The 576,716-nt window shown below is 42.0% G+C and overlaps 1 protein-coding gene, 1 long non-coding RNA gene and 1 pseudogene across 4 annotated transcripts; 2 read left to right on the forward strand and 1 right to left on the reverse strand.

Moving 5' to 3' along the window:
- The first annotated feature begins 682 nt into the window (after window positions 1-682).
- EFNA5 (ephrin A5) lies at window positions 683-274,331 on the forward strand. Of its 2 annotated transcripts, XM_041751951.1 has the most exons (5): window positions 683-807; window positions 229,142-229,434; window positions 267,289-267,354; window positions 267,784-267,864; window positions 273,382-274,331. In XM_041751951.1, exons 1-5 carry the CDS (start codon window positions 683-685, stop codon window positions 273,501-273,503), a joined length of 687 nt encoding a protein of 228 aa, XP_041607885.1. In that variant the 3' UTR covers window positions 273,504-274,331. The 2 variants fall into 2 exon arrangements, with proteins under 2 accessions (XP_041607885.1, XP_041607886.1); XM_041751952.1 differs by lacking the exon at window positions 267,784-267,864.
- Window positions 274,332-302,606: 28,275 nt separating this feature from the next.
- LOC121489216 lies at window positions 302,607-325,654 on the reverse strand. 2 transcript variants are annotated; one of them, XR_005987298.1, is made up of 4 exons: window positions 325,542-325,654; window positions 304,192-304,255; window positions 303,594-303,748; window positions 302,607-302,966 (listed from the first exon to the last, which is right to left on the reverse strand). It is a non-coding gene; the product is annotated as an uncharacterized LOC121489216 (long non-coding RNA). The 2 variants fall into 2 exon arrangements; XR_005987297.1 differs by having other exon boundaries at window positions 302,607-302,969.
- A 109,456-nt stretch (window positions 325,655-435,110) lies between these two features.
- Window positions 435,111-435,260, forward strand: LOC121490300 (annotated as a pseudogene).
- Window positions 435,261-576,716: the final 141,456 nt, after the last annotated feature.

Below are 576,716 nucleotides of genomic sequence, written 5' to 3' on the forward strand. Positions count from 1 at the left end.
GCTCCGGCCGCCAAAGTAACTTGCGGCGAAGCGGGGCGCGCGGCGAGGGCCCCGGGCGGCGGCGGCGGCGGCGGAGGCGGCGGCGGCGCAGGCGGCGGAGGAGGAGCCGAGCGCATCCCGCGGCGCCGCCGCTGAGCCGGGCCCGGCGGGCCGGTGCATGTCTCCCCGCGGCCGCGGCGCGCAACTCCCGGTGACCGTGCAGCGCGCGCCGCCGCCCGCCCCAACCCGCCGGCCCGGCGCGCGCCCCCTCCTCCCGGGGTGACCGGCCTGCCGCCGCGCGAGCCCCGGCCCGGCACCCCTTCCCCCGCCCCCGCCCCCGCCCTCGCCCTCGCCCTCGCCGCCGCACACACGCATGCTTCTCTCCATCTTGTGATCCCTCTTTTTTTTTTTAATTTAAAAAAAAATTTTTTTAAATTTTCCTCCGGAACCCTCCAGCGGGGAGCGAGTTAGTCTTCGCGCCCCCCCCCCCCGCGCGCCACCGTCTCCCCAGCTCGGCGTGCGCCTCTTTTCTCTCGCCGCCACTCTTCATTCTTATTTATTCGTATTTATTGGGCTCCTGCCCTCCTCCTCCCCCTGCTGCTGCCGCCGCGGCTCCCCCGCCCTCCCCCTCCTCCCGCCCTCCGGATCCCTGCGCTCTCTCCCGGAGCGGCCGGTCCGGGGGCTCCGCCGCTGGCCGGGCGTGATGTTGCACGTGGAGATGTTGACGCTGGTGTTCCTGGTGCTCTGGATGTGCGCGTTGAGCCAGGACCCGGGCTCCAAGGCCGTCGCCGACCGCTACGCCGTCTACTGGAACAGCAGCAACCCCAGGTAAGGCGGCCGCGGCGCGCAGGGCCGGCTCCTCGGGCCGCCTGGGGACCCGCGCGCCCTGCGAGCTGCGGCGCCGGGACGCGGGGGGCCCCCGGGGCGCCGGCGGGAGGCTCTCGGGGCGCTCCGCTCTTTCTTTGTTCAGCCGCGTCCGAGGGGCCGGGGATCCCCGGGAGCGCCCCCGGGGCGCCGGGGACTCGAGGCTCCTGCGCCGCCTCGCCCTGGGCGAGCCGGCCCGCATCCCGCATCCCGCTCCCGGCTCCCCGCTCCGCGCTCCCCGCTCCCCGCTCCCGGCGTGGCGCCTCCGGGCGTTCCCGCCTGCAGCCTGGGGGGCGCGGCGGCTGCGGGGAGGACCCGCCAAACATCCCCAAAGTTCCTTCCCCCCCCCCTTTATTATTATTTTTTAAAATTTTCTTTCCCGTTGCATTTTTCTTCCCCCTTTCGGCGCGCTCCGAGAGCGCACGGGCTGGGGCAGCGGAAGCTTTCGGCTTTGCAAGCAGCCGAGCTCCGGGGGCTCGGGGCGCCTGGCGGCGGAGGGGGTCCTCGCGCCCCCCCGTGACCCGGCACCTCTCCACCCCCCCCTCCCCACCCCGCGGGCTCGGGGTGCAACAAAGTTTGCTCCAGTGCCGGTTGCGTCATGTGTGCAGAGCGAGCTGCCGGAGTTGGCGGCGGAGGGAGCCCGAGGTGGGCGGCGGCGGGCGGCCGCGGCCAGGCGCGCGGTCACCCCGGCCCCGCGGGGCGGGAGGGGGCGCGGGAGGCCGGAGCTGGGGCGCCCCGGGTCGGGGCTGCTGGAAGGGCAGCGCGCCGGCGAGCCCCCCGCGGGTGCACAGCAGCTCCGAGCGCCCTCCGCGCCCCGCCCGAGGGCAGTCCCGGCCTCCCCGGGCCCGCGGCCAGCTGCCAGGTGCGCGCTGCGTCCGGCGCCTGCCCCGGGGCGCGGGGGGTGGGGGGGGCGCCTGGCCTCGGGGCGCCCTCCGCTGCAGGGAAGTGGGGAGCCGGGGGCCTGGGGCAGGCCGTGCCCTCCCGCCTCGCTCCTGGGCCCCGAGATCCGGGCTTGGGAGGCATCCCCCGCTTGGAGGAGGGAGCCCCTGCAGCCCCCACCCCGCCCTGCTGCTCCGGGAGAGGTGGGCCGCCCGGGCAGCCCAAGCCCGAAACTGCACCGCCTGCCAGAAGGACAGACAGCCCTGAAAGTTTGGATCTTAAAAAAAAAAAAAAAAAAAAAAGTCTCCGGGAGGTGGGTGGTGGGATGATGGGAAGCTATTTCTCCTTTGACATGCCACTTACCACTCTTAGGCAAAGAAAGAGAAGCCATCCTGCCAGAGGAGATGCCTTTTATTAAAGCTGACAAGACAAATAGAGCAAGCTTTCCAGTTGTGATGGTGTTAAAAGCAAGTCTCATTATGTTGGTTGGTTTTATTCCCCCCCTGGGCTTTATTAAACAGCATCTACGAAATAGAGGAATTTCTATTTCTGAACTTTAGCGCCCTGTTAAATAAAACAGCGAAAACCGGTTAGGGGAATGTGGGGCATTTTGTGCTCGGTTTGTCTTCTCTTTCCCACTCCAAACTTCCCAGGGTGATCTTTTTGCTCATGGTTTTCATGTATCTGGATACTTGGGTGTTCCAGTCGTCCTGGGTTAAAACTGAAAGAATCCGCGACACCCCCACGTCCCCCTCCTTCCTAACCTGTCAAGCTAGTCTGAGTTAGTATGAGGACATTTTATCTTAGGTTATCTCTGTTTTATGCTTTTGATACTGTTGTTTGGCTTGAGATTAGCACATTGATTTTTGTCACAGGTCATGTTTTTTAATAGATCTGCCCTGCCTGTAGAAAACTCTGCTCAGGATGCCTTGGTGGCTTTGAACCTGCCCAGACAAAGTTAATCTTCAGAATTTCAAAATACCAAAGGGTATTTTCGAGTCCGTCCTCCAATTCCAGGCTTGTGGAAATACCTTTTTATTTGATCATTATCATTTTGATAACGTTCAAAAGAAAGGATGATGTATCCCTCTCCCAAGAGACCCAGCTCTAACTTTAGTATTCTTAGGGGTTTGTGGGCACGTTTATCATCATACGATGTCTTGGTAAAACTTACTTTAAAAGATAACGTAATTGAAAAGGTAGGGACCGGTAGGCGGATTTATCTCTGAAATGGTGAATAAGATGTGGGTTTTTTTTTTTTTTTTTATTATGTTAGGAAAATTCAGCTTGGACGTAATTTAAAAGGAGGCAATGCAAAATAACTAATTTACAAATAAACACAGTTTATCTCAAAAGATGGTGAAGAAACATTTTAGAGAATTTTCAAGGGTTTACTAATTTTGTAAATTCAATGTTTTACATTTTGTTTTCAATGTAATCATTTTGTACAGTAATCTAAGCATGCCTTCTGATTTTATAGAAGTCTTTTTTTTCTTTTTTTTTTTTAGGACTTGCTAAACTAATAAGATCAGAAGACAGTATTTTGGAAGAAAGTTGAAAACTTTTGTTGCAACTTAAACAGATTAAAAAAAATTTTTTTTCTTAGGAAAGTTCAGTAGACAAGCTGCTAATAAGGGATTCTGTTGCGAAATGAAGTAAATATATTTTAGCTTATACCAAGGGAGTTGAAATTGAAATCGTGTTTAAATACAATTAGAATTAAGTATTACATCTTGATCACAGGGTTTAAGTATCTTATATTGTAACTTGTGTAGTCCTAGGAGTTTATGTTTTCATTGCTGACTCTCCATTATGCCATTAGCATCCATAGATCTAGATGAACAGAAGAAAAAAATATTTATATGCTACCAGATAGAATCTATCGTCCTGGGTATTCGTTTCTGGAAAGTGGATGTTCAATTTTCAAATGCTGATAACTTTTTAGCTGCTAGTATTTACTGGGTGGTGGGCCCCAAACCAACTTTTATGTTTTGAATTGGCACAAATCTCTGAAATAGCAACCGAGAACTATCGATCTGAATAGAAGTATGTGATAAAATTTGCCAAAATGCATCTTCCATATTTTAAGGATTTGGAAAGTTGTCTGGATTTCACCTGAGTAACAGAGTAGAGTGATCCTTTTCATGTTCTGAAGGCTGCTTCTGAACCAGCATGTTACTAAGTAACTTTGAGTAATGAATATCTAAATCAAGGAGAATATAGCTATTTGTCTTTAATTTCTTTTAAGAATGTAAAAAAGCTTTTAAGTTAACTTTTAAAGAGACTTGCAGTAATAAAACTTTACCTTCTCCCATAGCAGCTACGCTTATAAAGATAGAGATGACTCAATATAAGAACATGCCTCTCTCCATCTGAAGCCTCCTATAAACAGTTTGGTGCCTCCACTGAGAATACTCTTTTAGATATTGTGTGTATATGGAAGAATTTCTTGGTTTCTTTTGACCAGTTGCCAAAATGATGCTAGGATAATTAAACGTGTCTCCTACTAGTTGGCATTAATGGGTGGAACAGTAAGATAATACAGTGGCAAATATTATCAGCGTACTTTAAGAATACTGATTCTCCTCACTTAACGCTTTGCTTCTGTTAGGTTCTGAGTATCACCAACTTAAAGTGTTATTCTCTGATGGGGAAAAAAAATCTCTATAATTCACCTGGGGTATACTAAATTTTAACCTAATCATGTTTTCTTTGGACTTTGAAAATTCTTGTAGGGACTTGTAAATTAAACATTTCATCTTCCAGTAGCACGTAATTGACATCATTTAGTTTTGTTAACATGTAATCTTGGAGTTGTGAAAGTGATACGAATTCTAGGTCAGTACTCCTAACCCTTTCTGGCTTACAGATCATATATATGTGCCTAAGTAGAGAGAAGTAGTAACTTTTTTTTTTTTTCCTCTTGGTCATAATCCCTTTGGTGTTTATTTTTTTCCTTTCAAAGTAAATTTGTTTGATTTTTAAAAATCTGAGTCATCAGAGTTTTATTGTATGCATACTAGTATTCCAGCCCTGTGCCTTTTCCACTGACAAATAAATGAAATCGGTTTGATTTAAATCTAAGAATATGTTCTGAGGAAAGATGGAAAATTGATCCTGGGTTTGAATGCATTTTATCACCGGACTTATACAGGATTAACTTTATTTTTGAAATTTTAAATGTTTCGAATACTGTTTGTTAAAAACAAAGTCCTTCAAGTAGAAAGCATTATCTAGAATTTTTTAACTTTATTAACTCTGAGCCTCCATGTAATGTATTAGATGTAATTAGGTGATTTTGTCATTTTGATCTTTATATCAGAATTTATGTAGACATCTGGATAAAAATAAAGCAGTATGACAGGGATTTTTATCTCCTCTCTTTTCCCCTGATCTATCTGTGGGAGACCTGAAGTGAATCCTTCCCCTTCCCCTTCCTCTTTTTGTGTGTGTGTGTGTGTGTGTGTGTGTGTGTGTGTGTGTGTGTGTGTGTTTTCTTTTACTTTACAGGTCCGGATAAGAAAAATATGCTTCTTGTTTTTGGCCACTTTTCCGTAAAAGTTTGAAAAGAAGAGTTAGCTACCGAGGTGTTTGTTCCATCCATTTTATGCGTCATATATTCATAATAAGCTTTCAGAAATAGTCAACTGTCTTTTTTTTTTTTTTTTTTTTTTAAGATGACTGGGACATTAGTGCTATTTGAGGCACACTTGGCTGTACAGTCTAATTTGGCATTTCCAGCATGAGACCAAGGTCAATAAACTCCCTGTGATTAAAAGAATCAGAGGGCGCCTTCAGTTGTTCATTACTGCCTGTTAGTTGATTTTAGTGGTGTTAACTAAGCCATTGGCTCACTGAAGGAATATCTTGTTGCCATGTGTGTTGTGGCTGATAATCAATAGCTGTAGAGGCTTCCACCTTTGAAGGCTGAGGATCAGGTTTGGAAGGAGCACTTACTTATTTGGGGGCAAATTAACCTTGTGAATTTCTTGCCATTTAATCTTGCAAGATGCCTCCTGAGCAGGCCTTGCATTGCATTCTGTCCACTGGCCTGATTTCCTGTTGGATAGGGACAGATAAAGATGAGCTCCTTCTCTCCTCCCCTGTTGCTATGAACCAAGCAAGCTACCAGCTTCATGCTGGGCCCAGAAAATGAATGAATACAATTAGTCCTTCAGGAGTCCTGGCCTTCGCAAGCTTGGGAGAAGAATATGCTAAAAGAATGTACCTTTGAGAAAGAGAAAACATTAAAATACAAAGTGGAACAAAACTGAGAAAATGCCAAGAACAGAATTTTACATATGGGTGGAATTGATCTATTGTTTAGTGTTTTTTTTCCCCCCAATATAAATAAATCATTTGCTTGATAGTTTTTTTTTTTTTTAAAGATGCCACTCAATCAACCCTTTTCATTTTTGTATTTGTTTTGAGTCCCTTCCAGTAGCAGTGAGGATTTTAAAACCTGTGTTTTATTTTTAGTAATGAACCAGTCTATGTCGTCTGATTCTACTTTTTAGAAACAGTACACAAACTGTTAAAAAAAAAAAAAAAAAAGCAGCTCTGGTCCGAATGCTCATGTTGGAAAGGAAGCCCCTGTGTCCCTAAGTACAGTGAGCAGGGCCCTGGCCACTTACCCAGGATATTGAGACAGGATCGGTCTTCCGAACTGAGAAAAAAATTGCCTTTTGATCATTTGTGACGGATCACACCTTCATATTCAGGTGTAAAAACCTCAACGAGGAGTATAAGAAATGAGGTATTAATATTCACTTTTGGTAATTTGTCTTACGATGGTGGCCTTAGACAGCTAAACAGCAGTAAATTACTGTCTCTCTTAAGGGCCTGATTTATATTATTAGTTTTATGTTTTCGTTTGCTTCTGAATCTATATCATGACCTGTTTTGTAGAGAAATTTCTTGTGATTAATTTGAATTTCCAGTGTTTCTGAATGGGATATTACTCACAACCAGGAGATCTGTTTCCCCTACAATTTGTCTGCATTTACGTCGTCAAACTTAAGTCAGTTGTAAACAAGGCACAGGAAGACAATAGCTTAGTCTAAAATTCAAAAAGTGATAATGTGGTTCTTTTTGGACTGTAACTGTTACACATAGTTCGATTATGAATGAAAGAAGTCCCCTGTATGTCCATCTTCTCGATAATCTATACTCCTTGTTGCACTTTGAAGGATTTATTGTGAACTCCTGAGATCTGTGCGCTCTTTTGAAATGGGAAATGTGTGTGGATATAAACGCTTGGTTTTGAGGCTTTGGAGTCTAGTTTTCAAACAGCCATGGATTTCAATAAAAACACGATTTTAAAATAGTGAAAACTCCTACTTAAGTGAGCTAGCTGCTGAGAGACAACAGTGTACCACGGTCATGGTTACCTGAGCTTTCATTCAAGGAGAATTCTATCATTTCCAATAAGGAAAAATAAACCTTTGTCATCTTTAGAAACATCCTTCATACAATTGACAGTTGACAGGTTGAGGAGAATGTTACTGTCAGGTCTTATTTTCCACTCAAGTGAGAAATAAAAATAGTTTTGAGTGATTTTTAGGAAAAAAAAATCTCTTTAAAAATTATTTCACAATGTAGGGGAATGCTTTTCATATTTATTATGTATGTCATAGAATTAATGTGCCATTTGCTTCAGGGAAGGTCAGCAAAGTGCAGTTCAAGGAGAGACTCGGACAGTTAAGTTCCTAGGCTGTTTACTTTAAAAAGTCCAATACAGATGTTGTGTTTGTAACAGGATGTCACTGGACGTTTTCCGACCGATGCTTCAAGGGATATGGAGTACATCGGTATTATTCCTGTTATTACTTATCAAGGGACCCGTTTTCCATGACTGATGACCGTGATTCTGCTGTGACGTGGGGATTTTGGTCATGTGATAGCTGCATGTGTATGCATTGGACACTTCTCTTATTGGCACACAAAGATTAGGCCTTTTAAAAAATTGCTATAATTTTAAATAACTGCACGGTGTAATCTCTAGGTTTTCACGTGGAAACGTGTGAATACACGCTTGGAGATGAGGAAAAAAAAAAAGACTAAGTTTTTGCTCCCCCATTTAGAAAAGCTAGGGTTTTGGCTTCCTGGTACATCAGTGGGTTGTTTTTTTTTTTCCCCCTTCAGAAGCAGCCATCTTGTTTTAAGCGATTTTATTTCTTTCATGAAATTGGTCCGGAAATGAATATGGACGATAGAGAAGGACTAAACCACTTTCTAATAATTTTGGCAGGGCTCTACATTTAAAGCTCTATCAAGTTATTTGTGAGCTCATTAAAAGGCTGTCTTCCATTTAGTTGAAATAAAGGAGGTTTTAGTTTGGTGATAATATATTTTAAACCCAGGCATATTTAAATGTTACATGTTGGGCTGTACCATGTTTACGTATGTATTTTTCTCTTGAAGCTTATAATTTATTATTAATTTCAGAGTAATAATAGCCCCGATGGTCACGCCCCCCCGCCCCCAAATCTTAATTTCCTTTTTCTAATTGTTCTAAGTAGTCCTTTTGATGTCAGCCAACATTTTTTTTTTCCCCTCAATCACTCAGCGGTACCAAGAATCTTTCTCTACGAAGAGGTACTGATAAAAGTATGTAGTTTTAAAAATGAAACATTTTGGGGTGCTTTCAGAAGCATTCTATGAAATTAGAGCCTTTTTGTCCCTGAAATACAGTCTTTCATTCTCTCATTACTAGACTGTTCTTAGGGGTTCTTATGGAAAATTATATTGGAAGTAGATTCATATTTGTTATTAAGAATTATGAGCATGTATCAACTGAGTCTGCTCTTATTTTCCACCACATATTGTATTTTTGGATACATTTGGAAGAACATGTGGCCCAGTAAAGTTTACCAAAAATTTATACTAAACTTCTTGCTACTGCATCTGTTTGATGATGTCTGGGAACATTATTCCCATGAACTGCAGTAAAAACAGAACTTCCTTAAGATTAATTTCAAAGTAACCTGACTCAGTCTGATTAAACTGGGCACAGATTGAAAACTACTTACATCACAGATTGCCTCAGTTCATTAGAAGTAGGATTTTTGGTGATTGCAGATGCAATATAAAGGCGGTAAATAAAATGCATGTTTTTAAGAAATGATAAAACATCTCATAGACTCCTTATTGAAGTCCGGGTAGGAGTTGACAAGTTTTTGTACTGAAGAGCTTTCCTCTGATATCCATCATCCATCCATTTTTTTGTTTTGTTTTGTTTTTTTTGACTGGCTGATGGAAAGACTAGAATAACCAAAGTGTCCAAAGTGGCCTTTTTGGACTAGCAAATACTTTTGTTTTTTTCTCGTTGCTTCCAAGCTGTCAGAGTGTCCATTCTAAGTCTTATTAGTGACTCCTGTGCATAGAAACTATAGTTAACAACTAGCTCTGGCTTCGTATTGTGAAAATACGTATTAGGAAAGTATTTTGTCATGTTAAGATGCAGTTTTATGGTTTGAATAAAATCAAGGCATGGCTTATTTTGGTTGGATAATTACAGTGCAAATTGTGATCTAGATGTGGATGGTGGTAGATGTGATACTTGATGTTTCGTGTTCCATAGACACCACTGGGACGTACGACTTTTCATAATGTTATGGTGGGGTGGGGGGTAGCTTAACCTCTTAGTTAAGGTTTTTATAGGACTTAGTTTCATGGAAACAAATGGGGATGGAAAGAAAAGGAGAACTCATTCTAAGTATGGGGAAATGAAAAGAAAATATGGGGAAACGATCCTTTGTGTTTAACAATTAGGTTAAACAAAGTGGGAGCAAATGAGCCTAGGTCCCCTTCTGTTGTTTCAGGGCAAGAAAAATCCAGACAGATGTGGGAATGTGGAAGCTGTGACCTCTGACCCGCACAGCGTGGCCACTGCCATGGCGCACAGGTGTCCTGAGCCACAGAGTAGCAGGATGCTTTTTTGAAGTGACTGACACTTTGAGATGGAGAACCTGAAACTGATTCTGTAGCTATTTGCAGGTCTCTGAAGTATCAGTCTTTTTAGCTTCACTTTTAGGTTCCTCACCTTACCTTTTATGAAAAATGTTTCTTTGTTTGGCTCAGACAGAGCTTTTGTGACTCCTGGACGGCTTCTGTAGTCCTGCGGCCACTATCAATCTTTGCCTCCCAACAAACGCAGTCATTGGGTTGGGATAACGGAGGAGGCTCAGATGTATGGCTCTGCGGCACCAAAGCGTGTGTCTGCTTTATTTAACTAATATATATATATATTTTAAAGACAGATGAAAGCGGTGGTTTTATTAAAGACTTTTTTCTTTTACTTTCTGTTCTGCGCTCTTGCCAATAGCCCTTGGGTTCAGACAGACCATTAGTGTTTTAGATACTGTGGCATTCAGTGTTTTCTTCATATATTTGTTTACTGTTACTGCTTCAATAAACTTTTATGCCTATTTCGGTAGTTTTCTGGCGAGGGCTCCATTTATTAAAATTTAGTGACCCAGCACTAAGAGGGGTACAGTTCAAATAGTGGTGCTCCTGACAGGGTTTTGTGTCAAACTAGAGAAAATAATAGGGAAATGAAAGCTGCCAAAATGTGTCTCCCAATTACTAATTAATCAGGCGAGAAAGGGCCTCGGTGACAGATCTGGTGTGCGCCCTGACAGCAACTCGGGGGATGCTTTATTTTAAATACTGTATAAAACAAATTAAAGGAGGCCTCAGGGAATGGGGCACCCAGATAGTTGGTTTCACAAGTGCTCATTTAATTCTGTGAGAAGCAGAGCAAAAAGCAAAATTTGAAACTGAATCTTTGTGCTCTTCACTGATCGTATCAAAACCCAGCCCTTCTAAAGAGTATTTCCCTTATTAATAAGCAATGCCTTTATTCTTATTAATATTTTAGCACAGATAACGGTAGTTTTCTTGGCTTTAGTATTGATAGGGCGTTTTATGCCTACTTTATTGTCGATGGAGACTCAGGGAAAGAGTCGAAATGTTTCCATCCTATGCCCATCATCAGTGTTTTGAGAATTACTGTAACCGAGGAACAAACTTTTTTTCTTCCCCTGCAAATGTATGTTTTTGCTCTTCCGGAGGTTCCCTTCTCTTCTGGCAGTGTTCCCACTATGGTTGCTGGGCCCATAATTAAATGCCTGTTATTAGTGTATTTTTTCCATAGCATTTACAACATAAAAAGAAAAGGGTCTTGTATGGAACTCTAGCTGTCAGGGGAACAATGAAAACTAATTACACACTCTGCTATCACCATTGTCAAGTATACTCTTGGGAAAACAAAAACATGACAGAGTGTGTGTTGGGAGGGGCGTGTATGCATATATGGGATATTCCATATGAATATATACATGCAGGGTCAGACATACCTGATGACTTAACTTGAAACTCTGGGTTCCCGGAAACCAAACAAAAAAGCGTAAAAGACAATCTGATTCAGGTAATTGAAAAAGAAACAAAGCAGTTCCTTACTGGGGAGGGAGTCCTAACTTTAGTATCCCTCCCTTATTACATGGACTGAGAGGACCAGCAGTAATTTTGACTCCGAATATCTCATAATTTTGGGTTTTGCTTTGAAATGGTCTTGTTATCCATGCATCTGGAGATGCTATTAATGTATCTGATTATTTCTTACAATTGCCTCTTTTACGAATTGTTACTTCCTATCTTTAGATTTCTGTATTGATATCTGGTAATTTGAGAACTAATTACCTCGTTCGTTTATTATGGAGATTGCTCTATCACAATCTTTCCCCTTTTGATGGCTTTGGCTGTTCCGCTATTTCTGGGCCTGTCCTGTGGATAGGTGGTTTTGAGAAAGGAAATAAAACTAAAAAATGACCTTTCTGAAACCTACAGCAGCTTTGGTGTGAGATTTGGTAAGAAAAGACTTCGAGGCTATTGAATAACATGAGGTTTTGGAATCAATTTTGGATTTCAATCATCCGTGCCATCCCTGTTCTCTGGTACCACGTGGCATTAGGACTTGGCCCTGTATAATGTTTTCCATGACTGTTCTGATTCCTTGGGTGAATTCTCTGTCGTATACTTAAAATCAAAGCCAAATGGGTGAATTTAGGAATTATGTATTGATTTTAACTTATTTTTCCGAAGTTTTCACGTTAAAGCAATAACATAGCTAATATCTAACAGGAACGGTATATTTCTATATTGAATATCTAAAATTTACAATTGATAAAATATCTCTTGAGTGATACGTGCAAGCAGTGGGAGGCACACAGCTGCTTCAGAGATGAAGACAGCATCTGTACCCTGAGGGGACTTGCAGTTTTGTGCAGTTACAACAATTTTATACACAGAGTAGATAGTACTGTAAGAAATGTTCACATATGGATTTATCCAGCAAATATTTATTGAGTGTCCACTGTGCACCAGGTATTGTTCTTATACTAGAGATATCACAGTAAACAGTGTAAACAGCAGCCCTGCATGAAGCATTTGGTTAGCAATTTCTAGATCACTGCTTCTCACAGTCTAATTGCAAGTAGATCCTCTGGAGGTCTTGCCGAAATACAGATTTTAATTCCGTGGATCTGGGGCAGGGCCCTGCTAAGTGAGCATTTCTAACAAGCTCCAGGTGATAGGATACAGTTGGTCTGTGCACCACAGTTTGGGCAGCGAGGTTCTAGATAAGTCAGTGGGGAGAGAGATTACCTCTGGCTCCTCATCAGGGGCTCTTGGTTGTATTTGTGCTGAACTTCCTATATGGTTCTATAATTTCTAAAATGGCACAGTATTTGCACAAGTGAAGGTTATTTGTCTTAAGACCAAGCAGTCTTCATTTTTAGCCACTTTCCCCCAAATCTCAAATAAAATAGCTTTTCATATTGAGCTTTCTGCATCATTAAAAACCCACCATGAAGAAAAGTAATAAGCCAGAGATTTTGTTGTAAGTTTTGCTTAGACAAATTCTACCGGAGTGAAAATATTGCCTTAGTCCAAAAAGTTTTAGGAGGATCCTGTCATAAATGTCTAAGGATATTTATTTGCACACCCTCCCCAAAAGATGTATTTTATGTGGCCATGCCGGAATCACACCTCAGAAACAGATTTTTTTTTTAACACTTTCCAATTTAAATTGGTATGCTTAAATGAACCCAAAATGTTCATTTTATATTCAGCATAGAAGATGACTAATAGTGTCTCTGCTTCCACTGGCTGGGTTTGTTGTGGGTGGCTTTCAGGGGCCTACACTTCCAATGGAGCTATAAAAGACTTGGGGGAAAAGTCATTCCTGCTTTAAAATTTTCTGATTCTGGTGTCCTTTGTGAAAAATCTTTGTTCTTCTATGGTCCAGGTGATAAAAAGTCCATAAATATGCTTCCACTTTTTTCACAGTCTGTATGTCACTTGATTTACAGAATAAATATCATGTGATGCTTGTATTAACAAGTAAAGGATGGAACTAGTTAAATTCAGATTACCCTGCGTACCCTTTTTGTTCTTCACTCGGTGTGTATAAATACGAGATTACTAATCTCCTGAGTGAACTGTAAAGTCTTTGAAAGCATCAGCTGTAGACTTACTTAACCAAAATTACCTCTACGCAATGATTATAAAAAGAACGATGGGACTGTTTGTACTATAAATCAGCCATAGTTTAATAAAAAGAAAAGGGGCGGGGTAAGGATGGTGAGCACTCTTAATTCAAGTATCCTTTTATTTTTATAATAGTTTTTACCAACATTTTTTATAGGTAATTATCAAACAGAAGCAAATCTTTGCATTTTAAAATCCTTGATAAAATGGGTTTAATTAAAACACTGGGTAGCATTTTATAAGAACTATGACTCTTATTAAGAATAGTAAATAAAGACATTACTGTTTTGGGGTTTTTTTTTTTTAAGTAGGTTTATGCTTATGCTCACCGTGCTGTAACATATTAGCATTCTGAGACAGTGACTTTGAGATGACATCTGCTTAGTTTCTAGTTTTATGAGGCTCATTGATACAGGAATTTGAGAATACTCTGTGCCTGTGTGAACTTAGGTGGTTCCTAAGAGCAGAGTATGCTATGTGCTTAGAAGATTATTACATTTAGAAATAGGATATCTTCATTGATAAAAAAAAAAATGAAGTCATTTGCATATCTCTAAAGGATGGTTTTGTTCAGAATGAGCTGATACACCTGAGATTTGTGGTCATCGCCCTGCTTAGGTGAAGTAGAAGATGCTGAATTTTTCTAGTTACTGTGTTTACCCTTCATTTAAAAAAAATGAGGGGGAGGGAAGGAGTAAATACATTAAATAGTTTTTATTTAACTCAAAGTTATTAACAATGATTTGTCATCACATTAATAGGGTTGTAATCAGGTTCTTAGGAATACTGATATGTGTATGTTTATAGACTGTTTCGACTATAAAATAAAAGCGAATTCATGTACTTTTTTGGTTTTGAGTTTTTATAATAGCAGCTGTTGGGGATATGGCCTTAAGTGAGCTTGCGTGGTGCTGTAAAGGCAAGGGCTCAGAGAGTGAGGCACTTAAAAACGTACCATCAGATTAGATTTTGCAGTTGTCTGCATTAACGTTTTGTTCGTCATATTTCAGGTCTGGTTAAGTGTCAGCTCTTGTCGATTCCTGAGTGTGCCACTCATGGTGACTAAGGGGAGCCTCAGTTTCTTCACCCTTTGTGAATAAAGGGGCATAATGAAAATAAGTCCCCCTCAGATTTGTGCAGATGTAAAAGAAAGTATATCTGTGACAGGACTTTCAGAAGGGAGTTCTAAAAAGGCTAGAGCCCGAGGAGGCCACCTCCCTTCGGCCTAGTGCATCTCTCTCTCTACTTCTGTATTTTCTTGTAGGTTGCGTGGAAAACCCAAAGACCTAATTTCAGAGCATCATGGGAAAGGTGACCATGTGAAAGATAGGTTGAGTTGCATTTTATGTTTTAGGCTTTATCTTGGGATTTCTGCAAGGATGACAATGTGCAGAGGGTGACATGCGAGAAGCAAGTTGTTCGGCCTCCTCTTCCCCGGAAAGGGGTTTTGGATCTCCTTTGTAACATTGGTCAAGTTTATTTTTAATGCCTCTCCTCTCTGTGTCTTCTGTGTTGCTTCCTCTTGACTTCTAAAACCCTGATACTCTGCTTTGGACTTTGCAGGTATAATGAGATATCTCCATCTCAAAGGAGAAATTAATGAATACTGACACCCTCTTGGAGAATGCTTGTATTTCCAGTGAGGAGCTTGTTGAAACAAATCAATTCCTGTCTGGGGCTGTTCCTTACAGGCAGCCCGGCTGTCCCTGGGATCCTTGGATTCTTCTGAATCCTGCTGCCAGAAGAACAGGGTTTAGCCTCTTGACGCCTCTGTGCTTAAAAAACTCCTGTTATCGACTGCTTTTAAACTTAGTACATATTAATTATACACACATTGATGTTAGGAACATAAATAGATCATAACAGCATCTCGCTGAGAAAGGAAACAGAATTTGTCAAGGAACACATATTTTAATGCATTGAAACCTGAGTAACCCATTACTGTCAAAGGGCCACTTTTCTGTAGAATTGTCTGGTGATTATTCAAAGCAGGTTTTACTTCATATGTTTATAGTTATTTAGGAGAATGGCAAATGTGTCTGTTACTTGTTTTAAAATTGCAATCATATACTTACACGATTATTTTATAATGTTGTTTTACTCCTGAAGGTATAAACCTCACTTACGGGAAAAAAAAAAAAAAAAACCAACCCCAAATAGTAATTTATAAGGAAAATTATCAATGATCCTATGTGCTGTACCCAGAAATTTAGTGACAGGTGAGGACAGCACTTGGCAAGTAGCCATAAAAGTAAAAATTATTGAATCAAAATTTATTTGAAAGAGCGCTTATAACTGTGCACAACTGATTTCCCTTAAAATTAAGTGCAATGCTCTAATATTTCGAATGGCTGTGCTCACTAGAATGCTAGGCTGACCTTTGTTACTCTTGTGTCATTTCGTAGAAAAGCAGATACCTTTTGTCCTACTAAATTGGAAGTTAAGATTTATCAAGGGAATGAGCTCGCTGTGTGTTTATTTCAAGTGTACAACTCTGTAATTTTATGTTACTTGGATTCAGTGTCTGATGAATGATTAATGGTTACAATCCCTCTCTTGTTCCAGGCCTCCTTTCTTGGCGAAAGGGTACTCAAGAAGTTTAAATTTTGATGACTTACTTATTGACACTTTGTACTATTGAAAAAATAATTCCTTATACTCTTATATACCGGTTCAAAAATAGCAGCCAGAGACCTCCTCTCAGCTAGGCTGACTCGGTATATTCTTCCCAGGAGAGCACGTTGATTGATCAAATTGAGTGTATGGCAATCCAGGAATTCCTTAAGATGTTGAAATGATTCGGTTGAGTCGCATTTTAATTATTTAGTTTTTATTAATACAGTAAATAATGTCGTAAAGATTAGAGCTGAACATACTCCAGTGCGTTTGATGAATTTAAGACAAACGTAACTGAACAAGCCAATCCTACTAGACCTTTGACCTCCTATTTTTTGGAGGAGGGGGTGATTCGAATTCTCTGTTCCCTTTGTTAAAGGCCAAATTGTGTCAGTGTGTTTTATACGCTAAGAATATAGATGATGGTCATGACTTTTTTATTTGAACGGAATAATGAGCTTCATAATTGGGTACAGCAGACCACTATGAATTTCTTTCCTCAGGTATCTGACTGAAATTTTTAGTAACTTTATATGGCCCTAACCATTTCGGTAAAATCTCCCCACTGTCACTTCAGGTTAGTTTTATTACAGTTGACCTTTTTTTTTTTTTTTTTTTAAGTTACGTCCACTAAGCACATGTAAAACTATTTACAGTTGAATAGTCTTATTTTTAATTGAGTGTCTCTACATTTAAGGCAACGTAAACCCACGGGCCAACTCTCCACCCCTCCCACCTGCCATCCTGTAGTAAGCTACTTTTACCGGCGGGAAGACTGACTTCTTTTTTTTCAGTTACTCTCTTCGAGGCCATGGACCTTGTTCCCAGTATTGCCCTGGCAGCACACACGTGTCCTTACTGTCTGTGAACGTCCTTCGGTTCTTACCATCGCACACTCTGGGGTCGCAGGGTCTGGTAATCACCACTTGACTGTGGGACATGCTTGGATTGGTAGTGTACGTGGGATCTGGTTTGGAAGTCAGTCAAGCGGTGTGGACTGACCCCCGGGGGCCCTTAGCATTGCCATTCGGGGCTGCGTAGGCAAATGTTGGCGGTTGATAGGCTCAGGCCCCTGCTCGCAGGATGTACCACGGTCGCCTTAAGTGGATTTGCCCTTCAGCCTGATAAGGGGGTTTTAAGAGCTCAGTAATCGCTGTTGGGAAGACGATTGGTTTCTTTTTCTCCTTATAAATTGCTAATTAGTATTGAAAAAGTTTAACCTGTGTTGTCGAACAGCCTCCCTTATTTTCCCTGAGAGAGTGGCTTGGACAGTAATCTGTTTACCCTGGCCCTACCAACTCCACTGCCCCTTCCCCCTGCGTTAAAATAAAATCTAGAAACCATCCGGGGACCCCTCCACTGTCCAGTGCTGCTTGGAAGGAGCTGGAAGATGGTGGCTCTACACTGGAGTAAATATTGGCTGGGTCTGGGGCTGAAGCCTGCGCAAAGCCTCCCATTCGGCCTTGGTCAGCACCCCAGAGCCCATGTTTTAGGAGGTGGGCGAGGCCTGGGGCCCACCGCTGGGCCCAGGGAGGTGACTACAAAGCCAGCAGGGGCTGCGCTGGGCTCCCGAGAGCTGGACTGGCCTGTCCGTTCCAGAGAAGTTTAAGGTACGTGAGGCTGTTGTCTTGGCAGGTCCGTCATCCCATGTCTGGGGGAAGCCTTCCTGCCAGTGATGCTGTTTTCTCAAGGGCTGATGAAACGTCGCCTGTTGGTGGACTTGAAAGAAAGATAAGGGCTAAGCCTGGATTCCAGAAGGATCCTTCTCCCTCCCTGATACCTGTTCTGATGCTTGTGTCAGCCTTTCCTGCTTTGGCGGTCCCGTCAGATTCCACACCCCCTCGGATCCCCTAGTGCCTCGGTGTCCCCTTGGGTCCGGGAGGGCTGAAGGACATCCATATACCATCTGAAAGGAAAGTTCTGAAGTTCCGAACAGGGGCATGGGTTCTTATTATATGAAAATCTTTTCCTTTTTTTATATGAAAAATTTTTCCTTCCCCCTCCCCCCCCTTTTTTTTTTTTGAAAAAGAAAAACTAAATCGTGTAAATATAAAACAGATTCCCTTGTTTCAAGTGGAGTACTTTGAGTACAAGCTGCCTGGGTTTTTGAACCATTCAATTCAAGAACCCAAACAAACAGCTGGCCGGCTTATGTTTTTAGGGAGAAACCGCCCCAGTACCTATACTAAGTGGAAAAGTAAACATCCTTAAAAAGACATCCTCGTGCGTCCCAGCTACAAAAAGTGACTTTTAGTAAATATACAGTAAGACCGACGGTGTGTTTGAATTGTTACTCATCGTGACTGATGCTGTAAGCACCCCTTCAGCTTAAGTGCCTGGTCTTCTGTGACATTTTTACTTTTTTTTTTTTAAGATTTTATTTATTTATTAGAGACCCAGAGAGAGAGAGAGAGAGAGAGAGAGAGAGAGAGACACAGGCAGAGGGAGAAGCAGGCTCCACACAGGGAGCCCAACGTGGGCCTCGATCCCGGGTCTCCAGGACCACACCCCGGGCTGAAGGCCCTAACCCGCTGGGCCACCCGGGCTGCCCTTCTGTGACATTTGATGTGAACCCATCAGTGCTGAAGGCCCCACGCGGGCAAATGCCAGGACAATTAGAAAAATTCATTAATTGTCAAGGCGGCGATCAAAATGCTCTGCTTCGCTCAGGCTGCTAATAATGAAAAACAAAACAAGTGACGTCACAAAAAAAGCACAGAATGCTGTGGACAGAGAGAGACACATCTGCTTGGGGGCGAAAGGAACTACTTCCTGCAAGAATAACTTGGCCTTTGGATGATGGTTATGCTTTTAATAGAGCTGGGGAGAAGCCCTAGAAGGATGTTCTGGAGATCCATGGCAACAGGAGTGGAAGACCTGCTGGCTGTATCCTTGTCACGGATTTTGGGGGGAAACACAGAAAGCAGTTTATTGGGAATGACGTGTTTCTGGTGAAAGTGTCTGAGGCACAAGAGGGGGGGCTTGCTGCGTTTTTAGGTGTCCCTGTGAGGCGGCGTTTGGCGTCGCAAGGGGTAGGGCCTCTGGTGAACCGCTTTAAGGCGGATGGACTTGCGGGTTCTCATAGGGCCTGACTGCTCTGCACTGCTGTGTATCTTGGGTGCCGTTTAGTTGCTTTGTAAACCGAACTGAATGCTGGAGATGCTCAGGGTGTTCGAGTGAGGCTTGTTGAGAGGTGGGTAGGTGGTAAGGTGGGGGCCGTCAGGGCAGTTTCTACGTTTCCAGACAGAACTTGGGGGTGCTCAGTGGCATGTGAATCGTTTCACTGATGGGCTGAGCGGTTGTTCTCAAGCTGCTTTTTTTAAAGCGAGAAAACGTTATTCATACAAATCATTAGCAGAAACCTATTACGTAAAACAGGAAAAGAGAAAAAGGGAAGAGAAGGAGAAACCACCCAACAAGCGTCATGGGATCTGGGGCTCTGCCCGTTTCTCTTCCCAGGCTTCGGAGAGGCGGGCGAGGATCCCGAGTGGCTTTTGGCTCAGGTTCTCCCACCCCGAGGTGTAGCCCTTTGGGGACCGCGTGGGGATGAGCACGTGGGATGCGCTTTTGCCTTTTTAGGGGCCGCAGAAGCACGTGTGTGCGCCTCTGGAAACGGAAGGCTTTCTGGCTAGCCTGCGTTTACTGAGCACCTACTACGGCCCGTCGCACCCTTCACCCTCAGAGCCGGGCGTCCAGGCCGGACCACGCGGGAGGGTGGTATCCTAACCATCGCCGCTTGGCAGATGAGGAAACCGAGTTTTATGTGCTCTGAGCTTGGCCAGGGAGTGGCCTTTGACTCCTCGGGTGGGCAGCGTGGAGCCCGGCGGTGCTGTTGGGCCAGAGCTTCCCAGGAGGCCCGGGAGGGGTGGGGGGCCCTGCTGCTGGGTGAGCGCCTCCGGAACTGGGAGTAGCCGCGCACACTTTGCCTCCTCCCGGGCAGTCAGCGCAACCCGAAGTCTAACGCCCGCCGACTGGGGTTTGGAGCGAACGGCGAGGCCTCCCATCCCTACGGGTGGGGGGGTGTATGCGAAGAATAATCCGCTGCCAGGCAGTTCCCCGCCAGCTGGGCCTCCTCCTCAGCATTCAGGTACGCCTGATTCCTGAGGGCCGGCCAAGCGAGAGAGCTATTTTTGAAGAATTTCAGAAGAAAATCTGAATATTCCCAGAATAAAAGTTTCCAAGTTTAACAATCATATGGTCAGGAAATTTTCCCCCTATATTTAATCTAAATTTCTGCTCTTTCAGTCAGTTTCAATTTGCATGATAACAATATGGATTCGCTTAAAAATTTTTAAATACGGCTTTGCCTACTTCCCAGTAAACACATTTTCAGCAAGAAATAAGTTTTTTCTTTATTTTATTTTTTTTAAGCATAAGCAGCAGGTATACGAGGGCTTGAATGGACTCCGTGTTCTTCTGTGCTCCAGGTCCTCCCCCCGACCCGTCTCCTCTCCCTTCCCGTTGCTCCCTTCCATCACTGGGATGTGTGCCCTATGGCTCAACGGCCAGGAAGTGATTCCTGAGGAGTTTCAAGGACCAGAGTCTCCTGATGGGATGTGGGAGGATCAGGTTCCCGGCTAATCTCCAGAAGAACAACATGTGTGTGTGTGGGGGGTTGGCACCTCACCCATTATGGGCACCTGCTTTGTTAGATGAGCATGTGCCTGGACAGTGTCAGGGGATTCATCACTCACGCACGGCCCTGTGTGCCTCCTTCTGTGCCAGAAGGATGGTGTCACCCCTTCTTCCACTTTAGTTGCTTGTGTGACTGGTGTTGGTGTGTGGATAATAGTGTGGCTTGTGCACGCTGCCTGCACTTTGTCTCATGTCCTGTGGCCAGCACTAGACCATGCATCCCTGGGGCCAGGGATTGGGTTTACGTGTGGAAATGCTCCATGAGAGCTGGCTCGGGGCGGTCAAGGTTTGAGGCGGGTTCCGGCTACGGTTCCCAGCCCTTCCACTTGCTGGGTGCCGCCCGTGGCCCTGGAGAAGCCTCTTGCCCTCTCCCTGCTTCATCTTCTGGTCTGTACAGGAGGCTAGGGGTGTCCTCAGCCGATTGCCTCGTCCTGACGATTCAATGAGGTGCTGAATTAGGACGGTGCCCGGCACATAGTATGTGCTCAGTAAAATGTTAACTGGTGATCCTTTTGAGTGAGTTTCTGTATTTCTTCATTATCTTATTTTTTTAAGACATTATTTACTTATTTATGAGAGACACAGAGAGAGGCAGAGACACAGGCAGAGGGAGAAGCAGGCCCCACACAGGGAGCCCGACGTGGGACTCGATCCCGGGTCCCCAGGATCACGCCCTGGGCTGAAGGCAGTGCTAAGCCGCTGAGGCACCCGGGCTGCCCTCTTCATTATCTTTTTATGTACAGAGGAATTTTGTGATGATACAGAAGTACGTCAAGGACTGACTTGGGAGTTGGGGTAACCTGGGTTCGGATGCCGACTCTTCCCGCCATCCCTCAGCTTCCACTTGAGCCAGATAGAGAGGATGTGTAATTTGTGTTGATTGAGCAAGAAAGTAAACTTATGTAAAGTGCCTGGTTCATAATATTCCCTCAGTGAAGTCTAGGTATTATTATCATTATTACTGTTGTTCTGATTAATTAATTTGAGAATTAATCATTGGAGTATTAACCTCTCACACGTATTGTCTGCCCATGGGTTTCCTTAATCCATTTCATTTTCTTGCCTGCCTGTTGCGAAATGTTTTGGTAACCTGACTGAACTCGTGTGTTAATTGTGTGAAAATTCTCCTTTCTGGTTTTGTCAGTTTGACAGATGAAGTCATATCTTAAAAAAAAAAGCAAAAGCAAAAAAACAGAAACCTACCAACGGCCGGAGTCAGGTGATGTGGATGTCACTTTTTCCTTTCTGCCGACTAGATGTTTGACCTTAGGCAAATCACCAAAGGCTCTGGGACTCTGCTTTTCATCTTTACAACAAGGTGATTGAATTAGTTGATCTCTTGGGCTAGAGCATCTGATTCGGAAGATCTGAGATGTGTCAAGGCTTTGACATTACTTAACTGTTTGACCTTGGCAAGTTACTTAACCTTGGCCAAGTTGAGTTTCCTCGTCTGTGAAATGAGAGGATTGTTGTCCTTTGGGGAGGTCATTTTCAACTTTTCGTGAATCTTTTTTACTCTCCAAATTCCTTGGTTAAAACATATAATTTATTTCCCATCCTGTCCCCATTTCTTTATCAGCACGGTGGAATTAATACATACATACCTATAACACGTATAAACTTTTGAAGAGAACACACAGGTTATTTTGCTTTTCTACCTTCAAACGTGACTTTAAAGGCACTTTTTAAAAGGCATTTTTAAATGTTTTTTTTTTTCTGTGTTATTTCTAAACATTATTTTAAGGATTCATCTGGAAAACCACACTGAAGTTACAGTGAATCAGTAAGAGAAATAATGTCTGGCATGTATCCAGCTACCCAAACTAGCCCAGCCACTCTCATCCAAGTTGATGAGCCCAATCCTAAAATTTAACACAAGGAGATCTGACTGAATTGTATCTGATTAAACTCCCAATTTAGTCTGGTTCTAAAAATTCAGAGGACTTTAAAAAAAAAAAAGCCTGTTTCATAAGAAGAGCCTAGTATAATTTTTTTTTCACAGCTATAAGATTTACCATAAGTTGATGTACAGAAACTGTTTGGGTTTCATTTGTTTTTCCTTTGCCTTTCGGAGACGATAGGGAGTAGAATAGAGAAGACTTGAGAAAATTGGGTAAACATGTAAGTATTGGAGCACAGCGTACAATTATACAATATAAGTCTTTATCATAAGTTATATAAATACTACTCCACTGTTACAATCCTTTGGGTTTTTGATATAGCTCATCTAATTTTACATATTTATTTTTAAGATTTTATTTATTCATTAGAGAGAGAGAGAGCAAGCGAGCAGTAGCAGGGGGAGGGGCAGAGGGAGAGGGAGAGGGAGAAGCAGACTTCCCACTGAGCAAGGAGCCTGATTTGAGGGGGGGGCCCAGAGCTGGACCCCAGGACCCCAGGATCATGACCTGAGCCGAAGGCAGACACTTCATGTACTGAGCTACCCAGGTGCTCCTGCGTATTTATTTTATATATGATCATTAAAAGTAATATCATCATGGTAGAATGTAATATGAAGTGAATATTTCAAAAATTACTTTAATAATCCCTGTAATCCTAAGTGGACAAGGCACGCTGAATCTTTAAAAATAAGTTTTGGATGCTGTTCACTACACAAGCAAGAATAATTCAGTCAGAAAATCAATTAAGTTTTTAAGTAAATTATTAAATGTGGGATGCCTGGGTGGCTCAGTAGTTGAGCATCTGCTTTCCATTCAGGTGGTGATCCAGGGTCCTGGGATCGAGTCCCATGTCAGGTTCCCTGCATGGAGCCTGCTTCTCCCTCTGCCTGTGTCTCTGCCTCTCTCTCTGTCTTTCATGAATAAAAAAATAAAATCTTTAAAAAAAAGGTAAATTATTAAATGCATTTGTATCCAGATGGTGGTAAATGTAGAGAGAGGTAAATACACAGTAGTAATTACCACCTAACTCACCTGTTGTACGTTCTTGTTGCATCGGACAGACCTGCTTATGGAGGAAAAAATGGTCTGATTTGTTTGGAAACGCCTGACCCACTTTGGGATCTATTTTCTCAGCAGTTTCTAGTCAGGTTATTCTTAATCAGTTTCATGGGTAGATTGGACTGGATTCACCCCATTTCCTGTGTCACTGTGGGTTTCCAATGGACTCCTCACCATCACTGAGCACGAAGATGTGTCCTCTTAGAGGTGAGGTCTTCTTCTCATCCCAGTAGATTGATCTGTGAGCAGCTGCCATTGCTGACAGTGAGAAGTGTGTCTGCTGGGGTGTTTCTGCATTTGCTAATTTGTCGGACATGAACTCAATGTTTTTCACTTTCTTGTTCACTAATAAAATCAGTCTGACTACATTAAGAATCCAACTTTTGTAGAATCTGGCTTTTTTTTTTTCCCCATTAGCTTGTAGTTTTGTAATCTTTGATTTTCAAGGATCAAAATGAGTCTTAAAGTAGATTTATTTTGCCTAGTATTTATTTCCAGTTAACAATGTAGTTGGGCTTGTTGAAATACATTCTCAAAATAAGAGCTTATTGTAATGACACTGTCTATGGGACTGTGATTTTAAACTATGTTTCTTTTTTGTGAATTTTGAGTTACAATGAACCCATGGTGGACATTCCTACCAAGACACAGTTGTGAGATGCTGAAGAAAGTGTATTTGTCGTGCAGTATACTTAACAGTGAAAAGTTTGTCTAGTTCCTAGGTATCCAGAATTGACTAAAGCTAGAAATGCATTGCTGTTAGTTAATATGCAAAACAGATCATTTTATTTCAATACATACATAAACTGCATTTTATCTTCCCTGCTAATTATCTTATCTAGTGTGTCATTTGCTTGTATTTAACACATTGTCATCGGAATAATAACAACACAATGATCATGTTTTGGAAAAGACCTGATTTGTATTACGGGACCTTATTCACATTATAACTATCATATATATATGTTTAACTTAAACATGCTTATTAGCTGCCTACAATGTGCTGGTGGTAATATTCAAAAGTCCCTATTTCAGTGGAATTTATATAATAAAATCACTGTGTTTGGAGGAACTTGGAGAACTTCTGATTTTCAACGTGTATAAGTCACATACACCCAAACCTCCTACATGATGGAGCCTTTTCACTAAGGTTTTCACGTTTCTTTGGAATCGAGGAGATTTCATCGTAAGACTCATGTTCCGTAACAGTACCCACTGGCAGTAAGGAGCAGTAGGTACTTTATTTTTCAGAAGCAGTGGTTTAACTGTTCTCTCAACAGCTCCCTCTTTCAAAATGATACACACAACCTGAGCGAATGTGTGTGACCCCTCCTGTCCCTGTGTTTTAGGGATACCTGGGAGCTCAAGTAGATTTTGTAAAAGGAAGCATTAGCGCCAACTCAACATGTTTAGGGTCCTCTCCCTGTTACCCTGTGGAATCCTTCAGTAACAACCACCTTACCTCATTAAGTCACACCAGAGGCACTGTAATCGCCTTGGTGGCAGAGTTGCACCCGGTTAATCTTGAGTGTACCGTGGTTAGCGTACTGCTGGACACATAGTAGGCACTTTGTAGAGTTTTTATTATTTTTATTTTTTGTAGAGTTTTTATTTCCTTATTTTTATTTATTTTTTAAGATTTATTTATGATAGACATAGGGAGAGAGAGAGAGAGGTAGAGACACAGGAGGAGGGAGAAGCAGGCTCCATGCCGGGAGCCCCACGTGGGACTCGATCCCGGGACTCCAGGATCGCACCCTGGGCCAAAGGCAGGCGCCAAACCGCTGAGCCACCCAGAGATCCCCTGTAGAGTTTTTAAAATATGAAAATGACCATGCCATTGAGCATATCATGTCTGTTTAGATTCTGCTTACCTTCCATTTCATAAAACGGAGCTCCCTTTAGTTAATCCACTTCTTACTAGATGATCTTAAGCCACAGCTAACCCGTGACGACACCTCACAGTAGACGGGTGAATAGAGCCTCATTCCTGGTTTTTCTCAGTGGAGTGTCTGTTCTCAAGAGGTCTCAGCCTCTTGAACATTGGAAGAGATGGATTGATGATGGCAAAGCAGGGAACAGACTTTTGGCCACAGAGTATGGTCTTTGAGTTTGGCTTTCTTAATGCACGAAATCCCCCGTGTTTATGTCGAGAAAACAGTAATTGCTAAATAGCTGATGTGGTCACAGCTTAGGATGCGCCCTTCATGGTGCTTCTTGTACTTGTTTTAGCAATCTTCGCATCAAGAATTGTAGCCTTACACTGAGGTGGGCACTTGACGGGATGAGCACTGGTTGTTGTTATTCTATGTGTTGACCAATCGAACACCAATAAAAAATAAATTAAAAAAAAAAGAATTGTAGCCTTAAAAATGCCTAACACTTTTGAAATATTTGGGAGTTCTGTAAAGATATGGTGACTAATAAGTTTTGTATGTATGTGCAATGTCCATATCATATGAGTAATATAGGAAAATTTTCCCCCAAGTCCTTTTGAAGTGAGATTTGGACAAAAATATTTATTTGGCCTGGTATTTTAGGGCAGAGTCAATAACAGAAGCAGACTGACTCTAAAGCTTGACCCGGTGTATTGTGGGCAAGTTTGGTTAAGATGCACTGAGACCATTTTCACACATCTACAGAGATTTGAGAGAAATGTGGTAGTGTCATTAAGATGTGAATGGGGAATGCTGCGTTGGGGGGCCTTTTAAACAAAATTTCATGAATGGTAGTGTAAATTTAATTTAGTCAGCTGGGGGAAAATGCTTCGGATAAAAGATAAGCAGTTTAGTGCCATGCAAGTTCAAGGTGACTAAGAACATAACTTCAAGGCCTGTGGAGCAGATTTACTCCTCTTTCTCCCCCCTTGTGTGGAGCTTGGCACATAATAGACATTTCATAATTTTATAGTTTTTTTTTCTAGTTGAATTTATCTGATGCTTGCATAGTTGAAAATGTTTGTGGGTCATGATGTCCTGTAACTGACGGTATTTTCGTCTTTCAGAGTAAACGGTTTTTAAAAATCTGTTGAGGAAATTCATTGCTGACCTCTTGAGCCTCTGCTCTGTTAGGTCCTCACGGGGTAATTAGCAAAAATGCTTTCGGATGACCAAATAAACAGTTATTCATGAACAAGTGACCACATTTCTCTGCTTGCTTTGCTTTACAGCAAAAAGTACAGGTTTCTATTTACACATGAAATTTCTTTGGATGACATTGTTTTTTCCCTTTAATGAATGAACCCTTTCCCATAGACTTATGTTTTGTTCACTAATCTGTGTAAATAATTTTGGGAATGAAGCAAAATCGTCTCATCAGACTGTTTCCCTAAATGTTTCTTTTCCTCTCCTTTTATGTATAAGTAAGCACTAAACTTTTTCTGGAGGTTTCTAGGAAATAACAAGTAGCAAGATGATGTTTTCCTGACGAATCTGAGCCCAGGTGACTATTTCTCTCTACTGGAGAATGACAACGATGGATTTAAGAAGTCATCCCCCTTATTGTCTCCAGTACAAAAACCTTCCGCCTGCATCTTTCAGCTTGTATCACACTTCTGAAGGATCCATGGACAAACTGCTGAATTTTTATTAATCAGCTTAACTTAATGAGATGAAAAGACCTTTTCAAAAGAATGAAGAAAGGAGAGACAGATACTGAGAGCTCCTCTAATGCTTTTCCGTGAAAAAAGCATTTTCTTCCCCAGATTTTTAGGGAAGACGTATTCAGTCCTGTTTCCAGGTAATTTGTCTAGCTCGTCTTTTCGAATTTTCACACCCTTGTGGACTTTTCTGTGGCCCTGTGCTGCTTTTACTATTATTATTTTTTAAAGCAAGTAGACAGCTATAAAGGAGAATTAATGAGAGCGGAGGGGGGAAATACCTTTGGGAAAGGAGGCAGGAAAGCTTAAGCTGATAAAACATGACTCTTGTTTGATGGGGGCTCTGTTTGGATAACTTGCCCTCGCCTAAATTCGGCTGTCTTCCTGTCCCCCCTCCCCCCCTTGTCAAGCCTACTTCATAAACGGTAGCAGCTGGAGATCTTTTAGTGGCATTCAGGGATTACTTCCCTTCGGGGGTTTTAATAAGCCCTGATGCTTGAAACACAGTAAAGACGCTTCTGGAGACAATCACCATTCAGGCGGAGGACCGTGGTCGCTTTCAGGGCCCAGATGGTGGTGTCCAGGCGTTACCTCGGGATGCCGGGGGCCCAGAGGATCTCTGCGCTGGGGAGGTGGGGGGCCGTGGTCCTGGGGAGCCGCTGGGGGGACGGGTTCTGGCTCGTCCGGACACGGTACTTCTTCCCGGGATTCCCCAACCCACTGGACCGGCGCTCCTTAAATTGCTGGGTTGGGGTCTGGGACCAGCCAGCGCTGCCACACCACTCAGGTCACATGGCTTAAGGCTCGTGGGAACCTGGGTGGCGGGGGGGGGCAAGGGGGTCGGATGGGGGGACTCCAGGACAGCAAGACAGCAAGACAGCCTCATTCATTAGACATCCTGAGGCCTGAGGCGAGATTTCAAGGGCTGAGCCTGTTGGGCGTCACGTGGGACACAGGGCCTGTGTCTTAGCCTTAGCAGAGAAATACATTATTGTTCCCTAATTCTTTTTGAAAGCTGCCTAGGGGCGCCTGGGGGGCTCAGTGGTTGAGCATCTGCCTTGGGCCCAAGGCGTGATCCTGGGGTCCCGGGATCGAGTCCCACATCGGGTTCCCCATAAGGAGCCTGTTCTCCCCCTGCCTGTGTCTCTGCCTCTCTCTATGTGTCTCTCAGGAATAAATAAATAACGTCTTTATTTTTTAAAAAGTTGCCCAGTAGTTTTCCCATACGGCCTGGTCATTCATCCCAGTATAAGTCTTTTTAAGCCAGTTGGCAAAACCGTATAAAGGTGGCGTCACAACGGATTCTTCAGGATTGTCGCGTGTAGGGTTTTGTTTTCAGGTTGGGGAGGTAGGAGGCCAAAGGACGTTCTAGATGGCACACGGAACTCGGGCTGTCTTCTGGTCTATGATTTCTGAGATTTTCCTTCCTCCTTCTCTCTTCTGTGGAATTCTGGGTTTAACGTGGTCCACGAGAGGACTTCTAGAAAATCTCAGTGCGCCAAGGACAGCTGGGGCCACTCAGCCATCCTCCTTTCCTTTCCTTTCCTTTCCTTTCCCCTTCCCCTTCCCCTTCCCCTTCCCCTTCCCCTTCCCCTTCCCCTTCCCCTTCCCCTTCCCCTTCCCCTTCCCCTTCCCCTTCCCCTTCCCTTTCCCCTTCCCTTTTTCCTTTCCTTTCCTTCTCTTTTCTCTCCCTTTCTTTTCCTTCCCTTTTGCCCTTTCCTCTCCTTTTCCTTTCCTTTTCCTTTTGCCCTTTCCTTTTTCCTTTTTCCTTTCTTTTTTCCTTTCCTTTTTCCTTTCCTTTTTCCTTTCCTTTTCTTTCCTTTCCCCCCACACATTAATTTTCCTTCTCTCTCCATAACGTTCAGGAAAGTAAAAGCACATTCATTCCAGAGAATGTTACGACTGCCCGATGATGTGACATTCTTTAAAAGTCGCGTGGGTTCTAGGCAGAGAAGCCCTGTGTTAGAGGCCTGGGAGTCAGTCTCCTCTCAACGTTCCTTGGCCTTCTTGGTACAGGTGGGTAATTGTCTCCTTAGGTAGGTTTCTGGATACAGGAAGTAAGATTGATTAGGATTTTGCGGAAATATTCGGCAATGACAACAGAAGATGGCTCTCAGAATGCCATCTGGTTAGGCCAGGCCCACTCTCTCTTGTGCAGACGTAACCCAGTGCATGGCTTTCAGTGTCCTCCTCTGACAGTTTCAGCTGGGGAAAGCAAGAGTGGGGGCAGCTTTAGGCTAGTCATTGGGGGTTGAACATGGGCTCAATGTGGAGCTGCAATATTAAGAAACAGCTGTTCTTTGTCTGGGTGGACAGTCATTGATTTTTAAATACTTGGGCCTTCTGATGGCATAAAAACCCATTTGTGCCTCTTTAGATTAAGGTTAATTTTTGTGGTAGTGAGTGCAGATGCAGTGAACAGATGCTGCACACTTGCTTCGGCTTTTATACATCCTCCATACTTTAAAATAAAATTTAATTAAAAATTAAATGCATCGTTAGGTCATAAAAAGAAAAGAAAAAAAAAAAACCATCCCTGCATCGGATGTATCGCATCAGATAAAATCAAGGTCCCGGTAAACATTGCGGTATATACTTCAATAAAGTTCCTAGGCAAAGCTGAACTATCCATCCTGGAGGAATTTTTTTTTTTTTTTTGGTGGTGTTTTTCTACCCATGTAATTCGTAGCCTACCAGGATCTTGTTCAGCTGCCTGAAGCTGTTTTAACCGCAGACAATTACAAGGACTGGAAGTTGTTTATTCGTTTTCTCCAGCGCGATGAAAATCAGTTTTCAAAGTATGTGTGAGCTCTGGCTGATGCCTACATACATTTTATGTATATGTAAATATAAATGTGATGTTTGTGTATGTGCATATTAATAGGTACGTACACCAGGCTGCAAAAATTCACACTCAGAAAGTGTGGGAGTGCTCACTCAGGTGTGCCCACCGGCCCTCGCAGAGCATCTTCTCCTGGGGAAGAAGGGACAGCCAGCTTGTCTCCGAGGCTTGTGATTGACCTTGCATGTGGCAGCCTTCTCATTTGTCTTTCAAAGTATCTGTATAGTGGTTACCTCTGTGGTTAGGAAATCATTTGTAGCTTAGAGTTGTAATGCTGCGAGACAGTCCGCTCACCTGCAGATAATGTTTCATTAGCCTCTTTCAAATTGACAGGGCTGGCTGCTTCCCTGGATTCCTCCGGTGAAGCTGAATGATCGCTCTGTTTGTTTTCTACTTTCTTGTTACAGGTCACTTTCAGTAAGGGTTCTCCCCTCAGGCCTTATTAAAGTCACAACTAGATAAACAAACAAACTACACTTCTGAACCGGGAAGGAGGAGAATGGGACTTGGTACCGTGGAATTCACATTGGTTTTATTTTCCTGATGAACTTGTTTTCGGTGGACAAGTAGCTCGCGTTACAGAAATACCTGCTCATAATTCTGCAGCTCGTGTTGGGGTAGTTCCATTTGAGTTTTTCTCGTAGGCTTGGCTATTAATTAATTAATTGGTGGAGTCTAACCCTTCTTCCCTTAACCTTACATAATAAAATCTTCTCCTATTGCTGGAAGCAGCCTGTATGGTACTGAAGGCCCTCCTTGTTAATGACTGCATCAGTTTTCATCAAGAAGATGAACCATCACTTACTTAACCAGTATTTTTCTACCTCATTCCGGGGCACTCTAATGAGAAAAGTCCATATTAACTCTCCCCCGCCCCCAGTTTCTATTACTAGTCTGTTTGGGATATGCTGGATTAAAGAAATGACATTAAGTCTGAGTCAGTGCCTTTGATATATGAATAATCATGGACAGGTCAATACGGAGAATCTAGTTACATGTGGCATATTCCAAATCGGCTTACTACTTAATAATACGGAATTACTGTTTCTTCTTCTTCTTTTTTTTTTTTTAAGAAAGGATTTATTTATTTATTTATTTATTTATTTATTTATTTATTTATCAGAGAAAGTGCACACAAGCAAGGGGAGAGAAAGAAGCAGAGAGCCCAATGTGGGGGCTCAATCCCAAATCGGCTTACTACTTTAATAATACAGAATTAGTTTCTTCTTCTTTTTATTTTGAAGAATAGTTTTATCTATCTATCTATCTATCTATCTATCTATCTATCTATCTATCTATTTATTTGACAGAGAAAGAGAGAGCGTGCACAAGCAAGGAGAGAGGAAGAAGCAGGGGGCCCAGTGTGGGGGCTCAATCCCAGGACCCTGGGATCACGCTCAGTTGACTCAGCCACCCAGGCAACTCAACTATTTCTTATGATTAGACATATACATTGTTTCTGGTTTTCTCATAATAGAAATGGTACATAAATCACTCCAGAAATTTTTTTGGCTCAAAGCTTCCCTCCTGTTTTGGTTTTTCTCTAAGGTAAAGTAGGATTATTGGGTCAAACAATATAAACATTGTATAATTCTTGGTAATGATGTCACATTGCTTTATAGTTTCCTTATACTCTTAACAGAACTGGGTTTTTTTTTTTTTTAAAGTCTCTCATTTAATAAACAAGCAGGAGCCATTGTCTTAATATACATTTCTTTGATAATCAGTGAGGTGAGATGCTTGTTTATGTATTCATTGTCTATAAAGATACTAATAACTGGTAAAGCTTGCTCTAATTAGCCTGTGCCATTAGAGTAAAAGTATCACTCCTGGCTGCCACGGTGCTGGGTCCAGCCGTTTGCTGGGCGCTTCCTATGGTCACAGTCTGCCTGGCAGTCTCCAAGTAAGAAAACATTTACGTAGCTCTTACTTACTATGCATCAATCTTTTTTTTTTTTTTTTTTTAAGGAGTCTGCCTATGTCAAGTCCTCTCATTTGTACCATGAAGCCGGTTCTGTTATTGCCATCTTCATTTTACAGATGAGGAAACAAAGACTTAGATTAAATGTGTTCATGGAGGCTCTATGGTTAGCATGTGGCGGAACTGGGATTATTAACCCTGGCGGTCAGTTCCACAGACTATATAGTTCTTACCATTTTCCCCACGCAGCATCTGCTCCCACTGTTATTTGGACAACGATCTGTCGTATTATTAAACGTACCGAGCAAATACTGCTGCCCATCCCCTGCCATTTTCAAAGTAGAATTTTCAGTTCTAGAAAGTGTAAATTACAGGCCGTATTTAAAGTCCCAATTTATGCATCTTACTTATGCATGTTATTCTTCCGTATGGAAGGTATGGGCTGGAGCAAAGCGGGAGGGCGTTGTGCTTTCACAGAAACACCTTCCTGACTGAAGGCTGGATTCTTAACACCTGCAGTTACAGTCTGTGCTTCCTCAGTGGTCTGCAGTTCAGCACATATGAGTATCTTGGATAAGATGTGTTGTATAGATTGGACCGTCAGAGCTAATAAGGGCAGTTTCAGGATTAAAAGTAGTTGAAATGCAGAAATGACCTAAAAAAAGTAAGCTGTTAGCTTAGTATTTTTCTCCTTTGGGACTTGAAAATTTTAAACTAGACACACACACACACACACAGGAGTATAATTATACATATCTCTTTATATATCACATATTCTCCTATTTTTCTTCTATTTTGAGGATTATCCACTAAAAATAACTTGTTCATCTGTATTTTTAATTCCATGACTCGTACTTGAAAAGCAAAAAAAAAAAAAAAAAAAAAAAAAAAGAACAAAAACAAAAGCACTTTGCAGCACTGTGAATATTTGGTCTTGAACCTTTCTAATAATATGCTTTCTCCCTCTGAAGCATTATTCATCCCCTGTTAGCATTCTCCCATGAATTGAGAGTTAGGTCTGTGATTTTCTTGACAGATGCTGGAAGCAGGATAGAGTCACAGGACTTGTCTTGTCATTCTAAATATCATAGATTGAAAAGACTTATTTTAACCAGAAATCGTTTTTTTTGGGGGGTGGGGGGTGGATTAAGGATTGGAGAGAATATGGCAGTAATTTTGTTTTTGTCCAGACTTTTGATTCCCCTTGTGAACCATAAAGGTTTTATTTTATTTTATTTTTTTGGTTATGGTTTAACAAAAAGAAAGTGACCAGTAATGAACTTATTTACTGTCGTTGGCTTTACAGAAGAAATTTAAGCCTCCCACATAAAATTTGGGGATAGGATCTTTGCTTAGTTCAGCATTTAGGTATTTGTCGTGGTCATTACTGGCCTGAATAAAATAAAATAAACAAAAGCAGGCGAATTTTAGAAAGATTTATAGTAGGATGTTCTTGTAAAACCAGAAAGTTTAAAATCTGGTTGATTTAAACCAGAAATGCTTGCTTTGCTCTCAAATATTTATAAAATGCTAAATACTTTTCTTTTTTTTTTTTTTTAATTTATTTATGATAGTCATACAGAGAGAAAGAGAGAGAGGCAGAGACACAGGCAGAGGGAGAAGCAGGCTCCATGCACCGGGAGCCTGACGTGGGATTCGATCCCGGGTCTCCAGGATCGCGCCCTGGGCCAAAGGCAGGCGCCAAACCGCTGCGCCACCCAGGGATCCCGCTAAATACTTTTCAAGCTCTCTTCTGATGGCTTACAGATTACTGCCCCCTGTCAGTGTCATCATGCCCACCCCTCTGCCAGAACCTTCTAACCTTCACTGGTGATTATTGTGGGACCACGTTTGCCCACATTTCACTCTTTCCCTTCTAGACAGTCTTCGTGGTGTTTGGCTTTTAAATATTCTAATAGAAGTGGTGCGCAAGATACGTGGCTCCTGCCATCCCTATGAGAGAACATGATGTCACCTTCTCGAACAAGAATTGGATAAGCTTCTACTTTATGTTAGCTGTAATAAATAATGCAGTTTGATATAGAAACATTTCTTGAAACAAATATCTCGAAGTAAACTGATAAATGAATCCTTTACTTCAGATTTTTCCATTTCGTTAACTACTTGAGAATGCCAGAGGACACTTAACACGTCATTTGGTGGAAACTTGTCTTGGCTTTAGCTGAAGTTACTTACAGTTTTAGATTATTAATCTATAAGGGATAAGATAAAGAATGTCTTTGTACTGAATCTGAACATGCTTTACGCTTTGGGCACCATGAAAAATTAAATTCCATCTTTGCCATCTTTGCCAGCAAGCTTGGGTAGGAAAACTGTTCTGTGTTGCATGGGTGGGAAAGGGTTGAGATTGTGACATCTTGGTTCCAGGACTCTTTTATTCCTCCCCTCATTTAATAGTAACATTTACCTGGAATGTGTTTTGAGAGAGTCATCTAGGTCAGAAATGCATATACAAAATATATACACACGTATGTGAAATGTGTTCTTATGGTATTTTTATTACTAGTATTAAGACCACTCGAATCGCTTTTTTTTTTTAAGATTTTATTTATTTATTCATGAGAGACATAGAGAGAGAGAGAGGCAGAGACATAGGCAGAGGGAGAAGCAGGCTCCATGCAGGGAGCCTGATGCGGGACTCGATCCCAGGACTCCAGGATCACACCCTGGGCTGAAGACAGGCGTTAAACCACTGAGCCACCCAGGGATCCCCCTCGAAGTGCTTTTGTATGAAACTATGATTTCAGAATTGTAGTTGAAGCATGCAGTTGTGTAATGTGGTAGTGTACATGACACATTTAAGCAAAAAAAAAAAAAACTTTTTAAAGTCATAGGGAGGAAAAAGAAGAAAAGGGGGAATGATATTTAAATCATTGACATTTTTGATAATTTTTCCAACCAATGTTCCTTACATTTGATGGTCCCCAAGAAGTTCGATTTGCTCACAATCTGGGCAGGCCAGCATGTCCTTGTGGAGCGTTGGCTCACTCACGAGACCACCCATTGTAAGGATGAATGCTTTTACGAACGTGGACTTCACTGTCAGTGTGTCTGCACAGAACTGAATTGATACATCTACATTTCTTAATGAGGAGTTTGGTCTTAAATGTAGTGAACCCTCTCACTGTGAGGCTGTCTGTTACCTAAGGCTCAAAATCTATCATAATTACCATTTCTCTTAAACACCCATCATTAAGGAGTGCACAAAATGCTTGCCTTAAAAGGATACTTTCATGGAGATTGCTTCTTGGGTATGTGTCAGCACAAATGAAATCCCTGGGGTTAAGAAAAAAGAAGCACTTACACGCTGAAAAGTGGTGAAAATCTACAAATTCAAATACTGCCCACTGAAAGGCAGTTAATAAGTTGCGTGTTGGTGCAACCACAGAGGCAGCCAGCTCTGTGCCCCGCTGAACTGTTGGGGACGACTTCTTTCACTTGGTGGTGGGTTGACATGGAAAAGCAGGAACCCATTACGTGAGCAGGATCTTGTTTGGCCTAGACAAGAATATATATCCAACTTTGGGCTAAAAATTATAAGGAGTTGGCTCAAACCGAAAAATAAAATAAAAGCACTCATACATTAAAATAAAAACTCTGCATCATGATTTATTGACTTTGGCCATATCAATTTGCTAAATCATATGGATGTGATTTAAGAAGAATGTTATTTTAAGAAGCTTTGCTCCCCTTTAATTTGACATGACTAAACCTGAAGCCTTCTGGAAACCACAGTTCAAAATGGTTTTTCCCCCTAGAGTTTTCGTCAATTTGCATTTAGAAATGTAATATTAGCTCTCATGTAGACTAAGGATTAATTTTGGAATATTTCTAGATAATGGGAGCCTCATTCCAAAAATGAAGTTGAGTATCATTTGACATGAATTAAGTGCTGTTCTCCTGAATTCCACATATTTTAAGGTTAGCTTCTGATTTATCAACATCCCTACTGGAACCTAGTTTTATGCTTTCCCCTTGTGCTCTTTGCAGAACCCAGTGTGATTATTCTGACCCTTCTAAAGCATGAAAATGTCACATTATATTTTGATAGTTGTCTGATTCTCTTTTTTCCAGATTGAAATTGTCTCTGTCTGTTCAGGTATACACCATTAAAGACTCATTTTACAATTTCATCTGCCAGTGGCGGGTAAGGAACAGTGTCCTCCAGGCGTTAAGATGCTGGCGACGTTGCTGAGTCTTGAGCTTCTCGGGGCAGGCCAGGGAACACACTTGTTTTCTCTGCAGGTTTTGAACATAGAAAAGTTTCTTCTCAGCTGTGCATTTTCAAATTACAATTTAAAGAACAGGATACTGGGGCAGCCCTGGTGGCTCAGCGTTTTAGCACTGCCTTCAGCCCAGGCCTGATCCTGGAGACCCGGGATCAAGTCCCACATCAGGCTCCTGGTGAGGGGCCTGCTTCTCCCTCTGCCTGTGTCTCTGCCTCTCTCTCTCTCTCTCTCTCTCTCTCTCTCTCTCTCTCTGTGTCTCTCATGAATAAATAAATAAAATCTTTAAAACAAAAAAAATTAAAAAACAGGATACTAATAAGGGTTCTTGAAGAGTTTCTGAATTGCAGTTCAGTGATGGTGAGGGTAGTGCTAAGGCAAGGTGATAGACCAGAAGTCTCTACGTCCGTTAATCCCCTGCCAGCTCCCAATTGTACTTCATTGCAGGTACCCTCGGTGGGGAAATAGCACTCCAGGTCCGAATTCATTCGGGTCTGAATCACTGCACGTGCAAACAGTGTGTCTTTTCTCCTAAAAATCTTCCTATCTGCAACTGTTTACCTTCCTCTGGCGGATAAAAGATGCCAGGGACCTCTCGGGGGCTGCCTCTAGTGCCCCAGATACACATCATCTGGTAGGCTCTGTGTCCTTGACGATTCTCGATCAGTTTTTAGGGGAGCGGATACCTCCGTGAGCAGTTCGTTTTGCCCCTTTCCTCACGGTGGACGGTCATCAGGAAGGCTCACTGGCAGGTGGCCCGGCTGCGCCCTCCAGACTGGTCACTCGGTGCGTGCCCCGCGTGCCCTGGCCTCCTATCAGTGGCGGGAGGAACATGGCACGCAGATGTTTAAATTATTTACCATCATAATCGGCCTTTATGTTGCACTGGCTCGCCAGGCCTCTGTTATTCTAGTGCATAATTGATGGTGCTCAGAAGTGGAAAAGTTAGAAAAGCGGAAGTAATGTGCCGCAGCAGAGCGGAGAGGCCGCTGCCCATCACCCAGGACACCTCCCAAGTTCGGGGCTCGTTTGGCATCTGGTCAGGAAATTGTTCCTCTCTCACATTTTCCACGCAGAGGGGAACGGGAAAGGTGGAAAGAGCACATCAGATTTCTGCGGCCTAATTGCACGTTGGGTCTGGTCCTCGAGTGGGGCTGGCCGCTTCCCATGTAATTCAGCACGAAAAGCACATTCGCAATGTTCCTGGAGGAGGAGTGCGCTTCAGCAAAGGGCCCTGAGTCTTGGCCTGTGTAGTATTGGGATTAACAAATGACTTACAAATAATGAAAGCAGGAAGAAATTTGTAAAAAGGAGAGGGCCCATAAAAAAAAAGAACCCTCTTTAGACTGCTGAAGGCCTTTTCCTTGTTAGGCCTCAGCGTGCGTTTATTGGGAAAGCAGGAGATGGAAAATATTCTGAAAGTGCACGTGTAACAAGGAGGGATTTAGTGCAGGTTTCCAGGCGAAGAAAGAGACCTTACGAGACTGAACTCTGGGGTGCATTCTAAAATGTTTATTGTGGCCAAGTTAATTTGCTCATTTTCAAACTTAAGTTAAATACTTTTGGATACATGAATATTTTCAGAAAATATTTTTCAAAGGATGTCTTCGTGACCGTGCTGGAGATTTCCTAGGGCAGGCGAAAAAGTTTGGTACGTGCGGTGTTGTCCTAGGAGTGTGTTCATTGGAGACACACGTTCTAGATTGTCTGCTAAGGGCTTGCTAAGGGGAGGGGAAGGGATGGGCGGAGAACGTGTTTCCTGGATAGAACTTGGTGAAATTTTGTGCGTATTGGAAGGGGAGGGCTGTGGAACGCTTGGTTAACTATGAAAGAATGTGCTCCAGGGAGGGAATAAAGATAAAGAAGAATGAGGAGGGGGGAAAGGACGCTAGAGGGAAGGCTGACCAGGAAGGTAGAGAGTTGTGTGCTTAAAATGAATGAAAAAGTAGATAGTTGATAGGATACTAATGGCGCTCGCAGGTGTAATGAAGAGAGAGAGAGAGAAGATCCAATATTTGCTAGTCTTACTCATGTACTATATCTGTATATTTTTCCTGCTGGAATTTCCCCAAAGTATTAGAATTTTGTGTTTTTTTGCAACTATGCCAAGGTTTCTGTGGATGGGTATGGTTAACAACTAAGGGAGGGGGGAGAAAACATTACACCGAAGAAGGAAGTAGTGGAAGTAGTAGTTCTCAAGAGGGAGAACGGGAAGAGAAGGGGAGGCCCGAGTAAGACGAGAAGAGCTGCAGAAAGATGGGGGAAAAGACAAGGCCCTTGAGAGGAGGGAAGGAAAAGAAGAGAGAAGAGACAGGTGAGAGTGAGTGAGGCAGGTAGTGGTTCCATGCTGTGCCTCAAGTCACCCTCTCTGTCCTCCCCTCCCTCTGCCGTGTGCTGGGTGCTGGTGGGTGAGGGGGCCGGTGGCGCCCACGGCCTCCTGGGAGCTGGTGCAGGGCTCCCTTTCAAGAGGCTGGTTCCTTGCCTCCTTCAGCAGCTGGACCCCCGCCCATTACAGACGAGGGAAGAAAATGAGAGTCATATCTAAGAAGTTTAAAATAAATGCAAAACATCCAAATGCAGTGTATTACTTTGTGAAATCTGATCCTACTGAGCGCTTTGAAAAGCTCTTCTGATAACTGTATTTTTCTTCTCCTTTTTCCTTTCTAGGAGAAAATGAATACTTTGTGTCAATTCTTCTTAAATGGAAGATGGTTAAAATATTTTGTGCAGTAGAGATAATTGAGGAGGACGTAAATAAATATTTGTCTTCATTTTTTATTAGCAAATACACATCTCTGCATCACCAAATTATACTTCGTCTGTAAAAAGTAGATACAAAATAAACATTTGAGAGGAGTTACTTATTGCGTATCTCTCAGTGTCATATAGGAAGAATTGATCTTGCGTTTTCATATAAAATAGTGATTTTTTGGTGTCCAGGAGGACGGTGTTTGCAAGGTGCATGCCTACAATTACACTCTTTTAAAATTTTACTACAGGCAAAATTTATATTTGTGTGCTTATGTACATCTACATGGGTACTTGTATACATGTGTATATATAACACAGAATACAACATATATATAAATTTATATAAATTTAGATGTATAGCTAAATATACATACATGTACTCCATATACATATGGAGAGTAGCATGTATATATATATTTTTATTTTTATTTTTTATATTTTTATTTTATTTTATTATTTTTTTAAATTGGCGTTCAATTTGCCAACATATAGCATAACACCCAATGCTCATCCCATCAAGTGCTCCCCTCAGTGCCTGTGTATATATATATATTTTTTTTGTGTGTGTATATATATTTTTAAATATAGTTCTGTACTCTTCTCTCTGGCCTGTTGTTCTAGAAACAGAGTATTTAGAATTATTTACTAATTATTTATTAATTTTTAAAAATAACTGTAGGTAGAATTTGCTAAATATCCCAGTTTTTGACTGAGTGTAGGCTGACAGTCAAATTTTTTATTTTTATTAAAGCAATAGGTAATACTATGCACATAGTAATTTTCAAAGAGTACAAAAAATAGTTCAGAAAGGTACAGAATGAAAATGATCTTCCTTTTTATCCCTGTTCCTTTTCCTAGAGGCGAATAAAGGAGACTTTAAGAAAATCATCTAGGAGACGTAAACCCCACATTTTCATATAATATTATAGTCCTTTTGCTTTTTTTCCCATATACTCAGAAAATAATTATATGAGATAGCTTGTCCGTCCTTCCTTCCTCACGTCTTTCTTACATGCTGCATTTTTTTAAGTATTGTATAATTAATCAAGAGTGTTGTCGTCATTATCTTTTCCAGACCTCAAAACTACTATCTTCCTTTGTCCTAAGTAAGGACTGCTCTCTTCACAGACCTCAAAAGACTAAGGGACAGCTTGAATGGGGCTCACATCCATTTTACTTTAGCATCATATTTCATCTTTGAGTTACATTGTGATTTTGTTTTCAGTTGCCATTATTCACTGTCAATGTAATATTTAGTATTTATCAAAGGCTCTCTGGGTACAATATGGTGTGGCATTTTCAATAATGTATAGATTAGCTGCTTTTCCAGACCATGAATAGCTTGTAGCCTAAGTAGAAAACAAAAAGAAACAGTTTCAATATTATATATACCTAGTGACAAGTTTTCATCATGAGTGGATTTGGGAAAGTGGAGCAAGAGGTACTGAATTCATACAAAGTATTTATTGAGTCACTTTATGTCTTGAGTTTCATTTTGTATACTAGTGCATTTTTAAAAAAAGATTTTATTTATTTATTCATGAGAGACACAGGCAGAGGGAGAAGCAGGCTCCTCGCAGGGAGCCCGATGTGGAACTCGAACCCGGGACTCCAGGATCACACCCTGAGCTGAAGGCAGAGCTTAACTGCTGAGCCACCCAGGTGCCTCCATACTAGTGCATTTTTGAGACTATGTGTAACGTGAACTTTCTAAAGTACTGCGATGTCCATAACTTAATAAACCTATTAGTTTTAAAATCAAAGTTTCCTCCGAGCTGGTAATACACAGCATTTGATTCATGTAAGACTTCTTACGGGCCATCATGACACACTGGCTTATTTTAGAAATTAGAGTGTAAGCTCTAGAACTAATCACCTGCCACTTACTAATGATGTAGTTTAGGCAAGTTCTTTAATCTCTTGGTGCATCATTTTTTCCCATCTGTAAAACAGGAATGGTAACCGTGCTTACCTCACAGTGTTATTTTACAGAGGACCTTGAGTTAAGGTATGGGAAGTGCTTAGTTTCGTGCATGGCACATCGTAGGAAATTAATAGGCACTGGTTTGTATGGTTCGGGGGATTACTATAGATCCAGCCTAGTTAATCTTGATGCTTTTTTGTGATGTTTTCTCATTGAGTAATGACATATATTTTGAAACGAAAGATTGTATGGCTCTGATGGTGAAATAAAGGTATTTCAGGAATTGACAGTGAGCAGTGCTGATGAATAGGACTTAAATTCTCCTCTAGTAAACACAAGTGTTTGCAACTTGTGTAAACACCATTGTGGTAATGGAAATTGAAATTCATCATAATGTAAAATACACGATTCGATAAATGAAACATTGCACTTAAATGTATAAGTGCATTGGTGACAGCTGAGAATTGGTGACTTTTGACACAGAAACAGTGGCTTAATGCTCTTTAATTGCTAATGTGTTCTCATCTTATGTGGCATCTTCAGTTATTTTTGGTGTGTGTTGTAAATGACTGGGCACTATTTAATGAAGCCCTTGCTTGCATTCTGTTGAGGCAGAAGGTAACTCTGATACAGACATTTGCATGCTAAACATTCCCTTGGTGACAATTCCTCAGGTGATAGAGGGGCTAATAACATTTATTATTATATCTGTGTGGAGAAAATGAATGTTCCATCCCCCTTAGTTGGAAAAAGAGATATGAAGGCTTAGATCAATTCATCCGGGTACTCTAATATCCCTCTGTAATACTATTTTTATATTAATTTCACCAAAGTTGAACAACAACAACAACAACAAGCTAGAAATAAGTCACCTAGGTATTACTATGACAAAAAGACTGAAAAGGGGGTCCACATCTATTCTTTAATAGAAAAAAAGCAGCAGTTAGTGCAATAACCGGAATCATTATAGCATATTTGATGATGCTGTATAAAATCTAATATTAGCCTGGAAGAGAGGCATCTCAGCACTGTGTACACATAAGGATGGCGTAGGGATCCCTGGGTGGCGCAGCGGTTTAGCGCCTGCCTTTGGCCCAGGGCGCGATCCTGGAGACCCAGGATCGAATCCCACATCGGGCTCCCGGTGCATGGAGCCTGCTTCTCCCTCTGCCTGTGTCTCTGCCTCTCTCTCTCTCTCTCTGTGACTATCATAAATAAATAAAAATTAAAAAAAAAATTAAAAAAAATTTAAAAAAAAACATAAGGACGGCGTAAGAACTTGTGCACGGCTTTGCCTGGGGAGGCAGGAGGGATGGTTTGGAGGTGAGGCGAGGGGTTACAAGATCCTCTGTTCTTAGTGAAGAACAGGCCTCAGGGCTCCACCAACGATCATTGTCAAGGAAATGCTGTTAAGGAATATTTTTCTCTGAAGTTGAAAAATCAAAACCAAATCTGAATCCCAGTACGTTGGAAGTAATGGTGTAACTGCCTGAGTTTAATAAATGTGTTCTTTGAGGCTGTTGATTATGTATGTAAACACTAGAGAGATGCTTTATCAGGACCTACCACTCAGTGTGGGCTTTTGGGCCAACAAGCCTGCTGTCCAAATTATGGGTGTCTCATTAGCAAATTTATGGACAATATAGTGTGTACTCTTTCTTTTTTTCTTCTTCTTTTTTTTTTTTTTAGGAAAGCAACTTACGAATTTTAATTGGGTGATTCTGCTTTTACTAAAGCTATTAACCATCATTTGTACACAGCAACACATATTAATTGGACCAAGGCTTCTGTTTCGCTCTAGGACCTCTGTGCAGTGAGTTCTTAGTTACATAACACTGCTAATCAATTCATAAGATCTTGCTTCGATAATGAGTGATCATCTGTCATGGTAGACTGAAAACAAGCCTGTGATGCATGAATTCATCAATTGTTTTAAGCTAGCCAAGAAATGGGCTTTCCTTGTGTTTGTAAACTGTGGTATTGAGATAGTCATTGAGGCTATACCTAATCTCCTGTAATCATAATTTAAGGAAACCATCCTAACTGTGTACAACTGAAATGTACCTTTTATTAAAATTTAAAAATCATGGTAACAAGACAGGGATTTCTGAGTTATAATCAATAAGACTAATTTAATTTAGAGGTAGCTGAGGAGAAAGACAAAAATCAAGTACTGTAGTTTGAATTATGGAAAGTGTCACATTTAATTTCACAATTGGTTCTGGTGTGTTTGGGGATTTAGAATAATTTTATACCTTAACATTCAATCTTTATTTTACAGTGAATAAGCTAATTTTAGATGACTGCTCAACCTGTGTCTGCTTGCTATAATGGAATATTAGCTTTGGAATAATCTGGTAATTCATACTTAACACCAATTAATAAGGAATTAAAATTATAATTTTAGATGTGAACAAAGCGCTTCAAATGATCACATTATGTAGTTTATATAAATTAGCATTAGTGACAGGGAAAGAAGAAGGCATGCTGCCTGAAGATGATTTTCTTCACTTGTCTTGGTTCTGCTCTGTTACATATACGTTGGGAAGAAATAGGCTAATTGTGAACTTCATAGTCATGCTAGCTTATCGGTGGCTGTTAGAGATGGAAATGCACACGAGACAGTCTCAAAACAGCTCACCTGTCACATTGGAGCGTGTGTCAGCTAAGCTACCTAAGGTCAGAACAACTGACCAGATTCACTCGATTAAGCCGACTCGTTACTGAGGGGGAGGAAAAAGAGCTCCCTTATTTGTTAGTCCTGAGTAGAGGTTTTTAAAGATTTTATTTATTTATTTGAAGCAGGTAGAGGGAGAAGCGGGACTCCCACTAAGCAGGGACCCTGGCACAGAGCTTGATCCCAGGGTCCTGGGATCATGACCTGAATGGAAGGCAGGCACCTCACCAACGCAGCCATCCAGGTGCCCCTCTGAGTAGAATTTTTAAAATGAGTTTCTGCAGCACAAGTTTGGAAGTTGTTTTGGTGAGAGTTTTTCTTTTCTCAGTTGACAAATCTGTCAGGTGTATTTAGAGGTTCACCTTTTGGGGCCTTCCTTATGCATGCTAGAGCCAAGCACAGAAAGTTTATGGAAACATTAAAATTAACCCAATAAAAATCACTGTAATTACTTTTGAACTGCTTGTCCAGGATTATAATCAATGGTTGGCAAGTGAGTGTTTATGTATAAAGTATAATCTTTGTGAACACTGTATTTTTCCCCTTTAAATAGCGTTGTTCCGAAAGGCAATTTGAAAGGTAAACGACTAACACCTTGCATTGGGTAGCCACCCATTTTGCTGGGAGTGTCGCAGGTGTATAGGAGCACTATAAAGTGAGTTAGGTTGAGATGATTTGTGACGCTGGTGGGGTCATTTTGAAAATGACTGCTCTTTTGAGTTGAAATTTATCCCATGACTTAACTTTCCTACAGGAGAACTATTTCTGCTGCAGAAATTCACCGCCGAGTTGTTGAAATTTGTGGAGAGAATTTTTTTAGTCAACAGAATTCGTAAAACTGGTATGCAGAATTTGGTAAAGAAATACAGTTAGGCTGGGACTTGAGGACCATGTGTCTAGAAGGCAAAGAGAGAGAGAGAGAGAGAGAAATAACTAGTTTCTTAAGCTAAGCTTAAATCAAATACGTGATCTACTTTATAGTGGTAACAATTATGCTGTCAGCACAATTATTATATTAAGCTTTATGCACTGATAGTTAAAACTTAGGAATTTTGTTAAATCTGTAGTCATAGAGTATTTAGTGAAAAAAATGAAAATCATAAAAAAGTGGCATGGCGTGGCGTTGCGTTCCTGGTTATCTGGTTGGGTTGTTTTAAGGAAAACATCTGAAGGGTGTTTCTTATGCAACTGGGAATGCTAAACTTTGACCCAGCTTCTGTCATTATGACTTAGTGTCTGGTCCCTGTCAGCTTCAAGTTCATATTCCCTATTAGAGCATTGGCTACTGTTCTGATTTTATTAAAGGTAAGATGATATGCCCTGACAAAATTATGGTAGCTGTTTGTGGTATTGTAAAATCCAGTTAATGCTGGATGAAGGTCTGTTTCAGGCCTTATCTCTTTAGATATTTCTGGAGCAAAACTTCCATTTTAAGGATGGGAGTTGGATAAAGTTAGGAGAGTTTCCCACTTGTGTGCTGGGAAAAAATTCTATACTTTTTGGTTTCATTTTGCCGATGTTCTTTAAAATTGGAGCGAGATGCATTGGAAACATTACAATCCTCTTCAAAGAAATGAATTTTTAAAATCCGATAAGACTTTACCAAAAACTCCTTCTTTGTCATCTTTGGGTGGCTGGAGAAAGAATTAGCACATCCTTAGGACAATGAAGGATTTCTCTGCCTTTGTAATATATTGCGTTGACAAAATAGTGAAGTGCTCTTTTTTTTTTTTTTTTTTTTTTTTTTTTTTTTTTTTTTGGTAAGTGACTGCCCTCCCTTCAGCAAATGTTTTTGCAAGTAATACGGCAAAATTACAAACGATAAATTATTGTAGTGGTGGCTGTTCACCAGCCTGCCCACCCATTCATGCTGTACAGTACTTCATGGAAAGTTATGTTTAATGTCACTTAATGAGTCCTTAGAATTGGTGTGCTCTCAGACACTTTGATGGGCTGTTAAATTTACAAATGTTCTAGGGCTATAAATTATCATTAAACGTTAGGAGAGAAAGAGGCAAGTTTTTCTATGCATTTCACATGATTTATTTATACCTCTAAACCAGGAAGCTGAAAGTAGGTGAGGATTCGGTGCTTCTGCTCCCATTTGGGAATTTAATCTGAACTTGGTAGCGTTCTGGATCCAAATCAGAGAGACGTTTACGTGAAAGCAAATAAATGTAAACCTTTACTAAGTAGCTTTACATAATGGCTCAAGTTAGGTTCACTGTTGAGCAAATCATAGGACCCAAGAAGTAAGGTTAGCTACTGGTTATTCTGAGGAAACTCATGTTAAATATTACCAGGATCCTTCTTCTCTTCTTCCTCCGTCCTTTCCCATCATCTCCCTGCTCGTTAGCCCCTTCATGGGCAGCCCTACGTGAAGTGAAAGTGAGTAAAACACATCTGTGAGTAAAACACATCTGGCACTACTATGCCGTGGTTAAGAGAAACCCAGCTGCCTTGGGTTTAGAAAGTTCTGGGCATGAATGCTAGCAGGATGGTGCAGTGGTTAGAGAACTGCCTCCATCGAATCAGTTCCAGGCTTGCCTGCTAATCTCTGGGATTCTTAGGTCAGTTACTCAAACTCCATAAACCTCTGTTTCCCAGGAAGGAAAAATAAAATGATAATATTGAGTGTTGTGGTGGGGATTGAATTAGAGAAGGAACGTGAAATGCTTTGCTTAGCGTGGTGCAGTCCTTCGGGTTCACGGCGGCTGCTACGGCTCCAGCCAGCAGGTTCACCTTGTGGGCACCGGGATGGGAAAAACCATGAGGAGCAGCGTGTCTTCTGACTCTAAAAAGTCCCACATGCATACCTCTGCTGTGTCACATGGGTCATTACTTAGTCATTTATCTGCCTGTAAGATGAAGGGTTTTGTTTGTTCGTTCTCAGGCAGCCGTGCCATTCAGTTAAAAATTGAGAGAGACTGGGATTCATTAGAAATTCTGGAAACAATATCAAATCAAGGGAAAGTCAAGTATAAAAGGAGGTTATTATCTCCTGTGTCAGTTCCTCTGTCTCCAACACCAGACTCTCTTCACTAGAAAACCAGCTCATCTACAAATCAAACTCATATTAACTTGTTTTTTTCTCTTACATTAAGATCAACTCAGATCTCCCAAAATAGTACCTGCGACTGTCTCGTCTCCTTCGTCTTTCTTAATCCCCAATTTAATAATGATGACTACAGTTACAGTGTTTTTAGTTTAATCCTCTCTTAACTCTCATAACAAACCAGTGAATTACTTGATGGATAAGAAAACAGCATGGGAAGCAACCTCCCTCGTGGCCAGGCAGGGGTGCAGCTGGCAGGTGTATTTGGACCAAACACGTTCTCTAAACCTCTGTGTTCCTTGCCTTTCTACACATAATTGGTTTTTAAATTTTGTTGACTTCACCTTAGCCAGGCCACGTTGTTGTAGTTGGGTTCTTTAGGTTGGGAAGACTAAAGTAGTAGTAAGTTTGGGCACCAGTGTTGCCTTTGACCTTGAGTCAGGCGCTCGTCCCTAGTGTGATGGATGAGTGACCTCCCCTGGACAGGGCGCAGCCCAACCAGCCCTGCTTCCAGGGACACGGACTCTTGGGAGTGATCCAGGGCTGGAAGCAAAAGCTAGCTGAGCGCTGAACGTCGCTTGAGGTAGATTCTTAATGTCCCTTTGTCTTTACTCCTGCCTCCTGAGACATTTCTGCTAGATTTTTCTAAAGTGATCTTTGGCTAACTTGTCAAGTTATCAAGTGGCTAACTTGTCTGCTTATCTTTCAAACACATGCATCTGATCACACCTTTCCTTTTTGTTGCTGTTGCTTGTGTGTGCGCGGTTAATGGAAGTGAAACTGACATTAGTTTCAGGAGTGCCGTGTAATGATGCAGTATTTTTATATATTGCAGAATAATCACTGAAGTCTGCCTAACATCTATCACCATAAATAGTTTGAAAAATGTCTTTTTCTTGTGATGAGAAATCTGCTCCCTTAGGAGTGCATGAGTGGCTCCATCGGTTAAGTGTCGGATTCTTGGTTTCGGATCAGGTCATGACCTCACGGGTCCTGAGATTCAGCCTCACGTCATGCTCTGCACTCGGGAGCGGGTCTGCTTGAAGATTCTCCCCCTCGACCCTTCCTCCCCTTGGTGCACATGCTCTCTCTCTTAAATCAATAAATAAATCTAAAAAATCTACCGTCTTAGGAACTTCCAAGTATAAAATACTGTGTTATTAACTATAGTCAGCCTGCTGTACATTGTATTCCCAGGACTTATTTATCGTATTACTGAAAGTGCACCTTTTGATCCCTTTTACCCATTTTGCCTGTCCCCGACCCCACCTCTAGCAACTGCCAAGTATCTACGAGCTCTTTTTCTTTTAAAATGCCACGTATGAGTGAGATCACGTGGTATTTATTGTCTTCTGAATTATTCACATAGCATCATGCCCTCTAGGTACATCCGTGTTACTTGAAATGGTAAGCTTTCCTTTTTTATGGCTGAATAATATCTCATCGTATGTGTAGACCCATTCATCCATCTGTGGACACGTGGGTTGTTTCCCTACCTTGGCTACTGTAGAAAAATGCTGCGGTGAACATGGGAGATTGCATTTTTCTTTTGCTTAAAAACCTTTGATTGCTCTTAGAGATGACTCTACCTGCTAGCCCTATCTTCTCGTATCAATGTTTACCATTCCCTCCTCCTCACTCTTTTCTAGACATTCCATGTTACTTTCCTTTCTCTTAAAGTTTCGTACTTTTTCACCCCCTTGCAAACATGGTGATCCAAATCTGGAATGTTCTTACCCTTTTCCACGTGATCGGTTCCTGTTTATTCTTCAGGTCTTAGGCTGTATTAGTTATTCTTGCCTTCATGCCCCTGAAGTTTTACACACAAAACTATTATTGTACTAATTATTTTATATTCTGATTATGTGCCTTTTTCTTTTTTCTTTTTTTGCCTCTAAGTTAAATAGTAGGGACTTTCTGTGTCTTGTTTTTCCCCCACTCTCTTTCCTTAAGCATGGTAGCAGGCACATAGTTCATGCTCCATAAATGTTTATTGGAGAATATATATTTTGAAAGAATTAACTCTTAGAACATAGTGGAATTAGAGACTTTTGCAGAGATGTGTTATGTCACATTATGTTACATTTGCCCAGTTTAGTGAAAAATTCCTTTGACTTTGCTCCTTTGAGAAGGAAAAAAGACTGTGAAGCCATGCTGAAAATACAGAACACATAGTAAGTAAAAAAAAAAAAAAAAAAGTATTTTTTCAGTATATCTTTTAACTAAAAGATACACTTGGGTACCTCTCTCATTTGGGAGACTGTATAGACTTAGGCAATAAAGAACCGATTTTTAACTTTCAGTGTATAACATTCATAAACATGTAGGTGTACGATCAATTTAGAATAAATAACTTGAGAGTATTTGGTAATTTATAGGACCAGTATTGACAGATTGTTGTTGGATTGGTGGTGAAAGGAGATGAAACGTGGCCAGCACAATTAGAAGTGGCCTGAATGGGGATCCTGTTTTTGTTTTTTAGACAATGAGAGATGCCGAGTGGTAAAGATTTTGTCAATATTCTTTATCGTTGCAGATTTGCGCAACTTCACTCATAAATGAAAATCAGATGCAAGGTGACCGCGCTAGAGTTGTTAGATTCCCGGGAAGGGACGCGCGGGAATGAGGCGCTGGCCTCTCCTGGTGGAGCCACTCCTGGGCCTTTGCAGCCCTCAGAGGAGCAGTCACCCGGGGCCCTCGGGCCGTCCTTCTGGAGATCTATTCACAAATAGGAAATTGGAGGAGTCTGAGTTTTGTAGGCAGAGGTAGAAGCGTGGGCCTTGGCTCCTCCTCAACGGTGCCTTTTGTAGAACCGATTAAGTCATTTCTTCTTTCACCCACAGTTTGTAGAATGTGACTGTGTAAGTGTGCATCTTGGGGGGGGGAGACGGCAGATGGGGGAAGTCCAGCTCATTGGCGAATCAATCCTAGAGGAGCCTGATGTCCATTAGAATTCATCTGCTCGTGCGTTAACTTGCTTTTTAAAATTTATTTTTATCTGCCGATGCGGAAGCCAGGGCCACCAGTAGGGAGGCCTGTCAGGTAACACGTTCAGCTCGGTCTCGGTTTCCTCACATCATCGCTCGATGCCATTGGCTCGATCACTCACTCGACACACGTTTATAAAAGTCCCCAATTGGCACAAGGCGTGTTGGGGACACGAAGGGCAATGCAGCTGGGCACCTCTTGAAGGGCGGGTGGGATGGTTGTCATAGCAGATGTCCTCAGAGGTACCTTAATCCTTGTCGTCTCAGTGGACATTCTCCTAGTCCTATGTTTCATTAATTAGGCAGTCAGGCATTTTATAACACTTTTTGTCAGAGACTCAAGTGGCGTGTCATACATTTCCTCTTGCTGTGTGTAGTGGTTTTCTCCAAAATAGCAGACAAAAGTGGTTTTTTTCCCCCTCCTCGCTCTCACTTGGACTGCGAAACTTTGGTGTGCTAAAACTGTCAGGAAGACTGGGCCTATCCTGTCATCGCCAAACCTGACATTTCTGAAGATTATGCCAAATGTATTTTCTGACACATTTCAGTTGATTCAAGCTGAGAGGTACTTCTTATCTTTTGATTTGTCAGTCTGCTGGCCTGAGGAATAGAGCTGCAGTCCCCAGGAATCCTACGACATGCGGAAGCTGAATCACTGTGTTCAAATGCTGTCAATTAGTGTTTGGAAATGGAGGGAAAACAAAACAGAACCAAAAAAAAAAAAAAAAAAACAAACCAGTGCGTGAGAATGTCACAAGTTCATATAATGAATTTTGTTTAAAATGAATTGCACACTCACGCGTTTTCTTACCAATATTAAGTAATTGAAATACATCAAGATTTTATTCGAATAAGCCCTGAAAGCTTTAGGTTTTCCTTCTGTGCTTTTTACTTGTTTAAGAGACAGAGGAAAATTTCTGTGACAGGATTAAATATGAAATCTTTGGATTGCATATGTGTTACACACATAAAGATATTGTACCTAAAATGGGCTTGGCACGTAGTAGGAGCTCAGCAGATCTGTTTAACGAGGGAAGGAAGGATTGTGGGTAGTGTGCTGGGGGCGGGGGATATATATTTATATTTTTCTTCTTGAAATGCATGATTTTTAATCTAAATATTTAATATGTTCACTTATTTTAAATGGATGTTTTTCTGTATGGCAGAAAATTAAACTGTATTTTGTTTTCACTTGTATTTGAATTTTGCCAAGCCCCAGCTGAGCACTTCAGCGCTCATCCTGCGTTACGGCATCTCCTACTCCTACCAGAGACTGCAGGGAAGAAGAATGGTACTAATTTTAGTCATGGTTTTCAGTTCTTCTTCTTTACTCATAAACAAATGCAAACTCTTTGGGACACACTTGCCTTTATTATGAGGGTTTTTTTTTTCCTTTCTGTTTTGCTTTCTTTGCCTTTTGGTGAAGTTTAAAGCTGCAGATCACAGCTGGGCAGGTGGTGGTGTTGGAGGTGACTCTCAACCTGCTTCTCCCATTAGGAAGTAAACTTCCCTAGAGCAGAAAACCCATTTTACCGATTGTAGCCTTTCCCCCAGTTTCTGGTGCAGTGACCAGCATCTGGTTGGTACTGAACAAATGTTAACCTTAACCTCGATGTTTGAAAGAATAGGGGACCATGCTCCAGATCGTGTGTGTGTGTTTGAGAGGGAGAGAGAGAGAGATGGACACTTTCTTACGGGTTGAAATGTAATGGTATAGTAGGATAGGCAGTAGTGGTGTCAGCTGAGTTAGGGTTAATTTTCCCTGTGTTGAAGCTGGAGAGACATAGTGTGCAAAAGCCTTTGGATTTGGCTCTTGATGACCCTTTCATTGAAGTACGTTGGTGGTGGGTCTGGGTTTCCTCCACAGGACCACTGGTGTGCCTTCTGCCCTTGGATGTTAAGATCAGGCAAACGGGTAGACATTGATCCCTTATTTGGCTCCCGGAAGAGAATGAAATTGTTGGGTCTGGCTGTTCTCAGAGTCAGAAGTACCCAAACTCATGCAAATTAACATTTGGGTTTTTAAATTTTATTTATTTTTTACATTTGTTTTTATTTAAGTTTGATTAGGTTTTTAAAATTTAAGTTTTGTTTGTTGAATAAACAGAATTGGCTTCCAAAAGTTGTCCTAGTGGTATTTTCTAAAACCACAGCTTGGAATGAATATGGTGGATCTTTATGTAAAGAAGCCTTTGTTGGTGCGACTAATTGATCAACATTTCAGTTGCTTCTTAATTAGCAAGATACTTTATACTAGCAACTGAAACGTGGCTCTTCTCTATCTTGTTTTTTTTTAGATATATGTGTGTGTGTCTGTGTGTGTGTGTGTGTATATATATATATATATATATATGTATATATGCAAGCCTTGGAGCTTTTTCACTTCTTTATTTTTATTTTTTTAAGAGAGTGTTTGTGGACTTTATTCATCTCTATCTCCTACATTGCATTAGCTTCCAGTTACCCACATGTGGTTTATTCAGCCTTGGGAATTATCTGCAGAAATTTGTCAAATCCCAGGCTGCTCTCTGCTATCCTCATTTGTATGAATTATGTTAGTGTCATCAGTGTGTGCTGCGGTCTAGCAGCCTAAACCAAGCATAGCTGGGAAGGCAAATCAACTCATCCTCTCTATATTATATTCTAAGGCAAAATATTCATCATTTTTTGTCAATCTTTTTCCCTTTGGGATCATTCTACCCGTTATTAACACTGTTGACTGTGAATTATGTGTGCTGTGATTAAAGATAAAAACACCACATAATATGAAATCTTATAATTCACCTTAATTCTCTAAACTTTCTTAGTGAAATTAAATCCTTTGATTTGATCAAAGATGCTGTGTGGAAAGGTTGGCTTGAACTTGGGTTACTGATTTCAATATAATGCTTCTTAAACCCACATATAGTTTCTCTAATTCTCTAACTGCTTACTTAAAATACTTGATCTGGAAGTGGCAAATAATTTGAAGAATGATTTATAAGTGGAAAACTATTTTTTGTTGTTTTGATTATTAACCATCTTTGGGCTTTAACCATGATGTTTCCTATGCTATGTAAAAAAGATAAGGTGGGTCCAGTTTCTGACCTATTTATTCAGTGAAACATAGCCTGTGGCATAATTGGGGGAAGTTAGAAAAGATAGACGGAGACACCCCCCTTTGTGCTGATTATATCTCCAACAGGCTGAGGTTACTGATCATGGGATAGAAGAGTTTTTAGTCAGATTTTAAGAGAAGTCAGCTTTTAGAGTGCAAGACAATTTTGGGGGGTTGATTTTTTTTTTCAGTCTGCTCTCTAGAAACCAGAGAGGAAAGGATGCATAATGGGATGCTGTACTTGTGCATTTCGGCAAAGATCTAATCTTTTTGAATTCATTGCTTGTGAGTTATTATTTCTAATCACACGCTTGATTGACTCCAGCTAAATGACTGTCTGACTGCAAAGGCAGGGGTGTTAAATCCAAAACTGTAAGTGCGCATTTTAACTGAAAATAGGGATCATCATGGAATGCCTTCTCAATCAGTAGTGCCTGACACCCCCCCTCCCTGGAATGTATTTTTAAATAGAAGTTCTCTTGCATCCTCATGTAGGAATAGAGCATCACAGAGCATGATTGAGCTCCAAGAGGGAAGATTGAAACCCTGGAGGGGATATCAAAATGGTGAAAACTAAGACTCCAGTGGCGTCACGAGGAGTGTAGTTAATATGCCCGTTTCTCTGACAGGCGGGTCAGATGCCCCTTCAGACTTGAGATTACCTTGTCATTTTCAAGATTAAAAAACAAAACAAAACAAACAAACAAAAAACAGGGAAGAAATAGAAGTTAATGGTATTTTTTTTTTTTTTTTAAGAAGCAGGACTTGGCTATTTCTCTTAGTGCTTTTTTTGCATTAAAATCCAGTAGATCCCTGATTTTTCTCTTGGTTCACATAGATGTTTATCAACATTAAAATAGTGTGGCTCCTCAATAATTTGTTTTTATTCAAAATACAAGATAAAGTAAAATCCCAAGGGGGGGAAAAAGCAGCAATGAAAGCTGAGCTGTCTTCACATAGGGTTTTGTTTTGTTTTGTATCACTTTTTGAAAAAGTTGTTAGGGAGTTTTTGAACATTTAAGTATATTGTTTATAACATTATAACTTCCCAGTGAGGTTTGTTGATTATATTTCTGGGATTTGTGCCTTTCTTGCTTTAATAGGACACAAATATTCCATAGTTGCCTCTGGATTTTTGAGGGAGATATTTAAGCAATTAGGAGTCTTACGGGAAACTCAGGTGAATGTTTCTGCGTGGCTTTCCCGAAAGCTGAAATAATCATTGATCTTTAATAGAGACAAGGTCCTCATCTAGAGTCAGCTGCAGGTACTCAAAGATTGAGTGTGTGCCTTGCCTTCCCAGTAAGGCCGAATTATAAATGAACGTGTGATAAATGGTCAGAACACCTTTCTGTCTGAGAAAAAGCCAGTGAGGGGCTGGGGTGTTCCACAGATGGCTAGCCTGTTTCATATCAGCTTATTTCAGTGGCCACTTAAAAAATAATTGCAGGTTTTACAATTAGATAATTTCTATGTGACTGAGCGTCTTTAAAGCAATACCTGAGCTTGTGCAACTGCTTCGATGTTAACATGGTCAACATCATGTTAGTGTGTTAAATCTCTGGCATTTTATAGTTTAAAAATAATAACATTTTAATGTTATCTGAACATCACAAAGCTTCCATCTGGAAGACCCTTCCAGCTCTATCTCATGCCGAGGGAGGAGACTGAGGTTGCCGTGAATCTGTTCCAGCAAGAGGCATTATCTGCATAATTAGCGCAGCGACGGTGCTATGGGGGATGTGGATTATGTGTGTAAACTATACAGGGTGTGATAGTTGGGTGTTAATCTTTTTATGAAGGTCATTGGATGGCTAGTAGGAACAGGTGCCAGGACGACTATGAGTTCTCTAAGGATCAAAAGGTTAGATAAACTGCTTTTAGGATTTATGCAGGGTAGTGATTTTCATGTCAGTTTAATTACCCTTATGTTTTACAAGACTGTCAATCAGGGTGCCTTAGGAATCTTAAGGAATTGGAGGCCCTGAAAAAATTTGAGGTCTTTTCTGATTGGCTTTATTTGATAATCATTCTTTTCATGATGACCTTACTTGAAATGAAGAGTTGTGAGGACTACAAGGCCCGCTTTAGTGTCAGAAGAAGATTTAATCAGGACTCTATCATCCAGTGAGAAAAATGCCTTTCATTCTCTTTTCATTTATTTGAAATTGCTTAGTGATTCAGGAATCTCTTATTGGGGTCATTACTTTGATTTTTAACTTAGCAATGTAACTCTTGAAATACTTTATGTAAATGATTTCATTCAGGGTGCACTATGTTTAAAAAGCTATCAATCAGGTGAAAATTGTTTTTAATTTATTTCACTGTAGAAGCATGATCTGTCAGGAAGAAAGAGAAGTTCATACAGCCAGGGTCATGCTGTGTCATCCAATCACCAATTTTCAGTGTTTTCTTCCTTTTTAGGAATCTTGAAACATCTTGAAGATTATGTGTATTTCAATTTGGTGGTAGTAATTACAGTGGCCACATTACAGTAATAACTTGCATGCCTTTTCTTCAACCCCAAAGGCATGAAAATAAAAGAAACTTACATGATATTAAAAAATACCCTCAGCAATTTTTCCAGGCCCGTTATTTTTATAAAACACTTGAGATTTTATTTTTATTAGTGTGAGACACTTAGAGATGAGTAACTAGCAAATAAACTTAGCGATATAATTCAAGTTTATATCGCTCAGTTAATAAAATGAACAAAATCACAGCTTTTTCAAAGGTTTACCTTCATCTTTCTTTCTTTTTATTTTTTTTATCATAAAAGAAAATGGTTAAAGGTCTAGAGTTTCAGGTCTTGTAGGAAAATTATCTTTAGTTGTTTGTTATGCGATTTATCGCTGTTTGTAGATGATGAAGCAAATTTTTGTGTCTTTTACCAAAGCAGTCGAATCTTTCTGAAATTTTATTTGCACACAATTTGTTTTATTCCCTCTTTTTTGCCACTGAGTTTATGTGTCTCGAAAGTTATTTCCTTTTTTTTTTTTTTTTTTTTTTTTTATTCATCTAAGAGGATTCTGGGATCTTATTGCAGATTTTACAGTCTGGTAAACAGAAAATGTATTCTCGTAGTGGCTCTCTTCCGTTCTCAGCAGTTCATTAAGTAGGCTTCCCCTGTATTAATAAAGTGACTGACAGGAATATCACAACCAGGGCCTTTATGTTGGGGAGCTGCTCACAGCTTTGTTCCAGATCCTCCCTGTGTATTGCAGGGAGTCCTTCTCTTTGCACCGATCTCCTGATTAAACAAAGAGCAGGCTCTCCTTGATGACTTTTTAAATACTGAATCTGTGTATTAGAATTACCACAGCTACCAAGTAGGTTTGAGGTCCAATCAAGGTGTAAATCTTTTGGGTGAGCTTTTATTTTTTTTTAAATGATGCTTCAAAGTCTCTTCTGAAAAGAGAATTTTCACTTTCTCAGCCAACTTTTTTTTGCTGACTTGGGCTATTGATGAATGCAGGTTCTGATAACATGCAGGTTTTCCCGGTTTTGAGAGACCGGCATGGCATTTATATAGTAAGAGGGCCTTATTAGACATTCTTCAATGAGTCCTGTGTTTTCGTGATTCTATACGATTTCATTAAGCTATTATAATACAGTTCAGTATACAGGGCATGAAAGTTACAGGTAAACAGGTTTCATGTTTACCAGTAAAAGTTACTTCCTAAGAAACGTCATGATGAAGAGAAATGCAGTTCTAGGCTAATAACCTGAGATAATTTTTATGCAAGTGCTTGTATATAACATATACCATAGCAAAGAAGAGTTTGAAGTTCCCTACCAGGATGATGATATTAATGTCAATTTTATGTTACAATTCTTTGTTAACGTCTGAAGAAAGTAGATATATTTGAAGGATACTTGTTAATCATCCTTAACTCCCCACCTCCTATCCTGGTTAGTGCAGTTACCATGTCAGAATTGTGGCATGGCTGATACGGAAGCAAAGTAACCATTCAGTGTCTTTAAGTGAAATTTAGTGGAGAAGATGATTTGAAATAACCACACCTTCCACGTTCATTTACTCTTTGGTTGCTGCTAATGTGCTTTTTGTTACTAATCAGGTGAAAGATGTAGGTTGAGGCTGCATTGGACGAGCTAGTCAAATTCCTTTCCAAGGCTAAAAATGCCCGTCCCAGCCCTGGCCTGCTCGCTCCCCAATATTTATCTTTGGCACCCGTTGAAAGATTAGTGAGACTACAGCAGCACAATCCCATACCCTCCTTTAAAAAAAAAAAAGAAAGAAAAAAAAGAAGTTGTAAGCTCATGTACGGTGAGCTGTTGTATTTACATATCTGTAGTCAGAACCTGGGATCCTTAAAACCACCCAAGCAGCCAGAGAAAGAACCTTCTGGACGTGTTTGTCCACAAAACAGAATACAGAGAAAACCTAAGAAAAAGAAAAAGAGAGAAAACTTAATATATAATTACATACACAATTTGAGTGCTCGTTGATGTGACCTCAACCTTCCTACGTCGAGGGCGGCCAGGCTTAAGTCACAGCCTGGCCAGGTTGGCCTTCTATGGGATGTTTGCAGATGGGGGTTTCTGCGGCTAAGGCACGATTCTGCGTGGCCGGTGCAGCCTGTGGTTCAGCGCGGGCTGAGCCGTCACCCGGCGTTCTACGTGGCCTTACGGACGGAATCGAACACTGTCAAGCCCCCTCTTCTTCGCGCTACGGCTTTGTGGCATCCCCTTCCGCTGTGGCACCTCCAGCGCGGTGGCTGTGTCGCCAGTGGTGCCCGTGGCCCGGTGGGGTGATAGAGCTGTGTTGCCAGCAGACGTCTTCCCGGCAGCTCACGCTGGGCCTCGAAGCTGTCATTGCCCCACTTTCATGTTGCTACGAGGATGGAAATGAGTTGCGACAGGATATCATTGGGAATCGGCGCGGAGCTAAGTGCCCAGGTCTCCTGATTCTCCATTGAGTCATCACGAGTGTCTCTGAGCAGCGCCGGCGGTATTCTTGGCACGCGAGGCTCAGCGGGAATAACACTAAAATAGCAAAGATCGAAACCTGCGTTGCTGGAAAATTCTCCGCTTGCCGTATGACCTTTTTTTGGTCTTGCACCTTTGAATGTGTGCCTATGTCGCCACTACGGAAGGATCAGGGCTCCCATAAAAAAACAAAGTGTCGGGGAGAAAGATGTGAATAAAATGAGCAGTTGGTGACACAATGGTGTCCCCCCCACCCCCCACGTTCATGGACTTTGTATCAGCAACGGGGGACTTGGAGGCCATAAGCCTTGAAACAGAATCAAAGGATAATTCCAGTTTTCTCAACAGCAGAATTGAAGGCGGGCTTTGAAGGAGAGACTGTGTGTGGGTGCTGACGATGCAACGGTGGCGGGGCAGTTCTGGGGAAGTGGGGTGGCCCCAGATGGGCTGCGCCTGTGAGGACGAGGACCGCAGTCTGTCTGCAGGTGATGCGAGTGCCCCGCCCGCCCTCCCTCTGCGCGGGTGGCCTGGCCCATGTGTGACCCGGGTCACCGGATGGTGTGGCCGAGGCCTGGTGCTCCTCGGGCTCCTGGGGGTGCCTGGCGGGCCGGGGAGCCCGCCTGCTCGGCGCTTCTCCGTCTTGCTCCCCTCATCCGCCTGCAAACCTCCGATAGTGTGACGATCTAATAAAAATGGAAAACTCGGAGTCCTTTATAGACGCATAAAGAAGTGTAATTTCCCTGTGACCTGAATGGCCCTCCCGGTCGCGGCCCCCACCCTGTGAGAGAAGGCAGCTCGGCTCCACTGCTTTGTGTTTCTTTGAACATCTTGCTCTCTGGCTATTTTAAGGACGGAAATAATAGAAGAGAATTTAACTCAGGGCTCTACTTTGAAGGGCAGGTGGGATTCCCGCCTCCCCCCCACCCCCCCCATTGAGCATGTGCCATCTAGCCCAGCCTCTTCAATGAGAGGTGATCTTGTTGATGAATAAAATTAAACGACAATACTGTTTTTCACTTATTCAGACTCCTCCACCTTTTGGTTTTGTCCCTTTGAGAATCGTAAATTGGATTTGTTATCGCGACCTTTCTGGGGGCGCCGCTCCGTCCTCCTGGGCTCGCGGCTGGGCCGAACGGCACTGGGGTGGGAGGCGGAGGGCTGTTGGCTCGGGCCTGGGGCGTGGGGAAGCAGGTGAATCTGAGGACGAGTCGTGCTAACAGCGATCTGTTCACTCCGGCCCAGCGCTGCCAGTGGGCTGGGGGACCCAGGCTCTGCGCCCCACGGGGACTCCGGGGTGACTTGGCCTCCTCCGCTTCGCAGGCATCAGCCTCCGGGCCGCTTGCTGCCTTGTGAGCTGCCTCCTGCGCAGGAATTCATTTGCTCGTTGTGACGTGGATCTATCCCTCCTGCCACTAACGTTTATAACCAAGGGAGAAGGATCAAAGGGGGCCAACCCCCCGGGAAAACGGGAGGAGGGCGGCCTGGGCTGGAACGGCAGACGGTTAGTTTTAATGACTAGTTTTATAGGTAATTTTAGTAATGACAGATTTCGGTGGTTGCTGAAACGAATGGGAATTATTGATAGTAAATTTTCATTGTTTTGGTTTCTTTGTGTGATGTTGAATGCTGGCATACAAACTGTGCGTGGCCATAAACAGTGACAACCAAGTGCATTTTATTAGAAATTTAGAGAGGGCACCCTTTTAATTACACTGTGTAATTTTGGTTGGTCTCTTTCCAATTGCCTTCTTACGTAATTTAACAGCCACTTGATTATTTGAGATTTCTTTCTTTTATAAATTAGTGTAGCTGCATATAGATGTGTATGGAATGTATAAAACCCAGGCTTCACAAGAAGAAATATTACGCTCGGGATGCTCTGGGTGAAGAAGACAGCCAGGGAGTTTTGTAGTGCCCATTTACTGGGCATATCGCAGTCAGAAAGCCTTGCTTAGGGTTAATTTAAAAAGCCTCGAGCCCTCTGAATTCTAGTGAAGTGTTCTGTTGGCTGGCGATTTGGACGTTCACAGATGCTGAAGCCTTGGTTCAGCTTCTGGAACCAGCCGCACTCCAGGGGCCCACTTGTGGGCATTGTGGGTGAGGCCGTGGGGTGCAGGGTGCAGGGTAGGGGTGCAGGGTGGGGCGCAGACTGCAGGGCAGGGGCTCATTCGGTAGGGCAGGGATGCACAGTGCAGGGCAGGGCGCAGAGTGCAGGCAGGGGAGCACAGTGCAGGGCAGGGGCAGAGGGTGCAGGGCAGGGGAGCACGGTGCAAGGCAGGGCCGCACAGCACAGGGCAGGAGTGCACGGTGCAGGGTGGGGCGCAGACTGCAGGGCAGGGGCTCATCCTGTAGGGCAGGGGTGCAGGGTGCAGGGCAGGGGCCCAGAGTGCAGGGCAGGAGCCCACGGTGCAGCGTAGGGGAGCAGAGTGCAGAGCAGCGGAGCATGGTACAGGGCAGGGGCTTAGAGTGCAGGCAGGGGAGCACGATGCAGGGCAGGGGTGCAGAGTGCAGGGCAGGGGCCCAGAGTGCAGGGCAGGAGCCCACGGTGCAGCGTAGGGGAGCAGAGTGCAGGCAGGGGAGCATGGTGCAGGGCAGAGTGAAGAGTGCAGAGCAGCAGAGCATGGTACAGGGCAGGGGCTCAGAGTGCAGGCAGGGGAGCACGATGCAGGGCAGGGGCGCAGAGTGCAGGGCAGTGGAGCACGGTGCAGGGCAAGGGTGCAGGGCAGGGGCGCACGGCATAGGGCAGGGCACAGGCAAGGGAGTACGGTGCGGGGCAGGGGCGCAGGGTGCAGGGCAGGAGCGCACGTCACAGGGCAGGGCGCAGAGTGCAGGGCAGGGGAGCACGGTGCAGGGCAAGGGTGCAGGGCAGGGGTACAGAGTGCAAGCAGGGGAGCACGGCGCAGGGCAGGGGAGCACGGTGCAGGCAGGGCGAGCTGTTCAGGGGCTTGGCTGCATGTCACCCAGCGGGGGGTGGGGGGGCATGCACAGCCAGGAGGTGGAACCCCTCCCTTGGGAACCGGGGCCCCGCGGCCTCCTGGCCCGGTGCGGTGCGGTGCGCGGCCCGGATGGAATACTCGGCAGAGAGCATATTCAGCTGAAGCAGGCGGGCAGAGAGACCTGCGTGTCCAGGACCTGACGTGTGCGAGCGCATGTGCGGAGCGAGGGGGGCAGGGGGAGCAGGGGGGGCGAGGGCCTGGGCGGCACCTCCAGCCACACCTCCAGGCCTGCCCTTGCAAGTGGCGCATGGGCCGGGCCGCGGCCAGAGGCTGGCTGTTTTGCTGTCCGTGGTGGTGAAGCCGGGTGTCCGGGTGTCCAGCCATAGCTCGGGAGGGGCTGCGCGGGGACTGGCCTGGAAGCCCATGTGCTCGGTGGCAAAGCAGAGCCCCGGGCCCGGCCAGCCCACCCGTGCCGGAGCCCTTTGTTTTGGCGAAGGCCCCACTTGTCTCCAGCTCCTGCTACGGGTTAGCACGGGCAGCAGCGGGGCGCACCTCGCCAGCCGCCTTCAGACAAGAACTGGGGTTCGGTTCCCTTTGGTTCTGCTGATGGTGCTGGAGCCTGAGAGCTCAGTGCAATTTGTGAGCAGATGGTAGAGGAGGCTCGGACCCCAGGCCCGACAGCTCCTCTGCATGATCAGGAGGGCGGGACAGAGGCGCCTGCGGAGTCGCGTCCACGGTGACGGTGACGGTGGAGCAGGTCTGGTCCAGGTCCTCTATTTAAACGTGGGTAAGCAAAGTGAGGCCCTCTTTGACCCCGAAGATGCATTCGTGTTTCACTCTCTTCTCTCCCGTGTCCTCAGCCCACCCCCCAGACTGTGTTGAGAGGTGAAGAGCAATAAGATAAACTTTGAATTTCCAGCTGCAGAGATGTAGGCGCAGCCACCCCACAGCATAGTCTCTGGCACGATGAGTATTGACTTAAAATGTGGCACCAGATTTTTTTTTTTTCTGTTTGTAATATGGGTTAGTAAAACCCGAGGGGGAAGAAATCATTGGTTTTAAACATTTGTACATTGAATGGCCAGCAAGTAAAATAGACAGTATTGTCTTAAGCTGGATTTTTTTTTTTTTTAAGATATTGATTAACTGGGCTCAGACTCTACTGCAAATGTTTAGAGACGAGGAGAAATGCATGTCATGCCACCCCTAGCAGATAGCAGGCTAGCCCACCCACTGTTTTATTTAAGTGAGTGAGAGCATGCTTCCTCCCGCAGGTGGGAGCAAGCTGTAGAGCTCCCCCATACTTTACCCTAATGTGTCGAAATCTATGTTACCATAGTGGTCTCGTTCAGAGATGTTTTCATTTGAGCTGTGGCTCTTTTCCGACGTAAACTTCATGCTGGCTTTCGTGCAGTGGGAAGTTTTCAACATTTTATTTTTTTATTTTTATTTTATTTTTTTTACTTTTCAACATTTTAAACATAACCTTCAAATTCAGGCCCAATTGCAGGATGACCATATTGACGGTCCGGTCCCAAATTGGTATCTAATAAGTATAGTTTAATTGGTAACTAATTGGTATAATTGGTAACTAATAAGTATAGTTATAATAGATTTCTTTACCTGTAGGAAAGATGAGAGAAACAAAGAAAAAATATCAGTCCAGCGAGAGTACAGATTTATGAAAGAAGAGGGTAAGAAGTACCGAAATAAGAAACTGACCATGGAAAGAAAAAGCTTAGGGCTTTTCCCAGCATCAGCAAACTCCAGAAGAAACCCTTTCTTATTCATTGATCTGTGAAGTCTATATTTAAAGGGCATTAGAGTGCACCGTGCCTTGTGGGAGGGGAAGAGGTGGGAACTGATATTTTATAGATTATTGTTGTTAAGGCAGTGCTAGTGTTTGGTAGCCGGAGGATGCAGGAATTGGATCTTGATTTTATGGAAGAAGGAAGCTGGGGTTTTGAAGATGCTGTGTCACTTGACAAAGTCATACAGCCGGTGTGTGGTTCCGGTAAAAAAAAAAAAAAAATCCTGGCACACGATCTTACTAGTTATCTCTGTGTGTGTATGAGAGAGATGGATTTGTGTGTCTGTGATCAGGGTAGAGTGAGCGGCAGGGGCTGAAGCCTCAAAGCAATTAAAAACCAAACCAAACAGGAAGATGGATAGATGGATGGATGAGAGGGAGGGAAGGAGGAATGAAAGTCTCCCTTTGTGAATCAAGTGGATTCATTTACTCATTCGCTCACAGGACGAGAAAAGCTGCTTTGAGAGTTTAGACCAACGCTGTGCTAGTGAGTTCTCTATTCCGCATTAAAGCTTTACATGGACGTGAATCATAGGGAGAAAAGTCCATTTTGATGGGTGTTCGTTATGTTACAGGTGATAATATTAGAGTTTGGGGATGTAAAAGGATTTTTTTTTTTTTAAAGTTACGTATGATGTGGCTCGGTTGCATTAGACATTTGCAACGGCTGTTCTGAGTGCGTGGAAGTGTTAGATTTGCTGTATCGGAGTGGCGAGAGCATTGGGCAGAGGGCTTGCTGGTCATGCTGCGTTGATTTGCAGCATGTGGGCTGCGTTGTTTACTATTCCCAAGTGTAGCCGCCTGCTGTTGTCTCTGTTTTTGATCACCTTGTCGCCTCGAAGTGACCTGAGTGATATTATATAGGAAACAGGAGTTTTATTAAAATGGGAGTGATACTCCATCCCCTAGAAAACCATTTTATTCAGTGCCAAGAGAAATAGAAATACTTCCCTTCCCCCTGCTTCCTCTCCGTTGCCCATATTGGCTTTACAAGGAGGGAAGAAAGCCCGTTATTGAGGACAATATTGAAGGGAAGAGAGGTCAGGGCAGGCAGGGGAAAGGGAGGTTCTTGCAAGAACAATACATTCTTTGTGTTATTTTAAATAGTGTGTGACATTAATTCTCAGTTAAGGCCGAAAGTCAAAGCCTCTTGAAATATGTATGGATCAACAGACCACTTTTGCACCCAAAAAAAGGAGAAAGGTGCTGGCAGTGAGCCATCCTGAAATCTTGGGCTGAGAATTTGAAGGTGGAACTGGGCAGGGGGGTGGGGTGCGCAGTGCAAAGGTCACAGCAGCAACAGGATGTACCATTTGCGGACTGGTAGGTCAGCCCTAAATCTCTCTCTACCTCAGGTTTATTGCTCCTGTAGGGTTTCCCTTAGTTATCATGGCTCCTATCTGCTAGTGCAATTTTCTGCTGTATTACTGTATTTAGATAAGAGAGGATTTTTGAAAAATTATCAAATAAAGTTTTCCAGCAGTTTACCTCATTTTCCTGGCAGGTGACTTTTGTCTCTAACAGGCTGAGTTATGGTCTCCAGCCTCATGGACAGGGTGCCGTCAGGAGACCTGATCCTCTTCGTTGGGTCATACACATGCTTTCCTTCCTAATACCCCTAAGAGGCTTTAGGGTAGAAGGAGAAAAATATAAACACAGAAACCACATCCTAACAGCTGTCTCTAGTTAGCTCTGTTTTCCCCCCTAGCTTTTAAATCTTGCAGCGGCACCTAATTTGTCCCACATGGCTCTCCTCCCAGTGGAGCTGCTGTCCCTTTCTTTGCTGCCCTGTTGGAGCAAAAGCAAACAGGGAGAATCAACTTAGTTCTACCAGTGTGGGTTCACTGCCATTGGGTGGCTGGTTTGCAGGTGCCCAAGACTACGAAGGAAACGCCATCTGTAGACTGGGAGAGCCTTATGACAAAGTCTGAAGCCATTTAGGTACCAAAATATCCCCCCAATTAAGCACTCCATGAAACTGGTTGGCCAAATAAATTAGACTGCGAGCCACTGAGTGGGATTTGAGTAGATAAGTGGTGTTGACCTAGGATGACCTACCAGCATCATCGAGAGCGTTGAAAAAAATCCACACGCATGCCCAGCTCCTTCCCCTTATGTTCTGTCTTCTATTTTAACGAGCCTGGGAGTGAGGAGCATAGGCTTAAACAGATTTGTGTTCCAACATGTCTTCATGGGAAGTGGGTTTCAACTTGCACTATTCATTTTTTAAAGTTCTAGATTATCGTGTGTGTGTGATTTATTCATGTCTCCATTCTCTCTCCCATGCTTTTTTTTTTTTTTTTTTTAATACAGTGAGGCCAAAACCAGATGCTTCCAGGGCACGCAGAATACTGAATTAAGTTATTTCCTTCCCTGAAACTAGTGTTCTGTTTCTTCCAGCTCCTGTTTATTTCTTACTGCCGTGGAGAAGCTAAGACATGAAATTCACACAGCCGATGGCTTTTTTCCCGTGACTTTGCAAAAACGATATTAGTCCTGTTTAAAAAAAAAATCAAGTTAGCATTAGTGACAGAGAACAGTCCTTCTTTTATATCGAGCTCTTGAGTAATGACCTCCTCAAGATGTATTGATTATCTGAATTTTATTGCATATATGCAGAATGCTCCTGGCTCGTGTCCTCTGAGATGAGAGAAATACGTGTGCCTCACCTTGGAAAAAAAAGGAGCACCTGAATCAGTCCGTCCGGAATCACTTTGTCCTGATGATTCGGGTGAAGAAGTGATAGTCTTTCGTAGAGTAAGGAATAAACCCATCACCGCTGGCTTTTTAAAGGTCATTGTCTCTTGCAAAGTAGATTAGCTCAGTTTGTCCCAGGAGCAGGAACCGTGCTGCAAGTCGGTAAGACTCTACGTCTGCACTGAATTTCTGCCGTCAGTTTGGTTGCTCTTGTAAGATATCTTGCCTCCTGGTTTTCACCTACGGAGGTGACCGCAGCTGCCCCGGGCAGAGGGGCAGGACCTGAGCGTGTCTCTGCTCTTGGCCAGAGCATTTTGCCAGGCATGGGGAGCATGGCTAAAAACGTGGATGACGAATTTGGTGACTTCATATTTTTGATGTTGTCGAGGCCATCACGTAGATGAGTCACAGCAGCAACTGAGATGACCGACATGACGTGCATTTTATGGAAGTAAGTGGCTACAACGGAAGCCTTCCTGTCGGTCTGCGTGTGGGTAGCACCGAGCGCCCTCCTCCCGGGCATGGCCCATCCGCCTCCGCTGAGTGCAGGTCCTCCTGTAACAGCGGCCCTGGGGTCTCCTGTTGCATAGAAGACCCCGTAAGCCCGTGTGGAAGGAAGGGATGAAAACTGCCGTGGTGTCTTCTGGAAGAATCATAATTAATTCGGCATGCTCTTTCCCTTGGGAGCTAAAAATGGAATTGGTGGGGGTGGGTGGGGTTCCCCTAAAAGCATAGTGACGCTTAGATACACCTGGGCTGCACGCTTCCTTGGGGTAACTGATTCATCTAGGGGATTCGGGCAAGAGAAGTTCCAGCTCCATCTACCCAATCCTTTAAACAGCGTTCCTTGCAAATGGGTCTAAAATGTCACAGGCATTACCGGTCGTGGCCCGGTAGGCTACGGTGAGTTTTCCCAGGTGAACCAGGACCCTCATTAGGAACACCGGTTAGCGAACTCTTTGGTAATATTGGAAGGCACGTGGGAGCCTTTGAGGTCTGTAGGGTTAGCCTGACGTTTTTATTTTTCCCACATGGCTGGGTCTCTAGCCTCCTGCCAAGGTCTAGGGCTTTGTATCCCTCAAGCCCACAGCCTCTGCTCATTGTGCTCTTCCAATTAGTTATTTTTTCTTTATTTCTTTCCTCTTGCTCCCTTTTGATAATTTCTCTTCTCCTCCACCCCTTTGAACCACTGGGAGCCTGCTCTGACTTCCAGAATCCCAAGTCGGTTTTTCTTTCCATTCTCTTTTTATAATCTGGGAGCAGTTTGAGGATCTCCAGTTGAGTCCAGGTAAGAAGTACTATGTAATGAAGCCATGTAATAGGATTAGTCCTATCCCCCCACCTGTGATGTGTTTGGTGAGAAACAGGGCTCACCCCTCTCCTGATAAGGAAGGACATGGGCTTCGTAATGGCTGTGTTCATTCAGTTTACAATGTTCCTTTGTTTTGTTTCTGATGTTTTGGGTTTCAAGACTAGATTCTGACCCCTGCCCCCCAGACAAGAAGCAATTCCACTTTCCCTTCTAAAAGGCTCCAATTTCTGGCTTTGGCCCATAGTCTCTTGGCCTTTTCTCTTTCTCGGATTGGTGATTTGTTAGGACTCTGCAACCATATACATTAACGGGCCGGCTTAGAAGTAAGGAAGTCCCCCAGCCCAGCCCGCTAACCTTACCTCAACAGTATTCGGAATTATGAACATTGAAGAAACAGCCAGGTTTTCAATAGTTAAGTGTCTGTCGATTTTCCAGATTTAACTCCTGTATTAAATACAGACTACGAAAGTTCTCCTCGTATTGAACGTGTCTTTGCTTTGAATTCCGTTAATAATGTGCACGTTTCCTGAGTGATCATAAATTCTCATTCCTTCTTGGCTTCTTTTGAGCGCACATCTCTTTCCCAAGATTAACTGGAGTGTTAAATTCAGAGTAATGCTCATTGTAAGTATTCAGTAAATTAAGGAAATTTAAATACATGCATTAAGGCTAGAAAGGGAAAAATAATTAGTTCCTGGAAAGCTGTGAATGACTCTATCCACACACATAGGTTTTTGAGAAAACATCGAATGCGTTTAGAGAGTGTTTTGGCATGCAGGGTTTATTGTTTCAGGGAGTTATCACCGTGCAGTCCCATCCTCAGGACTCCAGGTGCCCCCCGCACAGTATCGAGGTGTTTTTCCTCGTCATTTCTATAGAGGTATTAACCAAAAGTGAAAGGAGAAAACATGAAAACATAAAGGGTAAAAGAGCTTAGAGTACCTGGCACAGTGTCTGGCAACTAGTTGGGTGCACAGTTCAGGCACTGCCTTGTAGGAAAAAGGGTTTTCCTGCCCATGGGGGGGGGCAGTCTTTGCTTCAACCTTACGGACCCTTCTTTAAGAAGGTGCTTAGTACCTTATCCTCCCAGTCAGCTGAGTTTTTATTATTTTGCAGTCTTCTTGAAACTGAATGATACGGGGTTCTTAACTTTGCTAGTTTTTGTATACGTGATTCATTTGGGTTGATTTTTTTTTTTTTCCCAGAGTGGCATTTATTTCTTCAGTCCTGGGAAGCTGGTGCAGCCCAAAGCAGTGGTGAGCTGACCCTGCTGGTAGGGAATTACCTTGTGCTCCTCCGATGCTGCGCTTTGTGGTTTATGTTATTTTCCTTTGAGATTTGCCCTCTGGCCACTCTGCCACTATCTGAGATAGAGGAGGGATTGCATCGTGAGTTTTCCACTTGCCACGGGGCTACGGACAGAGATTCCCTCCCTTGGAATGGCCCACAAATGCTCCTTCCTTCTAAGGAATGATATATGGTGAATGTATTTCCCATAAAACAATCTGAAGCTCTTTAGAAGTTAATTTTAAATCCAGCCCGAACCTCCTCTGGGGGTAATGAGTTCTCTAACCTGACCATGTGCCGTATTAAAGACTGCTTGCTTTAATGTCTCCGATTTGCCAGGTTGGAAGGTACTAAGAACTTGATCACTGCTTCTCTCAGCTTGCATTCTTGTAGGCAAAGGGATGCTAATCTTGGTAGGTCTTGTGGGGCCTCTCCCTATCTGGATCTCCATCGGATCTCTCCTCTGAAGCTGTCTCCAGCTCTTCAGGTGGTGGGATCCAGATCTGAGATGGAATACCAGGTGCAAACGTGCTTTGGGTTTGCGCTTCAAGAGGAAACGTTTTAGTCATCAAGCTGATTACCTCAGTTTATTGTGGGCCTTTGGGCTACAGCAGTATATTGGGTTGTAATCCGTAGTGAAGAGTCATCAGTGGTCAGCAGTTCCTCTTCTTGGGTTATAACTGACACCTTGTAGCCCACTGATCATCCTCCAAGCGTAATTTATATTCATTTCCCTTAAATGCATGCCATTACAGTTGCCCACATTTCAGCTCTGTGCCACTGTTCTGTCTCTCACGTAGCCCTGTGAAATCTTACGGCAATTCATCTCTTGTCAAGTTGGCGTTCGTTTCCCTTTTGTCACCTTCAAACCTTGGCGCGGACTCACTTCCTCTGGGAAGTGGCCTGTGATTAACCCTGCCTGACACTGATCACTCACACTCATCATTCGGATGACCAGGGCCTTCAGCATCCAAATCCTTCGGTCATACTGGGTTTGGTTGTAATTATTTCTCGAGTCTGTCTACTTCGTATTCCTTTTTTTTACTGAGTTTGGAAGGTTTTCAAGAGATCGGCGAGAGTCCTGAAGGGAAGCTGCTGCTTTGGACGATGCAGAGCCTTTCAGGTTTTTTCCAGGTAGTTCCTGGAGGCAGCTGCCATTGAGCATCTGCAGGGCAGCCCCCAGGAGATGGTTTCTGCAAGTGAGAGCTCTCACCAGAGCCTTCATAGCAAAGTCACTACATTAAGGTTTTTCCTGGAAACCTGCACTGGCGATTGCCCTTCTGTCCTCACCGAATCTCTGTCCTCTTGTCACGTGCTTGAGAGGTAGCTACTTTTCATTAAATACTGGAGAAGTCCTTCTAGGCTGCAGTGCTATTTACAATTACTATGTATTACCAAAAATTTCCTATCAGTTTCTTAAATTCTTTTTTTTTTTTTTTTGAGGTATAGCTTGACTATCAGTTTCTATTTACCTGAAGAACTTCTATTTTATTTTACTTTTTAATGGTTAATACATTCAGGAGGTTCAGAAATCAACGTGATATAAAAAAGATATATAGTGAAAGGTCTTGCCTTCCACTGCTGTCTTCATTCCCCTGTTCCCCACCATCCCCTATAGAAAATCTCTTTTATTAGTTTTTCGAATATTCTATTTTTGTGCAAATACTGCAGGCACATCCAAATATCTATTTTGAAAATCTGCACATTCTTCCTCAATCGTCTTCTATTCTGAGCATATTATATACTCTGTTCTGTACCTTGCTTTTTAAATTGGAGATCTTTCCATATCAGTACATAGAAAGCTTCCTCATTATTCTTTATAACTTCATACCATTTTATTGTGTAGATGTGCTCTAGTTTATTTAGGTGGTCCCCAGTGATGGACCCTTGGGCTGTTTGCAGTATTTTGCTATATAAAGAGTGCTGTAGTGAATAACCTCGTACACACATTGTTTCAAATAGATACCTACTGATTTTTATCCTGTTTCCTTGCCCATCTCCTTGTTAGACCTTGTAACTGTTAAACTGAGTAAGCGTGAGGTTTTTATCTGCTTAATATATCCACAATACTTCCTGACGAGGGGTACAATGTCTTGAACTGTAGGATGCCTCCAATCCAGACTTCTTGTGGTTTCATTTGGGTCTTAATTCTGGCTGCTTTGGGCGTCTTTATTAGCTCAGTGAACTGAGCTAAAAGGCAGTGAATATACCTCAGAAGTCTTCCATAGTCCAGTGTATTTTAAAGAGTTCAACTTTGTGGCATTTTGCCAGACAGAGGGATATTAAAAAAAAAAATTAGATTGTTGGCTACTTTCAAGAAAAATAAACAAAAAATGTTACGTTGCAGTTTAAGAATTGAGGATTTAACTGGATGAGCAACAAATTAGTGTCATTAGTATAATGGTCCGACAAGGTTCGTAATTCTGATTCTAAATTCGGACTGTAAACTTTTCAAGTGGATAATTCTGTTTTATTCTCCAGTGTTTCCTTTTTTTTTTCTCGTATTTCCCATCCCATCTGGTTTTACATAAAGAGTCTGTGGTCCATTATGAATCTTGATTTTTCTATATTTAAAGCATAACTAGTCTTCCCCCAGAATTTAATTTCCTCCATTCATAGATGAATTCAGTTTCCTGCTTATCGTCCATCCTTTTGGAGTGTTTACTATCCCCCACTCAGTTTGGTATCAGAGCCAGTCGTTATGGATAAGATGTTAAAAATAATGGAGAACCCTGCAGGGCAGGATTCCAGGTAAGGAAAATGATTTACCTCCTCTGACTCCTCACCTATAAAAAATATGTATATATAAAAAAACACTGCATCTCTCCTCCTTGCCGTTAAGAGGTGGGTAGTGATGAGGGAAGTGAAGTACCTAGCATGGTGTCTGATGTGTGCTAGGTGCCTCTTAGTGAAAATGCTAGATGTTCCACATTATCTCCTACATATGTTACTTTATGAATTTCTGTTGTCTCTGAGGACTCTTAAGGGTCATTGTAAACGGTTGAATACATTATTTGAATGATCTTTAATGATTTTCTCATTCAAAAATAGGAAAATGACTATAGAAATTGTTTGAGATCCATGTTAGCATGATACAATCATTTGTTCTCTGCAGTTTGTTTAATACTTCTCCATTTTGCTGGCAGTTCATTAGGAATTCTGTTGGGGGATGCACTTCTATCAGCACATTATCAGCAGCTGAAGAATTTTCAGTTTTCTGCTCACTCAGTGGTTGTAAAAATTGAATATATATCGTTTCCCCTTTATCATGTTGAAAATCTCTGGTTCATGGTCTGTTGAAATTCATCTTGTTATATTCAAAATGCATCTCCTGGAAGCAGCAACAATGCACAAGGCTTGAGTACACTTAATTCTCACAGTGTTTTTGTTTCAATTTCTTTTCTGCACTTTTTACTTGGAGATATTTTGTTTTAATCTTCTCTTCCCCTCTTCTCTAGCCAAGTTTTTTGTTTGTGAAAAGTAATATTTTTCCAAGCTATATTCTGTGTGATACAATATGGCTGTGTTTCAAGATGTTCTTCAGCTCTTGCATCCAGCTACTGATTCAGTTCTCTGAAAAAACTAGATGATGTTTGTGGTGATGGGTCAGTGCCAGTGGAAGGAAATAATTTTGCGGAAGATGAATCCATTTCCAAGTAATGTTGGCTGAGTAGAAGCTTACATTGGAATTTGTTAGGTTGTTTGATAGAAACCAAATTTGACCAAGATGAGGCTGTATACGTTATCTGTCTTTGCCTACTCGTGTATACCTTATGCTGTGTGTGCGTGTGTTGTGTATGGGATGTAATTTCATTTTGATAGTTAATTTTAGGTTTTACAGAGATTAAAATAGTGGCTTTTACTTCTCTCCGTGAATTCTTTTTTGGTTGCTGTTTCAAAAAGTATTTTAAATCAAATTTGATTTAAATCAATGAGCTGTTTTCTAAAATAATTTTCATGCACCCGCTGTTCAACTGTATTATCTCATTTAATCATGGCACGTGTCTTGAAAGAAGTATTATTAACCCCAATTTACAGGTGGGGAAATAAGCTCAGAGAAGTTAAGTAACTTACTCAAGGCCACACGCTTGAGTAAGTGCCAGAGCCAGATGTTGGGTCTTGGAGTTCTATGGTTCTGATCCACGTGATGCGATTTTTGATTGATTGATTTTTTTTTTTTTTTTTTTTTTTGTCTTCTTAGTGAATTGCCAGTGAGAGTTCACTTTAGGACTTACTCTTTTGATATTCCCAGAATATAAAGTCTCAATGGTGACAAAAATAGAATCCCCAGTGTTTTCCCCTTGTTTATTTCGGACGGAGAGGATAGAGGAGCGTGGTCAAAACCTGCTAATTCCCTACAACTCCTCTTGCTTGGGAGATGAAGAAATGTCAATTTTATAAGTGGGATAACTTTTTCAAACATTTTTTTTTTAATTTTATTTATTCACGAGAGACACAGGCAGAGGGAGAAGCAGGCTCCATGCAGGGAGCCTGATGTGGGACTCGATCCCGGGTCTCCAGGATCATGCCCGGGGCTGAAGGCGGTGCTAAACCCCTGAGCCACCCGGGCTGCCCTTTTTCAAACATTTTGAGGCCAAAGATAAATTAGCCTTTCTTTCAAATCACCAAAATTATTATTGATTAATAAGAAAGGAAAGACATCTGTACCACTTTTGACTGAGAAAATTACATTCTCTTCTAACCAAACGGTTATGAGTAAAATTGTAGCTTTACATGCTTGAATTTTATTTCTCAATCTTGCTTTGACAAGCAGTAATGGAAAGCAGGAAGTATTTTTTTTCTTTGACAACTTAAGAAAAATAAATATTTGGAGCCTTTTGATTATCACCTGGTGGGAACAGAAGTCTTTTTGCTGATCACCACCCAGCAATGCAAGTGCCTTCTCTTCCAATTTTACTTTTTAAGGTTTACGTATCATTTTCTGTCAGTAGGTGTCATTTATTGAATATGCAAGTTCCAGACACTTTAAAGTACTTATTTACCCTCATTTTAGAAATCAGGGAATGGAAGATTGGAAGGCTTAATTATCTTGTCTGTGGCACACAGCTAGCAGTAGCAAAGCCGGGGGTGAAATCTCAGTTTGTCCAATTTGGAATCTTGTGCTTTTAATCCCGATGCTGTGGTGTTGGCACTGAGTGGGGCGGGTGTGGCTTTGTAGGGCGGCCACCCAGATGTGAACCCTTCTCTAAAAAAGTTTCAAAATTTCTGAGAAATTGTAAAGTTGAGTTCATAGTAAATTATGTTTATCTTTCCCTTTCCCAGCTTCCCCAAAATGAATTATTACTTTTTTTTCCTGTAAAGGATATTTATTGAATAATGGATTTAAAAGGGTGCATGGCAATATAGAGCAGCTTGGCTTCGTGTTAATGGTATTCTAAGCTTTACATGATAGGATGAGGTGGTGTTTAATTATTGGGGTTTGGTATGGAGTTATATTAAACCCACTTTATAACGAGGCCCCAGTCATACAGTGAGTGCCTTTATTAAATTGTACAGAGAAATTCCTTTGTAAAGTATGACTGACTTTACTTTCTCTTAGGAAGACAGATTAATAATTTTTCACTATTAATTAGGTTCCATCTGCTCATCCTGCCTTCCACTCTAAAGGTTATACTTATTTCCACATTCACAAGCCAACCCAACTGTGTAATCGAAGTAAAAAAAAAAAATAATTTAAACCAAAGGTTCAATCTTGGTTTTTATAATGTACTTTCTTGGCTACTCAACAGGGGGACCAATGACTCCACTTCCTTTTTCTTCCCTATTTTCTTTGAGCCCATTTCGTTTCTTCTTGTAATCCAGCCATGTGCCACAAATGACACAAAATTAAGCTCTGATACGAGACTGGGTAATAAGAGAAGTGACCCGCCCGCTCCCTGCCATTTTGGCCAGAGGGCTCCTTAGTGTATCCAGGTCACGAAAATGAGCAATGGAAAAGGCCTGAATGTCATCTGTATGTGGGAATAATGATTCGTATCCCATTCTCTGCTGTTTTCCTCATTTCGGCCTGAGCGCCTCAGCACCTCTCCCTAGCCTGGGCCCTGCCACAGGGCATGTCTGGGGGGGCGAAGGGTGGGGGGGGGAGGATGAGAAAATGGTTGGAAGCAGGCAAGCCCTGACTTTGTAGCTAAAAATATGAATAAATGAAGTTCCATACCACAAATTGAGCAAAATTTGATGATAGGGGATTACTGGAACGTTTTATTAACTTGGGTTTTGCTTTTAAAAATTAACTTTTGAAGAAAGTGGACTCTCTGAGCTTATGTGTAAGGGTTTGGCTTGGGGACGGTGGTGATTACAGCAGCTGGCACAGATAGCCGAACCCCTTGCTGTCACACCCTACCGCCCGGCTCCTGTTTAACTCCCTCTCCTCCTGCCCCGCCTGCCCTCCTGCTTTCCCCCTCTTGGCCCCGTGCCCCTCCCTCTCTGCCCCTCACTGAAGCCCGGGGCAGCTTTGATGACTCATCCAATCACAACATCATTTAGAAGGTAATTGCCCCGCGTCAGCACACACGGGCCTAGAGCGGTGCCTCGCCTGCTGCATCGGGAGCTGATGCAAGGACCCCAGGGCCTTCAGAACCCGTCCTGGGAGGATGGATGGAGCAGGTTGTGTCAACGAGGCAAATCCACCCAAGCCGACAGTATTATCTGCAAGCAAGCAAGATCTCTTTCTCTTCCCCCCAATTCAAGTTTCGTTGTTCAAAGAGCCAGTAATGCGAAGCAACGGGAGCGCGCGTCTTGCTTCGTTTTACCTCTTCCACTCGTCCGGTAGCCGTTTTAGGGGGGCAGGTCTTTCCCACCAGGCAGGATGTAATTCTAGTTTAGCAGCTTTAAGAGAACCTCAATTATAAAGAACTGAAGGAGTTTCAGGTGGAAGGAGGGTGATAGCTGGGTCAGGAGAGGAGTCCCATCTGGGAGGCCGAGGCTAGGTTTGTAACCATGGGCCAGGGAGGGGGGCTCTGCTGTGGTCCTACCCCATCTTTTCCTCCTTTTCTTCTGAGTGAGCATTTTCTTTCCAGTTCTGGTGTCCTCTTCACTTTCATCAGCCACCATCTGTGGCTCTCTATACGAGCTGCACGTTTTGCACCTCCTCGGGGAGAGGGGAGCGAGTGCTGGGACCACACCCTTAGAGGGTCTGATTTGAGTCAGGTGAGGCCTGAGTGGTGGGCAAAGCTCCCCGCCCAGGTGTTTCTAATGTGCAGCCACCTTGAGACCCTCTGCTGTGGGGGTTTAAAAATCTCCCACAAAACCAGGGTGTGCCTTAAAGGACCACGGAGTAGGTGGGATTTTTTTTAAGTCAGAAGCAGCACAGTCTCCCCATCGTGGCCTTGGCACCATCGACCGAATTAGGGTCATCAAGCAGATTTGGCTGGAAGTCTCGTCTCCTTCCCGAGAGGATAGATGTGTTCTCCTGGTGCACAGCCACGGCAGGGCTTGGGCTGGAGCAGCCTGGCCTTGTGTGCACGGCCCGGACCGGTGCCCGGAACGGCCCGCAGGCTAGCTGTGATGAGCATCTGCTCCCAACCAGGCCTTACGTTCAGCTGCTCTCGGAGCTGTTGCAGAACAGGTGCTAACGTACCTCCTTAGCGAGGGATTGGGAGCATGAACGGGATCACGCGCTACAACTTCCAGAAGCCAGCTCCTCCTAGCCCTTTTAGTAGTGCTCGCCACCACTTTTGTGAAACCTTGAGTTTGGCAGATGTTTGCCTCCTTAATGTTTTCCATTGGCTATGCAGAAAAATGAGTCTAAAAATACCTGGTTTTTCCTGTCTCTACCGTGGCTGGGGAGTTCAGACTCGTTTACAGAAAAAAAATGCCAGAGGGCTCCCGAGTTGGTCATTTTGGTGGGGCGGTTAGGCAGGTGGTTCTTTGGTCGCGTGTTTCACTTTGCCTCCCTAGCAGGTGCAGCCCCCCCTGCACCCCCCTCCCCCGCCAGTTCTGCTCACAGGAGCAGATCCATTCACGTGGGAGGGGTGGTATCCCGGCTCTGGGGGCCTCTCCAGCTAACAGGGTGCTTTCTGGATGGGTCCATCTCTGCAGCTCTTGGGTAGTTGTATTCGGATGGGGGTCTGGTGCCCCCTTAACCTCCTAGATGGTTTAAAGCCATCCGCAAGAAGCGTATTGTTGGTCAGCCTCATCTCCTCCTCCTTCAAGACCAATTAATGGGTTTGGGGACTGTCAGCTTTGCAGATCAAAAGAAGGAGAGATTCCTGGAGTATTTAAAGCCTGTGCGTGTTATAACCGTGCAGTGTTGGGGTTAGCTGTGTTCGCATCCGTCAACAGACTCCTTGGTCAGATTTGGGTATCGAACGAGTGCCGCGATTTAGTGGCAGTTTGACCATCGGCGGAACTGAAGTTTCTTCTATTTAGACTATTTTTTAATCGTTGGACATCATTTTGAAAACAGACTTTAGTAGTTCTGTAAAATCGAGAGTGGGAAAAGTAACTGATTAAAAAAAAAAAAGAGTGGAATATATTTTGGGCTGGTCTCCTCTGCCGTTTTTAAAGTTTAATTCTTCATTGACTCACTCATTCCGTAGAGCTTTGTTAAGCGCTGGCCGTGCGTTAAACTTCTTGATCTTGGTCTGGACGTCTCAAACTCAAATGCCAATAGAGGCCAAGTGGGTAATGCAAAGAAGTGATTCTCTGGAAAGAAATGGGGACTGTCCTGATCTGGAGAGGACAGGTCCTACCTCAGGGGCAGCTGCTCCGCAGCTCTGTGGCTGGGCATGAATACTAATCGGTATTGCCAGATGTTACCATATTTTTATGAAAAACCAGTAATCTAGATTTTTAGGTTAATTCAATACTGACTTTCAAGCCTTGACTCAAAAAAGAAAAAAGTCTGTGCCAGCTAAGTAAAGCATGTATGTAGGCTGAGGACTGTTTGTGACCTCCAGTCTTTCTAGCTCTCTCCCTACTCCCCTTTCTGCTTCAAACACATGGAAACTATTTGAACAGGATAGCTTACTTTTAAATATAATCTCAGCCCTGAGAATTGCATGTTAAGTAATTAAAAATCATTGAGACAACAGATGGTAATAAAATATGTACAATGATAGATTCACTCCACACAGACACTCCCCTCTTGACCCACCCACACAACTGTTAAAATTTTTGCATTAAGAACCCAACTGGTTACAAGCGTCTATGATTATTGGTGTGGAAAATGCTCATAAATATGGGCACATAAACTATCCAAATGACTATCTAAAACGAGTTCTGGTCACATTATTTCTCAAAACAATTTCTGAAAGCAGTTGTGGTTGCTGTGAGCAGGGTCCAGCCTTATGGCCCTGGAACCTGTGAGGTTCTTGTCTTATGTCAGCCACTGGAGATCTCCGATCACTGACATTTGACCCAGAACTATAAATTCTCCTCCCTTGGGATGAACCTCTTTGGAAGCATTTCAAGAATGTCATTCTCCTAAGGCTGTGGTTTGGAGAGTAGAGTTTAGAGTTCTAGGAAGGGGCTACTGGTACAAAAAGATGAGGTAGGCCTGTTACTTTTAGTATTTTTATGGAGATCTTTGTAGCCCTCCTTAGTCGTTTACACTTAGCCTCTTAACCGCCTTGGTAAACAGACCTTCTTGTTCAGGTGAGAATACCAAGATAGGGAAGCCTGACTTGTCTCTCTTAAGGTCTCTGTCTCCAAGGAGAGCCCAAGTTAACGTCCTTAAGGCATTTCTGGGCCACCTGGCCTGGGGCTCCCTCCTGTTGGAGCACAGACTGTCACACTGATATGTGTAAAGTGTGCAGAGCTGAGAGCTCGAGGGAGTCAGGCCAGGAAGAATGAATGGCTGTATTCCCAGGTTTTATGTAAATATTGGTCGGTCATATATTTGTGTAAGACAAGGAAATACAGCCATTCGTCATCAAGAGAAGGCAGGAGCGTTGAAGGAATTCCTTTTCTGGCAGGGTTTATTGAGGGAGAAATTTAGGGATCAGGAACCCTAAGCAGAGAGAGAACAACCCAAGTTCAACTTAGCAGGGGGTCAAGTTCTAGCCGACAGATGCCTTACACCTAAGACGATTCTTTACAGAAGAAACCCCTCTCCTCTTTGGGGATCCACATCAATAACCTCAGTGGAACGTGAACAAAGAACATTAAGGGTGATCTCTTCTGTTTTGTTTTAAGATGATGCAGAAATGACAAAGACCTAAGCAGATGGCCACCTCTTTGTTTCAAGTCCCATTTGGAATGTGTTCCACGTACTAGCGTTGTACCTCTTTGCGGAAGAGGTTCCGTGTCGTTCAACTTCAGTTCACAATTTTAAAATATTCACTATGGGAAAGAGTATTTGTTGTCTTTACTGGTGTGTGACTGGGTTTATAATTTTTTCTTTTTCTTTTTTTTTTTTTTTTTGGAGGCTGCCTAACTCACTCGGATATTAGCAGGGCCCTAGATGATGTCTTGCACCTCCTAACCTGCTGTAGGTCTTTCCAGTCGCTTTGCTATTTACAGTCTGAATAGAAGGGGGGGGAACTGGGGATTAAACTCAGATGAGAGCCTCTTCTTTGCGCAGTTTCGGGCTTAGTCTATGAGCAAGTGAAATCTGTTGCTTATATTTAGGGTTGGTGGCTATCTGTAGACTTAATTCATCTGTCCTTGTCACGCACGTCTCATTGGGGTTAATGTGCCCCAACTCATGACCATCTGCAGATTCCTCTTTGAGGGTGCCCTTGCTGCCCCACATTTGCAGCCCCTTGAAACGGCAAGTCTGTAGGCCATCTCAAGGCTAGGTTTCCCTCTCCCAATGCCACCTACTTGGTAGGGGCTTTGGAAAAAACAGTCAATAAATGTCAGTGCCAGGGACTGCTGGAAATCTTTTTTAGAGCAAGTTGAGGACCCTTGGTACCTTTCATAGAAGCCAGAGTGGTGTGCATGCTTTTCACTTTGCACTGCAGCCAGAGCACCTGTTCAGTGAGAGGAATCAGCTAAATTACTAGACGTAATTGATGTTTGTGCAAAACATAGAACATTTGTTTTTCTCTCCTTGTGGTTAATGCTCAGCTTGATAATTTAAATGAGGCTTTTCCCTCTCTCTTCCCATGTCTCGCCACATTCTATTGCACATATTTTTTTCCCTTTAGCCTTTGTCTCTTGGGCACTAACAGTTGTTAAATGTGTCTTATGGAGGGTAATGTATTTAGGAAACAATTTCCATTCAAGATTGTAATGCTACCTGGCCTCTTTCTACAACCCAAGCATTGAAATGTAGATAAGATACAGTTATCTTCCCCAAAATTGAGTCATTTTCAAGTGTATGCACGTAATATATAGTTTTTAATAATCTCTCTGCTCTAGAGCATAAACTGGTCTATGAACAAGGACAGCCTGATGTAACTCGCTCCCCTGTAAACATGGCTTGAGCGGAATCAGCCAATTTCAAGGCAGATTAGTGTCAGTGCAGAGAGACCAGGATAAATAGGTGACAAACATAAGCTGAAGAAAAGAAAAATCACGAGGAGATTCTTTTCCAGGATGCGAGGATGCAGTTGAGGTGACCAGAATGGACCTCCCAGCTCCATATTGTCACCGTGGAGCCACATGCCAAAGGCCTGATGGCTGCCTCGCTGGTTTGTTTTTAATGAAAATAAAGTCTGGTTGTTTTAAAGGCTCATCGCGACCACAGAAGCAGCAAGTGGAATTTGAACATTCTTCCTGGACAGAGTCTGTCTAATTTCTTGCCAGCCCGTATTTTTAAATGAGTTACTGCATGAGCCAAGGAGGAAGGTCACTGTGAGTGTTGAGCTTTATCCTTGCACGTGGTAGGTACCCTCATGGTTTGTCTGGTGCCGAAGACTGTCCCGTGCCTGATGGTCTGTAGCCTGATGCCTGGCCCTGTAGGGCCTGCAGTCATTAGCTGACTGTCTTCTCTCAGCATCTCCTGCTGCCTAGATTGTTTTTCCAGTTGTTTATGCTGTGGCTGCCCCGGAAGAGAGGCACAGTCATCATATCTTGAAGGGGTAGGTGGCAAAGACAAGGAAAAAAATGGAATGACATTGTCTTAGTGGTACAGAGCTTAAACACCGTTAACAGATTCAAGTATAAATGCTTGATTTTCGTACCTCTGAAAACCTTTCGTATTATTTCTGCTACTTTCTCCCCTCCTCTTCCCCCCCCCCCCCCCCCACCAGCATACAACTAGGTCAATAAGTCTTCTGAGAGTCCTGAAATAACTTTCAGGTTTCTTTGGAGGCCAAGAGGCTTCTACTTTGACAACGTCCCTAATTTTCCATCAAAAGAAGGAGGTGAGGACAGGCAGAGAAGAGGAAGACAAGTATGTGGCTTGGCTAAGCGCATTATCAGGCGTTTGCTTGAAACATGTTGATCATTTACAGGGCCATTGAATGCTGTTAGGATTTTACTTAGAAAATTAGTCTGTGTTCCCTGATTTTTCCCTTGCCTTCTACAGTTTTTTAAGACTGAGGTGAAAATAAATGTGATCTGTAAGAGATTCGGTGTAGGCATTTAATCTACATTAACACACAGCTCTGAACATGTTCTGCCAAAAAATAACGTGGTTGATCCTTCCACGTCCATGTACGATTACACTTCATCATCTCTGAGAGGCAGTTAGTAAAGCTCGCAAAATTATTTTTCTGGAAATAGAGACTCTGCAGCGTCCTTTGGCAACGCACCGATTTGCTTAAAAGCTGAAAACTTCTAAACGCAAAGTTGTCTCTAATTCTTAATTTAAATTCTTCCCTTAAAATACCTAATTCTGGAAGGAGTGCTCCTTGGTTCCCTCTCTGAACCGTGAGGCTTCACTTTCTAGAGTAGATGTCCTCCTTTAAGATTGGTGTAGTTCTCTAAACACAAGGCCATTGGAGCTATTTTCCCATCGAATTGGATTGTAAAATTGAAAACCACCTTTAAATCACTCCCTACATTTAAGATGTATACATTAATGGATAATAATTATTTTGAGGAGAGGGGTGGTAAAAATAGTCATCAATTAACCACACTCTGGGAATGCCTGGCATACAGTAGCACTAGGTACGTTCTCGTGGGTCTAGATGCATGGGTAGAGCAGTGTGTCCTACATTTTTACATTCTATTCATGGTTCTGAGCCCTTCCTCGATCTCAGGCTTTTAGCTGTTCTTTCTAAAGACAGGTTTATGAGGCCTGCTATTTCATTTTACTCAATAGCCCTAATTAGGGCTGGAGATGTATTTGTTTACTGTCTTTTGTTTAGTTCTTTATAGGAAATGCTAACTTACTTTTCCTGATTTCTAGGTATGAGGTGCCTTTAAAAGCCATTACTGTGAGCAATTATTTCCATAATTGCAGATCTTTATGTAGTGAGTTTTATTTAGGCAGGCTCTATTCCTAATTAAGCATGATTGAATAAAACTAAAATACCTGAATTTGAGCAATTGCATGAGTCAACCAAAAAATTCAGAAACAAAAGGAAACACTGTAAACATAATATTTTTTTTCAGTCCGATGGCATGAGAAGTCACATTTAAAAAATTGTACCCACTCACTCCAGCATTAGTTGGTTGGGGATTTTGATGTCAGTCTGATTTTTCTCTTTGAGTGATCTGCTTTCCATGGGAGTCTTCATTTCAGCAGTTTTACTTACCATGCTACCAAGCGTTAAACATACCAGTGAACTAATCTGCCCCCTAAATGTAATTTCATTTTATGCCATATAATATCTTTCACTGATTTATCACCATCCAGATGTTCTTCTGGGACTTAACTTCTAGCCACAGATCTGAAATATTTAGGGCTAGTTGGTGCTATCGGCATGATCTCAACTTCCCTCATGGAGAAGAGAATTATCTTTCTCATTTTGGTTTTTGATTTGATTTTAAAGGATTCGCTAATTCAATGAAATCTGTGCCACCCCTCCTCCTCCCCATTGTAGTCCCTTCCACCTGTCTTCGGTGGTGGGTATATTATCAGGTTTGGCGTCATTGTTTGATTCATCCCAGGTTCATTATGAAACTGTCTTGTATTTGCATTTTTCAGGTACAAAAAAGAGGCTATTCACAGATTGTTCCATTTTTACAAATGGCCTGATACTATTTAGAATTATCAGTATCCTAACTCAATGTGGTTAAACTTACTGTTCTTTATTTTGGAAGAATTTATATTTCCAGATCCCAAACTGCTTTCCTACCTACCTTGAATTGGCTTTTGCTGCTATTGGGGCACCTGGGTGGCTCAGTTGGCTAAGTGTCTGCCTTTGGCACAGGTCACGATCCCAGAGTCCCAGGATTGAGCCCAGAGTTGGAGTCCCTGCTCAGCGGGGAGCCTGCTTCTCCCTCTCCCTCTGCACAGGCGCTTGCTCTCTCTCTCTCAAAAGAAAAAAAAAAAAAAAGACAAAATGGGAAGAAATTGAGAGGAATGTAAGAAAAACCATTTTTGCCCTCTGCATGGCACAACAGGAATGGGCCAGCTGCTTGCTTTCCTGTGAGAGAGTCTTTGACTTTCATAGTTTATCGAAGTTAACTTAGAATTTCCATTCAGTAGTTCATATTAGAGGTGAGAAGCAGGAAATTGTACCCACTACCAACTGCCATGGATATTGCATGAAGTTGTTCTTCAGATCCTCTCCTGTTTTAATCCACATTGATCGGAGGATGACGTCCTCCCTAATGAGGGAATATTCTTTATCTCATCTGCTTTTTTGCCGCAGTTAGAATAAGTGAAAGACTTGCTGCTATGATGCCCACTCTGACCACCTTCTCACCATTCCCACCACTTCTGCTCTGCCTCACAATCATCGAGTGCCTCCAACATGTCAGGCTGCTTGTAGTCTTCATGTGGAGCCTCATAGAAACTTGGTTGGCTCATTTGTTCCACAAATATTGAGTACCTGCTCGATATTAGGAAACTCATATAAGGTCCTACAGCTAGCAAGCAAGTGCAATATGAGAATTGCTAAGTTGCCTATGAGCAGTAAGTATTAGTAAATGCTGTCAGTTGGGAAGGAAAACCAATCAGACGTTAATTGGGCCCATTAAGTTTGTTAATGTTTAGTTTTATACTATGAGAGGAGAGACTGGCAATGTTCAGAAGGTGATGAAAGACTCATTATATTTGAAATAAAAGTGTTCGGTCATTGCATTTAAAAGTTACTAATTTTTAAATAACTTAGGGAATATATAAATCGCAGGCAAAGTGGTGCAGCCAGCCTCCTGGACTGTGCCTTGGCTGTGCTCTTTTTTTTCCTGAAAGGTCTGAATTGTAGACAGTGTTGCTCTAAGGACATCGAAAAGGGAGTGGTTCATTTTCAGTGAGCCTGACTCCCTGTTGTTAGAGGCCATGGGTTTAGGAGAGTATGATGATTCCTGGATTCCAGTCACCTCGAAAGTTTGAGGTTGCTTCAGAAAACAACTCAGGCAGTGTTCTTGGCTTACCGCCCAATCCATTGGTCTCTTAAGGACAGCGTTCTGTTTTGCAGTCTTCCCAAGGGGATTTTGATTGCTTCTGTGGGGAAAATCCTAATATTCTCAGAACAGCCTCAAACTCCATAGTATTCTGATGGAACTAATTGGATCCTTTGGGAACATTTGCATGTAGTCGTTCTCTAGAGATGTGTGAGGTGTGTGACTCCTCCTGGACATTGAGGCTGCCTGGATCCGTGGTGGACTCTGTTCTGGAACTGTGCCCAGAGTAGGGCCCTCATCTCTCCTCTGAGGTCTAGATTAAATGTGTAGCTCAGTAGTCATCTGATGTTGGATCTGTGTTTGACCTGCATCTATCTACTGCATCTTCCGGAGTTGGTGGTCAAAAAAATGAAAATACTCAATTTATCTGTGCCTTATTGAATCATCAAATAAAAGACAATACTTCATTCTAATTAGATGAGAGCCGTCTTTTCCTAAATAAAGTCCTTGTTGGTAATAAGCCATTTCCGTGTGTCAGATGAAGTATGGACAGATTTTCCATGGTAGGGCCTACGTCCCACTTACAGATCCCCTTTTTCCCTTGTGTCCATTCCGCCCCTGCTCTGCAGCCCTTACGTGTGACCCATGGTGGCCTTCAGGGAGCAGGTGCTCTGAAGGCACAGTCCTACGGGGTGCCCTCCCCGTTCTTAACAAGCAACAAGCATTCCAAAGTGTTCATTCATTGCGAAGACATCTGAAGAAGCAAGTCCATACTAAAGAGTGAGGAAATTACATCCCTCACATTCCTGTTGCCTTGCCAATGCCCGGTACATAATTTTAGCCAAATTAATGATTGCTACTTCATTTTGAGTTGTTTTGAACTTAGTCAAATGTATTTGGATATTCTCTCGGGCTGTTACGTTTTTGGGGGTGAGGGTCCCTCTTAGGACAAGGAGTATTAATTTGCCTTAAGCTAGTAGCCTTCTCACTTTTTCTCAGAAAATGCTTAGTTATGAGGCCCTTGGATTTTTGCTTACCTCAATTTTATAGGATTAAAATTTTCCTGGGTTCTTTATTAGTAGTTCATATAGGTGAATGTTATATACATGACCTTCATTTTAAACTTTAGAAGATGTCCTGTTGTTCTCCTCTAGGAGGGAATTAAAATTTTTGATCAGGGAAACTTAGGACTCCTGTTGTTTTAACCTTTGAGCCATAAGGAATCCTACTAACTAGATTATAGTTATTTACAGCTGTTTCCTTGAAAAGCTAATCTTCTATTCATCTGTTGTTTGGGATGGAATGTGGAATTTATTGACATTGATCTGGGCAGAGAGTAGAAAAGGAGAGGGACAGAAAGGGAGGAAAAAGAATGAGGTCATTTATTTTTCACTTTTTTGTTTTTTGTGTAAGATATTCTTAAATTCCTTAGAAATTGTGCTTAGTTTCACTCCCAGTTATTCATTCTTGGGGGCTAGATGCAAATAAAAACAACATTTAAACATTAACTCAAAGAATCCTCTGGACAATAATGGGGGAGTCACTTACGTAGTCTCCAATATTATACTCTAGGGCCTGTAGCAGAATTCAGTGAAAAATTACTAGATTGAGCAACACCAAAACATTTTTGGCTTAACCTTCTAAGCTGGTGGAAGATATGTAGGGTACAAGTCTTTAAGTCTTCAGAAGGTGTGGATTCTGTTCTCCAAGCATTTATTGAGTACCGTACTATTAGTAATGTTCTGTTTTACATATGCCAAACTGAACCAGATAATCCCAGTCCCAGATGAATTTAAATTCTTATGCAGATATGTTGAAGCGTTTATAGATGGAACTAGTTTTTAAACATGTGTTCAAACCCACCCATATCTACTGAGTACCTACTGCAGGCCAGGCTGGGTACTAGGTGGATGCTTAAGCATGTCAGGAGCACCTAAGACTAATGAAAACATGAAAATGGACTTGTAAGTAATAGTGTAGGACTCTTTGGGAGCAAAGTCTTCAGTTTCTTTTTCACACTCATCTTCTACTTAGGATACATTTGTACACCTGTACTTAAAATGAGACTTTCTGGCCACCGGGGTTGTCCACGTACGTGCGGAAACAGTGATTCTTTTCCTCCCTTTCTTTGAAGAGCTAAAATCTGAGCCGCTTTCTGTCTCGGACGCCCTTTTTACCTGTTGGCATGGACCTTGAGAGACAAAGGTGATCTAAGGAGAACCCACCCTACGCCGCCACCGACCTCCTTATCTGAATATCGGGCAAAGATGTTTTCAGCTGCTAAAATGATACAAGAGTTCTGGTTCTCATGAGGCCCTGGGACAGCAAGTTTGTCTTTTAAGGTCTAAAAGGATCTGTTTTGCCTGCACGGGGGACCCAGACTCTACTCTCTGTTCCTATTTACACGTGAAGGCGGGCAGCTGCACAAGTGGAACTTGAGTCTAAATCACAGGGTGTTATAACCTAAGAAACTTGAATGTGGCAACTGTTATTGTCTGCAGTAGTGAGCTGTCTGGGGAAATTCAATCCCGGCCATGCGCCCGCAGTGGAGGCTCCAGCAGCACCGGGTCACCAATGTAGATGGCTTTGGAGCTGATTTTAAGCAGTTTTTGTTGGAACTGAAGTATCATTCTGTCCGGCAGCTTAATCAGAGAGTCTAGGTGCTCTCGACTAGTGGAATGTTTTACTGTTCTTGGCTGTGGCTATCCCTAAAGGCACAGTGTGTCTCAGTTGCTCTCTGTTATTCCTTCATATGTCTCAGGGGTAAAGGACCAGGATAATGAATAATCTCTCAGGATCATCTCACAGGGGGAGTGAAACTTCAGCAGGTGGGGAAAGAGGTAGACTAAATTATTTCTAACGTCTCTTTCAGGATGCTCTGTGAAACAGCTGACCTTGTACCCTCTGTTCCAAGGTGAAAAATGTGATGTCCTGGAAGCGATTAATGGAATTTTGGCAGATGAGTGTGCTGGGGAGGAAGGAACTGGGCCCGGGTAGACTGGCTGGCTGCTCTGTTGTTCACAGCCTGAATTGCTCAATTTTAGCTGGATCTTGCTATAACTGTAATAAGATCTATTTTGTACACAAACACACGTCTTAAAAATGTCTTGTTTGAAGTCATTTTCCAGTTTTACCCCAGAGCACAAATTTACAGTAAAAATTATTCTCAATATACTAGCTCAGTGCTGAGATTAGGAAATTCCCTGGGCTTCCCCCCTCCCTTTTTTTCCCCCAGTATGCTGATTTTAAGGTCAAAGATTTCTACTACTTGGAAGGCAACAGATTGACCTAAGCAACCGTACTCTTGGGTGAACACAACTAATGGAATGGTACAACATACGTTTGTGCCTGCTTCTCTGTCTGTCTTTCTCGTTTTTGTGGGAAAAGGTATGAGTTCTGTCTACCTTCATACCTTACGGTTGCTCACCCCAATTTATCATCATTCCAGATAATCACGAGAACAAGATCCCTACGAGGGTAAATAAATAGCGGGAGAAAATGAATTTAAGATCTAGACCCTGTTCTCTTGCAGATGTCCTTAGTTTTTAAATTCAAATACAGAATTCTGTGTCATTATCACACTTCCTTCTAAATGGAACACTCCTCCTGGTGTTCATGTGGTCTTGTCAGAGATTTAACTTGTAGAATTAAGTGTCTTCAATTGCAGTGGCAGTTGGTAACTGAAAGGAGCTCTTTAAATTGTAATTTCTGTGTAGCCATATAGACTTGTCAAGTACCTTCAGAAGTGTGATCATGCGGTCCTCTCACACACCTTTCTGAGGGGCTCAGTTATTCCTCAAGTCCTCATCAAAGGCATATAAAATCGGCCTTGAACGTCCAGGAGACGCTATGGACAACTGTAAACTATTAAGAGATTTATGGATAAAGACTCTTATTATAAATATTCTGAGTTGTGGTTGATTATACCTCCCACCTCTACTATGGTTGGAACACCGTAAACGCCTGGGGAGAATTGGACTGACTGGTGAGTGGGGTCGCTGAACGACACAGAGGTCAGAAGCACAGCTCCCACGGTTAAGGTGGAGCACGTTCACGTCCTCCCAGAAGTGAATCAAGGGCACAGCCTCTTTGGTGGATGAAAGCATTTTAACGGAACAATTCATTTATGTTGCCTATCTTTCTTTGAACTGAAATGGCCAAGTCCTGTTGCTGATTTCTGTTAAGGGCCGGGGGCGGGGGGGGGGGGGGGGGGGGGGGGGGTGGAGACGGGCACTGTTATCTGTGGCTTTTACATTTTTTTTTTCTATTTTGCATAGAATGATTTTATTTAAGCATGATGTCTTGCTTTCTCTTGTTCTTTTTTTTTTTTTTTTTTCGTATTTCGTTTCTTCTTTTTTTAAACACCAGATCCCATAGAATGTAGCATTCTTGGGGCTTGTGTGCTGCACAGGTCTGAAGAGGACACAGTGGAAACAAATAATTCAGCAGCCGACCTGAGGTGGAATGCTGGTTCAGCCAGTAGCTATTTAACCTTGGGCAATAATAATGATTATGGTAATAGCCACTATTTATTACTTATTCTGTGTCAGGCTCTTTGCATACATTTCTATCTAATTCTCTTAGCTGTGAAGGGTTGTACCTTGTTCAGTATCTGTAGTTGCTTAATGGAGGAGCTAGAATGCCAATCCAGCTGTGTTTGTCTCTCAAATGCTTGCTCTTTCTTCTGTATCAAGACTCACTTAAGCATTTTGCGGTGCAATATCCACATAGATAAAATAGCGCCAGTGTTAATACTTCTGGAATTGTTGGGTAGAGAGGTTATGGAGAGTTCATGGCATCCAGGAGGCACACAGGAAGTGGCATTTCTGATCAGAGCCACAGTATGATTTATGTAGCCCCAAGCACTTTTGTTTTCATGGGCCTGTTCCTTCATTTAAAAAAAAAAAAAAAAAGAGAAAGAAAGGAAATTAAAAATTCTATCTTATGACTGTTGGTATAAGGATGAGTGTAATCAAAGCTGGATTTTATTCTTTTTTTTTTTTTTTTAATTTTAAAAGAAATTAAAACATTGTGTGGGCCCTAGGCTTTGGGCCTACTGTGCCCAATTATAAGTCGGCTGGTAGCATCACAGGCTAACCCTCAGCCCCAGAGCCATGGCTTTTTCTTTTGTGGATCCTGTTGCTGTTATGTCCTTTCACTGAAATGTGAATCTACTCCACAAGTGTGTACGGGTGAGTGTGTATATTTGCGGGGAACAAAAATCTGTTATCGTTGGTATTAGCTGGACAGATGTTCTCGACAATGGATGGCTCTTGACTGATTAGTCTGGCATATGCCATTTATCATTTGTTTTTCCTCAGAATTTTCAGACCACTTGTATTCATACTGCGACTTATTTATAGAAGGGTCTGGAGTCATTTTACACTTTTTATTTTCCCCCCCCTCTACTGATCAGAACTGGCAGCTGGTTTTGGCCTCAGGGGGACCCCTCTCTGCTTTCTCTGGATCGAAAGCTCATTTCCAGGGCAGCTTCTTCTTGCCTGGTACCCCTCAAATCCACAACCAAAAACTGATTATCATCAGCATTTCTCAACATTCAGAATGAAACTCATGGTTACTTCAGACTTTATGGATTTGTGCCCAGTCTGCATACACAACCAGTTTGACTCATAACTAGTTTAATGACTTGGTGTTTTGGCTGGCTTAGATCACAAACTTCTCTGGGAGAGGCCTTCTTTTGCATCTTCTCAACACCTAAGGATTTAATAAATTCCTGTTGATTGAAGGAAGGAATGAGTGGCTGGCAAAGAACCAGTCAAGGTTATGTCAGAGGTGCCAATTCGATTGTGTTTTAGACTCAGTCAATTAAAAAAATAAGAAAAACAACAACCCAGCCGTTTGAGTAAGGCCCCTACTCTCTCTCTCCAAAGTTCAGAATTTGAGGGAGACCCTTTTATAATCTTATCAGGACCCAGGCCATGTTCTTTGATCAGTTAAGGGAAAAAATACCAACTGTCAGGCATAACCCAAGATTTTGGGAAGCCTTCCACAGCGATGTTGGAACCCCAGCGCTCCCAAAAGGTTTTATCCCTCCTGTGGATGGCAGACAATATGCTTGCTGATGCAGCCGGTGATATAATTAAACTTTTGACCACATGCATGACTTTAAGCGAAAAAGTGGCTAAAGCTCTGTGTCTAACGTGATTGAAGGGTGGAATCCGATGCTGAGGCTCTCCCGACTAATCTCTCCTTTCAGAGTTCTCTAGAAACAGCCCTTCTGGGGGTCCAGAGTTTACAATAAGACCCTTTTATACTGAAAATGTCAGCAGAGCACTAAGACCAGCTCTTCCCGATACACGAAGGGGTGAGCCTGTCCATTCTTTCCTCTTGACATTCGGTCTAATTCTATCTCAGATAAGTGGGTGTTGGATGTAATCCAGCTGGAGCGGGGCATCCAGAAATTCCCCTGTTGCGATGTGCCCCTGGGATCTAACCCTAATCGTTAAAGCTTCCCTGGGCTCTCTCTCTCTCTCTCTCTCTCTCTCTCTGTCTCTGTCTCTCTGAAAGGGGAACATAGGTCTTCTTTTCTTGGCCGGCAGTAATAGCCGATATTTAGATTTCATGAGAAACGTAAAATGTTCCTAGACCAAACAGCCCAGCCGGGAGACTGACTTCATCTGGGGAGGCAGGTTTCCCGTTTGCCCAGGCTCCTCTCTCCAGCGGGGGCGGGGGGGGGGGCAGGGGGGGTTACCTTCACAACTGACCTGCCTCCAAGTGCCCAGGTGGCCCAGCGCCTTGCGAAGCCCCTGGGGCCCGGGGCCCCTGCAGCACCTCTGCAGTGGCCGCTCTGTGAGTCCTTTTGCAGGTGACAGGTGTTCTGATTTACATTTCACAATCTGCCCTGCCCAGGGGGACAAACTGGTGCAACTGGCCCCTGGATCTTTTTGAGCTAAGAGTGAAACAACACAGACTGAGCCTTCTGGTAAACCCTCTGACTAACCCTTAGGTAGGCGGGCGGGCTGAAACGGGGCTCAGTGCTTGCACCCGGAGGTAACCCCGGGCGTGCCAGCTGGGCCCAAGGGACGTCGATGCATGCGGTGCAGTGACCGTCACATGGTGGCCCAGAGGGAGGCTTTCTCCCACCTGCGGATTGAGCCATGTAGGCGCTCCTCCCCAGAGGGCAAGAGGAAGCCCCGTGTTCACAGGGTTAGACACCGGGAGGGCCGGCCCCTCTGGTCACAGCCCCTTATCTTCATTAACTGGAGCATTTGGAGATTAACAGCCTCGTCAGAGCCTCGACGGAAAACCACTGCTGGGTTTGCCTATCACTCGGGCCCTCTCCAACCTCCCATAGGTAAACAGAGTGTTAGTCGATAAAGTCCCCTCCGCAGCCTTTATTTTTTTCACAGGGGAGCCTGTGATCGGGACAATATCCGAATTCCTTCCTTCTAAGACAAAGAAACGCCGGCGTAGTTCCCGATGGTGTACTTTTAAATTCTTCGGTGTTCGGCATGACTCAAAATTGATTTTTATGAATGAGGCTGCAGATTAACCTTTCTGTAACAGGCTGGAAAAATGATCACTTGAAAACCTACTGCCCCCTAATAGCATTCTTTGTAGCAATCGGAGATAATCTGCTTGTGTGCAGTCACGTTATTAGCTCATTTCCTTAAGCCGTTTCCTAAACTTGTTATCTGATTGCCAGGATGGTCCCACTTATTGGATTGAGGGATGGGTCCTTTACTGCATGTAACTTTTCTCAGTTAAAAAGAATAGGATACTGACCGTAGAAACGGACGTCCCATTAGAGTGCGGTGGTAAGAATTGGAGACCAGAGAACAGTCTTTGAACAACACCCGTCTTAAGCCATGCCGAGCCTTTGGACAACGACGTGTTTGGTCGACAGCAGTCGTTTTGGGGGGGGCGGGCGCAGGTATTTTGGGGGGAGTGTTTAACACGATCATTTCAGTCACTGTTTGCCTGGCATTTCTTCCTGAAGGAAATGAGGCAGTTCGCAGAAAAGAAATTAAATAAATCTCTTCTTTTTATTGCCTTTGAGATTTCCACGAAAACTTTTATTTCTGGGGACCGCTAAGTATATTTGCTGTCGGCAAATGCTGATGTTCTCTGAACTAAATGATTTTGGAGACTCGTAGAAGTAGGTCATGCTAAATAGGTGGAATCCTCCACCTGTGTCTTTTTCCTTTTTGATCTCTCCTTCCCTGATACGTTGAATTTTTACTACAGCTTCGAATATCTTTGGTTTTTCTAGTGGGCCACGAAGTCCTTGAGGGTAGGGACCATGTGCTGTATTGTGCATAGTAGGTCTACATGGAGTGTTTCAAGGTTTTCAGGATCTCCAAGACCGTGGCTCACTTGCATGGAAAATAAAATCCAGCAAAATTTACATTTTCATCAACTTATGAAAATATTAATAGACATAATAAACTCTACCTAACAAGTATCTCTAAGGTTTTATGAACTAATGGGTAAAAAGAAGTCTACCGTGTGCTTAAAAGTTTACTAGGAAATAGTTTTTGCCCTTCGAAAAGTAAAGTCTGTGTCCAGGGAACCTCAGAACAAGTCAGACCTTTGGGGGAGGTATCTAGTTAGATTTTTGCATTTTAAATGCAGCTGAATGTTCTTAAAATTTTTACTGGGGAAAATCTGTTTATAAAATGTGATATTTTGAGGCACCTGGGTGGTTCAGGCTGTAATCCTAGGGTTCTGGGACTGAGTCTTGCATCAGGCTTCCTGCGGGGAATCTGCTTCTCCCTCTGCCTGTGTCTCTGCCTCTTTCTGTGTGTCTCTCATGAATAAATAGTCTTTAAAAAAATATGATATTTTTCCTGATTATTCAAGATCACTTCCTGTCTGCTGGGGGAAGAATTTCTTACAGATGAAGGGCTAGTTTTCACCCCTTGGATCTTTTTGATTAACCACTTGTGATATTTATACCTCCAGAACGGGACCAAAGGAAAATTTCAGTTTTTATTCTTTGTTGCATTTGAGGAATTAATGGGAAAGAACATCATGCATTGTAGGAAATGATTTTTCATGTTAGCATAGCAAAGCAGAGCAAGTGCCCTCTGCTGTGGCTTTTTACCATATTAGACAGGGATGTCCTTCAACGTCTTTGGTGATGATGGGCATAAATCAAATTGAGAACAGTGGTATGTAGTGAATTTAGCACAACTGCATTTTTTAATATGTAAGTAGGCTTAGGTTTTTATCTCCCTTATCTTAAGCCCCGTCAAGATCAAACTCAAGCAAGCATTCACATCCACAATTGAATCTCACCAGCCTTTTTCTTTAAGTTAACATTAGTTCAAACTCTCCCCACTGCTTCTGTCAATAGATCTTTTAAAGGCAGGCATTAGAGTTAAGTTTGCCTTAGTCTTTTTTCCCCCCTTCCACAGCTTCAAGCCCAAGGGCTTCTTTTAATAGGCATTAGTTAAGGCCCAGAATTGAGTAGACATTTGTGAAGGAGACTTGAAGTTTGGAACAGAATTGGCCTTTATAGTTTTTCCATGGGGGGAAAAAAATCTTCTTATGAGAATAAAGGCCGCCTACTAATCTGCTACCATCTGGAGAATGGAGAAGCCAGAGGTTGTTGGCACCAGGTCACATCCCTTATGTAAACTGTCAAATTCTTTTCATATTAATGGCATATTGAGCTTAATCTAAAGGGGTTTGGTATCAGAGCTTATTTATTGATTTTTTCTTTGCAAGGGAGGGGTCTTAGTATTGTTACAATATGAGAAAAAGACACCATCCAAAAAAAAGAGGTTTAGATTCATGAAGGACTTTCCCTCATCCTTACATGTCACTTAGCATTTAGTGATGTTTGATGCCATGATAAAAATCCTGTTTTCCTAAGCAACTTTTTTCCACTAGACCTTATTAAGAAAAGCTTGACTATATATAAAATCAGTAAGAAAGCCAGTTGATAACTATCGTGCTTATCCCCACACCTGACATAAAGTAGTAGGGAGCCTAAGATTCTCTTTTCCTTACGGATGATTTTGTACACATGTGCGTGTGAGTGTAAATATAGATGTGTGTTTTCGTGGTTTAGGGTATAATAGAATAGCCGAGATCATACCGAGTCTAATGAGGCTCCTACTATTGGAGTGCTAAAGAATAAAAATCCCTTACATTTTGATTATGAAACCTTCAGCTTCCTTGGACTCAGGGCCAAACAGATTGCGAATGTCTTGACAGCTCCATTCAAAGCAGAGGCTTATTCCCCAAACTGGTATGGATTGATTTTGTGCATTCTAAAACTGTTCCACTCTCCCCTCTTATAAATAAAAATAGACCCACACACTCACTCTAGACCTTTTGATAGGTAAAGGTTGGAGTCTCTAAACCACAGCATGGAAGCCCAAATAATCATGTTATTCCTGGGGATAGATATCTATGGTACAAGCTACCAAAAAAAAAAAAAAAAAAAAAGTGAATAAAAGCTACTGTTGTATTATATAATGTCCACATAGGGTATTTTGGCACAAACACCTCTAACAGTCAATAGATGTTCATTGAACAAATAAATAAAAGAATGACTACCAACCCTCTTTTTTACCTAGACAATCATTTGGTTGCATCAGGAACATGAAGAAATGAAACCTGCACATTTCAGCAAAGATGATTGAATAAACAAGTGCTGAGGTTTCCAGCTTTTGGAAATTCTTTGTAAATTCTGAAATGAGAGCATTTGTCCTTGGGGCTTGTATTCCACTGGTACTTCTTACGCCCCTGGCTTCATATGTAAACCAGAAAATGAAAACCAGACCAAATGACCCAAAGGAGATGAAGCATGTTTGTTTTGCCCATTATATTTCTCTGCTCACGCCTAGATGCCTTGCCTTCTCTGTCCTCTGTGTTTGAAGTTGAGATCTGGGAACAGACAAGAGATTGAGGTCCCAGGGAGGAGCCAGGTTCAGCCTGAGCTGGTGAACTCGCAGAAACTAAGGGCAGATAACGTGAGCTAAAGATACTCAAGTGTGACATTTGTGCCAGTGGGGAGGAGACCCACTGGGCCTTTGCAAACAGGTTTCTCTTTGGTTGTCTCGGCCGATGGAGCCTAGCCGACGCCTTGGCAGTTTCTCTTAAGTAAGCATCTCCCGTTGAGGACGGTGGGGATGAACTTGCATAGGATTTTCTGTCGAAGACCTGGGTGCTAGGATTTTGAGGGGAATCGTTGTAGGGGGCAGTGAGCTGATAGGACACCACATCTGGGTGATTTTGTAAGAGCCTAACAGCAGAAGCAATGGGAAAAAAATAATTGGGTGGAAAGGAAGGGAAGTAAAAACTTGGGAGGGGCAGCCCGGGTGGCTCAGTGGTTTGGCCCAGGGTGTGACCCTGGAGACCCGGGATCGAGTCCCACGTCGGGCCCCATGCATGGAGAAGCTTCTCCCTCTGCCTGTGTCTCTGCCTCTCTCTCTCTCTCTCTCTCTCTCTCTCTTTCTCTCTCTCTCTCTCTCTCTCTCTGTCTCTCGTGAATAAATAAATAAAATATTAAAAACAAAACTTGGGAGGAACGCGGAAACACCCGTGCCTCTGGTGGTATCACGTCAGAGGAAGAATGGCGATGCAAAACTGATTTTAGTCTGATATTTTGTTGGCAGTAAGTGCTGCCTTCATGTTTGCATTTTAATCCAGCGCCGCCTTGTCATGGGCAATGGATTTAAATAATTACCATTAAGAATGTCCTGATAAACTCTTGCCTTTAAAAGGATTTCCTCAAGTGAAAAAGCCCCGTGGGTGCAAGTGACTTGAGGATCTCTTTATGGTCTCTTTTGTGTCCCCCCCCCCCATCCACCCCCATCCTGCTCCCTAACTTTCTAAACTTCTCACATACAAAACAGCAATCAGGGCTGTATTCATTCTTTTCAGCCGTCCTGGAACGTATGTGACCGCACAGAACCGTGACTGGACAGAGATGACGGCTCAGGGACGGGGCCTTTTGCTCCCTTTGTGAGCCTTGGGGGCTCGCGCGGCCCCCTCCCACCCCTCCGGCTGGTCCAGGGCCCGCGGCCCGGACGGTGTGCGGCGCGGCGGCCAGCAGGGGGGGCCCTTGCCGGCCAAGATGGGGCTCTCCCGCCGGCTTCACTGTCGGCCTGGCCTTTTTAGTCCCTTTGGCTCCGGAATGGACCCCAGAAGCATTTCATGTTGCCCTCCCGGGTCCTGGCCCTCCTGTGTGGCCGAGCCGTCCCCGGCGCGCTCTTTGTCGCTACCGGAGGCTGTGCGTTGCTGTCACTGCTGCCCGGTCCCCTTTGACTTGGAAATCGGAGCGGGGTTTCCTTTCCCTCTCCCTGTGTCTCAGGTCAAGTTGAAGGGCACCGTCACCTGCAGGGAACAGGACGGAGCTTTGCTGTTTTGCATGACCTAGCCGTGCAAGAATGTCCCTGGGAAAGGAAAGACCTGTTTCGCAAGCGGTGGCGGTGGCCGAGCTTTGTTCCCTCTCATCGGGGTGGCAGCCCTCCGGTGCCTGCCGGTGGGCAAGCGACCCACGGTGCGGAAGCTGCCCCGGGAAAATTCCACGGGCTGCTGATTCTCGTTCTGGAGCCTGGCGGTTCCCAGGGAGGCTCAGTGCAGTACCTAGTTCACAGAGCCTGAGCCCATTGGGATGAGCATCTCAAAAAATAATTAATAAAAAAGACAACCCTTGGCAGTTTTTAACCAAACTCTGCGCTGTCTGGTGGTAGGGGGTGAAGTGAGGCAGTGTTTTGTTTCTTGAGCCCTGGATCCAGTGTATTTTTTTTTTAAGATTTTATTTATTTATTCATGTAAGAGAGAGGCAGAGACACAGGCAGAGCAAGCAGGCTCTGTGCAAGGAGCCCGATGTGGGACTTGATCCCAGGTCTCCAAGATTACACCCTGGGCCAAAGGCAGGTGCTCAACTGCTGAGCCACCCGGGGAACCCCCCAGTGTACTTGTTGACTGGACCTCGCTGGGTGATGTGCTCCCCGGACCGCCCCGGGGGAGGCCGCAGCGTGCCTCAGGGCCCGTTGCCACAATGTGCTGCTTCATTACTGAGCCTTCTCTGGAATGCCTGAGCCACCAGGTGCCTGTGGCCTCTGCCCCACGTCGGATTATGAGTGCCCCGGATTATGAGTGCCCCGGCACTGGAGCGCTTCCCACTCTGGCTGGGCCAGACGCAGAGCAGAAGCCCTACAGCAGGTGCTGAGGCCTTGGGTGTCCTTTTGTGCAGAGGCCTATGCCGCCCCCCGCCACTCGCCCACTGCCCCCCGGCCCTATGCCCCGGTCCCCAATTCTTGGATTCGTTCTCAGGCTGCTGCAACTACTGACACACCGTCTTTTGAATTGGGGAATGGGGTGGGGGGGGAAGCCCATGCAACAGCCCCCCCCCCCCCCCCCCCCCAGAGAGGAGTGTGAAATCACTGAGTTCAGATCTTAGCTGCTTTTCAACAAAGTCTGTGTGCAGTTGAGTCTATGCTGGCTTATTTTTTAGCTTAAGCTAGTTATTTAGTGGCATCAAGTTTTCTTTGTCTTCAGGCCCCTTGTGAGTAACTCCGTGGTATTTCGGCTGTATCAGGACAGAGACTCAAAGCTCTTTGGTTATCTGTCGGGTCTTAACTTTTGTTCATATAAATTGACCCGTTTAAGCAAGTTGTTTGCAAAATAGGATTCTGAAATCGGAATTATTTGGAGAAACTTTTTTTTTTTTTTTTTTTTTTTTGGTCCTCTCTTCCTACTCTTTTAACAAAATCATTTCATCCATACCCCTAACCCCTTTTCATTTGAAAAGTCATCTTTGGAAGCTGTCTTTCCCAGAGCCTCATTGTTCATGAATTATATTGCGAATCCATTTGGACACCAACCAGGAACTTGCTATAATTGCTCACATGCAAGTAAAAGCTTTCTCTGTGTATTAATTAGTTGATACAAGGGATTAAGATGATTACATGAAAGGCATTGCTGCTTCCCTCTGACTAGTTAGACCAAGGTAGGTGCCAAGGCATCATTTGATCCCATTTGCTCAGCATGTTCCCTTGATAAAGGCACAGACTTTGAACAGTGAGGTTTCCGTAGGCAGCGGAATATGGGGATCATTTGGATTCACTGTTTCTGTTGATGTGAAATGTGGGATATTAATCAAGGCTAATTACGTGCCCTGAGTTTGGAACAAACTGAAGGCCAGTTCAGGGCATGGTTCTCTGTGTAATTACTGACTTTAAGGTACCAGGGTAATTACTAGAAATTAGAGGTCCTTCCTTTATGGGTCTTGCCTCTCAGAAAGTGGAAACAGTTTCTTTAACCATTCGAGGTAAGCCCTCTGTTCTGAGTTTGCATTAAACAGATATGACCCGCTTTGAAATAGGCCTCCATGATGTTGCATCAAGTTTCTGGAGTTAGAATCTGGGTAATTCTGGCCCCCCTTTTTTTCTCCCTGTCACAGATCTTTTAATGTTTGAATTCAAAGTGAAAATTAGTATATGCTTGGTTAGGGAGGGGAATTTAATAGTTCATTGTCCTTCTCCAGCAGACCATTTCCCCCAGGGTTGTATTCTTTGGAAAACATCATTGGCAATTCTTTCGGTTAATGCATTCAATACCACCCTTTTTCCACAAAAAACAGTAGCGGTTAGTTGCTTCAAGTGTAAGTAAGCCTCTGGGAGAGCAGCTGTCACCTTTCCGTTTTGTTCTGGGTTTTTTTTTGGGGGGGGGGGAGTGGGTTGCGGTTTGGAGATGCTTAGCATCTTGAAGGCCCTTCCTAGAGGGCTGGGACAGCCACCACTGGAGACAGCCCCGAGGAAGTGAGGGGTCATCTCTGGTACCGCAAGCTCCAAAAGCCAGATTCTTGTTCCCGGGGGTCTCTAGCAGCTAGAGCACAGGCAAATGGGCTACCCTCACCGATGTGATGTCCCTGCCTGGGACTTGGAGTCTAGACAGAGGGACACAGGTAGTCCTGGACCCTTACGGGCTTTCTGCCTTGGCACTGGCCTTCAGTGTCTGCCAACTAGGGGCAGGTGTGGCCGTGGGGTCTTGAGTCCAACAGCTCAGCAGGCAGTGTCCAGAGCTGTTAGCTTTCATGGTGGCTTTCTTCGATTTGGGCCCATTTCTGTGCAGTAGAGTTTTTGAGAGAGTCCATTTGCGTATGTGAAATACCACGTCTGCATAAGTCCCCGAGAGCTGACCCCTGCTGGGACTAGAAGAAGCACCGTCGTGATGACTCTGACGTCTGTATGCCCATCTTGGAGTTACTGTGCCAGCTACAGATGGAATCGTACATGCGTACGGGTGTCTGCTGCTGTCAAATGCGTGCATAAACCGTGGATGTCTGTACGCCTCTACGCCCCTGCTTGTTATGAGGGAGAGGACCCGGTCTCTAGGTGGAAAAGAATCAGGATGGGAGACACTGGGGGTGAACGTCCTACTTCTTGGCCACCCCGACATGGTCCTTTATAAGAGCTCCCGGCGCCGGTGGCCATCACCGATCTGCTGCTGAATCTAGAAACTGAGGTCGAACTGTAAAGATAGGAAGGGCTTGCAGTAATTTTACAAAACTGAAGTTCTATTTCATGGTAAAAAGGTAGATCTTATATCAAGTTTTCAAAAACCGGGACGCCTGGGTGTCTCAGAGGTTGAGCATCTGCCTTTGGCTCAGGGCGTGACCCCCCGGGGTCCTGGGATCAAATCCCGCGTCAGGCTCCCTGCGTGGAGCCTGCTTCTCCCTCTGCCTGGGTCTCTGCTTCTCTCTCTTGCCTCTCTCTCTCTCTCTCTCTCATGAATAAATAAAATCTTTTAAAAAAAGTTTTCAAAAACATTTTTCAAGTGATTGAATTCATCACAAGCCTCTAACGAGCACACTCTTGTCTTATTTGTGTTGGTGCCTCTGATGCTTGACGTGTCACCATCGAGGTGTCCCTGTTGGGGCCCCCCGTGCTCAGAGGCACTTGGGCACATTCGTTGACCTGAGTCTGAGGATGGCAACGCGAGGATGGGCAACGCAAGAAGCGGTGACTACACCTCTCCACAGAGCAGCGGTTGGTGCCCTGCGGTTACCTTCTCTCCTCGGTCCCCCCCCCCCCCCCCCCCCACCGCCTTAGGTGTTGTGTCAGACGGTGCTGCTCACGGTCGTGATCTCACCATCCCTGGCCCCCTGCTCTGGACCTCAGCACGGCCCCTCCCTGGGCCTCTCCCACTCCCCTTCCCTGCCTCTCCCATGGGCCGTCCTGTCCCCACCTGTCCCTATGACGTCGCTGCTCGTCTTGGTCTCTTGTGCCTCTCTTCCCCTGTGCTGTCAGCAGGTGGGTGTCCTTGGCATCCGTGGGTGTGTGTGTGTTGGGGGGGGGGGGACTTGCATACCAGTGTTAGAAGCACACTCTTCACTCTAAGCCCCATGCTCCCTTGCCTGAGAGCGTGCACCTGCGGGGCCCAGTGCCACCCAGGGTGGCCTAGAGGTTCCACGGAGACCTCCCCCTGGATGCCCCGTGTGCGTGCTCCCTGGAGCCCGGTTGTTGGCATTTCAGGGTGCGTGGTTCTGTTGCCCTTGCAGATTGAGGAGAGTGTGGCCAGGGCTCTGTGAGGGCGTGCCCACCCTCCAGCCTCCCTTTCTTGGGAGCCTTGAGTGTCTTGGTTTCGGGCCTCCCAGCCTGGGACAGCAGTGGGTGGCTTTGTCTCACGCTCTGTTCAGCTGTCCTGGTGTTCCACAATAGGCAGGTGAGGGCCTGAGTATGTGCACGCACGTGTACCCACACCCACCCCACTTGGAGCAGGAGCCAGCCCGAGGTCACAGACAGAAAAAGCAGAAATGGAAGCCAGGGTTGTTATGTTTTGTACTTTTTCTTTCATCATTCCCTCCAGTTTCCTCCTTATATACTCTTAAAAACAAAAGAAAAGAAAACAGGGACGCCTAGGGGGCTCAGGCGGTTGAGCATCTACCTCTGGCTCAGGGCGTGATCCCAGTGTCCCGGGATCAAGTCCTGCATCGGGCTCCCTGAGTGGAGCCTGCTTCTCCCTCTGCCTGTGTCTCTCCCTCTCTCTCTGTGTGTCTCTCATTAATAAATAAAATCTTTTTTTAAAAAAACAACCACCACAAAACTGGTCACATATTTTTTTTCCTCCCCTGAATTCTTAAAGATTTATTTCATCTTTGGCAATATAAGAAAAGAAGTGGAATTTGGTCTGTGGGGACTTTTTTGTATAGAATATCAGTGACATAGTGGACTGACCAGTGTCCTGCCTTGTATTAAAGGACACACAGCAGGTCATGATACACATAGGACAACCCTTTCTCATCCTGCCCACTTGAAATAACACGTGTCTTGTGTTACGTTCTTTTATTTGTTTTTTATTTTTTTTTATTTTTCTAAGATTTTATTTATTCATGAGAGAGACAGAGAGAGAGAGGCAGAGACACAGGCGGGGGGAGAAGCAGGCTCCATGCAGGGAGCCTGATGTGGGACTCGAACCTGGGACTCCAGGATCACGCCCTGGGCTGAAGGCGTCGCTAAACCCCTGAGCCCCCCAGGGATCCCCTATTCTTTTCAACATTCTGTAAAAATTCAAGTAGCCTTTGAATAAAACTCGGTGGATATTTGAAATGCACCTGTATTTCAAATGTATTACCTGATTTGAAATTTGTATTCCAAATTTCAGATCTTTCAAATTTCAAATATATTACCTGATCAGATTCAAGTGGGAACTTGGCAAAGGGAAACTGTAGTAGGAAGTTGATGGCGGACACTACCTCTCTTCCTGTCCTTATTCCTTATGGATTGGCCAAGATTAGTTCAGGGAATTGCAAAGGATGGCGTTTCGGGCCCTCCAGGTGAGCGTTTATTGCATAGCAGGAATAAGGGATTTGATCAGTGTCCTTTTCCTTGATACTTTCACACTTTGGTCCACATGGGGGAGGAGACCCAGAGCTCAGGCTTTGCGGCCTCTGTTCCCGGGGTTGATGCGGCCGCGGGAGGCCTGGGAGGCCGCAGGAATCGGGGCTCCCTCTTGTCACCAGGAAGGCAGCGCTTAGGTATTTGCTTACAAGGTGTAAAGTATCCTTAACAGAAGCGTCGGGAGGAGAGCTGTGCTGTGTTTTGCTGTATTTTGTGTTTTTCAAGCTAAACTATTTTTACCGTGTTTTATTCCCAGCCGCCTTGAGCAAGCTGGAAACCGTCTCCGCTGACCTCGCCTTTTTCCTTCACGATTGAACTTTCCTGGCAGGAACGGCTTGTCGATAGAGTCCAAGCTAGTTCATTCCCTTTGTGTGCAGAGAATTAGACCCGTGAATGCCACAAATTAATCAAATGTAAGTCTAGAATAGAAGGCTCTCACCCACTAACAGGCCTGTGAAAGCCGCTCTGAATAAGAGGGAGAGGACCCATCAAATATACATGAAAAATAGTGAGTTTATGAAGGCCCAGGGATTGTCGGGCTTGACCAGACCCGCATGCCACCACTTAGGGGGGCAGGGGCGGAGGGTGGGAGTGGGAGGACCACCAGCCCTGAGGTGGGGTTTTCTTTTTTAAATGCTCTTCTTCCATTGAGAGAAGCTTCTGGGAATATCAATGAGCCCCTTGCTGAGGCAGGGTTGGAGGTCAAAGTGCAGGGCCAGCTGCCAGCCTTCCTGAGGGACAATAGCAAAGCCCTTCGGTACATACGACAAAAGGATATTTCCAAACAGTGTTTTTAGACCCTGAATGAGACAGCAGTTAAATTAAAATATGCAGCATCATGTAAAATTAACCTTTTGCCTCCCTCCTCCTTCATAGAGTCGAAAGTTGGTTGGTTCTGCTCTTATTTTTCTGACGTCACTCAGCTCTTTTGAGTTGCAGGACTTTAATCATTCAGCCACTCACATCATAAAAAAAAAATCGCCTTCTTTAAGACTTATGTAGAAGACTGTGATAAAGGGGAAAGTTTCCTTGTGGTACTTTTGTGTTTAATATACTTAGCCAGTGCCTGTGCACATTGGAAAAACCCGTTTTTAGGTGGGCGTAAATTATATATTAGCTATAACACGTGTTCTCGTGCAACTGATGAAAACATAATGTGGCAATGAAGTAATGTGATTGAATCAAATATATACGCATAGGTTATTTTCCAGAGAAACATTGAAAACCAAAAGCTGAACTATGAAAATATTAACTAGAAGTAACCAACTGTTTATGCTGAGATGCTTCAAATCTGGATTTGATATTAATGTAATTTATGTAAACATAAACAGATGAAATGTAAGAAGTCCTAATATTAATGCTAAAAACAAAACGAAAACTTGGCTTTTTAGTCCCATAGCATAGCTACATGTACCATTTTCCTGACTCTATCTTGATAAAATTGAAAGTTACCCATAAAAATACTACTCTGTGGTCTTTCAGTCCATATTTTTTGTTCCTGGTGTGGCTTGAATTTCATATTATGTTTATTTTTTTTTTTTAAATTCTCTTCGTCCTCACCCTGAAACCACAGAAGGTTTTCAGTGGAAGGGAGAGTATTGTATCACACTTCCTGGTCGGTGCCAATTCATTCCAGTGTGGACTTTCTTTGTGGCTTTCTGTTGGAATGATACCATATTATTGGTCTTCATGTTCCCCAGAAGAGTTCAAGTTTTCCATCTTCTAGCACCAAATCCCAGAAAAGGTCACACACAACCTTCCTAATGGCCAAGCACACATGCTGGGGTGGGGTTGGGGGTGGTGTGTGTGGTTTCTTGGGAAGATGACGAGGAGTGGCAAGTGTGGGTTTTTTATGTTCAGTCCTTAATAGTCAACATTTATGAAACTCCTCCAGCCAAAAGTTGATTCTTAGATCAGATGGTGATAGCACATGTGTGCTGGATACTGATTATCATGCACCTTTATCTCATTTATAATGCTAAACCTGAGAAAGGACCTTTGAGGAAACTAGCAGAAGATGAGGATCAGAGCAAGAGGCCCTACAGGGACCTGCTTGAGTCATTACTAGTGATACTGTCAGAAGGCTGAGGTCAGATTGTCATCTGACAGAGAATAGCAGGCCAGAAAACTAATCATGGCAGTTCAAGTAAGAGTATCCCCACTGTGGTTTTAACCATCTTTCTTTAGTAGCAAGACATTCGACCGAGTGCCTACAATATTCCTTTGGGAGTGCAATGCAGTTTAGAGCCTAATGATGGGCATAGGGCAAGTAGACTATCATTCATTAAAAGCAGGACTAATATAATTAATAGCATCAAACATATATCACATGCTGTTGGGACCTAAAGAAAGAGGAAGTCTTCATGCCATGGGGAGGTAGAGGGAGATTTCTTAGTAGAGATGGGTGTGAAATATGAGGATTTTGAAACTGAGAATGGAGGGAAGCTCAGGAGCCAAGACAGAGACAGACAAGAAGGTCTGCCTTTAACCATAATTCGTCAGGCCCATTTGCCTGGAGCATCTTCTGGGGTGGGGGGAGTGGGTTGGGAATTGGGTAAATAGATCCAGCTGCTCAAGGCTGGGAAGAACAGGTCCTGCAAGTGTCCCTCTCCACCCTCTCTTTTCCAGAGATGTAATCCTTTGGGAACACAGTGGTTGAGATGCTCTGACTAGAGCTTGGTGGAGGTAAACAGCGGCCCATTGAGGAAGTGCTTGGACAATAGACTGAGAGTTGTTTGCACCAGGAATGGAGCCGGGGCCTTTGCTGACTCTGGGGCAGGACTGTGACACTTTGAGGATTGCTCTTGAGAAAGAGTAATCTTGTAGGGAGAGACAGACTAGACGTAAAAGGCCAAGGTGGGAGGCTATTGCAGTTGGACAAGATCGAGTCAAGTGAGTCTGGATACAGATTCTTAGTAAGGAGGGGAAAGCAAGTGTCCCTGGACTTGGAAGAGGAGGCACCTGCCCACAGCTGGGGCACAGATGGAGCGGGTGGTGACGGCCACATCTTCAGGATGGACTTGGGGATGGAGGTGTTTGGAGAAAGACTTCATTCACTTCTAGAAAGCTGGGGCAAGGTGTTAGTGTAGAATTAGCCAAAAATACAGGATAAGAGCAGTGTCTCCTAAAAGATTGTGTTGTAAAGAGGATGAACTGTTAATGAGCTCCTGTGTCTCCAAAGGACAGTGACTCTGTCTGTTTCACAGAGCTGGGTCCAGCTTTACGAGAGTGTCTGCGTCCATCTCGTGACCTCATCACATGGTGGCAGAGCCAGAGGGAGATTATTTTCGTATCCCACCCACTTTCTTGTTGGTTTGTGAATCCACTGAAAATGAAGCCTTTCCCCTCACATTTTACAACTCAAACACTCAGCCCAGTAATTTAATGCTGGTTCTTCCAATATAAATATTACATTATGAGTATAATTTCCCATTATTACCACAAGAAATTATCTGGATGCTAAGAATAATTCGGCTTTATAAGGTCACACACCAGTGTTTTCTTTCCAAACCGAAACATTGAAAAATACAAAGGGAAGCTCTTCTTTTCAGTTTTATTTCTTGCACTAGATTGAAAATGTCTTGAGGGAAGCATCAGTCTTCTGCAGTGTGTACTGGACAGAGGTGGTTGTTCCCTGTGGTCTAGGAGTTTGGATTTGGAAAATGTTTCTTTATTCCTTTTTTTTTTTTTTTTTTGAATATTGATGCTCATTTGCTTCCTATAGAATCTGATCACTGCTTTAAGTCTAACTCCAGTTTTTTATTAGTCACGGCACCAGAGTAGAACACACCAATTATGCTGTGTCCTGACACACGGCACGTGCACAGTGACACGCACATGCAGGGACGTACCCAGAGAGATGCACACGCAGACCCACATACACAGCAGACAGCAGAGGCACACACAGCGAGAGACACAGATACACACAGAAAGAGACACATACAGATGTACACACACAGGGACACGCATGCACACATACACACAGACACCTGCACACATGGAGACAGAAACACAGAGACTGAGAGAGAGATGAACACACAGAGATACAGAGAAACAGACACATGAGGAGACAGAGAGACATACACAGAGACACACAGAGGGTGGGAGGAAGGAACTGGACGGAATGATAAATGAAAATCTAAAAAGGCGGGCTTCATTTCGAAGGTATTAATTTGGTAAATTATCCATAATTTATTAGAGCTTGTAAACACGGTGGCCAAATTTTTTGCCTTGTCAGTAATGAATTGCTCCATCATTAATTTTGTCAAGGGATCAAGAAACACCACTGCTGAGCTCAAAGAAAGCTAGCTGCATGTAGTTCGGTCTCAGGTGTGATTGCACGGTGAGCCCACGGCTGTTCCTGACCTGGGGAGCCCTTGCTTGCAGGACGCCCATGGCCGGCGAGCCTTGCTGTGCTGCTCTGGGCCTCCCGCCTCCAGGGTGCGTGCATCCTCCACGGGGAAGGGGACCTGCTGACGTATTAGTAGCATCTGAGTCTGTTCACTTGCTTCCAAGTACGTTTCGAAGCACTAGGTGGCTCTTTTTAAAGCCCGTTGAAAGAAAGATTATGAAAGAGGTCAGAAATTTAGCTGAGGATAATTTAGGAAGAATTGAGTGGAGGACTCGAGAATGTCTGTTGAAGCATGAGCTGGGACTCCTAGCTTCCTGGGAGCTGTGGGGAAGGAGAAACCCGGTCATTTATATAGTTGTCATTTTCTCATGACAGAAAGGTATTTGTCACATGGGGACTGTGTTGGCTAGCAGAGTTTCCGTCGAGTTTTGTGCATGATATTTTATAGCCTGTTTCTTATTAATGACATGCTGAAGACCGAATTTGTGGCTTCGAATTGTAATTCAGAGAAGGCATTGCAGGGAATGGGCAGCTGGAGTTTTCTAGCGTGCTGAGAATGTCTAGTGGTCTTGGCTGGGTCATCGGACCTGAGAAGGGATGACCTGACCTAAACTAGTCTCTGACTAGTTCAGAGAACGCAGAGGGTGAAGGGATAGAGAGGACTCTATCCCTTGTGCTGCATCTGTTGACCACCTCTGACTAGTTCAGAGAACGCAGAGGGTGAAGGGATAGAGAGGACTCTATCCCTTGTGCTGCATCTGTTGACCACCTGGTGCTTCACCTGTTTTTCATGGGAGTAGTTAACTGACACATAAGTCCTCGGGGCCTGGGGGTGGGGGGGCTCAGTGGTTGAGTGTCTGCCTTCGGCCCAGGTCGTGACCCCAGGGTCCCGGGATCAAGTCCCGCGTCAGGCTCCCTGCATGGAACCTGCTTCCCCCTCTGCCTGTGTCTCTGTCTGTCTCTCTGTGTCTCTTGTGAATAAATAAATAAAATCTTAAAAAAAAAAAAAAAGGTGGTTAAGTCCTCATAGGGTTGAAAGCAGTTTTAGCCTCCATTGCTTGGGAAAAGAAGGAAGGAAGGAAGGAGGGAGGGAGAGAGGGAGGGAGAGAGAGAGAGAGAGAGAAAAAAGGAAGGAAGGAAGAAAAGAAAGAAAGAAAGAGAGAGAGAGAGAGAGAAAGAAAAAAGAAAAGAAAAGAACCTAGTCTCTAGAAACCTGAGACAGAGGTAGCTCTCCCATCATCCCTGCAGACCTGGGAGCAAAGCCTCGCAGTGATGGCTAAGTCTGCTGCACACGTAAGGCTCCCATGCCTGAGAGCCTCATTCCAGAAGCTGTCTCAGCAAGCAGCTGTTAAGAGGGGTGAGGGCTGCCCCCACGTTTTACATGGGAGGGGGTTTGGGGAGTCGGGTAAGGGGAGCAGCCCAGGTCCAGTCCAACTCCTGTTGGGACAGATGATGAATCTGATCTTCCAAGAGCCTCAAGCCACACCTCCGTGGCACCCATTGAAGTCGTATCGCATATGAAACTAGAATGTATAAAAGTAGGTAGCTTGACTCCTATTTGTGGCCAGCCAGAAATTGAGCCCCCTTCAAAAATAGCACATGGGAGATGGCTCAAGTAGGTGAGTGGAAAGAAGGACATGGGGGTGATATTAAAAGTGTATTTGAGTGATCAAAATGTAAGAACATCATGTTTTCACTTATGTTTTTATTCAATTTTTTAAAAATTTTATTTGAGAGAGACTGAGAGAGCAGGAGCTGGGGGCACTGAGGGAGAGAGAAAAGCAGGCCCCTCACTGGGCAGGGATCCCCATGTGGGGCTCGACCCCAAGACCCTGGATCATGACCTGAGCTGAAAGCAGATGCTTGACTGACCGAGCCACTCATGCACCCCCACTTATGTTTTAATACAAAGAGCCAAAATCGCCTGCTTTGGACGGTGGCGACTACACACAGTACCTAAAAACAGAAGAAGAAATTTTACCACTTAACCAGTTACCTTGTTTAAGGAATCAGGTAACCATTTCTTCTCTCTGTCCCTCTCTACTCTGTATTATGTGAAAAGCTTTTATGGGCCTGTTATTTTTAACAACATAGCCAATGACTATATTTAAGTTAAAACTTGAAAACCTTTGGAATATTGGCTGGTAAGCATTATGTAAAATTAGAAGTCGAAAGTAATTCATTCTTTTTTCAATGTAAAAGCGATCTTTTAAAAATAAACTTTGGGCGTAAGACACTTGAATCTTCAGTGTTATAGCGTTTGAGAAAATAGAGTATCTGGTTTTATATAACTACTCTAATACTCAGAATACCAAAGTGTTTTCCAGTAACAAGTTTGAGATAGGATCCAATATGAATATATTATCCTCGCAGCGAGCCTGTTCCTTCAGTCAATTTCAGAATGTGTATTAAGCAAAGCAATATATATGCACACTCCTTGTTTCAACGTATATTTGTGTTCTCAGATTTGGGGGGAAAAAGGCATTCAGAAAGAAGTTGTTTTCTTTTTTAAAGCAAATAAACTCCCTGAAGAATAATTGCTCTTCTAGAGGCATCAACGTATATTCCAATATTTATCTTTGCGGAGTGGTACATTTCTATTTTCTTTCAGTAAGTTCACTGCCGACAGGGATGGCTACAGGAGGGCTCCTTCCAGAGATGGAATGAATGACCTTTAAACGGCTTGAGTTGAGACCGTATTTTCCCTTCAGAGAAAATACAAATATTCTTTGGATTTGTGCATATTACTTAAAACTTACTGCGGAGTGAACTTAAACAAATATAATCTTGTCTTTGATCAAATTTAAAGTTACCGTTCGGTCATGAATTACATCGTGGGAGAGAAAAATTACGCGGGGCGAGGCGGGGAGGGGGGGCTTTAGAGAGTGCTCTATACAGACATCATTATTGTCAAGAGGGATGCATTCATTCCGTCATGTTCCTCGGTCGGTGCGCATTATAGGCCGACCACATACGTGAGAGTTACGACCGTTTAAGAAGAGTCATGATAAATGATCAGAAAAGAAGTTCTTAGCAGAAGTCACCTTGAAGAAGGGTTTTGGAGGAAGTGGGATGGAAGCATAACCATGGGAGAGGCGGGGGGCCTCGGCAGCGGGGGGCCAGGGAGTCGGGGCATCCGGCCCAGCCTTGGCCACTCACGATCTCCATGATTCACTGAACCTTTCTCCGAGTCAGCGCCTCCAACCATAAAGTTGTCTCTGACATCTTCCCTTGCCATGCTGGCCGTGGAATTCTCTTCCTGGCCACTGCCAATATTTTGCGTAAACATAAAATTATCAGAGCATCTACAAGAAGAACCTCCCATCTGCCAACTCCCTGTTGTCCTCTTTCTTCAGATACAACCCAGATTCCTCGCCATAACTATTTCCCGTTTAGAAAGTAATTACATCAAGGGAAAAACCATACCTTTAAACATATATGGCTTTCATTGTTGCGGAATAGCTGAGTCTAAATTGGATGATTCTCATTAATGAAAGGAACAAAAAAGTAAGTTAGGCAAGACATAATTAGGTCCTAGCCTTTGACCATTGTGACTTAACCTTCCCTTTGTCCTTATCTGCTAAAGCTTTGGCCTTAGTATGGACAAAGAGCAATTTAAATCTCTTTCCATTCCTATCCTTTTTCTTAGAGCAGCTTCAAATCTCAACCTTTAATAAAGAAAGGGATAATAAAATAGCGCAGGACGTGTAATGGGAATTATATTGACTCTCACAGAAGTTTTGGAAGAGAAATACATCCTCTTCCCTCAGCTCTGTAATAACATAATCATGGCAAGATTTCTACTTTGCTAGACCCAGGACTATTTGGAAATCTTTAATGAATATAATCAGGCGGTAAGCATTTAAAAATGACAATTTCCTGAAAGCCGGGAAATTATTTGCTCAGTGGAAAATGCAAAAGAAAAGGGAAAAAGAAAAAAGGCTGGCAGTTAAGTCTGTTCCCAATGGCATGATCCACATATGATGAAGTCACGAGTGGGGGGTTGAGACCTAGGTATTAGCCTTATCTTAGCATCTTGCAGCGTGAACTTGGTCAAGTCACTTAATCTCTTTAGGACTCACGTTCTTTTAATCACAAAATGATGATAATACCGGACATTTATGTTTACCGTGTGTCACGTGCCCTTCTAAACACCTTACATTTGGTCACCTAATCGCCCTGGCCACACAGCAGACCAGGTACTGACTGTCCTACCGTTTGCAGTTTGCTTCCTCCTCCACTTTGCCAAATATTTCGATGAATAGCTCAAGCCAAGCTTCCTTGACCAGGAATCCACATTAGGAACCAATATGCTCGATTGCCTTGTTATCACATCATTATTTATAAGAAGCCGGATATGTCCATTATTCACAGGTGAACACGTTCCAGCGGGCTGTGTAATTCTAGAGCCAGTGCTTGGGCCAGATTCATGCTGGGATGCCTGCCACTGGATCTCCTTCCTTCCTTCTCTTGCCCCTTCTCATCTGACAGGTATCTGCTGGGCACCTCCCAGGTACCAGTCCCGGTGCTTGAGATGAGGGCTCAAATGTGACCGGTAACAGACATGTGGCTGAAAATGCAGCTGGGGAGGTGGACATTCAGGAGATCATCCCACAAGAGGGGCATAACTTTCTAGGTATGCTGAGATGCCTACAAGAAGGACAGGTGGGTGGTGACAGGGGGATTTGGGACAGGAGTCTTGAGGTTTGGACTCCAGCAGCCATTCGATTTCTTCCTGTGTTACCACCTTGATGAGGCCCGTCTCCCACCCAGTGGATCATGTAGGGCAGATGAGATGTGCTGAGTGGATTTGAATGAGATCAAAATTCTGATCAAAAAATGTCTTCCTGTGGCTTTTCATCAGTGGGATGTGGAGCGATGATGAACTGGCTTCACGAGGGCACTGGTTCAGGTAACTGCCTCTTGCCACAGACCACCAGGTTTGAAAAATAGATTTGCAACTCCTGTGGGCAAGGGAACAGAGTTCCAGGTTGAATGATAGAAAATGTGAATTTTACTTTGCGATCTGTCGCCCCACAAATCACTTGTGTGATCTTTTGATACAAATCTATAGGACTCTGGTGATGATTGAGAAGGGAGGTGTGCGTATGGGTTCATGCAGCACCTGGGATATAGAAAATACTGGTGAAGTTTAGTTTTCCTTGTTACTAGTGGGCTTGGGGAAAGCGGCGTGGATAAGACATTGTGCTTGCCAGGTTTTGACAGACATAGGGTGTTTATCCACAGAAAGGGTAGCTTGTGATCTATGTGGGCCAAAGAGGGACTATTGGGTTGATTCGCCAAACAGGCAGCAAGTGGTGTAGGGGTTCAAGAAGGGAATACCCCAGAGGGGAATAAAGGTGTGGCAAAGAGAGAACACAATTAGTACATCCAGCAGCAAAGACTGAGTGGTTTGACTTCCTGGAATGCTTGATCTTTAGAGGGAGGGTTGACTGGTAAGTTGGATGATGATCTTTAACCTGGGCCCACACATTCACCCTGGACCCCAAAGGAAGCTTTCCTTCCTTTCCCAGCCTCCTGAGTGGAAGATGAAGGAAGAATGGAAAGAAAGCTCTTATTACTCTCTCCTTACAATGGAGCTTTGCACTATGTTAGTATTTTATTAAGAAGCTCCCTTCCATGATTTTAAGCTTGAGATGGAATCGAGGGTTGTCCCGAGATTAGAGGAGTTGTATATATGATAGAGTGCGTGTATCTCACATCTAACTTGAAGCCATTAGCCATTCTTTGCACTCCTTTCTTCTGTCACAGGTTAAAGATTTTATTTATATTTATTTGAAAGAGAGAAAGAGAGTGGGAGCAAGAGAGAGCACAAGCAAGGGGGAGAGGGAGAAGCAGGCTCCCTGCCGAGCCAGGAGCCTGACGTGGGCCTCGACCCCAGGCCCCGGAGCCACCCAGGCGCCCCTTTCACCGATTAATTAAACTCATGTGTGGGGTCAGCATTTACCTTCTACGGTAGAGTGTTTTTTAAAGCTCGGTTTAAGATGATTAGAGGAGAAGTACATGGGTGGGAATTTAAATCGATGACTTTGGGACTCAGTGCCGTAGAAAAAAAAAAATAATGGCCTTAAATACGTGAAAAAATATGAGAAACATCTCCACTCCCCTCTCCTACACACAACGACATACAGCCACAGACACAAAGGCATTAAGAAGACCTGGAACGTGGATAACTGCGCAAACAGGATTACAGAGCTGCACGGTGACCGACCAAACAGATCAATGGCTGATGGGTCTCTGGCTCTCTCCAGCTTGGGAAGGTGCACCAGAGCAAGATAATGAAATTGCCTGTCAGGTAATCTGATTTGAGAATTCCAGTCATCCTGAACTGGTGTGTGGGCTCATCAGCCAAGGGTTTGCCAAGACTCATTATTTTTTAAGCTGTCTCTGCAGGACACGTTAGACGAGGGGTCCTGCGTAGAACAAGAGGTGGGGGACCCAGGAGAGGGCCACGGCGACAGGGAAGGACCGAGGCCTGCACCAGGTTGAGTTCCACGTTTCTTAGATGTTCAGAGCTCAGCTGGGGACGTGCACAGCTGCTGGGCAGAGGGCCCTGTGACCTCGGGACCCCAGGCGGGCAGGAGCTGCTGTTGCAGGATCTAATGGCCAGTGTGTCCCTTCAGAGGCGTGCGTTGTAGGCGTTTGAATCTTGGCTGTGGCTAACGGTAGCAGCGGGGCCTTGGCCCACAGGGGTCACTTTGCGGAGACTCAGTTTTCCTATCCGCAGCATGCAGAGAACGGTGCCTGACTCAGGTTGTTGGTGTTAAGGCTCCTCTCACAGTATTTGGCACTTGAGCATTGGGGAGGTGTAATCAAAAGATTAAATAAATTGAGGGCTGTGTACATCATTGCTGTTTTTCGTTGCCTGTCAATTAGTTTCTTCCCACCACCTTTTTTTTTTTTCCTGAAATGATTATAATTGTTCCCCTCTCTTCCACTTACTGTTTTCTATGAGGATAAGCAGAGAAACCTCACAATTACTTAATATGAGTAGGTTTTTGTTTTATTAGGATCTTACATATATTATGCAAACATTAATTGTTCCCATATCAGTGCCATAGAAAAATCGCCAGTAGTAATGCTTCTTTTATTTTGGGTACAAGACTCGACTAGAATGTCGAAATGGCAGGATCCTTAAAAAGATGCTCAAAGCTTTAATTATTTTTCTTTCTAATTCAAATGAGATGCATGCTTTTAATATACATCTGTTTATATTCTGGAATAATTAATTTCTCCCTTTTGTAGCTTGTTAACCTTGAAATATTTTATAGGGGAAAAGCTAAGATGCCTCAGTGAAAGGGTGATTATTGTCAGTACCACTTTAAACAGTGCTAACAAATTATAGAGTGACCAGCTGGCTTTCTGGACATCAATTGCAGCTTTCCTTCTCTTTGAAATAACTCTTTATTCTGCATGTGGAATTTATTATAAAATTATTCTACCTTTTAAAGGAATTATTTCTGAACTCTAAGGATTAATTTTTTTTACAAAGTATCAGAAGAGAGATTTTCATATCTCAGATAAAATAGCAGTTAAAAATTACCAAGACGGACAGAAAAAAATATAAGAATGTGAAGAACCCTTTAGGTGTAGGATTGTTTTTGCTTTGTTTTGTTTTTTTGTTTGTCTTTTACTAAAACATTTAAATGCTTCCTCACTGACTATAAACAGTTATTCCCACAGAACGATTGTGATGTATATATAATTTAGAAAAAAATTGCATATTTAGCATACTTCGTTTAGTAGAAGGAACGCCATAAGAAATCAACTTCTCATTCTCTGTTATGTATTTAGTGAATTCTGTAGAATCCCCTTCGATATCGAAGATCAATTGATGCTAATAGCAGTGGCCACAACATATAGTATCCTGCAGGATAATTGCTCCGCCGCTAGTTGAAGGCAGTGTGTGTTAGGCCAACAAGAGCTTCTGTTCAAGGTCAGGGTCTCCTCTGAATGTTACAACTATTATACCTTGGGGAGATGTGAAATGGAGATGGTCTTCCCCCTTCAGGGATATAAAATCTAATGGATGGGTTTCTATGGTCTTGACCTTTTGGAGTCAAGACGGTCACCAAGCTTCCTGAGCAGGAGGCAGGAGGCCATTGGTGGAGGAGGGATGAGATCTTTCCCATCTTTCCCTTTCCTGTGTCAAAGCCTCTTCCCTGAGGCTTCAGCAGGGCCGCTGGTGATCACAGACCTGGCAGTTAGTGCTCATCCCCTACAAGCGGTGGCTGTGCCTCCCCACAGAGTCAAGGTCCCTGGGGAAACCAAGTAGATTGGTTAAGTTTTGGACTTAAGTTTTGGACTGTTGAGTTGAATTGGATCAGTGGCAGTTCTTTTCTTTTCCCCATCACGCCCCCTTTTTTGGAGTATCTGTATTGCCTCACGGTCAGGATTTCCTTTCTGGAGGGAAATTCGTATCTAAAACTTAGTTCCGTCGAGGAGAACTGTACTAGTAAAATAACTGGTTATTAATCCTTTCACACCTGGCAAAGTGCCACACCCCACACTAACTCTCTGAGGGAAATTATGACCACCCTGTGTTACAGCTTATAGAAATTGTTGCTAAAAGTGATAGGGCTGGAAGCTGGACCCTGAACAACTTTTCCAAGGCATGGATGGTTCTTCTTCACCTCACCATGCCATGGATGGTTATCTGTAATATTTGGTGCACGTGGTCAGCATGTAACACTGCATCTCCATACACACCACACCTTCTTTATCCATTCATTTATGGATGGACATTTCAGGTTGCCTTCCCTATCTTGGCTGTTGTTCTCTTTGGGTAAATACCTAGTAGTGGAATTATTGGATCAGATGATATTTCTGTTTTTAGTGAGATATGTCAATATTACACAGTTGTAAAAAAAGAATGATCTAAAAAAAAATGAGATCTTGTCATTTGTGACAAGATGGATGGACCTTGAGGTTGTTCTGCTAAATGAAATAAGTCAGACAGGATAAGACTAATACTGTATGATTTCCCTGAGAAGTGGAATATAAAAAACAAATGAACGGGCACAGCCTGTTCTTTTCTGGGTTTTCAAAATCTTCATTCCCTTGGCTTTGTAAAATGGAGAACTTCATGAAAAAAGTTCCATGATAGGGTGAAGCCTATTTATATGAATGGTTTTTGGACTAATATAACTTGAGTTATATTCAGTGGAACAGTAGGAATGAGTAACCTCTGGGAGCCAGAGTCTGGGAGCCAGTGCTCTCAGTTGGGTCTCTTCCTTCCCGGTTATCTTCTCTCTTCTAAGTTACAAACCTTTTCCTCTGCCTCAGTTTCTTCCTCTTACATGGGGATGATAATAGAGCTTCCCTTCTGGGTTTCTTACAGATCAAATGATTTAACACATGCCTAGAATGATGCTTGCCTCATAATCACCCCTCAGTTAATATTGGCAGTTGTTATCATCATTCTTAGTGTTGTTATCGTCCCTCCACTGGCACTTTTGCCCCTCCTGTCACGCCACACAACTGGGAAGTGGTAACTTCCTGGGCATCTTCTCATTTTTCCCAGCAGAAGTTACCAAAGACCATGAGAACACTGTTTGGTGTTTGGGCCACAGCGAGCAGCTAAGATTGCATATCTCTGTCAGAGCCAGAGTAAAAATAGTCATTTTTTAAAATAGTAGATGTATTTTTTTTTAAGTATTTTATTTATTCATGAGAGACACAGAGAAGCAGAGACAGGCAGAGGGAGAGGCAGGCTCCCTGGGGGGAAGCCCAACGTGGAACTCGAACCTGGGACTCCAGGATCATGACCTGAGCCAAATGTAGACACTCACCCAGGCACCCCATAGTAGATGTATTTTGAAATTAATAAAATAGTAGATGTGTTTTAATATTTAATATTAGTATTTAATATTAATAAAAATGTTTGGGTTTCAATTGAAAAATCAATAATAATGGAACAACTTTGTATGGTGACAGATGGTAACCATACTATATATGCACACTATATATATAGATAAAAATATATAACCATATATCTATTTAACAATAGAGAGCATTTTTTGTAATGTGTATAAATGTCTGATCACTGTTGCACACCTAATATTGTGTGTCAGCTCTACCTCAAAAAAATTAAAGATTGTCAAGAAAGTACACTTTTAGCTGAATGTGTTGGTCATGGGAGAGAGTAGTAGAGGTTCTTTCAGCTTTGCAAAATCAAGCAGACCTTCATTCCCCCCCCCTTAGCTTTATTCCCCCTTTATTCCCCCCTTAGCTATATTTTGCTTATAGTTCCTTTTCAGAGTTAAAAGAATTACCACGTCTTAGGAGATTTATCAGTACATGTTTTGTTGCAAATTATGTAGGGAAATTTCATTTTTAAATTTTTTCCTTGGATTTTATTTATTTATTTGGCACAGAGAGAGTACAAGTAGGCAAGGCGGCCGGCAGAGGGAGAAGGAGAAGCAGGCTCCCAGCGGAGCAGAGGGCCGGATGTGGGGCTCGATCCCAAGACCCTGGGGTCATGACCCTAGCGGCAGGCAGATGCTAAACCACCTGAGCCACCCAGATGCCTCTACGTAGGAGAATTTTAAAGAAAACAAACGTTCAGAGACCTCCGTCCTTCCGATGGGATAGCAGAGGCGGGCATGAATCAGTACTGCCCGAGTAAAGTGACCATCACCACCGCCACTTTGATACTTTCGTTTATCGAGTAGACAGTCTGGTGGAGACAAATATGGAGATTTGTAGGGTGTTGTGGAAGTAGACCAGAAGGAGTCCTTGTGTGGACGGGTCCCAAATCTGGAGTCCGAGCCTATGGTCTCTGCTCTTCTCTGCTGCACCTGCCGCTGCTCTAAGGGAGACGCACACCAGGCCTCCGTGTCCTCGCTGACCAAAGGGAAGCAGTGGGACATGTCATGACTGTTGAAGACTGTAGTGAGAATCTAATGAGCTACACGTAAAACCACTCTGCAAATCCTAAAGCATTTGAGAGGCAGCAGGGTGTAATGCTTTGGGGCAGCAGTTGGCAAACTACACCTTACGCATTATTTGTGGCGGAGGGCATGAGTTCCACAAAGCCGGAGATACTTATTCTGTGGCCCTTCAGAAAAAAACCGGCTGACTCTGGTCTAGAGCCTGGGTTCTAGACCGTGTTTGAGTCCTAGCTGTGCCCTCATCTGAACCCTTGGACTGGTGAAGTAACCTTCCATATCTCAATCTTTCCACGTGTAAAAAGACGGTGATGATAGTGCCAGTGCCACAGGATGGCCAAGACTGTGAAATGAGTTCATACACATAATTATACGTATGCAAAGGTCTTAGGGCCTTGCCTGTCACTTATTAAATGCTGTATAAGGTTTACATGATATTATTCTTTTTAAAGATTTATTTATGAGAGAGAGAGAGAGAGAGAGAGGCAGAGACACAGGGGGGAGAAGCAGGCTCCATGCCGGGAGCCTGATGTGGGACTCGATCCTGGGACTCCAGGATCGCACCCTGGGCCAAAGGCAGGCACTAAACTGCTGAGCCACCCAGGGATCCCCTACATGATATTATTAAAGTGCTTTGCTAATACACGGTACTGTTGGATTCAATGACAATTTTTATGGGATTCTATTTCTACAACATCTGATATTTACATTCTAAAGCTTTTAAAATCGCCAGATTGATAGTTACGGAAACTGACTATATTTTCCATCACACCCAGCAGTGGTATCCTAGTATCTAGAATCCTCTAGCCTTCACCCAGAGGGCCAGAATGCTGGTATGGCTCAGAAATATCCTTGAACTGTGGAAGTCACATGACAGATTATTAATGGCATTTGAGGTGGCTTTGGCTGACCCTGGGCTTCCCTTAGGATGGTGGACAACTTGAAATAAAACTGAGAAGTTTGGTATTCTGTTTGTGTTAATGTCTAATGAAATGCATACATTTTATTTCAAAATAGAAGATGGAACAAAAAATTGTAAGTGCCTCCTGATTGAGGTACACCAAGTACATTTTATCATTTGGCTCTTATGCCAGTACTGCAGGGCGTGTGGATTTTTTTTTCCTGTTTGAGAAATGGAGGGAGGACAAATACCCACTATTTGCTTTGACGTGGAGGGACCTGGAGGGTATGATGCTGAGTGAAGTAAGTCAATCGGAGAAGGACAAACATATGGTCTCATTCATTTGGGGAATATAAAAATTAGTGAAAGGGAATAAAGGGAAAGGAGAGAAAATGAGTGAAAATATCAGTGAGGGTGACAAAACATGAGAGACTCCTAACTCTGGGAAATGAACAAGATGTAGTGGAAGGGGAGGTGGGCGGGGGGATGGGGTGACTGGGTGACGGGCACTGAGGGGGGCACTTGGCGGGATGAGCACTGGGTGTTATGCTATATGTTGGCAAATTGAACTCCAATAAAAAAAAAAAAAAAGAAATGGAGGGAGGAATCAAAGCCCAGATGGAATGGCCAATCTGCCTAAAACATAGGTGGTGAGCACGTTAATCTCTCTCCTATACGGCACCATCAGGGAGGAGTAAGCTCCAGTCTCCTGTGTTCAAATCCCAACGCTGCCTCTGAATACGAGAAGAAACTCTTGGATTATCTAAATGGCAACATAGTATTTGTGTCGTTGTACTCAATCGTATTAAAATAGACATTCTGAATTAAGTTTCTGTCTTACACTGATATTTGACATCTCTGAGAGGACTGCTGACAAGAGTTACGTGTAAGGACCAGCCGTTTTGCATCCCTGTCGGAAATCAGAGCGCATCTCAAAACATCTCTGCACTTAGTGGATCCACGGGAGGGTATTTGGCCTGCGATGAGAGTCATTTTAGAGTATTCTTTGCTCACGTCTTTTCTGCTCTGAGAAGACCTGGAACGAGCAGGCCCCCCCTCGAGTGCAGCCTGCCATCCGAAGAACGTGCGTAAGAGACAGACGTCCTGAAGCTGAAAGGTAGACGGATGCCTCTGAAGGGCGGAATTCTGTTCCCAGAGGCCATGAGCTCTAACCAACCGGTTTACACGCGAGAAGGGCACGGTTTCTGCTTGGGTCAGGCAGCCAAGTGGGGAGAATCCTGACAACCTGGGGGCCTAGAAAGTGGCTGCTTGAGCCTCGAGACCAGAGAGAACAGGGCCCAGGTGGCCACGCCTCCATCTGTGGCAGGGACTCTACGGGACCCCCCACTCCTCTTGCAACCATGAGAAACCTGGCACCCATCATCCCATCATGTTTCAGGTGACGTCTGAAAAGATTTCAGTTTGCGTAAGATCCTAAAAGGTGTGGGTGCTCAGTGTGGATGAGCACGAAATCTGATAGTCTACGCTCATGTGTTCACAGGAACCCGAGTTTACTCTTAGGCACTAGAAGCTCATCTCTCACTTTCCATCCTCCCGAGGAGGCTGGAAAGCGTCCACTTATTAGCTTGGAGTTGGGCAATTCTCACCATCCATGTTCTCACCTGTAAAATGGGGATAAGTCTTGACTGGCCTTGTCTTTACGACTTTGTGAGGATCAAATGCAATAATGCCTGTCTTATCTTAGGAGAAGGATTATGGCATGAAACTTTCTCCTGATTAATGACCACGCACGTGGAGATTGCCAAGGTACTCGAAAGCCTCCATCCTTTCAACAATTAACCACTGTTCATTGTTAATCGAGAAGAAAATAAGCATTCCTAAAACTATCGTGTGAACCAGTTACCATTTGGGCTCAATTTTTTTTTTTTTCTTTAAAAGGTATCAGTACCACTATTTTAGGAAACCTGGTTTCTGGCAAGCTTTGAATGAAGTTTTTACTCTCTTCGAGTTTATTTTATAGAAAAGTAACCCTCCCGCAGAAAAGTGTTAGGCACCAGTGTGTGCGTTTTCCCACTCAGTGTGTGAATTATGTCATCTTAATTTAGCCATTGCACACTTGAAGTTTTTTTTTTTTTTTTTAAACTTAGACACATTGTCTCAAGGACTTTTTGGCTAGATCTCTGCCTAATTCCACTTTGTAGTGCCAAACTTGGTGGAGTGTTGGATTTACCACCACAGTCCACTAAAGCTTAACACACTTTTGAATGATCATTTCCTAGAGACGAGTAAATGGGCAGGTGGGCTCACATTTTGCACCTCTGGTGTGTAAAACAAAAGGCTGATTCAACAGATACTCAACATCAGTGTCTTTACCTCTGCTATAGACTCACAGCTCACGTCTGCTGTCCATCTCAGCAATGGGTCATTGATGAGATAGTATCTTACAGTCTGTGGGCATAACAGGAGTCAAAGCAAGTAATCCCCCAACTTCAAGTCCTACCTACTAATCTTTCCAGAAATTTATATTCTGCCAAAAAAAAAAAAAAGTCTGAAGGTGTATCCACAACCTTCATTTTTGATTATTGCCCTTTTGAAAATCATCATCATCTCATGTGAGTTGTGAAGCCAAATTGTAGGAAAAAATATTTTCATTCATAATGGTAGCATTGTGTATGTGATATCTAGCATTTCTTATACCGTCCAACTATGGGAAGAGAAGAGATTGTTTTCAAAGTCCATTGTTTCATAAAGTTTGTTGGTTCTAAACTTCAAAGAATTAAAAGGAAAGGAAATATGGCTAGCTATTGGCCCCAACTAAAATAATGAATTGCATTTTGAGGTTTATGTCTGACTCTAATTTCAGCTATGCTAGCTATGTTTTCTTGGGTAGGTTAGTTTGCTTCTCTATTCCTCATTTTCCTAATTGTAAAATCAAAGTTTAGACCACTTGATTTTTGTGGCTCTTAACCTAGACAACCATCACAGAATTTTATAGAGGCTGTCTTAGGAACTTGCAGCCTACTACATAAATAATTAACCACTTTCTCTGAAATGGAATGCTGTTTTAGGGTCTGATTTTTGTTTGTTTGTTCGAAAAATAGTGATTCCATCTAAGCCAAAGCACTTACTTTAATAGCGGATTCTTTTAAACTATTCTACCAAAATTATATTACCATGAAATTTCTGGAAGGAAAAAAAACCCCCACAATTACATAGTCACATCTTGTAATCATTCACAATTAGTATACATCATCAAAAATGCTCTTTGTCTTTTTTTTATGGCTAAAAATCACAAGAGACTACATGTGAGTATATAATCCATTTAATATCTTTTTTTTTTTAAACATTCTGCAACCAACTCAACCAAAAATATCCTGTAATTGTGTATTTGTTTTCACAGCATGCACGGATTTCATGAGATAGGCTTCCATTTCTTTAACACCATCAATATCTTGCTCTAACATTTCAAACTATAAACGGACAACCTCGAACCATAGGAGCTTTGGTTGCTGGAAGGCTTGGAGGATGCTGTGGGACACCATCCTACCTGTGTCCTGGTTCCAGAGGTTTTAGGGAAGAGCCACATTATTCAAGGACAACAGCAAACCCACCTTCAGCCTCTTTTTAGAAGGTCAGAGCTCTCAGTAAGATGGAGTATGAACTTTCAGCTGTGTCATCCCTGAGAAAATGCCTCGCCCAACCTTCCTCCGGGGCCCTAAAGGAAGCTCTGTATCTTTGCTTTTTCTACCGCATTCCACTCTTCACCAGGCCAGTGTGGTACAATATATCCACGATCCATGTGGGCAGTAGGAGAATGAAGCCACAGTAAGGAATACAAAAAGCCACTTCTTTGGAGCCTTGATTAAAAACAATCCACTTGTAGTTGCTTGGTTGGCAGCTTGAGCCTGTCTCTGTGACTTCTTCTCTACCTCTTGCTTCCATCCATCATTGCAGAGAGCATAGAAGGCGTATATATATATAGTGCCCTGTGCTTGCTTAGGCCTTAGCAAATATCAATTCATCATCAGCTTGACTTTGAAAGGGACCATTCATTGGCATGTTAGAACGTCACAATTTACCCGGTGTTCCCTGGTGCCAAAGCAGTCACATGACCGGATCTGAAAACAAAAAGAATTCCGCAATATGTTCTTGAAGTTATTAATAAAAATAACTGCTGGTTGACAGGAGGAAAGGCATCTGACACATTTAAGATGCATGGCCACAGTATTTTGTTTTTTTAAAAAAATCTTCCTGACATCAGGGATGAGTGCACGTGTGTGTGCGTATGTATGTCATGCGCCAGAAAAATCTCCAACCCTGACAAGCCATCGATGAGGTGTTTTCGGTCGTTGCTAGCTTACTATTTCATTGCTCTGTCATTGAGCCCTTGTAATACTGCAATGAATAAATGCAATCAGAGCAATTGGCTGCCTGAGATCTTTTTTAATGCACTGCTTCGGACGCGGTACATATGCCGTGCAAATAAATACAAAATTAGTGTTCCTGTTGGAAGCGTTCGGGGAGAGTGAGTGATTTGTCTTGCTTATGAGAGGTGCATACATCTCCGCTCGAGGTTGTTCATCAGGCGGCCTCCTCCTGCTTGTGGATTCCAGAGGTGGGATGCGTCGCTTGTCCGCGCGAGTAGACGTGCTGGGCACGAGAGGCTGATCCGTGGGGTGGGCGCCGCGGGAGCAGGAGGGCGGCCGCGCGGTGCCCCCTGCGCCTCGGCCTCTGGGCACTGTCTGCTCCGGGCACAGGAGGCAAGGCCGCCTCCCCCCACTTGTCCTGCTGTGTAGACACGGCCCCTGGGGCGGCTTGGTGGGAACGGGGAGCAGCCCTGCCTCTCTGTGTGGGTCATTCTGCCCCAAATCCACTTGCGCAGAGCTCCGTCCTCCTCCTTCCCCGCCGTTAGCCACACTCCCTGATGCGGCCAGCGGCGTCAGCTAGGAACAAGACGCTGGACGTCGGGGCTGCAGACGTGTCGTTCGATGGGCTTTCAAAGTGCCATGGCCGGGATGGGCTCCGGTTCTGGGCGGCCTGAGGGGAGGCAGGACCCTGGTCTTGCTTGGAGGAAACAAAGGCCTTTCCAGAAGCGTGGCTGGCTCTCGGTTCGAGGGGGGCCCGTGGTGGCCACGGCCCAGCCGAGCAGTGCGGCCTCCCCTGGACGGACACCCACGGGGCTGCCAGCTCTCCACTGGGCCTCTTGCGGACTCCCGTGGCCCCCCCCCCCCGTGATTCCTTTCTCATCAGATCCCAATATGCACCGCGTGTGAGACTGCCAGAAATCCACAGGGGTCTCTGGATCCGTGGCCGCGGCCCACCTCCTGGCCCCACGCGGAGGCCAACCCGGCCGGTGGCGCCTGGGGGGCGATGGGGCCCTGATGGGCCACTGGGACCCCTCTTCCCTCATCGGCCAACAGCAGGGCGATGGGGAATCCTGTGTTCTCACCTGTCACTCGCCGGGTTAGGTGTTGTCCGTCCTGCTCGACGTTGGTGATGTTTTTACAAGTCCCGTGCCTTCCAAGAGGAGGAGAAGTCAAGGATGGAGAAGTAGACGGCGGCACCTGAAAGGGCATCTCGACAGTTTGTGAGTTGAGGGACGGTCAGAGGATGGTAATCTTGTAGGGTTTATCGCATACCTGAGAAAGTTCTTTGGGTTCCTCGTTGTTGCAGATGTTGGCGTGTATTCGGCAGCGGGGGTTTGTTTGCCATGTGTCGTGCTGCACGTTGGAGGGAAGCTGTGAAAAAGACATCCTCTGCTCTCAAGACACCCAGGGAGCAGCACAGCAGATAAATTAATGAGTATTTGGGGCGTGCTCTAACAGGAACATTCCAGTAACGTTGAGGAGGGAGTGGGCCATTCTGTGGGACCAGCAGCCCCTGAGCTGCTCGTATCATTTCACGTTGCTTATGTAGGCTCTGAAGATTGTGTAGAGCTCACGGGGATTTATTATTTCCTTTTCCCAAGGGCTGCTGCTGTGTGACTTGCAGGTCAGAGTTTTGTCTTCGTTTACCGCACGCAGCCCCTGAGAACCAACTTGCCCCTGGTCCGTGGCGAGGCTGTGTGTGTGATGCCCACCAGAGGTCACTCCCCCAAAAGACCATCCTCGGTCGGGCCTGGTTCTCAGGGGCCCGGGGACACCATGATGTAGGGTGACAGCCGTCTGATGCTCCATGCAGGACCCTCTAATAAGAGATTTCTCAGAGCCCTCCGGGGGGTCGAGCCTCAGCATTTTTTCGGGGGCCTCATTCAGCAAATGTGGCATCTCTGCCATCGAGCTGTCATTGAAACTGTCTGATTGAACACCAGCAAGTGCTCTCTAGGAGGGAGATCCTTATTGCCCATTTTCTCTGTTTCCTAAATGATCTTAATTGCTTGGGTAAAGAGGCATCCATTCTAAATCTCCCTCCCACCAGGAGTGATTCACACAGTAACAAGGTTTAGATTACCCCAAATGTCAGGACCCCCACAGTTATAATGGGCTCCCCTCCAGGGCTCACCTGACAAGCTTCCTCTCTCTCAAATACCTGTACTGCCCGGAACTCAGAGCCTCTTGGACTGTACCCTGATTTCCTGCCCTACCTGCCCCTCCCTTATGGGATGGGACCCAGAGCTGCTCTCTGTACCTTTTGATTTTTGTTTTAATTTTCAAAAGGAGTGGGATGCTTATACGGTAAGCACTTTTAATCCCATTTTTCAAAAAACATACTAAGATATATAAGTGATAGTCTCACCAAGGGTGATCCCTAAGATATGATAGTCATCGTTGTAGTTTGTAATTTGGCTTCTGAAAAGTTGGAAATTATAAGGAAAAAGAAACACTTAATTGTGCTTTGGAGTATTCAGCACTTTGTTACTCTCTGCACTTCTGTTCTTCATTTCTTTGAGTCTGTTGTATTCCCAGGTGATATCCTCAGAAAATTTTGCACGCTCTCTCTGTAAAAGTTTATTTGATCATAAGTGAATGTGAAAAAGCTAAATTAAAAAGAACCCCTGAAAATAAAACATTTGCACTACTTGCCCCTGCCAAGATGTTCTTTGTGTGAATTTCTAGGTAAGAAAATAACTTCCCCCTCATTTCCATCAAGCCACGAGAAAGACTTAGGGGTAGAAGAGCATTGTCATATTTGAAAAAGGAAATGATTGACAGTGTCACTTAAATTCAAATATCTCCTTAAAATAAATGTAAAAGGGCCTTTGAAGAAGTTGCTTTGAAAAATCTTTTTTTTTTTTTTTTTTTTAACCTGGAGTCCTCAACTTCTTTTTTTCCCTTCTACTTTGTTCTTTGAGACTGAGAGGTAAAATTTGGCTCTTATCACTGTGGAGGCTCCAGGAGCGTGCATCACATGTGTCAGAAATTGTGGAACTCTGCTAGGCAGCCCTGTCCAGGGAGGGCTTGGATCGAGTAGACTCTGGGGTGCTTCCTGCTGGCCTTTTCCATTTCTTGGGTGCACAGGTGTCTGGATGCTAGGAGGCTGTGTAGCAAGAGTGTGAGATACCTCCCTTGGCCTATGTTAGGTCGTGGCTTCTGTTTTCATTTGCGACCATCCATCTGCTCTCCCGACACTTCAACCTGGCAATTCGGGACAGGCACAGCGAAGTCTCAGATGTGCGGCCTGTTAGGTTGGGAGACAGGCACGTTCACTTCCTCTTAGGTGACGAAAAATACTTCCAAGAACTGACCTACTATTTATTGCAGATGATTAGAAGTGCATTCAGGGTCTAGATGTTGGGAAAGCTGATAGGCATCTCTCTAAATACCTCCTAGAGTTTCTGGATACTTGGTGTTCCGACGTGCCGAGAGGCATGAGTCAGGCCAGCTGATAACCAGGTGAGTGCTTTTCTTCCTCCTTCCAGTACACACATGAGTCATATTTGCCAACAGAAAAGGCAGGGCCTTCTTTATCTCCCACACCCCCAACCCTTACCCCACCCATGCTTTTGCAACTACACAGATGTAAAAACTAAAGCGAGGTGGGTAGCATATGAGCAGACTCTACTTACCGTGCTCGAAAATCAGAGTTCGTCATTTTTATTTTCAAAGGACAGACCCTAAATAACCATCTTTTACTAATTTATCACCAGCTATACTAACTCGTCCTTTCCATGGGGTTTTTTACGTTGCCCGACAGACTAGACAGAGTGCCACTCGTATCAGAGTTGACTTTACATTTTCCATTCTTTTTTTGGTAGTTTTCTTTCTGTAAGGTTTTGGGGGCACTGGGGCGGGGGGGGGCGTGGTTATTTGTTGTTCAAGCCTATAACTTTTCATAAGCAATCTTATGATATTAAAAACTTTTAAGTTAGGATTTAAGAAGACTTGGTTGTGACAGCATTTTTTTTTTCCTTTAAAGTGTGGCCACCATTGTGTGCTCAGCTCCTTGAGCATATGGGAAATCGAAGGTTTGGGTGGAATCAGATTTTAACAGGATGTTAGAATGTTTTCAGAAAGTTCATTTTTCTTTATCTCTTGAGGAATGTTCTTGAGGAATTTTTAGTGTTCAATTTTTTTTTCTATCTCATCTGCTTGAGAACGTGTGGCTTTGAAGGATCCTCTATCCAGTGACAGCAGCAATTAAAAGACAAAAGTATAGTCTCTCTAGCAAACATTTATAATACAAAAAGAATGTAGGTGTCTGCAGATATCAGTAAAACAGATAGAATCATTAAAATGTTGGCTGGTCTGATTGGATAGGTCAGCCATGAAATTCCCCATGTGTAACTCAGTTTCCCAAAGGATAGCTCTTATTTTTTCCTTATTCACTTTTCAAGTACAAAATCTATAGAGTTGGCTTCCGGCTACTTAGAAAATTATTCTTTTCCTCATTACGGTTTTGGGCTTGAGTTTGAGGTTTCCTGCCTTAATTTCTCTGTGTGTGTGTGTGTGTGTGTGTAGACAAATGGTGAGACATAATAACATAGACCTCTCTGTATAATCTATAATCAATACCACTTTTAGCTCAGTATCATATGAGGGAAAATTGACAGTATTTGCTCTAATCCATGGTTTTCTGTGGTTGCTTCATAAATAGTTCATGGAAGTAGTTTTGTGGTCATTTTTATTGCTATTTTTGGAGTTGTGAGCTTTGATTGTATTTTCTCTGATTATAATGTTTATTATTTGTAGCCTATTTGTAAAATTATAATAAATCAAAAATAAAATAAGAATTCATAGATTATTGCTCTTAGTGTTCTGGTGCATTAACATTCAGTATTTTTTTTTCTGTATACGTAGGATGAAAACTGATTTCTGTTGTTCTTCCTATATAGTTGTAATCCTATTGGGAATATAATTTGGCCTTAATTTTTCTCATTTACTATTATAAATATTTTTGCATGTCATTAACATTTTTATACATTTTTTTTTCTTTTTAAGTTTTTTTTTCTTGATAACTTTTAAACAAGTCTTTTCCCATATTCTGCTGATTTCCTTAGGACCGATTTCTAGAATTGGACTCTCTTGCTACAAATCTGTGAACATTTGAAGATTTTGAGTTTATGTTGCCTAATTGCTTTCAATAAAGCTTAAAGCTCTTACAAATTTATAATCCTAAAGCATCTGAGAGTACTGAGTGATCTCCTCATTCGCTTTAATAATTTGTAACAAAAATACGTCCCATATCTTTGATGACCTCACCAAGGAGGAGTGTTTTCTCGTGTATTGTACTTTTGCATTAGTTCCTCGGTGTTTGTATTCTTTGCCACGATGCTTTCATAAACTTAGAGCAAAAAGGTTGTGGATAATCAGCTTTTTATTTGGTGGCATCGTTTCATTTCGATGTCTTTTTTTTCCTTTTTTAATTATGTGAAAGACTAAGCAGGGTTTTTTTTTTTTAATAGCAAAGTGTTACATAAGCAGGTTTTGTCATGCATTCTCAATCTGGTTTTAGATTATACATTAGAATGACTCCTTTTGCTGCTTTTGTCTTGACTGTGTATTTTAGTTGGAGGTATAATTATGTATGTTCGTAAAACTTGAAGAGTAGCGTGCCCTTTGTGTTTTTCTTGTCTGTCTTTTGACTCTTGCCCCCTCCCCCTGACTCTCCTCCAGGATAGATCCTCTCCTCCCTTGAGTCCATCTGTCTGGTCATCTGTCTAACGAGTTAGCATTCTCTCACTCTCCCAGAATCATCCAGAACAAATAGTCCATGGCTAAAGGAAAACTGATGAGCATTTGTGTGTGAAAGGCAGACTTTCCACCTTCACAATCCCTACGTGGAGTCTGCAGCAAGAAGCCATTGGCTAAGGTGTGATTCCAGAAGCCTGGTCGACCTCTAGCTGTGGTACTAGTGCTTCTTTCAGGATCTCTTTTAACCAGAGTTTTCCTCCGATGGTATGTGGACTGGTTTGAATCCTTTGAAGAGCTTTCAGAATCCTGTGATTTCCTTCTTCCCCCTTTAAACCTCACTTTCCTCCCAAACACGGTCTCCACACCTGTGACGGTCATAGAGTAAGTACATTACCAGCAACCAGACCAAGGTTAGTGTTTTCCATGGCTCTCCCTTCCCTTGGGTTCAAAGGAGCAGGGAATCCCTTGTGGATACAGAACTGGGAGTAGCTCCTCACATTCCACTCCCCTCGAAAATGGCCCAGCTCTTCTTAACACTATAAATTAAATCAGCACATGTGGCCTTAAAACAGCCCAGGCATGGAAGGCATGATTATCTTTCTGGGAAAATGATCAGGGCTACATTCAAAGAACCCTGTGTCTCCCAGGCAGCTCTCAAGGACATGTTGGTGTGTCATGACCTTTCCGGGCACGAATGGGATTTTAAAGATTGCCTTCTCATTAGTTGACTGGCATATATTCTGTGTACTGTGCCTTGAAGGTTGTAAGGTTGTGACAGTGGCTTTTGTTCCAATATGGGCAGTTATAATGATATAAACCAGAAATGCAGAAACCATATCCAGCAAGGCAGCCTTAACAAAAGAGAAAAGTTGAGCGTCTCAGGAACCACTACATAAAAATGTACACCTTCTTCCCCCAATCCCTACGCCCAGACTTAGATGTTCATAGGATGTCACGGCAGCTGAGTCAGGACTCAAGGATCACACAAAATTATGAACATGATATCGAGTAACTGTTTAGTTTCTTGAATTCTATTACTGCTCTACATTCCTGGTAATTTTGCATCTCCATTGCCTTACACAGTTCCTACACAAAGTAGACCCTGCTCAGTCTGTTGGAGGAGGGTAGTGAATATGTGCCACTCACCCCATCCTTGCCACCTTAGCTTGTGCCGTGAACTGGCCGGCGTCCAGTGCATCTAAGTCCCATTGCTCTGGAAGGTCATTGCACTTACTGCTGCAGCCATCCTTATGTTCTTTAGTCATGTGATAATCTGATAATCAGATTTTTTGTCTGTGCTCAACAAATAGGATTCTAAACTGTTAGAGAATAAAAACTATGCTTTGTAGTTTTGTTTAAAAAATGATTTATTAAAGCAAGCGAGCACAAGGAGCGGGGAGAGCTGCAGAGGGAGAGGGAGAAGCAGGCTCCTCACTGAGCAGAGAGCCCCACGTGGGGCTCCATCCCAAGACCCCAAGACCCCGGGATCATGACCCGAGTCGAAGGCAGACAACGGACTGAGCCACCCAGGTGCCCCTGTACTTTGAACTTCTCAGAGTGGCAAGCATATTACCTTGCGCATAGTAGAAGCTCAGCAAATACCTCAATGATTCATTCTTTTTTTTTTTTTTTTTTTTTTTAAGAAAGTGGATTTGAATGGATAACTGAGAGAAGAGTCCAGGTGCTCCCCTATATTGAGTAAACTTGGCTGCTGTGGTGAAATTCTCTTGGCTTCAAATTATATACTAAATAAAAATGGGTGATGCATACTGGGTGAAATTATTTTTAGCTCAAACTTTCAAAATTGACTATCAGGAGACACATTATCCTATAGAGCTTCTGCTTCCACTCTTCCTCCTTATTTAACTTGTCCTTTTAAGACTCAGCCCAGGGTTCACCTTTTTAAAAAAAAAAAAAAAAAAAGACTTCTCCATCTTTCTAATCTCAATCTGTTCCTTCTAGGAGAACAGCTGACTCTCCCCCATCATTTATTTAGTGTTTGCAAATACTGCAGTGTATTATATTCTCATCATTTGGGTGTATCTGGCTCCCTTCCATAGCTAGATCGCAGCCTGCTTTGAGGTCTCAGGACCATAGTTTAATCCTTTTGCATACAACCCAGTAATTAGCATGATGTTTGTCCCTGGATTTAGGAAAAAGCATTTAGAAAACTTGGTTGACATGCTCTGTTACCTAAGGACTGTGTGAACCGAACAAATCACTCCGCCTCTCTGAACCTAACCTTTGTCGTTTGTAAAGTTATTATAATCTCTCACAAAATTATCATGAATGTTAAATAAGATTATGGATGGGCAAATGTTTTAAAATTGTAAACAAGTATACCAAGGGGTAGGGGATTGCTGTTGTTAACTTAAAAAAAAAAAAATCTGTTCTTTATCCCACTGAATAAATATAAGCTCCTTGAGGGAATGCTCTGCGTTCTCTGTGTTCCCAGACTGGGGATCATGCCTAGCAAATAACGCTGAAGAGTAGTTTTTGTTTTGTTTTGCTTTGGGTGACATATTAGTAGGCCAATGGGAAGCTTCTGAAGCTTCTGCTTTACATATTTTTAATAAGAAATACTCTCTGACTTAAGAATTTGGGCACATTTCCCGTCTTCATTTCAAGGTTGCGACGTTGACCATCCATTAGAAACGATAGATCGTAGACAGTGTCCTAGGTGTGCTTGGAATAAAGTTTTAAAATATAAAATAATTTTTATTAACAAAATATACAACCATAAGCCATGTAAAGATGCAGCTGAGTGGCTTGTGGTAGGAAATGAAGTAAAGGATTTAAAAGAAGAAGTTATAATTTTTTTGTCAGTAATTTTCTTACCCTAGTTATATACTAGAATCACCTGAGTTGCCCTAAAATTCAGATACTTGGGTTTTGCCCTATTCAGTGAGGATTTCTTTTCCACATAGAGAGTCAGCCCCTCGTTGCTCTAGTTGCACAGTGTGAAATGAGCATTATTTGAGGATTTCCATGCTCTGTCGTTTAAGGTCTTATTAAACTAGCTACCTCTCTGGCAGTATGGATATATCGTAAAGGAATCCAAGAGGGAGAGTAGAACAACTGTATGGTGTCATCTGAGTCTTATTAGAAGCTTGGGGACAACCTCCTCTGTATGAGGTACTGTTGCTCAGTGTGCAGACTCGTTCAAGCAGTGGCCTCTGCTCTTGGTGAGCGGCGAGTGAGAAGAAGAATGTCGAAGATGCTGTGGGGTCCGAGGAGAAGATGGGGTGTGGTGTGCCTTGAAAGAGCAAAGAAGGGCTTCAGAGGATGAAATAGGAACTTCCCAGATCGACAGGAGGTGTAGGCTAGTCATCGGGTGAGGAATTCCGGCTATTGGCAAAACAAGCAACGTTAGCATTTCCTCTAGACTTCGCACACAGTGGCTGTCCCATAAATATTAAATGTGAGTAACGATAATGATGATCTGTATGACTAAAATTAATTGCTAACTCTTCAGCCCAAAACAAAACTTCAGGAGATAATTGTCATTGAGTAAGAGAATGGACCAGACACCACATTCTTTGCATATGACTTTTCCAAATCTGGAAATTTCTTCTTACTGCTAGTAAAAGTTATTTGTGCTGCCATGAGAGAACTTTGTATTTCATTCTTAATTTAAGAATGTCTGGTTTCTCTTTTCTATATAATATTTTTATGGCATGAAGATCAGTATTTTTCTATTCAAATTTTATAATAATTTATACTAAAATTTTTTATAATAATTTTACTAATAGGGGAATCCCTGAGTGGCTCAGCGGTTTAGCACCTGCCTTCAGCCCAGGGCGTGACCCTGGAGACCTGGTATTGAGTCCTGCATTGGGCTCCCTGCATGGAGCCTGCTTCTCCCTCCTCCTGTGTCTCTGTCTCTCTCTCTCTCTCTGTGTCTCTCATGAATAAATAAATAAAATCTTTAAAAATAATAATAATTTTACAAATATATGGCTTACATTTTCCAGTCTTTGAAAACTATTTTATTTTTTACTCCATTAATTATATATATAATTTTTTATAATTATATATATATTTTGGAATCATCATGGTTTTAGTAAGGGTACATAGGCAGACTCGTACTTTGTAAGACAATTACATTAAAGTTGTTCAGTTATTATTTATCCGATACTACTGGTAAGATACTTAAAAAAAAAAACAAAAAAACTGTACATGGTATTGTTTGTTAGGTGGGGGCCATTAGGCCTCCAGTCTCCTTTCCCCTGTATCTACTAGTCATTATTCAACTGGTATATGTGACATTATTTTTCGTTTCTAAGTCTGCACTCCTCTGTCTACCTACCTGCCCACCTCTGTTGAGTGCCACTTTGCTGTTACCTTCTCTCTCAGACAACACACAATTATTGTCCTCTCTTTATACCCCAGGTATGAGAAAGCAGCTAAATTAAATAGGTTCTAATGTTTCCCTTTTTCTCAGAAAAGCATACACACAGAGGGTATATATCTTTTTTTTTTTTTTTTTTGGCAAAAAGTACAGAAAGTCATTTTTACAGAGAAAATGGAATATTTTCCTTAGTGGCAAACAAACTTCCATTATACTTTTATTTATTTATTTTTCATGAAAGAAATTCACGCTTTATGTAATCAGGCTCCCTTTGAAGCCGCACCACTCCCCTTTTTATCAATTTTGTTTTCCTTCAGAGCATCATTTGGTTGATAAGTTTCCTGGTGTCCTGTTTAGCTGTCAGATTTTGATAAGCTTTCTGGGGAGCTCACATCCAGTGCTCACGTCACCCCAACTCGGCGCTGTTTTCCTTATCTGCGGTCTACCAGAAGTAACTTGGGGTTAAGGTTTGGCACTTCCTCCTGGTATTTTGGCTTGGGCGCTGCAAACATATCACAAAGCAGACATAACACGTATACAAACAGCTAGAGACATTAGTAGGATCTTGTCGGCTGAAAAGCAGAAAAGCCTCTGAAATGTGAAAAGGAGAAAATGGTGCTGAGTGTGTTTCTGATAGCATGCTTGGGTCTATCGGTGAGACCGCAACTGGGCTTACGTAGCAGAAAATGAACTAGATTCAGGTTCTTTATCATCATTTGCTTCTTTCCACCGCGGGCTGTAAAAGTAATTAATAGCTCATGCAATCTGCGTGGATTGCGCTCTCTTAGCTCATGTGTTTACATGGAAACATCGCCCACGTCCACAAGAGGAGAGAGGCCTCCAGTGATGTTCCTTACGTAAGGGAGATAGCATCAGCCCTCTTAGAGTTTATGTATCCTCAAACTCTGTTTATGGGGAAAGTCAAGATCTTGAAGTCTTTGCTGCTCCCAGGTTTAATTGGTTTTATCTGCTGTTATCATAACAACCTTATCTGTGCAGACAGTTGCATGGATAATATTTGGAGATCAGAATTCAAGCCCAGACGCACAGTGTCATCTAGCAATTAAATGTTATTTGATAGTTCTGTGTGTGGCTCAGGTGTTGGGGAGCTCCTGCCTCTGGTTGACAGTCTTTATAGCATCATAAAACGGTTCTCAGGGGAAATCCGGATATGGAGAGCTTTCCGAATAGAAATGGCCAGAAAAGCCAGGGTGAAATGTGGTTCAGGCTCTTGTGGTGGTTCCAGTCATTGACTGTTGCCTAATGACTATGCAGTTCAGGCCTGAGAGATGTTTAATTATTTCTGTTATCGCATTTTGGTGAACGGATAAAGAAGCTGTCCAGCTCCGTGACACGGGTGCTGATGTATATTTTGGGGGGGTCCATTAAGTGGATCAACTTTGCTCTCCACGTGCCCAATTTAATCCCTCGTATGAGAACTACATAAAACCTGCTCCATGTAGGAGAATTCTTGATGGATGCTTAACTGCATAGATCTAATTAGATGCAGAGCAAGACTTTCCCCAAATGATTAACTGGCAAGATTACGTCGACCTGCCTTTGTTTTGTTGGGATTTGGGCTTTCTTCCTGTAATATTCGTTTCTTTATGTCTTAAAACGAGTTTCTGAAAGCAGAAACGGAGGTAAAACAAGCACTTGACACGGCTAAGGTTTGAAGAGTATTATAGTTATTCTTTTGGGCTTTTCCAGGAGTGGATTACCTCCTTGGCTTCCTGTGGCCTGTATGGAGGGGATAGGGAGAAGCCCGACTCAGGCTCCTGTGTAGGTGAAGCACTAAAGTGTTCTGCTCATTATGTGTTTTAATTGCTCAGTTGTGCCTGGAGTGTAGATTAACTCTCTCCCACCTGAAGAAAGATTCCCCCCTTCCTAGGGAGAGCGGGGAAGATGAGAGACAATAGGATGACAAATGAGATGGCTAAGTGGAGCCCTGATCAATAGAGAGTGCTGTCCATTTGGGTAATGGACATCCCTGTCATCTCAGCTGTTAAAGAATTCAGCAGAGATGAGTCCCCAAAGGTCTGCAAAGTATAAGGCATCCAATACAGGAAACATTACCACCTCCTTTCCCCAACCCCAATAAATAAAAAGGTGCATCTCAGGAGCTCACTCTTTAGCTGCAGTAAGCTGTCGTGCATAGAATTTATTGTACTCTATTTTCAAAAATCTGTGCACAAAGCAGAAAGACAACCTGGAGCCTTGGGGTGGGGGTGGGGATGGTCTTTGTTCCCTCAGACCTCAGCGGTGGGGCGAACACCTTAGGTAATCCCGTGCGTGACGGGGAGAAAAGTCTTCCGACCTAAAATTATGAGGTGGTTTAAATTCCTCTTTTAACATGTCCTCCCAGCCCGGCGCCCCTCCACCTGGCAATTTAAAGCCAGCATATTTGGCAACCGGGAAGCTTGACGAATTGCTTTTGTCAGACAGCCATATGGCAGATGGGGTGGAGGTCGCCGCGGTGCCCGGCCTTCCTCCCTCAGATGAGCGCCATTCGTCCACACGTCCAGGTCTCCACGTCCAGAGGAGAGCGCTCATGGCTCTTCCTTTCTAAATAACTTCAGCATGGCCCATCTCTACTTCTTTGGGGGAAACTCCAGGCTGCTTCAGGCCCACGTTACGTCGTGGAGGCCGGATGGAGGCCCGGTCTTCATCCGTCTTGCCGCCACTCATTTGGCCCAGGCAGCTCCCACGGGGCTTGCTGGAACCATGGCGGCCAGACTTCCTGCTGGAATGCGCCTGTGAGGATTTCCGGCCTGAGGAGGAGTGCAGTGCGCCTTTCACGGGGCAGTCAGGTGCGGGTCATTAATTTTCAGTGCTGTTGTTTAACTATTAATGAGGTCGTGGCCCCGGGGCAAGACTGACTTTACCTATCAGATGTCTCCCCTCTCCCAGCAGGCCGTTCACCTTTAGTCAGAGCTCTCCACCAATAATTGTCCCGGGCAGCGTTCACACGCCATTGCCTCATCTCTTAACCTCAGCTTCTTCTAGATAAGAAATAATTCCTCCTGCCCGTCTCCCCAGCCATCCATCTTCAGTAGGGCCCATAAAACAAAGCCGTTCCCATTTTCCATTAACCTCTGTGTCCTGACACTTAGAGGCATATATGCTCTTCTCTTCTTCCTCAGCAAGAGGCATCTCTTAGCCGTCCTTTTCGGGAGGCCTTAAATTATGCGCAAAAGGCGGGCATCACCCTCGTTGACCTAGCCACCTACTTTACCTTTTATTTCTCTCCTATTTACCATTAGAGTTGATAATTTGTAGAACTCAGTAAAGTAATTCACAACTGTCAGCATCTTTATTATATTGCAGCCAGCAGCAGAAATAGTAACCTGAAGGGATATCTACTAAATCAAGATTTCTGTAGCCTAAGCAGTGTAAATGAATTCCTGCACATTACATGATTATTTTTATAATGTCTTTATTAAAAAGGAAAGGAGAAGATGCCTATTTAGAACAAGTACGTCACGTCCAAAGGCTAATAGAAGCTTAGGGCTGGGGGGGAAAAAACACGTTAAATGTCCGTAAGGCCTGGCTCCTGCCCATTTGGATGTGCTTGCATGTCCTCGGCAGGTCAGCAGTTGGTCTCCACTTGGCCGTGATCTCAGCAGCAGGCAGGGGTGGTTCCTACCACTTCTTCATCCTCCTCTTGTTCTCCAGAGCAGCACAGAGAAAGATCTACTCTGTATGACAACCGTTCGGGTACCGGAGAGGAGGTCTCTTGTTTCCTGACAGTCTCTCTTCCAGCCTAAACATCTCCACGGTTTTTCCAGCCATCCCTCATCTGTCACACTTCCTGTAGACCCACCGTCCTGTCTGGCCCTTTCACTTGTCGCCAGAGGCTCACAAGGGGCAGGGGGGCATGCCAGGCCCTGCAGAAGGGGTGCTCTCGCTCTGCAAAGTTGAAGGTGTGGGTCATGTCTCTTGATTCCGACACTAGAGCTTAGGGCACAGCCCCGTCCCCCTGGTTCACGGTGTGCTTGTGGTAGACCAGAATCCCTCAGGCCCACACCTGTGAACCTCACTCAAGGTAGAAACTGCCCTCCCTTTGGGCTCTTACTTAGTTGACCTTTTTTTTTTTTTTTTAAATTTTTATTTATTTATGATAGTCACAGAGAGATAGAGAGAGAGGCAGAGACACAGGCAGAGGGAGAAGCAGGCTCCATGCACCGGGAGCCCGACGTGGGATTCGATCCCGGGTCTCCAGGATCGCGCCCTGGGCCAAAGGCAGGCGCCAAACCGCTGCGCCACCCAGGGATCCCTTAGTTGACCTTTTTGAATCTTGAGGGCAGGATTTATTTTATTTTATTTATTTATTTATTTATTTATTTATTTTGGGGTGTTTTTTTTTGTTTGTTTAAAAAGGTCTTTGTCAAGGAGCATCTTGTCTGATTATAAATCTGTTCCCTTTTACAGTTTTGCTTTGTTGGTAAATTTAATCCTAAAATTCTCTTCATGAAGCATCTGTACTAGTAAAATATGCAGATAAGGCAAAAGGAAATAATATGGATGATGCTTCTTTACCAGAAGGCCATGCACAGCCCCCCCTGGTAGACAGCCACCAGGGCCAGCTGCCTTTTATCAGAGCATCCTGTATGCGAGTCCCAGCGTGGGACGGTCTCACCCATTGTTTCCCATGCCTAAAATGAAAGTATAAGGTGGATGTTGTTGTTTCCCCCCCTAACAGGTGTGGGAACCAGACTGAGAAACACAAAGTGACTTTAGTGAGGCCACGGCAAGTAGGAAGTGGCGTAACTGGGATTCGAGCCCACATCTCTCACTCCGTCTCTCTTGCCATTCCTCCTGCTTTGGTGTCTGGGTTAAATTGTTTATGTTAATGTGCTTTTAAGATAAGTTCCCATATTCCTCACTCGTTGACGCAGGCCATTCAAAACCACAGCGGGCCAATGGAAAACAGACCAAGAACAAAACATTCCTGTGCTAGAGATAATTTACACCACACATTATCTGTGGTAGTTATTTAGACTTTTACAAAGGCTTCGATTCTCTTACCTTCCAGACATATGGTTGAATCATATCCCCTAATCCGCTTGAAATTCAGTGTGACTATTTTCCATTTGGTTCTGTTTTTAAAAAGCTGTTGCCCACTAATAGGTCGCGATGTGCAGTTTGAAAAGCCTAAAACCTATCTCATGCATTTGTCGATCTCTATGATAATTTTATGCATATGATAACATAATGCCTTTAAACCTAACTCTCTGTGATAGATCAAAACTGTTAAAATTTTTGGCAATATTTTTGACCATAGTGACATGATTGAGAGAAATATGCTAAACACTTAATTTTAAAATGGTTTTTATTGTTGTATTTAGGAAGACTATTCCAGCTGTGAGAAGATGGAGAGGGAAAATTAATGAACTATTAATGCAGCCAAGGATAGAAGTGCATGGAGGTTAGCTAGAGGGTTCCTTGTTTTTGAGATCATCACTTCAGACTTGTATTACACGCATAATACTGCCATAGTTGGAGCGGTCAAGCAAGTTACATACTTCATTTGTATTAAATTCTGAGTTTTGCCTTTTTTTTTTTTTTAACATGGACTTTTAAGAGCACTTAGGAGATGCTCTGAGTAAATTAAATTGCTGTTGATGGTGATAGCAATAGAACAAAAACAAACAAACCTCCAGAAATGTTTCCCAATCACAAATAAGCTGCGGGTCTCCAGCTTAGGAAAAGCCATTGTTGTTTTTCTCTTAATAACAAATGTCCCATAGAATAAGGACAGGAGGTCCTGTTTCTGGATTAGTTTCTGGATTAGTTTCCTTAATAACAAATGTCCCATAGAATAAGGACAGGAGGTCCTGTTTCTGGATTAGTTTCCAAGTCTGCAAGTGAAGAAGGAGGTTTCCCAGTGTCACCCCCGGCAGGGGCCACGACGGCCCTGTGAGGTGCGCGGGGTGGGTGCCCACTGTGCTCTTCTCACAGATGACTAAGCTGACCACTCCCTCCGGCCTTCCTATGAGTGACCAGCAACACGTCCCTGTAGAGATGAGACTTGGCGTTAGCAGGAGGGACCACACTGTTTCCTCTAGTCCATCTACTCACCAGGCTGTTTCCTTCCTGAAAGCCCTTTTATTTCCTGATTTCTGAAATACCATCTGTGAAGAATGCTCTGAACACCATTTACTTCCAGGGGGTGAACGTTACCACACCTCTCGTGCTCTATAGTGGGGAGAAGGCCCAAAATCCTACGTGGCTGCCCGACGTGGCCCCTGTCAGTCCTTGCCTGCTCTTTATATCCTGCACGTTTCTCCGCCTTAGGCTTCACGTCTGTTAAACGAGTTTATTATGAAAACTCCTCACCTGCCGTGTATAGTGATTGTGCATCTGAAATAAGACCATGTGCTTGAGAATACCCTGAAAAGGTAGATTGATTTTATCAATACAGTGGTATTGAAATTATTATTTTTCCTCCTTCCATTCTCCCCCCTCCCCACATACACATGCACGCATACATGTAGAAGAATCTTCGTTTTTTTGTTTTTTTGTTTTTTTAGAAGAAAATGAAGTTAATCTGAATAACAACAAAGACGGGGAATGTTTGTGTTTTCTAGTTCTTAGGCAAAATGTAAGGCCATATTTTCGGGCCAGAAACTTAGAGGGGGAAAAGGGGGGCATATTTTTCCCAGCACAAAAGCATTTTCTCCTGGTTTACCCAGAGGACAAAATGGAAAGCTGGTATTTTCTAGTTAATATGGTTGGTTCTTCTATACGTCGACAGTGTGCCTACCTGTGGTACCTATATCCATCATGTTAAAAGAACAGCATAGGTGGAGCCTCTTTCTTTTCACTTTATACCACTTGTCATAACTTGCGGACTTCTCTAATGACTCGACAGGGCTTTCTTGGCACTCTACGCTATTGCACTGCTATCATCGAAGAAACTAGAATTTCACATTGTACTTAGAGTTTATCCTCATACTCCTCTTTTTATCATAACACCTTATTACTTAGGAATTTGCTTTCCCGATCTCCTTGGGCTAATGTGCTACTCTGCTGATTCAGTTGTTAGAATAAAGTAATGTACTTTCACATTCAGAAGTAAATCCTGTTCTGTTATTCTCTGTGCACTTTTCACTTGGGAAACTATTTAATCAGAGAATCTATTTATAATCTGTGACTGACTATAACAGCACACATAAAGATGATTTCTAGAAAGGCAAAATGCATGTGGCTTTTCCCTTATGGGATATTTAGAGTAACCCATGCCAGAGGGTGTCCATGTTCAGATCCAGCCACATCTGGGCTGTTTGCTTTGTCCTGTCAGAGTGAGCAAAAATCCCATGTAAAGCCCAGCACCAGTTTCAAGAAGACTGTTCCCAGGTATTCCTTATGTTGGAATGAATCGACACAGAGAACATATAACTGTGGCCGTAGAGTCGTGGAGCTGCGACCAAGATCAGGCTTCTCTTCTGAGTCTTTGAGTCTTCTGGATGAAATCTACCACGATTGCAAAAAGCCAATGTCTTCATCTTAAAATCAAGCATCGAGATTCTGGAATAATTCTGGAATGATACTAATGCTTTGTCCTCTTAACTTCCGGGATAAACTAAAGAATAACTTTCTGTTGTTTTCTATGACCCTGTATTGATGGTTATCAGCAGTATAGTATCATGTCTTTTGATTGACTTTGGGGGAAGTTCCTGGTATTTTGGCACACCCATTGTAAACATTTTCTGCAGGGCAATATAGATTTGATTGCAAATGAAACAAAAAGAGGGAAAGTAGAGTAATAGGTATTAGGAAAATCAGAGCACTTGATATTGCTGCAAATTTAACTGAAGTGGCCATTGCCTAAAAAAAAAAATAAGAATTACTCTTGAAATGGAAATATCCACATTAGCGGGATCCCTGGGTGGTGCAGCGGTTTAGCGCCTGCCTTTGGCCCAGGGCGCGATCCTGGAGACCCGGGATCGAATCCCACGTCGGGCTACCGGTGCATGGAGCCTGCTTCTCCCTCTGCCTGTGTCTCTCTGCCTCTCTCTCTCTCTTTGTGTGACTATCATAAATAAAAAAAATTAAAAAAAAATAAAAGGATTAAAAAAAACATTCTTAAAAAAAAAAGGAAATATCCACATTAGCATGTAAATAGGGGGAAAGGAGATAGAGCATGTATCGTATATGCCATGTACACTGTGTTTATACCCACCATGTCTGCCGTCCATGTATCCACGGTGTGCCAAGAACTGGGCTTTCTCTCGTTCATTTCCTCCTTGATCTTACAACCTCGGAACCCTTGCAAATTGTAATATAACTGTCTTCATTTTTGCAGAAGAAGCAGAGGCTGAGAGAGGTTGACTTTTCTGTCCAAAGTCCCCATAGGCAGTGCTGGGTAGGAAAGAAAATCCCTTCAGAGCATCTCCAACTCCAAAGCTCATGGTTTTTTCTTGCACTGTGTGAGCTCACTCGAAGGTTCATAAATATAATTCAGTAGCACCATTTGTGTATGACACACACCTACATGCCTCATCCGCATTCGCAGTATGAATATAGTTAAAAAGTGTGAGTTTATATGCTTCTACTTCCTAAGAATTTATTTACTACAATTGCAATTTCGAGTGTGACCTCCTGTGAGTATGGAGCAGCCACTCGGAGAGCTATGAAAGATGTCCCGTGGCACTGGTCCAGGCAAAGATAGGTAGATGGAGGTCACACAATTCTCTTCGGCCCTTGTGGATTCTCTGCTGGTTCACCGTAGGCCTGAGAGGATGCCAAGTGGAGTTACATCTCCTCTCAGTTTGAAGTATGAGGTCCAGCTGTATCGAAATCTACAGAATTCCAGTTGGGCTTATACTGAATGAGGCCAACAGTTTCCAAGTTCTCCTCTACTTTCAGAGGAGGTAGACGTTCAGGTATATCGTCAATACCAAGAGAGCCGCATTCAGCTCACCTTACATTAGTGAGTGAATTGTGGACGATGTGTAAGTTATGTGGAATACTCTTTTTCACCTACATTAAGCCGTTGTTGCATCTTGCACACGCTTAGACGCCTGTTTTGAGGCACTTTGTGCTCAGCTGTGACTCACTCAGCCTGTGCTCTGGGCCTTTTTCTGACCTGGCAAACAAATGTTTTGCCATTATTAATAACCCTTCCCCCCGACGGAGTAATTGTTCCTACTGGAACAGCAGATGCCAACAATGGCCTTTAGGTTACAGCCAGTGAATTTTATACTCACCAATCTGGTTGGTTTGAAACATAGGTGAGTAGCTTCCACTTCGAGAGTCAGGGCAATTATAAGTTTAGAGCACAGCTCAGGAACTTCATCTAGCAAGGTTTGGCATGTGCGGAAAGAGGTTAGGTAGTAGTATTTTGGTTGATTAACTACATGAATCACAAAACAGAAGAACCTAAACTAGATCTGAGTTTTCAAGACTGAAACCACCAGCATTAAAAAAAGAAGCTCTTTTAATCACTATTTTATGTCCCCTTCAAGATACTCAGAAGCCAACCTGTTACCATAAGTTACTGCACGATTTAATTATTTCTTATTAGAAGAGTGAAAGGAATTGGAAAAAGGATATATCTGCTCTTGTTAACTGCAAGTGGTAATCCACAGGCCGCTTAGGCTCCCTGTCATTCTCCTGCCAGCCAAATGGGAAACCACCCATGCATTGCTCATCTGCATAAGGAGAAGGAAACTCTCTTTGTTAACGGCCAAGGGATTTATTTCAATAAAGAAATAAGAGTGAAGGGATGACAGATAAGTGCACTTAAACCTTCTGAGCATTATGACAAGCTCGTAGAAATTTGGTCACTAAATATGATCTCGGTGTTCTCTGTTAATGATGGAGCTTCTTGGTCAACCTGATGTTGTGCCTGGAACCATAATCCTCTCTTTATGCCACCTCATTGCTTCTTAGCAGGCAGGAGGCACAAACTCATTGCTAATTCTTTCGTTGTCCACCTGCTGGCCCCCTTGTGAACCAGAGCTTTTGAGTGATACAGCCTTTTGGGTGTTTGCACAAAGGGCCTGGCACGTTTGTGGGCCATGTGCCTGCTGCAAAGCAGTGGGACAGCAAACGTCTTGAACTCAACTTAGATTGCTTTGCACTCAGACACACGGAAGGCACATAAATCGAAAATGTGAGACTATTTCTAAAAAACAACAACAACAAAAGGACACATTTTTAGTTTTCAACTGGTTGATACCATGGCCATCTGCTAACTCTAGATGATAGTAAGACAGCTGCCTTTCCAGGGGGCTTGGGGTATGTGCATTGCTTCTAAAGCAAAGGTAAGAACAAGCCAAAAGAAGAAGGAGGAGAAGGGGGAAGATAATAATAATAATAAAGGGGAAATATTTGAGGCTGTATAAAGATTTCACACTGTTGATTTAAAAAAGAAAGAGCATTGATGGAGCTTAGCCACATTTACTTGGTAAAACAAGCCATTTTGTCTATTTTCTTTGTCTTCTGGAATCTGTACCCGTAGAAAATGGCTTAAATTCAGTGAGCCCTGTTTAGGTGTCGGGAGCACCCTTCTGTTCTATTAACAAGGCAGGGTCCCTGTTCTCTTGGAGCTTCGTTTTGGATGGCTTGGGGAGGCGCACAATCTTCAAATGACTGAACAAACAAGAGAACTGGAGACAGTGGTGACATGAATACAAAAGCAAAGGAAATAAAACTCAGGGATATGATAGAGAAATGGGAGGTGGAGGAGAGCTACTGAAATGGCTTGGGTGGTCAAGGAACATGATGATTCTGAGCCAGTCATATTTGAGTTGAGGCCAAAAAGGAATGAGAAAGAGCCAAAGGGTATAGGTTTGAGTGGCCCTGTGGGGCAGAGGGGCCTCAACGACTTGTGGATGTTTCAGAGGGGTCTTCATAATCCTGTTGTAACACAGAACGTGATGGTGCCTCACGAAGAGTGAGGGGTTTCTTGTAGATAGACATGCCATTATTTGTCAACAAATTTGCGTGCTGTTGGGAGTTAACAAAATAAAATCTCGTATAAAACTGTTAGCGCAACCAGAGTAGTTTTTGTCATTCTGCATCTTTTTAGCCTTGAGATGAAAGGAACACCACTGCTTTCATGTCGGGGTTGTCGTTCTTGAAAAGATCGGGCCCCAGTGCCATATAATAGTTGCTGAAGGATGCCTTCTGCTGCTGCCCAAGGATGACTGGCCCACCCTTCTCTCAGACCAAGAGATCACAGACCAAGATGAGATCTAATGATAAAACGGCTTGCCATCATTTTCCCCTTAGATGCGAATCCTATGACACTTATAATTAATATTTATGGCCTAACTTTAAGAGGGTGGAGGCTTAGGAAATAGATAATAAGGGTGTTTTATTCTATATGATTCATTTAAATACTGTGTATGGCTGTGTGACCAGGTTCTGGGTAACTACTCCCTACCCTGAGCTATCACCGCTAAGATAATTTTTTAAAAGAAACGGCAGAAACATTTTGATCTGTAGTCATTAGTATCAATTCACTGTGCTCTGGGCACACCTGAATGGTACTTAGCAGGCAGAAACATGATCTCACACATTCCTGAAAACTTGCTAATTATAGTTTGAGGGCCAGCTTTTCTTGTACTCACCCTGTTCCGAGGAGAACCTTAAGCTGACACAATTATTCAGTTCAATCTGACAGACACCTAGGGAGCCTTTTGAAAAACTCAGTAGGAGTCTTTAAGCTGCGTACCAGGTAAAAGACGGAGAAGAACTGATTTGGACTAACCTGAACAGGGTTCCAGTGGATGCTCAGTATTTCGTACCCATCCTCCTGGGAATCCTGTCATCTCGGGTGTCCTAGAAGCAGCCAGACACCCGACACCATAAACCTTACCATGTGTATCGGCTTTAAAAACAGAAAAAAAAGGATGTTAAGTATTTTCGTTTCATACCTGAAACGGTTTACTATTTTGACTTTTTTGCATTCACTGGTTCCTTGGATGCGTGCACGGAGCAGCTTCACTGTAGGACGAACAAAGGCCCTGCCCTTTGCTCACTGCGTTGATGTGTTGCGCGTATAAAGCGTTTAGGGACGAGCCAGATGTGGGGTGCAAGCATGCTGCACCGGGACAGAGCCTCCAGCACATACATGAGCACAGCTTTTGTTACACCAGCGTGACACGGTGATTTATGAAGTGTCAAACCCTCTTGCCTTTGAAGAACGCCGGCGCTCACATCTGTCTCCTGTGTTTATTTCAGTTGTCCCTGTGCCACACTGTCCCCGCGAGCCCCTCGTGGTCCTGTGGGCCTGGTGGCTGATGAACGGAGGGTCGTCCCCCCACACCCTTTTAGGACAGGAGACAAAACGATGAATGGGAGATCAGGAGAGAATGGGGAAGCGAGTCGCAGTGCTGTCACCAGGGTGCACTGGGTCACACTGCATGGGGCCAGGGCAAGTGCTCAGGGCTCCCAGGGGTTGGGGAGCTTTCCTTCCAGGGGGTTCAGTTTTGGGGGTCTCGGAAGGGAAAAGTGCCTTAATCCTTTCTGCTCTTAAAAGGGTTTTCTTTCTTTCTTTCTTTCTTTTTAATTAAAAGGGTGTTTCTAAGTGAAAATATTCAAATAAGTGCACGTGAGCCATGTTGGATTTTTTTTTTTTTTAACTCAAATTGTCTTTTGAATACTCACCTTGTGGCTTATTGACAGCGTTTGGTTACATGTATAATTTTACACTTTTCTGCGGTACGTGTTTTTCAAGGGGAAACATAATCACTCGGTACCCCCAAAGAAGGAACACTCATCCTTGTGGATTTGGAAAAGAAAACACTCTTTTTTTAAAGACCTCTCTGTATTTTTTTTTCCCTCAGCTCTCTGACACCCTGCATGTCTATTGTTTTAGTATCATATAGAAGTTCTGAACAGGGCTTTCTAGAGGACGAAGTAGATTAAATGAGAAGTTTTCCAAAAGGATTAAGTTAGGAAAAACCCGGTGTGACCTTGTCAAGGCAAGATTATTTTTATTCTTTGCCCCAAGGAATGGCTTGAGTTTTCGGGTGAAAGAGTCCCCAAAAGGAAAATTTCCAATTTTGTAAAAATTTTAATTTCAGCATATATACTCCTGTCGTTTTAATCAATGTTCTGTTGAAGCTGAATCAGCTGTTGAACCGTGATTCTCCTTACCAGGCCTTGGCTACTGAATTGAGGGGTTTTTGAGGGTTAGAAGTTTTGTGGGGGCGACAGCTGATGGGTGATCTCATCGGTGAGTGCAGGTCCAGCACGGTGACCAAGAAAATCCAGGTTTCTGGTGGCAGCCCTTGAAGAGGGACATCTTCCTTGGCTGAAGTCACCTTCATTAAACTAATTTGATAACATCCCATGGAAATGGTTGTAGTCTCTGTAACGACATGTCCCACACATCATTATATTTACGTGGAACTGACTGGATGTTCTTGCTAAATTTGGTATCTGCAAGGGGAAGGGCCTTGGGAATAATTAACGTGGGTCCTCTTCATGACTGGAAATGTAGAAAATACTTTTCATTGAGTTTCTAGGAATTCGAGTATGACAAGGAGATAAAGTTGGCTCCATGAGTCCAGGCTGTGGGTTTGTTCTGTTTTTTTTGTTTTGTTTTGTTTTTTGCCTTTCCAACATGTCTAATGACATTAACGTCGCCACCCATTAGAGAAACCAGGTTTGCTTTTCTGAAATGTCTGGAGCTTCAGCCGCTCATAAGGATGCTTTTGGGACTTGGGGTTACTGAAGTGTACCTAATGGAAATGGCTACAGGGTGCCTTGCCTTTGGCAAAGGAAGATCCTTACCCTGGGAATTTTTAGTTTTCTTTTTTTGGCCCGGTGTACCTCGGCTTCCCAATGGGTACTAATTGACTGGGAATGTCATTTGCAATCCTTGAACATCCTTCCGCCCACCAGTCCCCCAGGCTTTCCCTGTTACATTGTTCTCCAGAGTAGCTGCCCCTTGTATTAAGTATGGTCAGGTCTCTGGAGCTCTTCTCTCAAGAGATGTGTGTGCATTATCAACCCTCCTACCAACACCAAAATCCTGTCAATCACACTGACCTCCGGGGGCCTCCAGCAAGCCTGGTAAACAAGGGGCCGATGTCTGCAGTGGCTTTTTTTTTTCCCCCACTTTTTTTTTTCTTTTTTTGGAGTGGGGCTTTCTAATTACTTGGTTGTGTATGCAAACACTGAAGGAGCATTAGGCGCATCAAGTGGGGCTCTCCTTTTATTAGGAAACTCTTTTATTTTCTAAATAGAATATGTCAAACATATTCTTTCCTTTTTAGACAGTTAACCTTTCATCTCTCCCGTAGCAGAAATTCCAGTCTCTGGGGCTTGCTAATTTTGTATTTGAAATATTCTAAAGCAGAAGGAAAATGCTGTTTACAGTGCCTTCATTAAAAAGCTTTTAATCGTATTTTGTTGCTGCATATATAGCTTGGGTCCCTGCTGGGTACACTTCATTACACGAGAAAAATACAGTATTTTTAAAAGACACACCAATAAACCCAACCCAATTGTACTTTGACCCTGACGATTGAGTAGACGAAGTACTTCTATGGTGTTCACACTTTTTATATCATAATGAAAATGTGAGTTCAGTAGATCCTTAGGAATGTGTCTCTCAGTGGCTTCCAGCCTTCTGATTTTTGCGAAAATCTTTCTTTGTAATTCCCTTAATTTCTTCCTCACATGTTATCACGTACGTTGAGTAGTAAGTAGTGCCACGTACAATAGATGACGTGGCGCAGAAGATGATTCAGGCCTGATGTGGTTTGATTCGTGTGCCGTGGTTCCCAGCTTTCCTCCTATCTTCGCACACACGGAAAACTGTAATATTTATAGGGTGCGCTATAAAGGGAGGCCAAAGGGAATAGTGACGGTAGCCAACACTTAGGCAGTGTCTGACGCTTTGAACGTCGTTCAGATACTCAACTGAATGTTTGGAACAACTCTGTGTGGTGGGTGTTATTATGACCTCTGTTACAGGTGAGGAAACTAAAGCACAGGGAGTGGCTTTCAAGTGACTGGCCCTGAGGTCACAGAACCAACCAGCCCGTATCCTCCCCTGACTGTGAGTCCTGCTTGCACCTGTTCTGGGCCCGACAACCCCCCCCCCCCCCCCAGATCCCCTCCTGGCTCATCCTGAATACACAGGAGTGAGGAGAAGAACAGAAGCCATAATTTGCACGATGGACACCTCATTCCTTCTCATCTCTCCTTCCACACCATAAATCATAAGCTTTTATAGATACTGGACTATCCCCGCTGCCCCCCCCCAACACACTCTTCTTAAATCAGCTTTATTGACATATAATTTACATACCATAAAATCCAGGGAGTTTCAATGTGTAATTCAATAAATTTTAGTCTATTTACGGAGTCATACAGTCTAATAGCCACAATCTAATTTCATAATGTTTCCATCATCCTAAGAAGCTTCATGCCTATTGACATCCTTCCCTATTCCCACCCTAGCCCCAGGCAACCTCTCATCTACCTGCTGTCTCTGCACACTTGCCTTTTTTCCTCTGTACATTTCCACTTGAACCATACAGCACATGTTGTTTGGGATCCGACTTCTTTCACTGAGCTCATAATGTTTTCTGTGGTTCTAGATAATGAACTTTGACAAATGTAAAATGTTTCATTACTTTCAGACATCTTTCACACGCTTTCTAAAGTTGCCTCCATGGGAGTGCGGGGGTCCCACGTTGCTGAAATGCTATGGCTGATGGCTTTCACCCCAGGTTTAGGTGGTCCTGCTGGAGCTCTGAAGTTTACCTTTGAGGGGATCCTCATCATCATCACCCTCATCACCCTCATCATCATCATGAACCTCCCAGATAATTAAGGGTTTGTGTGGATAAAGGCTTCACCCTATTTACGACATCCTTACATTTGACAACCGTAGATGTACTGGAGCAACCAGGCAGTTCGAGGGGAGCAAAAGCTGCTAACGCTGTGAAAGTGATAAATTGAAGGCTTTGTTTCTTGTATTGAAAGTTGAATGAACGATTAGCAGGACAACAGGTTTTGGGGGGCATCGTGTAGACATAGGCTGAATCATTCCATTCCTGGACATTGTTCCTTCTTTTTTTTTTTTTTAAGATTTTATTTATTCACGAGAGACACAGAGAGAGAGGCAGAGACACAGACAGAGGGAGATGCAGGCTCCATGCAGGGAGCCCGAAGTGGGCCTAGATCCCGGGTCTCCAGGATCACGCCCTGGGCCGAAGGCGACGCTAAACCACTGGGCCACCTGGGCTGCCCTTTTTTTTTTTTTTTACTTTTGAGAATTAGGCTCTCTTAATTCGTGTATATTCCAATTGCTTAAAAAAAAACAGGAGCCTCACCATGTCTAGGACTATAGGTCATTTGAATTGCAGGGGTAAGTAACACAACATAACGGATAATTCAACAAATGGATGGTATAACAAGCTCCGTAATGAAATCAGCTTTGTTCATTTTAAAACTACTTTGCAATGATTTTCAGTTGCCCTGTCTTGGATTTTCCTGTATCCAATGTATCTCATAGATGGATAGATACCTTTGGGGCATGAGCACCAGAAGGGCCGGGTTATGAGATTAGGAAGTACCCAGAGTTCTGTATTATAATTCTCTGATTTGATTTTTGGAGTCCAGGCCTCGAGTGGATAAAATAGAGCACTTGGAATGCCACTGCCCACACCTCGCTCCCACGTGGGAAGGAGAATCACATTTTAGGTTGCCTGGGATTTGGGAAGGTGCCCTTTACAAGAAATAGAAAATGTCCATTCAAAAAATAACTCCTTCTGGAGCACCTCTTAGGAGGCACTGCCCCAAGTGTGGGGGAGGCAGCGGGCAGCGAGTGTAAGGGCCACACGGCCGCCTGCCGGGTGAGGGCCACGGGGGAGCCACCCTGATTTCGGGGCTCCTGAAGGTGAGGAGGTGAAATTCCGAGCCGGGAGCAAGCAAGCCACACGGGTTTCTGGGGCAGGACACTTGCAGGCCGAGGGCATGGTGCCATGGGGTGACCTGGGGCCAGAGGAAAGCAGCCGTGGGGGTGAGGGGCGGCAGGTAGGCCCGTCCTCACGGGACCACCGTGCAGACTTGGCCTTTCACTCTGTGTGAGGCCGGATTCAGGACAGGGTTCCCCGAATTCCTCTTCCCCCATGTGGAGAATAATGGGCTTGGGGGTTTTTTGCTTTTGTTTTGTTTTGTTGTGCTCGTCAGTAAAAAAAAAAAAAAAAAAAGTTGGCGCCCTTCTGTTTTTAGGGTTACCACCGGCCACTGCATTGACACTTCCTTCTTAGGGAAAAATAAGTCTCCCTTTTTATGTCCCTCTTCAGGGTGTAGAGGAGTTCAGACTAAACCCAAGCGCTGCGCAAGCTCTCCCCGTCCCAGGTGGGCCACGGGGCACCCTGCCTTCAGCTCCCGTGAGCTGGTGACTTTGCTTTCTCTCCACCTTCTTCTAGAAGCAGACAAGCACCACGAGATTTCTGATCCTGTATCCCTCGTGCGGCGCTCTGTTGAGCTCCCAAGTGATGCTCCGGTCTGTAGTTGTCCCCAGTTCCCACCAAAAAGGAAAGCTTCCCCTGCCGGGCCAGGGAGGCCTGGTCCCTGAGACATCAGGGGTGTTGAGGACTTGGTGCCAGGACAGGAAGGTTGCTTGGGGTTTTATGAAGTGGCAAGAAACAGCTCCTCTTGGGGACGGGAATATCACTTAGCACGACAGATACAGAAAAAAACAAAACCGAACAAGGCGCCCAGGAATGTGTTCCCCCCCGTGCTGGCCTCTGGAAGGCCGTGTGAGGTTAGTGTCCCCCCGCGGTCCTGGCCACGCGCGTCTTTGGCACAGATGTTCCGGAGATGGGCCCCGGTGACACCGACCTGGGCCTGTGTCGCAACCTCCTCTGCTCTCCCTGCACCTCGAAGATCGGCTTACGAGGGCCCCCGTTCCTTCCCCGCTCGGATCGCCATCCACCCGGCGTGTCGGTGCCCCCAAGCCCAGGACCCTGTCGCCAGGTACTCATGATGGACAGCCAGCGCCTGCCCCCGTCCTGGGGCCTCCCAGGAAGGCCCGGGGGCAGTCCCGTCATGTAAAATAAATAAGGGAACCATTGAATTCCGTGGGACGTCCGTGTCCTATTTTTAGAGCAGGGCTGTTCAGGTAGTGCTCGTTTTGAGACTCTAACATCTGCCCAGCATACGGCTTCTGACATCTGGCTTCCGCTTGCTATGCAACAGGGATGCTCCGGCTAATTTCCCCATCCTTGCAATGGGACAGTGCTTGTTTCTGGAATGCTCTGAGAAGGGGAAGGGGGGCCGTCAGGTGGCAAATGATAGGAAAGCATGTCGGAGACAGAATCCACCGAATCAACGTGCTCATCACATTTTTTTATTATTTGTTGAGCTCCCAAGGAAGTGTTTCCTTGTAAATCTCAACAGGCATTTTGTTTTGACCGAGTTTTAATGCTTGGCTCAGGAGGGTACTGAGCTGCCTTTCTGGAAGAAGCCGCCTCCCTCTTCTCCCTCCCCCCCCCATCCAGAATCTCTGACTCCCTTGGGTGCCGGACCTGGCTCGCGTGGAAGGACGGGTGCTGTGGAGGCGCGTCGAGGCAGGTGCAGGGAGCACACATGCCCCTGGGGGGCGAGGGCCCCACTGTGTGGGTCATAGATGCCCCCTGGCAAGGGGCAAGAGCCTCTCTCAGCAGAAACAGCCCAAGGGAGACGCCCAATCTAAACTAGCCCGCTCGGCTACTTCTGCACCAGAGAACATAGACTGGAAGTTCACAGTTGATTTTCCTTACGGCGATTATAGGTCTTCAAAAAGCTTCACGATTATTTTTATTATTTAGTAAGCACCCCATGCAGAGGCAGTTCAGAGTGAACAACGTGTGAGTTGTAAGAGAGGTTAAGTGATTTATTCAGGAAGAGTGGTTGGCAGGGTTCCCTTTGAATTCAGAATGGCATTCCGGGGCGGTTGCTACAGGAAGGTGGGGCCCCCATCTCGAGGGGCCCCCTCGAGTTCAAGTCTTTGTATATACTTGGGTGAAAACCCCTCCGCGTTTGGATTGCGTCGACAAAGCCTTACCTGACCGCCCAGTGTTCATGGGAGCAGTCTGGGAACCTGCACAATGTCCTCAGCTTCCTAACCCGAGTGAGCGATTTCAGCTGTGTGCCTTCTGGGGCTTTCTGCATGATGGGCCTACAAGATCCTTAGGCTTCTAGAAGATAGCAAACAGGGAAGAGCATTGCCTTCAGAGAGTATGTGAGGAATAAGGGAAGGACCCCCCACACCTCCACACACCCCCCCCACCCCACCACCCCCCACCCCCCCCCGCCCAGCTTGCAAATCAGTTGCTTCTACCTAGATGGTTGGAGCAATTTGCACCCTACTGAGGAGGCTACGTGGGGTTCTTGAACTATAGAGCGTGGATTGATTGACAGCCGCTGTCTTCAACTACAACAGAGATGGAGTGAGCATTTATATGGACTCAGTGGGGTGGGACTTCCCCGTTGAATGCTGCTTTATGTCTTTTCAGCCAAATGCCACTTACGTCTGCCCACCATTCGAAGTCTCCTTTGACTTCATACTTCTTACAAAAGGAAGTAAAACAAGTGTTGCAGCCGCTGTAGATAGCATCATGGCATTTTCTTCATTTTCCCAAAATGCACCTTTTGGGGGTTTTGTGCGTGAGAGCTTAAGGGAGGAGTGGGTCTTTTCACATGAAAATGTTGTAAAGCCTTACTATGAGGTAATAGGGCTAACGAAGATTTTGGAAAATGCATTGCGAGCAGATGGGGCTGTGATGGCTTCTTTGCCCTTTGAACAAACCACATCTCTACGTGACATGTTCATGAGCCGCATTAATGTCAATTTGGTTGTTGTTTTTGAAGAAAATAATATCTGTGCGCACTGATAGATGGTGACTGTATTTTGGTGAGTTTGTTCTTAATGGGCAGTTTTGGTGTTAAATAGGCAGTTGTGGTAAGGATGAATTTAGAGCTGTGCTACCCGGCGGTTAAGGTAGTTTACAGACGTAAATTTAAATTAAAGGAATTTTGTGCTTTATTGTCAAACGAAGGGCTACGGCATTTTATAAACGGATAAGCACAGGCAGTCAGAACTGCAAAATACATATCAAAAGCAAGTGTATTTTGCAAGATGAATTAAAGCCATTTGGAATTCAAAACATCCTCAATATCAGCATCATTTTTTCAAACTGTGTGAGAGGATCACATCCAGGCATGCAGTTATGTCGAAATAATTATGTAATTGTTGTGGTGACCGTGTAAACCATGTGGTTGAATTTACCACTTAGTTTAACAGTTTCGGTGTCTTAGAATACTCAAAATCAAGAAGGGATTTCTGATCCCTGACCAATTCATGACTGGATGGATGGTTCATTGTCATTCTAGTTCTTCAAATGTAAATTTGGAAAACCTGATCATAGGGTTTTTTGTTTGTTTGTTTTGTTTTGTTTTTTGGGACACTGTTAAAAAAGCTTTCATGGGGGAGGTTTATAAGAAGTTTGGGCATTTCTGGTCTTCGTTGCCTTTTTAAAATAAACTATGCAGTTTTGAAATCATGATGTCCCACTGACTCAGTTTTCTAAATCCTGACCCAGTCTTTGCAGTTTATTTATTCATCCATTTTTTTCAAGAAAACTTATCAAGCACTTACTTGTCATTAACATTTAATCATTCCTGATAGCTACCATTTGAAGTGTTCACATTGTAGCATACAGTGGAATGGTGATCACATAGCATATTGTTAATAACTAATGGCCTCACCATTATCATGAATTATTCAATCATTAACCATTTATACTTTGTGTCTTCTGGGTCATTCAGTACAGAAATATTTAGTGAGCATCTACTGTGTGTCAAGAACTTCTCTAGGGTTAGGGATGTAGCAAAGAATATAACAGGCAAAAGTTACTGCCCTGGTGAAGACACACTCCAGTGTTTTTCAAATACATTTTAAAATAATTTGATAACCATACTGGTGTATATGAGCGTTTTTTTTTTAATGAATGTAGAAAAAGTTGGCACCATGTTTATTCTTTTGCATTGGTTCTTTTAGGTGAAAAGAACTAGTGGTTATCAAAGAGTCTGAAAGAGGCATATAAAGAAATAGAGAATATAAAAAGAGTATATAAAGAAATCCAGTCCTAGGTTTTAAAGGGATAAAAAAAAAAATTTAAGCAAAATTGCATTGAAGACTAACATGTCCCACTAGTCCACATTGTTGGGTAAGCGACTCAAGTTCTTGTGAGTTCCAGAGCAAAGCAGATAAATTTACAAGAATAGCGCTTTGTTCAAATGCAATTTTAAAAAAAAAGAAGTTTGCTCCTAGATAATTTAGACTATCATACTCAAAATATCCATCTAACAAAGTATAAATATCAGAATAGCTATGACATATGATAAAGAAATACTACAAAAATAAACACATGAACGAATGATTTAATGAAATGTTTTAAGTAGTGGAAGGTTTAATTCCTTAATGATACTGGAAATGAGAAAACAAACTAAATTATTAAAAATAAATATTGAAACACCTTTAAGTGAAAGTAAGTGTAGGGCTTTTTTCTTAGTAATATAAAAGGATTTATTCATTGCACATATTTGTTTTACCAGCTTTTTTGTATACTATTTTCTGTTGGAAAACAGTGTTGACTCTACCTTGCTTTATTAACCCTTCGTTTTTCGCTAATTAGGGGGCACCTGGTGGCTCAGTCCGGTAAGCGTCTGACTCCTGATTTCGGCTCCGGTCATGATGTCAGGTTCCTGGGATCGAGCCCTGCACAGGGCTCCGTGCTCAGCGGGGTGTCTGCTTCTCCCTCTGCCCCTTCCCACATGTGCACAGGCTCTCTTTCTCTCTCTGAAATAAATAATGAAATATTTAAAAAAAAATTTTTTTTTCTAATTAAGGCCACTGCTGTATCTCAGTGGTCAGAGATGATCAGAAGATTGCACATTTGACCTTGGTAGTTCAGCTCTTGCCACTTGGAAAACCATAAAGCCATCTGAATGCTTGTCCGCAGCTCCTGGGTTCGAGGTTGTCATAAGGTGGATGTGGCCCAGGCTTATATTTAAAAAGCATACTAAGCACCGAGGGAACTGTGCAGCCTAAGACATACATGGAAATAGTGCTTTGTACCGAGCGACCCCGTGATCGTGTGTGTGTGTGTGTGTGTGTGTGTGTGTGTGTCTCCACACTTAAGGACTAAAATACCCAGAATGCTGCTTCTGTAATCGGGTGACCTTGTGCGTGAGAACCTGGGATGTTCACATGGTAACGGTGGTCACTGAAGGTGGATGCTTTTTGAACATAAGGACTGGCATTTTTTCAGTTATATTCTAAGAAGCCATCCATCTGCACCTCACTTGGCTCCTGGTTCCTCAGAGAACAGAAAGATAAAGTGCAAGCTTAGTTCAGTGGGAGGAGGGAGGAGCTCTGATTTGGCCAAAGGCATTATACTGTGAAGTTCCACAGTTGATGGGAGAGATTCCTTTCTCATGGGTAACTCCCCAAATTTTTTCCTGTGAGATAACATAAGCCCTGAAGACAAGTCTTTTGTTTTCTTTTTCTTTTTTTTTTTTCCTTTTAAGATTCCTATCTCTAGGCTGGTTAGATTCCATCCCATCTCCTTTCCTGGGCTTCCTAGGGGTGCCAAAGCCCACAGCTGGTCAGTCTTGCTCAAATTCCTGAGCAGCCCCATCCAGCAGAAATGTCATGTGAACGAACCACTTATGTAATTTTAAGTTCTCTCTTAGATTTTTTCAAAAGATTATTTAAAAGAGAGAGCGCGTGCGCGAGCTGGTGGGGGGGCGGGTAGCAGAGGGAGAGGGAGAAGCAGGCTCCCTGCTCATCAGGGACATGGAGGGGAGGGGGGTCTCGATCCCAGGACCTTGGGGTCATGACCTGAGCCGAAGGCTGATGCTCAACCACTGAGCCCCCCCAGGTGCCCCTCTCATAGTTAAATTTTTTAAAGCAAAAAAAAAAAAAAGTGACACTATTTTTGGATGTAACCTGCAAATCTAAAATATTATCATTCCACCACCCAATCAGGAGAAAAAATATATTACTGAGATGTTTTATATATATATTTTTTATAATAAGTCCTCAAAATCTGGTATTTTGCACTTCACAACAGACGGTAGCTAGGTGACCGTCCAGAGGGTAGGGCTTGCGTTGGCCTGAGTAGGTTTTTCATGTAAGCTGCTGAGTGAACAAAGGAATCCGTGCTCCATTCTCATCGGCTCTCCTGTTTTAAACTTTTAAAAGTCCGTGTGGCTCTTACTAAAGAGTTAAAATTTGTCTTGTGCCAAAATATACCGGAAATTCTTTTTATGGCATAGTCACATTTGCAACTCTAAGAGATGGCAAGAGGCAGAGCCGTTCCGAGACGAGGCTTATAATCCACAAGCCTCTATGCTCCTCTCCGAGCAACCCCCTGTGTGACCGAAGGCCCGGTTGCTTAACTTCTCTGGTCCTCCCAAAAAGCTGTGGAATTAGGTTACTTCTCATGTCCTTTCCCATCCTGATTGTATAATTTGTTTTTGAACAAATGCATGTTTTCTTTTTGACAGATGATATTATAGAAGAGTAATAGCTCTCCTTTGCTGACCTTTGCAAACAACCTGTGATGCTTTTTATGAATGTCTTTCATATTCCATATTCTGTTCATTTTCAAAAATTGAGATCCTTATCCCTGAAGACGATGGCATTGTTTTGGGGGAGCCTTAGCACAAAGGAGCATCATAAGGGGGCAATGCATGTTCAATGAATTTTTACTTAATGTTAAAAACTGTCCATTACAGTTTGCCTGGTGGATCAAGGTGGGCCACATCAGCAAGAAGTGAATGTTTCAGCTGCTTTTTTTCTTCTTACTAAAGAAATTCTGAGTGGATTCCACACTTAAACTAGATAAGGCATATTCTCCCCCATTCACCTTTATGCTGCAACGCAAAATGTATTTTCCTACCTTGCTCTTCCAGTCGTGCCTTCTTCTTGCCCGAAACTCTTTGCTGCCCAGAGAATACATTCAAGGCTCCTTAGGTTGGCCCTGAAGAGCCTGGCTGCGGGTTCGGCCCTCGGCCTGCCTTCTTCCCTTTGCTTTGCGCCAGGCCCCCCAGGAATGGGGCACTTCTGACTGCGGCTTGGCCTGCGCATCCCACCTGCCTCGGGCAATCCTTCCTCTCTGCCCCTGGCCCTCAGAGCACCTCCCCTCATCTCCAATCACCAGGGCCGTTCCCATCCTTGAAGGCTAGAGAGTCCGATTTGAGCCCATCTTCACCCCAATCCGTAATTCAGTAGCCTGTGCGGAAAGAACCCTTACTCTTACTTACCATGATCACACATTGCCTTTAACAACAAACACAGACCTTCATTCCAACAGATTTTGGACTCTTTCTCCTGTTCAGCTGCAGTCTTCTAAGGACAGGTTCATTTTTTATTTACTGGATGCTTGATGCCAGGCCAGGCCCCAGACATAAAAAGGGCATAATAGGTACGGAGGTAGGTACAATATAGATGTGATAAGTGCAAAAATTGGAATGTGTGCAGGGTCCTTGAGGGACCGGAGGAGGGAGCAGATGGCTGTTCCTGAGGGACATCCAGAGAGGGCCCACGGGACTGGTGATGTCCAGGCTGGGAGTCATCGAAGGCCATGGGGATTGCACTAGTGAAGCAAGAATGCCGACAAGCCTGGAGTGGCATTCGTGGCCCTCCTTCCCAGCAGCGTGGTGTGGTGTCGCGTCGTTGTCGACGGGCTGGTTCTAGTCTTGGCCCTGCCACTTAGCTCAGTCAACCTGTCGTCAAGCCGTTGTGCGCTTCCATCCCATTCTCAAACGGAACATGGGGATGATGGTAACTTACTCTGGGGGAAGCTAGAAAAAGAGTAAAAGGAAGGAGGAGGAGGGGATTGTAGATGAGTTAAATTCAGTAAAGAATTTAGAATACAAAGTTCTTAATAAATGTCACTTTTCTATGTCTCACTATTGATTCTTAGCGTGCCTCCTCCAATAGAAGATATTCAGTGAATATTTACAGAACGATTGCACGTTGCCAGCAATCAATTAGTTGCATGCATACCCTTTGTCTGGCGTGGAAGCCTGCGTTTTCTAGCCCTACCTCTCGGGGATGTGACCTCGCAGTGCTACGCATCTTGTTTTGAGGGCATGGGAGGGATGTGTGTGTTGTCAGTGATATGTGCTGGATTCATTTTGGCTCACTAGAGGAAATTTTTCAATTCTGAGATCAATGACCTGAAACTTCTTGTCTGCTGTGATTTCCAGCTGCCTAGATTTCTGATACAGCATGCCATAGGCAGTGTTTGCAGATTTGTTGCATGGAGAATCACTACACGGTGCACCTTTTGTGTGGGCCTGTCTCTTCTCTCATGGAATGTGTATGAAATTAATAACATAGGGATGCCATGAAGCTTTCCTAAGTCATTTTAACTTAAATCATTTGGTATTATTTTAAAATTTCCATTCGTATGACAAAGAGTGGTTCCCCCCCAACAGATATACAATGCCTACTGCTTCACAAATTATGAACTATGAATATTTACTTATTAGTCCCTCCTCTTAAAATTCATAGCATTTTTGCCTTAAACTGAGATTATTGCCGAGTCCTTGTTAGGCACTTTCTCTTTACAGGACTTGTCTTTTATTATTAATGTTAACAGTAGTTTTTCAGAACAAATTGCATTAAAAATACAGAAAATACAGAGTTACTTTTTAATGCATGTAGTGGCTTACTGAGGCAATAATTGAGTAATAAATATGACAATATTTATAGAGCCATAATTTTGCTAATAATTATATGGTAGGTTTTTCTGTTACAGCTGTATTTTTGAAGCATTCTAAAATAAAATAGTGAGAATTATTCCTTAAGGTTAAAATTCAGAGTCTCCTAGAGTAGGAATGAAAATCATTATAATTGTACTTCCACAGATATGTGTCAGAACTCTCAGACTTGGTGCCTGAATAGGCTTCCTTGCTTCTTTTTCCTGGGCTTTCACCCAGACACGTGGGGGATAGGTAGGGAGCCTCTTGTACTGATTTTACCGACAGGTAAACTGAATCACAGTAGTTACAGGATTAGCCCAGGGTTATGTAGTAATTAGATACCGTTATCTGTTTTGTTCATTATTCTGCTCAAAATGTTTACTCGTATAAGCATATGTATTATTAGTACTTCCACAATCCATTTTCTGCCTCTGAACAACATGAGAGGAGAGCAGATAAAGTTCCCTATACAGAGGGTACATATTTTAGTAAGGCGGATCCAGCACCTCATTTTTTATCACCTATCACCAAAAATGTGGCCTCCTTGAGAGTAGAGACACATTTTGTCAGAATTCATTAATGGGATACATTGAGCAAAAATAATTTCGTGTTAAAACAGCTGCCTTTTAAAATGATTATGTAAAAAGATACTTTAACTGCGATTAGTCTGTAACGCAAACCTGAAGAATAAAGCTCTTATAATCAGATCATTTTAAAAATATCCCATCCCCAAATACTCTCATCCTGCCACAAGACAGACCTTTCTTTTGGGATCCCTGTTCTGCATGGCAGAGTTCCTTCCAACAAAAATACTGAAGGAAACCAGAAAGCTCTTCAGACACCCCTGATACAACTGATGCTTGAAAACGTTAGTCTGACTGATGTACGAAGATGAAGTTTTCCATAATGTGACATTTTAAATCATGAAGAATGAGGAGAATTGTCTGGTTATTGGTTTATTTTTTTTTTTAATTTTTTTTTTTTATTATTTATTTATGATAGTCACAGAGAGAGAGAGAGGCAGAGACACAGGCGGAGCGGAGAAGCAGGCTCCACGCACCGGGAGCCCGATGTGGGACTCGATCCCGGGTCTCCAGGATCGCGCCCTGGGCCAAAGGCAGGCGCCAAACCGCTGCGCCACCCAGGGATCCCTGGTTATTGGTTTAAAAATAATTTCATGCATGCTGTCATTGAAATGTTGCACCTTTTTTTTTAAAGGGTAAACAGGTTTTTCTAGCGATAAATACCAATGATGATGAGACTAGTTTTATTAAAGTGATTGCTCAGAGTTTGAGTTAAAAATGGCCTTACCTGTTAAGACCTTATTTCTTTAGAACTTAAGTGTCTTTACATATTTTGCCTCATTTACTTTTACAGCGTCCTTCGACAGGGATATGCGTGGGTGGCACAGTTCTCACTATATAGGCAGTGAAACCCAGGCACAGATTAAATGATTTACTCTTAGTTTTATGCTGTCCTTTTTTTTCCCCCAGGCATTTTCTCAGGCTTTATATTGCCGTTATCCTGAGCAGTGCATAATTCACAATGACGAGCAATTTTAGGGGTAGACCTAAGAACACCAGTGCTTAGGTTAAGGCTTTCCAGAGCCCTTCATGACCCTTATGTTCTGATGCACGAATGGTTGAAACTGTTGCCATTTTACAAAGATGCTAAAATGAAGGGATGCCCGGGGGGCTCAGTGATGGAGCGTCTGCCTTTGGCTCAGTTCGTGACCCCGGGGTCCTGGGATCGAGTCCCGCATCGGGCTTCCCGCAGGAGGGGCCTGCTTCTCCCTCTGCCTCGGGTCTCTGACTCTCTCTCTCTGCATCTCCCACGAATGAATACATATAATCTTTAAAAACAAAAAAGATAAAAAAAAAAAATAAAAATAAAAAATAAAAACAAAAAAGATGCTAAAGTGAAGGCTTTGTACCTGGGCACCACATAATCAAAATACCGGGTAGACTGGTGTTCCCCGCGCATCTGCTGAGGGCGGACGGCTTCCTGAGCCGGTGACACCTGTGCCCGTTCTGAGCCCTGGGGGAAGAGGACACAGCCCCACGTGGGCGGCCGGGTCTGGGGAAACAGCCGCCCCCGGGAGGAAGTGCTGGGGTGTGGCCGAGGCTTCTCCCCGCGCGCTGGCCCTTTCCCAACGGGCTGTGACACATTTTGAGCTCTTCCATTTTCGTTTCTATTATCCACCACCCCAGTTCTCAATTCAATTTCAGACTCGGGCAAAAGCCTGTAATTCTATTTGTTTTGGGTAAATTTAGCAAGCTGCTCCTGATTACACCTTAGCCAGAGACCATCTGTTGACTGGCGTGCCTCTTGGAGGAGGGGTGTCTGCGGCGGGGAAAGGGAAGAGGATCGAACCCGCTGCTCCTAGGAGGCAGGTGCGCCAGCCTCGGTGCTGGTGGGGCGCCCTTCGCCCCAAGGCAGTGACAAGTGCCCCCCTGGGGGCCATTTATCAGGTGTTCCCAGTGGCGTCTGATGGAAAGGAGTTTAGAAGCCATGGTCTGCTACGTGGAAAGCAGGGCCACGTCCGCTGCACCCCGACAGTGTACGCGTGCATACGCGTGTGTGTGTGTGTATGTGTGTGTGTGTGTGTGTGTCAGGCCCGCGCGTGCTCCCCAGCAGCTCCTGCCGTGTGCTATCAAAGCCCCGCCGGCCCGCAGCAGGCCACAGCCGCGCGGTGCCCCCTAACGGGGTGCCTAACCTCGGCACCAGGCCCCTGACTCTGCTCAGTTCCTGCGGTTGGCCCGCTTCCGGGGACGATGTGCGAGAGGCCGCGGGTGCCGTGAGGACTGTCCCCTCCCCGTGCTGATGGCTTCGGGAGCTCCGGGCTAGGGGACCCGGGCCCAAAGCCGCAGACACTGCAGCTTCCTGCGGCAGCCAGGCGGCAGGGAAATGGGTAGAACCAACGGAGGTTCGCTTCATCTGGTTTTCCAGAAGGATCGGAGGAGGAAGGTGAGGGAGGGAGGCAGAGGAGCGCCCGGGTGCTTGCAAAGGGTGCGACCCGCGGAGTGACAGGAGGACGGTTTCGGGCCGCGTTGGGGGACGGAGGGATGCCTGGGCACTAACCACCCGGTTGGCGTCCTTATCTGGCCCCTGTAGGTGATGCCCAGGTCGTCTTAGAGACCCATCACCTGAAGGATTTTGCATTGAGTTCAGCTCCCAGGGTGGGGAGGGAGGTTCAGAATTGTATCCCGGCTGCAGGACTTTTCTTGAAGGCCAGAAAGAGGTTAAATTTGATGAAATCCCACAGGATACAACATCCACTACTTTTTTTCACCTAATTGTGCCCTGTTATTTTGATATAACGGGTGGGTTTTTTTTTTTTTAAACGCCATGAATTAAAGCGGGAGGATTTCTCTCCACCTCTGTCTCTCATGTACAAAATCAGCGTCCTTTAATTCTCGTTCTGAACATCATTAAAGGTCCGGCGAAGTGAGGGCTAAGATGCCACAACAGAAACGTCGCCTCTAGTACGTGTCTTAGACTTTAGTAAATAATGAGCGTATCGAGGCATTATTGCAGTTTAAACATTTTCGAACAGTGAATACGCAAGTACTGGAATACAGTACAAAAGTAGTTTAAGGGATTAAAATCACCCATCTCGAAAGAGAAAAAAAAATCGTTTCTGGGAATTTCTTTGCTAATCAGGGCAATTTGATTCATTGCTCCTGAACTGATGAATGTAAGGCTGATTTAATAAGCTATAATGTTTGCATTTACATGTCATCTCTGATATAATGGGATATAATGTATTTAAAATGCAGATCATCACCAAACCACATAACAATCGTCGCACAAATAGAGTAAAGGAGGCTTAGTTTACAGAGAAATGCCACCCTTTGCTGATATTATAGTTGATATTATGAAAGCAGTAAAATATATATATATACATATATATATATATGTATATATATATATATGTATATATATATATCCTGCATGAGCGAAGAAATATTTTTAAAACACATTTAGGAGAGAAAAATAAATAAATAAAACACATTTAGGAATCATTTAGTTGATTGGCTTTCGGTGAACGAGGCTTAACTGATACAAATGAATTGTTTTAACAAGGGTCTGTGGTCTTTAGGAAATGACACTTGATGGGAATGCCGGAGAAGGCTTGTAGGAATGGTCTGGAGCTGGTGTGCATTGTGTGTGAATCTCTCCTTACCTGACCTGGCCCCGGCTCTGAAACAGGCTAAGGCGACCTCGGGCAGGAATACATAGTAAGGGTTGGAAACCAGAGCTGACTCCAGTGTTCACAGGTTTCTTCCTGTAGGCTCCAGGACGGGTGATCCTAGCCACAGCATTTCCGGGAAACACTTCCCATCAGCAGCCTTTTTCAGGCCCTTGCCACGTGCGGAAACAGAGTCAAGGTGATTTAAGGGGAAGGCAAATATCGCTTAAGGAGCTTTGCCATAATACGGCTCTTTTATCATATGTGAGCATATGCTCGGTTGCCTGCAGTGTCTCGCGTTCCAGGCGGGGCGGAACAGGCTAATTTTTAAGGGACGTGATTCAGGGGCACAAATAAGGAAATAATAAATAGGACTGGCGAGGATGTGTGCGGGGTAGACCCAGAGGAGGGTGCCGGGGGCGACAGCCACACCCCGAGAGGACCGTGCCGGGAGACGCGAGGCCACGCCAACAGAGAGCCCTGTGGCTTCTTGTTGGTTCGGTCAGTGGAGAGGCACTGGTGGCAGAGACAAGGGTGGCCTAGGTCGCTGCTTGTACTAAACTTACAGATGCTGGCAAAATCGCTCAAGAACAAGAAGGCCTTTGCCCCGCGCACCTGTGTCCCTCGGAGGATGGATGCAGCAGGTGCGGGGACGAGGGACAGGTCAGCCCGGGACCCGCAGGTTGAGGCTCCTCAGTCACCTGCCCTGTGCCTGCTTACAGGGCACAAAGCCCCGTGATGCAGATTTTGACTCTAGGGATCGTTTCTAAGACGGAGATTGGGTCCCAGGGGCCTCCTCGGGTGGGGGGCCGCCTCTGAGAGCTGCCACCCAGCAGTGGCACTGGGAGGATTCGAGAGTTGAGAGGGGAGGAGAGGTGGCACCGAAGCTCTGGTGAGAGCGCTGTCCGGCTGAGTCCACACCTGCCTTGCACCCGGGACCCCCCCCCCTTCGGCTGCACCAGGGAAACTGAGGCACGGCGACTGCGGACCCGGACCTGGGCCTTCTCCTGCTGGGCCCTCTCGGATACTCCAGTTGGCGTTGCCAGCCTCACAGCCTCTGCGGGCCCATTTACCCTGGTAATTTGCACCTGATGCATTTATATTGGTGGTTTTTTTTTTCTTCGCGGAACCCTGGGATCTCATTTATTCGCTAGGGCAATAAAGTGGTGGAGTGAAAATCCTTCCCTCAAGCGAGGAGGCGAAGAATTGTTTAGGGAAAACAGCGACTGTGCTAACTGCGCCTCTAATTAAAACCCCAAAAGAAGCCTTGTTCTTATCTAGAGGGGGCTCCTACCTGTGTCTCTCTGTACGTACAGGCCAACGTTAGTCCGTCTGCGGGCGTCACTACCAACGCCGGCGTGTTTTGTTTTTATTTTAATCCACCGTCGATATGTTTTTGTCTCAAAACAAAACGGTAGCAGCCCTCGGATTGCAGCACAAGAATTCTTTGGCCACAGCTTGTGGGGGAAAAAACCATGCACGGTTGTGTGTGCAGGGAAAATTACTTTGAATAACAAAAGCACAAACAACAATTGATAGAATAATAAGCAATTAAGGTGGATTAACAACAGTTGCTGAATTCCAGCTGTTGGCTGCAGATGCAGCCTGGCTCCTTAATTCAAACTGTTGGCAACCCATTGCTATTCAGAGACCAGAAAGGAGAGAAGTGTGCTCGCAGCCGTGCCTGTATGCCATGCCTGTATGGGGGCGGGGCGGGGGGGGCTTTCTTGTTGTCTTTCTTGGGGGGATATGAGTTATCTGTCTTGTGTTTTACTTTTCTTCTGAGCTGCGAAGATATTAATCATCTTTCTTTGCCTTCTGTTATTTCAAGTATCTTCCCGTATGCTTTTTTTGCGGCCTTTCTGATTTCACACGACTCCCCAAAATCTGTGTGCTCGCTTGCTCTTTGGTCATGGCGTATCGAAACAAAGAGAAGGAAGCAAAGTATGTGCTTGCCTCTGTTTCCAATGGGAAAGAAGAGCTCGCAGCAAGAGAAAGCACAGATTCCTTTGGCTGCTATAAATAATTATCTGGATTGTTTCCTGGGCTAGCAGCGAGGCCACATTCTGAGCCTCCTTAAGGAAGACGGCCTCATATAATTATAGGCCCAAGCACGCAAGCCTGGGAAACTGTGTGAACAGGTAATTTACGGGGTAATCACCATACGCAGTCAATCCCCTGCAGCCTGACCACACAATCTGTATTGTTGCCACCAAACCCAGGTCCTCAGAGGGCTTTGTTATCAGAGGTCGGGATAGACCATCTCACAGGAATGGGCCAGCATCATGGAAACCCGTAGGTCACACGGGGCCCTGGGTTTGGGAGGCCCCATACGTGGCTTAATGAAGGCTTTGCTGCTGCCCTTTCAGAATCCTTAGGTTTATCTTTGAACCAGTGCTTTGTAAGGGGAGCATGCACATGAGTGAAGGGGTATGGGGAAAAAGTTGCCTCTTGGGGCACAGTGTGCATATAGTGTTCAGGATGCCCCATCGACGTGGACGGTGGTGTGTGTGAGTTCTGGGAGACTCCACGTGAGTACAGGGCGAGCATGTCATAGAGACAGCTCATTTCCATAAGGTGTTGGTGGAACCTGTATGCATCAAGGAATTAAGTTTTAAAAGTTGAGCTAGCTGCGTGAAGCGTTTGCGCAGTTAGAGCAGGACGGGTAGGCGTGCATGGACTACGGTACACAGGTTGTGTCATCTGATGATTCCACGTACAAGTTTAATGCTCGTATATTCGCATTTAAACCTGTCGTTACACCGTATAAGGTGAAGGGTGAGGGCAGCCCAGGTGGCCCAGTGGTTTAGCACCTGCCTTCAGCCCAGGGTGTGATCCTGGGGTCCCGGGATCGATTCCCACGTCGGGGTCCCTGCATGGAGCCTGCTTCTCCCTCTGCCTGTGTCTCTGCCTCTCTCTCTCTCTCTCTCTCTCGCTCTCGCTCTCTCTGTGTGTGTGTGTCTCTCATGAATAAATAAATAAAATCTTAAAAAAAAAAAGATGAAGGGTGAGATTCACGCCAATAGTTAAGTATTTTCATTTTTCGTTGTTTAGAACGACATTGGATAGAAACTGAATGACATTGTGAGAAATAGACTACGGGAGAAAGGGAAAAGCTGTATAGTTTAGTGCCCTTAATGGTACTTTTTCCTTCTTTTTCTGAGCAGGGGGCCTTTTTGATTTGTACCATGACCTGCAAATTCTGTGGTGGGACCCACTCAGGTGGGTCTACAGTCTCAGATCTCACCGGGTCCAATTGAAGAGGATGCTGAGACCTCCTCCTAAGGCTCGCCAGGGAGTCAGGGAGACACAGACAGACAGACGTGCACAGGTGCCTTGTCTAGGGCCTTAGCTGAAGCAGAGGACTGACCCAGACAGCCTCCCATTTCCGTAGATCATACCGTATTTCAGTTTCCACCTGTTCGAAGAACCCTTGGCAGACTTTGGGTTCAGGCGTTGTAGCTTTTCTTGACTCTTACTTTTTTGCCAGTGATGTGTGAGGGTCCTTTCACCTTCTAGATGCGATCCCCAAAAAGGGGACGAGTGCACCGGCCCAGAAGCATTTTAAAATACCTCTCCCCGCCCAGGCCTCTGCCTCTGACCACCTCCTGACTTCTCCATTTCAGCGGAATGTGTACTTGTTCCTGCAAATGAGTTAGGAGACGTGGGCGTGTTGATTTATTTGCCCTCAGGAATGTCAGCGGTTCTCTGACAAACTCCTGCCTGCTTCCACAGACAGAAACACCGCCAGGCCGATGCTTCCCTCATGATAGGCATCACGTAAGCCCGTATACCCTCTCACCCAAGGCAGCTTACCAGCCACCTCCGAGGCCCAAACTGTGTTCATAAATGTAAGCGCCCCCAGGGAGCTGATACAAAACCACAAGTGCCCACTTTGGGCCAGTGGGAGAGCTGGTCAGCAGGAGGGCAGACAGTGATCCATCATCCCCCAGGCGTCCAGGGGACATCCTCTCCCAAAGGTTAGCCTAAAGCCAAGGCTCTAGACACGAAATGACTTGCTTCTAGAAGCCAACCACATAGAGTGTCCATTTGATTCTTTCCTAAAACCGTTTTATCTCAGCAGGAGAGGTTATGGCCTAGGATGAGAAGGAGGAGCCAAAGTCCTACCCCCAACCTGGGTTTTGTCATAGGTTGGCCAACCCGGGTTTCTTTTCCAGCATGTTCCTCCCTTGGAATTGGTAGGAAGTCTTAGTCACTCTCGAGGTACATCCTGTCACTTGGCAAGCCCGCAACTGCTGCCCGGAGTAGGAGTCAGCAACACTTCCCCCAAGAAAGGCATGTTTCTCGTCTCTTCTGCTACAAATCTGCTCTTGTGAGAGCAAGAGGGAAGACCAGGGTAGGGCCTACCTGCTGCGTAGGTTGGGTTGTGATAAGGGACTTGACTGCCCCTCCCCGAAGTTCAGTGAGGATCCTGTGTTGAAATACAAACAGCCTGAAAGTGGAAAAACTCACCAAGACGTTGCGTCTCAGAAACTTGCTATGACCTGGAGCCTTTCATCTTACCTGTGGCAAAGAACTGTGGGGGCTGTTTGCTTTGTTTTGTTTTTAAGATTAATTTTGGGGGGAATATGTTGACTTTGTAGAAAGGAGAGAAAAGACACAGATGACCAGTGGGGAGCTGGACTTCGTGGTCTCGTCAGGGCAGCATCGTCCCTCTGCCTTTGATACGTGCAGCCCACCTGCCCGGCTGCCCTAGAATTCTCTCCTGCCTCAATCAACACCAGGCCAGGAGCCATTTAATGCCCAAGACCATGGGTATTAGAAGAATTTGGCTTCCAGGAATGACTAGAACTGTGTTTTTTAGTGTTTCTTCTCCTTCTTCTCCTTCTCCTTCTCCTTCTTCTCCTTCTTCCTTCTTCTTCTTCCTCCTTCTTCCCTTCTTCCTTCTTCTTCCCCCTCCTCCCTCCTCCCTCCTCCCTCCTCCTTTCTTCTTCTTTTTTATGCCTTTTTTGAAGGAGAGGAAGTGCCAAGGAGTTTCAGACTACTTGATAACACGTGTTATTTGTCGCGCCTACTCCTGTTCTTCTCAAATAGCTGACACGAGACTGCACATTCTAGAGATTGAGTAAATATGTATTAAAATGAATATTAATACATAAAGAATTTGTGGATGTTTGTTGCCTGAGTCAGATATTGCAAACAAACAAACAAAAAAAGATTGTAGAGGTAAAAATTTGTTTCATACTTAGTTTCCAGTCATCTTAAGAGAATTAAACTTGGGACATCTGGGTGGCTCAGTGGTTGAGCATCTGCCTTCGGCTCAGAGCATGACCCCAGGGTCCTGGGATCAAGTCCCACGTTGGGTTCCCTACGTGGGGCCTGCGTCTCTGCCTCCCTCTGTGTGTCTCTCATGAATAAATAAATAAAATCTTTATAAAAAGAGAGAGAGAATTAAACACTTTGCCAAATAGTGTTGACAGTACAGACTCTAGAGCTTGACTGCCTGGATTTCAGTCTCAGCACTAACTAGCCACATGACCTTGGATAAGTGTGTCTGTGCCCCAATTTCTTCATCTGTGAAACGAGGATCATGATCATCTGAAGCCCAGGGATTGTTGTGAACATCAAATGAGTTGATACATGGAAACCACTTAGAACTCAGCTTCCGTTCAATAAACATACACTATTGGTATTATTTTGACGGCAAAAAATACCAGTTGGGGCGAAGGGAGTCAGCAACAAGGGCAAATAACTCATCGTAGAGTTTGTGCGGACTGTTATGAAGACTGATGCGTTTGCACACAAAGGTCCCTTAGAAAGTATTATCCTGCCACTTAGGAGTTTGGGAATCCAAATAGGGACAGGACAGTGGAAGGATGACTTGGGTCTCCCAGAGTCTTGGTATGGACCTTGTTTTTCTTCTTGGAAAAGGAATTTAGGCCTCGGAGCTATCCTCTGTGGGCAGCTTCCTCTGCCCGGAACAGAAAACAGGGTGTGGGAAGCCCCCTGCAATTCCTTCACACAGGCAGCTTCAGAGTCCTTTAATTTTTCTTATCAGTAAGTCACTTTAGATAACTACTCTGGAGATAAAATAGGCCTTAGGGGTTGGCCGAAAGGAGGAAGAACAAAGGTTTTATTGGTCTTTTATCTCCTATTTACTAAAAAGTATTCCGTTGTAAAAGATAAAGATGAAACTATTGTGTCTACTCCAGAAAATGAACAAATAAAAGTAATTATTGCAGAGAGGCATTAGTAACAAATAGGATATCCGTGCTTCGACTCTCGACATCATTATTTTTTAGCATTTTTTGGCTCTCCAGTTGAAATTCAAACATAAGAATAGTCCTCAGGCTAATTTTCTTTCAAGCTGAAACTGAGGGACCTGGCTTATCAGCCTAATTTTGTCTAGGAAGACCACAAACAGGTGGCTTTTTCCTCTAGTGGGATCTTAGTGTATGAGAATGACTAATGTGGTAAAGCACATTCATGAACGTTCTTGGGTCATATTGAAGAGAATAGGATGATCACAATAGATAAACGAAATAATATGTATTTGTCTGAAATGCTGAATATTCTTTTAGAGGGAAAAATAACATGCTTTGCTTTTAAAACACATTATCTCTCTTTTTTTTAATGTCTAACTTTTATAATAACTGAAGTAGGTAATGAACTTCCTAGCTGAATAGTAATCATAATAAAAGGTGACATATGACTCTTTCTTAATAGCATCTACCCAAGTGCAGCATTTTAGGTAAAGAGTCTTTGAAGCATTTTTACAAAATCGATTGTGAATATTGCATTGGCTTGTTTTCTTAAGATTTTTTTTTTAAATTTGTACAACTTTATAAGACGGGGTGTTTTCCTTTAAAACATAGTTTAGGAAAGTTTTGTAGGGTTTTTTTGCTTGTTTGTTTTTATTCCTCCTCCAGTGTTAAATTGTTTTTATTTTTCAAGCCTCTAGTACATGACAGGATACAAAATTCAGAAGCTTATAAAAGGATACAGAGTGAAAATAAGTCTCTTTCCCACTCCTGTTCTCCAGCTATCCAGTTCCCCTCTCAAGTGGTAACTTTTATTTATAGGGTTTGTGGCTATATAAAGACATAAAAATTGCAATCTTCCCTTAATTCTGGTCCCCAAGAATAAAGAAGGACTAGCAGAAGCATTCCCACTGAGAAAATGCTAGAATTAAGAGCCCTGTTGCTCAGAGCACATGCCACCTCATGATTTTTAATATGCCCAGAGGAAGAGCCTCATCCTCTCCTCACTATCCCAGAGGCAGTTTGCCTAGACGAGACAAGACCCGGCATTTGTCCTATACCCAATGGTGACATAGCCAAGAGGCCCTAAATATTTGATAACCAAATTCTGATAACACTTGTGCTTCCTAATTCATAAACCATGCCAAGATGTGGTATGAATGAGATTAAACGTAAAACGTGATTTTTAAGACTTAAGCAGGCACACGGTCCATTTTCCTCTCTTGGAGCCAGGTTTTAAGATGATCGAGGGTTCCTGAAATCTCATTCTATTTTGAAATCCGTAATGAGCAGCATCTCTGAAGGGTAAGGTGACACTGCCAGAATGGTTGGGAGAGTGTCATGTTAGAGTTTGGGTAACTGGAATCAACACCGTGTTTCTTGTCCCCCATGAACGGAGGCCCAGCAGGGGACGATGCATCTGAGTGTCCACTGTAATTAATGCATCAGCCATGAGTGTGGACATGTAGACTCTTGACCTGTATCAGCTTCCTTCACCTGTGTAGTGACAGACACGAGTCAGCAGTTGGTGGTAACCCCCTTCCCCAATGCCTGATGGACTCTCGAGTGTAGACTGTGGCCAGCCCCAGGCCCCAGGTGAGGTGAATGAAGCACCCACTCACTGGCATCGAAGTGCTGCGGAGTCAGAGTGCAGGAAATGGCTGGCTTCCTTTGAAATGATTGATTTGGCGATTTCCTTTTTTAGAAGGTGTAATGCAATTCACGGAGCAAGAATCATTGTTTAGTTGCAAGTGTGCATGCATGGGTCAGGTGTGTGGTCCTTGCCGTGGGGGTGTCCTTTTCTCCTTCCATCAAAAATTATTTGAAAGACCAATGATGGTCATTTGGAGGGATGCAAACATTGATATTGGACCTTGTGGGTGGCCGGTGAGAGTCAACTCAACCAAGAAACGCTCAGAAATTTCAGGATCCGATGAAAGAAGCTCTAGGTACCTTCTTTTTTTTTTTTTTTTTTTTAATGCAAGGATTTATTTTTTTAAAGATTTATTTATTTATTTATTCAGAGAGAGAGAGAGAGAGAGAGAGAGAGAGGCAGAGACACAGGCAGAGGGAGAAGCAGGCTCCATGCAGGGAGCCTGCTGTGGGACTCTATCCCAGGTCTCCAGGATCACACCCCGGGCTGCAGGCTGTGCTAAACCGCTGCGCCACCGGGGCTGCCCTTCTAGGTACCTTCTAAGTCTACTTTGGAATGATACTGCCTCAGCTGTCCTCTTAAGATCGACTCAAGGCACATCTGTGAACTTTTAAGTTTTGTTTAGTTCAATATACGGGTTTGCTGTAGATGAAATGACACACTGAATGTGTGACAATGGTCCTGTTTAAGTTATTGATAATATATTTTCTATACCTTGAATTCTGTTCCCAACACATGATCTTCCTTGGAAGATTTAGGACCAAGCCCCCAAGATTCCACTATTGGATAATCTCTTTTCTGTCTTTCACTCTTAATGTTTTTTTTCTTAATATGTTTTTTAAGGATGTAATTCCACTAGATCGTTATGTGTGTGCGCGCGCATGTGTGTGTGTGCATCTTCTTAAGAGGAAAAGGCTCAAAATAAAACCAGGTGTGGCTTCTGAAGGGTTTCTGGCTTTGACTTTAAGATCAATAAAATAATTAGATGCCTGTAGGACTACACGTTGACAGCCATAGCTCCCCAAAAAAATGTTTCGACAAGAAGCCCCTGCAAACCCTACCTGATAGTGAATAACCAGGGATATTTGGCAAACCAAACACAGCAGAAGAAATAGGCACATCATTCTTTTACCTCGCACATCATCGCTGCCTTCGGGGAGTAAGTAAAAAAGGTCAACGTGAAACAGACAGTAAATCCAAACAGACTTTTGAATAAGCCTTGGAAGCAACATTGCCTCGCACAATTTAAGTAATTTGTAAATATTAAGTGAATGAACAAATGAATGAATCAACGAATAAAAATTGAAAAATGAAAACCAGAGCCCAAGGTGGGGGATAAAATCGGCATATGGCAGGTCGGATTTCTAGAGCTATAGCCCATTTTTGTTTGTTTGTCCCGTCGCCACTTTAGAAGCTGTGTCCTCCGCCCCGAACTCATCTACTCCCTGGGAAAAACCTTCCAACATTTGTGTTGTGAATATACCCCAGTTTATTGCAGGTGCTCAGGCTCCAAACATGAATCTGTATTCAAAACCGGACAGTTGGACTCTTCGGCTCTCTCGGATTTCTGTTTCCACGTTTCCATGGGCACTACCCTCCTTTAAATCCATTTCCTACCTGACGTTGTATATAATACAATAGCCTCCCGGCTGGTTTCCCAGCCTCACCGCGTAGGGAGTAATTTTTCTAGTATTAAACTCAGCAAATATTTGTTGGCACCTGTTATACAAACACTGTGCTTGTTGCTGTAGAGGATACAAATATGATTAAGGCGCAGCCCCTGATTTCAGGGAGCTTTTACAGTCAAAGGGGGAATACGAGTGGCACAAACATAGCTGGACAAAATTTTCATCACTTCTCTGTCCAAGAAGTTATAATGACTCCCCCTCACGTTTTGAATCAGGTGAAAAATTCCCAGTGTTCATAATGTGACACCCTCGTAGCCGCTTAAATTTATGTGGTACTCCTCTGCAGCAGACCGGTGTGCTCCGGTCCTCTGCCTCACGCTGTCGTGCACACATCGCCTCACGCGCTCCTTCCTCCCTCTGCACATTCTTTATTTCTGCAAATCCCAGCTGCGTGTCACATACTGTGCCGCGTACTCTGGGGGATACAGAAAAGGATCAGCCCCTGCCTTGAGCCACTCACCACCTAGTGGGAGGAGACAGAGACCAGAAGAAGAGGTTTTAAGGAGCGGGGCGTAGTGGGGTAAGGGAACACCAAGGGGATGGGGGCCTGGCAGAGGGAGGGGACCTTGCCAGAAGTTGGTTAGGCTCTCACCACGGACAAGGGGAGGGGAGAGCATTACAGACAGTGGGGAGCCGTGCACGGAGGTGCAGCGGATAGAGGCTCCACAGGAGGCTGGTGGCAGGAGGATAGCAGGGGACCGGTGGCCTGGCCACACCCAGGAGCCAGATATCCTGGGCCTTGCCTCCTGTGCCAACGAGTCTGCTCTTTCTGTTTTGTGTCGGAGAAATTCCCCCGGGGCCTTCAGACACAGATACACATGGGGGTGGGGCTGACAAGGCCCTGGCCACGGCTTGGAGGATGTGAGTGAGAGACAAGGGAGGCAAGAATGCTGGAAGAGTCCTGGCCAAGGAGGAAAAAAGGCAGTGAGGGGGTCCCAAAGTCCTTCTCAGTGTCCGTGTCCCCCTGGGTTTTCCCTGCTTGGGGACACATCTTGCAGCGCAGCACAGCATGTGCCGCGTAACAAACAGCCCCAGGATCTCGAGGGGCTGCGCCCAGGTTCTTTCTTATGACAAGTAACTCTTGTCCGTGCAGAGAGTCAGTGATCAGAAACCTTGGGGAGGCTGTGTCCGTGCTGCGGCCTTGGCGTCTCAACATGGGCTCGCTTGCAGGAGAATATGCAAGTGTTGCCCTGACCCCAGATGACATCCTCCCCGGTGCTCGGGTTTTGCCTAATTGTGTGGCGTAGGGTGGTGTGGTCTTGTGTGCTCCGAAGGTCAAGGACGTGGAAATAGGTGAACTCTACGGACCCCTCTCACCCCCTCATCTATTGTCTTTTGTCTTTTTTAATTTCTTCAGCATCTCTGCCTAGTAACGGGATACTCTCTCTCTGATTTCATAATGAATCTCCTTTTGATCATCACCTGGTTGTTTCTTTTTTTTTTTTTTTTTAAGATTTTATTTATTTATTCATGAGAGTCACAGAGAAAAAGAGAGGCAGAGACACAGGAGGAGGGAGAAGCAGGCTCCATGCAGGGAGCCCGACGTGGAACTCAATCCGGGTCTCCAGGATCACGCCCTGGGCCAACCGCCGAGCTACCTGGGCTGCCCCACCTGGTTGTTTCTTACAGGTGTGTCTGGTTTCTCCAGCTGCCTGCACCTGGGAAGGTCTCCAGGGTATGGTTGTGTCTTCCCCATCTTTTCACTTGTGTTGTCCCTCGGGGGTCCTGACACTGAAGGGACAACTCAGGAAGCCCAGTGGGTGTTTGTGAGAACACTTTGGGTTGAATTTGGCAGGTTTGGCTCTTTCTGTTTTGTTTTGTTTTCCTGTCCAAGCCTTGGTGTTCTTTTACACACAAGAGGGAATCATCTGATTTTTCTTTTTGTTTGGGATTTCATGTCCATCTGATGATTGGAATTTGATTTGAACTAAAACGAATCAATAGAGCTTGGAGTCTGTTTTACTGTAAAGCCCTTTTATGTCATTTCGCCCGTGGGGCCCTCAGTTCTCCTCCCGGCCTCCCAGAAATTGCACAACGTTTACCCTGAATGTGACACTGCCTTGGCACATTTTAAAGGTGAATCCAAAAGTTTAAGGGCATCTGAATATGCCATCCCCTCTCTTCGGCATCCAGTTGGTGAGGTTCAATGGAAAACAAATCAATTGCTGGGCCCGTTGAAAGTAAGCAGAAAGAGGGATCCCTGGGTGGCGCAGCGGTTTGGCGCCTGCCTTTGGCCCAGGGCGCGATCCTGGAGACCCGGGATTGAATCCCACGTCGGGCTCCCGGTGCATGGAGCCTGCTTCTCCCTCTGCCTGTGTCTCTGCCTCTCTCTCTATCTCTCTGTGACTATCATAAATAAATAAAAATTTTAAAAAAAAAAAGAAAGTAAGCAGAAAGAGATCTCACATTTAAAAAAAAAAGAAAAAGAAAAAACCAAAAGGAAAAGGAGATGTATTTATTATTATTTTTTAAAGATTGTATTTATTCATTCATTCATTCATTCATTCATTCATTCATTCATGAGAGACAGAGAGAGAGAGGCAGAGACACGGGCAGAGGGAGCAGCAGGCTCCATGCAGGGAGCCCGATGTGGGACTTGATCCCAGGACCCCGGAGTCAGGCCCTGGGCTGAAGGCAGACGCTCAACTGCTGAGCCACCCGGGCTGCCGGGAGATAGGTTTATATACCGTGTTGGGAAAAATCCGTGGCGGGAACCCTGGCAGCCAAGACCCCCTGCTGGAGGGTCAGCCCAGCGGGGCCAGTGGCCCTGCAACATGGTACTCGGTGCAAGTCTGTGTTTTGCTCGCCCGAGGACTCTCCGTCCCAGGGCCCCGATCCGCCTTCAAGTTCGCCCCATCCTTAGTTGGCACGCCGACTCACGGCAACTGCTGATCCGTGCAAGACGGGAAACACAGCTGCGACCTGCAGCCCGATCCGACCCCCAGCGTCCCGATCCCGCTGAGCCCGCGCGGTGGAGGGTCGTGAGTCTTCCATGGCGACCGGGTACCTGCGCTCCCCCCCACGCAGAGTGAGCGCCTGCGGCCAAGCAGTGGTGGCAGCGCGGGGAAACTCGGGCGGGGCATCGGGGGCACCTCGGTCCCGGCAGCGCGCGAAGTCTGGCAGCTCCCGGCCATGCGGGGCTCGTGCAGCAGTTCCAGGGCACCACGTGCTCCCAAGACGGCTCCTCTGGCTTTAGGACACAGGTGTCAACGCCACCTGCCATGTCACTGTCACCTGAGCTCTCCTGCGGGCACAGGCCTGGGAGGGCAGGCGCGGGGAGGCGGCTCTGCAGGGCCACTGGCCCCGCTGGGCTGACCCTCCAGCAGGGGGTCTTGGCTGCCACCGTAACATTTCTTCAGTCACGTGGCTTCAAATGCAGAAATACTTTTTTTTTTTTTTAAGGTTTTATTTATTCCTGAGAGACACAGAGAGAGAGGCAGAGACACAGGCAGAGGGAGAAGCAGGCTCCATGCGGGGAACCCAACACAGGACTCGATCCCAGGACCCCAGGGTCACCCCCTGAGCCAAAGGCAGATGCTCAAAAGCTGAGCCACCCAGGCGCCCCTCAAGTGCAGAAGTAAGAGTCTGCAGTGGGTGCCCTGGCGCTCATGAGGGGTCCTTCCCAGAGAATAACACGGTTTGGGGCCCTGGCGGTGCGTGGGGTCCTTAGCACCAGCCTCTGCCGGGCCTGGAGCATCAGTTGCCTGCTTCCCGACCAGCACATCGTAGCCCCGCCAGCCGGGCCGTGAAGTCACTTTCTAGCACAAAAAACTTCACTTTCTCTCAACAGTCGCACTCGGTGAGGCCTGTTCTAAGATAAACCTCGCCCAGGCCAAGGCTCCTGTGCTTGCTTGATGCCCCGGCCCAGCTGACTTGTGCACACGTGTATCCCCTGCCATTCCCTGGGGTCTAGGTTGCGGGGGGGGGGGGGGGGGGGGGGGGGGGGGGGGGGCTTAAATCCCGTCCCTGCGCTGGGCCTCGAAGACACCTGAGGGGAGGTTTAGCAGGTCCGTGTTCTGGAGGGGACCCGACGCTTTGCTTTAGGCCTTGTCATCATCTGGGATCTGCGAACCAGACAGCAGCCGACATGTGACTTACAGCCGGGATTCGGGGGAAGACGTGCCGGGTTCAGGAAAAACCTGCGCGCCGTGAGGTGTGGCTGAAAACTGTAAATATAATTAAGCCAGGTGGATTCCATGACAACAAAGAGGATTAGGGCTTGGGTGGATCTGCTGGGCCATTGAGACCTGTGTGAATAGATGTCAATTTATTTATAGCCCTTCTCCCCAGGAAAAGCAACAACAACAACAACGCCGTTTGATGTCTAAATGAAGTAATCTCTAGAAAGAAAAGGGAGATTATATTTGTTAAACTGTATAAAAAAAAATCAGAAGATAATATGGCTTTGTTCACAGTATTACATAAAGAAGATTAAAGACGAGAAACAAGCTGCTTAAACACTGTAAACTAATTAGTTCTACGAATTGTTTTCCCGAGGTTCATGAGATATGAAACATTGGCACCAGTGCGTGAAATACACTCTGCCTCAGTGCTCTTTTCAATTTATTTTTCTGTTAGTGTCATATGTATATAAAAAAAGAGCAGCCAAAAAGAAAGAGGTTACAGAGGGAGACCAAAGCCTGTCAGATGATTGGGGCTGACATTTTGTCATCTAAAGCCTGGCGCGGGAGGGTCCTCCGCTAATACCCCATACAGATACCAGCTTCACTTTGTGCCATCGCGGGCCTACGTTGCACAAATGATGTCACAACAAGGCCCAGAGGAATTCCTGCAGCTGCTCCGAGCACTGGGGCAGCTCCCGCCACGGGTAGGCCCCGTCTGGGGGTGCATCCTTCAAATGTGGTTGGGCCCGACTGGGGGAATGCATCCTTCAGCTGCACTTGGGCCCAGTCCGGGGGTGCATCCTTCAGCTGTTTCCCAGGAGCTGGTCTTTTCTGAGAGCCAGGCCGAGAGGACCCAGAGTGAGTGCAGGGTGGGCCACCTGCCCTGCTCAACCTCTTTGGTTTTTGGGGTTCTTTTTTTATTCTTAAAGATTCTATTTACTTATTCAAGAGAGGCAGAGACACGAGCAGAGGGAGAAGCAGGCCCCATGCAGGGAGCCCGATGCAGGATTGAATCCATGGACCCCGGGATCCCGACCTGGGCCGAAGGTAGATGCTCAACTGCTAAGCCACCCAGGCGTTCCAAAAACACTTTTTTAAAAAAGATTTATTTATTCATGAGAGAGACAGAGAAAGAGAGAGGCAGAGACACAGGCAGAGGGAGAGGCAGGCTCCATGCAGGGAGCCCGATGCGGGACTCGATTCCAGGACCCCAGGGTCACGCCCTGGACTGAAGGCAGATACTCAACTGCTGAGCCACCCGGGCGTCCCTCCCTGCTTAACTTCTGATGCTCTGGCTCGAGCAGGAGATGTGCGGCTTTCTTGTCCCTAAAAGCACATGTTCTCTGGGTGGAGGACCAGCCGAGACTCCGTTTGTGTTCCCTCAGTAGGTAAGTATATTTATTTACTTGATGTAGACCAGAATAGTGAGCTTTTCTTTTTCTAACACATTTAATATTTTTTCAGAAACACAGCTTAGGAGTATGTTATTAAGAAATTAGTTGAGGGAGGGACGCCTGGGTGGCTCAGTCTATGCGTCTGCCTTTGGCTCAGGTCGTGGTCTTGGCGTCCTGGGATCCAGCCCCACGTCAGGCTCTCTACTCAGCACTGAGTCAGTTTCTCCCTCTCTCGCTCTCTCTGAAATAAATAAAATCTTAGGGAAGGAAGGAAGGAAGGAAGGAAGGAAGGAAGGAAGGAAGGAAGGAAGGAAGGAAGGAAGGAAGGAAGGAAGGAAAAAGAGAAAGGAAAGGAAAAGAAAAGAAAGAAAAGAAAAGAAAAAAGAAAAGAAAGAGAAAAGAAAAGAAAGAGAAAAGAAAAGAAAAGAAAAGAAAGGAAAAAAAAGAAATAGAAAGAACGAACTCTGGAACTGTGACTCTGCATCATCTCTTCTGGGCATCCTCGCTCCTGCCCATAAGCATTGCTGGGTCTCTTAGGATGAATCACGACTTCCTCTGTGTCCTCAGAGAATCGGGTGTAAAATGTAAAAAATCAACTGGTGAAAGATCGAACGGGCTTTACCCCGTGATTGGCGAAGCAGGCGGCCTCCCCTCTAGCGAATAGAAAGCAGCTCCAAGGAGCTGAACGAGGCGGGAGAGCTTTGTGGGCAGGAGAGGGCAGGGCCAAGGCGGGAACAGATGGCCCCGTCTGTCTCTGGGGGGCTGGGGGGGTGGTCGGTCTGTCCTGTGGTCTGTCCGACTCGGGCGCGGGCCAGACGATTCCAGATGGACTCGTGTAAGATCACCTTCCTGGGAGAGGAGGAGACCGTGGTTAGCTTAGGCCTAAGTCTTGGTTTGGGGATGCAGGCTTCGGACCAGCGACTCCGTTTGGGGCCTGTTGTGTCTTTTTTTAACAATACGTCAAGTGCACGTGAAGAGACCACCCTATTTACTTCGTCGTCAGACTTCCGCGATGCACGCGGGCTACTGCTGTCTCTTCCTCGCTGGATCGGGCCCAGCCCCGGGGGGAAGGCTGTGTCCGCAGCAGGGAATAGCATCCATATGAGCCGCTCCACTCCCTTCTCCTCCAGCCAAGCTGCCACCCCACCCCGCTCCACCACCCTCTTCTGAACCCGAGAAAGCCTTAGGGTTTCCTTGGCTGTGCTTGGACACGCCTCAGTCCTCACTTGTGGCTCCTGCCTCTCAGCAGGGAAGACGGACTCCCTGTTGCCTGCCGCGCCCTCGCGTGTCCCCGGGGCCTCAGCAAGTGCACGCGAGCCAGTGAAAGGCAGGACCCTCAGGGTGGCCTCCATCGGCTCCCAGACTCGAGACGCCTGTCGCCGCCCAACTGACGACTTCCCATCTGGCTGTGTCTCGTGAGGCCATCTTGCCCCCTTCCCTTGGTCACATTTCCGTCCTTTCCAAGGCCTCCTCTCTACTCTTCCAAGCCGGCGTCCCCCAGGGGCCCTCCGCCCTCGCCAGGCCTTTGCACAAAGCAGCAGTTGGTCTTTCCGGGCCTGCTTGCTCCAGGGAGTCCTTCCCCTGACGCTGCTGGCAGAACCGCCTTCCTAGGCACAGGCCTGAATACACGGAGAAGCATAAGCCCACTTCCGGTCATGACAGAGTCAGGGTGGCTCATGATGCGCAGCAGCCAACGCTCTGGGCCGCCCGGCTGTTACTCCTGGGTCGCACTTCACTCTCCACCCTCCGCCTCCTCCCGCTCGAGTCCAGTCTTCCAGAGTCTCAGCACCTGGGTTCTGTTTCAACTGTGGCTTCTTCTGAGAAAGTCCCCAAGAAGCTCTGCCTTTAAGGCTTTGTTGGGCTTTTATGCTTTTCCCTTTTTTTTGTCAAAGGAATCCAGGTATCGACATAACAGGCTTATTGAACATCTGCTCTTTCCCCCTCAGAAGCTTTGGAGAGCAGAATTTGTGTCCTTAGTCTTAATATCTGTCACACAGTACCTTGGATAACCTGGTGCATTACAGTTAAGAAAATTAAATTCTGGCCCTTACTATGTCCTACCTTCTATTGTGGCTGAAATGTGATCGTTGGCATTAAGCTCCTTAGGAACCCAGGGCATCTTTGAGACCTCTTTGTACCCTCCTTCTTAGGAAGGTCACACAAATGTGGCTGAATTTAAATCTAAATAAAAAGGGTAAATAAATAAACGGGAATGTTGAACAGATGAAAATGCCGAAAGTTCTAGCAATATGCTGACTTATGGAAAAATGGCTTGAGGGTTAGTGTACATTTCATTATATAATCCAACCAAAATAGTAGTCGGGTTGGCATTTCCAATTTCCCTAGAGCCTTGTGTCTGTGAAGCATATCTGTAGGGCACTTTGGACGTGGAAATATGTATTATTCCGTATTTTCTTTTTTTTTTTATGTTATTATGTGTCTATTCTTTTTTTTAATAAATTTATTTTTTTATTGATGTTCAATTTGCCAACATACAGAATAACACCCAGTGCTCATCCCATCAAATGCCCCCCTCAGTGCCCATCACCCAGTCACCCCCACCCCCCGCCCTCCTCCCCTTCCACCACCCCTAGTTCTTTTCCCAGAGTTAGGAGTCTTTCATGTTCTGTCTCCCTTTCCGATATTTCCCACTTATTTTTTCTCCTTTCCCTTTTATTCCCTTTCACTATTTTTTATATTCCCCAAATGAATGAGTACTCTGTATTTTCTAATAACTTTTTAAAGAACCAATACAAGCAGGCACTTGTAGGTTTAGGCCTAGCACTGTAGACTTACATCAGTACAATTTCAGGTCTCTGGAAACCGTATTTCCCTTATCTTGTTTTTCAGAATATATCGGTATGCATTGCCTGCCCTGTTACTTTAAGGTCGTATGTGAACAAAGAATGAGGACTCCAGGGGGTGCCTGGGTGGCTCAGCCGTTGAGCATCTGCCTTTGGCCCAGGTCGTGATCGAGTCCCGCATTGGGCTCCCTGCATGGAGCCTGCTTCTCCCTCTGCCTGTGTCTCTGCCTCTCTCTCTGCGTCTCTCATGAACAAATAAATAAAATCTTAAAAAAAGAATGAGGATTCTGGAATCAATTAGCTGAGACTTAGTTTCCTTACCTGTAAGATGGGGACAGTAATGACCTCCCTGCATCAGGGTGCTGTGAAGATTTGAGAAGAGCCTGTAAAGCTCTTGGCAGGGTGTCCAGCACATGCTCAGTCCATGTTAGGTAATGTTATTTTTCTGCTTTAATTGGGATTTCTGTAGGGAGAGAGTTGTGTGTTTGATGGGGGGAGACGAGAAGTCTGGTGGACGTGCTGGTGCTTTCTAGTTCCTGAGCAACAGTGGCAGTGGGTGACCTCCTCGGAAGAAGTGTAAGCCTCCTGGAGCCTCTAAGCCCTGTGGTGGTAGTGAATCACTTTTTATCCTGAATAAGGATAGCTATAATTTAGGACTTTTAAAAGATGTTTTCATTTATTGAGGTCAGTGCATTTGTGTCAAACAATTGAAATCTGACAAGAAAAATCAAGGGTAGCCTGGGCACTGCTCAATTATTACTCTGATCAGATTTTAATTAGCACCAGATGTAGAAGGAAGTGCTATTTTTATTATCCATTACCATGCATTTGCTTACATATTTACCCTGGGGTTAGAGGCGTTTTATTAATTAATTTTGTTGGCAACCAAGACAGTAGTTTTGACTTCTGAATTGAAAGTTGCCAACCTGTTTAAACACTAATAACCATCATAAAAAATGAGCAGTGCTATTTACTAAGGATAAACGAGTCTCTCTACAAAATAGGGTAATTCATTGTCTAGAGAAGGTCATTAGCCTTAACTTTTATTTGCAATCTTATTTCAGATCCCGTCACTTACAAATTGTTTTAATTGAGATTAAAATTATTTTCTTTGATTTAAGGCATTTTTCGACTTTATCGAGGTGTAGTTGACAAAATCGTAAGATATTTAATGTACACAGCGTGATGAGCTGAGTCCCTTTCATCAATAGGAACTGTCAACACGTATTCGCATCTCTTTAAGGGTAGAGGCCCTTCGTGATGGAAAGGGGAGCGTCGCTTAATTATATTTTTGGAGCCGCCTTAGAGAGGTATAAAAACTTCATAAATAGAATAAAAGTTTCATTTTAGAAAGCAGACTAATGAAGTATGAACCAGTCTAATGGCAGCAGTAAACGGGAGCATGAAAAAAAGCTCAGTCCTTTTACAAAAATAATTAAATACGAAGGGACTTCTGTTGGGTCCGGGAGTCCACTCAGGTGACCCTGTCTTATGCATGAAGACTGATGAGCTCTGGTTGGTATGTTTATTCCTTTGCCCCTGCCACTTTTCAGCATTTTTTTACTTGCTGTCTAGAAGTTTGCAACTTTCATGCTGTATATTTTTTCCTTGTCTGACTTTTATGACTTCCCCCATAAAATGTATTGGTTGTCTGAGTCTCACAAATCCTAAACTACTTAATGGCTGTGGCTGCATCCATTATGCTGTTCCGGGTGTTTGTGTGTTTTTTCCCAGACATCTGTGTAGATAGCTTCTGAAATTTACAAAACCTTTGTAACTAATCCCATAGGTTGACCTGAGCTGGGGCCGTGTTTGTTGCTGCTAATTACACAGGGCAAACCTTTGGGAGATAGGCCCTTTGTTAATGATGAATTTGAGAAGGCAACTAAACATTCCTGAATAATGCTGAGGGTATTACTGGCCTGGGTCTTTAATGCCTGGAGAGCCCCTGCCTGCCTCTTCTTTCTCTGTGGATGTCTGGCCACGGTGCTTGATGTGCATATTAATTGCTAGATGAGGGAGAGAAGCAAGGAGCTTTCTTTGGCAACAGGGTGTGACAAACAGCTGTGTGATGAGGCACATGTGGATTATTAGGTGTGACATAATGAGTAGTATTTCTATCATGGCATTATAGATCTGTCAAATTTTTTGTCAGGGGGAGGGGGTCGGGCTTTATCCTTCCGAGGGCTTGAAATCCAGGGCTCCTGGATTGCAGTGGTTATCACTAAAAATGGCCAGAAATCCCACTGCTACCAATCAGTTATGCTACTTCTAAATATCAGCCGATGATTGATAGCTTGTTAAAGCGAATTTCAAAACCAAGGGGGAACTCTCTTTAGAGTAGGTATGTATTTGATTTAGGGTGTATTGATTTGCATAATTTAGCAAATAAAGTACTATATAATTAAAGAGCTGGAGACATTTACTCTTACCTAAATTAAAAAAAAAAGTACCATTCATATATCGTGGCCTAGAATAGTCACACAAGAACCATCCTGTGAAAAGGAAACGGTTCAGTTAGATATTAGTCAAGCCGTACCGTGAGACACCTTTCATCTGGTGACTTGGTTACGACTGTCAGGCCCACGCAAGAGAAAGGAGGATTATAAAAAGAAATTTTTTAAAAATTACAATGTGTATCACTAAAGGCGCCTGAAAAACTCAGGAATGTAAGAAATGCAATTGCCAGGGATCCTTTTACAATCCCGAATGTGACCTAGGAAAGTTTCTAGAGCAGCAACCTCTAGAAATAAAGGTATAAAGTCTTAACATCTTGTAATAAAGGAAGGCATGCACTTTCTGCTCTTTTAGTTCCACGTGCAACTTGAGGTGTCGATTTGCACCTGTAGACAGCCCGGAAAGATAAAGGTTTCTCCAGGTGTTACTGAGTTGATTGCTTAGTTCAAAAGATTATAAATTAATCAATTTTAGAAGAAGAGAAAGGCTTAAGATAAGTACAAAAGTATCAACGTTTTAATATTATTATTATCGTTATGTGCTGTAACCTGTATGTATTGACCTGTTCATTAACTTTCTCTTCTTGCAAAGATTCTTACCGAGAAAGCCTTATTGCTAAACTAGTAACTTCACTTCTGAAACTGAGGGATGCATTGTGTTTCCTTTTTTTGTTTCAGCCACTTGGAAGCTCAGCTGGGTTTTGTGTCCAGTTGCCATGCAGCTTGTGGTCCCGGCCAGAGGCCAGCAGCACCTAGCACATTGTACCACTTGCTCAAGAAATAGATTCTCAGCCAGCAAATGTATGATTCAGAGTCGCTTTTCATTGTAAATAATTTCCCATCCTCTTTGTATTTGGCTTTTTTGGTCTTTGAGTTGTCTTGGGTTTAGTGGTTTCATGAGGCCTGCTTCTAAGCTGTGGAACCAGATCAAATCATTTTGTGAAGGACTCAGGATCTAATAAACACGGAAAGACCATGCCTGTGCAACATGGTGACAGCATGGTTTGGTATTGCTTTGCCATCCCCAAACTTGGGTGAGAGAGAGAGAGAGAGAATGAACTTTTTTTTTTTTTTAAAGCAGCTAAATATTTTTTTAAAAAAATATTTATTTAGGGAGTTAGAGTAAAAAAAAAAAAATCCTGACATAGAAGATTCTTAAAATTGAAGTTGATGGAAAGGTAATGAAGTATCCCTTCTCCCAAAAGTTCTACTCAGATATTCTCCTTGAACGGGTCATTTTTGCTTATTTTATAGTTAAACTAAAGCAGAGGAGAGAAACAGCAGGAATAAAAGGGTCTGTTTTGAAACTCTGAACACGCCACTTGATGGCTTTGTTTATCAGTAAGATGACCTGGGTCCCTTTGCGAGGAAACTAGGAAAATAGAGACTTGGGAAAGTTTACCTATTTTCATTCTACGTTACGTACTCTGTTTTGCTCTCAAGAGTGTAGTTCCTTAAAAGCTCTTGAGCTACCCTGGTATCTTCCATCTCATGTTTTATTGATTTCCAAACTCTACCGTTTCAGACAGGTGCCATGCTGTGAAAAATGCGAACACAGTTTGAAATTCACTCTTGTAAAATATTTCGACGTGAGACATTGTAAAGGATCTGCAAAGTGTTGTTATTAATTAACAACATCCCATTGCTCCAGAAACCAGTGAGCCTGGGCATTTTGAGACTCTCAATAGTGTAATCTCAAGCAGGAGAATCCAAAGAGCCTTCTCACTTTGGGGTGTTCGGAGCGGGATGCTCTCAGGAGAAACACGTAATAAGGTTGTGGATACCCAAGACAAATCTCGCTTCAGGTGTAAAAGTCTTTGGCAAGGTTGTAGTGTGGTCGACACAGGCCTTGAGCGGCCCTAAAAGTTATACTGACTCTTCAAGCTGTGTTCCCCTTTTAGCAATGCAGCATATTAAACTAACTCCTGAAACCCTTGAAAAATATCATGCTGCCGAAAGCCTTGAAGTCTCTTGACATTTATCTCCCAGGACACTCACTGAGTCCTTGACAGGGACAGGAGTGGCATTCGGTTTCTCTGCAGTTTCTTAGAAAGTTCACGTGGGCCACCGTCCTCCACCACAAACCTTCTGTGGTTTCCTGTGCCAAATTCTCACAGGGCGTTACCGAGCTCTGCGAACCATCTGCCCAGCTGGCCAAGGTCAGGGATCCAGGGCTGGGTAGGTGTGAAGTGTGCGGGATGATGAGCCACCTCCCAGGAGCGGGGTGAGGTTACACCAGTAGCTGTTTGAGAAGACCGGGTGTGTTAATTCACAGAGGCAAATGAATTATTAACGTCTAATACCGTATAATTTACAGGAAGAAAAGAGGATTGTTTGTTCGCTATGCCACCCTGACGCCTCTGTTGGGCAGGGTACGTGTTACACATGCCACAGGTAGTAACTCGAGGATGTGTCCTCCGACAGCTCACTAGTAGTCACGTCCCCGTCAAGTAAACATCGTCGCCCAGAAATCCATTCAGTACTGTGTAGTCGTGGTGCGGAAGCGGGAGGCCGCTTCATTTCACAACCTCGGTCTTACCATCGGGACAGAATTCTTGCAATAGACCTTGCTTTGTATGGAATTTTGTGGAAATTTAATAGCCCAGGAACACTTGTAGCCTGGACAGTTGCCATAATTTGTCCTTCCACTCAGAATGGCTTTAAGTAGTCACACAATGACGTTGTCTTTGATCAGCATGGCTTCTCCTTGTCCCCTCTCACTGCCGGGTCAGCCAGCATCATTCTGGAACAGTTGCTGGTCTGCCCTCTGTCTGAAGATTGGGTGACTCTTGGTTGGAGCATAGTGGCGCCTAAGATCAGTAATATACACTCCAGAACAGATTTAATAAGATTAAAGTGCTGGTCCCTCTGTTAGCCAATGTTGGGTACCAACAGGCCTGGCCCGACAACGGAGCCAGTGGCCTAGAGATAGACTTTCCGTCCTGGGATGCCATCAGCGGGAGAATTGCAGCTGAGGCCCTCCTCGTTGCCAGTGCCAGGTTGGATGGTTGCATGACAACACCTTCCTGTACTGCATTAGTCCTGCTTGTAGGAAATCTCAACGAGGATTTCGGATCGCTTGGGGGAATTCTTACGATTGGAATTGGAATTCAGGCTGTCTGAAGTCCTTGAGAACTCTTCTTTTGGCTGTTCATCTCTGCTGATGAGTATTCCTTAAAATAGAAGACAATCTGTAAAATATTATTGATTACATGGCAAGTTCTGAGGAGTGACAAAGACGGAGGTTCCTTTGCAGGGATGCAGCCTTTCCCGCCAAAGGTTGGCTGCTGCTGCCCAGCATGGGTCTACGGTCAGGCCTACTGCATAAACTGCGCTGTAAGGGCGATGTAGGGTAGGGATCCTGTTGAAAGGGATGGCTGCTCACTCATCCTAGCAGAATATTTCCATAGATGAAGAATACGGAACCAACAATGCCAGATCTTGTCATTTTTCACAGGAAGGCAGAAATAGGTGCTTGCGTATGAGATGGTTGGATTTCTAAATATTGATTCTGATTGCTCTGAAGAAATACTGTGCGGAAAAAAAATAAAAAAATAAAAAAAATAAAAATAAAAAAATAAAAAAAAATAAAAATAAAAAAAAGAAATACTGTGCGGGCCAAAACTTACACATACAGAGTGGAAATTGGCCCATAGGCCACCAGCTTATAATCTCTCATGGAGGTTTCCAGGGAGGACACGATAGTGGTGTTTTGACTAAGTAGATGTTAAAGTCAAATGAAGATATCATTGTGGTTTTTTAAAGATTTTATTTATTGATTCATGAGAGCCACCGAAGAGAGAGAGAGAGAGAGAGAGAGGCAGAGACACAGGCAGAGGGAGAAGCAGGCTCCATGCAGGGAGCTCGATGTGGGACTCGATCCCAGGACCCTGGGGTCACGCCCTGAGCCAAAGACAGACGCTCAACCGCTGAGCCACCCGGGGGTCCCAGATATCATTATTAATAAGTTAGAACATCTAAATCGAAACACATTCTTGAGTTGGGCGAGTGTGTGTCATGACGTGACGTTCATCCCACACCACATCATAGATGCTCACGCTAACTGTGTTTTCAGATTTATGGAGCTTCGAGAATTGGGTGGGCCATAGCTACAGTTCCTTTGGGCGTAGTTCCTTCAGTCTCTCTCCTGCTGTGCGGAGTGAACAGTAACACAGGGCAGCGTCCTCATGTAACCTCCAGAAAACAGCCTGTTTGTCTTAGGTGAGGACCCCCGGCTCTTCTCAGTGTATGTGCGCAGCAGGGAACCCGTGGAATCCATGAGAAGCTGGCGGCTACCATGTTGGTGAATTTGAGAACGGTGTCAACAAAGAGGATGACTTCACAGAAATACTTTAAACACTCAAATTCTGCTAAGTTCAGCGGGGCCAGACTGCTTAAACCAACAGGCCTGGGATGCAGCATTTGGGAACGAAGCGGCTTCCTGAAGCCAGCATTTGAGATACCCCAAGTGTCCGCTCTGGAGGCAGAGGTTCAAGGCGTCAGCTGCACAAAGGCTACAGCTTCAGACGCAGCATCCCTGAGCCAGATCTCCCTCAGTAACAACATCTTGGAAGGGAGCAGCGGTGTTGGCAGAAAAACCAGTGGTCGGGGTCCTTGGAAGGAATGTGAGCCACCCTGCGAGGTGACGCATAGGTGGATAGAGAGTTCAAGCAGGTGCTGGGGGTAGGGAGCAGGGGGCTCCATTCACAGTGTTGAGATGCCGGCAGGGGCTAAGAATATCAAAGGTTTATTCAAATATGCTTCAGCCCTTTCATCAGCTCGACATTTGCACCCCTTGGTCCTACCAGCTTTCTTTCAGCAGCGAGTCCGCTCAGATGACCGGCGAGGGGCTCCGGCTCACGTTACCGATCGCTATCTGCTTGTCATTCTAGCCCTCTTACCTCCCGCGTGAGTTGTACTTTTTTGGTGCAAATAAGCTGCCAGGGCCAGCCTGGCTTGATCTCTGCGCCGCAGATGTCTCTAATTAACTTGATTGAGACAGGTCCGTGGGATCCCCTTACACAGGCTGACAAATCCCCCGTCCTGGGAGGCACTGTCCCTTCTCCACCTGATGCCTGCTGCTTGCTGATGTCCTTTGGGTCCAGTTTATGATGGGTTAAAGTCTTTAAGTGCCCGTGCTTTTAGTGAGAAAGCTGTGCCATGCGGATGGTGGCTAATGAAGAACCAGGAACGTAAAAACCGTCTCATGCTCTCCTTTAGGTTCCGAGAAAAAAAAAAAAAATCTTGAGGGATCTTTTAACTTCTAGTGTTCTAACACTCAAAATATTACATTCTTTATAATTACTAATGCTGGGAATGTTACTATTTGTAGTAAGTAAGAGGAGCATGGTCTTAACTCATTGCAGACGTAGGCGCGTCGGTGATCACTGGGAGATAGTGATGAAACATGTACAACAACAAGGATTTGGAAGTACCGGGGTGACCCGTTCTGAGATCAGCGAGGTGTCCAATTACCGTAGGTGAAACTAGCCCTGAGCACTGTGAAGATGGGATTTGGTGTTTATTTCTCTCAACATCTATGTTTAGTCTTGTTTTTCTGGAGTCCTAAATTATTATATTACATTTTATATTTTGTAGCATACGGTTTTGTGCATGTGTGTCTGTGTTTCCTGTGAATGGCGATAGCTTTTTCTACAGTTGCAGGAACTTGTGTTTGCCAGCCTAGATTTAGGGCTGTTTAGTTGGACTTGCTCAAGGGTATCCTATAGCAGTTATTTCTAAAATGTCCTGACAAAGAGGTCCCTTGCTAAATGTTGAAAGAAACAATAGAGCGACCTTCTATATATAAAAACTACATGTAATATTAATGACTTCATTATTCCCTATGGACATAATGAGAACCCCATGAAGGAAAATACTGAATTCTTTGGTTTTTTAAATTCTGGTTTCATTGGCCACCATGGCCATCGAAACCAATCACCAGAGCATCCTTTCAGTCCCTCTCCGTGGAAGGCTTGCCGACCTGAGTCCATGACAACTCATGGTTTGGTACCACTAAGCAACGTGGCCTTGCTTCTTCACCTGTGATTTGCAAGTGGACTGGTAGCAGAAGTGGTTCATGATTCATTATCTGGATTGAATTGTTCAGTTTCGAGGACCGCAGTCTCTATCCTCAGTGACCAGCAGGAGCTTGTAGACTGCGGAGCCTAAAGTGAAGCATAAAGAGAAGATGAAGACCTGATGGTTATTGATGCCAAGGAATGGGGACATGCAGTTGGGACCATGCGCCGGATTTAGAAAAAATAATCTGTGTAAATACATGTCTTACGTGTAATAATGTTCTCAGTCCCGTTGGCTCTCAGAAGGGGAAGGGTTCATTGTGGACTCGGAAGGTGGTGAAAGCTTTATAGAGGAGCTTAGCCACGGGGGCGGGGGGGGGGGTGGAGGTTGGAAGCCCAGGGGGACATAAAGGCATTGGAGGCCACGAAAGAGAATAACAGAGGCCTGAAGGTGGGAGTTGAGAGGTCAGGCAAGACTGCCAGGTTGACAGAGGGGTCCTGGAGTCGACATCGGAAAGGTGCGCAAACACGGAGCGTGTGAAGGGCCGAGCATGAGTTGACCTGCTTTTACAGACGAGGGAGCTGGTGGAGGTTCCTCCCCTGGGCAGGCCTGATGAACTGGGAGACGAGAACAAGGAAGGAAAAGGGTCTGGGAGGTGAGAACACTGTCCACACACGTGACAGTAGGGCCTGTGTGAACCTTCGCATGGACTCTCCATGGCTCTGAGCAGTGCAGGGAGGGAAGAAGGGAATCTTCAGCATCCATTAACGGGTGAGCTTCATCCATCCATCAGTCAACCTCTTGCCCTTGATTCCGTTTTATCTTTCTTCTTGTGGACAAGCCCGTCCAAAAGTAGGGAATAGAGAAGTGAAATTAAAAAAAAGAATACATTTTATCCAAGACTGTTAACGTTAATCTTTGATTGAATGGAAGGGGAGAAGGATCTATGATTGTTGAAGGAAGGACTGCTAACCTCCAAGTTTGTTACGGAAGTGAGGGGCACATCTTACGCATCGTTAGGAGAAAACATTAGCAATTGTCTATGGCATCCGCGCCTCCATCCGTTTAGCCCTCCAGTTTTAATCAAATAAGACTGAGACAGGCACTGATGGCTTATCTGCCCGTATCCCACTCTCTGGTCAGGTCTCCTTGCTGACATGCAGGTAGTCATCGGAGGTGAGTCACTCCCTGGGATACGCTTCCTCGCCCTCCGAAGCCATACAGCGATGATTGGGTGTCCTTGGCTCTGAATCCAGCTGGGAGGCTTTAAACGACGTCTCTGGCTGTCACGCGAGCCTTGTTCGGGACCGTGTGGCAGCCCCAGGAGCAGCGAGTTAGTGGTCCCAGTACCCCCGCCCCAGCCGTTTTTCAGGAACAGAAGCAGACGAGAGAGACAGCTTGCGTTGGCACCGATGGGGTTACCCTGACGGGGAAGGAGAGGTTCCTCCAGCTGTAGGTGCGCCTCTGAGTTTCAGCCCCTCCTAATGAATTTTTAGACTGAGAATCTCATTCTCCTAGAACCATCACTTGAGAATCAGAGTAATTATTTCCTATTGCCCTTTGTGGAATACAGTTATAATTGCATTACTGTTAACGGTGTTCGCATTAACACTTAATTGTTAATGTCCTCCTAATTTGGAGGAAATCATCACCTCTTCATATTTCATTGCCAGAAAGAGTTGTTAAACTCAGGATAATTTGAAGCCTCTACACGGAGAAACGGGAGAGAAGATGCTAGAAGAACTCGGAGGCGGAATTTGTGGGATGACTTCTCCTTCTAGCGTCGGTGCTTGTTTACTTTTAAGGTACTAGACGCCTGCCTCTTTTAGGGGTTCAGCCTCGATGCTGAGTTGATCCCCAGAAGGTGACCAGGATTACCGTGTGGATCGGAGACGGCTCCGGGGTTCGCGGGAAGAAAAGGGCAGTAACTTGGTCCCCTGGCCGACATCCTGTTTGAGTGTTGAAAGGCACATTAACAAGAAAAGAAAGCGGCCACTGTGACAAGGTCAGCCAGGCGGCGGTGGGCCGCGGGCCCTGACTTCCAGATGATGGTTAACATCTTCCTTCACAATCCAGTGAACTGCCCGTTGTCCCCAGCCACGCGGTTGCCTGGCTTAGCTCCGCAGCAGGAAGCTGAAATAGTTTGAGAAGTCTTTATTCAGGCTCGAAGGGCAGGGAAGAAAAAAAAAAAAAGAAAAGAAAAAAAAAAACAACCCAGAGAGAGAGAGAGAGATGAAACACCAGAATTATGTCAATCTTCAAATCTGTCCAGGGAAATCTTGTCCGGGGCGTTGGGTGGGGTGTTCTCATTTGAACCCAGGATGGGCACCTCTGGGGTGCTGGTTGGGAAAGAACATTCGGGCCCGGGAGGAGGACCCACAGGCAGGCCGCGTGGGTGCTGGAGCTGCAGAGTCGCGCAGGGCCCGGTGCTCGGTGTCCTGTCACCCACCACGCAGCTCTTAATGACCTCCCAACAAAGCGTCCCCCGCTCCGTGTGGCACTGGGCCCCACGGATTGTGTCGTTGGCCCTTCTAAGCGTCGTTTGGATTCCGCCAGGCGTCCTGGAACCCTGATTCTCTCCAACCACCCACGGGTAATTGAATTTTGTCCTCTTATCAACACGCAAACTGGCCTGACAACATTGCAGGCTTGTTCCTTAAAAAAAAAAAAAAAAAAAAAAAAAAAGTCATTTAGTCAAGTAGCTGTATTTCCTTGTGCTTACATGATGCCAGAGAGCCCATGTGACCTACTTTTTTTGTTTTTTGGCTTTTCAACTCCGTGTGACTGGATCCGACGTAGGCTACGAATTTATGTTGAAACGTGGAGGATTCATTGGGAGTCTGGGTTCGTGAGCGTTGATGTAGATTTCCAACCAAAAGAACAGTTGAAGCTCGCGGAGTAGCAAACCCGGTCTGGTTTGAACACACACCTTGGGGCGCATTCCTTGATTTCTGCAGGTGTGATCGTTGAGATCTAGACGCTGGTACAGATTCCTCCCGGCAGGGCCTGGTTTCTTATCAGGTGATGCGCTGACAAGTGAGGAACGACTCCATTCATTTCATTTTGCTCCGTGACTCATTCGCTTTATTTCTCATAAACGCCCTTCCCTCCCACATACAATCTAGAAAGTTCTGTCATTAAAAGCAATCTTGTTTTTTCCTGCCTCCGGGAGACCGTTTTCCGCGAAATATGTGCATCTTGACAACGTAAGCCTTGCCCGTTTAAAGCGTTAAGTATAATTTCTCTTTTATGGGGTGATAAACTTTCTTTCTGACAACACAGAGGACAGTCGCGATGTCTCCTCTTTTAGAAAATTGTGGTTTCTCATTTCTTTACACGTCTTGAAGCACGTTTTATAGAACTCTGCTTGGAAGAAAGGAAGTTATACGGCTCCGCGTATTGTGTGTTCTACAAGGATGTCAGTGGTGTGGCGTGTGAAGGGGAACACGAAGAGGTCACGGAAGGAACAGAATGCGGCCGTTGCGTTTCAAAATTTGGATTTAAATGTTTCATTCCTAGGACTATAGTGTGATTATGAGTTTCCTGTAAAAGACCTAGAGCCTGGGATGCCTGCGGGGCTCAGTGGTTGAGCGTCTGCCTTTGGCTCAGGGCGTGACCCTGGGGTCCCGGGATCGAGTCCCCCCGTCGGGCTCCCCGCATGGAGCCTGCTTCTCCCTTGGCCTGTGTTGCCCATGAATAAATGGATAAGATATTTAAATAATAAATAAATAAGTAAATAATTTTTTTAAGAGAGCTAGAGCCTGATTTTGATGTCGGGATGTATGTAGGCAGACACCTGTTCATTCATTTGCAGATTATTTTTGGTCTGCCATACAAAGAAGAGGATTTCGGACAGTGGGGCACGCGTCCCGCTCCTGCCTCCACCTGAGAAAGCCCACGCGATGGGGTTTCCGTGCCCGGCCTCTGGTCCCGCTGCCACTAGTGCTCAGCGCTGGCTTCTCCTTGTCGTTCTCACTCTGGGGTTTTACTTCTGGGGTCAGTAAAGCCAAAAAGACAAAGCTGCCTCATGAGCAGGCTGTGAGACAGGGGTTTCTCCGACTGCGGTCATCCGTGTGCCGCCTTTAGAATTTTTGTGCCGTGCATGTGTCGCCAAGGATTTCCCTACAATCTATTTTTATTTTTATTTTATTTTTAAAGATTTTATTTAGTTCTTCATGACAGACACACAGAGAGAGAGAGAGAGAGAGGCAGAGACATAGGCAGAGAGAGAAGCAGGCTCCATGCAGGGAGCCCAATGCGAGACTCAATCCCAGGACTCCGGGGTCACGACCTGGGCCAAGGGCAGGTGCCAAACCGCCGAGCCCCCTGGGCTTCCCCTAAAATCAATTTTTAAACAGACCCTAATGTTTCTTACCTGCCGGTCTACTCTGGGAACTCTATATCCTCCTAAACGTCCCTTTGTCACGGGTGGTAGCAGCCGCCAGGAGCAAGCCGACAAAGCTCCACCCCTGAAGATTAGCCAGTGGTGGGGAGTTGTTAAAGATCTGCTAGCTCCACTCTGAGGTTCTTCTCCTTGACTACTTGCAGGGGTTCATACGGGAGTAATTTTCTTACTATATGACTCATCCCCCGTGAACGCTGGGTCTACGCATCACCTGTAGGTCCCACAGCACCGCGGGAGGTCTGGATCATTCACTCTGAAAATACTGCCTCGAGTGATCGGACTGGATGGACGCGGAGAGGGCCCTCGCGTGTCCTGTTGTCTCCCATCCCACCATTACAATACATTTCGATTTTGTTCAGTAATTACCTATTTAAATGTAAATTGCTCTGTAACCTCTTAGTAGTCTCCTAAAGATTGGTTTTCCTTATTAAGACTAAGGCGCCACCAAAGGGGAGGACGCAGGCTTGAAACCCGGACTGCGCGAGAAGCAAAGACAGACTTGAGACAAGCACGTACTGTCGGCTGTAGTTTCATCTCGGGGCTCCCTCCCAGCCCGGGAAGGGCCCACTTGTTTCCCCCTACTCGGGTGTCACACTATGGGGCTCAAGCGCCAGCGCCTCCTCGCCTTGCCCAGGCATCTACCCCTAATCGCCGCTCTGTGCACCTTGCTTAAAGGAGGCAGCCCACGGCTTTGCAAGGCAGCTGGTGGGGAGCCTGCCTCTCCTCCCGCAGGAGACCCCCACAGGGAGTGGTGCCCCAACAGGAGCCCTGACTACACCGCCGCAACCCACACGTTGGGGAGACGAGCGTCACGCGGCGAGGTTTTCTGAGTTGGTTTTGCAAGAACGGTCCTGATGCGACCCAGCTGGGAAGGGTGGCATTCCGTGGAGCCCACGTGGGCCCGGTGACATCGGTGTGACTCCCCGGAGCCGGTGGCCACCGAGGCCTGCCGAGCGGTGCTCCCGGGTCGGGGCCCTGTCCCTCGCAGCCCAGGTGGCTGGCCGGGATCCATGGGCCAGAGGACGAAGGTTGTCTCTGCAAAGTACATCAGGGGCTCCGCATGAATGCCCGCCCCTCGGACACCGACTGGGGCTTAGCTTACCCCGATGTACGAGCCATTCCTGGTCTCTGGGCCCACGGCGGGATTTTGGCGTCGGAGTAGAAGGTGGGGAGGGCAAGAACGAACAGGGACACCGCATGTCCGTGCACCTGGGGTCAGCCCCGGCCCCCCAGCAGCTGGTGGCTTGGGGCAGGTGGGCCTCTGGGGCTCTGCACACTCTCAGGGAAGTGGCAGGGGCAGGGCGCGAAGCAGTGTGATGCCAGCGCTTGTGCCACTGCTCCTTATTTCCTCCTGAGGCCCTTGGGCTCTGCTGGGCCTAGATCATGTGTCCGCCTTTGGGAGCCGCGCCCCCCTTTCCCCAGTGGACTGATGGGCGCCTCGACAACACGTTCCCAACCAGGGCACGTTGCTCCCAATGGGTCGGCCAGACCCAGAAAGAGGGGAGTCGTTGTTCATCGCATTTTTGGATGCCGCTATGATGGATTTTCTTGGGAATACACCCTCTGGTAGTTATTTAGCCACCCACATATTTGATTTTCCTGTGTGTCGGGCTTGAGTTGTCCCAAGCTAACTACCGTGATGGTGCGAACACCACCCTGGCTTCACCACAATACGGGCTCGCACTTTATGAGGCAAAGCCACGTTTACGTGGGGTCTTTGGAGTAAAATGGAACCTGGCCATTTTTATTACTTTATTTTATTTTATTTTATTTTATTTTATTTTATTTTATTTTATTTTATTTTATTTTATTTTATTTATTCACAAGAGACACAGGCAGAGGGAGAAGCGGGCTTTCTGCAGGGAGCCTGATGCAGGACTCGATCTCAGAACCCCAGGGTCACGGCCTGAGCCAAAGGCAGATGCTCAACCACTGAGCCACCCAGGCGTCCCTTACCTGGCCATTTTCTTTCTTTCTTTCTTTCTTTTCTTTCTTTTCTTTCTTTTCTTTCTTTTCTTTCTTTTCTTTCTTTTTCTTTCTTTTTTTTCCTTCATTCCTTCTTTCTTTTCTTTATTTCCTTTTCTTCTTTTCTTTTCTTTTCTTTCTTTTCTTTTCTTTTTCTTTTTCTTTTTCTTTTCTTGAGAAAGAGAGCTGCGGTGGTGGGAGGGGCAGAGAGAGATTCTCAGGTAGGCTCCCTGCCCAGCACAGAGCCTGATGCAGGGCTCAATCCTCACGACCTGAGCCAAAATCAAGAGTTGGATGCTCAGCCGACCAAGCCGCCCGGGCGCCCCTGGCCATGTTAATTTATCTAGTATTCTACATAAGTTGTGACGGAGCAAGATCTAAGAAACAGAAGGAAATGACATTGAGCTGTGATTTTCAGTCAAACATCGACCATTATCTTTAGAGGCTTAAATGTTGATGCTTGCTCCTTCTAGAGAAGCAAGAAGAGATGGGCTTTGGAGGGACTTGGAAGGAAGTGAAAGTGAAGTCTGGTGCGTTTTAAGTCATAATTTAGGTCACATTTGAGAAAGAAAAGAAAAAAATCTTTGCTATCGCTGTTGGTAACCATTGGCCTCAGGAAAAGCAGTGGTTCAGAAACTTGCCTTGCATTGCTTTTCTTTAAAAAAAAAAAAATCTCACACAGAATGGAAACTTTGGGTCACAGGTGTAAACCCTTAGGCCCTGCTTCCTCAGTGAGCTCAGTGCTGGTCTCAAGGACAAAAAAAAAAAAAAAAAAAGTTTTGCATTAGAAACAGATTCACCTCTCCGGGCAGAGGGACGGCTGTGAGCACAGTTTCTGTCAGGAGCTGGAGTCAGGAGGCAGAGTTGCAAACAGCAGCTACGGACTTGAGGTGTTTATTTTCTCCTCGTCTCCTTCCTAGCATGATGAATTTTGCTCTTGGATTTGGTTTTGCTTCAGAGTTCTTTCTGTGTGATAAGTGAGGGGTAGCTACTTGGGGACCGGTAGTTAATTGGAGCCTATGGGCAACTCCCCTCTTGCCTGGGATTCCATTTGTAACATCCTGCTCTGTGGGTTTAACTAAACTGTCAGGATGGCAGAGGGCTGAGTTATTCGAGTTCACTGTAGAAAGCTCAGGCAGGAAATGAAGCTGTTCAGCACCCCAGAGAAAGGCGCTGCAGCGGGCCAGGAAAGCGTCTGGGCCCAGAATCCTCTGTGATGCTCTGTTTCTCTGGAAAATTCTGTGCAGAATGACTGAGGGTAGATTTTGAAGCAGCACCCGCAGCTTTGCTAGGGCACAGCCTTGCTCTCATATGTGCCCTGGGGTAGGGGCAGCGCGTGTGCCGTCTCATCCTCATCAGAGGCCCTCCCAGAGCCCGAGTGGTAACAGCGGTGATGAAGAGTGCAGGACCCAGGGGAGACACAGCCCTGAAGGACGAAGGTGGGAACTGACACTCCTCTCAGCTTTTGACGTCAGCGTGATTTGCTGGCCCTGGGGCTGACCCCGGGTCCTTTCTCCAAGGTGAGGAGGTCAGGGCAGGTGCCGCTCGCTCCCTGCCTCCAGGTTCAGCCTTGATAGAGCTGCTCTTGTCCCCTCTCTGTACACAGAGCTTCTGGTTCTGGTTATTGCAACTTCCTAAAAGCTCTCCTGAGCTCTAAAATGATTTGCGTAATGCTTTCAGCCCCCTTCCCTTTGCCACTCCCCTGCGGAATTAACCTCGGTCAAGTGTGAGGTTGTCGACAGCACGTGTGACACGCTTGCAGGTGCTTCAGGACAGGAAGCCAGGTGTGGCTTCACGCCTTTGAAGTCCACGTGTTGGCAGACCCAGCTCATCCTCACAGGAAGCACAGTGCTGTAGATGTTAGGGAACGAGAACGTATGGAAAGCTCCAGAAAGGCCCAATCTCAGTGAATTGTAGGTCGATTAGATGAGGATTCTCGTCGCAAGAGCATCCCCAAATTAATTCAAGCAATGCTTTTAATTTCTCTGCACTCTTGAGTTTATCACTCCGCTGATTACTAAGACTCTTCTAAGCCCTCTCCCAGGTTTTAATTTTTATTTGTTCTCTAAAATGTTCAGGTCGGTTGTTTTGTTTTGTTTTGTTTTTCCTGAGTGTCAGCATTGCTCTCGCTGAACCCCGGTGCTTAATTATATATATGTACACACACTCACACATATATGGCCTGTGTGTCACGGATGTTTGTCGGGAAGGTCTTGGAAGTGATCCTGAAAATAGCTGGGCATGGTAACTTGGCTTTTTAATTCTAATAGGATTTATCTAATTAACAGAGAAATTCATCATCGCTGGAGGAAAGTAGAAATAGACATTTTCAAAGTAAGCTGGTAAGAACAAACTCTGTTCCCAGTACCACCACCCAAGGTGTTGATTGTGTCACAGCTACAATGTGTATGTATGGATGCGTTAACGTAACCCAGGTTATTTTACATCTTGTAACCTGCTTTTTTTATTTAGTGATGTGATGGTTATTTATTTACAAGAGCAAGGATCTGACCACCGTGAGCTTTCTCAGAGTCTTCTGAGAAGGGTGCTGGTTATATTTTGGAGCAAAGTCAAAGGCATGCCACCCGAGAATGAAAGAATGTGGGGCGGCCGCCTACTCCCCCGTGTCCTTTCAGCACCCTCTCCTCATAGATAAGGAAGGGGAGCCCTGGACAGTGTGACAAACACAAGGTCACGCTGGGGGCCGGCGACAGACCAGGGACTGCAGTCCAAGCCTCTGGCTCCTCCACAAGCTGTATTTTCTCTCCAGTACAGATCTTTGCACAGGTTTCTTTTTTTTTTTTTTCTTCTTTACTTTCTGCACATTAACAAACTTCAAGTTCATGAGCCTTTTGAATCTTAGCACGAGGGAGGTGTGACCCATGCACACAGTGGCTCTGGGAGGAGAGGGAGGAGGGACACAGACTTGGTTGCTTACTGGCCAGGTAGCCGTGCTTCTCAGCGATACGAAGCCTCCCTCTGGATAATTCTGTCCCTCACAGCAGGTCACAGCGTCACGCTTTGACTGATGGGTCGGGGTAGTGTTCCCACTGAATTAGTGACTTAAAATCTGGGCCTCAAGAGCACGCAAGCTGTGCGTGAAGCTCTGGGCCTGGCTCATGGTGTGGCCTGGGGTGTCCTGCGCTGTGGGTGTACATTGTGGGGCCGACTTGCCATCTGAAGCGGTGAGACCACCTCCTCAGTGGAGTATCCGTCCCGACTGTTCCCTTGATTTCTGGACATCAAATAAGGATCTTAATCCAGAAACTGTCCGTATTAAACAGAAGATGCTCCTCTTCTTCTTCTCTTCCCCCTGATCCACCCCCCCAACTCTCCACTTTCCTTCTCTTTTTCCCTCTCTGGGTTTTTCTTCCTGCAAGCCCCCTCCCACCCTCTAGTCTCTCCTGAGTTCTCTCACTCTTCACCCTTTGCTGTGAGAATGGGAGCCACGTGTGTCTTAGGACCACGGTGCCTCTGTTTGTGTGGAGGGGGTGTGTGTCCTGGCATGGTCAGGATCTCTACACAGATCCCAGGGCCCAGCCGCACACTCCGCAGAAGGAACATTCTGAGGAGTTGCAGGAAATAATTGATCAAGAGGTCGCTCTGTGCAGGGCACATTGGAATTTAGTTAATGTGTAGCCTGGAGCAGAAAGTGTCTAACTGCTTTCAAGGCCCTTTGAAAACGTGTACAAGTATTTGGTGAGAACTTCAGAACTCCGTTAAGCTGTCTTTGATTCTAAAGATATCCCTAGGGCCAAGTGAATAAATTACAGATGCTTTTTTTTAAAAACAAAACAAAACAAAACTTTTTTTTTTTTTTACTTAACGCCTATATTAATTTTTTTTACAAACCAACATGACTAAATATGTTAATCAAGTTATTGCTGCATTTGCTTAATTTCTCCCACTTTTTTTCTTTCTTTTTTTAAATCATGCTGCCTTTGAAGAGGTGGTAACAGGATCCTTTGTTATCCTGGTACAAAATGAAGCCCTGGACTGTTAGGTGTTGCAGGTCCGTTCGGTTGAGCGCTGCTTCCCTCCCCCATAGGCTCTTACCTAGATTATAACTTGGAGAAAGGGTCTTTTTCTCTGTATTTAATATCTGGCACATAGGACCTCTCTTTAGGGGTATATCGACTGGCTTCACAAAGATGCTATTTGGGATTTGAACTCGGTGACTTACTAAGTGGTACCTTTGTACCCTTACAGAGTTCTCCTGAATAGCTTGTTCCGTGCTCGTGGGCAAGTTCAATCTCTTCCTCTGTGCACTTGGTCCCTGCTTCATGGGACGATTGCATAGAGCCGCATGGTGTGATTATGGGTGTTTTAGCCCACGCTTTCACTTTCAGGCTCTTGCTCTTTTCCAGAAACCTGCACCTTCCTTGTTCTATCTTTGTTTTATTTTTTAAACTTCAACATCTCCTGGAACCTGGGAATTGGAAAAACAAACAAACCTTGGAAGAGCCACAGAGTCTGGTTCCTGCCTCTTTTCATTTCACTGAAATGACACGGTGGTGGGAATTTGGAAATTTCCCTACTGCGAAAGCATGGGGAGGGGGGGTCCCCGGGCAGGTTTTCAGGGACACTGGACTTGTGCCTGAGGTGCGCACTGTCCTCTTTGGGTTTGACACCTACTCCCACCATATTTGCACGACAGACGTGGAGGGGAGCGGAGCGTCCTTTTGTTTTCTCACCGAGTCTCCCAGGCTGTTTCCAAAGGAGAGGTTAAGGGGAGGCCCGTCTGCTCTCTCATTCTGATGCCTTAGCTCTATTCTCCTGACAGTCCTGGACACTCTTACAGAGCCCAAGGTACGGTTCTCCTTAGGGGATTTGAATCTCATTAGCATCTCTGATGAGCCTTCCAGCTTTGTGGTAATGTTGGTAGCATTTCTCTTCCTCCTCCTCCTCCTCCTCCTCCTCCTCCTCATTTTTGGTCAAGAGAGAGGAGGCAGATCAGTTCTGTGCCGGTCTCAGGTTTCTCTACATTTAATTTTTTAAAATAAATAAATAAATATTTATAAAAAGATATATAAATGTCCTGGCATCGTCAGGATCTCTACACAGATCCCAGGGCCCAGCCACACACTCCGCAGAAGGAACATTCTGAGGAGTTGCAGGAAATAATTGATCAAGAGGTTGCCCTGTGCAGGGCACATTGGAATATACTCATATTTTATATTTATAAAATAAATATATATGTATATTTATATTTATTTTACCAAAAAAAATGTAGTAAGAAACAGTTGATACCGTCTCTTAAGAATGAGACTTTACCCAGCCAAGTTTTCGATAAATCAGTTACCCTGATACGCTTGCTGTGACAGACGGCAAGTGCACCTCATTATTCATACATGTCTGTGTGATGTTAGCGAATCAATTTGTGCTGTATCCATTTTGCACTCATGGATGGTTCACGGTCCCTTATGAGCAGAAATAGTCAGCAGGCAATAATAGAAGACAAGGAGCACAAATGGATGGGGCCCATAATCCTTTGCTCTGTGGGGCTGGGCCCATTGTGAACACTCATTTTTAGTGGGGTGTTGTGGGGTTTTTCCTTTAATTCTGGTGTCCTTGGTTTAAGGATGGCATCAGCGAAACCAGAAAGCAGGTACTTGGCAACGCTCGACAAACCATTCTGCGCTGAGTGTAATGCAGGTCGTTAGAGGCGGGGGTGGCCCAGCTGACGCGGGCCTCCGTGGGCTCCAGGAGCTCCCTGTGGGGCACCGTCGTCTTGCCTAATTCCAAAGCCAGCGTGAAACCACAGAGCTCAGGCTGCGCTCCGAGATGTCACCGTCTCAGTAGCTGAGCAGTCCTGAGGATAAGTGTCGTGGCCGTGGGACAGCAGAAGGAAGAAGGAAGCAGAAGCGCCCGGCGTCCCTTGTGGCCGTGGTGGGGCACCCCCGTCACCCGGGGGCCCCTCCCGTGTGAGGCCAGCACTGTGGCCCCCTGAGGGGGGGACCTCACCCATCTCACTTGGAGCTTGGAACTTTCTTCGCCCTGTGCCATTGCTTGACAGCCCAGCCCTGACCCCTGGCTCCCTACTCCCGCACCCCGTGCCCCTGTGGGAGACAACGTGCGCCACCCAGGGCCATCGGCCCTCTGCACCCCAACAGCTCCAGGGCTTTGTTTCTGCGACGCTGTCCTGGGACTCGCTCCACTCTGAGCTCTGTCACTGGGAACCTTGGTGATCGTCCCCAGGGACTCCACCTCTTGGGGGGCCACCTGCCGCAGCTGTCAAACCTGGCAATCGGATGAGTGACCCCCAAGGCCCTGCCTCTAGTTTCAGACTTTCGTGGTTCCCTGTCTTGTTTTTTTGGTTGTTGTTTTTGTTTTTGTTTTGTTTGCATCATGTGCGTTAAAATGAAATAAAACACAAACCCATGAGTTTTAATGGGTAGTTGAAGTCCTCAAGTGCAACTTGGAGAAGTAAATCTAGAGGAAGAGATGCTTCGTAGGTCAAAGAGCAAAGATCTGTCAGATGAGCCGTTTACCAAAAAAAGTCTACTTTGAGTTCAAGGTGAAAAGCAAGACTCACGCCTAGAGAGCCTTTTATGAGAATCAAACTTCTAAAAACAAACATCTGGAATGTATTTATTCAGGTATCAGTATTACCCTGAAATTTCCGAAGAAAAATTAAAATTATGCCGTCCCCCTGACGGTACGAGGAAGCGTCAGGGTCTGTTGCATGGAGCGCAGAGGCAGAAGAACCAAACCTAAAGACCTTAGTTTTCCACAGAGAGACTTGGTTGCTTTACCAAGTGTTTCCGGTGGGGTTGTGACGCGGAAGGGACGTCAGTGCTTAACTTTCTCTTACGATGGCAGCAAATAATTCGGGATGCTGACCTGCACGGAGGTTTTTCCGGGGCTCTGTTTTCTGCATCACAAAATTGTTGTACAAAAGTATTTCTTGACGACCGTGCTTCATTGCCCGCTTCCCAGAAGGCCTAAGTGGCCCGGGTGGCACGTGCCCCTTGTCGCACCTCTTTCCCCCGCCGTGTTCCCGACTGTCCGGCCTGCCTGGATTGCTTCTGCGAACTCACGCTCGCTCTCGTTCAAGCTTTGACTGGAGGAAGGCTCTTCTTACCTGCAGAGGTACAGTCGGGATCCCATCTTTGATATTTCAAACTAGAGTTGCAAGTCCCCGGGGCCAGGATGAGTTCTGTGGGTGCAGGGCCACCTTGTGTCCTACGTAAGGCCTCATATAGGTAAAATTCAACGAAGGCTTCTGCGTGCCTAACTGAAGGCTTATAGTAGGAGACGATGATGGTGATGATTGTGAGAGTGCAAAGGGGCAAGGGGGGAGTAGACACATCAAGAGTCATATCTTACTCTCTGGGAGCATTAAATTCAGCCCTAAGCTACACTTGGGCAGCCAAGCCCAACAGTAACTTGAATGTGGCCAAAGTATGGTAGAAAGCAATAGGGTTTGGAGGGCGCAACCTGGGATTTGGAGGGAGAGATGGGGGGTTTAAATCCAGGCTCCGCTTTTTCCTAGTGACCTTGGGCGAATTCTAGAACCTCTCTTCATCACATTCCCTGCGCCTGCAAAATGGGAATAGCAGCACCTAGTTTGGAGAGTTGTCCTAAGGAGGAAACGAATTACGGTGTGTGAAGTGAATACAGTTGCTGCTCAAGAGTGAGGTATTCCAGAAGGTCACGATGGTGGGTTTTTTGGGGGTTTGCTTTAGTTTTTGTTTTAAATTAATAGACTTTGCTTCTTAGAGCAGTCAACTGTTGGGGTTTTAAGTGAACTACGGAATCCGTAGCATCAAAAGCCAAGGGAAAGGCCTTTATGTGCCTGTGTGGAGTAGGGCATTAAGGGTTGTAAATGAACTTCCTTTGGGAGAAGATGACTTTAGACCACAACCAGCCAGCAGTAAAAGTCAAAAAGGGCCAAGTCATGGAAGATGAGTTTGTTTCCATGTAGAATTTAGGATTTCCACCTGTTGTCTGCGACCGAATAAAAAGGAGGGGGGCAGTTTCGACATGGATGTGGGTGCCCTGGTGGAGGGACGGGGTGGCCTGGCCTCTGTGCCCCACGGACCCTGGACAGCGGGGACAGCGCAGGGCGGGAGCCGAGGGAGCGAGGGCCTGGCCCCTGGCCCAGGCCCATGCACGGCCTCCACAGCTCCCCGAGCCATGGGAGCGGTTGAGGGGAGCGGATGCTCAGACCCCAAAGTTCTCGTAGAGCCAGGGAGCCGGGGAGCTCGCGTTGGCCCGAGGCCAGCAGGGAGGGATCAAGAGCAGCTGGGGACCGCCCTCCCCATCTAGAGTCTCGCTGAGACAAGAGTGGTGACACCTATCACCGACGCAGACGCAGCTCCCACCCACCGCTGGCGCAGGTGCAGCAGCTTGTGGTTCCAGAACATCACTTCTTAAAGTGGACCATCGTCCCGCTGCGGAGGCGTCGCAGGGCTGCGGAGGTGCCGCTCTGGGTGCTGGCTGGGACGCAGGCCCCGGGTGCACATCTCCCTGGGTGGCCCCCTCGGGGGATGACAGTGCAGGGACAGCTGGCTTCTCCAGGAGCTGCGTGTGCCACCCCGATGTCACCTGAACAGTCCCCACTCGCTCTTCTCCTCCCCTCGGGGCTTTAGCAGGTGTCGTGCCTTGGGACAGGAGCACATGGGAATGGCCTGGAGCGCTGGGATCAAAACACACGCCCCCCCCCCTAGCTGGGGGCTTGGATTAACTCTGGCCTGTCCGCAAGGGCCCCGGAGCTGACCCGCCACCCCCACCCCCGGGGGGGGTGCCTTAGAGACCTGAGGCTGTTTCCGGGGCTCCTGGTTCTTTTTCAGTTGAGGGCTCCAAGCTCAAGTGACAGCTGGCATCCCCTGTTCGTATTACGCGTCCCAAACTCCAGTGGTGGTGAGGCGACCAGCGGCAGAGTGGGTCCGTTGCCCGTGGGTGGCTGGCCTTCCTCCGCAGGAAGGAATCCGAGCCCGAAGCGTGGCTGCGCCCGGTCGGGGCAGCTGTGCATTCAGGTGCTTCTGCACCGGCACCGATGCTAAGGGGACCGCGGTGTTAGCGTGCCAGATGGTTAGGGTGCTTGTGAAAGAGAATAATTCACACCGAGTGAGGTGGAGGGCATCATCCATCACCGGATTGCAACGGTGAGCTTTACCAATAAACAGAGGCATTTGGGGTGTCTTGTATTGCGAGCCTTGTGTTATTGTAGAGAGATGGGATCATGGTAGGTTAAAGAGTGAGGAGCTTTCCATCCTAATCCCATGCAGTATTTTAAATAATTTATTTGATAAAAGCAATGCCCGCTTCTGATCTACATATGTGTATTTTTATATTTATACTTCTATAGTAGGACGGCTCTCCTCCCAGTTAAAGATTCTCAAGGAAAAATGCTGGTCCAGTTTGAACAACACATATTCCTGAGTTCCCATTGTGGTTCGTTAGTAAATCCTCATCCCACAAAGAATTTTAAAAATGTACCAGCTTAAGGAGGTCAGAGGCCAAAGCATGGAGGTGTTTAATGTACTTTTTTTTTTTTTCTGTCTCACTAATAGGCTGTTGACATGGGTCTTTTGTGAATTCCTTGGCCGACTAAATATGTTCATGATCCGAATGAGGGGAGGAGCAGAGACTGCTCACATTTCGGGATATGAGGTTTTTGTTTAATTTCAGTCGATTGTTTGTTGACGGCAAGTGCCCCAGACGAAATGCATCCTCCGAATGAGCTTCGGGGTCTCTGGGCCTGTGTATATAAATCATCCTGCTGCCACAACACCACATCCTACAAACCCTCCTGACACTGACAGGGACCAGATGTGTTAGGCCAGGGTGAAGACATTCGGTTTTGACATCCGCTGACTGACAGGTACATTTGGAGGCACCAGTCGAGGGTTTGAGATTTTGTAGATGAAAATCAGCATTTAATGTTATCACATGCCTTGGAACATTTAACTGAAGATAAAACCACCCCTGACCATGGGATTGAGCTTACAATAACCTAGCTTTAGCTCTTCAGATCTAAATATTTTCTTTCTTGCTCACTCACTCTTGTTTTCTCGCATTGTCTCATTTTTACAGCCACAAGGTGAAGAGAGTTTAAAAAGTAAAAATGACGTTTACCAAACAGGTGTAAAATATTTTTTCCTGGAATGCTTTCTGCCCTGTTCTATCCCTGCCCATCTCTAAAGATGCTAAACGTGGTAAATGTGTGAGCAAATAAAGATGCACATACTACTTATTCTAACAAAATGACCTTACATTGATTATGGATACTGTTATGGAAAGTGCTAGTATTTGCATATCACAGAATTTCCATAAGTCTTTACTTTTAAGGGTGTAATAACTTCTGGGGGTTTTCTATTTCTGAATCTTGAGGTTTAAAAAATTCTAACATGTGAATAGTAGTTGAAGCAGATTACCATTCCAAGTACAAAATTCTTTGCACAAAACTAATGAGAGGCTGAAGTCGTTTTAATTTAAAATTGAAAGAAAAGCAGAGGATCACAACTGATTTTAACGTAGCGTTTTGGGTGATTGTTGTTTATTCTTCATCTTGTTTTTAAAAATTAGCTATATTTTCATCAATACTTAGATAAGTAGAAACAGCAAAGGGGAAGAGTTTTGTTTATCTAAAAACCATCTCTCGCTGAGTTTAGCACAAACTGTTTCTAACGTGGGTTATGGAATTGTATACTTCAATCTTCGAAATTTCAGTTTTCAATCTTCGAAATTTCAATGACAAAATATGAATACGTTTTTACACTTAGAGAGCCTGTATATTGGCATTTGCTTTGGTTTGTATAAAAGCAACTGCAAAGTGACAGAAGGAAAATGTCTGCACTAATTATGAAGGGAAGTATTACTCTTGTTCATATTAGAGCCCCTTTGGTGCTTGAAGAGTGGGTCGCTGGTGGTGTGCATTCATTCAGCCGCTCATCAATCACACAGGCGTGCGTGTACACACTCACCCCCACTTGGCATTTTTGCCTGCAGTCTGCTGAGAGCTGATTGTAGTTCTAATCAAAACCATCACAATCAGGGGAGACAATTAGCCAGGTTAGACCTCTGCTGATTTCGCATGTGGCCCTTAGCATCCTCACGTGGCCTTGAGGACCCTTGAATCCTATCAAGTTTTCAGCAATACCTGCTCCACTCCACCCGCCGTCGTTAGGGTCTGCCTTTCACCTCTGGGATTGCTTGAGTTTGTGAGTTCTTGCTTGTCTTAAATTGAGACCACAAGATACTGAAATTTTCAAAAGTGGAAAGTTGGCAGCCCTCATTGCGAGTGCCATTTTAAAATCCCCAGGTCAATAGCTCCAAAAATCATGAAATCGATAACCTATAAATAGGTTTCCATTTGTTTCTGGGCTTATGTACTTGTGGAACTCAATTTATAGGGTTTGTATCCTATGTAAAATGCACGTCGATGCGGTACGTAACACAGAACCCCACCTGTGATAGGCCTAGACTATTTTTAAACCAGACTTAAATCAGAATGACATAAAACCCATTTGGCAATAGTACATTTTCATATTTTTTCCAAATAAATTTTGTTCTGAATAGAAGATAAATCTATTAGTCTGGTCATTGTCTGAACTCATCAGATACTGGAAGTTTTTAAATCAAAAAAGCAATGTCCTCTTCTTTTTTTTTAAAGATTTTATTGATTTTTTTTTTTTTTTAATGATCTCTCACCCAGTGTGGGGCTTGAACTTGCATCGCTTGCTCCACCAGCTGAGCTCACCACGCATCCCAAAAAGACAATGAATGCCTTTTAGCAACTCTTTTTTAATATCTACTATGTCCAAATAGCCTTTGTATCTTTCTAATTGAACATTCTACCAGAAAACAGGTCTAGAACTCGGTCTAGAATATAACTGTGCTCCAAAGATTTTTTTATATTCCAGTATATACCATTTATTTGACTATCCCGTTTCAACGCTATGTTATCATTTAGAAGTAGTGTCTTCAGAATGAAGCCGGAAGATGAAGTAGAGATTTATTTTAAAACATTGTGAGACTTGTTATTTCTTATGTGAGGATACAATACTCATATAAATTTAAAAAAAAAAAAAACGAGTACAGGTACGTGTGAGTACATATCTGGGTGTTTAGGAGTTATCCTGCGTGTACGCTCTCTAATTCTTATATTTACCTCATGACACTAACAGGGATTATCAATTAGAAAATGATTCTTTAAGAGTTTAATACATAAGGAGATTATACTTCATTTTACATAGGAGATTTTTCTTTCATCATAGTTTTCTGATCATTAAATGAAAATGAGGATTCAAGAATCAAAGCAATTTTTACAAGCAAATGTCAGCTTCATGAGTCTGACATTTCGTAAGCGCGTCCAGGCATGGGTAATTTATATAATTTCTCTATGCATTTATTTATTCACTCATTTAAGCTTTCATTTTTAAATAAGTGAAATTTGAATAAGTGAATTCGTTAATTCACTCACCGTCATTCTTTCTATGTAAATCAGTCTGCAAATATAAGCATATTGATTCCATATATATAAATGATATGATTCTCATATATATATTCTCCATCTCCAACACAGTCAAGTAGTTGATATCTCCGAGTGTACTTTTAAGGTTTCTTTTTCTTTGCATTCCACAAAATTTAGAAATACTTGTTGGATTTACTTGTGCTTCGTTTTTGCGGTTTATAGCTTGAACAATCTTTCATGTTATTTTGCTTTACACATATGCAGAGACGGCTAATACAAACCCAAGTAGCTGATTTATCCAGTTGCTCTATGGGCAATTAAACCAGGAGTATTATCTCAGCAGGAATAAGTGGGCAAATTACACATGTGAAAGAAATGGGTCTCTGATGCCTGAGCACAAAGGTATTACTGTACGAGAGGCTACGCTGAGATTCCTGTAGAGATCAATGGGGGTTTATTGATGAACACCAGAAAATAGAGAAATGATGTCATAAACTTTTAATAGTCTAATAAACTATATTTAAGGTTTTCCATCTTGGTGAGATCTATAGCTTTTATGCACTAGAATAGTGTGATCCTCTACACACTGAGAAGAGAGCTCTCTGACTTCCCAAGGGATTAACCCTGAGGGATCAAATGCCAAGGCCACGCCACTCCCGGTTTCCTGCAGTTGTCTAAAGAAAATGAAAAGCCTCCAGATTACCTTTGTTCTCTTAGGAAAAGTAACAGATGATAAAGCATTGTGGCTTTTTAAATATTACTTATGAGTTGCGACATACAAGCAAAACTCTCTTATCCTGGTTGGTTTGAGTGGTCTCTGGTTGACCTCAGCAAAACTATATAATTTTAGAATTCTAAACACCCCCAGTGTGTCTTACAAAACAGAGTCCAGTTCATGTGAAATAATGAATACTTTGTTGGAGGATTGAGTAGATGAACCACATACATTCGGTGCCCTGGTGTTCACCCTTAGCCCTCTAATTGCTCAGTCTCTCGTGCTTTTATCAATTATAAGCAAAATTTAAGGAGCAAAAGGAGAGAAAAAAATTTGAGTTACGGAGCCATACTTTCAGGCAATAGGCTGTCACTAGTGTTTTGTGTGAATTACGACTTTGAACGTGCTCAAAGACATCAGGGGGAGAGGATATTTAGTCAGCAGGACTGGTTTGGGAAGAAGAGGAGCAGGACAGAGGCAGAAGGAGTTCACAATTCAAGGCCTGTGACTTAATTTAAGTCAAGTTGTGACTTAATTTAAGTCGAGTCACAATTCAGCTGATAGCTCAGGTTTTCCAGGAAGTGAAGACGTAGCTGTCGTCTGGAGAAGCCAAGAACTTTGCCTTTGGAATCCTAAACCCAAACTCAGAGAGGTCCCAGGGTGCTTTCAAGAGCCACTTTGTCTCAGTAAATCAAAAGGACCAAAAGCCATTGCTGTTTGGCATATCCCGGTCCCTCCCTTAGAACCCTGCTCCTTCCTCCTGATACTAAAGTTGGGGCATATAAAATATTTCAAGGCTTTCTGTCATAGGTAATCCAAATTTATTGCCAAAAATAACATCATTTGAAAGGACAGGATTTGCCTCGCCCCTGGGACCTGCAGGTCCATCTACCACGCATAACAACAAAACATGGGTGTCAGCATATCCTTCATCAGAGAGCCAAAAGGGAAAGTTAGAGAAATAAAAGAAATGACCTCCATCTGCTTAACATATTGTCAACAGTTTTGGAGAGAGACAAAATCTTAAATTACCCCCGCACTTAAGGCACCTAATTACCTTCCAAAAGGCTTTGGAAGAGAAGTTTTATCTGTCCAGTGAGGGTAATACAGATGGGTTTTTTCTCTCGTTTTTAGTAGGAGGGAACAGGTGTAAAACAATTTTGATTAAGTGCACATTATGTATTTATATCCCTGTAACGGGGATGTTGGAAGCCAGAGCGTTCCTCAAGGACTTTAGATGTTACGAGACTCCATGAAACAGTTCAGAAGATCCTCGGTGGAGGGGATTTCTAAGTGATGACCTCACCGATTTTTCTCATCATTAATACTTGCCATTTCCTGTTGCGCTTCTCGGGCCCCGGGCAGGGTTGAAAGCAGGTGTGTGTCGGGGGGGTGGGGGGGGGCTGATCATGTGTGGAACTGTAACCCCTTCTGTAGCTTTCACCAGTGGTGACGTATCTGTCATTTGTTACCACCTAAGTGATCTCTGCTTCTGCCACTTTCTGTGTGGGAAGAATGGAATCCTTGTCAGGGTCTTGGCCGTGTTACTGTCCTTCGCGACCGTCTGTACCAGACACTGGATTCTCAAGCATCACGGCCTCCTTGTGTCCCCTGGGGGTGGGTGATGTACCAGCTTTGAGCGTGTGGTTAGAGCTGCTCCTCACTCCACTGAAATGGGTGTAATGACTAGAAACCTGGCGTGGAACCGTGCGTAATCTTAGTGCTCCACCGAGTCTTGGCATTCAGTTTCTGAAATAATTCAAACACCAACTCCTCTCTGCAGGATCCCTGTGCTGAACTGAATAGCATCGTGGAACCTTGAGGACATCTAGTTTTCCATTTATTTCTTTTGAAAGTGAGGTACAAAGAGATTAAGTAACTTGCCCGATTCACACCATATTTGAAGCAAAGACTGTATGGAAACCCAGATCTTTTAACTCGGGTTCACTGTCCCTTCGTCCGCTCCCCATTAACACACTGGGTCATGCACAACAGTGGACGAAGGCTAGCGATTGCTTTTAACCCCAGTCCGATGCTTCTGCTTCTCGTTACTTTTCTCTTGTCCGTGACCATTTTTTCCTTTAATTCCATGAATGCTCTACTTCAAGCTCTTCACGTCTACATAGTCCTAAGGAGCTGGAGTGAAGAGTTTGTATCTGGCTTATTTTGTAGTTTCCACAGTACCAAGTACCTTGCACGGACTCGTCTTCTGCTCAGAGTTACTGAAGGGATGAAGAGGTGAAGAGCCTATCGCTCTTGGTTTCGGCTCAGGTCGTGATCTCATGGGTGGTGAGATGGAGCCCTGCTCAATCTCTGGGCTCTGGGCTCGCGGGGACTCTGTTTTGAAGATACTCTCCGCCTGCCCCACCCCTACACTTGCTCTTTCTCACATAGACACATGTTTTTAAAAAGCAAACAAATACAACAGTAAGATAGATAAAAATATGAACCCAACCATGTTCTATACCTTCTTAAAACTCTTCTTTGGTTCTCAAATGCCCACCCATCTCCAACCTCAAAGTTTTCACCTCCCTTAGCAGCCTCATGTGCCCTCTCAACCAGTTCCTTGCTTTCAAGCCTTCTGAGGTCTTCTCTCGGCACCCTCGCCTGGAAAACCCATACCCTCCCCTTTTCTTCAGAGACTTCTGTTCATCTTCCAAGACCTGGGTCCCCTGTGAGGTCTTCCTGAACTCTTTCAAAGTCCATTGCTACTTCCTATTTTCCACATCATTTGGTACAGATTTCTCTTACTACATATTTTTATTGTAGTGATTTATTTGTGCACCCGTCTCCCCCAACTGAGTTGTCAGGTTTTGTACCCTGGGACTATGTCTTGGCTCAGTTTTGTTCCTCCACCTTCAAGTACAGCGCCTGAGTTACAGGAAGCAATCAATGCATTGGATGAATTAATTAATTAAGAGAGGCAGGGCATAAATATGTGAAAAGTCAATCAAATTAAGAAAGGATGGGAGGTCAATCTAATATCATATTGCTCAAGTGAAGTGTAATTCTAAAGTTTAAGTTAAAATAGACCTTCTTATGGAGAGATGTCATTTGTCCTAATGAATTGTGATGACACTTAATCAGTTGAGCTGACCTCAGCGGAATCGGGAAGTCTCAAGTATTTCTCTAGGATTTCACCTTGCAGGTCTGTCCATCTGTCTGGTGTCCCTTCCCTAAAGCCCCTTCTCCAAACCCTGCAGACCACTTACTCTTTCTCATCAGAATTTGCCCACCATGCGCCTTAGTCTCTCAGGGGTCTTAGCTCTGCAAGGTGACACGTATTAATGAGTCAGAGAAATGAAAGTATGTTAATGCATTAGCTGGCAAGTACAATTTCCCTTCCAGGCAAGATAACACTTTGCACAGATTTAAGAACTGAAAGCCACTTTTGGGAAGGCATTTTTGTTTAAAGGTGGCTTTTGTGTCCCAGAAATCATACTACAAAGGCAACTGCCTGTCTTTACTTAGGGTATTTATATCTCCAACATACTTATAAAAGGCGCCTGAGTAGTGTCTGCATATTCAGAGGCAGTCTGTCCAAAGAGTCAGCATATTCTCTTCCCCTGGTTTCTATAATTTTTTTAGAAATCACTTTTCAGGGATGCCTGGGGGGCTCAGTCAGTTAAGTGCCTGCCTTGGGGCTCAGGTCATGATCCCAGGGTCTTGGGATCGAGTCCCTCATGCTTCTCCCCCACCCTGCGCATGCCACTCGTCCTCCTTGTGCTCTCTCCCTATCAAATACATAAATCTTTTTAGAAAAGAATGAAAGAAATCACTTCATAACTTAAACAAAAATTTGTTACAATTACACTCTATTCAAGGTGTTGCAAGTATCAAAATTTTTATTTCTGAAGATCTTTGAGACTCTTAAGATTTTGTTCAAAGTCGTAAAACTCTCTTTAATCCAAACATACTTTTTTTAGTCGTGTTAATAAAATTGTTCATATTTTTACCTGTACTACTTGTCAAGCACTGTCCAAGCACTTTCCATCCAGTCCTCATTCACTCCTATAATTTATTCCCGTGATCCTAAGTAATGTCCTAAGAGTGAAGTGTTACTATGCCAGTGTTGCAGTTGAGGAAACTGAGGCATGGAAAGGTAAAGTTACTTGCCAAGGTTAAACAGTAGTAACAGAGCCCAGATTTGAGGCGAGGCGGATTCCTTTTCTCTTGACCTCTTTCCTGTGCTGCCTGCCACACCAGCAAGATGGTTGTTTCTTTTCGGGGATCAGATGGATGCCTGGAAAGCTTGGAAAATGAAGATAAAGTTGAAATATCTTTAATCAACTCTGATTTCCTTGATAACCACCAGACATTAGCAAACTTTACAAACCATATGTGCCGAAAAAGCCAGGTGCCACAAGGAGGATTAGAAATGAAATTTTCCTTCCACTCTGATTTCCACTTTTTATTAGTGACACCTCCCAAGTGGTTCAGAAAATGCCTATTAGTGTTTCTGGACATCTTGTACGATTTGCAGCCATCCTCAGAGAGGTCTAGGTGGCTGAACTCCGCACCTGCCAGGTGTCCCTCTGCCCCTGGTGAACATCCCTGCCTGAGCAATTCTGGAATGCTCAATAAGCTGAGAAGTCGCCCTGTTCAGAGGCTCTGCATCTTGTGACTTCTCCGTTGTCGAACCCCAGTGCTAGTAATCCTCCCAGAGGACAATGAGAGCAGACTCTCGCTGGACTTCCCCAATTCCTGTCTCTCTTCCTCTTTTGGACGTAGGTAAATTAGTGACGCGGAAACAAGAAGAAAGAGTTCTAAATCCTCTGACAGGACATAGGAGTGCTTTGTACGAGATGGATTCAGATACTCCTTGGGTTTCAAAAATCATGTCTCATAATGGCAATTTTTGAACTCTTTGGTCTTACCAACAGCTTTTGGATCACTTTGGGTTTCAGTAAGTTATTTTATCATGGGTCCCAAGACTAAAACTAGACTTGTTTACTTGAGCCCACAAACAGAGAGCATTTAGACTAATAAATACTGAAAAATATGGGGTAATGTTTTGTTTTCCTCCAGAATGAAGCATTAGACAAAAGCATTATTTGAGCTGAGGAGCAGACCATGTCTGAAAATCATGCCTCCTGGGATTTAGCCCTTTTGTTAAGTTTTCCCAGTAAAGGCTATTTTACTTGGAAGTTTGACTGTCTTACACAAATGGAAACGGAAAAGGAGAGCCATTCCTGCCCTGCCTATAGCAGCTGTGCTTACTGGTTTTATAATCTGTAATCTCAAATTGTGCTTCTATTTTAACTTGAGCATGCCTACAGCACAGGATTCTTTTCAAATGTTCAGACATGACTACTTAAAATTGAAAAGAGAAGTCGTACCACTGACTGTTCTCATTGTCTCTGAAACTCTCTTTCTCATGTGATGAAGCGAAATACTTTTTCATGTCACCCATGATTTCCACTCAACCCTGTTTAGCTTATGCAAACTTTTAAAATAGGCTGTAGATGTAAGGGCCTATGAAAATCTGTACAAGTTGTGTCTGGCTTTGCATTATTGTTCAGTCAGCCAGGAATCTAATGGAGTGCAGGGGATGAGACAACAAGGATCCAATCAATAGATACAAAAGGCAAATGAACGTGCATAAATTAGCACTCTAATAGGAAAAGATGAATGCATGTGCTCTTCCATCTTTTAAGCAACGCACATTATTGAAGGCGGTCTCATGGATACCACTTTGATTTGTTTTTTACCCCTTTTTCACAGGTGCCAAAACTAGAAAAGGCAAGGAAATGGAGCACTGCTCCAGACCCCCGAAATGAGATCAGGGTGTATGAGATACAGTTTGTAGAACTCAGCGTGTTGCATCCACATGGATGACGTTGTCGCCCTTATTGCTCACAGCAGTACAGATACAAAGATGTCCTGAAGTAGGCCTGTGGCCTGTTCCATGACCAACGTTTATCTTAAAGAAATTAGTCAGCAATGCTGGCATTCAGGCATCGCCAGTGTGCTCCCGGGTACATTGACACCATATCCACCCAGGAAGGCTGTAGAATGGCTGGGTGTCCGGGGCCCGGGCAGCCACAGGTCGTCTACCATGACACCCCCCCCCCTCATGCAGGAACTCCGTTAGCCATCACCCCATCACCAGCTGGAGTCCAGGAATTCTTGGGGAGTGACAGCGTTGGGTGGTGGGGTGTGGTGGGGGCGCTTGGTGGCTCTGGCACGAACGTCAGAGGGTGGCAAGTGTCTGACACTACAGCTTGCAGCCATAATATAATTAGTAACATCCAAGAATTTTCTCTACCACTTCTTCCTGTTGCCTCCAACTCTTGGTTTGCTGTTTCTGTCTTTGGGAAGGGAACTGGGTATCCAAGGGGCTGCCAAGTAACCTTCACCGCCTTTGCTAAAAAGGCAGAAATCTCAGCCGTGGATTTGCTATCTCACTCGGGCAGCTTCAGCCCAGCGCCACGCTCCGATCATTTGTGTTGCCAGTTGAAAAAAAAATACCCCTCTGGTTTCATAATGGTACTTCTCCAAAGAGCTCACCTATAGACGAGGAGAAGTCTGCACTCCAGGGAAAATTTGGATATCCTCTTTCATGATATTAGGGAATACTCTGGTTTGAAGTGGGTATTTTTAAAGATGTGTAAAATTCACAGTGTTATTTTTTTTCCTTTTTTTTTTTTTCAGCACCTAGAGAACTTTCGGTCTTTGGGAAATCTTCTAGAAATTCTATTTTAGGGGAAATACCATCTGTATTGTTGGAAAAGAAAGGAGAATTAATTTGTCAGTGTTGTTTTGATCTCAATCCAGAAAGCCAAAAAGAGTTTAAAAAAAAAAATGTCTGTTGAGTATCAGCATTTCTTATCTTTTTCTGTGCATATTTTAAAAATAGGTCTTTCCTCAGCGCTCTTCCATTATGGTTAAATGTAATCAGTACTTTATGGGTATTTTATATAGCTTTGTTTCATTAGGGCAATGAAAATGGTATTGAACAATAGCAATATAATGCGGGCCAACAGTTTGTACTTCGGTGGGAAATGGCTAATGCAGTAGACAGTCAATAATACAATCAGCTGGACTTTCCTAGGAAAACTTGAGCTAAATTTCCTCTGTTTTTCTTTTTAAATCTTCTCATAGGGTGGGGCAGTGGGGTGAGGAAAACTGCTCTGATCCACCCTGGAAAGCTGGATGCCCCTGAGTAGAGAATTTTCTTTATGCCTTGAATTGTGAATGACATCTACAGGTCCTGGGAAGAGCTACTATTTAAGACTCAAACTCTCCCTGGAGATTTTTTTTTTTTTTAAAGAGACTAGATAATTAACAGTCCTGAAAGGAAACAGCTGGAGGAGATGGTGCCTCGAAGTTCCTTCCACTGGTGTGTCTCTCGGTCGTCTTGATTGCAGAAGCAGCGTTCTTGTGAAATGATCTTCAAGTGCTGCGTACCAAGGGAAAACTAGAGGCCGTCTCCTTACAAGCCTGCGTCCTGCGTGCTCTGTGAATTAAGGAGTGTATAGTTACTGTAGGTTAAGACTAGTAAATATAGGTAAGCAGCGTCTAGGAGGACGAAGGCAAATAACCTGGTGTTTTTTTTTTTTTTAAGGAGTAATGAGTTGCAGTTTTGTCTCTCGTGACTCTAGTAAGCTGATCATGGTTGTTGTTGAGTCAAAACCAACTATAGATGGTTTTATGTGAGAGGAGTTCATAGATTCCGTAAGGTACATAAATACTTCGCTGCAAATACAATGCTGAGAATTCCACTTTTAGGTCCAGGAGTGCGTGGGGATGCTGGCTTGCACCGTGCCGTTTAGAAGAAAAGGAGCGGTGCGTCTCAATTTGAGTTTCCCTATACCTTGTCCTAGTCATTAGAACCAGCCCAGTTTCCCCTCGTGTGTTGCAGATTTTTAAATCTCTTAACCGTCCAACCGAGGACGGCGGGATGTCTCCAGATGCTTCCAGAAGTCTCTGATGCCTTTCAGAGGTGGCAGTCAGATCCTGAGCCACCACCCTGATGTAAGAAAATAGACAAAGCTAAATTGACTACTCTCCTGGAAAGGGCTGCTGTGCACACGTCCGTTTATTCCTTCAGCCTTTATCCTAGAAATTCGTAAGCAAAAACCAAAGCAAAATTTTAGAAAGCATTTCCTATAATTCCTCATTTTCAGTTCATTTCCTGTGGTGGCTTGGAGTACTCAGTAACTTTTTAAGCTTCAAAACCCTAAAAACAAAAAACCCAAACCCTGTGGAGGCATGTGGAGGCCTCAGTCCCGCGCCCCCATCGTGTGGTGTGTGTATAGACTGTGCACCGTGTGGTGTGTAGACTGTGCACCATGTGGTGTGTAGACTTGTGACTTTGTCTAGTCATGGTCACAAGGCCATTGTAACCACTTTCAGGGCCCAGGACATGGGCCTTTCGCTTAATGAATGGATTCTTCGAGCAGCCCGGGTGGGCCTTAGCCGTCACGCATCTTTTTTCAGCCACGGGTGTTCTGAGACAGAAAGTTCTGGAGCGCGCCACCACAAGTCCCCGTTGGCCTCCACCTCTGCTTCCTAGGAGAGGGGCTGAAAAGTGCACCGTGTGTGTGTGTGTGTGTGTGTGTGTGTGTGTGTGTGTGTGTGTTTGTGGCATGGGGCGGGGGGGGGGGACCTAAGTTCCTTTTAGAATGCTAAAAGGGTTATGATTTTGTTTTTTTAAAGATTTTATTTATTTATGAGAGACACAGGCAGAGGGAGAAGCAGACTCCCCGCGGGGAGCCCAACACGGGACTCAATCCCGGGACCCCGGGGTCACGTCCTGAGCCCAAGGCAGGCACCCCACCGCTCAGCCCCCCAGGGGTCCCAAGGGGTATGATTTTAATTAAATACCTGGCACGTGCAGAGTAGCAGGTGCCTGTGGGTCGAGTCACAACATCAGTAGATGGGATGGCCCTGTTTTGTGAGTCTGTGGCCAGCGACAGGTGACGCCGTCTAAGGTCAGAGAACCTTGGAGATCTGGAATTGTCCTACCAGACCCTGGAGAGAGCTGCTTGTGACCCTGTCATCCCCAGGGCAACGCTGCGTTGTCACCCAGTGTGCAGTGCCCGTTATGGTCCCCTTCGTCCATGGTGCTCGCGTCTCGGCGTGAGCCATCCCTCTGCAGCATCACAGGCCCTGCCAGCGGCGCATTCGGAGATGGTGGCAGGACCAGAAGGTTCTGAAAGTTCAAGGGGAGGGTCGTGCATGCTTGCTTTGAACTGCAGGTCCCTTCCGAGGTGCACATTTTGACGGAGGGCTTCTTACAAGGAAATGGGGTAGGGGAGACGACTCTATCCTCTGATGTTGAGGCAGACAAGCCTTCAGCTGGGGGTGAGGTTACAGCCCTGGAGAACCCCCTAAAGTGGTTAGATTTATTTCTGCAAAATAAATGGTGAATTGTTTATTTCTTTCTCCTCCCCCTTATGTTTCCTTGGGATAGAGCAATTAGTTTCTTATTTTTTATGATTGCATTATTCTTGCATATATCTTTCTGTGGTCCAGGCTATAAAAGTAAATAGAGGATCCCGCCGTATGAATGAATATCCTTTTAATGACTGTGGGAGGAAATCATAATACCAAGTAGTGCAAAACCATTTTTATGTGATGAACCGAAATACCTCTGCTCCCCAGCTCCCCAGTCTTCAGCCACAGGCCACCAGTAAATGACAGTTTTATGTTTTCTGGTGTGAACAAAGGTACCTCGTGGTTTGCTTTGGCCCCGGAATGCACTTAATAGGATTTTTTGAAAGGCGGTGGCATATTCTGTTTTAATTTCCAGGGTCAAGGGAGGGTAAAATAGAGACTGTGACTTCCCTGTAACACCCTTCATCCTATCTTTGGGTGAAAACCTTGCTGAAACAGTGAGATAACACCATTGCCGGGTGATAATACAGTCGTTTTCATGGTGCCATGGGTTAGTTTAAGAGGTGAAACTATCCTTACTTAGGAAAACAAGGTGCCTTCTCCCCTCAGACCAGCCATTGGCTCAGAACGGCAGATGGATAGTGTCTCCCACCTGCAGGGTGCTGTGGGGCTGCCAGCACTGGCTCCCCCTCCCCGCCCTCCCATCCCCTTCCTTCCCGGCCACTGTTACCTTGTGGTTCTTCATCAGATTTTTGCAGATTTTTGTATTTCTGAAGTCTCTGGCAGTGATCTAATTCAATGCCGCCCTGTCCCAGACTCTTCCAGCAAGTGGATTTTAAGCTACCTTTATTAGTGTGCTCAGGCTGCCATAACCAAAGACCAGAGACTTGTTGGCTTAACCAACAGAAATTTCTTTGCACCATTGTGGAGGCTTGGAGTCTCACATCAAGGTCCCACAGGGTCAGTTTCTGGAAAGAGCTCTCCCCCTGGCTGGCGGAGGCACATGAAGGGAAGGGGACAGGAGAGAGAGGTGATGGGCCCTCGTTTTAGAAGGACGGTAATACTGTTGGGTCCTGGCCCCACTTTTATAACCTCATATAACCTTAATCACCTCCACAAAGTGCCTGTCTCTAGTAGAGTCAGTCGCGGTGAAGGTTGTGGCTTCAACATATGAATTTCGGGATGAGGGGTTGGGGGGTGCAAGCATTCAGTCCATAATACCCAAATAATAGGGGGGAAATCCTAAAATGGACAACCGTACCGTGACAGGAATGCTGTAGTAGCCACTAAACCTTTCTACACCTCCTCCACTAGCAGCAGGGACACATGCCGATGGGGCGGGGTGCAGGGGGAGCTTCGGGAGTCCCAGGATAAAGCCATGTGAAGAATCTCAAAGGGCACCTGGGGGGCTCAGCGGTTGAGCATCCACCTTTGGCCCAGGGTGTAACCCCAGGGTCCTGGGATCGAGTCCCCACATCGGGCTCCCTGCGGAAAGCCTGCTTCTCCCTCTGCCTGTCTCTCTCCCTCTCTCTGTGTCTCTCAAGAATAAATAAATAAATTTTTTTTTAATGTGAGAAGGAAGATAAAAACAGAAGTAAACCCCTAAAGTGACTAAGTACATTATTTAAATTATCAAGTACAACTTCCTAAAATCACAAATATAATTACTGAAATTATATATTCAGTGTATTGGATAAACAGCTTAGATACAGCTAAAGACTCCAGTTAGCTTAAAAATAAGAAGAAATTGGGGATCCCTGGGTGGCGCAGCGGTTTGGCGCCTGCCTTTGGCCCAGGGCGCGATCCTGGAGACCCGGGATCGAGTCCCACGTCGGGCTCCCGGTGCATGGAGCCTGCTTCTCCCTCTGCCTGTGTCTCTGCCTCTCTCTCTCTCTCTCTGTAGGACTATCATAAATAAATAATAATAATAAAAAAAAAATTAAAAAAAAAAAAAAAAAAAAAAAAAAAATAAGAAGAAATTACCTAGACTGGCACAGATAGAAGATGGATAAAAAATAAACATTAAAAAACACACAGAAGGGGGACATCTGCCTTTGGCCCAGGATGTGACCCCGGTGTCCTGGGATCGAATCCCGCGTTGGACCCCCCACACGGAGCCTGCTTCTCCCTCTGCCCGTGTCTCTGCTTCTCTCTCTCTCTCTCTCTCTGTGTGTGTGTGTGTCTCATAAATAAAAAAATAAAATATTTTTTAAAAATTTTTTAAAAAGGATCTCAAGCCCCCTTTGCCTTCCCGCCGGGGTGCCGCGGTGACTGGGCGTGTGTGCTGGGCCATGCCGGGCCAGCTTTCTGAGCGAGGGGCCCAGATGCCGGATCTGTCGAGGCGACTCGGGTGGATCCTGGGGAAGCGGCTGCCCTCTCCTGACCCCGGCTGGGCCTTGCTGGGAGGGGGCGCCGACGGTCCCGCCCTGGGCCGACCGAGCGGTGGGGAGCCCCGGGGCCATAAGCCCCCGTGGCCGGTCAGCCCCTGGGCCGGGGGGCGGCACAGCTGCAGGTTCTGCAAGGCGGGGGTCGCACGGCCTCTGGGCACAGCCTCCCGACGCACCTTCTCCGGCCCGGGCCCCGACACCGCTCAGCTGTGTACCTGGGGGGCAGTAGGCCGAGGACGGGGCCAGTCTGTGCTTCTCCTTCGGGGCCGCCGGCCGAGGGGTGGGGGGGTGGGGGGTGCTAGTAAGCCCTCCCTCCACGGGCCAGGCCGTGAGGAGGCCGAGCCGGCCGAGTGGTGACTGGAGCCACCGCAGGGAGGTGCGCGCAGCATCTTGCTCTGATCGGTGCTAGCCTAGCCTAGCAGAGACGCGTAATTATCATAATCTGAAAATTAGCCCGGCATCACTTTCCAGTGTTTAATTACCCCAATGAATGGTAATTGACTAGGGGGCTTAATGACAAGAGAGAACTTTCATTCTGCCTTTAGGTGCTGACGCTGCGGGCTCCGCGGGCCGGACTTTGCGAGCCGGGCCAAGCGACAGTCCTGGTCCCCACCTGCGACCCGTGGTCAGTGGACCAGGGTCTGGTGCGCTGCTGCTCTTGACCTTGGTTTGCAGCATCGTGAAGCCGTTCGCGGGTTTTGACTCCGGGCTGCCAGGGCGCAGACGGAGATGACGGGCCACTTCGTGACGATTGTCCTGTTCTTGAGCCTGGCCTGGCCTTCGGGTAGTTTCCTTCTCTGCTCGCGTCTGGTCGCCTCTGCACACACACACGGTGCTCCGGGCCGCACCTACAGAGAGCAAATACCGGCCCCCCACCTTCAAGGGGGGCTCCCTCTTAAAAAAGTTCTCCCTAAAAGTACGCTAACCATCCTCATTTTTGTCACCGTGATCTGCTCTCAGCACTGACCCAGTGTCCTTCAAAATCTGTGCGTTTGCCTTGCATGAGATCATGACCTGACCCGCTGCCTCATTTCTAAGGACCCCAGATTCCCTTTTCTTCTCTCGCCTCATGTTCTTTTCAAGCTCCAGGTTTGTGTCCACTTGCTCAGGGGCGTTGAAACTAAGGAGATGTCAAAGCAGCTGCCTTTCACGCGCCAGGGTGCCCACGAGAGCAGCCGTGTTTGCACCCGAAAGCTCAGTGTGAACATTATTATTGTTCCGCCCTGGCGTTCTCGAATAGATGCTTCCTCCTGTAGTGTGAAGATCAAGCATAGGAGAAAGCCGTCCTGTCCTGTCCTTTCTACCAGCTTTTTTTGTTGTTGTTTACTTGACGATAAATTAATGGAGATTGGTTCCCCGCCATGTAGGTTTCGCACACAGCACTGCGACTTTTGAAAAGTCAGGGCCAGACTTCGGACTTGGCTGGTGGGAAGTCCAGCAAGTGGTGATCGAGCCGTAACATAAATATTGATGTCGGGGTTTGCACACCAGTACTTAAAAACTACCAAATCGTTACTTGAATCGGTTAATAGGAACGTTTCTGAGAACTCTTGGGCTGTCATTATGACCCCTGAAACCAGGAATGGCCTGGGAGTCCTGCCGGGTGACCCGTCCCTATGGGATGCGAGAGGGCTTGGTGTGTGTGCAAGCTGCTTGGCAGGTGGCTTATTGGTTTGATTGACTCCTGCACACCCTGCACGGAGCCCGCGTGTGTGATCCCATTCTCGTGGGACGGTGGCTGGATAACCTGTCCCGCGATTTTCTGCAACTGCTTTTGGACGTGTGCATGTGGGTGTGTGTGTGCATGTATGCACATGTCGTGTGCATGTATGTGCCTGTGCGTGTGCATGTGTGTGTGTGGCAGGTGCTCCGTCCCACGTGCTTGACACAATAGGAAACCCCGGATAACATAGGGCACCAAGGGCAGACACGTGGGGAAGCTCCTGACCTGCAGGAGTCCAGAGTGAGCCCGTTGGGCTTTGCGGGAGTGACCTCTGCTAGGACGTGCGCTCAGGGCGCCGCGAGGGCTCTTGATGGTCTCTTACGTGCCATGCTTGGAAGCCGTCGGGGCATGTGCCACGCACCGGGTGTGCAGCACTCCGCCTGGCTGGTTCTTTGGCCTCCTTAGCCTGTTGATGTTGACACATTCTTACTCCGTGCCTGAGGCCGCTTTGGGGGCTTAGAAGCAATTAGACTGTCACCCAGAGCTCCCAGTCCCTTCCCGAAAGCCAGTCTTGTTTAGGTTCTGCCAATTTAATGCTTTGTTTCCTTTGGAGCTCCTCAGTCGAGCTAATAAAACAAACTCCAAATGAGTTCTAAACACTGGAGGAGGGAAGACTTTGTGGGCTCTGTGTTGGAAACAGGGAGTTGCTCTTGGGAGATCCCAGTTTTAAAAAGTCCTTCAGGCTGATGGGACTTGCACTAGAAAGGCAACCAACGGGAGGTTTTTATCCATCCATTGGACATGAGTAGTCAGTGTGAATTGTGAAATCTTTCACCTGCCGGCTTTTAAGGCCTGTGCACACCTGCATGTGCACACGCACACATGCATGGAGAAAAAGGGGGACAGGTTACTGTCCCAAACCACTAATGAGCCCTCAATATCTGCCGTCGTAAATGATGTCTTACTCCCATCAGTAACCAGCAGTAACTGAATTCGAGGCAAAGCTCTTATGCTGCAGAATTGATAATTACCACAACATGCATGTGCAAGGACTTTATTAGGATTGCTAGTAATGGATGAAACACCCGCCCTGGGTCCTAAGTATTTTTGTCAGTATCTCGGGCTTCTCTGGGGGAAAAAAAGTGTATGCATTCGAACACACTGCATTTTAGGCGCAAGAATAAGGTGAGAAATATCTCTGAAAATCATCCTCGAGTATTTTTTTTTTTTCTAGCTTGTAAATCTTCACTGCTGTAGGAGCTTTAGCTGTGACGGGTGTGTTCTAGGGCCTGGGAGAGCTGGATGGGGCTGCCTGATGCAAGGTGTTGTGGTCATCAAACCTCATTCAGACTTCCCCCCAGTTTAGCCTCAGCGACTGGCCTGGGAGTGGTGAGACTGTCCAGGACTCCATCTCCGAGCTGCAAATGAAGGTCAATCACCAATACGTCTGGAAGACACACATGTCTCAGCCCACGAGGGAAGCAGGACGTTAAAAAAAAACAAACAACAACAACAAAAAAAAAAACAGCAGCAAAACAAATCTTTCTTCAGCCCCCAGTGATGCTATTATTTATCCACCCTGTCGGGTTTGCTGTTTGCGTTTCATGCTTTAACCTCTGCGGGAAAACAAAACAAAACAAAAAGAGCATCTTCCGACTTAGGGTACGAAAGCCATAAGGCTTGCATTCTGTGCTGAGAGCAGAACAGAAGGGGACGAGGGGAGTCGCTCAGCAGAGACTGCCGTCCTGCCCACCTCCTCACAAAACACATTTAAAAACCAGCCCCCGGGTCTCCAGCAGGCCCATCGGGACCTCCAGGACGAATGAGAACCTCTCCTGATCCCAAAGTGACCTGTGACTCTGAAATTAGCCTTTAAGTCGGTCGAAAGACGGGGCTGCCAAGACATATTCACTCTCGATCTAAAATTGGGGAGGAACCCTAAGCTGATAAATTTGCCTAATCTGTGACCATAAATCACATCCTTCTCTTACATTTCAATTTCGGAGTGTCATCTGTTAAGTTGCCTCGTAATTAAAGTAGTGACCTTGTAGTTCTGTTCAAATAGGGATATTAAAACAATCACCTCTTTGACAGATTAAAATACATTTAAAATGTAATAATCAACTTACCCAGTTCACGAGAAATAACATCTCCGTGACTGAATCCCTTAGAACACTACACAGAAGGGGGCACAGAAGTGCCTCGCAGCTTCCTAACCTCTGATAACTACTCCGTCTCCTTTCAGTAATGCTGCTTCTATATTTATGGAGTGAAGAAGCTTCACTCAGGAGCTGCTTGACAAAATACCTCCGTACATATTTCCCTGGAAGCAGGCTCTCTGCTGTGCCAGCAACATATGCTAAAGGCCAATTTAGAACGTTTTAAATATGCACCATACCCTTCCTTTTCCAGCTCCTAAAATGAAGTGTGTTTTGGCTTTAGCGGATGAGGAAGGGGGAGCAGGGGGGAGAGGAAGAGAACAGCACGGGGGAGAGTGGCTGACGGTGAACCCCCAGCAGGGTGGTCACGATGCTGCTCCTCTGCAGCCTGGAACCCTGGGCCCTGCGCGTGGGGCCTTTGGGGTTGGCCTCCCTGGCTGTCGGTATCCACGGCACAGGAGCACGTGGGATAGAAGGGGGAGGAAGGTCAATGGCATGGAGAACCTTCCATTGGGAAAGGGAGCTAGAGGGGCTCCCGGGTGGCTCAGCAGTTGAGCGTCTGCCTTCGGCCCAGGGCCTGACCCCGGGGTCCTGGGATCAAGTCCCACGTCAGGCTTCCTGCATGGAGCTTGCTTCTCCCTCTGCCTCTATCTCTGCCTGTCTCTCATGAGTAAATAAAATTTTTTAAAAAGAGAGAAAGAGAGAGAGAGAGGGATCCCCGGGTGGCTCAATGGTTTAGCGCCTGCCTTCGGCCCAGGGCCTAATCCTGGAGTCCTGGGATCAAGTCCCATGTCGGGCTCCCTACATGGAGCCTGCTTCTCCCTCTGCTTGTGTCTCTGCCTCTGTGTGTGTGTGTGTGTGTGTGTGTGTGTGTGTCTCATCTCATGAATGAATAAATAAAATCTTTAAAAAAAAAAATGAAAGAGAGAGAGAGAGCTAGATGATGCCAACTTGCCCCAGTGAAGACAAACCAAGGACAGGGTCAGAGTAAGTTGGGAACTTCCACTTGACACAGGTAAAAGACTATTCAGGTACTGCACGTCCCTCCTTTCAGTTTGAAAGTAAACCCCTGAGGTTAGAAGGAGCGAAGCCTTAGTGGTCCTTGCTAACTAGGTCTGGTCGGGAAGCCACGTCTGGGCCCCCCATCCCGGTGGGAAAGCTGGGGGCGCTCTTAACAGCCGAGTAGTGAAAAGACAGGTGGTTGACTGTGACCTCGTCTGTGTCTTGATTTCATTTGAATTCAAATCATCGATCACTCTCTGCAGACAGGTTCGATAAGGAGAGAGATGTTAATAAGAGTCTTAAATCTGTGATCAAAACCAGTTCGCTGAGGGATGTCATCAGGTAAACGCTGAAGATGAGACGCACACGCGCGTCGGCAGGTAGACCTTATGACCACGTGCCAGGGCTAGTTGTTCCTTTTGCTGTCGACAGCCGTGAGATGTGCTTTCTGTCCACCCTTCCAGGCAGCTTCTGGGGCCTTCAGAGCTCCCCATAAAGTGCCTGATTCGTGTTCGGTAGTTGAGTTGGTAACAGCGCTGGTTGCCAGAAGGGAGTTTTCTTCCTCTTGATGAGCTAACACGACCCTTCGTAGTAGAGAAGCCATCGGCTCTCAGCCGGCCTACTGTCAAACTGTGGTGGATGTATCCAAGGTTTTCAGGCCTTGACGGAGTTCTGCATGCTACTGCCTGTTACGAGGAGCCCTGACCCCGGGAGCCCTGCCGCTCAGGGGAGGCCAAGGGCCATCTTCCTGCGCATACAAGGTGTCTCCTGGCATTTGAGACTTTCGTGTTCTGAGAACACAGGGCAGTAACACAGCGCTTTTCCGAGCGCGCTGCCTGCGAACCACTGTGATCACTCGGTAGAGACTGTGTGGTAATTATCGCGGGCTTGTTGGTTCTCAGAGTTCATCACGTGCAGTGATTTCGGAGACATAAGGCTCCCACACACACAATGGAGGGAATTAAAGATAAGGAGTGAAGGGGAGACCTTTACAAGAGAATTTCCAAGAAAGTCAGAAATGTGTTTAAAGCAGCAGCCGTGCCGCTCGTGACTTTTGTACATATGGGCGTGTGAAATCTTTCTTCCTGGATTTGAGTTTCTCTCTTAAGAGGAACTAAAGCCCCAGGAAAGCCATTTCCTGAAGGGGCGGGCGGCGGGGAGACCCCTTTATGTCAGCAGCTCCTGAGCCCAACAGGGCTTCATTCTATGGAAAACCAGAGTGGGGTGCACGAGCCATCCCTGCTGTGTGAGATGCATGCTGGGTGGATGTCAACACACCTTTCAGTTGAGTTTGGGAACCAGTGTGGTGGGGAGGGTACAGAGCCAGGACACCTTGCATCCGACTTCCCTAGAAGGTCAGTATAAACATGAGGTAACCCAGTGGCACCAAAACCCTTCAGGTGAGGGGCATTATTACAACCACTGGTAAAACTTTGGAACCATTGCATTTTAGGAGGAAAGAGAATTGGCTTCGGGACCAGATATCCCGAAATCCTAACTCTGCTGCTTGTTTCCTGTGAAAGAAAATGAACGAAGAGGATAACAGCCTCTCTGAAAGTCATTTCCTCACCAGGAAGATAAAACTAATCATAACTTGAGGGTTTCACTTGACGCCGTAGGTAAAGCCTTAGCGTAGCAGATCCTGGATGCAGCAAGTGTTTGGTTGCATCAGTGAGCGGGGCAGAGACCTGGAACCCCATCAAGAATGAAAATCGTCCCTGTGAGGGAATCAAGAGTAGACCTAAGAGCTTGACCTGCATATCCCTCAGGAAGCAGGACAGTAAAGAGCTTCAGTTCTGAGGTCTGAATGCTTGGGCTTGACGTCTGCCTCCACATTTTACTAGTTGTGTGACATCGGGCACGTTGCTTGACTTCTTAGTCTGGAAATCCTCATTTATTTTATTTTTTTTAGAATTTATTTTTAAAGATTTTATGTCTTTGAGAGACAGTGAGAGGGTGCTAAAGCTGGGGTTGGGAGAGGGAGAAGCAGGGAGCCTACTGATTCCATCCCAGGACCCCGGGATTGTGACCTGAGCCCAAGGCAGGCGGTTAACCAACAGGGCCACCTAGGCGCCCCCCAAAATCCTCATTTTTACAAGGGTGTACAAAGAGTAACTGCTCTATAGGATTTGTGACAGAAGTTGAGGTACTGAGTATAGCATAATAAACACTCAATTATGTGAGCCCTACACGTGTGCCGTCTTCACAGTAGGGCCAGAAAAGAATGGGTTGGTACTACTTTGTAGCCAAAGAGTGTGATCTGGGGTAGTATTAGAATATCTAACCCTAAACTTCGCTTCAGATTGTACTTGGGTAGGTTACAGGAATGCCTTTTCTAGGATTTCTAGTTTATCGTTGTTTTTTACTGTCCATTCTTGGAAAATTGTATTAGTAAACTGACTTGTGCAAATGCAAGATCTGAAACGGAGCTGAAGTTGATTCAACGGCGAGTCCTACTCTTTGTCCTGTGGAGAGACGGGTAGAAATGTCCATCACAGGGACGATCCCATGTTCAATACTGGCCCCACAGTGATCCATTTAACACCCCACACAAAGTAAAATGTCATCAGGAAGAGATAAGGTCAACCCAGTGTAAAATGGGTCTTTCACGCTCATGGCTTGTTTTATGGAAACGCCAGCAGTATCCACAGTGAGGAGAGTCGGAAAAGGGAAGCCGACTTCAAAGCATCAGAAAAACAATGACAATTTGTAGAATGGAGCAGTAACAGAAGGGGTCTGGACAGGGGCAGTTTTAATTCTGGGTGGTTTTTTTTTCCCCCCACGTCTAAGCAGTATCAAGTGCTAGTAGAAGCTAAAATAAGTGACACTTAGGAAAAGGGAAAACCTCCCCCCTTGAATGTCTTTAAAATCTATAATAATAATAATATAAAGCACATCTGGGCATTGCCTTCTGCTGCAGTTCTCGTCTGGCTCTCCTCCAGAACCGTCAGGCTCCTCTGAGTGCTGATGATTCATAGCCCGGCACCCTTTTATCTGAACGGTGCAGCGTCTCTTCTTTGTACTTTGGCAGTGATGTTACCTTGATGTTCAGAAATCTTTTAAAAGCAACACAAGCTTTCCTTGCATCTTGACAAATCATCGTCTGCCAGTAATGAAGAAAAAGTAAACCCAGTTCCGTAATCATTGTAAATATAAAGAAATAAATACTTCCAGGGTTAGGTTTTTGTTTTTTTGTTTTTTTTATGTTCATGCATTTTGAGATCCTCTAACTGAAAGTGATCTGATCGTCTCTCCTTATTCTCCTTGTATAAATCGGCATGCTGCTTCTCGAAAGCATTTGATCAAATGAAGTTTTGGGGGATCCTTTGATAGTTGAGGACAGAATTAGACTTTTTTTTTTAACGTGATTCCCTGTCTTTGGGGATTTTTAAAAAGGGAAACAAGGATTGTTTTTATTGTTGGGTCCATTGACTGCTGTTGAAAAGTTACTCTTCTGTTAGTTACCGATTTTATTTTATTTTATTTTATTTTTTTTTTTAGTTACCGATTTTAATACGCTTTAATACATTTCAATGCGAATAACAATGCAGTGCATTCACATGGTGCGTTTCATACGTTGCAATGTCGGAGATTTGAAGCCGTTGCGTGAGGGTTGTTAGCAAGGCAGATTCTCATCATTTTCCCAACTTCTATTTGAGGAACCTGAGGCTCAGGTGGTTTATGACGTTCCCACTCAACAACAGCAATCCAGTCATTGAATGAGGTCTACTCACTAAAATGAGTAGTTTCCACGTGTATCATGTTGTATCTCCAGAAGGAATCTCAGCTTTGTCAGTAATATTTAGCATCCAGGATGAAGGTGGTCCTGGGGTGACCGCCGGTCACAGCAACCTGTCAGAGGTATTGGTCATGTTTGGGGGCTGCACTTCAAGGAGGTCCCTGGGAACCTGGAGGACATGAAGAGTGGAGAACCTAGAATGTGAGGAGTCTGGGGACAGAAATAACCAAACAAATCAGCATTGTCAAGTGTGGAAAAAGGAGGATACAGAGATGGAGTCGACAACTCCAAGTGTCAACTTACCAGGACTACCTGGTGGAAGAGGACTTGGGTTTGTTCTTTGTGATGTCAGGCAGCCAGATGCAGTAGGATCACTGGATAGAAAGCAAATGGAGGCAGATTTATGCTCACCATAGGGAGAAACTTGCTAAACTTCAGAGATGACCAAAAAATGGACTAGACCAGCTCAGTGACATTGGGAAGTGTTCACATGGAGACCATCTGACTCAAGACTAGATGACTTGATTGGCATTTGTATTTTAGCAGTAACATAGTTTTATGATGAACCTTCTGAGGGTTCAGAGACCTCCCTCGTTAGCTAAAAACTGGGGCTTCTAGATGCTTTTCTGTCCTGGTTTTAGTAAGTTGCATACATGACAATTCCTGTTTCGCACCTCATTTAGTTGCTGAGAAGAAATTTGTCCGTCTGATGGAGACAGGCACTATTAGTTAACCCAAATGAGCAAAACTTCTCGTAAGCTTAAGAATGGAAGCAGACGGTGTGATGCGGACAGTGATGGGTGGGTGGGTGGGTGGGTGGGTGTCGGGTATCTTCAGGATGGAAGTGGTGCCGGGTTCCGCTGTGCTCGTCCAGCTTGTTGCTTTCATGACTCATCGGTCCAGCCCTACAGCACAAAGAAATGGGGGAACAGCTCATTTGATTTAGCTGGTTTTAATTTCTTTTCTTTCTTTTATTTTGTTTTTTGGGGGGGGGTTGTTTTGTTGTTGTTGTTGTGTTTTGTTTTGTTTTGTTTTAATTTCTTGACATAGAAAAGGATGGGGCATCAAAAGAGATGAGCTGAAATGAGTCTGTGACCTAAGCACATTCACTAAGAGAAACAGCTAAGACCCAAAGTTGCCCTCCCAGGTCTGGGGCAGTCCCCCGCCGCCTTCTCCTTGTGCCTTGGGTTTTTATTTTCCACTAATGCGCAAGTGTCCCAGGAATTTTCTTTCCAACCTTTAAATTTTATGATCCTAATTCTCTCCATTTTATGGCTCTAATTCTCAACATTTGCATAGAAAATTGAGAATGATCTCCATGATGGCAAAAACAGCCCCGTCGTCCATTTGTTCTCTAAATGACTTATTCATTTGTTCAAAAACGCTCATTCAGTGAGATGCCGCTTTGAAATATCAAAACGTTGCGTCAGTGTATGTGATTTTTAAGAACGAAAGGGAAACAGCACGTCAGGAAGTGTACTGCTTACAGCGAATGTGAGGAGTTCCATTTTTAGGGTGTCTTGAAACAAACAAGAGACTAGTAATAGATTTCCTCTGTCAAAGGGTCGTCGCTTAGATCTGGAACAGTAACGTACCCCAAATCATGATGGGAGGCTATAAAACCTTCTTATAATAAATCTGTTAGCACCCGCGTTATTAAAGTTACTCCCGCGCTGATTCCAAGCAGGAAGTCTTGTCCTTAGGAATAATCTCATCTTTCTCTTCTTCTTCCAACAGATTCCAGAGGGGTGACTACCACATTGACGTCTGTATCAATGACTACCTGGATGTTTTCTGCCCTCACTATGAGGACTCGGTCCCGGAAGATAAGACTGAGCGATATGTCCTCTACATGGTGAACTTTGATGGCTACAGTGCCTGCGACCATACTTCCAAAGGGTTCAAGAGATGGGAATGTAACCGGCCCCACTCTCCAAATGGACCGCTCAAGTTCTCTGAAAAATTCCAGCTCTTCACACCCTTTTCTCTGGGATTTGAATTCAGGCCAGGCCGAGAATATTTCTACATCTGTGAGTATACGGAGATTTATTGCGTTGTAGGGCCGCTGCAAAAACCCAGACTAATTTTTTTGAGCCACGTTTCAGAGAATTGCCGAGAGCTGGACTCTGCATTACAGATGTCTCCTTGTAAATGCATACATCAGGATCCCTAGATACATTAGCTGGGAATTGAGAGCACAAATTAGATTAAAGACACAGCTCCTCTCCCCCTATGAAATTGCATGTCAGCCTGTTCAGTGAACCACTGCTGACTTGTATTTCTTTTAAATGAAAATCGCTAGGACTTCTCCAAAGCTGAGGAAAAGAGAGATTCCTGAAAAAAAAAAAAAATTAAAGGAAATAATTAAATTTACATAGCTTGGAGTCATTGGATTTCTTACTCAGGTGTCAGCAATATCCTTTCAATCATCCACACTTGCCGTGGAGAAAGCCAAAACTCCTGCGAGTGTCAGCATGCTGACGATAAATACTCTCTTTGCACCAAGGAGAAAAGACAAGTATTAAGAGCAGCTGTGTCTTTAAACAGGCAAGAGCGTGAAGAAGTATCTAGAAAGGGTTCCAAAGGAACGGGATGAGTGGGTTTCCCACCTGTGACTATGTCCTGAGGGAGCTCTAAAACTTTCTCAGCTGACCTCTGTATTAATCAGCTTGCTGTGGCCTTGTCTTTCGTCCGTCACGTACGCCATCAGTGCTTCAGGCATCCTTCTAGTCATGTATTCCACGTAAATCCTTCTCAGACTTCCCAGTGCCTGCATCACCTGGGGACCTTGTTGTCATGCACATCTGATTTAGGTGGTCTGCTCCGGGGGCCTGAGAGCCCATATTTTTATGAAGTTCCCGCGGGGACACTGTTGGCTGCTGGTCCCTGGACCACACTTTGAGTGAGGATGGTTATAGGTAATATTTCAGTGAGGCAGCTTGCTGTACGTCCGGACTTGGCCTTTGTTGGTATCAACTATTTAAGCCACCTAGACTTTTCCAGGTATTTTTCACTGTCACCTGAAGGAGTTAAACATTTTTGGTTCAGAAGCATGTTCATTGAACAACCTATTGGGGCCCAGATCGAAAGGCCTCCCTGTCCTCAAGGAGTGAGCATCTGGTGGGGAGGAGATAGAAATAAATAGGCAGCTGCTGAATGAAGGTACAGGCAGGGAGCGGTGGGTACAGGGTACGCGGAACTCACCTACTTGAAAGAACCAGGGAACGCGTCCGCACACCGCGTGCGGAGATCTAAGCACCACCACCCAGTAGGCTGAGCATTGACTTTTCACCTCTCCTCGCCAGACACACAAGATAAAGAACATCCGTGTTACTCTGACTCATTTCTTGAACCCGAACATCCCCACAGACTCCCAACCCACATGGTTCTTATTTTTTGTTTTTTGTTTTTAAGTCTACAAGGAAATCCAGCTCCTCTTCTCCAGAAAACAGAATTTTATAGTTAGCCGGATTTCACTATCACACGGGCACTCCCACTTATACGGAGATTGAATTTGAAAAGGAAATTGAACAGTACCAGTTTTATTATTTCAGCACATATTTTAGTCATTAGTCATGAGAAAACACGTAAAGGTCTTGATACCATCTCACACTCGATCCATAAAATAAGAAAAGGAATATTGAGTCCCATGGGTGGAGGGAACACGGACATACAGTGAAGTCACACGTTCTCAGGCAGCAGGCTCTCTTGCCTTTTCCTGATTTTTTTTTTTTTTTTTTTTTTTTTTTTACTTTGTGAAAGACCCTCATTCAGCCAATGGGAAAAAGGAAAGAGGGGAGACTTCCGTGGTGGGACGGCAATCGCTAATTGCCTAAGTCTAAAATATCCCGCTGATGTCAGAGGAGATCGTTGCCAGCTTCACAATTTACATATTGATTTCTCTGATTAAAACACAACAGCAAAAGCAAAAACCAAAACTGAATGGAGAGCCCTGAGATAGGAAACATACCAGCTCTAACTGGTTGGTTGCATGATTATTAGAAATTACAGAATCCATTGAGGTTCATAAGCAAGATGTTATTATTCAAATATACCCATAGTGCTTATGACTGGGTTTTCCTCATTTGTGGTTAAATTCAATATTTCACTGAAAATCATTATGTGTCTTCTGTAACATTCATTTAACGGAGTCATTTAACTGTCAAGGGCTCCTGTCAAAGTAATTGTTCCAAAATGCTTCAAAATATCAAGAGCTTTTTTGCTGTTCGGCTGAGTTTAACCTGAATTACTTTTTTTTTTTTTTTAATGAAAGGTAAAATAACACAAAATTAGCAGTGAAAAGATGTTCATTTATTAGAAGCACGGTGGCCTCGTAGTCAGTTAAATTGTATTTTCAACCATGTTTTAGAACGACAAAGAGCAGCCTTCCCTGTCTTTTTAGTAGGAAAGGGTTTCCTCCTTTCCTTTCCCTGCTGAGAGCAAGAGCGGCGGGGCTGACGTGGGTGTCCTACAGACGTTTAATATACTGAGGTCATAATTAAACTAAAGGATTCTTAGGGGAGAATTGGCCCTCGGTTGAATTTCCCTCTCTCCTAATATGCACGGAATGAATCAGATGATTGGGAAATGGCTCACTGCGCACATATTACCTTCCAAGAAGCCCTGTTGCCGGCCTTGGGATCAAACCTGACTCGTTGCCCATCAGTCAGTTTTTAAGAAAATAGTCGTAACCAGACCAGCAGTACGTTTGAAGTCCGCAAGGGCTTGCGATGTCGAGCAAGTCTTCCAAGAAGGAAGGTAAAGAGAGCTGTAGCCCTCCGGGGGGTCCTGCTTCAGGAGGTGCTCGAGGAAGGATCAAGAATAGTGGTGGGAACCCAAATTCAGGTACCCACTTGGCCTTGGGGGACAGGCAAGAGGGGAGTGTTGCTTGTTGTAGGGTATCCACGCTCCACTTGCCCCGGGAGGGCGCGATTCCAAACGCTCTTACCCGGTTCTGCCTTGTCCTCAGTGACATTAGATTTCCTTCTTAATTTCTTTGAGTCCTACAAAAATCAAGGAAATGGGGTAGTTGGAAATAGGTGAAATTTCCTGCTTGCTTTGGAAAGACAATGCCGTTCGCTGGTCTGGATGCGTGATGCGCCCCAGGACCAGGACCGGCTCTGCACGGCCTCCTCCTTTCCTTGGGAACGACAGGCCAGCTATGAAGTTGTTAGACATCGCGGATGCCGCCAAGGCGACCGAGCCCATCCTCGAACGTGACAAATACTGTTTTTAATCTAGAAGTTAATTTAGGGTAAGAGATTGGCATTCTAAAGTAATGACAGAAAGTCAGTGTTTCCAGCAGGATAGGTTCGCAGGAGCGCCAGTCCACGGTCGTGGCGATGCTCCTTTATATGGACTTCCTAAGGCAAAGGGTTATTTCAGAAACTTTTGGAAGTACTCATGTTAGAATTGATTCTCGTAAATATTAACCTAATGAGGACAAGTTGGAAAGAAGTTTTGCTGCTGTTATTTTTATATCACAAGAGGCCAAAGGAAGTAACTGAATAAGGCACGTTCAGTTATTTTTAGCAGTCCGCAAAACGCTGGATTTTGCAAGTCCTCGTTGAGTGAGGAAAGCTGTGTCCTGGGCCCTTCTCTTGGCCTTGCTGACCCTGCAACCTTGGGTAAATCGGTGAAGGTCTCTGGATTTCTGGCCCTGCTGCTGTAAAGTGATTTTTAACGTTTCTTGGAGCGTGAATGTCCTGATATTACCCTGTTTGTTGGGGGGGGTCTGCACAGCAGGGTAGGGAACCAGGTCCATAAAGCGACTCAGCCCGACGACTTATGTATTGGGCACCCAGGGCCTGCTGGTCACAGGGGTGCTGAGGGGCGATGCAGAGCACAGGGGCGCAGCAGCGGCAACTGGCCTCGCCCTGCCACCCTGTCGGCTCCTATCCGGGGCCTTGGTCCGTGTGGCAGGCTCCCGTCCCCGCTCGCATCCCTGTTGTCCCCAATGACCTCCCATCTGAGCAGGACTAAATCCTGGGTCTCCCCCCTGGCCCACAAGCCCCTCCGTGGCCGGTCCCCTCATGTCCCCTTCGTGTCTGCCTTCAGCTCAGGTCATGATTCGGAATCCTGGGGTCGAGTCCCAACCCCAGCTCCCTGCTCAGCAGAGAGTCTGCTTCTCTCTCCCTCCCCCTCTACCCCTCCTCCCTGCCCGTTCTCTCTCTCTCTCAAATAAACAAAATTGTGTTTTTTGTTTTTTGTTTTAAAGATAACATCTCTGCCATCCTCTACCTCCTTACCCGGCTCTATTTCCTTTCCAGCGCTTTCAGCCCTGACGTCCTGTATCCATGGTGCTTCACTCATGCTCCCTTGCTCTCTGCCCTGCATCACGCTGTTTGGCACATAGTAGGTGTTCAATGAGAATTGGCCGCGGGTGTTGCCCTGGCACAGGGTTCTGAACCCCCACGGCGCTCAAAGCCGCATCAGGGAATCCTGTTCTGATCTCCCATTTTACAGGAGAAGAAACAGAGGCGCGGGGAAGTTAGGTGACCTGAGAAAGGTTCAGACAGATAAGAGGTGGCCGATCTGATAGGAAATTAAGTGAGTAAACACCTGCAAGGAAGTGAGGAGATAAAGTCCTAGGCCTCGTGTGCTTAAAAAGGTAAAGCATACTTTATTTTTATTTTGGGTTTTTTTGGGGTTTTGTTTTTTTTGTTTTTTTACAAAAGGTTAAAAACGACGAGCACCGCTGTTCAGAGAGTATTACTTTATAAACTGCCGCAGACCTCAGCTCGGGTAGCAGTGACGTAGGTCTTAAACACAGGTATGAGGTTTCAGCTCTGCACAGGACGCTCGTCCGTCTCCAAATGCTGTTTCCTTCAACTGCATCTTCCCAAGCGGGTGACCCTTCTAATATAAGAGCTTTTCTGACCCAGGATTTGGGTCAGAGAAATTCGTAAATCCAGTGAGTGAGCGTTCAGCCTCTAGACTGAAGCCTGATTGCACAGCCGATCTAGGGAATGGGTGAGTTTGAACGAGAGAGACCTACAGTCCAGAAGACAGACGTCGTCTTCCGAAAATGATGACCCAAAAGGCAGAGCAACATTCTAGCATTGGCCACATCTAAAGAGTAACTGGTTTTCTTCCAAAGAAGGTGACTCAGAGTAAAAGTTTACAGTTACACCACCCAGATGCAGTCCAGGAGTCTCTGAGAGGTTAGTGGGGAACACCCTCATCCTAAACTCACCGGCGAGACCTCTTTGCACGTGTTGGCTTTGGTATCAATCCTTCATGTTGATGTGGTCGTAGAAGGACAGCTGAAGTTAGAATCCTGACGACGTCGATGAAAAAACTGTCCGGGAGCTGAAGACATCTGCTTCTGCTCCAGTCTTTTTGGTGTACATATTTTTCAAAATTAAAAAAAAAAATCATAGGGATAATCTACACTACTATGAGCATCAGTCCTAAATCCACAACATAGAACTGCTCGGATGCATGTGGTGAACCACCAAGTCTCTGCTTTCTGTGCTTTCATTAAAAGTTTGCAGTCTTGGGACACGGGGTGGCTCAGTGGCTGAGCATCTGCCTTCGGCTCAGGGTGTGACCCCAGGGTCCCGGGATCGAGTCCCGCATCGGGCTTCTGCAGGGAGCTTGCTTCTCCCTCTGCCTCTGTCTCTGCCTGTCTTTCTGTGTCTCTCTGAATAAATAAATAAAACCGTAAAAAAAAAAAAAAAAAAATTTCTCAGTCTTAGGCTGTGAGGCAGTTTTCACAAGCACCACACAGTTTTTAAGACTGACCAAGTCAGTAACCTCGATTCCGGAGAAATGACCAAGATCAGGTTCAGAAACCCTTTAAATCTACCACATGGTTACTGACTGTGATAAAAGAATGTTCAGTAAACATTCCCAAGAAATGCCAGCATAAAGAAAGCCCGTCCCTTGCCAGCTGGTTTTGTTCCAAAAGCGTATTTGCAGGTGAGTTTTCTGGAGCTCGGGGTGTAGCTTCCCATAAAGTGCTTCTAAAATTGGGCAAGCTCTCCTCGACGTGGTGAGATCTGCTTAACCATAATATTGACTTTAAAACTGCATGTTTTCAAGGAAAAAAATAATAGAAAATGGCATCTGGAATAAGTGTTCAGTAAATATTTGCTGAATGAATAAATGCCATTGTAGGAAACCACGGACAAAAAGCAATTAAATTCTTTTCCTTATATGCTGATGTTTCAGAAAAGCAGATACGTTGGGAACCCTGGGTTTTACTGTACCCACCGCTGCAATTCCCTGGCTCCTTCTTAGTGCTTTTTGATCATATAATGAGGATACGCCACATCAAAGGGGAGAGTGGGAAATGGTTTTAAGAGAAAAAGAGGCACAGGTAGGTGGAGGCAGCCTCACCCTCCTGTACTCTCCGTAGCCGTGTGACTGGGGGTAGCTGAACCTCTCTGAGTCGCGCTTTCTTCATCTGTAAAGTGGGCGTAAAATAATTGTTCATTATCACAAGCTTTCTTATTTCCAAGGCTTGAATAAATATTTTTAAAGCACCCCCAAAAGGCGGCTTCAGCAATTCCTGTCCAAACGCTTGTGCATCCTTTGAAAAGTTACCAGCGCCCGGGTGGCTCAGTCGGTTGGGCATCTGCCTCCGGCTCAGGTCATGATCCTGGAGTCCTGGGATCGAGTCCTGCTTGGGGCTTCCTGCTCGGCCAGGCGTCTGCTTCTCCCTCTCCCTCTGCCCCTCTCTCCTGCCCATGTGCACGCTCGCTCGCTCTCTCAATTAAATATTTTTTTAAAAAGAGAGAAAAGTTATGGCTCCTTGAATCGCCCTCTTTGATACTTTTTCTCTATTTTGCCCTTTTTTTTAAAGATTTTATTTATTCATTTGTGAGAGACACAGAGAGAGGCAGAGACACAGGCAGAGGGAGAAGCAGGCTCCCTGAAGGGAGCCCGACACGGAACTCGATCCCAGGACCCCAGGGTCGTGCCCCGAGCTAAAGGCAGACGCCCAACCACTGAACCACCCAAGTGTCCCTTGTTGATACTTTAATAAAAAGTTTCATAAACGCCTAGTAAAGATCCACATTTTAAGTTTGTGCCCTAGATCCTGAAGGAATGTTCCGGTGGGATTACATCCGCCGAGGGAGGTCTTCATTTCCCTCTGGACGTCCAGTGCTCCAGAAGCTTCCTTCAGTAATTGTACATGAAGAATTATTTTAGGTCCTGTCAGTTCACACCAATCCTCTTTTTTTTTTCCCCCGAGTTGTTCTTACTGAAATAGGAGAGTGTCAAAACAGCACATTTATCAAAGCAGGAGGTAATCTTTTTCATCTTAGTCTTTTACTCCTGCAGGTGGGGTGACCTGTAAGTACCATGTTCTTTCGTAAAATGAACAACTCCGTGTTTTCTCCAGCGTGTGTGTGCGTGCGCATTTTGCTTTCATTATTGAAAATTGTTTTTGTTTGCTAGAGTCTTATTTTAGCATTAAATGCGCTAGCTTATACCTCAGCTCAGATTCAAGGGGTTTATGACGGAAATTTCCAGAAGGCCTCTGGTCGAGTATTGGTTCATCTCCTGTGATTTTTTTTTTTTAATGCATAGACTCGGAGCAGAGTATTCAGCAAGGCGGGTTTATTTTAACAGAAAGGGGACAGGCAGTGTTAGGAAATGGACACATTTTAATACTCGCGAACATGGAAGGAAGATGGTGTAAGCGTCAAAGGAGTTGCTCAGGTGCAGAGTGTCCGGCATCGCTCAAACCTGTTTAGTTGTTTTGTTTTGTTTTTTAAGTTTTGCTTTATTTTGAACACAAAGCAGAACAGTGTTTCACCACTTGAACATTGGACGTTTGTCCGGATCCCATCAGATTTTCTGTCTGAAGACCATTGCTCTGTGTCCTCTGTGTCCTTCAGGGGTCCTTAGTGAACCTGCAGGTGTGCACCTTTTCATGTACAGAATGAGTTTAGAGAAGTGTGTCTGTTTCAGGTTGTCCCTCGCCATCTTTTAGGAAAGCGTGAATGGATTTCAAGGGCTCTTAAAGGAAGGTTAAATAAAGAATATAAAAGAGGATATTTAGAGACTTCGGGATATTTTTCTAGGTTAATTGTAAGTTTCTTTTACAAAAACGGTGGTTTGTTGCTGGGTGCCCTGGTAAGCTTCTGAACAAGAATGCTTGGCCTCCGCTTGGGCGTGCTCGGAGTGTGGGTGCCCGACCTGCGCTTCGCGTGGTCCAGGCAGACCCAGAGGTCAGGGAGGCGGCGGATAATAGGGACATGGGATGTTGTCAAACAATGTATTATTTTTTAACAGTTGGCAGTATTTCTTGGTTGGGTTGGGGAGACTTTTTTTAAAAAGAAATGTGGGACGCCTGGGTGGCTCAGTGATTGAGCATCTGCCTTCGGCCCAGGGCATGATCCCAGGGTCCTGGGATCGAATGCCGTGTTGGGCTCCCTGCATGGAGCCTGCTTCTCCCTCTGCCTGTGTCCCTCCCTCTCTCTCTCTCTCTCTCTCTGTGTGTGTGTGTGTCTATCATGAATAAATAAATACAATTTTTAAAAAATAAAATAGGGATCCCTGGGTGGCTCAGTGGTTTAGCGCCTGCCTTCAGCCCAGGGTGTGATCCTAGAGTCCTGGGATCGAGTCCCATGTCGGGCTCCCTGCATGGAGCCTGCTTCTCCCTCTGCATGTGTCTCATGAATAAATAAAATCTTTAAAAAATAAAATAAAAATAGAAAAATAAAAAATAAAATCAATTAAATACAAAAATAAAAAAGAAATGCATGCTCTGCTCTGCTACATGCTTCGCTTAGAGGATGAGACACCGTTCGAAAGAATCCAAGATGTGAATGCCAGGTCTGTGGAGAAGGAAACCGGAACAAACATCTCCACTTAATAGGTATGGACTTGGGGAGCCGCCTTAGAGCTCCGCGAAGGGACCTTAAAAGGCTATCGGATAATTGGGGATGATAGAAATTCGCAGTCTAAGCCATGAGAAACTAAAGACTCATCAGTGCTCTTTGCGTTGTTTGAGGTTTTCAAAGGTGGTGACACTCAGATGAGAAGTCGGAAGACGATCGCTTTGACGTGTGCTCCCCTTACGGGTGTGAAATGCTGTCATGAGACCAAGGGAACACGCGGAGCTCTGACCTCTGGCCGGGGAGGACGGAATCACGCCCTCTTTTGCTCCCTTTTACCTACACCGAGACTAACTGCTGCAGTGGAATAAAGGAAAGGATTGGGGGTTTTTTTGTTTCTTTATCCCTAAATGTCAAAAGCAGCCCCACCTCGCAGAGAGATAACGGACCTGCTGAATTGTGTAATTTCACAGGGAAGCCGTGATCCTCAGCCTTACGGACGTGGGATGTACTAATCGGGCTGCCGAGGAACGGCGAACAGTCTAACGCGCTGCCGTAGTGCGGGTGCGGGTGCTGGTAGGGCAGTGACACGCCCCGGACATCGTACGACAGCGTTTGTCCCCCCTTGACGCTGCGCTATCCGCGTGCTCATCTCCGCGCTCCACTTAGGGACCTCCCAAGGCAGCCGAACTCCAGTGTGATGACGGCTACGTGTCACTTGTAGGCCACACGCACGCGCAACCCAACGCGCCCAGTCGATGTTTGGGTGGAAAAAGATAATAATTCTAATAATACTTTGTCATCTGGACGACTGGACTGTGGGCCGCGACACGTACGTGCAGAGCGAAAGGTGAGCCTCTGAACGCTGTGCCGGCAGGAAGAGCACACCTTGGCCCTTCCGTCGGAAGAAATACTGTTTCTCCAGACTTTCCCTGCTCGTCCGCGCTTGCTGTTTTAACAGTGTGCTCGTGTAACTCTTGGTTTGAAAGTTGTCATACAGCCTCACAGCGGGCTTATATTATCTCCCGAGTTCTTTATGAGAAAATATAAATCACCACAAATGAGACTTTTCACAGCCAGAGATATGTAGGAATCGGTGCCCATGCTTTGCCGGCTTGCTGAAAAATACCTCTAGGCTCCAAAGTGCTCTCGACAGCTCATCCCCGCTCCCTACCCTTTTGGGAAGCAATTCTCAAAACTTGAGATTTATGGTTCAGAGAGCTGATGGTGGCTATAAAGTTTTCTATTTTCTCTTTTCTTTAATATTAATGCAGGGAACGAGGCATTATCATTCATTATTTTAGTTCATGGGTATCCTGTGGGCTTGAAATATGGTTTCTTGGGGACACGGCTTACCTCTGTGTAATAGGGGAAATGTGTGGACGTCGGCAACAGGCTGCTTTTACCACTGACTATTTTCAGGCAGCGTGTCGAAGATTCACGTCAGGAGTGGAGCTTTAATATATGTGCCATATCCAGGTTTGGCTTTAAAATTTAAAGCTTTACAAATATTAATTCATTCTGAGCCCCAGAAGTAAAATATCACAAATTGGAGAATGGCCAGCCCATCTATTATTGTTAAGAATTGAAACGATAATGTCTTTTTGTTTGACCATTTTCAGAGACGCACCGTATTTCCTGCAGGTTTGATCTGCATTAGCGTCAGGTGACTCTGGTTTATAGTCCAAAATCATGCAAACCAAGCAATGTCTCCAAGTCATGAAGAGGGAATATACGTCGTTTCTGACTTAAACGTGCCCGGTTTTTATTAGCTCTCATGTGTGGTTTCTAATGTGAACTTGCTTTTTCTGATTTTTGGGTTTTTTTACAAAAATTTCTTCAGGTTGATTTTCTCCGTAAGTACATTATCACAGGCCCCAACAAACCCCGATCCCGTGCCGTGGTTTCCCTGTGTGTTTTGTTTTCATGGTTTCAGTGGGTCCTCAGCTTTGAAAGTAGAACTTCTCGCTTTATTCTAGACCTAATTTTTGCAGAACAAATCGAAACAAGAAGGGTAAAATAGAGGCCAAGAAATATGAATAGGCAGTGTTGTGCTTTTTGTTTTTTTGACTTTTAAAAGATTGCTTAAAGGCCTTGCTTCTATCTCAGGCAGTTCAGGCAGCGATGAGACCATATAATGAATCCTGCGATGATTTAAATGAAATTTATTTCAGAGCAATGATGATGATAAAAGCAGCCTTTTTCTTTTTTTAAAAGATTTTATTTACTTATTCATGAGAGACAGAGAGAGAGGCAGAGACACAGGCAGAGGGAGAAGCAGGCCCCATGCAGGGAGCCCGACGTGGGACTTGATCCCAGGTCTCCAGGATCACACCCTGGGCCAAGGCAGCACTAAACCGCTGGGCCGCCAGGACTGCCCTCATAGCAAATATTTTAAAAGTTAAGAGGAGGGGCGCCAGGGTGGCTCGGTTGGTTCCAGCCCTTGGTGTGGGCTCAGGTCGTGACCTCATGGGTGGTGGAGATGGAGTCCCGCCCACATCAGGCTCTGCGCTCTGCGGGGAGCCTGCTGGAAGATTCTCTCTGCCCATTGCCCCTGCCCCCGCCCGCGCTCTCTTTCTCTGTCTCTCAAATAAACCTTAACAAGTAGATGAATAGGGGATCCCTGGGTGGCTCAGCAATTTGGTGCCTGCCTTTGGCCGGGAGCGTGATCCTGGAGTCCTGGGATCGAGTTCCGCATTGGGCTCCCTGCATGGAGCCTGCTTCTCCCTCTACCCATGTCTCTGCCTCTCTCTCTCTCTCCATGTCTATCATGAATAAATAAAATCTTTAAAAAAAAAAAAGATGAATAAAAGAAGTCAAAGTAAAAAAAAAAAAAAGTCAAAGTAAGACCGATCTCAAGCGCTCTTGGCCAAGTCTTTAAGTGCTATGGTGCGCCCCGGAACGTGAGGCAAACCCACTTCCAAAACTGGCCCACGTACCCAGAGAGGCTGCTGCGCGTCCGTACCCCTGGGCTCCACGTACCAGGGGGTGCATGTGTCCTCACGACAGAGTAGAGCGCTAGCCAGCGGCTCATGCGCTCAGGACAAGAGGACAGAATGAAACGTGTCATTCGCCCTCCGTATTTCAGTTGTGATGCAAACGCTTACTGATGAGCGGGACTGTTGAAAGCCTAGTCTCTTTGGTGCCCTGAGTCATTTTCAGAGGCTTAAGTCTGACAAGCAGAGTCAGAGTCGATAGCCCCGGGTGGGCGTCGGTGAGTAGACACGAAGCCTGGTGACCAGCGGTCTCCGCGTCTCGGCGCCGGGATGACACCTAAGGGATGGCTTGTATGCAGCCTGGCAGCAGCGAGTTACTGTTTCCATTATTATTATATTGCGTCACCTCTGTTATTATTCAAGATCTACCAGTTTCTCGCAGATTTGGAGTCGATGACACAGTTTCATGAACTCAGGGAAAAGGAGTAGAGAGTCTCCTGAGGCTCGTACGTGGCCCACGGGGGTGGTGGCCATGCTGGGCAGAGCACCGCCAGCCCCCCGGGGCGCAGGCCCGATGCCAGCCCCATGCACGTCCTCCCTCCTCCCCATGAGGAAATCGGAACAGCCACGTCCCCAGAAATCCATGAAAAGATGGGTCGGGCTGGAATGGAAAGTGTTTGAAAGATGACCCTGGACAGAGAGGTAGATGGGGCCGGATTGGGGAGGGCCGTTAACTGTATCCCAAGGAATTTAGAGGTTCTCTAGAAAGTGGGAGGGAGCAGCACAGCTTTGAAGGGGAAGCTCATTCGGGGCCTTCACCCTACAACCCCAAGGAGATCATGTGCCTTAGGGCTGGATGCCAAGGTCAGCCTTGGCAGGTGGCGGCCACCTGTGTCACAGACACCTGCAGGTCCTGTCCCGCCCCGACCTTCGACCTTCTCCCAGCTGCGTGCTAGGCCCTGGGGCCGTTCTCAGTTGACCCGCGGGGAAGCCCCAGCCCAGGCGGGCCTTGTGGCTCCGGGGCTCTCGCCTTTAGCTCCTTCTCATGTATGGCACGTTCAGGAGCTTATAACGTAGAAAAAGGGATCAGAGGGGAGCCTGGGTGGCTCAGCAGTTTAGCGCCGCCTTCGGCCCAGGGCCTGATCCTGGGGTCCCGGGATCAGGTCCCGCATCGGGCTCCCTGCATGGCGCCTGCTTCTCCCTCTGCCTCTCCCTCTCTCTCTGTCTCTGTCTCTCATGAATAAATAAATAAATGAAATCTTGAAAAAGAAAAAGAAACAGGGACCGGTACTTAAGGAGAAATTATTCTAGAAATTAGAATAGAAATTATTTTGATCTCAGAGATATTAACACCCTCCACTTGAATTTCTATTGTCTCGCTATTGCCTTCTGGGGCGGTTTGGCTTCCTTGCCCGCAGGTGCAGAGTTTTCTTTATTTACTTATTTTTTAATTTTTTTGGCGATGTTTTTATGACGTAGGCTTGCAACATCAGTAACATTTGCCGGATTGTTAATCACGTAGAATTTCTGACCTCTTGATGAGATGTGTTTACCATTTTGGAAGATTTACCGCAGCTCTGACAGCACTTCTACTTGGAGATGCTGTAATAGCGCCACGTATTGTGCTCTCCGGGGGCTGTTGGTGCTTGCACATCATTAGATCCGTGGCTCCGGAGACATCTACAGCGGCTAGGACACTTCAGTAGGATCTGCTGTTCTCTTGTTAGCCAGCCCGTCGGTGCTCGCTGAGCTGTGTTTAGCCGTCAGGCCAAAGCGGGCACCGTCCCGTTGCGGCAGAGCATGCTCGGTGTAACCTTGGTCCCCCCGGAGCTCGCAGCTGAATGTGAGCAGAGTGTGTCCACGGAAATGACCGCAGACGGAGACGTAAAGTGGGTTGCAAGGTGGACACCACGATGAAGAAGGGAGAGGACTGCTTCGGGGGGAGCGATGGGAGGGCCCAGGTGAGATCCAGGTCCCCGCACCGAAGACACTATCCTCCCCGTAGTGATGGGGCGGTGGGGGGGCCGGTAACGGTGCAGCTTCTGCGAACCCACTTCCAGAAGGCCTGGTTTGTTGCATTTTCTCAGGCTGCAGTGGGGGACCTTCATTTTTTAGGAGCTCTCCAGCAGTGCGTCCTGCGGGTGATGTGCGGGCAGCACTGTGGGGACAGCGCTGCACGTGGGGGGCTCTAGGTGCAGGGGGGGCGGTCCTGGAAGCTGTGAGTGCAAGGGGCCTGTAGCCTGGTGTTAAGAAACGGCGGGTCTTTGTGCTGTGTGGGTTTTAACCCCGGGAGCTCCGCCTAGGAGGAGATGAAGCAGGTCTAAGCATAAAGATAAAGATGGACTGAGACGGGGGGGGGGGGGGGGGGGGGGCAGTCCATTCACCACAGTCGTAGCCACAGATCCTTCCTTCTTTTTTTTTTTTTTTTTTTAAGATTTTACTTATTTATTCATGAGAGACACAGAGAGGCAGAGACACAGGCAGAGGGAGAAGCAGACTCCCTGCAGGGACCTGATGTGGGATTCGATCCCAGGACCCTGGGGTCATGCTCTGAGCCCAAGGCAGATGCTCAACCGCTGAGCCCCTCCCCAGGCACCCTAGATCCTTCGCTCTGCATCGCTAAACAAACCATCTCATCTGCTTCACCATAAATAAGGTTCTGTCCCGTCTCCCCGGCCCCCCATGCAAACAAAGACCAGGTGACCCTTGGCCAGCAGGGGGGAAGCAGGGTGTTCTGTGTCTTCCATAAATTAAACAATTTGTGTCAAAAAAAAAAAAAAAATTTGTGTCCTGGAACGAAATCCTCTTACAACGCGGCGAAGCGTCGAAGTGGGGGTAAGAATCAGAAAGCCATGTGAAAATGGGCAACGGGTACCATAGTGAGCGGCAAGAAATACTCATTTTAGAGCAACAGTTCAGAAGGAAGATGTGTACTTGGGCGGAGGGAGGGACCGTGAGCAGCTCCTCTGATACTGTGATTACAGGGCAGCACGGGGGCTTGGAAGGTGCCCTGAAGAACTGGGTGCTGCCTGTCGTCTGCGCCCTTCCATGCTTGTCAGGTTATGTTTTCTTCTCCCCAGTGTTTAGAGTCAGATAAAAAAAAAAGGGGAGTCTATTGAAATGGAGCCACAATTCGGTTATGATTAAAGGTCACCAGGGGTGTGTCTTTAATCGCTATCCTACTCTTACGTATCGGGTCAGACAGCAGTCATGGCTTTGGCCATATAACATATCCTGATTCCCAGAAAATAAGACCTTTGCGGCATAGGTTCTTTCGAAACCTCAGTAAGTATAGGATAGCAGACGAGAGTGAGGAGAGCGGGGTCTTGACGTCGTGCACTAGGTGCGTGAGTCTGGGCGAGCGGGGCTCCAACCCCAGCTCCCAGTTCCCCCTTTATAAACGAGTGGGAGCGCCAGTTTAATGGATGGTACCCTTAATATTGATGTTTGAAAGGCAATTAGTCACTTTCCTAGTTTCTGTCAAAATTAATGGTGGCTTCCGTGACAAATTTTTATGGGTCCTTTGAATTATACATTTGCGTGTGTCAAAAATAGTTCCTACCATCAACTAGCTTGAAGCGCCCCGGTGGTCGGAAATAGCCGAGTGCCCTCTACTCACCAGGGCATCTTGCTCGCTGTCTGCGCTGGAGTCAGATACGATCAAAATACATCCTCAGTCCGCTGTGGTGTATTTAGAACGTTCCCCAGGGGTGCGGATGCCCAAGTGCCGGGGTGTCCCTCAGAGAGCCGTCCTGGGTCGCATCCAGGCCCCCAGCCGTCGCCGAATTCACGCGGACCGCTTTCCAGGGCTAACTGGAAGGCCACGCTGCCCTTGGCAGGTTTTATGCACCTGGTTTTTTTTTTTCTTCCCCCGCGGAGTCTCCTACCTGAGAAACACTGAAAAATGTTCTTTCCCTAAAATCGAAAAACTCAGCTGTAGTCTAAGTGAAATGGGATAAATGATCTTTTTCACAATTATCCATTAAAGGGAGGATTAGAATTAATATTAATCACAGATGTTTCATCAAGTTTTATTATCAACCAGATTGACTGCCAAAGTGCTTTCTGGAAGACATTTTCTCTCCCTCCCCCACCCACTACTGAGAACAAACTGTGATTATGGGTCCTTAGATAAAGATTAATGGTTTTGGCAATTCATTTGAGGAAATCTGTATTTTACTGTACACTCCACTTCAGTTCAAGGCATCTCTGAAAAGCGAGGCTTGTCACTTCCCTGATGGAATCAGACAAAGAAGACACAAGACCGTGCGATTCTTTGCAACATCAGAAACAGGTTAATCGATACGCAGCCCGGGATTGATATCGCCACATCTGGCGACTTGTTTATGGGCAAAATAAACAAAGTGCCTATTTATTAATTCAGGTATTTTAGCCGCTGTGTTTTCACCCGTCACACTTATTGTACTTTGATGCCATTTAACAAGTTTTATGTCCTCTCTCTTTCTGGGGTAATTCGCCCCCAACTGTGTGCCCCTTATAATTAAGTATGACAGTTTGGTAATGTCCCATCCCCTTGCAGAACACACCGTAGAGGAGTACTGTGTTCATTAAGGCCCTTAGCTCGTAAGCAGTCTTTATCAGTCCTTAGCTGACTTAAACAAAAATAGGGAAACGTTCCCCCTACTAGAGAGGTCGATGCATTGAGGCGAAGATCTCGGGATGAACACTAACCAAGGCAAGGTTGGGATTCCAGAACCGGGACACAGGTGGGTGGTTAGAATTACCCCGTCAGGACCCAGCCAGCGAGCCACTCGACCGTCTCAGCTCCAACACGTCTCCCTTCCTCATGTCACGTATGTACTCAGGATTCCGGCTTCTGAGACAGGGAATTTGATGGGCATAGGTAGTGATCCTTTGGGAAGAATAAAGAGTCTCTTGATTGACAGCCCCACCGAGACTGCACGAAATAAGGAAAGAGGCATTCTTTCAGGTTTTGGGGGGTGATGGTCGTTTGGTTTTTGGCCTCCAGAAGGTAGGCCTTGATGCTGAGTAGGCAAAAACAACCCCTGGCCAGGACATTGTTGAGCGGTAGTGGAGAAAACGTGGAATTATTGCTCAGAATGTATAGAAAATCTATGTAGCGAATCCTTTAAGCGCAACAGGGCAAAGCATCAGTTCAACGATTATATTTCTAGTCTGTTGCACGGCAATAATTTATCTTTGATATTTTTGCACGTTTTACCATGGTCCGACAAATTAAAGAATGCGCCTCCTATTTTTCGGTGAGGATTTCTCTCCCATTCAGTTGCTTTTCTTTCTTTTAATGGAAGAAGCAAAAATCCCAGAACAAGCGTGGGAAATATCCTTATGGGCTGACATACAGCTTTCTTTCGTCGACATCAGCAGAACCTAAGAAATGGGCAGCAGACTGGGTTACGTAAGGCCCATTCTGGCCCACTCCACCTCCGCTCAGATGTGGGATCAGTCAGGCAACTGGGTCTGTGTTCAGATGTAAAATAGAAGAAATGAGCGAGATCGGAGATCCCAAGTAACAAGAAGATGTTAACGGTTTCTGGCCACAGGTTGACATCCGTGAAATTCTGGGGTAAAGTTGATTCTTTGGAATTCCCTTCTTTGGAAGGGGAGGCAAGATTTCTTGGGGCCTTGGAGGTAATGCCACGCATCGCAACTCTTCAGAGAGAGAGAGAGAGGATCTCTTTTCGTCACCAAACTTAATAGACTTAGGAAGCTGTTTTCCATGGGAGCATCTGGAGGGACCTGGCTTCCATGGAAGGGAGGTTAGATAATTTATAAAATCCCATTCAGCTTTAAAATACACTAAGTACATGCTTCTCCGAGTCATGAGAAATGTGAAACCTATTTTAATCCCATTCATCTCCCAGCCCTTTGCGTGTAGTTAGCCTGTCGGGCTTTCTGGGTAGTTGAACCCACATCCTTGCGTCTAACCCTCTATTGAGGTGAGCAACAGACACAGGCTAGCTGTCCCTGCCTCCACGGAGTCCTGTGTTTCTAGTGGGTTTTGCCACTTCAATTCCCCTGGCTGTTCCTGCTCATGTCGTGTTAAGTTTTGGAAATAACGTCTGTCACTTTTCTGAAGTCTTGTTTTCAGTGTTTGATCCAAAACATGAGGTCAAGCGCTAGGTCAGGTCTGATAAAGGAGACCAGCAGGGGCACCTGAGCGGCTGCCTTCAGCTCAGGTCCTGAGATCGAGGCTCTGGTCGGGTGCCCTGCTCGTCGAGGAGCCTGCTTCTCCCTCTCCTCCCCGCTTGTGCTCTCTGGGTCGCTATCTCTGTCTCTCTTTCTCTTTCTTGAATGATCAAATAAAATCTTTCAAAAAAAAAAAAAAAAGCAAGTAGACCTGTAGGATGCAGGTTCACTTTGCAGTGTAGGTGGGCTGCGTTTTTCATGAGGTTTCCCTGTTGCTCACAGTCTGCTGTTCTTCTGTTCTTTGTTGACTTTTTTTTTTTAGCTGGATCTCACTTTTTTTTTTTTAATTTCATTTATTTATTCATGAGAGATACAGAGAGAGAGAGAGGCAGAGACACAGGCAGAGGGAGAAGCAGGCTGCATGCAGGGAGCCCAACATGGGACTCAATCCCGGGTCTCCAGGACCACGACCTGGGCCGAAGGCAGGTGCTAAACTGCTGAGCCACCCGGGCTGCCCTAGCTGGATCTCACTTTAATGTATGTTTTATTAATTGTCTCTAAGGACTAGGGACCCCATTCAAGTAATCCCACCTATAAACCCATAACCAGATCAGGGTCAAGTCCCTCAATGGAAATAATCCCCTGGAAGGGACTGCGATGGGGCCTAGAGGAAGGGAGGCATGCTCTCCTGTGCCCTCCCAGCTGGTCCTGAATTAGTCCTGCTTTTGTGACGAAGAATTAGGTGTGTTCACTTGCCAGTACGACGTCAGTCTCTCCCCGCACTACTCTGCTCTTCCGCGCTAGTCCCACCACCTACGCGGCTGATTCCCTACACTGTCCCCACTGCAGCCTCCTGGGTCCTTCTGCTCCCCCGCAGGCCTGTGGGCAGGTGCCTCCTGCTGCTTTCCATCTGCTGGGCCCCAAGGGTACCCAGAACCTTGATGTCTTTGGAAGCCACTGCAGGATGTAGCTCCACCGGGCCTTCCTGCACTGCTCAGCTCAAAACAAAAAGCTACCACGGCCCCTGCGTGCATCCATGCAGCTCCCAGGGTGAACACCACGTTGGTATTCAGTAAGTGCTTTTTAACGGCGCTGGGGCCGGTCCTCCAGCTGGTTATCCAGATCAGCAGGTGTCTCCAAGTTGCCAAGATGCCCTAAGTGGAGCTGCCCCGTGAAGGCCTTGAATGTCCTTGTACCCAAGTTGGACGTAGAATTGAGCACATTGGACCAGGTGCCTTAGTTCAACATTGACGGACCCCCACCCCCACCCCCAAACCCTGACCCCTGACCCCATCCCTCACGGAGCTCCGGACAGCTTCTACCTGCTGGACGCCTCATATCTGCCTTCAGCGCAGTGAGGACAGGTTCCAGTTTTGCATCTTTCTCTCTAACATGTAAGGTCCTGGGACACCTGGCTGTCTCGGTGGGTGGAGTGTGCAGCCCTTGATCTCGGGGTTGTGAGTTCAAGCCCCACGTTGGGTGTAGAGATGACTCAAAAAGAGAACCTTTCAAAAAGTAAAAATGAAATGCAGGGTCCCGGGGGCAGGGGCTGTGCATCTCTTCTTCCTTATTGTAAACGCGGTGGCACAAGGGAAGGGGCGTAGGTAAAGGTTGGGACCACCCCAACCTCTGTGAGAGTCCAGGGCATTCCAGCGGAGGCCACCGAAGTTCTCACAGGGAGGATTCCTGCTTTATTGGAATTCTTGGTCTGTGCATATCTGCAGAAAAGGTGAAGCAGACGATGCCAAGTGTTGTTTTTACAATTCTGCTTTCTATTCTGGAGGAAGTTTTCCACTGAAATGGGGTAGAAAGATATAATTGGTGTTGATTTTATTCCCCGGAGGAAATCAGAACAGGTCTCTGTCATTTTAAACAAGCATGACGTGCGAAAATCAGGATTTTACAAAAAGATAAATTGCAGAGTGATCATTCCATTTACAGAAGCGGGATTCTTTTCTAGAGCCCTAGAGCATTTTTTTTTAAATGATTTGATTTCTAAAAATCCAGTTCATGTGTGCTTTTTAGAATCAAATTGGTCACAAGGGGCGAAAGTAGTTGGAAATTTTGAAAAGATTTCTTTGGGAATGAAGTGAAATGCTCAGCGCCCGAGAAGTGAGACAATTTTATAAATCTCTTCCTTGCCGATATGGGGGGTGTGGGGTCTGGGCGTGTTGCATTGCCGAGGGCGGGCGGTGGCAGTAGCTCTGTCGGGCCTTGACTGGGGTCGCACACCGTGTTACGCTGTGCAGAGAACAGGGGCTGGGAGCTGCTTATGAGAAATAACAGTTCCATAACTTCATTAGTTTTTCAAATTAGTATCACAGACAGCTCCCACTTTTCACCACTGTGCTTTCTGGAAATAGAATCATAAAGCAGAGAGTTGTTAAGTGCCTCTCATTTTCCTCCAGGAGTCATATCTTAATTGAGACTGTATCTTCTGACCATATATTTGAGAAAAAGTAAATCATAACTATGACCAACCCCGGTGTCAGTGGCAAAGATGCAGTAGCCATAATCTTCCACGGTTATTTAAAATAGTAAAATTATACTCTTTTCTGTAAAAGGGATGTAAATGTATTATACACATTGATTTTACGTGCTCTCTAAAGAATATGTTCAGCAAATAAAAAGTGCAGCTGAACTGTTTCGTGAATTGTAGCAGAACGGGCTGTACTACAAATTCGTTAAATATTTAATTCCGAATAATTTGGCTCTTTGTATTTTAAGAGGAGCTTTGGGGATGATTTCCGTGCCCTGGTTCTGTCCGTTGGTAGTTTGAGTGAACACTCTCCTTGTGACGAATGTCCCTGGGCTGCATCAGCCTGTTCAGGATAGTTTTCGCCCCTTAAGATAAACCTTGATGGGTTATTTGGCGTCTCTGAAATGCTAAAGTTCAGGTATATAAGCTTGTAAAATGAGGAGACTGAGCTAGATTGCTCCCAGGGGTCAGGCCCTGGTGTTTTGTGATTCAGTGACGTAAGCCTGCAGGTTTAGTGTAAGGAGGCTGAGGTGCTCAGTGCTTACCTCTTGAGAGATGCTGGTGATGAGATTTGTCTCCAGCCCCTTCTGCATCTTCAGGCTCATCAGGGGCGCTGCTGCTTTGCATTATTCCAAATAAAGGCCGCCTGAAAACCCTGACCTCCTTCTCTGACTTCGTGCTTTGCTGCTACTTGGCTGTCATCTGCCTTTACCCTTCACAGGAATGCCTTGAAAACAGCCACCAGGTTATTAGCAGAAGCTTTTTCAAAAGTACTTTAAAATCATTTTGCTTTATACAAATATGTTTTAGTGCATCTTAATTGAATGTGGGGGGAAAAAACCACTCTATCTGGAAAAATAAGCCACTTATTCACATTTATAGCAGGCTTAAGGACCTACTTACATGGCAGGAAACTCACATGCCTACTCAGTTATTGGCTTTTTTTATTTCACTTTTCTCCCCGAAACTTGTGATTTTTGTGGGCATTTATACTCGCTCAGTACACGAACAAGCATTTTCTTGGGGTGACCTTGTGTTTCATTCATTTATCCTTTCTTTCCTTCCTTCATTCAACAGATAACTATGGAGTGCCAGAGTGCTGGCCAGATGCATTTTAGATTCTGTGTGTATGGTGGAGAAAAAAAAATAACCAAAAAACAAAAAGCCTTGCTTTAATAGAACCAACCCTCTGCTGGGGAGCCAGGGGGTGGGGATGGGGATAAACAAGCAGGTAAATAAACCTGCAGTGTGTCAGGTAGTTGGCAAATGCTACGATGGCAAAATAAAGTAGGAGCATAGAGAATATAAAGGTAGGGAAATTGCTATTTTATAGATAATATATAAATATATTTAAATATATTAAACATCATCTATATAATTATTATACAGAATGATAAATATTTATTTTTAAGATTTTATTTAAAATAAGCTAGTTAGTTAGTTAGTTAGTAGTTAGTTAGTTAGTTAGTTAGTTAAAATAAATAAATTTTATTTATGTGTGCCTGCCTCGCTGGGGCAGGATGAGCCCCTGGGGGCTCAGGGACTGTGTGTGAGCCGTGGGACCCGGAGGGGGGCGATCCGTGGTAAGGGTCCCGGAGTTCCCAGCCAGATGGGTGTGACATGAGTGACTTGGGGTCTACCGCGATCACTCCGGACGCTGGTCCCCCCGCCCAGAGTGGGGCCCGATGGGATCGTGCAGGTTGGGTCCACGGAGGGGAAGGGTTTTTGAAAACCCGATGGTGCAGGAAACGTGAGGGACGCTGTTGAGCAGACAGGCGCCCCGTCGAATGCCAACGCTGCAAGGGAAGCAGAAAGGAGGTAGAAAGGTAACAGAGCCACCCTTCGTGTGCCCTATTAACGCACTGCCCTTACGGAATTGAGGGTGAGCCTGAGTGGACCTACTGCATGTGCTATTTTCCTGCGGCGTCAGGAGAGGCCGTGGACTCTGTCCGTCTGTCTGTAGGGAGGGGAGGCAGGTGGCTGCGGGCCCAACAGGCCCCCCGCAGACGGAGCCCTCTCGGGTGGGTTTGGAGAAGAGGCATTTCTGCTTTCCAGGTTAGCTTTGGTTCCTGTGCCCCAACGTTGTCGGCTAATTTACTTCTCCGGGGCCAAGCCTGAGGCCCCCCGGGGGGGCGGCAGGAGGGCAGGCCCGAGCTGCCCACACCCCCGGGGATGCCAGGAGGTCAGAGGCCCAGCGCGCCAGACTCAACAGTCTCCCCTTTCACGGGGACTGTGTACTAAGAAAGCTGCCAATTTTCCCACTTTTCTCTTTTTTTTAGAACGTTTGGTCACAGGTCACTATGTGTTGCTGCGTGTTTCCCCCTGCAGTGGTGCACGTGGGAACTTGGGGGTAGTAGAGGCTTTTTCTTGACACGCACCGGTCAGGAGGCGAGCGCAGGGCATGTCCCCGCAGGCCAGGCCCCCCTCGCTGAGCTTACTAGAAGCTCTGCGACTACGCAAGGTTGCACGGTCAAGTTCTACCAAGTTTTAACCTACACCCCCAGACTTTTTTTGGAAGGATGTTCAGCAGCTTCTGGGAAATTATGCAACAAGTCTTTGAAGTAGGGCAGCCAGGAAGAAAAGTATGATTTACCGTGTAAACCGAGGCTGTCGGGTCCTGGCATCCGAAGGACGTGGACTTGAGTATCCGTTTTGCCGTCCGCCAGTGAGGTGTGTCGTCGGCTGACCCCCGATCCCTGGCAGCCTCAGTTTCCTCATCTCGTGCGTCAGGATAATACCTGCCGGGCAGGACTGTTCTAAGGATTAAACTTAATAAACCTGGCATGGTGCCTGGTGTGTAGAAATAGTAGATAAATGGCAGCTATTATAATAATATTATTATTATGCATCTTGAAATGAAGTTCCCTCCCACTAAGCTCCATATCAATTAAGAAATAATTTCATGTTTCTAATTTGTATTTGGTCAAGTTAAACAGAGAAAAGGAAACGTTATGGAGAAATAATATTCTGGAGTAATTGGTGCCAAAAGAATCCTAAAATAAAAATATAGGTCTTGTTATTAATACCTTATAACAATCATTTGTAACCATTCCGCGACAGATTTATGGACTACGGCATTCATTTAGAAATGCTAAACTAATGAGAACTTGGCCATTAGTTGTGATAATGGTCTATCATTTTGGGCTTGAACCATGTGTACTTATTTGGCCTCTTTTCAAAACAATAAATTATTTCAAACTCATTTCTTTTTCCTGAAAATGTCCTCAATGATTTAGGTCATGCTTTGGATTATGCAAGTAGTAGTCCTATAATCCATCATCCAAAATAAACCATGATTCCGGGCTATTTTAAGATTGAGAAGCTTCAGACATTTTTTTCCTTTTTTCAGAAATTGCGTGAAAGGGGGTAACGGAGGCTCCTCAAGCCTCTAATTTATCTTTTTTCTGCTGGTTCTTGATTGTTATTCCATATTAAGGTTATTTTCCTTTTAAAATAGCTCTGCACAAAGAGAGTATACTGCTAAATACTATTGCAAGGGAATGTTTACAGATGCAAATGACTTCTATTTAAGGAGCTCGTGATTAAAACTTGAAAGAATGTGGCACTAGAAAGCATGTGAATAACCTTTGAAAAATCTCACAATAGAACTGAATATGGGATATTTATAATCTGGGATTACAGCTATAAGGGTATGTGTGAATATGCATGTTCAATATGCTGCAGAGGACCTCCAACTAGAAGCATGTTGATTTTACTTTTCTTTAATTTAGATAAATTAACTGTTTCATTATTGGGGACCTGTGATGTAGAATGAGCCGGAAGGCCAGCGCGGACTCTCCAAGGGCCTAGCATCACGCTGGGCCTGCAACAAGTGGGCCGGTCCGTCTCCCCGGTGCCGTCTTTCTGATAAAGACCAGATGTCTTTTTGATAAGTTATTCACCGGCCCATTTCCATCTTCCGTGGTGCCTTTGAGGCTCGAAGTGTATTTCTTTCTTTTTCTTTCTTTCTTTCTTTCTTTCTTTCTTTCTATTTATTTATTTATTTATTTATTTATTTATTTATTTATTATTGCTCACAATGCAGGCTGCTAATAAAGTCGGAGAAAAGAAGGTGCGATCACTCGGCAGGCCTGGGTTTTCCAATCCCTCGTGCCCAGGGAAGGCCTGCCCTTGGGTTTCTTGTTGGCCAGACTGAGCTTCTGGGGCTCCCCGGGCGATCAGGCTGCAGGGGGCGGCTGGTGGGCATGTCCCCACTCGCCGTCTCGGGTCTGGGCCCAGCTGTGGCACTGCCCCCCACTGCGAGACGCAGCGCGCGGGCCATTTGCTGGCAAGTGCATATTTCACGCTGCGGGGAATTGGAAGGATGGGACAGACAGGAGAGGAGTTTTATTTGCAGTAGCCTCCGAGTCCCCAGCCTCGGAGTTGGCATAAAACATCTGCTTCATGATCTGCTTCAAGGCCAGTTCCTTTCCTCCAACAAAGGTTACGACTTGAGGCAAGCTGTGCCTCCCCCGGCGGGAGGAGATTCGCCCGAAGACGTGATTGAGGCAGAATCAAAGCTTCCTGCCACAGAATTTCTTTTTTCAATTATCTTGGAAGAGGCAGCCAGACTTTAAATGCATCGGGGTAATAAATGTAATGAAAGGAGGCAGCCCCTCCTTTCCCCCTGTTGCTGCCGAGGGAAGGTGCGGAGGATGGTGCATCGGCCCCCCGGGGGCCTGTGCACCCCCCCCCCCGCCTGGTTGTGCATTGGCACCCAGGGGCCCCTGCACCCCCCCCCCGCCCGGTTGTGCATCGACACCCAGGGGCCCGTGTACCCCCCACCCCCTGCCTGCCCGTCTACACCCAGGCCTCGGCGAGGGCACCAGGCAGCTCTGGCCTTCAGTCGTGCCTTTCAGCCCCACGGTGGTGGTGGCGCGACCCAGAAGCACCTGCACTAGCGTCACCCGTGGGTTCCCCACTTTCAGATCACGGAGGCCCGTTGGCCGGACCCTGAATGGGCCCCAGACGGTGTCTCCGTGCGAGGAAGCGTCAGTTAGCCTTTGTGTTGTAGTGAGGTCCTAATTACTAATTATATTTACCTGCGTGATTGTGTTGTGCATCGTCATATTTCTCGTTGGAGACAGTCCTCGCTGGCCCCACAGACATATACACAAAATTAAATCCTGGCATTTTATTACGCGGGAGCAATTAGATGCCATCCTCGTAATGAGAAACATGACATCTTCATCGCTCTCCTTTATATTTTCATGTTGTTTTAAAGCAGACATTTACCAGAACTGAACAGTCTTTCCCCCCCCACACACACACACACCCACCCCTAATTGAATATCTGCATATCTCCAAGGAGTCCTGTGGGTGAAACCATGTATTCATCTTCTTTAGTTCTTAGGCCACTTTGGTTTAAGAGTAAGAACTGTTGCTTTTATGAAGTGCCTTTTTCTATAAAGTCAAAACCTCACAGCAGTGCACAGAAAGCCAGTGGTATAAAGGAGCTAAGTAGAGTCTTTAATAGAGAGAGCTGGGTTGTAAGTGTTTTTGTTCCTACGGAGCAGATAGATTTGGCTCCATCTGTTCCATATTCATAACAAAGGAGCGCACTTACAGGAGGGCCAACTTCCCCGGAGCCGCCTGGTAATGATCTTTTTACCAGAATGAAAGCATCTGAACCCAGTGGCTTGGCCCCACGAAAAGCAGCTAGCAGGATTGCCCGTCAGAACCCCAGTTTTCTCATAACTCAGGTAGACATAAATTTTCCCAAGGTATGGAATGGGGGGAAAAAATCCACTGATTTCCCTCCTCCCCGCAGCACTGTGTGGTGAGGAAGCTGGAAATACATGAGTATAACCTCCCACGTGCCCCTTCCACAACCACAAAAGATCTGTAATTAGATCGGATGAGGGGAAGTTTGCACTAGAAGTATCCAAAGGTATCACAGGGGAGAGGCTACTCTTCAAACTTCTCAGTTGTTTCTGTTCAGATTTTCCAATCTTTTTTAAAGCTGGGGTTAATGAATAGAAATATGAGTTATACCAAATAAGGGAAAACCCCTGTTGAGTTTTGTAATTAGCAAACTTCAAAGTCAATTTCAGCTGAGACCTCTTAGATTAAAAAGATAAGTTGACCCCAGAGTACATACTTTTTCCTTCCACTAAGCAGAAGAAAAATAGAAATTTTTGCCCAAAATGCTAAGCTATACAAAAAAAAAAAAATCTTCCTATTTATATGACATGTAGAGTCAGCATCAAAATGTAAATGATTCCTTAAAACTTAAATAGCACGCTGGTATTAATATCATAGCTAGTGGATAGAATGCTTGTATTTATGTGCTGGCTTCACAGATTTCTTAAGAAATAGGGACGTATTTTGAAGTATAGTAATCCTTTTCTCCATTCTGTGTGCTTTTCAAATATGAGAAAAAATATGAAAAAAAATACAGCCCTGATTTATTTAATATACTTCATGTTGGAGTTATAATTGTGATTTATCAAACTTTTTATTATACAGCTTGATACCGTCTGCGCATTATCTGTTTGCTAACCTAGGGTTTCTGGCAAATCAAATAGTAAACAAATCTCTCAAAAAGTTTGCCTTGGCAATAAACCGGACAGGGTTTTCATCTAGCTATGAAATTGCTCTGTATTTTGCAAGGGGAAATATAAAAGTAATATTCACAGAGTGAAAAACATAGCCAATCAATCTGTGAAGATCTCGGGTTGCAAGAACACCCTGGTCCTGTTGGTTATTTTTTTGTAATATATCGACCTGAGTATTTTCTGGCTTATTTGGTTTCTACTTTATTCACTCATTCATTCCTTCAAAAATAACTGTGTGTGTCCTTTGTACCAAGCACTACATTAGGTTTTGGAAACACCGGAGTGTATTTAAAAAAAAAAAAAAAAATGGTTACTGCTTCCAGAACTTTACAGTTTAATTGGGAGATAGACGATGATGCAGGAAGCACACAGATCTCTAATTCCCAGTTACACGAGGACCTACAAAAGGAGCTAGATGGGGTGACAGAGAAACAGAGAGGAGTGATCCTGGAGTTGGGTGACCCTGGAAGGCGTCCCTGGGGAGGCAGCATTTGACCCATGGCCTGGAAGGAAGTATCGAAGGTGAAGTTTGGGTGCACAGAGGATAGTTTATGTCCCCAGGAAAGGCTATGTAAAGGGTTAGTTTGGATTTTAAATTGGATAGTTAACTTTACTGAAATAACTAGTTCGAAAAAAAATCGTTAAAATTTCAGATTTAGCCTACTCAAGTTAGTTTATCCATCTTATTATTCTATGAGACTAGGAAATTTAAAAATTGGGCTCCAATGACAAATTTGGTCCATTAAACTCCTCTAACCATTAAAGATGTAACATATTCTCTTTTTATTTATTTTCAATTAAAGTATGATGAACAGGGTCCTGTTAGTCTCAGGTGTGCCTCATAATGACTCAGCGATCCCGCCCATTAGTCAGCCAGGGCTCATCAGGGTAACTTCCCTTTTTTAAGTACATAAAGGGTTTGACGGTAAAACCTTTCCAAGTATTTAAGTAATTCTTATAATAATTTAAATGAAAAATATGTTGTAATTCTGATAAATGTTTTAAAAGTGTATGTAAACCCAAGATGTCACTTAGTCAAAAAAAAAAAAAAAAAGTCTAGATCATCTGCTCCATTACGTATCTTAAATGGAAATTCCATGTCTGACCAGTTACTCTGAACTGGCCAAAGTTGTCATATGCTTTGAAAGCACTAAGGTTCCACATTCTCAGGGGCTTTAACACACACAAAAAACACTAGCCGTAGGGTTCTGATTCTCTTAAAAAATGCCTGTACTTTGTTTTTAAACGCAGCTGCGCCTTAATAAACTGCAGCGACATCCCTTAACACGGTTCTGGGACTCTTCTCCTTCAGCGTCTGCGGGACCCTAAGTGGCCAAGCTTCTTAGTGACTGGAGTTCAGCGAGGATGGCTTCCCAGTCAGCTCTGATTACAGCCTCGGGGTGTCACCTCTCCTTAAAAGAGCCTGAGGCCACCGGATTCTTGCATCACTCCGCCTTTATTCTCCTGTTTCCTGGTGGGGCCTGCAACCCCCACAAAGACTGATCACGGGACCATAGTCTGTGGACGCTCCTTCCCCTTCCGTTTGCATCTTCTCTCTTGGCCCTCACGCCTGCAGACACAATCCTACCCACTTGGATTTTGTATGTCTCCCGGGGTTCTGAGCCCTGGGTCACAGTTTCCAGGTTCCTTGCATAAGAAGCAGCCCACAGAGATGGGGAAGGAGCCTCCCAGGAAAGGGGATTTTTTTTTTTAATTTCCTTGACACCCCCCTCTTCTCCGTTTTCTTTTTGATCCTAATCCTGAGTTTTCATTCACATTTCAACGGCTCTGCCGGTTTCTGGTGCCTCTAGACCCCTTCTCCAGATCTGTATGGAATACATGTTATGAACAAGGCAGTCAGCTCCCTGGGAGCCCAGCAGTGCTCCTGCCTGTAGGGACCTCTCGGTTCCAGGGGCCGGGATGGCGTGTGACAGCCGCTGTCAGACAGAACAGGATGGGGTGTACCTGCTGTGTCTTACCTGAGAGGCACGGATCCTTGTGAGAACACAGAAGAGGGTTTCTGTGTTGCAGGAATGGGGAACTGTACCCCAGGTGGCCCTGGAGGGCTGGGCTTTTGAGAGGCCGGGGGAAAAGGTCATATGAGAAAAGGGAGGCTCGGAGGTGCTGGGAGGGGATATTGTTGGGACTGGCCAGTTAATGTGGATGAAAGTTTAGTCCCTCCCTGTCCATTAGCTTTGGCGTCTTCACTCTGTCAGCACTACTACAGCCTTCCCCGAGGAAGCATCTATGGTGTGGCCTGGGGTGCGCAGCCCTGGTACCTGGAGGACTGCCTCCTCCGTGGGATTCAGCCTTTTTTTGGAGGGGGGCACTTTATTTACTTGAGAGAGAGCACATGGGTGCGTGGGGGGGTGGGGGGGGGGCAGCAGGGCCTGAGGGCAGCCTCGATCCCAGGCCCGGGTCATGACCTGGGTGGAAGGCAGGTGCCCGGCCAACTGAGCCCTCTCCCCCAGGGCCCCTGCCCCCAGGATGGGCTGCGCTGACCAGCCCCCCCCCCCCCCCCCCCCCCCGCCTTCCTGGGCCCTGACCTTGGCCGCCGGGTGCCGCTGCGCGATGGGGCGGGGGGGGGGGGGGGGGGGGGGGGGGGGGGCGTCCCTCACCGGGCTGCAGGCGAAGGCCGCACCTGTCCCCCGGTGCTCCTTAGGACTGAGGACGGGGGCGGTGGGGGGGGTCCCCGGATGGGGCTCGCCGCGGGGACCCTGCTTCTCCCAATGCCTGCGTCTCTGCCCGTCTCTCAGAAAAGAAGAAATAAAGAATATTTGCAACTTAGAAGATGTAAAGCAGCCCTGGATACGCCCGTCTGTGACCCGGCCTGACCCCGCGCAGTGCCCGCCGCTGGGGTCAACGGTGCACGAGGGGGCAGGTGCACCGGGCGGTTGTTGCGCAAGGGGGCTGGTGCACGAGGCGGCGCATGCACGAGGAGGTGGGTGCGCTAGGAGGCCGGTGCACGAGGGGGCGGGTGGACCAGGCGGCGCATGCACGAGGAGGCGAGGCGGGTGCAAGAGGCAGCGGGTGCACGAGAAGGCGAGTGCACGAGGGGCGGGTGGACCAGGCAGCGGGTGCTCGAGGAGATTGGTGCACCAGGCGGCGGGTGCACCGGGAGGCGGGTGCTCGAGGAGGTGGGTGCACCAGGACGCAGGTGCACCAGGCGGCGGGGGCAGCAGGCGAGGCGGCAGGTGCGGAGCCCACCGTGGGTCTGCGGACGAGCAGCGGCGAATCTCGAAGCTGCGGGGCGCGGCGGGAGGACCCAGGGGCCTCAGGCGTGTGGGGCGCGGACCCCGGACCCCGACCCCGAGGAGGCCCCCGCCCCGCGAGGAGGGTGCGGATGCCCGAGCTCCGTGGCTGCAGGCGCCGGGGCTGCCACCCCGGGCTCCCGTGCCGGGGCCGCGCGGCCTCCATCCTTAGGGACGCGCCCTGCACCTGCTGGCTGCGGCCTGGGGCTCCCCGCGCTCCGGTGGGGGAGGGCCCGGCCGCACGGAGCCCGTGGGCAGGACTGCCCTAGGGTCCTCTGCCACCCTCTGCCTTTCATCTGGCGCCGTGGGGTTTTGTTCTTCTGGGGGGACCTCTGTTATGTGGCTTCGAGCTGAAGAAGAGTTTTTGTAAGTAAATCACTGTGCACAGGTTTTCTTTGGTTAGATTGTCCTTATCTGGTACAGAAAGCAAAATACACCGAAATCGCCACCAACAAGAGAAGAACAACTATCTGACCTCGGTGACCTCAGTAGGGCGGCCTCAGGCAAGTCTGGGCCTCAGAAAATAGTCCTAACACAGGTGATAATAGGAAATTTACTTTTCCTGTCTGTCCATTGATTTTTTTTTGATGTAAAATATCCAATGAGAAACTTTAAAATAGTTTTTTTTTAATAATAAAAAGAAACTCAAAACCCTAAACACAAAGAAATATAATTCACAGGTAATATGCTCTCTAAATATTATCTTGCTTTCTGGGCCTCTGCAGACTGGATTTTTTCCAGTCGCATCATGGAAGGAGATAAATTTGGACTGACAATTCTTTTTCTTAAAAAGAAGTAGACGGGATCCCTGGGTGGCCCAGTGGTTTGGTGTCTGCCTTCGGCCCAGGATGTGATCGCCAGGTCCTTGGATCGAGTCCCACATCGGGCTCCCTGCGTGGAGCCTGCTTCTCCCTCTGCCTGTGTCTCTGCATCTATCTCTGTGTCTCTCATGAATAAATAAAATCTTTAAAAAAAAAAAAAAAAGAAATAGGTTTCTTACATAGAGGATGCTTTGGAAAGCAATCTCTGAAACCCAGATTACTTTTTTGGTCATGCCTTAATGGATCCCAGAGTATATGGGACAAGTCATGTCCTCTCGAAGGAGCAGCAGGAACAAAGTTGTTGTCGCTGAGCTTTGAAAAGCAAGGAGAAGTTTGCCCGCGCTCTAAATAAATGTGTACAAAAGCAGGATAACGTCCTATCTGTTTTCCTAGAGATCAGTGGAAGGAAACTTGTCCTCAGCCATTTGTTTGAGGTTGCTAACAAAAAGAAAATAATAATTGATCTACTGAGGCTTGGCTCCTGGAATTTAAATAATACTTAAGTTAGCATTTGCAGTGAGAATGGTGCCTGAGGGGGCAGAGAGCCCGCAGAGGGGGAGCCGTGGGTGTGATGGGTGGTGCCTCCTCCTCCTCTCTTTTGTCTGCTGCTGCACAGCTGGAACTAATTTTACTTCCCTCTCCCTGAACTTTACTCTAATTATTTGTCCCTGTTACAGTTCCCTGGTGTTGAAACCCAAGTGTTTAGCTCATGGAGGACGGGAGCTGGTTCCACGGTGGGAAACCCCCCTCTTCCTTTCCTAGTTGTTGTTTTGAGAGAGTCCCCAGGGCCCCATTGGGGAACCCAGTATTTACGGGATGGTCTGTCCTCGGGCCTCCTACCTTAACTGGGTAACCTCTTTGCCAAGTGTTGCCTCTGCGGCTTTGACCTTAACCTGCCAGTGACTGAAGTTAAGGATGAAGTTAAGGATGAAACATGTGGGCAGATGTGGTTGCTCTTAGGACAGAAGTTTAAGAAGCCTGGGGCCAGGAGCAGGTTATTCAAACGCAGGAGCTTCAGTCTCCAAAGGTGTGTGTGTGGGGGGAGGGTGCGTCCCATCACTAGGGGTCCTGCGGTTCTTAATGTGAAAATTAGGTGTCGTGCTGCTCTTCAAGAAGGGGCAGATGGCCATTTGCGAATTGTTGCTGGGATATTCTTGCCTAACAAGAGGCCTCGCTTTTAAGACTTTTTTTTTCCTGTGGGTCTGGTAACCATTTTCCAAGACGTCCATATGGCTTTGGTTAATCTCTATCCTATACCCACCACTTCTGTTCCCCACCCTCCGCCCACATGGACAGAATGGATTTTGATCCCTTGCGTCCTCGGATTCGTTTTCAGCAGTGCCGTGTCTTGAGACGGGCTTTGCTTCTCAAGCATCTACCCTGAAAGGAACACGAATCCTTCGCCCGTCTGCCTCGCATACACCAGTGCTGTGCGTCCAACTACCTGCAAACCTGCAGAGGAGAGGCTGGGCCCCGTGAACAACGAATAGCCTGTTTTTTTTTTTGACTTGCACAAATCGAGAAATACTGCCTGTGGCAGACAGAATGGAAAACTGCATTTTTAATGCTCCCACACACACACATTGCTTTAAAAGGAAGAAGAGAGTGGCTGACTCTTCTTAAAAATAAAACTTCTCCGAGTACCCAGACCGGCAAGGGGACACGGTAACGGCAGAAGGATCTTGGCTTCTGGAATTGAGATGTGGGGATGAATAAGGTTCGGCAGAGATGTTAAGGTTGGCCGAGGAGGGTGGTTACTGGGCTCAAAAAGGTGGAGAAAGAAATACGAGGTTAGCGCTGCACCTGCCGCGTGTCTGGACGTTGGCTGCCTTGATGGCTTCTGAGTGGCTTCAAATTTCAGGGTTGGCATTTGACGAAACAGCCTGTGCATAACTGATCCAAGTTTCTCTTTCTTTCTTTTTTTTTTTTTTTTAAGATTTATTTATTTATTCATGAGAGGCACAGAGAGAGAGAGGCAGAGGGAGAAGCAGGCTCCATGCAGGGAGCCCAATGCAGGACTCGATCCCGGGACCCTGGGGTTACGCCCTAGGCCGAAGGCAGGTGCTCAACCGCTGAGCCCCCCGGGCTGCCCTGATCCAAGCTTTTCCATGCGGAGAAAAGTTTTGACTTATTATGACAGTCCTTTTATTTCACGTGTTTTAAAGCTCACCTTTACCTCCCGGTTCTCCAGGGTGAGGAAGGGCTTTCTGTCTTACCATTCAAGTTAACATTTTTCTATCAAAGCTCATTTAAGGTCCCCCAGCAATGTGGAGTTGAAGGGAGACACCGTGATAAGCACACAGAACAACACGGGTTGGCTGCAGTAGCAGAAAAAAAAAAAAAAAAAGAACTAGGTGGCATGGAAAGGAAAATGAAAAAAAAGAAAAGAAAAAAGGCGTTTTTAAGTGCTAGAGCGAAGACACATAGATACGTCTTGGAGTGTGTCTGCAGCAGCAGTTGATAATGCTTCTCTTCGAAGCCTGTTGTAGGTGCACTTACAACAGTGGCTTGAAAAGTAAACCAGCAAGGGACCCGCTGTGTGGACACAGCAGCAGACCAGGAAGGAGCTGCCCCGGGACCGGGGCAGGAACCAGGGGCCAGGGCAGGGCAGGGCTCCTGCGGAGAGCAGGCCCCAGCACCTTAGTTTTCAGGTCTCCTTCAGGTCGGCCGCAGGGAGGCCTTTGGTGGCACAGAGATGCCTTTCTACAGCGTCGTATCATTCAGCTGGTGGATTACAAAGAGCCCCTAAATTAGGGGCCAAGACAGCATCCACAGTGTCTGTGGGTCAGGGATCCGGCGGTAGTGTGGCTGGGTCCTCTGGGCCCCACAGGGTGACTGCCCTTTAAAGGCTGAGCTGAGGATTCACCTTCTAGCTCACTCACCGGATGCTTGGCCGGGTCAGCTCCTTGCATGCTCGGCTGCAAGCCTTCCCGGGCTCCTTGCCGCTGGCCCCCACGGTGACGGTCTCGTGCCGTGGCACTTGCTCCCTGAGCAGGAGAAGGAGGCCGGCCTTTTGCAGCAGCAGCAGCAGCAGCAGCACAGAAGTGACATCCTTTCACATTATCTGTATTCTGCTCATCAGAAGCAAAAAAACAGGTCCAGCCCCTCCCAGGTGAGCGAGGAGGGTCATGGGAGCCGGGCCAGAGGCCACCTGTCAAAAGCAGGATGACATCATGCTCTCGCCACGCCAGCTGACAAGCCTGTAGCAAGTAGGAATGCGGGGATGGTGTCTATCTCCCACGCCCAGCACAGCTTGTGGAGGTGCTGACTTGGGGGGCCTGAATGTGCTCCCTCTGATGTAGCAGCAGACTGGCTGGTAAGCGCTGAGCTGAGCCTACCCGGCGCCCAGGGGACCGAGGAAACAGGTTCTCAGGAAAGGCTGCAGTCGGGGCGCCCGAGGTCATGGGGTGAAGATGAGCAGCCCTCAGGGCCTTATTAGCTGAACACGGGGGACCAGGGGGCCCTCAGGTTGCGTTTCATTAAGTGTTGTGAGGTTCTCATTGGCACTTTGCACATCATTAGGGGGAGGGGACCCTGTGGTTTGATTTATCAAGTTGCTATTAAGGTCACGGAATGGGAGGTTGTCCTTATGTTAATGGTCCCATACCCCTCCTCCCAGCTTCCGGACTCCGGAACTACATTTTTCAGCAGAAAAAAAAAAATTACTAAGGGGCTGTGGATTTGGACTATGACACAACGTTTGAGACAGGAGTTGCAATTCACCTGTTACCTGGACAGATTCTGGTAGAAAATCCCCGCGTGCTTATGGGAAGAGTTCCGAGTCTAGGGTTTCTTCCCCTGTTGCGTGAATGCTGCTTCTTGGTTGTGCAAGCTCCAACGCGGGGACTTAGGGAGGAGATGTTCTCCTTCTATTGTCCCAGTTGCTGTTGATTTGGCTTCTGCGGGCTCCAGAAAGCCTGGATAATACTCCCTCGGAGGCGCACTTCTGCGCCAGCCTCCCTCCCTCCAAGCTAAGGCCATGCCCAGGGCCCTGCTGGCAATTCCTGCAGACCTCGGTTCTCGCACCCACCCCCCTGCGGCTCACGGTCACGGCCCCGGCTGCACGGCACAAGGACGGGAGCAGGGTGCCCTACACACCTTTCTACCTCGTACCCAACAGGGAAGCCAGCGCATAGGAGGAATTTTAAAGCATTTGAATGGGGGTGCGGGGCTCAGCGGTTGAGCCTCTGCCTTGGGCTCAGCTTGTGACCCCGGGGTCCTGAGATCGAGTCCCACGTCGGGCTCCCTGCATGGAGCCTGCTTCTCCCTCTGCCTGTGTCTCTGCCTCTCTCTCTCTGTGTGTCTCTCATGAATAAATAAAATATTTTTAAAAATCAGAAAAAATGCATTTGAATGGATGGATGAAGCGGTCGGTAATTATTGCCAGTTGTCAAATGTTGCCTATTGATTTTCTAAGGAAAGCAGCATAAGAAGTGGTAAGAGGGGCTTTAACTAGTCGTGTTGGCCGCTGTGCACTGGTGGGGCTCTTGGATCAGTGACTCAGGTAACCTGCCCTCCCGGGACAAGCCAGGCCCACGGTCATGTCCGCTGCCTCGGGTCCCCTCTGCCATGCGGCTCTTTTTTGCTCAGAACCACTCCCCAGAGGACTTTCTTTGCAACTTCCCGGGTGTGACCTTTCGGTCCTTCGATTCCTCTGCCCCTTGCCGTTCGCAGCGCTCGGGCCAGTGCCGTTTGGGGTACTTGTGACGGGCAAAGCGCTTCTCGGGTGACCTTCTGTCTCCCGGTCCTACGAAGTGTCTCGGTCCACAGTAGAAGGGCGTCGGTCCCCGCCTGTCACCTGGCGGGCCTGGGGTTCAGGAACCGGGGACATGACACGGAATAAAGCCGGACTCTCTTAACCTTTTCAAATCTCACGTGAGAAGTTCTGACGCTTTCCGGTTTGTGTTGGTCACTGTGAGAAACGGGGGACACGGTCGGCCGGGCCCGGCGCCCCTCGCGCAGGCTGCCGTCGGGTTGAGAGCGGCCCTGAGTGCAGCGCCTTTGCTGTCACCTGCGCGGGGCGCTCAGCACTACGTGTCATTATTCTTTGCTCCTCGGTTTTCCCGAGGTCTGAGGGAGGCTGACAGGCCTCAGGGTGACGGGGGGTCGCCCTCGGGCTCTGGCTTTCCTGGTGGTAGGAGAGGGGAGTGATGAGGTTAGGGAAGGGTCTTTCACTTAAGGGCACTGTATGTTCCTGTACGTTTCTTACGATCTGAGTTCACAGAGGACCGTGTGTAGGGCCGCCCCTCGGCCTGGGAGGGGAGCCGCTGCACTTGTCCCAGGGTCGCCGCTCCGTGTCCCTGCTGCACAAGCCGCAGGAGCAGTCCAGGCCCCCGCGACGCCCCCACTCACACACCTGAACACCTGCTGCCGGCCGAGCACCCCAGCAGTGGACGGCAGGGTGAGCGTGCGCGGGGCGCCTTTGCACACCGCCACCCATGAAGCCCGGCCGGGGGCGAGCTTGGGGACCGCGGCTTTTCTGATGAACCGCAGTCACCTACGTGTCCCGTGTTTGCGACGTGTGCATTGGCTGTCGGGGTCCAGGGGAGGACGCCACTTGCCGGGTCAAGCCACAGGGTGGGCACGTTGTGCCCGAAGTCACAGGCTGGTCACTGTAAGTGCCCGCGGATGGGGGTTCTCACAAGAGCCCCCAGCAGAGCCAGCTGTAGCCCACCCCGATGGCTCGGCAGTGGGAAGGGCGCCCGAATCCTCCCTCCCGCCACTTTGGTCTTGGACTCGAGGCCTCAGCAGGTGTCGGGGAGCCACACCAGGGTCCCCTGGGGGGGTGACCCCATGTACCCTCCAGCACCGGCTCCCAGACTCCCCGGACCGGATTCCCCTAAAGCTAGGGGAGGGTGCAGCTTGAGGCACAAGCATGTCCGTGTTCTGGGCACCACGAGGCGTATGACAGGTAACCCTAAAGGACAGTGGTCCTGTGTCTGTCGCCGAGGACCTCCCGACGCCCTGGAAGCCACCCGAGTTCTCACTGCTGTCCGGCTGCACCTTCTGGAGCAGACGTTGGGGGCCCGAGGGTGCAGCCCCCCTTGCCACCCTTCTCGTCATTTTTCTAAAATGCACTAGGAGACGGGTTGAGACCGTGGAGGTCTCACGGGCCTGGGGGTCTTCCCAAACGCAGAGGGAAGGTTCACCATCTTGCCCTCTGCAGGAGAAGAGTTTCTTCCTCGAATGAATTCTAACTTGAAGCACGTTGTTTTCGAAAGCCCTCCTTGTCACTTACATCCTCGGCTGTGGCACATTTTTTAAGAACAAATGGCCCGTTGCCCCGCGGTGCCTTCTCAATGGCATATTGTCCTCCAGCAGCCTGCTGGACGGCGCTGGGCTCGGTTTAGGCATCGAGGCCGCGGAGCCAAGCTCTGAGGAAAACCTCTAATTGAATTACCTGCAAAGCACTGACAGACAGGCTTTCAGGACGGACAAAGCGCTGCTTTCCCCCAGCAAAAATAGGTCATGTTTAAGTTGGCCTTGCAACTATTTGTGACTGGTTTTTGCCAGCACTTTCACCTTGGGCCCCTTTTCCTGCAGGAGACTGGGGGGGCGGGCGGTGGTGAGCAGCTCCAGGACGGCCGGAGGCCTCAAGCATTATCTTCTTATTTTTGAGAAAATTGATAACAGATCAAGTTAAATGGAAGAGCCTTTGAAATAAAAATCCCAAGTATTTGCCTGTAGATCAGCGGCATTCTTGCCTGCGTCTCTACTGTACTGAAAAGACAGGGCCCCGGAGTAGCTCCTTCTAGCAGGCCCTTGGCCATCTGAAAAGTGGTTTTGTTTGGACTTCTGGGAGAAATTAGAGGGCGCCCCTGTTGTTGGGGGGGGCATGGCATGTAGACCATTTGCATTTGAAAATGAAGAATAATCTGTTGTTGCTCTCTCCTCTCTTTCTCTCTTGTCTCCCCGCAGCCTCTGCAATCCCAGATAACGGCAGAAGGTCCTGTCTAAAGCTCAAAGTCTTTGTGAGACCGACAAGTAAGTTGACCAGAATGAGCTTCAGAGGGTGGCTTCACTGCGCATGCTTTCTTGTGTGGTCTGGTTTCACCGCGGTACGACTTTTTTTTTTTTTTTCTTTTTTTTTTAACTGTTAAATCCTGTGTGTGGTATCCGTTTTGTATATCGGCATCCGTGGTTTAGTTTTTCACCATGTTTTTTTTTCCCCATCATCCTTCGTGATGCTTTTATTTTTGAAGTACACAGCAGTTGCTAACTTGTTGTTTCTTAGACTGTTGTACGTGCACAGCAAATGGGAACAATATTGGCATGTCGGATACATGCCATTGATTGTATAAACAGTCTCTACATAAATTAAAGGAGAAAATAGAGAGAAAGAAAAAAAAAGAAATGGGAGTTTAAGGGCGTCTTCACTAACATATTTGGCTGTTATCTCTATTTTTGTTATAGATAGCTGTATGAAAACTATAGGTGTTCATGATCGTGTTTTCGATGTTAACGACAAAGTAGAAAATTCATTAGAACCAGCAGGTTAGTATGCTTAGAGACTCTCTTTTAACAAATGCATCTCTCTCTGGTGCTTCCGTACTTTTTTTCCTTTCTTCTTCTCCGCATGTTTGCATGGTATAGTTGCTCTGCTTTTGCTCATTGCTAGCAATGCTAATATTACTTATACTCTACCTCATTCCTCCAGTATCTTTGTCTAATGCATGTTAGATAAAATATGACCTTTCTTTTTTTGGACATGGGTTTGATATAATACAGTATCCTAATATAGAAGCCCCAGCAGAATGCTAAAAATCTCACTGCTTTTTACCATACCCTCCGAGCATGCCGGTGCATCACCGTGAATAGTGATGGATCTGTTTTTCCTAGAAGACAGGAAAAAAAAAATTCTATCGTATGCGCTTAAAAAAATTTTTTTTTTAATGTTCCGTCCAAATTCTGTGGATAAAAAGAATTAGGACCATCGCCCCAAACAGCAGCTACCTCCACATACCTGATTTTCCCCATTCTCATGCATCCTTGCCCTGACCTAAAGACCTTTATTACATCCCAGATATTATGCGTGCTGCTGGTATCAGGAGAAGTGTGATCACGTTGCCCAACGCCACCAATTCGCACACTTGTTACTCCCACGTGCTTAGCAGCAGTCTGTCTGGCCAAGTGTGATCCTTGAGTGCTGAGGCAAAATAAGTATTGAGGATGAAGTGTTTGCTGCTGCTACCCTCCACGCACCCCGAACCTTCCCGTCGCTGAACACACGTTACAACCCATACAAGCGCTCCTTGTTTACACTCTAGGGACTGTGGATTAGGCGGCCCTGTGTAGCACGCACTTGGGGCACAGACTCACCTCGACTGGTCCCGAGGGATGGGAGGTCCCCATCCCGCGCCCTGAGCACTGTGCCGTGATGCCCCTTTCCCCCTCCTTCCTGAGCTTTCCTCTCTTGGCCCTACCTGCTTGAGATCTTGATCGGTTTCCTTCCCTGACTCCCGCTACCATCTCCAAGCTTAAGGGAATTAAAATTATCTCTTCGTCACAGAAAGATGTGAGCCCTACCCCCCTCCCACCTATGTGAACAGAATCCTTTTTATTTTCCCCCATGGATCTGTAGTAGCACTTCTCTTTTTTTCTGGTCCTAGAAATTAAAGGGTTGTGAAGTCCACTTTATCTTTTGGGTGTTGCTGCTAGGACACAGTCGGTGAGCCTTAGGGAAACTTACCCTGAGTAGGTGCGGAGCCCCAGGACGGATGTACAGGAGCTTTCACATTGCAAGTGACAGGAAGGGTTAGGGTTTCCCCCCCAAGCATTCTGTTTTTTTTCTAAGGTCGGTGTCCTACAATAAAGCTCTGAGAGGGGATGCCTGGGTAGCCCAGCGGTTGAGCATCTGCCTTTGGCCTGAGCCCAGGGTCTGGGATCGAGTCCCACATCGGGCTCCTTGTGGGGAGCCTGCTTCTCCCTCTGCCTGTGTTTCTGCCTCTCATGAAAAATAAATAAAATCTTAAAAAAAAAAAAAACAATAAAACTCTGAGAGGCCTTCTTGGCTCCCCAGGGGTCAGTTAGCTGCTTTGGAAAGTTGCTAGGAATGAGTGCTTGATGTGGAGATGTTTTCATTGTGTCCTGGAAATCGGGGAGCATTACTGTGGCTTTTCAAGGTCCCAGGCTCCTCCCAAGCTTGAGGATTTGGTCCATCCTAGGATCTGTGAGCCCCGGATGGGCTCTCTGCTGAGGACCACGGGGTCTACGCTCTCCCCCTTGGGAACGGAGGCTTGCCCGGGGCCACATCACTAGTTAGAGACTGATCCAGGTTTGACAGTCAAATGTCTCAACTGCCGTTCCAACGTGAGTAGAGAAAGTAGGCTTCTCTTACCATCAGCGGACACGTAGATCCTCATGAAGAGAACTTTATTGGATTTGTTAATAAGTCACATGTGGAATGACGGACAGAGTGAGGCATGTCATAGACGCAAGTCATCCCAAAATAGGATTTTTTGGTGCACGTCGTGGTAGGAGGTAGGCATATCTTTCAAAAAAAAAAATCCTTTTTCCAGGTAAATTCCGTTGCCTATCAAGAAAGCGAGAGGCTGTTTAGAGACAACAGACTGCAGGTTTTTCTCTGGTCATCAAGGGAAAGACCCTGACGACTATTCTGGCCTTAGGAAAATTACCTTTGAATTCAACTCATGACAGAGTGCAAGCGATTAAGATGCATCCATACGTGAACATATTTCACTGTCCTGGGGAAATAGGCTCTTTTTCACTGAGCATTTAAAATCCGCCATGGTTCCCAAATCGACGCACGTAGAACTGATGGAAGTTTGCAGGGACGTCTGATGGAACGTGGGGTGTGTGTGTGTGTGTGTGTGTGTGTGTGTCGGGGAGTGGAAATGCAGGCGCCCCTGCGTAGTCCATTCAGGTCCAGACTGTATCTAAGGGCTTTCGTGGGAGCATCCGCACTAATAAAAGTAAGCCAGGCCTGAGCTAGCATCCCTGGCTGCAGGAATCCAAGAATAAATCCAAGTCCCTGCTCTTCCGCGTGACAAACTTGAGGCCGACTTAGGGCTCTGCACCAGCAGGGTGGGCGGCTGAGTGTGCACCAGACTTGACGAATCCAGGAGGCCCGAGAGGACCCCACTGCATGTTCTCGGCGATGTGTACTAACTCACCTGTCTTTGGAATGCGTCTGTTTCGTTTGCCTGCATACTCTGCCTGCCAGCTTCCTAGCATCAGGGCCACAGGATGACGTCAGGGCAGACATACGCCGCCGCACAACATGCCCCCCGCACATGGCTGGTGCTCTCCCTCTGAACCACTGAAAGCCTCGTACTGCGGGATCCAGGAGGCAGGCGGCAAGGCTCGATGTGGTCTCTGAGGAGGAGTGTTTCCTTCTCTTGAGCCACACGTACCATCGTGAGCGTTAGAAATTGTCTGATGGTCAGAGGTCATTTCCACTGGGATAGGTTTTGCATATGAACTCTTCCCAGGGAATTCTGAAATTGCTCAGGTGTGCCTTAAAAGGACACCGACGGCTCATTTTTGCTTCTCAGGGGCCACGGAATCTTCCAGCACTCAGGCCCTGTTATAGTCAAAGGATGCTCTGTAGGATCCTGAGCCCGGCACGGCGCAGTTTGGAGAGCGGAGGAGAACTGTGTTGCCCTAATGGGACAGATCTCCCCCCCCCCCCACTTTGAAGGCAAGATGGTACTTACTGGGTCGGGTCCTTAGGAGAGGGTTCCCCATCCCTCGTCCACGAGCAGAACGCTGAGAAGTACGCAGAACCTCATGCTTTACTTGTATGAAAAACAAAAGCTGGGATGCTTGAGGGGGGCTCAGCAGTTGGGCAGCTGCGTTTGGCCCAGGGCGTGATCCTGGAGTCCTGGGATCGAGTCCTGCATCGGGCTCCTGCATGGAGCCTGCTTCTCCCTCTGCCTGTGTCTCTGCCTCTCTCTCTCTCTCTCTCTCTCTCTCTCTGTCTCTCATGAATAAATAAATCTATAAATCTTTAAAAAAAAAAACAAAAGCTTTCCTTCTCTCGGTGTCCCCCAAAGACACTGCCCCCGTCTTGTGCCACCTGGAATGATGGCTGGCCCTTTGCTGAGCACCCTGGAAGGACGGGGCGGGGGGCGGGGGACAGATCTCCTTCCAGTTCACACTGGGTGTGTGGTTATTGGCGCCAGATCTCTCTCAGTACACATCCAAACTTTCCAAGGAAGGGGAGTGGGTGATTTGGTAGTAAAATTAAGAGGGAGGAGAACCCAAGAGCCGATGGAAGTACAGGTGTATAAATATAACGGTTTTTTCAGAATGAAATCTGGAAGCCTCGGGGTTCATGGTTTTTATGAATTAAACCTGAAGTCCTCTCCTACTCCGAGTGACACCATACTGATGCTCTCAAGGTGATTTGGATCTGAATTGCAGGGCTGTTCGGGGCATGATGTCTGAGTCCTGGTAGCTCCAGATTTGATATATTTGCGAGGCTGAAGAAGATCAGAGAGGAGTCCACAAGTAGTGGGCACCATGTGGGGCTTTCTGCGTTGTCCTCTGCATCCGTCTAACGTCACCTTTTTACTTCCTGACCTCCCCTAGTCTTTTGAGCCGAGAGCCACTCCATCCAGGGTTGCTTCAGGGAGGGGAGCAGATGGGATGGGGACGCAGCGGCTTCCACAGAAGAACACGCTAAAGGGAAAAGGGCGACTCAGGGGCAGGAGCTCACCCTGGAGCAGACAGAGGCCCCCGCTCACGCTGCGGGTGGGTGGGGTGAGCAGAACCCGCCTGCCTGTGCCCACCTGAGGCAGGGGCCGGGCCGCGGCCTGGGGAGTGGTCACTTTGGGGCAGAGAATAGGGAGCGTGAGGACGTGCAGTGAGAAAGCAAGCATCGTCACTGCGACGTGTGGCGTGAAGCTAGCAATGAGCTTGGACTCTGGGGTCCAGGCCGGGGCTCCTCGTGGGCCTTGCAGGCCTCGTCGGGGTGCTCCGACTGTTGGGGTCCAGGAGATAGAGAAGCCTCCCTGGAGGCTCACTCGTGTCCACCCGGACTGACCGCTGAGTGAATACAAGACGGGCTCTGAGCTTTGACGGGAAGGGCCCCCCCAGTGCTGGCATGACGTCCGCCAGTGAACCCCGCCCTTGGCCCCATGAGCGCGCGTGGTTGGAAAGCATTAAGCCGGAGGAAGGGAGCAGACGGGCGGTAGCCCCCGGTCCGTGTTGCCAAGGTCAGCCGGCCGGCCACGCGGACCCCGCAGGCCGGCAAAGTCAGGCAGCCCGTGGGACCCTCCGGAGTGTCTCAGAGACATAAAGGCAGTTTACGCCTCACTTAATCCCGTTGTGTGTAGAGGAGAATTTGCATCCACGCCGATAATTTGTGTGCCAAGCTTCAGCCCGATAAAAATAGAGACAGTCAAGTTCAAGGAACTGAGCCCTGGAGGTCCCAGGGCCCCAAACAGAAGTAGGGCCATCGCGGGTCCCCAGTCGTAGGCAAACTAGCAGGCACCGCTTGGTGGGTTTGGTGGGCATTATGTACAGTTCCTCGAAAATGCAGTTTGGGCAAGAAAAATGTATTAGATACATAAAATGTGGTCTCGGCATTTAATTTTTCTTATCTGGACATGCAGGTAACCAGCCACCAGGCCTCCGACACTAACCCTAGGGAACAGCTGAGAGAGGGGACCGGGCAGCCCGTCCTCCACTAACGTGCCATCTAACTACCCCCCCCACCCCCCCAAATCCCACTTGCTTCTTGGGCAGAAGAGGAACGTTGGGCTCCCTCTCAGCGAGCGTGTGCCCTGGCAAAGCCAAGCCAGCCGTGTACCCCAGGTGACAGGACGTGGGCAGCCTCGTCCCCTCGGCCTCCTTGGGGACTGACCTCAGCAGCGCTGTACAGGCCCAGTCTTCTCGCTCTTCCCTTGTCTGCTGCAAATTCCGAGCGACGGCGCGGACCCGAGGGCCGCCGGTGGCCCGACCAGGCCCTGCCCGGCCGCAGAGGGCGGCTGTGGGAGGGCCCCCGGGCTGTGGGTCTCACCGGGCCCTGTGCTTTGTGCCCCACAGATGACACCGTGCACGAGTCCGCCGAGCCGTCCCGCGGGGAGAACGCGGCCCAGACGCCGAGGATCCCCAGCCGCCTCCTGGCCATCCTCCTCTTCCTCCTGGCCGCGCTCTTGACCTTATAGCACCACCGCTGCCGCCTGAGCAGCAGGGCCTTGGACACCGGAGACCCACCTGACTGCTCATCCTAAGAAGGGACTGGTTATTGGGTTTGGGGTTTTGGTTTTTGTTTTTTGGGTTTTTTTTTTTTTTTTTTTTTGGGCAGATGTCAGATTTTTGTTTTCTTTCTTTCGGCCTGAATTCTAAGCGACAACTGGGGGCCAGCAGGGGCTCAAGTGGTTGCTGCCCGCCCCCCCCCCCCCCCGCCCTCTCCCATCCCTTCCAAATTAAATGGACTCCAGATGAAAATGCCAAATTGTCATAGTGACAGCAGCGGTCGTCAGCTCGTGTGCACTCTCCCCTAAGAGCCCCGGCGACAGGCCCACGGCGAGGAGCAGTGGTGGCAGGTGCGGCCAGCACGGGCCAGGCCCGGAGCTGCTCTCCCCACGGTCCACAGCCTTCTCCAGGACCAGGGGACGGTCGTGCGGGGCTCGGGTCACCAGGTCGAGTCCGGGGGGTTCAGACGAGACCCGAGATCACACCCTTTCCTCTAGGAGTAGGACAACGAACAGGCTTCTCCAAGGTTGAGACACTGGGCTTCTTGTTTTTTGGGGGTTTTTTTGTTTTTTTTTTTTGTTCTTGGGGGGGTTGCTTTGTTTTTTACGATGACTGTCTTAAAGCATTCTTGACAGCAAAACTTGTGCTCCGTGAAAGAAGCCTTCCCCCCCCCCCCCCTTTTCTAGAAAGCAGGTTGGGTGCGGGAATGCTAGCACAGAGCAAGGGTGAAAACAGAGACAACTAGGTTTGGTGGGGGTGTGTACGTGTGAGTGCCTCTTTTTTTTTTTTTTTTTTTTTTTTTTTTTTTTTTTTTTTTTGGTGACTGGGCAATGCACAGCAGATTTTTTTTTCCTTTAAATACAGATCACCATGGTGCTACAATCTTTTTTTTTTTTTTTTTTTTTTAAAGAAACTCAAAAGAGGCATTTTTATGAATAAAGTGACCTTCCCCAAGGCTGACAAGCCAGGGTTGATGAGTGTATAATGGAATAGCTTTGGATGCTCCTCTGGGGGACAATATGTACCGAGGAGAGGAGGTCAGCGGCCAGAGGAGATGTGATGTGGCTTTGCTGGAGCGCCAGTGTGCTGTGGCCTTTCCCCGACTCCCACCCTAGCACCCACGTTTTGCTCCACACTCCACAGCTACAGGGGCTCGGACACGTGCCCCTGCTACCAGGAGAGTCAGTCAGCACTACTTGGGAGGGCTAAAGGGAAATTTGGAATAAAAAATTCCAAAGTTTGGAATAAAAAAAAAAAGTTCAAGTGTTGATTTTATATTCTTTCCCTTCCTGACACAGCCTGAAGCGTAGGGGGAACATGTGTTTATCTGTGGGAGATAAACAAGATGGAGTCCCAAAGACTTTAACAAAATATTTTTTTAAAGATCCACTAGAATAGAAAATACATTATTTAGATATACTTTATGCTGAGAGTGAGTATATATGCTTGTCCTATTTAAACTTGTGAGAAAAAAAAAAGTGGTATCCCTTGATACATTTAGAGACCTAGGGGGCTATCTTGTTTTGTTGTGGGGTGGGGCGGAAGGAGCGTAGACACAGGGTGACCCTGGTTGAGGAGTCCTGGCCCGGCCGACGGGGGCCGTTTCCAGCGGCCGCGCCGTGGGGGCTACTGCTGGTGAGGCTGCCACAAGCTCTGAACTCCAAGGCCTAGGCAGGAGAAGTGTCGGACCAACGGAAAAGCAGCCTAGCCTTTTTACTGTTGCACGACACGTCACTAGGAACCATGCCTTTCAAAACCGAACAAAAGAAACCAATAAATAAATGCAATGATGATGTAATATATGAGAAAATTGGAAGCATTCCAGCAAAATGAGGCTTTTTAAAAAATATATATATATGTGTGTGTATGTTTCTTAAAATGTCTATATGAAAAAGGAGAGGGGTCAGATTGTGGATAAACTTCATGAATGGGAATTTGCTACGAATTGTGAGTAGTTCTGAATTAGGGGAGAAAAAAAAAAAGCAAAACAAACCTGTGTGAATGAAAGGCAGCTGTAAAGGTCCTTGCACCCTGGAGAGTTGTACACATGTTGAAATGTAATCTGGGCTTACCTGATTCCTTTGGAATGGATGTTACCGCTGGGTCTGTTCACACTTGGAACCGTGGGAGTGGGCTTGCCGGCTGCTCGGCTGCCCCCGATGCCGGGAACTTCTCTGGAGTGGCACAGTCTTGCCACAGAAGGCAGCCACCATTTCACGGGAACAAAAGTTCACAGCATTGGATTCTTTTTTTTTTTCCTTTAACTCTGTGCTCAGTACTCTCAGTGATATCCAGTAATACTTTTTTTTTTTTAAATTAATAGTTACAGGCTTGTTGGTCCAGTGGGATCTGAGTGGGGGGAGGGGGGGAGGGTGCCTCCCCAAAATGGATCAATAGTCGGAACCAAAATAATACTGCATGTTCTAGAACCACGAGGAAATCAAACGATCCTATAAGGATTCCAGTTAGTCATAACTACATTAGCAGTGCTGATTTCATTTTTAGAAATGGTGATTTCTGTGGTTTGGTAGCATTTGTCTCTAACAAATGATAAAGTAATCACTCATGGCCCTCTCTGCCACTGTCTTTCATTTTTCACGGTGAAATTAGACGCCCCCCCCCCCTTTACTTCATTATGCCACTACAAATTAAGTTCAAAAAAAAAAAAAAAAGCAAGACTATCCACCCCAGTAGACAGTGTGCTTCTCTACCTTTAAGTGATAATAATCGTAGGTAACGCTTGCCACGGAGTTTCCAAGACCATGATCGGTATATCAGACGGTTTTCATCTTGTCCAGAAAGTGCTGGTGGCCTTTTATGGTGGTGTTACAACCCTCTGGGGGCTTAGGAGGATGTCGATGCAATTTTGTAGCAGCTTTTAATTTAAAAACACAACTCAAAAAAGTCTGAAGGGGCCGCCTTAGCTGCCTCTCAGCCCCAGGAAAGTCAAACCCCAGCGACCTTTGCCCCCGGTTGCCAAGGGCTTTGCAACATGAAGCAGGGAAATAAGGATCTGTCTGTTTAGTGGATACCGTGTATCCTTTAATAGACCAGGTAACAGTTCGTGTTAGTTTAGACTATTGTTTTTGTACTGTACTTTCTTGGGTGGCAGAGGAAAGAAAACATTAAAAAAGAAAAAAAAAAAACACAAAAAAAAATGAACCAAAAAAAAAAAAAAACTGCGTTCCTTAAATTCTGTATTATTAGCGACCTCTGTTGTATATAGTGTTTGATAATAAAGTATTAATTTGATTCTTATGTCTTTTGTAAGTGAGAACAATAGTCTTTCAGGATCCAAAACATGCATCGAGGCTTTGAAACATCCGCTGTGTGGGTAGCTGAGAAGAGTCACAGGTGGCTGAGACGCTGCTCCATCCAGGACTCACGTGCGGCCACCGCCCTCCCGGCCCTAAGACTCCACCATCTTGGGAGCTGGAACAACATGACTTTTTTGATCCATATTTTATCCTCAATGTTTTCCAAGGTCCCATATGTTGGAGCCCTGTGGGGGTTTTTCTCCCCCCGCGTGTTGGTTTCAAGAGGCCTAGGGAACTCCCCACCAGTCCTGTACTTTGGTTTTCTGTTTGTGCTGGTTTCCATAGACTGGTTCATTTGTCCTCAGGAGGAGTGGCCCAAGCACGGGAAGGGTTTCAAGCCCCCCCCCCCCCCATTTAGGCAGGTTACGTGGGGGCTGCTTCCCTCTGCCATTGTGAAAGGAAGAGGCGCACGGTACCTGGGGATTTTCAGGGACTTTGTTTTTCTCTGGTGCCTTAGCAACGGCAGCAGCCATTCTTAGTTTACCCCAAAATTAATGAAACCGTTTAAACCCCCCTCCATTCATTGCTCTCAGAGCTGTGGCCAGTTGTTTTTCTTTTGAAAACCACCTTCACCGGCACCCTCCGTTTGCCTACCACCAACCCCCTTTTTATTTCTTATGTTTATATTTTTGTCTCTTGCCTTCCTCCCACGTTTTATTTTTTTCGTCAGAACCGTGAATGGGCAGGTCTGTCTCTGGTTTGGCATCACTGAGTTTTTTCCATGCATTTGCCCAAGAGCCGCTCGGACGTGAGACAAATCTCCCTGCAATGGGCTTGCTCCCATTGTCTGTACAGTTTAATAGATGCTGGCATGTTGGAGGTTACCCATGAGTCAAAAATCCGCTTTCCATGCTTACTCTTGACACCCCATTGAAGCCACTCATTGTGTGTGCGTCTGGGTGTGAAGTCCAGCTCCGTGTGGTCCTGTGCTTGTACTGCCCTGCTTTGCAGTTCCTTTGCACTTACTCATCGAGTGCTGTTTTGAAATGCTGACATTATATAAACGTTAAAAAAAAAAATGTAAGAAAAAAAAAACCCACACACAAACCAACCCATACAATCTGTATTTGTATATACACGTGTCCGTACAAGTATACCTAAATAAAAATTAAAGATTTTCATCATTTTAATTGGAGCCCTCCTTCTACTTCTTTGTTCCTTGCATGACACCTTTATTTCAGGGGCTACTTAACACTCTGCTCATTTTTCAAAAACTTTGTGGATTAAAACAAAAAAAACCTTTGTGGATAGAAAAAATATATATACGAGAGAAGGCCTGAGAAGCTCAAAGAACGCAGGGTTAGCAAATGGCCCAGTTATTTAGGCACCTTCCAGTTATTCTGATGAGGAAATCTTGAGATTCAAGCCTCGTCTCTGTATTTGGGCCTTAAAGCAGGCCCTGCCTCCTAAAACCACTGAAATATGAGAGCTAAGTGCAAAATTATGTTCTTTCACTTTGTGTAGCTTTCCACCCTATCAAGATAAAGACAGAATAAGCATTTTCCCCACAAATACCCCATACCTCAGAGAGAAATAATGATAGTAATAACCACCGCTTCAGTACAGCACTGAAGTACTCACTATCAGGGAAGACTTACACTTACCAGTGTGTAACCTTGAGCAAGTCGTACAGTATCTTTGGGACTCCGTTTCCTTACCACTAAGTAGTAGAGTCAGAGAAATGATTTGGTTTTCTAAGTATTGCCCTTGCTGGGCACCGCAAAGCCCATTTGGCATCTGAGTCATGCGAGAGTCTGTCTCTGATGATGACATTACTATAAGCACAATCTGAAAATCTCATCTATGGGGGGGGTAGCATCAAATATCTGACATAATAGACACCTAATGCATTTCAAGACGTGGCTTTAATTATACCATGTTAACATTAAACTCATTGAAAGCTTTTTATTATACTTAATTATTTGACAGGGCACTAAACACTAATTATAACTTACCGTAACCTTTCTTTGCTAATGAAGAATGACAGCTTTACAGAATGAGGAACGACATATTAAAAAAAAAAGGTGTACCGGACTGCCTATGTGATATTTTCAAACCAGAACAGCATTACGTGGTCATTATCATCTTCACCTTCATCATCAAAAGCATTTAAGTGCTCATGACATTGTGTTCAGTGCTGTGCAGAATGAAGCTGATGTTTACAATGTGTACTTGCAAAGCTCACCAAAGGCGGACGTTGTGTGTAAGCCTAGCGTAGGAACTATTTACAGAGGAAATCTAAAATTTGAACGTTTATATTGAGCATAAGTAAGAGGGATTGGGATTTTGAGATTAAGAAGGTTGGAGCAAAAGTAAATCATCTTCACAAATAGTCAAAATGGGGTTAGGAGCTTCTTACAAAACCAAGAGCACTTGGTAAGTTAGGGGCTCCTGGGGCCCTTTGGAGGATGGCAAGTGCACACAGTTGAGTCATCACTGTAGCCAAAAGGGTGACCGTGGGCCTGAGGAAACGGGCCAGCTGGGGCGCATCCCCCCAGCAGATCCTGACGGGGAGGGACCAGGGCCATCACCGCAGTGCCTCCGAAAGGAGGGGATGAGGGACAGAGGCCAATTTCAGCTGCCGCCTTGGGCAGGTGCATACTGCCCAGACCTGAGACCGGCTCTACAGCAAACCGTGAGGCATCTCAGAGCTCAGCCAAAGGGAAGAGGGGGCCATCACCCGCAAGGCAAAGGATAAAGTGCAGAATGTGCAACCTTGGGGACTAGTATCATTCCATGGTGCCTGTGAATCCCCGAAGAGGCCACATCCCGGGACAGCGCCACACACTCTACTGGGAAGGCAGCCTGGACCAGAGGGGAGATGGTGGCCCATGTTGCCCAAGTGGCACTTTGGCCACCAACTATTTAGAATCCTTGAGTCCCCGAAGGTGCTATGACCTCATAGGGTGGGTTTCAGTGAATAAAACGCATCTGTGTTTGAATCTCTTATTTCAGTGACCGTGATGAGAATCACCTCTCTTACGGTGGGAAAGGTATAAAACCAAGGTGTCAAAACTTTGCAAGATGATTCTGATGCACCGTTCACTGGTTGCCCTAATAGTTTCTTAGGACTCATTTGCAAAACATCTTCTGAGAGATGGTTTGCAAAGCTTCCTGTCGTGTTCTGCTAACAACATAAGCATTCTTCAGGAAGGCACCAGCAAAAATGCTGTGAAAAGCGTTAAGATTTTTGCACAGTCCCTCTGGGAGACAAGTACTTTAGAAAATGATTATAAATAACTAATCAGGGATCCCCGGGTGGCGCAGTGGTTTAGCACCTGCCTTTGGCCCAGGGCGCGATCTTGGAGACCCGGGATCGAATCCCACGTCGGGCTCCCTGTGCACGGAGCCTCCTTCTCCCTCTGCCTATGTCTCTGCCTCTCTCTCTCTCTTTGTGTGACTATCATAAATAAATTTTTAAAAAAATTTAAAAAAATAACTAATCAAGCCAATATCCTCCATCAGTTTTTAGTTTGACACATTCTACTATATTAAGACCATCATTCACTGGCTACATATATACATATGCCTATTTTTAAAAATTCTTTTAATTTTTTTAAGCAAGCTCTACGCCCAGTACAGATCTTGAACTCACAACCCTACGATCAAGAGTCATGTGTGTGTGCTACCGACTGAGCCAGCTGGGTGCCCCTCTGTGTGCCTATTAAAATGGAGTTGTGACTGCAGACGGACCCTGAAAGCAGGAAGTTTGCAATAATTGTGTTTCTTTTTTTATACAGATGATAAATGAATGCAGAAGCTTTAAAAAAAAAAAAAGGAAAGAAAAAGAAAAAGGCAGGGAATCATGCTGCCCAAGGAATTGGTGAAGGGCATCACCAAGGGTTCCTCTGCTTGGAAGGAAGTAGTTTGGTTAACCAAACTACTCTTTTAAAGAAGGGAAAAAAAATACATAGCATCTGAATAAACAAGGGGGGCTTGCAAATTCTTCTGGGCAAGTCCCCTCCCCTCCTCTCCTTTCCAGAAGGAACCCAGCTTCTAAGCCCTTCCCCATGTAGAATTACTGGAACCACCCCTTAGAAGGAGGTAGAAGAGAAGTGTTTGAAGGCCTCATGTTCAGCATGTCCCAATGCAACGACCCTTTTGACAATTTCCATCGAAGACTGTCACGCTCTCTGCCCCAAAACCTCCATACATGCTGAGCGTAAAACACAATTTCATTACTTTTTATTAAGAACCACCCCAAGTATCCCATGAGCTTTGCCACCTTCCTCCCCGCAACGGCATTAGTTAGAGACAAAGTCACCAGGATAGTCCACCCACCTCCAATAAGAAGAACGTTCAGTTCCCCTGCTTGTGGTTTACTTTTTGGCTCGGTTTAATCCCTAAATGTGGGGTTTTCTGCAACACGAATCACAGAAACCTGCTAAGCAACACAACCCTTATCATAACATCCTGGGATGAGGATGCCAACATCGGAGCTATAGTAGGGACGGGGCATGACTTGCGAGTTTGGGGTCCAAGTATGACCTCACTGATGCCACCAGTCAGAGGTAATTCGTAAGAATCCAATCTCGTGGGCGTCTCTCTTAAGTCAAGAATGTGTTTTGAAATATCCTGGATCTTAGTCATGATTATTCAAGCAAGAACTTCATGTCACTGGGTAACAAACGGATGCTTGTCAATCTTGACAAGAACACAAAGAGAGGGACAAAAAATAAATAAATAAAAATAAAAACCAAAACCAAAAAAACCACCTCTTAGCTTGATTACAATGAGAAAATAGAACAAAATATTTCTGCATGCTGTTTTGTTCAGAAGTACCAGGTGTTCCCACAAACTGCACACAACACTTAAGTTGTAGACGGCCAACACCACTTCCTTTCCTTCCCAGCCGTGAAACCAGACACTAAAATGAGAAAGAACATGTCTCTACCTATGCTCATCTTAGAAAATGCATTTCATTGACACCCTAGTAGCCTCTCCTTCTTGTGATCAAAGCTTGTTCTTTTGGACCAAAAAACAAAAACAAACAAACAAACAAAACCCAATCTGTGTAGCATAGACTGTGGAACACACAACTCCTCTGAAATTTGTGCTTTGCTTTACTAGATCTGGACACATTTTCTGCAGCACACGGAACAAGATCTGTGTCTTTTTTTTATTTTTTCCTAAAGACAGTGTGCCCGCCAGAAAGCTGACTCCATTTATTTCTCCTGCAGGGAGCCAGCGTGTTCCTTCTCCTGGAAGATGCAGGTACTTAAAATAGTAATAGGCTTTGTGGTTTATCGAGAGTATTTCATCCCGGGATCTCACAGGCATAAAGAATAAAACATAAACTAATGGCTCTTTCCAACAAGCTTGGGAAGAATTAAATGGAAAGGAAGATTGTCATCATTCTTCCCTGGAGAAACAGAGAAGAAAGCCACTTAACTCAGGTAGCCCCGGCAAAGAACCCAAGGCCAGCTGATCCGAGATTTGGATGGAGGCCTCCGGTCTGCTCCTCTTCATTCCTAGGAACTTGATTAAGAGCTTCAGTGGAAGGAACACAAGTGACTCATTTATCCCCTTTCTAAGTTCCGAATGCAGCATAGCTGGGAGAGGGGCACTGGGCAACTTCCCAAATTGGCGTCGGTGCGTCAATGGTTTTATTACAGAATGTAACTTCGATTCTGTAATTTCTCAGGATGCCCCAGTTTCTGTGCCTTCACAAACATCCACAACTTCGGTAGAAGTTACAAGAGTAATTTGTAGGGTCAGCTCTCTCCACTCTCCTCTGCCCCGCAAACACACATTCACACCCTTACGTGTGGCCTAAATTGATGTGTTCACAGCACGTTCCCCCACCCTGGCATTGCCTATGCCCAGCAGTGTGACACCTGAAAGGACACCAAGGGTCACTCCAGACACATTTAAACATCAGTCTGTTGAACATCTAAAGCCACAGGGCAAAACTGTGGCAGTTAAAGGAAATCCCGCTAAGGGATGGCCAGCTGCTTGAGAATTGCCAAGCCCCCCCATTTGTAAACAGAAACCTGTCTACGCAGGCGGGGAGCCACCCGTGGCATTCCGAATCCTTGGTGTATTTTCCTCAACTCAGTTCACTTCCCCACCCGCAGAGTTCCCCAAAGTCCCAGAACCGGGCAGAACAACCAATACGCCCGTGTTTGGGCCCCAACCTCTCCTGATCAGTGTAGACGGCTGAGTATGAGAGCGCAGGCTCTGAGCCCCGGAGACAAAGGATCCACGCCTTCAAGGGGCCGGCCAGTCTGGGCAAAGGGGTCCATGGAGACGACAACCACCCGTGTTGCTTTGGGACCTCCTTAAAGTCCCTCTGTGGGTTTACCTTAGGGAGACGCCGGCACAGATCAGAGACCCTCAATTTACCTCCAGTTCAGACTGTGAGGTTGCCACCAATTAGGGAGCCCTCCGCTGCGCGTGGCCCTGCCCTTCTCTAGTCCCTGTCAGTATTCAACAAAGCAAGTTAATCTCCCTGGTAAGTGACAGCTCTGCCCCTTGTAACTGGCATGGAATCAATTTTTTAACTTGATTTGAGAAACGAGGAGAGTACCAAGAATTCGGTCCTGGCGAGTGGATTCATTAGCAAGCTGGATCAGTTTTAGCTAGAATCTGTGCGGCTGTCCTCATCGCTTAGTTCTGCTTTTTTCTCCCCCACCTCTTATCATCGATCCTGCCCACAAGACTTATTAGCTACTCTGGTGAGGACACCGGCCTCCTTTGCTGGGTTGTTCACAGCAGGCTCACAGAGCGCACTGCTCCAGCCCAAGAGAGGAAGAAGAGAGTGTGGGGGAGCCCTACGGCCCCAAGGGCTGCAGCAGAGCCAACGGATAAAGCAGGTAAGTGTTATCAGGAGACCCAGTCACTACATGCAACAGGTATATATGGTCTTTCAGAAGCACCTCCAAGTACTAGAATATTCTCCTTTCAAGCAAGGTGGAAAGAACCATGAATCGACCTCAAAGGAACAGACGTTCAGTTTTTTGGTGGGAGGTTTATAAAAGGGATGATTGATTTTTTTCCCTAATATATATTATACTATTTCTCCTGCTTCCAAGCACGTTCTCTGCCCCGATGATGTCTATGGATCCTCAGACGGGAATAAGTAAGGACGAGCATGCGGTCAGAGGTGCGCCAGGGCAGGAAGAGGCCTTGGTCCCGCATAAGCCCGTCCTTGATGCCGCACGTCTGCGTTGCCCACTGTGGTTTAGAGTCCAGTTCCACTTCGTGCACCTGCCGTGCAGCTGTCCTCTGGAGACAATCCTACTGGGACATCTATAAAGGGGCTAACGCAGCCCCCTGGTGTGCCTACCGTCCCTGAGGGGGAGCAGACATACTGCCCCCCCCACCCCCCGCAACCTGTATGCTCAACGTAGGCGATGTCTGCCCAAGGCCTCGAGGAACTCAGAGTTTGCCGGAAAGAGCTCACGTTCTGAGGTGGGATCTCCAGCCTTCCCTCTCAAAAAATAGTCCCAGACCACCTTGAAGCCAAAATACTAACCTATATTCTTAAAAACAGCTTTTTCCTGTGGAAGCTGGTGGGTCTGCTCTAGGGCGGCCTGCAGAGGGTGACTCTGGAGCACCAGAGGGAACAGCTGGAGACACAGCTCCTTTCTCATCTGGCAGTTAGGGACCGCAGGCTGGTGCCCCGCAAAATTCCTATGTTGAGACCCTAATCCCCAGTGTGATGATGATATTCAGAGTTAGGCCCCTGGGAAGTGACGAGGTCCCAGGGACGGAGCCCTTGGGACGGCAGGCAAGAAGGGACCCCAGGGACACCAGCTCACCATGTGAGCCACCCAAGAAGACGGCATCTGCACAGCAGGAAGAGAGCCCTCACCGGAGCCCCTGGAGGCTACGGAATCTGGGACTCGGATCCGCGAGAACGAAATTTCTATCGTTAAAGCCGCCCCGTCTGTGGTGTTTGTTACAGCAGCCCTAGCCGACCGAGCCAGCCTCAGGGAGCGCCGACTCGCTGACTCCACGCCAGGGCTTGACTCTTAGAGATCAGGGGCGGGAAAGAAAGTCTACCACCAACCACGGGAAGGACAGGTGCACCGCGTCTTCAGCAGGTGTGCAATCCGCTACTTCCCCGCGCTTGGCGTGGAGCACGCAGATCCCAAGGCTACCACCTCACTTCACCCTCAGCCCCAGGAAAGAAGGGGATAAAGACCCATCCATTCCTTTAGCTCTAGGTTAGGGGGCACCTTCTGGGTGTCAGAGCCTGGGCTGCATGCTGTGGGGTTCTCAGCAGGAAGCCGGCTTCGTCCAGCTAAGGCTCCGGGGCATCGTGGGCTGCACACGGCAGCTTGGGGGCCTGTCACACTCGCAGTCCCTTTTAAGGAAGAGAAAGGAGGCCGTGCACATGCCGTGTGGCCCCTGCTCAGAGCCGACGGGACGGGGCCGAGGCACCTCCAGGCCACAGGCCACTCGGTGCCGTATGTGTCGGGCGAGGGACAAGTATCTCTGCTCTTACCTGCTGCTCAGCACGTCCCTCTTGAGACGTAATATAAACAATGAGAAGAGACAGGGATAAACGAAAGAAAGGAGACAGATACAAACGTCTTCGTCATGGTTTCTTCTAGCAAAGCCCTGACCTGTATCTGCTCCGGTTCCGCAGGCCTGTTCTCTTAAACCCAGAACCAATGTACAGGGCCCAGTCACTGTAATGCCTGGTCGTTATGTGGCTTTGTTTTAAGGTTTTCTTCATGTTCTGACCCCGTTATTGGCCCAGGCGTCCTTAAGATCACCCCCCACCACCACCCCGTCATTCGAGTTAGGCCGAGTGAATCAGAGTTCCTTGCAAGCAAAATAGTCTATTAAACAAATATGATAGGATAAGAGGGCTGCGAAGACGGTGCGGTGGACACAGAGGGAGTAATTAACACCGCTAGGATTTAAAAACCTGATTTTGAATTTCAATACGTTACAGCACTGAAGAGATCGGCCGTGTTTCAAAGGTCACTACATCTAAATTGACACAATGAATTATATAAAATGACACACTTGATTTTTCTCAAAGACTCAGACTTTTCTTTTTTTTTCTTTCTTGACAGGGTCAAATATAAGATAAATGGTGAGCATCACCCCTTCTCCTGGCCCCTACACGGGGGCCCGCAGACAGGGTGCACAAGGATGGCCGGCTGGGGAGCACCGGGCCAAGCTACGCCACCCGACAGAGGCCCAAGGCCACCGATGAGCTCAAGGACCAGTGGGGAAGCAGACCCACTCTCATAACACCAGGAATGGGGACCAAGGCGAAGGCCCCTTGGGTGGCCCTCCACCCCGGACTCTGGGGTGCTCTCCCCTGCGGTCACCAGTGCAGGCCACTTCTAACACGCCAGCTGCTAGGCCGCCGCTTGGATGGGTCACCTGCTTCTCCTGGGCCTGCCCCCCCAGCCCCCCGGGAAAGGGGGACCGGCTGGGTGCCCCGAGTGGTGCCAGCCTTGGCGGCACCTGTTGACACCTGTCGGCCACTCGGCAGGGAAGCCAACCCACCACCCGACCCGACGCCCCCAGGAGCCCCGCGCAGGTGCCTGCGGGTGTGGGTGCTGCTCTCCATGATTCCTCCTCCCTGGTGACGGGCCTCCCGCTGAAGAGCCAGGACAGGGACCTTGCAAGGCACACACCTGAGGCACAAAGCGCCACAAAGCAAGGCCCCCCACGGTGTAAATGCGGGGGCAGGGGGCAGCGCATCTGGAAGTTGGCTGGGTTGTCTCCTCCTCCTGGGGCCAGCCCTCGCTGCTGATGGAGAGTGCGCGGTGCAGACCCGATTAGGAGGGACAGAGGCCTACCGAATTCATCCGTAGACACTACATGGCAGAGCCACCTGCCCCACAAGTCCAAGGCCTGGGCCCCGCTTAGCTCAGCCCCAACCTGACGTCACTCATTGTCCAGATGGGACAAGAGAGGCCCGTGCAACCAAGCAGGCTTTTATGCGGCCTCTGTGGCTCCTGCACGAGCCCATTAGCATCGCGGCCTCAGACCCCCTCTCTTGTACAGTGTGGACCCGCATCTTCAGCTGGACCCAGGCGCGCCATCGAGGCCGAGCCGAGGGATGCATGGCTCCCCCCTGCAACGGGACGCCTCCCCTGCTCACCTCCTTTAATTATTATTTATAGTCTACGTTTGTTTTCAGGTTACAAATCAAATAACATAAAGTAGACTAAGCCACCCTGCCTTTCCTGGGCTCTGGGCTCATTAGCCAGATTTTCTTAAAACTCTGGTACTTCAGAGAAGTTTTGCCAAGTGGCTAAATGAAATGCACACAATTGCAAAGTGTTATGAATATTTATGATGGTTTAATGATGGAATTTTTTTTTCTTGCATCCATGAATAATAAAGATTCTAACAAGAACAGATAACGAGATGGGGACAAAACAGTGGAGTGGTTAATGTGAGAGCTGCTCCGGGAGGGACCCCACTGAGAGCAGCAGGAGCCGAGGGCCTCTCAGCCCTCAAGCCAGATCCAGGGGCAGGACGGTGGGCCTGCTTCCCCCCCCTTCCTTGAACAGCTACGTCAGCTACCGCAGGCCTTCCACCCCCACCTTGTGCCTGGGCCTGTGCTCTCCTGGGAGGTGGAGGCAGTCCAGAGTGACAGACCCCGCTGGCAGGTGACCACCCACCTGCAATGGCATCACCATCCCAGCACAATCTGCAGCTTTGCCTTTTCTCAGCTAGTTACTAGTTAAAAGGCCGAGGCTCAGGTTGCTGGGCCCGCTCTGAAGGCTGTAGACTCTCCCACCAGCTACCAGCCTCAGTGCGAGGAGGCCCTTTGCTAGAAGCTTCTAAATGGTGAACGCTCGAACTGTTACCCCACCGGGATTTCATGCATCGAAGGTGAATAAAAGCATACAGGAGCCGGCCAGGCTCTGCGTGTAGGGACGCTCTGTGTCCCAGCTCCCGGCCCCCCGGGGCCTGCTCTGGGAGCAAACCACACTCCCACACGGAAACCCTGGAGGGCCTCAAAGGACAGCCCCTGACATAATGGGGAGCTCGATGGAGGAGTTCTGGGCTAGCCGCCTCCTTTGGCTTAGCTCATTTACTCTGTGAGGCAAACTTTCCCTGATCTCCCAAGGCCACTCCTTCGGTCAGTAAATATTTACTGAGCACCTGGGCTGCAGAATGTTCTACGCACATATGGTGTATCTCTGAAGAAAGAAACCATGGCCTTCTCACAAGAATTTGACACACTTGCAGGTGGAAAGATGACATACAGAATGGGCCAAACAAATACATAAATGGTGGGTCCTCAAAGTGACACAGGCAACAAGGAACTAGTACTTCCACGCTTATTTATTTTTTATTTTTTTTTAGGTTTTATTTGAGAGAGAGATAGTTTGTGCACGCACATGTGCTGGGAAGGGGGTGCAGAGGGAGAGGGACAAACAGACTCCCCGCTGAGTGCAGAGCATGCCCTGGGGCTCAGTCTCACAACCCCGAGATCATAACCTGAGCCTGACAACTAATCCAATGAGCCAATAACCCAGGCGCCCCTACACTTATCTTGGTAATAGGGTTACTTGGTGTCATAGATAAACATTCCAGAAGAGCTGCATGAAAATCAAGTGACTTTTAATGCACTTCAGCAGTGTTCATATGAGTGTGTGTCTTTCGAAGAATCTATATGATGAACCCCTTCCTCTGTAACGACCATGTCCTGCTCCTTTGGGAATCCCAGTTCCTACACACTAAGTATGGTTTACACACACACGAAGGACCATTTTTCATAAACTGTCCTTGAGATTGGAAATCTTTAAGACCAAACCATAATCCTGCCTGATACTTGGTTTACCTCCTGCGTTGGCAAGTACACAACCATGCTCTTCAATCTATTGATGCAAATTTATGGGACAATAATTCTTATCTGGAGACTCATTTAAGAGTAAATTAGGTGCAGAGAAGGAAGGTCCGATAGGCCCCCGTGATGGCTTTACTTGCTCTCCCTCTCTATATTCCCCACCAGTCTTCTCACACAGTCCGACATCCCTGCCTGCCAATTTTATTAAAGCCTGCTGTGCGGGCATTTCCTTTCCCTGCTTTACTAGCTACCAAGACAACCCCGTCAACGTGATTTTTCACTCATTTTCTCTTCCTGTGTTCTGCATCTCAGTGAAATTTCATCTCCCTGACTCACTGTTAAGTGTTTCTCATCTGAAATCACACTCACCCGTAATCTCAAATACAGTGCAAAAAGAGGGAGTCACAAAAAAGACAAAGACAGAACAAAGTCCTTCTCCCTTCTATTACTCAGACATTAAGCAAAAGCTACATGGGAATTGCCCAGTCAACCAAGACTGAGTACCAACATGTACGGAATCAAAGATTAGTCTTGGCACACAACACATCACATTCCCCAGCGCTTCTCCCTTAATAGAGCACATACATCTGGCTAGATATTAAAATCACAGGGACTGATGATAGGTGTTTCATAGAGCAAAAAGATCCACTGGAAACTTGATTCCCACAGGGTAGACCCTATATTGCCTCCCCAGGGAATTAGGAACAGAGCTAGAGGAGGAAGACCTCAAAAGGAAAAAAGCAGAAGAAAGAAAAGAAGGAAATCATGACAGAAAAAGAGACTAAGAAGTAGCCTTTGAAGGAAAGCCCTGCCCATGCACCTACCTTACTAGCAGCAAAAACTTAAGTCTCTTAGAGAAAAATAGGCAATCTTCTATTTTCGATCATACAATACCAAAGGTTAATCACAAGCAAAAGCTGGGATATATGTAGGTACATTCTAATACAATGTACCTATTTTTAATAGACCAGGAACCCCAACAATATATTTGTCCACCTCATCCAGTAATTGATGAAAGGACCCCCCCCCCCAAAAAAAATCACCACAATGTGAAGACAAAGAGCAGAACCCGGGGCCGAACTTTTGCTTCTGATGAGTGTAGCATGATTATAATTGGTCAATTGGAGGTCACTGTATTGTGTATTGTGTAAAGAAGAGCTGTGTGTACTGCTTAGTTGGACATAAGTTCTACTACCAAGGACTTGAGATCTAAATCCACAGATAAAGCATCCATGACAGAGACTCGAGGAAACTGGACAATTTAACAAGCCACTTATATGGTTATTTGTGGTCAAAAGTCAAGTAGAAGGAAGGCTTCCTGCTTTCTTATTGTCTTCATCTCAGTTTTCAAAGGAAAACTGGGAAGGGATGTGTGTGTGTGTGTTGGGGGGGAGGGGAGAGTGGAAAACCCAAGGCACTAAAGATCTGTAGAGAAATACTAGTGCTGGTCTATGTCAACTATTTCTATTTCACAGGCATTTAATTAAGATCATTCCTAATGGTGGCCTATCATGACACAGATGTTATTAAGGTCATGGGAAGAATAGACATGGACCAACAACCCATAGAAAAAAAGTATGCAGTTTTTAAAATTAATTAATTAATTTTTTCGTATGCAGTTTTTTTTTTAAGATTTTATGTATTTATTCATGAGAGTCACAGAAAGAGAGAGAGAGAGGCAGAGACACAGGCAGAGGGAGAAGCAGGCTCCATGCAGGGAGCCCAATGTGGGACTTGATTCCAGGTCTCTAGGATCACGCCCTGGGCTGAAGGCAGGCGCTCAACTGCTGAGCCACCCAGGCATCCCTCATATGCAGTTTTAAAAGCAAAGTTGATCAATCAAATAAAACAGTACCATGTAGTATCATGATGGTCAACTGGTTTCAACCTGATTGGTGACTCTCTTCATCTCAAGCGTCTGCTTTGAGATCTCAAAAGATGGGCCAAGTCTAAAATACAAGTACCTGTTAGAATCAATAGAAAATCACACGAGATAGGCTCAGCGTGACGGTTTGTCCTGATTCCTGAAAGAGTGCCTCAGTTGTGGGTGAACTTGCTGTCTTCCTAAAAATCGTGAGTGAGATGCTGGTTTTGGTTAGATTCTCGATATAATTGCAGAAATCGCTGTGTTTGGAATCAGAGAAATAGACATTTTAATCTGGTCTAGGCCATTGACTTACAAGAAAAAATTCCTTTGCCTCTTCATCCATGAAAAAGTGGTAAGGATCCCACCTTTAGATTTAGTTATTGGAAGAGTTATATGTGTCGTTGTATGTAGCATGGCAATATGCTCATGGTAAATGCTCAATAACTGTTACCAACAAGAACGTGTGAAGTAATGCCCTTGAGATATCTGAACATAATAACTACTTCCTCCCATTGCCTGTTAGTGTGTATCTTCACATGTGTTCTCTACCTTCCTTTTTTCTTTAACCTGAGATGCAAATGTGTAACTTTCCCAAATTCTACTCTGGTCTCTCCCTTCTCATATTCCTTAAGAATGGAGGAAATGATGAAAATGTTCCTGAGAGAATCAGGAAGGCTTTACATATGCTATACCTGAGATGAGAGCTTTATCAAAGACACCCATCAGAATTTATCCCTCTCAATTAGAGTGTCTTGTTCCCAAAAGTCATAGGAGACCCCAGCCATACTTTCCATGTTGCTTTGTTTAAAAAACTTATAAAAACATTCTCGTTTTGTAATTGCTTTAAAAGTCTTTTCAATGTCCTCAGTGATGATAAATTTTTGTGCTTTGGAGGTGCACTTGATTTTGAGAAAGAGCCAAAAGTCCTTGAAAGCAAAACTGGTAAGTATAGAGGGTTACCCTCAGGGTATTACTGTTTTTAGGCAAAATGAGATGTAATTTGTAAAGCATCTGTGTAATTTTTTTGCATAGATTTTAAGAATTTGTGAGATATTCCAAAGATATTTTGAATAAATTCAGCACTTCTGCAATCAATGTGTGTTTCAAAACTTACTCATTTAAAGGACAACTATTTTGGCTTTTTAACTCCCTTTGTGTTTATTTAAAATATATATATGCACATAGTCATCAGTTCTCACTTTATAGTCACTCCTGATAGACCCAGAGATGGTAAGTTTCTCACATCTGTGGTATACCAAGTAATGAAAAATGTGTGAAAATTTAGCAATTAGGAATGTTTACTATGGAATGGGTCCGACTTCTTATTTTCATTAGCTCAAGATGTGCATTTTATACATTGTGCAAAAGTACTTGTGACCTAATGGAAACATATTGGCCTAGAAACTAGTTAGCAAGAACTTGTAAGGGAGGCAGATCATGTTGAACTTGTAAGGGAGGCAGATCATGTTGAACATAGCCAACTTCCACTTCAGGGCATCTTGTTAACCAGAATTCTCTATTCACCAACATATTTTGGCAGTACAATGAAAATTTCCTATAACCATGGTCATCCAGGAAGCCTGGGTGGTTCAGCAGTTGAGTGTCTGGCTTTGGCTCAGGGTGTGATCCCGGGGTCTGGGATCGAGTCCCACATCAGGCTCCCCATAGGGAGCCTCCTTTTCCCTCTACCTAGGTCTCTGTCTCTCTTTCTGTATCTCTCATGAGCAAATAAATAAAATCTTAAAAAAAAATCATGGTCATCTCAAGGTTGTGGGGATAGTTTTGAACCATCCTAAATAAATAAATAAATAAATAATGCAGATTCTGGTTTAAGATGGCAGCGTAGGTGGATCTTGATGGGTACACTGAATCTACAGGTATACACAGAAAAATTTCCTCTGGAAACAAAATCCAAAAATAAGCTGCTTGACTCCTACACATTGGGCAAATAAGACCCATATAAAGTGAGTAAGAAAGGCTATAACACAATTTCATCATAAACCCCACCCTGGATGCTGTGACCCACAATCAGAAAGGAAGTCATCCTTGAGCTTTTCCCTGAGGTGTGAAAGCTCTGAAGCACACATTTGGCTTGCTAACTTTCAGAGCCTGCATCTGAGAGAAGGATTCCCAAAACATCTAGCTTTGAGAGCCAACAGGACTTATGTCCACGAGATCCATAGACTCACGTGGGTGAGTGAACTGAGAAATAGTTCTTAAAGGGTTCACATGTGTGGACTCCTGCCACATCTCAGGACCAAGTGCAAAGGCAACTGATTGAACAGCATCCAGACATTCAATGGAAGAGGCTTATTTGCTTCTCTTAAAGTGTCAGCTTCTGTGTCACACGTCTAATGTAATACACAATGAGGGACCAGCTGAAATATTGTCCGAAGACAGAGGCCAGCAGATACCATTTTTACACCCTATTTTGCTCCAGGTTGCCAGGATTTTCTAGAAAGTAACAGTACCCTCATCTGGCACCCTGATTTTTACATTATTACCCAGGGGACACCTCTGGATCACTTGGCTTAAGTGGCCATCAGGGTTTACCCTTGCTAGTCCCACAAGACTGTAAAAAAGTGAATAAAGTTCTTAGCAGCTACTACCCCCAGGGTACAGCACAGAGGCAACAAATCAAGGCATCCAGTCCTTCTATTAAAAGGCCTATTGGCTTATCTTCATAGCTGTGTTTTGAGAAGCTTCTAATTTAACACATATCAAAGGCTCACCATAATCCTCACTAGAGACCACAGAAGGCAAGTGCTATCTTGGTTTTCTTCTTCTGCCATGCTCCAGAGCACCAGTAATGCCAAGAGGGGAGATTGTACATGTACCTGGTGCCCCAATTTTTATAGATAGTTCCCTGGTTTTTGTGTACCACACAAATTCCCCTTGACCACCGGACCAGTGAGCCTAATGCTCACGAGTTCAATGGAATAGTAACAAAGAAATAGTTCTTATCTGGTGATCATCCCATGGAACAGTGCAGAGGGAATAGATAGAAATGCTCATCTCTCAGGCTTCCCTTAGAAGAGGTATTTTTGCACACTTTAAAAGCTGATGCCCAGGGTCTGGCTTCCAATGAGCCCGAATCTAGGTGCTGACTGAGATCCTTACAGGTCTTGGCTCACCCTTAACTACTGGGAGCCACTAAAAATAAAGTAGTCTGCTTAGACAATTACAAAGGTTTGAAAGACCACCAAGAGCTAGGGCAAGGTTGAATGTAAGTTTCATCTACACAAGGCTATTTCTTCAAGACTGAGAGTGATGGCTGTTTTATCTAATGCAAGGAAACCAACACAGAGTCAAGGAAAATGAAACAACAGGAATATGTCCTTAAACCAGCTAAGATTTCAAAGAACTAAAAACAAAGAAAGGTAAGTGATTTATCTGATACTCGTTCAAAATAATAGACATAAAGATGCTCACCTAGCCCATGAGAATAATGGATGAAAACTGTCAGAATTTTGATTAAGAGACAGAAAACATATCAAAAATCAAATAGAAGTAATAGAGCTGAGGAATACACTAACTAAACCAGAAAACACAATATATAGGTTCAACAGCAGAATTGTTGAAGCAGAAGAATGCAAAAATGAACTCAAGGCTAGGGCAGTGAAACTCTTCCAATCAGAGCAGCCAAAGAAAAAATGTAAAAGAATGAAGGTAGCTTAAGGGGCTTATGGGATGTCATTCACATGTCATCAAAGACCCACATTCACATTACAGGATTCCAAGAAACAATAGGAGAAAGGGGCAGAAAACTTAGTTGAAGAAATTATGGTTGAAAACCTCCCTAAACTTGGGAAGGAAACAGACATCTACATCTAGGAAGCCCACAAAGTTCCAAAGAAAAAACTTACACCAAAATGTTCCCAAGATACTCACATTAAGATATATTATAACTAACATGTCAAAAGTTACAGACAAGGAAAAAATCTTAAAAGCAGCAAAAGAAAACTTGTTACACATAAAGAATACTTATAAGACTATGAGCACATTTTCCAGCAGAAACTTTGAGGCAAGAAGAGAATGACATGATATATTCAAAGTACTGAAATTTTTAAAAAAGCCAACCAAAAATAATCTGCTTGCCAAAGTTGTCCTTTATTTGAAGAAGAGATAAAGAGTTTTTCTGACAAGTAAAAACTAAAGCCATCCCTTACTACTAGACTTGTCAACAAAGGGACTCTTTAAAATGAAATGAAAGGGTGAAAATAAGTAACAACAAGAAAGTGAAAGTATAACTATCATTGGTAAAGGTAAATATAGAGTAAAATTCAGAATACTCCAATATTAAAGATTGTGGGGGTAATCACTTATGAAGCTAGTATGAAGGTTAAAAGACAAAGTAGTAAAACATGTAACTACAATAAGTTGTTAAGGAATACACAAATAGAAAGATGTGACATGAAAAACATAAAACATGGGGAATGAAAAAATGAAAAACTTTAGAATGCAGTCAAATTTAGGTTATCAAATTAAAATACACTGTTATAAATATAAGTTTTATGTAAGCCTCATTGTACCTTTAAACCAAAACCTCATTCACAAAAGAAAAAGAAAGGAGTTTAAGCATACCACTACAGAAAATCAAACCACAAAGACAGTAAGAGCAAAAACAAAACAAAACAAACAAACAAAAAAAAACCCAACAACAAAAAGAACCCCAGAGGAATTGCAAAACAATCAGAAAGCAATTAGCAAAATGGCAACAACTCCATATCTATCAATAATTTTCATGTAAATGGACTAAATTCTCTAATCAAAAGAGAGGGTCGAAGTGGATTTAAAAAAAGACCATTTATATTCTGCCCAAAAGAGAGTCACTTTAGATATAAGAACATACAGTGATTCAAAATGAAAATTCATGAAACTCGGACCCAAAAGAAAGCTGGGGTAACTGTACTTATGTCCCAGAAAACAGACTTTTTGACAAAGACTATAATAAAAAATAAATATGACTATATAATAATAAAAGGGTCAACCCAACAAGAGAATATAACACTTGGAAATATGTATTCACTCAACCCAAGAGCAGTTAAAAATATAAAGCAAATATTAACAGACTTGGAGGGAAAAACAGAATAATACAATAATAGTAGAGGACTTCAATTCCCCACTTTTATCAGTGGATAGATCATCCCGATAGATAATCAGTAAGAAAACACTGACCTTAGAGGACATGCTGACCTAGATGGACTTAGGTATACACAAAACAGTTAATCCAAAAGCGAGAGAATACACATTCTTCTCAAGTCCACATGGAACAGTCTCTAGGATGTAATACATGTTAGACCACAAAATAAGTCTTAATGGTTTCAAGAAGATTGAAATCATATCAAGCATCTTTTCTGGCAACAATGGTATGAAACCAGAAATCAATTACAAGAAGAAAAATGGAAAATTCACAAATATGTAGAGATTAAAAAATATTCTACTGAATAACTAATGGGTCAAAGAAAACAAAAAAGTATCTTGAGACAAATGAAAATACAGCATACCAAGACCTATGGTATGTCACAGTTCTAACAGTTCATAGGGGTAAATGCCTACTTTAAAAACAAAACCAGATAAAGACCTCAAATGAAAAACCTAACTTTACACTTCAAAGAACTAGAAAAAGAATAAACAATTAAGCCCAAAAATAGTAAAAGGATGGAAATAAAAAAGAACAGAATAGAAATAAATGTAACAGAGACTAAAGATACAATAGAAAAGATCAGTGAAACCAAGGCTGGTTTTTTTAAATAAGCAAAATTAACAAACCTTTAGCTAGACTCACCAAGAAAAATAAAAGAGGACTCAAAATCAGAAATGAAAGAGGAGACATTACAATTGATATCACAGAAATACAGAAGAACTTAAGAGACTACTAGGAACAATTTTTATTTTATTTTATTTTTTTATTTATTTTATTATTTTTTTATTTTTTTATACTAGGAACAATTTTAACTGACAAACCAGACAACTTCTAAGAAATGGATAATTCCTAAAAACATATAACCTACTAAGACTGAATCATGAAGAAATAAAACAACGGAGCAGACTAACTACCAGTAAGATTAAATCAGTAAGAAAAAAAAACTCCCAACAAGCCAAAGTCTAAGACCAGGTGACTTTCATGGTAAATTCTACCAAACACTTGAGGGATTAATACCAATCCTTCTCAAACTTATCAAAAAAGAATTCTATATACCTATATATCTGTACTTATACCTATCTATATAGAAGAGGAGTGAATACTTATAAACTGACTTTATGCACCCAGCATTACCCTGATAACCAAATTAAACAAGAATGCCCAAGAAAAGAAAATTATAGGTCCATATCCCTGATGAATATAAGGATAAGAAAATTCTCAATAAAATATTAGTAAACCAAATTCAATAATGTATTAAAAGAATAATGGGTGGGATTTATACCAGGGATGCAAGGATGATTCAATATCCACCATCAACATGATACACCCCATTAACAAAATGAAGGATAAAAATAAGATCATCTCAATAGATGCAGAAAACAATGTGACTAAAATCAACATTCATTTATGATAAAAAAAACTTTCAACAAAGCAGGTATAGAGATGGATATAAAAAAAAAGCCATGTATAACAAGCTCATGGGGAACATGACATTCAAAGGTGAAAGCATTTCTTCTCAGATCAGGAATAAGACAAGGATGCCCACTCCCATCACTCCTATTTATCTGACACTTTTGGAAGTCCCAGCCCAAACAGCTAGGCAGGACAAAGAAATAAAAGGCATCCAAGTCAGAAAGGAAGAAGTTAAACTGTCAATTTTTGCAAATGACATTTTACAGAAAACTCTCAAGATTCCACCAGGGGTACCTGGGTGGTTCAGTCTGCCTTAGGCTCAGGTCTTGATCCCAAAGTCCTGAGATGGAACCTGCATGGAACTCCCTGCTCAGTGGGGAGGCTGGTTCTCCCTCTCCCTTGAACCCACTTCCTTGCTTGTGCTCTCACTCCTGCTCTCTCTCTCTCAAATAAATAAGTACATTAATTAATTAATTGATTAATTAATTTTAAAAGACTCCACTAAAAAACTGTTAGGCCAAACAAATTCAGCCAACTTGCAGGATACAATAATCAATATGCAAAAATCAGTTGCAGTTCTATATACACTTATAATGTGCTATCAGAAATAGCAATTAAGAAAACAATTTCACTTATAATTGCATCAAAATACCCAGGAATGAATTTTTTTTTAAAGTTTTATTTATTTTTATTTATTTATTATTTATGATAGTTACAGAGAGAGAGAGAGAGAGAGAGAGAGAGAGAGGCAGAGACACAGGCAGAGGGAGAAGCAGGCTCCATGCACCGGGAGCCTGACGTGGGATTCGATCCCGGGTCTCCAGGATCGCGCCCTGGGCCAAAGACAGGCGCTAAACCGCTGCGCCACCCAGGGATCCCCCCAGGAATGAATTTAACCAAGACGAAACACCTAAACTCTGAACTATAAGACACTGAAAGAAATTGAAGATGACACAAACCAATGGGAAGCATACCATGCGCATGGATTGGATTAATGTTGTTAAACTGTCCATACTACTCAAAGCAATCTACAGTCAATGCAGTCTCTATCAAAATATCAACAATATTATTCATGGAGCTAGAATGAATCATCCTAACATTTGCATGGAACCACAAATGACCCTGAAGAGCGAAATACTTTTTTAAAGATTTATTTATTTATTCATGAGAGATGCACAGAGAGAAGCAGAGACACAGGCAGAGGGAGAAGCAGGCTCCATGCTCCCGACATGAGACTCAATCCTGGATCTCCAGGATCACACCCTGGGCAGAAGGTGGCACTAAACCTCTGAGCTACCCAGGCTGCCCGACAAATAATTTTTTAAGAGTTTTTTTATTCGAGAGACAGAGAAAGAAAGAGAACATGAGTTTGGGGGAGAGGGAGAAGAAGAGGCAGGCCCCCTGCTGAGCAGGAAGCCTGGCACAGGGCTTGATACCACAATCCTGGGATTGTAACCCACACCAAAGGCAGATTCTTTTTTTTTTTTTAATATTTTATTTATTTATTCATGATAGACACACACACAGAGAGAGAGAGAGAGAGGCAGAGACACAGGTAGAGGGAGAAGCAGGCCTCACGCAGGGAGCCTGACATGGGACTCGATCCAGGGACTCCAGGATCACACCCTGGGCCAAAGGCAGGTGCCAAACCGCTGAGCCACCCAGGGATCCCCCGAAGGCAGATTCTTAACCAAATGACCCACCCAGGTGCCCCCAGACAAAGAAATATTAAAAACACAGCTGGACGAATCACAATTCCAGGTTTTAAACTGTGCTACAAAGCTATAATAATCAAAACAGTAGGTACTCACATAAAAATAAACACCAATCAATGGAACAGGATAGAGAGCCCAGAAATAAACCCATGCTTATATGGTCAATTAACATATGACAAAGGAGGCAAGAATATACATTGTGAAAAAGACAGTCTCTTCAATAAATAATGTTAGCTAGACTAGACTACTACATGCAAAAGAATGAAACTGGGGCAGCCCAGGTGGCTCAGTGGTTTAGCACTGCCTTCAGCCCAGGGCCTGATCCTGGACACCTGGGATCAAGTCCCACGTCAGGCTGCCTGCATGAAACCTGCTTCTCCCTCTGCCTGTGTCTTTGCCTCTCTCTCTATCTGTCATGAATAAATAAATAAGATCTTAAAAAAAAAAAAAAAAAGAATGAACCTGGACCACTGTCTTACATCATACACACACAAAAAAACCTGAAAATGGATTAAAGACCTTAATGTAAGACCTAAAACTCCCATATAACAATATAGGCCATAATACCTTGGACATTGGACCTAACAACATTTTTCTGGATCTCCTCAGGCAAGGGAAACAAAAACAGAAAGAAACCATTGGGACTATGTCAAACTTCAAAACTTTTGCCTAGTGAAAGAAAGTATTAACAAAACAAATAGACGACCTACTGAATGGGAGAAGACGTTTACATATTATACATATGATAAAGGGTAATAACCAAAATATCTAAGAACTCATACAATTCAACACCAAAAAAAAAAAAAAAAAAAAAAAAAAACCATCAAATAATCCAATTAAAAATGGGAAGAGGACCTGAATTCCATTGATGGGTATGTGTGGAAAGAAAACAAAAACACTAATTCAAAAAGGCATCTGTACCCCTGTATTTATTGCAGCATTATTTACAATAGTGAAGATACGGAAACAAGCTAAGTGTCCACTGATAGATGAATGGATAAAAAAGATGTGGCATATACATACAATTAAATATCCCTCAGTCCCCCCCCCAAAAAAAATGAATGAAATTTTACCATTTGCAAGATGGATGGACTGAGAAAATGCCAAATGAAGTAAGTCAGACTGAGAAAGACCAACAAATACCATATGATTTCATTTATATATGTGATCTAAAAAACAACACCAACCAACAGGAACTGACTCTTAAATACAGGGAAGAAACTGGTGGTTACCAGAGGTGAGGGGAGGGGCAAAATAAGTGAAAGGGATTATTAAGTACAAACCTACAGTTATAAGTAAATCAGTGGGATGAAAAGTGTAGCATCAGGGATATAATCAATAAAACAATAATGACATTGTCTAGTGACAGATACTGATTACACTTATCTTGGTGAATACCTTATGATGTAAGGAACTGTCTGCTCATGGTGCTAAAAAAAAAAAAGGAAAAAGAAAAGAAAAGAAAAGAAAAGAGAAAAAGAAATGGGCAAAGGACTTGTGTAGACTGTTTTCCAAAGAAGACCTTCAGATGGCCAACAGACACATGAAAAGATGCACAACATCACTAATCAGTAGAGAATCAAAACCATAACAAGGGTGCCAGGGTGGCTCAGTCAGTTAAGCATCCAACTCTTGATTTTGGCTCATGTCATGATCTCGGGGACCTGAGATTGAGCCTCGTGCCAAGGCTTTGCACCCAACGCGGAGTCTGGTCTCTCCCTCTCCCTCTCCCTCTGCTCCTCCTCCTGCTTGCTCATTCTCTCTCTCAAGTAAATAAATAATAAAACCTTTAAAAGAAAAACCACAATGAAATATTATCACACATTTATCAAAATGACTAGTATCAAAAAGATAGTAAGTGTTGGAAAAGATATGGAGAAAAGGGAACCCTCTTGCACTGTTGATGAGAAGATAAATTAGTGTAATCACTACAAGAACTGGTATGGAGATTCCTTAGGAAATGGAAAAATAGGACTACCATATGATCTAACAATTCCACTTCTGGGTGTTTAGCCAGGGAAAATACACTAACTTGAAAAGACGTATGTACCCTTATACTCACTGCAGCATTATTTACAGTAGCCAGAGTGTGGAAGCACCCTAAATATTTACTGATTAGATGAACAGAGGAAAAGGTTTATATATAAATACACAGACACACCTACAAACATACATGCAGACATACAATGGAATATAACTCAGTCATAAAGAAGAATGTAATCTTGCCATTTGAGGCAATATGAATGAACCTAGGAGGTATTAGGCTAACTGAAATAAGCCAGAGAAAGACAAATATCTTATGCTTTCACTTACGTATAGAACCTAAAACACCAAACCACACCAAGATAAACCTCTATCTAATTCATAGATACAAAGGACAGAGGACAGATTGGTGGTTGCCAGAGGTCATGGGGTTGGGGTGGGCAAAATGGGTGGAGGTGGTCAAAATATACAAACTTCCAGTTTTAAAATAAATAACTAACAAAGATCTAATGTATAGCATGGTGACTGTCTTTAATAATACCGTACTGTGTATTTGAAAGTTGCTAAAAGATCTTGAAAGTTTTTACCGTGAGCAAAAAACTGTATGTTTGGTGATGGATGTTAACCAGACTTATGGTGATCATTTCACAATATACAAATATCAAATCATTAATATTACACACCTGAAACTCCTATATCAATTGCAGCTTAATTTAAAATGATGCTCATTATAGCTGTGGCATTAACTATACTTTATTATAAACACATTCTCCCAAAAGTGATCATTCATGTTGCCGAGTCACGTACAGCATATAGAACCAATTTCCATCATTATATATGTTTGACTGATCCTCATGTCCCACCAGGGAATGACAGAAGGCACAAGAATAGATGATTTTGTCGGTTTGTCTCCCTAGCACCTAATTTTCAAGACACAAGTATGTGCCAAGTCTGTCCCTCATGTTGTCTCTCTCACTTTCATAACAACATCTTAAAGGTGAAGAAACTGAGCCCCAGAAGGTTGGGGTCCTTTGCTCAAAATCTCCTAAGGAGCAAAGCCAGGACTTGAAGCCAGCTGGGTGTGAACACAAATCTAGAATCTACCAAAAGGCCCCAGTAACTCAAAGTGGGTTGAGCCAAAGCCACTGAATGACAGTGGAGCAGTCTTCATTGATGAAGGGGAAGAGGCTCTAACACTCTGGGGCCAATCCAAGAGTTTCATGGCTGTTAACGAAACACTCTGTGGGTTTGAATAAGTCCCCTCATGGCTCCTTCAGATTATCATTGCCCACTTTCTTTCTGGCAGTCTTTGACTCTGGCTTTCTTTGGAGTTTATCATTGGGCCCCTTCCTAACCACACTTTGTTATGCTAAGCAGGAAAAGTCAAAACGGAGAAACTCAAAAGATATTACCCTAGTTGTTTATCCCTAGCTGCTACATAGTTCCTATCTGCACACTAAAATATTAAGACACTTTTCTTTATAAATTCCTTTTTTTCTTAAGATTTTATTTATTTATTCATGATAGACACAGAGAGAGAGGCAGAGACACAGGTAGAGAGAGAAGCAGGCTCCATGCAGGGAGCCCCATGTGGGACTCGATCCAGGTCTCCAGGATCATGCCCTGGACTGAAGTTGGCGCTAAACCACTGAGCCACCCGGGCTGCCCCTATACATTCCTTTAAACAAGACAAATTCTTTCTGTCTTCCTCACTTATAATTTTCACAATTTTTTTTTTCCATGTGTAAGTTTGTCTACAAGCACAGAATCTGAGATTTAGAAAAGTTACTTAGTTCTTCATTTACTTTCATAGGTGTAAAACTTAACCGACAATTAAAAAAAAATTTTTTTTAACTCTGGAAATGAGTGTTTAATTTGGGCATTTTCTCCAGCTGCCTTTGTTTGTTATTATCCATGATAATCTAGTATCCCATTACTGTGAAAAATTAAGGGTTGCCTAATCATGAAAGACTAATGAGCAATACATATGCTCAACTGGATATTCTCAATATAACAGAATAAGGAATGAGCCATATTCTTGATTATGGGACCATGTGTTTCATTCCATAGATTAACTACAAAGCAGTTCTTTTTAAAAAAGGGGTGCTTGGGTGGCTCAGTCAGTTAAGTGTCCGACTCTTGATGTCAACTCAGGTCCTGATCTTAGGGTCATGAATCGAAGTCCTGCACTGAGCCCCAGTGCTGGGTGAGGAGCCTACTTAGAAAAAAAAAAGAGAGAGAGAGAGAGAGAGAGAGTAAGAAAGAGAGACAGAGAGAGATGAAATGGGCCAAAAAAGAGACTGAGCTTGGACATAACTGAAGTAGGTAGGTAGCTGTCAAGGAATTTGCATTTAAGTGGCATGACAAAAACTTCTAGTCACCTAACTAGTAATTATATTGTCCTTTTCCCCCCTAATTTCAAAATCCTTGAATTTATTTATGGTAGAGATACTCCAAAGCTAAAAATTATAGTAAGACATAAGTCTCAAGTGTTTGGGGGAACGTCTGAGGAAATAGCATAACGGGCTACAGTAGCGAGGACTCCTATATATAGTCCACACCTGCCCTGTCCTCCTTCCTTTGTGGATGTGGAATCATCACAGCCCTCATCTTAGACCATGAGGTGAACTTCAGGGTGAAAATTAGGTTTCAAGATAGAGAGGCAGGTAAGTAGAAGGGCCTCCATCCCTGTGGATTATGGAGCACCCAAAGTCCTGGACTGCCTTTCACTGGACTTCCCTTCTGGGAGAGAAACTCACCCATGTAAGCCATTGTTATTTTTAATCTCTATTACTAGCGGTCAAATGCAATTCCTAATTGAGATCTGAGGTAAAATACTCACTACTGTCTAAATTTAGAAGGCAATGGGTCTTGTTTGTCTTGAGCTTTGATCTAGCTTGAAGAGCAAAGTCTCCTGGGAGAGGAAACATTGTTGAGTTGAAGGTCGTTTCTGTACAGCAGGTTTAGCAAAGGAGAGCAAAAAGTAGAGATGAAAGTCTTTAGGGTGAAAAAAAAAGAAGGCAGTTGTAGATGTCATGGAGAGCACACTAAATAAAGCACTAAAAAGATAATTAATACACTGGCTCATTTTAATATAAGTGGAGTGAGTGATCAAGAGACTTTGCAATTAGGATTTTTAGAAGATTCCAAAACAAAAAAATGTGGATCACATCATCAGGACAAATCGTGCTAAGCAGAAGAAAAACAACACGATCCTGTCTATCTGACAGGTTTCTCCCTTAAATTTTAGTCACGTTTTTTTTTCCCCCCTCTGGGGATGAAGAAAACTAGGCAGGAAGGCTCCACCTGGGGGCACCTTCTTATCACCAGATATTAAGACCCCTCCCTTTCCCATCCATAAAATTTACTATGTTATTCTCATATCGATCAGCCCCTGCTGATTTTAAGAGTCAGGAATTTTTACAAAAATATTATAATACCTTTCACTCTTCTTTCTCTTTGAAGTTCCAGCTATTTCTTGGCTCATAAACTTGGCAAGGCTTTCTGGAAAAAAAAAAAAAGCCATCTCATTGGCAGAGAGCTTTCTCATATGCTGACAGTTTAGCTCTATGAAATCGCTGAGTAATAAGAAGGATAAAATAAGGCTTGTAAGGGGAACAGGAAGCAGAGAGTACCCTCCCCAAATGAATCCCAGACACCGAGTTTTTGCTTATCTAAGAAGATGAAGGGTCTTTCCTGTGAGGCAGCATTCATTGACCTCTTGCTAAAACTGTTTATTCAATGTGATTTCTCCACTGGATGGAGAGTAGTCTTGCTTTCTTCCCTGAACCTTTCCTTAAGTGCTGTTTCAGATGTAATTCTGGGCTGTCACATTGGAGCAGCCTTCTGTAACCCTTTCTGCTAAGGGACACAGCTGGAAGCTTTAGGACCACTTAGAATGCTGCACACTCAAGTAGCCCTTCATCTCAAAACAAATCTCTTAAAACTATTTCTTGGCGTGAATCTTTGTAGACTGCTCTATCTGACATCTCATAAAGACTGAGAAGAGGAAGCATGTGCACCTCTGAAGAAAGCCCATCTCCATCTCTGCATGTAAAGTACATAGAAAATACTAATTAGCTAAGTCCTTGAGTACACAATGTAGGAGACATCTGCCCTTGTTTTCTCCATGCTAAATCCCTTTTCCATGCTTACTATTAAAAAAAAAAAATCACAGGAAGTAAAAACGGTTCAAATTAAAAACACACTCTTTCACACAACATCCTGTCCTGCTTAACAGTGCCATAATTCTCCTGCACTGTAAACAATTAGATAGAGATATTGTAAAATTAGCTCCAATTTGCATAATAATGCTTGACTGTTATAATTTAGTGACTGCATTTGCACAAATTTAATAACAATTCAGCTTACATTTTTTTGTTTTAATGTATTTTATACAAATAATGTCAAATTTATAGATTACTAGTTTCCCAAAAGCAAGCCAGATGAGGACATTGCATTTTTGCAAGTTTAATACACCACATGATATGGTAATTCTAGCCTTCTTAAATTAAAGGTCACCTCTTTTCCTGATTCTGTTTTTTCCCCCCTGCTTAAGAAAAAAATGCTTTTGAGACTCCTAAGGATTGGGAACAAAGAAAAATATACCCAGTGCTCGATGACATCTAAACCAGCTCAAAATATTTGAAGTACATTTTTTTCCATTTTGTTTTTAGGGAACTATAGAATTTAATCCTCAAATCTCATTTTAAGGATGTCTTTAGGTTTAAAAGCAATCACATTTGAATACTGGGCTGGTAGAGAAAATTGCATTAAAAGATGTTTTTATTGTATTTATTGTCATAGATGTTAATTCGATGGATCTAACCATTATTGTCTTTTGGCTTTATAGTATAATTCCACCTGATGGAAATTGAATTGCCACATAAGCTCTGCTCTCATCTGAGGCTTTGTGCTCCCTGGCCACTGGGTCAATGATGAAATCATTTCAAGTCCTGAATCACTGCTTTCCTTGAGGAAACTTTCAATGATTATTGCCATAACAGGGCATCCCTTTCTCACAAAAGAGACCAGCAGTCGGTTTCTTATTAAAAAAAAAAAAAAAGATTTTGTTTTTGTTTTTAGTATATGTATAGAGAGGTATATGACTGTTAAGGTAGTTGGTTAATCATTGAAAAAAATTTTTTTGATAAAATTGGTTGTTAAACACTCAAACTTGCTGTCAAAAAAGGCACACAAATACATATTTCTTTATTATGGTTTGAATTTTTTGGTTCTGTTCAAAGCTTCTCCATATAGTTGTGCACGTTACTAGCTAAGAGAGGGACTAAAATGAGGGCTGAAAGGCAGCTTACACCCCACTGGTCTAGTTGGGTGCTGTGAAATGGAGCTGTATAAGCTCAAAGGAGAAAGCATCTTTTCCAGTTTACACAACAGGATTCCATGAGCTCACGGTACCCCTTAGTCTGACTCTCTAGGTTGGTATAAATGTACTTGGCTTAATGGGAAAAAAAAACAAAAACAAAAAACTACTCCCTAGGAATTTCCACAATTCTGTAATTTTAAATAAATGATTCCAGTTTATATCCCATGAGGGTTTAAACTCAAAATGCTAATCCCACAATAATTGTCATAAAGAGGATTATGGAAACCACTGGTAGCAACATCCAAATCGATCCTGGTTCAATGTTTTGTCTTCTCATGGTTTCATAGGAACTCGTGATTATATCTGTGCTAGAAAAATGATGTCAATATTTGTCCAGTGGATTTGATCACTGTCAATAATTGATCACAATAATCAGGCCAAAAATCCCAATCTCTACTTCATCTTTCACCTTATAAGTGATGGCAATTTTTCTGTTATTTTATTTTGTCTAAACTCTTAGAAATACTTGAACTATTCCTTTTGATTTTCCAAATAATCTGTCTATCCTTTAATCTGGTCATCCCCGAGGTGGCTCATAACATTAACCAAACTGCTTCTTTATTCAGGGACTTGTCTAGATTTACCAACAAAAAAAGTTGTTTGGTTCAGACAGATTTTGGACTTTATAAACACTGGTCTGTGCAATTATTTGCTATACAAATAACTTTCTTTGCCATGTATTTTGGTCTATTTAAAGACATCTGGCATATTTAAATAACCAGAGAGAAGACACATAACAAATAAGAAATAATGTAAATTTCAAATAGGGAGAAAAACAAAAATGTGGTTAAGGTAATAAAATAAATACATGTATGGTTTAGAACATAAGTTTGTATTTTGTACGTGTGTTTTGTACATAGTTATTTCATTAGTGTTCTGAAAAAAATGTATTTGAATTAATTCCCTTTCTCTAATGTGTTTTTCTATTCCAGCTTGTAGCTTGTGAAAATTTCTCTTACTTCATATTAGCCTCTGTAGATCTCTGTACTGTCAGAGTGCAAAGATGAGATAGAAAGACGATAATATGTATTTAGGAGTATATATTATAAACACAATCCTATAGGTTAAAGAATATGATGGAGGACCTCATTCAATTAAGCCTAGAGTGCCAGATGCATTCCTATTCTTAACTTTCTCTGATGCACATCATGAGGTGCTATCTTTATGCATCCCATAAAGCTCTAACTGAAATCTAAGACTGATTTGAAAAGAAAATACGTATTTGTGAATGCTAAGAAACAGTATTTTTCTTTTACTACTCATATTAAAATTTGAAACACCCATAGAAAATAAGGAAGATGGCATTCATTTACTTTCTAGGCCAGAGAACAAGGGAGCATAAGCATTCTGCTAAGGCCAACAAAATGATTCTCAGCTTCAGTCCTAGACTACTTTCATATTTTTACTTTTAAAATATATATACCATCTGTATTATTTGCTTATTTTTTCCTTAAATGGTCTAGTAAAATATTTTGGATATATACAGATTTTTTTTTTGTGTGTGTGTATATATATATATATAAAATATATTTTTTAAAGGAAAACTCAAGTCACTACTATAAAGGGACAAATCACTATTACTTGTCTTGAGATACTATAAAAATAAATATAATGGAACTAAGCCAATTTTAGTCAATTCTTGCTGGGCAGTTTTGCTGTCAAATGCTTTGAGCCCTAGCCTTACTATTTGTTAAAAGAGTAGAAAGGAGGAAGGAAATGGGAAGGAGGAAGGAGTAGGAGGAGAGATAAAAGGAGGGGAGAGAGATAAACTGGAAAATTTGGAAGAGACATTATAGTCTCATCTGTTTTTCTAAAGGCTGAAAGACCTTTGAAAGGGAAATGCATTTCTTTATATGGCATTCAAAGTTATTTAATGTCAGGTCTATCTACCACTCAGAAATATCTTTAATTATAGTAGGGGTATGAGTCCCAAATTTTTGGTAACACTGAGCAGAGTTCTCTGCCGTGCTTATCATGCTCTTCTGTATGCTTCTGACTCAACATTGTTTCCATCCTTTGCCACTTAATGAAATGGCCCTTGACTATAAAAAGCATTTGGCAACAGCCAGCAAAAATCATAGCATAATTACTCAACCTATTTATTCATTTGTTCAATAGACACATAGTACATATAAACTAAAGCAAGAAAGCATTGCTACCAGGTACAAGTACAAAAAAATCAGTTTCCCTTACATGCTCAATCTAATGGAGATTTATTACCCAAAGTTTTAAAATTGTAATTTCAAAAAGGAATATAGAAAAACTGTTCCATGTCCTGATATTTTTTGTTAAGTACTTCTTCTATCTACCTAAGAAGAAAAGTGGGTGGAGGTGTTGCCTCAAGATGGTGATGTAGGAGAATCCAAAATTCACATCTCTCCCAGAAGAAGAAGAGAAAAAAAGAGAAAACATATCTGGAGTAATAATGGCTGAAAATTTGCCTAACCTGAGGAAGAAAACAGACATCCAGATCCAGGAAGCCTAGAGAGTTCCAAATAAGGTGAATTCAGCAACTCACAACAGGACACATTACGACTATACTGTCAAAAATTAAAGACAAGGAGAGAATAGCAAAAGCATTGAGAAAAAGAACTTGTTACACACAAGGGAGCATGCATAAGACTATGGACAGATTCTTAGCAGAAGTTTTGAATATATTATGCCACCCCTCTGGCCTTCAAAGGACTCTAAGAAAAAAACTGCCAACCAAGAATACACCACCAGGCAAAATAGTCCTTTATTTGAAGAGAAAAAAATTTGCAGACAAGTGAAAGATAAAGGAGTTCATCATCACTAACTAGATAGAACTTATAAGAAATGATAAATGAACTTCTTAAAGCTGAAATAAAAGGGCGCTAATTTAGTTTTTAAAGATTTTACTTATTATTCATGAGAGACACAGAGAGAGGCAGAGACACAGGCAGAGGGAGAAGCAGGCTCCATGGAAGGAGCCCCATATGGGACTCAATCCCAGGACCCCGGGATCATGCCCTGGGCTGAAGGGAGGCGCCCAACCACTGAGCCACCCAGGTGTCCCAAAGGGTGCTAATTAATGACAGGAAAATATGTGAAAGTATAAATCTCACTGGTAATGGTAAATTTATATTAAAATTCAGAATAATTTGATGTTGTAAAGCGGTGGGTTAATTTCTTATAAATTTAGTACGAAAGTTAAAAGACAAAGTAGTAAAGGTAACTATAATTCTAATTGTATGGTTATGGTTATATAATTATAACTATAGTTCTAGTTGTTAATGAATACATGTTAAAAAAACAAAGTATTCAGAATAATCTTTTAAAAAGAAGTTTTATAAACTACAAAAACATACAACTAAAAGAAATTAGCAAACAATGCATGAAGACTATAAGTTCAACAGAAAAATTAGAAACCATCAAAATGAAAAAAAAATCTTAGAGCTGAAAAATACAATGACTTAACTGCAGAACCAGAGACAGCTTCAAAAAAGATTCAACCGTGCAGAATAAATAATCAATGACTTACAAGACAGGACTTCCAAAATTATTCAGTAAGAATAAAAAGTAACAAGAATGAAAAAGGGTGAAGAAATCTGATAGGAACTATTGGACACAATAGAAAGAGATACTACACATATTATGGAACTCTGAAAAATAGAAAGAGAGAAAGAGAGAGAGAGAGTACATTTAAAGCAATAATGCCTAAAAATGTCCCAAACCTGAGGGGGAAGAAAATGGATTTCCAAATCTATGAGGCTCAAAGGATCCCAAAAACATAGGACCTAAATAGGGCTACACTGAGACAGGTAATATTGTCAAATTCAAAGACAAAGAATTTTGAAAGCAGAAGAGAATAGAGAAATTAAATACAGGGAACTCCTCTTCCCCATCCCACATAAAGGCATAGACAGATTTCTTAGCAGAAACTCTTCAGACCAGGAAAGAATGGGAAGACCGATTCAAAATATTGAAAGAAAACAACTGTTAACGAAGAATTTCAAACTCAGCAAAGCCATCTTTTAGAAATGAAAGCAAGATAAAGATTATCAAATAAACAAAAGCTGAGGGAGTTCATAATGACTAGATCTGCCTTACAAAAATTTCTAAAGGGGGTTTGTTGAGTGGAACTAAAAGGATGCTAATTTATGTTATGAAAACATAAGGAGGTAGCACAGAACTCACTGGTAGTAATAAATATATAGTCAAAGTTAGATTGTGTAAGGTAGTAATGGTGCTGTGTAATTGACTTTAAACTTCAGTTTAAAAGTTAAAAACTAAATGTAGTAAAAAATAGCCATTGCTATCAAAATCTGCTATTGGACATACAATATAAAAAAATATTTAACCTATAACATTGGTAACCTAATATATGATAACCTAATATATGATAACCTAATATATGAAGGGGAGGAGAGTAGAAGTGTAAACTTTAGACTTGTTATGAAACTGCAGTTGTTATTTTATTTTATTTTTTTAAATTTTTTTATTTATTTATGATAGTCACAGAAAGAGAGAGAGGCAGAGACACAGGCAGAGGGAGAAGCAGGCTCCATGCACCGGGAGCCCGACGTGGGATTCGATCCCGGGTCTCCAGGATCGTGCCCCGGGCCAAAGGCAGGCGCCAAACCACTGCGCCACCCAGGGATCCCTGCAGTTGTTATTTTAAAATATGGTGTTAATTTTTAAGAAATTTTGTGTAAGCTTCATGGTAACTACAAGGACAAAAATCTGTAGTAATCACATACAGAAAAATAATTAAGAAGTCCACCTACTGCTACTGAAAGACATCAAAACACACATACACACACAGCATGATAAGCAGCAGCAAAGGATCTACAAAAGAGCCCCCCAAAATGACAATAAGTCCTTATCAACAATTACTTTATATTAATGGTTTAAGTTTTTACATCAAAAGAAAAAGAAAGGCTGAAGTGATTTAAAAACACAATCCAGAAACATGCTGCCTATGAGATATTCATTGTAGCCTTAAAGAGACATACAGATTTTGAGTGAAAGAAAAAGATACCCCAAGCAAATGTTAACCATCACCCCCAAAAAGGCAAGGATAATTAGACAAAAAGGACTTTCAACCAGAAATGGTAAAAAGAGACAAAGAAGGCCATTATATAATAATAAAGGCATTAATCCATTGACAATATATAACATTTGTCAATATTTATATACACAACATTAAAGCATCTAAATGTGTACAGAAAAAATAAAGCACTATGGAAAAATGATCAGAAATACAATAATGATTGTATACCCCATTATCAGCTCATCCTAACAGACATATATAGAACATTCTATCCTAAAACGCAGAGTACGCCTTCTTCTCAAGTGCACAGGAAATGTTTTATAGGATAGGCCATTATGTTTATATTAGCAAATTCAAGAATACTAAAGTCATATCAAGTATCTTCTTTGACCACAATGGTAATGAAACTAGAAATCCATAAAAGAAAGAAAACCGGAAAACTCAAGACATGGAAATTAAACAACACTCTCCCGAAACATCAATGGATCAATGAAGATATTAAAGGAGAAGTAAAGAAGTATCTCGGACAATGAAAATGGAAACAACAACCAAAACATGGACAACGGCAAAAGCAGTCCTAACAGGGAAATTCATAGTGCTAAAATGCCTACATCAAGAAACAAGAAGGATCTCAAATAAGCAACTTAACTTTATACCACAAGGAACTAGGATAAGCAAAAACAACATAGCCCAAAGAAAGAAAGAAGGAAATAACAATGATCAGAATGGAAATGGAAATGAAATAGATACTAAAAAGAAAATAGAAAAGGTAATTTAGGGGTACCTCGGTGGCTCAGCCAGGTAAGTGCCTGCGTTTGGCTCAGGTCATGATCTCTGGGGCCTGGGATCAAGCCCCCATAAAGCTCTCTGCTCAGCGGGAGGCCTGCTTCTTCCTCTCCCAGTGCCTGTTGCTCTGCCTACTTGTGCTCTCTCTCTGTCAAATAAATAAATCTTTTTTTTTTTAAAGGTGATTTAAACACGAGCTATTTTTTTCGAAAAGATGAATAAAACTGACAAACCCATAGCTAGACTCGCCAAGAGAAAAATATAGTATCAGAAATGAAAGAGATGTTACAACTGATCTCACAGAAATAAAAAAGATCATAAGAGACTACTATGAACAATTACATGCCAACAAATTGGACAATCTAAAAGAAATGGATAAATTTCTAGAAACATGCAACCTGTTAAGACTGAATTGTGAAGACATAAAACAACTGAACTGACTGCATACTACAAGGAGATTGAATCAGTAAGAGAAAACCTCTCAAACAAAAGTTCAAGTCCAGGTGGCCTACTGATCAATTCTACCAAACATTTTAGGAATTAATATCAATCCTTATCAAACTCTTCCAAAAAGACAGAAGAGGTGGAAGACTTTGAAACTCATTTTAGGAGACCAGCATTGCTCTAATACCAAAGTTAGCAAATGACATGGTAAGAAAACTATAGACCAGTAACTCTGATGAATAACAGATGTAAAGATTATCAGTAAAATAGTAACAAACTGAATTCAGCAGCACATTAAAAAGATAATGCTACAAGTTCAAGTGTGACTTATCCCTCCAAAGCAAGAATATTTCAACATTTGCAAAATTAAAATGATATATATTACATTAATAGAATGCAAGAAAAAATCACTATCTCAATACATATAGGAAAAATATTAGAAAAAATTCAACACTGTTTGATAACACTCTTAAATTAGATATAGAAGAAACAGACCTCAAAATAATAAATGCCTTATATAACAAACCCACAGCCAACATCTTACTCAATGGTGAAAAGTTGAATAATTTTCCTTTAAATCATGAATAAGACGAGTGCCCACTCTCGCTACACCTATTGAGCTACTGGAAGTCCTAGCCAGAGCAATCAGACAGGCAAAGGAAATAAAAGACATCAACATTAGAAAAGGAAGAAGTAAAATTGGCTCTATTTCCAGGTGAAATAATATATACAGAAAATCCTAAAGACTATACTAAAAAACTGTTAGATCTAATAAACAGAATTGTAAGATACAAAACTGACAAACAAAAAATCAGTAGCATTTCTACACACTAGCATGAATTATAAGAAAAAAAACATAAGGAAAATGATACCATTTACAATAATATCAAAAATAATAAATTACTTAGGAATATTTTGGGACACCTGAGTGGCTCAGTCAGTTAAGTGTTTGATTCTTGATTTCTGCTCAAGTCATGATCTCAGGGTCATGAGATTGAGCCCCAAATCTGGCTCCATGTTTGGTGTGGAGCCTGCTTAAAATTCTCTCTCTCCTCTGCCTCTCCCCCCACACATACTCTCTCTCTCTCCAAAAAAAAAAAAAGAATATCTTTACCAATGAGGTGAAAGATCTCTACACTAAAAACTATAAGACATTAATAAAAGAATTTAAAGATACAAATGGAAAGGTATCTTATTCTCATGGACCGAAAGACAATAATGTTTAAATGTCCACACTATCCAAAGCCATCTATCTGTAGATTCAATGCAGTCCTTATGAAAATTCCATTGAAATGAAATGCCACTGCATTTTTTTTTTTTACAGAAGTGGAAACACCAACCTAAAATTTATGTGAACTCTGAATAGCCAAAGAAATTCTGAGGAAGAAGAATAATGTAGAGATGTCACACTTTATGATATCAAGCTATATTATAAAGCTATTGTAAACAGTATTATAAAGTTACTATAAGCAGTATTATAAAGCTATTAAAAACAGTAGCATATTGGCATAAAAACAGACACATATACCAACGGAACAGAATTGGCAATAAGCCCATGCAAATAGGATAAGCTAGTATTTGACAAGGGAGGTAAAAATACTCAATGGAGAAAAGATAGTCTCTTAAGTAAATGGTGCTGGGAAAAAAAAAAGTAAATGGTGCTGGGAGAATTTGATATTCACATGTGAAAGAATGAAACTAGGCCTCTATCTTACATTACTCGTAAAGCTTGACAAAATGAATTCAGAGTTAAATTTAAGATCAGAAATCACAAAAGCTCCTAAGAGAAAACATATGAAACAAACTCTTTTATATGGGTCTCGGCAATGGTTTTTTGGTAGGACACGTAAAGCACAAGAAACAAAATAAAAAAACAGGTGGAACTATATCAGGGTAAAAATGTTCTGCATAGTAAAACAAATGATCAATAAAATGAAAAGGCAATTTACAAAATGGTGAAAAATATCTGGAAACCATATATCCAATAGGGAGTTAAGATACAAAATTATAAATAACTCATCAAGAAAAAACATACAAGTGGGAAAAGTAAAACTGTCATGATTTACAAATAACAATATATTATTTATATATAGGAAACTCAACAGACTATAACAAACTGTTAGAATGAATTAATTCTGAAAAGTTACAGGATACAAAAACCAATATTAAAAAATCTGTTGCATTTTTATACTCTAAAAACAAACTATCAGAAGAGAAATTCACAGTCCTGCTTATAATTGCATCAAAAAGAATAAAATATCTAGTAATAAATTTAACCAGTGAAGCAAAAGATCTATACACTGAAAACTTTAAGACATTGATGAAAAAAAAAAAGACACAAGTAACTGGAAACATACTCTGTTTCACAGACTGGAAAAATATTGCTAGAATGTCCATACTATTGAAAACAATCTACAGATTCAGTATAACCATCATTAAGATTCCAATGGCATTTTTCATAGAAACAGAAGAAACAATCCTAAAATTTGTATGGAATCACAAAAGACCATAGAGTCAAAGCAATCTTTTTCTTAAGTAAGCTCTGCATCCAACATGGGGTTTGGACTCATGACCTCAGGATCAAAAGTCACATGCTCTACTGACTGGGCCAGCCAGGCACCCCTCAAAGCAATCTTAACAAAGTTGGAGGCATCATGCTTCCTGATTTCAAACTATGTTCTAAAGCTGTCGTAAGACAGTACGGTATGGGCATGAAAACCAGGTACACAGATCATGGAACAGACAGCCCAGAAATAAACCTACACATATATGGTCAATTAATTTATGACAAAGTACCTAAGAATATACAACAGGGAAAGGATATAGTCTCTTCAATAAGTGGTGCTGGGAAAACTAGTCAGCCAGATGCAAAAGATGAAATGGAACTACTTTCTTACACCAGATATAAAAACTAATTCAAAATGGATTAAAGACTTCAACCTAATGCCTGAAACCATAAAACGCCGAGAAAAATTTATTAGTGTTAAGCTTCTTTACCTCAGATAAAAAAGCTTCTGCACAGCAAAGAATATCATCAATAAAATGGTAAACTACCAAATGGGAAAAATATTTGCAATTTATATCTGATAAGAGGTTAATATTCAAAATATATAAAGAACTCCTACAACTAGATAGCAAAAAACCCCCAGTGATCTGATTAAAAAATGAGCAGAGACATTTTTTCAAAGAAGATATACAAATGTTCAACATAATTACAAAGGTGCTCATTATCACTAATCATCAGGAAAACCCAAATCAAAAACACAATAAGATATCACTGCACACTTGTTAAAATGGCTATTCTCAAAAAGATAAGAGATAACATGTATTGGTGTAATGTGGAATAAAGAAACCCTTGTGGGGTCCTGGTAAGGATGTAAACTGGTACAGTCATATGGAAAACAGTATTGAGGTTGCTTAAAAAACTGAAAATATAACTACCAAATGATCTAGCAATTCCACTTGTATTTTCCTCAAGAAAATGAAAATACCAAGTTGAACAAATATGTACACCCTATGTTCATTTTATAATAGCAAAGATATGGAAATAACTGAAGTGTCAAAAAACAGATGAGTAGACAAATACTTTGTGGTATATTATATACAAGAGATTATCATTTAGCCAACATAAAGGAAATCCTTCAATTTATGACAAACTGGATGGATTTTGAGGGCATTATGCTCAGTGAAATAAGTCAGAGAAAGAGAAATAATGTAGGATTTGAAGTAGTCAATATTGAAAAAATAATAAAGAGATCAGATATGTGGTTATCAGAGGTTGGGGGTAGGGGAGAGGGAATTGGGTAAAGATGGTAAAAGGTACACACTCTTAGGTATAAGACAAATAAATGAAAATAATATAATGTACATCATGGTAAGTACAGTTAATACTGCTGTATGGTATATCTCAAAGTAGTTAGGAGAGTATATTCCATGAGTTCTCATCACAAGGGAAAAACAAAACTTTTGGGAGGAGTATCATTATAAGGTGATGAAGTTAACTAAACTTACTGTAATTATTTCACAAAATACGGGAGTCAGATCATAATGGTGTACACCTTAAACTTATACAATGCTGTACATCGATTATATCTCAATAAAAGTAAAATAAAAAGGAAAAAATTGGATATCAAACACATAAAACAAGGATGGAGAGAATAAAAGTGCAGTTGCTTTTAGAATGCATTTTTTTTTTTTTTTAAGATGTTACTTATTTGAGAGAGAGAGCGAGATCAAGAGAGCACAGCATGGGAGGAGCTGAGGGAGAGGGAGAAACAGACTTCCCCTGAGGGGGCAGTCTGACTTGGGGCTTGATCCCAGGACCCTGAGATGATGATCTGAGCTAAAGTGAAATACCCAATCGACTGAGTCACTCAGGCACCCCTAGAATGTGTTCTAATTTAAGTAGTATCAACCTAAAAAGAGATGATTGTAAGTTGTTTTATGTAGGCCTCATCGTAATCATGAAGCAAAAACCTATGGTACATACACAAAACCCCCAAAGGAATCTACACATAATACTAAAGAATCATCAAAATTGGGACACCTAGGTGCCTCAGTCAGTTAAGCCTTCAAGCAGGGCACCTGTTTCTCCCTCTCCCTCTGCCTGCTGCTCTCCCTGCTTGTCCTCTCTCTCTCAAATAAATAAATAAAATCTTAAAATCATCAAATCACAAGTGAGCAAGAAAAGGAACAAAGGAGTTACAAAACAGTCAGAAAACAACAAAATGAGAGTAAGTCCATACCTATCAATAATTAATTTAAATGTAAATGGACTGAATCCTTCGATCAAGTACCTTGGCTTAATGGATAAAAAAAACAAGACCCCAACTATATGCTGCCTACAGGCGATCACTTCAGATATAAGAACATACAGAAGAAAAGTAAAGGGATGAAAAAAGATAGTTTAACACTGAACCAAAAGAAAGCTTGGATAGATATAATCAGACAAAATAGACTAAGACAAAAATTGTAATAAAAGACAAGGGCATTGCTGGACTGATCTTTTTCTCAACAGGCAAGAGAATATAACATTGTAAATACATATGCACCCAACATAAATATATAAAGCAGATATTAACAGACTTAGAGAAATAGCCAGAGTACAATAATAGCAGGGGGCTTTAACATCCCACTTTCATCAGTGGACAGATCATCCAGACTGGAAGTCAATAGGGAAACATTGGCCTTAAATGACACTTTAGAGTAAATGAACTTAACAGACAAATACATAGCATTCCATGTAAAAGCAAAAACATCGGGCAGCTTGGGTGGCTCAGTGGTTTCGTGGCGTCTTCAGCCCAGGGCCTGACCCTGAGACCTGGGACTGAGTCCCACATCTGGCTCCCTGCATGAATCCTGCTTCTCCCTCTGCCTGTGTCTCTGTCTCTATCTCTCTCTTGTTCATGAATAAATAAATAAAATCTTTAAAATAATAAAAATAAAAGCAAAAACATCACATACTTTTCAATTACATATGGAGCATCCTCCAGGATAGACAAGTTAGAGCTCAAAACAATCGTTTTTTTTTTTTTTCTTAATAAAGATTTTATTTGAGAGAGAGAGAGGACTTGAGTGAGCAGGAGGAGGGACACAGGGAGTTAAGAGAGGAACAAGCAGACTTCATGCTAAGCACATAGCCTGCCATGGGGCCTGATCCCAGGACCCTGATATTATGACCTGAGCTGAAACCAAGAGTCAAATACTTAAATGATTAAGCCACCCAGGCATCACAGGCACAAAATTTATTAATTTATAAATTTATTAAATTTTAATAAATGTAATATTGAAGCCCTATCAAACATTTTTTTTCTAGCCACAGTGACATGAAACTTACATCCACTGCAAGATCAAATTGGAAAATTCACAAATATGTGGAGATAAACAATGGTACTCAACAACCAAAACAGTTCTCAAAAAAGTTCTCAAAACAGAAATAAAAAATTTCTTTATCCAAATGAAAATAGAACATGAGATGCAGCAAAACCAGTTTTAAGAGGAAAGTTCATAGTGATATAATTGTCTACATTAAGAAACAAGAAAGATGCCAAGCAACCTACTTTTGCACCCTAAAGAACTAGAAAAAGAAATAAATATCAGAGCAGAAACAGACTAAAAAAACAATAGAAAAGATCAATGAAACAAAGAGGTGATCTTTCATAAAGATAAGCAAAATAGACAAACCATATGCTAGACTCATTAAGGGAAAAGAGAAGAAAAACCTCAAAATCAGAAATAAAAGAGGAGATGTTACAAGTTATATCACAAAAATACAAAAAGATCATAAAAGACAACTATGAATAATTATCTGCCAACAAATTGGGCAATATAGAAAAAAAATGGATAAATTCTTAAAAACATATAACTTATAAAGACTGAATCATGAAGAAATAAAACATCTGAATAGACCAATGCTAGTGAGGAGAATGAATCAGTAATCAAAAACATTTCAACCAACTTCAGTCCAAGACCAGATGGCTTACTGGCAAATTCTGCCCAACTTTTAAAGAGTAGTAATCCTTTTCAAACTCTTCCAAAAAATAGAAGAGGACGGAATACTTCCAAACTCATTCATGAGTTTAGCATTACTCTGATTACCAAAACCAGGCAAGGATGTCACAAGAAAAGAGAATTATAGGCCAATATTCCTGATAACATAGATGCAAAACTCCTAAACAAAATATTAGCAAATCAAAATCAGCAATTCATTAAAAGGATCATACACCATATTTAAGTGGTATTCAAGAGACCAGGGATGGCTGAACATGTGCAAAAATCAATGTAACACACCAATATTAACAAAATGAAGGATAAAAATTATATTATCATCTCAATAGGTACAGAAGAGGCTTCTGATAAAACTTAACAGCCATGTATGCAAAGAACCTCAAAAAGGTAGGTATAGAAGGAATGTATTTCAACATAATAAAGGCCATATGCGACAAAGCCCACAGCCAGCATCACACTCAGTGAAAAGCTGAATGCTTTTTCTCTAAGATCTAGAAGAAGAAAAGAATGTCCAATCTTGTTGTTTTTTAAAAAATATTTTATTTATTTATTCATGATAGACACAGAGAGAGAGAGAGAGAGAGGCAGAGACATAGGCAGAGGGAGAAACAGGCTCCATGCAAGAAGCCCGACGTGGGACTCAATCCCGTAACTTGGGGATCATGCCCTGAGCCAAAGGCAGACGCTCAACCACTGAGCCATCCAGGTGTCCCTTGTTGCTTTTTTTGAACATAGTATTGGAAGCCCTAGGCAGAACAATTAGGAAAGTAAAAGAAATAAAAAGCACCTAAATTGGAAAAGAAGATGTAAAACTGTACCTATTTTCAGATGTCATTGTATTATATATAAAGACTCTACCAAAAAACTGTTGAAAACAATGATAGTTCCGTAAAGTTGCAGGATACAACAGCTATAGACAAAACTGTGTCACGTATCTATATACTAATGATATACTAGCAAAAGGGGAAATTAATAAAACAATCCCATTTACAATTGCATCAGAAATAAAATGCCTAGAAAATTTAACCAGGGAGCTGAAAAACCTGTACACTAAAAACCCCAAGACATTGATTGAAGAAATTGAAAAAGACAGAAATAAGTGTAAAGATATTCTGTGCTCAAGGATTGGAAGAATTAGTATTGTTAAAATGTCCAAAGGATCCAAAACGATCTATAGGTTCAGTGGAATTTCTATCAAACATCCAATGGCCAGGCTCATGGCCAGCCCCACCCATCAGTGCAGCTGCAGCACCCAGGGTCCTGCCCCAAGAGGAGGATGCACACAGCCCCACAGGGAACATCTCGGGATCACTTGGCTCCAGGGTAATAGGGGATTGCACTTCTGGGCTCCACAGGACATCTCCCACATAAGGCGATTCTTTCACCATCTGTAGACATAATTGAACTATGTCATATAGAGAAACAAACACAGACAGGTAGGCAAAATGAGAAGATAGAGGAATATGCTCCAACCAAAGGAACAAGAGAGAATCTAAAACAAGAAGTAAACAAAACAAATATGAACATCCTACCTTATTAAGAGTTCAAACAAACGTCCATAAAAATGCTGAGTTGGAAGAAGAATAGATGAACACAGTGAGAACTTCAGCAAAGAGACAGAAAATATAAGAAAGTACCAATCAGAGCAGAAGAATACAATAACAAATGAAAAATACAGTAGAAGGAATAAGCATCAGATTAGATGATGCAAAATAGATCAAGAACCTTGAAGACAGTATGTTGGGAATCATTCAAAATGAACAGCAAAAAGAGAAAAGAGTTTAAAATTCTGGCAACAGGGCAGCCCAGGTGGCTCAGTGGTTTAGTGCCGCCTTCAGCCCAGGGTGTGATCCTGGAGACCCGGGATCGAGTCCCACACTGGGCTCCCGGCATGGAGCCTGCTTCTCCCTCTGTCTGTATCTCTGCCTCTCTCTCTCTATCTCTCGTGAATAAATAAATAAAATCTTAAAAAATTAAAAATAATAAAAAATAAAAATCTGGCAATAGAAACAAGACCAAGCATATCAACATTTCCATTACAGGACAGATAATACTATATGTCAATATTGTATATCAATTATCCTTCAATAGAATTTTAAAAACTCAAAAAACAAAAACCAATAAACATTAAAGTGCTTAAACAATTCAGAAAAAGCATTACTGAACTCATTTTAACATGTCTAAAATTTTTTCATAAGAGCCTAAATGTGCAAAAAAAAGAACAATCACGAAATGAAAAATACTGAGGTAAAAATGTGGGGAGAAAAAAAATGTGGGGAGGCTGTAGACTTTAGGTTGAGGGCTCTGGAATCAGCCTACCTGGTTTCAAATCCTGGTTTATCTACTTTGTGAATTTGGAAAAAAACAACTGAATATTTCTAGGTCCACATTTTTTCTTTAGGAAAATGAAAAGTGGCACCTGGGTGGCTCAGTTGGTTGAGTGTCTGACTCTTAGTTTCAGCTCAGGTCATGATCTCAGGGCCCCTATTGGGCTCCATGCTCAGCAGGGAGTCCGCTTCAGATTCTCTATTTCCCACTCTCTCCCTACCCCACACAGGCACACATGCATGTTCTCTCTCAAAAAAAATAAAATAAAAATAAAGACAAAAAAATAAAATGAAGAAAATAATAATCATGTACTAAATAAAGTAATACATATAAAATCGAAGTCTTGGCACATTAAAGTATTTAAAGAGATACAAAATTCCAATGGAATTTTATTTCAAACAGAACAAGCAACTTTAATTTGTTTGAAGCCACAAAGAACCCTGAATAGTCAAAGCAATCTTGACAAAAAGCACAAAGCCTGAGGTGTCATATTTCCTGATTTCTAACTATATTTCAAAGCTATCGTCATCAATACACTATGCTATTGTCATAACAATGGACACAACAATTGATGGAACAAATAGAGAGCCTAGAATTAAACTCCTACATGTATGGTCAATTTACAGTTAAGTTCCAAGGATACAAACTGTGTGTGTTCTCTCTCACACACAGAGAACAGATTGCTGGCTGCCAGACACAGGGCTGAGTGTGGGGTAGGCTATAGGGCAAAGGTGATCAAAAGGTACAAACGTCCAGTTATAAAGTTACTATGTCCTGGGGGTGTACAGCATGTTGACTACAATTAATCACACTGTATTGTGTACTGGAAAAAATATAGGATGAAGCAAAAAAGGAACATGTGCATTTCGGGTAACCACTCTTCCTCTTTACTATGGCTACCCCATTCTCACACAGCTACTCAGAATTCTTTCTAATGTGTGTTAATTGCTAACATATGGAATTGCCTTCATGTCTGAAGGGGGAAAAAGAAAAGCTACCATATAAGCCTATTATACCGAAGCAATAACTTAACACATTTTGTTCTATCATTTTCAGAAGACCACCGTCGTTATTTTCTCATGAGGTTTAGCTACAACTCAGAATTCCATTTTATATGGTAAAGAAGTTGAATTTCCAAAAGGTTTCTGGTTTACTTATGGCCTCGTAGCTCATACAGGGGAAACTTTAGTCACAATCTCTTGCTTACTCTCTCACCAAAACTTTCTCATGATGGATAGTTCTGGGGCATTCCTCCTTCCATCGGGTTTTCTGCTCCGCGTCAGTTTATATTTATTGGTCACCAAATATGTGGCAGGCACTCTGATACGTAAGGCTATAAAAATGAATGCCATCCTTCAATACCATCTATTTAACTTGGACTCCCCCAGAGAGGGCTTTTGGACCTTACCTGCCACTTTGTCAGGGAGTGTGATCCTTAGGATGAATAAGGGATGGGGCAGGAGGGGGCGGGGCATGAAACACGGTCAGAAGAGGAGAAATACAAGGAGGTATTACTGGGTTGGTCAATATTAAGTATAGCTGACGATAGATCCCCCAGAACCATCCTTTAGGGACTTTATAACCCTTGTTTCAGCTCATTACCGGGCAGGGATTGGAAAGTTTGGAAAAAGAGGGACAAATTTTTTTTTTTTTAATTTTATTTATTTTATGATAGGCACACAGTGAGAGAGAGAGAAGCAGAGACATAGGCAGAGGGAGAAGCAGGCTCCATGCACCGGGAGCCCGACGTGGGATTCGATCCTGGGTCTCCAGGATCGCGCCCCGGGCCAAAGGCAGGCGCCAAACCGCTGCGCCACCCAGGGATCCCAAGAGGGACAAATTTACCTACCAAGATTTGTCCCTGGGAATGTGGGCTCCTTCACACTCAGGGGTGGCCCATATGTGAGCACCAAGGGGGACTGCCTTAGCCCTTATCCCTGGCTCATTGGGATGCCTCAGGTGGAGGGAGCACGGCCCATGGGAGAGGCATAAATTGATGTCCCGCTTGTGGTGCCAGTAGACTTGTGAGTTGTCCCCCCAGGAGATGATGGAACAAGAGTCAGGATGGGCCACATGCATCAAACAAAAGTGTGCATGAAATGAGATTTTCTTTCCCCCTAGAGATTCCATCTACCCATTCCTGAGGGACGCAGAGAGAGAGGCAGAGACACAGGCAGAGGGAGAAGCAGGCTCCATGCAGGGAGCCCGATGCAGGACTCGATTCCAGGACCTCAGGGTCACGACCTGAGCCCAAGGCACACGCTCAACCACTGAGCCACCCGGGCGCCCCATGACACAAACCTTAACATCATTCAGTGTGAGGACGTTAGCACCTCCATCCCCATCTCCCGGCCTCCCAGCAGCAGCGGCCTTCACACAGGCGGCTCTGGGCGTTTCCAGTCATGCAGGCCTCCCACCTAGAGGCCTTGCCCTCTCCCTCTTCCAACAACCCTTCTGCACAACACACAGTAATGAAAAGATTTGTCCTCAGGACCCTGAGGGCTCCAGTTCTCTGTAGCTGCACACCCTGCCTGTCTTTACCTTAGAAACTGGCCCCTGGGCCACTGGAGCTCCCCTGAGCAGCTTTAAGGGCCCTGCCACCCAGGGGCCGCTCCTAGGGACTCTGCTTGGATTGGACCAGGGGACAGCTCAGGCATTCGGGTTTGCAAGAGCCCCATGGGGTTCTTCTGTGCAGACCCGGGGCTGCAGCCTGTGATCGGTGCTTGGAGGGTCGGAAAGGTGGATGCATCGGCATCACCTGGGAGATGCGCAGCTGGGACGTGATTCCCTGTGTCTAGGGCAGGGCAGGGGCACCTGCACGGCTAGCAGGCGCCCTGAGAGAATGGCCTGTAGACCGCTCAGGCCTCACTCTGGAAATACTTCCAGTCTCAAGAGGATTGTGGCAAGAATGAAAAGATTTCAGAGAAGGGCACCAAGGTTGTTCACACATTGAAAAATAGTCTGAGGAACTATTAAGATTATTTATTCCAATGACAGGGCCAAAAAAGGATTTTTTCCTTTTTTTTTTTTTAAGGAGGCTGGAGACTGCGCCTCCTGAGGAGGAAGTGTGCTGTGTGGTGACCAGCTGTTCTTTATCTCCTCCAGGACAGATGAAGAGCAAAGGCCTTTAAACTGTACCACGTGGGCTTCAGGTTATATGCAAGAAAGGAATTCCTGGCAGTGAGGGTTGTTAAGCACTGATTTAGGTTATTAAGGAAGGCTGTGAAATTTTTTTTCTCTGGAGGTTTTCAAAACTAGTATAGATTCTCATCTATCTGGGCTGGCTAAGGTATTATCCTGCTCAAAGGCAGAAGGAATAGACTAGATAACTTTTTAAGCTCTTGAATGGCTTATGACTCATGGATTTATAACTAACAGCAACTGTTGTTAAATGTGAGTATATGGAAACTTCTGGAATGGCAGACTGAGGAGACTGGCAGGCCATTTTCTCAGCAAAACCACCATTTAATTGATGAAAATTATTAAAAAAAAATTGTTACACAGCTACGGAAATTATCTTAAGGGCATATAGCAAATGGAGAAACATTTATTCAAGAAAATCTAGTAAATCTCAGTAAGAACAGTGGGACTCTACCTCCCATCCCTCAGCTCTGTGTTTGGGAAGCTTTCCTGGGAGGTCTACTCTGAGTAGTTAGTAGGCCGAGAAGACAAAGGTGTGGAGAAGTGGAGAGGAGGAGGGGGCTCCCTTTTTCCCCAGCTCTCAGCGCTGTGATGGGCAGCCTGTGGGTCCCCGGTATTGCTCCCCCCCCCCCCCCCCCCCGGTTTTGCAGAGAAACTTTAATCACGGCGGGTGTGGCTGAAGGGCCTGAGGTTCCCGCCTGCTGTGGGCCTCTCCTCACCGTGCACAAGCAGGCCAGGGACCCGGCTGCCCGTGCCCCGGCGGTGGGGTGGGTGGCCAGCTGAGAGGACCAAGGACTACTGCCCACTGCCCCATCTCCCACTTGTAGACGAGAGGTGTCCCTCAGGGAGAGGCAGGTCACTGTCCCTGTTCCCAGGTCTCGTGGGGCTGTGCAGAGGTTCTGCTAGGGTGGGAGGAGGCAGCCTGGAAACAGCTCCCTGGGAAGGGACACAGCTCTGGGAGGGGACACAGCTCTGGGAGGGAATTCCAGGCCTGAGGGTGCTGTTGAAAACAACAGAGATACTGGTGCAGAACAATTCAGAGGGTCTGGGAGCTCCATGATACTGGCAGCAACCAGTGAAACAGCACAGCAGCCAGAAGTTTTCCAGAGAATACCCCCGAAAGAGCCAAGAATAATCTTCCTGGAATCACAGTCCACTCCATGGGTCATGTGCCAAGTACTTACTCAGAAGCAGTCAGAAGACAAGTTGAGGCTTGATTTGAAATCATTCCCCAGCGGCCCACAGATCCATCAGCACGGGGTGCAAGCCTTCCTGGCACCAGGGGATTAGGCACGACCTCTGACCACAGAGTGCTGAACAGTAAGCGGCTCTGGTCCCGGGCAACTCCCAGTCAACCAGGCTTAAAAATGAAATCCCATGCATCCCTGGGAGTTTGGAAGGCTGTGCCTGCCCCACACTACACTGTCTCAGCAGCAGTCAGAGGGGGCCTTCTGAGCCCCCAGTCCCTGGCTGTTTGTGGGACAATAAATAAGTAAATAAATAAACTCTGAATTATGATAGCTGCCCCCAAACCACACGCAGATCCAATGGGAAAGGGCAAAATCTAACTGACCACGGGGGTTTAGAATAACCTTTGACCAATAAGGAGACTCTGGAGCAACCCAGAGGAAGCTAAGGCCAAAGATAAAAATAAGGGAAAAATAATCCGAGCAGAGACACTGAGACTGTATATTATGGGGGAAATAGACTCCACCCAGTTAGTCCAACCAAGTCAGTGAATGAAAAAAACAAGTGATCAAGCAAACAGCAATCACCACCGTCTCCTGGGAGATATCAGTATCCAGAGTTACTGCAGTAGGTTACCTAAAATATCCAGTTCTCAATAAAAATTACAGGGTGTACAGAGAAACAGGAAAGTGCGACACACACATACACACAGGAAAAACCACAGGGAACAGCAGTTGCCTTTGAGGGGCCGAGATACTAGACTTACCGGACCCAGACCTCAAGCATTATCAAAGATATGTTCAAAGAACTCAAGGAAACCATGTGTAAAGAATCAAGACAGAGTATGGTGGCGCTGTCTTATTAAATAGAGAATATCGATGAAGAGGTTGACAATTTTAAAAGAATCACATGGAAATGCTGAAGCGGGAAAGTACCTAAACAAATAATTCACAAGAAGGACCCAAAAGTAGGTTTGAGCTGGCAAAAGAAACAAGCAGTAAACTTGAAGTGGGATCAATTAGATGGTGTACAGTCTGAAGAACACGGAACAGAGAGAATGAAAACATACACCGAGCCTCATAGAAATGTGAGACGTCCCTTACATACCTCTGTAGGTGTAGAGGGGGCACCAAGGAAGGAGGAAAGAGGGAAACTGGCAGAAAAATTATTTGTTGAGCTTCTTGGATTTGTGGTATATTTTTCATCAAATGTAGAAGTTTTTAGCCATTATGTTTTCAAACTCCAAGGAGTTTAATCACGGAGAGGTACACACCTAAACACATCAAGGCCAAAATGTCAAAAGCCAGGGATAAAGAGAAAAGCTTAAAGGTAGTTAAGGGGAAAGCGGCTCAGCACGTACAAGAGAACCCCAGGAGGATTAGTAACTACCTTCTCAGTAGACACAATGGAGGCCACGGTGGGACACCACACGCAATGTGACAGTGCGCCGCAGGAGACTGGGATTTGTGCGCGTTATTCTCTAGTGTCTTCACACCATGTCTCTCTACATCCTGCATGGTTTCCTCATTCTTGACCACGGTGTCATGTCCTGATAGTTTCCGAATCTTTGTGTGGGAAGTGTCTTTCTACTTCAATTAGTACAAATTCACTGACATTTTCAAAAAGAGTTTTGGACCTGCCATCTTGTCTAGGATTAAATATGTACCTGTGACTCTCGGTTCGGGTTATGAGGACATAGGTCTCTGTCACAGACCCCTGTTGTTGTTTGCTCCATGTCTGCTCCTTTTTCTTCTTCTTCTTTTTTTTTTTTATTATTTTTTTATTTATTCATGAGAGACACACACACACAGAGAGAGAGAGAGAGAGAGAGAGAGAGAGAGAGGCAGAGATATAGGCAGAGGGAGAAGCAGGCCCCATGCAGGGAGGGAGCCTGATGTGGGACTCGATCCCGGGTCCCCAGAATCACACCCCGGGCCACAGGTGGCGCTAAACCGCTGTGCCACCAGGGCTGCCCTCTGCTCCTTCTTCTGATGGTGGTGGTATACCTGGTGTTCTTTTGGGGGAACCATTTCTCCCTCCTTCTTCAAGCATGTGGTCTATCTGAGGCTGATCTAAAACTGTGGCTTTATGAGTGAGCATATAATGGAAATCTGCTCATCGGAGGTTTCCTCTCGCCATACTGAATCCTGATGGGTTCAGGGGTGGGCACGCACCAAGCCACGTTAGTGAGATTTAATCTGGGGACTTGGGGTAGAACAGTTGAGAAGGAGATGTCATCTCAACTCCATTGCTCAGCTGTTAACACGGAAGCCTGGGGCTATCACGGGCCACCAGGAGGACAGAGTCTCTGGACAGACAGGCCGACAGAGGGAAAAACAGAACTGAGAGACTGGGAGAGAGAAATCTCATCCTCATGGAATTAATCTGAACCATAATGAATCCATTTGTGCCTTGAGCCACTTCCATCTCCCATTCCATGAACAACGTATCCCTTCTTTGCATATCAGGTTTGAGTCAAGTTTCTATTAGTTGGAACCAGAGGAGTCCTGAGCAGCGATCTGCTCTTCTTGTACACTTTTCATGGATCTGAGCATGTTCATTTTACAAGTTGAAAAACAAACTTGATGCAAGAGGTGAAACAGAAACAGGTATGCAGCAATTCCAAAGCTCTTGAGCGGACCTCTTAGGAAGCAATGCTCTCCTTTTTGGTGAATTTTTACAAAACCTGGAGTGACTTTAGTCATGAACTAAAGACACTGCTGCCGATCTGAGCTTCTAAGGCCTTGTGCGTTGGAACGATGCCCAGTAGGTGACGCTGATCTAAGTGTGAACACACCCCTCACTTGTGGGCCTCTTTCTTGTTAACCCTACAGGCCTGGAGAAGTTGAGGTTAGGGTTGAGGGCAGGGTGGGCATGGGCGATTGGCGAGGGAGCAGGGCGCGTTAAGTGAGGGCCTTGTGGAGCTATGTAGGCCATACTGAGAGATCCGAGGAGGCCACATTTAAAAATAGCGTAATGAAATTAGTACACTGCAGTCTGCCCTGAGGAGCAGACATGACCTGACTTGATGAAGCTTCCCATGCAAAGTGGATTTTATTTTTAGGGCATTCTATCTTGGAGAACAATGGCCCTGCTGATAGCAAGGTGGTGGGTATAGTTTGTCTTGGTGGCTGGCACTTGTGCTTGAAAAGAACAAAATAGCATATTTAAACTGTCAAGGCCTAATTGTTTCATTAGATGGTGGTAGTCTCTGACAAAAGGAGCCGGCTAACTGCTGAAAGCAAGAATGATGAGCAGTCGTCCTGGCAGGGCACCGGGGCGCTGCACCGGCTACCTCTCCTTTGTTTCTTCCCAGTTCATCTCTGTTACGAGGGGAAGTCTCATTTTCTAATGTAATGACTGCTATTAAAATCAGTTAAAAGCCTTGCACGGGCTCTGCGGTGTATCTTCTACCTATTTCCAGATAGGAGTGAACCACGGAGGCGAGCTCTCGCGTTCAGGGCCGTCTGTGGGGTCTCCGGCCTCCAGTGGAGTATCTACTACGGCAACGTTGGATATTTATCTATGGCCTTGGACCCAGCAGGATCCGAAAAGTGATTTACATGTTTCCTGCACCGTGGGGCAACTGTTCTGTGCACCTCTGCCTCACAGCCACCTCCCCTTCGGCGGAGAGCACCCCGCTGCCACCAAGGGCACCCCCCTGTGGACCACAGGGGCCCTCTCGCCTGACAGAAACGAAGGCAGGCGTTTTGGTAGGCCGAAGGCGAGGAGGCAGCGCAATGTGTTGACCGGGCACCATAGAGGAAGCCCCAGGCTAGGCATTTGTGGTAAATAAAGCAATTTCCACATATTAATTTTATAAAGCATTGATGCTCTTCCCTCGAACGCTGCACATCTGTGAGGTATCAGGGGAGAGACTGAGTAGGGGTGTCAGAAGCGGGGGGGTTCTGATTTATTTCTTGCTGCTCGGCGGAATAAAGACCCACAGCATGTTTTCCATTTACACACATTTAAGAATTTAGAGGCTGCTTAGAATGAGAGAGTGGTTATATTTCATCAAGAGACATCATAAAAGCTTTCTCTAGTTTGAAACACACACACACACAATCAGATCCCACGGATAGCTCCCTTCTCGCAGGTACAAGGATCCAAATGTGATGAATGTCTTGCACAAGGGCCGGAGCCGCCTGGGCCCATCCAGAAAGCTTGAGAGGAATCATCCGGTGGCGCAGGTCTCTGCTCCTGGTGGGGAGGGAGGGCCCCTCCTCTGCTGGGTGGGCTGCGGGCACCTCTACTTTGGAGGCCGCCCCTCTAAGTTCAGAGAGCTGATTTATCTTTGATTTGGGTTTTTAAATAAGCCTTGTTTAGCATCGACTATCTTTTTCCAAGGGCGGCTTTGCTTTAACCAGGCTTCACACCGTGCACCGTATATCAATTTGAGCCGAGTTGTTTTCCAGATTCAAGAGCTGGAGATGTTGAAGTCCGTGTTCATCATCAGCCCAGCCGAGCTGCAGCAGGCTTGTCCCTGGCAGGCATTGGGTTTGAGCCCCAGAGGGCAGCCCCCCGCTTGGTGGTTCTTGCTCAGCACCAACGAGTAATGACTCTGTTGCAGGGACGCTCACCCTTCCCACCCATGTCCCCCCCAACTTAGACAGGTGCGGGCAGCTTGGCGGCGGCAGGAACTGGAAAGCCCCCAGGGGAGAGGAGACCAGCCGGAGAATCGTGGAAAGTGTATTACAGAAGGAAGAGCCCCCCTGAGCTAACTTACAAACTCCAGACAGAGGCTGGATGGCGCTTGCAGCCTTTCCCAGGTCCTGGCCAAGTGGTTCTGCACCACATTCCAGAATCCAAGGGAAACTGCCAAGGGAGAAAGTGCTTTTGGGATACAGCGTGCCGTGAGGGTTAGAGAAGGAGCAGGTCACAGCTGACCTTTCACGGTAGGCCTGACCCCCAGGCTGTGGTGGGACCCTTTCCCAGCCGTCTGTCCTGCTGCCAGTGTGAGCGGGACTTAAGTGGCTCTTCTGGGCTTGTGCTCACGGAGGGCTTCCCTAACCCTCAGGGCCCACTTTGCAAGCTCAGCCCCTGCCCAGCAGATGCTGTGGAGATGTGCAGGTTCAAAGGCTGGAGATGGGTCCCTTGTCACTAGGGACCACCAAGGAGTGGGAAATCCAGAATCTCGTCCTCAAACGTTCATTTGGTCTGACGCCAAATGTGTACTTTCAAGAGTACACTTGAAAGGCCTGATTTGGCAATCTGATTTTCAAGGCAATAAAATGAATAAACAAAAGCCTCCAGTGATGACCATCGCTGGTTTCTATAATTTTCCTTAGAGTATATTAGTAGATGCAGGGGAGAGGGGGATTTATTTGACAATTACAAAAATGTTTTTGGATCTGAAAAAAAAAAAAAACCTTAGAAACTGAATAACTGTATATATTCTCAATTTTCTTTTCTTTTCTTTTTTTTCTTTTTTTTTTTTGCTAAATGCCAACAAATAGCGTGGAAACCTAAGCTATAGTTAGCAACATGGTTTTTGGATACTGAAACAAATTAACTCACCTAATGTGAAATTAAAATACATAGCAACAAGTTCCTTCTTTGGTCTGCACAGGACTATATTATTGATCAAAATTGCCATCTGTAGGTTAATAGACAGAATTAATTTTTTCTTATGTTTATTTTTTTCACTCTGAAGTATCAGTGTTCACAACGTTTTCACGGAGTATTATATTATGCTTATGAGTTAATCAAACGCTAAGTAGTTGCTTTGGATTGCAGCTTCTCTAAGTTTAAGGAGTTATCATCAAGGCATTAACAATAATTCACAAGCCCACAAAATTTCCAAATTGTAATCTTGGCTTTAATGAATCAGGAATCTGCCATCATGAACCCTTTTGACAGGTTTCATGAGACGATCTGAGAATATGCATGGAATTATAGAATGTGGGCACCAGATACGACCTTAAGAGCATCTAGCTCAACAGACGGGAGAAGATCTAGAGAGGTCGTGTAGGCAGCCAGCTAGACACAGAGTTGCCCTCCATTTATCCATCTGTAGCCAGAGTTGCTTCCATGGTCTTCTAGGAGTATTGAGCTAGAAGAGGTAACGACCATCTTAGTGAGCCTGTTCCTATTTTTGTGATCTCTCTCATTTTTTTAACTTTTTATTTATTTGTTTAAATATTTGATTTACTTATTTGAGAGAGAGTGAGAGAGGCAGCAGGAGCAAGGGCAGAGGGAGAAGCAGACTCCTCCCTGAGCAGGGAGCCTGATGCAGACCTCAATTCCAGGACTCTGGGATTGTGACCTGAGCCGAAGGCAGATGCTTAACCCACTGAACCACTTGGGTGCCCCTGCGACCTTTTTTTTATTTTTTTATTTTATTTTTTTTTAGTAATCCTTTAGAGTTTCATTAGGGAAAAGAGTGGTCAAGCTTAATAACCAGGACTTTGGGGTAAATTTTCAATGTTACCTTTTCCAAATACTCTAATACAAAGCCTAAATTTATGTCCGAAGTGGGAGCAGAACAGCATAGGAAAGACACTCCACTGAGAGAATCCCTCTGCATTTGCTCATATCCTTCCTAAGAAACATGAGTGCTGGAGGATCTCCAAGGTACACTTCAACCCAGAAGTCCAGGATTCCATGATAAAGCATGTGGGGGAATGTTATTTGCCAAAATGCTTCACTTACGGTCCACACACACAACATTCTTCTCCCCAGTCCTTGCCACCATTCACTAAATCTCCTAGTTTGCTTTTACTCACCTAGGGTATCCATCTATGATTCCTGCGTGTGTCTAATGAACGTTCATATAACTTGGCCGGGATCGGAAAATACAATATAGTTTTAAATAATTCTCGGTATATTTAGGGGCACACATTCTAGATTTTAATAACAGATATTATAAGCCATATATATGTGGCTTCAGCATAACTGCTAAGACTAAAAAATAAGAATAAGAAAAACTAAAAACATTGAAATTTTCTTGTGCTTCAATACATTTACATGAAATAATAGTACATGTAAAATACTAATGCTTTAGAATCACACTAGATGAGCTGATGGTAACATACCCGACATAGAAAACATAAAATCTGGTATATCTAATGCATGATATTGAAAAAAATCCATGGGTACTGGGAGAGAGGAATATTTGGAAAAATGTGGCTCAGGTGGCTATAATTCACTAGAGTTAAATAAATCTTGTTGTAGACAAAATATAAATAATTTCAGAGTGGTAGGATGCATCTCATCAAAAAAAAAAAAAAAAAAAAAAGAAGTTACTCTGGTATTGTCCGAGGCTTGGGGAAGACATTGGAAACTATTGAGTAGGCTGTATACAGAGAGTTTTTATTATAATTTTCACCTTATGACTCCTGGGACTCTCTCCCAAACTCTCCTCAGTATTGCTTTCCTTTGTGTGCCAGACACTAACAATGGGGTATCTTACTGTCATTTTTTTTTTTTTAGTATTTTATTTATTTATTCATGATAGACATAGAGAGAGAGAGAGAGAGAGAGAGAGAGGCAGAGACACAGGCAGAGGGAGAAGCAGGCTCCACGCTGGGAGCCCAACACGGGACTCGATCCCGGGACTCCAGGATCAGGCCCTGGGCCAAAGGCAGGGCTAAACCGCTGCGCCATCCAGGGATCCCTCTTACTGTCATCTTAACTGTGATATCTTTTGTTTATTTTAAAGATTTATTTATTTATTTAAGAGCAAGCATGAGTGGGAGGGGCAGAGGGAGAGGGAGAGAATCTCAAGCAGACTCCCTGCCGAGCATGGAGCCTGGCTTGGGGGTAGGGGTCGGAGGGAGGAGGGTGGGGACTTGATCTCATGACCCTGAGATCAAGACCTGAGCCAAAACCAAAAGTCTGACGCTCAATGAACTGTGACACTCAGGCATTCTTCAATTGTAGTATCTTTTAAATGAAATTTCTCTTGCCTTTGAGCTCTGTTTTCTAACTCCTTGTGTCTCTCATAAAGGTCTTCTCCAGGTTATCCAAGTTTGAAATCCTAGAGTTACTCCTGACATAGGGCTTTTGTTTAATCAAGGAAATCCAAGATTTTTCTAAGAATTGACTCTATTCTTTACTTCTTTACTCATCTTTTGAAAATGTTATTGTTTTTTAGACCGATCTCTTAAATAACCGTATTGGCATCCATGTCAAGAGACTTCATTTATTGTTCACCTTTCCTCTGAATCCATTAGTTTGGTTCAAGACATTTCTCCATGTAATACATTTGCTAAATTTTGCCAAAGTTATGCCCTTGCTCTTCTTCTCCTCTAAACCTTGACAATAATTTATACCAAAAAAAAAAAAAAACCTCCACTAAATTATTGCCTGCCTTATGATGTTTGATGTTGTTTGCACATAGTATAATCTTCCTGCGGGAATGTAAGCTCCTAGGGTGCAGAGATTGCCTCTCATAGTTATTCTAAATTTCCTGCAGAACCTAGATGGTGCTGGGGAAGTAAAAGGTATGCTAAAACATATGTATTGATTTCATAGTTACTGAGAGCTATCAAAAACAGCATTTAGATTTTTTATGAAAATGATCTTCATGTCTAGTTTGAGAAAATTCAGGGTGGACTATCCATTGAAAAAAGTGTGTGTTTGAACTTTGGCTATGTTTGCCATTTACCTGTATTCTTTGCTAATACCTTTGATAATACCTAAGGAGGCAAATGTGAGGGACTAATGAAAGTTTGGTGAAAAAAATAAAAGCTTCTCATTTCTGTGACATTTGAGAACCCCCTAAAAGTTACATAAATGCATTTTCGTTTTTAGCTTGAAATGTTTGGCATCTTGGCCACTTTGAGCATGGGTATTATTGGGACATGTCAGATGACATGATGAGGAGCCAAGAACGGATACATGTTAAAAAGATTCCTGATAGATGAAAATTGAAAAACATAGTGAAAATGCAAATGTTTTCAAATTCTCTCATGTCCCAGGCTGCACTGAGGTTGTCTCCTATAACTGATTATGTACATTAGCACAAATAGCTTTATCAACATTTTAAAAACTCAGTTCAGTGGTATAGATATCCAAAAAGAGAAGATGAGCAATGATGCTTCCAATTCACAATAAATCTGTGTGAGACTTTGAATTTTAGGCAATAGCTATATTTATTTTTATTGTATTTTTATGAGGAGCCTTTGGAAAAGCTTATGTTCCATGATCTGATGTTTATGGTCAGTTCAATCTTTCTTTGAAGAGGAGCTACACCCATAAAGTAGGCCATGACTCATCTGGATGCTTATGACTACATGATGCTCATTTGTAAGGTTCAAGTCTTTACAACCTTATGGACACACCTTTTCTTGACAAGCCTGGGATGGCTGAGCTTGGTAGAGAGGTAAGGATATGTCACTACAGGCTCAGGAATGAGCACACTCTTCCATTATCCAGGCTGACCTCAGTGTCTCTAGCTATATAAACTAGTCTGTCTGCTGTGAATATTAATCATGTGGGCTTTAAACTTGGGAATCTTTTAAAAGAGAAGCTTCCCACTCCTCAACAATAACAAACAATTTAACACTGTGTTTAGCAACTTGTCAGCTACTCCATCTCTGTCAAAGGAATCTCTTTGGTGATTATATCTCAATTATGGCTGGACCAGTTTGTAGTATGCATTGTATAGAAGTGAGGTGTCTATAAAACAATTCAATAGCACTTCTTAATGCAAAGAAAAAATGAAGAGAGAGAGAGAGAAAGAGAGAGAGAAGGAGGGAGACAGAGACAAAGAGAGAAAAAGGAAAAAATAAAAAGATTATAGTTAACAATCCTTGGGCACAACCTTTTTGCCAGGAGCTTCTAGGAGCTTCATGTGGATTGACTCATTCAATCTTCACAGCAACCCTATGAGACAGCTGCTATTATTATCTTCATTTTTTTCTGATAAGAAAATTGAGGCAGGATAAGTAAGTACAGATTTAGAATTGGAGCCCAGACAGTCTGACACTAGAGCCCAACTTTTACACCTCTATGGCATGTTTCTTCTCTACATAAAAATTGCTGATTGTTCTTTTAAAAATAGTCAAAGCACAAATACATTGGGGTTTGAATTTTCTTTTTCTTTATTTTTTTATTTTTTATTATTTTATTTTTTTTAAAGATTTATTTATTTATGATAGACAGAGACAGAGATTGAGAGAGAGAGAGAGGCAGAGACACAGGAGGAGGGAGAAGCAGGCTCCATGCCGGGAGCCTGACGTGGGACTCCATCCCGGGACTCCAGGATCACACCCTAGGCCAAAGGCAGGCGCTAAACCGCTGAGCCACCCAGGGAGCCCCGAATTTTCTTTTTCTAAAGAATGTTTTATTTATTTATTCATGACAGACACACAGAGAGAGGCAGAGACATAGGCAGAGGGAGGAGCAGGCTCCCTATGGCAAGCCTGATGCAGGACTCCATCCGGAACCCGGGATCACGACCTGAGCCAAAGGCAGATGCTCAACCACTGAGCCACCCAGGCATCCCTGGGGTTTGAATTTTCTGTTTAGGCATAGTTCCCCAAAATGCTTAGGCAATCTATTGAACACTGAAATATTTCCCCAATCATTTGATTGTGAGTCCACGAAATGTCATTATTTGGTTAGTGGTGTGTGGAATGAACTGACAGTTTTCAGACAATGGGGAGGCAGTGAATGTCATCTGGAATTTCAGAATAGTTAAGAAACGTATCTATTTTTTTTGGGTTCAGTTGGCTTCTTTTTCATCAAGTCTATCCTTGATCACTTTCCTAATTTTATTTTAGAGTTTCATGCAGATGTGCCCAGTCTTTGTAAATGTCAAAGCATTAGCCAGCAAATATTAATTGATTAAATGTTCACTTCCCCTCCTGATGCACATGTCTAGAGAGTAGGGTCATGTGGATGTTTTACTGAGGGTTGAGTAGAATTAGTCATATTGCCAAAAGTAAAGCTAAGGCAAGAACATGAAATGTATAATGTTTTACCTACAGATCATTGAAAAAATGGTAGTCAGTATCTGTTCATGTAAGGTTAGAAGAGCAAAATCAGAAGATTAAAGATTTCATTGTCTTATATGAAATTATTTCCAGGCATCCGACCAAAATGAGACTACTATGTCAACAATGGGGAAAATCTGTTGTTTTGCTGCTTAGCATCCAGGTGATGATACGTTGGTACCTACCTCTAATCTTAGCTCACATGAACCTGGTGGAGTTGATTGCATTCTCAGTTCTAGCAGTAGAGCATGGGACCCAAACCTAAGCTAATCAACCTATCACATTCCTTTGACACTTGTATTCAAATGTGACCTAAACCAGTCCATTAGGATTTCGAGGAATGCCTGGAATACTCATGAGGATGTAGCCATGGGGCCTTCTGGCAGGCAGTTTGAAGCCATGAGAATGGAACCAACATTGAGAACGTCAAGTTGAGAAATGAGGAAAAACAAAAACAAAAGCAAAAACAAAAACAGAGCTACTACCAAAACAATTATGGGCAAAACCACCCAAGCTCTGCAGTGTTCCTTGCTTACATCCAGAATATCTCTATCTTATGCAATCATATGAGCCAGGAGATTTTTTTTCTTTTTTTCTTTCTTTCTTTTTTTTTTTTTTTTGCTTAAGAAAATTTGAATTGGGGCTTCAGTAGTTTGCATTGGAAAGGATCCTAAATATAAAAGTGCAGGTAAGTGGATAAAACATTTCTTAAAAGATATTTATGTTCTCCATTGTGATTTAAGGAGGTGTTAGGGGGGACTATTTGAAGTTATCTTCCTTGATGTTTTATCATTGCCGTTGTTTTTAGCAGATACTCTTCAGGCCCAGCTGAAGCTCTGCTTTTAAATTGCCACCAATATCCCTGATGGCACCTGCTGAAGTGATAGACGTAGAAGGCTAGGTTGGTTCTAAGTGATACTGAGCTGCTGGCACCTCTTTTGAAGACCTGAGAAAGACTGAGGTAACCCAGAGGCTAAGCTGAGCCAAATGCTCTATCTCATTTGAGCATTTACCCTACAGGATAGGATTATAACAAGAGAGCAACGAGCAGTTGAACCGCAGGTGATGTTGAGTCTGGAGAATTTTCAGCTATGTTCAAACTGACTAACAGAAAAAGCAAGTTTGGAGAAGGAACATCAAGAAAAACAAGGAGAGGGAAGGGGAGAGACAGAGATTGAGAGAGAGACAGAGAGAAAGAGCAGTAGCAGCAGCAGAAAGAAGACAATGACGATGACCACATGGGACTCTACAATTGATGAAAGAAACCATGTAAGCTTCTAACTTCCCAGTTTCACTCCTTCTGTAACCTGATTGTCTTGCTTGTCTATTCACCCACTTATTCACTTGTTTATTTATTCACTTAACAAATAATCACCTCTTTGGGGGTTCTGTGTTGTACTGTTCTAGGTTCTACAGATAACAGTAGTAAACAAGACAGATGAGGTTCATACATTTGTCATGCAGCTTATAATTTAGAAGTGAAACCTAAAAGGATGAAGGAAAGAAGGGAAGGAGGAGGAAAGGAAGGAAGGGAGAAAAGAATGAAGGAAAATCATTAGAATTCGAACTGCTTTGAAGAAAAATGTAGAATGGTCAAAGGACCATGACCCAGAAATACTTGTGAGGGTGATGATGTTTTTATTGGCTCCTGAGATTGGAGTTTCTTTTTCTTTCTTTCTTTCTTTTTTTTTTTTTTTTTTAAGATTTTATTTACTTATTCATGAGAGACACACAGAAAGAGAGGTAGAGACACAGGCAGAGGGAGAAGCAGGCTCCCTGCAGGGAGACCGATGTGGGAATTGATCCCAGGTCTCCAGGATCACGCCCTGGGCTGAAGGCAGATGTTCAACCGCTGAGCCACCCAGGTGTCCCAACATTGGAGTATCTTTGGTGACATTTGACAGTTGGCGGCAGTGAGAAACTAGGCTACTGTGATAGCTAGAAAAAGGGAGTTCTAAGGAGAGAGCACAGAAAGATGCCAGGCCATGAACAAAGGCGGTGCTGAGGAGCAGCGAGAAAGTCAGCAGAGCAAGCCAGGAGACAGGTAGCATTTGAAATCGGTGAGGTGGGTAGGTGGGAGAGAGTGCCTGGTTTCGAAGGCCATGCTAAAGATATTATGGGCAAGCAAACTGAAGTTGCCTGTGTTTTCCAAAACTAATAGTCCAATGATTGTTTCTATTTACCTAGAACTAGCCTGAGTAGGATTCTGTTTCTTGAAAATCAACAACCCTGGACGAGAGCAGTTATAAAATGTTTTTCATAAAAGAACCATTTCTTGGGGCACCTAGGTGCCTCGGATGGTGAAGCACCTGCCTTCGGCTCAGGTCATGATCTCTAGATCCTGGGATGGAGCCCCGCATCGGGCTTCCTGCTCAGCGGGGCGTCTGCTTCTCTCTCTCTCTCTCTGCCCCTCCCTACCACTCATTCTCTCTCTCTCTCTCTCTCTCTCTCACTCTCTCAGATGAATAAAACCTATTTTTTTTAAAAAAAGAATAGTTTCATTAAAAATAAAATCAGAGAGAAAAAGAATAGTTTCTTTCTAACTCATTATCACATAAAACCCCTTACATGTATAAGAGATGAGAGAGGTGCTATTGTTGAAAAATTAGACTAAGAGTTCCTATTTGTAACATTTGCTTACTATAAAGCCAAATTAATGAGAAAAATGATACTGTTTTAATGAACACAGAAATGTGAACTCTGGGTTATAGATGATAAATGCAGTCTCAACCTTCAGCTTTATTTTTGTATTTTGCATCGCTTGCACAATATTAAAAAGAAAATTCTGACTCACACCAATACATAGGTGCCAATGGTAAATGATTTTAATAGCTCACCTTGAAATCTCAGGATTTTCCTCAATAAACTGACACAGAGGCTTGGAAGTGGAACAATGGTTATTTGTCTCTAAAAATGTGGATTCTTATCAATATCTGACATATTTGCATTCTTTATAATGAATATAAAAGGAAGGGAACAAACTGGAAGAAAATGTGCAGGTTACTTACATTATGGTGTCACAGGGTGCGTGTTACTCTGACTGTCAGGCTGTGGCCGGGATGTACACCGCACGCATCCACACCAAAAGGATCTGGCTCAGTCTTGGCTGCAAGACAGCTTGTGCTCCGGTAGGTACTTCCTCAAGTCATTTTTCACAAAGTGCATGCGGGAAGGAACAAATTTATTGAGAGGCCAGGTCAGAGCCACAACCTGCTTTATCAATAATCCAATTTCAAGGAGGTCACATGTATGCACAGAGATCATTATGAGGGCTGTACAAACATTTGTTAACCTGCATGCATAAATTACCATGTCGGTAGGTAGTTTCCAATGGGCTAAAATTCGGCAGAGGATGTTGTTTGGCTGCATTCTTTGCTTTACCATACCCTAAAGATAGTTTCAGGGTTATCTGAGAAATTACGTTTTTAGATAAAAAGTTTGCACGAGGCCAAGCTTCTCTAAGGAATATCCGAGTAAGTCTTTGAAAATGATGAATCGAATTAACCCTCAATATCACAGATGATGAAATGAAAGCCCCGTGAGGGAACTTGGGAAGACAGAAGAGGTCTAGGAGGAGAAGGCACGTCTCATGGCTTGTGACTCTTTCTACTTTAAACACTACTAATTTTTTTTCTTTGTACCAAATAATGGAAGCATGTCAAAATTTTTGACCTTACAAGATGATCTTTCAAGCCTTCCAATATAGTTTATGAAACACATTGTAATATCTTTGCATTTATTTCTATGGTGCCTATAAAAGGATGTTAAAGCCCAGAACGAACTTCTAAAATACTTACGTATTTAGGAAAAAAAGCCAGAACCCCCGAATCTCTTTGCACCAAACTGGACACCTGGGGCGCCCACTAGTCTGTGATCTCCACAGAGTAAGGACACTTTCTGCCGTGTTTGATTTTGAATCAGCCGCTTATACAACAGTATGTGGCAAATAATAGGTACTTCAAGTTTTGTCTTTTGGCAAGGAAGCCAGAGAAAGCAGCTCGGGACTTAATGCTCACTGGCCTTAGCAGGAATGAATTCATAAATAAAAAATTATAAGGGCCAACTATATTGAAAGTTGGGGGGTGGGTCAGCCTAAGTTCTTACAATATTATCATTTAATGCATAGACTCAGATCTTAAAAGTTTTTTTTCCTATCCAATTTTAAACAGCTGAGAGACCACTCTTACCCTTAAGACCTTTAAAGTTTTCCAGGTTTCCTAATTTAGGTGTGATGAAACTGCATTGTTAATAATTCTAGTTTTAGGAGTACCTCCATTTCACTTAAGCGTGTTGTTCCGAAACTTCCATTCTTAATGGCTGGACATTTTTAGTATTAAGTGGCACTAAGTGAACTGATATGTCTTAGCTGATGTGCTCAGTGTGGACGTGTGGGTATATCAAGGTTGGCCTATTTTCTTCTCTCTCTCTTTTTTTTTTAAGTTTTAATTTTAATTCCAGTTAGCTAACATACAGTGTCATATTAGTTTCAAATGTACAAGTGATTCAACACTTCAGTACATCCCCGTGCTCATCACCACACGTGCCCTCCTCAATCTCCATCACCTGTTTCACCCATCCCTCCACCATCCTCCCCTCTGGTCACCATCAGTTTGTTTATAATTAAGAGTCTGTTTCTTGATTTCTCTTTTATTTTTTCCCCCTCTGCTTGTTTTCGTAAATTCCACACATGCCTGAAATCATACGTTATTTGTCTTTCTCCGACTGACTCATCACACTTAGCATGATCTTCTCCAGCTAAGCGGGCCCATTTTCAATGGATGCCATAGATAACTCGAGCTTCACTTATTCAATGACTGATTTATTAATTAGTTTCTTTGCCTTATTTGGAACCTGGTTATGTGTCTAGTAAACATTAAAAATGGGAAAAATCACAGAATCAAAACTATCTTTACATGTTAATTATATCCAGTTGTCATCCCGGGCTGTCAGCCTACTCAAAACCTATCTCTATTTCTTTTTTTAAAATACAAGAACCTGTCTGTCTTTTAAGCCTCCTTTTGTTTGGTATTATGGATATCACTGATTTAGTGTGCAATTTACTTTGCCTCTGAGATTAGCTCTTTTCTTTCTTCCTTATTCCTGGGCCGCCACTCCTCATCCTAACAATGGTCCTTTATGCTTCTGTGCCAACACCTTCCTGTTGTGCTCATGTGTTGGATTAGTGCCAAGGGTGAAACTCTGAAAACTTTATGGAAGTGCTGACACCAGTACGGCTCCAAATGGAAGAACATAATACGAATATGGTCTTAAATTTCTAGGGGCTGTTCAATCTCATAATGACAGTGATAGAGTTTTCCTCCTCGAGTGAAGGGGCCACTGCTCCTCGGGTGAGTGATCCCATCTGAACTTGGGAAGAATGATAGCCGACACTTAAATATTGTTGCATATTGTTGCTTTTTTGGGAAAATACCATTGTTGTGAGTTTAATTGTCCCCCCCCCCCCAAAAAAAGATGTGTTGAAGTCCTACCTCTGGGTACCTGTGAATATGTACTAACCTGCCGGGACGCAAGGGTGGCTCAGTGGTTGAGTGTCTGCCTTCGGCTTAGGGCGTGACCCCGGGGTCCTGGGATCGAGTCCCATGTCAGGTTCCCCACAGGGAGCCTACTTCTCCCTCTGCCTGTGTCTCTGCATCTGTGTCTCTTATGAGTAAATAAATAAAATCTTTTAAAAAAAAAGAACTTACATGCCAATAAGGTCTTTAAAGATATAATTAACTTAAGATGAGGTCATGCTCAATTAGGGTGGGCCCCAATCCAGTGACAGGCAAACACCAAAAGAGAAAGGCGTGAAACAGATTCTCCTCTAGAGCCTTCGACAGAACTGGTCCCACGGGCCTCTTGCTTTCGGATTTCCGGCCTCCAGAACTGTGAGAGAATACATTTCTGTTGTTTTAACCCACCTGGTTCGTGGTAATTTGTTATGGCAGCCCAAAGAAACGAATACATTCACAGAGATGAAAATGTGGGTGACCTGAAGATAAATGAACTTTAGTCTTTTTAATCATCATAGTCTGATCCCTTTCCCAGTAAAACTTTTGAATGAGTTTCACCAACTGTATATGTTTTCCATGTTTCTTCCTTTCTTCATCTATTATCCGGCAGACAGCAGCAAACCCCCTTTCCCTCCTCGTGGGTGACTTACGTGGCACCCTTCTGGTGGCCAGGCCTCGCCCTTGGCAATGCTCAAGCTCAGCTCTGCATGCATGTTCCGGATGGTTCCTCTCTTCCTTGTCCCCTCCCTTCCCTAACAAACAGACCCGCCTAGTGTCGCATTCCTTCAGGAAACATTCCTGGTCTGCTAAGGAAATGCTGGGCCCCTGTATAAGTGACTACCGCTGAGTTAAGATTTAATGTCTCACAGTTAATGCATTTGGCTTAATAAAGTCCATCTTCAGACATGACTTTGGCAAAAACAAAAAAAAAAAAAGGCAAGTGGAAATCTCCTGATGGGGAGGGTGTGGGTGAGAGGTAGGGCAGATATCTTGATACAAACATACCTCCTGTATCTTCCAGGTTATCTCACACAGCTAACCGCCTACTGTCCCCTGTCTTTGAACCCTGTTGGTGGGAGTTCAAGTATTGTCCCCAGGGCAGGCCACAGGAAGAAGCACCCAGGAGCCTAAATACAGCACACTCTGGTAATTGCCTCCTGAATAGTAACAGCTTAAAGTGAGTTCACTGTCCTTGTGCTGTTTTTATTTCACTTTCTCCATAGCTGGACATTTTTTTCGTTTTTTTTTTTTTTTTTTTTTTTTTTTTTTTTTTACAAAGTTTCTTCTCTGTGAGGTGCTTCTACTACCGAATGGTATGAATGAAAGCACCCACACATGAAACAATAACACAGACCTCCATTATTTTTTAAAAAAAATATTTTATTTATTTATTAATGAGAGACACAGAGAGAGAGGCAGAGACACAGGCAGAGGGAGAAGCAGATTCCCTGTGGGACTCAATCCCAGGACCCCAGGATCACGCCCTGGGCCGAAGGCAGATGCTCAACCCCTGAGCCACCCAGGCGTCCCCACATGAAACCTCCTGTTGCAATTATATTCAAAGTTTCTTCAATTCCTCAATCACCCAAACAGTTACGAAGTCTTGTAAATAAACATGTTTACACACACATCTCTCTATATTATTATACATATGTGCTACTAAATAATTTGTCTATGATTTTATACTTTTTGAATTTTTGACTGATTCAAATGAGCAAATAAATTAACAGAATTTCTTTTGCCATTGTACACAGCCCAATTCAAGGGACAGATGCCCAAAGCTAATTGCTTATCTATTGTGACCTCGTCTTATACAACTTTGCATTTTTCACTTCTGTTTTCTGGGGTCCAGGTGATTGAATATCTGTCTTTCCTCATTGAGCACCCACTCAGGAAAGAGCTCCATGAGCGTAGTGCCTCAGCAACAAGATTTAAATAATGACAACTCCTACTGATTTTCTGCCAGAGTAAATAGCTGTAAGTAATTTTTGAAATAATAATGCTGAACTAAGTGATCATCCTCAGTTAATCAATGTGAAAACATCCTAGAATTTACTCAGGTCTAAAAATCCAGAAGGCATCAATCTTGAAAGGGAGGTTTTTTTTTTTTAAGGTAAAATGCTAATTTCTTTCTATTTTTGTTATAGCTGACAGCAATCCCAGGGCTACTACAAACAAGAGGATAAAACTAGATCCACGATTATGGACACGGTGTCCTTGGGCAAATGACTGAACTCCTTTCTCCTTGATGTCCTCATCCATGAGATGGAGACACTAACAGTGCTTACCTCACAGGACTGTTGTGACGATTAGGTGAGTTGATATACATGAAGCTCTTAGTCAAGTATCTGGCACATAGGAAGCACTTGGGAAAGTGGGAGCTATTGTTTTATTAAAATCATGAGTGTTTCTTGATTCAAAAGGAATTAAGCCTGACATGCCTCGGTAAAGCTGGAACTGGGAGCTGAAAAATGGTGGTCAAGCGCATTCTTGCTGCTGAAAATGAAGGCTACTTCTTGCAAAGGAAGTTTTATGGTCAGATGTCTTGAGGGCCTCGAAAAGGATGGGAGAGACCAAAGCTGTACAAGAGCTGGCCAGCTGAAGAGGGCCTGTGGCTGTGGCCAGCGAGGGGATTCTCTTCGATCAGCAGTGGCCTGACCTGATCTCCACGATTGCTCTGAGTCCCAGGGCTCTGCCCCACGTGCACGCCGCCAACACCTCTGCTTTATTTTTATTTTTTATTTTTTTAAAGATGTTATTTATTCATAGAGACACAGCTAGAGAGAGAGGCAGAGGGAGAAGCAGGCTCCATGCAGGGAGCCCGACGGGGGACTCGATCCCAGGTCTCCAGGATCACGCCCTGGGCTGCAGGCAGTGCTAAACCGCTGAGCCACAGGGGCTTCCCAACACCTCTGCTTTAGACAACACTTCGTCCTTCTTAGGGAACGACTGGCCTAGAGAACGTGTGACAAAGTTCAAAGTCTTTACTGGCATGTTGTTTTACGGAATGCCAAACTCGGCTACCAAAGCAAAGGATTGTCCCCAAGGTGACGTCTCCTTCTAAGCTGGATCTGGCCCAAGCCAGAAGATGAAGTGGCAAAGAGGTAACAAGGTCAGAGTATGGGGAGGCCGAGTCAGGAGGCCAGTCGTGTCCGTAAACAGATGGCTACGGTATTGTATTTTACTAGGGTATTAGATTCAAAAGCCCACACTTGTTAAAATTACAGTCAAAATGGCCCTTAAAAAGCCCTTCTACTCCTCATGAAGTATAATATAGATGGTTTTGTGCATGTCCCCCCTACATAGTGTATTTATAACATACGGCAAGTAAATAGTACATAAAAACAGTACAAACGCAAAACGTGATTTTACAGCATTCTGTAGTATTTAAAACTGAACCCTGAGTGTGGATACTCGCATTCACTTAAGTTAAATGCACCTATTATGTGATTCTTAAATCCATGGCTGGGCCCTGGGCTTATTTCTATTCTTTGGGCTGCATGTTCTATCATTTTTTCTTATCTGGCGTAGTTTTTCATACAGAATGACACCAAAGGACTAACGTGTTTTTTCGGAAGAAAGGGAAGTGGGAAAAGGTGATGTAACATGTGGCTACTTTGCTTTCCAACGTTTTTAATACTAAAGCCAGTTGAGTAAGATACCTCTAGGAAAGTAAAAACAGAAATTGTTGTATCCGTGTCTGTTTTTAAGGGAGATTGGCAGTGTTTCCATATTTTAGGAGATTAGCAGAAAAAAAACTACATATGCTGTCACTTTAAGATAGGTCACCCAAATAAGTGAGCATCTGTGCTCAATTCTTCTTGATTATTTACTTCCCATGAGACTAGAGATAGTTTATACAGGAACAGACTTCAATATTGAATGAGAAACCAAATGGCTGTGGGGTGATTGAGAGGATATCAGGGAATCCCTTATCCTCCGAACCTGGTCTATAATCAATATAAATTTTTTTTTTTAATGATTTAAGAAGCTATTTCTTTGTTTTAAGGTTAGTCCTGCTTTGTTGTACTGGAGTGTAGCTAGACGAACCCCCATTTCTGGGTACTGTCAACCTACACGCCCAACCTTCCTGGCAGTTAGGTTTGGACCAAAGAAATGTCAGTGGGAGGGATGCTGATCACTTCCAGGCCCGGGCCTAAAATACCCTGCTCCATCTCCCAACATCTCTTTCCTACCTTGGTGATGGAGAAGGTTATATTGAAGATGGCGCCATTGGAAAACAGAGGCAGCCACAACCCCTAACGCCTCACCCTAGGGAGCTTCCCACTCACATCAGACTGCATACAGATGACACATACACTTTTCGTTGTGAAGCCTTGGGGATTTTGAGGTTGTTTGGTATAGCAGCTATGTTCGTTTATCCTAAATAGAGACGTTTATATTAGAAGTGAAGTACTGCCATTAAAAGGCTAAACTAGGCATTGACTGAACTATTGATAGGTAAGTAGTGAAAGTCTTTCCAGTGACACAGTGGCAAAATATTTATACATCTGTCAATGAACTGGAGGTCAGAACGAGTCCATGCTCAGCCTGCAACTCTGGGGGGGATGGTTGAAATGAATCAGAGCGTGAGCGTAGGCTGGCTACATTAGGCTGTGGTTTCCAAGTTACTACAAAAGGAGGTGGGCTCGGGAGAGAACTGTCTGGTGGGCAAGCATCAATGAAAGGGATTAGATGGGGCCCACAAATGTTTGGTTGGAAAAGTTGCTTCTAAATGCTAAACGGGGAAAAACTGGGTTTAAAAAATTGTTAGCTGAATTTAGTAATTCAGGGCAGAGGTCAGATGAAGTGTCTGCCTCCCTCAGCTATCAGCTAACCTTAGCTGGTGGTTCACTGCTAAGGAAGCTGACCTCACCCTTCTGGTGGCAGAGGGCCTCAAGATAGCCATCATTCATTTGGAGGAGAGAGGCACGGGGGTGAGGAAGCAAAGCAGCAAAGCCCATTGAGGAACTGTATTTCAGAAAGAAAGTTAAAAATTTACCTGTTCATGGCAAATGTATTGGAAGCCTATTAAGTTGTTGAGGGAATTGTATTGCCAGAGAAACAATGAATCTACACTAAAAAATTCCTTTGCTGAATTTTAAGGAACTCTTGGGAACGGTCGCAAGCAGATGCTGTCATTGCACCAAGCCTACTTCCTCGGCCTCTCCCGCGACACACATCCTGTGCCTCTGTCTCTCTGCTCTGGGGGACTTTGCTGCCTGCAGGACTTCTTGGAATTAATGCCCCAGGAATGACCCTAAATCAAGGATGGGCGGGAGTTTCTGCACCTCTCGTGGAAATCACGTTCCACAGTCTCTTGGAGGGTCCCTAGAGATTTTTAGCTCCAGTTTCTCTACGAAAGTCTCTCCGGTGGTCACCTACTCATAAATGCTCCCTTTACCAACTTTCCTTCCTTCCACGTCTGACTATCCCACTCGTCTACTGTGCTGCTTGAGGTCCCCTCTCGGATAAAGTACCTGTACCTACACCCTTGAGCAAGGGTCTCGTTTTCAGGGGATACGTTAAGACAGATTTCCGCCTTCCATGCATAGCAGGCAGGGCTTCAAGAGGCCTCACTGGGGAACAGCTCCATCAGATGTCACCAAGGAGGACAAGGGGGAAGAACGGGTTTCCCAGAAGATGGACTCGGGGGCTGTGGAGATCAACTGACAAAGAAGAACTCCCAGTGTAGAGAACCAAAGGCAAATGAAGGGATTGCCCCATCTTTTTAGCAGAACTTTGGGACTGAAAACGACCATTGGGGACAACTCTCTGATTCCTGTTCTCCTTCTTTCTAAAGGAGTGTATATTGCATTACCCTGCCCCTGTTCCATCAGAGTAGGGGACCGTAGGGGACCGTGCCTTATCAGGAACTGATAACTTATCTTCTTGGTTCAAACAGCAGCAACTAGACTAGTCACATCCAGCCTTGGGGAAAGGGCTGTGCTTGCCCAGAGATGCAGGATTCTGTGCTTCATGCAGTGACCAGAAGATACTGGGGGAGGAACACTGAAATGGGTATTCAATTACCAGAATGGGAATCTGTGTAACAGACTGATTGGATGTTCATCAATCTTGTTTTGTTCTCCTAAGCACAAAAGAAAAAGACATTTTTAATCTCCCTGGAGATTATTTAGGGGCCACAGAATGTGGGCAAATACGATGTGTGCGGCTTCCAGCGCTGGCAGAAAACCTCCTGTATCATTGCCCATGTTCTCTCTTTCCTTTCCTTGGGGAAAATGGAGGATGGTAGCATAACAACAATGGAAGGAATCTTTATCCCACAGCCACTACTCAGACGAGGCCTGCCTAGGGAAGTTCCCCAACTTTTTTGGACTGAAATGAGCAACGAGTAAACACTTATTTTGTTAAGCCACTGTGATTTGGGGAGCTAGCATAACTCATGAAGACTCAGAGACCTACATATTCACGTATTTATTCTTCTCTTGTTCTAAGACCTGTTTAGAACATGCTTCGATGGGGAAGAAGGCAGCTAGGTCATGACGGGATCAGTGAACACTTAGCAAGGGAGGCTTATGAAAGAGCTTATGAAAGAGACCAGAAGGTACTAAAAATAGACCATAATTTTCTGCCTGGAAGTGACTTTGGCTCTCCACTAGCTTCTACAGCACTCTATGTGGGGTGTGCGTGTGTGTGTGTGTACATATAGTATCTACACTCACGAGGAGGACCCAGATGGAGCCAGCCGCAGGTAGTAGAGTAGACCATGGCTTCCTTTCTACCTCCCCATGTAGTGACCCCTTTGTTGTCTTTTTTTGCCTGCTACCAATCCCTTCTTATTTCACCTTCAAACCTGTGCTGTTTATGACATCCATGCTCTTAAGTATAGATAGTCAGGGTTGCTCCCATGCATCTGGCTGGCTGGGCAGGCTCTGCAAGCAAGTGAAGGATTCAAAGATAGGGAAGGATCATTCTGAGTCAAGAATTCCTCTCATTTCCAGCTGACTATCAGCAAATTCTTGCAAACATGTCCCTTTTTTCCCCAGAAGCATTTACATTTCAAGTGGAATGTCCAGAGGACTTTCATAGTTTCAAGAAAGTCATTTTGTTTAATTTAAAACATGTTATTTTAACAGGTACTATATAGTACTACATTCACATGGTTCAAAATAAAAACAATACACAGCAAGAAGAATTTGTATATATGATATATCAACTCCTCCAAGTGAACACTTTTACAAGTCTCTGATATAAAAACCAACCTTTAATGACAAAATTCCAGGTGCCAGTAGTTGCTTGGGAAATATTTTAAGACAGAAAACGTTCTCTTCAAATTATACACTTTCACAGTGCTGTGGTCATCGGTTCCAACTACTACAAAACGGTCTTGAAATTGAGAGACAGACATTGAGAAGCTGTCTCAATCCTGCACCCCACAAAAGACCAACTGCTTGATTTCCATACTATTAGATGAAAATAGTTTAATGTAAGCTTTTTGTTGCTGAGATAAACATCTAAACATTAACTCATAGCAAATTTTAATTCTGAGTAATTTAATCTTTGTAACAAAGGTTTACACAGTTATCTTATCCCTTCTCTTCAGACGTATTTCCTATCCTCTTGCTGGTATCCAGGAACAAATATGCTATAGCGATCATATAGGTAATAATATCACAGCCCTGCTGTGTTTCCCCAGTGTGAATGCAATCAGCTGCACCAGACTTCCTAAATTTCTTTCCTATAGATTTTTCCTATTACTCTTCTCCAAGGCAACAGCCCCAGAAATTTAACCCCTCTTTTATATAGAAAAACCAATTTGATTTTAATATAAAACCCTGAATAAATTTAGTCTTAAAGACATATTTGATATTATCTTCTCTTTGAATTTCATTCTGTGTGATAGTTTCATTCCAAATTATAAGTAGTAAAAAAAAAAAAAAAAAACGAAAATGAAGTTCTGGATGTTAAATACTAACCATGTGTTTGGGATGGTTGGAGGGGAAGTCAGGATCTTGGGGCTTTTGGATCTGTACGACAACAGATGTAAAGATCAAAAAGGGAAAATTAGGAGTATGAATGTAGGGAAAATACTTTGAAGTGTAAGTGTTTTTTACCAGAGGAAACCAATTTTCCCAATTTACTCACATAATGCTGGGGCAAATAAACCCTCGGCATACATGAGCTGATGCTGAAACACTGGTAAACAGACCAGCAGATGGGAGAGTGTGCTGGCCATCTTTTGCCTCCTCATTCTCTTTTACTGTAAGAGGAGCATACAAAACAACAAAACGAAGAGCAATAAACAAAAACAAGGGGCGGGGATGCTGGGTGGCTCAGTTGGTTAAGCGTCTGCCTTCGGCTCAGGTCATGATGGAGCTGGGTGTTGGGCTCCTTGCTCAGTGTGGAGCCTGCTTCTCCCTCTCCCTCTGCCCCTCCCCCTGCTTGAGTGCTCACTCTCTCTCTAATAAATAAATAAAATCTTAAAAAATATATAAATAAAAGTATAGTTCAGTGGGTTTTAGTATAAAAAGCAAACAAACCAAAAGCAACAGGATTTGAGATTACTCAGGACTACTTAGAATTCTGAGTCCAAGGACAAAGGGAGCCTCCTGAAGAACTCTAGGCATACGGCGGATTCATCAGCATCTCTAAATCTCTAGGCTTCCTCATAAACTCAGTATGTTATGGAAGTATACATTTGAGAGATTATCCTTCCTGTCGGAAGAAAGACATTTAAATTCATTTATGGTTTAGCTTTATGACTGTTGCACAAAATTTTTAGCAATTTTGATAGTGCCTTTATTTAATGAGTGATAATAATGATCTGGAGATCTTCAAAGGTTGCCTGACCTAAGAAACCCTAGGGAGTCTGAGGGCAAGAGGATCATGTGGTTTTTAGAGCCCTTTGCTTTTCATTTTTGATTTTTTTAAAAGAGGTTTTGGGATCATCTGTTTCCGCTGGCTTTTCATGAACGGCTGGACAACTTTGCCTCTTCCTTTGGTATATGTGTTCTGATGATCTCAATGAGCAACATGTTGGACTCTGTGAATTTGCTTCCATATGGAACAAGTTAGCAGCTATTTAATTTCTAAAAATGTTTATGAAGTCCACAGCCCATTGTTATTTTTAGAGAGGCTTGTTCAGATCTTTGCCAGACAGTTATTTCAAGACTCCAGAGATTCTTTATGAAACTTCCCCAGAAAACACACCACATTAAAGCTACACTGAGTTATTGTAAAGATTAAAATAAAGGTATCGATTCCTTGTCTCATTCTACATTAATTCTCTTCTAATAGGAGTTATTTTGTATTTAGCCACAAGACAAAGAGAATTTCTTTAAAATGAGAACATTTGTCTATAAGCTTACGTGATTTTATAATCAATGAGTGAACTGTATTCATAATTGACCAAAAAAATGTATATGATGGTTTTAGGAATCTTGCAAGTCCATAGATAAACTTAAAAAACAACAAAGGTGATTTAATGCCTCTGTTCTTAGCATGTAAACCGAGCCTTGGAGACAATATTTCACTTATGTTGTTTCCAGGTTTCCAATATCATGGTCCTTAGGTGATTTAATTTTTCTTCTTGGCCTATTACCTCAGAGTTGCCCATTTATTCAAGGATTTGGCACTCTTTAGTATTCCGCCTTCATCACTCCTTCTGAACGCTTCTTGTGGTTGAATGTTGAACACTCACAAAAGCTGAGAGGTATTTAAATGTGAAAATGAATTCTTTTAATTAGATTTACTCTTTTTAATCAAGGATGCAAAATACTGTGTCTTGTTCTCAATGAAATTTAGGGGATGAAGTTGAGAAAATGTCAAAGTAAATGCATCTGTTTCTCACTGTTGGAAAATCTGCCTCTCTCTTGAATTGTTCTTATTTGATAACGTTCTTCACATTACATGATGGCTTAGTAGTGGCTGTAAGGAAATATGTGAATCACAAACATGCCAGGCTGGTGGCATTAGAGAATCGTGAATGATGCTTATCTCTAGGTGGCAAGTTAGGGTAAAACAATTGTGGAAAAAGGAAAAGCCCTGAGAAAGGAAGTGGGAAAGGAAAATGATTCATGTAGGGAAGTATAATGTGGCGCCTGATAATTTTGGAGTTTTAGGGACTTTAATAATTTTTTATACACAGTGCCTGCTGCGGAGGATATCATAGGTGAAATAGTAAAATGCAAGCTCTTTTTTTTTTCACCTTTTTAAAGCTGGTAGAGATTCAATGAAGATTTTTTTCTTAAACATTAATTTTAAAATAAAATGAATTTGTCAGTCTCAGGAACCAGTCTCTCTCTCTAAGATGAAAAATAATTTTGTTTTGATTTATGCATTTAATATTTCACACTGGAAATGTAAAACTACAGCAGTTATTTTATAGTGACTGAGATCAGGAAATATGGAGGTAATTCATTATATTTATTATTTTTCTTTATAAAACTATAAATCAATGTTATTGAAAATTAAATGTATGGTCTACTGTGAGGGCATTTTTGAGGTATAACAGTACTTTCCATAAAGCTTTCTAGGATATGACACAAACTTGAATTATTCATAAAAGCCTTGGATTTTCCTTCAACCTAATCAAATTAATAAAACAATTTCAATTCCAAAAGCTATTAATGCTCTGTGGAAGAGAGCAAAAAGCATGCATTTATCTTCTGTTTCTTTTTGAATTTTGTATACTTCTGGGAATTACCAAGACCAAAAAAGTAGATTAAAAAAAAAGGGGGCAGAGTACTGAGTGTTATCATTGTTACTTGGCTGTATAATACAGTGGTGTGATAATTTCTGTTCTTCCATTATCACTGTACTTCCAGGGAAGACTATTGCTTGTAGTCCCCCAGAGGATCTTTTGAACTCCTTCTTTAAGGAAAAAGATAGAGACAGAGGCAGTCTAGTTTTTAAGATTGATTACCATCCTATATCCAAAATATTCTGAAGACCCTTGTAAAATGGAATCATAAAATGTGATAAGACAAACCAAAACAGCAGCTATATAAAACAAATGTAGAAAGGAACAGAGGTGCTATGTCACTGGGTATAATAGTTAAACAAATTCTTTAGTTGGTCACTGAACTGAATGGATTTGAAATTTTTTGGCATTTAAGGCAAGAGGGGATAAGTTGATTACCTAATCTTCATTGTCTAATCCACAAGCAAGCATAGCTATTATTAGTCTATGGAGAAAAAACTTAGTTCAGGATCTAAATTCAAAGAGAATTTTTTGTGTGTGTGGATCCTTGTATGGGGACTTTAATAATAAAGTAAATGTCTTCAACTCTAGCTTCATCTTATAGAAACGTTGTTCAAATTAACCCTTCTGGAATCAGTCCTCTTTGAAGGCTGAGGATATGACATGAAGCCATTACTCAATGAGGGCATTCCTAAGGGAGCTCAGATAATAAAGAATACGTGTTCTAGTTGTTGAAGATCTGGCTTGATACAGGCACAGAGCTGGGGAACTCTGGAAAAGGAAGTGCTTTCAAGTCTCCTGGGCAGTCTCTCTCAAATTTCAGATGCCTTAAGCAGGCCGTTAGTAAGTGCTGGATCACAGTCAATTTCAGGATACAATTCTGAACCAGAAACCCAGAGATGGGAGTGAGGCACACCTGTTCTGTTATGAAAGTCCAGCTTATGTTCTCACCCACTCAGAAAGCACTGTGTGCTTTAGCAGAGTCATGGGCAGCTACGATGCTTGAGGATAGGGCCAGTATATTGTCCAAATCTTACTATTTGCCTCGCTAGTGTAACCAGAGAGCATGATAGATTTGAATTATCCAGAAAATGTTTATACTACCTGTGGAAAGTCCAGTTTCTAAGCAGAACTACATTTTGATAACCTCGCCAGCAAGAGGTAGCTGCGAAATACGCATAACCTACCTAAATCTGTTGAATGGTATTATCTGAAAATGTCTTTAAAATGTTAGAAGATGCCTACCAGATGTTACCAATTTTGATGTAAATGAGACCAAGTGGCTCCTTTTGATTTTTTATGAACTGATGAGTCCAATGCTTAAGGCCTTATTCATCAACAAAGAAAATTCAACTGTGTTTGGCTAACATAGAGAAGGATGTTTGGCATCTTGTTTGCTCTAGCAGGAGGGACTGCAGTTTTCATTGAATGGTTCTCCCATATTGTGTAGGTAAAAAAAAAAAAAAAAGGCAGTGGGGCCAGGATGTAGCACTTTGCAGACCAACTTCAAATTAGACAATTGGTCACTTTGCTATCCATATGTCTGCTTGTACACTCAGAGTCTAATGGTCATATCAAGTTTGGGCTGTTTGTCCTATAGGCTGAAAAAAGATGGGTGAGCTAAGAGGGCCGAGGTCAAGATACTGGAAGCTGAATAACGGTGGTAGCGATCAGTCTGTGGCTTAGAGCTGCAAGGACATTGTTTAACAGATGAAGCAGTTGAAATCAAGAATGCAAAGAGCATCGTCTATTTGTAAAAGTTGACTATTCTGTGATGCCTGGGGGGTGCAGTTGGTTAAGCATTCAACTCTTAAAGATTTTATTTATTTATTCATGAGAGACACAGAGAGAGAGAGAGAGAGAGGCAGAGACACAGGCAGAGGGAGAAGCAGGCTCCCCCCAGGGGGTCACATCCAATGTGGATCTCCATCCTGGGACTCCAGGATCATTCCCTGGGCCGAAGGGAGGCGCTCAACTGCTGAGCCACCCAGGCGTCCCAGCTGTGTGAATTTAAATGGAGATTTATGCTTCTATTAATTCTTTGTCAAAAGTCAAATTATAAATAACCATTTCTCCAAATTTTCATTCTTTTCCTCTATGCGTGAATCCAAAGCTTCTCTTTGAAATCTTATGTTTTATGAAATATTTGTGAATAAATATTTTTAACATGTTATATAATACATCTTACGTATTATATACATGTATTTATAGACTCTGAAAATTTTTTGAATATAGAAATAAAAGAGGAAAATGACTAAAAAGAAGTGTGCTAGGTTCCTAGGGCTGCCATAACAAAGTACCGCAAAGTAGGTGGCTTTAAACAATAAAAATTTGTTCTTTCAGAGTTCTGGAAGCTAAATTTTGAAATCGAGGTGATGACGGGGTTATGATCTCTGTGCTCTCCAGGGGAAGATCCTACCTTGCCTCTTCTCACTCTTTGGAGGCTGAGGTGTTCCTGGGCTTGTGGCTGTATCACTCTAATCTCTGTTTTGGTCTTCACATGGTCATCTTCCTTTAGTCCGTCTTCCTTCTCCTCTTACAAAAATAGCAGTGGTAGTAGTGTAAGGGCCCTCCCTACTCCAGCATGACCTCATCTTAACCTAACTAATTACATCTGCAACCACTCTACTTCCAGATAGGCCATATTCTGAGGTACTAGGGGTTAGAGCTTCCAAGTATCTTTTTGGGGGACATAATTCAACCCATAACACTTGTTTGGTGAGGGTGTCAATCTTTATAGAATCAAGAGTCATGTAAAGCCAGCCCTTTGTTTTCCCAGATAAATAAAATAAAATAAAATAAAATAAAATAAAATAAAATAAAAGCCTCAGTTATTTCTCTATTATCTGTGACTTGAAAAAGAAAAGACAGCGGTTAAAGAACTGATGAAATCTTGCTTCTAACCTGACTTCACTGTGCCATAACTTCATATTCTCACCTACCCAATTATGGAGTCCGACTCAGCAGTAATGATTTTGGAAATCAACATGTGTTTAAGGGGGAAAGACACAATTTCAGCTGAGGCCAGAGTACCAACTTAAAGAATAAAACTAAAATAAATAATGATATTAGTTGAGCATTAATGCTGATGTCCCTCAGATAGCCCAGAGGATGCCATTTATGGTAAAAAGTTACAGAGAATCAGTTTCAGCAGCTATTTTCATCAAAGTTTCAAACATTTATCTCCACAGAAAGAGCCCATGGGAAAATGATTTTCTGATCTAAATTTTCTTTGCGTGGAAGGAGATGTAGATTCACCACTCATTAGTTTAATGACCTTGGTAAATAAGCCCATTAATCTTTGAATTTTTTTTCTGCATTTGTAAAACAAGAATACTAGTAACTTATCCATTAATTTAATAGGGCATTTTAATATAAAAGCCATTTATACACTGTAATATTATATCTACAAATGTAAGAATTTAGTTTTGGACAGTGTCTTCATGAAGCCTTTAAGAGGCACTATGACATAGCACTTATGAGCATAGGACCAGAGTGAGGCTGATTAGGATAGAATTTCAGCTCTATGATATCTAAGGTGTGATTTGGATCTCTCAGTGACTCTGTTTACTTGTCTGTAAAATGAGGATGATAGTATTTACTTTCCAGGTTGTTGAGAAGGTTATAGAAATTAATAAAACAAATGTGAATTAAGTAGGATAGTGCTTGCTATGTAGTAAACACTCAATAAATGTAAACTGAGGATGATGATTACCATAAACTCTGGCATTCAGGTCTCCCCAGTGAGTGCTTGGAACATATATGATTTAGAAGACAATGAAATTGGTTCCAGAAGTACAGGATGTTAGTTTATATATACAACATAACATATCTATGCACACAAACACACACACACACACACACACACACAGTCCATATAGGTAGCTATTGGGTTCAGAGGTATATAGGTGGTATGGAGCGGAGAATGGAACCTGAGAAAGTTCACATAGGATTGGACAAAGATGAGAGTGTAGAGATGACTTGAGAAGAGTAAAAAAAGGCTGAAAACAGTCACTGTGGTGAGTGATTAAAAAATTAAAGGACAAATAAAAGATTGCTTTAAAAAATTATAGGGGGGTTCCCTGGGTGGTTCAGTGGTTGAGTGCCTGCCTTTGGCCCAGGGCACGATCCTGGAGTCTTGGGATTGAGTTCTGCATCCGACTCCCTGCATGGAGCCTGCTTCTCCCTCTGCCTGGGTCTCTGCGTCTCTCTCTCTCTCTTTGTGTCTCTCATGAATAAATAAATAAAATCTTTAAAAAAATTTAAAAAACTATAGGAATATTGTGGGCCTGGCTAAGGTTGAGCTTATGGCACTCCAGATACGGTAGCCCCAATCATTTTGGGGGGTTTTAGAACTGCTGTCTGGCTTAGCCTACCTGGAAGAGTGCAATGAGAGAAGAAATAGCCTTCATATGTTAATTGTGAGCCTAAGGCCTTTAACTTTAGAAACACAAATAGGGTTTTTTATTGAAACTGTCAAAAAATTTTTTTTTTATTCTTTGAATCCCACACTTAATTTGTCACTCTTGTTGAGCTTGAGGGTTAATAATCATTTGATTAATCATTAAGGTGAAATGGTTTAAACAGATCTGTGTGGGGAAGGTCATTTTCTATTGTAAGTGGGACATAATCCAATTGAAACCAGCTTAAGCAAAGGGAAATGACTGAATTTATTGCCCAAATAATGTCAATGGCTTCTCTCCATCTCTTAGCTTTGCCTCTTCTGTGCTGCCTTCTTTCTCAGTTGTGGCAGTGGCCAAAGAGCTGCATGGATTTCAGAATCTTCATCATTTTAGGATCAATCTGGCAGAAAAATAATTTTACCAGGCAGCTCCCACAACAGGTCTAAATCGCACTGAGACAGCAGTTTCAGTCACATCCTATCCTTTAAATCTTAAATCTATGGTTATGACCAGGAATGGCTGTGACCAGGGACGCAGTGGAAGCAGGGAGGCTGGACGTTGGTGAAGCAAGTGCTGAATACTCTTTGAAGGCCAGAGCATCTTAAATAGTTGCCTAAAAAATGCCCTTGCTATAACTAGGGCTTGAATTTTAAGAAAACTGTATAGAATGGAAGTACAGATTTTATTCCGGGTAAATACAGGGAGATGATGTACTTTGAGTTATTCCAAATAAAATTCTTTGTTAAGTCAACTAAGCTACTGTTTTCGATAGTTTAAGTGAAGTAATGAGTAGGGCAATGACCAGCTTTATTCCTTTTTTATTGAAGAATTTGGATTCAATCTAGTCACAGAACTGAAAGGCTAATTTAGGTGACTGCTTCTTGTCTAAGAAGCAACTAAAGTTTGTTAATTGTTCTTCTCATTTTAATATGATAAATACAAATGTTTAAAATCCAGTTTTCAAGTGGTTTAAACATTAAAATTGGCTTTGATCTTTTAACATGTTTTTATCCTTAAATTTGTGTTATGGAGCTAATGTAATAGGAAGCAGATTACTTAAATTGAATTAAAAACTGGGCTTGACAGCTAAAAAGGAATAACTATGATTTAAATAAAAACAAAAGCTGTAGACATATATTTTTGCTACTACAATCTTTATAGAAACTCGCTTTGGTGTCTAAACACTTTATAAACTGTAATTTTAAAAAGCGACTACAATTACATTTACATAAAATATAATGAATACAAGGAAAGGGTATATAGTGCCAAATTTCCCTAAAAACAAAGGGGTTTTACTATATCACTTTTCTTTTGAGAAAAAGAAGCCTTAAATGTAAGAATATTAGATAGCTGGAAAAATGTAACAGAAACCTTAAAATTAGGCCAATGTAACTAGTTTTCCTAGTTCTTCCCTGCAAGGGAAAAACACAGCAACATATTGAAATATATTTGAAGAAATCACAAAGCTAGATATTGCATTGATCTATGAGGCACTGCCAGCAAAAATATGTCCAAAAACACCATGAGAATCATCTATTAATGTAATAGTTTACTTTGTGTTCTACAAATCTAAATGTTCCACTGTATTTTGATATGTTTATTTATATGAATTATAGTAACTTAAGGACACTTGAAAAGTTAGATGGCTTAAGGATTTTAAAAATGGAGAGATGTCTTTGACTTGTATCAGAAATTACATTACTAAAAAAAAAAAAGAAATTACATTACTGATTATTTCAAACTGAGGTGTAGGAACTTAGAGAACTCTTTGAGAGAAAGAACTGTTCTTCTTACATGACATTCAAGGTAAGATGTGTGTTGCTTAGTGTTCGAGAACAGCAACTGTAAGGATGCCAGATACAATGCCCGTATTACTTAATTGTTGGCCCACCAACTAACATTCACTGGCAACCTTACCCTCTATTGTACTATGACTTGGTGTCTGCCTGAGGACAACAGTCTGGTTCAAGGCTGACCAGACTGAGGTGGGTGGTGTTTTCCTAGCAGAGCTGGTTTGGCCCAGCTAGCTACTCCAGCAAAAATGTATTGTGGGAATCAGTTTGTTCTCTCACAGTGAGGGAAAATTTCCAGCCAATACATTTGATTGTTCTTGTGTGAATGGCGCCAAGTATTAGAAGGGGAGAAATGACATAAGTTTATGTGAAACCGGCTCCTGCCTGTTTCTGCTGGACACACCCAGTTCAGAATGCTGTGAACGTAAGTTACCCAGGGCTCGGGAGAGGGCAGCGCGGACAGCAATATCACAGGGCCACGGAAGCTGTTAAAATACTGAATTCCTTCTGTACCAGCTTGTAAGTAGCCACTGTCTGAGTAGCCTTCCTCACCCCCAACCCCTGGCCATCTTCCCCTAGACCCAGGACCCCCAGCTAGACCTCCAAGGCCTACAGTAAGCAAAGGCCATTACTGGCAGAGCAGAGGGCCTCTCTAGTGCTGTGGGCAGTACCTGGTCCGATGGGCCGCTGTCTGTGTGCTTCTGGTTCTTGACTCTACTGAGTATCACCTTGATAAAGAGCTAGTGAAACGTCATTTCACCACATCAGTTGAAGGCCAAAAACCAAAAGCCTCAGGACAACGACAGTGATCAAAACAGAGGCAAGAGACCCTGGAAGGAAACCAAGTGGGCCTCAGATCCTCATGCTTCTTTAAGGACTGCCTTCATAGGGATCCCTGGGTGGCGCAGCGGTTTGGCGCCTGCCTTTGGCCCAGGGCGCGATCCTGGAGACCCAGGATTGAATCCCACGTCAGGCTCCGGTGCATGGAGCCTGCTTCTCCCTCTGCCTGTGTGTCTCTGCCTCTCTCTCTCTCTCTGTGACTATCATAAGTAAATAAAAGTTAAAAAAAAAAAAAAAGGACTGCCTTGATATTAAATGTGATGTAGTTTGTTCTTCCTCATTCTTTTCTGCCTCCACTTTTAGAACTGGCTCCGTTTATAATTCTCCTTAGGACTTTAAGGCAGTTGCTCTCAAGTTCCATGGTGGAACATTTCTGCTAATGAGCATATGCCGGAAATGTGTGGGTAGGATGATAACAACCCACCCACTTTTAAGCTTATTTTAGAAGATACAATCATTAGAAAATGAAAATTAATTAATGAGCAAATTAAGGCAAATGCCAAATATCATGGATTAGAATTTTCTATATTTCATTTTATGTTTCATCTAGAATCTTTTAAAAACCTAAATTATGTTGTATCTCTGTTGGTTTAAAACCCTCTAGCGGCTCCTCATTGCTCTGAGAATAAAATCCTCGTCCTTATGACTTACAAGCCTCTCTGATTTGGCGATGGCTTTTCTCTCTGATCTGATCTCCTATGGTTCTTCCTCATTCTCACTCTGCGTCTGGCACACTCCCCTTACAAAGATATGCTAAGCTGATCCCTTGCCTCGGGGCCTTCGTACTTGTTGCTCCTTTTGTTCCAAATGTCTTCCATGTGATACTGTCTCTCGTCCCATTCTTATCTCCTTAGAGAGCTATTTCCTGAGTGTACTAAATGATATTGCCCTCCTTTCAGGCACTCTGATTTTTCCATAGTTCTAACCACTAACAGAAATAATTTCATGGGGTGTCTAGGTGGCTCAGTGGGTTAAGTGTCTGCCTTTGGCTCAGGTCTTGATCTCAGGGTCCTGGGATCAAGCCCTGCATCAGGCTCCCGGCTCAGTGGGAAGCTAGATTTTTCCTCTCCCTCTGCCTCAGCCCCGCTGTTCAGGCTCTCTCTCTCTCAAATAAATAAATACAATCTTCAATTAAAAAAGGAAAGAATTTCATTATTTGTTTATGGTCTGTCTCCCTCCTTGAGAATGTGAGTTATGTGAGTACAGGAACTTCTGGCCTATTCACCACTGGAGCCCAGTAGCTCAAAGAATGAGAAGTCGTGAAGTGTAGAAGAGGCAACATAGAGTAGTGGTTCATATGCAGGCTCTGGAGCCAGAAAACTGTATTAGAAACTCACTTCTGAAAAATAAAAGAAAGAAAGAAAGAAAGAAAGAAAGAAAGAAAGAAAGAAAGAAAGAAAGAAAGAAAGAAAGAAAGGAAGGAGAAAGAAAGAAAGAAAAGAAAGAAAAAAAACTCACTTCTAGGGGTGCTTGGGTGGCTCGGCTGGTTAACCATGATCCCAGGCACCACACAGGGCCCCTTGCTCAGCCAGGAGTCTGCTTCTCCCTCTCCCTCTGCCCCTACTCCCTGCTTGTGTGCTCTATCTTAAGTAAATGAATAAAATCTTAAAAGAAAGAAAAAGAAACTCATTTCTACTACCTAACTGCTGAATCACTTTAGGAAACAACAGCATCCATGCTATAGTGTTCTTGTGAAAGTTAAATGAACTAATAAATTAAAAAATTCACTTAGAACAGAGTCTGGCACGTAAGGAACACTATAAATATTTGATAGTTTTATTTTTTATTTTTTCATTAGAATATAAGCTCCACAAGGGCTGGATTTTGCTGTTTTGTGTATTGACCAGTCCTTAGCACCTATTGTTGTCACTCAAAAATTAATGTTGAGAAAACTGTTAAAACTATCCTTTTTAAAAAATTATGTTAACCATAGCAATTAGAGAAGAAGCATTTCTAATTTTCTTTATCATTTCCTCCACATCTGTAATCACACAACACCATGGTTAAATACTGGGTTTACTTAAGCCTGGAATTTCCCAGTTCTGGTGACTACAGTCCCATAACAGATCCAATTTGTTAATTGATGATAGTACTCTTTCTTCCTTAGCCTGACTGGACCTTAGACATTTCCGTCAAACCAGTGTTTCAGGATGATGACAGCAATAAAGAGCAAAACCCAGTTACTCTCCTAAGGGATAGGGAATGTATGTGTTGTAAGAGTGATACATATGGAGTTTGTTTCTATTCTATGTTCACCTGAAAGACTTACCTGTTCCTGTTTCCTACTGGCCACTCAGAATGATGGGGATAAGAGAAATAAATAATTCTATTTCTGATTTCTTCCCAGGACACCAAAGTACTTTGATTTATTTTTTAGGGGTTGAGGTGTGCTCAGATCACAGGTAAGAAGAATATGCGAAATTAAATCTCACTGCTTAAAAAAATGTTCTTCACCTGACTAATAGCAGCAGAAGAGGTGTGAATGTGAATTCACTCTACACTCCTTAGGTGTTAACATTGCCTAAATATGAAAATTAAGTACCATTGGCTTCTCTCACTTAAAAAAAATAAAACAAAATAAATGATGTATATATGGAAAATCTCACAGACACTGATAAGGTTATGGCAAACATTCACAGAAGAAAGCAACTACTGTTTGAAAGTCTTAATTTTATTTACAATTTAGTGAGATTTCATTTGTAATATTGAAGTTGCATTCACATTTATTTTTTGCTTTCTGACCCAGGGATCATTTAAATTGGTTGGCTGGAGCTTGGCCTTAATGAGATCATAGTCAGTCAGTCCCCATCTTCCTGTCAGAATTAGTTAGATCAACACAAGAGAAGGCTGTTCTGTGATCACTGAATCTACCATGATTCTGGTTATTTATACCATGTGTGTGGCCCGTTATTTATAAAGTAGGGGCTTCATTCCTGCACTCGAGTCAACAATATTTACTAAACTCTATTACTATTCCTTTAATTCTAAGATATGACCAATGAAAAGGTACACCATTACTTTAATATTAGGAGTAAAAGAAACTGTATTTCATTAAGCAAACCCATGGATTATAATATGTATAGAAACTTAAAATACGAGAAAATATACTTGTCTTAGAATTTGGAAAATATTGTTTGGAGCATCATCCCTTGCCATTACAAGAAAACAACATAAAAGTATGTAATTAGTACTTTTGATGGATACACCTGTAATTTAATGGATATTTTATTAGCTCTAAAGCTCATTTTCTCTCTGAGATTAAACTGCTTGCCCTATATACTGAGATACATATATATCTACGTATGTATTATATCTGTATATAACTACTTATAAAAGATATAAAAGATATATGTGATACATATAATACAGATACATAATAATAATATGACAATATAGTATAACATTAAATATATTTATGTATAGCTACATATAAAATATAACTATATATTATAAATGTTAGATATATAATTATATTATTCTATTTTTTTAAGATTTTTTTAAAAAATTATTTATTCATGAGAGACACAGAGAAAGAGAGGCAGAGACACAGGCAGAGGGAGAAGCAGGCTCCTTGTGCGGAGCCTAATGTGGGACTTGATCCCGGGACCCGAGGATCACAACCTGAGCCAAAGGGAGACGTTCAACCACTGAGCCACCTAGACATCCCTAATTATACTATTTTATATATAACTAAAATACATAGAGTAATATAAAAATATTCATACATATATGAATAAGTATGCAAAAATAAAAATATATTTTATTGTTTATTCATATCATTTGTACATTTGTTCAGCAGTTATCTGTGGAGCACCAATTACTGTCGAAATATGGTATAAATATTCAAAGATTCTATAAGGTCCCTGTTTTTATGAAATAGTATGGGAGAAACATTCAATATAAAATTAAAATAAAAAATAGTGATAAGGCCACAAACTGTAAAACAGAATCATCCATTAACAAGTGTCTGGGAAGAGAAGCAGTCTACTTTGGTCAAGGAAACCTCTGGGAAGGTTATGGTTGAGCTAAGATCCTGAAGATGAGATGCAGCAAGCAACAAGTAACCATGGGGCAGAGTATTTCAGGAAAACCAGAGCAGGATTCCAAGGTGGAGAGGAAACTGATGTATTTGAACAACAGCTACAATGACAATAAAGCCAAAGAGTCTGGAGCTGGAGACCGAGGAGGAAATGATATGATATGAGCTCAGAATGGTAGGAAGGATAGTGATGGTAGAGTGGCTTGTAGGCTACAGTAAATAATTTTTATTTTATTCTGTGATCAGTGGGGGAACTTTGGGGGGAATAAACAGCATCACAAGTGTGTTTTGCTTTACATTAAAAAACATTTTTTTGATAGTTATGTCTGTCCTAAAAGGGTCAGGAAATAAAGGTGGGGAGGCCAGTTTAGAGGTTACTGGATGATAGAGATGATGGTAGCTTGGCAAGTATGAGAGCAGTGATGACAGGTAGCACTGGACAGATTCAGAATGTTCTGGAGATAGAAGTGTTGGAACTTGATTATGGACTGTTACTGGAGAGGGGAAAAAAGAAGCAAGTACAATCTGACTTAATCAACAAGGTGGGTTGATGCTACTTTCTGAAATTGGGAAAGAATAACTTTTTTGGCAGCAGGGAGAAGTCAGGTCTTCCATTTTGACCATGATAGTCTTGAGAAAAGCCCATGACACTTTTAAATAGAGATACCATTAGTCAAAGAAACAACATAGAGCAAGCTGATAACATAAAAATATTAGTTTTATGTCACTTTTGAAAATGTGTGATATTTAAAATGAAGAGACTAAGGTTATCGAGACTCAGAATTATGTAGCAAGTTGATCCTGGAAAACCATCATGTCTGATCTCTGAATTTTTGTCTTTAATAATAGTTCAGTGAGAAGTACTGTTCTGTATAGAGGGGGCATTATACGGTAAGACACATTTTAAAGATATATTTTAAGAAATGTTTATAATATACTAGTAGGAAATTACAGAAGGCAAGATTTCTTTCTGTAATTATGGTATTTGAGCTACAGTCTGCAGACCAAAGGGCATTCCAAGTACTGAATCCAAGATAACTAAAAAATGATGGGCAAAAATATAACAGATTCTATTCTGGCAAATATTCATTCACAAGAGTACATGATACATGATAAATTGTTTCTAAAATATGTTAGATTCTGATCCAGAGTATACCACATTCTTTGGAGTTCTTGCAGGTGTATTATATCTTGTTACCTATTTAGAATAACGAACCACAAGGTTCAGTGACATGGTCTTGTTTACAACACCACAAATATGAGGTTTTCAGACTTATGTAACTGGGGATACCAGAGCTTTTGTTTATATAGTGCTGTAAATGTACAGAAGATTTTATAATAGGTTGAACTGGGCCCCAAACCAAAAAAGAAGCCAATTATTATAATTCAGGTTCAATGGGAAGCTGTTCCTGCAATGAAGATGTGTGTGCAGATGGTGTATTGGGAGTGGTCTTGGGAATGACACTTTTAAGGGGAAGGGTGAAGCTGAACTGTGTAGACGGAGAAGTTGAATTGCCACGAAGCTGTAACAGCCCTCAGGCAACCTCATGTGGAGCTATTAAGTCGGGATGACTCCTTTCAGATGTCTTGGACTGAAGCAAGCGATCCCACTTTTTTACCTGCTCGTTGATCAGTGAGTCAGTGTGTGTGTGTGTGTGTGTGTGTGTGTGTGTGTGTGTGTGACCATGGGTGAAGCATCTTCCTGCAGCTGGGGGCAGACCCCGAGGAGGGACTCAACTGTGGGCTGTTATCAGACAGTACAAGCAGCAGCAAGGAAATGAGTGGCTCGGTTGTGAAAGTGGTTGCTAGAGTCCACCATCTGTGCTACTCAGATCCATTTGCCTTGCATAATAGGTAGATCCTACCTCGCAAGGACTCCTCTAGGATTCCAGTTGATCTCTTTTCCTGGGGAAACTTACTACAGTAAGATGCATAAGATAAACTATAGCCAGCACCACAGCCTTGGGGCTGCAGCTGATATCATCTCCCTTCTCTACTACCCCTTCTAGATTTCTCTTAGCTTCAGCAGATAGCTTTGCTATTCTAAGGGGTTTGCATGGTGGGTTGACTCAGATCTTAACTCTAGCATGGTCACCATGCCCTGCTGGGGTCATTGCTGGTATACGTGCCCATTTATTTTCAAACAAATGACTCTGAGGAAAGTGACTCCTTTCCTTATTTGCTTATCACTTGCCTCAAGTAACCCAGAGTGACTAGGTGGTGGCTTAAAATGTGGTAGGAATCTTGCTATCTCTCCTCAGGGAAGCATTCTACTTCAATCAATTCCAGGCAAGATGAATTGCTGCCAACAACAGAGACCAACACTGAACTCTTGATATGACACAGTCCCTTGAGGACACTTAACATTTTTTTGGTTGGAGATGTGTGTGCAGATGATGGTGTATTGGGAGTGGTCTTGGGAGTGACACTTTTAAGGGGAAGAGTGTAGCTGAACTGTGTAGACAGAGAAGTTGAATTGCAAGGAAGTTGTAACAGAGCCCTCAGGCAACCTCACGTGGAACTCTTAAGTCGGGATGACTCTTCCAGGATGAAAGAGGTCCATTAGGTTAACTGTATTATGCCACCTGTTCCAGCGTGGAGAGATCCAGTGTAACTGACTTGCCACCATGTGATGTTTTATCACATCACAAGAGAGGATGCCATAGCGGGGCTTGGTTGTGTTCTTTATTAGTGGCAGATTGTCCACTCAGGAGCAGAGTAACTAGATAAAACTTGGTGAGTGGGGAGTCCATGCTGTTTGGACCATTATATCCTTCATCCTTGCCAATGTGGCTACTCGTATAAATACTGTTCCAGCTTTGGCGGTGGCAAATAGCACAGGCTGTGTAATATCCACCACTCAAGTCATCTCGTCTACTTTGTCGATTTGTGCCTCTTCTGGGGTGGGTCATCTCTGGTAGCCATTAACACAGGATCCAAAGACCCTTAGACTTTGTACCTGATCCTATATCCACATATCTCTTTGCCTCTTTGTCCCTATCTGGACAGACTGAAAAGACTGAAACAGTCTTTTCCCTTCCAGGCTCCTGACCAACCAGCCAAGCCATGTGCTACTTTGGGTAATATACTTGCCTCAGGCCACTTCTTCTTTTTTTTTTTTTTCATACAAAGTAGATGACTAGCTCCATTGGGAGAATTTCCTCAATGATATCTTTCAGGGCTCCTCTGAAAGATAAGTGGTAGGTCGTTTTTGTTTTGCGACTCCATACTACGCTAAATCATCCATGATATTCTCCACCATCAGCTGGCCCTCAGGGGACACCCTACTTCCCAAGCAGTCAGAGGGGTGAGATGAGGGAGAGACACTGTAGCAAGAGTGCTGGAGTAAGGAGTAAGGAGGTATGGAAAATAGGGCTGGCAGCAGGAGAAGTTGAACTTAAGACTCAGCTGCAAGAGAGCCCTTAGTAGACTCTGTAGGGGGTGGAAAGCTAGTACAACTTGTTAGATACATATTAAATCTCAAATTGAAGCCAGATGCTGGACCTTTATCCTCTTGTGTAGACCAGTCACTGGAAGTGGAATGCCCCTATGGAGAGAATGTAAAGCTTGGGTAAGGCACTTCCCTTCAGTTTATAGCAATTCCTGAAGTAGGGCTTAGCTGTGAGTTCTTCGAGCAACGCTCCAGATACCTGCAGGAGTAAGCGCCTAAGTCTTGAAGTGAGGGTCTTGGTGGCACACTGAAAATCAATTATAGCAACCCGAAACCAAGCACATTTTCCCAGGAGAGTTTCTAGCATCTGGAGAAATAAGATAAAAAAAAAAAAAATACTGGACTGGTTGAAGCCAAAATAATATGTAAGTAGCACTTTGAATTGGGGGGACTATTGGGCGTTCTGATCATCCCAGTAACTGGGCCTCGTACAGGCAAATGAGGTAAGCTGAAAGGCAGAAATAAGATCAGAGTACTGGGGTCAGAATGAAATGTGTTATCTCTGTCCATCTGAAGTCTGATACATGTTCCTTCATTTTCAAACTCAGCAAAGAAGCACTGAGATAGGCATCCCCATATGTGCAGCCACACGACACAAAAACCTGGCTACTATCTTCTGCATTAGTTTCGATCACCACACCCCGTGGGTAAGCACACTGTGATTTCTCTTGAACTTGCCCACTCCTCTTTACATATATAATGCCTTAGTTCAGGCTCTAATCAATTTTACCCGGCTCATAAAAACAGTTTGTTTCCTTGCCTTCAACCTCACAGCTTCCCTGAGCTTGCTTGCTTGCTTTCTTTCTTTCTTTCTTTCTTTCTTTCTTTCTTTTTTTATACATTGTACTACTTTAGCTAGAATGATTTTTCTAGAAGGCAAATCTGATGATGTTATGGCCCTGTTTAAAATTCACGAATGGCTACTTATTGCTGTCCTCATAAATTCCAGTTCCTTAAATGGAATATGGTGCTTTCTGACCTAGTCTCTGCCTCATCCCATTGAATCCTCTCTTTACTCCTGCCTTGTTTCCTCTTGTGTTAGCCCTGTAAGTTTGGGGTTTTGCTCACACTCACTGTTCTCTGGGCCCTCTGGGCTTTCCCGGGCCTGTTGCCTTTGCCCGGAACCCTCCCTGGGAAGGCAGGGCAAGAGTTCCCTGAGTACATCCTCATCCTGGCTCCTGCAATCTGTGAACATGTTACCTTACATGGCAAAAGGGACTTCGCAGACGTGACTAAGTCAAGGATTTTAAGATGCAAAGAGTAGCTTGGATTACCCAGATGGGGCCAATGTGATTACAAGGTTTCTCATAGGAAGGAGGGTCAGAGTCAGGGAGGATAAAGTGATGAAGGAAAAGCAGAGGTCAGGTGAGGTCACGGACAAGAAGGCTGTGGGACCAAGGAATGCTGTAGCCTCTAGAAGCATGAACGGATTTCCCTTTAGAGCCCCCAGAAACTACTGCTGATGCCTTGATTTTAGCCTAGGGAGACCCATTTCAGATTTCTGACCCCCAGGTTGTAAAGTAATAAATTTTTGTTATTTTAACCCACTAAATTTGCTGCTATTTCCTGAAGCACCAGTAGGAAACTAATACACTTCCCCTGTGGTTAAATCCTATTAATTGTTCAAGACTCAGCTGAAGTAACATTCTGGTATAGGAGATTCTCCTCTGTGTTCTGACAGCTAACACGACATGCCTTCTGTTCTGCGTAGTCATCTATTTATTGTGCTCCCCCACCTCCCTATCCCCCGCTTTTCACCTCTCACACCTCCTTGAGAGCCATAACTGCATCTAGTTTTGCTTTGGTCCCATGCAGCAAAGTGTCCAGTGCACAGGCGTAGTGAGGTTGTGATGTGTCTTCTGCAACTGTCAAGTTGTTCCTAGGATTCCTTCTACACTTTGAAGCCACCACGGCTGCCCGGCTGTAGGCCACTTGTTTTCTGTGTTGAGGGCTTTTGCTTGTTTGGGATTTGTGCAGGAAGAGAGAGTAGTTCATGCAAGTTAGCTCAGGTGAGCTTGGGCAGAGTGACGGGTCCTTTTGCAGAGGGTTCACGGGGGGTGCTCAGACAACTGCTGAACGGAGGTCCTCACTTCACCACATCACAAAGAATATTCCATATGACTCTTCCACCTTTTGTGCTGTGTTCCTGAAATCTTGAGACGTGGCCTTTAGGTTTCCATGAGACCCTTGGCACTGGCCAGAGTAGCTCTCCACGGTCCACGGGGACCTCTTCCTTCCTGGGGCCTCCACGTTTTTCCTGCCTCAATCTCCACCTTGCACGTTTTTCCATGCCTCTATTCTTTTACCTGTTCTATTTTTATGGCTTGAACTTATTTGCTTCCCTCAGGCCCTCTCTTCAGAGCCTCTAGAGACAATTTTAGAAATTAAAAACAAATATCCAAAATTGACTTCTCCTCAAGGCTATGTGCTTGCCTCTGGCTGACTAGGGGGAAAGTCACAGGAGTTCAGAAGTAAAACACAAATATTCTAAAAAATTTAACTTGCTACATTCCAGTTTCATTATAAGTAAATATTTGTGAATTGAATGAGTAGAGTGGGGGAATGTAAGAGAATATCAAAGTTTTGGTTGGAGAAGTATTTTTTCAACTCTAGACTTTCCTCTGGGTTCCACCTGGTGGTCCTTATACCACTGGATGACAGCCACTGTTTTAGGAAGAATTCAGGCTGAACATTTTGGCTAGAAACTGAATAACTTGGAAGATGCTGTCAAACGTTCCAGCGAGGAAAGCTCTGATTTTGGGTAGCCAGATAAGAGAAGGGGTGATCCAAGAGTGTATGTGATCCAAGCATCCACCTCTCCTACATTCTCTTTCACGAGTCATATTTTTCCAGATGGTGGGAAAGAAAATGGTTTTTGTCTTGGGCTTGTCCCTCCTCCTCATCACCAAGAGCCTGTCTCTGTCACTCCTCTTTCCTCTATGGGCCAAAACTGTGTTTGCTGTGGTTACCCTCTTGAACTCCTGGAATGATGCCCCGAGATGACCTGATGACATCTTACACTTTGCCAAGTGAGGCTGGCTGTGGGGAGGCCACACATCCCTTCCTGTCCCATCCCTTCATATTTCACACCAGTGCCGCACTAGGGGTAGAGGTGACTGAGGTGAAGGTGGATTGAGGTAGCTAGAAGCAGGAGCAACCTAGTAGGGGAAAAGCTGGAGCTGCTATATAATACTTCTCACAGTCCCCCAAGGAGGTCATCTTCTATCAATATTAGTAATCTCGTTTTCTTCAGGGCTCTTGGTAGACGGTGTCCTTTATATGTCCATCCCGAGTCCCTCCACCAGTTTTCGGGGAATCCTACCCTGTATTCGTAGGATTTGGCCAGATCTCAGACTCCACCTTCCTCCTTCCACCCGCTGCCCTTCTGTAACACAAAGATGCTTTCCATGACTTTGAAATGACAGCCTGTCAAGACTGCATTACCTTCTTAATCTGGGGCTCCCAGTGTCCCAATCTGTCTCTGGGGAAGCAAGGGGAAAAATTCAGTCCTGTAACTACATGGGTCTCATTTGTAGATGGCAGAAAATCCGTGGTCATTGCCAAACCTCTGTTAATGGTTTTCAGTGGGTGGCAGCCAAAGTTTTCAAAGGATTTCTCATCGTTACGCTGGAGGGAAGAGGGTGCAAAGTAGAACATAAAACTGTGTTTTACTCTGGTGAAACCATTATCCGGCATTGGGGGGAGAAGTCTTTACCTTCCATTGCTCAGGAAGGGCAGTCTTATTCTGATGGTTGTCTAGCTTTGTTCCCACAGAGAGTATCTTGTACTCTCTTTAAAGGTGATGGGATTAGATATTTCAAGTGACCCCCTGGTCTTCCCTGTCCCTTCACCTACTGCCCAGAGGCTGTTTTTTTTTTTTTTAAAGGAACCTTGGGTATTTCACCCAGTGAGGTGTCTGTCCCTGGTGAGGAAGAGTCACAGTTTTATTGATTACAATCTTAGCATAACATCCATAATTGCAGTTTTCCTGTAATTTGGTGCTAGGTTGCCTCACCATTTTCTCTAGGGACAATATATCAAATGCTATTTTTCATGCTCTTGTTTGCTGATAAGGGCTTGATAAAACCACTAGTTTGACCCGATATTAGATTTCCGGAGATTAAAGCACTGGTACAGATTGCCAAATGTCCTCAAATACACTGACAAGCCATCCCGATATTTTAAAATGACTCAGGGAAAAAAAAAATCTTTAGGTTTGGGTGTGTGTTTATGTTTTCATTCCCTACCTTCGGCGAGTATTTTTATCCATTGCAAACAATTTCCAATCAATAATTAAAATCGGTAAACAGATCTACAGGGAAAAAAATCCTTCAGTTTGAGTTTAATAGATTGCCTCTCAAAGTCACTCCCTGACACAGCAAGTTGCTGAGGGAGTTTGTGCCAGTAAATAGGAAAGAATGGGGTTGATTAAAAAGTGAGACAACACAAAACCTGACATCCTGTTGTGAGTTTAAAAATAAAGCAAAATGACTATTAGCAACCCATGTTGATTTCTGTCAAACTATCTTTATCTGTGCGGTAAAGACAAAGGAGTAACACGGGGCTTCTTGTCAGAGTAACTTCGAGCTTTATGGGAATTCGTGATTTTTTTTTTCCCCTCAAACTTCTGTCTTTTTTGTCTTCGGATGTTTCTCTTCCTGTGGAGACTCAGGAGACACCTTTTAGAAGTCTGGAGTCTACAGGTAGCATCAGGGTTGCTGCAGGAGGAGAAATGGGATGTCTTTCGGCTTTCTTTTCCTGTAGATTTGTTGCATGTTTACCAAGGTGAAAGGATTAGTGCCCTGGAGATCATTTGCTTTCATAAGCTTTAAACTAGAGCAGCAAAAGTTTCATGCCTTGATTCTCTTCCAACAGCTCTTTCTCTCAGCAAGGCATAGAGGAGCAAGCTGAGACCTACAGATTGCCAGCAGACTTTTCCAACAAAATTGCCCTGTCTCAATCAGTTAAACTGGGTGGGAAGGGAGAGACTCTGCCAGTTTTCTCCCATCTCTCCCACCATGTGGAGAGACACCCGAGCATTCCACAGGGCTTTATAATCAAGATGAAATACTCCAGATTTCCAAGTCTCGGTAATACTCAAGCCCCAGACCATATGTATGGATAATTCACATACTTTCTAACCTTTGTGTTTTGCATATAACCTCCCTGTCAAACACTGGTTTTCTGGAGATTCATATAGACTGAAAAGTTAAGAAGAAAACTGAAGCTAAGCACTATTTCCATTTAATGTAAAAAAAATAGTAGTTGGTATAGAAACTAAAAATTTTGTTCTCCAGCAATTTATAGCAGGTGCTTCCCCATATGACTAGCATCTAAAAGATAATGATCTAAAATGCTGGTTTTGAAATAGAACATAATAGAAGCTAGAATGACAGCTGCAAAACAAACAATAACCCCAAAGCTGGATTGAAACAAATTCAAAATCAGGTAAATGCAAGCAGCCCCTGTGCCCAAATCACTTTACTTAAAAAATACAAAAAGAAAAGAAAAGCAGAAAGAAAGAAACGAATTTATACCCTTCATATTGACACCTCCCCCAGCCCCCCGCTGGAAAGTAGGGTGTGGCATAGGGGTGACTCTGCCCTTTTACAGACATGTCTATAGGGTAATGGTCATCACACTCTTTTCTATGAGGCAGTGATCTAACTCCCAAGTGAACTAATTAAATGCCCTCCTCCATTTTGAGCACTGGAAACATTGGAACTGTAGAAAAAATAAATTTCCACCGTGAATTCTTCTAAGTGCTAACTAACCTCCCATTGGGGTCTGATTAAAGTTAACTTACATATACATAGAAATCACACGACTTATTCGGAGGGATTTTAAAGTATGTTTGTGCCTAGTCGTCTAATAGTTGTCTCCTCTCCCTATTTCTCGGCTCCTTCACCACTCATAGCTCAACCCGCTTGCAGCTGGCTTTTATCTCCACGTCCAATGAACTGGTTTTTCTCTAAGGTCATTAATAACCTTACTGTCAAAAAACCCGGTGGATATATTTCACTCCTCATTTCACTTAACTTCTGGTTGCATTTAGCACTGCTGGTCACTTCCACTTTCTAAATACTATACTCCATAGCTTTTCTTCCTGCCCCACTAAGCTGTCTTAGCTTCTTTGGCTGGCTCCCCAGGCAGAGAAGATGGAAAATGAACAGAATGGTTCATTTCTTCTGGACGACTTCCCTGGTTCACCTCTCATAATTATCTATTGCTCCCACCAGAAGATGATAAAAGGACACAAAGCCAAACTCTGGCATGTTCTAAAATCCAAGGTCGACTAGATGTCTAGAAACCAAAAAAGGAATCTAAGAGGAACTGGTCAAGGAGGTATGAAGAAAACCACTCCGGAGTGGAGAGCAGGGAGCATGTGTCGGGGACAGAGGAACTGACGATCATAGTCGATGCCACTGAGAACTCAATTAAGAGGAACTCAGAAAAGTGTCCCTAGAATTAGGACTGTGGAGCTTGTTGCCGATGGTGGTGATAACGATATCTGTGCAGTGGTGGGAATTGAAAACAAATGTCTGGGGGCAATAAATGGGAGATAACAATATCAGAATTTCTCTTGAAAAGATTGTACATTGGAGCAAAGAAAAGGAGTGACAGGTAGAGGGGCTTATGGGGTCAGGGGAGAATTTTCTTTTTTAAACATAAGCAAGACTGGAGTATGTTTGCACGCTAATGCGAAAGAGCCAACAGAAAGGAAGGAATCGATGACGTAATAAAAGGAGGGTTAAATCCTAGAGAGGATGAAGGGGGCAGGGGATTTTTACACTAGCAGAGGGACAGGCTTCTGATAGCAACAGAGCGGTCCTTTAAATGGAGTAAGAGTGAAGAGAGCAAAAACGGTTACATTGGTAATTTTAGAAGAGGGATGAATATGGATCTAGCGATTTTTAAAACTATCAGGATCTTCAAATAACTAGAAGGAGGAAGTTTTGCCTTCTGTCAAAATTAGGTGTAGTTAACTTGTCAGAATGCTGGGGGCGGGTTGGTACAAGTGCTCTTAGAGAAAGGTTTTCCTTTAATAGATAAAAGCATGATAAAGAATACCAGGTGTATGTGTGCACATGTGCACACAGGACATGAGATGCATGTTCCCACTACTAAAAACTTACATTTTACTGTATGATTGAAAGGAAACTGTTTCAGTGGAAGGTAATGGTAACAAAGATGATAGTAGCAAATACACTGTGATTCCATAAAGGCACTGCCTTAACTGCCAGGTCAGCATGATAGCAATGGTGATACCCTGACGGTTGACTGGTGGTGGCCTCCCGTCCACATTAAGAACCACCATGGCAGCTAAGTGTGGGCTGGGTTGATAAGAGGGGTATGCTTTGCTCTGTCTGGGAGAACTTCAACTCAAAAAGACGAAGTACAGTGTATTGCGAGTTTATAAACAAGTGGTTTTGCTACAAAGTTTACTGCTGTCATCACACAGGACTCTGTTGAGGAAATGCTTTCTGGGGAGAAATTAAAAACACTAGGTGTCACCGGCCACTCCACTGTTTAAACAGTTTCGGGCAGCATCTTGCTCTCCACTTTTTCTTCATTTTCCCTTTAAATAGAAACAACTCTTATTTGAATTTTGCAAAAAAAAAAAAGAGGTTTTTACTACCATTTGGGAGAAAGAGAGCCAGTGTTTAGATTGTCACGCATGAACTTCCACTAAAGTATTTTCCCTCAAAGGTAACTAGATATTCATGTTACTACTGCTTTTCCTGAGAAACAGAAGTCTCTCAATCATAATTATAGGCTTAGAGCAAAGGAAACAGTAGAGAAGAAACCCAGAGCTCTGTAAACATTACTGAAGAACCATGCCAAATATATGTGTAAGTTCAGGTATGGGGAAACTCTGGGTTTAGCATTCTTAAAATGATATTTGAAGAGTATTTCAAAAAATGAAGTTTTAGAAGGGCTTTTAGATTTTGTTTGTTTCTTAAAGGAAGTTTTAGCCTGTCTGGTTGTGCAGATAATCTTCCCTCCCTAAATCAGTGCCTTGCTGTTTTGTTAAGTCCGTGGCCCAGCAGACTGAAACAAAAGGTGTGAAGTTCTTCTCATCCATCTTAATGGGGTGTTAATGACTGTAGAGGATGACTGTGACCATTTAAATGTGAGCACTATTAATCACCTAGAAAAAACACAAACACCCAGCTTAAGCCACTGAAATGTAATCGCAAGGGACAGTAGGGCGCAATTTTGCTTTTGCATGAAGACTTGTGTTAAGAAAAAATGAGGGGTGGGGGTGCCCATGCCAGCTTGGCAGATTTAAAGCTAAGCCAACAGGCAAAGGCCTTCTAACCTCTCAGTGAAGATTTAAAGAGCTGGTTTCTCCCGTGAACTTGCAGCTTAGCTGTTCTGCATCCAGTGAATAACTTTTGCCAGTGATGTAAAAGCAGTGATCCTTCCAGGCAGCCGCTTGCCAGTTTCTATCTCCTTAAGAGAACTTTTCATGTATCTTTTGATTTGGAAGTGTGTGTGTATGTGTGTGTGTGTGTGTGTGTATGTGTGTGTGTGTGTTTATGTGTTTCAAATGCTCCAAGGATATTTAACTCAAACTTTTAAACAATTTCATTTCTACAATTTGCTTGCTTTGACTCTTACTGCGGTGTGCGTGTCACATTTTGAACTGTTATTTTTAATTTATTTTATTTTTTTTTGAAGAGGGGGGACATCGTGGCTTTATCGCTGGCAAAGTTGACAATATTTGCAGAACTCGAAGTTAAAAATCTGGAGGAGAATGTCTTTTATTTTGATGTTTTGCAGGGTGAGCTAGTGGAAGAGTAAACATATTCGACTTCATAGAAAATCAGAGGCTCCTATGTTAGTATTTCTGTTAATATGCTAAATTGATGGAAGTGTGAATGGTACAGGTTTTCTGCTGAGAAATGTGTAATTCAGTGTATACTCCTGGCCTTCTCATTTGTGTGCTGTCTGCACTTTGAGATTAGTCATCAAGGGGTGCTTTATTTATATTTGTGTTCCTATAGATAGCCTGGAGACTGTAGCCTTATGACAATGCCCAAGTGCACCATCTGGCTTTGGGGAGCCAGGACAGGGGAGGCAGCAGCCACATCTGGCCCCAGGCGACATTATACTTTCCTAGCAATAACTACCATTGGGAGTGATGGCCTGGCCTGGCCTGGCCTAATCTGACCCTGCTTCATGTACAAGATGTGAGTTGGAGGGTATGTATCTCAATGGCTAGACATAGTGTTGATATTTTTTTTTTTTTTTTTTTGGACAGGAGTGGCCAAGCCACTTTTTGTTTCACCACTTCTTAAATTCACCCCTTGCTTGTTGCCTAGGGCAAAAGGCACTTGGAGAGTTCACAAAGGAAATAAAATACTTCATTTGCCTCTAAAGTTAAATAAAATACTCATCCAGGGGTTAGATGAGAGAGGCAGAAAAGCTGTGGATTTTAATAAGGCTAACATTCTAGGTTTGGAAAAGGTCAAGTGACCACGAATGCCTGATAAAGTATTTGCTTTTTCTCAGTATAATATTTGAATTTTAAAATATGATATTTAAAGCAGTTATTCTTTGGAAGTTCACTAACTTCAAAAGAGTAGGTTCTAAGGGGTATAAGTGCTCCATGCTCTCCAAGAGTTGTCGTTGGTGCTGCCACTGAGACTTCACGGAGGATCTGAAATTTAATACCTTTAAAACACTGCTAGCTCCTCCCCCAGTATTTGGCAGGTGGGGAGAGAAGGCAATCTGAGTTGGGACCAAATGACATCCACGTACACATAAAGTACAAGTTAGGTATCGTTTGTCTTCTTCAGTTCTCCATTCTGAAAGCTGGGTGCATCTCTGGAAAAACCATGAACGTTGCTCACATCCTCTTTTTCTCCTCCTGTCCTATTGTGGGTTATTAGATTTTCTCGAGTCTTTCTGAGTCAGAGTATTTGGAAGATTTAACATGATTCCACTACTTCTTAGGTTGATTTCTAAGACTTCTGAAGTTCCTTCGCTAAGGTTATCTGTGTGTGACGACAGGTATGTAGGAGGGAGAGTGGGGGAAATGGACTGATTCAGGTTTTCCAGCAGGAGCCCTGGATCCAAGTATTAGTTGGCTTCATTTCTCCGCAACAGGCTCACTGTGTGGTCTTGGCAAGATGTTAGGTTTTTGTCTCGGTTTCCCTACCTGTATAAAAGGGAAGAATTACACCAGCCTTACTCAGTAGGTTGTGGCCTTGAACAACATTAATGAATGATTGCAAAGTATTTAAAACTACAAGAGAAAGTAGAAATTCGAAGTGTTAAGCTTATTCTCTTACAGAGGGTGATAAAGTACACGTGAGGTTTAATTAGTTAATATAAGCAAACTGAAATTCCCAGATGAAAGGGTCTGGAGAAGTTCAAAGTCATTGTATTATTATTAATAATAGGTGTTGTACCTCTCTCTTTCACCTCTCTCATGTAATCAGCATACATTCCTTGGTTTAAGGGGAGTGATCTCTCTCCAGATGACTTTTATCTACAGTGCTGAGGCATTCCTTATCCTGTTTTATGGATATGGAGTTTTAAATGACTATAAACAACTCCCTTTTCCATAAGCTTTTTTTTTTTTTCTCTTTCTTTTTTTATAAAGAAAAGGAGGTAAATTGCCTCTTGGTCCATCTTCATAAGCATGTGAAAATGTTTATATGAGTCTCTTTTACAGGTTCTGTTGCTCTTTGTGATACTGAAATCCTCTTGCTTGCAGGTCCATGTTCACCTCATGGTTATTCTTAGCAAGTTTCCCTCTAGCTACATGAAGCAGCCCACTTTTGTTTATTTATTATTTTATTTACACATATACACAAAATATATATAGCCTCAAATTTTAACACAAAACCTCTGGGTCAGAATAATAAGTAGGGGGCATATATACTTTAAATACCTGCAAGAGTAGAGAATAGAAAGTCAAAATTTCTCAGGTGAAAGGAACTTGGCATATCTCTGACAAATGTAAGCTTCACCTGGCTGAGGAGATGAGAAGATATGGAACCAGCATGGGTTTTATTCAGGAGAACTGGCAAATATAAATGCTTGGCTTCCGACCACTGCAGTTCTGGGTCTTTCACCTGCCTGGTGAAAACCATATTGAATAAGTAGGCAACAGTTTATTCACCCAAAAGGGTAAATGGTGCCTTATTCAAGTAGCATCTTGCAGAAGTTCATTGGCTCTTCTATTCAAAACATCAATAAGGGGATCCCTGGGTGGCACAGGGGTTTGGCACCTGCCTTTGGCCCAGGGCGCAATCCTGAAGACCCGGGATCTAATCCCATGTCAGGCTCCCGGTGCATGGAGCCTGCTTCTGTCTCTGCCTCTCTCTCTCTCTCTCTGTGTGTGACTATCCTAAATAAATAAAAATTTATTTAACAAAACATCAATAAGGATCTTTTTATCACACTGAACGATGCTAGGATTATGAAGAACAGAAGTTTCTTTAAAATCTAATGATTGCAAAAAAATAAAAAATAAAAAAATAAAATCTAATGATTGCAACCTATTTAATGAATCTAAGAGATACAGTGACCATTTAGGCGACTAGAGTTGAATAATGATGTTAGTGTTCCAAAGCAGATGATTACGCATCACAGGAGAGTGGCAGACAGTGAACGCTGTGGGCTGAGCTGAACACTGTAGGTATTCAAGAAGTCCTTCTGAGTGAGTTCACAGGAAGTAAATGTCATTGAGGGTGGGTTGGCTGCAAAGTCTTGGTGGCAGATGTAATAGCTGAACCAACTTGCTTCAGGCTGAGAGAGGATTTTAAGAAGGTTTTCTAAACCTCCGTTTAGATGAATAAATTCTGGAGATCTAATGTACAGCATGGTGACTGTGGTTAATAATGCTGTACGGGATGCCTGAAGTTTGCGGAGAGTAGCACACGCAAATACACACAAACGCTATGTGAGATGATGAATTTGGGGTTTGTGATCAACATTTCACACTGTATTCATGTATCAAATCATCATATTGTATACTTTAAATACATACAATTTCATTTGTCAATTATTTTTCGGTAAAGCTGGTGGTGGAGGGGGGGGAAGACATTCTAAATTGGAAGATAGTGGGGTGAGTTATAAGGAGGGATGGTCACTGTGTGTTCAAGAAAAATGAGAAAAAATTGTAACAGGGGCAAAGGTACCGCAACTCTTCAGTAAACACCGTAATGTGTATGATCCTTGTATACCTGCATACTTTCTAAGTACTTTATAATTTCCCAGTAGTTGCTCAAGGCTACAAGGCTACAAACCTACAGAATGGGCTGGAATGATTGTCTTTCGGGGAAGCTGAAGCTGTGTGGCTGGCACGTAGCAGGGACATGCAGTCTGGGGACTCCTCTTCAGAGAAGTAATAGCTAATAATATGCAAGAGTTGGTACTTAAACAGGATTTGAAGCCTTAAGCTAAATTCATTCCTCTTCTAAGGCAGATTTTTAAGCAATTATAACTGCAAGCAAGCGAGCAAAGCAAAGTTGCGGCAGAAGAGGCAAGAACTTTGCTGTGACTAAAATCATACCAGAGTCAACCTCCTACATTTTTAAGACTACAGAACCTTGGCCTCGGGGCCCCTGATGAATGAAGAACTAGTGGGGGAATAGCGGGTAAGTGGAATCTGAAACCACAATGAAGAATGGCGTTTCAGTGACCAGCTCAGGGTGCCTATTCTGAGTTGAGTTTTACTAATTGAAGTTTTATAATCTCACTAACGATTTGTTAAAAACAGTGACCTGGAAAACACTGCCTTGTTTTCTTTCATAGTTCAGCATAAATCTAGCTGCTGCTTGATGGGTGCCTGTTACATTCCAGGCTTTGTGGTGTATAGGCTTTCAGATGTTACCTCTAGTCCTTCCAAAAATCTCCAAAGAAGTGGAGATTAGCATCCTCATTCTCCTTTTCCAACAGGAAAATGGGGACCAACAACTTCCTCGTGGTTACCCACAGGATTCAAAACTATGTATAAGTCTAAGTCTGTACTCTTTCCACTTTGCCATGCTGATTCTTTCGTATAAAAATTAAGAATGTATTTTCTCCTCCCCTAAAATTCAACAGTCACATTGCCTAAAGTACCACAAGACTTGATTATTATTATTATTTAAATATTTTATTTATTTATTCGTGAGAGACACGGAGAGAGGTAGAGGCATAGGCAGAGGGAGAAGCAGGCTCCATGCAGGGAACCCGATGCAGGACTCGATCCCAGGACCCCAGGATCACGCCCTGGGCCAAAGGGGGGCATCAACCTGAGCCTGATTATTATTTTTTATCTGTGATTTAATTCTCCTTTATGTAAGTCCGAGGCATTTTCACACAGAGAGATCAGATCCACTTGGAGCCTGCACATCGTATTTATGCAATCTGAAGTTGTTCTATAGGTAGAGATTTAGAGCCAGGCACAAAGACCCCCTTGCCCCTCTCTTTGCTGACTCTGCTCCCCCCAAGCCTGTTGCACTGAACAGAGGCTGCCAGAAACCGTGCGTCCATGTAGATATCAGTCTTTAATGCAGAAGTTGGCAGCGCTTGAAGAATGGAAACGGCTGCAGATGTTGAGGGCTGAGGAGTTCAAAAGCAGCCTTGCTGTGTGGAATCCCACATTCGAGCCTCTCTCTTTTGGTTGGGAAACGAATAACCCTCCAGTTTTGAGTTAAAACATTGTGCTTCTTTCAGCAGAATTATAAAAGAGCACTTGCCTTCTCTGCCCAGGCGAAGGCAGCCCTACCCTTTGTGGCTCATGAACCTGTGCTTCAGCCTTGGCCCCAGATTCACACCTCCTCCTTGTGACTGGCACTGGTTGAAAGGAAGGATTATGGCCAAGATGTGATCTGGCTGAAAGGAAGGGTGTGGTGCCAGCGTCGAGCCCCTCTCTCATCTCCAGCCCCCATCACTTCATCAGGCATAAGCTATTTCTTTGGCTTCCAATCCTTCCATGATTTTATTTTATTTTATTTTTTTAGGCCTGGCATTTTTAAATTCAACAGCATCCTCTTTATTTATTTAAGTACAGTTCCTCAAATATGAAAACATCAATAGATAGCCTGGTTTCTACCTAATTCCTTTTTCCCTCTGCCACCACTCCCTCATCCCTCAGGAAGAAGTCAGGATCCAAAATCAATTGAACAAAACTCGATCCTGTTGTACTTTCCACTTTCCAGCACACCCACACGTTCCCTCTGAAAATTCTTTCTCTTAATTAGGTGTTGGCCAGGTCTATGTACCGTCTTTGTGGAACCTCATGCCCTGTGCCTGTACGTGTATACATCTCAGGCTGGTCAACCTTACCAACCTCTCATCTGTGTGTCAATACATTAACCACACCACCCACTCATCCATTTTTCTTTTGAGTTTCAGTCTTTCATTTCTCAATTTCTCACTTATGTCCAACTGCTCATATGACCCAATGAATAATTCCTTTTGTCTCTCTTCTCAATCACCTTTTGTCCCAGGAATAAAATTGGAGGCTGTGACTTGGCCCTTGAACAAGCTTCAGGGCCATGTAGTAGAATTAGATGAGAACTGTGGAATGAGAATCAGGATATGAGAGTTCTTTTTCTGGTTCAGCAACTTGGGACTTTGAAGAAGTCGGTTTGCCTTTCTGAGCCTCAGTTCTCTCTTCTGAAAGGGGGCTGGATGATTGATCTCTAATGTTCATTAACTCACTCAAGGAATGGCTAATGAGTGCCTACTTTATGCCTGCCCTGAGCTAGGTGACGTGGATACAACAGTGAGAACAAAGACACAGTTTCTGCCCTTATGGAGCTTATGGTATATGGGGGTATTAGTTGTCAATGAATAACTCCACAAAGGAACATGGATTTGTTGACCATTATAAGTGCTATGAAGGAAAAGCACAGCACGCCAGGAGCACCTAAGAAGAGTTCCTGACATACCCCTCTTCCACAGTAGGGGGAGAGGATATATCAGGAGAGGAATATGGGGAGGTATAAAGAGGTGGTGCAGAAGTTAATAAATAAGGAAGAAGACAGAGAAGATTCCAGGCAGAGGAAATGGCAAATGTAAATGCCCTAAAGCAGATGGGAGTAAGGTCTATAGGCAGAAATGAATAAGGACCAGCAAGGCTGACAGAGGCTATACTGGGAACAGGAATTTAAAATAAGGCTGCAGAGAGGCCAGACTGGTGAAGCCTTGCAAGCCAAGCTAAGAAACTTGAACCGTATGCTAAGTACAATGAGAGAGTTTGAAAACAACAGAGTGGCATGAGACTCGTATTTTAAAAAGGTGACCCTACCCGCCTGAGAAGAGAATGGACGGGAGGCAGTAGGCACAAAACTAGGGCTTCTTCAGGTTTCCCAGGCAAAATGAGAAGAGTATAGCTTAGAGGGTGGTGGCAGAGAAGAGAAACAGACGGTCCTTCCAAGCCTGATTCTGATGCCTTTCCTTGTTACCCTACCCTTTGAGTAGTCCTGGAAGTGATCTTGACACTTCCTGCACTAGGTCTTTATTTCAACTGAATATATTGCATGTTTGCTCTACTTTGTCTTTGTTATTCATGGTTTTATTTCCCCAGTTGGACTGGAAACCTTATGGTACTTATGTCTTACCTATATTTTTTTTCCCCAGAGGGCTTCCCCTCCCACAGACGCCCACAATTTCTACCACAGCACAGCAAATGGGTGCTCAATGGATCTGACCCTTCCAGACTCATGTAGAGGAGACCCTCTTATCTCTCCTTGGATCTACATCTTGCTTATCTTTTTATCCCCTAAAAAGCGTAGCCCTACAAATAACAGGTCCAGATTGGGTGTTCTGGTAGGATCTATGGTTTTCTTCATGGGCGACTTTGTGAACTTCTGCAACACCTACCCCAGAGGGGAAGCCAAGGGATTCCTTGGCAGGCCTGAGTAGTCTTTAGCTTCTATATCAGTGAAATTTTCTGCCCACAACATTCTGACACACACAGTTGCATGGTTGTTGCAAGCGTCATATGACACCAGTAGAGAATTCTGGACTGTCAGGGTCATAGGCTGGGGCAGATGAAGCTCCCTCACTCAGTACTGGTTTATGGTTTAGTTCCTTCCAGGAGTTTATTCTCACTTTCTGAACTTGGAGGTATGTCCTTCATGGTCAGGGGTCCTGTTAGAAATCTATTCACATTATTCCTATCCTCTCCTCCAAGACTGAGGTACTTTTGTCATCTACTTTGTGGCCTTTCTTATTTGGATCCCAGATCTAGCCCTCTGGTGTTTGGTTGAAGCTCTTGTTCAAGCTACCAGTTTCTTCCATGAATTCACTTGCTCTAAGTTTCTTCTCTTTTGTACTCCTAGTGGCTAAAATTAGTCATTCTCCTAAGTTCTGGGGCTTCAGAGCAGCTCATCATAATTTTTTCCTCTCCCTCATCTGCTTGGTTAAAAAAAGAAAAAGGAGAAGAAACCTTAGCTTTCCTCAGCACCCTTCCTTTGTCCTCAGAGCCCATTTATGACGTCATCTACTCTCATGTTTTTACAGGGCTCTGTAACAGTTGATAGTGTGCTTAGAGCAATCTCTGTAAGACTCTGGGAGGTCATTATTGTCTTCATTTGGACTCTTTATAATTCTTAAGACACCCCACCCCAGGCACATTTAAACTTAGAAAACTCAGACCTTGTCTGATATTACCCTTTATTCCATATTTATTTTCTGATGAGAGTGATATTTTTCTCTGACTGATAGTTTTTCAGTCTCAAATCAGAAAAGACCAGCCTTTGAAGTAACCTTAGAGACCATCTAAATTCTTATCCATATTCTCATTTCTATTGTTGAGAAACCCAAAGGCCTGGTGAGTCAAGCAGTTTGCCCCAAGTCATTTCATTATTTAGTACTAATGACTAGAATCTTTGTCTTCAAAGGCCTAATTCTCTAGCTGTGCTTTTAATTCCCTCCTTTATTTCTCTACAGAAAGTCATCTAGCACAACAAAGACAATGTATACTCACAAGGCATTGCATCATTTTACCCTCAATCATTCACCAAATATTTATTGAACATCTATATTAGCAAGGCCCTGTACTGGTATACAATTATTTCACATAAACAGCACAATTGATTCATTCATTCATGAGAGACACTGAGAGAGAGAAAGAGGCAGAGACGTTTAGACAGAGAGAGAAGCAGGCTCCCTGAGGGGAGCCCGATGCGAGACTCGATCCCATGACCCTAGAATCATGACCTGAACCAAAGGCAGCGGCTCAACCACTGAGCCCCCCAGGTGCCCCAAACACCCTGATTTAAATGTAAATCAAATAGGATTAATTTCTGTTAACATGTTTATACATTTTAAGTTCTTTTCCTAAAAACTGAAAAAGTTAAAAACAAAAAAAATTGTAGTTCTATCATATACAGAGTGTCACTCTAGGAAGGATAAGGAGAATTCCATCTGTTTATTACACCGAATTATAGATTTCTTGTGTTTTACGTAAATGTTTTGGTACAATAAGAGACAAGTTAAGTTTTAGTGTCTGTAACAAAAAAATTTAGTGGGAATTAAGGCCATTCTCAGAACAGCTACAAGGTGGAGAAGAGGTTGGAAAATGATATTTAGAGGGAAATTGCCAAAATGTTAATTCTCCCTGAGAACTAGGATCAGATTGTTTAGTTATTTAATTATTTTACAGGTAACTTATTTTGTATTATAGTTTGAAAGGACGGTCTGAAATTGCTCTTGACTTCATTAGAGAGACTACAGAAAGATGGAGGTCTTTTCTCAGCAGTCTCCTTATTAACTGCTCCCTTAGGGTTTAGCTGTCTGTGGTCATTTTAAATAGCAAGCATTGGAGACAATAACCAAGTTTGACAGTAATTGCAAAGGTGGAAGCGACTGTGCCCAAACCACAACCCAGGGTCAAACGGATCTTCATCTATTTGAAGATAAGAATCATGATGTGATGGTGAAAGAGCACTGGGGTGAAGTCAGAAGTAGTCTGGGTACTCTCCCTAGCTCTAGTCCTTCGTCGCCACGTGAAGTGGGCAGGCCACCTAACCTAGTGGAAACTCTCCTAACCTCTCAAGTATGGATGAAAACTTCTTTCCTTCCATGACATGGTGGTGTTTTGAGGATCAGATAAGATCACTGATATACAAGTGCTTTGAAAACTTAGAGACCTTTAGAAATAGAAGGCAGTTTTATTCTAAAACTCCAGAATTTTGACCAGTAACTGAAGTATACCTCAAAAGAAATATTTCCTTTCTTTTTTATATTTTGGGAGTCTACATGCATATTTTACTCTGTTGAAGGGATTTCTGTTACCCCTCCTTTGAAACTGGCAGGAGATACACTCTGCTAGCGGAAAGAGCAGACTTCTCTTATTCCTTCGACAACTAAGAACAAGACAGATGTTTATTAGAGAGGCTCAGTCCAATGACCATGATGCCAGAGCAGTCACTGACTGTCCCCCATCATCTCCCATTCTCAGAGTCATGGGAACACTTCACAGACAACTGATGTGAAATTCTGACTTGTGTTTGCAATGTTTCCAGGTGGTAGCTGATACCAAACATTTTTTTGCCAGTGCTGTGGAGTCTGTTGTATCATAATAGAAAGGACTAAAAAATCCCTTTGTAATGCTGGATTGCAAAGAACATGCTTTTTCACATTCCATTGGTTCATTCAATGAAAATTCGTTGACTAGGCACCATGCTAGGTGCTAGAGATACAGGCCAGTGTGGTTGGGAAATTGCCATGGAATAATTACATCACGTGGTGATACGTTTCTGGCTGGGGTAGTTAAAGTTGGAATACATCCTCCATATCTGTGTCCTCTTACTTGGCAATTGTAGAGGGCATGTATCCCAGAGAATATAGCCACAAGGTGGTGGAGACTCTGGTAGCTTGACCTCTGTAGAACACATTCCCCCCCCCCCCCCCCTCACCCTGCTTCTGGTCAGCATTCAGCAATGTGAAGGTAATGGAAGTAAAAAATAGCAGTTCTTTACCTCAATACATTTCTTTGGCAAATATTTAACAAATAAGCAAGATCTTCGTCCTCAATCAGCTTAAATTCCAGCTAGGGACACAATGGTCACACAATGTAGAAACTCCTAACCTGGGGCAGAGGTTTTATTGTAAAGGGCCTGCAATAATGCACCAAACATAGCCTGGAAAAATGATATCCTTACACATATTCATGCTTCTATAACATAGGAGATGTTGTAATTAATAAAACACAAACTTATGTAAAAGTTACTAAATTTATTGTCTCTTTATCATTTTGAATTTTATTTTTGCCTGTGTGATTGTTTTATTCCATGGCTTTCCCCACCAGGATGTAGGCTCCACGAATCTGCTATTATACTCCATCAAGTCTCTGGGCACTCAAAGAACGTTTGTTAATGTTGATTAAGTATATTTTCTCAACCAACAGGTTGAGGAATTACAAATATCATGTGCTGCCCCTTGAAACTTTATAATGTTAAAAAGGTGCCCTCCTTTGGGTTGAGGTTGAGACTCTGAGTGTGGGTCAATAAATGAAAGATAAATAAGATACAGAAAAAAGACTCAGATTAGAAGGGGCAGGGGACAAAGACTTAAAACTGATGGGTTAGAGATAATTAGCTATAGAATGTCACCTCTGCCTTCATCTTTCATTGTCTTGTACTGCTCCATACTTTTTATGTTTCCAGAAATTCTGTTGCCTGACAAATATTGCCTAATATGAGCTTTACATTAACACACCAGGTGAGAACTGAGGCAGAATGGCTGCTGCCTGGTTCTTTCCTCTTCACACTTTACAAAGATGCTTTTGCTTTGAAGGACAGAGCCAGAAAAAGGGAGCATGTCCTACCAGAGTCATTTTACACGGAGGACCCAGAATTCCCCAAAAGTGAAGTTTCCTGTCCAAGGCCCTATAGCTAGATAGTGGCAGAGACAGGACTAGAATCTAGTGTGATTCAGACTCTTTCCGCTACACTTTGCTGTCTCTTTGTTGGGGTTAGGTTCGTCATCACTCAAATGTCTGATATGGGAGGAAAATGTGATACAACTTATAAATGAAGTATGGATCTGAATTTATAGTTTATGTCGTCGGCCTTCTGTTTTCACTCAGTCTTTCGAAATATATGCTCCACCAAGCTAACAACAGCTGAAGAGTCAGCCAAAAGTACAACTTTGACTGTACATTTGATGGTAACATTTATCTAATTCTATGGAAGATCATAATCTTTAAGCTAGCATGTATTTATCCTATTAATTCATTATAAATATGCTACTCACCTTAATAAGAGTGAGTAAATACGTTCTCTCTTCATCATTTGGGCATTCTTTCTATACAAGAATTCCCTTCCAAAGCCAGTATCAATGCTAATTCTGCATTAAGAAAGATAAAGACATAAAACACCACGTTACAATAAATATCTGGCTAGCCACAGAGATACTATTTTAAAGGAAATTGTCTCAAGACATTTTAATGCTTTCTATTGCTCTGGTTGCAGAATTACTTGAAGGGACATTGCTAAGGGGACCTCTATTACATCTATTAGTGAGATTTATAAGAACACTAATTGGTAAATCCAAACCTAACTCCATCAATAGTGATGCAAATTAATGCAACTCTTACTATTGAACTTGGGGTTATAAATATTTAGGCAAGTTGTCTGTTAAAATAAACACAGACGTCTGCATGTTCTGAATGTATGTGCAAAAGAACATGATATATATATTGCCATCATGATAAAAAGCAAGCTATCATGGGAGTGAATATGCTCGTCTCAGTTAAACATACTACCTCTAGTGACACGTGTGCTCTTATTGTTGGAGAAGTGTGTACGACCAACTGGAGATTTTTAAGGACAGGCAGTTCAAATATTTTCCAACAACTTTCAACGCCAGTGACCCATAGTCTTTGTCATCAGCCTGAGCAGTACTTGGAAGACCAGCTGCTGAGTTCAGAGGAGCATCAGTCATTTGGCAAAGAGTGAGCAAATTAAAAAATGGTACTGGAGAACAGCTCAGGCATGGAGAAACTGGAAAAGTGTAACATGGCAGCATGATTAATTAACATTCAGAGATGTCTGGAAGAAATCTATGTAGGTGGAAGTAAATGTGAGTCCATGCTATAAAAGTACGTGATCACAACACTGAATATCTTAGTAAACTTTGCCATCAGATGATTTAAGAAATCTAAGTCATTTCAAAATATTTTTTTTATGGATGCCCTACTTTGTAGCTCTCCTTGAAGATTCTGCTTGGTAAACAAGATTGTTTCATGATTAAGTCTCTGTCATCCTCAAACATGAAAATTCATTTAGATGAAAATGAACACAAACCTGATCTTTAATTCCATTGTCACGTCGAAGTTTTGAGGTGTTTATTTTAAAGATTTTATTTATTTATTTATTTATTTATTTATTTATTTATTTATTGAGAGAGAGAGAGAGAGTGTGTGAGTGCATGCACACACGCAGGGAGAGTGGCACAGGAGGAAGAAAGAGAATCTCAAACAGACTCTACTCCAAGCACAGAGCCCAACATGGGTCTCCATCCCATGACCTTGAGACCCTGACCTGAGCCCAAATCAAGAGTTGGATGCTCGACCAACAGCTACCCAGGCTGAGATGTTTATTTTAAATACGCGTTCTGTTGCACCATGTGGCCTCAAAGAGCTAACACATTTTTCCAAGTCAGAATAATTAGGAGAATATACTATATTTTCCGGGTTTATTAAAGAACCAAGTTCATTCATTATGTGCCTTTAAGAATTCTAAAATTATTGAATAGCTTATTTTTTTCTCTATGGATTATTTTAAATAATTTAAAAATCCTAGTTCATGTTATTATTAAGATGTGATTCATGTTTAATGCCTTGGTCTGTGTTTTGCCTCCAGTTGCCCAATCTCAGATGGCATTTTGCTTTCAAAGGTAGCCATTGGTCTTGATGCTGTGTGTGAGCACACTCAAGAAAATCCATGTTGGACTTGCAAATAAACACTCTTAAATAATCACTTGATCTGTGATCATTTTCTATGTGTGTCTGTATGTTTTTTATATGCAACCATTACTTCCTTTTTATTTTATGTATTTTAAATCTCTTGACTTTATCATCTCCTTTCTGTTTCTTCTGAAAATGTCTTGTTTTATCTAAATGTTCCATCAAGGGTATCTTGCTTTAGAGATGCAATCTAGCTAATATTGTATGTACATAATATTATATGTACTTCTGCTTCAGAGAGTTTCCAACCCAGGAAAGGCATCTTTTTCTACTCATGACAATAACCCTTGTAATTCCAAGCCATAAATATCTGGCTTGCAGATATTTATGAATTTAGTCAAACTGCCTAAATGTTAGAAAGAGACATGAGAAAATGAAGGATAGCTAACCAGTTAAATCTTTTCTTACCCTTAGATTTTCCACACTTAATAATCACCACTGTCAGTTTAAGTAAATTTCACTGCAAAATGGATTACAAAGAAGTAACTTTTATGTCTTTCTCCAGAGTTCTTTCAAAGTATGTCTTTTTAGTTTTAAAAATATATACATCGTGCAGAAACAGCAGCAGCAGTTCCAAACCAGAAAAAATTATGGAAAAGGAATAATGAGATATAGTGAAAGAATCCCAAATCAGTACCAGACGCTGAACAATTAGGTTCAACTGCTAACAGGTGTGTGGAAGAGCCCATGTACAATGTTACCCTCTGTCAATGTGCCTTCCAAAAGGACTCTTGGTTGTCAAATTTCCAGTATGTGTGTGTGTGTGTGTGTGTGTGTGTGTGTGTGTGAGAGAGAGAGAGAGAGAGAGAGAGAGAGAGATTATCCATTTAAGATAAAGCTTGCTTTCTTTATTGATCTCTTTTTTTTTACATTGAATAGAAATTAAATATCCATATCATATAGGTCATGGAGCTATATGGGGATGGAAGGGATTGGTGGCCTGTGGTCCTTGGTTCTGCAGGTTTGCAAGGAGGGCTCCTGGGATGATAAATCCTTCAAAATACATGCTAAAAATCTTTTGTGTCAATTCTTGGATGGGGTTTCAAAGTTTTCATCAGCTTTCAAAAGAGTGTGTGATTCCCCTCCTACAGCTTAAACTGGTGTGGTAAAAATGTAAGAACTTTTAAGTTAATCAGCCCAATGTCAGAATCTCTGTATATTACTTGACCTTTCTGAACACACTTCTTCATTTATAAAATGAGGATGGTGCCACTGACCTCTTTCACTTATTTGGTTATTTAAAACGGTGTTCTTGGGGGATCCCTGGGTGGCTCAGTGGTTTAGCGCCTGCCTTTGGCCCAGGGTGCGATCCTGGAGTCCTGGGATCAAGTCCCGTGTGGGGCTTCGGGCATGGAGCCTGCTTCTCCCTCCTCCTGTGTCTCTGCCTCTCTCTGTCTATCATAAATAAATAAATCTTAAAAAAAATAAATAAAACGGTGTTCTTCAAACTTGGGAGTGCATGTTCACCACGTGGGGGCTTCTTAAAATGAGCTTTGTTTCGGTAGGCCTGGGGTGGCATATGAAATTCTGTATGACCAAGGAGCTCCTAGATGATGTTGATGCTATTGGTCTGCATACCACACTTTATGTCGTAAGGATTTCAAGCACTGGTTCTCCAATTTGACTGCACAGTGGAATCACTTGGGAAGTTGAAAAAACAAATAAACAATGATATCTGGGCTCTACCCCCAACACTTCTGATTAATTGGCATGGGGTGTGGCTAGAACATTAGGAATTTTTTTTTAAAGCTTCCCAGATGCTTGGAATGTGCAGTGAAGTTTGAGAATCACTGATTGAAAACACAGTGACTGACTCATGTTACATGCTCTACAATCATTAGCTTCCTTACGAACATCCTCAACTATTGGGGTAGAGTAATGAAAAATTAAACATTGATGTATTCTTTTCAGTGGTAAAATAACTGAAAAGATGGCTAGTGACTAGGGAAGTTGAATCTCATTCTGCAACAGATTTGCTCTGAGACCAGAGGTGTGGTTTCTTATCGTTTCTGTGTTTCTTATATTTAAACAACTGGGAGGAAAGGGATAATTATACTTAAGCCTCACATATTTGTTAAGAAAGTTAATGTTTATAAAATACTTTGAGACTCATGGATGAAAGGGTATTCAAGACATTTAAAATATACAAAGGAAAAGATGGATACCCCTTAAAAATTTTCAGCAATTTGCTCAAAACAAGGACAGAAAGTGTCAGAGCGATAAGGAAGAAGGGTGGTGGTGAAAGGGATGTTGACGTTGGCATGTTTTCTTCAGATATCTGGAGAAGCAGCAAAAAAAGTTTATATTGGTTCATTTTACTGATCCTGATAATTTTTAAAGGTTTCTTTTCTAGGGGAGCCTAAATTTTAACTCAAAATCTAGGTTTCTGAAGTCTTCTTATCCAGGCCCAGGCTGTGGAGAGCCACCTTTGACTAAGCTGTTGTTATTACCAATCCTTGCCAGAAAGAACTCCCAGCCTCTCATAAGAGACCCTTTGGGAGTACTTTAAGCAAATGCTTTGAAATTTGTAAGTGTTGATCTCATTTATGAGTGTCCAAATTCCTTAAGAGTGAAGTTCTTTGCCATTACTGTAAAACATCAAATATTTGGAAAGGCCATTTATTGAGGCGGGGTCCAGCATGGTGTGCGTAAAAGGGAGTGAGCTCCTCTGTGCACTGGACTCAAGTTGATGGAATGTAGAGATAGAAATGCCAGGCCAGACATCTTCTACTCCCCCTCCAGATCAAGTCTCCACTCTGCTTTACCCTACTCTTAGACATGGAGGCTGACCTACATGGGTTCCATGAGTGGTTCCCTTGTCTTCTGGCCTTAGGTTGGATTTGGTCAATGCAGTGTCCCAACAGAAGAAACAGGCAGAAAGGAGAGAAAGTGGGAGTTTTTATTTCTCTGGTTCTGTTCCTGATTATCCCGTTGGGCTGACTGCACTCCTTGACTAAAAGCCACAGCTTCTGTCAAGGTGGGCTTCTCTGTAGGGCACTCTCCTTCTTGGTTCTAGTATCTTTCCCTTTACCTACTCCTTAAGATCTCTGAAGGTCTAATAATAGCTGTTTATTACTGAACTGAGAATATTGCATTATTCCTTCTAGCTTTCCTTCATTCTGCCCATGATTTTGTAAATAGCCCTCTATTAAACCTTCCTTAGATTATTCTTATTTGGCACAAATAGAAATACTGTGAGACTAGGGACCTCGTCTCTCTCATTTGCTGTTGTATATTCATTGGTATTTCCTGAAGGAGCAAATAAATAAAATGTCTGAGCCTCTTCTTCATTGGCTGCATTAGTACCCTTGACTTAAGGGTATTGATTAGTTATCAAGGGAGCAGCTCTGTGAGCAATGTTAGTTTCCCTGTGGTTAAATTTATCTAAGAATTAAGACCCATATACAGAACTTCTCCATGTTCCTTTTGCTTAAATTTATTTTTAAATTCTAAAAGCTATGTGGAGTTTTTAAAATATGCTACAGGAATTATACTAAAACAAATGCTTGTTTTTAACATTCCTCTCACATACTTAATTCAGTAGGTTGTCCTCAGACAGAAGTAGAACCTGCAGCACAAATGTTAAGTACCATCATTCAGTAGGCAGTGGGGTCACATCTCCTAAACCCCATTCTTCTTAGTTGCCCTTTCAGCTTCTCCACCTCTTACTTCTTTTCTCCTTTAGCAATAAAAGTTTTATTCACACCCTGAGATGATGATTGGCATGCTTCATTTACCCATCTTGAGATTAAAAAAAGTCTCTTTGGGTGTTCGAATTGAGCTTTCATTTGCTCAAGTTAACCAGTAACTTTCTTTCCAAGTTTTTCTAAGGAGCAGCCTAAGCAAGTTTGTAAGTCAGGGCTCCTCCAAAGGAGCTTTGATGCACTCATGGGGTCAGTTCTCTGTGACTGCTAGATTTTGGACAGCCCCCTCTCTGTTGCTGCTTGCCTCCTCCAGCACTTCCTTACTGTTGTCACCATAAATATTTCTGTTGTCCATTGCTGGAACCTTGTCTTGGGTGATTCTGACATTTGAAGATAAACCCAGTTCACTGGATGATGGTGTGTGCCAAATTCATATGTTGAAGGCCTAACCCTCAGTACCTCAGAATATGATTGCATTTTGAGAAAGGGCCACTGAAGTGGTAATTAAGGTAAAGTGAGGTTGTATGGGTAGACCCTAAACCAATGACCGGTGTCCTTATATAAGAAGAGGATATTGGGGGGTGGCTCAGTTGGTTGAGCATCTGCCTTTGGCTCAGGTCATGATCCCAGGGTCCTGGGCTCCCTGCTCAGCAGAGAGTCTGCTTCTCCCTCTCCCTCTGCCTGCCACTCTGCCTACTTGTGCTCTCTCTCTGTCAAATAAATAGATTTTTAAAATCTTAAAAAAAAAATAAAAGATTGGGACATAGATGTGCACAAAGACCATGTGAGGACAGAGAAGACAGCCATCCATAAATCAAGGACAGCGGCCCCAGAAGAAACCAACCCTGCTAACATTCATCTTGGACTTCAAGCCACCAGAACTGTGAGGTAATAAATTTCTGTTGTTTAAGCCACCGAGTGTTTGGCATTTGGTCATAGCAGCCTTAGAAAATTAATACACTTACTAATCTTTAGGCCTCCATGATCAGGGATGCCTATCTTGGTCAAGTCACTAAGACTCAGATGGCACCTGCAGGAAAAATAAAGATGTAAAACCATGTTATCCTTAGGCAGAAAACATTAGAATCCAACAACTATGGGCCAGCCACTTTAGTTGAGGTAAGCAAATTTTATAAGGCACTCATATGAGCTTCTAGCATTAGACACATGTTGTGCCTACTCCTGACATGCCCTTTGTTCTTGGGGTGAGAACACAGATCCCCCAAGATTAAAGATACCAGTGAGGCTAGAACTTAGATATTACTCTCTTGAAGATGGAGGCTTGATTCACTACGTAATTTTTTGCTGCTGCATTCACTAATATTATTAAGCTTCTATTTCCTGGAATCTAGATCCCAAATAGGAACAAGCCCTTCTTCCCCCAGCCCTGAGGCCTCCCCTATTTTCTGCCCTAGGGTTCACCATTACTCATGGTGACACAGAAGGTAAGTATATCCATGTTCTTCAGGGGAAACTCCTACTCAAGCAAAGAGACAGGCTTCAACCTCCACACCTAAATGAATTTAGTCCCATTATTCTGTGGGTACCAAAGTCCTAGTTGTCACTGCCTATTTCTAGACACAGAATTTACCACAACTGCCATTTCTACCCCAGTGACTTCTTTGTGCTTCTAGTCCATAGACGATGGCCTTATTTTGAGTTTAGCTGTAATTTTTGTTTTACCTATCTCTTATTTTATTTTGTATATCTTTTTTTAAATTTTTGTGGCAGAGAGTTATCAACGCATAACTTAACAGTACTATTATAATGAAGTTCCCAAAATTATTTTTTAAAAAGAAAAATAAATTTTTTTTGATACCAAACATTCACAGGAAATGCACAGAACTCCTGACCATTTGATCAAGTCTGTGGTTATAAGTATACTTAGGTATCTTATCAAATCAACATGATTACCAATAAACATAGAAGATTAATTTGAATCCAATAATATTCTTCTAAATATATATATCCAGTAGTTATCTAAATACACAGTATTGCAATTTAAAAATTTGAAGCGTAGGCCAATTTTAAAATATTGCATAATGTAGTCATTTAGTGTACAATTTGAACAACTGGGGCACAAACGATTTAGGAAAGTTTGAATTATTTATGCTAATGGGGGGAACCTTGACAAGGGTAATGCAAGAATGGTAAATTGCAAATAATTTATATTTTGTTTTGCTCTATATTTCTGTGCATTTATTTAATCCAGGTGTTTGATGTGTTGGGACTTTATACCATTTCTATTCAAATGATGAAAACACATTCTGAATATCTGATTTGAAAAATTCCCCAGTTTCCCATCCTGTTTCATCATTTGCCAAAGTCTTTCCTGTTACTGATTCCATGCTCAAGAGAGATGCTAGATTGGTTCTGACTGATGCACAACATCTGGAGCTCACCTTATCTCTTTCTAAGCTCATCCATGGTCTGACTCATATCTTCCTTAAGGAGCATACTGGAAGGTAACGATGTGTTTTGGCTTCCACGGTTTTATGCAATGTCTGACCCTAGGAGGAAGAGAGAGAAATGTTCTAAAATCCTGCAGAGGTTATATGTATGTTAAATCAGTAGAACATAATGATTATTATATCCTCTGAATAATCCACAAATGGGTTAGTACATCTATAGATATGACTGCTAAATTGCTGAGGGTTTATTGTGATGCTTTTGACAAAGGCTTCAAATTATTATCAACCTGCACCAGTTCATCTAAACAATGAAAGGAAAAAGACAAGTGAATAAAACGATACTTGGAATTACTTTGATGATTATAAACATTACAAAATATCTTGTCATGATTTACCATCTTACATTCAAAAAACACTGATAGGTACCTTCTCGTACATAGAAGAATGGATCTACTTGATTCAGCGCACAATCTTTGACCTTGATCTACAAAAAATTACCAATACAGTGTACAAAAATATATATTGAGCTCTTAATACTTGTCAAAACTATTCTAGGCACTGATATATAGCAGTGAATAAGATCAGATTCTAGTCTAGGAGGTGCTCAGAGCTTGATATTTATGTTTTCCAAATGAAATATGATCAAACATTTGGACCCATTATAAAAGAGCAACCTACACAATGCTTTTCTATAAAAAATGCTTATTAAGTGCTCCAAGATCAGAATTTTTGAATTCCAGCTGAACTATTTTGATGCATATGTAGATAAGTTCTGTCAATTTTTCTGACAGAACTTTATGATTCTGATGTTATTTTGTTGTATGCACAAGTCCAGTCAGTAATAAATACAATGGTTGTTTATATTTAGGTTATGTAAATTGGAGAATCAAAGAAATTACCCAGACAAGTTAGAAGAAAAAGATGTTAAGGAAAATCAGATTTTCTTACTCAGACTCAAAGGTTCATTGCTCAGATTCACAGGATAATTATATAAGTTTCCATTTTGCCTTATGCAAATGGACAAAAACAGTGAGAAAAAGTTGAAAAGGCAGAGGATGAATTTCAATTTTTCTAACGTGAATAACTACTTTTTCCCATAGCCTTACTTTTATTATTCAACACCATGCCAAGAGTTTACTGTAGCCAATTTGTGCTATAAAAACAGTCCAGAAGGACACTGGTTTCTGAAGTTAAAAATTCACAACCAAGTTTAAGAATGGGCTCACCAAAGTTTGCACGGAAATTTTATGTGGTTCTGAAATTGTGTATGTAGATTTAAAATTTGATTTTCAATTAGTAATCTTTTAGGATAATATGTATGCAAAAAATTGCTGGAAAATATCATATACAGTTTTGTATACCATGAAGTTTCTCTTATTATCTGAAATTAAACCTTAACTCAATGTTTTTCAAACTGTGATTTTTGACTTTTCTGCTTCAAAATCACTTGGCCAGATGACTGGGTTCCATGTTAGACCTTCTGAATTGGAATCTTTACAACTGTACTGAATCCTGGAATCTATATTTGCAATAAATTACCCAGATGATTCTAAAGTTTAGAACTTCTGTCTTAACCTCATCATTTCTTAAGACACTTAATTTTTTGAAATTATCATCTGGCTTATATATAATTTACATTCTTATTAATTAAAAAATGTTAACTTCCATTTAGGGAATTGAAAAACATCAAAGAAAATATGCATTACTGAAGGTTTTTTACACGTTAAAGGATAGTTCACATGTGCAAAAGGCTGCTTAATCTCATTCATATTTTATCAGGGTTGACTAATTCTAGTAACTTAATCTGTAAAAAATGTTTTTTTCTAAATTAATATTAGAATTAACCTCTTAAAATATGGGACTACTTTCCTTTGATTTGTGTAACAAAAGGGAAAGGATCTTTAATATATACATTTGACTTGAGTGATTAAGCTTATAACTTATCTGTTTTTTAGTGAATTACCTTCATTTGTAACCCAAATAAATTTTGGAGCCTCAGGTGTCACAATTTCCATAGAGAATCATAATAAAAATAAAGCCAACAAATACAATTAAAAATGAATTCCAATGTTTACCTACTTCCTTCAAAGTACATCAAGGAGAATTCCTTAATCAGGTTTCTAAAAAGTCTTTCCTAAATTCTCCAGTTGTCTTGCTACCCTGAAGTTACTGAACATCCTACAACATAAATTTGGAACTCACTTTCCATCACTGTGAAACAGAATTATCTTTTCTTCTCTTTCCTCCTGATTTTTTTCTATTTAGATAGATATAGTCTCTGTCAATACCCTTTTTTTCCTCACTTGTATCTCATGATTATTGTAAGTGAGAAGATCTAAGAACCTGATTGACAGATGATCATTATCACTTACTTCTAATGTGAACAATTAGGAACTGACTGAAAACTATTATTATACACCTGGAAGGTATGATGGTGGTTTGAGATTTAAAAATTCCATTTCCATCAGAATGTCCTTAACATTACTGTTACCACCAAATGAAACTATCTATGTGAGTTCTCAGAAATAAAAAAAAATATTTTTGTTTTTGTAATTCTGGCACCTAATATGTGATATAAAATTTTGTTGTCTATAATTTCAAAATCTATGACATATAATGTATAATTAGATATAGAATGCTACACAGTACATAGTTGTTGATTCCAGACCACAGCAAAAACATTTTCATGTTAATGTTGGTACTTTCACAGGTAAATGTGATCTAAACACTGTGGAACCATACATGGACCTCAGATTTTTGCCACAGGGAAATTTTTATTATATGCTTTGCCTTCAATTTACTTTAATAACAATAATAATACATTGCATTATGTAGCACCTTTTATCCAAGGATCCCAAAGCACAATATAAACATTAATTCTTAAAACTCTCTAGAAGATTAGTATTTTTAAACTCATTAAAATTTTTAATAAAAGTATAAATGCATGCTATAGCTGAAGCTAACATATTAAATGGCTTAGTTTGCTAGAGAATAGAAGCATTACAGTTTTAGCTCTTGGATTCTAAAATTCTGTGTTTATTAAAAATAAAACAAAAGAGGTTTTTTTCTTAGTAATATATATTCATTGCAGAAAAATCTGGAAAGTACTTAAAAATATGAAGAAGAATATAAAAATTACCCACAATCTTACAATATAGAGGTAAACACTCTTAATATTTAATACATTTTCTACAAATCCTCTTTACATGCACATATACAAATATACTTTTTACAGTATATTATTCAGTATTTGTGTGCATTTCTTCCACCTAATATATGAAGCATTTTCTAATATTTTCAAGTATTTTTGAATTTATAATTTTTCAATAACTACATAATAAACATTAGGTGAATACATAATAATTTACTCACATGCTTGTGTATATTTAGATTATTCCAGGTTTCCAAAATTATGAGGAATCTGGTAAGGGCCATTCTTATGCAAAAGATCTTTTTTTTCTGTTTATTTCCTTAAGGTACATTTTTAAAGGGGAATTACTATATCAAATGGCATTAAAGTAACTTAGCTATTTGTATGTGTTAAGAATTTGGTTCCCAAAAATATTTTACTGTTCTACTTAACTATTCGATAAGTCTTTTACTTACAAAGTTAAAACTGGATTTAAAACTCATGATAAAATAATTTGAAGCTAAAGAAAAATAAGATAATATTACAATGATTAGGAGAGTTGGCTTTGGAGTCAGTCATTCTGAGATGTGAATTTAACCTGTTTTGCTTTAACCTATTTTGCTTCAGGCAAAATAATTAATTTCTGAGTCTCAATTCCACATCTGTAAATTGGGGATTATAATGCCTATTTTATAGAGTTGCTGTAAGCTTTACATGAAATGAGATACACAAAGCAATTAGAATAATTCTGGAAATTTCTCACTGGTTAAATGCCTCATCCACTCCCATCACTTTAAAATTTACTTAATATGCTGACGAATCATGACTATAGAATATAGCCCCAGTTCAGACCCATTTTCTCAGTTCCTGACTTGCATATCCAGTTCCCTATTGATATTTTTGTTTAAATGTCTTACAGGAACCCATCATAAAACTTCCAAAACTCTGGTATTTGGTATATTTTTTACAAGTGTTGTTTTTATGCACATATGCAAAAATATTTTGTTTTACAAGATCATATCATTATGAACTGTATTTTTTATGGTTCTCCAGGGAAGCAGATAAGTCTATGTCTATGTCTATCTGTAGAGTAAGAGAGAGAGATGTTTAAAAATTAGTCCATGTGATTTATAAAGCTGGCTAGCCCAATAGATGCAGGGCAGTTTGGCAGTCTGAAGACTCAGGGAAGACTGATGTTGCAAGTTGAGTCTGAGGCAGAATTTCTTCTTCATTAGAACTCTCAGTCTCCTTCTCTTAAGGCCTTTGGCTGATTAGATGAGGTCCCTTTACATTACAGAGGATAATCTCCTTTGTTCAGAGTCTACTAATCTAAAAAATGCCTACATAGTGACTTCTCAGGGAGATGGTGGAGTAGGAGGACCCTGAGCTCACCTTGATCCATGGATACAAGTAGGTAACACCCACAACAGTGTAAATAACCCAGAAAACAACCTGAAGACTGGCAGAACAGACTCTCCACAGCCAAATGTAGAAAAGAGGCCACATGGAAAAGGGTAGGAAAGATGGAGTCCTGACCCACCCGACTATCCACTGGAGGGAGGAACATCGGGGCCCTGGAGAGGGGAAGGAGACAGCCCTTCACACCAAGCACCACTGGCACAGGGAGCCCACATGGGGAAGATGAGTCTTCAGGGTACTTGGCTTTGAAAACCAGAAGGGCATAATTTTGCAAGTTCTTACAAACAGTGGGGATTAACAACTGGAACTTTAAAAATCATCAGGCTCAGCTCTGGGAGAGCCAGGTGGGTGAAAGGAAGCCGAGTCTCTGCCCTTACAGAGATGGCAAAACAAACAATCCTGAAGAGATACAACATAGACACAACAGCTTGAAAAATGCCTGATACTTGATGGGATGAGCACTGGGCGTTATACTGTAGGTTGGCAAATCAAACTTCAATTAAAAAAAAAAAAAAGAAAAATGCCTGGGGAATATAGGAGGGAGATTTGTTTACCAATCTCAGCGCTTGTGCTGGAGATCTTTGAGAGACTTCTCTAAGAACAGAATTGCTCACTGGCATTACTTCCCTCCCCAACCCCCCTACCTAAGAAGTACTGACATCTGAGGGAGCGAGTGCAATGCCAACACACACTATCTGACTTCCTAAGGGTGAGCCCTGCCTATGCATTCTCCTGTGGGTATGTCCACTCCTATATGCCCTTGGCCAGAGCCCAACCAAATGATGTCACAAGCTCATCCACAAGAGCAAGGCATATGTAACACACATAGGAGATACACCTGAAGCACCAGGTTCTGGTGAACAGGGGCATTGCACTGCAGGGCACTACAGCACCTCTTCTTCATGAGGCCACTACTTTCAAAAGCAAGAGATATTAACTGATTTTCCTAACACACAGGAAGTTAGACAAAATGAGGAGACAGAAGAATATGTCCCAAATGCAAGAACAGGACAAACTTATAACAAGGGAGCTAAATAAAATGGAGATAAATAATATGCCTGATAGAAAATTTAAAGTAACAGCCATAAAGATAACTCATTGGACTTGAGAAAAGAGTGGAGGACCTCAGTGAGATCCTTAACAAAGAGATAGAAAATATAGAAAAAGAATCAATCAGACATGAAAAACTCAATGAAAATTAAAAATAAACTAAATGGAATAAATAGTAGACTAGAGGAAGTAGAGACTGTATCATTGACTTGGAGGACAGAATAATGGAAAGCAATCAAGTTGAACTTGAGAAAAAATGAAAATTGCCTTAAGAAACTCACTGATACCATCAAGCATGATATTTGCATTATAGAGATGCCATAAGGAGAAAGAGAAAAGGAGGCAGAAATTTTATCTGAAGAAATAATAGCTGAAAACTTCCTGAATCTGGGGAAGGAAACAGATATCCAGATCCAGGATGCACAGAGAGTCTTTAACAAAACCAACCCAAAGAGGTACACACCAAGACACAGTAATTAAAATGGCATAAGGTGATGATAAAGACAGAATTTTAAAAGCAGCAAGAGAAAAGGAAACAGCTACATACAAGAGATGCACCATAAGGCTAACATAGCTGATTTTTCAGCAGAAACTTTGCAGGCCAGAAGATAGTGGTATGATATTTTCAAAGAGCTAAAGGATGGGCGGCCTAGGTGGCTCAGTGGTTTAGTGCCACCTTCTGCCCAGGGCGTGATCCTGGAGTCCCGGGATCGAGTCCTATGTCGGGCTCCCTGCATGGAGCCTGCTTCTGCCTCTGCCTATGTCTTGGCCTTTCTCTCTCTCTCTCTTTCTCATAAATAAATAAATAAATAAATAAATAAATAAATAAATAAATATTAAAAACAACAACAACAACAACAACAACAAAGAGCTGAAGGAAAAAAACCAAGAATACTCTATCCAGCAATACTATCATTCAGAATAGAAAGAGAGATAAAGGGTTTCCCAGACAAACAAAAGCTAAAGGAATTCATGACCACTAAACAAGCCCTACAGGAAATGTTAAGAATGTCCATTCTCTTGGAATGGAAAGACCATAAGCAGGAATGAGAAAAGTAGGAGGCTCAAAAGCAGTAAAAATTAAGTATATCTACAAAAATCAGTCAAAGGATTCCCAAAATTAAAGGAGGTGAAGTATGACACCATATACCTAAAATGGGGAGAGGGTGAGGAATAAAGAATAGGTTCAAATTTAAGTAACCATCTACTTAATATGGACTGCTATATGCATAAGACGTTGTATATAAACCTATCACAACCTACCACAAATCAAAAACCAGTAACAGAGCTGCAAAAAATAGAGGAAGGAATACAAGTATATCACTAAAGAAACCCAACAAACCTTGAGAGAAGAGAGCAAGAGAAGAAACAGACAGAGAAGAGCTACAAAAACAACCATAAAACAGGTAACAAAGTGGCAATAAGTACATACCTATCAATAATTACTTTATAAATGGACTAAATGCTCCAATCAAAAGATATAGGATGACAGAATGGATGAAAAAGCAAAACCCATCTATAGGCTTTCTGTAAGAGACTCATTTTAGACCAAAAGACACATGCAGATTGAAAGTGAAGGGGTGGCAAAACATTTATCATGGGAATGGAAGTTAAAAGAAAGCCAGGGTAGCAATACTTATAGTGGACAAAACAGACTTTAAAATAAAGACTGTCACAAGAGACAAAGAAAGACACTACATAATCATAAAGGAAACAATTCAACAAGAAGATATAACAATTATAAATATTTATGCATCCAACATAAGAGCACCAAAATGCATAAAGCAACTAATAACAAATTTAAAGGAAGTAATCAGGGATGCTTGGGTGGCTCAGCGTTTGCATATCTATCTGCCTTTGGCTCAGGGTGTGATCCCAGAGTTCCGGGATCAATCCCACGTCAGGCTCCCTGCATGGAGCCTACTTCTCCTTCTGCCTATCTATGTCTCTGCCTCTCTCTCTGGGTCTCTCATGAATAAATAAATAAATAAAATATTTTTTAAAAAATAAAGGAATCAATAGCAATATAATAATAGTAGAGAACTTTAACACCCCACTTACATCAATGGATGAATCATCCAAAGAGAAAATTGACAAAGAAACAATGGCTTTGAATGACACATTGGACCAAATGGATCTAACAGAAATATTCAGAATATCCCAACCTAAAGTAGCAGAGTACACATTCTTTTCAAGTGCATGTGGAACATTCTCCAGAATAGATCACACTGTAGGCCACAAGACAAGCCTCAACAAATTAAAAATCACTGAAGTCATACCATACATCTTTCCCAACCACAACTCTGTGCAACTAGAAATCAACCACAAGAAAAAATCTGGAAAGAACACAAATAAATGGAGGTTAAATAACATGCTACTAAACAAATCAAAGAGGAAATCAAAACATATATAGAGATAAGTGAAAATGAAAATACAGTGGTCCAAAATCTTCGGGATGTAGCAAAAGCCATTCTAAGAGGAAAGGTTATAGCAATACAGGCCTATTTCAGGAAGCAAGAAAAGTCTAAAATAAACAATCTGACCTTGCACCTAAGAGAGTCAGAAAAAGAGGAACAATAGAACCCAAAACTAGTAGGAGGAAGGAAATAATAAATATTATTTATTTATTATTAAATAAAATATCATTAAAATAAATATTTATTATTAATAAATGAATTAGAAGCTAAAAAAATAGATCAATGTATCCAGAAGCCAGTTCTTTAAAAATACCAACAAAACTGACAAATCATTAGCAAGATTCATAAAGAAAAAAAAGGGGAAAGACAGAAAGAGAGAGAACTCAAACCAATCAGAAATGAAACAGGAGCAGTAACTACTGACAACACAGAAATACAAAGGATTATAAGAGAATGTTATGAAAAATTATGTGCCAAGAAATTGGACTATGTAGAAGAAATGGATAAATTCCAAGAAACATATAACCTCCCAAAACTGAATCAGGAAAAAACAGAAATCTGAACAGACCAATTATCAGCAATGAAATTGAATTGGTAATCAGAAAACTCCCAACAAACAAAGCCCAGGACCAGATGGATTCACAGGTGAATTCTACCAAACATCTGGGAAGAGTTAATACCCATTCTTCCCAAACTAATCTAAGAAATAGGAGAGGAAGGAAGTGTCCACATTCATTCTATGAGGCCAGCATTACCCTGATAGGAAAACCAGATTAAGGCACTATAAAAAAAGAAAAATACAGACCAACAATTCTGAGGAAAATAGGTGAAAAAATCCTCAACTAAATACTAGCAAAAAAAAAAAAAAAATCCAACAATACATTAAAAAAATCACTCACCACAATCAAGTGGGATTTATTCCTGGGATGCAAGGGTGGTTCAATATTCACAAATCAATCAACATGATACATCACATCAACAAGAGAGGATAAAAACCATATGATCATTTCAATAGATGGATAGTATTTGACAAAATACAGCTTCCATTCATGATAAAAACCCTCAGTAAAATAGGTTTAGAGGGAACATACCTCAATATAATAAAGGCTATATATGAAAACCCACAGCTAACACTATACTCAACCCTGAGAAACAGAGCTTTCTCCCCAAGATCAGGAACAGAAAAGGATATTTATTCTCACCATTTTCATTCAACATAGTATTGAAATTCCTAGCCACAGCACTCAGGCAAGAAAAAGAAATAATAAGCACCCAGATTTATAAGGAAGAAGTAAAACTTTCACTATTTGCAGATGATGATACTATATTTAGAAGACCCTAAGGACTTCACCAAAAAACTACTATAATCGATAAATGAACTCAGTAAGGTCATGGTATACAAAATCAATATACAGAAATTTGTTACATTTCTATACAATAATAATGAGGTAGCAGAAAGAGAAATTTTTTTAAAAAATCACATTTACAATTGCACCTGAAATAATAAAATACCTAGGAATAAACTTAACCAAGGAAGTGAAAGATCTGTACTCTGAAAACTATAAAGCATCGATGAAAGAAACTGAAGATGATGCAAGCGAATGGAAAGATATTCCATGCTCATGGATTGGAAGAACAAATATTGTTAAAATATGCATACTACACAAAGCAATCTACAGATTTAATGCAATCCTTATCAAAATACAAACAGTATTTTTCACAGAACTAGAACAAACTATTCAAAAATTTGTATGGAATCACAAAAGACCAGAATAGCCAAAGCAATTCTGAAAATGAAATACAAAACTAGAGTTATCATAAATCCAGACTTCAATATATACTTCAAGTCTGTAATAAAACAGTATGGTGCCAGCATAAATATAGACACATAGATCAATGGAACAGAATAGCCTCCAGAAATAAACCCAAAATTATATGGTTAATTAATCTTTGATGAAAGGAGGTAAGAATACACAATGGGGAGAAAAAACCCAACCTTTTTAACAAATGATGTTGGGAAAACTGGTCAGCTACATGCAAAAGCCAGAAACTAAACCACTTTCTTACACCATACACAAAATAAACACAAAATGGACTAAGGATCTAAATGTGAAATCTGAAACTATAAAATTCCTAGAAGAAAGCACAGGCAGTAATTTGTCTGACATTAGCAATACCAATATTTTTCTAGATGTCTCCTGGGTCAAGGGAAATAAAAGCACTAATAAACTATTGGGACTACCTCAAAATAAAAAAGCTTCTGGTCAACACAGGAAACAACTGACAAAACTAGAAGGCAACCTACTGAAAAGGGGAGGAGATATTTGCAGATGACATACCCAGTAAAGGTTTAGAATCCAAAATATATAAAGAATTGATATAACTCAATATCCAAAATCCAAATAATCCAATTTAAAGGATGGGACAGAAGATAGGAACAGATATTTCTCCCAAGAAGATATACAGATAGATGGTCAACAGATCCATGAAAAAATGCTCAACATCACTCATCATCAGGAAAACATAAATCAAAACTATAATGCAGTACCACCGCACACCTATCAGAATGGTTAAAATAAAAAATTCAGGAAACAAGTGTTTCTGAGCATGTGGAGAAAAAGGAACCCTTGTGCGCTCCTGCTGGGAATGCAAACTGGTGCAGCCATTGTGGGGAATAGTATGGAAATTCCTCAAGAATTAAAAATAGAATTACTGTGTGATCCAATAATTCTACTACTGGATATTTACCCAAACTACAAAACACTAATTCAAAAATATATATGCTCCTCTGTGGTTTATTGCAGCATTATTTACAATAGCCAAATTAGGGGAGCAGCCCAAGTGTCCATAGATGAATGGATAAAGAAGAATGGCACATACACAATGGGATATTACTCAGCCACATAAAAGGATGAAATCTTGACATTTGCAAAAATATAGACGGATCTAGATACAATACTAAGTGAAATAAGTCAGTCAGAGAAAGGTAATAAATACCATATGATTTTGCTTGTATGTGGAATTTAAGAAACAAAATAAATGAGCAAAAGGAGAGAGAGAGAGAGAGACAAACCAAGAACCAGACTATTAACTATAGAGAACAAACTGATGGTTACCAGAATGGAGGTGTGTGGGGGAGGATGGGTAAAACAGGTGAAGGGGATTAAAAGTACACTTACTGTGGGCATCTGGGTGGCACACCTGGTTAAGTTTCCAACTCTTGATTTCAGCTCAAGTCATGATCTCAGCATCATGAGATGGAGCCCCGATCGATTCTCTCCCTCTACCCTTCCCACTCTTGCTCTCTTAGTCTCTCTCTCAAATAAATTTAAAAAAAAATCTTTTTAAAAAAGGAGTACATTTATTGTGATGAGTGCTGTGTAATATATAGAATTGTTGAATCACTATATCATACACCTGAAACTAATATAATGCTGCATGTTAACCATACTGGAATTAAATAAGAGAGTAGTAAATATGATAAAAAAGAAAAGGAATATCCTAATAAAGAAATTATTCAATAAGAAATAGGCAAATCACTGAAGAAATAAAAATAGATAATAAATGTATTAAAAATTTCAATCTCATTAATCAAATAAATGTCAATATGCCATTTTCATCCCTTCCCCCCAATACTTTCATAGCAATATCTAGACCGGTGGTAATCAAATATCTGGGCACCATAGCCTAGCCAAACTGACACACAAAATTAATCATCACACTAAAGGTATGTATACTAATTACTGACCAATGACTCTTTCCTCCCTAACCTTAGGCTTTTTGCAGCTTTCCTCATCTCACTACATGCTCTTAGCATTTATCTACTTATACAAACCAGGTACCTAGAGTTGATAGTCTTCTTATTACCATATCAAATCCTTCACCAGGTTCTATGTATTTCACTTTCTAAGTGTTGCTCCAATCTACTTCCTTGTCTTCCTTGTAGTTTGGGTAAATATCCAGTAGTAGAATTATTGGATCACATAGTAATTCTATTTTTAATTCTTGTTTACACATGTCTACTTTCATGTTTGCATTTTTCCTTATCTTTTTATATCATCCACTGCTACTGCCCTTGTCTAAGCCACCATTGCCTCTATGCACTCTTGTCCTGTCCAGTCCACTTTCAACCTGGCAAGCCAAGTCATCGTTACAAATCCAACTTTCTACTTAAGAAACCTTCAGAAGTTTCTTGATTATCTAAGAATAAAAACTGATTCCTTACTATTACCTACAAGGCCATGCATGTTCTGGCCCCTGTCCATTCCTCTGAACACGTGTCTTGCTTTCCTCCTAAACTCACTCACTCACTCTCACACTGCTGTCTGTTTTAGATCTTGGAAACTGCCGCATTCCTACTGCCTGAAGGCCTCTGTAGAAGTTATTTCTTCTGCAAGTCCCCTTGCTCCCTAATTCTTTGCATGCTTAAGTCTTTCAAATTCCAAAATCTTAGTTTATATCTTCCACTAAGAGCAGCCCTCCCTGGATACTCTACCTACAATTAACCTTTGTATAGTACCTTATTCTTTTTCTCATTTAAGTGGCCACAGTATGTTGTATGTAAATTTGATTACTGAATGTCTTTCATACAGGTCTGTAACTTCCATGAAGGCAGCATGGACCATGGCTGCTTGATTCACTGTGGTACCTTCACTGCATAAAATACTGTATGAAGAAGGTATTCATTCAGTATTAAATAGATGAAATAATGAACATAGACTTACTTAATAGGTAAAAGCTGCTAGCTTTTATATTGGACTATTATTGAAATTACAAGATTATAATATGATTTGTTATTGGTTACAATGGTGTGACTGGTGGCCCCTAAAGAGAAATGTCCATGTCCTGATTTCCAGAACCTGTGAATGTGGCTTTGTTTGCAAAACGGATTTTTGCAATATAATTGAGATTCTTAAGATGAGATCATGCTGGGTTATACAAATGGATCCTAAATCCAATGACAAGTCCTCGTAAGAGACAGAAAAGGAGAAGACACAGACACACAGAGGAGAAGTCCATGTGAAAATGGAGGCAGAGACTGGAGTGATAGTCACCAGAAATGATGATAACCACCAGAAGCTGGAAGAGGCAGGGAAGGATTCTCCCCTAAAACCTCCAAAGGGCGCGTGGCCCTGCTGACACCTTGATTTTGGACTTCTGGCCTCCAGAATTGTGAGAGAATAAGCCATCCGGTTTGTAGTAATTTGTTATGACAGCCCTAGGAAACTAATACATCGATGAAGAGCCTGGTATTAGACTAAAAGTTTCTACATTCTGCAAGACCAGCATTTTGAAATTTTCAGCAATCTTTTAGGATGAGAATGTTCACAGCATTAAAGCCAGTAGAAGTGTTATTTGTGTAGAATCCTGACATTCCTAATTCAGAATATAAACCACTGTATTGTAATACTCATGATCATCACTGCATACAAAAAATTACTACTTATTTGCTGAGATGAAGGCACGTTTGCATTTTTCTTTATCTTTTTATATCAGTGATTCCTACTTTTATAGATTTTTCTTCCCTAAAATAAATGCATCCAATATAATTATGAAATGGATTCCCTTTTTCACTGTGCATACAGGGAACTTTAAATAGATTTAGCCATAAGTTGTAATGAAACAATGATTATTGCTACTTAATACTTACGAGAATCGAAGGTTAGTATTTTTGCTAATTATACGAGGGAGAAAGCAGAGGCTCACAGAGATTAAGTAACCTGCAAGATCCACAGCACCAGTAGTCACCAGAGAGTGGCACTTGGATATGGGCCTATCTAATTATTCTGTGTTCCAGGAAACCATAATCCCTGTGGTGGATTCTATAATATATAGGAAGTGACTTAAAAAAAACCATTCATTTTAATTGGTTAGAAATTTAATGCAATTGTTCCTCTAAGGAGACATTTTGATTTGAAAAAATACCTGAGCACTAACAGTAGAACTTCTGATTGGAAAAGATATTTTTAGGGCATTTCTCTTGAATCAAAGCCAATCTAGGATATGAAATTGCTTACTGTGCACACATAGAAGGTTGACCCTGAATGGTAGGATATGACTCACTTGAAACAGATGGAAAATTACAATCTGATTCAGTGATCTGGGCTGACTGTACAGTTTTATTCAACTGATTAGCTTCATATATATTTGTGTGAAACATCATCTGTTCTATTTAGGGGGAGGAGCTTAGAGATGTTGTGCCTATATTATAACGTAGGCTGCCAAAGACCCTTCTGTGACTTGTGGCTGCACTGATCAATGCTGCATGGCTCAAAGATGGGAGTGTGAGAGCCTTCTACCTTTCCAACTACTGATGATCTCTTATTCAGTTTATTTTCCTAATGGTTGAGGCAACAAACAACCTCATCTTGCCAAAATCTTATTTGGAAAAAAAAAATTTGATTTGTGTTCAAATCCTCACTTTGTTACTTACTCACAGTGTGACCCGAGCAGGTGAATCAACTTCATGGAATTTTGGTCCCCTCATCTTTAGCGTACTGATGAAAAAAATACGGCTGTGGTGTTAAAAAAAAAAAAAAAAAGGCCCAAACACATACTGCATTGCCTAACATGTATTATGTACTTAATTCACATTAATTTCCTTCTTTGAATCATTCAACAAATATTTTTCGAAAACCTGTTATATGCCAGTCAGAAAGAAAAAAATTAATTGACCTGATGTGGGTGATGTGGAAATCTAATTAAAAACCTTTAGAGGTACCGATCCTTTCTTTTGCTATCTGTACAAACCCAGTTCTGGGGAAGTTGGAGAAAATGAGCTGGAATTCAATGGCTTCAGTGGAAGACTGGCCCAGCAGGCCGCCATCGAAGCCCCAGAGCCCTCTCTCTGCCAAGCCATCAGTGGGCACTGCTTTGGAGACCAACTAATGAGAGTGTTCAACATCACTTTGTCAGTAATGCTTTTTGACAGCTGTCAATTCTTAGAGAGGCCTAAATGGACAGGAAACTGCCTGTGCAGGCCAAATTATGTGGGATCAGAGACAGAGTTGTAAATGACACCTCAAATCACCTAACCATGTCAATGGAATGGAATTGGAAATGGTACTAAAAGATGTTGGCTGGCTTTATGTTCCGATAGCATTTTTTGCTTTAATGTTCTTCTTTGGTCAATGTGTTGGCTAGCTATAATTCCAACCCTCTATTTTGACTAAATCATATGATTACATCTTCTTTAGTTACATACATAACTTGTCCAAAACAAAAATATTTACATAAATTACTAAATTGCTCTGTGATAATAGGAAGCACAAAATCTACAACACCCAAATAGGTATACATTACTAGCAGGTACAGAGTTGGCTTATCAAGGATATCAATTGAACGAATAGGGCATATATTTAATGAAAGAAGAAACAAGAAGTCTGTCCTCTGGGAGCTTGCAACATAACACTGGCATGAGGAGAGCCCCATAAACATATATGTAGCCAATGATAACTTTTTCAAGGGTAATGAGTGTTATTAGAAGAATAGGATAAAGGCAAAGTGAATCTGGGAAGGCTTCATGGAAAATGTGAGTTTTGAATTAGGGTTTGAATGTTTTGAAGGGATAAGGCTTGGCAGAAAAATTGTTTTGGGCAACAAAGGCAATGAGAATGTCATAGGCAATCTCTTCTCATTTTATACCCTTTCTACATCCCTGGGCTATATCATGATTTCAAGGACTTCTTATATATTGAATATCCTCATATTTGAATATACAACCCAGTAGATCCAACTGCCTACTGACATATTTACTTGGCCTCTCCAGAAGACCCTTAAATGTAACCCATTTAAAACAAAACTCATCGGGATCCCTGGGTGGCGCAGCGGTTTAGCGCCTGGCTTTGGCCTGGGGCATGATCCTGGAGACCCGGGATCGAAACCCACGTCGGGCTCCTGGTGCATGGAGCCTGCTTCTCCTTCTGCCTGTGTCTCTGCCTCTCTCTCTCTGTGTGACTATCATAAATAAATAAAAATTAAAAAAAAAAAAAACTCATCAGTATGCCCTTCCCTGCTCTTCTTCCATACTGCCTCTCAGTGAGGGGCATTACTATCCATCTACTGGCTTAAGGAATAAATTTATGACTCACTTTTGACACACCTACTCCCTCCCTTCTACTTCTAATCAGTGGTTAAAGTATGTCAATTTTACTGCAGAAATACTTCTATTAACTGTCTACCTTTCTCCACACCCATAGCCATGTTTCCAGTCCAAGCCACCGGCAAGAACCTCCAAATATGTCTTTATGTAATCCCTTTTGTCCCCTCCAGTTCATTTTTTACTTTTTACCCAGAGTGATCAATAAATACAAGTCTGATCATATTATTCTTCTGCTTAAGACTCTTCTCTGACTTTCCATTATTAGTAGGCTAATATCCAAACTTATTACCATGAAGCTGCTCCACAATCTGGTCTTCACCCTCATTTAATGCCATGCTACTTCTCACTCTCTTATCTCAGTTATACTGGATACTTTCCAGTGTCACAAACAGGTCATCATCGTTCTCTTCTCTGATCTTTTGCAAAGGCTCTTCTCTTTACTTGGAAACACAATTGGGAGCATTCATTCCTTCATAACTAAGTACTTACAAACCATATTAAGGGCAATGAAAGAAAAGTACAGGGTGTGATAAGGGAGCCTAATGAGAATGGAGGCCGGTGGAAGCTGAGTAAGTATTGGATAGTGTGGGATAAAGAACATTCCAGAAAAAAGTGATAGAATGTTCAAAAACTCTGAGGTAGAAAGAGCATGTTAAGTTAGGGGATATGAAATGAAGAAATAGGATAGTGAATGAGAGGGCAAGCGGGATGAGAGTTGAGGCTGAAGCAGCTCTGGCCCAAACAATAAAGGGCCTCCTGATTATGTTGAAGATTTTAGGGACCTGAAATATCAGCTGTTCCTGTGTGATGTGTTGTGGGATCGGGACCATCTGGAAAGAGAGACATTTGTTTGTAGGGTCCCAGTATTAACGCTGGTGGTTGTCATTTAGCTAGGAAACAAAGAGGTGGAGGTATGAACACATGAATTCCCCAAATTAGGAAGGATGAGTTGGCAGAGCTGGTGATGGACCTTGGGAGCAGGTGAGAGAAGAAGGACTGAAGAGGGCTCCACAGTTGTTGGTCATGTCCAGGTGGGCCCCTTGACCACAGCAGACAAGCTGAAATGAGGCAAGGGTTCGAGGGGAAGGATGCTGGTTCAATTTTGTCATAATTAGTTTTAGATCTTGGCAGATCACCAAAGGAGAGGTATTTTGTTGACAGCACAAAATATGTCATGAGAAAGAGGATGAGGGGTCAAGACCTGAGGTATTGATCTGAGAGCCGTCTGTGGTCGGGGAGGAGTAGTTACGTTGCTTTGCAGTAAGCAAGACAGTGTGACAATACAGAATTTATTAGACCAGGTCAGCTGGGTTTGTGGATTTTCATTAACAGGGCTTAGTTGCATCAGCATAGGGCAGAAGTATGGACGGCCGTGTTTACAAGGGAAAAGGCAAAGCTGAAGGAGGGGAAGGTTAAAGAGAACGAGAAACACATACAAACTAGTATTCACTGCCAGGGGTCAGCCCTGGGGAACAACTGAAGAGAAAATTGGGTTCACATCAACATTTAGGAAAGCCCTGAATAGTAACAGGAAGAATGGCAGGATCAGAATAGGGCAGAACATGGCCTGAAAAGTGTATGCAGGTGGGAAGAGTGTGCTGATAATCAGACCTGGAGCCCTGACAACGTGCTGATTTTATAGGAGGGCTATGCGTGTATGTTGGAAGCATTATGGGCAAGTGCCTCTTCCTTCTTAGGTTTGCTTGTTTTTGTTTTGAGTAAGACTCTCGCAAAGACATTTATTGGTTGGTGATCTTGGGCAAGTCATTTAAACTTTTTGTATTTAAGCTCCATCTGTTTTATTTATCTTTTTAAAAATTTTTTTTTTTTTTTACAGAGAGAATATGTGCAAGCATGGACAGGATGGTGGGGTGGGCCTGGGGGGCAGGCACAGGCAGAGAGATAGAAAGAGGCAGAGAAGCAGACTCCCCTGAGTGTGGAGCCCATCGTGAGGTGCTTGATCCCAGGATCCTGAGATCATGACCTGAGCCAAAACCAAGAGTTGGAGGCTTAACCAACTGAGCCACCTAAGTGCCCCACATCCATTTGAAATTAAAGAAAAGAATGCTATTCCATCAGGTGGCTAGGGGCTCCAAGCGGGCCAATGTATGAGGAAGTGACTAGTGTGTCGGCGCCCAGGTTCCAGTAGGTCACCAAGGGAGTAAGATCTTTGCTTCTAGTTTCTATTCCTGCTGCTTGCTGCTACTGGACCCCTTACACCATTTTACAAGGCTTCTTCATTTAGGAGGAAATCAGATGCCATCTGCTTGACAACTTCTTAGATCTATTTCCATGAAAGAGATTATTGCCACAATTTTTGAATTCATGAGGATTTCATCGATGCGGCAATAAGCATCAGTGTCCTTGATAACTCTTTCATCTCTAGGTTACACAGAATAAGACAGCACCTGTAAACTCATTGTAATTTGCAGAGCTGTACATACCTTTGAAAAATGATTTGTAATTCTCATGGCTAGCTCTCAAAGTATTTTTTAAATGACTGTGAGCTGAACAAGGACAAGCCAACCATGTAAGGCTTTAAAGGAGGCACCTGACAGACACAGATATCACACATCTGTTTTGATAGTCACTGGGACACTAGGAAGAGGTCTAATTCCACTGATCACGAATATATTTAACAAGGACGTTTACTTGGATATTTTTTTTTCATGTCCCTCACACATTCCATAAAAATGTGTTACTTTTAGTAGTTTGCTTTCCTTAACTTAGGGGAAAAAATAAGTAAAAAAAAAAAAAAAAAGATCTAAAGATTAGCATGGATTCCAAAAGCACTTATATGCATAATAATGCAAACAGAGATAACGTTATAAGGCTTGCTCTGAATGGATGCTCACTTATTTCCGACTATAGCCAAAAGATGCCAACTATTTATTCCCAAATGGCTGTGCCAGAACAAGTTTATTTATTTATTTTCTGGGAACACGTAGAGAGTTTCCACATTAGGATGCCGCAAAACACATTTTATTTTTTTGATCTGGAGATCAGGACAAAACCATATGCAAATGACAAAAGCTACATTCTAGAATGATCAGGACACATGTAGTATGTGAGTAAGAGTCACTGGAGAATTTGTTCTTCTAGAGGGTGAGAAATGGAGTGTTTGATAGCCATGCGGTGCCAAGGCCAGGGGCTGTACTTGTGAGGTTGGGCTTTTGCAGGGAGTGGGCGACAAAGACAGTCTTAAACCTCACCCACCTACAAATAATCACCCTTTAATTGGCCCAAGGCAAAACTGGTTCATGCACTTCAGAGAAGCCTGGGGCAGGAGATACAGGCTTTGTTCACATCCTATTTGAGGTGGCCCCTCATCAGTACAGCACTCTGTGTTCTCTTATGTAAAAATGCTGGAAGGATGATGAGAATTAGCAACAATTAACTGTCAGTTTTAAAAGAAACAGGATTTTTTGCTTTGAATAATGTCTTCATTCTCAGCAATAAACTCTAACACTTTGACCTGAAAAATACGGATTGGTCACTATTGTCTCACTCTCAAAGTGGTAACTTTGGACTTGGTAATAATTAGCCCCAACAGCCAGAGCACAAAATCATAAGAAACACAAGACAGTCACCCACATAAAAACTTTATTATTAGCTTATAAGTTTCAGCCAGTTAAAAGTCATTTTGTTCCTCAAGATTCTTTGACCAGCTCTATTTTTCCATTGTCTTTTGTGATCTATTTTCTTGTTGCTAGCTAAGTAATTTATTTAAGATGTAGTATTACTTAAGGCATAGGATATTAGCATGATTTGCTCTGAGGGATGTTAACCTAATTTTTTAAAAAATTTCAATTCAGTTTTAATATCTCAGTGGTATTATGCTGTGTTAAAATTGCATTTCTGGAAAAACCCACTCATCTGTAAGAGTTTAGACATGAACCCTTTACCTATATACTATATTAGCTGAGTAACAAATGAATTTCCTTTTTACTGTTTTTCTTTTCAATACATCTTGTGAAATCATAAGAGAATTATGCAATTTATATAGGGAAATTTGGCTGCCATTTGCTTGGACTGTGACATATGACTATAATTTGTAACTTTCCTTCCAACACTTGGTTATTTGTTATCTGAATATCTGAGTTTCAGAAGTATGAATTAGTGTATGAACAATGGAAAAGAAAAAAAGGTATTCTATAATTCTCAGAGGTATGGTGTGCCACTGTACTTAGAAATATGGGCTGAGAAACACATTTAGGTATAGAATTTGTATTCTGCTTCCCTTAGTGATTTACATGATGGTGTGACTTGCATCTTCATTTGATTTTTACATCTTTTTATTTGTATGTTATTCGTTATGTTTTGTGTTTGGAGTTGTGCATGTCTTTGGCTGTTTCCAATGGTCTCTCAAACTATCAAAATCACCACCTTATTTTTCTGGGTGCATTTGAAAGAAAAATATATTAAATGCATATAGGTCTTGTGGTATATAGGGCATTTATTCCTTTACCAAACATTTATCAAGTTGCTGCTATGTGTCAATTGCTGTGCTGGGTGCTGGGAACACAGATTTAAATAAGGCAGACATGGTCCCGTCTCATAGAGAAGAGTTCAGTGGTTCTCTGGACAGGTGATTACAAAGATGATGTAGTAACAGATAGGTGGCAGCATTGAGGCACATAGGAGTGGTGCCTGTCCAGAACTGGTAAGGGAGGGCTTCTTGGAAGAAGTGACTCCAACTGGACACTTAAAGGAGGAGTAGGAATTAGCCAGACAAAAGTAGTTTTGAATTTGGATAGGAGTAATGGATGGAAGGATAGTGTTCTAGTCAGAGGGAACAGCTTTGTTATACAAAAGACTCGAAGCAACAAAGAGCATCATGATGTCTTTGAAATATTAAAATTAGTTCACTCACTCTGGTAGTGACAGTGGAACACTAGGGATACAGTTATGAGATATTTGAGAAGTAATATTCAACAGAAATGGTAATTATTGATTGGATATGGGCCTGGGAGAGGTAAAAATGGTGACACCCAGGTTTATTATTTGAGCAACCAGATGATTGAAGAGTAGGTTAATTGGGAACATGGCAGGCAAAACTAGTTTGAACATGATGAATTTTAGCAACACTGAAAAAACATAAAACCACTGGGACATGCAGGTGGAGATGGGTTAGATGGACATAGAACTCAGGAGAGAGCTCTGGCTAGACTTAAACGGCTGAGATTCCTTAGCATATAGATGGTATTTGAAGTCATGGGAATGGACTTTATATAAAGAGTTTTGGGGGTCAGAATAATTTGATGGTACATAAGCCTGGATAATAATGTGTAAAAGAGCTGGTTCAGAATCCTCCAAAACTGAGGTCCATTCTTTAAGGGACTACACCATATGGAGTTTGAACCAGTAGTCATCAAAGAACGTGTAAGAAAACCAAACATCCAACAAAAACAGAGGCACCCAGGTGGCTCAGTCAGGTGAACATCCAACTCTTAGTTTCAGCTGAGGTCATAATCTCAGGGTCGTGAAGTCGAACCTCAAGTCAGGCTCAACCATTGCAGAGTCTGCATGAGGATCCTCTCCCTCTCCTTGTGCCTCTCCCCACACTCGCATTCTTACTCCCTCTCTCAAATAAATACATAAAATCTTTTTTAAAAACTCCACAAAATCCAAAGAGCACATAAGAAGCACAGAGGTCCTCCTTTAGGTCCACATGAACAGGAATGTTATAGCAATATAATCTTAGCTTTGGTTTATGTATCTCCTCAAAGGTGGAGACACAAGCATGATTTGAAGGTTAGAGATCCTGTGGGACAGGTCCATCAAAGTGCCTGCCATACCAATAGCTTCCTTCTAAGGGAACGTGACTTACCCACAAGTGGGCTGTGGGAGCTGCATTGGTGGTCACGAATCCCCTTCTTTTAGATCCATCTGACTGGACCAGGGTGGTCCTACCCCTAACCAATGCCTAAGCTGGCCAGTGTCCTATGAGATGGTTTGGCATGAAAAACTGCCCAAACAGGGAAAATGGTGATTAGTTGGGTCAAATGTTCCAGCTCAGGAATTTGAACTAGGGCATCTGAGGAGGGAGTATAAGCTCCAAAGAACCACAAAAAGAGGACTTGTGGCAGCAAGAAAGATGAGTAAACTGATGGTATAAGTAAACAGAATTTATGAGTAAGCAGAAACTGAAACAGAAATGACAGAGAGTAGAGGGTAAGGTGGCTAAGTGATACCAGTGGGAGGAACAGATGCAGTCAGAAAGGAGCTGAGTCACCACCAGAAAGATGAGAGACCAACAAAGTCCCTGAAGAGCCAGTAAGGTAGCCACTGGAACCATGATGGATTTTCCTTATTACCAAATATTCTCATCCTTAAGGGTGTTCCATTGATACTTTTTGTGCTTTTGAATATAATAAGTTATTACTAATGAAGGTAACCAAAGTGAGTCCTTATTTATTGGAAACAAGTTTCTTTACAAACAGAATCCTTCAACCCCAGAATTTCTTGCAGATCCGCCGACAACATGATGAAATACACCATTAGAAATGCATTCCTTTGGGCTAAGAAATTGGGGTCTCGAGATTCTTCAGTAAAATGTAAATGTTACTGAGTGATATAATATAGAGAGCCATTTTCCAACACGAAGAACAATTACTGAACCTCTGTTATGTATTGAGTGTTTGTGTGTGTAGACATGCACATGTGCTTAAGTGCTTTTACTGGGATGGAGGTGGGAAAGAGAGGAATAAAGCATTGAGGAGTATTAAGTATGCATTAGACAAGGTCCTTTCCTTTAGAAGTTTAGAGTTCAGTTAGGCATATACTCAAAATTGGGAAGAATTTTAAAGGTAATCTAGATTAGAGACTGTAAACTCAAATGTCCACAGGTATCAGGTTAGTAAAGAGTCTAATAAAGTGGGCAGAGAGGCAGTGCTAGGGAACTGCAGAATGGTTAGTAACACAAAGTTTTCTGGGAAGAAAACCTTCTCTGTGTTTATACATTAAAATTTTCAAGAGGCTCAGTTTTTATACAAAATACCCTAAAATTTAAATTTTGCTGTATACTTCAAGTTAAAGCAAAGCAAAATAAAAATCTCTGGAGCCAAACAAACAAACAGAAAAAACTCTGCAGGCAGGATTTGGACCATGGGTCAGTAGTTTATGATCTCTGTTGTAGTGGGTTTCAAATTGTTTAAAAATTCAGGGCCTTCCTGCAAAATAAACTTCATGCCTAAATCTAATATGAAAAGAGATGCAGAAGTATTGGTTTGGAATTGGGTGAGGAGATAGAGCTTGGCTACCCTCATCTTTCACTTCCATTCTAATCAGGCCCAAAGGGAGCTTGACTAAATCTTGAAAACCATTAAGGCAGTTCAGTCCCTTAGTTTTATAGATGAGGGAGAGGAAAGATCCAAGAGTCACTAGCCTAAGACAACAATATTTTGAGGATAATGTAGATAATGTTCCTTTTTACACTAAGGAATGCAAGCTTCTGTATAGAAGTTAAGTGTTGTGGTTCTAGAGTACATTGCTTGGATTTGAACTCACTTTTTAGGAGCAAATTTAAGAAAGCGGCATTCAATCGTTCTGCCTAAATTTCCACATCTGCTAGATAAGAATGATAAATAATAGTACTTGGGAAGTATAAATACTACTTGAGAAGATTAAATAAATAACATATACATAGCATGTAGTTCAGTCCTTGGCACAGAGTAAGTGTTCAATAAACGTTAGCTATTTTTACTATAGATTATCTTTGCCAGTCATTAATATCATAGCAAGATTTATGGCACGTGACAATTAGCTGTCAGCTACAATACAGTCTTGGGGGAAGAACATAAATTTTGAGGAGAGCACCTTATATTTGGAGCATAGTGAATTTTTTTTTTTTTTTTGAGAGACAGGGAGAGACAGAGTTAGTGTGTGCATAAGCTTGGGGGGGAGGGGCAGAGGGAGAGAGAGAGAGAGAGAGAGAACCCTAAGCAGAGTCCATATCCAGCATGGAGCCCAATGTAGGGCTCAATCTCACAACCCTGAGATCATAACCTAGGCTGAAATCAAGAGGCAGACACTGAACCAACTGAGCAACCCAGGCACCCCGGAGCATGGAGATCTTAGAAGAGATAGCAGGCAGTGGTGGGTGGCTTTAGCCTAGGAGGTTTTTGTTTTGTTTTTCCCCTGTAGCTCTGGTCCTTGCAACTCCTTAGACTTGAAGACTTTATAGGTTACTGGTAGGCTTCTGACGTTCATATAAACACACAACTCATCATTAAGATATAAAGGGCTGCAAAGGTACCAGAATCAGATTTGATATGCTGAGTAAGCTTAAATATTTGGGGATTAAGTCTTTGTAATGCAAATAATGTGTAGTTTAAACTAATTTCTGGGTCCACCCCCCTTTTCCACCCACAATGGCACGTATGGTCCATTATACCCCTTGTCAAGCACCTGGGGGAGAGAGCTTTAATTGTCTAGGAGACCAGTTTAGAAGGTTTTCTCAGTAAAGGTGGTCCCTATCCGCAGCCTCCTTGCAATAATAACCAGGGTGGACATTCAACAGTAATTCTTTTATTTTTATTTTTATTTTTATTTTTCAACAGTAATTCTTGAACACCTACCATGTGCCCAACTTTAGGGTTCAACTGTTTTCCAGGGAAGATGGCTTTGTCAGCCCCTAGCTGGTCTGGATGGTGACTCTGGGCCTCAGTAGGCACCACCCTGTACCAGCCCCCTTGTGCAGCACATAGTCCTTTTCACAGCAGGCACTTTAGGGGCATCTGGTCAAAGAAGGGACTGGAGTTTCTTGGCAGAAGGAAGCCTAACAAACAACCATAAAAGGATTTTCTAAATATGTCCACAATCCAATATAAGCCTCGGTAATTTGATTTGTAGGAAATGGAGAGCAGAACATTACACACAGAGTGCTTATCTATAATTCATAATAATTACTGTAATGGGGAATCTATTGTATAGATAGATGTAGGAACACAAATTACACCCCCCAGATGACTGCACTTCTGGCTGACATAGCCCTTCACGCCCTCCTAATTTGCCTACTGTTTAGTGCATACCACTTAGTTGCCCAGATTTAAAACTTTGGGGGGCACCTGTTGAAAGCTGAAGCATTTCTCCTTTTGGTTAGAGAGATCACTGACCCATTTTTGAGGCGGAACTGAAGCACTTCCTGAGCCTAGTTGTTTTCTAGTATTCTGGGTTTTGAGTAATCACAACATAATATTTGATAATTTATTTATTTATATGTGATATTTGCGATCTCATGTTATGACAGGAAGTTTCCCTTCAATGGAAAGGATAGTGCTTCTTCAGTGGCTTGCTCCACGGAAGGTTCGAATTCATTTGGGGTGAAGGCTGATACGCTGTTAGGGGATGTGGGCCCTTGAAAAGGGGCTACAGGGAGAAACAAATCTGTGGGGAACAATAAAAAAAAATGGAGAGAGGTAACCTTTATTTTGAACGCAGACTTTACAACTGCATATTCTTTTACTGTACAAGTTCCACTCATCTTTGTTGAATTGTGAGCTATCTGTACCCATCTATAAATAAATATATGTTTCCTGAGAGTAAGGGTAGAGTAGGCTACATATTTCACAAGAAAATAATTGTGGTATCTTTGTTCTTTTACTTTGAGCATTATTTTCATAACTGACGTCTCTCTTTCCAGATGCCCCTCCTGACCCTCGCATTCCACCCCAAAAAGCTTTCTGTAGCTGCTACTTCAAACACTGATAATAACCTCTTTTAGTTGTTCTTTTTACAGTTTATAATTGTCCATCATCATTTGCTTTTGGTCTGTCTGGGAGACATTCAAAATCTGGCCACTACTTTATTTTTAGTGGCAGAGCGTGTCTACTCCTCAGCTGTTGGGAATGCTGGTCCTGGCTGCGAATCTTGTTTGCTTTAAGTTGCAATGCTTTCTGCCCCATGTGTTTTAGTTTTTGGAAGCAGCTGTATTGGTAAAGCTTCTGGCTGAATTACCGGACAAAGCCCACATTATAAAAATCCTCAACTTGTTTGCTCTTCACTTCAAAAAGACTGTGGGCTGCCAGCTTGTCATACTCATATTATCCACATGCCTGTTTAAGTTTTCACCAGCAGGCATGAATCTCTTGGTCTCCACTTTTTTTTTTTTTTTTTGGCAACTGATTGGCCTATAGCTATTTGGTTTGATACTGATCTGTAAGAGACAAACCATGAAGGGGCTGGCACCGGACAGCCGGCAGTCTAGGGCTCTCCCATTAGCAAGGAGAGGGTTTTGGTTGGAGGATTTTGCTTTTTCCTCTGGCCTCCATCTTCAGGCTAGAGCTGAAACTGGCATAGAAGACTTCTGTTGGCTTTTGCAAAGCTGATTGCTCAGTCCGTAAACTCAGAATGTGTGTGGCGTGAGGGTGTGTCTGTATGTGTCAGCATCAGGGACCCTCTGGCAGTAAAGCAGGTGATAGTAGGAAACAGTGCTATGTGCCTAGACATCAAGAGGAGGAGGAAGTTTCAGTTGGTTGGGGGCCCATAAAAGCACTGGAAATTCCATGCCATGTAGTTGTTCAGGTGCTTAAATTGCCACCATATCACTGCTTTCATTGCCCCTAAACTAATCCTTCTGTTTTTCTAAATCTCATCATGTTTACTGGGTCTTCACTGCCATTTCTGATTTTTATTATTGCCACAGCCTAGCCGTCTTTCATCTTTCCTCATGATTGTTTTCTGTCTTGGCGGACTCCTGGATGGTTGGAGAGTTTAGTGGATGGAAGTTGAATTGATCTGCAGTTGGTTATTGGTATTTATATTAGATATCATGGATTCTATCCCCCAGTGTTCAAGATAAATGATAGGTGACAAGAGAATTAGCTTCCTTTAGGTCTTTACAGAGTCTGGCTCTGACAAGGGATGTCAGTGCAGACTTAAATAGCAGACCTCTAGATTTAGTGTTTGGAAGTGTTCTCAGCATCAAAACCTTAGTTTAAATAGTAGTAAATCTTTGCTTGAATTAAAAGCAGAAAAAATTTTTCTGAGCATTGCCAAGACTAGAGGTGCAAACTCTCAGCCTTTGGAGCTGATCTGGTTTGCAGATGAGGTTTTGTTCAGCCTGAACATTTATATTTCACCAAATGACTGGGTTTTTCTTTTTTTTCCTTTCTTTCAGTTGAGTTCATTGTCATCACTTAAAAACTTAAAATTTGGGAGAATTCACATAAAAATCTTAATTTCCAGCTTCTTGGGAAACTGTAAGTTCTGGCAATACTGGGCTTCTATTCTTGCCTGTAAAACAACTGATGGAGCTTAATAGCTGCTGTCCCTTTTAAATTAGCAAGTTCAGCACAGGCTCCAGGAATCCCTGTGGCCTCAGGAACAGAGAATTGCCTCATCCTATTTGCAATTTTGCTTTTTACAAGATAGTTTTAGGAATCTTTAATATTGTGCCCATGTCACCTTGCTTTCTTCTCCCATTGTACATACTTTCTTAGGTCCTAAAAAATCTTTGTCTTTCTGGTGTCTGCTTCCATCTCTCTCTGAGACATAGGAAATATTGAGCAGAAAATGACACGTCCTCTTATCAGGACACTCACGAAACAGGGTGTGTTGAATTTATTTTGTGTGATTTGTTTTTCTAAAACTCTCGTGTCTGAATACTTTTGGTGTCAGGAATAATGTCTAAGGCAGATGCAAAAGAGACTTTGCTATCTCTGTTAGATATAAGTGATTCAGGATGGCAGTAATACACTGGGTGAAGAGAGAGTCTGAGAGGTCACAGGACTGTGGAAAGCTTAAGTATAATGAACTGTGAATCCTTTGAAGAAAAACAAGCCCTTCATATCCTTCTCTATGCTGCAGATTACAAAGGAAAACCCAGGCTTGAACCCTACCTCCTTTCCAGACTGCATCAAATAAGGAAACGTGAGAGTCATTGTGTATTGTGTTGAGGCCCGCTGTAGTACAGACTTCCCAGCTGAGTTCTATGTGTGCGTGTAGGAAGAGGACCACGAACGGAAGAACCTCCTGAGAATTCATTCACTATACTTACTCTGTGCCCCTTGGACTTGGGGCCTGCAGTGACTATCCAGCATTTGTGGGAAGAGGCACGTCAAGAAGACATCACGTAAAATATCCTCTGAATGCTTGATAATTATTTCTAAGTGAATGTGTAGCACAATGTTTGTTTTTAACAAGGAAATCAGAACAAAAAGGGATCAGCTCCTGGCTTTTTAAAGATTGGCTCCTTAGGAAGACACTGCCATTTGAAATTACTTAACACTTTTACCCCAATATAAATGCTTAAGGCAAGAACTAGATTTTATACCTAGCGAATAGCAATGTAAATGTCAAAGAACATATTCCAGAGCATTACACTTACAGCTCTTAAAATGGCATCTTAGAATGGTATTAATCACTGTCAGTTTTGTGTACAACGTTTCATCAATTAAATAGCAAGAGGACCTGTCCTTTCATGGAAAGCAAATAACACATATGGATTTCCTCTTAGCAATTAGCTGAACATTCTGCATTTCCTTCTTGCTTGCAAAAAGGGTTTGGACTGAAACCATCAACATGTTTGTGTTCTTCATTGGTAAAGCAAAGCAGATGTGTAACGGCCTCAGTAGAATCCAGATTCATTTATAAAGTATCTTGTGAAACATCTTGATGTGGAAGCATTTCTGTATCCTTAGATCTTTTTAGACTTGGATAGAGTGTGACACCCTATAAAAGTTGTGAAGTGCTTTAAACTCTGTCGTGTCTCGAGCTGAGGTTTTCAAGACTGTGTCACTATGTGTATGTAGAAGGGAGTTTAAGACTTTCAAGCTTAATGTGAAAAATTTGTTTCCAGCAGGGACGAGTTTCAACTAGGTCTATGGATTTATAAAATGATGAGGCAATTTTATGCAGCAGAGACTGATGAGAGAAATGCAGTTTACATAAATGGCAATGGATTAGCACTTAAACCACTCTCCACGTATGTTTAAACAATCTTCCACGACCCTCAAAAATCTCCTTTTATAAACTTCATCATTTATCTGGGATTAAAAGGGCAATGTTTTGACAACATTGTTGATTTACATGTAACTCATCATTTGTTTATCATTTATCTGAGATGATTAGTTGCCTGAACTTCATATGCCTGGAATGTGTATTACCCTTGTTTACATTTTTGGTAGCTGATGCCCTCTTTAATGTACTTTTTAGGGCTCAGGACAGCTTGGTGACTTTGATGATCCTTCTAGTAATCAGTCCCATCTAAGCCTGAGGGAAGTTGAAGATTTATAACTTTTCAGCACAATTGGGTTTTAGTGATAATCCATCAAAGTTCTTAGTATTCTTCTCAGACTCTAGGCTCAAACCTAGTCCGACAAGATGCATTGGTCTCTGAAAATTGGCCCTCAGGGCCATGAAATCCTGTAGAGAGTCAGGAATACGGTGTGAGGCCCAAGTATTCTCAAACGTGTAGATGGAAGGGAACAGATAGAAATATGGATATCGGATCCCTGGGTGGCACAGCGGTTTGGCGCCTGCCTTTGGCCCAGGGCGCGATCCTGGAGACCCGGGATCGAATCCCACGTCGGGCTCCCGATGCATGGAGCCTGCTTCTCCCTCTGCCTGTATCTCTGCCTCTCTCTCTCTCTCTGTGACTATCCTAAATAAATAAAAATTAAAAAAAAAAAAAAAAAACATTTAAAAAAAAAAAAAAGAAAAAAAAAGAAATATGGATATCAATACAGCACGAGAAATTCTTTATTGGTAAAGTATACAAACATAGACCCACACAAACACATATATTCCAAGCAGGATGTAATAATCATACTTCAATATTGTCTGTTCATCTAAAATAGCTTTTGCGTCCATTTGTACTTCCAATGATAGATTATGCCTGTTGCCAACTATTTGTTATTAGTTTCCCCCCATCTTGGACCATCTTAAATTGATTTTGTAGCTTAAAATAAGAAGACATTCAGAGGAAGTGACTGAAAATAATTTCTATTTGTAGAATAATTTCAGTGGTTGGGTGAATGATGTGCATTTCATAAATTCAAAGTTTAACAGGGTGATGAATTTGTACTTTTGTTCAACATAATCTATGTGAGAGCTGTTTGTTATGAAAAAAAGCATTCTGAGCAAAAGACAAACTCTTTTCCATGGATACTGCAGAAGATATGGGGAGCTCTAGATGTGTCAACTACACTGGGCAGACATGGCCGGAGGTGAGTATAGTAAGAGAATAAAAGGCAACTTCCATGAGAGGGGCGAAAGACATCCGCAAATAATTTTATGAAGAATTCCTGTGACATTTGTGGAAATTCTCCACATTACCCATTAAAAGCAATTCATAATCAAAATCTACATAATAACTTCTGGCCTCCTCTGGCCAGAACGCTGTTTCATTCAATATAATGCTATTCAGAGGTTGGTCCAAGTGGGAGTCCGCTATATTTGAGGTATATATGGGGTTTTAGATACAAATCATTACCCTAGAACTAGGTTAAAAGTGCATCTTCACTATGACCGTCTATGTTTCGGAATTATACGAAAGTGAATATTCTGAAATTTGGACTTTATAATTATTTCAAGTGAAGAACTTACATAATGTGGCGCTATGCAATTTTACAAAATGTGGACATACAGAAATGTTCCTTCTGTTGTGTTACGTACCTGCCTACAGAATATATCTGTAGTAGAGACAGGTAGATGCAGAGGTTTGGGAGGGATTTAGGGGTAAGCCATGTGGTTCTAGAACTAGATCAAAAAACAGGAAGAACTGATCTGTATCAATATATACAATGTCCAGATAGAACTCAGAGTCAACAGTATCTTAGATGGTGTATTAGCAAAATTATCAAGGGAAAAGCTGACTGAAAGGACTCAGTCTCTTTATACTCTAGAAGATAAAACCTCTGGATGAGAAGGATATGAGACATCCATAATAAACCAGGAAAGTAAGAAGAATATTCAATAGCTAGAATATAAGGTCATGGGCACAGAGTGGTGGTGAATTGTTGGTGGAGAAGTGAGGCGAGAAAGGGCAGAGAACAATTCTTTGTATTATTATTATAAGCCAGATCATTCACTGTGTCATCGATTCTTGGCCAGATTCTAACTGGTTAAGTGTTGCTCCTAAAGATAAAGCTCTTAGATAAGACAAAGTTAAGGTAGTCCATGTAATGGCTATACAGTTTCTTAAGAAAGAAGATGACTGCTGCATCTGGCTCGCTTGGGAGTAGTTCTCCGCTTGGGGTGGATCTGGTGCTGTTAGTCTGTGTTCTATAGCATCACATTGGTTGGTTTGAGATTAATGGCTGCAGATCAACAGAGGAAGTTTTAAAAATTCCCTTGTGAACAAACAAGCTAAAAATTGATTTTTAACTTAGACTCAATGGACAGCCATTTACTGAGACGACTGGAGTTGCTCTTGGGAAGGAAGAAGAGGTCAGTGACAACCATGCTCTAGAGCAGGGAAACGCCACCAACTCAGTGGGAGTATATGGGCTTTTGGGTCATCCAGAGATTCAAATTCACCAAGAATCGCCCTTGAGAAGAGCTAAGATTCATGTTTTGAACTGCCAACTATGAATCAGGGAGCGACTGGACCTGCGGGCAATCCACCAGGGGGCAGTAAATTGAAGCATGGTCAGTCTGACTCTTGAAGCACTCTTCATAGGCAACTTTCTGGAGCTTATTACCAAACCAAGGAGCCATCACAATTCTTTCTGGAGGAAAAAGAGGCAACTCTAGCAAACCTCCAGGAACACAGAGGCCTGACCTGCTGGCGTGATTTGGGCAGCTGGAATGATATAGTTACACTTTAGTTTCATGGAGCCTGATACCCTTGCAAAGAAGGTGGACTTAGGCCAGGACAAGCAGATGCAGATCCTGAAGAAGCTGGTTATAATCAGGTTGGAGACTCGCCTCCTTGTTTGTTTCAGGACAGGCAGGGTGAGTATATGCAGAGTTGCTTTGGTTCTCTAGCTGCCCACTCCCCAGGGTTTTGCAGACCTCAAGGCACAAAGACTGCTCCGAAATTTGGGCAGGGGGAAGGCAAGAGATGAATCTATCTTTGTTTTTGTGATTTCAGAAAGGGCTTCTAGAGGCTGTCAGCTCCCCGAGGGAGAGAATTAAGTGAACACACCTTTTTCCTTATATTACCATCAACACGGACTCTGCAGGAGGCTTGGACTGCCTCAGAAAGCTGACAAGTGGTGCTCCTTAGACAGGCTAAGAGAAACTCCAGAGGGTCACGGTGCCTGAGAGGAGTCATGGCCAGCTCAGTAAAGGAAGGAGAATCCACCAGTATGAGATTTCATAATGTGAATAGGAAGAGTCCCGGGGAAACACAGACAAAGATTAGGACAGTCTTTGGGGACACTCCCCATGATGCAACCAGAGAGATGCTGTACCATACACACCAGCTAACGTTTTGGTTGCATCTGCTGTGTGTTATGTTCTAAATGCTTCCGTATAGTAATCTACTTAATCCACCCAATAGCCTTAGAGTGAGGTACTATCATGATTGTATTTTGTAGGTGAAGGCACCTGGAAGTAAAGATCCCAGAGCAGGGCTCAGTGACTCAGCCCATGCTCTGTCTATGCTGTTCTGCCTCACAAATGGGACAATTTATTCATCAGAGTTTCAGGGGGCAGAGTGCCAGAGTTGTTCATTATGAGAAAGGCAGTTGTAAATTTGAAGTAGAGGGAAACTCCTCTAATAGGATATTTAGAAAGCATTTGATGTTGAATACCATGTATTCCCTGTGTCTCACAACCATACACTTCATTTTTAAGAAATGATGACAAAAAAAATAATAAATCAAGATTTCTGGAATAAACTTGTCTTTGAATGCAGTCCTTTTGAATGCAGGCCCATGATTCAGGTTGCAATAGTTGGTCTAATTTTGAAGAAATTTTGTCACTGGGTCTGCACTTGCTATTTTTCCTTCTTTCACATAGGGTCTTTTCTCAAAATTTTGAAAGTTCTTTGAAAGTGGGAAATCATAAAGGCTGCAGCATGCAGTGGCACCATTCTGGCATAGCAGTTGTAAGCACAGTGTGGTGTCTTATCCTGTCTTATGTCCCAGTTCCTCTTCTTAATAGTTGTGTGACCTCAGGAAAATCATAAGAACTCTCCGAGCCTTAGGAAATCTTCTGGAGAAGGTGAGAAATAATCTTTACTCACTTGGGATTTTGATAGTATTAAATGAGATTGTGATTGAAACATGGTAACATGCCTGGGATATAGTAAGAATATGAGGTAATATATTACTCTTGTTCTTATTAACACTTCTCTTTTTGATTATTAATATCATCTGTAGTCCGAACTGCAGAACACATCAAGTTGGTCTGGATACCAGGTTATCTGACTGTAGTAACCTACTGTTGTCGCTATTCATTAACAGCTCTCAGCAGCCCCAGCCATACTGATAATCTTCCATTTCTGAAATACGTTTCTCACCCGGCTTCTGATGTCCCTCCTACTACCCTGGCCATTTCTCTCGTCTCATTCTTAATTCCTGTGCATCTTCCCATCTTCTTAATATTGAGGTTTGCCAAGGCCTTGTCCTTGGAACTCTCCTTTATCTGCACTCACTCTCTTCATCTGCCTGTTTTTCAATTTGAATATCTTTTTAAAAATTAATTAATTAATTAAATTCCAGTATAATGAATATACAGTATTACATTAGTTTCAAGTGTACAATATGGTGATTCAGCAATTCTATACATTACTTAGTCTCATCACGGTAAGTGTACTCTTTATCCCTTTCACCTATTTCCTACCCACCACCCCTCTTGTAACCATCAGTTTGTTCTCTATGGTTAAGAGTTGGGCTTTTTGTCTTTTTTTTCTTTGTTAATTTGCTTCATTTCTTAAATTCCATATATGAGTGAAATAATATGGTATTTATCTTTCTCTAACTTATTTCACTTAGCATTATACCCTCTAGGTTCATCCATGTTGTTGCAAATGTCAAGATTTCATTCTTTTTTTATGGATGACTAACATTTCATTATTTATGTATATATGTATATTTTATATATATATATATATATATATATATATATATATATATATATATAATCTTTATCCATTCATCTGTTGATGAACACTTGGGTTGCTTCCATATCTTGGCTATTGTAAATAATGCTGCAGTAAACAATGTGATGCATGTATCTTTTCAAATTACTATTTTTGTTCTTTGGGTAAATACCCAGTAGTGGAATTACTGGATTATATGGTAATTCTATTTTTAACTTTTTTTTAAAGCTGTTATTTATTCCTTTGAGAGAGAGAGAGAGAGAGAGAGAGAGCATGCAAGTTGGAGGAGGGAAGAAGATAAGCAGACTCCACACTGAGCATGGAACCTGAGGTGGGGCTTGATCCCACAACTCTGAGTTTATGACCTGAGCCAAAACGAAAAGTCAGATGCTCAATTGACTGAGCCACCCGGTGTCCCTATTTTTAATTTTTTAAGGAATCTCTGTACTGTTTTCCATAATGGCCACACCAATTTGTATTCCTTCCAAGAGTGCACAAGGGTTCCTTTTTCCACATCCTTGCCAACAGTTGTTTCTTGTGTTTTGACTTTAGCCATTCTGACAGGTGCAAGGTGATACCTTGTGGTTTTGATTTGCATTTCTCTGATGATGAGTAAGGCTGAGCATCTTTTCATGTCTGTTGCCCATCTGTATGTCTTCTTTAGAGAAATGTCTGTTTGCGTCTTCTGTCCATTTTTTACTGGATTGTTTTTTGGGTGTTGAGTTGTATAAATAATTTGAGTATTTTTTTTAATGTCACATTCACATTGACTACTCTCACCTGTATCTCCCAACTAAAACTCAATTTAGACTCATACATTCAATTGCTTATTAGCATCTCTACTCAGATGTCTAACACCTACAACAAACTAATCATGCAGAACCCCTGACTTTCCTTTAAAACTTACTCTATCCACACTTATCCCTACCTCTAGTTTCTAAAAAAAGCAAAATTAAAAACAAATAACAAAAAAACAACCAGAAAACCTAAGAATATTCTTGGTTCCCCTTTTCCCTCATGTACTACATTCATCCCATCCCATCAGAAAAACCCTATTAACACTATCTTCAAAATATTTCCAGAACCTTACCACTTCTCTCTCACTCAGTACCTCCTCTGATGCCATCTAGGTTCAATCTACTATCATCTCTTGTCTTCATTTTTGCAAATGCCTCCTAAGTGGCTTTACTGTTCCCACCACTGCCTCCTTCAGTCTGTTCTCAACACAGTATTCAAAGTAATCCACTTAAAACTTAACTAAGATCCTGTCATACCTGTGTTCACATCCAGTGTCACTCAAATGGAAGCCAAATAAAAAATAAATAAATAATTGAGGTCACTTTCCCCTCTACTTCTCTGACTTTTGTCCATTGCACACTCTTTCTCTAGCCACATTGGTTTCCTTGCTTTTTCTTGAGTATGTCAGTCACTCCTTTCTCAAGGCATTTGCACTGCCTTTCTCTCTGCCTTGAATACTTTGCTCCCAAATATTGGTAAAACTTACCCTCTTACCTCACCTTGACAACTCTATTTACAATGGTAATCCCTCATTATCTCTATTTCCCTGCACAAAGTTAAACTAGACTAAGACACTTGATTGCATTCTTTTTCTGCAAAGCAACTAACACCTATTAATATGCTCTATATTTTATTACTGATTTTGTCTCTTGTCTGATTCCTCCACTGGTATATTTCAGCTCCATCAGGCCAACAAGTTTTGCTGTTATGACCACTGCTATATTCCCAGAGCTAAGAACAGCATTTAGCTTTGGTAAATTTTAAAACAGGCTGGAGTGACATGATAAACATCCAATAAGCACTGACTGAATGAACAATTTGTTTATTCATTATTAATTAGACAGTGGTTTGGTACCTTATTGTACCAATTACTGCAGTCAGCAGCTATGGCTGTATGCTATACATAAATTTCAGTTCTTTTACAAAGCTGATTTCAAATATTTGGCATGTAAATGTGTATACATATATAGATCTTGGCCTCTGCCATCTCAAATGTTTACAGTAACATCTCGTCTGGGGTGTGTAGTTAGGGAAATCATCTTGGTTCTCATTCCCCACTCTCCACCAAAAATAATGGAGAATGTCTCAGCTGAGAAAAAAAAAAGGCGGGGGGGGGGGGAGTATTTGTTTTTCTTCTCATTAGTGTTTATAATTATTTTCTTTTCATTCTCACTTGTGACACCACTGGTATTGCAAACCACAGGACCCAATACTAAAATTTTCCTGCTGTTTGGAGTTCAGGCAATAGTTGCCTTCATCCCTGCTCTTTTCTTGCCAACAATAGGAGGAGCTATTATATTACATGCATAAACTGTCCAATGAGCAGAAGGCCAGGTGTCACTTTGAGTGACAACCTTCCAGGTTGCAAAAACTATAATTCTGTTCATTCAATTGAGTGACTGAGTGGCTATATGTCATTTTGCCTTCAGAATATCTCCTCTTAACCTCCACTGTTTTGACTGCATTCTGGAGTTGATGCTGTAAGGAGAGGTGGTGTAATATAGAAAGCACTGACAGTTTGAAGCATGTGCAAGCTGGAGCATATCTCCTGCTGCAATGTTTTTATCTTTGGCTAATAGTGATATAATTCCTCTCTCTCTCTCTCTCTCTTTTAAGTGACAGGTAGTTGGGATTTGTGCTTTTGTTCTTCTGTAAAGGGAAAAGCAAGTTCATGTGATCTGTAAGGTAGTCTTCATCTAGTTTTAAGATTTGGATCTAATACCTCAACAACAACATTCTTTTTTAAAAAAAGATTTTATTTATTTATTCATGAGAGACACAGAAAGTGGTAGAGACACAGGCACAGGGAAAAGCAGGCTCATGCAGGGATCCTGGTACTTCACAGGATCACACCCTGGGCCAAAGGCAGATGCTCAACTTCTGAGCCACCCAGGCATCCCACCTCAACAACATTCCTATATTAACTTAGGTGAAGGAAAGAATAAAACTATGGTTGTGCTTAACTGATTCTGTTATTCTACTCAGATTAGAGATCATTGTGTGGCTGATGTAACTGCAGTTGTTCTCAATTGGCGTTACTGAGTATCAAGACCACCACAATGATGAGCTTGGAAATGAAGTAGTCTGGTTAACTGGCCTCAGGTGATAGTCAATGGACTGGTGTTTTTCCTCATAACATGTAGCTGGGCCGTTTTTTTCTTAAGAGTCCTGTGATGTTAAGTAAAATCATCTATATTGCCACAGACCCAGGAAGCAGTATTGTTGCTTTGGTTAGTTCAACAATTTCCTAAAAATTAAGAAGACTTATCATATTTCCAGGTCAGATCCTGAGTGGGTAGAAAAGGCATCTTTCTTTGTGGTATAACTGGATTAGGGCTCAGGTAATCTCTTCTTTATCCAAACAACAGTGGCATCATATTATGAAGGTCTGGACACTTAGGGTAGGGACTGAGACTTCATTCTTTTAGAAAATATTCTTTTCTGGGTCTGTGTCATGTTTTGGAGAGGTGAAAGTGACAGAGACTGCTCTGCAATGCCAAAAGTCATTTTCTGCTCTTCCACAGGACATAGCTGTATTTATTTCCCAGTGTTTCTTTGGTTATGTGAAGCTATATGTAGAGTTTGGCCAATGAAATTTGAATGGAAGTGATATGTGTTACCTCTGTCAAAGTGGTTAAGAAGTAGGTGTGTCTTCCCTATCCGCTCGCTAAACGGAGGCATTCCAAGGACCTAGATATGAATGGGGCCATGAGACAGAAAGAGCCTGAATTCCTGAATTGAAGCTGCTTGACTAGAAACATCTGCGTTGATGTGTAACAGGAGTGTGTTTGGGTGTTTTCAGCCATTGAGATTTTAGAATTTACTCGCAAACAACAGCTAGCATTATTGCCCTAATTAGCTTGTCAGCCATAGACGGAATGAATAAGGAAGGAAGATTCTGGAGTAAATAGGACCAACTGGACTGCTCTTGCAGAGATAAAGTAATATGAGCTGATCTCAGAGTCAAGGCAATAAAGAGTAAAAAGAATTTTGAATAAATATAGTGTTAGACATAAAGAACAAAGAAAGAGATAAAGATAACTTCAATATGTTAAGCTGAGATAATAGTAGTTATCTCAAAGAGTGATAATTGGAAAGAAGAGCTGAAGTGGGGATAGTGATCGTGAAGTAGGTGCAGTGAATGTTGTTTGGCATATGAGTAATATGAGGTCTTGGAAATACAGAATGGGAGCCTAGGTGAGAGGTCAGGGTGCAGCTTTAGATTTATGTCATTGACATCTGCAAAGATACTGAAAGGAATGGTAGATGAGAAGTGTAACTGTAGCATAGATGGAGATCCTACTGTTAAAATAGATAGGAATCCGTAAAGAAGCCAGAAAAAGAACCACTAGACAAATAAAAGAGCAATATAATAGCAGAGAAGAGAGTCCGCTAAGTAACTTAAACAAACAAACAAACAAACAAAAAACAGACCAATGATTTGAGTAATAAAAAACAAGGAACGAGACAGAACCATTTGCTTTGATTTTTTAAGGCTCCTTGGGAACATCTCTTTCTATGACTGTGATAGATCTATATACCTATATATTGCTACTTTGTAATTTTAAATGGATGGTCACTGGGCTGGCCTGCTGGAACGCTAAGGCAAAGGAAGCTTGCAAAGACATATGACACATTTTGGATTTAGTGTATATTTCAACATCTTTCAGATATTTGTTGAGCATCTTTCACATCCTAAGCATTAAATAAAATGGATAGGATGGGAGATGGTCAGACTACCAGCCATAATACGGTCATAGATGCCCTGATGTGCTTTGGGGACCTAAGGCTGCGGCTGATGAAATTTTATCCCCGGAGGGGATGGGTCAGAGAGGTGTTATCAAAGCAAAGTAAATTTCAAATGGAGGGTACAGAACGAGCAAAGGTAAATAAGCGCATGGATTGAAAAGAATTGAGGAATGGTGAGAGGTCATGTGTGGCTACTGGGTGACGAGGCAGGAAAAGGAGGGCCTTTGGGACTTGTTCTGGAGCATGGTAGCTCTATTGAGGATTTTAAAAAGAGGACAGACACAGATCTGTGCTTTGGGAACACAGTTTTGGTAGCTTTGAGCAGGGAAGATTAAAAAAAAAAAAAAAAGCAACTATAAAAACAAGGAGTGCCTGGCACATAACCACTGCTCAGTATTTGTTGAATGAATAAAAGTTCCAGGAAAATGCAACTCAAAATGAAAAGTCTAACACTGGGGAAATTATTTTCTTAAGAATAAAAATCATATAGAGATATTCCTACATCTTCATCAGGCAACAATGTTATTCATTACTACTTCTCCAAAATGCTTTAAATAATATTCAAAATACATTACCTAAGTAATAAAGTAATAACAAAATTATTGTTTTCAAATGTTGAAACTGGGATTACAGAAAGAGTCTTGTGGACATGTCTAATAAAAGGAAATGTGTCTCTTAAATGAGGTGAGGAGTGGGGTCAGAGGATCAACCATGCCATCTCTGAATTCCACATCAACTTAGGGAGGCTGGATGCACATGGTTGGTGAGAGGTTGCCAGTCATTGAAGGAATCAGAGATCTCCTTATATTTATACATCTTTGAGACAGTAAAAAGGAATTAATTCTTGCCTGTTCTCCATTCTAAACCATGACACTGAAAATCACAACAATATACATCATCATTTTCCTAACTTCTACAAGCAATTCACCAATGATGTAATTATGAACTGTCAGCTTTAGATAAATGTGTTTTAGACAACAAAGGAAGTATAAATGGAGAACACTGTAATTGTAAAACACCCGAACTAAATAATTCTAATACTGAAGAAGATGAAGATAATAAACACTTGGCCACGGAGATACCAAGATCACCTCCCAGGGTGAGGCCCATCCATTGCACTCACGTTGTGTTGACCTCTGTAAATTTCCCAAATGTGGGGAACTTGACTGCATGATTTCTGTTAGTGGGAGACTGTATACATGCTCGCTGGCTCAGTTGGAAGAGCATGTGATGCTTGATCTCAGGGTCATGAGTTCAAGCCCCATGCTGGGTGTGGAGCCTACTTAAAAAAAGAGATGAAGATAATGAAGTCAGTCTTATAAACTGCATGACTGAGTCATCTATTTGTCAACACTGATTAAATTTGTTCATTGTGCTAGGCACCATTTGAGAGATAGGATGCAAGATTAACAAAAAATAATGCTCATTGCAGATAAAGTTTGCACTATAATTGGGAACACTGGCAGGAAAATGAATAATTATTTTATTGTATAAAATATGATGATAGAGTATACAAAAGATGCTATGGGAGGCAATGAAAAGATGTCCAATCACAAAGCCTTTTGTTTGCAGAGATCCAGGATGCAATTGTGAGGAGAAAAAAGTGGCATACACGGTTTGGTGTATATATACTTACAGTCATAGTAAATATAAAAATAAATATATAGAAGTACAAGTTTAAGTTATTTTTGATTAATCAAATTGAGAGTTGAATTTATGGATGATATGGCATCTTTATAGATAATTATACATTCAGCAGTTGAAAATGAAGCTCTGGAAAGAGGCTGGGACTAGAAAGCAACATTCTGATATTATATAGGTGATAAAACTATGGAAGTGATTAAGATTATATCACAGAGTATAGAACAATATGGTTCAATATCTATCTATCTATCTATCTATCTATCTATCTATCTATCTATTGGGTGGGGGGAAAGCAGCTTATGACAGAAATGGTAGAACAGTATCAATGGAGTTGGAATCAATATGGGAGACCATTTTAAATATCAAGGAGGAATAATCTGGAGGAAGAAATTCTCAATCCTGAAATGCTTTGTAACAGCAAATGAAATGACAAAAATATTATTAAAAGAAAATACTGCAGAGAGTTTCTTTAATTGATAGGTAGACTCAAAGTTTGAAACTGGTTTTATTACTCTTTAGAATATTAGGTACCTTTATACCCACAAGAAATAATTTAGGAACTAGAGAAAAAAAAAATCACCAAATACGAAGTTTTCAATGCAGTCTTTCCATTGTATCAGCAAACACATTACCTGGTTTTTATTAGTCCAATAAAATCTATGGCTTTTTCAAAAATTCAGGTTTGGATAAAGTCCACATGATTTCTGGATTTTCAAAATCTATTCTATAAGACCATAAGGAGGATATCTCATGGATCCAATTTTATGGCATCTATATATTTTTTCTAGGTCACTTGCTTCTTGCCCTCTTCTTTCCTAATATTTCCTATAGAGTTTCTCTGTGGTTTTCAAAATCCCACTAGCATATTTTTGTCATACCCGACATTCATCTTGTTGTGGGCTTAGATATTTCTGGAAGATCAAATCACAGAGCCTAATAAAACACAGATAATGGCATTTTTGACTATGTGGTACATCTATTTCTCAATGAATTTAGGGGCCACATTATCTGGTAAACGGAAGAGCGGGCACCAAGACAGTTTGGGTCACTGGTGGAAGTCAATGTGATTACTGGCTGGAAGAAATGTGGATGAGTTGGTCTATGTCTAATCTTTTTGTGGCTTCCTGTGTGACACACTGTAATGAAAACATCACCGCAAATTACAAGAATTGTCAAAATGGGCTACCAGATTTTTTTTTTTTGCCCTACGGTTTGCTAACCAAAAATGTACAGTGCATTGTGTGATATCTACAGGCCGCTCTTGCTCAGTGGATGCACACAGGAGCTGAGCAATTAGCATGTGATAAGAAAGTTAAACCGTCCTTGAGTCAATAGATTGGGGTCTAGAGGATAACTGTTTCATAAATTAGAGTATAGGAGTAGGCTGAAAGTCAAGTTTCACTCCTGGAGCTAACTTCATATTTGCTTTTGAATACTAGGTATTTAATTTGACTATTAAAGACAGTTATACTGTTTCTATACTTATCATTTATGATTTTTGGGTGTATGATGTAACCATTAAAAAATACAGACGGGGCACTTGGGTGGTGCAGTCAGTTAAGCAACCGACTCTTGTTTTGGATTATGATCTGATTTTAGGGTCCTGAGACTGAGCTCCATCTCAGGCTCCGGGCTCAGCATGGAGTCTGCTTAGGACTCTCTCTCCCTCTGACCCTCCCCGCTGATCTTTCTCTAGCTCACATAAATAAATAAATCTTTTTTTTTTTTTAAACCACACAGACAACCTTTCTTCTATAAGTCCATTTAATCAAAAAATAAATAAAACTGTTTAGTCATTGAGGTCTTTCCAGGAAATTTATATATTAATATAATAATTGCTTGGGTCATGCAATGTAGATTAAAGTTCTTCAGAAAATTAAAAGATCTTAACCAATTTACTACTGAAACCACACAACTAGGGTAATAATAGATACGGTGTGAAGTGCTTTTCAATTATTTTCTCATTTATTGCTTCCAAGAGCTTTAGCTTTACCCTCCCATTTTACAGATGAAGTATCAGAGACAGGCATGCATAGGGAACAAGGGCAACATCATGATTCAAACCCAGAGAATGATTCCAGAGCGCATGCCCTTGGCCATTCACCTAGTCTGTGCCCAACTCGTAGTTTATGCTGTCATGTACTGTATCTCATTTGGGTTTTTCAGTACTATGAGGTGGGCATGGAAGTCAACTATTCCTACTTTGAAGATGAGGTTCAAGACAATTAATTACATGACTTATACAAGGTCTTCCAAAAAAAAAAAAAAAAAACCAACTCTGATAGAACAGACTAAATTCCAGCTTTCTTAAATCTAGTTTAGTCACTTGTTATCTGTTAATCAACTCATTTCTTCGAGAGAAACTAGAATTTTTCCTATTAAAAAAATGAAATATTCTAATAGACTATATGTGTTTAAAAAATATCATTAACTGGGTGATGGGCACTGAGGGGGGCACTTGACGGGATGAGCACTAGGTGTTATGTTATATGTTGGCAAATCAAATTCCAATGAAAAAACATACAAAAAATAAAAATAAAAAAATCATTAACATTTCTCTTAATGATAACAAAATGTGAAAGCAAACTAAATTTTCTTTGATGCGTTAATTCAACAGGTAGTCACAAGGCAGTTTTGAAGGGCCAGAAATAAAACTTTGGAAGTATTTGGTTTACAGGTAGTAGCTGAAGCCACCAGAGAAGAATGGGCTCCCTCAGGGTGAAGTATTATGAAAGTATCTTGTTATGGTCATTAAGGAATGGAATCCTCAAAAAGATTTTGATGCATATTACTAAGCTTGAAGTATTTCAAGACTATCACCCTATTTTAAATGGCTACTTCCCCCAAACCTAAAAGACCATATCAGTTAAGCACACACTTCATGCATGCTTAATATGTCCAGAACAAGTAGGAAGAGGACATCAAAGATGAATGAGACTGAGCCTCAGCTTTCAGGGAAGGCCTTGTAAAATAAGGAGTAGGAAACATGGCAATAGTTTTGATATGAGACAGAATGTGAGAAGTGCCACAAGAAAAGTAAAAAATACAATGAGGTTTAAGGATGGATGAGAACACATCTGGTTGAGGGAAATCCAGAAAGCTTTGTAGGGAAACATGGATGGAAAACATCCCTTTGTAGGATGGGTAGGGTTTCAACATGGGACAGAAATTTGTGGGGTGAGGGTTGTGGGGGAATTTAAGCAGGGTGACTTTCAATCTATAAATTGATAAAGAGAATGCAAGAGGGGATCCCTGGGTGGCTCAGCGGTTTTAGCTCCTGCCTTCAGCCCAGGGCGTGATCCTGGAGTCCTGGGGATTGAGTCCCACATCAGGCTCCCTGTATGGAGCCTGATTCTCCCTCTGCCTGTGTCTCTGCCTCTCTCTCTCTTTCATGAATAAATAAATAAAATCTTTTAAAAAAAGAGAGAAAGAGAGAGAGAATGGAAGGAAGTTTATATTTTACCCCAATTTCTTAAAATTACACCTATTTTTAACGGCTTCTGCAAAGAAGAGAAGCATGAAATATACTATAATTGAAGCTAAAACTTCTCATTGATAAGGCTTTTCTTCCAAAGAAGTTGAAGAATTGTGTGATCAAGATGATCTGAATGATTATCCTTTGCAGTAAGTAGGAACTAAAAAAAAAAAAAAAAAAAAAAAAAAAATCGAGTGCCTAAGTAATTGGCCTTTCAAGAAAAAGTCACTGGTAGGTTAAAAATAGAGTTAGTACCATCTTTGGAGTTTCTTCTACTGCTCCACTTTTTAGTACAAATGACAGAGATTATAAAAGCTTAATTCTGCAATTGAGAAATAGATATTAGTGAAATGAATAGAAAATGTTTTCTAATATAGTTACAACCTACACATTTTTATAAGTTTCTTCTTAAATATGGGGAAGTGTATACATTTCCTCTCTTTTCACAAACACCCAAAAGCTATTTTCTACCTGATAAAAATCTCTCAGCTCATCATGCTAGAATGTCTGAGACTCATTAGAACATACAAATACATTCCACTTATCAAATGAATGAAAGTACCAGAAGGTTGCTATGCTGAACACAACCTATATAACAAACATGTGTGGCAACTCCCCAAGGATCTATTGGATTGCGGTGGTAACAGAGGTGAACTCAGTCCCTAGCTAGCAGTTCGAGACTCTTCCTTCTCTCAGGGCACAAAGAATTTCTAGGTATTCTTATCCAAAAGTGTTTAAATTATTAGCACTTAATTATCGTTTAGCTAATAGAGGCACCATCATGGTACAGAATAAAAGAAATGGGAGGATGGGAAACCTGCAGTGAGTAAATTTGAATTTGAGAATGGCCAAATTAGGTTTCACACATATTATCAGACTGATTTAGGTGAAGGTTGAAGCTGTTTTAGTGAATTCAAACTTCAACTCCTAGCATGGAAGAATGGAATTTTCTTCTGAGTGAAGATAATGTTCTAGTCACAAGATTTAGGGCTCTTCTAATCTGGTTTTCTTTCCATTTAATTTCAAGAATTTAGTGTACGCTGAGAAAGAACTGATTAAGTGATGATAATAGAACATTCAGACAGTCCTATGTTTAAATGGCTCAAGTTCATTATTTTAGGAGTTTAAGAAAATTATTTAGGAAGGATTTTGAAGTATTTTGTGGTTATTCCCATATTCAGTCCCTAGTTTGCCTTTATTTAAAGACAGACTATATTCTTTTAGAGCAATATTAGGTTTTTTAGCAAAATTAAGCCCTCATATTGCCATCCCCACATATGCACTACTTCTCCCACTATAGGCATTCCACACCAGAGCAGTGCGTTTGTTACATTCACTGAACGCACATGGATGTATTATTATCTACTAAAGTCTATAGTTTATATTAGGGTTCACTTTGGTGTTATACATTCTATGGGTTTGGACAAATGTATAATGACATGTATCCATCACTCTAGTATCATTCATAATAGTTTACCCTTCCTAAAAATCCTCTGTGCTTGCCTATTCATCTTCCCCTCCATCCCTAACTCCTGGCAACTACACATCTTTTTACTCCCTATAGTTTTGCCCTTTCAAGAATATCATATAGTTGGTATCATACAGTACGTTGGCTTTTTTGATTGGCTTCTTTCACTTAGTAAGGGGCATCGAAGTTCCCTCCCTATCTTTTCATTATTTGGTTGCTCACTTCTTTTTAGCACTAATATTCCATTGTCTGGATATACCACAGTTTGTCCATTCACCTCCGGAAGGATGACTTTGTTGCTTTCAAGTTTGGTCAATCACGAATAAAGCTTCTATAAACACCTATGTGCGTCTTAAGTTTTCAACTTCTGTGGGTAAATACCAAGTTTTCAACTTCTGTTGGATCATATGGTAAGAGGATGTTTAGTTTTGTAAAGAAGCTGCCAAATTATTTTCCAAAGTGGCTATATCATTTTTCCATTTCCACTAGTAAGGAAGGAGAGTTCCTGTACTTCACAACCTGGTCACCATCCATTTGGTATTTTCACCTCTGGATTTTTGTCTGTTCTAGTACAGTAGTATCGTTCGAATACGATTTCGTCTAATTGTCTTAATTTGCATTTCTCTAAAGGCACATCTTTTCATATGCTTATTTGCCATTGGTGTATCTTCTTTGGTGATATTTAGGTCTTTTTTATTTAGGTCTTTTGCCCTTTTTCTTTCTTTCTTTCTTTTTTTTTTTCCCAGAGAGGGAGAAAGAGGGAGGAGGGGGAGAAGGAGAGAGAATTTAAGTAGGCTCCATCCCCAGCGCAGAACCTAACATGGGGCTCGATCTCACAACCCTGAGATCATGACCTGAGCCAAAATCAAGAGTAGGATGCTTAACCAAATGAGCAACCCAGACACCCTTTTTCTGCCCATTTTAAAATCAGATTGTTAGTTTTCTTATTGTTAAATTTCAGAGTTTCTTGTATCTTGTGGACACAAGTCCTTCATCAGATGCGCCTTTTGCAAATATCTTCTCCTAGTCGGTGGCTTTTGACATTATCTTTAATGGAGCATAAGTTTTTAATTTTAATGAAGTCTAGCTTATCAATCATTTCTTTCATGGATTATGCCTTTGCTATTGTATTTAAAAACTAGTCACCATACCTAAGGTCATCTAGATTTTCTCCCATGTTATCTTCTTGAAGTCCTATAGTTTTGCGTTTACATGCAGTCTATGAACCATTTTCAGTTAATTTTTATGAAGGGTATAAAGTCTGTATATAGATTCATTTTTTTTTTGAACATGGATATCCAGTTGTCCCGGCACCATGTTGAAAAGACTGTAATTCTCCATTGTTCTGCCTTTGCTCCTTTGTCAAACATCAGTGGACTACATTTACATGGGTCTATTGCTGGGCTCTCTACTCTGTTCCATTGATTTGTCTATCAGTTTGCCATTATGGGGAAATTTTTTTAAAAAGTATGCAGATGAGGGATCCCTGGGTGGCGCAGCGGTTTGGCGCCTGCCTTTGGCCCAGGGCGCGATCCTGGAGACCCGGGATCGAATCCCACATCAGGCTCCCGGCGCATGGAGCCTGCTTCTCCCTCTGCCTGTGTCTCTGCCTCTCTCTCTTTCTCTCTGTATGACTATCATAAATAAATAAAAAAAAAATTAAAAAAAAAAGTATGCAGATGATAAATAGATGTTATTCTTAGTTATACTGATTACTTTTTTCAAGTATGAGAGGCATAGTAGGAGAAAAAAACTTAGCTCTCTATCCAATGAATGAGCTATAAAATGGGATACTTAAATTTCCAGAGGAAAAATTTGGAATTTTGAGTGTTGGAAGGAGGCTTCCTTGTCTTTTCTTTTCATTGCTGCTCCTCATACTCTGCACTGGATCCATTAACTTTCTCCTGTTCCACCTATTCCTGCCTGGGGCACAGAAGGTTTCCATGCCTAGGGGGCTGGGGCTCAAAAGGTGAATGTGACGTTAAAGAATCTGTTCAGCTGGAAAGAAAGGGTATGGTGGTGGGAAGAGTTTCTTTACTCCTGAGGCTTCCCTGAGGGCAGAATCAAGTATTCAGATATCCTTTCCTTCACTCCCCTTTCCTCTCTTTTTGCTCCCTCTTCCATTTAACTAAAGATTCTTTTTGCAAACACACTCACGGCTAATGTAGTGGTTCTACGATTTAGTGTTCTTGAAACATCTTTTTCAAAAAATAGATTCCTAAGCCTCACCATCCAGAAGTTAGGATTCAACGGGTGTGATTAGGTTATAGGAATCTACCTTTTGAGCAAGCTCTAGTCAGGTGTTCTAATGTAGATGGTTTCTGAATGCACTTTGAGGCATTTTTGTCAGAGATACTTAAATACTAATAAGTTAAGCGCTAGAGTGTTTAAATAAGTACGTGAAAATAAGCAGAAAATAGGAGCTAAATACCATTTAAAATTCAAGGTTTCACCAATTCTAAGTGCAAATAATGAAATAAAACAGTTGTATCGCTTTTGAGACGTTACTGCTTCTAAGATCAGGAACAAGGAAGACACAAAGATATATGTGCCCATTTATGTAACTAACAGATCCAGGTTATAAATATGAGAAGGTGTGGCAAGTGATGGTAGCATTTATTGACATACCTTGACCCTGAGTTTTATTTGATATTGCTTATTCTCCCAAATTTAAACACTCATAATTAATGGGTCTAAAAATAGAAATTAAATTTTTAGATAATCTGTTTCCAAGTGCTGGTACTTTCTAGGACAAAGTTTATATTAAATCAAAAACTGATAGAACATGAAGGTGGAGCACATTTCACTAGTTCATGAGTTCATTTTGTGATTGTGAAATATTTTCTGTTTTCATTTTTTTTGTTTGTTTTTATTAAAATTCCACACTGCCCATGTCCAAGGTATCTCAAATGTACCTCTTTCTTTGTAATCTATGTGGGTTTAGCTAACATATATTTCCAACCTAATATAGGATATAATTTTTCACTAAGATGGTACTCATAAGCTTTTCTCTCATTCAACAACATACTACCTTTTCTCTGAAAAATTATTTTGAAAGACATTAAGAAAAATGTGGTAGGACCAAACTTTTTAAGTGTCAAATTGAATACATCAAATATTCCCCATTTAAAAAGTCAAGATCTTTAGTATTTTTCAAGGAATATATATATCAAAAATCTCTCCACCAATGACTGAATATATAATTTAACCTATTTTGGTTAACACCTTAATTTTATTATTAGCTTTTTAAGAACAATATGAGCAGAGCTTTTTTTTATGATTTATCTCTGGAAAGCAACTGTCAGCTGTCAATTCTATCACAACTCAGATCTCTTTATGGCTGAAATTCAACATTAGTAACCCCTCCTTCATCTCATGGACTAAGATGTTCTAATGTAATAACTTGATTTATTCATTTAACAACTATTTATTGAAAGCCCATTTCAGGCAGGGCATTGTCACAGGTACTTCATGCAAATAAAACCATTTCCATCATTCAGTTCTAATAACTTTTTCTATTAAAAATATTTACAAGAGTGAATCTTTCAAACAATTTTAAAAAATTACACAATGTGCTGTTGTAAGTAAAGTCTTCTCCTCATTTAACCTTGTTTGTATCCAATTCTGCAGGTTTAGTCATTTTCTCAGGTATTCAAAGGTATACTCTTAGATGATTTTCCATGTATGTACAAGAATACAAAAATATACATACAGATACATTTATATACACTGTTTATAACAAGATGAAACAACACTGAAAGTATTCTTTGATAGTTTGCCTTAAATTTAAGTAAACACAAAATGAATATATTTGCTTATGCCAATCATTTTGCTGTTACTGGTAGATGGCTTCCTATTACCGGACATTAATTTACCTTAATTTTTTTTTTCTGTTCACAGTAACAGTATAGTGGATATACATAAGCATATAGTCTGACATTCTTTTGATATTATTTATGTAGGATAAATCTTAAGGAATCTTAGAATTGTTAGGTCTAAAATAGATATATATCAGAGTTTTAATAAATACTCTCAAGTGATACTTATGTTACATTTTATTGCCATCTGACAAATTACCACAAATTTACCACAGCACACATTTATTTTCTCACAGTTTCCAAGGACCAAGAGTCGAGCATGGTTTGCTAAGTCCTTTGCTCAGGGTCTCACAAGGCTGTTATCAAGGTGTCAGATGGGTCTGGGGTCTCATCTGAGATTTGGGGCCTCTTTCAAACTCACAGAATTGTTGGTAGAATAGAATTCATTTCCTTGCAACTATTGAACACATACTGGCTTGCTTCTTCGAGACCAGAGGAGAGATCCTCTATTTCTGACTCTGACCTCTATACTTTCTATTAAAGGGCTCCTGTGATTAGATCAGACCTACCCAGGGTAGCCCTCTTAATTAACTTTAAGGTAGCTGATTAATTACACCTGCAAGTCCTTTCACTTTTGCCATCTAAGGCAGTATAGTCAAAAGAATGATATTCTATATTTTTTGCCATATTCTAATGGTTAGAGCAAGTGATAGGTTTCACCTATGCTAAACATAAGGGAACTAGACAAAGCAAGGGCCACTGAAAGTCATTTTAGAATTCTGTGTACCACAGTATTCTAAGAGTGTTATAATAATCTCTATTCTCCAAAAAGCAGAGACAGGCCCATAAATACAGAGCACGGGCAAAATGGCTGAAGGGGAGTGGGAGATACAGGCTTCCAGTTACGGAGTAAGTAAGTCATGGGGATAAAAGGTACACCGTAAGAAAAAGAGTCAATGGTACTATAATAGGGTTTTGGCTTTATAGTGACAGATTGTAGGTGCACTTGGGGTGAACAGAGCATAACATAAAGACTTCTATCACTATGCTGTACACTTGAAACTCATTTAACACTGTGTGTTAACTATACTTTAATAATAATAAAAAAAAATCTATATTCTCACCAAACTTTTTGAGGAGGGTTTTAGCAATCAAGATTTAGCCAGGCAAAGAGGCCATTCTATGAATTCCATAAACCAGAAATTTTAGTACTTGGAATTATAAGTTTTTATAACCATAGAGGAAGGGCTAGGGAAACATCTAGATAGATGCCAACAATGATTTCTGGCTGTAGCAACAACGTGGGTGGTTCCTTACAACTTGCCAGCAAATTGCTAAAATCTCCAAGAATCTCTGGGACGCTCTGACCAACTACCTCAGTCAGGAGCAGGGAAATGAGTGGGTCTCTAGAGCTAGTCTGAATTTCACATGTGCATACTCATCTGGCTGCAGCAACCTCTGGAGAATGATGGTCATTCCCTTTCTTCAGCGTCCTTAATCTGGCACACATGTGTCTTATTAGCGTGGTACCTAGAACCATGCACTGAGAGGGATTTGGAGAAAGGTAATTCCTGGCTTCTCTCTTAAGGAAAGGGACTTTGAAAGGGGGTTTGGTGATGCTGAGCTATCCCGACAATCCAGAGCCATTCCCCACATCTATTTCAACACTAAAAATGATCAGTCAGTGATCAAAATTTTGCCATTCAAATAAGTGTGAGAAATAGTTGTGTGTGGTTAATTTTAACTTTCATTTCTTTGATCACCAGTAAGGTGAATCACCTATTTTTTTCTAACATTTTAATACAATTTGAGTACAGCACCTGTGTAGCTCAGTAGGTTGAGTGTTTGACTCTTAATTTTGTCTCAGGTCGTGACCTCAATGTCGTGAGATGGAGGCCTGTGTCAGGCTCAGCACTCAGCTTGGAGTCTGCTGGAGATTCTCCCTCTCCCTCCCTATGCCCATGCTCTCTATTTCTAAAAATAAAGACATAAATAAAATCTTTATAATCCAATCTGAGTAGTGTGTATTTTATCTCTTAGAAGACACTGATACGAACTTGGGATGTCCAAACCTACTTCTACCTAAAACATTCAGATTGCCCCAGTCTCCTCATTGAACCACTGATTTAAAAGGAAAAGAAAACAGAGTCAATTCTGGAAATCCAGCTTCATCTTTCATTTTCAGGGTTTGTTAAAACTACTCTATCATAAAGAAAATGCTTAAACATTGGAACATGCTCAAGGATGAGATGATACAGATGATTCTAATGAGTTATACAGGGAATCACTAAAGGGAAAATAACTTTTTTTTAAACCAGTGTCTTAGCTTTAAACTTAGAAGATATCAATACTGATTGTTGTACTTTACATTTAAAAGCTTGTTTGAATTTCTTCCTTTTAACTTCATACCTAGTGATAAACCATTGTTTCTAGACACAAGTGGGTAATACACAAAAAATGTTTTATAGCCAAACCCCTATGTCATCAGTAATTCAAAGGCTAAGAATGGGGCCTACTGGCAATCACTGCTATTAAAAAAAACATTATGTTTAATGTCTACATGCTGCTCAAACTTGGAAAGCATATACTAATATTTCTTTTTTTTTTTTTTTTTTACTAATATTTCTTTTATGCAACGTTTTTTGTTTCATATATAGGTTAGGCTTGTTTTAGCTATTAAAATTATATGTTGTATCCTATCAAGCTTTGCTTTTATTTTAGAAATGTCTATCATGGATTCAACATTTAATTTGATCAACAGAAAACTAGGTGAACAGCAAATAAATTGCATTTCTTGGCAAGCCTGGGAATGATGATTTTTCATTTTGTTCATTATTGAATGTGTTATATGTACTCTACAAAAATACTGTCTCAATTACTATCCACTGAGCAACAATTCAACCCAATGTATCAATAAAATACAACATTTTTAAAATGGTCCTGAGCAATTGATTACATTAGGTGGAGAATTGCTAACTACAGTAAGAAATAAACCTCTAAAACTCAATGGCTAAAAACAAGACAAGTTAATTTTTATTTATGGAACAGTTTGATGCAAGTGTTTCTGATCTGCTGGCATCTTTTGCCCCATGTGGTGATTGAGGGATCTAGGTTTCTATTATATTCTGTACTTAATTTTTCAGAACATGAAAGATGTCCTGCGTATCTAGCTTGCAGTGGAAAATTCCCAGTAAAATCTTTCAATTGATTAAAAATTGCCTCTGGGAGAAGGCCAGGCTAAATGTATGGCACCCAGAAAAACCACTTGGTTGGACAAAATAACTTAAGGAAAAAAGATTAAAGATTTAGCTTTTCATAGCAAAGCCTGAAGTCTCAAGGAGTTCCCCTTAAATTGAAAGAGAAATATGAGATGTGTGTGTGTGTGTGTGTGTGTGTGTGTGTGTGTATGTGTTGCAGAGGGATGGGCTGATGGTAGTAGTGGTGGTGCTGAGAATGGAAAAAAACAGAAACAGAAACAGGAAATGTGAAACTGTATCTTGAAATGAACTATGGTCATTTCATCAAAGAAACATACCACTTTTGGGTCATAAAATCCTGTTGCTAGAAAATCCATGAGCTTGGACTAAAGAGTTGTGATTGCTCAAGATTTAAAACAGGTCTTGGGAGTCTGTCCTGCTTATGTACAGGTGACTGGGAAATCTGTGCAGTCCACATGGGACCACTGCACCCAAGGGGACACTGAGAAGAAAAAAAAAATCTCAAGATGGAAACAGGGAGATCTTACTAAGGTGTGAAATTTGGGCTTAATAAAGGAACATCTCTATCCTCTTGACTGAGAAACCCCATAATACTTGCCTACTAGGATTTCATAATTGTTACAGTCCAGTGGTTTCTGTGTGTCTAATAACCATCCTATTTTCACTGAGGTTACTACTCCATCACTGTGCACTGAGTGGCTGTAGGACAGATGGATTCACATTTGAAAGTGATTTAGAGGTGACTACACATCCCTCACAGATAATGGACTTTGATGAGGATGCCAAGAGAGTGGGCCTTCTGGCTTTCTCCCTTGAGGAGAACTTGAATGGGATCCATGTGTGAAAAGAAGGGAGCAAAGGAATGTTTGGTGCTTGGAAAGGCAGACTGACACACATATTGATGCTCTCCCAATGTTCCATCTGCTCCCCCACATTTCCCAGCCTGAGTCCCGGATTGTATGGAACAGAGTTCCTTGCAGAGTGCCAACTCAGGGCGGGGCAGGTAGCTCGGAAGCTAAGGCATGGAATTGAGAGAAAAGACAAAACGTAGAAAAGCCGAACATGTTATGACACATTTTGCTTATATTAAAAAATAATCTAAGAAGAATAGAGAATCCATCATCTGTCTGATAGAAATAATAGTAACTAACCTTTATTGAGCATTTATGTCTGCCAGTTTCTGTATCAATTCACTTAGTCATTATGATTATTGCCTTATGAGTGGGTCATATTATTATTCCATTTTGCAAGTGAGGAAATTGACAGAGTGAAGTTAAGCAGCTTTTCAATGGCACACAGCTAGCAAGTGGCAAAGACAGTCTAAGTGACCTCAAGCAGATTTATAAACAGAGCAGAAGGCAAAGCCAGGAAAGGTTCAAGAACCAACGTTAGAGTACTAGAAAGCTCTGCTGTTAAAATAATTGGTATATTGGCCAGAAAGGGCAAAGTTAAGGGCGGGAAGCACCAGAGACTGGTTATTCCCAACTCTACACTGTGGGTTTGCTGAACTAGGTGACAGTTATTTGGGAGCTTTATGACAAAGTTTACTTAGACTGATTTTTTCTCTTTTCCTCTCTTTTTGCATTTCAATTATAAACCTATGTGGAACATTTTAGTTGAAATACACACTAGGTATTTTATAAGTCAAATTTCAAATTCCAAATTCTAGGTGAACACTACTTAAAATTTGGACAAGATTTCAAATTGGAACTAAAAAAACACTGTAGGCATGAGATATGTTATTTTTTGAAACTGTTTCTTTAATGTTTCCCTAAATGTAACATTTTAAAGGAAAAAAGGAACAAACTAAGCAGTTTATGTTGAACTGGTGGTCTTTGGTAATTTTTTTTTCATTTTAGGTTGAGTGTGATCCATTATTTTTGAAACTGATTTGCTCTTGGTGCTACCAAACCATAAACACCACGACAAATGATGAGATATTACTGTTGCTACATTTGTTATAAGAATCACCAAATTTAAATGTGTCATGGGGGCAGCCCGGGTGGCTCAGCAGTTTAGCGCTGCCTTCAGCCCGGGGCCTGATCCTGGAGACTCGGGATCGAGTCCCACGTCGGGGTCCCTGCATGGAGCCTGCTTCTCCCTCTGCCTGTGTCTCTGTGTCTCTGCCTCTCTCTCTCTCTCTCTCTGTCTCTCATGAATAAATAAATAAAATCTTTTAAAAAATGTGTCATGGATGATATTTCTCTTCTCACCAGACACTTAATTTGGTGTCAGAACCCTTCTTTTATTTTTTATTGTAACAGTAGTCACTCATTAACTTATTGTTCTGGATTCCTTAATTTTTAAATTTCAAATTCTACTCCTCACATTACTAGAAATTTAAAAAAATAAAAAAGGTAAATAAGCTGCAATAACACTGTGGTCAAGTTATACTTTTGTTTGATCTTTTTTCCATTAAAAATATACATAGTTTAAAAAATATATGCAACCCCTAAAAATATATCTTACATAATTTATGCTGCTGCTGTAATAGTATTAATTTCCTTTTCCTTTTCCTAATGAAAGACGATGCACACATTGAAAATAGACCCTTAACCTAAAAGATATGGCTTAAGATAAACATTTGAATTTGAAGTAATCCTTCCTTAAAGCACTCATGAGAGATGCCCTATAGTACCAGACACAGGTTATTCTTGCGATGTATGAAAACATTTCTTTTAGTTATCATAAGAAGTTGCTCACTCTAAGATTCATGTTCGGAGCTCACAGTGCCAACTAGGACTAACACCTATTTTAGTTCAAACAAATACCACTTGTTTCAGAAATGACTTAACTGATGTGACCTAACAGGCATACCATACCCAATGGAGCAATCTTATCTTAGTATGGTTTTTTCTACATTTCTCATCACTGTTGCACAAGGGGTGACTTGTGTAATATTAATAATGTTTTCAAAGTCTATGCAACAATGTAATGAACTCAGAGAAGGCTGCACTGGCATAAAAAGTGCTGAACGGGCACACTTCAATTAACATGGGAATCTTTTGCGATTCACATAAGTACTTCAAAAGCAAATTATATGCGTCATTATTTTGCATTTTATTCCCTGGGATAAATCTAACAATATTAATGAAATATCCAAGGAATGCCCTGAAATTTTAAAGGATACATAAAATGTTATCTTGCTTTTTTGCATATAAATTTTGTTGCATACATACCCACGGAAATTGTGGCTCTAATGAGGGGAGGACTTGTTAAAAAATAATTCCATAGCTGCATTTTAAATCTGAAATTACACTTACTGTTAGGTGACTGGTAACCCCCTTAAAAAAATAAGAGGTTAAAAAGTATACATCTGATTGTCTGAGAAATACATTTTTAGGTTTCCTGTAGCTTGTAGGAGATCATATATAAAATGAATATTAAAGAGAAAAGATCTGGATTAGTTTTTTCCTTTTTTAACTGTAAAGTTCATTATGAAACAACAGTGCTCTTTTAAAATATCTTATTACTGGATCGATAATATTTTTTAATTTTTCTTAATATTTTAAATAATTCAACAGGAGATAATATAGGTAAGCTTGATGAACAAAAGATCACAATGTACTTCATTTATCTAATCAAGACAAATGAATAAAATATGAGTTCACCCAAGTAAACACCCCAGGTAGACTGTAAACTTTCGCTGTAAATAGATTTTTTTAAAAAATGAGTTAAAGGAAAAGCTGAAGGGGATGGAATGTTACAGTAGAGATAGTCTGGGGCCATTAACTGCTTGAGTGATCAGCACTAAAAATAATAAAGCAGAAGAAAAGATTTATTCACTGTGTCTAGAATATTAAAAAAAATCTAGTGACACAGAAAAGTAATACTTAAGCTTGTGAGCAGGTGTCTGATTATTAATTTTACAAGCATATTTTTTAAAAGATATATTTTGACCATGAAAACATATTTAAAATGATGCCATAATCTTTTCAATGTCTGCCTTCACTTCGTGAGAACAGGACCTGGCTGTGACTCCACAGAGTGGGGCTGACCCTCCCAGAGGGTCCGGTTTCCAAGGCATGAAGCTTATGATCAATGCTTTAGCACACTCTATTAAGAGAATGATTATTAAGAACACTGGCTGGAATGTGCATTTTGGCAGAATTTATTATAGATAACATTGTATTTCCGGTGGCATTACAAGGGATGAAAGCTCCATTAACCTGTTAAGCACAGAGGGTATAAAAATGCTAATAAGTAGAAAATCATGGAGACTGGGAAGCACGATTTTACTGCAGTGCTGTGTTCTAAATGGATGAGAGATTCAGAGAGCTGTTTGTAAATGGAGCTAGGTCTTAATCTCTTTGTCATAGAAGGGGAGGGACTTTCAGAAAATGGACACCTGCTCAATCTCCTCCCTCGTCAGGAAGCCCACTGGCAGCAGAGCAAGTCATGTGACGCCAGCGTGGGCATGGAGATGTGGACTTTGGCTATACTTCCCAGCACATATTGCTCTCTGCAGAAGTCTATGCAGTCGTATGGTTGTCCCTGGGTGGCCATCTGTGGCCATTCTGCAGCATGTCAGTACCCACAGGGTGCCTCAGATGTTATTCTAGAGAACTGGCAGTTTCGTTTCCATTCATGCACTTTGGGAGGTAAATGTGCAGAGCTGTGTAATAGAGACAAGGACTGCCCCTGAGCACAGGTGCAGCAGACGTCAACCTATGTGGTGACATCTGAAGGGAGAGAAGCACTCACAAGCATCCGGTCTTGCTTCAAAGGTGACATGAAGAATGAGGATGAATAAATATGTTCTCTAAGTTTGCTGATGTGAAAAGGCAAATTATGCTGGCTGATTTCAAGGCAGCCAGGAATGTGCACCGATCCAAAGTCTCACCCTTTTCTGACAGTCCTTGCTCCTGAACTCACACCAATCAAACATTTGTTCCTGAGGAGTAAGGCTTTGTCCTTTCTAGGAATAATCTTTGGAAACTACTTATTGCAGTGAAGGAGAATCTATATTTTTAAATGTATGTATGTATTTATTTTAGAGACACACTGAGAGAGAGAGAGAGAGAGAGAGAGAGAGAATGAGGGAGCACACGTGAACGTGAATGAGCTGTGGGGAGGGGCAGAGAATCTTCAAGCAGTCTCCTTGCTAAGCCTGGAGCCAGAGGTGGGGCTCCATCCCAGGACCTTGAGATCCTGACCTGAGCTGAAACCAAAAGTAGGATGGACGCTTAACCAACTGAGCCACCCCGGCGCCCCGAAGGAGAATATTTTTATATTATTATTTTTTTCATGAAAACAGGAACTTGAATCAAGAAAGAGCGTTCGAGAAGGTGAGGATAGAAGGAAATAATGGTTCCATTTGTTTCCATTAATTTATTAAGTCATTCATCAATAAGTGTTCATTTTTGCGCAGGAGACACAGAGATTGAAGCTGTTCCTGACCTCACATTCCTACCATATAGAAGAGGTATTAATAGGGGCACCTAGGTGACTAAGCCAATTTAGTATGGGCCTTCCAGTCAGGTCATGATCCCAAGGTCCTGGGATGGAGCCCCACCTAGGGTTCCCTGCTCAGCAAGGAACCTGCTTCTCCCTCTCCCTCTGCCCTTCCTCCCTACTCCTGCTCTCTCTCTCTCTCTTGCTCTGCACTCCTCTCTCTCAAATAAATAAATAAAAATCTTTTAAAAAAGAAAGGAAGGGCCATTAATAAAAGTATTTGAATAATAATAATTCAAGGCAAAAATAAAATTATTAGGTATAACTTAATGGTTGCCCCAAACAGATCCAGTGTCAAATTGTTTGCTATCTACCAGCAAGGATGCTTTTAAAATAATTACAAAAGATAACCTGCCTATTACATAGTAACCACTATCCTGAGTTTTCCTTGGATTAGCTCATTTAGCTCTCACTATAACTTTAGGAGATAGCTCTATTTTACTAACTCTAGCTCTTATTTGTTTTACAAATAAGTTAAATAACTTTTCCAAGGTCACCCCACTACTGAGAGAGTGGGCATCTGAGCCATGCCCAAACAAAATGCTCTGGACATCAAAACAGAAATAGAAAGAAAAAAAATAATTGGAGCACTTGCCTGAGAAGACCTAACAGCTGGTGCTTTCAAAGTACCCAAATATTTAATTGCATTAAGCTTTCCTCTCCTAAATTAGAATTATAAATACATTCTTAATCAAAGGCCCGTTTTGTTGAGGTCAATTTGATCTATCTAGTGGAATATATTTCATTAGGGTCATCTAAGACTTCTTTGTCCATGTAGAAGGGCTCATCTCCTGCATTAATAAAGTAAGTCTATTTGGTGATATTTGAAGGAAATAAATATTTACTTTCTCCATTTCCTTCCCTGTCTCTTTCTTCTCCCATTTTCCTGTTTTTATTTTCTCTTTTTTCTTTCTAGAATTGTTACTCTAGGTTAGGGTATTGTTAAGTCCCTACTAAGTGGTTTTTACTGTATATCCGCTGCTTCCCCCCCACCTGAATCTATTTCTGTTAAAAGCACCTTGTTTTGTCTTTGGGGAAGCACATCTTGCCAATTTCTAGTTGAGGAGCTTTGGGCGGGGGGGGGGGCAAACTCATTCTCGAGGGTTCTATGATCCCCACCTGGATGAACTGCTACATTTTAATGTTACCCATACCAAGCCAATGGCACTCAAGCCTGGGCTTCTCATCAAAACTCCTGGAAAAAAGAAATTCTTTCCTTTGGTATTTATAAATAGAGTAGGAGGTGAGATTGTAGCTACTGTTGGTCACCCTGCCAACTATGTTAGAAGAAATTATAAGAGAATAAAGCTGACAGGGGCAAGTAGAAGCCAGGGATAAGAGATAACTTTCTAAACAATATTGCTGGACTACCTGAATCTAGCTATACTTAGAAAATCTCTATAATTTATCAGTTACTTCATAAAAAAACTTTCCTTATGTAAGTCAATTTGCATTTTTTCCCCTTGTAACTTGAAAAGTCCTAACTGATAAGATGATCATAGCTTTTTGCAAATGTAAATGCAGCACCTCAGACCTTTAGAAGCCATTAGCAAAGAAGGGTTCCGATTTGCTAAAACGCATAAAGAGAGTGATTGATCAAGAGCATAGAAGAATTGGGATAATTCATTAAAAAAGACAGAGTAGTAGAAAAATATCCAGATCATGGGCATGAGGTTAGGGGTAGTAGGTCCTAGTATGAACAGGTGTGGCTCTAGATTTATACCACAATGTAAATTCTATGAGAGCAGGAACTTCATTTTACTCAACACTGTATTCCCGTCACCAAGTGCAAAGTATGGCACTGATTGGGAAGTCAATACGTCACTGATGAATGAACATATGAGGACGTGGTGCTGAGTTCCCTCCACTGAAAAGTTCATTCACTTCATCAGGCTAGGTATGGCTACCCTGGGTTTAATCTGCAAACAAGGGAGTGACTTTGTAGCTAGACTGAGTCTCATCAGGGAGTCAGGAGGGCAGAGTGGTTAGACCACATGCTTAAAATCAAGCAGAAAATTTGGATCTAGGCAACATAATTTACTTGTTCTATGATCTTAGGCAATCTAATTTAATTTTCCTGAGAATTAATTTCCTCAATGTGAAACTGGAAGTATAGTAGCTCATGTGTTGTTATGGAGATTAAATATGGTAATGAATGTAAAATTTTAGCACACTGTCTGGCACGTAGGAAGGGCTGCTATCATTTTTTCCCCGTTTTATTGTTATTCATGTCATCATCATTATTATTGCTATGAATCAGAATAGTAGAGTGGAAAGGCTCTAGACATTGTGAAAATACCTTTCTTCTAAGTCCTGATCCTTTGAAAACATCTTAAACTGTATTTCTAATCTTGGGCAACTCAGATCTCTTAAGTATTGTCTCCTGTATAAAATCTACTTGTGGAAAAATGAGGTTACATATAAAAGCACTCGGTAAATTGCAAAGCATAGTAAGAATTCAAGGCTGCATCGTTTTCTCCTACTTTTGTAATTTGTGCTTTTTAGTGTTTGTTTTTGGGCTCATTTGACCTTCACTCTCAAACCGGAAGTATTCATAAGAAACACCAAGGAAAACGCAGTTTCCTGGGCCTCACCCCAGGAGATTCTGATTCAATAGGTCTGGGGTCGGGGGATGAAGCTGCATTTTTAACAAGCTTTTCTATTGATGCCAATGCAGGTGAACTGTGGACATCTTTCAGGAAGTACCACTCTGTGATGTGTAACTAGTTTGAAGACTGCCATGAGTGCTCTGGAATTCTAGATCCTGTTTGGTCCTGAAGCAGTGGTTGGTGAAGGCTACTATGAGAGCTGTGGCCCACTGTGCATCATCATTTCTATTTGTAGCTGAGTGGAGTTGGCAGCAGGCACAGGCTGGCGGCGGCTTGCAACACACTCCTTGTCAAAGCACATACTGTTTCTGCAGCTGGCATCTATTCCCTGTACATCCCAATTATAACAGTATTACTGAGTCTTGTGACAGTCACACATTTCATCACCCTAGGGAACTGGGCAGAGCAGGTTTGCCATGGCATGGGTGCCCTGCTCCCTCCTTTCCTCATATTCATCATTGCTTAGGAATCTTGTTGGTCTCGTTTGGCGCTGAGTGTCTGCTGTTCCTAAGCGGGAATGTTCGGAGCCCAGATCAGGTCAGAGATTATGTACAAGCTGCAGGTTGTGGAGAGTCTACCTGCTGTATAACATTCATTTTTGAAGCATTTTGACTATTAAAGTTGTCACTATTACAAAGATCACCATGCTTTTGCCCCCCTTTGCTGGGCCCGTATGCCTCAGTAAACCATTCCTACCCCTGGATGCACACGGCTAGCTCCATAATTTGATAGAACTATAGGGTGCATTTCACTCTACCTGCATAATGGAGAATTTTGACTCTTGCATAGCCTTTTTTCTCTTAAGAGAAGTAAAGGGGCTTAATAAAATTGGTGTTGTACTGCCATATGACATATACTATTGATATAGGATATATACTCAAAATGCCTCTACTTGGTAACCTGGTTAAAAAAAAAAAAACAGAGTAGCAAGTCCATCCAGAAAGAAACATGTGTTGAGAGCATCCATCATTTGGATTATTAGTGGCGGTATGTTATATCTAAAGGTTACAATTAAGCAGGATATCAAAATAAGTAAGCTTTCTTATTTTTATTTTTTAAAGCTATCCTGACATGTGTTTGAGATCAATAAATGTTCCTGATAACACCTTCTCCTTTAGATCAGTGTAACATTTACAAGCTACTTGGTATCAGCTGAGAAAAACATGATTGCTTACAGTAAAATCTGAGATAACAGGCTGAATATAATTGATATAAATAGAGGAATGAGTGGCAAATGTAAATGTGGACAATAAATGTAGGAGTAGCCACCTGAGAGACACAATGAATGTTAAGCTATACATGCCTGTAGTACAATATCTATCATAAAAAATATTAGCAATGGTCCTAGAATGTAAGATGCAGAAATTACCACAAAATTTACCATTTAATAATTTTTAAGTATACAGTTGAGTGACATTAAATACATTCACAGTGCTGAGAAGCCACCATCAGTGTACATCTCCAGAACGTTTTCATATTCCCAAACTGAAACTGTGTACCCATTAAACAATAATTCCCCATCTCTCCTTCCAATAAAGTTACTTTAATAATTAATCATATTAACAAGCTGTTGATTAGTGGGTATCTAGTAGTTTTGTCATGAGGAGATATCTAATTATGGCTATCCTATCTTAGGGAAAAAAATTGTGAGCATTTATTACCATCTGAAGAATATGATCATTCATGGTAACAAGTTCTAGAGCTGAAAGAAGAAAAATCTATTACAACTTAAAAAAAAAAATTAAAAACAGGGGACATTTGAAACTACACGATGAGATCTTTCCACCACCCAAATTTGTACGTATTTGAATATTCAGGTTTTGGTTGGAAATAATTTCTCATCTATAACTCTACTGTTATCAGGCTGTAGCTATAATATAGTTGATGTTTGGGCTTATATTTGTAAGTCATTGGCTCACAGATGACAAGATGATGAATTTTACATACAGACACACATCTCCAGACTACTGTGCCTTCCAAGTGGTTATGTTTTGGGTTTCTAATGACCACAGTTTAGTAATAGATTCAAAATATTAGTAATTTTGATGTAGAGAATTTAGCACACTGGCTTCAACTTTATTTCAGTTGCTGTAAAATGTTTGTTGTTTATGTTTGTAAAAAAAAATACCAGTGCTATATTTATCTTTGTTTATTGGCTAGAAGATCAAAACAAAACTGGCTCTATTAACATATACAATTGTCTGTAGGATGTGCACAAAAATAATTAAAAAATTGGAATGGTTATTTAACCATCTAAGTGAGGTAAATTCTAGGTCAAATTTCACCTTTTTAAAAAGTCATCTGTCCTCACTAATCATTAATATCTTCTCTTTAGCCTTATTGTTCTGCAATTTCATTGTTCTGTGCCTATGTTGGGTTATTTTTATTCACATGTTTTACATTTTAAATCTTGGGAAAACCTCAGTTATTATCTCTTTCAATATAATTTATCTTCCATTTCTGTTTGATAGATCATATCTTATAATGAACTCAAAGACTTTTTATTACACTCATTTTAAAATTTTAAAAAATTCCCACTTTTTGGTAATGATAGTTTCCAGGGCTTTGGAATAATCACTCCTAACTTTATAATGAGTGAGCTGTCCTCCCTGCCTGCCTTCTCCTGTCCCTCAAACTCCTCATTATTGCTTGCCCTCTAATTTGGGGGTAGTTTTCCCTGCCCTGGGATCTTGACCCTGACCTTAACACTGAGCTTGCTGGTGAGTAGCACAGCCTGGGTCCAGCTTACGTTTTTCGGTATTCCAACTTCCCACATCTCTATTTAAGGGTAGCCTCAGGCAATGGAGAGTTTTGACTGCATCCTTTCGTTGGCCAGCAACCTAGTTTAAAGATCCCTCCTTATATCTCTCCTTGAATCTGTGCTGGCCCACAGATTCATCCTCTACTTATAAACCTATTTCTGGTCTGTTTCTGGTGCATACATTTTTAATTTTTTTTAATGTGGTAGTTATACTTTCCTTCCCCCCCTCCTCCCTCTTTCTCTCCTTTCTTTCATTATTGCTTTCTTTGGAGTGGAGGAAAAAATTCAATTTTGACTTGATAGTGACAACCTGCCTATGAGGCCAAGGTCTATATGTTGAGGAAATTAATGCTAAAATCTGTATATGAACTTAACAAATCCACTAGTTTCTTTGAACTCAATATTAAATAACTTTTTTGTGTATGTTCTAGCTAGAAATTTGGGAGATGTATCAGCTAATTTAGAACAAAGCCCCTCTGGTTATTAAATGATTATTAAATGAGAAGAGAAGGGAGGCATAACTGATAAGGGACTGTATGGCTTCTAAGGTAGCTAGGTGATTCATAATTACAAATCTACAGTCCATTATTTTGATATTTGTATATATTTTATGTAAAAGCAATTTTTGTCTTGAATGACTTGGACAATTATCTCAGATATTCTCAGAAAAAAGTGTAAGTTTGGGAAAAAATACTTGGTGATGCACATAATCATAAGGGTGAGAATGGAAATACCTACAATAATTTATGATGTTAACACTTTAGTAAAAATTGAAACAACTTAGTTTGAAATTTGAAGTGGGTCAGTGCCTTGAGTCACTAACTTTGCAAAGTCTTTCTGGGTGTATTTCTTTTTCTAATGAGTTGTCACATGTGCTTAATGTCAACAACCAGCAAGGCGCTTCTTGTGTAATTCAAAATGGTTGCTTTTGTCTGAAATATTGAGCATAGGAGTCATTTGTAAAAACTTGTGCAATAAATAATTTGGAGTAAAGCAATGAGGTATAAAAAATACACTCCCAAGCTAAATTTAAGAGTGATGTTTTGTTGAGCTGCCAAGACAATAAAAAAAAAATTCCCACATAACATTATGAATGATATAGAAATCTCTGACATTAGTATAAGGCTGTTACTCCACTTTAAAATCAAAAGTTCAGCCAGATGTCAGCAAATCTGATGAAATGGGACTGGAAAAAACTTGTGTCTTTAGCTTTATTTTATTTTTTAAATTATTATTATTTTAGTCCTTAAAGACTCAGTTTTGCTAAGACATGATTCACCCAAATCTTGCCTAAAGGAAACCTTGTGTGTGTAAAGCAGATGATAAGTGAAACAGACCATGCTTTTCAGCTGATTTGCACGTAAGAATATCTGTTTTGGGAGTGGATAGAAAAATAAGGGTTAGGTAAACATGTCTCTATCCTTGAAGAGGAGGATGGGCAACTGGAATAAAATCTTTATGCATACTGCTGGCAGAGAAATTCTAATGGTACTTTAAGCCTGATTTGGCACACCATGTAACTCTTCCAGGCACAATGCACAATTTTCATAAACAGATTGAACTGAAAGATTCCCTGCCATTGTTATGCCATTCAACTGACCCTGAATGTAACTATACAAGATACACAAAAAATATCTATGCAATATTTTTATAGGAAAAAGACTGGTAATTAGGAATTCACAAAAGCTATGGGCAAGATTTATAGAAGCAATGATCAATTGTTTACTTTCAAGTGTTAAATGGAAAAATTGCTAAATATGTTTCTTTGGAAATCTCTATAACCCAAACAGCTCTTTTCATCCAACTGGTAAAATCCATTTTTTTTTTTTTTAGAATTCATTAAGATGTTCAGAAAATCCAGTAACCATGGATTTGTGAAATAAATATGGTTTGTGAATTCCACATCTTTCCTAGTAAAAGGCCACTAAAACTTTTTGATCTTTTTTTCTGTTTTCACTGGAAATACTCTTTTGTGTTTCCATTATGTACTTTGTATGTGTGTGCACTTCCAGAAGTTTTTTTTTTTTTTAAGATTTATTTGAGAGAGAGTGTACAAGTTGGGGGGTAGAGGTGGACTCCCCACTGAGCACGGAGCCTGATGCAGAGCTCAATCCCAGGGTATCAAGACACCCACCAGAGCTGAAACCAAGAGTCAGATGCCCAACCCACTGAACCACTCTGGCACCCCCACAAGATTTTGTTTTCTGGGAAAGAATTATTTTCTTTAATGTTCTTGACTATGTCAAGCACAATGAATATAATCAAAGGATAAATAATAACAGTTTTACATTTTTCAGTGGAGAAATTAAGTGTGCCAACATTCTTGAATGCCTCTAAAAAAATTCATGAACTTGGCAAGCAAGGATGGTGGGTGGGATATATTTTTTAAAGATTTGACTTATTTATTCATGAGAGACACTGAGAGAAAGGCAGAGACACAGGCAGAGGGAGAAGCAGAGGGAGAAGCAGGCTCCATGGAGGGAGCCCAATGCGGGACTTGATCCCAGGACTCCAGGGTCATGCCTTGGGCTGAAGGCAGGTGCTCAACCGCTGACCCACCCAGGCATCCCCGGTGGGTGGGATCTTGAATAATGATTGGTTCCCTTTGCTCATCTAAGGCTTGGGCATGATAAAGATCTCTCTGATTAATAATACATTAATAATAATATTAATAGCTAAGAAATTCAGTTTAAAATCTTCTGCACATTATGTCTAGGTTACTCTATTTTCTATTTTTTATTTATAGGATATTTAACTCTGACTAGGAACACCAAAATCTTATAACATTTCTTTAAATGTCGTTGTTCTATCAAAGAGTGTTAACAAGAATATTTTAACCCTGGCAGAAACTGCACAAATCAGTGATTATGTTGAATAATTATCAGAACATAACGCTATGTTTATAAGAACACAATAAAAAAATGTGTTTACAACAATTCAATCAAATTTCTAGTTTGCCAACAGACTGCATTGCAGTCAAATGCTAATGAATTTTAATTCTTAATCATTCCGTTCTAAATATTATTTTCATATAAGTCATGAAAAATAATGTGAGAAAGATTTTTTTAGTTTCCTGATCTGAGATTTATATCAAAACTGTAAGAACTTCCACATATTTTGCTTTCTTTAAAAATTTAATTAGAAATACTTAAAACATTCAGAAAATCAGTATGCCTTGATGCACCTACTACACAACCTAAAAAATAATACATTATCTATACAATTGAAGCTAAAATTCAAACCCTCTGATTTTACCTGCATTTACTGCTGTCCTCCTCTGAGGAAACCACTCTCCTGAACTTTATATTTAAAATTCCAGGACATTTATTATAATTTTACATCATAATATGGTTTAAGTTTTATGTATATGGTATTATACTGAATACATACTTCTGCTTATTGCTTTCATCACTTCATCCATGTTGGTATATGTAGCCCCACTTTACTCATTTTCTGTGAATGGTACCATCGTTCATCATTCTTTTCTTCTACATTTGGACATAAGCTATTCCAATTTTTCTCAGTATTACAAACACTGCTGCATAAGCAGTCTTGTATTAGTATATTTATATAATTCATGAAAGTTTCTCTAGGATGTATAACTAGAAGTAAATATTGCTGGGTCATAAAGATAATCTATTTTCAACTTTATTATCAATTGTCAAGTTGTTTTTCAAATCAATTATACTAATTTATTCTTGCCAGCAGTGAATAAGTGGTGAATTTCTATGTTCTTGTCAACTCTTGATACTGTCAGATTACTTTTTTTTTTAGAGATTTTATTTATTCATGAGAGACACAGAGAGACAGAGAGGCAGAGACACAGGCAGAGGGAGAAGCAGGCTCCATGCAGGGAGCCTGATGTGGGACTTGATCCCGGGTCTCCAGGATCACGCCCTGGGCCGAAGGTGGCGCTAAACTGCTGGGCTACCCGGGCTGCCCAGATTACTTTTTTCTTAAACTGATTAGTGTGAAATGTTATTTCATTGGTGTTCAAATGGTACATTCCATTCTATATGAGGAGGGGCCTTTTGTATTGAATAATCAATATTATTCATTAAATCAATATTGAACCAGTATTATTCATTAGCTTATAATGTTTGCTTATTTCTTTGTGGTATTTATCTTTTTCTTATTAATCGGTGAATTTTTAAAAAAAAATGTATGCATACCAATCATTTGTTGATTATATGTATTGTTTATACCTTGTCCTGGTCCATGTCTCACTGTTTGATGTTTTTAATACTTTTTTTAAAAAGAAGAGTGATCAGTTTTTGGTGGAAGAACTGTGTGTGTACAGAACTGGTACACATATTTATGCATACACAGACATACATAAATACAGAGACACACACAGAATATAAGACTTAGAATAATACACAACAAGATGATGTCTCCAGGCGCTGGAATTAAGAATTTTTTTTCCTTTTAAAATCATCTGGGACCTTCTAGTCTCCAGTTCAGCATGTAAGGAGGTTGAAAGGTGCCGCTCTATTTCAACAACAAATAAGAGGCTGAACAAACTGAAAAATCAACTTTTCTTAGATTAATATGAAAAGTCAGGTCACGGGGCAAACTTCCTCCCCCAGACTAGAGAGACAGACAGGCAAATACAGAGAATCACAGAAACTTCTGCAGAAACCTGATATGTATGGGGCACCCTGGGTGGCTCAGCGGTTTAGCGCCTGCCTTCAGCCCAGGATGTGATCCGGGGGTCTTGGATCGAGGCCCACGTCAGGCTCCCTGCATGGAGCCTGCTTCTCCCTCTGCCTGTGTCTCTGTCTCTGTCTCTCTCTTTCTCTGTGTCTCTCATGAGTAAATAAATAAAATCTTAAAAAAAAAACAAAAAACAAAAAAACCTGAAATGTAATTGATGAGTTTCTAGAGGTGCAGGTGGGCAAGTCAGAGAGAAAAAAGCTCCAGGGGCACCTAGTCATTGGAGTGTCCCGACTCTGAAACTCTAACCATGTTCTCACAGTGAATACTGGAGAAAGATCCCCCCTACCTCTCTCTGGTAGAGGGAGGAGAAACTTGTGAAATATGCCAAAGCATTCTGTTCATCTAACAAGGTGTGTCCTGAGGAGAAAATATTTAACCATGTTCTAACCCGCTGGGGGTGTTATCAGCACCTAACTGGCTTGCAGGAAGGAAAACACTCCCTTGCAGTTGGCTCTAGCCTTCCACACAGAGGAAGAGGAATATCTAAAACCCATCCCACACCAGCCGCTCTGTCTCACGTAAGGAGCAGAAAACCTGAAAAGCCTGTGTGAAGTTCACAGTCCAGATGCGAAGGCTGTCTAAAACACTGAAAATTAATCACAGATTGTAGAACACTTCTTCCCCCCATACCTTACTCCCAAATTATTAAAGGCCTGAAATCAGTTCCTTTTACCCAGAAAGAAGATCATGTCTGGCTATCAAGAAAAAAAAATTACAAGACTGGCAGAAAACACAGTTTGAAAAGATGGAGGAAGCGTCAGAACCAGATTCAGATATGGCAAGGATGTTGGAATAATCAGACCTGGAATTTCAAACAATTATGATTAATATGCTAAGGGTTCTAATGGGGAAAGTCGACAGCACACAAGAGTAGATAAGTAATGTTGAGCGAAGAGATGGAAATTCTCTAGAAGACCCAAAAAGAAATGTGAGAGATAAAAACTGCAACAGAAATGAAGGATGCTTTTGATGGACTTATTAGACAGAATGCAGTTAAGGAATCTCTGGACTTGAGGATTTCTCAATAGAAACATACAAAACTAAAAACCAAACAGAAAAAAAAAACGACTGAAAAACAAAACAAACAGTATTTGAGGGCTGTGTACAATGACAAAAGTAAAACATACTTGTAATAGAAATAGTAGGAAAAACAAAAGAAAAAAAAACAAGAAGAAATATTTGAAATAATAACGACTGAAAATTTCTTCAAAATCATGTCATATATCAAACTACAGATCCAGAAAGCTCACAGAACACCAAGCAGAAGAAGTGCTTGGTATATTTATTCACAATATACCTAGTCATGTTATTTTCAAGCTACAGAAAATCAAACAGAGAGGCATTTGGGTAGCTCAGTGACTGAGCGTCTGCCTTTAGCTCAGGTCGTGATCCTGGGTTCTGGGATCGAGTCCCACGTCGGGCGCCCTGCATGGAGCCTGCTTCTCCCTCTACCTGTGTCTCTGCCTCTCTCTCAATCTGTGTCTCTCATGAATAAATAAATCTTAAAAAACAAAAAAGAAATCAAACATAAATTAAAAATCCTTAAGGAAGCCAGAAGGAAGAAAACATGTTTCCTACAGGGGAGCAAAGGTAAGAACTACCCTCAGCTTTTCCTCAGAAATCATGCAAGTAGAAAATTGGATGAAATACACTGAAGATGTTGAGAGAAGACCCTCCAACCAACATAGAATTGTGCACCCTGTGAAGTTATCCTTCGAAAGTGAAGGAGTAGTAAAGACTTTCTCAGACCAACAAAAGTTAAGGGAATTTGTTAGCAACAGAACTGGCCTGCAAGAAATGTTCATCGTTCTTTAGAGGGAAAGAAAACGATATAGACCAGAAACTCAGATCTACATAAAGAAAGGAGAAGCACCAGAGAAGGAGGAAGTAAGTAGGCAATGGAGGGACCTGAGTAAGTGGATGGAATATATCTTTTAAAAAAGTGCAACCACATCTTTCAGAGAACCTCCAGATATGTGTATTTCCTGTAGCTGAGGTCATTGTCAGAGCAAATAATCTCAAGGTGTTGCAGACTTCCTGTAGTCTTCTTTGGCTGTTGCAGAGGTAGGAAAATGAGGATAGAGAAATGAAGATCCTGAATTCTGGAAATGGGCTGTTGCAGAGGTAGGAAAACGAGGATAGAGAAATGAAGATGCTGAATTCTGGAAATGGGGCTTTTCCAGCCAGTGTTCCTCTTGTCTCAGATTGGAACAGCCTTCATGTGTTGTCAGTAACTCCTATTTGACGCAGGGCTTCACTTCTACAAACATGAGGAAAGAGAAAATGGAGTCAATATGGGACTCCTAAGCCTTGTTATCTAAAAAGTGGGGGAGAGCCAGATTTTTTTTATTTTGAACTATTTAAGAAAATTTTGAGGTATAACTGATATGTGATAACCCATATATATTTAGAGTGCATGATTTGCAAAATTTTGTAACACATATAAACCCATGCAACTGTCATAATCCTGATAAAAAAAGGAATAGAGGAGAATTTCCTCAATTTGGTAAAGAATATCTACAAAAAAATCCTATTGCTAATATCATACTTAAAAGTAAAAAGCTTGAAGCTTTCCCACTAAGATCAGGAATAAGGCAAGGATGTCCCCCTCAGCTCTGCTTTTCAGTATTGTACCAGAAGTCCTAGAACAAAAGAAAAAAAGTCTTAAAAAAAAGTAAAAAAAAAAAAAAAAAAAAAAAGAAAGAAAGAAAGAAAGAAAAAGAAAAGGTATACAGACCGGGGAGGAAAAAATAAAACTATCTTTGTTCACATATGACAGATTGTGTATGTAAAAAATCTGAAAGAAATGATTAAAACAACCCTAACACTGGAGCTAATAAATACATTGTTAATATAAAAATCTCTCTTCTATATAACCAAAATGAAAAACTAGATTTTTAAATTAAAAACACAGTATAGTTTACAATAACACTCCCCCAAAATGAAATATTTAGGTAAAAATCTAATGAAGTATGTATAGTAAGATTTATATGTGGAAAATTACAAATCTCCAACAAAAGATATCAAAGAGCTAAATAAATGGCGATATATTCCACGTTCATGGAAAGGAAGACTTAATATTTTCAAGATGTCAGTTCTTGGGTGAAATAGGTGAAGGGGATTAAAAGTACTTATATTGATGAGCACTGAGCAATACATGGAATTTTTAAGTCATTATATTGTACACCTGAAATAAACATAACACGGCATGTTAACTGCACTGTGATTAAAATTTTAAAAACAGGGACTTTTACAGGAAAAAAAGGGACTAAAAAAAAAAAAAGATGTCTATTCTTCCCAACTTGATCTATAGACTCAATGCAATCCAAATTAAAATCTCAGTGAGTTATTTTGTGAATACAGACAGTGATTCTAAAAATTTATATGGAGCGGCAAAAAGATCCAGAATAGCCAATACAATATTGAAGAGGAAGGACAAAGTTGGAGGACTGACACTACCCAACTTCAAGTCAGTATAAAGTTACGGTAATCAAGACACTGTGGTATGGGTACTTTTCAGGTTAGCTTTTTTCAATTAGTAATATGCATTTAACTTTCTTCAATGTCTTTTCATTGTGTGATAGCTCATTTCTTTTCTACACTGAATAATATTCCATTGCCAGGATGTATCACAGCACGTTTATTTATTCACCTACTGAAGAACATGTCCGCTGCTTCCAAGTTTTGGCAACTGTGAATAAAGCTGCTATGAATATCTGGGTGCACATTTTTGTGTGGACAAATTTTCAGCTCCTTGGGGTAAATAGCAAGGAGTGGCCCTTGTGCTCCTAATTTTTTTTTTTAACTATCATATTTTCTTGGTTATAACCGTTAAGTACAGTGTTGAATTAGTTATAAAAGGCAGTTTTCTCTCCCTAGTTTTATTAAGATATAACTAATTTAATACATTTTATGTTTAAGGTGAACCAACATAATGATTTGATATATGTATACACTGTAAAATGATTACCACAATAAGTTTAGTTAACACATCCATCACCTCACACAGTTAAAATTTTTAAGCTATATTCTTAGTGACTTTCGAATATACAACACAGTCTTGTCACCATGCTGTACATTACATTCTCAGAATGTATTTATCTTGTAACTGCAAGTTTGTACCTTTAGGTCATCTTCTCCCATTTCTTCCCTCCCCTGCCCTACTGCCTTTGGTAACTACTATTCTTTTCTGCTTTTACAAGCTTGTTTTTTTTTTTTTTTCAGGTTTTGTATATAAGTGAGATCATATGGTGTTTGTCTTTCTTTGTGTGACTTATTTCACTTATCATAATACCCTTAAATTTCATCCAAGTTGTCACAAATGACAGGATTTCCTTTTTTGTGTGACTGAATAATATTCCATTTTATATATCTATCTATATTTGTATCTATATATTGATAAAGAAAATGTGAGATATATATATCCATTCATCCATTCATCTATTGAACACAGAGGATGTCCTGTGTTCAGGACACAGCAAATAATGCTGCAATGAACAAGGGGTTTAGCTATCTCTTCAAGACAGTGATTTCATTTTCTTTGGATATATATGTAGAAGTAGAACTGCTAGGTCATACATATAGTTCTATTTTTAATTTCTTTAGGTACTCTATACTGCTTTCCATGGGGGCTATACTGATGGAAGTATTCACTACAGTCTACAAGCATTCCCTGCTCCCCACATTCTCACCAGCACCCGTTATCTATGTCATTTCGATAATAGTCATTTAACAGGTACGAGGTTATATCTCATTGTGGTTTTGATTTGCATTTCCCTGATAATTAGTGATGGTAAGCACCTTTTCATGAACCCATTGGCCATCTGAATACCTTCCTTGGAAAAATGTCTATTCAGGTCCTTAGCCCATTTTTAAAATTGAATTGTCTTTCTGCTATTGAGTTGTATGAGTTCCTAATCTATTTTGGATATTAACCCCTCATCATACATTTGGTTTGCAATGTCTTCTCATTTTATAGGTTGCCTTTTCATTTTGTTGATCATTTCTTTTGCTGTCTAGAAGCCTTTTAATTTGATGTAATCCTTACTCGTTCATTTTTGCTTTTGTTGCTTGTGCTTTACATGTTATGTCCAAAAAATTCACTGCCAACACCAATATCTAGGAGAATTTTCTCTATGTTTTCTTCTAAGGGTTTTATGGTTTCAGTCTTTAATCATTTCAAATTAATTTTTTGTGAATGTTTTAAAATGCGGATCTAGTTTCATTCTTTTGCATGGGAATATCCAATTTTCCCAGCACCACTTATTGAAGAGACTATCTTTTTTCCCTTGAGGATTCTTGGCTCCTTTGAAAATATTAGTTGGTTGTATATGCATGGGTTTATTTCTGGGCTCTCAATTCTGTTCCATTAGTTGATTTGTCTTTTTTTTTTTCCTGGTACCATATTGTTTTGATTACTGTAACTTTGCAATATAGTTTGAAATTAGAAAGTATCATGCCTCCCACTTTGCTCTTTCTCAGCATTGCTTTGGTTATTCAGGGTCTATTGTGGATCCATAAAGTTTTAGGATTTTTTTCCTAATTCTGTAAAAAAAAAAAGCCACTGGAATTTTGATAAGGATTACACTGAATCCATACTATATTTAGCATGGACATTTTAACAATATTAATTCTACTCCACGAACATAGAATATCTCTCCATCTATGTTGTCTTCTTCAGTTTCATCAATGTCTTATACTTTTTCAGTATACAGATCTTTCAACTTAAACTTATTCCTATGTATTTCATTGTTTTCGATGCTATGTAAGTAGGATTGTTTTATTTCTTTTTCAGATAATTCATTGTTATGAGCATTTTTATCTTAATCCTGAATTTAGTGGAAATCTTGCTTAAGCTTCACAATTAAATTTGATATTTGCTGCAAATTTTGTAGCTGTAATTTATCAGATTAGAAATGCTTCGTTATTGTTGAGAGGCTTCTCAAGAATGAGAGTTGAATTTTATTAAGTGCTTTTCTGCATCAGTTGAGATAAACATATGGTTTTCAAATTTAAGTTGTGAATATGAGGAAATCATAATAAAAGATTTTCTTATGTTAAATCATCCCTGAATACTTGGGATAAGCCCAGCTAAATTATAATTTTTTTAAATATTGGAGGATTCATCTTGCTAATATTTTGTTTAGGATTTTGGCATTTGTGTTCATGAAGAATTTGTTTTCTATCTGTATATTTTGCTAGCAATCTAATCTAAGTGATTTTTTTCCAATAAAAAAATACTTCCTTTTGTAGATTAGTTTTCATCCCTTCATAAAGAGAAAGATGAAAGAACTTTGGTATCTGAACATTGGGAACACTTATTTAAAAAAATTCACCAAAATTTTATATAATTTCTCTTTTTCTCAAATCCTAAAGCTATTTGTCTTCTTACATTTTATAGTTTTATTTTCCTTTCCAATCTCTCCTAGCACTTATTGACTACAGAATTCATTCATAAGTCATACATAAATTTTATGATTATTTTACATTGCTGTTTAGTATGTTAGTTATATGTGTGTTTCATGTCTCCCTCATATGTATTATAAACACTTCTATTCACATTTTAGCACTTTTCTTTGAATTTTCTAGGAGCTCAATAGTTACTTAATTTTTATTTGACTTTTATTAATGAAAGTAGTACCTTTAATGAAAGCAATAGTTTGGTGATCTAAGTATTTTGGGAAAATTTGAAATATCTTTTTAGTCCGTAAATCTTTTTTTTTTTTTCATTTATCCTTTACTCATTTTTCACCAACTCTACCTCCCAAGCATACTTGCTCTCTCCCAGAAGATTGTAGGTCAGCACTTCTACATGGTCAGTTTTTTTAGGTCACTGAGGTAAGTGTCAGAGGAATGAACAATGATTTCTGGCTATAACATCTGATTATTCTATTCTAGTCCATGCCATATTCGCTTTTTCCTAAAAGCATGATTGTCAACAAAATTTCAATGAATCCTGAATAGCTTCTAAAGGTATATTGAGTTCTTTCACTTTAAAAGGCAACACAAATCTTCTCAGTGGGAAAATAAATGATCGAATCTCACCTCATTCCAAATGAATTGGAGTTGGCAGGCTTGTGTGTCTGTGGCTGACTTACAGTACTTGATGCTAAAATGTAGCCCCTTGTAGTAGTTATAATAAATTAAGGCTTCTGTCAGAGGCCCAAGTCATGAAAGTTAAAGGAAAAAAATATATTGCTACCCTTTATATTTTGGGCTCTGATAGGAATTTTGGTCTTCAGCAGGTTGACAACACAAAATAGACAAATTCAATATTTTAGGATACTGTGCCAAATTTCATGTGTAGAAGCCTGTGAGTGTCTTGCATTAAGCCGTGAGTTATAGCAGTGAAGGCCTAGAAAGTGAGAAATGGCATATTTCTTGAGGCCTGTAGGGCATGCAGGTTCCACAGTTCTCTCTCTTGAATGACAACATGGTCCAACTTCCTAGTGAGAAGCATGCTGGAGTGTTTCTCTTTCGTACTCTCTTCTGAATAATGTGAAATGCTGCTAATTTAAAAACTGTCACTCACAGGGCATAAAAATGTTTTTCATTTAAAAGTCCAGTGACAAGCAGAAGACAACAGCAGCAATGGGTACTCTGAAACAAGTGATTATTCTCTGTAGCTAATTATCGTTATTTTTGTACATGAAATCTTGTTAAAGACATACTGGATAATATATGCTTTGATAAGGTGTGTTTGGAAAAAGTGGCATTCCACATTAACTCTACCAAATAACTTGACATTAAAGAAAGTATCATTCAGAGTTGGAATATCTTCGCCAGGATTATTTTTTGTCCTTTCATCTATATTATCTTTCATAATACGACCAAGTAAAAACTGGAGAAGAACCTAAAGATAAGCAGGAAGTGGTTTCAAAGTATTAGTTTCTGAAATTGGATCTATTTTGCCTCCCCATTCCTTTCCTTTCCTGATAGATTTCACCCTAGTAACCCAGGACTCTCTCTGCTACAGAACACTGCAGCAACAGGAAACTGCCCAGACATCTTCCCAATGTCTCTAGTAGTCCATTTGTCAGTGGGCTGAAACTAATTTCAATGATGTGACTCACTTGTCTGTCCAGTTATTCTTTTTAAAATTGTTACAAATTAAGTGGGCATCCTGTGGCTTCAAATGGAGAGCCCTGAAATATTAGCAGTGGAAACAATCTAAAGTATTTTTAAAAAGAATCTAAGAATGGCTCGGCTTACCTATACACACCACACAACCGATAGCAATGGAAAGCAGTAAGAGTTCATATAGGTTCTGGTGCTCGGTATTAATGGGTATGAAAATGAAGATTAATCTCCTGACTTCTGAGGATAATTCAAGAGACGATGAGCAAAAAACGATGTATCAATACAGAACTAGAAAGTGAAAAGAAAGCGGACCTATTCCAAATGTGATTTAAATTTCATTATATTTTGAATATTCAGTGGGAAACTCCTAAGGTTTTAGTTTCTCTTTGGGAGTAAAATGGATTCTTAAAAGTGCATTCATCTATGCTACTAGAGTATCGTTTACTAACAAATGATTGCAGCTGTACCCAAGTGGCCTAAAAGACTTTTAATGTTCCTTCCAGATGTGCCTAATTTATTTCCAGGGTATAATGTTTGCCTTGGGAGCCTTGGGTGATTTTCTCACTTATCAGTGCCAATTTCTTGGGGGTAGGTAAAATTTTAGTCCTCTTCTAGATAGGGAAATAGAACAGGAAGATATTATAGCTTCATTAATATTAAATGAGAAACCTTCAAAAATCCTGGATAAAATATTAAATCTAGGGTTTATTTCATGAGCTTACACACCTGGACTTGCTTCTGCATGAGTTTTTTAGGACTCTTCTTGCCAATATTCATATTATATAAATGATGTCTGTCAGGTATTTTAAACATTGAGAATTTTGAAAATTGCCCTTTAAGTTTAGCTTTCAAAAACTCCAACAGTTGCTTTGTTATTAAATGTTAAGAGGATGAAACATCTAATTTTCAACTACTCAAAGGACAGCTTACTAAGTTGCAGCTATGAATAGTCTCTGAATATTGGATCTGAATAAAATAAGATATTTATTATAGAGCAATTATATAAATTTTATTATGGAGCATATTCAAATGAATATCAGTTTAAATGTAAATTCCACAATGTTTCTAACACAATGGAGATGCTTATTATTAAAGCTACTTTGGTGATGTACGAACTATGCAGTTGGATTTCAAGAGGTTTTTCACAAATATAAATCAAGTTGTTGAAGATATTTAAATGTATTCAACTAGTTTAAATGCTTGCTAAAATAGATAATCTAAACTAATACATATCAGAAGCACAGAAATCAACTTCTGAATGGCCACTTCGTGTCTGCACTGGAACTTAAACCTTGGTCTCATGTCCTATACTTTGAGTACTTTTAAAAAATAGAATGTTGATCTTTAAAACCAATGAGAACTATTTTCCCAATACCTAAATTTAATTCCTTATTTCTAGTACCAAAGTTACAGGAGAGTGTAATCTTCCCCAAAGGATTTAAGTACTTTAGTTAATGACTAAAACAAAAGTGGAATATTACATGTTGCCAAAATGACCCCTGAAAATCTTTTATTACTCTCAAAAAACAAACAACACATTTTCCTTCTTTCACCTTGGTCAGGAAAACCTTAAAATTACCCCCACATTCTTCACAGAGGTTTGCCAAACATACGCACTGCTTCAAGATATCTTGCATTCAATATCTCATTAATACAAATGACATGATGTTCAAATGTTTCCTATTTTTGGAAGTAATATTCTCAACGATACAACTAGAGTAACTTGAATGTACAACTAGAATGTAAACCATGAAGGCTGAGAATTTTGTCAATTTTGTTCACTATTAATTCGGTCCTTTCCAAGAACTGCTGGTCATAGAGTAGGTGCTTAATAAACACTTTGAATAAATAAATATATTGTGAATTAGATATGTTGAAAAAGTAAATGAGTATGTCTCATAAACCTACTTCGTGGAGGTTTTAAGTTAACACAAAAATATCTAAAAAATTGGTTACAAGGAGTTAGATTAAGTAACAGGTTTTGGCATTCTAAATATTTCTTTCAGCTGGTAATAATCTTGCATATTTTGGATCAGATGATTAATTGCAATAATTTTCAGTTGTTATATGTTGACAGCTTCATTCACATTCAGGTTATTTCCTGAATTTATCATATTTTGACATCAGTCAGATATGGGTAGAAATTTGCGATTGCAAAGTTCCTATGTAAAATAAAATATGTGAGATACGAGAAATATGTTGTTGTACATGAAATTCTTATAGGAACCAAATTAATTCTTTCTTTCCTTTCTTTCAGAGGGAGAGAGAATGGAGCAGAAGGAGAGGCAGAGAGTATCAAGCAGGCTCCACGCCCAGCACAGGGCCTGATGCAGGGCTCAATTTCACATCTCTGAGGTCATGATCTGAGCTGAAATCAAGAGGTGAATGCTTAACTGACTGAGCCACCCAGGTGCCCCTCTCCCCAATTTTTTCTTTAAAACAAAAGGTCTCACAAAGCAATTCAGCCTTTAAAAAACTGAAGTTTTGCTTGCTTTTTTATCTCATGGCTTTCTCTATCTCAAAGACTAGTTACAATGTTATTATTAATTCAAATACTCTACAGACAACTTGCTCTGGAATTGGGTTTTCCCTGGGAAGGCTGACTCCAGGATTCATGTTTTTATCCAATTGGGAATCCCTTCTCTGCTGTTCTATGAAAGTTTTATAGATTTCTTCTTTCCCCTCTTCCTCCTTTCCTCTCTCCCTTCCGTTCTCCGTTTCCTTCCTCCCTTCTTTTTTCTTTTCAGTTATTTAGAGTGGGGTTACAGATTATATTATCCTTAGATACGTAAGAAAATAGGACCTCTTTACTTCTCTGTAACCTGATTTCCCTGATGAAGTTCCAAATTATGAGACTTCCCAATTGTGGGGAAAAAATAGATTTAGTCTACTTGGATAATATTAATGCTATTAAATAAACAACCCTTATTAAATATATAGTCTTTTTGCCAAAGTGCATCATATCTTTTAGGTAAAGTGTTTCCTTAGACATACCTGCCCCTCTCTCCCATCCTTGTCTCTCCAGGATGTTCAGTCATGAAAATGCTGAAAGACATGCAGCTGAGTATAAAGGGTTATGTTTGTGGAAATAAAATATTGTGATGCAGCTCTGCGTTGTGCAATTCACACACCAGCTATTCAATGTTGATATACCTGATTAGTTACAGCAATGACTTCGAGGGTCTAATAAAGTAAAGCCTCCAAGTTTTAAATCATTAAAGCTCCATTTGGTTTGGAAATAGTCTTATATTAAGTGGATAACATAGTCAAGAGGGATCAGCTATTTAACTAGTGTCGTAGTAAGAAGATAAGGGACAAGGCTGAAGTGGTGGCTGTGCAAACAGAAAAGAAAAACACGGAGTTCTGGAAAGCTGTGGCCTAGAGCAGGGGAAGCAAGGTGGGCAGCTGGCCTCATCTGTCCAGCAGTTCAACTCTTAGATCTCTTCCCCCTTCTAAGGAAGAGATCATTTTTCAGCATTTTTTTCAAATTGTCATAGAGTAGGAATTATCCTTTTTTAGTGTTATACCATTTGATGCATTCTTAACAGGCTTGGTGGAGGAACCATGCACTTAGTTTTTAAACTGCTGCAGTGAGGGATGCATGTAGAACTGTAGGAATCAGAGAAAGAGCTTACATGTCAGCAAATAATTTGAAAGCATGGAGATGATTATGTGTAAAAAAAAAAAAAAAACCAAACATATGAAATGATAGCTCAGTACCAGTAAGTTGGATCTGATCCTGAGTTTCTAGGGTCACAGGATGTTGGTTAATATTGTCTCCTTCTTTTACAGACTTTATGGCTTCATTTTGACTGCTCAGTTAGGTACATCCTCCATGTGTGTGTACCAAATTAGTTATTTGCTTTTAATTTTTTTTTTTTTTTTTTTTTTTTTTTTTGCAATTAGCAAGAGGGTTTATTGGACGTTTGCGCAAACGGGCTCTCCGCCTCCGAGGAGGAAGAGAGCCCCGATTAGCAATTACAGGTATCTTTTAAAGGTAAAAGGAAAAAAAAAACGCTTAAAGACAAAAGAACCGCGGGAGTCGCATAGCATCCAGGTTGATTTCTCAGAAGGTCAACATGAACCTATTCAGGGACATTCCAATCAGGGTGTGGGGGGAAATGGTTTTCTTATCACAAACAGAATGCTTTTTGTTGCTAAAACTTCAGGAAGGCACCTGGATGGGCTGCCTCTGGATTAGGGCTGATCCTACTTACAGGGGGGGTTTCTTCATTCCCTCCTCTTTGTTTGGGCTGATTTTAACCTTAAAATCTTAGGGAACATTTATTTTTTCAGTTTGGAGGGCCCGACATTGTTAATACCAGAGCTTGGGTAATGGACAATTTTTCTTGGATGAACTGGAGCAGCCGGTTAAGGATGCAGGGGCCGAAAGTTAGCAGCAGAAGCAGGATAACTAGAGGGCCCATAATGGTAGAGATTAGGGTGGTCAACCAGGGAGACTGATTAAACCAGCTTTTAAACCAGCCCTGCTGGGCCTCCCGGTCCCTTTGTCTTTTATTTAGCCTATCCCTGAGTTTGGCCATGGAGTCTCTGATGACTCCAGAATGGCCTGCATAGAAACAGCATTCCTCTCCCAGGGCCGCACACAGTCCTCCCTCTTTCAGGAGTAGTAAATCCAAGCCTCTCCTGTTTTGAAGTGCTACTTCTGAAAGTGAGGTGAGGGACTGTTCTAACTTAGAAACGGACTGCTCTAGTGCCCGTAGATCCTCATCTACAGCTGCCTGGAGTTCTATATAATGTCGTGAGCCCTGGATCAGAGCAGCTGCACCAGTACCCACCCCAGTAGCGACCCCTAGTCCCAACATAATGACTAGGGTTAGGGAGACAGGTTCGCGCCGAAAACGGGTGGGATGTTCATCATACTGATTTTCTAGAGTTTCAGCAGGGTGATAGAACACCCTGGGTATGATCTGCACCATGACACAGAAGTCGTTTGAGCTATTTAGAACCTTAGCTGACACACAGCGGGTGAGGACTTTGTTGCATGCCCACCAAGTTCCCGGCTGGGGCTCCAGGTAAGAATCAGTCCCCAAAATCGGGGCGGTAGTGTTGCAGAGTCCCTGGTAGCCCCGGGGGGGGGGGGGTGTAGTTAGCCTTGACAGTGATGTAATCCCAGGAGGAGGAGGGCCTCTCATCCTGTGTCTCCCTAGTCTCGCACCCCCAATTTTTACAATAGAAGTGTTCCCCTCCTCCACAGGTGGGATTTAGCCTGCGATCTCTGTGGTACCCGGGACAGACATAAAAGGGAAGAGTGCTTAGCATGGCCCTTCTGTCAGGCGTGCCACATCCTCCCCATGGGTCTAATCCCAGTCGCCCTGGAGGGCTTTCTCGGTTAGAGGCTCTAGAGGTGTCGAAGTATCCCTCTAGGTCCCATGGGCTAGGGGCCCCTATGGTTAGCTTGCATAGGTCAGGATATAGGTTAGGCCACCAGGTTCCCACGGGGGCGGTCTTAGTTATAGACCAGACCTTGTCACCCCCAGACGTTAGTACCTGCCAGGTTAACATTTTGAGGGCATGAGGGTCACCTTTGGCGGAGGTGAAGAGCGCTAGGAGAGGTAGGAATATAACAACTGTCATTGAACAATTTTTGAAAGTCTTATCTTGAGAGGGTTTTGGGTGCGGTGGAGCTTCCATTGGGGTGGCTCGCCCGGTCCGTCCTGGCTGGCCTCAGCGGTGCTTATTGATGGGGCGCGCTTGACGTGTGAGGCGTGGACCCAAGCAGCAATGCCGTCTACCTTTAAGGCGGTTGGGGTGGTCAGTAGTACAGTGTATGGGCCCTTCCAGCGGGGCTCAAGCGTCCTGGACTGATGTTTCCTGATGTAGACGGAGTCACCGATCTGGAACGGGTGTGGGCCGGTTGTGTCTCCGGGGCGGTAGACAGCCGCAAGGGGTTTCCAGATCTGGCGCTGGATAATCTGGAGCGCCTTTAGCCTGTCCTGTAAACCGGGAGTGTTAGCAAGAGGGTCAATAGCAGAATCTAGTAAGTCCGTCACTGGTGGGGGACCTCCATAGAGAAGCTCGTAAGGAGTTAGCCCATAGCGCGCGGGAGTGTTCCGGACTCGGAACAGAACCATAGGGAGGAGTTGGACCCAGTCTCTAGTGCCAGTCTCCAATGTCAATTTGGTTAGGGTCTCTTTAATTGTTCTATTTATTCTTTCTACCTGCCCTGAGCTCTGGGGTCTGTATGCACAATGTAATTTTTAATTTATCCCCAGTAATCTGGCCACCAACTGACTTACCTGGGAGACGAAGGCGGGGCCGTTGTCTGACCCTATTACCTTGGGCAGTCCAAACCAGGGGAAAATTTCTTCTAGGATTTTCTTGACAACCACCTGGGCAGTTTCTCGTTTGGTGAGGAAAGCTTCTGTCCATCCTCCTGTGGGCCTAGTGCAGCGGCCCGTGCTGTTTCATCGGCCATCCTGTTCCCCTCTGCTACTGGGTCGTTGCCTCGCTGATGCCCCGGACAGTGAATTATCTACCACGGCCGCCCCGGCTTTACGTTCACCATTTCGTAGAAAGCTACTCCCCTCGGTGTACCAGGTTGCTTCAGCACCTGGCAAAGGCTGGTCCGTCAAGTCCCCTCTGGTGCCATGGACCTCGGCTAGGATCTGGTGGCAATCATGCATTAGCAGGGAGGGGGACTCGGCTTCTGGAAGCAAGGTGGCCGGGTTTAGGGATGTAGCCGTTCCGAACCGTATCCGCTCGGAATTCAGTAGCATGGCCTGATAATGGGTGACCCGGGCGTTTGAGAGCCATCGATCAGGTGGCTGGCGGATGACTGTCTCTATAGCGTGGGGGGCCACCACAGTGAGGGGTTGGCTGAAGGCCAACTTATCTGAATCTTTTACCAGGACTGCCACAGCCGCTATTATTCGGAGACATGGGGGCCATCCTGACGCCACGCTGTCTAATTTTTTTGAAAAATATGCCACGGGCCTTTTCCAGGGTCCCAGTTTCTGAGTTAGGACCCGTTTGGCTATTCCTCAGCGTTCATCAGCATATAGCGCAAATGGCTTGGTTACATCTGGGAGGCTCAGGGCAGGGGCAGTCAATAAGGCCCTTTTTATTTTGTCAAAAGCCAATTGTTGCTCCTTTCCCCAGTGGTAGGGGGTGTTGGATTTCGTGAGAGGATATAGGGGAGCCGCCAGCTCTGCAAACCCGGGTACCCAGAGGCGGCAGAACCCGGCACTGCCGAGGAACTCTCGTAGCCCTCTGGCATCAGTGGGTGCTGGGATCAGGGCTACAGCCTTTTTGCGGCCCTCCGTCAGCCACCTCTGGCCTCCTTCCAGGAGATATCCCAGATAGGTCACTCGTCTCTGGCCTATTTGGGCCTTTTTGGCGGAGGCCTATACCCCAGTCCTCCCAGTCTCTCGAGCAGGGCCCCCGTACCTTTTACACAATCCTGTTCTGTCTTAGCCGCTATGAGCAAATCATCCACGTACTGCAGGAGAACGAGGTCCGGATGGCCAACTCCGAATTCTGCCAAGTCCTGATGCAAGGCTTCGTGGAACAAGGTGGGGGAGTTTTTGAATCCCTGTGGTAGCCTTGTCCAAGTGAGTTGTCCTGAGAATCCCGTCTCAGGATCTTTCCATTCAAAGGCAAAAATAGGCTGGCTTTGAGAGCTTAACTTTAGGCAAAAGAATGCATCTTTAGATAGAGCTCAAGGGTCCTTCTGCCTCAGTTAAAACTGAATGTTGAGTTCCCGTAGCAACCAGGAAGGTCACTGGTTGACCCCCCCACTTTAAGGGTTATCTGAGGCTGGGGGGGGGGGGCTCCTGGCCCTGACATCCCTAATCTTCATCCTCTAGGGACAGTACGGGAATGGGCTTCTTCTTAGGTACCTGCGTTTGGCCCTTCTTTGGACAATCTTTAACCCAATGTCCTTTTTCTTGCAGTAGGCACGCTGGTCTCGTTCAACCCGTGGTTTTCTTTTGTCTCCCAGGTCCTTACTCTGTCCTGACTTAGTCTGCCCTGAGCCCTGTACTACGGTGGCCAGTATCCCAGTCAGTTCTTTACTGCGTTTCCTCTCTCTCTCTCTCTCTAAGTATACATACGGTAGCCCTCCAGTAATCTTCCCAGAAAACCTGCCGGCGTCTCATCTTTTCCCTGCACTATAGCACGTACCTTTGCCAAATTGGTGGGGCGTCGCCCTGCCCCTCTGAGACCCGCTAGGAGTACCTGGCGATAGAGACGGAGCCGCTCCCTCCCAGCAGCAGTGTCGTAGTCCCAGGTCGGGCGAACCAAGGGGAAAACATCCTCGATTTCATTAGGCAGCTGGGGCGGCCTCCCATCCGCCCCGGGGACGTTTTTCTGTAGACGCGGGGTCTCTCCTCCGTGGTGAGGAGAGTCTGCAGGAGCTGATCAGGGTGCCCATGGGGTCCTGGCTGAGAGACCGGGGCCTTCACCTGCAAGATAATATCAATATTAAAAGTTCCATTCCTGGGCCACCCGACGTTGAGAGTCGGCCACTCTGAGAAGCAGAAGGTGACCCATCTTCGTCTTCTGACTTCGACCAAAAGATTGTGTGCCAGGCCGGCGACTTCTTTCCAGTGATCTAGAGCGAGGCTTAAAGGGGTGGTTACAGTTTGCCCCGCGGGTGTAGAGAAGAGGTGAGCGGGGAGGAGGAGGACAGGAAGAAAGACACAGAACAGACAGACGTACACAGATGACAGGACTGGCGCGGCAGATTCAGATGGGAGCAGTCGCGAACAATGACCCTCCCCGAAGAGGAGGGAGTGCCGGGGCTCCGTTCCTCTTCCAGACCACTCGGGAGTCCGACTCCGGAGGGGGACCAGGGGTCTCGGGCACGTCTGCCTCCCCCGCTGGTCCAAATACAGAGTACAACGTCCTGCAGGCACAATACAGACCCGGCACAATACAGACCCGGCCAGTCAGACAAACGGACGAGACAGATATGACATTTAGCGAGCTCGGTCTTACCTCCTACCGGTCTTAGGATTGAGCCTGGGGCGTCTCGGATCCCGGACGAGCCCCCAAATGTTGGACCCTGGCTCACGGGTGCCAACGTGTCCCGGCGGATGCCCCAGAGACTCAGACCCCAGACAGGCAGATGCAATTAGCAAGAGGGTTTATTGGACGTTTGCGCAAACGGGCTCTCCGCCTCCGAGGAGGAAGAGAGCTTTTGCTTTTAATTTGAAGTCTTCACATTTCTACACAAGTATCTATGTAAGTATCCTTAAATCATGGAATTTTGAGGGAGAAAAAAATCTACCAAGTCTTTAAACTATACAGAAAAGGACACTATGTCAAAGCTAATGAAACTCGTTACTTCTAAGGTAACAGGAGGGGGCCCTGGCAACAGGTCTAAAGGACTGTAAAGCTTGATAAAGCTGGCTAACCTAAGAGAAGATGTCTCTGTCCACTGCCACTTTTCTTCATTCACTTCTTTTGTCAGATGGCTCTGGAATGCTTTTTTTTTTTTTAAGATTTTAATTTATTTATTCATGAGAGACAGAGAGAGAGAGAGGCAGAGACACAGGCAGAGGGAGAAGCAGGCTCCCTGCAGGGAGCCCGATGAGGGACTTGATCGCAAGACTCCGGGGTCATGCCCTGGGCTTAAGGCAGATGTTCAACCGCTGAGCCACCCAGGCGTCCCTGGAATGCTATCTCAAAGCAGGTCAAGGGCAAGCTGATTTGCAGACACACTAAACTTGGGTGTAGAGGTATAAATTTACATAGTTTCAATCTCTTCTATTAGTTAAATTACTAGCTGCCTAGGTATAGTTAGAATAATCCAAATATCCACGGGCTGATTCCCTCAAGTATGTAGGGTCTTATCATGACACAAATGTGTCTTACATGGTTACCACCAGAAAGATACAGGTGGAAAATGAGAAACAGGGTCCAAAGTATATAATTCCAGAAGTTGGTTTATAGAAAGTATTTCCAATCATCAGATGTTTAAAATTACAAGGGGAGGATTCCATTAACATCAACACTCATTCGAAATGGAAGTTCTTGCCTATCATGAATACACTCCGTAATACATCTCATACAATTCAAATGTACCCTACATTATTTTATTTTTTGATGGGAATTTTACAAAATGGAATTTATCGGAAATTCTGTGTTACAGGACATAAAACTTCTAGCAGGTCTATACATGGTGATTACATCTGTGTTGACATTTCATGTTTTATGCATCTCACTACTACTACTAAAAACAAATCTGATCAATTATGTTTGGGAGACTGAATTATTCTTTTATTTTTTTTTTTATCGAAAAAAATACAGATTTGTTGTTACATGAAGAATCAAAGAATATGCAGCCAAAAGTGGAAGGAAAGCATTACAGGGTGTGTCAGGGAGTTTATTAAATAAAAGTCTTCTGTATTATTTTCTGCATTTTGTAATGTTTGCAGTATTTTTCAGATTTTTCAGATTTGATTTTACTGTGATTTCTTTTCTTATTCTAAATAAATATTCATGCTCATACCTAATTTTATATTCATAATATTGTAATATTTTTCTGAAAGAGAACTACTCAAATTATCTATAGTTCAGGTTCTACAAAACCTGCACCCACCCTTGTAACTGAATCCAAAATACAGATGTGTGCAGGCAGGGAGTGGGGCTATACAGGGTAGGGATGGGGGTTAAGATAAAGGGTGGTAGGCTCATGAGAGGAGGAAGCTATATTTCCATCAGATCATTTTGCTGTCCTCGTTCACTTTCTCAGGAGATAGAATGGAAAAGTGAGGTCCACCACAATTTTTAGATGAGAGGTAGTACACCTAATGCATCTGGAAGCCAAAAAGTGAAAAGAAAGGTAGCTTATGGAGGCCAGTGTACCTTTTTCTTTGAAACCTGGCTGTTAAAATATGGTTTCATTTGTCATGAAATGTTATGAGTTTTGGAATCTTTTCATGAATTTTCCATATTCTTCATTGGAGTAGGTTTCTTCCTACATAGTGTATATGATAGAGTCCTGATTCTTCTGTAGGACAAAATGCCCTGATACCGAAGAGCCCCAGCCCTGTTGCTTCATCCAAGAACCACACCATCCATTCCACTCCACAGCCCACCACCAGCCCCGACTTTTGGTCAGTAATTCTTTACACTTAGTAAGGCCAACATTCTCCTCTACAGAAGTTGCCCCCTAGAATTTGGGAACTTTCTAAAGGACTGATAGAAAGCTAGTACAAATGTTTCATCTGCTTTTGATTTGTGGATTCTAAGCACATGGCTTCCAAATGTCACATTTGGAATGTGGAATTCAGTAATTCATAAGCATTTTGATCAAGTCTCTGATTTTATCCTTTGTCTTCTATGAGTGGATGATACATGCTGTCTGGTTCTTTCCAAGAACCCCTCTTTCTTCCTCTTATATATTACATAATTTTATTTACCTGACATGTTCTTTCAAAGTTAGGAGAATTAGGGATTTGTGTGTTTTAAGAAAAAAGGCAAACTCATTAGATTTCCTTTCTAAATATTTTAATAATGTTACTGAAGCCTGGGATGCCATCTTTATTTAGCTATCTCTTTTGTTTTTCTGCCACAACTTAGCACTTATGGTGAATGGCAATACATATTAATAAGCAGGCAGCTTAATAAGACTCAGGTTAATGATGATAATTATTCCTACATGGTGTATGCTGACAGTGTGTGCAAAGATATTCACTCTTCAAAAAAGCCCCAAGGCAGTACAGATAATTCTGACACTGAGTACGTTATCTGAGAAGAAGGTTAACAATGCTATGTGATACTTGGCTTTTTTTTTTTTTTCCCTGTAAGTGAACATTTTAATTACCTGGGGATAATGTCCATGGCTAGAATTCAGTGAGTGGGCACAGGGCCAATAACTTTTCAGAAGATCCCTGAGAGAGACTCAGGATTTTAACTGTTAAAAATTACAGGCTTGCAAACAGGGTCACTAGAAATAAATAAGCATAGTTAAGAATTAGGAAAAGGTCAGTGTTTTTAATTCTAATTCTCATAATGGGTTCCTAATCTGAAGTGAATATTTCTGATTAACCATGGAAAAGGTATGAAATTGTGAAGCTCTGCTTCCTTTATCCTTTCTAAGTCTACCAAATTCTTTACAAAACCAAACACTCTAATGCTTAATGATCTTGTGCTGTTTTCCATCCCTCTATTCTAGGTTGCTCTCCAAACCTTCATTTACACCTGAAGAATTAATGACAAGTGACTGATTAACAGTTCAGAGCTCCATTCCATTTTTTTTCCCTCCAGGGTCAATTGCCTTTTTCGAAGTATTAAAACCTTAAACCAGGCATCTCAAATAAAACATCAACCAGAGCCTGTCAAGTAACATTAATGAGTAAAGCTGGCCTAGTGAGCACTGTACTAAAACTGAAAGGCAGGTTTCTAGAAGGGCTCGGGGCGGGGAAAGTGTCATTGCATGTCTCTAGCAGATTATTTCCACATAGACATTCTGGTCCAGATTTGCTCAAAATGTACTGTTTCAAAAGAAGCTTGAAATCTGGATTTTTGTGAATTCTTCCCATGTTTACATTTTGTGCATGAAACATGGTCTAGGTCAACCACAACAACATGTCCAGGGCTGACAATGATGTGAAGGTCATGAGTTTGTGACTTTTACTTTGAACTGAAAGGAAGAAACTGGAGGACCTACGTTCCTCTAAAGCACTTGCCACCCTCTGCCCTTTCTTGGGATGTCCCATTTGCCCTTTGCCCACACTGCCCTCTCTTCCCTGGGGACTTACTTTTGATGGCCTAGGTTAGACCTTTTTTTTTTTTATTTTTATTTATTTATGATAGTCATACAGAGAGAGAGAGAGAGAGAGAGAGAGAGAGGCAGAGACACAGGCAGAGGGAGAAGCAGGCTCCATGCACTGGGAGCCCGACGGGTCTCCAGGATCACGCCCTGGGCCAAAGGCAAGCGCCAAACCACTGCACCACCCAGGGATCCCGCCTAGGTTAGACCTTACTCTCCCTGTAAAGCTTACTAAGCCCCTTCTCTTCTGAACCATTTCTCCACCATCTCTTTTCCTTGTAGAATGAATCCATTTTCTCATTATGTTGCTAGGGCATCTGGCACACGCTGTAATTAGCACTTAACATAGTGGGTACTAAATATTTGTGGGTGTGCTGCTCTCCTCAGTTACAGTGTGAGGTCCATATGGATAGTCTTCCTTTTATTTTTTATCAGCATCACACAATATCCACCTCATAATAGAGAGTAAATATTTGTTGAAGAACGAATGGATCAGTGAATGAATTTTAGAAAGCTACTTGAAGCCTTAAGTCTCCTTGTACGCCTCTCTACCCCCTAGCAGGGGACAAAAATATATTTATTAAATGAGAAATGAATGTGAACCAATGGGGGAGAATTATTCTTTGAAGAGTTACAGAATGACACGTAGGTAAATTTCAGTCTTGTATTCCCTATGTCATTGCCCGCTGGGGTAAAATAGGCTCTTAAATTCTCTCTATCCTAAAATTCAATTTAAAATTAATATAAATTATCATATACATATGATGAGGATATAGCCATTGCTTTTCATGGTGACCTTTTAACAATTCCCTTAATGCTTCTAATTGAGGCAACTATGTAAAGGTTTCGCTATCACAATTGAGCTGATCATATTGAGGCAACACCTTATATAAGGTCTAGTAGTTATAAATTTTTTCTTCTAGAAGCAAGTCAGGATGAATTTCACTTGGCAGCACTCCATTCAACTGGCACTTATGATAAATCTACACTCAGTTAGTTATATTTGTTTATATCAAAGATGTTTAGTCTGTTCATCACGTTAGTGAAAATCTGCTTGAGTCCTTCTGTCCTGAATCTACTGCTCGAGTCTTCCTGCAAACTGCCTTACTATAGCCTGATTTTAATTAGGAAATATCAATTAATTGAGAAATATGTTAATGATTAACAATCTGGTATGAAGGCATCACCAAGAACTCTATCCTACGCATTGACCAAAGAAGATTATTACAGTCGAAAGAAATGACACTTCCTCTGTAATAGACATCTGCCATGCTTATGGTCAACTCTGTTTTTGCAGGGATAGGTATCAGCAGAAGACTAGCTGATTGTTCTGTAGATGAGTCTAGCTAGTCGAGTAGTTTTAGGGACACAATTAAATGATGCAGACCAGTTATTTATTCACTTGTGCAACTTGATAACAATTAGCTAATCAGCTGTGTGTGATTCATCCAATGAATAAAAGATCTAAGTTTGCAGACAATTCTGGCACCATAGTTGTTTTTTCACAAGAAAAGATAAGTTGTTATGTGTTAGCATGCTGCATGCATAACATATACTATTATGGAGCTTGTGTCATTTTACCTGACATTGGACACTTTGACAATGAGCAGATATGAATCGTGAACATTTTTTTTTCCAGTGGGGTAGTGCATACAATGTAACCAAATTCAAATGAGCAGGTTTCCAGAGTTCATTTGAATCTCTTCCTGGGGCTAAGATAGACCTGCCACTGGTCTCTCCATTTCCTCTAGTAAGCACTTGTATATTAAGCAGTGGAAAATAAAACAACAAATGTTATTCAGCAGAAAGATAAAAGCCCAATCCATGTAAAGTGAGACAGAAGAAATGGAAATATAGCATGTGGATTTTGCATGCTGAGCCTCATAAAATGCAAGTGTGAATTTCCTCTCATAGTGAGTGTGGTCCAACATTAAACGAAGCATGGGGCATGATTATGAGAGATAAGACCAGTAGTTGGAGAACATACAGCAAGCTGTTTTACCCACATTGAATGTAATTTCACTCCTCTGATCTATTAGGCCCTCTTGGTGCACATCTTTGTAGATTTTTGCTAGTTCTCAGGAATGCATTAAAAAACCCTACAGGCTATAACTAAAATTACTGAATATTTTTTAATGTCTCACATGTTGACAGTCCTGATTTTTGTTATAGAAGAAATAACTGTCGATAGTGCCATTTAAATCCCTACTCTTTAGACTTGTGAATGCTAATGGCTGGGCTGTCGAACTTCAGCTTTTCCTGTAATCATTATTCCTGGTTTCCTGTGGTGGATACGTATCGAACATAAGAAATTAGCTGCAGAGAGAATTAGAGGGTGTAAGTCTGAGTCATGTAAATGCCAAAAGCTTTTTGTGACATTTTTCAGACTTTAAAAATGGAAATATGTTATTTGCACAGTTGCTCCTGATGGAATAGGACATGCTGCAGCGATGTGGCGAGTTTAGGATTGGGCTGCAGGCCATTAGGAACCCTCTGTGTGAGAGCCTGGGGCCTGAGCAGAGGAACGGGAGCGAGCTACTTGGAAGAAGCATGGCATTTGCTGATGAGCCAAAGAATCCTCGCTAGATCAAGAACTGCTAATGAGAATTGAGAACTTGCTTGAACCTGTTATCATAAGTAAGGTTTAGGAATATAATTTTCAGCTTGATGTAACTTTTGTCTTTATTCCAGATGGTCTTACATCATCATCATTATATCAGCGCATGAAAAAATCTCACAGGGCTAAGTACATACCTTAACTCTTCTATTTCAATTAAGGCTGAGCTCTTTGATTCGGTCAAAATAAGAAATCTCTGAGTAGATTCTGAGCCTTTTCTGGGTCCTGAGATGCATGGAGGATGTGTATGGGGGTGCAGAGCAGAAATTTCTTTTTAAAAAATATTTATTTATTTATTCATGAGAGACACACAGAGAGAGGAAGAGACATAGGCAGCCCGATGTGGGACTCGATCCTGGGCCCCAGGATCACACCCTGAGCCAAAGGTAGACAGATGCTTAACCACCGAGCCACCCAGGCGCCCTGAGCAGAAATTTCTATTGAGGAAAACAGATGACTTTCATCTGTCACATTGTCCTTCACTCCTGTTCCAATTCTTTTTAGCTTCAAAGAAAGCTTAAAGGGAGTCAGAAATTGTCTCTAGTTTCACATTTGGTTAGCAGGGTAGATCTCCTCAGAGGCTTATTTCCACTTCAGGGGAGAGTCTTGGAATCTACCTAGCCCATATTCCTTATAAACATGGGAATGTGGGGCCCTTTTTGTTTGTTTTGGGGGATAAAGTAACTAAGTAATCTTATGCTAATTTTGATATTTTCCTGCAGGGTGTAAAGACTATCATGAGAAACAAGCGTCTCTGCTTTCTGTTCCAGAAAATCTAGTGTTCAATTTTTGAAACATACAGAACCCAGGAAAATTATTAGATGACATTTGGAAGAAGAGGACAGAAAACACCAAGAGGACTTCTGAAAGAATTTCAGAAGTGCATCTGGAAATATACATAATTAGTGAAAAAGACAAAACAAAACAGGAGATAAGGGTCTTGACTGTTTTCCTTTCAAGAATGTTTCATGGGAAGCCTCTGCTAGACTTCCCTGTGCTCGCCATAAATGCAGTTCTACTTTTCCCTTTCAATTCTCACTGATGCTTAATAATGCCATGAAGCCGCTTCTCCCAAAGCAAAATCCTAGCTGTCATCCTTGACAACATCTTCTTCATCTTTTCCCTTCAACCCATCATCAAGACATGTTGGTTTTATTGCAAATCTCATTTCCCCTTGCTTTCTCCCCCACTGCTTCTTTTTTGTTCCAATCCTTATTTTATCTTAACTTCACTAGGCAGTTTTAACTAGTCTCTCAGCTTCCTGTCGTAGCCCACTTTTCTATCTTTACCGTTTACATCAATACTCTCATATATTTTTTCCTTCTCTAGTGACGTCTAGGTACCTTGTAAGTATGTGTAAGTCATGTGAAAAGAGTAGTTCATTGTCTCCTGGGAGCCATGAAAACTGCAATCATGTTCTTTTCTTCCCCTGCTCAGTTGAGCTGCTCTCCATCTACTGTCCATGGAGTCTACACCAACGGTCAAAGCTATTCACAGTTTGGTCCTTCCTCACCTCTTGAGTATACTCATCATTTTCCCTGTGTTCCACTGCCCACAGACTAAGCCGACGGTGTTATGGCTTCACGAATTCACGAGCATTTTCATAACTTCATACTTTCCCACATTCAATTCCCTCTGCCTGAAATGCCTTTTCCCATCTGAAACATCCAGTCTTTCTTCAAAATCCCTCCCAAATGTCATCTCTTCTATATCTCCCTGACATTCTCGAGCTGAGTTAGGAGTTTCTGCCCTGTGTACCTTCATACTTTGACATGTATTTACCTTTTTATATGTCTGGCTTGCCTGTGATATTACAAGCTCCTTCATGACAGCAACTTTGTTTTATTCATCTTTGGATTTCTAGCTCTTAGTATTGTTTCCACAAAACAAAATGAAACACAATGTTGAAATGAATAAACAAATGAATTGAAGATGTAGTTCCTAATACTTTCTCTTTGCATCAATTTTCAAAAGCGGTGGAAATCTAATACATTGAATATCGTATATGTGGCCTGCACAAAATATGATCCAGGGAGCAGTAAATTCACAGAATGAACATCTGCATTTTTCCTTGATCAGAATCTTTGCTCACACTGAGGTTTACTCATCAATGCCATCTGAAGAAACACTGTTCTGCTAACAATGTGCTACTTTATTGAATTCTATTAGAGAATTTCACTACAGGTTTAATTATTGCTCACCTTGGTGTCAGGCTGCTTTCCCTTTATTAACTAATCATCTACTGGCCCAGTGGGGTTCCCATAGCCTCCAGGCTTCTCAAGATATGTCAAATCAGATTATCTGCTCTTATTTTACATAGATGAAAATTTAACTTTTTTCTAAACTCAGTGAAGAAACAATATCCCACTGCTTCATATATGTAAACTATACGAAGGCATGCATTTACATAACCTGAGCTGAGTTAGTCATTTGAGTTTTCTTAATTAGCTTTGGAAAAGAAAGTTAGCTTAGCCAGAGTACTAAATACATACATTTGCTAAAATTTTTATCTTACCTTACAATACATACTATTGTGTTATTACAATGATTTCCAAATACCAGTTACAGAACAGAGATCATGAACCAACCTATGTATATACTATCATGACAACATCATAGTTCAGAATTTATTTTTGCTTCAGCAGCTCTCAAAAAGGAAGATTCTATGAACTGGGTTGGCCTTGAAGTAACAGTTATTTGTAAACTGTTTTTGTTGACTCCAAATCGATATGCTGAGAATTACTTTTATAAAGCCTAGCTTTCTGGAAGGCTTTCATGTTGAAATCTTCTGCAACTTAAAAGTGAGTATTTTGAAATACCATGAAGTGCCACATGACATAAAATATGTCTAAAGTATCTTCAGATTTTTAATCAGTTGGAAAATGAGAGTTCAATGTTTTATGATTTTTGGAGTATACTTGAGTCCCTCCAAGCTTATATTCTATGAAGCTTAGTCATTATGTGTTATAGATAATAAAACTAACACTTTTTTTTTTTTGTCTTGGGGTGTTTTACATATAGATCCAGTATATAGTTAATAAGGTGTTAGATCTTTTCTGCTAAGAATATATGATTATTAAAATTCTTTACACAATCAGGGAATCTAAAAGTTGCATAACTTACTCACATTAATGAAATAAATTGCCGCAAATGTAAGGGTAAAATTTGTGATTTCTCTCCATTCCCAGATCTTACTGTATTTAACAATAGTTAAAAATTTAATCCATTAAGTAATGGATAATCTGAAAATATTTGCTTTTCCCCATATTTGTAGTAGTTCTTACATATTTCTGTTTCTGATAAAATTTCAGTTTTACAGCAAACTTGTATAAGGTAGGGCAAACCTAAGTAGAAAATATACTGGAGTTATAAATAAATTCACTCTAATTTTATTGCTTGACTTTGTGATTTAGTTATCTAACAATTTACAGTCTATAACCAATACAGATCTTTTCAGTATTTTACTGATGGATGAATTCTCTTTTAGTTCTATGTGTGTATTTTTGGCTTTGTTAGCTATTTATATGTATAGTCTTTTAAAATCTTTTTAGTGAAGGAATCAGTAATTTTTAAAACAAATATCCTGAGTTACATTCAGCACTTTTTTTAAAAAGTCAATTACTAGGATATAATTTTATGTAATGAAACAAAAAAATAGATTCAATTAACACTTCACAGATATGTACATACATGAGTATCAGCACACTAGTCAAAATATAGAACATTGCCGTCACCCTAGAAAGTTCACTTGCGTTCATTTGCAACCAGAGTTCTACACTGTGTCTCACCTCAGACAGCCAACAGTTTGATTTCCAACTCCTTTGATTAGTTTTTTTAAATTGCTGAATAATATTTCATTGTTTAAATGTACAATTGATTCACCCATTCAACTGTTCATGGACATTTGAGATGTTTCCATTTTTTAATTATAAATAAAGCTGTTCTGAATATTAATGTAAATGTCTTTTCTTTTTAGAATTGCTGTTATAAAAATACACATTGAATATTATAAGAAAATGTCAGCTTGTTATCCAAATTGGTTGTATCATATAACACAGCAACGCATAAGAGTTCCTTTTACTCTATATTCTCATCCACACTTATTTTTGTCAGTTCTTATTGGTGTGAAGCAACATTACATTGTGATTTTAATTTTAATTTCCCTGGTGATTAATGAATTTAGCATCTTTTCACGTGCTCCGTAGTTGTTCGTCCATCTTATCTTATGATGTGTGTGTCTTTTGCCCATTTAAAAAACCTGTAGTTTTTGTTTTCTTGCTGAATTCTAAGAGTTCTTTTTTATACTCTGAATATGGTCTTTTATCATATACATGTATTATAAATGTTTTTTTCTAGTCTGTGGCTATAATTTTCACTTTCTTAAAAGGGACTTATGAGTAACAGAAGGTTTTAATGTTGATGAAATGTAGCTTATCAATATTTTATTTATTTATTTTTTATTTTTTTTAATTTATTTTTTTATTATTTTTTTTAATTTTTATTTATTCATGATAGTCACAGAGAGAGAGAGAGAGAGACACAGAGAGAGGCAGAGAGAGAAGCAGGCTCCATGCACCGGGAGCCCGACGTGGGATTCGATCCCGGGTCTCCAGGATCGCGCCCTGGGCCAAAGGCAGGCACCAAACCACTGCGCCACCCAGGGATCCCTCAATATTTTATTTTATGATTTATGTTTCCTTGTTCTGTCTATAAATACTTTGCCTAGCCTAAAACCATAGAACTTCTTCCTTTTTTTCATAGAGATTTAATATTTTTAGCTTTTGCATATAAGATTGTGATCCACTTTGAATTAATTTTTGTGTATGGTGCAGCTGCAGTATTCATTTTATTATCTAATAACTGGTTGTTAATATCTAAATATATTTGATTTTTGTGTACATTTTCCTGCAAACTTATAAATTCACTTGTTAATTCTAATAAAAATTAAAAAAATTTATTAACACAATTGTTTGATAATATATAGTTTTTTTTTAAAATATTTATTTATTTATTTATTCAGAGAGAGCGAGAGAGAGGCAGAGACACAGGCAGAGGGAGAAGCAGGCTCCATATAGGGAGCCTGACGTGGGACTCGATCTGGGATCTCCAGGATCACACCACGGGCTTCAGGCGGCGCTAAACCGCTGCACCACCGGGGCTGTCCCGATAATATATAGTTTTAATTCTTTGTTCCTAACAGTTATTATGACTTTCATGTATTTTTCTTGCCTTATTGTCCCAGCTAGAACCTATTGTACATACTGAATAAAACTAGTGAGAGCAGAATCCTTGCCTGTTTATAATCTTAGGAGAAAGTATTTAATATATTACCATTTTGTGTGAGGCTAGCTGTAAAGTTGTTCTGTAGATTCATTTTACCAAATACAGAAGTTCCTACATATTCTTAATTTCCTCTAAGTTTTTATTATGAATAGCTGCTGAAATTTGTCAATGCTTTTTTTTCTGTCCTTACTGAGAAGATTTTATGATTTTTCTCTTTTATTTTGTTAATGTGAAGAATTATACTGATCAATTTTCAAATGTGGAAAAGCTTTGCTTAGTCCTTTGTTTAGTTCCCACTTAGTCATGATGTAATTTTAAATATTGTTGGACTCTATTTGTTATAATTGTGTTGTTTTTTGTGTCTATTACTATGAGAGATGTTTGTCTTGTAATTTAAATTTTCCTTTTTGTGCCTTTTATGGTTTTAACTGAGCATTTTATTTGATTCCATTTTATCTCCTCTCTTTGCATATCAATTATATTTCTTTTTTAAAAAGTTAGTGGCTGTCTTATAGTTTGCAATATATACAAAATACCCTAAATCTACCATCAAATAACATTATGCCACTTCATAAGTCATATAGGGATCTTATAGATTATTTATAATTTCATCCTTATGATATTACTGTCATTCACATATGCATATGCTATAATCATGCAATACACTGCATTACTTTATGTTTATTTATTTTAAATGGGCTCCACACTGGCTGGAACTTGAACTCATGACCCTGAGATCAAGACCTGAGCTGAGATCAAGAGTTGGTTGCTTAACCAACTGAACCACCCACTACTTTAAATAAAAATGAAAGATTTTGTTTTACTTTTATTCTTTCCTTCTCCAAAGCTTGCTCTATGTAGATCCACATTTCTGACCTGTATGATTCTTTTTTCTTGAAGAACTTCAGTTCTTGCAGAGCAAGGTCTACTAGTTATTAAGTTTCAGTTTTTGTTCATCTATGAAGTCTCTAATTTTCCTCCACATCTGAAGGATAATTTTGAAGGGTAACTGGGAGGGTCTTTTTCCCTTCAATATTTGAAATATCTGGATGCCTGGATGGTTCAGTGATTGAGCCTGTGGCTCAGGGCGTGATCCTGGGGTCCCGGAATTGAGTCCCCGCACCAGGCTCACCGCAGGGAGCCTACTTCTCCCTCTGCCTGTGTCTCTGCCTCTCTTCTCCTCTGACCCTGTCTCTCATGAATAAATAAATAAAATCTTTTAAAAAATATTTGAAATATTTCACTTCACTCCTTCTTGCTTGTATGCTTTCTGAGAAGAAGTCTGCTGTAATTCCTAATTCTCATTTTTGTTTCTCTTTAGGAAAGTATTCCCCACCCCCAGCCCCAGCTTCTTTCGAGATTTTCCTTTTGTCCTTGGTTTCTGGCAGTTTGACTGTATGATAGGCCAAAATGTAGACTTTCGGGTATTTTTCCTGCTTGGTTACCTCTGAGGTACTTGGATCTGTGATTTGGCATATTTTGTTGATTTTTGTAAAGTTCTTGGCCACTATGAAAACACTTCTGCTCTGCTTTTTATTCTCCTTCTGGTATTATAAATATACCCATGTCACATCACTTGATGTGACACTTTTGAACAAGTGATATGCCTCCTTCATATGCCTCCCTCAGTTCTTGGACATTCTTCTCTGCTTCTTCCCCAATCACTTTTTCTTTTCCTCTTTGCATTTCAGTTTGCGAAGTTTTATTATCCCATCTTTTAAAACTCACGGACTCTTTCCTTGGCTGTGTCCAGTCTACTGATGAGCGCGTTTTTCATTTCTGTTAGTATTTTTGATTTCTAGCATTTCCTTTTGGTTCTCAGAGAAATGCCCTCCTACATGGTGGAATAAAGCTTTGATTAAATCTTTCCTACTGTAGAGTAGGCATTTGTTATGGAGAATGCTCTAAGCAAATTTCATAATGTTACTCTACCCCTTCCTCTTGCCAGAGCCAAGAGGATACGTTTCTTGGCTGTTCCCTAGGATCATCTGGTGGGGTCCCTAAAGCAAAAGTGTGAGCTCACCTAAGATTGCAGCCCTAAGAAGTTTCTCCAACTAGCTTACTCTCAGGCTCCAGCAATTTGTCAAAACTAGCATTTAGTGTCCTACTCTTTATGGCTTTTGCTACAGGAAATTCAACTTCAGTTATGACTCTCTGGTTATGACTCTCTGGCTGTGCCTGTCTCTCCAGATTTTGTGGTGGCAGTTTGTTCTGTTACCTTGGTCTTTTCACGAGTCCAAGAAGAGAGGCTGATTTTCAATTTGTTCATCTTTTTTCTTGTTATTTAAGGATGGGAGTGATGACTTCCAAGCGCTTTCATGTTGGAGCTGAAAGTAGTTGGAGTTCTAATTTTCTATTCTTATGATACTTTTGTCACTTCAGTATCAGGACCACGCTGTCCTCATAAAACAAGTTGGAAAGAATCCCTTCCTTTTCTATTTTCTGAAACATTTTGCGTAAGAGGACATTTTATCTTCCTTAGATGCTTGGTAGAAACGGTCAGCTAAACTAATCTGGATTTCTTTTTGAAGATTTTTTTAATAACAATCTAGTTTTATTAATGGATATAAAGTTTTTCAGATTTTTCTTTCTTCTTTTGTCGGTTTTTTTAAAAAGTTGAGTTTTTTTTTAAAAGATTTATTTATTTATTTATGATAGACATAGAGAGAGAGAGAGAGAGAGAGAGAGAGAGAGAGAGAGAGAGAGGCAGAGACACAGGAAAAGGGAAAATTAGGCTCCATGCTTGGAGCCTGACGCGGGACTGCATCCCGGGACTCCAGGATCGCACCCTGGGCCAAAGGCAGGCGCTAAACCGCTGAGCCACCCAGGGATCCCCAAAAGTTGAGCTTTTTGTAAGTCTTTTTTCCCGAAGGAATGTTTCTGTTTCATTGTCTAATTTATTGGCATGAAGTTGCTTATAATGTTCTCTTATTATCTGTATATTCTGTAGTAGTAGCCTTTATTTCATCCTGCTATTGCTAATTTTATTCCTTTTGTTAAAATTCATTAGTCTTCATAGAGGGTTATCAGGTTTATTAGTCTTTTAAAGAAACAAATTTGGGTTTGTTCATTTTCTCTGTCAGCCATAGACTTCTGTTCCTTATTGCTTCCTTTTTTTCTATTGCTTTGTATAAAATTTGTTATTTATTTATTTTTTATTTTCTTAAGTGGAAAATTAAATAACTTACTTTATAACTTCTTTTCCAATACTAGCATATATATTTGTAAATTTCACTTTAAGAATTACTCCACTGTATCTCACAAATGTTTTATTTTTGTTAGTATTCAGTTGAAAATTCCTTTGTGATATTTTTCCAGTTATGTTTACTTAGAAGTGTGTTGCTTAATTTCCAGATATTTGAGGAGTTTCTAGGTATTTTATTTCTATTATTTTCTAATTAAATTATTTGTGGTCAGAGAACATACTCTAAGATTTCAATCTTTTGAAGTCTGTTGAGATTTACTGTATATCTAGGTACATGCTTTATTTCAGTTAATGTTCTATTTGCACCTGGCAAGAATTTGGGGGTTTTTGCAGGCTTATGTTAATGTCAACAAGATCACAATGATTGATTGTTTTTCACATCCTGTATATTTGTACTGTTTTTACATATTTGTTCTATTAATAACTATGAAAGAGTGTTTAATACTCTAATTAATACTCTAATTAGAGTATTAGAGAATTGTAGATTTCTCTCTTTCTCCCTTTAGTTCCATCAGTTTTTGTTTCATATTTTTTGAGTCTTTCTTATCAGGTGCATATTTAAGCTTGTTATGTATTCTATTGATTGACCTTTTTTTTTACATAACATCATCTTTATTTCTTGTAATACTGTCTTGAATTATGTCTTGTTTCATATTGATATTGCCATAAGAGTGTTAAAAATCTTGCTGTGTGGTGTAGATCTTCCATCCCTTTATTGTCAATCTCTGTGTATCTGCTTTTAATGTACCTATCTTGTAGAGAGCATATAGTTGGAATATGCCTTTTAAAACCAGTCATATAATATATGCCCTTTGAGTATTTAGTCCATTTTCTTTTAATATAATTATTGTATGGCTGGGTTAAAGTCTGCTATTTTAACCTATGCATTCTATTTTTATCATTTGCTTTTTGTTCTTCTGTTCCTCTTTTGATGTTTGAGTACTTCTAATGTTTTATTTTATTTCATGCTTTTTCAGTTGTATCTATTTATATGATTATTTTGGTGGTTGCCTTACTAAATACAATATTCATCTTACTCTTATTGATATATTTAGAATTAATATTTTATTATTACACAATTTGCAAATCACGTCACAGATGTATGAATCTTACAATGGCATTCTTTCTTTTGTTCTAATTTGTCAAATATTTTCATTTTACATTAGTTATAAAGCAGTTTACAATTATATTACTTTTGGTTTAACTCACCTTCTGTGTTTCTCTTCTTTCGGTAGGAAATGTTGTGCTGCCTTTCTTACAATGCCAGATAAAAGAGTCCCTTCTCTTTGTTCAATTTTATGGTTGCTTAACATGTTTGGGCAAATCTGCTACAAGTTAATCTCTCATATTTGGAAGTGAAGTCCCACATTGTTATCTTTTAAAGAGAATAACTTCTCACTCAGTGGAATCTAGAACTGGAAGTTGGTGATTTCAATTTTGGATAGTATTCTTTATTTTGGCACTATGACATGTATTCTCTTCAAAAGTGGTCTCTTTGATTAATTTTGTTAGTGAGAGCATCAAAATACAAAATGCGGGCAGTGAAGAGCTAAAATCAGAATGTCTATTTGGTAGGCTAGTAAATATTTATAGTTAATTTTTCCTTCATATTAAAAATTTGAGTGTGAAACTTTATATGGTATAGGTTAACATTATATTATATATTTCAACATACTATAAGGAGACATAAAAACATCTGAAAGTGTTGTGTGATATACCCTTGCCCATTTTTTTAAAAGATTTATATTTATTTACTCACGAGAGACACACAGATAGAGAGAGAGAGGCAGAGACACAGGCAGAGGGAGAAGCAGGCTCCATGCAGGGAGCCCGATGTGGGACTCGATCCCGGGTCTCCAGGATCAGGCCCTGGGCCGAGGCGGTGCTAAAGCGCTGAGCCACCAGGGCTGCCCACCCTTACCCATTTGAGTGGATTTAAAGCTGATCACTTTCTAGTATGAATAATATTTAAAAGAATGTGGCTAAGTTATACGATATGAGAATTTAAATTTTGGGTTTCTTTTGTGAGTTTGTAATTTTGATATTTATTATTACCTAATTAGGGATTTTCAACATTTAATATATTTCATAGTAGTTTTTGTGTAATCAACAAAGTGCAAAAGACATGTGTTAAACATAGAATTTTACATAGCAAAGTATTTGGCATGGATCAGTTTACAGTGGCTATTTTTGAACATAACAAAGCCCATGTTTCTTCATTCGATTTTAAATGAAGACTGAATGAAGCAGCTGGTTCCCATCCTCTTTTCTTCACCCAACAGACCCAAGAGTCCTATTTTTTAGCTGCCACTCCTAGTGTTTCTGTTTCTATGTTTTTATTTTTATTTTATTTTTAACTCACTGCATTTCTTCTTATTTTTTTGGTTGTATATTGGAGACTATAAACTCTTTTCTTTTGCCTAGTATTATGCCTTCAAATGTTTTGCCTTTAGGTTAAATTTTCTTAATTAATATCTCACTTTAAAAGAATATCTATTTTTGCATCTGTGAAATTTTCAGAACCAATTGCTCCTCAATCTTGAGAATTATGTTTCCAAAAAATCCCTGCAGTTGGAGATCTACTGGAAGTTCTCTGTGTCTTGTGTGACAGTAACACATTGAGGGTCATGTATTCTGAGTGAAACCAAGAAAGCTCATATTAATAGTTTTTACTTTTACCAAAATAAAGCAATAAAGATGTCCTGTGTTACTGTATTTTACGTAGTAATAAAGTGTCCTGTACTATTAATATATCTAAATCTCATTTGCTAAAAGCACTGGATATCCTTCCTTCTTTCCTTAACCTGATGATTTATAATTGTGCATCCCTTTGTTCCAGTTAATATGTACACTAAGAAGTGTTTCTTTTTATGTTTGATACTCCATGCCGATGGTTGACTATGTATGACATTATAACTTAAGTCTGGTTGGCTCCCTCTGTTCAAGTCCGATGAGGTGTAGTGACTCATTGCCAGGGTTGGAATAAGTTTTTTCATGTATTTAACATGATCTTCTGCTCATTTTTACTGTTTGTCTCTTTACCCTGAGTTTCTTCCATTTCAAATTCTCTTCAAGAAAAATACTATGACTCACATGTATTTGATTTTTATGTAGGGAGAATTTGAGCTTGGGAAAGGTTTGATACATCTATTTGTCTCCATTGTTTAAAGGACTCAGTAAAACATTCTGTTTCAGAATAATTCTTTAAGTTTATTATCGTCTTGAACATATGGCAGATGGTCAATGAGTTCTTGTTTTATGAGTAAGAAGTCTTAAAGTTTTAGCCACCTCTTCCCACTATCCAAGCACATATAATTCAACCTCTGATTTCTTTCCAGTTGTGTTTTAAAATAATTAAATAATTACAATTATTTTCCCTAATACATATGCAAATCTTGGCTTTTCTAGAGACTTTTAATGTATAAATTCATTTGTTTTTGCAATTCAGAAAACTTAAATGTTAAAATTTGATAAAAATGCAAACAACCAAGCAAAGCAGAAAAATAAACCAAGCAAAGCAGGAAAATAAAATATGTTGAAATGGAGATTTCTACAAATTAATTTTCAGAACTTATGGTTATTACTCATTTGAAACAGAAATTATTAAATGATATATTACCAGACCTGGAGGACTCCCAAGATTTAGAGAAGTTAAATAATCTTCTTGCCTTAAACTGGTCCTAACAAAAGAGTAAGAAAAAAAAAGTTGAGGTTAGCTATTTGTACAGTCTTCATAGGAAATGTCCTAGCCAGTCGCAAAACGGGCTGATTTTATTAGGAAATATTCTGAACTTTTTTAAAAAAGATTTTATTTATTTATTCATGGGAGACAGATTGAGAGAGCGGCAGCGACATAGGGAGAGGGAGAAGCAGGCTCCATGCAGGGAGCCCGATGCGGGACTTGATCTGGGGGCTCTGAGATCACAACCTGAATGGAAGGCAGACCCTCAACCACTGAGCCACCCAGGTGTCCCCCTAATCTTCTGAACTTTTAAAACTGAGGACCAATATGTAGTATATGCTGGTTTTATCAAAGTTTAGCCATCCCAGGAGGCTAATGTAAAGTAACCTGGGAGCTTTCAAATCACTTTAAAGATGTAATCTTCATAACATTGTAGTTCCCGGTAATCTTCATGGGTATGTCTGTCAATAGGAGGCTGACACTGAACATTACTGCAAAATCAACAACTTAATTGACTGATGTTGAATGATTTCACAGGAACTGATAAAAATTAAATAGTAAGGAAGAAGGGCAAGATGGCTGGAGAAGGGTCCCCAAATCACCTGTCCCCACCAAATTACCTAGATAACCTTCAAATCATCCTGAAAATCTACGAATTCGGCCTGAGATTTAAAGAGAGACCAGCTGGAATGCTACAGTGAGAAGAGTTCGCGCTTCTATCAGGTACGAAGACGGGGGAAAAAGAAATAAAGAAACAAAAGGCCTCCAAGGGGGAGGGGCCCGGCCAGGAGCCGGGCTGAGGCCGGGGCGAGTGTCCCCAGGACAGGAGAGCCCCATCCCGGAGGAGCAGGAGCTGCACCGACCTTCCCGGGAGGAAAGGGGCCCGCAGGGAGGTGGAGCAGGACCCAGGAGGGCGGGGATGCCCTCGGCTCCCGGGGACACTAACAGGCACCTGCGCCCTGGGGAGATGCACCGAGCTCCCTAAGGGCTGCAGCGCTCGGTGGGACCCGGAGCAGCTCGGAGGGGCTCGGGCGGCGGCTCCGCGGAGGGGGCTGCGCGGCTCCGGGAACAGCTCGGAGGGGCTCGGGCGGAGGAAGAAGCTCCGCGGAGGGGGCGGCGCGGCTCCCGGAACAGCTCGGAGGGGCTCGGGCGGCGGCTCAGTGGAGGGGGCTGCGGGGCGGGAGCGCGAATCCAACAGCGCAGGCCCCGGAGCACAGGGCGCCGGGACACAGCCCAGGTTCCGGCCTCCCCCGGGACAGGCAGAGGCCGGGAGGGCCCAGGACAGCAAGGACGCTCCTGCCCCAGCTGAGCAGATCAGCGGCCCCGCCCCGGAGCCCCCAGGCCCTGCAGACGGAGAGCCCCGGAGCTACTGCGGGAGCTGACTCCAGGGCTGCAGAGCTGCCCCCGCCACTGGGGCTGTTCCTCCTGGGGCCTCACGGGGTGAACAGCCCCCACTGAGCCCTGCACCAGGCAGGGGCAGAGCAGCTCCCCCAAGTGCTAACACCTGAGAATCTGCACAGCAGGCCCCTCCCCCAGAAGACCAGCGAGACGGACCAGTTCCAGGGGGAAGTCAAGGGACTTAGAGTATACAGAATCGGAGGATACTCCCCCGTGGTTTTTGTTGTTGTTGTTTTTTTTCTTTTTGATTTCTGATTGCTTCCCCCACCCCTTTTTTTCACCTTTCTTTCTTTTTCTTCTCTTTTTCTTCTCTTTTTTCCTTTTTTTCTTCTTTCTCTTTTTTCTTTTTTTCTTTTCTTTCCTTCTCTCTCTCTCTCTTTTTCTCCTTTTCCCAATACAACTTGTTTTTGGCCACTCTGCACTGAGCAAAATGACTAGAAGGAAAACCTCACCTCAAAAGAAACAGTCCTCTCTCCCACAGAGTTACAAAATCTGGATTACAATTCAATGTCAGAAAGCCAATTCAGAAGCACTATTATAAAGCTACTGGTGGCTCTAGAAAAAAGCATAAAGGACTCAAGAGACTTCATGACTGCAGAATTTAGATGCAATCAGGCAGAAATTAAAAATCAATTGAATGAGATGCAATCCAAACTAGAAGTCCTAACAACGAGGGTTAATGAGGTGGGAGAACGAGTGAGTGACATAGAAGACAAGTTGATGGCAAAGAGGGAAACTGAGGAAAAAGAGACAAACAATTAAAAGACCAAGAAGATAGATTAAAGGAAATAAACGACAGCCTGAGGAAGAAAAACCTAAATTTAATTGGGGTTCCCGAGGGCGCCGAAAGGGCCAGAGGGCCAAAATATGTATTTGAACAAATCCTAGCTGAAAACTTTCCTAATCTGGGAAGGGAAACAGGCATTCAGACCCAGGAAATAGAGAGATCCCCCCCTAAAATCAATAAAAAACCGTTCAACACCTCGACATTTAATAGTGAAGCTTGCAAATTCCAAAGATAAGGAGAAGATCCTTAAAGCAGCAAGAGACAAAAAGTCCCTGACTTTTATGGGGAGGAGTATTAGGGTAACAGCAGACCTCTCCACAGAGACCTGGCAGGCCAGAAAGGGCTGGCAGGATATATTCAGGGTCCTAAATGAGAAGAGCATGCAACCAAGAATACTTTATCCAGCAAGGCTCTCATTCAAAATGGAAGGAGAGATAAATAACTTCCAAGACAGGCAGGAACTAAAAGAATATGTGACCTCCAAACCAGCTCCGCAAGAAATTTTAAGGGGGACTCTTAAAATTCCCCTTTAAGAAGAAGTTCAGTGGAACAATCCACAAAAACAAGGACTGAATAGATATGATGACACTAAACTCATATCTGTCAATAGTAACTCTGAACGTGAACGGGCTTAATGACCCCATCAAAAGGCGCAGGGTTTCAGACTGGATAAAAAAGCAGGACCCATCTATTTGCTGTCTACAAGAGACTCATTTTAGACAGAAGGACACCTACAACCTAATAAAATAAAAGGTTGGAGAACCATTTACCATTCAAATGGTCCTCAAAAGAAAGCAGGGGTAGCCATCCTTATATCAGATAAACTAAAATTTACCCCGAAGAATACAGTGAGAGATGAAGAGGGACACTATATCATACTCAAAGGATCTATCCAACAAGAGGACTTAACAATCCTCAATATATATGCCCCGAATGTGGGAGCTGCCAAATATTTAAGCCAATTAATAACCAAAATGAAGAAATACTTAGATATTAATACACTTATACTTGGTGACTTCAATCTAGCTCTTTCTACCCTCCATAGGTCTTCTAAGCACAACATCTCCAAAGAAACAAGAGCTTTAGATGATACACTGGACCAGATGGATTTCACAGATATCTACAGAACTTTACATCCAAACTCAACTGAATACACATTCTTCTCAAGTGCACATGGAACTTTCTCCAGAATAGACCACATACTGGGTCACAAATCGGGTCTGAACCGATACCAAAAGATTGGGATCATCCCCTGCATATTCTCAGACATAATGCCTTGAAATTAGAACTAAATCACAACAAGAAGTTTGGAAGGACCTCAAACATGTGGTGGTTAAGGACCATCCTGCTAAAAGATGAAAGGGTCAACCAGGAAATTAAGGAGGAATTAAAAAGATTCATGGAAACTAATGAGAATGAAGATACAACCGTTCAAAATCTTTGGGATGCAGCAAAAGCAGTCCTAAGGGGGAAATACATCGCAATACAAGCATCCATTCAAAAACTGGAAAGAACTCAAATACAAAAGCTCACCTTACACATAAAGGAGCTAGAGAAAAAACAGCAAATGGACCCCACGCCCAGCAGAAGAAGAGAGTTAATAAAGATTCGAGCAGAACTCAATGAAATCGAGACCAGAAGAACTGTGGAACAGATCAACAAAACCAGGAGTTGGTTCTTTGAAAGAATTAATAAGATAGATAAACCATTAGCCAGCCTTATTAAAACAAAGAGAGAGAAGACTCAAATTAATAAAATCATGAATGAGAAAGGAGAGGTCACTACCAACACCAAGGAAATACAAACGATTTTAAAAACATATTATGAACAGCTCTACACCAAAAAATTAGGCAATCTAGAAGAAATGGACGCATTCCTGGAAAGCCACAAACTACCAAAACTGCAGCAGGAAGAAATAGAAAACCTGAACAGGCCAATAACCAGGGAGGAAATTGAAGCAGTCATCAAAAACCTGCCAAGACACAAGAGTCCAGGGCCAGATGGCTTCCCAGGGGAATTCTATCAAACGTTTAAAGAAGAAACCATACCTATTCTACTAAAGCTGTTTGGAAAGATAGAAAGAGATGGAGTACTTCCAAATTCGTTCTATGAGGCCAGCATCACCTTAATTCCGAAACCAGACAAAGACCCCACCAAAAAGGAGAATTACAGACCAATATCCCTGATGAACATGGATGCAAAAATTCTCAACAAGATACTAGCCAATAGGATCCAACAACACATTAAGAAAATTATTCACCATGACCAAGTAGGATTTATCCCCGGGACACAAGGCTGGTTCAACACTCGTAAAACAATCAATGTGATTCATCATATCAGCAAGAGAAAAACCAAGAACCATATGATCCTCTCATTAGATGCAGAGAAATCATTTGACAAAATACAGCATCCATTCCTGATCAAAACCCTTCAGAGTGTTGGGATAGAGGGAACTTTCCTTGACATCTTAAAAGCCATCTACAAAAAGCCCACAGCAAATGTCATTATCAATGGGGAAGCACTGGGAGCCTTTCCCCTAAGATCAGGAACAAGACAGGGATGTCCACTCTCACCACTGCTATTCAACATAGTATTGAATCAGCAATCATACAGCCTCAGCAATCAGACAACAAAAAGACATTAAAGGCATTCAAACTGGCAAAGAAGAAGTCAAACTCTCCCTCTTCGCCGATGACATGATACTCTACATAGAAAACCCAAAAGCCTCCACCCCAAGATTGCTAGAACTCATACAGCAATGTGGTAGCGTGGCAGGATACAAAATCAATGCCCAGAAATCAATGGCATTTCTATACACTAACAATGAGACTGAAGAAAGAGAAATTAAGGAGTCAAGCCCATTTACAATTGCACCCAAAAGCATAAGATACCTAGGAATAGACCTAACCAAAGAGGTAAAGGATCTATACCCTAAAAACTATAGAACACTTCTGAAAGAAATTGAGGAAGACACAAAGAGATGGAAAAATATTCCATGCTCATGGATTGGCAGAATTAATATTGTGAAAGTGTCAATATTACCCAGGGCAATTTACACGTTTAATGCAATCCCTATCAAAATACCATGGACTTTCTTCAGAGAGTTAGAATAAATTATTTTAAGATTTGTGTGGAATCAGAAAAGACCCCGAATAGCCAGGGGAATTTTAAAAAAGAAAACCATATCTGGGGGCATCACAATGCCAGATTTCAGGTTGTACTACAAAGCTGTGGTCATCAAGACAGTGTGGTAGTGGCACAAAAACAGACACATAGATCAATGGAACAGAATAGAGAACCCAGAAGTGGACCCTGAACTTCATGGTCAACTAATATTCGATAAAGGAGGAAAGATTATCCATTGGAAGAAAGACAGTCTCTTCAATAAATGGTGCTGGGAAAATTGGACATCCACATGCAGAAGAATGAAACTAGACCACTCTCTTGCACGATACACAAAGATAAAGTCAAAAAGGATGAAAGATCTAAATGTGAGACAAGATTCCATCAACACCCTAGAGGAGAACACAGGCAACACCCTTTTTTTTTTTTTTTTTTTTGCAACACCCTTTTTGAACTCAGCCTCAGTAACTTTTTACAAGATACATCCACGAAGGCAAAAGAAACAAAAGCAAAAATGAACTATTGGGACTTCATCAAGATAAGAAGCTTTTGCACAGCAAAGGATACAGTCAACCAAACTAAAAGACAACCTACAGAATGGGAGAAGATATTTGCAAATGACGTATCAGATAAAGGGCTAGTTTCCAAAATCTATAAAGAACTTATTAAACTCAACACCAAAGAAACAAACAATCCAATCATGAAATGGGCAAAAGACATGAAGAGAAATCTCACAGAGGAAGACATAGACATGGCCAACACGCACATGAGAAAATGCTCTGCATCACTTGCCATCAGGGAAATACAAATCAAAACCACAATGAGATCCCACCTCACCCCAGTGAGAATGGGGAAAATTAACAAGGCAGGAAACCACAAATGTTGGAGAGGATGCGGAGAAAAGGGAACCCTCTTGCACTGTTGGTGGGAACGTGAACTGGTGCAGCCACTCTGGAAAACTGTGTGGAGGTTCCTCAAAGAGTTAAAAATAGACCTGCCCTACGACCCAGCAATTGCACTGTTGGGGATTTACCCCAAAGATACAGATGCAATGAAACGCCGGGACACCTGCACCCTGATGTCTCTAGCAGCAATGTCCACAATAGCCAAACTGTGGAAGGAGCCTCGGTGTCCATCGAAAGATGAAGGGATAAAGAAGATGTGGTTTATGTATACAATGGAATATTCCTCAGCAATTAGAAACGACAAATACCCACCATTTACTTCAACGTCGATAGAACTGGAGGGTATTACGCTGAGTGAAGTAAGTCAATTGGAGAAGGACAAACAGTGTATGTCCTCATTCATTTGGGGAATATAAATAATAGTGAAAGGGAATATAAAGAAAGGGAGAAGAAATGTGTGGGAAATATCAGGAAGGGAGACAGAACATAAAGACTCCTAACTGTGGAAAATGAACTAGGGGTGGTGGAAGGGCAGGAGGGCGGGAGGTGGGGGTGAATGGGTTTTGGGCACTGAGGGGGACACTTGACGGGATGAGCACTGGGTGTTATTCTGTATGTTGGTAAATTGAACACCAATAAAAATTAATTTAAAAAAAAATCTTTTCTCTTGGGCAGCTAGGGTGGCTCAGTGGTTTAGCGCGGCCTTCCGCCCAAAGCATGATCCTGGAAACCCAGGATAGATTCCCACGTTGGGTTCCCTGCGTGGAGCCTGCTTCTCCCTCTGCCTGTGTCTCTGCCTCTCTCTCTCCTCTCTGTTTATTTTCATGAATGAATAAATAAAATCTTTTAAAAAAAATCTCTTCTCTTGGGAAACTCGACCTAAGACAAGTATTTTCACCTATCATTACAAACTTTCCATTGGGCAGGTTAATTAACTTTTCTGTACTTTAGTTTTGTTGTCTCTAAAATGAGGAAAATTAAAATTGCCTATCTCACAGAATTATTTTTATCATAAAAAGTAATATATTTAAGGATTCTAGAACAGTACTTGGCATGTAATAGCATTCAATAAAATATTAGTTATTATTATCATTTTGATAGCTAGCTGCTTAAATCTTTCAAATGAATGAGCCATATTGTGCATAGTGAGTAAATTTAAAATTTAGTTAAAACCCTTATTTTAATATTTATTCAGCTTTAAACTTGTTTATGCATAATAATTTTTTCATTTGTAATCATTTCCTAGATGCACTTACGGAAGTAAAATTAATGAGTCTAACAATATACGTATTTAATAAAGTATATTTTATAATTATAAAATCAATGAATATACATTATAGAATTTATTTTTCAAATATAAAAAAGTAGAAAGTAGTTAAAAGAACTAAAGTTCTAGGGCACCAGGCTGGCTCAGTCAGTAGAGCATGTAACTTGTGATCACGTGAGCCTTGTAAACCTTGAGCCTTGTGAGCCTCTTGTGACTCGTGAGCCTCATGTCAGAGGTAGAATTTACTTAAAAAAAAATAAAAAGAAACTAAACTTCTATAATTATCCTCATAATGAAAATTATAAGGGATTTGGTTGCCAAATATTTTCATATATTGATAGGACACGGTTGATCACCAAGGTTTTTTTTGATAATGATAAACACAAGCTGGGGAACACTGACTGTTAAAAATTCAGGTGTCTATATTTTTTTAAAAGCTTATATTATGCACATTTAAGCTTATACATAAATATTACAGTTCTGGAAATATTCACAAGAAAGAAATAACCGTGATTGTTTCCAGAGAGAATGTGAAAGCCTGGGAGAAAAATTTACTTTCCACTATATGCTCTATTCAATTTTTCTTTCAATATTGTGTTCATATTAACTTTTTAAAATCTAAGAACAATATGAAAATTTTTATAAATTTAGGTCCTGGGAAATATAAATAAAAGATAAAATAAATAAATTTCCTTGATTTTACAATGCAACCAGAAACACACAGGAATACCTATGTCCCTGAATCTTTCCAGCATTTAGTAACTCACAAGTTTTCAATCTTTTTAATTTCATAGGCAAGACAATACCTCATTCTCACTTTAGCTTACCTTTTTTAAATCGTGGAGTTCAGCTGTTTAAGAAATACCTGTTAAGCAATTTAATGATTTGGGAGCAGGACTTTTTTTTTATGGCAATGATAACAAAATGGTCAATGAATATTCCCCCCCAAAAAATGTAAAATTGGATAATTTCATCGGGTGACCAAAGAACAAACTGAGAGATGCTTATTCATGAAGAATTGCTGAAATTCCAAGGAAGAATGGTGGGAGTCTAAGGCCTGCCTGCCTGCCTGAAATTGTTACCATCCATTGACTAGATAGGCTCAAAAGTAGATTTGATATAACAGAGAGAGAGAAAAAAAGAAAAGAAAATCAGTGAACTTAAAGATAAATCAATAGAAATGATCCAATCTGATAAACAGAAAGAAAAAGGTTGAAGAAAAATAAGTGATTCTTTTTTTAAAAAAGATTATACTTATTTATTCATGAGAGATACAGAGAGAGAGAGAGAGAGGGAGAGACATAGGCAGAGAGATAAGCAGGCTCCATGCAGGAAGCCTGATGCAGGACTCCATCCTGGGCAGGGATCATGCCCTGAGTCAAAGGCAGACACTCAACTGCTGAGCCACCCAGGCATCCCATAAATAAATGATTCTTCAGTGAACCATGAGACAATGCCAAGCATGCTAACATAGGTACAGTAGACATCCAGAAGAAGAGGACAGAAAGAGATAGAAAAAATAGAGAAATAATGGCCTACACATTTCAAATTTGATGAAAAACATTAATGAAAGCAATCAAGAAGCTCGGAAAATTCCAAGTAAAATAAAGAGAGCCATAGGTAGGCAATATAGGTGCAATATAATTTAATTGCTAAAATCCAAAAATTTCATCAATATTTACAATAATTACATTAAATGTGAATGAAAAAATATTCCAATCAAAAGGCAGATTATTGAACTAAATAAAAAAGGCAAAACTCAATTTTATGCTATTTGCAAGAGACACACCCAAGCTTCAAAGGCATGAATAGAATAAAAGTAAAGTAATGGAAAACATTTACAGTGATGAGCATTGAATAATGTATAGAATTGTTGAATCATTATTAAGAAAAAATAAAAGAATGGAAAAAGATATACCATGCAAACACATCCATAAGAGACTGGTATAGCTATAATAATACCATGCAAAATGAACACTAAGGCAAAAGAAATTACTAGAAATAAAGGGAAATATTTCATAATGATACAGGGGGATATTAGGAAGAAACAGAAGTTATAAATGCATATGTACCTAAAAACAGAGCCACAAAAGTGCATGAAACAAAAACTGACATAATTGAAAGAAAGAGACAAGTCAGCAATTTTATGTGGAGATTTCAATACCATATCCTCAATAATTGATAAGGTATTAAATATAAAATCAATAAATATGTAGAAGATTTTAACCACTAGACAACTTGAGCAGCTTGACCAGTACTATAGAATACTGTGCCCAACAACACATTTTAGAATGTGTATTTTTTCAAGCACAAGTGAAACAATTTTCAGGTTAGACTACATGCTAGCTCATAACACAATTTTCAATAAGTAAACCAAATTATCTGTTCATATCTATCGTTATAGTATTTGTCAATTTGAATAAATTCCTTGTGTAATAATTATATTTCCGTCTTTTCATATTTGCTACATGTATTTTTCCAATTTGGCTTTGGTATTAATGGCATTTAAGAATTTGTTTTGTTTTATTTTTATGCTTCTCAGAACTACTGACATTTTTTGTTCACTAGTTCTATAACTAGTCTTGGCTTGCTAATATGCACAATAGGCTAGTGATTATCTTTTAATGTAATTATGAAGGCTAGTTAATATCATGAAGGTAAAACTCTAAGCACAGTGCCTTGACCATAGTAACCTTAAATACCTTCATCCAATAAATAAAGATATCATTTCAATAATCTAGGCAGAAAGTGATGTAATTTAGATAATGGTGGAACAGTGGAGACAGCAGATTCCAATATATTAGAAGACAGTCATGAGGCTTTGCAGCTGAGTCAGATTTAGAGTGTATAGAGAAAGTGCTATGGCTAGTGCCAGTGATTGAGGACAGGAACCAGAGGAGGAAACCACAGGGGGTGCAGACTTGGGACAGAGGAATATTTTGAGCAGTTCAGTTGTGGATACGTAAGCCTTTTTTTTTTTTTAATTTTATTTATTTATTTGAGGGAGAGAGCACAAGCCAGGAGGAGAGGAAGAAGCATAATCCCCACTGAGCAAGGCACCTGATGCAGGGCTCGATTCCAGGACCGTGGGATCATGACCTAAGCCCAAGGCGGATGCTTAACCAACTGGGCCTGTCGGATGTGTATCCTCTTGAATATGTAAAAGTAGACATATATGTTGAGAAGATTATTGAATATGTGAATTTGAAGCTGACAACCAGTATTTTACTATTTATTTTTTAATAAATTAATTTTTATTGGTGTTCAATTTACCAACATACAGAATAACACCCAGTGCTCATCCCGTCAAGTGTCCCCCTCAGTGCCCAAAACCCATTCACCCCCACCTCCCGCCCTCCTGCCCTTCCACCACCCCTAGTTCATTTTCCACAGTTAGGAGTCTTTATGTTCTGTCTCCCTTCCTGATATTTCCCACACATTTCTTCTCCCTTTCTTTATATTCCCTTTCACTATTATTTATATTCCCCAAATGAATGAGGACATACACTGTTTGTCCTTCTCCAATTGACTTACTTCACTCAGCGTAATACCCTCCAGTTCTATCGACGTTGAAGTAAATGGTGGGTATTTGTCGTTTCTAATTGCTGAGGAATATTCCATTGTATACATAAACCACATCTTCTTTATCCCTTCATCTTTCGATGGACACCGAGGCTCCTTCCACAGTTTGGCTATTGTGGACATTGCTGCTAGAGACATCAGGGTGCAGGTGTCCCGGCGTTTCATTGCATCTGTATCTTTGGGGTAAATCCCCAACAGTGCAATTGCTGGGTCGTAGGGCAGGTCTATTTTTAACTCTTTGAGGAACCTCCACACAGTTTTCCAGAGTGGCTGCACCAGTTCACGTTCCCACCAACAGTGCAAGAGGGTTCCCTTTTCTCCGCATCCTCTCCAACATTTGTGGTTTCCTGCCTTGTTAATTTTCCCCATTCTCACTGGGGTGAGGTGGGATCTCATTGTGGTTTTGATTTGTATTTCCCTGATGGCAAGTGATGCAGAGCATTTTCTCATGTGCGTGTTGGCCATGTCTATGTCTTCCTCTGTGAGATTTCTCTTCATGTCTTTTGCCCATTTCATGATTGGATTGTTTGTTTCTTTGGTGTTGAGTTTAATAAGTTCTTTATAGATTTTGGAAACTAGCCCTTTATCTGATACGTCATTTGCAAATATCTTCTCCCATTCTGTAGGTTGTCTTTTAGTTTGGTTGACTGTATCCTTTGCTGTGCAAAAGCTTCTTATCTTGATGAAGTCCCAATAGTTCATTTTTGCTTTTGTTTCTTTTGCCTTCGTGGATGTATCTTGTAAAAAGTTACTGAGGCTGAGTTCAAAAAGGGTGTTGCAAAAAAAAAAAAAAAAAAAAGGGTGTTGCCTGTGTTCTCCTCTAGGGTGTTGATGGAATCTTGTCTCACATTTAGATCTTTCATCCTTTTTGACTTTATCTTTGTGTATCGTGCAAGAGAGTGGTCTAGTTTCATTCTTCTGCATGTGGATGTCCAATTTTCCCAGCACCATTTATTGAAGAGACTGTCTTTCTTCCAATGGATAATCTTTCCTCCTTTATCGAATATTAGTTGACCATGAAGTTCAGGGTCCACTTCTGGGTTCTCTATTCTGTTCCATTGATCTATGTGTCTGTTTTTGTGCCACTACCACACTGTCTTGATGACCACAGCTTTGTAGTACAACCTGAAATCTGGCATTGTGATGCCCCCAGATATGGTTTTCTTTTTTAAAATTCCCCTGGCTATTCGGGGTCTTTTCTGATTCCACACAAATCTTAAAATAATTTATTCTAACTCTCTGAAGAAAGTCCATGGTATTTTGATAGGGATTGCATTAAACGTGTAAATTGCCCTGGGTAATATTGACACTTTCACAATATTAATTCTGCCAATCCATGAGCATGGAATATTTTTCCATCTCTTTGTGTCTTCCTCAATTTCTTTCAGAAGTGTTCTATAGTTTTTAGGGTATAGATCCTTTACCTCTTTGGTTAGGTCTATTCCTAGGTATCTTATGCTTTTGGGTGCAATTGTAAATGGGCTTGACTCCTTAATTTCTCTTTCTTCAGTCTCATTGTTAGTGTATAGAAATGCCATTGATTTCTGGGCATTGATTTTGTATCCTGCCACGCTACCACATTGCTGTATGAGTTCTAGCAATCTTGGGGTGGAGGCTTTTGGGTTTTCTATGTAGAGTATCATGTCATCGGCGAAGAGGGAGAGTTTGACTTCTTCTTTGCCAGTTTGAATGCCTTTAATGTCTTTTTGTTGTCTGATTGCTGAGGCTGTATGATTGCTGATTCAATACTATGTTGAATAGCAGTGGTGAGAGTGGACATCCCTGTCTTGTTCCTGATCTTAGGGGAAAGGCTCCCAGTGCTTCCCCATTGATAATGACATTTGCTGTGGGCTTTTTGTAGATGGCTTTTAAGATGTCAAGGAAAGTTCCCTCTATCCCAACACTCTGAAGGGTTTTGATCAGGAATGGATGCTGTATTTTGTCAAATGATTTCTCTGCATCTAATGAGAGGATCATATGGTTCTTGGTTTTTCTCTTGCTGATATGATGAATCACATTGATTGTTTTACGAGTGTTGAACCAGCCTTGTGTCCCGGGGATAAATCCTACTTGGTCATGGTGAATAATTTTCTTAATGTGTTGTTGGATCCTATTGGCTAGTATCTTGTTGAGAATTTTTGCATCCATGTTCATCAGGGATATTGGTCTGTAATTCTCCTTTTTGGTGGGGTCTTTGTCTGGTTTCGGAATTAAGGTGATGCTGGCCTCATAGAACGAATTTGGAAGTACTCCATCTCTTTCTATCTTTCCAAACAGCTTTAGTAGAATAGGTATGGTTTCTTCTTTAAACGTTTGATAGAATTCCCCTGGGAAGCCATCTGGCCCTGGACTCTTGTGTCTTGGCAGGTTTTTGATGACTGCTTCAATTTCCTCCCTGGTTATTGGCCTGTTCAGGTTTTCTATTTCTTCCTGCTGCAGTTTTGGTAGTTTGTGGCTTTCCAGGAATGCGTCCATTTCTTCTAGATTGCCTAATTTTTTGGTGTAGAGCTGTTCATAATATGTTTTTAAAATCGTTTGTATTTCCTTGGTGTTGGTAGTGACCTCTCCTTTCTCATTCATGATTTTATTAATTTGAGTCTTCTCTCTCTTTGTTTTAATAAGGCTGGCTAATGGTTTATCTATCTTATTAATTCTTTCAAAGAACCAACTCCTGGTTTTGTTGATCTGTTCCACAGTTCTTCTGGTCTCGATTTCATTGAGTTCTGCTCGAATCTTTATTAACTCTCTTCTTCTGCTGGGCGTGGGGTCCATTTGCTGTTTTTTCTCTAGCTCCTTTATGTGTAAGGTGAGCTTTTGTATTTGAGTTCTTTCCAGTTTTTGAATGGATGCTTGTATTGCGATGTATTTCCCCCTTAGGACTGCTTTTGCTGCATCCCAAAGATTTTGAACGGTTGTATCTTCATTCTCATTAGTTTCCATGAATCTTTTTAATTCCTCCTTAATTTCCTGGTTGACCCTTTCATCTTTTAGCAGGATGGTCCTTAACCACCACATGTTTGAGGTCCTTCCAAACTTCTTGTTGTGATTTAGTTCTAATTTCAAGGCATTATGTCTGAGAATATGCAGGGGATGATCCCAATCTTTTGGTATCGGTTCAGACCCGATTTGTGACCCAGTATGTGGTCTATTCTGGAGAAAGTTCCATGTGCACTTGAGAAGAATGTGTATTCAGTTGAGTTTGGATGTAAAGTTCTGTAGATATCTGTGAAATCCATCTGGTCCAGTGTATCATCTAAAGCTCTTGTTTCTTTGGAGATGTTGTGCTTAGAAGACCTATGGAGGGTAGAAAGAGCTAGATTGAAGTCACCAAGTATAAGTGTATTAATATCTAAGTATTTCTTCATTTTGGTTATTAATTGGCTTAAATATTTGGCAGCTCCCACATTCGGGGCATATATATTGAGGATTGTTAAGTCCTCTTGTTGGATAGATCCTTTGAGTATGATATAGTGTCCCTCTTCATCTCTCACTGTATTCTTCGGGGTAAATTTTAGTTTATCTGATATAAGGATGGCTACCCCTGCTTTCTTTTGAGGACCATTTGAATGGTAAATGGTTCTCCAACCTTTTATTTTATTAGGTTGTAGGTGTCCTTCTGTCTAAAATGAGTCTCTTGTAGACAGCAAATAGATGGGTCCTGCTTTTTTATCCAGTCTGAAACCCTGCGCCTTTTGATGGGGTCATTAAGCCCGTTCACGTTCAGAGTTACTATTGACAGATATGAGTTTAGTGTCATCATATCTATTCAGTCCTTGTTTTTGTGGATTGTTCCACTGAACTTCTTCTTAAAGGGGAATTTTAAGAGTCCCCCTTAAAATTTCTTGCGGAGCTGGTTTGGAGGTCACATATTCTTTTAGTTCCTGCCTGTCTTGGAAGTTATTTATCTCTCCTTCCATTTTGAATGAGAGCCTTGCTGGATAAAGTATTCTTGGTTGCATGCTCTTCTCATTTAGGACCCTGAATATATCCTGCCAGCCCTTTCTGGCCTGCCAGGTCTCTGTGGAGAGGTCTGCTGTTACCCTAATACTCCTCCCCATAAAAGTCAGGGACTTTTTGTCTCTTGCTGCTTTAAGGATCTTCTCCTTATCTTTGGAATTTGCAAGCTTCACTATTAAATGTCGAGGTGTTGAACGGTTTTTTATTGATTTTAGGGGGGGATCTCTCTATTTCCTGGGTCTGAATGCCTGTTTCCCTTCCCAGATTAGGAAAGTTTTCAGCTAGGATTTGTTCAAATACATATTTTGGCCCTCTGGCCCTTTCGGCGCCCTCGGGAACCCCAATTAAATTTAGGTTTTTCTTCCTCAGGCTGTCGTTTATTTCCTTTAATCTATCTTCTTGGTCTTTTAATTGTTTGTCTCTTTTTCCTCAGTTTCCCTCTTTGCCATCAACTTGTCTTCTATGTCACTCACTCGTTCTCCCACCTCATTAACCCTCGTTGTTAGGACTTCTAGTTTGGATTGCTTCTCATTCAATTGATTTTTAATTTCTGCCTGATTGCATCTAAATTCTGCAGTCATGAAGTCTCTTGAGTCCTTTATGCTTTTTTCTAGAGCCACCAGTAGCTTTATAATAGTGCTTCTGAATTGGCTTTCTGACATTGAATTGTAATCCAGATTTTGTAACTCTGTGGGAGAGAGGACTGTTTCTTTTGAGGTGAGGTTTTCCTTCTAGTCATTTTGCTCAGTGCAGAGTGGCCAAAAACAAGTTGTATTGGGAAAAGGAGAAAAAGAGAGAGAGAGAGAAGGAAAGAAAAGAAAAAAAGAAAAAAGAGAAAGAAGAAAAAAAGGAAAAAAGAGAAGAAAAAGAGAAGAAAAAGAAAGAAAGGTGAAAAAAAGGGGTGGGGGAAGCAATCAGAAATCAAAAAGAAAAAAAAACAACAACAACAAAAACCACGGGGGAGTATCCTCCGATTCTGTATACTCTAAGTCCCTTGACTTCCCCCTGGAACTGGTCCGTCTCGCTGGTCTTCTGGGGGAGGGGCCTGCTGTGCAGATTCTCAGGTGTTAGCACTTGGGGGAGCTGCTCTGCCCCTGCCTGGTGCAGGGCTCAGTGGGGGCTGTTCACCCCGTGAGGCCCCAGGAGGAACAGCCCCAGTGGCGGGGGCAGCTCTGCAGCCCTGGAGTCAGCTCCCGCAGTAGCTCCGGGGCTCTCCGTCTGCAGGGCCTGGGGGCTCCGGGGCGGGGCCGCTGATCTGCTCAGTTCCAGGCAGGAGCGTCCTTGCTGTCCTGGGCCCTCCCGGCCTCTGCCTGTCCCGGGGGAGGCCGGATCCTGGGCTGTGTCCCGGCGCCCTGTGCTCCGGGGCCTGCGCTGTTGGATTCACGCTCCCGCCCCGCAGCCCCCTCCGCGGAGCCGCCGCCCGAGCCCCTCCGAGCTGCTCCCGGAGCCGCGCCACCCCCTCCGCGGAGCTTCTTCCTCCGCCCGAGCCGCCGCCTCTGAGCTGCTCCCGGAGCCACGCAGCCCCCTCCGCGGAGCCGCCGCCCGAGCCCCTCCGAGCTGTTCCCGGAGCCGCGCCGCCCCCTCCGCGGAGCCGCCGCCCGAGCCCCTCCGAGCTGCTCCGGGTCCCGCCGAGCGCTGCAGCCCTTAGGGAGCTCGGGGCACTCTCCGGGGCGCAGTTCCTCTGTTACTGTCCCGGGGAGCCCGAGGGCATCCCCGCCTTTCTGGGGATCCTGCTCCAATTCCCCGGGAGGCCTTTCCGCGGGGAAGGTCAGTGCAGCTCCTGCTCCTCCGGGACGGGGCTCTCCTGTCCTGGGGACACTCGCCCCGGCCTCAGCCCAGCTCCTGGCCGGGCCCCTCCCCCTTGGAGGCCTTTTGTGTCTTTATTTCTTTTTCCCCCGTCTTCGTACCTGATAGAAGCGCGAACTCTTCTCACTGTAGCATTCCAGCTGGTCTCTCTTTAAATCTCAGGCCGAATTCGTAGATTTTCAGGATGATTTGAAGGTTATCTAGGTAATTTGGTGGGGACAGGTGATTTGGGGACCCTACTCCAGCCATCTTGCCCCTCCTCCCGAGAAGAGATTTTTAAGTGATGCAGGAAGAGTCACTATGAGACCAACACCAGAAGGGAAGACGGGGAAACAGGATTTGGTTGAGAAAAGGGTTAAAGAAGTGATGCAAATGTGATATGGTCACAATAAAAACAGACCCTGCAGGAGCTCTGGAGCCTGGGTGGCCCTTCAGAAATGTCCCGAATTGAAGTAAGGTGGCTGGGCCTTTACAGTCCTGCACTGAACCGCAGAGAAAGGGGTAGAATTTTGTGACTCAGATTTCTCTGGCTGAGAACACTCCTACAATTTGAGGAAACAAGTGCCTCAGCCCCTAAGGGCAGATCTAGGTGGTGCACATAACATCAATTGCACATATAATAATAAATCACATAAATCCATATAGGGTAGGGTAAAAAAACAAATATTTATACATTATATACATTTTAACTTATATGGATGTATTATCTACACACAAACACATACATATATGTTTAGAATGAAAAGAAAATATGCTTTTATGGTAGGAAACAAGCAGTTCTTTTTTTCCTCCTAATTTAAACTACCTTTTTTCAAGTGCAAATACTTTATTCTAAAATAAATGATTATTCTCAAAACTTCCTTCAGCCAGGAGAATTGAAAAAATTCTAGGCGTGTAAGATTTTTCTAATGCACATATTGGAGTATATTAAACAAAAGTGATATCAATGGGAAAAAAATCCAGAGTTTAAAAAGGCTATTAATTCCATATTTGAATAAGAGGGATAACTATAGTCATATATCAGGTACTTATATTATGTGTACTTATGAAAGTTTCATATAATAAAATACAACTTTCTTATTACTGCTCAGAAGTTCTGAAATTAGAATAACCTGTTTCAGCCAAAACTTCAAAGACAAAATCCACTTCAGTTAGGTAATATCAAGTATTTGGCCATATGTAATTTGCTTCGAGTTAAAATTTCAGCTTTTCATTTCTTCATTTTTGCATTCTCTTTTTCCATGAAAACCATGGAGAAAGCAGGAAAGAAAAGGAATAAAAGAAACCTGGAGTCAGAAGGAAAAAATCATCTAGATTGATGATGGGAACGGCTGCTTCTGGGCAAGTCAAGCATGCAATTTAGCACAGCTTCTGGGCAGCTTTCAATATTCCTGACCAGCACCAAGGTGCTGATTGCAGATTGCCTCTGGCTATTGCAGAGATCATTTCCACAAATATAAACTAGTCTTTTACAATTTTCCCTTCTTTGTTATGAGCTCTCTCTCATGTGCTCTGTTCTTCGGAGACCCAACAGCAAGTTGACATAGTCCCTGTAGGCACTCTCTCCCTGTACGCTTTCTGGTGTTCTCAGAGCAGATGCTTCCTCCTAATGCAATTTATCTTCTCCATATCATTGCTGTTCTGGGTGCCTTCGATTGGGAATCCAGCAAACTAGGCTAGGGCTTATTGATCTGACCTGGCAGGATAATGCTGAAGTACTTAGCCTGAAGGGACATATATGGTAAGAGCTCAAATGTCTCAAAAGCCACATTCCTGGGTGGGAATTTATTATAGTTTGCAGAGACCCAGCATATGAATTGTTTATAGAATTTTTATACTTAGGAATTTCTCTACTTTTGGAGTTCTGAAAGGTCAAGTGTCAGAGTTTACAGGAGCTACAGATGCTACAGCACAGACATTTGACCTAAGCTCTGGCAAGCAGACTCACCTATGCCAGATCTGGAACTCTGGAGTCAGTGTCACAAGAAAAAAGGAACTGAGAGCGTGTTCTCTCTCATTGGTAATGAGAGAGCAGTGGTGTAGGCTGAATGGAATTCCAGGAGCAAAGTGGCATCAGGGTGAAGTAGTTACTGTGCCCATTAGTGCTTCGCCCTTAGGACACAATAGAATCACATTCGCTGGCTTCCTTGGCATCAGTGGAGACAGGTGACTAGCGCTGGCTAGTGCATTGTGAAGAGAAATGATAGTGTCACTTTTGGTGTTTAAAGGAGGGCATGAGACCCTCTGGAGGTCTTTGCCTCTGCCACAGTGGAGAGTAGTGTTGCCTGTCCTGGCGTCTGTCAGTCTGGGTTGCAGACTGGGGACAGTGCAGAGCAGTGTTGCCTGTGACCTGTGATGGGCAAGTAGTGTGACTAAGGAACAGCCTTTGCTATTTTAGCTGACGGCATAACCTTGTGCATCATAACTGATACAGCGGTCATCACTGTGGTGTTCTTGGTGTAAAAGTGGCGGGAGGACTTATTGGCATTTGGCTAATACTCTTATTCAAGCAGTTTTTAAGCATGGTTTTGGGTTATTTCCAGAAAATAGTTTTTAGCCTGGTTCTTCATCCTTCTTGACATTTCTGTGAACTACCCGGCATTCTTCATAGATTCCTTTTTTTCTCAAACAGCCAGAGCCAGCACAGCTCTACTCAATCCAACTCCCAAATAGCTTGGTTTCCTCTTGAATATAGCTATGAATTTCTCTTCCATAAATTTGTCCTTTTTTTTTTAAGATTTTATTTATTCATGAGAGACACAGAAAGAGAGAGAAGCAGAAATACAGGCAGAGGGAGAAGTAGGCTCCATGCAGGAAGCCGGATGTGGGACTCGATCCCGGGACGCTGGGATCACACCCTGGGCTGAAGGCAGACGCTCAAGCACTGAGCCACCCAGGCATCCCCACAAATTTGTATAGAATCTTTGGAAACTATTAATTTTTAAAATCTAAATCTCCTCTTGAGAGCAACAAATTTCAAAAGTTTGCTAAATGTATAAAGATATGTCGACTATTTTCCCATAAATGTATCACTTTCAAGCTCTAACGATTTATTTTAACTCTTGTACAATAATATTTGATGAATATGTATTCACCCCTACTTTCCCTAATCACTCTATTAACACTCCCTCTTTTTTTTAAAAAAAGATTTTATTTATTTATTCATGAGACACAGAGAGAGAGAGAGGGGCAGAGACACAGGCAGAGGGAGAAACAGGCTCCATGCAGGGAGCCCGACGCGCGGCTCGATCCCAGGTCTCCAGGATCACGCCCTGGGCCGAAGGCAGCGCTAAACCTCTGAGCCACCCAGGGGTCCCCCTTAACACTCCCTTTCTATTCTTTGCTGTTCAGATTGAACTATCAGGATCTCATTATACTGTTTCCCATGGCTCTTCGGGGGTTCTAGGACTGTGCTGGCCACTAAACATTAAGTCTGTCTACTGTTCTTCCCATCCCACCACTGCCACCAGGAGTGCAGACAGTGGAGACCATGCAGCATGGCTTCTCACTGTACTGTGCCGTCTTACTCTGTTAAGTGAAGAGTCACTGGACAATCTCTCATGTCCCTTCAAACTCAAAAGTTCTAGGATCTTTCTTTCCTAAGTAAAAACTGGTAGTTTAGAACCCATCTAAACTGTGAATTGTTTTCTAATTTTACCTTTGTTCGTTTTGAAGCACAGGCACCTCCTTGGGCTTTGGGTGCTTCCTCAACGGAGCAGAGTTTCTCATTGTTGGTACTATTGACATTTGGGGCCAGATAATTCTTTGCTCCAGTGGGCAGTGGGAGGGAGGGCTAGCCCGTGCATGGTGGGATATATAGCAGCATCCCTGGCCTCTACCCACTACATGCCAGTAGCAACCTCCTCCCCCACTACATCATGATGACCAAAACTGTCTCTAGACATTGCTAAGTATCTATGTGGGGGAGGGCGAAATTTCCCCAAATGAAAACCAGTGCATTAGAATCTGTCTATTTGTGTGGTAACTCTATTTTACTTTCCAAAAGAGCCATTTTGAAACTTGAGAGTATCACTCTGTAATGCCTCTTCTAGATAACTGATAAAGATATTAATGTTAATTCCAAGTACAGGAAATAGCAACATAATTCCCCATTTCAATTACTACTAAATTTTTCTCATTGTAGGGATATAGTATTCATGGGCTATATAAAAACATTAGATTTAAAAACTAGAGTACTGTGTCACTCTGCTCCATTTCAAACATTAATAGTAAACTCTTATAGAATTTTAGCACTATTGAACTGCTTTAAATCTCAAATAACAAGGGTGAGCTAATTCTCTATTTCTTTCTCTTTCCTTCAAAAAAAGTACAGCATTGCACCCGAGAGGTTTAAAATGTGTTCAAGTGTCTTCTCTACAGAGAGTAAGAAGAATTAAGCTTTCATTATTCTGTGTATTTAGTGATCACACCACTGTTGGTGATAAAAATCTTTGGTGTCAGAAGAACTTATTTATGATTTTTTCCCTGTTCTTATTCTTGCAGCTTTTAATAACCTGGAGGCCACTGGTATTTAAAGTGAAATAACCAGCAGGAGCCCAGAGTGATAGCTGACAGATTTTGTCTGGTGGTAGTACACACACATGTTTGTGTGTATATGTGTATGATATGTTCTCATACATCTGGTCATCCATGGTGGTTGTTTCTTTGTTTTTTTTTTTTTTTTTCTGGTGTGGGAGACAGATGTCCACCCTGATAATCTTTACTGATAACCCTGTGACTGGAAATTGACTTGCTACCTATGATAAAGTGAAAACGGGGCTGAGTCAGATAAAGAGGAAATGAAATAGAGTCTGTAGAGAAGAAAATGAGCATGAAGTCAATAGGTGAGAAAGAAGGCTGCTGCACAGTGATTCAGGATTATTTGATCAATGTAGGGGAAAATGCAGGGGGAAATAGCAGGCAACCCAGTTGTTTAGTACTCTATCTACAAATCAGTCAGATAGCTGTCAGTGAAATGATTAGCTATTTCAGTGTTGAGTGGGTAATGCTATAGTGAGAAAAGGAGGAGAGGTGAATGAACCAAAACAACTCAGGTCATAAGATGGTTGTGTGGATGGATGCTATTTGGACCAGCAATCTACCACTCATAACAAAAATGGTATGAAATTATGACTTTAACATTTTGGTTATCAGTCCTATGATATTATGTACATTCTGTATTACTCTCAGAATAAACAGCAAATTGAAAGGAAAGCAAAGGTAAAAGTTGAAAGAGGGTAAAGCTTCCTTAAAAGTACAATTACGGGTTTAAAAATTAAGAGAAAGGCAGAAGTCAGAAGAAAGAGGTAGCTTTCATGGCCTGGCCTGGTTCCTCTGAAGTAGACAGACCCTTGTGGTTCCTGCGAGGCCTGTCCCTCACTAATACTCATCCCTTTGACTCTTCTTAGGGTTTCTTCACTATTATCTTTTGAAAGTGGTATTGCTTCTTTTCAAGTCAAGCTCAAGAATATGTTTTATCTAAATTTATTTCTTTGCTATATTAAACTTAAAAAGAGCTGCTTTGTTTTGATTTCTCATGAGTTTTGAAATATTTTTATCATATGTCTGAAGATATATTTTACACGGCAGGTGTTAAGGATCCAATAAGGTCTGTTGGACAAATGATTCATAAATATGTGTTCACATGCTGTACAATAGTTGAATAGAACCACACAGATGGAGCCACCCTATTCTATTGAGGAAGTGGTATGTGTTTTTGTAAAAACTGTGATACACATGGTTTTTAGCCAAGGAGCCAGACTCTGAGAAAGTTTTTGGAATAATTTACTTATGTTGTACTGATTTGTTCAGTGGGAGTGTGATGTAAATATACCCTTATTACATATTACAGAAAGGCCTGGAGGGTCTTAATAAAAGAAATTCAAGACATCTCAGGGGAACTATGAAAAGAATGCAAATATAATGAATGCTACTGATGAAAGAGATCCTATCTGGTATCTTGAAAGTGATGGAGGCTTGAGGACTTGGGTTTTGAATCAAAAAGAGACGGTGACTAAAAACCAGCTTTTGATTATGACACCTTCCATTCTGTACAGATGTCACACTGGTGAGTAGGAGATATAACTGCTTCCTGAAGGCCTGGGAGATGGGGTTATCTTGGGCTTCTGTCAATCATGTTTTTTGCTAAAAAATTAGTAACTGAAAGGACAGGATTTTAATACTCACACACTGCAACTTGTGAAGCAACTTTCTGATTCTGATCGTGAATTTGGAATTCATGAAAGACCTTTCTCTGCCACTTCCACAATAACATCCTTTTGTTTGTCCTCAGATTTCCCAGAATCTCTCATCACCATGTAGGCAATTCACCATGATGGGAGATTGGTGAGGGGACCCATGGAGCCTAAGCTGAGAAGGATCTTGAATTCTCAGAGGAATTAGTTCATATTTTATTCTATATGCATAGGGATCCACTAAGCAAAAGACTGGCAGGATCACGGTTGGGCTTTGAGAAAATGATGCCAGCAGAACTAAGAAGAAGGGATTTCTTCTTAGAGTGAACGCAGTGAGATCATGTATTAGCATTCTTCTCCAGTTGGCTATTACACACACAAGTTCCCTGAATGACGAAGTGGACTACAGGTGCCTCCATACTATTCGGTGCATTCGTTTAGTAACCTCTTGCTTATTCCATACCCGCTCAACTTAAATTCTTAATTCCTGCCTCTTGCCTTTGGATTCTCTGTATCCCAATTTTCAGGCCTTTGGATCATTCTTAACCCCCAGAGACTTTGACCTTTCTCTCTCCTAGAAGGCTATCCACCATGTAGAACCCCTGCCAGTCACTTGGATTGCTCTTCAGCCTCAAATCCCCATGTGGTGGATAGGATTTGGACGATTATAATGATCTTTAAATTCCAGCTGAGAGGTAATGAAGGTTACAGCAGGGAGTTAATGACTAAGGGGGATTTTAGAGTCAGAGCAACAGTATTTGGTGACAAATTTAGCATGAGGGGCAGGATAAGTAGAAGGCAAATCTATGATTGTGGCCCTGAAGAATCTAGAAAGCTTTAACTATGGGAGCTTTAACTGAGATATAGAAGACACAAGAGCAACACATTTTTTAAAAAGTGAGTTAACAATTCAGCATGATAAGTTTGAGGTATCAGGGACATATTTTTGTAGAGTTGTGAGAACAACTCTCATGGAAGACCACATTTGGATACAAAGCTGAAATCACTGGAATGGTGATATTTGTCTTGGGAAAAAGTACAGTAGGAAGAAACAAGGCCAAGGATGGATATTTGAGTTTTATCCACTTTTAATTTGTTATCAGAGGTACAGGAATCAGCAAAGAAATTCAGAGAGAATTCAGAGATGCGTGAGGAACAGCAGCCATATGGAAAGAAGGAAAGTGGAGTGCTGTATATCCATATTCTTCTTAATAAAAAGAACATAAAATTGTCTGCTTTAGAGGGAGCTAAGAATGAAATACATTGGCATGGCATTTTCCTGAATAACTTACTGTTTGATGGCTTTTCTTGGTTAATTGTGCTTCTTTTTGGTTAACTGTGTTCCGTTAGCTGGAAAGTAAAGGCCAATAAAGGAATAAAGCACAGTTCCCACTGAGCACAGGTGAAGGCAAGCCTCTGATTAGTGACTATAACTCTAGCTTAAGTGTTTGTCACTATTTTTGACTTGCTCGCTGGATTCATAATTTACATGAAAATGGCTAATAGGTGTGCAGCTGCTGGGTTCCCCAGCTGGCCACTTGGTTTTTGGAAGCTTCATTTTAGTGAATTTGGAAATGCTTCTTCTAGCCTCTTTGCTTGTGACTTCCTACTTCAGTTGCTTATATTACTTGTTTGGAACCATGCTACTCTTTATAGTTTAAATATTTCAAATTAGTAGATTCATATTTTGATTGGTATTGGTGGGATCTTAATTATTAGTGATATATTTCTGTTAAGTAAGTATTTATATGAAAGTGATGAAATTTCTTAGAAGTTGTTCATGTGATTTTATCTTTTGAATGTGAAGGAAATATGTATGTACGGGTGTATATGAGGGAGGGAGGAAGAAAAATGGTGAGAGCAGCCAGTATTTTGATGGGTTTTCAATTCAGTCCTTTTGGGACTATGAACAAATGGATAAACCACCTGAGTGTTCTGATGACATTTTAATCAGATTTTTCTTTATTTCATCATGCTTAGTTTTATGCATTGCTTGTGGCCTGGAAAAGTTAATACTATTTTCAGAGGGTCTGATTTGGAACACTAATGAATATTAGTCCTTATGGGAATTAGACTCAGTAGGAGATAGACCCCTAACCCTTTAAAATTTTTTCTTCATAAGTGAGAATAGGAAAGAGGGTTTGTTACTATAAATAACAAAACATTCACGTACTACCAAAGTATTACTTACACTCTTTAAAAAAGCATCTCCAGGTTTGCATGATATGTACAATCATTGAATTAGAGTTTGTACAAATAACACTTTAAGTAGTAAAATATTTAATGTAGATAAAAATTGTATACCAATAAAACCATGTATTAGAGATTTTTCCAGGTGTGATTAGTAATCATGCTAATATCAGTAATATTTTAGAATTGAAAACAACACAGAGAATCCAACAAATATAATTAAAGCAAATATCACATTCATATCTTATTACTTATAACATTGGTCCTATAAAGTGTAGGATGTGGGATAAGAGAAAAAGAATCAAGGACAAAAAATATTGTATCTGCCTGAACAACTGGAAGAACGACATTTCCACTTAATGAAATTAGGAAATACGAGGGAATGAGAGGTTGGGGTGAGAAAAATTTTAAAGGTTAATATTTGGAATTTTGATTTTGTAATGATTATTAAATGGGTATGTGAAATTCAGCTCCATAAAGGCCTGGATAGTTGTCATATTTACTGTGGAATTTCCATTACCTTGACCCCATATTTCTTGAGTAAATGATTGAACAGGGTTCAGGGTAGATTAGCTTGAGACATAAATTTTGCCATTTTTGGCATATGGACTGTATTTAAAGTTAAGAGTCTGGATGAGATCACTAAGGGTGAGACCATAACTAGAGAACAGAAGAGACACAAAGAAGTCAAGTGTCCAAGTACCTGGGGTATGCTGAATTCTGGAAAATAAGGAGAACCACTATTTCTCTATCTCTGTATCTGTGTTCACTGCTACACCTATATTCATATCCATGTTTTCATCCACAGCTCTGTATCTATGTATATCTACATCCATATCCATTTCCATTTCTATATCTATATAGACGCTGATACACACACACACACACACACACACACATCACAATGTATGTAAAAGGGATTATATACTCAGTCTTGGGCTGCTTGTGTTTTCAATTTAGTAAATCTCCTTGGAGATCTTTCCATGTTGTCATTTCCTGCTCCATCTCATTCTCTTCTAGTAGCTGCACAGTGTTGCATTGTTTCAAAATTCAACAGTTTGAGTAAACAGTTCCCCACTGACTTTTAGTTTATTTTTATTTAGATTATTTCCTATTTGCTATCAGTGTTTCAGGGAACATCCTAGTCTCTACATTAGTATGCAGTTACAGGTATGTATCTGGAGGATCTGAATTAAACAGGTGAACTTCTGGTCAAAATATATGCTTTTAAAAATTTGATAGACACTGTCAAAATGCTCTGCCAAAGACTGCCCTCTCACTAATTCTATGTCAGATTTTTTAAAAAGGTTATTCATGAGTTGAATGAAAGCCCTGTGACACCTATGTTCTTATGGCTTCTGGTTCCATAAAAGCCCAAGTCAGGGCACTTTACTTTTGATGTAGTAACCTCTTGATTCTAAAATTTTTTTTTGCAGTAAATATAAGCCAAACTCCCATGTAAGCATTTAGAATTTAGTTGCATAATGTGAATTGTGATAATTGGTTAATTATTTGAACAAAGGTAAATTTACATATTCATACTTTATCACCTAAGATAACTTCAAATGAATTGCAGTGTTAAATATTAAAGATCAAATCATCAAATGGCTGAACATCTACCACCATCACATCACTGCAGGAGTAGCAGCAATCAAAACAACCAATCTAGGAATGAACACTTAACTATACTCTTAAGAAGAAAGGGCTTTAAAAACCTACAAATGTAGTAAAAAAAAAATTTTAGTAAAAAAATGAGTATTTCTGCATAATAAAACCAAATTAAAAGACTCACTACTTTAGAAAAACATATGAGACAATGTAAAAATTAAAGGCTAATATTGGTTATAACAGATATCAAATAAAATACATGAAAAATGTTATCACAAACCAAGATTAAGACTTAAGAAAATGAGGCAAAGCACAAAAAACTATGTTAAAAAGAAGTTAGAACCATAGATACATATCTGGAATAATAATGCTCAACTGCACTAAAAACAAAAGAACACAAATTGAAATGATTCACTATACTGAACCTATCAATTATAAAAATACTTAAAAAGTACTTAGAAAACCATATGGCTGTGAGAGTGAAGTGAAATGGACATTGTATAAATTGTGGTAATCAAATGTTTAAAATGTTTTTAATTTTTAAATATGTATTTATTTATTTGAGAGGAAGCACACAAGCAGGAGAAGCAAGGTGAGAGGGACAGAGAGTATCTCAAACTCCCCACTGAGTGTGGAGCAGGACTCAGGAACTGATCTCACAGCCTTGAGATCATGACCTCAGCCAAAATCAAAAGTGTGCCACTTAACCAACTGAGTCACCCAGGAAGCCTGGTGGTAAATTTAGAAAGCAATATAGTGATAATGACCACACTCTTAGAGGCTATTGTCTTTTGATCCACATATAAATTATTCTCTCTTGCCTGAAAGAATAATTATATGTAAAATAAAATGTAATCAATAAAATATTACCAGTAGCAGTATTTATAGAAGCAAAAATTTATATTATATTTAAATATTCAATGATAAGGAGATACCTATGAATATACTGACGTGATAGATTATTTTGCAGTATTTAGCATTGCTTAAGAGGAATAATAAGATCATGAGGAGTATATAATAAATGAAAAAAGGCAAAATCCAGTGAATATTATGATTAGGGCTTTGGGGAAAAACACTCACTGATAGATTAAAAAAAGGAATACATCAAAATATTTAGAGTGGTTGGTTGGCTGGTGGATCTCTTGGTGATTATTTTCTAAATATACAGTTCTATGTATTTGAAATACTCTTTAGTTAGAATGTACACTTTAATGGTGAAAGAAATGTTTTAAAGCTGTAATTTTATGAAATTAAAGCTATTTTTGTTCGGTATTGTAAAATTTGCTCTCTTTTTTGGCTTTAGGGAAACAAATAAATTTTAACCTCCAGATCCTGAGGCTTTTCCTTAAATTCCATGATAAGAAGTCAAGCCTTACTTGAGTGAGGAATTACATACCTGAAAGCAGCAGTCTCCATGTCATTAATTTTGCCTCCAAAAGGATTTTCAGTTTCCCAGTCTTCAAAGTACTTCTATCCTATTTGGGAAAAACAAATTCTGTGTTGTGTCTGTATTGTGTAAGTGCCAACTTTAGCAACAGGCTGTAATACACCTCCCTCCACTTGAACTCATGTAAGCACATCCATTTAACAGTTTCCAAGAGTGTAATTCATGCTCAGTGCTTTAAATTTGCAGAGCATCTATCACCAGGGCTGGCAAACAAAGCACTGTCAAGTATGCTGCCCAGCAAAGGGAACAGACAAAGAGCATTTAGGCACTTAATAAGCTGCCCACTGCAGAATAGTTGAAAAGAAAATTGATGCTCAAAATTCCCACTGAATGATTTCCTTACCTTTTAAAAATTTCAAATTACAGGGATAAATGGAAGTCTTTAAGTTGGTTCTCTCTTATGACCACTAAGTTAGCAGAACTGAAACTTGGGAACGTGAATGACTGGCAGCAAAGTTTCCCTTGATGGCAACTCAAAGTAAGAGATGTACATTCTAAAGATGAGGACTTTCCAATATACCTCTTTTTCACCCAGCTCCCTGAAGACCAGTCTTAGCATTTTTTAACAGATTGTTCTAGACCTGAATTCTAAGTATAGCGATTAAAGGATAAATGAAAATGTAATGTGTATGTGCCTATATATGTAGGTAATAGAGGGCTTAAGTGCGTAAATACATATATATTTTATGTAAGACATGGGACACATTCCTTTTAGTAAGTTTAAGGACTATATTTAGCTTGGTAAATGGTGGAACATGGTGGGTTATTTCTTGACCCAACATCAAATCACTCAGTTGTTATCTAAACTGATTAGGAAACACGGTATCTGCTCATTTTTAAAATACAAAGCCAGTCTTTAATCTCCCAAGTACTTTTCTGTGTTAATTAATTTATCCTTACATTCAGGTGCATATTTATTTTTATACTAACCTCTAAAATGTTTTCTGTATGTTTCACTGTGAAGAATAAAAGACTAATATATTAACAAAGTAGTATTTCGCACAGGGGTGGTCTAATTTTTGGCAAGGATTCTTCATGGTAACAGCATTGGTTTGTCATAATATGGAATACTGGGCAGCTTAGAGATACATTTCCCTGGAGACCTCATCAGATTATACATTTTTAAGAGACACCTATCACTACTAGCAAGTCACAGGCAGTCTCCAGCATTGCAGCTCTTCCATCTGGCCTGGGTTTTGCTGCTTCTATTTGTACATCTTCACATGAGGAACACTCTAGGAACTAAAAACTGTTCTCTCCTTCATTATGCATGTGGCGTGCGATGCAATTTACCACCTAACAGATGTCATAGCTAAGTACCCAGGATCATGTCATGATTCATTCATCTTAAGACAATCTGCTACAGAAATGCATGGCTTTTTATAAATTGGGAGAATTTGGTTTTTGAGTAATTCTATAAAATGCTGTCTGTTTATAACTTTAATTTTTTTTCTTAAAACACAATTATAGACTTCAGATTGTTTGTTTAAGTTAGCTGCCTCTTTTCGCTTCCAATATGAATATCTCTGCCACTGAAAAAAATAATAAAAAGCATCAAATTTTTTACCTGAATGGTTACTGAGATAACTCCAGAGAATATCCTAAAATTGAGGTTTTGATGTCTAGGCAAATCTGGGGAAACATTATTTCTTTGCCCTCGTAAAGCAGGCAAAAAATTCCTGCCGGGTGGTATTTTGCATAATATTGTCATTAAACATGGTCTATCTTTAGCGGAAGAAGCAGACGGTAATAAGTCAAATAGGGATGAAGAATTATCTGAATCTGAGGAGATACACTTGCAAATGAGTAACTGAAATTATTATTAAAGGTAGAAGTATGACATCCAGATTAATAGAGTAAAAGGTTGAAAGAAATGTTTAACTATTGGGAGTAATTATCGAAGGCTTTTTCGTAAAAGAGTATGTTACGTAGTCTCCTATTTTGGGAGCCTTATTTTTTCTATGCTAGAATAAAGAACCCATAGATTCTTTGCTGCAGCTGTTACACTCTTGATTAATCTAAGTACTGTAACCATAAAAGGAAAAGTAGCTTAATTAAAAAATGTTAGAGCAGAATAGAATACATTTACAATAATTTCGCTTCTCTTTTTGGCTAAATGCGAGAAAGAACATCATCCTTTCTTTTAAAGGGGGCAAATCAATATCTGTGCCTTTGCAATTACCCTCAAGGCACAAATGTTATACAGACGGGTGCACAAACAAAGGAATCATAGGTTAAATACCTATCCTTCAGCATTAAAAAAAGAAAAGAACTATTTAAAAGTCTTGCTACATTTATTTCCATCCTCCTCCCCCAAACACTATCATCACAACTTCCAACCGTCATCCCATAAAAACATTTCTCCCAAATGTACAAGCTTGTTATTACTTAACACTGTTTTTAATTCCCCCCCAAAGGGATCCAAACTGATTTGTTACTTTGAGGTAAATATGTTTCATTGGGTTGATGTTTAGATTGTTTATAAAATGAATTTATCCTTTTAATATTTGCCCAGCTCTTGAGTAGTATGAGGTAAAGCCACAGCAGGAAAGTTTCCCAGTTGGGACTTCTCTGTTTTCCTATCCTGTCAATATAGGAATTGATTTCCTATGTGCATCTGTAGAAGCCCTATGGGAGACAGTTTTCTTATGGTTGTGCTGTCAGTTGCCTTCAGTCTGTGTCTGTAACGATAGATTATAATGAGAAAGAATGCATAGTTTCAACTAGAACAGGTGAATATTTAAAATTTTGATTGTAAGTCTCCTTTTGATAAGTTTAAGAACACAACTAAGAATTTCAATAATCACAACAGGCAAAGCAAAGGCACCAGACAGGGAATTTTATAGTATTAATCAAAAAGATCTATGATTTTCCTACCATTGTCTTACCTTCCCCAGCAATTATCTCAATTTCTTTAACGTATAAACAGCCTAGTTCCACTGTGGTTGCTTAGACAAATTACAATCCAGACATAGCTATTTTTCAGTGGGAATTTCCCACGAAAATTTGAATTGTTATCTTCACTTCTGCTCTGTGTTTGGTTTAAATTTAAATGATTTTTACTACTCCATGTGAAAATAATAATAAAACATCCTTAATAATGCCCAAAATACTGTATACAGAATAAAACCAGGCACCACCCAGAGCTTAGCTCCCCAGAGTCCATATTAAAAGCTAAACAAAACATACCACACAAAATTAAGGGAAGGAATGGGGCTGAACTGGACTGAACAATAGGAGAGTATTTTATTTCTCTGGCTTAAGTAACTTCTTACATAAAATTGAAAATAATACTTTTCAGATCCTTCAGGAATTGATAGAAGAGGCAATTTTGGTTAAAACATTTCCTATTCTTTTCCTTTTGGCTAAATTCAGATCTGTCCACTGAATATGTTTAAAAGAGAAACAGCTTTATTGTTTTTTAGAAACAGATGAAGGAAATCTCAATCTTTTTTTTTTTTTACATTTTGGGACCGATTTATAGATTCTCTGTTCCTTCTGTGCAGAAAATGTGCCTGCTATCTATCCAGTTGGTTCCCTTGGAAGAAGGAGCTTTTTGGGGTGGATAAAAGTACTCAAGAAGACTCAGTTGTCAAGTTGTCTTGAATTGCCCTTGAATGGACTGAAAAAGTAAGAGACCTGACTTCAGGAACCTGGAGAGTAAGCTATCTTTTAAGAGACATATCTTTAAAATTGGCAACAAGAAATAGCTACACTTGAGGTACTTGCTGAGGAAGGAGAATCTATAATCCTTGTCAAGTTTTATCTAACTGAAGATTTGGCTAAGGAGAAACAATACATATAGAGTCTATTCCGTCCACCTTTTCCATTAGAATCAGCAAATCTTGAGTCTCAAATTCACATTCCTTCAGAGGACAGATCTGTAACGTGAATGAATGAGGCAGGGTAGGTAAGGCATGACTATTTGGAATTAATGTTTGCATTTCTAATGTAAAAAGAGAGGAAATATATACATTTGTTTTGGTATGAATGTACTGGCCAAACACATACACACAACCATCTAGCTTTTTGATTGGCCCCAATATATGGCCAGAGTCAGTTCTTCCATTTCTTAGCTATTTGACAGAGGAAGTTCCTTAAGGTATGTTTGTTTCTTCATCTGGAAAGCAGGAATTTATAACAGTACCTATCTCCTGAAGTTACTATGATGAATAAATGAGTTGATATATTTAAAGTGCTTCAAACAGTACCTGGCACCCACTCAGGGCTAAGTATTCATGGTTACGCATGTTTGTTCCGTGCCTGAACATTTAGTGCACACGTAGTACACATACACATGCATACCACAAACATACTCATTAATAAAAATATTACTAAGAGTAGACTTAGAGAATGGCAGAGAGGCTCCACAGACCAGGTAATTTACATTTGTTCCTCAAGAACCATTAAGCTCATTCACCCTTTTCTGTTTTCTCTGTGCCCCAAATTGCTGTCCTTTGCAGATGACACAGGCTCACATGTCCTCTGGCTTCCAGCCAGGTTTGCCTATGGGAAGTCACCCACTGGACATCAGAAAGGGTAAGGAGGATGAGGTAAAGGCATTTATTTTCTTGCTTTCCCCGCGTTGGAATGTTGCTGGATGGCTGGGTTCCTCTGCTGAATTTCATAGCTCCTTTAGGACTCAAGTACGTCTCCTCTCTCCCTGGTCCCTTTATGCCTGGGAGTGTCAGCTGCTACTCCTGCCAGCCCTGACATGTTTAATCACCTCTTAGAGCCCATACTCAACCCATACTCACTGGTTTGTCAATAACCTTCTTCAGTAAGCCAGTCTGACTGTACCATCTCTTTCTTGTCTAGACTTTGACTAATACAGGTTCTTATTTAAAATGGTTTAATACCGGGGATCCCTGGGTGGCTCCGCAGTTTAGCGCTGCCTTCGGCCCAGGGCGTGATCCTGGAGTCCTGGGATCGAGTCCTACATCAGGCTCCCTGCAGGGAGCCTGCTTCTCCCTCTGCCTGTGTCTCTGCCTCTCTCTCTCTCTCTCTCTCTCTCTCTCTGTGTGTCTCTCATGAATAAATAAATAAAATCTTTTTTTTTTAAAAAAAGGTTTAATACCTTCTCTCTTCTTTCCCTAAATCCTGCTAAAATGATAGAAAACCTAGTAAAACGATAATCTTTAAAACGTCTGGGTTTCCAATAGGATATCCAGTGGGATAGCAGCAGAAAATACAATGAGTAAATTCCATGTTGGCAGGTGAAAAACAGCTGAACTGGGGACCATACACAGGTGACCTTCAAGTCAATTCATCCCTCCCCCCCCAACAAAAGCCTAGAATAATCTATACTCAGAATAGAAGCTAGTTGAAGTAGTCGCTAGAGGAACTGGCTTGAAGTTACTAACCAGGTAAACATTTGAAGTAGTTTTATCCTTGAGAGGGATTCTCCCCAAACAAGCTGTGAATATAGTTCTCTGAAGAGGGTGTCCTGTCCAGAGACACCCAGAATGCCTTTTGCAGGCTGGAGAAACAGGGTCATTTCCTGGGTCACAAGTGGAATAAAGAGACGTCTGCCTGGAATGGCTCTGATGAGTTGTGCCTACAGGCTGAAATAGACAATACACAGCCTTTGGAAATAGCCAATTAACAGGAAAATTATAGCATTCTTGTTCCTAGTTATTGGAAATCCTAAATTCATATAGCTATTACAGAGCAAAAGAGAAGAAATGTTGAAAATACATTACTCAGATAAATATAAAATGATCCAGTAATTTGGTTATCTGAATCTATAAAATCTATAAAACTGGATTTTCGCTACTAGCATTACTGATCCATGCATCTGTGAAAACAAAATACTGAAAAAGTGACTTTCTAGATTCACTAATACTTTTTAACACTCTCAGAGTCAAAAAATGATTTTCTTAATATAAATGTACGGTGCTCAAAGTCAGGGTAACCAAGGGTGTATGTGTGTGTGTGCAGGTGCACATGTATGCTTGCACAAACACACATGTGCTCCTCGGGGCCAGTCTACACTGGCTCAAAAAGCAGTGAAACAGTGTTCACATGGTATGTTCCTTCCCCTCATTGTTAGTAAACTACTTTTTATTGTACTTTTCAAAGAATGTACACAATACAAATGTTCAGTTTTACAGTTGCTTACATTCTAAGGACATGAAGTGAGGAAAAATAACATGTTCCTTTTATTTTCTTACACAGTGAATGTACAGGATATTTAATGGTAGTAAAAATAATTTTATTTCCTATAATAACAGCAACTTACAACCACCACCAACACAACAAAAAACACCACAGGACATTTGGTCATTTTAAAATAACTTAGATACTGTTTATTTTGTGGCTTGACTATCAATTCATTATAAATAATCAAAACCTTCTGAACATTTCAACGTGTTCTAAACATGGCTTAAAGTGGCACAATTTATTATGAAATCTTTTTAAGACCTACTTAGCATTATGGTTTCCCAACCCAACTTCTTCAACTTCTTCCCCAACTAAAGCAAGATAAATCAAATCAAAACAAAACAAAGCAAAACAAAACAAACAATGAGCATAAAAGGAAAATAAAGAAGAATCAAAAGTGGTTAAGGAAAGTAAATAAACTAGACATAGGGCTTTTGTGTCTGAGTTATGTGGTCCATACAAGTCACACAAATGTATTTTGGAAAATGTAGGCTCTATGTACATTCAAAAGAAATTTCTAAAATAGTGCCATTTGGGGGATATTTACTTCACTGGCGAACAGAAGCTTTGTTCTCATCTGAACCCTATAAGTGACTCTCAGGGTATCAACAATAATACTTCTGTCTTTTCTCTAGACATGAACACGAGCATATTATTTATCTATCCTTCATGTAGACAACTCCTTTAGATCTTCTTTTTTTTTTTAAGATTTTATTTATTTATTCATGAAAGAGATAGAGAGAGAGACAAAGGCAGAGATATAAACAGAGGGAGAAGCAGGCTCCTCGGGAAGCCTGATGCTGGACTTGATCCTGGGACCCTGGGATCATGCCCTGAGCCACCCAAGCGTTCCTACACTAGATCTTAAAAGGGGTTTTGGCATCAGGTTTCCTGAATCTGTCTTTAGAATATCTAATTCATTAAGGACTTTTAAAGATTGTCTCCTTGGCACAAGCCTCAGGTAGAATTTAGATTTACTGGGTTCCAAGTATCCATTGATACTCTTAAGCCCAGAATAGAGTATTGAATTTTAACATCCTAGATCATGAAGTTAATTAACTTTCTGGGTTAAATGGAGAACATAGTTTCAAAATAATGTGAATACTTAACTTCATTTAAGTTAACCTACATTAAAAACATCTCTATTTTTTTAAAAAATTTAGTCATAAAATATACACAACTTAGCCACTTTAAATATTCTTATGTGTATAATTCACTGGCAATAATAGTTTCATGATGTTTTACAACTATTATCACCATCCATTTCCAGAACTTTTCATCTTTTCAAAGTGAACACTTTATCCATTGAATAAATCGTCATTCCCCAAACCCCTAGTCCCTGGTAAATACTGTTCTACTTAATGATTCTATGATTTTGACTACTCTCAGTACCTCATGAGTGGAATCATACAATATTTGTCCTTTTGTGTCCTTTTGTTTATCTCACTTATAGATAATATCTTCAAGGTTCATCCATATGGTGGCATATGACACAATTTTAATGCTTTATAAGGCTGAATACAATTCCATTGTATGTATATACTACATTTTTAAACCCATTCATCCAGCAACATTGAGTTGTAGAAGCCTTTTGACTATTGTGAATTATGCTACTATGAACATTGGTGCAAAAATCTGAGTCCTTGCTTTCATTACTTTAGCATACATGTATACTTCGAAGTGGAACTGCTGGATATATAGTAATTCTATGTTTAATTTTCTGAAGAGCTGCCATAATGTTTTTCACAGACTGCACTTTTTTTTTTTAGTAATAGCCATCTATATGAGTGTGAAGTGATTTCACTGTGGTTTTGATTTAGATTTCTCAATCAATGGATATGCTAAACATCCCAAAAGAAAATAATTTTAAAGTCTGTTTTTAATTCCAATCAACCCTAGAGCCACAGAGTTGGAATTTCTTTTTAACATCCTTTGGGTTGATCTAATATTATTATATTTTTAAGAAAAACTTAAAAATCACTACATGTTCAATTAAAATTTTAATTGAATTTACTTTATAGATAAAAGAGCATCACAACTACTGTTTTGATAAAAACAATGGAAAAATATTTTCTATACCCTGTAAATTGCTAATTTAGTATCTCATTTCCAGATCATGTAAGTAGGAGATTCTCATTAGGTAAAAAAAAATTCTAAAATATGAAGGAAATGTAAACATTGAAAGAAACAAGCTATCAAACAAGTAAACTATAGTATTGACTAAAGCAATGGTTGGATTAAATATTAAGAAATAAGGTACAATTTTTTAAAATTTAAGTTTTTAAAAAACTTCTTTAAAAGATAATAGCAATTAGAGACTATAAAATGAGTCAGTGTTCTCATTTTAGGGATCTCTATTAATCTTATAGATAAATAATGGGGAACATTGTTGAAAAGAACATGAAGAGGGATGTTCAAGGCCAAGAATATGGTCTATTTGGAAAACAGATGGCTTGTAAAAAAACAAGCTTTATGAACGAAGATTTGCAGGAATTTTGCTGGTTGGATTTAAGAAGGTTTCTTCCCCCAACACTCTGAGTATTTCCATTTGATCAGAGAAAGCTTTGTGGTGATATTTCTGAAGCTAGTGATTCTGATGCTGCCAGCCAAGGAGTTTCAATGGTTTACTCTGAAAAGTAGTTTCATACTTCCTTTTCCACGACCGTAAATTACCCAAACAAAAGTAACATGTGTAGTTTGCTGGAGGCCATATAAAGAAAGAGAGAAATGTGTTTGCGCAGCAACAAAAGACTGTGGCTTTATTGGCAACACCATCAAAGCTAATCCATTTGCTTGCCAAGGCAGTGTGAATCCATTGCAAGATGTGTCAAATCTGTTAGAGAAATGATTTTCCTGGAGCACCCACTTGCGGTTTGTAGCTCTTTCTTCAAACCCCCTGATTGAGAGGGCAGATTTTCTATAGTAGTATAGAGCTGCTTTCCTCTTTTGGTTTCCATGTTTCAGAAATTATATATGTAAGTAACAATTTTGATTCTCATTGGTCAGCAATTTTTGTGTCAAATCACTGAAAAGATTTACTCTGGAAACCCTCTCCTGTCTGATTAACAATCATTTCTGATCTTAGTGAGTTGGGATCACTTAAGAAGTGATTGCAAAAATTATTTGGAACTATTTTAATCTACTTGCTGGAAGTGTTCATTGACTGTTAAAAGACATTTTGGAGAAATAATAGGGAATATTCCAAGTTAGAGAAATTTCACCCCTGTCTTTTATGATATATATTAAATTAACAAATATAGGGCAGAACAAATCCACAAAATCTTATTTAGCTTCAATCCAAACATTCTGCTTATTTCTTAAAATTTCTTAAATGCCGTTGAAAGACAATGAGGAATTTAAGCTGAAGCTTTTCTGCTTGTGAAGATAAACCTTTACACTGGCAAATCATTGAACATCTTTTCTTGTGAACCCTTAGCTAGCTAGCAAAAAAAAAAAAAAAAAGAAAGAAAGAAAAAGAAAGAAAGAAAGAAAGAAAGAAAAGAAAAAGTCACAGAACCCTGATTCATATTATAAATCTCTTGACTTTAAAGCCAATACAATGGCTTATTTATTTTTATTTTATTTTTTTTATTGGAGTTCAATTTGCCAACATATAGCATAACACCCAGTGTTCATCCCATCAAGAATACAGTGGTTTAGATACCACTGTACCACTGTAAATAATTCTATGCTATAATTTATGCCATGTAATTCAGTATCTTCTAACTTAAAAAAAAATGTTATTCACTTTATCTTAAGTAGTGTAGAAATGGTGTTAAATGGGTTCACAAAACTAATACATTCTTATGTTTAGGAATTAATAGGTTTCAGTTTACATATAATTTCTTTATTATAGATGATATTAAAATATTTTAAGATAAGCTAGAGTATTTTTTATGATATTGGTGAGTTTTTAATTGATCAAGTTTATCAAGTATTAACTTACCAGGCTTGCTAGCATTGGACAGTACTGGCTTATATTGTTGCAACCAATTTATAAAATCTAGATAGACTATGAAACTGTATTTTGCTACGATGCTTGGTGCTACTGGATTCGATCACTGGGCGAAGAAATATGAAAACACATGTAGAAACTGCTCTAAAAGGCATAACGACAGAACCAGAACTATTGGGCCAGAAAGGAGGAAGTCAGAAGGTCATTTAGTCCTTTTTGCCTCCTTTCCCTTTTTAGCTTTCTGAGCTGGACGGCAGGAGATAGGAAGTGCAGGGAAATGTTAGTCTTATTTATATTTATTTTATCCTTTAAAAAACACATTCATAATACTTTGAAAATACATAATATAGCATTAATATCTATAATCCACTTATAAAAATATCCTTATCTTGCAAAAATACCACATAAAAATGTTTGGAGACCACTTCTCTAACAATACCCGAATCAAATAATCCTGGCAAAAGGTTAAGGAGAGCATATGGCAGATGTGTTTTATAGTCCATATACCATATTTCACTGCTTATATAATATTCTCTTTAGGGGCACCTGGGTGGCTCAGTGGTTGAGCAGCTGCCTTTGGCTCAGCTTGTAATCCTAGGGTCCCAGGATTGACTTCCACATCAAGCTCCCTGCATGAAGCCTGCTTCTCCCTCTATTGTCTCTGCCTCTCTCTGTATGTCTCTTGTGAATAAAGAAATAAAATCTTAAAAAAAAATTCTCTTCACATTTTCAATTATTTGTGTTTTGAAAAGTGATTCAGCTTATGAGAATGTAGACCAGCTTACCTTTGAGAGGAAGAAACTTTAGAAAGAGAGAGAGAGAGAGAGAGGGAGGCAGGGAGAGACAACGTGTATGTGTATAGGAAGAAAATACTCACCAGACTGGATAATATTCTATCTGGAGTATTTTGTTGCTAATATCTAATATCTGAGATTTTCACATTTAAACATGATCAGAGAAACAAGACATTTTTTAATCTATGTAAGGTTTGTGAAAGTTAAAGATAAATCTATGATTCTAGATCACCTAATTACCTATAAAAAATATACCCAAGTTCATTTTCTATTTAAGTTTGCTTTGATATTAAGCAATATCTATTTGTTCTTGTCATCCAAATTCAGCATACCATATTACTATTGTTTTATTTTAAGTGGTCTGGTTCAGTAATTCGCCATGCTTTTTTCACTGTCTAGGAATTATTCCCAATGTAGTACTGGAGGAACATATTGGCTTCTATCCAATAAAGTAGATTGGTTAATTAATACTGTAATATTGCTAGTTGGAGTAAAAACAACAGTAACATATTAATAATGTGTCAGATACTTTAACTATCACATTTAGTCCTTATAAAAGCGAGTAGTATTACTCTTGTTTTATACATAAGGAAACAAATTCAGAGAGTTAAGTAACTTTCTCACATTGCCAGTAATATCAAAGTCAGATGTGAACCCCAAACTGCATGGCTCCAAAGCCCATCACAGAGAAAACCCATTTCTACGGCTGTAGAGTTCACGCTTTGGCATTACTCAAATGTTTTATATACACACCTACTATTGGTGATAAAGTTGAGGATATAAGATCACTGTTCCTGGAAAAAGTTTCAACCATACACTCAAGGTGGTGATTTAGTGTATCATCTACCTATTTCATAAGCCATCTTTTATGGTTTCAACCCAATCACTGCTTTAAGGTGAAGAAAATTTAACATTCTCTACAATATATTATTATTATCATTAATTAATTGCAAAATATATATAGGTTACTTTTCTTTTGGAAATGCTGCTTTCTCCCTCAAATGTGATTTGCTAGTGCTGCAGATAAATTTTTGAAAACTGAAGTTTAAACTTTGGAAAGAAAACAATTTTCAGGGGCACCAGGGTGGCTCAGTGGTTGAGCGTCTGTCTTTAGCTCAGGTTGTGATCTCGGGGTCCTGGGATCGAGTCCTACATCAGGTTCCCTGCTTCTTCCTCTGTTTGTATCTCTGTCTCTTTTCCTGTGTCTCTCATGAATAAATAAATAAAATCTTAAAAAAAATTTCTCAAACTAGATTTTAAGGAATTAGTCTTTGATAGTAAATGCAAATAACAATTTCTTGTGAACCTACTATAAGTGCTACAATAACTTATAGCATTACTATAAGTGCTACACGTGTTTTGGGTCCAGGCATAAATGACTTTTAGCTCTTGAAAAACAAATATGTACATAATTAATTGTAATAACATATAATAAGTGCTAGGGAAATTGAAGTGTTCACCAGATGCCATAGGTATACTAGAAAAGGAGTAATGAAGAATTCTGGGGAAATAAGAGAGAGAAGCAGATGAACCTGTTTTGAAAGAATTTTACTATGTAGTAAAGACAAGAAGAAAAAACATTTATCATCCCATTTTCTTTTTTTAGTGATTCAGTTCTAATATAATATAATTAAATGATTACAGAATAAGCATATTTACCATTGGGACCATAGAAAAGAATACTGTGAATATGACTACCTGGATATATCTTACCTCTTTTTACCACCTAGCTTCAATCAACCTGTGTCTCCTGAAGCAAGAGGTTTCTGGGATTGTGGACAACTGAATATGAGTCCGACAAAGGAGACTTAGTAGGGAGAAACAGTAAATGACTTTCTCTCCATGGGTCAGGCAATAAACTGGAAAGTCGAGTCAGAAAGCTTCAAGTTGAGAATTGGTATCTAAAAAATCGTGAGAAGAGTTTAGCCTCAGAATCCAGAAGACACAAAATTAGATAACAGACCCAGAGGAGCTGGCCTGGTCTTGCTGTTTGGGAAGAATCTGAAGAGTTGCTGAGTGGTGAGGCCTGTTACCACCCTATTCCTGACGCAAGGAATGTTGAGGAGACTGGCTATCAAGGAGATTTCATTCCAATACCTTGGGGAATGGTAACCTGCCTGCTGCTTCATCCTTGCCCATGGTGGAAGAGAATGTTTTTTACTTCCACCTCTTTTGGGACTGCTATGACTTAGGATACTATAGAGCCAGACCTGACCCACAGTGAGCTGAAAAAGTCTGCCTAGAAATCACAGAGAAGACAGGCAAAAGTGGTACCCAATGAAGAGGACTTGTATAACAAAAATTAAGGATATGTGTGAAGATCTACGTACACTGCAAAAAAGACTTCTTGGAAAAAAACCTCATCTTCAAACCAAAATGAAAGTTAATAAATGAATTGAAGATGAGGTTAGTCACTGCTGGGATTTGAATCAGTCATCTAGAAGACAAATGGAAGTAACAGCTTAAAGCATAGAGCAGAAATATAAAGAGATTAAAATAATAAGAATACCAAATAATAAATCTGAAGGATATAATAAATATTTAACATTTACTATTAGGGATTCCAGAAGAAATCAAGCAATAGATGAACGATATACGATAATAAGTAACATAAAAGATTTCTTAAGGACAAGGGATTGTATACTAAAAGGGTGCCCTGGTTGTAGGTAAATTTAATACAATAAAACATATAACAAGACATAGCCTAAAAAAGACATACCTAAATAAAAGGTATTTTTAAAAAAGTAACAATAAAGAGGAATTTGTAATTTGCTCTAAACAAAGATTATCTGAAAAAAAAAGAGCTGAACAAAACATACCTCTCATAGGCATCATTAGAAAATAGAAAAACAACTGTATAACGTGTATGAAACTGAGAGCAAAGAACTGTAACCCCTAATCTTATACCTAGCCAAAACAGCACTTCCTTTTTAGAGTTAAAGGCAGATATTTGTATTTACCCAAGAATGAAACTATTCTATAGGTCTCCTCTTGTTGGCCTTTGAGAAAAGTGACTATATGAAAAAAAAGGGAATGTCTTGGAAGGAAAAGTAATTCATATCTCCTTTCTAATAATAGTAGAGAAGTATATATTTTAACAGAAGTACTAGGAAAACAATGTAACAAAGTACTGAAAAGGCACAACTTCCTAACTAAGGGGAAAAAAAAGAATCATAGTTAATTTTATCAAGAGAGAAGAACAACATAAACATGTATTATGACCCTTGAACAACAGCAGGGTTAAGGATACTGACCCCTTCCATCGTGCTCAAAATTCCATGTATATCTTTTGACCTCCCAAAAACTTTACTATCAACAGTCTAATGCTGTCTGGAAGCCTTACCAATAACATAGTCAATTAACACATATTTTGTATGTTACATATATTACATGCTATATTTTTTTTAATAAAGTAAGCTAAAGAAAATGTTATTAGAAAATCATAAGGAAGAGAAAAATGTATTTACAGTATTCTACTGTATTTGTAAAAAAAAGAAATCTGTATGTAAGTGGACCTGTGTAGTTCAAACCTCTATTCTTTAACAGAAAACTGTGTATAAAATTGAAAGAATAAAATCTAATGCATTCTTTATTTCATTAAATGTGCGCAAGCTAAAGGCTTTCTTAAAAATGGTGACTAATATTAGCTTCGAAAGCAAAGGTGCTGAAAAACACTTAAAATACACTAAAAGTAGAAAATAAAAACATCAGTTAAAAAATCATGCCATTATATACAAAAGAATACAGAAGTAATATATTAACAGATAATGTAGAATTCAATGGGTTAAAATTTAAATAGACTAAGAATGGACATAATGTAATAAAATATCCCTTTCAAAACTGAATGGAATATAGTAGACAAAAATATGAAATGATACAGAGATTGGAATATTATGACCAGTATACTCATTTTAATAACTTACATTCTTCAAAAGAAAATATAAATCATCTTTATTTGTCCACAGAATATTTAAAAAGCTTGATGAGATACCTGACCATTAAAAAAAGCCTCAGGAATAAAAAAAATTAGATCATACCCAATTAAAGATCACATCCTTTAACAAAATAAATAAAGCAATAAATGCCAAGAACGCAATTTAACTACATGCAAATTTAAAACCATACTCTTCAGTTATTCTTAGATCAAAATGGAGATAAAAACTGACATTACCAATTCAAGAAAGTAGGGAATACAGAACCTCAAATTACTGCCTCACATCACTAAAATGAGAAGGAAATGTATCCTCTTCATCACATTCCATATTAAACTTGACAAGAATATTAACAGTGAAATAACAAATACCTCAAGAAATTGACAAAAGAAGAGAAAAAATAAAAAGTAAAAAAAAAATAGAAAAAGAGATGAATCTGAAATTGCTAAAGTAGAAAAAAATTACTGGTAGCCATAAAATTCACTTAAAAAGCTGATTTTACGAAATGAACAATGGAAGAGATCAAAGTGTTTCAATTATGCAACTGATGGAGACAAAAAGGAAAAATACCTAAATTAGCTGTGGGAAAGAAGTTGAGTGACAGGAAAAATGAAAAGTATTGTAGGAGAAACTGCAATTATTTGGCTAAACCTTTGAAAACTTGGAACAAACTACTTTTTATAAAAATATAAATAAAATCAAATCAAAAGGTCCAATCAGTATTGAACAATTTGAATAGGTGATCATAGAGCTATCTCTTAAAATCTCACCAAGACCAGATGGATTCATAGATGAATTCTATCTAGATTTTTAGAGCTGGTGTCAATTTAATCTCAAACCTAATGACAATTATATAGAACAAATATGTAGTCTAATCCCCCTTAAAAACAGGGATACAAACATATCAAATTAAATCCTGCCAAAGAGAATCCAACAATATGGAAAACAAGTAAGGCACTTAGATGAGACAGAGTTTACTTCAGCAAAGCAAGAGTGATTAACTATTGGGGACGCCAGGATGGCTCAGGGGTTGAGCATCTGCCTTTAGCTCAGGGTATGATCCCGGGGTTCAGGATGGAATCCTACATCGGGCTCCCCCAGAGAGCCTGCTTCTCCCTCTATGTCTCTGCCTCTCTCTCTCGTCTCTCATGAATAAGTAAATAAGATCTTTTTTTTTTAAAAAGTAATTATTGGAAATCTAGCAGCATAATCCATTACACAAACAAATGAAAGAAATAACATAATTATAGAAATAGATGATAGAAGTATATGCTTAACTCTGCACCTGGCTTTTGAAAATCACTAGGTCAAATGGTAATTAAAGAAATCTACTTAAAGGTAACAAAGATCTATTAATAAAAACAAAAATCAGTATTTTTTCCAAGTGGTAAAACTGTTACAATTAAAATCAAGAATGAGACAAAGATGTCTGCCATTACTATTATTACTCGTCAGAGTCTTGGAAGCTCTAGATAAAACATTGAAATAATAAAATTAAATGATTAGTATAAGTATTGAAAAGGTAGAATAAATCTTACTACATCCAAAGAACTCTGGTTTAGAAAAACCCACTGTAATTTAAGAGTATGTGATAAGTTGGATAGAAGGTAAAACATAAAATTATGAACTTTTTATATATTAATAATAAGCTCCTGGAAATGGATATAACAAAAATATTAACAGTACAATAAAAAATAATAAAACTCTTAAAAATAGGTTAATTGGAAAAAATCTATATAAAGAAAATAATAAAAACTTATTGAAGGACGTTTATAGAACACAATGTGTCTACAAAGGGAGTTTATTCAATTAGATTTTTAAAACTTGATATAAATTGCAGTAATTAAAGTCTCAACATATTTTTTCAACTGGATAAATTATATTAAAGTTTACATGACAGAAGAAATGTCTGAAGATAATCAAGGAAATCATGAAAGAAAATAATAAAGGAGACTTGCTCTATAAAAAAATAAGTCATAGCACAGAACACCTCAACTCCAAACAATACAGTATTGGTACCGATATGTATGAGATAGAAGAGAACAGTAAATCCAGGAAATGGTCCTAAAGTATATGAAAAATTAATACAGAGCATGATGGCATTTCAATTCAGAGAACAAAGAGTGCTTCTTGCTCAGTTAGCCATCTATCTGGAATACAACAGCATAAATTAGTATCTCAATTTACAGTATACAATAGGTAAATTCCAGCTGGGCTAAAAACTGAAATGTAAAGAGTGAAATGATAAAAACCACAATAAAAATTTAGGGAAATTATTTCAGTCTGGGAAAAAGAACAAAAAGGAGAAATATCTTTTAATCTACATATGAAAACAAGGAATTAAAAAATTAAAGATGGCTACTGTAGACTACATAAAATTACATAGAGATACAAAATACAAACAACAGGTAAACAATACACTTGGAAAAATATTTGAATGTGGAAGGTAAGTGCTGAGTATTGCTGCATTTATACATCTTTTGAAAATTTATTAGAAAATTGTAAACCACAAGGAGGGATGAAATATGAAACTGCAATTTTCAGGACACCAAACCAAACAGCCTGGAATTGCACAAAAAGCTGTTAACTTGCTGATATTCAGTAAAATTTGATAATGGGAGAAGGCTTTATATTTATTACTTGACAAAGAAAAATAAAGACCAGTGATAGGAATAAAGGTTTACTGATAGAAATGTAAAATGTTTTAGCCATTTTGGACAGCAGTCTGGAAACACTACTCAAATCCATCATTCATCATCTATCTACCATCTGTCTACCTCCCTCTTTCCCTAATTTTAACAATTCTATTCACTCCTGTGAATCTGTGCCATTGAAAGAAAAACACGCATTTGTATGAATGCATCCAGAAGGAAATGGATTTATCTTTGAATTCATTTTCATAACAAAACACTGGAAACATGGGGGCATAAAATATGGTACATGAAGGCCCTACACTGTTACAGAGCCACACCAAAGAATGACAAAGAAACACAAGGGTTGATTGATCGGAAATGAATTCAGAGAAGGCAAGATGGAGAGAAGTATGTATAACATATGCCATTTTTGGAAAAAAACAAGACTAGCCCCATATATGTGTGTGTGTATATATTTGTATATGCATTTTCATTTAAAATTATATGCTATGGGGCACCTGGGTGGCTCAGTTGGTTAAGGATCTGCTTTCAGCTTAGGTTGAGATCCCAGGGTCCTGGGATGGAGTCCCACATCAGCCTCCCTTCTCCATGGAGAGCCTGCCTCTGCTTCTCTCTCTCTCTCTCTCTCTCTCGGTCTTTCATGAATAAATAAATAAAATCTTTAAAAAAAATTATATGCTATGAGAATAGTATAAAAGTACGTATATGAAGTAGTTAAAATTCTATACCTTATAGGAAAGAGAAGCTAGGAAGAAATAAATGGGGGGGGGGGAAGGAGAAAAAATACTATACTAATAATGTCCTAACATACATCATCCCATTTATGTATTAATGTGAAACCACATATATGTACGTATCCAGAATTTTAAAGAAAATCAATTAAAAGAGAAAAAGTTATGATATTATTATGTGTCATAAAAGAGGATAAGATATATTTTAAGCACCTTAATTTCATCATCGAAGGTCTATGTCATATAGGTCTTGTTATTTATTTTTCACTGTGTTGGCATAAGTACCTTTAAATATATTAAATACTTTTTTAAATACCCCTATGGATATTTAAAGGAAATTAATATGTACTGGCGCTTTACTAAAACTCTGTCTTCAGAATTTATACTATAGGAATAGGCTTCAATAAGGCTTGAAACCCAGACTCATTAAAAATGGGAGACAGTGAGTTGAAGAACATTTCCTTGAGTTCTTTTATTCAGTAAATGATCAGGAATGCACTGTGGTGTTTTGGGGTCACTTGCATTTGGTAAGCCGGCAGACACATCAACTGGGACTCTACAAGAGGCGAAAGCCAGCAGGAGGTTATTAGGCCCCATGGGAATGGAAGGAAACAAGCTTTCAGAAAAGCCTAATATGATTTTTACCTGAAATCTCACTGGTAGATGGACTCCCAAAGGACATGGAATTTTGTCCCTCCAATTTGAAATATGCTTCTTGTCTCCTAGCTCTGATTATATGAAAATCCAGTATTATTTCCTTACCTACACCAGTGGAACTTGTATCCTTTGCCTGTGTCTGTGTTTTACTCTTGTGTCATCACTGCACATGTTAGAACACTGCCTTCATTCATTTGTTCAACAAATATCTGTGCAATGCCTACCACAGGCTCTGCACTGTGCTAGGTACCCTATGTGTAAACTCGTATCAGGACAGCTTTTTTGTTTCTTGAGTACATCTACTCTCCGGAAAAGCTTCAAGACATCCTTGCCTACCTCTGTAACATTAATAGCTTCCTATAAAGAGTTCCTACAATGGATGTGCTAGAGAAAGTGCTACTTATTGTAGTGTGGTGGAGTGCCTTACACTGCATTCTGTACAACAATAAATACTATAGAAAGGTTCGAGTGCATTTGATGATATCTGGCCAGCTTACCCATAATAACTCTGACTTCATTGTGGAAGAAGGGCCTTCTATGCAAGGCATAAAATCCAATTGATTTTTATGAAATAAGATGCTATGAAGAAGAAATGCATTAAGTGTACCGTATCACAATAATTCCACTTTGTAAGCTAAATGGCTTTTGGAACATTGTTGAAAATGCTGTCACTATTCTGAGCATACATAAAAGAGCAAGATAAGGCCAATAATTTAAAAGTCAATGCTATTCCTATTCAAAGATTTCTTTCCTCAATTAATAAAGCATTTTCTCCTCTGTGTCAGTTAAAAATAAAATCCAAAATAGCTCTATATGATATGATCAGACACTGAGCGATATGTAAGTTATGTTGATTCTACAAAGTTTCTTTATTGAATTCTGAAGTTGCTGCTAACCTTAACTTCTAAATAAGGTACCTTATAGAATCTATTATATACATTTTAAATGATACATTGCTGCATGGCCTGCATTTATCAAATTGTTTTAAACTTTATTTCAGAAAACCTGATTAGATAAATTTTGTAAACACTTCTAAGATAATGGTATATGAATTCAGACAGGAAAAACAAGTGATCTAATTTCTGGAACAGAAATCCTTTGTAGGGATCCCTGGGTGGCGCAGCGGTTTGGCGCCTGCCTTTGGCCCAGGGCGCGATCCTGGAGACCGGGGATCGAATCCCACGTCGGGCTCCCGGTGCATGGAGCCTGCTTGTGTCTCTGCCTCTCTCTCTCTCTGTGACTATCATAAATAAATTAAAAAAAAAAAAAAAAAAGAAATCCTTTGTAGCTTTTTAAATCAGACAACAGTTTGCAGGGAGTTTCGTTAGGTGGATTAAAGCCTGCATTAATGGTTCTTAATCTTTGTTTCTGCCCTACACACCTGAAGAACATGGTACGCTTCTATCAATAATGGGGACGTGGTGACAGTGGTGTTGAGAGTTGGGTAGTAGAGCAGACTGAAAACTAACCAACTGATCAATCAACTATCTGACATGAAGAGATGATTCTGACAAATGCTCTTCAAAAACTGCCAAGTTTTTGAAACTATGTAGAAGATTCCTGGATTTAGCAATTTTAATTTTTATTTCTGGTGACTCTAAGTGAATTCATAGACTGGTTTTCTATCTGGCATCTAGGTACTCAATGAATATACGATTAAATGAAAAAAAAAGGAACGAGAGAGATGATTTTTAATATCCCCTACTTCTGATTAAGGCAAAGCAGTATATATTGCTTTCTCATTTAACATGCCAACAGTAAATGGAACTTCTTACAGGGTTTTAGAATCTAGCATAATTAACATATATACGTATCTTTTGACTTTATAGTCTACTTCTGAAAATCTATCTAATTAAAGTAATACCCTTATATATCTAAAACAGAAAGGTCCACCGATATTCATTTTAATGTGCTTTGGAAAAACAGAAACACACTAAGTGATCATCATTTGGAAATACAATGTACTTCTACACTATGGTGTATTATTCAGCTATTTAAAAAAATAAGTTATATTTAAAACAATTCACATGAAGAGGTTTCCTCAAGGAGAAAAAGCAATGACACAAATATCGATTTAATTTTTTGTGGAATTAACAGTTGCAAAATTCCCATATATCACTGCAAATGATTACATAATGAGAAAAATATGGAGAAGATAAACAAGTTCCTAATATGAATACCTAGGACTATCAGTGAGGGGCAGTTATGCAGATGCTGGCAGTAGGTTAACAAAAGTAAAAACATTCAAAACAAAACCACTACATGCATGCTATGATGATTCTATTTATGTAAAATTTCCCCTCCCCTCATATTCCCCTCCCCCCTTCCTTCTTTCTCTCTCTCACTCTCTCTCTCTCTATTATATATAAAGTCATGCAAGAAAGTTTGCTTAATAATTATCATAGAGTATGGTACAATAACAGTGTGTATTTTACTTGCTTTCACTTTTATGTATTGTTTGACCTTTTTACACTGTTTGGATTTCTTAAAGTGCCTAGGAAAAATGTTAAAACTGTATTCATTCTGAAAATTAAATGCTTAGGGTGAATTCCTTCTTGGCTCTCACGGATAATAAAGATCTCCAACCTACTGACAAATCAAACTCTGAAGAACTAAACCTATTAATCAATCTATTAACTAACCAATTAATAAAAACACATAGATACATATTCCTGTAAGAAACATTTGTCTTTCGAAAACATGTTTTTCCCTTCTAGGGTTAGTCTATTTTTTTCTTTGAAGGCCAAATTTTTTAAATGTTAAGGAGGCAGAAATAATGAAATAATAGCTTAAGCTATTTCCTAAAAGCTATTCTCAACACACAAAGAAGTTTCCAGCCAACTGCTCTCACATAAATCCCCTTCCCTAGATTTGAAGCTGAGGGAAGAAATTTACTTTCTCCCCTTAAAATTCTCTCGAGGAAATCTCTTTAAGCTTAAGTGTATTCCCAAATTTATTCAACCTTTCCTCACTGAGGAACACTCAGTTTTCTTCTAGGCTGGAAAGACTTTTCAAATATGCTAAACTGTAGAATAAATGAACATCTCAGCCATGATGACAAGGTTGTTCAAAGGCTCTGACTCAGGCCTACCACCCAATCCACACCCCTTTCAAGCAATATGAAGGGGGCACTACAGTCTAGTGGAATTCCCTGGGTCCTGAAATCAGGTAGGATGCATTTCAAACCCTGTGCCACCTCTCATGAGCTATGAAACTTGGTAAGTTATTTACTGTCTGGAGTCTACTGCTTCATCTCCCTACTCTGAGAGATGCAAAAGAGCCTCAATGAACTGAATCTTATAAGCGCTCAGCCCAGTACCTGGTACTTCATAACCAAACAATAAATACTGATGTTATTTTTATATGTTTCTGTCTATTCTCAGAATGTGTCGGTATCACAGAAAATGACTGCTTCTATGGGTATGTATATGAGTGTTATTCATATCAAAGGAAGGGCTATCCTTATTCTTTAGCTATTTAAAGAAATGCCATGCATCATAATATATTAATACACTATTCTACTTTCCATGAATTGGGGGAAGCAGAGTTGATTCAGGAATATTAAATACTTATATTTAAATGCATTCTCTATCTCTACGTCATGTGATTTTAGCTAGATCTTGCCCTTCCTTTTACATATATGAATTTGAAGAAGGGAAATAGAAACAATGTATTTTTTTAAATCAAAGATCCAGTGAAAATTATCATGATACTGTTGAGCACTGAATCATTAATCATCACTTGCACAGCCGAGAAAATACTTCAGTTCTTGCCAAATGCACTGTTTACTGAAAAGAGGACAGCATTTACCGCTGAAAAGATAACATACTTGGAGAAGTAAAATGAAACACAGAAGTAATCTTGTGTATATTAAATATGTTTCTGGAACCCATTTAATTTGTGATTTGAACCTCAGAACTCCTAAATTAAGGCCATGTACATGAGGAATTGCCTTCCCTACCAAACTGCACTTGTTTCACACTTGGACTTTTTTCTGCAGGAACAACCACTAAAACACATCAGCTTAAGGTGGTTCTCACATTTCTTGAAAAAGCATCAGTAAAAATTGAAATTATTTCCTAAGAAGAAATGTCTTAAAATTCTTTTAATAATATACATTTTCTTTAAAATAATTCCTATTTACTAAGATGAAAGTAAAGCGAAAAGAGGAACAAAATCAATGACAAGTTTACTGCTCAGTTAACAATTTGGTGCATTTTCTCCTATTCTTATTTCTTTACAAGGTTAAATTTTTTGTCTACGTAGTTATAATCCTGTTTGTTGTATGTGCAGGTTGTGTTTGTAACCTGCTTAAGATTTTTGTATAGAATAGTTAATTAAAACAGACATAGCATTAACTTGGTGACTTTATATTTCCTCTACCTTTGTGATCCAATGTTCTGTTTTCTGTTAGGCTTCAAAAATAATGTCTGAGTTTAAAAAATCATTTAGTCAGATGGGAAAATAATTTACTCATACTATGTAAACTAATTTGACCTTTTCTCTGTAAATTTGACAACCTCTCGTGCAGTTCCTGAATTGGATGTTGAATTTGATTAATAACCACATTCAGGATCCAATATTTTATATAGGAAATTTCCCATCACCATGCTTTTAAAGAAGATTAAAGAACTACTGTGTTAAATCTGTTTATTCTGTGGCAAAGTGAAAGGTTACAGGGGAAAAAAGTCTAGGTTAATTCTCTTATGTTCCTCTTCAGTTATGGTTTCTTTTCATTAACTATCCTGTAATAAAACATTTGGTCACTGTCACCGGTAGGCATTAATTGCCAGGAAATACATATTTAAATAGCTCATATTTTAGAGCACTTTAGTGATCACAGGATTTTAAACAGTATCTACTTTAGATTAAGATGTCAGAGGTATCAAAGCTTGTGAAGTGTGATGTGAAATAGTCCATATGCTAGACAAGAATAATCTCAATTGAAAGCCATTACAGCATCATCACTGTTTTCCCAATGCTTGAGTGACAGTTCTTAATATTCAATTAAGAAACTTAGTTACTAGGCTCAGATGCAGATCCAAATCTCAAAGAAAACTTAATTTGTTTGACCCTTGTAACCTGACAGTTATTATTTTATTTGAGCTTGTGTTTAATCCAATGACTGCAACAAGGGAACCTAACCTACACCACCATCATGATCGTGATCATCATCATCATCATTATTCCCTACTATAGAGAGATGGTCAGGTCTTATAAAAGTCAAGTTAAGGGGTGGGGTGGGAGCCAAGGGTCTGGCTGTAAATAAAGTTGGGACATTTAAAAAAAAATAAAAGTCAAGTTAAGTTTCTTTGGGATATTGACTTTTTTAAAAAGGGAAGTTGTTAAGTTCAGAGAACCTCTCACATATTTTTTATTTGCTAACATAAGCCACAAGATCTAATAAGTTCTCCAGTTTCTTAGACATCTTCTAAGACATCTTCTTAAAGTAAGATGGGGCAAAATTTTGCCTCTCCTTTAATATAATGTGATTTTACTACAAACACTTAGCTCTATAATTGCATTTGTCCGTGGTTAGTAAAGTGTTCACTTTATACATGTTATTCCTCCAACTGTTTTTTTCATTACTTTCACATATTCTTTCAACTGTTTTTTTTTAAGATTTTATTTATTTATTTATGATAGACATAGAGAGAGGCAGAAACATAGGCAAAGGAGGAAGCAGGGGGAGCCTGATGTGGAACTTGATCCCAGGACCCCGGGATCATGACCTGAGCCAAAGGCAGACGCTCAACCACTCAGCTACATGGGTGCCCCTCAATTGTTTCTGTCTTACATTATAACATACCAGTCAACACTTGATCATTTATATAGAATCTCCTTTGTGTATCTAATAATCTTCTTTGTGTGGTTCAGTTTCAAAAAGAAAAAGAAAATGATCCAGTTCGCTCACTGCAGTTAGAGACATAGTGGATAGACATAGAAGAACCTAAATTAGGGATGCCTGGGTGGCTTAGCAGTTTTAGCACCTGCCCTGGGCCCAGGGCGTGGTCCTGGAGTCCCATGATCGAGTCCCCATTGGGCCCCCTGCATGGAGCCTGCTTCTCCCTCTGCCTCTCTCTCTCTCTCTCTCAATCTCTCAGGAATAAAAAAATAAAATAAAAAATTTTAAAAAAGAACCTAAATTAGTGCAATTTATGCAGTCTTTCAGAATATTCCCCAGGATTTTTCTCTTTATTTTAATTTTTTGCTAACAACAACAACAAAAAACCCTATAAAACCTTTGAATCTTACCATTATATTGTAATTCTTATTATACTTCTATTTCAGGGAAAATATTCAGCATTGTAGTATATTTTTTTAGAAATAAAATTCATACCCTGGCTCTGACAATGCCGTCAAAAACACAGCACAATGTTTTAAATCATGGTTTTCCATCTTTCAGAAGGAATGACAACATAAATATGACCCCAACAAAAAAGGACCCAAAAGAATAAAAAAATATTAATGTATAAGTAATGATCTCATCTCCATTTGTGTTTAATTTTGACACCTACCTCCTTGCTGTGCTGTCTGATTTCAAAATGGTATTTAGAAAAAAATTCTGGGGTGATTATTTAAAATGCCAAAGCAGCTATATTTGCAAGTGAGCTCATGTATGGGACTATTTACAGATGTTCTCTTCATAGAGTATTCAAAATTTTTAGTATAGTAATTCCCAGGGACATAATTTAGGTGCTCTTTGACAATTTACCAAGTTCAGAGCAAGTTTTGCTTAGACAAACAATGCCCTTATAACATTCCAATATTATGAACAAAAGAACTAAATAAAAGTTATCTTACAAAATGTTTTACATATACATGTTATAAATTCCCTTTTTATATTAGTATGAATAACCACCAAATGGAAAAATTAAGAATTACATGTGTATGCATATATAATTATGTATTTTTTTCATTAAAAAACCCATAATATATATATATATATTTTTTTTTCCCATTCAAGTTAGTGGGACAAGCATCTCTTTTCACATACCTCCGCTGTATACAAGAAACCCAGAAGGTATTCTAACTCTGGTATGCTATCACTGATTATAAAAGAGAGAGAGAAAGAGAGGGAAAAAGGAAATATACACCTCATTAATCATTTTAACTCAGACATGATAAATGGTATTTAACAGTATCTTCCACAGTGCTAAGAAAAATACTATTGAATTTCTGCTTGGTGGTATCTGGCCTATTTTCGAGACATCAGTTTGGTTAACAAATTCCCTTTTAGTAAGTGCTTAAAGAAGATGGCTGTATGTAGTCAAGGGAAAGGTAGAAATGCGCCTAGTTTGACATTTTTCTATATAGGTTATTCTTAAAACAAAACAAAACAAAACAAAACAAAAACCCGGCAGCTGTTCTTACTTTTCCATAGAAGAACGAAGATACTCCTACAGTTACTTCCCACAGGAAATTATTCCCCAGAGACTGCATTTGTGATGGGAAAATACGTGAAACTCTTCAGCTGAAGTTCACGTCGTTTCTTTCAAGTAAGACATGGGATGTGTAAACGGAGGAAACAAGTTAAATTTCAATCCTAAAATGTATATTTAAAAATGCAAGTAGTGTAAGTGGTCATTAACAAAATACAATGGATGGTTTTGGGCAGGGACAGACTGAGAGAAATAGCGTATGTAAGAGTCAAATAAATTTGTGATTTTCTTATAAAAACTCACACAGCCAACTTTTATAGGCATTTGCAAATTTAAAAGCTGTGCTTTCTGGCATGATTAGATTTATTTTCTGAAATGCAAGTTCTAAGAAAAGAATCTTATGCTTAAAAGGAGCTAACCTTAAAATTTCGTGCATTTTAGAATGACATATGTTCAAAATGTCATATGATTGATGGGTGTTTTTGTATTACAAGAGAATAGCTGTACACCTTTTATGATTAAAAATAGTCATCAGCTTTTGTCTGGTATTTGGGGACTTTGCCATTGAGTAGGAGCTAGATGAGGAGCTAAGGGGTGAGATGAGAGACTCACAGGGTCATTGGTGATCCATATGTTAAGTGACCTGGCACCCAGAAAAAGCAATTAAATTTGCCTTTGTCTCCCCGTTTGAAGTGAATGTAGTTACCTGTTCAGAATACTGCAGGTGCTTATTGAGCTATTAGCTCCTAGGGCCACAGCAGTTTCTCAGTGACAGAAAGGCCTCCACAGGGCAAAAAGGGTAGTAATACCTTTTAATTTGAATACCAACAAAATGGAAATGGATGCTCACTTTATTGGTAGCACTTATTACTGCAGAAGTGTTTAGCAATTGAGTATCGGTTAAAGAAGAGGACAGCAAAAAAGGATATACGCCTTTAACTGTCCAGTCACTTCGCTGAGAAGCTGAAATAATCCTCAGGTGAATATATCTGTTGTAAGTCACTCTGTTAAATCAGCTGCTTTCACCAACTGTGACACTATTCAGGAGTCTAGAGGAAAAGGCCTTGCTTTGCCTCAGGCCACGCTTCTATTCTTTTTGCTTAATGTGGAGATGAGAGAAGAGATGGAAATCTCAGGTGAAATCTCCAGGAGCAAATGCCCTTGTGCATTACAACTTATTTTTCTGGTCTCCGAGAATCTAAAATAGATTAGTTTTGGTGTCCTCCTGATTTCAGCTTGGTTGGCCAGCTCCTTGTGAGCAAAGGGGCTGCTGCATTAGCTTCTGAATTGAAGCATTTATGCTGTGATACACAGTTTTCTCTATGAACAATTTGCTAAGCTGTTTAAAAATCACAAAAGAAGAAAGGGACATAAAATGTACCATTAAGTCATTCCACGAGATTTACAAAGGCTTTAATGAGTTAGAGATGGATGAAAAAGCCTTTTTTGATTCATTAAAGATATCCATCTGATTAGAAGAGATTTTCATCACCTTATCAGCTAATCCAATAAACTGACTATCCATTTCAAAATGACTCCAATTGGATTCATGTCCATCAGAAGGATTTTCTGAAATCCCCAGAGTATTGTGTAAAATTGAAAATTATTATCAAATTGTCACTGGAAAAAATTTTACTAGATCCTGATAAATCTAGAGGATTAGGGGAAAAATGCCCTGAGCTGAAAGGTTACCACAAATCAAAAGTTCAGCCTGCATAGTCCTCTTCCAGATTATTATTTATCAGTGAAAAAAAGATCCCTAGGAGAAAATCAGTTTTAGGTAGCTAAAGTAAAACTGTTTCATAAGGAAATTGTTTGGTATATTTTTGCTAACCCCATACAGACCTTGAAAAAACTAACATGGCTTTGTATATCTGGAAAATATTTTAAAATGCCATACCAATGAGATAGCTAATGCATGGGATCAGCTAATCAAATTTCCAGTTTTTGGCTGGTGTAAGCCCCAGTCTAACAAAGTAAGATTAATGGGGTGTTAAAAGTCTGTATGGAGTTGTCAGTTTTATACTACGAATAGGGTTAATTTCATCCAAATGTAGAAATTTTAAAAATTAATGTGAATGAACTAAAGCTTTAATAGCCTTTGCTTTTAAGAAACTGTGTTTGCAGGACCAGTCCTATCCACGCTGCCTAGCTAATGGGGAAAGCTGAAGGAGGAATGAAATGCCTTTCAGGTAATAGAGTATCATAAGGTCAGCTACAATGGAGGAATGCCAGACGTTGAAATTTGCAAGTAGATAATTTTACCTATCAGACTAGCCAAAAGCATTTATTGTGGGCCAGTATCTGATACTACACAGGAAGACAGGCCCCCTTTATCTTTTCTCAAAATCACTTTTTACACAGTCTCCACAGGAAAACCAGGGTGAAGATATTTTGCCCTTTGTGGGATACTTTGGGTAATGAGAAGGAGTCTTCGTAAACCATCTCCAGCATTTAAAAAAATGCAGTCATCCATATATTTGTCCACATAATGCCAAATGCTTGCATACTTGGAAACATCTAGATGTCTGATTGTGTTTTTCACTTGTCATTCAAATGCTACAGTCCCAGGCTAGGTCTACGTCTAGTTTGAATTGGGTGGTAGTTGAAGAGGCAAGGGAGAACAGAATTTCAACAACACCTTTTTTTATTGCTTCATACGCTTTGTTTCCCCTGAGATAACTTCAGCTTAAATCATGAAAGAATACATTTTCAGGATCCCCAAAAGTAGTAAAATGCTTACACTGAAACCAATCCACAGTGTTAAAAAATGACATCTCCTCGGCATGATGTAGGGGGCTGTATGCCACACGTAGGCAGATGATCCCCAGAGCCTCAGCATCTGGCACTTAGTTTTGGCACCCTGAGGATAAAGGGCAGAAGACAAAAGGCTGACCTTGTAAGATCAAACCTTCAGTGGTGTGATTTAAAGAGTACCAAGGATTATACTTCTCATCAACTATCTCCCACATCTGGACTAAATATATTTTCTTCATTTTGCCTTATTTTCTATGTTATAGAGAATCCTTAATTTGTATTCATAAATATCATCCCTTTTAAAGTATAATCCCCTCTCCTCTGATGGAATGGTTATAAATTACATGTTTTTTTAAAAAAGATCTTATTTATTTATTCGTGAGAGACACACAGAGAGAGAGAGAGAGAGAGAGAGAGAGAGAGAGGCAGAGACACAGGCAGAGACACGGGCAAAGGGAGAAGCAGGCTCCCTGCAGGGAGCCCGCAGGGAGCCTGATGTGGGACTCCATACCAGGACCCCGGGGTCATGCCCTGAGCTGAAGGCAGATGCTCAACCACCAAGCCACTTAAGTGCTCAAATTACATGTTTGTTAAGAATGCATTTAATATGACTTGATGTTCTAGCTGAGACCTTAAATTGGAGTAGAGGATATGGAGAGTGCAAGAAATACAGTAAAGCACTCCCTAAGACAGGCCAGACCTCAGCCAGGGACTGAGAGGAGGAAGAAGGCGCGGGTGGAGGGAGCTGCAGCACACACTGGTGAAAACGTAGGGAAGACGTCCTGCCTACCTTCAGGGCCTTGCCTCCTGCCAGTCCTTGAAGAAATCTTGGTCTCTCTGGGGCATCCCAGCAGGTTGGGGGCCTCGTCTCACTGCCTTGTGTTGATCACTGTGTGCTCCACTGCTTCTCACAGGGCCTAGGATATAGTAGATGCCCAGCAAATGTTTTTTGAGTACATCCATAAATAAAGAAAAGAATTGTGTGGTCTTAAATTTCAAAGACTCTAGGCTCAGAAGAATTTCGGGAAGTCCTGTAGTTCAACTTGTCTTCAACTAGCACTTAAACCAAACCAAGAGACAGCTTTCAATAATTTTTTTTTAGAAAATCCCACATCCTTTCCTCAAAGCATATTTCAGCATCATTTAAAAAATCTATCCTGAAACCTTCCTTCTATGACTCAACAAGATCATCTTCCTTATTAGAAATAAATCTTTGCCTATTAGTTCATCTTCTAACTTTTCCAAGAACTTTTGCACACACTCCTTCCTTCTCTCGAGAACAAACTGACTGCTCAGGAAATAGGACAGGGTTTACGGTCTTTATTTTAGCATAATTTATTTGAAATTACTACACTTTTTAAAATGCAGAAATGGTAAAATGAGAATGGTTTGAAGAGACTTTAAACAAAGTTCAGGAAGATAGCAGTCTTCAACTTTTCTTTCTTAGAATTGAAGAAAGCCAAGGTGCTCAGAGGTTTCTCAGGAGTTTGCAATGAAGGCAGACCGAAGACCAGAACCTCCTTCACTTCAATCTGATAACCATGTTGTGCATACTCCGTGCAGTCTCTGCTATTCACACATGCTCGCTTAGGCCTCAGCTTCGACAGGAGACCCTCATCCCTTTTAAATATAACATGGGTATTCTACATAGAGATGGATTTCCTTTCCTCACCTTGACTCTAACTTATAATACTTGGTTCTACTTTCCAAACTGGTTTGGTTGTGGGATAAGCCCTGAGGGTAAACCCATTCTGAGACTAAAACCAAGAGTCTCCAATGGCTTTTATTAGGTCATCGTCAGGAAGATAAACTGTTAACCCTACTTGAAAATGATGACTTTGAAGGAAGTTATGAACTAAATGTGCAGAAAGCCTTTTTTCTTTTTCTTTCTTTTTCTTCTTTCTTTCTTTCTTTCTTTCTTCTTTCTTTTTAAGGTTTTATTTATTTAGAAAGAGGAGAGAGCACATGATTGGGGTGAGGAGCAGAGGGGGAGGGAGAAGGAGGAGGAAAGAATGTCAAGCAGGCTTCACTGAGCATGGATCCCAACATGGGCTCGATCTCATAACCCTGAGATCATGACCTGAGCTGGAACCAAGAGTCTGACGATTAACTGACTGAGCCACCCAGGTGCCCCTCCTTTTCTAATATCTAACAAAGGGTACTTTCCACAGCATGCAACATTCCACACTCAGGCCATTCCTCGGTCCTTGGCTCAGCATCAACAAGTTACAACCCTAACAAAGAATAATAGAAGTCTCCGTTTGTTATTCTCCTAATTTGTTCCAATCGCTGCTGAGAAGTGCCCCCTACATGTCCTAATCATGACAACCCTGAATGGCTGTGCTAGTTTTCTTTGTATTTCAATGAGAACATTGAAATTCATAGATTTGAGGTGTTTCTAGAGACAGGGTTAGAAAGTGGTAGAGCCAGGACTTATAACCTGATCTTTTCCAGTTGCACTGGGCCACGTGGTCTGAGAATGATAAGACTGTTCCCCTTTATTCTGAGGTAAGAGTGGCAGCACCAGAGATACCAGCTCACTAAGCAGAGGTAGCAGTTACTCCAACCTGTGTCTGTTTTTCTTAATGTGGAGGCTGCCCTCTATTTGCTTAAAACTGATTATCTTTGTAGTGAGAATCAACAAATAATTTGGTTTTCCATTTTTCTAGTTTTTATAAGCTAATTACATTAACCCCCAAAAGGAAATCCTATCTATACACGTCTACAGCATGAAAGGAAAGCTCAGGCTTTGAATTCAGGCAGATGTGGATTTGGATTTGGAACTCCACCTTGTTAAGTGACATTGGGCTAGATACTTCATCTCTCTGCATTACGGTTCCCTCACTTATAAAGATGTGCTAACGCCTTCTGCATGGGATGGTTATGAGCAATAAGAACACTACAGGAAGAGGTCTAATGTATGGCCCACAGGAGAAACCAAAGAATTATGGTTTTTTTACGATTATAAGTATAATATTGATTCTTATTAGTGGTGTAGCAGTAATAATGATCCTATTTATCATTAGTTTTTTGTTTTTTCTACAGGACAAGATTTCCTAAAAGCACAATTAACAAGTTATTTTGTTACTTGTAATAATAATAATCATGTTTGCTTGTGAGGTATTTAAAAGGTGTCCTTCCACCTGTCCTGTGATGAATGGGTTTTGTGTATCTTTGGAAATCCTATCAGCCGGAAAGTTAACTTTGTAAAAACATGCTAAGCTGGATTTAATTGTTACGTATGACTCTTATTCTCTTCAAAAACACAATACAAAATTTGCTTGCAAAATAGGGACTGTCCAACTTGGTGAACAAAAATTATTAGCCACATTGGATTACAGATTTTATTGATATTTAGTAATATCTGGAGAATGATTCTCAATGACTGCTTCTTACTACTCTGTATAATATCTGAATAATGTTATACCAACTCTTAAATATCAATCTTGTAAAAAAAAAAAAACATAAATGGGCAGCCTGGGGGGCTCAGCTGTTAAGCGCCTGCCTTTGGTCCGGGTGTGATCCTGGAGACCCGGGATCGAGTTCCAGGTTGGACTCCCTGCATGGAGCCTGCTTCTCCCTCTGCCTGGATCTTTGCCTCTCTCTCTCTCTCTCCCCGTGTCTCTCATGAATAAATAAATAAAATCTTAAAAAAAAAAAACAACAACACACACACAAATGAAATGACTTACGGACAACAGAGAACTGTCACGATTTTAAAATAATGTTTTTATTTCTGCTATAGGTAGACTGATGTCACACCAGCATCTCTGCTTCCCCTCTGTTATTGAGCTGTGCCTCCCTGTGACATTCCCTAATGGGTACTGGCCTCACGCTGTTTCAGTCACGGCCATCTTGATGGGAAACCACATCAAGCCTTGGAAGTATGCAAGTTGGTCTGTATCTACTCTTAAAAATCTCAATACTGAAAAGTATTCTAGCGCTTGCTTGTATAAGTGCTCATAAAATGATTTGCTGTTTCAGCAACTCGTAGGCTAGTTAGACGGTGGTATAAAACCATCAGTTATCACATGGTAATATCCTTTTATTAACCACTGAAATATATCAAGACATTTCTTGACAACTGACAATGCCAGATGCGATTATTGGCCTAATGGTTAATACATTTGCACTTTCTTTTACTGAGCTCTTTCTGCATACTTTTCCTTTGTGTAAAACATTTTTCAAGTGTGTGACAGCATCCTAATTTTTCAATATCTATTTTAAAATACATATTTTTATGGGCTCTCAATTGGCTTTTCAGGTTTCCTGCATAAATGTTATTCCTTAAAGTAGATATACTCCCCAACCTATAGAGCACCTGACTAGCAAACATTCTGTACTTGCAGGGGATGTGTGGTTAGCCCTCCTCTTCTGTCCTTTAAATACCGCCCACTCATCTTCAGTCTGCTTCTGACCTCCAAGAGAATTTTTCTTTAGAAAATACTGTTTTCTTAGGACTGGCGCATGGAAAGATTTGAGTCAATCATTGCTAGTTCACAGTTATTTTGTAGTGTTTGGAGTTATTTTATATATTTTTTTCTTTGTGTTCATTTAAGATCAGAGTCAACACTACTTAGACATTTTTTCACCGTGGACTTGGTTTCCCTCAACTTGCATTTGTTTCCTCAGTTCTTCCATAGTCTCTATCCTCTGGTGTCTCCTCCTCTTTCCTGTGTGTCTCAATTGTGAGCCCTCAAATGACTCTAATCAGAGCTAAAAGTGAGTGGGCACACCACCATCAGGGAAACACGTAGCGTTCATTTAAAAAAAAAAAATTAGAATTGACTCACAAAACCTTGAAAGTCCTGAAAACTATCTTGAAATTTCTTTGAGAACTTAAAAAAAAACAACAGCCTATCTCTCCCTCCTCTCTAAATAAACCTCATTTCCTTTAAGATCCAGAATACAATTAATTTATTTTCGTCTTATCCAAGTTTATGTTAACTGCTTGCCCCATTTTCTCTAATTTTCATCACATATCTAGTCTTTCAGGTAAATATTTCCTTTTTAGGTTTGTGTGGAGACCAAAGCATTAATTACTCTGCTGCTACAATGGGCAAATGATTTTGAGGTTGTAAATAAATGGTTTCCTAATGAAACTTTGGGACATAAGAAACTTACTCTATTTTGTGGGATAGTGGGCAGAAAGTAGCCCACACCAAATGATGCTTAGCACAGGGAAGCTGGCAACGATCACAGGGCATTGTTCTCCTGTGAAGCACCCTGGGCATTTCTTGACTGCCACATGTAGACTGTGTATATATTTGGGAGTTGATGATGATGGAGAAAGGGACAGCCCACACAGGTCTGCCTTCAGCAGCATCTCTGTCACTTCCCTCTGCGAACCTACCCTGACTCAGTCTATAGGTATCGCTGGTACTGTTTTCACGTTACAGGGGTCCTACAGGAGGCTAGTGGCTGCAGGACAGAAACGGTCTATCTCGTTCACAGTAGCAATCTCTACAGAAATCTTTCTCTAAAGTGCCTAGAGGAATCTCCCTTTGACCTGAGGGCATGAGAGTGGGAAGGGCGTGTGTCTCATAGTTTGTTTTACTAAAATGTAATGGGCTTGGGGATGAGGTGGATGGGGTTCTGATCTGAAAACAAAAGGAAAGGGAAAATAACAAAGTAAGCCTACTGGCACTTTATAAGCAACAATTTACACTTTCCCATTAAGCTTTACACAGATGACGTCATGTAATTTGCCTCAAATTTTTACGAGACAAGGCAGAAAGCTATCATAGTCATCTTAGAGGTAAGATACCCAGAGTAGAGGAAGGTGAACTTTTCCGGAAGAACTAACGGAGCTTTTGGGTTGGAAACATGGAGAGAAGAATGAAGACTCTAACTCAAATTATTTGTCAATTGTTTAGTCTGGTAAAACTTAATTGAGCTTTGCCAATAGTTATGAAAACCTGTATCTCTGGTATTTAATTTGCAAGAGTCTCCAAGACATACTTAAGTTGCTTTTGATAGTATTTGAAATTCCGTAAGTTGAAAGTGAGACGCAGGCCTCCAAGTGTAAGAGTTATCTTAAATGGAGAACCTGAAAGATCTGAGGTAAATTTAGAGCCCTAGAGATTGAGACATCCCCACAAAGCACTACTTTCATGTCTGGAAAAGAAAAGCTATTTTTGGAATATAAATGGTTGGAAATCAAACATGATGGAGAACCCTCTTTGTTAAATGTTAAATATTCAGGTCCTCTTGATGACCCAGTGTAATTCAGTTAGACCCAAACGCCTAATGTCTTTTTACCGAGACCAATGATAAACTAAACACATGGTTCCAGGTGAATTAAAAAATATACTTTTTGTAAAGAACTGAGGTCTTTTGATAATTAGGGAAAAAAAAATTCAGAGGGGTAAAATGACATCTTTTGTGAATCTTTCCTAGTGTCTGTTCAGTCTCCTTGATGAATTCCATTATCACAAAAATGACCTTTCCAGTTCATATCTCTTTTGAGGCTAATACAATTCTTCTCCATTCTGTTATAATGAAAGTATTACATGGATAACTATCCAGCATTATCTTCCAGAAGGAGAACTAATTTGGGAAAGAAATGAAGTACTTTAATATAATATCAAATCTCTCTCCTTATTTTTTTTATCCTTATAGAGACCTGGTGGGTAAAACTAAGCAAGTTCATGCACATGGTAAATACACAGAGCTCCCTGCCTAATGTAGAAGTAATTTTTATTACCACATTGGTGAGTAGATATATGAATGCTTAAAAAACAGAGCCTCAGATAAATTCAGAGGCATAAGCTGCTGAACATGCTGCAGACACCTTTCTGTTGAATTTTCTTTCTGGAGATGTGTAAATGAAAAATATTAAGATCTGTGGCACACTTCCTAGATGCACTGCAAGTTTTGAATGTGCACTGCCTGTCTCTACCTGTGAGAAGCGTCAAGATGTGCTGGAAATAGTATAAACACTAATTATGTGCTCTTGTTAATTGTATATCTCTTTGAAGTGGTAGCAAACTGCAAGCTAGTGTGTGGTGGAAAGAGCCGGGGATAATGATGGGAAGCTTCCTCGGACAGGTCCATGCATGCAGAAATGTAAAGTTTTTGGTGAGCTAAAGCATCTTCTCCTTGAGAAACTGACCCTGATTTTCAGTCCTTTCTGAAGAAATCATTTCTCTGAGCACTATAATTAATGATGGTATATTGACCATTTCAGTTAGCATATAGCACACAGATCCACATCCCTAGGATGATGCACATCCCTAGCCAGGTCACGTGGTTTTTTTGGTCAGGCCTGTCACATCCTTTGCAGGGGGGCAATTAAATGAGTATATAAATCCCTGCTTGTTCCACATGATAATGAATGTCTTAGTGCAATTCCTCAGAAGAGGTAAAACATTTTGTAAAAATGCCTTTACTATTACACTCCCTATGAGACAATTAGCTGGCGGTGATTTTAATTGCTATGTTGTGGATGCAGAAATTGAGGTTCAGAGATTTTAAGTAGTTTACCTGGGTCATAAGTGTGGGCTACAACAATGCAAATTACATTAAAAATCTGGGAAGCAGAAGGCAACTAGATAGAATAAGGAGCCAATTTACTCAGACCTTTACTGATTCTGAAATTAATGTCTCCAACAGTTAACATGTCCCAAATTTTGCTGAATTCAGACATCAATTAAATTAACTTCATGGAATTAAACATGAGTTGTTTCAATATTTTTTAAAAATGAGAGTAATATTAAGAAAATGAGAAGTGAAAGCCTCATTTGGCTTTATATAACTGTCAAAATAGCCAGGATGGCTCAGGGATTTCTATTCCAATCTGCCATTGTGTTAACATTCTGGGGTTACACTATTTACTTATGACCCAGTGAATAAGAGCATTATTAAAAGGTAAATACTTATTTCTAGATTTGTGGTTTCCATTTATGCAATTCTGAATCTAATTTTATTTTATGTCTGCATATCCTTCACTTTCTACTACTATGGTGTTTTTTTTTTTTTTCCTTTTTTTAACTTCTGCTTATACATTTTAGTTCTGGTCAAGTATGGTGACATTAAACTCTAACCCCCCAGTAGCACTGTCTCTATGACTACCTTTCACATCCCTTTCAAAGTGGCATATTTCCTTTGGCTGGGATGCTGCAGGTTTGGGATTTGTAGATCAGAGCCTGACTCTTAACTCAGTCCTCCAGCTCTTAATATACACTTTTCATCTATACCGTCCTTGACACCACACAGACATCCCATGTTGAAATCTTTTTTAGAACCTCGATCTGTCTGCTAGACTAAACAGAGACAAGGAAACAGGTAATGACAGGACTGAAACATGGTTTGGGGATCTTGGGAGGAAAAAAGAAAGTAAAAAAAAAAGTTTTTTGATGAACAACATAGTCACCCAAGCTTGTGGTGTCTCATCAGAACCTCTCAATGTTTGGAAGTTTTCCCAAGACTTGCCCTAGTGAGACAGCAAAGACTTATTAGATCATTGTGTCTGCTTCCCCACCTGGGCAGGAAAGAGTCTCCCATACGGAGAACATATGGCTTGGTCTTAGATTAGCAACAAAGAATGTCAGTTGGCAGACAGATGGAGGAGAAGCAGAGGATCGTGTGAGCTTTGCTAGTCTGGACCTCAGAAATGAATTTTAAAAAATCATATCCAGTTAGTTCAGTTATGAAAATAAACACTGACCAACCTATGCAGAGCAAGAGCAGCTAACATTTACTAAACACGTATTACAATCCAGGCACAGAATTCTGCAGATCTTCTCTTCTAATCCTCACCTCAATTTTTTTATTGTTTCCATTTTATAGATGAAGAAAGTGAGGTTCAGAAGTGTGGGGTCACTTTGCCCAAAGGTCACACTGCTGGACAACTGGCAAAGCTCCGAGCCCCACCCAGAAGTCTGATTTGAAAGTCAATGCTTTTCAGAGGTAATAGTGCAGAGAACATAAAAATGTCTTTATATACTATAATTTTCTAGTTGCTTGTTTCACTTTTTTTTTTTTAACATGGACAAAGGGAATCCACCCTCTCTTTTTTTTTTTTAATTGTAAAACTCAATTTGCTACAACCTGACGCTTATATTGCTTAATGATATTGGTAATAAGGAAGCAGATTTCGGAGAGTAAGAATGAGAAAGACGTTACATAAATACGATGTAATAAAGTATTAAATCATAAATGTTGGTAGCTATTCCCCACCTCTGGGCCAAAGGGGGAAGATTCTTAGTTGCTGGTTCAGACTGAGAGCTGTCCTTCGTTAACCAGAACCTGAGTGCAGGCAGGGGGCAGGTATCTCTTTCTAAAAGAAAGGAAAGGAACACAATCTTTACCATGAAGGGAGGGGGATTGAAGGTGGGTGCAGTTGTGATTGTTTTTTTTTTCTTTTGTACTTCTAATATGGTATTATTGTTTTTATTATATCTGTTCATATATTTAACTTCAGTTCATAATTCATGACCTTAGAGGTAAAGTTGTTAGAGAGATGGTCTGGGAGTTGAGGGAGAGAGTGAAAAGAGTCCTAGCATAGTGGTGGGCTGTGTGGGAGATGTGGAAAGGAAATAGTTAGGCGCTTACTGGAGACTGTGAATTGGAAATCATTTGATATTTTTCAAAGGACTCCAGTAAAGACTTGAGTTAAATCTCCCACTTAAGTATATATCTCATCTGTTTTTGTTCCATCTCCTTTATTTTCTTGCCTTCTGTTGTTTTAATCAAGTTTTTTTTTCCAGATTCTATTTTCCCCTTCTTTTAGGATTCTATTATCATTTTAGCTGTTACCACTGAGTTTAGCCCACACATTCCTGAACTACTAGAATCTACCTTAAGTAATATTTTTTTTCACTTCCTGGACATGTAGAGGACCTAGGACACTTTAACTCCATATATTATTCCTCCTACCCTTGGCCTTTTGGTTTTTTGTTTGTTTGTATTAAGATTTTACTTATTTATTTATTAGTGAGAGACACAGAGAGACAGAGAGGCAGAGACATAAGCAGAGCGAGAATTAGGCTCCTTGCAGCAAGCCCAATGCAGGACTCAATCCCGGGACTCCAAAATCTCACCCTGAGCCAAAGGCAGATGCTTAACAGCTGAGCCACCCAGCGGTCCCAACCCTTGGCCGTTTGTGATATTGTCCTCAGGTATCTTAATTATCTCTGTATTTCATTTTTTAAATATATTTTTAAAGATTTTATTTATTTATTCATGAGACAGAGAGGCAGAGACACAAGCAGAGGGAGAAGCAGGCTCCCTACTGGGAGCCTGATGTGGGACTTGCTCCCATGACCCTAGAATCACAACCTGGACCAAAGGGAGACGCTCAACCACTGAGCTACCCAGCCTCCCCATCTCTGCATTTTAAACTCCACACTGTTTGCTTCAACGTGGATGGAACTGGAGGGTATTATGCTGAGTGAAATAAGTCAATCGGAGAAGGACAAACATTGTATGTTCTCATTCATTTGGGGAATATAAATAATAGTGAAAGGGAATATAAAGGAAGGGAAAAAGAAATGTTGGGAAATATCAGGAAGGGAGACAGAACATAAAGACTCCTAACTCTGGGAAACGAACTAGGGGTGGTGGAAGGGGAGGAGGGCAGGGGGTGGAGGGGAATGGGTGACGGGCACTGAGGCGGACACTTGACGGGATGAGCACTGGGTGTTTTTCTGTATGTTGGTAAATTGAACACCAATAAAAATTAATTTAAAAAAAATAAAAAAATAAACTCCACACTGTAGTGTTATTATCTTAAAGTGAAGATTTCACTTAGATTTACTCATACATTTACCCCTTCTGATTATCTTTCCTTCCTGTAATACCTGTGGTTCCACCTGCCTTCATCCTGAAGAGCTCTCTCTGGTATCTCTTTCAGTCAGATCTCATACAGTGAATTTTCTTAGGTTTAGTTTGTCAGAAAATGACTTAAATTCATCTTTCTTTCCCCTTAGGCTTTTTTTTAAAATAAATCATTTAATGGACATATAATAATTAACATGTAAAAAGCTGTTCATATTTAACATGTTCAACCCAATGAATTTGGGGATAAATTAAACCCATAAAAATGTCACCATCATCAAAGCCATAAACACACCTATAATCTCCCGATTTTTCTTCCCATACCTTTCATTATATTTTTTGGCGATAAATGCATTTAATATAAGATCTACCTTTTTAGCAGTTTTTAGTATATTATGCCATATTATACAACTCTAGAACTCGTTTATTTTATATAAATGAAACTTTGTACCATTTGACGATCACCTCCTCCAGTAGCTCCTGGAAACCAACATTCTACTTTCTGCTTCTATGAGTTTGACTATTTTAGAATCCACATATAACTGAAATCATACAGTACATGTCTTTCTGACTTATTTCACTTAGCATAATGTTCTCTAGTTTCATTCATACTGTTGAAAATAACAGGATTTCCTTTTGGGAGTGGTGGTGGTAGTGGTAAATAACAACCGTATGTATATATATCACATTTTCTTTATCCCTTTATCAATAATTGGGAATCTGTTTCCATACCTTGGCTATTGTGAATAATGCTGCAATGACTGTGGGAGTGCAGGTACCTCTTCAAGATTCTGATTTCAATTCCTCTTTGAGATTCTGATTTCAATTCCTTAGGATAAATACCCAGAAGTGGAATTGCTGGTTCACATGGAAGTTCCACTTTTAGTTTTTTGAGGAATCTCCATACTGTTTTCCCTAATGGCTGTACATTCCCACTAACAGTGTATGAAGGCCATCTTTACTTCTGAAAATCAGGTTTTCTAGGTAAAAATCTCTATGTCGGTCATTTTCTTTCATCTCTTTATAGTATTCCATTATCTTCTGTCTTCCATAGTTTCCAGTTTTTAAGATGATGTTGCCCTCCTCTGCTTTTAAAAGTTTCCCTTTGTTTTTCATCACTTTTACTAATTTGCTTAGAGGTGGTTTATTTGCTTGTGGGTAACAGTTTCTTGAATCTATTGCTTGATACTACGTCATTAGTTTAATAAAAATTATGAGTAATATCTCTTCAAATATTTCATCTACTTCATTCTCTTTCTCTTCTTCTGGTCACCAAATGCATGTAAGCTGGAGCTTTTCCCTATTTAAAGTATGCTTTTTTGAGCCTATCTGCTTTTTCCATATTTTTTTTCCTATTTGTACTTCAGTTTGGATGTTTTCTATTAACCCCTCCCTCCTCCAGTTTAGGAACCCTACCTCTGTGTATATTCTTCTGCTATGAAACCTATTAAATTACTTTCAGTTATTATATGATTCATTACTAGAATGTCCATTTGATGATCTTGTATAGATTTAGGGATTCTGTTGAAATATTCCATCTGTTTGTCTATCCTGTTTGAGTATAACAATCAGTTGCTTTAAAGTTTTTGACCATTCCAGTAACTAAATTTTTTATTATTTTTCTCTTGGTTTTCATTTTTCTTATGTCTTATTCTCTGCCTTCTTGATTTTTTACTTTGTTTTTAGTGACATAGTCTAGGACAAATCATAAAGGCTCTTCAATGACTCTTCCTCTAGAGTACTTGGCTTTCTTCTGGCAGGCATGTACAGTATGTGAGTACCACACTGATTCAGGAGGAGCTGGGTTTGGGGACTTGCCTATTTCCGATTTTCCCCTATGGGTAGTGCTTAGCTCTTCTGGGTCTCAATGGAGAGCCTGTGCTGATTATAAGAACCCCTCCTTCTTAACTAGCACTGAATTTCCATTTTTGTCCCCCTACCTTTGCGAAACTCCCAAGATTTCTGTTTAGCTTTTTAGCTTTTAGTCACATGTTGATTGGTTTGTTGACTCTTTCTGCAGATTCACAGCTTAGGATCCTACAAGTGATTTGAGGAGAACTCTATGTAGAAATTCAGGCTTAATTCTCTGGAGTTCACTTTTTCCTGGATCATTGGCATATTGAATACTGCTCTCTTGATAGCCCCGAAGTCCCAATTTTTGTCTTCCTAGCAGGTGACTATGCCACCAACTTCCTGTTTCATTTCTATGTCTTTTACCTTGATTCAACAAATGCCTGGAGAGCAAAGACTGCAGTAAATTTGGGCTCACTTCAATCTATTTTCCTTCTCTCTAGGACCTTGGCTCCTCAAGTCCTGACTACATTCATCTTCAATGCCTTCAAACTGCTATTTTTAAATTCTTATTGAGTTAGCATAGTTCTTTGCAGGAGGGTAATCTGATCCATGTTACTCATCACAGATGGAAACAGAAGTATCCAGTGAAAACTGAATTACTTTGTTATTTTTGGCTATTAATCACTACCTCACACACTCTGTTTCTTATTCTCTCCCCCTCCCTGCATGTATGTTTAAAAGAAGCACCATACAATAGCTGGTTCATATAGTACTCCCCTCCCCCCTTTATATGGGTTTATAAAATCTGGGCACCTCCCAACTGCCTATATTGTTGTGGTATTATTTACCAAGATGGAAAGGAATGTCACCTATATGGGATGAGGAAATTTAAGAGTTGATTTTGAGCACATTAAATTTAGGGTGCCTCTTAAGTAAAATTAAAAACAATTCAGCTGAATCTACATGTCAGAGGAGAGTTCTAGGCTGAGATTGTATTTCTGGTAATTGTCCAATTATAGCTGTCATTTGAAGCTTTGGGATTAGTTACAAGATTCCCTGTGAAGTGAGTGTTAGGAGAGAAGAGATAGGAAGAGTGTGGAGCTCTCTAATATTTGGACATTGACAAGAAAAATAGGGATTGGGCAAATGTGACCAAAAACAAGGTAGCCCTGAAGTAGGAGAAAAGGCAAGAAATGGTTTTGTCTCAGAAGCCAATTAAAGGAACAGTTTCAAGAAGAAGAGGGTAATCAACAATGTCAAATGCTACTGACAAAGTAAAATAAGGACAAAGACTTGATCACTGGATTAGGCAACATGGAGGAGCACAGTGACCTTGAATAACACAGCTTGAGAAGAGTTTTTGGGGTGGGTGCCTTTTCAGGGTGAAAAGACAAAGAAAAGGAAGTTTGGATAGGAGACAGAGTACACAGATAACGCTTTTAAGGAGTTTTGCAAATTAAAGTGACCGATAAATGAATGGTGCCTCAGCTATGTCAGCCCTCCCTCCCTCCTTGTTAAAAGACAGAATTACTTCAGATTGCTTACATACTTTTTTTTTTTTTAAGGTTTTATTTATTTATTCACGAGAGACACAGAGAGAGGCAGAGACATAGGCAGAGGGAGAAGCAGGCTCCCTACGGGGAGCCCAATGAGGGATTTGATCCCAGGACCCCTGTGATCATGACCTGAGCCAAAGGCAGACGCTCAACCACTGAGCTACCCAGGCGTCCCAGCTTGCTTACATACTAATGGGAATGATATGAGAAAGAGAAATGGAAGATTATGATGCTTCAAGAGAGATAAAGGATAATTAATGGAGATAATTTGATAGAGGAAAGAGAATGGGATCCAATGGGCAAGTACAGGAACTGCACTCAGGTAAAAGTATAATGAATTCGCCCATTGGCATAGGAAAGAATCATGTTATTTGGATACAGACATGTATTAGTAAATTTGGTAATGCAAATATATGGCATGCAGCTTCTGATTGCTCATAAACATCTTGGAGGATAAGAGAAAATGATGTGACCAGGGAAATGCAATGTTTCAGAGTCTTTCTGAAACTTGTGATCATAAATTTAATGTAAAATATGATCAGTCAGCCTGGCATGGCTAGTTTTTTTTTTTTTTTTTCCAGTAATGTTCAACTTTGTGGGCAAGTAAAAAATAAATGGTGAGACGAAGTCTCCCAGATGTGTTTATGGTCAGATGTGCGTGATAGAGGGAGAGAGAAGGAAGGAGTGGAGAATATATCCAGGGAAAGGATTCTGATTACAGTAATGGAACATAGGAAGAGAGGCTGTATTAGCATGGCTGGAAGGCCAAGAGGGAGGGAGTGAGGTGGATGATTAGAAGGATGAAAGAGGACTACAGTGGCAGGGAGAAGGAGGCCATCCTCAGATAGTCTGGACTTTAGCACAGAGGATTTGATTTGATTTTTTTGAGAAAGGAATAATGACCCATCTCTCTGGGGTACAAAGGAGCAAAAATGATGTCCTCATTGTCAGCAAAGTTAAAATTAAAGAAGGAATGTGTGATACTGTGATTTATAAGAAATAACGCATTTGGTGATTCAAATGGCCAAAATATATTTCTCATATATGCTTGAACTACGTGGGGGTTATGGAGAGCGACTCCCCAGGGAGTCAAAAATCCATGTAGGACTTCTGACTACCTAAAAACATAACTACTAATAGCCTATTGCTGACAAGAAGCCTTACTAATAACAAAGTTGATTAACGCACATCTTGCATATCCTATTATATTGCATATTCTTACAACAAAGTAAGCTAGAGAAAAGAAAGTGTCATTAAGAAAGTCATAAGAAAAAGAAATACATTTATAGGACCATCCTGTATTTGTTGAAAAAAAAAAAAAAACTACATATAAGTAGACCCCCATGTTGTTGGGTCCATGTTGTTCAGGGTGTTGTATATTTGGTCTTCATCCAATTCATGGCTCACAGCTCCCTGAACCTTTGAATTTCCTTCACAGCTCCCCAAACCTTTGGAATTTCCCAAGTAATGAGAGCAATAAAGGTGTCTTGTTATGTTAATGAAGTGACTGTTGCAAAGCACCTAAGCCTGGGAGTCATTTGCCAGTGCAGCCCACCAAGTGATTAAAAGGCTGGAAAGTCCAGGCCTAGTCATGGACCTCTGACCTCCAGGAGGGGAGAGGGGATGGAGTTTGAATAAGCTGCTAGTGGCCAACAGTTTAATCATCCAGGCTTATGTATGAGGTCTCCCTAGAAACCAAAAGGAGAGGGTTCAGAGAACTTCCAGGTCAGTGAACACTTGAAGATGTGGAACTCTAGTGGGGAGATACAGGAGAGACCGTTTTACTAATGGCAAACTGAGTTCCAGACATTTCTGTCGTCATGGAGGAGTAATCGAGTCAGATCATAAGACACTCAGAGCATTATGAAGAAAAAAATCTCATGCATAAGAGATGGCCTTTTAGGTGTTTTTCTGTGATGCCTGGGACACAAGGATGGAGTCAAGTGTAATATTCACAATATTTTTCCAATAGAGGGTCCCTGGGTGGCTCAGCGGTTGAGTGTCTGCCCTTGGCCCAGGGCGTGACCCCAGGGTCCAGGATCGGAGTCCCACTTCGGGCTCCCACTTTGGGCTCCGTGCAGGGAGCCTGCTTCTCCCTCTGCCTATGTCTCCGCATCTCTCATGAATACGTAAAATAAAATCTTAAAAAAATATATATATTGTTGGGCGGGCTGAGACAGGGGCACCCAAAATGGCTGATCTTCCCGCCGAAGCGGCCCTGACCACCACATCATCTCCAGTGAATGGAAGCCTAGACAGGAAACCGAAACTTCCCATCCAGGGACCACCCCCATCGTCTGTACTATCTCCACCCCCAGCCCATCACCTAGGGACACGGTGTTCCCTTGTCTAGGCAAGGGGGACCCACCCCGATCTGGACCTGGAACCAATAAGGCTTAAAAAACCCCACACTCCGCAACCGGGTGCCACTTCCCTGACTCGGGCCACCTCTCCGAGTCCTGGAACCTCACCCCTCACCCGGGGGCGCTCCCCATAAAGCACTGTCGAACCTACTACTGCCTGGCTCTGCTGTTTTTTATTTCTCGGCCGTTCATTTGGAAAAAACGTAACATGTCTGTCCGGTCCCCGGTGTGGCGCGGGCCCTTACTCTGAAGCGCACCGTCCTGTCCTACCCTGATGCCCCGTCACAAACCACGGTCACTGCGTAGTCGGTACTTTCTAATCGAACCCCAGAGCCGGGGCTGTCTGGCGGCACTAGGGTAAGGTCGAGAACCCGTCCAAGCTTCCTCTTTGGGCTTCATGTTCGAGGCAGTTGGCTCTGACGAGGCTGACAAGTGACGGGAGGGTACGGGGTTCCGCGGCCCTCAGCATCAGCCTCCGTGCAGGGGTACACGCAGGGCCCCAACGACTTCCACACCAAGTGGAGGGATCCCGGGTGCGCAGCGGCTCGGCGCCTGCCTTCGGCCCAGGGCGCGGTCCTGGAGACCCGGGATCGGATCCCGCGTCGGGCTCCCGGGGCATGGAGCCTGCTTCTCCCTCCGCCTGTGTCTCTGCCTCTCTGTCATGAATAAATAAATAAAATCTTTAAAAATAAGTAAAATAAATCTTAAAAAAGTCATACCCCACACTCACTCACATAGTTTAAAAGACAAGTAAGAGTGGTGCAGCTCGTCCCGCGCCGGCTGGGTTGGGAGACCTGCCGTGCCGTCAGTCCGTCAGTCCGTCAGCCGTCAGTCCGTCAGCCGTCAGTCCGTCAGCCGTCAGCCGTCAGTCCGTCAGTCCATCAGCCGTCAGTCCGTCAGCCCCTCAGTCCGTCAGCCGTCAGTCCGTCAGCCGTCAGTCCGTCAGTCCGTCAGTCCGTCAGCCGTCAGTCCGTCAGTCCATCAGCCGTCAGTCCGTCAGCCCCTCAGTCCGTCAGCCGTCAGTCCGTCAGCCGTCAGCCGTCAGTCCGTCAGTCCATCAGCCGTCAGTCCGTCAGCCCCTCAGTCCGTCAGCCGTCAGTCCGTCAGCCGTCAGTCCGTCAGTCCGTCAGTCCGTCAGCCGTCAGTCCGTCGGCCGTCAGCCGTCAGTCCGTCAGCCGTCAGTCCGTCAGTCCGTCAGCCGTCAGTCCGTCAGCCGTCAGCCGTCAGTCCGTCAGTCCATCAGCCGTCAGCCGTCAGTCCCTCAGTCCGTCAGCCGTCAGTCCGTCAGCCGTCAGTCCGTCAGTCCGTCAGTCCGTCAGCCGTCAGTCCGTCGGCCGTCAGCCGTCAGTCCGTCAGCCGTCAGTCCGTCAGTCCGTCAGCCGTCAGTCCGTCAGCCGTCAGCCGTCAGTCGTCAGTCCGTCAGCCGTCAGCCGTCAGTCCGTCAGCCGTCAGTCGTCAGTCCGTCAGCCGTCAGTCCGTCAGCCGTCAGCCCGTCAGCCGTCAGCCGTCAGTCCGTCAGTCCGTCAGCCGTCAGTCCGTCAGCCGTCAGCCGTCAGCCGTCAGTCCGTCAGCCGTCAGCCGTCAGTCCGTCAGCCGTCAGTCCGTCAGTCCGTCAGCCGTCAGCCGTCAGCCGTCAGTCGTCAGTCCGTCAGTCCGTCAGCCGTCATTCCGTCAGCCGTCAGTCCGTCAGTCCGTCAGCCGTCAGTCCGTCAGCCGTCAGTCCGTCAGCCGTCAGTCCGTCAGTCCGTCAGCCCGTCAGCCGTCAGCCGTCAGTCCGTCAGCCGTCAGTCCGTCAGCCGTCAGTCCGTCTGCCATTGCGTCGCTCCCGCGGTTTCGCCCCAAGACGGGCTCTCCAAAGGCTCCGTAACGGCTCCCGGTTCTCTCCCCGCAGTCTGACAGTTGCGTGGACCGGGTCTCCGCCAGGCGCCCGACGTGCCGCCGCCGACTCGGTGGTAGCTGCACGGCCCGTCTCCAATCGTAGGACGCCTGCTGGCAGTTCGGGGTCTTGTGACCGTGTCCGCCCGACTGCGTGGAGGCCGCCGCCTCGGAGAGCGTTAAGGGCGGAGGAACAGCCGGCGGAGCGACGGCGCTACTTTCGCAGAGCGGATCTAAGAGGGACGTGAAAGGCAGCATGGCCTAGTGGCGCGGGGCCTGTGCCTACGGGCCGCGCGGAGCCTGGACGTGGCGGCGCCATCCTCACCGGCTGCCCGCGCCGTCTCCTGCAGCAACCACAGCGACCCCATAAAGCTAGCGGCGTTCAGTTCTTATCCAGAAGAAAGTCTGTTTTGACATTTGATTTTGAATTAAAGACAAAATGACTAAAAGTGGTACATCGTATCATAATATACCAGAATTCTATATCAGAATATATATCAGAATTTTTTTTTTGAAAGATTTTATTTATTCATGAGAGACACAGAAAGACAGAGAGAGGCAGAGACACAGGCAGAGGGAGCAGCAGGCTCCATGCAGGAGCCCGATGCGGGACTCGATCCGGGACCTCGGAGTCACGCCCTGAGCTGAAGGCAGACGCTCAACCACTGAGCCACCCAGGGATCCCATCTATCAGAATTTATAATTTTTTTATCCTGTTTTATTTTATACCCATAGGAATTAGAAATTAGTTCATAGTTTAGTGTCTTGCATATTTCCTAGTTTATAATGCCTCAAATCTTTTAGGTTTTAAGAACTAAAGTATATGTATATACCAACTGAAAAAAATTGGAATATAAATGGAAAAAAAAGAGTCAATGAAAACAAAGAAACAAAATCTTAAAACAATACTCAAATTTGATCTTACTAAAAAATTGTCTTTTATTTTTCTCTCCTTCCAGTCACCTTTACAGTTTTTGGTGTACCCCACTGATAGGGTGAACACGGAAAAAATTTAGTGAAGAAGGAGATGCTTGCATCTGGTAACAAACACATAATATGTTCCAGATCAATGACTAATTGTAGAACAGAAAATACAAATCCCTATGACAATTATTTTTATGTCCTTGAACCTCAGTTTTCTCATCCATAAAGTAGAGATAATAAAACCAGGATTGTGAAATGAATAGAAACAATATATATAAAGCAAACCATTTAACATGAATCGGCACCCAAAATACATTTTTCCTGCTGCTATCAAAGGAAATTAAATTATTGTCTGATATAAACTCACAAAGTAACCAATTTACTCAACGGGAGAATTTTCTTTTTTTAAAGATTTTATTTATTTATTCATGAGAGACACAGGCAGAGGGAGAAGCAGGCTCCATATAGGGAGCCCAACGTGGGACTCGATCCCAGGACCCCAGAATCAGGCCCTGAGCCAAAGGCAGACGCTTAACTGCTGAGCCACCCACGGATCCCTCAAGGGAAGAATTTAAATGGATCTAGTCTAACTTTATACATATTTTAAAGACCTAAACTATTATATTCAGGAAAAGAGTCAAAAGAGTAAGACCTGAGTTTCTTAAAAGCAACATGACCAAGAATCTTCTCTTGAAACTCACGTCTTCCTGGCCACTATAAACTCTTCTTGTGATTGACTAAAGGAACACTCTGGGAAGACAATAATTTTCAAGACCTTTTATGGGATTCTTCTATTTTCTAAAGTTTTTATTATTTTTTGGAAGTCTCTTGATAGACCCATTATTCGTTTCTTAGAAATTTCTAAATTTGACCATCATGTTGAAGGGTAATTGAAGATTCTTCTGTGTCCTAAAACCTATGGTGGAAGTTTGTTAATATTTTTTCTGCTAAGGAAATTTTACATGTTTTGGATCTTGAAGGGAGGCAGAGCCAATGTCTTAAATGAAAGGTGAAGGCACTGGATACCTACCTTTCCAACTTCCCATGCAGCTGACTCATGAGTGTGTAGAATATTAGGCCAAATTTAAAGGAAGGGAGACACTTGTCTATATATAAAGACTGGGGAAAAAGCACTCAGGAAGTGGGAAGAGCTTCTTCAAAGACCCAGGTAGAGGTACTTAGTGTTTCTGAGGAATAGTAAGGAGGTCAGAGTGACTGGGGCACTGTGACTATGAGGTTGAGTAGCAGATTTACAAGTGTATGTTATACACATCATCCCAAGAACATTTATAAGAGAGAGCACCTGGGATC

Source organism: Vulpes lagopus, chromosome 4, assembly GCF_018345385.1.
Source record: "Vulpes lagopus strain Blue_001 chromosome 4, ASM1834538v1, whole genome shotgun sequence".
Classification (NCBI taxonomy): Eukaryota; Metazoa; Chordata; class Mammalia; order Carnivora; family Canidae; genus Vulpes; species Vulpes lagopus.

Bases quoted from the DNA above. Each gene is read 5' to 3' on its own strand.
- EFNA5 (XM_041751951.1), top strand. From the start codon at position 683: ATGTTGCACGTGGAGATGTTGACGCTGGTGTTCCTGGTGCTCTGGATG. The intron at 808-229,141 runs GTAAGGCGGCCG...TTCTTCCAACAG, and splicing joins TGGAACAGCAGCAACCCCAG to ATTCCAGAGGGGTGACTACC. The intron at 267,355-267,783 runs GTAAGTTGACCA...TTTTTGTTATAG, and splicing joins AGTCTTTGTGAGACCGACAA to ATAGCTGTATGAAAACTATA.